At 40.4% G+C, this 556,893-nt stretch overlaps 35 protein-coding genes and 3 long non-coding RNA genes across 67 annotated transcripts in view; 18 read left to right on the top strand and 20 right to left on the bottom strand.

Annotated features, from left to right (window-relative positions):
- Positions 1-15,564: 15,564 nt before the first annotated feature.
- On the bottom strand, positions 15,565-59,365 carry oca2 (oculocutaneous albinism II). Its single transcript, XM_044361745.1, has 23 exons — positions 59,120-59,365; positions 55,195-55,290; positions 54,093-54,290; positions 53,626-53,683; positions 52,612-52,684; positions 52,317-52,474; positions 52,146-52,228; positions 51,534-51,687; positions 48,053-48,124; positions 47,008-47,073; positions 46,009-46,065; positions 44,124-44,248; positions 42,848-42,986; positions 37,691-37,823; positions 35,562-35,709; positions 34,881-34,938; positions 34,598-34,706; positions 29,787-29,914; positions 29,078-29,137; positions 28,170-28,274; positions 26,342-26,435; positions 25,459-25,552; positions 15,565-15,991 (listed from the first exon to the last, which is right to left on the bottom strand). The coding sequence occupies exons 1-23, from the start codon at positions 59,359-59,361 to the stop codon at positions 15,904-15,906; spliced, it is 2,538 nt and encodes an 845-aa protein (XP_044217680.1). The 5' UTR covers positions 59,362-59,365; the 3' UTR covers positions 15,565-15,903.
- Positions 59,366-71,255: 11,890 nt separating this feature from the next.
- Positions 71,256-114,003, bottom strand: herc2 (HECT and RLD domain containing E3 ubiquitin protein ligase 2). 3 transcript variants are annotated; one of them, XM_044360561.1, is made up of 91 exons: positions 113,791-114,003; positions 112,736-112,844; positions 111,335-111,428; positions 111,027-111,158; positions 108,815-109,037; positions 107,641-107,741; positions 105,566-105,707; positions 105,359-105,463; positions 105,083-105,254; positions 104,651-104,824; positions 104,265-104,453; positions 104,001-104,152; positions 103,440-103,597; positions 103,234-103,347; positions 102,898-103,149; positions 102,623-102,816; positions 102,340-102,540; positions 101,902-102,130; positions 101,643-101,767; positions 100,995-101,173; positions 100,695-100,879; positions 100,425-100,580; positions 100,160-100,345; positions 99,847-100,023; positions 99,652-99,755; positions 99,409-99,559; positions 99,101-99,315; positions 98,867-98,999; positions 98,499-98,626; positions 98,151-98,346; positions 97,611-97,744; positions 97,044-97,220; positions 96,736-96,872; positions 96,393-96,544; positions 96,121-96,312; positions 95,819-96,006; positions 95,510-95,702; positions 95,230-95,412; positions 94,946-95,130; positions 94,491-94,638; positions 94,203-94,399; positions 93,849-94,079; positions 93,588-93,726; positions 93,170-93,316; positions 92,512-92,654; positions 92,121-92,388; positions 91,803-91,945; positions 91,604-91,702; positions 91,345-91,513; positions 91,115-91,240; positions 90,865-90,973; positions 90,638-90,777; positions 90,358-90,548; positions 90,155-90,260; positions 89,967-90,058; positions 89,692-89,867; positions 89,117-89,228; positions 88,155-88,236; positions 87,838-88,072; positions 87,511-87,688; positions 87,148-87,229; positions 86,664-86,835; positions 86,422-86,566; positions 85,738-85,963; positions 85,057-85,228; positions 83,955-84,141; positions 83,068-83,211; positions 82,752-82,943; positions 82,507-82,660; positions 82,296-82,403; positions 82,080-82,211; positions 81,718-81,876; positions 81,478-81,596; positions 81,037-81,162; positions 80,776-80,931; positions 80,349-80,663; positions 79,994-80,208; positions 79,600-79,777; positions 79,217-79,378; positions 78,289-78,380; positions 78,044-78,183; positions 77,659-77,846; positions 77,282-77,479; positions 77,100-77,183; positions 76,474-76,615; positions 76,113-76,307; positions 75,746-75,858; positions 73,439-73,629; positions 73,230-73,335; positions 72,936-73,148; positions 71,256-72,207 (listed from the first exon to the last, which is right to left on the bottom strand). In XM_044360561.1, exons 2-91 carry the CDS (start codon positions 112,805-112,807, stop codon positions 71,935-71,937), a joined length of 14,490 nt encoding a protein of 4,829 aa, XP_044216496.1. In that variant the 5' UTR covers positions 112,808-112,844; positions 113,791-114,003; the 3' UTR covers positions 71,256-71,934. The 3 variants fall into 3 exon arrangements, with proteins under 3 accessions (XP_044216496.1, XP_044216497.1, XP_044216498.1); XM_044360562.1 differs by having other exon boundaries at positions 97,044-97,217; XM_044360563.1 differs by having other exon boundaries at positions 99,847-100,008.
- Positions 114,004-116,051: 2,048 nt separating this feature from the next.
- On the top strand, positions 116,052-119,670 carry nipa1 (NIPA magnesium transporter 1). The gene is made up of 5 exons (XM_044361253.1): positions 116,052-116,273; positions 116,417-116,464; positions 116,662-116,752; positions 117,468-117,628; positions 117,867-119,670. The coding sequence occupies exons 1-5, from the start codon at positions 116,138-116,140 to the stop codon at positions 118,373-118,375; spliced, it is 945 nt and encodes a 314-aa protein (XP_044217188.1). The 5' UTR covers positions 116,052-116,137; the 3' UTR covers positions 118,376-119,670.
- Positions 119,671-119,797: 127 nt separating this feature from the next.
- nipa2 (NIPA magnesium transporter 2) lies at positions 119,798-123,508 on the top strand. Its single transcript, XM_044361252.1, has 6 exons — positions 119,798-120,032; positions 120,727-120,957; positions 121,297-121,353; positions 121,685-121,775; positions 121,906-122,066; positions 122,306-123,508. Exons 2-6 carry the CDS (start codon positions 120,819-120,821, stop codon positions 122,953-122,955), a joined length of 1,098 nt encoding a protein of 365 aa, XP_044217187.1. The 5' UTR covers positions 119,798-120,032; positions 120,727-120,818; the 3' UTR covers positions 122,956-123,508.
- Positions 123,428-152,203, bottom strand: cyfip1 (cytoplasmic FMR1 interacting protein 1). Of its 2 annotated transcripts, none has more exons than XM_044361247.1 (31): positions 151,908-152,203; positions 145,574-145,694; positions 145,084-145,173; positions 144,438-144,515; positions 144,210-144,311; positions 143,928-144,109; positions 143,611-143,707; positions 143,308-143,436; positions 143,069-143,173; positions 142,095-142,186; positions 140,903-141,020; positions 140,142-140,264; positions 139,777-139,902; positions 139,504-139,670; positions 138,471-138,618; positions 137,301-137,454; positions 137,039-137,195; positions 134,649-134,745; positions 134,272-134,348; positions 134,027-134,135; positions 133,807-133,926; positions 133,405-133,604; positions 132,694-132,781; positions 128,107-128,250; positions 127,759-127,849; positions 126,942-127,072; positions 126,638-126,710; positions 125,623-125,717; positions 125,234-125,472; positions 124,998-125,145; positions 123,428-124,101 (listed from the first exon to the last, which is right to left on the bottom strand). In XM_044361247.1, exons 2-31 carry the CDS (start codon positions 145,688-145,690, stop codon positions 123,937-123,939), a joined length of 3,762 nt encoding a protein of 1,253 aa, XP_044217182.1. In that variant the 5' UTR covers positions 145,691-145,694; positions 151,908-152,203; the 3' UTR covers positions 123,428-123,936. The 2 variants fall into 2 exon arrangements, with proteins under 2 accessions (XP_044217182.1, XP_044217183.1); XM_044361248.1 differs by having other exon boundaries at positions 145,574-145,691.
- LOC122988721 (fibronectin type III domain-containing protein 9) lies at positions 128,257-132,683 on the top strand. Its single transcript, XM_044361254.1, has 2 exons — positions 128,257-130,213; positions 131,395-132,683. Exon 2 carries the CDS (start codon positions 131,499-131,501, stop codon positions 132,135-132,137), a length of 639 nt encoding a protein of 212 aa, XP_044217189.1. The 5' UTR covers positions 128,257-130,213; positions 131,395-131,498; the 3' UTR covers positions 132,138-132,683.
- A 3,411-nt stretch (positions 152,204-155,614) lies between the features above and the next one.
- tubgcp5 (tubulin, gamma complex associated protein 5) lies at positions 155,615-165,955 on the bottom strand. The gene is made up of 23 exons (XM_044361249.1): positions 165,045-165,955; positions 164,874-164,927; positions 164,444-164,552; positions 163,873-163,969; positions 163,686-163,765; positions 163,355-163,490; positions 163,105-163,222; positions 162,325-162,414; positions 162,058-162,151; positions 161,710-161,962; positions 160,707-160,909; positions 160,473-160,588; positions 160,080-160,342; positions 159,745-159,943; positions 159,311-159,499; positions 159,037-159,219; positions 158,831-158,915; positions 158,626-158,746; positions 158,255-158,406; positions 156,779-156,904; positions 156,565-156,653; positions 156,172-156,272; positions 155,615-156,016 (listed from the first exon to the last, which is right to left on the bottom strand). Exons 1-23 carry the CDS (start codon positions 165,176-165,178, stop codon positions 155,970-155,972), a joined length of 3,039 nt encoding a protein of 1,012 aa, XP_044217184.1. The 5' UTR covers positions 165,179-165,955; the 3' UTR covers positions 155,615-155,969.
- A 57-nt stretch (positions 165,956-166,012) lies between these two features.
- On the top strand, positions 166,013-170,788 carry chst7 (carbohydrate (N-acetylglucosamine 6-O) sulfotransferase 7). The gene is made up of 2 exons (XM_044361251.1): positions 166,013-168,243; positions 169,739-170,788. Exon 1 carries the CDS (start codon positions 166,950-166,952, stop codon positions 168,216-168,218), a length of 1,269 nt encoding a protein of 422 aa, XP_044217186.1. The 5' UTR covers positions 166,013-166,949; the 3' UTR covers positions 168,219-168,243; positions 169,739-170,788.
- A 1,345-nt stretch (positions 170,789-172,133) lies between these two features.
- slc9a7 (solute carrier family 9 member 7) lies at positions 172,134-196,891 on the bottom strand. Its single transcript, XM_044361250.1, is given in 18 exon segments — positions 172,134-176,304; positions 176,306-176,560; positions 178,726-178,831; positions 180,304-180,386; positions 181,499-181,562; positions 183,820-183,882; positions 187,188-187,341; positions 187,437-187,548; positions 187,848-187,961; positions 188,518-188,606; positions 189,524-189,629; positions 189,767-189,908; positions 190,266-190,371; positions 190,459-190,571; positions 190,717-190,793; positions 192,310-192,387; positions 192,467-192,669; positions 195,009-196,891. Coding segments are annotated over 18 exon segments (2,460 nt in total). The 5' UTR covers positions 195,289-196,891; the 3' UTR covers positions 172,134-175,989.
- Positions 196,892-198,808: 1,917 nt separating this feature from the next.
- On the top strand, positions 198,809-203,957 carry rp2 (RP2 activator of ARL3 GTPase). The gene is made up of 5 exons (XM_044361287.1): positions 198,809-199,126; positions 200,117-200,785; positions 201,789-201,903; positions 202,814-202,899; positions 203,016-203,957. Exons 1-5 carry the CDS (start codon positions 198,965-198,967, stop codon positions 203,097-203,099), a joined length of 1,116 nt encoding a protein of 371 aa, XP_044217222.1. The 5' UTR covers positions 198,809-198,964; the 3' UTR covers positions 203,100-203,957.
- A 1,359-nt stretch (positions 203,958-205,316) lies between these two features.
- On the top strand, positions 205,317-214,133 carry jade3 (jade family PHD finger 3). Its single transcript, XM_044361286.1, has 12 exons — positions 205,317-205,515; positions 207,656-207,724; positions 207,884-207,943; positions 208,038-208,120; positions 208,206-208,363; positions 208,470-208,660; positions 208,856-209,067; positions 209,340-209,507; positions 209,607-209,723; positions 210,894-211,352; positions 212,441-212,558; positions 212,700-214,133. Exons 3-12 carry the CDS (start codon positions 207,895-207,897, stop codon positions 213,524-213,526), a joined length of 2,382 nt encoding a protein of 793 aa, XP_044217221.1. The 5' UTR covers positions 205,317-205,515; positions 207,656-207,724; positions 207,884-207,894; the 3' UTR covers positions 213,527-214,133.
- A 3,064-nt stretch (positions 214,134-217,197) lies between these two features.
- On the top strand, positions 217,198-223,143 carry plcxd1 (phosphatidylinositol-specific phospholipase C, X domain containing 1). 2 transcript variants are annotated; one of them, XM_044360498.1, is made up of 7 exons: positions 217,198-217,768; positions 218,871-219,009; positions 219,125-219,267; positions 219,377-219,505; positions 220,278-220,433; positions 220,964-221,144; positions 221,244-223,143. In XM_044360498.1, exons 2-7 carry the CDS (start codon positions 218,886-218,888, stop codon positions 221,486-221,488), a joined length of 978 nt encoding a protein of 325 aa, XP_044216433.1. In that variant the 5' UTR covers positions 217,198-217,768; positions 218,871-218,885; the 3' UTR covers positions 221,489-223,143. The 2 variants fall into 2 exon arrangements, with proteins under 2 accessions (XP_044216433.1, XP_044216434.1); XM_044360499.1 differs by having other exon boundaries at positions 218,815-219,009.
- Positions 223,144-224,762: 1,619 nt separating this feature from the next.
- si:dkey-66a8.7 (PI-PLC X domain-containing protein 1) lies at positions 224,763-228,107 on the top strand. Its single transcript, XM_044360680.1, has 6 exons — positions 224,763-225,297; positions 225,792-225,928; positions 227,061-227,189; positions 227,280-227,435; positions 227,515-227,698; positions 227,840-228,107. The coding sequence occupies exons 1-6, from the start codon at positions 225,216-225,218 to the stop codon at positions 228,103-228,105; spliced, it is 954 nt and encodes a 317-aa protein (XP_044216615.1). The 5' UTR covers positions 224,763-225,215; the 3' UTR covers positions 228,106-228,107.
- A 250-nt stretch (positions 228,108-228,357) lies between these two features.
- Positions 228,358-231,739, bottom strand: gtpbp6 (GTP binding protein 6 (putative)). Its single transcript, XM_044360678.1, has 10 exons — positions 231,040-231,739; positions 230,820-230,957; positions 230,667-230,737; positions 230,454-230,584; positions 230,253-230,323; positions 229,829-229,987; positions 229,522-229,730; positions 229,218-229,366; positions 228,690-228,842; positions 228,358-228,614 (listed from the first exon to the last, which is right to left on the bottom strand). Exons 1-10 carry the CDS (start codon positions 231,443-231,445, stop codon positions 228,488-228,490), a joined length of 1,614 nt encoding a protein of 537 aa, XP_044216613.1. The 5' UTR covers positions 231,446-231,739; the 3' UTR covers positions 228,358-228,487.
- A 288-nt stretch (positions 231,740-232,027) lies between these two features.
- LOC122988409 (T-lymphocyte activation antigen CD80-like) lies at positions 232,028-236,910 on the top strand. Its single transcript, XM_044360679.1, has 5 exons — positions 232,028-233,260; positions 233,368-233,691; positions 234,238-234,522; positions 234,612-234,788; positions 236,577-236,910. The coding sequence occupies exons 1-5, from the start codon at positions 233,107-233,109 to the stop codon at positions 236,648-236,650; spliced, it is 1,014 nt and encodes a 337-aa protein (XP_044216614.1). The 5' UTR covers positions 232,028-233,106; the 3' UTR covers positions 236,651-236,910.
- Positions 236,911-236,916: 6 nt separating this feature from the next.
- On the bottom strand, positions 236,917-242,796 carry nit2 (nitrilase family, member 2). The gene is made up of 10 exons (XM_044360681.1): positions 242,687-242,796; positions 242,372-242,490; positions 241,732-241,852; positions 240,156-240,244; positions 239,965-240,058; positions 239,805-239,879; positions 239,637-239,715; positions 238,740-238,838; positions 238,022-238,077; positions 236,917-237,644 (listed from the first exon to the last, which is right to left on the bottom strand). Exons 1-10 carry the CDS (start codon positions 242,712-242,714, stop codon positions 237,544-237,546), a joined length of 861 nt encoding a protein of 286 aa, XP_044216616.1. The 5' UTR covers positions 242,715-242,796; the 3' UTR covers positions 236,917-237,543.
- An 838-nt stretch (positions 242,797-243,634) lies between these two features.
- Positions 243,635-255,329, bottom strand: tbc1d23 (TBC1 domain family, member 23). Of its 3 annotated transcripts, none has more exons than XM_044360675.1 (19): positions 255,231-255,329; positions 253,658-253,769; positions 251,631-251,736; positions 250,694-250,898; positions 250,484-250,607; positions 250,274-250,398; positions 250,135-250,181; positions 249,952-250,055; positions 249,689-249,811; positions 249,497-249,589; positions 249,226-249,396; positions 249,073-249,115; positions 248,877-248,983; positions 248,617-248,759; positions 248,258-248,302; positions 247,349-247,437; positions 247,083-247,218; positions 246,562-246,756; positions 243,635-245,742 (listed from the first exon to the last, which is right to left on the bottom strand). In XM_044360675.1, exons 1-19 carry the CDS (start codon positions 255,266-255,268, stop codon positions 245,658-245,660), a joined length of 2,091 nt encoding a protein of 696 aa, XP_044216610.1. In that variant the 5' UTR covers positions 255,269-255,329; the 3' UTR covers positions 243,635-245,657. The 3 variants fall into 3 exon arrangements, with proteins under 3 accessions (XP_044216610.1, XP_044216612.1, XP_044216611.1); XM_044360677.1 differs by lacking the exon at positions 255,231-255,329 and adding an exon at positions 254,802-254,903; XM_044360676.1 differs by lacking the exon at positions 248,258-248,302.
- A 1,264-nt stretch (positions 255,330-256,593) lies between these two features.
- On the bottom strand, positions 256,594-265,820 carry tomm70a (translocase of outer mitochondrial membrane 70 homolog A (S. cerevisiae)). Its single transcript, XM_044362053.1, has 12 exons — positions 265,484-265,820; positions 263,282-263,455; positions 261,977-262,103; positions 261,763-261,872; positions 261,523-261,671; positions 259,654-259,861; positions 259,359-259,493; positions 259,133-259,240; positions 258,915-259,031; positions 258,642-258,739; positions 258,417-258,539; positions 256,594-258,336 (listed from the first exon to the last, which is right to left on the bottom strand). Exons 1-12 carry the CDS (start codon positions 265,721-265,723, stop codon positions 258,183-258,185), a joined length of 1,743 nt encoding a protein of 580 aa, XP_044217988.1. The 5' UTR covers positions 265,724-265,820; the 3' UTR covers positions 256,594-258,182.
- A 4,089-nt stretch (positions 265,821-269,909) lies between these two features.
- On the top strand, positions 269,910-277,112 carry lnp1 (leukemia NUP98 fusion partner 1). 3 transcript variants are annotated; one of them, XM_044360600.1, is made up of 5 exons: positions 269,910-270,485; positions 272,850-273,095; positions 273,935-274,033; positions 274,320-274,506; positions 275,400-275,475. In XM_044360600.1, the coding sequence occupies exons 1-4, from the start codon at positions 270,300-270,302 to the stop codon at positions 274,485-274,487; spliced, it is 699 nt and encodes a 232-aa protein (XP_044216535.1). In that variant the 5' UTR covers positions 269,910-270,299; the 3' UTR covers positions 274,488-274,506; positions 275,400-275,475. The 3 variants fall into 3 exon arrangements, with proteins under 3 accessions (XP_044216535.1, XP_044216536.1, XP_044216534.1); XM_044360601.1 differs by lacking the exon at positions 274,320-274,506 and having other exon boundaries at positions 275,400-277,112; XM_044360599.1 differs by having other exon boundaries at positions 274,320-275,513.
- A 3,728-nt stretch (positions 277,113-280,840) lies between these two features.
- tmem45a (transmembrane protein 45a) lies at positions 280,841-286,444 on the top strand. Its single transcript, XM_044362558.1, has 6 exons — positions 280,841-281,211; positions 283,860-284,067; positions 284,274-284,486; positions 285,007-285,191; positions 285,272-285,414; positions 285,583-286,444. Exons 2-6 carry the CDS (start codon positions 283,872-283,874, stop codon positions 285,677-285,679), a joined length of 834 nt encoding a protein of 277 aa, XP_044218493.1. The 5' UTR covers positions 280,841-281,211; positions 283,860-283,871; the 3' UTR covers positions 285,680-286,444.
- Positions 286,445-287,069: 625 nt separating this feature from the next.
- On the top strand, positions 287,070-290,861 carry sft2d2a (SFT2 domain containing 2a). The gene is made up of 8 exons (XM_044362559.1): positions 287,070-287,312; positions 287,401-287,490; positions 287,760-287,845; positions 288,648-288,729; positions 289,160-289,195; positions 290,190-290,248; positions 290,332-290,361; positions 290,457-290,861. The coding sequence occupies exons 1-8, from the start codon at positions 287,247-287,249 to the stop codon at positions 290,494-290,496; spliced, it is 489 nt and encodes a 162-aa protein (XP_044218494.1). The 5' UTR covers positions 287,070-287,246; the 3' UTR covers positions 290,497-290,861.
- Positions 290,862-299,880: 9,019 nt separating this feature from the next.
- On the bottom strand, positions 299,881-300,452 carry LOC122988429. Its single transcript, XR_006404798.1, has 2 exons — positions 300,423-300,452; positions 299,881-300,012 (listed from the first exon to the last, which is right to left on the bottom strand). It is a non-coding gene; the product is annotated as an uncharacterized LOC122988429 (long non-coding RNA).
- A 667-nt stretch (positions 300,453-301,119) lies between these two features.
- On the top strand, positions 301,120-316,052 carry chd1l (chromodomain helicase DNA binding protein 1-like). Of its 4 annotated transcripts, none has more exons than XM_044360703.1 (25): positions 301,120-301,439; positions 301,709-301,821; positions 305,769-305,875; positions 305,997-306,108; positions 306,196-306,227; positions 306,861-306,942; positions 307,058-307,220; positions 307,426-307,581; positions 307,687-307,779; positions 307,877-307,973; positions 308,182-308,255; positions 309,227-309,337; positions 310,033-310,147; positions 310,248-310,401; positions 310,526-310,712; positions 311,012-311,157; positions 312,235-312,398; positions 312,496-312,689; positions 312,843-312,941; positions 313,532-313,602; positions 313,820-313,934; positions 314,588-314,696; positions 314,793-315,056; positions 315,435-315,516; positions 315,764-316,052. In XM_044360703.1, the coding sequence occupies exons 1-25, from the start codon at positions 301,346-301,348 to the stop codon at positions 315,884-315,886; spliced, it is 3,057 nt and encodes a 1,018-aa protein (XP_044216638.1). In that variant the 5' UTR covers positions 301,120-301,345; the 3' UTR covers positions 315,887-316,052. The 4 variants fall into 4 exon arrangements, with proteins under 4 accessions (XP_044216638.1, XP_044216639.1, XP_044216641.1 ...); XM_044360704.1 differs by lacking the exons at positions 301,120-301,439; positions 301,709-301,821 and adding exons at positions 304,870-305,003; positions 305,034-305,055; XM_044360706.1 differs by lacking the exons at positions 301,120-301,439; positions 301,709-301,821 and adding an exon at positions 305,040-305,545.
- LOC122988428 lies at positions 302,995-304,863 on the bottom strand. 2 transcript variants are annotated; one of them, XR_006404796.1, is made up of 2 exons: positions 304,734-304,863; positions 302,995-303,846 (listed from the first exon to the last, which is right to left on the bottom strand). It is a non-coding gene; the product is annotated as an uncharacterized LOC122988428 (long non-coding RNA). The 2 variants fall into 2 exon arrangements; XR_006404797.1 differs by having other exon boundaries at positions 304,649-304,738.
- On the bottom strand, positions 312,242-313,879 carry LOC122988427. Its single transcript, XR_006404795.1, has 3 exons — positions 313,791-313,879; positions 312,442-312,542; positions 312,242-312,328 (listed from the first exon to the last, which is right to left on the bottom strand). It is a non-coding gene; the product is annotated as an uncharacterized LOC122988427 (long non-coding RNA).
- Positions 316,053-316,270: 218 nt separating the features above from the next.
- On the top strand, positions 316,271-322,063 carry traf3ip2l (TRAF3 interacting protein 2-like). 4 transcript variants are annotated; one of them, XM_044360710.1, is made up of 11 exons: positions 316,272-316,598; positions 317,014-317,034; positions 318,177-318,275; positions 318,727-319,406; positions 319,534-319,576; positions 319,671-319,735; positions 319,829-319,926; positions 320,031-320,099; positions 320,419-320,535; positions 320,635-320,709; positions 320,878-322,063. In XM_044360710.1, the coding sequence occupies exons 3-11, from the start codon at positions 318,211-318,213 to the stop codon at positions 321,022-321,024; spliced, it is 1,359 nt and encodes a 452-aa protein (XP_044216645.1). In that variant the 5' UTR covers positions 316,272-316,598; positions 317,014-317,034; positions 318,177-318,210; the 3' UTR covers positions 321,025-322,063. The 4 variants fall into 4 exon arrangements, with proteins under 4 accessions (XP_044216646.1, XP_044216645.1, XP_044216642.1 ...); XM_044360711.1 differs by lacking the exon at positions 317,014-317,034 and having other exon boundaries at positions 316,271-316,598; positions 318,191-318,275; XM_044360707.1 differs by lacking the exon at positions 317,014-317,034 and having other exon boundaries at positions 316,276-316,598.
- Positions 322,064-322,646: 583 nt separating this feature from the next.
- wwc3 (WWC family member 3) lies at positions 322,647-353,428 on the bottom strand. The gene is made up of 23 exons (XM_044360702.1): positions 352,613-353,428; positions 339,804-339,913; positions 339,435-339,635; positions 338,908-338,984; positions 336,726-336,805; positions 333,584-333,713; positions 332,892-333,041; positions 332,591-332,664; positions 330,135-330,383; positions 328,767-328,856; positions 328,107-328,678; positions 327,893-328,013; positions 327,434-327,514; positions 327,243-327,329; positions 326,899-327,094; positions 326,619-326,789; positions 325,696-325,814; positions 325,444-325,591; positions 325,189-325,353; positions 325,006-325,098; positions 324,690-324,920; positions 324,476-324,603; positions 322,647-323,447 (listed from the first exon to the last, which is right to left on the bottom strand). Exons 1-23 carry the CDS (start codon positions 352,756-352,758, stop codon positions 323,381-323,383), a joined length of 3,486 nt encoding a protein of 1,161 aa, XP_044216637.1. The 5' UTR covers positions 352,759-353,428; the 3' UTR covers positions 322,647-323,380.
- Positions 353,429-355,334: 1,906 nt separating this feature from the next.
- LOC122989286 (putative claudin-24) lies at positions 355,335-357,127 on the top strand. The gene has a single exon (XM_044362063.1). The coding sequence runs from the start codon at positions 355,907-355,909 to the stop codon at positions 356,564-356,566; it is 660 nt and encodes a 219-aa protein (XP_044217998.1). The 5' UTR covers positions 355,335-355,906; the 3' UTR covers positions 356,567-357,127.
- Positions 357,128-360,872: 3,745 nt separating this feature from the next.
- On the bottom strand, positions 360,873-363,807 carry cldn34a (claudin 34a). Its single transcript, XM_044361968.1, has 2 exons — positions 363,640-363,807; positions 360,873-361,993 (listed from the first exon to the last, which is right to left on the bottom strand). The coding sequence occupies exon 2, from the start codon at positions 361,912-361,914 to the stop codon at positions 361,174-361,176; it is 741 nt and encodes a 246-aa protein (XP_044217903.1). The 5' UTR covers positions 361,915-361,993; positions 363,640-363,807; the 3' UTR covers positions 360,873-361,173.
- Positions 363,808-363,886: 79 nt separating this feature from the next.
- Positions 363,887-400,082, bottom strand: shroom2a (shroom family member 2a). Of its 2 annotated transcripts, XM_044361957.1 has the most exons (11): positions 399,506-400,082; positions 397,074-397,284; positions 386,242-386,390; positions 375,933-376,055; positions 373,036-375,496; positions 372,467-372,555; positions 369,124-369,723; positions 367,992-368,531; positions 366,165-366,333; positions 365,634-365,906; positions 363,887-365,506 (listed from the first exon to the last, which is right to left on the bottom strand). In XM_044361957.1, exons 2-11 carry the CDS (start codon positions 397,278-397,280, stop codon positions 365,234-365,236), a joined length of 4,884 nt encoding a protein of 1,627 aa, XP_044217892.1. In that variant the 5' UTR covers positions 397,281-397,284; positions 399,506-400,082; the 3' UTR covers positions 363,887-365,233. The 2 variants fall into 2 exon arrangements, with proteins under 2 accessions (XP_044217892.1, XP_044217893.1); XM_044361958.1 differs by lacking the exons at positions 386,242-386,390; positions 397,074-397,284; positions 399,506-400,082 and adding an exon at positions 376,719-380,119.
- A 46-nt stretch (positions 400,083-400,128) lies between these two features.
- On the top strand, positions 400,129-403,568 carry LOC122989218 (synapse-associated protein 1-like). 2 transcript variants are annotated; one of them, XM_044361960.1, is made up of 10 exons: positions 400,129-400,468; positions 400,611-400,729; positions 400,821-400,887; positions 401,062-401,135; positions 401,239-401,378; positions 401,656-401,807; positions 402,174-402,232; positions 402,369-402,513; positions 402,616-402,767; positions 403,356-403,568. In XM_044361960.1, exons 1-9 carry the CDS (start codon positions 400,264-400,266, stop codon positions 402,741-402,743), a joined length of 1,089 nt encoding a protein of 362 aa, XP_044217895.1. In that variant the 5' UTR covers positions 400,129-400,263; the 3' UTR covers positions 402,744-402,767; positions 403,356-403,568. The 2 variants fall into 2 exon arrangements, with proteins under 2 accessions (XP_044217895.1, XP_044217894.1); XM_044361959.1 differs by having other exon boundaries at positions 402,616-403,568.
- Positions 403,569-403,818: 250 nt separating this feature from the next.
- Positions 403,819-419,153, bottom strand: LOC122989220 (AP-1 complex subunit sigma-2). Of its 6 annotated transcripts, XM_044361963.1 has the most exons (6): positions 418,126-418,386; positions 415,992-416,100; positions 415,700-415,837; positions 414,941-414,971; positions 410,880-410,942; positions 407,709-409,510 (listed from the first exon to the last, which is right to left on the bottom strand). In XM_044361963.1, exons 1-5 carry the CDS (start codon positions 418,302-418,304, stop codon positions 410,890-410,892), a joined length of 510 nt encoding a protein of 169 aa, XP_044217898.1. In that variant the 5' UTR covers positions 418,305-418,386; the 3' UTR covers positions 407,709-409,510; positions 410,880-410,889. The 6 variants fall into 6 exon arrangements, with proteins under 6 accessions (XP_044217899.1, XP_044217901.1, XP_044217898.1 ...); XM_044361966.1 differs by lacking the exons at positions 407,709-409,510; positions 410,880-410,942; positions 414,941-414,971 and adding exons at positions 406,452-406,640; positions 412,867-412,941 and having other exon boundaries at positions 418,126-418,375; XM_044361962.1 differs by lacking the exons at positions 407,709-409,510; positions 410,880-410,942 and adding an exon at positions 419,037-419,153 and having other exon boundaries at positions 412,951-414,971; positions 418,126-418,304.
- A 974-nt stretch (positions 419,154-420,127) lies between these two features.
- LOC122988437 (retinoschisin-like) lies at positions 420,128-426,071 on the top strand. The gene is made up of 6 exons (XM_044360724.1): positions 420,128-420,594; positions 421,021-421,046; positions 421,150-421,354; positions 422,880-423,021; positions 423,115-423,310; positions 425,325-426,071. The coding sequence occupies exons 1-6, from the start codon at positions 420,543-420,545 to the stop codon at positions 425,475-425,477; spliced, it is 774 nt and encodes a 257-aa protein (XP_044216659.1). The 5' UTR covers positions 420,128-420,542; the 3' UTR covers positions 425,478-426,071.
- Positions 425,887-467,181, bottom strand: LOC122988434 (cyclin-dependent kinase-like 5). 3 transcript variants are annotated; one of them, XM_044360716.1, is made up of 19 exons: positions 467,046-467,181; positions 459,338-459,559; positions 457,406-457,440; positions 441,025-441,070; positions 440,707-440,843; positions 440,480-440,600; positions 439,745-439,804; positions 438,180-438,270; positions 437,863-438,052; positions 436,488-436,568; positions 435,447-435,613; positions 434,185-435,229; positions 433,652-433,753; positions 433,130-433,235; positions 432,545-432,668; positions 432,204-432,309; positions 431,855-431,977; positions 428,422-428,589; positions 425,887-428,322 (listed from the first exon to the last, which is right to left on the bottom strand). In XM_044360716.1, the coding sequence occupies exons 2-19, from the start codon at positions 459,399-459,401 to the stop codon at positions 427,963-427,965; spliced, it is 3,126 nt and encodes a 1,041-aa protein (XP_044216651.1). In that variant the 5' UTR covers positions 459,402-459,559; positions 467,046-467,181; the 3' UTR covers positions 425,887-427,962. The 3 variants fall into 3 exon arrangements, with proteins under 3 accessions (XP_044216651.1, XP_044216650.1, XP_044216652.1); XM_044360715.1 differs by lacking the exon at positions 467,046-467,181 and adding an exon at positions 461,846-461,987; XM_044360717.1 differs by lacking the exons at positions 431,855-431,977; positions 467,046-467,181 and adding an exon at positions 461,846-461,987.
- On the top strand, positions 466,149-477,790 carry LOC122988435 (sex comb on midleg-like protein 2). 2 transcript variants are annotated; one of them, XM_044360720.1, is made up of 15 exons: positions 466,149-466,289; positions 468,116-468,255; positions 468,781-468,855; positions 469,253-469,323; positions 469,808-470,042; positions 470,834-470,922; positions 471,023-471,266; positions 473,497-473,762; positions 473,884-473,977; positions 474,119-474,322; positions 474,504-474,665; positions 475,287-475,415; positions 476,310-476,522; positions 476,749-476,909; positions 477,124-477,790. In XM_044360720.1, the coding sequence occupies exons 2-15, from the start codon at positions 468,234-468,236 to the stop codon at positions 477,247-477,249; spliced, it is 2,091 nt and encodes a 696-aa protein (XP_044216655.1). In that variant the 5' UTR covers positions 466,149-466,289; positions 468,116-468,233; the 3' UTR covers positions 477,250-477,790. The 2 variants fall into 2 exon arrangements, with proteins under 2 accessions (XP_044216655.1, XP_044216654.1); XM_044360719.1 differs by having other exon boundaries at positions 466,150-466,289; positions 476,307-476,522.
- Positions 477,791-479,367: 1,577 nt separating this feature from the next.
- Positions 479,368-489,171, bottom strand: zmp:0000001174 (retinoic acid-induced protein 2). Of its 3 annotated transcripts, XM_044360723.1 has the most exons (4): positions 489,014-489,171; positions 486,997-487,079; positions 486,351-486,423; positions 479,368-482,909 (listed from the first exon to the last, which is right to left on the bottom strand). In XM_044360723.1, the coding sequence occupies exon 4, from the start codon at positions 482,830-482,832 to the stop codon at positions 481,216-481,218; it is 1,617 nt and encodes a 538-aa protein (XP_044216658.1). In that variant the 5' UTR covers positions 482,833-482,909; positions 486,351-486,423; positions 486,997-487,079; positions 489,014-489,171; the 3' UTR covers positions 479,368-481,215. The 3 variants fall into 3 exon arrangements, with proteins under 3 accessions (XP_044216658.1, XP_044216657.1, XP_044216656.1); XM_044360722.1 differs by lacking the exon at positions 486,351-486,423; XM_044360721.1 differs by lacking the exons at positions 486,351-486,423; positions 486,997-487,079.
- Positions 489,172-492,191: 3,020 nt separating this feature from the next.
- nhsa (Nance-Horan syndrome a (congenital cataracts and dental anomalies)) lies at positions 492,192-552,413 on the bottom strand. 2 transcript variants are annotated; one of them, XM_044360855.1, is made up of 9 exons: positions 551,724-552,413; positions 506,000-506,152; positions 504,591-504,724; positions 503,805-503,867; positions 501,658-501,850; positions 500,012-500,143; positions 496,569-499,385; positions 495,876-495,999; positions 492,192-495,797 (listed from the first exon to the last, which is right to left on the bottom strand). In XM_044360855.1, exons 1-9 carry the CDS (start codon positions 552,001-552,003, stop codon positions 495,167-495,169), a joined length of 4,527 nt encoding a protein of 1,508 aa, XP_044216790.1. In that variant the 5' UTR covers positions 552,004-552,413; the 3' UTR covers positions 492,192-495,166. The 2 variants fall into 2 exon arrangements, with proteins under 2 accessions (XP_044216790.1, XP_044216791.1); XM_044360856.1 differs by lacking the exons at positions 501,658-501,850; positions 506,000-506,152; positions 551,724-552,413 and having other exon boundaries at positions 504,591-504,680.
- Positions 552,414-556,113: 3,700 nt separating this feature from the next.
- Positions 556,114-556,893, bottom strand: part of reps2 (RALBP1 associated Eps domain containing 2) — a 21,529-nt gene continuing 20,749 nt past the window's right edge. For both annotated transcript variants that reach the window (XM_044360858.1, XM_044360857.1), the window contains one exon: positions 556,114-556,893. This exon is cut by the window's right edge and continues 486 nt beyond it. The gene's annotated coding sequence lies outside the window, so the exon portion shown is untranslated.

Genomic DNA, 556,893 nt, shown 5'->3' with positions numbered 1-556,893 from the left:
AAGGATTTGATGGTTTTAACAGAAAATATGCTCATAACAGATATGTTACCTCAGCTGCTATTTGTACATGACTAGTGTTTTGTCATAATAAATTTTGGGGCAAGTTGAGAAGCATAATGAGACCTATTTGGGATCTACTCCATTCATCACAACCTGTGACAGACAGACATAATGACAGCCAGTGTCCACAGATTCACCTGAGCATAATGTTTAAAGAGGTCCTCCCACACATGTTTGAAAACATGTAAAAATACCCCACTTTGAGTAACAGTAAGTGTCTGATATGGTGTCCCACGCAAAAAAAAGTTTAGTTACCTCATTAAAATCCTTAAAATGGCATTTCCTCCTTCTCCTTCATTAACAATTCAGAATCTATGCAAATGCAAATATTTTTAATTTCAAAAGTTTAACTGCTGGACACAAGATGTCTACTTTACTGAAAAGTCCATTCAGTGTTTGTGTGTTTGGAGGCTTCAAGTTTCCAAATCACAGTTATCTAAGTTGCATATGGGACCACAATTGGCGCCAAATTAGTTGTGATGTCACAGATCATGCTCGTAGGTACATGACTTTGACTCAGACTTAGGTGAGCACAGATAAACTTTCCACTATCAGCAGATGAATGTGACAGCCTTTTAGTGTCAAACTCTGCACATACATCATTCTACACAGTGAAGCTCAAACATCCAACTGAAGGAACAAGAAGTAACACATTATTGAGCGCAGCGGGACTTTAAACCATTTATTAGCTGTGAGCCATTTCAATCACCAAGTGGGAAAAATCATGTCTCAGGGAAACACAATGTTTTTTTGTTTTACCTAAAATCAAAATAAATGGGCTCCAAGTCAGTCTTAAAATTCAATTGTACACCTCTGAAATTCAATAAGACTTTTCAACCTAAAGGAGTGGACAAGTAACATGATTGCGTGTCCCTTGGAAAACTGTTTGCTTACAGCCATAAATAAATGATGGCACTGTGTTGGCCCTTTCACCAGAAGGGCAAAATATGAGTCACTTCAGTGAACATGGTTGCCATTTTTTTATGGTGTTAAGGTCATGAACACAAAAAATCATCAGAATGGTTCTCAATGTAGAGACCCACTTGGTTCCGAGGAACTGAGACTTGACCTGGGACCCGAGTCCAAATTATAGACTAATTAGGTCTTGTTTTACTGGTCTCAGGTCTTGTTTTATTGGTGTCAGGTCTATGCTTTTATCACGTATGTCATAATCACAGTGGAAGAAAATTTAAGAAATCAGTGGCCTATATAAAAACTAATACAGTATTATTGAATGATCATATCATTATTATTATTAAGAGTAATTATCTTCAGATCTATCCGGGTCAGGTCTGACATGCTCATGTCCCTGTTGGATGGGGTGCCTCTTTTTAATAAATTAGATTATGTATGTGGAGTTCAGGTAGGTTTTCCTTTTCAGTTCAGGTGCAACGTTTTAAACTCCCTCAATGATCAAATGTTGAAGATTCACTTGACCAAATCACTATAAATAAATACATAGAAAGAGGTTCCTTTTTAGAAAGTAGTTCCAGTGAAAATTGTCCAGAGTGAGGTCTGTGGATTCTCCACATTAGTAGTAGTCACAACACTACATTGAAAAGGGTTAAACAGTCTTCAAGAGTAAAAAAATCAGGCAAGTATGAAACAAAATGATGGTTTTAAGAGCATTAAGTGTTAGTCTGACAATTAAATAGCTTCTAATTCTAGCTACTGGTGTTTTGATCTTTGGGACATTGTTTCTGTTGCTATTCATTTTTTAAAATGTATTTTTTTCAATGTTGTGCACAATAAAACACAAAATCACATGAATCTTGCATTGAGGTGGAAGCAGAAATTCAGAGGTGGAAACATCTGCTTGGCTAATTACCACCAGCGAGAGAGTATGTGAGAGGATATGAGTTTTGTAATTTGGGTGAACCAACCCTTTAAACCTGGCATCACAGATCGCGATTTTTTTTTTTTGGCAGCCAAAACAAGCTGTGACATATTATCATAAAGGGGATATGGTGAACTTAGCAAACAGTTCACGGAGCAACATAATCATTCGTTTGGAGTCGTGTCTCTGTCCACTTGTTGAATGTATTTTTCAACATGAACCCTATTTTCCCATCTTTTTGTGTCTAAGTGACTAATGGGGACAATTTTTGAAATTGGTCCAGTATTGAACAAGAGCGTTGCAGCCAGCAGCTGCAAAACAGGCTGCAGTGTAATCCTTTGGGGCAATCGCACACCGTCAATATACGTCCACTAAAAGTGCTTGTTTTTGCCATCGACAGGCTCAGATTGTTATTATACGTGTCTGACAACATTACAGAAAGGACCATACAGAGAAATAAAACATTTTTCTTCACCTTAAGCTTGATCCGGTCTGTTTGTTTTTGTGTCTAACCAAGTCTCACTCAAGGAGAAGTCTCGTTCTGAAATCTTGTGAGAGTTGACTTGATGCCAGAAGACAACAGTGGAGATGTGAGTTGCAGAGAGGAGTGCTGGGAAGAGTTTGTTGTGTTTGAGTACAGAAAGGGTAGCCTGGTGTTATCGAAAAGATTTTCAAAGTCATGGCTGAATATTTAGCTGATTGTTCAGCTGTCTCCCTGCTGTGTCACATCTTAGTAGACTCAAGTATGTTGCCACCACCCCTGATTGTTGGACAGCGCACCCCAGAAGTTATAGTGGAGTCACTGCTAACTGAATAGATGAAGAAACACTGGAAAGAAGCTCGTCTGCACTTACCTGCAAGAGATTGAGAGGGTCCCACACCTTTGATGTTGTAGCAGGTGCCCTTAATGACATTCACTCACAGTACAAGATAAGAGGGAAGGTGATGAGAACCACAGCTGACAGCAGTTCAAACTTTATTAAAGCATTCAGTGTGTTTGGTGATCAGGCTCAGTCTGAGGAAGTAGAGTTTGGTGCAGCAGCTGCACCAACGCTGACAAAAAAGCCCTCCAGGGTGTTGTGAAACCAGCGCAGGACATTGTTGGAATTGAGCTGCCATTACTAGAACATCTTCACAGCACATGCTGTGTGAGGAGGGCTAAGAACATCATGAGAGACATTACACACCCTGGACATCATCTGTTTAAGCTCCTCCCATCAGGCAGACGCTACAAAAGACGTGCACAAAAAGACTGAAAAACACTATTAAACTCAGACATCTCCTCAGTCTGAGACTAAGACTGATATATTCATCTACTGTACAATATTTCAGATTGATATGCAGCCATCATTGGGCAGGTGCAATATTTGTTTTACTTACATGTCACTTTAAGCACTGATCATGTGCAATACATGTCATTCAACACCACCACTTCACATCTGTACACTGCACCTTTACTGTATTTTGCTGCTGATGCTGTTGCACCTCGTTAGTTGTACTTTTGTTGTATTTTATCATTAGTTGCATTTTATACTTTTTATTATATTGTTATATTATATTTTGTTCTTATTTTGCTTAGATTTTGTACTCTTAATCGCTAATATTTTTATATTTCTGTCTTGTCTATTCTTTATAAAAAATGTGTGAAGTAAATATGTGTAAAGTCTTTAATACAAATGCACCATTTGAGGATGATGCAATTGCAATTTCATTGTGCTTGCATAATGACAAAAAAGTTCTTGACTCTGAGTTGGATCACAAGCCCCAAGCAGACGACAGTCAGCATCTTGGAAGAAGACAGTAGTCTTGAATACCAAGTTCCTCCACATCAAAAATGCATAGCCCACCTGTAAAACTTTGGTGCCACAACAGATGCTGCCCAGACAGAAGGGAAGAATGATACATACAGACGGCTATCACATGCAGCCTTTGGAAAATGCCAAACAATGTGGAGCAAAACAGGCCAATCATATATGGCTGCAGAAATTGTTGAAGATGAATGTGAGCTCCAGCTCATCTGGCCAAATCAAACTTGGTGGAACTCAATATGCTGTATATGGCTGATCTTACAGATATTGAACCAGGAGGGGAAAGACGCCATCAAGAATGTCAGTGAAAGTGTTCAGAGTGACGATGTAAGTATTGTTTGTAATTTCTTCTTTAAGCTGATCCCTTTACCCTTCATCTGCATCTCCCTTTAATAACTACAAGGAAGTTAAATGGTGAAATCAATAGGGAATAATGGTTTTAATTTTGATTCACCTGGTCTGTTTATGCAAGCTGCTAAAGTAACGGTCTGGTACATAACTACATTCTACTGTATTTGTCACTCTTTTTTTTACCAGCCTCATTAAAATCAAATGCTAAATATTGTTATGGTTCTGTAACAGTCTGGCTCTGTGTCCCTCCACCACTCCACCAGATGCTCTCAGACTTTTCCCCTGTTTATTAAGACTGGACTGAGGGGGAGAGGGACGGTTAACAGGTTGCAAATTATGGGCAAATTAAGGACCACTTGAGATACTGCCACTTGCTTCATTGACTCTCATAGAAAATAAGCGCAAAAGTAAACTGAAACTCAGAGCAACAGTTGTCTTTCAGTCTAATTTATGTTGTTACACACAGCCTTAATATGCAGTCCACTCCGCCTGACAGATTTATTGGCTCATGTTTATGTCAACAACAATTTATGTTTCTAGTCTTTATGGTAAAGGTTCCTAGGTTGGCAATGTAATGCTGAAGTTTATTTGCTGTATTTCCTCTGTATGACTTGTGCACTTATTTAAAGTGGCAATCTCGAAGATCTCTGAAGATTTTCATTTAATAAATGTCTGTTAAGTCACTATCTATCATCGAATGAGGTAACACAATGGTGATTGAGTCTATGGCCCACTGATGAAAGCCCTTGCATTTGCAGCATTATCAAAGAGTCTGATTATTACAAACCAAGTGTCAGCGGCAACTTTCCTGACGAGCATTCAAATCAGCAGAGCTGACGCAGCAGACTCGCTCTTCACTTGTTTGTTTGTGAAACAGCTTATTTTTTAAAAAGCTTACTCTTATTGGCTTTTTACTTTTTGAAGAATGTTGTTCATCAGCCTTGACATTGATTCTACAAGTCTCTGGAACTCTTCTGGAGGGATGAACAATGTTCTTCCAAAAGATATTCCCTCTTTTGGTGTTTTGATGATGGTGGTGAAGAGTGCTGTCTAACATGTCAGTCCAAAATCTCCCATAGATCATTTTCAAACCATTCAGTGACCCCTCATGCCCTATGACTTGGTGAATTGTCATCCTGGAAGAGGCCACTCCCATCAGAATAGAAATGTTTCATCATAGGATAAAGGTGATGACTCAGAACAACTTTGTATTGATTTGCAGTGACTCTTCCCCTTTTAGTTAAATGGGCTACCAGTGTTTTCCTCATTCTATGTTCTGATTGACACTAAGAAGGGAAATGTTGAACTTGTTTTTGATTCAATTCCCCTTTTTTGTCCAAGCCTTTCATTGCTAGTGCCTACAAAAACTTATTTACATGATTTTAAATTGTTAGTATACTTTATCATGTTTATTTTTATTTCAATTTTTAATTGTATTCATTTAATTTATTTATTTCATTTGACTTTTTATTAACGCACTTTAATTTTTTTTTATTCCATTTAAAAATATTTATGCAATGTTTATTTCATGTTTAATTTAATTTGTTTACGGACTTTCTTTAATAAAGGTGATCTGAAATTAAACATAACATGTTATATACACACTCTTGCCCTCAACTCAAGGTAAGTCTTAAATAAATTACTTTTTACTTTTACTTTGGTGGATTTTTACACAAGTAATTTTACTGTAGTACAATTTTACTGTAGTAACAATACTTTTATTTGAGTAAAATAATTTAGTACCCTTTACACATTTGCACTCCACATTAGACTGAGAGCAGTGCTCTGCTTCTCTGGGGAAGTTCTCAGGCAACAGTTCAGAGAAATTAGTTCTCAGAAATGACCGAACATGATGATATTTCTTGAGATAGGGATGTGCAGGGAGCCCAGTATTTCTATTTTTATCTGTATTTGTTGAGGCAGCAAAATTATTTGTATTTGAACAAAAGTGGAATTAGGCGTAATAATCCTATTTTTGTTTTTATTACACTTCTAATTTTAAGATATTAAAGTGTTAAAATAAATAATTAAAAATAACTCACAAACTGTTTTACAAAGGAGGGTTCCCACACTGAGTCTCAAACTCTCCCAGAACATGGACGACTGCACTGACCACTCAACTAAAGCTGAGCTCCATCAGACTCACAGACCTGCAGCTGTTTATACATGCTTAATACAGACACATGCAGCAGAGTGGAGTAGAGGAGAGAGACCAAGACAGCAATGTAACCGAGTCTGTACCTGCACGCTGTTATTTGACATCTTTTTTTCTTCCCAACAACAAATAATTTTTAAAATATTTGTACTAAATAAATATTCATAAAAACACTATTTGTGCTTTTGCGAATTCAATTCAGATTCGGCTCCACCCCTATCTTGAGAATTCATACATAAAATCTGACCATTTTACATACTAATTGTGGGTTAGCATGCAGCACTTTTTGAATGACCAGCCATGCAAGTAGATCACAGGGCTCTTACTTTCTGCCAGGATAAAGAGCAGAGGTGTCGGATCAGTGTAGAGGCCCGACAGCCCGACCTCTGTCCCACTGAGCTGTCAGATCATCAGGAGGTATGTCTGCCTGCTCAGCAGTAACTTTTCATGCTCAGATGGTCCTCTAAAATGAGACATTGGTTTTAAAGGAATAGGTCAACATTTTAGGAAAAAGATAAGGAGAGTCAGATGAGAAGATCAATACCAATGTCATGTCTGTGTGCTAATCTAGTAGAAAGACTGGAAGCAGGGGAAACAGTTAGCTGTACTGTCCAAAGATAAAAACAAATCCACCTACAAACACCTCTAAAGCTCAATAATTAACATGATGTATCTCATTTATTTAATTTGTGTGAAAAATGTATAAGTGTAAGGGTAAAAAGGACACATTGTGGTCAGGCTTATGGTTACTATTTCTTGCCCAGCAGCAGTGAAGTCACTGCACCCATTGTCATTTTTGCACAAGATATAACAGTTTAATTAGTGAGCTTTAGCAGTGGCATACCAGTGGAATAACAGTAACAAAGCAGAATACTTGAGTAAATGTACTCAGTTACTTTTCACCACTGTGTGAAGGAGCTCCCTCACCAGATGAAAGTGCTTAGTTTAGTTTAATATTTGATTTGTAACATGTATTCATCATCTAAACTTAAGATCCGTTTTAGTTGATTAATACATTTGCTTTATTTAGTATGTTTTAATTCAAATATTTGTTTCATTGATTTCTTGTTTGCTTTGATTTCTAATCTTGTGTTCAGATTGGCTAGTACTCTGCGCGTTTGTTGGTTGGGTTGGTTAGGTTTAGGCATGAGGAGTGAGATTGGTTGGGGTTAGGGTAACAATGTCAGGGTAAGCCAATCAGAGGCAGAGAAGGGCGGGTCATGACTTTGCCATCCTGGAAAAAAAATATCGCGTACAGTAATGTGCAGACATGAGAGTGGCATCGATCTTCTCATCTAACTCTCGGCAAGAAAGTGTATTTCACAAAATTTAAACAATTACCTTAAAATCTTTTTTTACATTTGAATAAAAGGTCTACCAGTTATTACAAATCCGCATATCATCAGTGAGCTGCAGAGACACTACACTGCAAACTATCACAGTAAACATTCAGACAACCTTCTGAATAAAGAGCAAAACTGTACAGTGAAGAAAGTTCATTTTGAGTATTCGTTAACCAGGAATTGGTATTTTTAAATAAAATTTGGTAATAGCACTGTCCTATAAAATAAACTAACATCAGAAAGTTAGAATAACCAAAGACAACAGAGTTGGCCAAAACAGTTGCTGAAAGTTTAACCCTGCGTGGATCGTGACTGCAACACTCAGACCAACAGTCTGTTTCATCATGCACACAATGCCAAGATAAGAAATCCAATTAAGTCGATGCCAAGCAGTCTTATTTCCCATTTCTGCAATCATCTCGTACATGTCTGTAAACAATGAGCCATTGAGAGTGTGATGCATTTTTGTCATAGATATGCAAATACTCTATTATTAGAGGATGGAACGGTAACAAGGCAAGTGAGTTTTGATCTGCTGTGATCACAACTGAGGTGAAACCAGGAAGAGACATTGCAGCTTTTGCTCTGTGAAACCTCTTGTCTGTTGGATTGAAAAGAAAATAGGTTATTATTAAACAGATTATTATCACCAGTAACCTGAACATAGTATAGAGAAAGGAGCACTGTTCATTCTGAACCATGGGAGTGAGGACATGAACTTTGGAGGCCTGAGAGGGGGCGGGTTTGATACACCAGGTGATCTGTCTGATAACTTCTTCCTGTCTGGTTAAACTTGCTAATCAGTGAAACCAGCTGCTTTAACATTTAGATAGAAAGAATACCTGCAGTTTCTTGACCCTCCATGGCAGCCGGCTACACGCTGTGCTCAATCACTGCACCCAGCAGTCGTCCAGAAGTCCTTCAGTTGAAGTTTTTACAATTATTTTATATCTAACAATATTGCATACAGAGATATTTAATACAGTTATGCCACTGATGTTGCTCTTTTAGATGGAATTATATTATGATGTACAGGACTGATAGCTAATTTTGAAGTTGATCTTTTTATGTTATTCTGGGCGAGACAGCGAACAAGTGCATTTAGCCAAATGTCAGATGATGTCATTAAACCACTTTTAATGAATGAGGAGGAAACAGTGATCCAAAGCTTGACTCTTAAAAAGGGCATGATGGTGATTTTAGATGTTTTATTCCAGGAAGTACAAATAGCATTTATTGTCATTATTGCCCATCATCCACAGATACAACATAACACAGTCACAGTGTAACATTTAGTCATTAAAAAAAAAAAACTCTCCTGTATTAAAGGATGCTGCCAAATGTATTGCATTTATGCTGTCAAATGCAATTGAAAAGCAATGAACAAACATTGATTTCTGAAAAGAATACTGTTTGATCAGGACATGCAAGTTCTCACAATGTGAAAAATAAGAATGAATTCTGATCTGAAGTTACCAGACCTCAAAGGGGATGTCTTCAAATGAAATGATCCAATCATGAGAAATCCAAAACTGTAATGGAATGATTTTCTGCTTTAACTAATCAAGTTATCATTTCAGCACTATCAATCAGATGAGTCCACTTTTCTCTGGGGGGGCAAACATTGATAATAACCTCAAAGTCATTGGGCTAAAGTAAACCCTGTTTAGAAATGAGCCAGTTGTATGCCAGCAATCTGTTTTCAGAGCATTTTCGAACAAACTCATAATTTCACTTCAATTGTTGATCAGACTGAATGCCTTTTCAGGGCAACCTGCAGGATTACATCCTCCCACCACAAGCGTGGGATTGTTGTGCTAGTGATCGTCTTGTTTTCTTCTATGAGAGTCTGTCAGCAATGTAAAAATCCATCTGTAACTAAAATAAGACAAACATTAATTTCCACACTGGTGATGTCAATTTAATGTCAGTCACAGAGGAAACCAGCTGCCTTGTGGTAAATATTCTGCTTACTTTTTTTTTTTTTGCGAGACATTGAATAACTGAGTCAGTTTTGGATCTGCACTAAAAAAATGAACCACTCAGTGCACACTGCATTATTGTGGTATGAAGCTAGAGAGGTGACATCAAATGACTTATGAGCAGAAATAGCTAGAGCCCAAGTATTATTGATCTGTTCTGTAGACACTTGACTGATAACTGGACTAACCAATAGTCTGTATGCCTGATGACTTTGGTAATCTACCTTGTTGCAGTCTTTTCAGGATGAAAAAGACTAATCAGTAAAAATTGTTAATGTACTCAGTCATCCTCAGGATGATGCATGGTTATGTGCTTATGTGTTGGCAAAACTATTTCTACTTTCAGCACTCACAACCTGAATTTCACTACTGTTCAAACAATAATGTAGTGTCCTGATGATGAAAAATCTATACGATTCTACCAACATGTTACAAAAATTACACACATATTCTCAGCCAAATGAGGAAATATATGTCTCTAGATTTGTAATGCCCTGATATGTTGTCATTTTTGCATGGACATCATACCAAAAAGCTTGAAAACAACTCAACTCAACATTCAAATCATTTACAGCCTGGTGACAGTTTTAGTGGTTTTGACATGATTAAACCATCAAACACTGTGCATCAGGTCATAAAGAAGCATCCCAGCTGGACTTAAATTATAAATATTCACATGCAATGTGTTCCACAGAAGACCTGTGTAGCATATAATAAACACATTATGACTCCAGTCTTTACAGCATCATAATGAATCACTGTGCAGCTTGTTCAGCAGAACATGATGCATCTGTGGAAGCTCTACTGTAAGTATAGCTTCAGGTACAAAGCAGAACATAGTCATGACATTTGTTCTCTTCTTTCATACTTTGAGTTTGGAACTTCTTTTAATTTTGTTGTTTCGTGCTGTAAACTGTCATGTTTTCCACAGCTGCTTCAATTGCAACCTTCTAATCATTGGTAGATGTTAATCTAACAACAACATTGCACAGAAAAGGCTTCTTCCATATATTTCATAAAGCACAGTCCAATTATAACTATCAGACTAATTAAAATGAAAGACCTTGCACGAGGTCAGTCCTCAAAGTTAGGGTGATCAAAGACGGTAATGTTTATTTCAGTCTGTATCGTATTACTTTGTGTTGTAACAGGAGGATGAGGCTTTTTAAAAATAGTCTTTAAAGGGAATCCTCTTAAGCTCCCTCACTCCACTTCTTAATTACAGAGGGCAGAACATGTTTAATCCATTCTTGATGAATAAGAGCATTAGCCATGGAAAGAGGAGACTTCTTAGGGGAAATCGAATGAATTCTTATTGAACTGCTTTAATTAATTAGTTCAAATGGTCAGAGGAACAAAAGTGTCACTAGAAACCAAAATACAACATATTCAGCAGTGAACACAGTGTAATCTGGCCTAGTTGCCTGCATGACAAGTGATTTCTTGCTTCATTATCTATTTCTAAAACCTCATCTTCTGCAGTGCATTATCTGTGGAAATCACCACATGAACATTTAAACCTGCAACAAGCAGACTTAGATACAGCGAAACAAATTGTGAACACAACTTTGACAAATGATCTTTTAAGTTGATTAAAACAGTTATTTACACAGATGTTATGGAGCAACATTATCATTCATGTGGAGTCGTGTTTGTGTCCACCTGATGAATGTAACTCCAATATTCACTCTCTTCTAGCTCTGTTTTTGGTCTCTATCAACTCAAGGGGAGATATCTGGCTCTTTGGCTGCTAAATTCTCCATTATGTCCACCAGCTAGTTGCTCACTGTGACTGTTAGCCGGTTGGTGCTGAGCAGGTAGTGGGTGTGAGCGACAGCTGAACAATGTGCTCAAACTGACTATAAAGCTCCATAAAGCCAAAGTGAAGCTGCAGAGTCGCTGATAATCCTCTGTAGGTTCATCACTACAACCAACACCTCACACCTTACACACTGTTATTTGATACATTGTTATGCTCTGCATTTTTGTTGTATTTGGGACACTGATTGTTCTTTTAAATGGATCTTTCTCACAGTGTACAGATAGCAGGAAAAGCACAGCTGTAATGAATATCATTAATGATGGCTCAGTTTCATGTAAGTGTTGGAGTAAACCATGCCAGCAGCCTCAGGAGGCATACGCACACCAACATGGAATACAACAATTTTAATAGTTATTGTATTCTTGTGTTTAAAGGGTTAAAAAGGCCACTCTGTGTTCTCACTACTGCACATCATATCCTGTCAATTAGCTAAACAGGAAAAAAAAGCACTGACACATTTCCAGTGGCCTTGAAGCCTCACAGTAGTTTTGTTATTCCAGCAGTTGAAAAACTTGATCATCGTCATTGATTTGAGACTTTGTTGTTTCCTTTTAAACAAAGATTAAATATTCAGTGAGCTGTCTTTAGGGAAGCATCTGGGTCAGTGACTAACTCACTGATGTGTTTGTAAAGAAAGGCCCATATCAGTGAATGTGTGGCCAAACCTAAGTGGCTCACAGAACTGCTGGATTAGCTCCAGCGCCAACAAAATGTCAGCAGTTATGCAAAAGAGCAAAGCAAACAAGGCAGAAACTGCTCAGTAAGAGCCATCTCACCTTCTGTTTTTTTTACAAGCTGACAGAGTACAGAGACAGTTTCACAAGCTGCATGTGTGATGTGTGAGTTTAATAGAAGAAATATTCTTAATGGTCTAAAACATCAACAGCAAAAATATGGTTTTCTTGGTGTCCGTCCATCAGAACTGAAGGAAAATCTCTGCTTTCTTCCATTTTGTACCAATGTTCAATCACAGAGGAGAGGAAAATACCAACAGCAGCTTCAAACTGTAGTTTGGACACAGGACTTTTGTGTTGAGTGATGTGTACTCTCATTTTTTCTTTTAAGTATAAGGCTGATGTTAGTCTATACTTTTCTTATTGTCAACAAATCCCATTAAAAGACCAAAACAAAAAATGTGGTAGTCTGTCCCTCAATACTGACTTCAATACCCTGTCTGTGGCTCTCAACACCAAGCCCATTTGTTCTTACTGATAACTTCAGTCTTTTAAAATGGGTCATAAAGAGACAGTATATAATTTAACCCAGAGGCTAAACAATTTCTCAAAACATCTGGGCACTGTAGTTTTTCACAAATGTTACTCTAACAGGAGAAAATTGTGCATTTATTGGGGACTATGTTGAGCAGCGGAGTAATACATATTTGCTGCCCTAAAGAGTATTTACTGTGAATTGGGAGTGACTCAACATGAACTGAAGTGCCCATGTTCATTGTTATTGTCATTCAGTGCAACAGTGTGGTTCATTTGTGTTTTATAAAAGTGTTTGGACAACAACAGAGCTTTATAATACACAGGAATATGATATATCAGGCTTGGATACACAAACAATTCTTGTTAATACTGAAGGATCAATTCCTTGTTGGTTTTGGTCTTTTAGTGGGATTTGTTGATAATGAGAAGAATACAGAATGTGACCAGACTCATCCTTTAACTCGAAAGAATTGTTCTCTCTCTTTTCACTAACACTGTCACCATCGCTCTGTCAACTGGGGGTTATAGAGATGAATTCTGAGTTTCCACAATTACTGATGCTATCTTGGCTATTGTTGTGTAGACTGATAGACTTTGTGGCTCTTTGCAAACAATATGTTAGGGTTGGATCATCCATTTAGCGCAATTTCCGTCAAAACGGAATGTTTTTATGTTGTGCCACTAAATTTAAATTAAATTGATTCAAGACCTCACAGTTCAGTATTTGGCCAAAATATGAAATGTTTTGAAATTTGTTTGTTTTTGAATGTATGGTATTTGAGGGAGAGCTTTCTTTAGTGCAGAAGTAGAGAGAAATTAGGTTTAAAGCCTCCAAACATAAATTACTTTTAACTGCTGCAACACATTAAGTACATTAATGATGTATATTGTTGTCAAGTTCTCTGAGGGGGGAATTTAATTAATTAGGTGTTAATTAATGCTGTGATCCAGAGCTCAGCTCCATAACGGCAGCAAAGTGGACAACACAAACAGATTCCCAATGACTGTAACAACCTGGGAGGTTTCATACCTCGAGCTGCCACCCTCCCCTGGGAGTGATGTTTAAATGTGAAACAACAGACCTGCAGGAGTTGCATGCACAGAACACGACAGTCAGTTCTACTGACAGTCGTGGTCTCTGTCAATAAACAGAGTAAGGGTGGGGCTGTGGATGTGGCAGAAGAATAACAGAGCAACTTTAGAGAAAACAATGTGAAGTAACCTTTTCATATGAAAGGAGAGAGCCACTCTCAGTTTATGGAGATACTGAACCACCAATACAGGGTCATTTGTAAGTTTCCACTGACCTGCGTCCTCTACTTTAAATTTAGTGATTTCCAGCATTGTTAGAAAGACGTTGAGAACTCCCAAAGCTCGAGTGGGAGAGGTGGTGGGTGGACGGAACAATCATGATAGTGTCAACATAGTACAAACATAATAACAGCAGATGTTTCTCTTATCACAAGGACCAGACAGTGATAGTAACGTCTCTTACACTAAACACAGCAGCAGTTTGACTTAAATGTATACCAGTGAGGTTTAAGATAGCTGAGAAGTTTTTTGGCATTAAATCACATTTGTTGCTGTGGTGGTAATCAACAAAATGAAAGGCATGTGTCATATAGTGCCAAATAAGTATATATGGTGTTCACGGTGAATTATTCCTTTAAATGGGTAGGTTTACTCCTTGTAAAAACACAATGATTACTATATATAAAATATTAAAGGTGTGCTCCAGCTATTGGACTTCTTAGAAGTTGGGGGACTAGCATGACTAGAATCATTAGCTATAGTTCCTACTAGGGGTTAAGTTACAAAAGTATTGGATCCTACATTTCCCATAATGCAACTCGTTCACATTTTTTGTTAGACCCTTCCTGCCTGGTGCATGCCCATTTCTTTCAAACTCCCCACTCCTAGTTTGAAATGCAGACTTTCTGCCATAAATTTGAAGCAAACTCAACTTCAGATAACCTTGATGACATCATCGGAACCCTGATGACATCACCAGGGTTTTTTTCTCAAACTCTAAAAAGCCCCTTTAAAACCACAGAAAACATTACACATCAGTTTTGGGGTTTTTTTGTTTTTGTTTTTTTTTAATGAGTAGTACTCATGATGTATAAACTGAACTTGCATGCATAAAATCGATGGAGCCCCTTTTTAATAAAGAACGACAAAAGCAAACAGACACAAAAAATCCAGAAACATCACAAACTTTATTGTTCATGTTGATCTCTGTCTTAACGTTCTGAAAGTTTCAACCTTTGAACATACTTTAGATGTCCTGCAGGTTGTCAGGCTGTACAATAAATACAGATAATAGTTTCAACTGGACAAGTTAAGAGGATGTCGTCCATTCCATGTAAGATCATTTACATGATTAAACCTTTTCTACATTAAATATGGTTAACTGAACTAAATCATGAGGTTACATGAGATCTCTGTGTACACAGTACAATAGATAGTATACATTGCTTGGTTAACAGTCTACACCTGTTTTACTTAATCATTCTGTTATTTTCCAATTTAATTGATGCTCCTTTAGTTTTTTTTCAGATTCCGGGCATTGATATTTGGGCATCAGACAAAAATATTAGACATTATAAAATCCCTTTCACTGGGTCTTGTGGTTCCTTTAAAATATAAACATAAGTTTGGTAAACCATGGGTGAAATGTTTGCCTAAAACAAATAATGATCAGTGTTCTGAATGTCTCCAAAAGCAAATCAGTGTAATACCTGTCTAGAGAAATTAGTTTTTGCTTTTTGTAAACAGACCACATGGATTTCCAAAAGAATGAACAGTCTGACATCAGAGGTGATGGATGGAAACACTTACACCAGTTATACCCATTGAGGCAGTAGCACCATGTTCAGCATTATGGATTGGGGCCATTTTTTCCAGTAAAGACACATTTCCTTCCCTTGGATTGAGCTCTTTGCTAAGGACAAAATGTTCAAGTTTTGAAAATGTTGGTAAAACTCAAAAAGGGTGACAGGGGACCAAGAACTTTATTCACATGCATCATATCATTAGATGTTCGATTCAAAGCTTTGGTCAACAAGCCTGTAATTCTGGTCCCTGCTGGTCTGCACTTTAGACAAAGACACTTATCCATACTTTGAAAAATATGGCTGTTGTGCTTTATGTAGTGCCTGTAATCTGATCAGACAATCAGGTTACATATCACATTACAGTGAGCTGAAACTCTAAATGCTTGAAGGAGTGGTCACATGCACACATCACATACACACACACACACACACACACACACACACACACACACACACACACACACACACAGTCTTTGGCTCTGTACAGTGGTTGTGGATTACATGTTCCATCCAAGTCCGATGTGGGTAGCCAGCAGGTAGCACATGCCTATCATGCACGTCATTATCATCATAGGGAATCCTAACCTGTAAGAAAAAAGAGAACAGCAGAAAAATGTCATGAATCAACGTTTGATCCTTACCAAGAAATGTTCTGTTTAATTTCATAAATATGAGCACGTTCACCAGTAAATTGTGAGCATAAACGTGACATTTCGAGCTGAGCCTCAGCACAGCTGAGCCTGACAACATATCTGAGGCCAAGTACAACTTCAAACAAAGAGCTTCTGACAGAGAGCAATGCATGAATTGGCCTCTATACAGTGCATTTTTCCTTAATCTAACAATTGTTTTTCTGGTGTATGATGAGCATTACATCCTCACAGGATAGCTAGAATGTCTTGTTAGCACTATACTGTGGACTATGGATGTTTTTAATGATGTGACTGATAGTCCACACTTCCTGTGCACTCCTATGAGTAAGTAGCTTTTCCCTGAGTGACATGTAGGCAGTCCTTTATCTGTGTAATTGTACAGCATTCATTAGGAATAAGTGGTACCAGTGTAATTACTGTAAAAATTGCATCTTTACTGTAGTAATCTCCCCTGATAATAAAAGCTTTTGACAATTACCTTTCTGAAAATGAAACAAACTCTCAAAGATAATAGTGTTGGAGCTTTTTGTTTCAGGAGCAAGAAGCAGCTCCAAAGCTGATTTATTAGAGCCATACTAGTTTTTGCCCATTTTAGACTGTTTCCTAGACAACCTGCCCGAGGAAATAAGGCTGTCTGAGTCAGTGTCTTTATTCAAGCCTCCTCTTAAAAATGTACTTTTATCAGAAAGCATTTCCTGATTTTACCTGAGCTGCCTGCTTATTGTACTTGACTTAATTTGTTTTTTAATTTCATGTTTATCATTTCTAATTTTGCATTTTACTCCCTTTGTTAAGTTTTTATGGCTTTTAGTTAATTTAAATCTCTTTATGTTTTAAATGTGTTTTGTTTTTATTGTAAAGCCCTTTGTAACTATTTTGAAAGGTGCCATATAAATAAAGTTTATTATTCTTATTATTGTCATCTTTACTGACCATTTTCCAAGTGTTTTAGATTTTTTTAAGGTGTTTTGTACCTTTACATCAGCCATTGGTTGTAGCTTTTGTTGTAGTCATTGCAGGCAATGCAGGCTTTTGCACGTTCAGCACATACACAGCAATAACATAACTTATAAGAGTGAGAGTTAGGAGTGTTTACTGTAAAGGATACTGTAACTCAGGCATGTTTCAAATCTCATACCTCAGTGTATAGTACACCTCTTATGAACATTTGTCAAACCTCTCCACAATCCAAAAATATGCATTTGCAGACCCATTTGGCCATATCTGTCTGCCTGAAGCAGCTTGTTCATGAATAAATGTTTGATAAGGTTGTTGGTTTTGTACAATGTCACTTGATATTACAGCTTCCATCTACAACTTTTTTGTGTCCCTCCTAATAAGAGTCCAGTTTAATGTTAATCTGGGATGCCAAAAGGTCACAGAAAAAGCAATCAATGCAAAATAAAGACTGTGAGTTTGAGCAGATCCCAGGGAGACGACTTTAATGATACCACCTGATGGAAGACTATTTCCTGTAACTGAGATTTAACTGAGACAGTCAGTATGAAGATTTGTTATCTTATTTCCTTCAGGGCGCCAAGAAATGAGCTGGATACAATTCTGACACTATGAATATTAACAGTGAGTGGTATGTTTTTGATAGGGACATAGCTTAAAGTATAAAGATAGATTTATTGTTGCTCTCTCATTTCCTTTATTGGACACTCTGTTAAGCAGACTACAGCTTAAACAAGTGGAACAGCACTCAGTGCTGAATCAAATAGCATGCAGCTGACCTGTCTTTTGTCTTTTTAAGCAGGAAATAACTGCTAATTTTAGTGAACAGGTCTCTATATGTGCTACACCTTAAGAAGACCTGTTGCATAGTTTCAAATGTTTTATAAGCTTATTCAAAAATTCAATTCAATGAGTTCGTTCCTTTTATTCTTTTACTGCCACATGGCTGTTGTCTGCCTCTCTTTATTGAACTCATTTTATCGTTTTACACAGATTCTTACTCTGACATGTGAAACATTATTTAGGCCCATGGGGTAATTGTCTTTCCACTCAGCTCACTGCACAGGAGGTCAGAGCTGCAGGAGAAGCCCTGATTGAGCTGGTGTGAATTTAGAGTCTTGCTCAAGGACATCTCGGCCTGCAGGTGAAGGTTTGTCTTCCTGCTGCTCCGAGACAGGCCCAGTAAGATGTTACAATGAGCTTGCATATTATTTGCCAAATGAAATCACATCACGCTTCTTGAAAGAATGTGAAAAGCCCTGCAATGCACGCAAAGTGACTAGCCCAAAGTTGGGCACCTGTGACAGGCCAAAGTTTGCTTTGAGGCCTTAGAAAATTATGATAACGACTGGCATTTGTAAAGGCAAGCTCCATTCTCATTGTGATGACTGAAATGTAGTTAGCTTTATGATGCAACAGTGATGATCACTGCCATAATAATTGCCACGGAAAACTGTATTAAATAGACTACAGACTGCTTTCCCAGTTTTTTATTCCCTAATTAGCATCATCAGTTTAAAATGCGTCCTTAGATGACCCCAGAGCTGCAGATGGTTTGTCATTTGGATGTCTACCATGTCCTATATGGACACATGGCTGCTCCGAGGGCCAGAGATATGTTTGCCCCCAGTCACAGATCAGTGTTGGAAGATAAAAAGAGAAGAGAAATGATGTGTGTATTTAGTGTTCTACTGATTCATTTCTGTCAGAGCAACAAAGAAGTCATTAAAGCTATAGCACCCCTTCTGAAAAATCTTAAAATATCATTTAGAGCAGATGTTGCTTACTAGTGTGATGGTGCAGCACAAAGTGTGCAGCCAAGTCAATGACAGATTCAATGAATAAGTCATGATCAAATAAACCAGAAAATAACCGTGAACCCACTGCTGCTATACCCCATGCTGCTGATGGCTCACATCTGTGTTTATTAGCACTGCTAATCTCCCTATTGAGATTAATGATGCGATGATAAAAGTGAGTGATTTGTAATTATTTATTATTGTTATAATGAAGTATGATTACAATAGAGTGAGACTGTTTGTTTGGCCAGAAACAAACAGAAACATAACTTCACATTTCATTTAGCCTAAATATGATTTTACCAGCAGACTTACTCTTATTTTTCAGTGGGACACATCCATCAGGCTGATGTGTGTTTCATCGAAATATCTAGCACACACACAGGGAAAGAATTCTGCATTTGATGGGCAGTGATTTATTGCCCATGACTTTCTTTACAAGTCATGGATGCAGCCCCTCGGTCTCACTCAGCCTGACACGGGCTGTTTTGTGTCTGCTCAATGCCCCTCTCTTCTGATTGGCTGACTGTTTTCTGAGTGACACATGTCCAGGCAAACCACAGGTAACGGACTGTAGCACACAGAGAGCAGAGGAGAGGAAAGAAACTAGCACAACCATAGATGACAGCAAAACACAGTAGCGACTCTCACACTGAGCTGAAATTAAACAAGTGCACATAAATTAGGTAAATAACATAAATAAACAGGAAGGATGATGGTAGGGGAAAAGCTGAGCATATAGTCATGACATCACAACCTTATGGAAGTCCAAACGGCTCATTCGAACTTTCCTTTTATAGAAATCTGTTAAATGATGTGAAATAAAGTTGAATTGGGAACGTAAAATAAGTTTGATATAAAAAAGAAGTCTGGGTGCCATTGTAAGACTGGTAAATGTGACAATTGAGTTACAGCCATAAATGATAAATATAAAATGATAGGATGAAAATGACTGAGACGTATAAAAAATGAAATGCAGTGACAGTGACTGCTAGAGATGTAGACCAGAATCCAGTAGTCTACTAGTCACTAATTAAACGACTTCATACTAAAAATGTTTCCAGCTCTATGCCTTCTTGACAGTCAGTAGCAGCCACAGAATTTGAGCATAATAGTTTTCGCCATTTGGGTTGTCCAGACATACTTGTACCAAGTTTTCCAACAATTGGATAACTGTTCACCACGTTTGCAGTGTTAAACCACTATCATTCAATTTGCTGCTGCTGGTTCCACCTTAAAAAGTTTTGTATTTCATGGTGCTTATAAGCTCCATGATTGGTCTGTAAAGAATATCAAGACAAGTGAAAACATGTTTGTACAATTGGCCAATTTATAGAGCACCCCCACAGACTGTGTGTACCAAACTAATCTGATCAAGGATGTCAAGAGTTACAGACATTAAATGGATTAACATTTTGAACTATAATTAAAGATACCCTGTCTATCTACTTAAGACTATTTTACATGAGTTTCTTATATAATATATTTTGACAGCTAGGAAAAGTTATCTGTTTGAATGATTTAATCTGTCACTGAAAAGAGTCTAACATGGTTCCAGCACTCAGTGCAGTGCCCTAATTAACTAGTAATCATTTTTATCCGGTTATGCTGCATCATAAATAAGCCGGATAAGAATTGTGTAATCAAATATCAATAGCAGAAACTGAAAACAACATCAAATAACAAAGAGTTTTGTAACTGTTTTGCCACACATACACACAAAGGATATGCATAACATTTTTTGACTAAGAAAATCCTCCAGAAGACAGAAAATGGTCGATATCAAAAGGACAATAATCATTTGAAAAGCTATTTGTGTCCATTTTAAGTTCTTTCTATTAAGAGTTTTGAAGAGTTAGCAGCTCTTGGCCTGTTGTATCTGTCCACTCTCTCTTATATGAAGTCCTCTAAATCAGAGGCCCCATTTTAAGATGACATTTCAGAACGTCCTACAATGTATTGAATCTTCTGCACTGAAGAAGCTGGGAAAAGCAGTCAAGTCCAGCGGTCCTTAAATTAAAAAGTAAATGGTGTATGTGTGTGTGTGCATGTCTGATAATTGTGTGCCAATGTATTACTCTTTATTGCTACAACTCTTTCTTCATTCAGATGAATAAAATTAGGCACTTTCCATTTAATATGCATGTGGAAATGTCAAATTAGTATTTGAACTATGGATTAATGAGGCTAGTCAAGCACTTAAGCTCATTAATAATGACTACAATACAGCATGGTGCTGCATTTAAATTGTAACAGAGTCAAACTTTTTGAGTGGCCAGTTAAATGGAGTTAGAAGGTCAGCGTGATTATCATTTTTATTAAATATCAATGGTTTAATCAAGGCTGAGGAATGAAGGGAAATCTCCAACAAATGCTCAACAAAAACAATAAACAGCTCAACACTGTTGTTTTCTTCATGATAGCACTGAACCCACAGGTGCTGATTATTAGACGTTTTAGCTAAGTGGTGCTACTGAGCAGAAAACTTCAGACCATTAAACCACTCCACTCACCCTCAGGCTAAAGAATCAATGGTTAAAAAACACTCCAGAGCTGGATAGTAATGCAACATTCAGCAGCATAGATGGAGGATCACAACAGCTTAGTGGTATATTGATCTGTTGTCGGAGGAGCCAGTTTCACACATAATGGCATTTAAGTTATACTTTATATGTAAGATATAAATGAAACATATAAAAATGGCAAATATGGTTTCAGGACCTTTAAATAGCCTTACTGTGGCTAAACTGTGATCACAGCCAGATACGAGGTCACCTCTACATGAGTGAATACCTTTCTGCTGAGCAATATCCATTTCCCCGTCACAGGCACAGCATGAATGGACAGAGGGCAGATGAAGAAGTTGCCACAATACAGTAATGAGAGGAACAAGGTTCACCTTGTCTAAAAGTTCCAATCGTACCTCGTGAGCTCACACATTGATTTAATTGCATATGATAGGAGCTCTTTGAAAGTCCTGATGCAATCTCAAAGACTCTCTTTAGATAAACCCAAGGGGTGCGTTCCTCTGGCTGTGGAGGTTGTATGCTCGACAGAGAACAGTGCTTTCTATGACAAGGCTTGACCTGTGCTATTCTATAAGCAATATGTCTTGCAAAATGCACCTACGTGCAGTGTTTTGGCTGTAGAAAAATATTTATTTCTGTCATAAGCTTTTGTCCCTGAATACTGTGCGTGTTAAGGTTTCTTGCAAATAAAGGTAATATACCTGCAGTTTCTGGTGCAGGGGACCATTGTTCCCACACAGCTCCTCTTTACAGATGCAGACGTGTATAAATGGGAATATTAATTCTGTCACACGGTGCGACAAAAGAAGGCAGCACAATGTGTGGAGAAATTGAAACTGAATAATGGTTCTCTATCTCTGTCTCTTCGAAACAGCTCACATTGTTTAATGTCATTGGATTTGGAGCCAGTATGTTTACAGCAGCTGTAAACAAACTAACTAGTCAACACACAGTCACCGGCAGAGCAGGATCTCTAGCAAAGTAAGAATCAAAAACCGACATGTGGTTGATTGTGGTTATTCAATTTTTGATCAGAATCCTCTCTTTATTGCTCTATGTGTCCTTCAATGCTGAGGGCGGATATCCTGACATTGTCATTAACCTGCTGGAAGACAAATTGGTTTAAAGGGCAGAAGAGACTGTAATTACACAATCAAACATCAGTGGTCGAAAGTAAGTACGTTGACTCAAGTACTGGACTTCAGGACAATTTAGTACTTGTCCTTCACTTGATTATTTCTATTTTAATCTACTTTATACTTCAATACCAATAACTTTCAGAGGAAAATATTGTAATTTTTACCCCACTATATTCATTTGACTCCTGTAGTTTTTAGTAACTTTTCATAAGATAATCTTCTAAAACACAATGCATTGTTAAATATTAAACAAGTTGTGATCCCTTACAAAGAAGTTCTGTCTAGTTACATTTCAGATGTCTATGGATTTTTTGCCGTTTTACCAAAGAGTATGTTACAGAACTTTCTTCCTTCCTGACCCATTATCCAGCTCACAACTCCTCAGATTTATATCGTGACTGTTTGGAGGGGGCCCGACCCCTTAATTAGGAATCACTACGGTAACTACTGTACTGTACTGTATGCTGCTGCTAGTAACGTCGTAATAATAGGGGCCATTTCTTTGCATACTGACGACTTTTACTTTTTAGGAAATTCCTTCTGTACTTTCATTTTAAGGACTATGAATGCATTAACTTGTATTTTATTTATATTATTTTAACTTGTAATGTAGTATTTTTACATTGTTGTATTGGTGCATTCACTGAAGCATCTGTGTATTCAACCACTGACTAAACATCACTATGAAAATGCAGCTGAATACCTTCAGGTATCAAGGTACTAAACTGTAACAGCGACTATTTCTCACACTGAACATAAGCCCACTAGCAGTGGTTCTGACCCTGTCGAGTTGCACTATGTGAGTAGGTGCTTCTGCCATGCTCCACAGGTTAATGGTTTGCAGAGAGGAAGATGGTCAAGGCTTAGAGGCATGAAGGAAGCAACAGGGACCACACCAACTAACCGCTGAGTTATTCAGCGCCACTCATTTTCCTTTGTGATGGTCTATCATAAGGGCATTCATGTCCCTGTGGGCTCATCTGGACCTGGAATTTAACCACCTGATACAGCACTAGCAAGTCCCAGCTGCCTGGAGTCACAGACAGACCTCTTTCCCCCTTACCTGTCTGTGAACAGCTGTGACCCTTTGCCATAGACAGCCAATTACAGGCAACGCTTCAGCCGAGAGCAATGCTACTATCCAGTAACTGTAAACACAGCTACAGTGTGAGGGAAGTAAAGCTGACAGGGTGCAACTGTTCCTATCACTGTCAATGAAATCTGAAATACTAAAGTCATACATTGATATTGCATGCAAAACAGAGGACAGAAAATACTCTTTTATTTTCTGTTGTTTGACTGATGGATGGTCATATCCTCAGAGACCATAATTATACAATTTTTCACTGGTAAATTCACATAATTAAATGAAACTAGGAGGTAATACTACTATGATTAGGGCTGCAACTAACAATTATATTCATTTATTGACAAATCAATCTCTTATTTTCTCTTATTTATCTCTTATTTTTTCGATGATTAGATTAGTCTTTAAAAATATCAGACAACGGTGAAAAATTGTCAATGTCCCAGAGCCCAAGGTAACATCTTTAACATGTTTGTTGCACAAAGATCCAAAAATATTTCATTTACAAATCAGAGAAAAGCAACACACCTTAACATCTGAGAAACTAGAACCAGCAAATTTTGTCATTTGGCATTTGTGAGGCTGTTTGTTTTTACCTCTCTTTACAATAGTTGACATTTCACTCAGAGTCACAAATGTCAACCACATAACCCATGCTGCTAGCGTGGCTAAAAAAGCTAAGCTCCCCCCAAAAAAAAACATAAATGTGCAAAGGAAAACAGAATTGCAGACAAATGATAGGTCACCCATGTCAGTGGCAGGTGAAAAGGATTCTCCATAGAAACATCCAAAGAGATCAATCCCTGTCACTCGGTCCAATGGAAAGCTCTTTACTGGTGACCATGGCTTTCCCCACCTGATTCTTTGATGTACATTTGGTGACAATAATCTACACACAGGCACAAGTGTCACTCAATCTTTAGATGTATACGAGAGTGTGGGGTGGCACTGGTGTGAGGAAATCAGCATTTCAATGTGTAAATTCCACCTGCAGACATTCAAGTCACCAATTCAAATGTGTTATCGAACAAAATCCCTCAGGGAATGGCTTCACGCAATCTCTTTTCATCTGTTCCTCCGTGCAGTACATACAGCACACTCAGTCCTATAAATCAAATGACATGCTATTTTCAAGTGATTGCATATTATGCCTAATCAGACTTCTTTCAACATTACTGACCACTTAGACTTCTCCGAAACGTCATCAGAATGAAAATTATTAGTGAGCAGGTGGTAACTTTGCAGATAGTCTAGTTACCATCCTGTTTAAGATATAATGCCATTTTTCACCATTCATTTGTTTTATTCTTTTTTAAACCACCAGAGAGTTCTCAAATCAAGCTCTGCATGATCATTACCCAACATTCAGTATCAATTTAATCAGTCACACATACAGTTTGACTGTATATACAGGGATATATACAGCAGGTACATGTGCTGTATATATCCCAAGCAAGGTCAGCTGGAAAACTTTTTTTTTTAAAAACTGTTTAAACAGATACCCACAATTCCAGCAACAGTCAGACAGAGGAGAGCAGCCTCTGCCACATGATACACATTTCGATGAACAGTACTCCAGGGAAACTCAGGCATTTGCAATTCAGGATCTGAATTTTAACACATTCTGCTTTTCTCTAAATGTTCTCAGGCAACTCAATACTCATTTTTGGCATCTTCTATGGTAACATATGACAGATTAACATGTAAGTATCCCTTCAGGCAGGATAGCCTATGGAACAGGATTCACAGCAATGTCTGACATTCCCCCACGAGACAAAATAAAAATAAAGACATTTTGGAAGCAAGTTTTTAAAACATGGTTCAAATAACCTTTTTTGAAGTGTAGACTGCTTGATATGTTTAGTGCTGTTAGGGGAGAAAGAGCTTACCTGAAGAACTCCATGAAGGAGAAACCGTAGCCGTGTTGCTCAGCAATTCCTGCGCACACAACGTTGGCTGATGCTCCTATCAGTGTGCCATTTCCTTAAAAGATGGGAAAACATTATAGAAAACTGTTAAATGAAATCTAACTAATTCTTTTCAACTAGATATTCAGGCCAATAATTCATAATTCAGCAAGAGTATGATCACAAAGGGGAATTAAATTAAAATATTTAACATTTATTATCTGACATAGTAATATATTAATAATCTTCATCATCTTACAGCATTCTCTCAGTATTTTCAACTCAATCTAATATTAAGTTTTACTATTTTTAATCTACTGTTGGCAACATTTTGACAGTCATGGTGCGTATCCATCCTGCCGTTCGATACTGCTCACATCTCAAAAGGTGTCAGTGTGGGGATGGAGCTGGGCAGTGGCAACATCATACTGCCGATCGATAAGGACCTGTCACAGTGCAGTTGATTAAACTGAAACACTATGACAGCTCTCTCTCTCTCTATCTCTCTTTGTGTCCTTCTCACCCAAACAGAGCCACACTCTGCTGAGGGGCCGGCCGCTGGGGTGTGGTAGAGCCTGAATAAGGCAAGCTTGGGCCTTGGGCTGCTTTCACAAAAAGCACAGCCTGACCTCCCCGAGGAGTGACACAGCTGTACAAAGTGTGGCTGTCAGCTGAAGCACATGATGTCTCCTTCTGGCAGAGGCCATCTATAAAGATCCACACCTTTCAAACAGGGATAAACTATAAAGTCCCTGGTGTCTGTAATGAACTCTGGAAAGTTTGTTGTGTGTTTATCCCAAAAACAGTCTCTATTTTTATACTTTATAAATTTTATTACACGAAGAGGATAAAATGAGAGGCTTACCCCCAAGACAGGCACCCATGGCCAAGGCAAAGATGAGAGGTTTTACTGGCAGGTTCACATCTGCATCCTGACTCAGGTTGATGAGAACTGGAATCTGTGGGCGCAGAGATAGATTCAGTATCACTGGAAAAATACACAATTTTAGTGTGGTAACCTTCCTTCAGAAAATCATTTTAATACGCAATGTTCTTCCAAAATAATTTCAATACTTGAATGTAAGACATTTCTAGTCATCTAGTAGTCTAGTGGGATCCCAGTATGATGGCAGAACAGTGTGTACTCAACCATGTCCCAACCGTTTTATAATTTTCTCAAAATTGTTGGAATATTCTCAAGTCTTTTTTCCTGCAATTTCAGAGTCTACAAATGAAACATTAAAGCTTTCATGTGCAGCCTAGTGGAGAATATTTCCATTGGTTCCTGCTGGTGTAACCAGCTGCTGCATGACTGAGTACTGCTGTGCATCTCACTTTCACAAACCATACTAACAGAGCATGCATACACTGTACATCGCTTTATATCAATCAAAATGTCTGCCCCTGGCTGGGAAAGCAAAGCCTCACTGAGTATTTACATGGGGGGAAAAAACAAATACTGTATCCTAATGACATCATGTTTTTCATGTGGTTGGCTGCCATAGAACAGGCCTAGTTTGTGCTTGAGGATTAAAAATGACGCTTAAAAGAGCTGCTAAATTGAGGCAATTCATTTCCCTGGTCTGAATGGGGAAAATAAATCTTCTCTCAGATTCAGCCTATTGTGACAATCAGAACACGTTTTCTTATCAGCTATGCACTGAATTGAAAATGGATGCAGTTTGAAGTCTACCTTTTAGGTAAAGCAACTCTTGCATGAGCCTGAAAATATGGAAAAACAATCAGAGAGAAGGACATCTTCAAAACCCCTGGACACACTGGAAGGGGTTGGGGCGGACTAGTCGAAAATCTGGTACTTTAATTCTTGCAAGCAACATCTCATTCTGTCAGTGGGATAACATCTTTTTCTTTTCTCACTGTCATTTTAATTGGGCACACTGGCGCCCCTCTGAAAACTGATATCTATACAATCTATTAATCTTCGGTAAAACAGACAGCTGACAACAAAAGTGGCGAGGAGACAGTTGGTCTGATATTTGTAACAGAATTAATTGTACAATATATTTCCATCCCCACAACTAAAGTAGTTGTATTATTCATGAGTGTCTGAGAGAATCTTTCTGTATCCTCCTACAGTATATCTTAGTAACAGCTGATGGTCAGATCATTGTGTAGGTAGCAGTATATTCGTCAATCAATACCTAACTTTAAGGAAAATGAATGAGGATTAACATTGTTTTCCCTGCTTATGTAAAACTAATCGTACAATCACTTGTCGAGTCAGTGGTCCTACACTGAAATGATAAAAACATCATTCTAATCTCTGGTTGGCTACTGCAACATACGAGGGCCTCATGCTAAAATAATTCCTACGAGTAGATTTACTCAGAAGTTGCACATATAAGTGAAGGTCACCCCAACAGAAGTATATAAATACTATTCCACACATAGAAAGTCATCCTCTGCACATGCAATATTTTTTCCAGGATGGTTGGTCACATACTCTATATACTTTCCCTCAAAACACTCCATGCTGGTTGTATTGATTACAAATGACACAAGTCAGTTCTGTAGTTTGTCTAAAGCAAACTTAAGTAATACATGATGGTGAAGCACATCTCAATTCAAATGACTTAAGACTAGTCTGAATATGATGCGTTTGAACTGTGTTTCTTTGTGTTTGTAATTTCACACATATATTCTGCGGTGTGAGATTAAAACATCAGGCTTACCATGGTGGCGGTGAAGGGAATGTTGTCAATAAGAGAAGAAGCCAGAGCGGAGACCCACATCACCAAGATAATGGCTATTGCCAAGCGCTGGTCTTCTGGCACTGCCTGAGAGGGGAGATAATGACAGCGACAGATAACTACTACTTTCATTGCCACTCAGATGCACACGCCCCCCCCTCCCCGCAGCCTGTCACTGATTTAAATCAAACCAATTATGTTCATTCTTTGACACTGAACCTCTTGTCAGGGAGCGGAGGGTTGGGAGAGGATGAAGCTGTTTGAAAGTGTGACACGACCACACGTGGCGGTGGTGTCTTTGAGTGTTATCTCTGAGCTTTGCCGCACACACACACGCACGCACGCAGGGCGGTCTACTCTCCACATGTGACAAGCGTGGTGTTGTTTGAACCCTCTTGATAGTCTTCTCTTAGGTGTGCACAGCCGGGTTAAAGGAGGCAATATCTCTTCCTATCACCTGTCCTCTCGTTGTATCAAGAGAGAAAGGCCATGCAATTCTACCCAGCATGTTGTCCATTGTTCAGGGACACAGAGCAGGTCAGACACCATGAACAGCACACCACCTGTCATGTGTGATTATTAGAGTTATAGAGGCCCCTGGTCTAAACACAAGCTGACGTACCTATTTACTACTGCAATTCTCGACTGAGAGACACCTCGCTTGCATTATGCACACTCGCCAGAATATGGATGAAAATTACCTAAGAACCCTTCAACCACCGACAGAAATCAGATGTAAACAAAATAATTGAATTCAGAGCAGTGCAAGATGAAGGATCTATATGCATGAAATGCAATATCGTGTCACCTGTGCCCAATTATCAATTATACCAGTCACGTGGAGCCCTGAAAGATGATTGTTGAGGTTGAGAATCAAAGTAAAAACTCACTTTTATAAGCAGTGCTGTCTGTTCTCCAATATAGTCGATAAGCTGCAGCTGGGCTAAAGCCTGAAAAATGAAGAGGAGAAGATTAATTTGAAAAAAAAAAGAGAATTAGTTATAGGTGGGATTAAACCAAGACAAGAAAGGCAATTTGTTTTTTATTTAGCGGCCATTTAATAGACGAGAACACATCTATTCTTCTTATAACTATTGACACTGAAAACAAAAAAAATGATGTGACAGTCACCGCTATACAATGTTTAATTCTTTCAACAAATAGTTTGCCAGGGCCCACATCTGTACCAGAGACTCAGAGGAGAGACACAACAAAGCAGTCATTGTGCTGACATTATGCTTTCTTCTCATCCTTTCACTGGGAGGCTCACGAGTAAAGAAAGAGATAATTACTTTTCAGATTGTAAGCTCACTGACTGACTGAATTTCTGTCACTCCCCAGCGTACAGTCAATAGATCTGAGCACAGATCCTGTTTTCCTGTAGTATCTTATAAAGATGTTTGTCAGAGGTGAGCCCAGCTAAACCCTACATTCATCCCACGATTGGCTCACATTTTATTTGTTATAATTTTCTTGTGTGACAATTAGCAGTTGTAGTTTGGCACTATTTTGAGTGGAGTCCAAAATCTCTTGAAATCTCTTGAAAAATAAACAGGCTTTCTATCAAATGCAAGAAAATACAGGCTGTATGTTAAATACCTCCATCAAAACGAAAAGGGCAGCAAAAAAGAGTAACGTGGCCCACTCCACCCGGTGCAAGATGATCTCGAAATCCTGGATGTCAGCCAGAACCAAAAGCCACAGTGCACCCAGAATAGCAATCCAACCTGAGCGAGAGAAGAAGAAATACCACCTGACATCTCTCTTTATAACCAGAAAACACACTCACATATGTAAAGACTCTTTTATGGCCTCATGAGAGCAAAATATACTGAGGAAATATCACACACAACACATGTGGATAGTTAGGAGACTTTAAATAATTTAAAATGCGTTAATTAAGTCACTGAAATGGAGTTCCATCTGCTATCTGTTCACTTAATCTGTCTTTAATCACATCTCTCAAAAAGAACAGCAACCATTAGTAAATGTTAGTTACAGATGCTTACCACTCTTTACATCTACATTCTTTACATGTGCATTTCCACTTTTTGTTTTCTTTGCTGACCCACATAAATATATAAAACAAAATACATAAAACAAATGTATATGTGAAAATGAAAATGCATGAGTTCAGCGCATGCCATCATACCATGAAGTGGTACTTGTTAGAAACGATGAATAAAGTATTTGGTCTGTCTTTGTGGACTCAATGAAGCATTCACTATCACAAAAATGTCATTTCAACACATTGTAGTCCAGAGGACAAAACCTGGCACCAGCCTGCTGATATTTACAATTAGAGAGTGTTTTTGAAAGAGGGAAGAGTGTGCATCCACTTGGAGAAAATTTGATTAAAAAGGTGAGCACCAGTAATTGCTTTGGCCGAGGCCTTTGGGGAAATAATTTCACAAGTGATGGGAATTAGTGAAGAAGGAAGCAATGGAAGGACACAAAAATGAGAGTGACAGAGGAAGATGGGAGACAGAGAGGCTGAGAAGAAAAGACTGAAAAGGAGAATCAACATTTTTGCAGTTTCACAGCATGTTTACATGTTAAGAACCTGCTGAGTTTCTCCTGTTAGTCTCGGCCAGAGTTCAGCAAGGGAGCTAGAGCTGGATATTTGTGTTTTTAACAGGCAATTTGGTTCTCAGATACTGACTTTTCTCTCGAGGTGAAGATACTGTACACAGGCAAAACTCTAGGGCAGATTCCTGGAAATCTATTTATAAAGGTTATTCAACTCAATTTCATATCATCATTTTCTTTTGTTAATACTGTAGCTAGCTTGATGTTGTTTTTACAAACAGTTGCCATCGAAGCATGCTGTCTGATTAAGCTCCTCAACCTCAGATGAATACTGTGTTCATACTGTATAGTTTTCAATGAGAAAATGTTTTGAGAAAAAGTTTCAAGAAAGCTCTCTTTAAACTTGCATCAATACATTTTTTGGCCGATTTTGGGGACATGATTAAACTGTCTACTAACATGTTCACTACAACAGTTTCCTATTCACAGATATAGCAGAGACAAAGCAACATTAGCATTTATTTAAAGTCGTGTTTCTAGCCACCAAATTCCAGAAACACTGTGTGACTGTAAAAGAAAAAAACAAACAAACAAACTCAAAATAATGAGCTGAAAGACCCTAAAAAGTGCTGTTGAGCTGCTGAGGGGAACTGCAGGTTCATCAATATGAGCAGCATTGCATGTTGTTATTTTTTCAAATGTTCATATATAAATATTGGTTAGTGCAGCTTTAAAATTGTCTGAAAACTATATCATTACCATATAACGTCTAGCTATCTTCAACTATACATAGGAAACAAAGAGATTAGTATAGATCCTCTTTATATACAGTACATCACTGACTGGAGGTTCATCATATGAATGCAAAGATGAAATCTTGACACAAATGACTTCAAAAAGTAGTAAATAAAAAGTGAATTTCTATATTAACATACCTAAAGCTAAAGTTCTGCTTGTTAGTGGAGGATCTAACTAAGGAGGCAGAATTACTATTCATTTACATAATTTTTCACAGTTCTCAGAAGGAGCTGTGGGGTGAAATTAGGTTGCACTGAAGAGTTTAGTACAAAGAGAGAAAGAGCAGGTCAGCAGGATTAGAAAACACTACTGCAACTACAGTCTCCCTACGGACAGCTGGTCTTCATTAAAGGAAAAATGTGACATTTCTCTTGTTAGATGATGTCTGTTCATACATCTAAGGCCAACTCTTGGCTGGTATTTTCTAATAGATTTTGTGCTTCAGTGTGATAATGCAAAGAAATGTAAATGTAATGCAAATAAATTCAAATTTCATGTCATTCATTCTGATGCACGTGTCATCTAGCAAAGATAAGATTTTTCAGCCATATTTTCAGTATTTACTCATTTGCATTCAAAGTCTATATACTACTACTACTTTTGTCAAAAATGTGTTAATAAAAACCGTTATATTAAACTTCTCTGACACTCATTGTAACAACACATAGAGTTCTATGATTCATTCAAGCAACATAAAACAAATAAAACAATTTAAAAAAGCAAGCAGCAGACAACAAACCTAAAGAGCTCTCCGATTAAAAAGACTTTTAGGCGGATCTGAGCAGTTTATGATAGACTCATCTATCATTCTCAAGACAACAGTGTCTGAGACAGGAAATGTGCTGTGAAAGATGTCTGATCCCTGATGTCTTTAAGGCACACAGAACAAAATTAACACAAGGCCCAGATCAAAAGATAAAGAGATTTGTGCTTCAGCAAGTATCTTGTACTCTCATAAGCATATGGTTAGAAAATAGCATCTCAGTTTTGCCAAAATTTTGAAAGTTGTTCAGGTGTTGAAATGTAACCAAAGTCTGAATTGTAACATTAATCAGCTTGTATTCAAAGATCAATCAGTGAAAAAATGAGGAACTGTTAGTAGCATCTCTGAACTTGTAATGTATTTATTTTTACATTTAACTATGACTTTCACATACATTCCTGATCTCTGCATAGGGATCAATAAATTTTCATCCTAACCACAGTTGTAACTCACATAACTAAAGCCACAATAGATCAGACAATAATGAGACTGAAATTAAATCTTACCGTGTGAAGTTAATGAAATTTTAATGAGGCTCAATTCTTAAAACAGGTGTAAATGAACGGACTGGGCTCGTTGCAGTAGTCAGCCTTGACTGTGACCTGCATGCATTAGTGAGAACAGTGTTTGGACAGGTGCCTATCCCTCCGCGGGGACAGAAAACGCGCTGCTGTGGGGTCATTCCCATTTAATAAATGTCACAGAGAGCTAACCTGAGTAGCGCCTGTAATTAACTGAGCATGTTTGGTGACTGAGTGGCCTCTGCAGCGAGGGGAGAGATGACAGGGTGTGTATGAAGACAGCCATCTTCATTTAGGGATAGCGTCAGCATTAATGAGATGCTGTTAAGGTCATCTTTCGAGCACACATCAGAGACATCACAGTCAGAAGCAACACACAGACAAGATATAACCCTCACCCTAAACAACATGTCCAGATTGCTAACATGACCAATATATGCAAGTAACATAGATTTAGAGGCTTACTTTTGTTCAGGCAGAGCACTGAAGTCATGCTTACATCAGCTGATTAGTGACCTCCAATCATATAAAGCCATGTTTAGGTTACTTAAAAATACATTCATGAAAAACAGTTATAGTGGGATAGTTGTGACCTTTGATCCAAGAACTTCTCTTTATTTACAGTAGGCCTGCTGTAGTTATGTGCTGCTCCCTATATATGGAATATTCTGTGATATGTATGACTAAAACCTGCAATAACAGATTTTTTGGTAACCTGGTTGCAGCAGAAAGAAACTGTAAACACAACACTGTTATATGCTCATCTTTTAAGTTGATATGGAGAACTTGTTAGCATACAGTTACTTTTTTGCACATCCAGCAGATATGGACTAACATTAGCATTCATTTGGAGTCGTGTTTGTGTCCACCTGGTGATTGTAAGTCCAATATTCACTCTACTGTTAGCTCCAACAACTCCTAAGGGAAATATCTACTATGCAGGTAGTGTAGAGTGGATTCTTAAAACTTTTTTACTGAAAAATGCTGCCTGCTGCAGCAAAAAACGACCCTGATGAGAGCTGTGAGATTGAACTGAAGTAGTAAAGTTGGGCACCTGAAACCCAAAACAATGAGCTGAAAGACACTATAAAGCTATGCAGAGCTGCCGGGAACTGCAGATTTGGGTAATAATTTTTTGTCACTACAAGCGCCATCTTTTATATTATACAAGTTGTACAAGTATATTATACTTTTGTTCCATTCTTATTATTTAAAATGTGATTATAGGAGCTTTAAGATAATGTAAATCATTGGTGTGTATTTGACAGTCTCATCTGGCTGCCAGTGTTAAGGGCTTTGTTAGGAGCTGGCACTGACTCTTTATAGCCTTATGAATTCACTGTATCATAGTTTTGTACAGCCTTTAGATTGTTTTTATGGTTGGAGATTTTATTTGACTCTTACTGGTCACAACTCTGAGTTATCTATTTCTGATAATGGACTCTGTGATATTTGTCTGTATCTCAGTATTATTGCTGCCAATCTTTGCCGAGACACTCTCCAAAAATAGACTTCAAAATAAGTTTTTAGGTCAAATACTGTATCAAAGTTCCTACAGAACAATATTCATCCACATACGTTTGAAACTGGAGTGCATGTATAGATGTAATGTGATGGGTCTAAATGCAGCTCAGTATCCATGTAATTTGTTGGTTGCATTTGCTAGCCAGCCCGTTATTTGGGCTCATTTCAAATGCAAGGACAGAGGAAGCAGTTTTTCATAATTACATGACAGAACCTATAACCGCCCCGTGGGGCTTGTAAAAAACAGTACAATAATGAGACAGTGCAGCGCTTACCGAGATCAAGATGAATGCTGGGAACAAAGGAGTTGAGAAAGAACATGAAGATCACCACGCCAAGGACGGATACACACTTTACCAAGAGAACCTTGTCAGTTATTCTGTGCTGTGGAGGAGAAAAATATATTCTTTCTGAATGGGAAAAAGGCAGATTTTATCGCACATCTGACAGTATTTGTTTTAAGAGAAGTTTCAAAGACTAGGCCAACTTCATTATTGAGATAACATCAATGCACCGCAGTCATAGAGGGTGAGGAATATGTCTGAGATGAAAGCCTACCTTCTTTTGCAGTTCCTGAATGTTTTGCTCCCAGTTTTTATCCTCTTGGGAAATTTGTCTGTCAGACACAGCAACATTTTAATCTCATATTAATTTCATTTCTCTCAATGTCTATAAGCAGAAAAAACATTTAATTATACAGTAGATTATAGACCAATCACTCTCTTAAAAGGTTTAAAATATTAGTAAAAGCATGGTTAATGATAAGGTGCTTTGCATTGTATATACAGTGTGTATGCTGTTTTTTATTTGTTGAATTTTATGTTATATTAATTTAGTCTGGAATTTACACTGTTATTATATTGTATTTTTGGGCTTGTGCTATAATTGCTATGCTGATGCAACAAGGAGACAAATAAAGGAAACTATTCTCGGACTTCCTTGTGTTTTTTGCCTCAATTGTTTTCAACAAAAAAAGAAAGAATGTTTTGAACAATTAAACGATCTAAAATAATCTCAGCAACATGTGAGTTAATGAGCACACATACAGGGAGTACATTAGATGTCTCATAAAAGGTCATAATATGATTATGATGAACACACACAGTATGCACCAATAACAATGTGGATTCCTCTATAAAAATGAAAAACAGTAGAGAGAATGTGTTTGTGTGAGAGGTGATAATAGTGTTTTTAGCGATAACATATAGTTGTTTCTGTTTTCTTTGTTTGACTTTTAACCTTTGGAAGGTTTTCATCAACTTGCGGAGCAGACTTTCCAGGTTGAGGACTTTTTGCATCAGGAGGCATTTCACAGCCGTCTCCTCTCGGCTGGCGGGATTAATGCGCTGAGCTGTCTGCCTCCAGACCAGGATCTCATGTTTCAGTTCTAGAGGAACAGAACAAACAGATCAGGAGAGAAAAACACCTGTTTAATGCAAGTTAAACACAGGAACTACACTGCCATTTCAATGGTGGAGCTCAATAGCAGTAAGTAGCATGTTTACTGTGGGGCATTTGGTTTGTAATAGCTCCTACAGCAGAGGCTGACTGAGAGGATATTAAGATGTTTTCGGTCAATAGGCTGTGAGCCCCCATAGAGGGACTAATGCAGCCAGGCGATGGGCACATGGACCAGCTCAGGAACAGCCAGCGTTGAGGCAGAGATATGGCCTGAGGGAACTGGACGCCTGTGTAGATATCAGTAGGTACCATCCTTTTTCAGGAAGGTTGCTAGGTGACCTTAATGGGATCTAACTGGATGTAAGCGAATCTGCACAATTACCAGTCGCGGCAGTGGCTTTGAGCTGATTTAGCTGCTTGCTCTCCTAGGTGGGCTAGGTTGGCAGGAGAAGCGGAAACTCCACAGGGTGGGATTTACAGATGGGCTATCAGGCCTGCATTGAACAGTCACCGCAGTGATCAGCAGTGACTTCCTTCAATCTGCCTGTGTCTCAGTGTGACGACGCAGCTCCAAACAGTCGATTTCCCTCACTTCTTAAATGAGAGCGGTGTGGTGACGACTGGGGAGCTCAGTGGTCTCTGTTTTAATGATCCCCTCTAGAGGTTCTCTCAGAGGGGGGGCAGTGTGGTATTGTGGGTAAACGCCAATAAGAGGTGACTGCGGTTCTGGAAAAATTGCAAACAATTTTGCACAAATATCCCAGTTTTTTTAGTTTGGTCATTATCTACATCCCTGGGGTCTCATATGCAAAGATCTATAGTTGCACCAAATAGATTCTAGGATGGAGGACACAGTTACTGTCCAAACCAAACAAATCCTGTGGTTGTTAAATGACCTTATTCTACCTCTGGACAATACAGCAAGTCCTGGGGGATGGCCAAATAATCTTCTCCTCAGTTAATGGATAATTAAGGAGACATATAAAAGAACTACAGTGAGCCAGATTAGTGAGAATAGTTTATTCAGCAGAACACTTTGAAAACAATACTCCAAGTGTGAGATTTGGACTGCAAAAACAATGGAACCAAGATGGAGGCCCTGTGCTACTCTCAGGCTGCTCTCTGGAAGAGTGAAGCCATTTTTCGTTGCCAAATAGTCAAAGCCAACAGCTGAATGTCAGAGGAAAGGGGTTTTTCTGAGATGAGCCATATGGCGTTTGGGACTCTGGGTGATTCACCAGACTCTCAAGGGAGCAGAGCTGGTGAAAGAGGCAAAAGGTGAAAGTGTCTCACCCCAGTACATGATGTTGAACTTAAGAGTCGGCATGAGCAACAAGGTTATTGTACATACTTTAACTGAACCAGTTTTTAAACATTTACTGTGACTAAAACTTGCCGTGACAATCCTTAAAGTAGTTGTTAACCTAGTTATAAATCTAAACCACTAACATTTTATCCATTACATCATGACCACAGAAGGATCTTCCCTTTTATTAAGCAGCACACCATAATCCAGAAATGTTATATCTGAGATGTCAGGGTCATCTAATGAGGACAATATGACTTGAATACTGTGGAAATTACCTGAGACAGAGGAGGCAGCCTTCAATTCAGAGGGCATTATACACTACATGTGGGAGTTAGAGAGCTGAGGCCTTAATACCCAGTTAATTAAGTTTGTATGAGGTCACTGCATTGTCTGAGAAGGTGAAATGCTGTAGTGTCAGGGTGGTAGTAGTAAGTGCACAGATGTTATTGTGGGGTTAATACACTTCATAATAACTAAAAACCTTCATAATTGAGTGTAGATTATGCCGCATCCACAGCACTCAGACCCATGACAACATGATAACCCTCATGCCCAACAGCAACCTTCATCGCTACAAAAAATCAGCATCTACATGGAAAATTATTTGGGGGAAAGATATTTTTTAGCAGAATTATTTTGAAAAAATCTCTTAACTCACCAACAATTTCAATGGACTCTTTGTTGTAGAGTTTTTTGTTCCAGTAGAGCATCCGTAGGAAGGGAAATGAGGTGAAAAGGACGAGGCATATTCCAAGGAACATGTAGCCGGTGAAACTGGCAAAATCAATCCCCTGTAAGATCAAGTAATAACATGTTAATAACAACAAAGTCTTTTAAAATACAAAATTCCCTTAATATATATAACATCGGTGACAATGGACATGTATGCAGCGATGATGTGTATGTAAAGTGAGACAAGTCATGTGGTCGCCTGGGAAAGCATCTCGTTAGAATAAGCTGAACTGTTCAGAACAACTCTGAAAAAGAATGGATGCAGATGCATTTTACCTCTAATCAGTATGTTAAATCCCTGTAATACAGTAATTCAAATAGGTTTAGATGTGAGAGCAGTCTGAGGAAATGAAATCTGATTATTGTACACAACAGGCTGGTGATAATTTCATCCTTAAAGGTTTTTTTAGGTTCACCAAGCTCCCATTTGGCATGGGGCACATCTTACTTCCTGCATGAGTTAGAAATAGCAGCCCCTGGCTGGGGTTGTCCTCAAAATGGAGGGCAGATCCTTTACACCGAAGACCATTTTATCAGATACATAATTACAAATGTGTCCTTGTATGGCATCATCTACATAACATCCCATTTTAAATAAATACAGCCTTTAAAATGCACGTTATAATATGTGACTTTGGGCTGTGAGTGATTCATACAGTCATTATTCATCATACATGCACAGTATGAAGACTGAAACTACAGATATTCAGCAATAAAACTGGTTAATAGTGACCTCTACAGGATTTGCAATTTAAAGTTGCAAAAGAAGTCCAAGATAAAGTAAGAAGAGGGTTGTACAATGAAACAAGCTGCTGGATAAACCAGCACATGGGAAAAATAAAGAAATCAAAAATTACACAGTTTAAATAAAATATTCTCTCACATGACCTGAAATATCAGATATCAAGTGTCAAATCAAGTTTGATTGTGAGGAATAAAGCTCATGTCTTTGCTCTTGTTTCAAGTAACACCTCAGTAACCGATGTGGGAGCAACAACCCATAAAGTCTCCCTCCAGTCAAAAATGTGTTTTGCTCTTAGTTCACTTGGATATGTGAGCTTCACTGTACAGAACAGACACTAGAAGCTGTTTTCACATTCATCAGCTGAAAGCAGAATATTTCTAAATGCTCACTGAAACTCTGAGTTAAAGACGTGTATTATTTTATTTGTGACATCACAACTAGTTTTGGAGCCAATCAAGATCTAGTAAGCAACTTACAGAAGTGTGATATGGAAAACTGAAACCTCCAGCGGACATTACACTGAGAATGAACTTTTTAGTGAAGTAAGAGACATCTTGTGTCCAACAGTCAAACCGTTGGGACATAAAATATTTCCATATTCATAGACTCTGGATTTTTCAGTGAGGGGGAAGAAGCAGATGTAATTTTAATCATTTTTAACAAGATAATTGAATCTTTCTGTTGAAAAACAAAACAGACAGAAATTACTATTCCAGACAGTATTTTTATGTCATAAAAAATTATGGAGGGGATCTTTAAAGCACCTCATCAGTTATGCAACAGATTTAATACAAGGGTTCCCTTCATGTCATGCAAACTAATTTCGTCACTATGTTCCCTCATTGCCTCATTCATACACTACAACTCTGACTGCTTCTTTATTCATGCCTCCAAAAAGACCCGCTCTCAGTCTGCTGTGGCCCTCAGGGCAGCCTTGTGGGTCGAGCAGCTCACGCAAACCTGCTGTAAATGAAAACTCTCATCACTTCAACAAATCTCTGTGAATTCTCCAGTCACTGCTGTAAACCCCATGTTTAGTAGGAAGAGGCAAGACACCTGAGGGCTAAAGAATCTAAGTTTTATCTGTGTGTTTGCTGCTGTAATGAATCTCTGTTTGCTGCCATAAACTGTGACCCTGATGTGTTCATATTTCAGAGCCAATGTCAACAACTCTTCTGACTGGTTGGAGGAGATCCATTTGGCACAGAGAGTCACCAGAGTCACTCAATGAAATTATACCAAAAGGAGGCAGAGGTTTTATATGCGCCATGCCACTGTGCTCTGTAATAAATTAAATACAAGGACACTCGGCTGAGGGGCGGAATCACCTAAACACACACTTCACAGCTGTGCCATTCTTTCTATCTCTGAATTTCTCCCGAAATCCCCTTGACAAAAACAAGCAAGCATGCAAACAAACAAACAGGCAGTCAAACCATGCATGCAAACACAAGCTGTCCTTATCAGAGGCCAGACATGACTGAGTGAGTGCGCTGCTGTGTCCCCGCGGTTCTGTCACCTGGGAAACGCAGCCAAGACAAACTGGACAGAGGACCGTGGGAGCCTGATTTGGTAGAAGCTACTGTATACCGGAGGAGACCACATACTGCTGCACCCGCAAAGGCTAAAATGTCATGCACAGTGAACAGATGCCACATCAAGCGGCTAGGAAAATGTCATGTCTTCTAGTGATGTAGCATTATGCCCCCCTGAGTATAAGAAGAGTGAAGGTTATGAGAAGAACCTAGAAGTCATTGCCCTTTTCACACACCGACAGATTGCTCTGATTACCTCGCTAAAAGATTCTCACTGCTGTTTGCTGACATCACTTTCTGTCACAGTATGTAACTTGCCAAAACATCATGGGGTGATAGAAAGTAATAATGTAGGAGTGTATAGTGAAGTAACTTTCATTCTTTTCATTCATTGGGTAGATTTTTCTATTAATCTGCTTCTGCTTCTGTTTCTACCACATTTACAAGGAGACTATTGAAATGAAGAAATGTCAAATACAAACATTTTTTAAATCCTTCTTTTTTTTTGAAAAGCAACAACTAAATTATATACATGGGATAGATTATCAGACATACAGTACATTGTCACAAAGGTTTAAACCAAGTATGCTGTACATCATCCACCAATGGGTGTCCAGTTACATGGTTTGACACATTATTGCATCAGGAATGACACCGTCTCATCTACAAGCTTAAAAATGAATTCCAAAGAAAAGAGTCTGTAGTGTGCCTTAGCATGCCACTTATTGAAGACTAGAGCCACACTAACATAAGCTGCTGTTGAGGTGCAGGTGAGTATGTCACAGGAAAGGGAAGCAGTAGGAAGGTGTTACTCCAGGCAGGCATCAGAAATGATTAAATGTGCTGGAGGACAGCTGCTATGTTGCTTGTAATGAACCTCTCTGACTTTCTCCACAATTACATACAGTACAGCTTGTCGATGTTTATTCCTGTAATCGTTTGACTATAAGAAGCTAAAACAACAGTATGTGACGCTGGGCAGGTACCTTGAAACAGGAAGGAGTTAGAGTTTCTTCTTCTACTGTTTTGACATGTTTAATTCTCATGATTAATGATGGCAGCAGAAAAAATAGAAATTGGTTTCACTGCCATCATGTCTCCATTCATCAACTGTACATCAACATAAATAAGGTTCACGACTCATGATTGTATAAACACACAGAGAGATTGTGCTGAACAGAGATAACACATGTGCAACCCAGCAAACACAGATTATTAAATCTGTCCACTGTGCACACCCATAACGTGCAGGCAAACATCTGCATGTGCAAGTGTAAATGTGTACGCACTGTAAAGCTCATATCAGAGCTTTTATATGAGTTATATGAACACAAAGGCTTTCGATAAATGTTTGAGAAGATCCTGGTAAAAAAAAAAAAGAAAAGCTTCCTGTTCACTGTGAAAAAATGTGAATGTTATCACTCATTAACCAAAGTTAATGTTTTGATGAACAAAACCTTCAGTAATTCATGAACCAGACAGAATATGACCAACACAACCTCCAGTGAGAGAAATCCAAGTACATGGTGAAGCACCAACTCAACTTATTTTTAACTTGAATTGAGGGATGGAGGAGCACTTACGCTGATGAGGGGGAAAAAATCAGTCCTTGAATTTATGGAATCTTTTTTCCAACAAACAGTAAAATCTGCAATATGCAACCAGCAGACGGATTCGAACAAAGTAAAATGTGGCTCAGTCTGAGATTTCTCCAGTGAAGCACCTGGCAAGATAAACACAGCCTGTTGTTTCACCCTGTCATATATTTCTTATTTCTTATAATATCATATAGGTTTGTTAAAGCTGAGGGATTTTTGACCACTAGAAAGAATCATGGCGTTGACAGTCTATAATCTAATCTCGTTCTCATGACTGACATGTTAGCAAACAACTGCGTAGTTCCAGCATTCACATAGCAACATGGATTTCCAACTGTAGTAATTATTTTGCAAACTGTCAAACGTAAATCGAGACCAGCAAACCTAGAAATGAACAGTTAAAGGCTACATGAAGCTGCAGAGTTACATTACAGGAAGTCATTTGATTCAATGTTAATATTCAGCTTTAAAGTGGTGCTTCAGTCCCAATCTGTCAGTTTTTTGGAATAACTGTCTGCCTCATTTCCCAATGTGCATTTATTACTGCCACTGCAGTGATGCTCCTTTCATAATTACCTTTCATAATCACCTTGTCATAACATGAGGTTTTCAAAACAGTAGCTGCACACATTATGGATTGAGCAGTAAGGTGAAACCATGCGGTCAAAGCTGTTCATCTATTCATTTTGATGTACCGTATATGCAGGGTCAAACTGGACTGGCATTGAGTGTTTCCAGTCAGAGGTGGTGGCTTTGTGATACATTTCATTTCTTGTGCAAAATCCTTAAATCTCTTGAAGGCAAGGGTAAAACGAATCAATACAAACACAATAACTCATGAGGAAAAGTCTTATTAATTCATCTTTTGATCATGGCAGTGACCTTAGTGACTGTCTGTTTCCGAATCTTCCAGAAACACTCGAATGTAATTAAGCATTTAGAGTTGCTACAAAGTCCAAGGAATTAATCTAACATTGCTGCCTCTAATGAAAAAGAACCATTGATTATCAACACACAAGAGATTAATAAAAGAATAGAGGTGACAGCCGTGACTAAAATTTTCCCTTCATCTTATTATTCCCTCACACATAAGTCATGAAGAGCATTATGTTTGCTTTACTGGGCGTCTGGTTCATGTGTCAGATTACACAGAGTCGATCTGTTATATTAGTGCAAGTTAGGCAGAGAGCTGTGAAAGTGCCTACTTCTTTGCGCAGGTCCTGATTTGATACTATAATCACATTGGGTGGATCTCCGACAGCTGTGGCAGCCCCTCCAATGTTGGTGAAGATTACTTCTGCAATCAGGACATGTCTGGGGTCTAGATTAAGCACCTCACACAACCTGCAAAATCAGATAGACAGAAAAGCCCTTTAGCCCCGATTAGATTGCAGCGGGTGGGAGAAATAAACATAGGAATAAAAAAGGATATTTGAACATAAAAAAGCACTGGTCCTTTAACATTGAGGTCGTGCAGGATATCAACCCTGCTGTCTGCTAACAAATTAGGGCACAATTTTGCCCAGATCTGTGCTGTGTGCATTGGGTGTCTAATTTAAGTCAAATATCTTCTGACCTTCTGCAAGCAAGAGTGATTCTGAGAACTTAATAATGATTCACTGTACAGACTCTAAAAGAAAATAGAGATGCTAACAAAGAGGGAGAGACAGAGGTGGGTGGCACACATGCAGTTGATTTGTAACACTACAGTAAATTGTAGCTTCTCTGTAGTAGATCTGTTTTTAGGGATGTAATGTGTGTTTTTAGGGATGTAATGTGTATTTCTCCGCTTTTTTCAGAGAGGAGGTGTCGATCTCTAGATTGATGCAACTATTTTTTTTTGAAAATCATATGCAGTTACATTATATCAATGGCTTGTTTGATACAAGAACTTTGAGGAAAAATTTAAGTAAACTTGTCATGTTAAAAGATGATCATTTCTCCTTCAAACTATTTAAATTAACTGTATCTGATGATAAACCCCTCTAATTATGTTAATGATTAGAATTTTAAAATTCCAAGATATTTACTCTATAAGAGAGTAAACTACAAGCTTTCAGCAGGGAGAATAAATATTCAAATAAGTACAGGAATTTTTCTGTAAATTCTATAGAAGCAAAACAATGATATAACAACAGCTTGATTACTGAAAATGTAATTGTTTTAAATTATAATACTACACAGCAACTCTATTTCTGAATATAATTATTTTTCCTGAAGACATATCTAAGATTTAAAGGCTGAACAAGACCTTGAATATTGATTTTCTGATTATTATAATATTACATAGCAACATGATGTCCAGTTATAAATGCAAAACTATAATTGTAGCTGGTCACAGCAGAAGTGGTGGAAGAAACTTCACATTGTTTCTGTGACACATTTAACTGTGGGGTCCAGAGACATGCAGCTTGGTGAACTGGAGATTCTGAAGTGGCTACAGTAGGTAATGGATGGATGGATATTTTTAAATGGCTGTACCTTATGGTGACAGGGGTGAAAAGCATCATAGTGGTCACATTGTCCAGAAAAGCAGAGAGAATAGCTGCAATGAGACAGAGGATGATGATCATCGGCCACACTCTTCCTCTGGATAGTTGGTAAGCCTGCAGAGAGAAGTAGAGTAATACCATGATGAGTTGATGTTAATGGCAACTAGGAAATTGATATCTTGATTCACCTCAAGCTCGACTGCAGGAAGGATTTAAAATCTAAGGAATCGTTGAGTGGTGTTGCTGAGGACGAGCTCTGACACGTCTGAGATGTGTTTCAAGCTTTCAAAGCTCAGTAAAATATTATAAATGAATACTTGAAAGTAATTTATATTTAAACCAAAAGAATTATTTCATAGGGAATACAGCCACTGAGTAGGATGGCCATTAATGATGTGGTATATGTCATCTTTTATGAGCCAGTGCTTTTTGTGGAAGAAAAAAACAAAACAAATCCAGAACCCAGCTGGTGATTTTAAATCCTGCTTCTGACCCAAAACACTCTTCAGGTTTTCAGTGTGACTATTTTTACTCAGCCAAACAAGTCATTTACTTCCCTACACATTTAATCCTAGTGTATACCTAAAAAAATATGTTTAGCTACTGTATCATGAGTTCAAAAAATGTAACTGTACATAAAATTACATGACAAACAAATGAACATAAAATAATTAGTATTGTAGTAGTAGAGGTAGTTGGATTCCATTCAAGATAGAATTACACACAGATTCACTCACAAACACTATCTTCCTAAAGCCTGAAATCTTTAATGCTAATACCAGTGTTAAGCCCAGGGGAGTGGCTCAGCATGGCCACCCTTTGTATGTCATGGCACAGTGTGTCAGAGCTGCTAAGCTGTTCTTTGAGAAGGTATTTCAATTTGGAGTGGCTGCCCTTGTGCAACTCACACTTAAAATTCATGAGCCTGTATGACGCCTCTGTTCTCCAGGTCTGAGTGCCACTGTACCTGAAGGACAAAGGTAGAGAGTATCTCTACATAGAACATTCAGGATTATACCTGAGCTGTTTTTATGATGGTAGGAAACCTTGACCTTGTACAGGGAAGATGACGGTCTTATCTTCTACTGTAGAGTAATAGACTCATTTGCCTTTATCATTTTATAGAGTAGATGTATATCTATGGTTAAATGAACTTTACTGTTCTGCAAGATATGAACATACAGTACATCTATAAGTAAGAAATAAAGTATTTTATCAAAAGTAATGTCAGCTTGTATTGAGTACACCTGCACTAAAAAACATGTTTTCTTCTTCTCATAATAAGAAATACTGAACAAATTGAGCTTGTTTCTGAACTTTCGCACAAAACAAAACAAATGTCACTCTTGTCAGTCAATTATAGTGCTGTAGTTTTTTAATATGGCTATTTTTGGCCATGTTTTATGCCTTTTGTTGGACAGTAACAGTTTTTAGAGGTGACAGGAAACGAGAGGAGAAAGAGACAGCAAATGAGATACAACAAAGGTGCTCTGCCAGAATCAAACTGCGGATGTTGCAGTTATGTGGCATGCATCTTAACCAGTAGGCTACCAGGGCGCCCCTATAGTGCTGTGCTTTTGGGTCAGGATGTAAAGATAGGCATCAAAACTTGTTAAGTCATCTCACATTACAAGGCCACATGGCCGCTATTTTCATAGACTTGAAAAGCTACATTTAAAATGAATGATCAACAATAAACATACAAACTGAATATTACTAAAATGATATATTGCCATAAAATCTACAATGAACTATTATGAAACTGTATACCCTCTTGTTCAAAATCTTGTATTCTCTCCATCATATTCTACGGATTTTTAAATTGTCTATGTTAGTGCTGGAACCCATCATTATTATCATTCAGCCAAACTCACCTTCACAGCACAATAATCAAAGAAGCCAGTTTCTGAAAAAATGGCCACCAGTACCATCTGTAAGAAACAGGACACATTTGTTGAAAAAAAAATCCATTATGTAACTGTATATATATACTGTATGTCACACTTATATTTCAAAAACAGTCACCACGAAAACAAGATTGTGCTATAAGAGATGGTGATCAGTACGATATTTTCAATGTGCTCAACTTTCAAGATTCTGGGATATTCTTTTCACTGATACTTTATTGTCATACTCATAACAATATAATAGCTAAATTAATGTATGTGCAAAAAACTGTTTGAAACCATCTCCACACTTCATTAATCATCATAGACAATGAGCTGTTGCAAAAAGCAATATGACACAGAAATGTATATCATATATAAACAGTTCAATATCATTGCTTTGTATATATTATAATATGATGCTTACATGTATATTGATGCAATGTATATTAGGATATATTGCCTTTAGGTTTTGAATATTTTCAGAAGCTCCCTTTGCTGTGAGTTAGACAGAGTTAGACGACATTTTCAGTGGCAGCTGTTGAAAGTGGAAGTTGTCCAAAGGAATATACCATCTGTGGTCATGCATCAATCTTTTAGAATTACCTGAATAATGAGAGCTGAATATTTTGTTATAAATGTGATCTACTGTAAAGTTCAAATTTGCCTGGAAAAAAACGGTTTAAATAAAATTAGAGATTTTGTTATAAGCTTGTCCAGTCTGATTTTAGGCTTCATAGCAGCTTTGCAGACTTACTTTTCAATTTTATACTGAACTGGACATGTTTGTTTCCATGGGGACAACATTTTACCTCCACAGAAACAGATGCTGCCAGTAGTTGGGAACATTTAAAAATTTCCAGGAATACTAAATGAAGACCTAATTATTGAGTTGTTTCTGTGTTAGTACAGACAAACTAGACTGTCTTAAATGAGATGTGCTGAGCAAAGCAACATAGGAGAACATCTTAGACTTAAGAGTCGCACCATGCCAAACAGAAGAGCCAGTGTCTCATAGTCGATCCACTCAACCACAGTAACCAGACTGGGTCTCTATGGGAAAAACAAACAAAATAATTAGATTTGACAGGGGTTTATTAACAATCGGATCTGTGAAGAACAGAGTTGATTATTTATTGTTGGACACATTAATGCCTTCCACCAGCAACAGTACAGAGGATAGTTGAGATCTGGAAAACTTTTATTTTCAGTACAGTACTAAACTTTCAGCAGCTAACAGTGGTTCTGCTCCACTATAGTGAGCCAACATGCACAGACCAGCTACATGGACCTTCAAACTCGAACATCTAAAAGGCAGCCAAATTACACCTGTGCTTTTCCTGCAAAAGTGGGGACTTATATTTGACTTATATTTTGATACATAGTTTCTGTAGTTGTTGTATTTTAGCAGAATGACTATTTGCATAAATAATAAAAAATCTGCAGTTAATAAAGGATCTTTTTGCATTTCTTACTGGCCTTTCTTTTCCAGAATATTTTGTTGTAACTTTTTCCAAGATAAAGAACTAACAACTTCTTTATTCTGTGTTTCTGACTAAAACTTGGCCTGATAAATGGGAAAAGGAGCTTCTGGCAAGTATGTTAGCACAGGAGGACATAACAAACACCACAAACTATAAATTTCTCTGTTGACAAAGAGGAAGTCTAACTGGCCTGATTGAAATTGTAGCCATTTTGAATCCCTTGGGAAACTCTACCAGGAAGAAGGCATCATTTAACATGATTTATCATTCACTACTCTTCACTGAAAAAGTTGTATTGGATGTAATAAGCATATGGATGGATATTTTTACAGTTTAATATAATGTTATTTGGCTCATACCACTCACTACCAATCAGGCCAAGGTAGCTAACAAACTAGCAGCTAATTTCAAGCTGCTGTTCCTTAAAATTGCTGGAAGATTGCCAACTTATATTTTAACAAAAATGCAGTGTTTAGCTGAGCTAAGTTGCTCCAGGCATTAATCATTAATTTACAACTCACTAAAATGTAAGAGTGAATGAGACTTACATCACCAATGATAGCCAGAGCAGCTAATGCTGCCAAAGATCCCAGCATGGCCGCCAAAGTGCGATGCACGATCTGAAAATTCAGAGAAACAAGAAAAATAAAATGTAATGCCTCTGAACTGAGGCAAGCTACAGTATCTAAATATTATAATACAGTATAAAATATAGGTATAAGCAATCTTATTCACTCTCTCACACTCGCACACATACATCAAAATACACTCTTCACACTAACTGAACAATCATTTTCAAACAGGTGTAAAAGCCACATTGAGTCAAATATTCTCCATTTACATCCACCCTACAGCCTCAAGAAGAGATTTGGTTGAAGGCTGCTGTGTCGTGGTTTTTGATGCGGTTTGAGAGGAAGCTGCAGTCAACATTGTTCCAGCAGACTGAATGTGAATGCCCTGATCAGACAAAGGTCACAAAAGAATAGTAGCTACAGTAGGACTCATTGGCTTCTCGGTCCTGGCCTAGACCTTTTGTTTGTTTTGGGCCTCCATGAGGCTTTTAACAATGTAGATAATGTTACAGCTTTGAATCAGTTGGTGTTTTACTCTCAAGTCAGGACTCGTTGGGATCTAAAACTCTAGCCCTCAGTGCTCAGAGATGCCCTTTGGGGTTCCCCAGGGGTCAGCTTTAGGACCAGTTCAATTCTCTTTTTATCTCGCACACCTTTACACCTCATACACAGACGTAATTTAAAGAGATATACTGATTTAAACAAATTATTCTCAAATCATGTCAACAGTTGCAATAACGGGAAAGAAAATCTTGTTGAGACTCATGCTCCATCAAGCCTGTGATACTCTGTCATTTAACTCTATGTGAAATATCAAGAAATGCAAAATTTCTGTGAGATATTACAGTCGTTGGTGCTGTTAAGAGTCGCTCTCCTCCACTAGGTTCCCTTCCCCACACTCATGTATGATGCATCCCATTATTAAAAATTGAGGCCTGTGATAAGCATGAACATGTTATCAGAAAGCAGAGCTGCTCCTCTGACATTTATGCCCTCACAATGAATTGCAGGAAAGCAGGTCACTTCATGTATATTGGCAGATGCTGAGGTTGTTCCTGATGTTAACCCTTGAGTTTTAGGAATAAATACTGGTTTGTCCTCAAACCTTTTCATTTAGATCAAAGAAAAGTATTCATGGCCACACAAAAACCTGTTCATCACAAATAATTAATGCCTGACACCATGATAAAATAACTTACGGCACCAGTCCAAAATAAGAAACCATCATGTAGTCAATAGACAACATTAAGGTAAGAGAACTGGAGGTTAATGCATGCATAGAGTAGTAGTGTAACAATCAAACTACAAGGACTGATGAGTTGAAGTCAAAATCAAGACAGGGTTAATAAGGAAGTGTTGAGGAAAGAAAAATATCTAATTATATCTATTGTGGCAGAAAAAAATATTGTCATTTATAAAAGAGATATTTTGATGAGAACACAGTCACCTGCCTTTAATGCATATTGAACTTGCTGAACTACTCAGCACTAAACTGGGTGTCGTCACTCATGATGAGTAATAAGTCCATCTACAGACTTTCAGAAAGTTATTTTTGTCTGAATACATCTGCTCTGATAAAGAACAAAAGCATCCATGTTTTCTGCCTCCGCCTTCGTTAAAGACAACAAAAGGATTCTTTAGACCTCTGTAAAAACATTTCACTGAGATGCCCATTAAAAATAAGAAAATTGGTGTCCAATTACCATATCCCTTTATTTGAACTTATCATACAGAAAATCACAATATCTTAAATGTGAGAGAAAATGTATGTGCTCAGTCATTAAGAGGATTGTGTCAGGTTCTTATCAGACTAAAGTCTAATGGAGGAAAATAAATCTTCTCTACAGAGGAGTGAGACATTCTCAAATGGAGGCCTGATAGAGCTAGAGCTAGTCAGATGACATCTTGCTGATGTCTGAATAGCCACGTATGTGTGTATGCTCTTCTACTTTAGAGGCATTCCTCGCACTTTCAATTACAGCCTCTGCAAGCAGACCTGTCAGTTACAGAGATGACACAGGAGTGTGTGTGCTGAGCGTAACTGTACTGTCATCTCTCACAGCCCGCTGTTGACTTTCACATCATAGTATTGCCCCTGCCAGTACAGCTTAGTGAGTTCACACCTTGTCGCTTTCAAGGAGATTAGCCTGTCCAATTAAAAGCAAACACTGTCTGGAAATTAATAAAAATTACACATGTATGTCCAGGAAACACAAATCTCAACAAGTCTGTAAAATGAGAAGCTAGTGTGCACCACATCAAAATAATGAGAGCTAATATGTGGGAAATTAATGATTATTTATTATCTAATAAGTCATTAATCAAAATAGAATAATTATCAACTAATTGATAATCAATTACTTTTTACATGTTAGTTCAGAATATTAGTTAAGAAATTGCATTATGTAAACATAAGCATTTAAGCAAATTGATGATTTTGCTTGCAAACCTGACTACTAAAAAAATATAAATGGAACGACGATTTAAGGCAATGACACATCAACTAATTACTGATCAGTATTTTAAAGTTTAGTAGTATTCTAGTATTATAGTATTATGAAATATGGCATAGTAGTAGTTATAGTGTAATATTTTATAGTATAATTGTATTCTGTGCTATGTTGCTCAGTCCATGTAAAGCTGCTTTGTTCATGTCATATCATGAGATAAATGGTAGAAATGGGAAACATTCCCATGTTTTTGACATGCAGGGATTCATATCATCGGACAATTCAAGACGGTGTATGACTGCAAAGGTAGTAGTGTTAGCACAATACCAGGACCCTGAAACTGGATCAGCTAAATGGAATCAATGCATCATTAATATAATTATTTACAAATTTGCTTTTCCTACTGTGACATGTAAAAATGTCCCCTGTGAAAAAGACATGTAGTATTAGGTGCCAAGTTGGATATATCAGCAGCTTTCAGAAAAATCTGAGTTTCTTGGTCGTTTGACATGAACGCTAGTCAGAAACTAGTATTTACTCCAATATAACAATGAGAGTCTACTCTGTTTGAAATTGAGGACCCATATTTGTTAAAAAATTACTATTAATTTTGAGAGGGAGGGAATTTAGAGAGATCTGCCACCATTATGGCTGTAAACTGCATATTAGGGAAACTTAAACAGGTATAGCAACAGTAATTATGGGGGGAGGGGCTTACTGAAGGGGCAGTTGTCCGGCCCTAACAGGTGCAACAAAACAAAAGAGTGAGGGAGCTGTAAATCAAGCACAGTTTGCACATGCCCACAGTCAGGAGGAGAGGTTTAAAGTGAAAACACCTGTGAGGATGCACTATGGGTATGTACAACCTTTAATTTGTGTTCATTGTTAGAGAAATGTCTGCACAAATGAAAACACAACCTGCCAAATATACAGTACAGCATTGTACTGCACAGATATTGAACACAAACTCACCCAAAGAAGAGCATAAGCATCACATGGCCATTTACCTCAAAGATAATGAGAACATAGACCCCAGCCAGGATGATTCCAGCGATGGCCACCTGTGTCTCCACACTGACGTAGAGCGACTGGTGGGTCATGGATAACGGCACCACCTCATTATCCTGCAGGAAGGCCTGGATCGTGATGACGATGGGGTCACTGTGCGGGAAAGGAAACAGCACGACAGCAAGAGTGAATGTAGCTGTTTTTCCTTTATTGGACATTTGTGATCCTCAGTGTAAAAAGTGCTGTCAGTAATCTGTAATGTAATGTTTCTGTTGTTGAAGTGGAGTAGCAGTAGAGACAAAACACCATGAGAAATTACAATACTGGAGCGCCTAAATGGAATTCAGCCATCATTCATTCATTATTTACACCTGTGCTTTTCCTACTGAGACATGTTAAACTGTCCATACGGACAGCCTATATGATGTGATATTGTAAAGCTATCATCTTGTGTACCCATCCTGTACTGCACTCCACTATATCGTCAAAGTAGATACTATACACACAGTATGAGTCATTATTTTCCCATTCAAAAAAGCTCCTTCAGCCCTTTACGTTCCATGTTCAAATCAATCTGTTCAACTCAGTGTTTCACACAGTGTTATGAGTACCTGCTGAGCATCTCAAAAGTTTTGGTCAACAGTATCTGGTCACTTCGTTCACCGTGTAGAGGAATGGTCCAATTATGAATCACCTGTTCACAAACAACAGTGATAAATGAGTTGACTTTTCAAAGCCATGAAACGACAAAGATGATAAATGTCTGACATAGAGGCTCTCACCTGCTGAGTCCTCCTCCTCCGCTGTCCCGGCTGCTCAGTCTGCTCCACCTGGATCAGGATATATTCCTGGTCAGTGAGGTCAATCATCCCTCCTGTGAAAGGCCCTCCCACCTGTAGCTTTAGCAAAGCATTGTCCCGGAAATCTGTCAGATTCATTGCTGTTGGACACAGACCGTCAAGAGAAAAATGTGAACGATGAATGTATTTGTGTGTGTTGTAAAACGGAGAGCAGCACAGCAGATAGGAACAGATATAGTATTCATGAAAATGACAAAGATGCAGTACGAAAGGATACAGAAACTGTCTGTTGAAGACACGGCCAACATCCTCCAGGGGTTGTCTCGATCTGGGTACATGCTGAAGAACAGCTGAAAACCAAATGCATTCAAAAACTTATTATTCACTCAGTCCCCACAGTTCATGCCAAATCTATTAAGACACTGAGGAAAAAGAACATATAAGCAATATGCTGCATTCTGTGTACTGTAAACTACAGATTCTATTCTGAAGCTTTTGTTAATGGGTTTGTTTGTTTTTTTAATCTAAGGTTAATGGTGTTTATTCTAAATGGATTGTTGTCTCCTATGTTCAGTGAACACGTTATACGTAGAGAAGTTGGCTTGCTAAACCACAGATAATAGTGGCAGAGTTCGGTAAAAAGTATGTATGTATGAGACAGCGCTAACTTATATTTCTTTAATTTCAGCCAGTTTTGACTGTTGCATCAGCTTCATCATTTTAGGAGGTTTTACATGCTGAGAATATTTCTTGATGTATTATATCTTGGTGCAGTTACTTTACAGAGCCTTGTGGTGTGAGGTTGCCAGCAAACCAGCCGGAGATGGTGCACAGATATACTGAGCTAATATGTTGTTCTTTCAGCGTGTAAGTCCACCATTTCTAGATCTAAAGTGTTTATTAATGTGATTTAAAGGTGTTGATAGGTGTAATTTTGAACTTTGGACAGAGCCAGGCTAGCTGTCTCGCCCTTTCTACAGTCTTTATGTTAAGCTAAGCTAACTGTCTCCTAGCTATAGCTTCATATTTAATGGATATGAGAGTGGTATCAATCTTATTTCACTGTCAGAAAGAAGGTAAATAAGTTCATTTCCCAAAATATTAAGCTATGCTTTTAATAGGAATGAACAAATAATGAAAATTAGTTGATAAAAAATGGAATTTGCAGATTTTGTGAGCCCAAGCTCAAGTTAATTCTCAATTGTTTTTTACAGTATCCTTTTGTCTTATTGTACCAGTAGTGTCAGTTATTGTAGAGGACGCTGTCAATATGGTAGACTCATCTACTTACACTGCAGAGCACTACTATAGTAAACATAGTGGCAATTTTGGAGGCTCTGAAGCAGCATCTGAAAAAACAAGAAAAGATCATTTACATATTATGAAAAAGAACAGTGCTCAGTAATATACTGTATACCAGTGGTTCCCAACGTAAAGGTCAGGACCCCCACAAGGGGTCACAAGATGAAGCTTAAGGGTCCCGAGATGATTATCATTGTAGGAGATAATATTTATATTTATTTATATATAGGAGAAAATATTTCCTTTTTCATGTTAAATATGGTATTTTTTTTACCTCTTCCCATCACTAAAAGAGTTTTTTCACAACTCATTGACGAGGGATCGCAAGTGGACATGGCTTCGTATTGAGGAACACACACAAGGACAAAAGAAAGAAAAGTATATAAAATATTCCAGTCAGTCATAATGTTCCACTGCCAACACAAGACCTCATCTGACAGGGAAGAGGGGTCTCACCTCATACTACTGGTGAGTTTGAAGCTGAGGTTGAGGTTGTCCAGAGGGTCGCTCTTCTCTGAAGAGCTGGAGCGAGTCAGGGAGAGGCTGGTGACCTCACTGCCCAGCCGGTACCTCCTCTCCAGGTCCAGGGAGCTGTTGTCCCAGGGCTCTTCCCCTCCAACGAAGCTGGGGTCATGTAGGGTCATGTAGGTTATACTAGAAAAGAATAACTACTATCAGCATTCTGGCATTGACTACTATAGTTTCAGTGATAGAAACAGACACTACATTGGCATGAAGGACACCAGCTGTGAATGTAAGCTCTAAAATTAAAAAATGTTCCTAATACTGAGCAGCAAATATATGTCTGTAAAATGGAGTCAATCTATAATCACAGTTTCATTACATGCATTGTACTGTCAATCAAATCAGTGTAAGAAGGGTTGTACAATCATGTTATGTGTTGAACCATTTCATTAAACAGCAATGCTAGCATGCCATCCTGTTTCATGACTAACATAAATGCAAAACAGATAATCCTCCTTTCTTCTGGAAAAAAAGATCCAGTCAATAGATAACCCAAATAAAATACAAGTAACAATATGGATCAATAAGTTTTACAAATACACACATCCAGATAATGTAGCCCCCAATTCAATATCAAATAAATAAATAAGACATTATGAAATAAAGCATGTAAAATGTGTAAATGGGCCAATATATTGTAAAATAATTATAACTCAAGTTATTATGAAATGTTATGTCATCATTCCTATTTCATTGTGTTTATTTACAGCAGCAGCCTCTAATTGGTTAATTCAGAATTACTTTGGTGTTGTTGTTGCTCTAGCTAACGGGAGCTAAATAGCTAAACTGGGTGGCAGTTGTTTTAGCTTGCTTGCTAAAATGGACAATTTTTAAAATAAAAAAAATGAACAATGAAATCACATTCATGAGTTGAGTTTGTATACTTCTGACTCAATTCTAATTGGTTAATTTATGTATGGTACATATTTATTCATATGATTTTTTATTTCATGAGGTCTCATTTATTTATTTAATATTGACCACTTTGGGGCTCCATATCAGATCTATAATCTAAAGCTGAGGATTTACTCACCTGTCATCTTGAGAGAATCTCAGCAGAGGTGATCTCTCTGAAAGGTTGGCTGAATTTGTTTTTCCTCTGAGAATATTAACCATGCTGAAACTGTGCCTGAAAAAAAAATGCAATGGAATACAATAAGTTAAAAAAAGGCTTTTCAAAAACTGAAAAACAGAGTTTGCGTGAACTTTGGTCCCAATAGAAAAGCCCTCGGCTGTCAGCTCACAGCCATCAGTGACTGGTTAAAGACCCTTTGTAACCTGCAGGTGGCAGAAAGGTGGGTGAGCAGCTGGTGACTCGAAACCTCAGGAGATCATTAAAGTGTCTTTTGTCACGCTGCTGCTGCACTGTATCCCTCAGGCTCCTGGAGACTGCCGCCCTCAAGAGCATCACAGCTGGGTTTCAACCAACAATCACATCCGTGCACATGCACAAACATACACTTTATATCTGTCTTCAACTCATAAGATAAATGCTCACACTCACACATGTAAAGCTGGTGCTGGTGAACATAATTTTCTTACATTAAAGTATCAAAAAATCAGCTCCAGTGAAGTCCTCTGCCATATAAATTATTATCTTTTACTTAACATTAAAAAAATACACCAATCCACTGTTTCATCAGGCCTACAGTCATCTCAGCAATTACTTAGACAACATAAGAGACGTCATGAGAATAGTTATGTAATGAAACACCTACTCACTGAGCCAAAACTGTTAGATGGAAATCTTTTTGAAAATTAAAGGCCCCCCATCGCTAATCTTGTAATCTTGAAGGGTTTTTACCCTCTGCCTGTCAAAATGGCTGGCTGCTTTAACACAGGCCATGCACTCGATTCACAACTCGATTGAAGCATTTTTGTTTCATATTCTTAATAATTTTTAAGTAATGTGGGTTAATTATTGTATTTTTCTTAGGAAATGACATTGGCTGTAACACAGTTTTATAACAAAACATGTTTTTTATTGACCTCTAGTCAACCTGTTATATAAAGGAGATAATTCAGTTATTTATAATGTCTTGCTTGTGTTGTTTCTGTCAAGTCTGGCGGGTGTTACCAAACTCACCCCAGACAGCAGACAGTTGGATGCTTTGAATCACTGGCAAGGGTGTTGGATAAAGGAGTAGATTACATTAGAGAAGTCTGCCGCATTAATCCTCTTCCATACTCTTATACAACTATAAAGAGATTTACTGCATGTCTACAAATGTTTTCTCCCCTTGTCTTGCCCTGACACTTGGCAGGGAGACTGCATGGTCCCATTTTAAAGGGGAGGATATTGAGCCAAAGACAGAACATAAACGGAAGCTGAAATTAGAAGGAATTTTACAGCCGTCTTTTCAGGACACCTACAAGAGCCAGTCACTGTGATATTGACCATTAGAAAATAAGTAATATATTATGTTTATTACAGGAGTCCATTTTCCATTCCATAAAAACTTTTACCAACTTACTACTTTATCTCCTGCAAAAAATCTACTTTTGGTTATCTTGCCTTATTAGGGTGCTATTGGAGGTTGTTTCCACTTTCTTCATAGACAATGCATTAATTAGTCATCATGTGACTTTAAACCTGTATTAACTGATTTATTGGCCTCTTGAGGGCAGCAAACAAGCTGCAAACACAACACTGACATATTATCACCATAGACTGTATACAGAGATGGACTTCACCCAATGGTTTGCATTGGAGCCGGTTCGTGCTAACAGGGTAGGTATCATAATCAAGTAACATTAAACTTACTGAAATATCCCTGAGACAGGAGAGCAGCAGGTGAGCAAACTGTCAGTCACAGCTATCAATCAACGCCCACAGGGCAGACATCAAAGCTACTACAAGTGTTCAAAGTTTATTAATGGAGCAATTATTTCCAAAATGACCACAAGCACACTTATTAAAGGGCCTAAATTTAGTGATTGATACCATAATGACTCGTTGAAAGAAATGATTGACTTGAAACTTTAAGAGAGAAATTGGCCCTTTTTAAGCCAGCATCTACATGTAGCATCTGTGGGTGGCGTTGCACTTTAAGGTACTTCTACATTGGCTTCAGCCTCAAACTGTGGTAGTTGTTGCCTTATTATCACCTTTGAAGTTAATATGACAAACCTGTTAGCAAACAGTTGATTATTTACACATGTGACTGTACTTTTAGCTAAGTTTAGCTCTCCACCAACTCCTGAGGGAAATATCTGTCTCTTTAGCTACTAAACACTCTACTATGTTCACTAGGTAGTCGCTAACTTTGTCTGTCTGCCGTTTAGTGCTGGACAGGTAGTGTTCAGTGGCTTTATCAGAGCATGTTGGCAGAAATGGCCCATTGAGAGCTGTGACAGTGAATCAAAACAGTAACTTTGTGGGAGTTGAAAGAAGCTAAAACGGTCTGTAGAGCTAAGTAGAACTGCAGTTTTTTTAATTTGCGTTTTTAAGTAACCTCTATTACACTTCACCTTGCCTATTTGGTCTGTGTTCAAACATGTGCTTAAAGTGCCAGACAGACAACCTAACAGCTACCAACACTGCAGCATTCTTTCTACTGAGGTATGATCTTCTCAGCCGGAAAATACTATCAGCATGTCAGAAGTAATCATGTTCAAATATTTAACGGTAGAGCTTCCCCACAGCTTTCATTAAGCAAGAAACTACTGTACATGCAGCAGGTGAACAAGTGTAGCTCTTAGAGGAACCTTTATAGACTCAAAATGAGCTTGTTTACCCCGTCTGTTAAAGTAACCATCAATTATCCTCTTTATGATTGTGTATCAGAATTAGAATTAGAAGAATTGTTTGTTTGTAAGACCACACTAAAGGTTCTTGCTGAGTGTTTAATCACTTTTTCCAACTCATATCTCTCAAGCTGGTCCTGAGTTTTGAACCGTCAACCTTCTGGCAACAAGCCTGTACATGGATGCTTGTCCTTCATCACGACAAACCATATGTTTTCTAAGTTTTTCAGTTTTATCTGTTGTCCAACTGTGTCATCTTTTGTAGCAGCTCTTTACATTATGTTATTTATTTGTTGCCTATTTACTGAATCCATTTCTTACTTACTGTGTTTGTCCTGAAACTTCATCTATGAGTTTATTGTGTGCACAGTTTTTACTGTTGAACCTGACCTACCACAGGAACTGTGCAGGAGACACAAAGGTATCAGCTGTAGTGCACTCTTCGTCATGTGCAACTTTGACTTTGTGCATGAAGCAAAAAATTCCCCAGTTTAATCCTAATAACGTCACAGCCATGGGCTTGAGATTAGCACCCCCCTGAGTGACTGAGATACACACCCACAGCCACACACACTTAAGTCTCTGTGTGTGTGAACGTTCATACTTCACTAGAAAATTCCAGTGTTTTCCACATATGTTCATACATCCTCTGGAAGATTTAACCAACAGGGCGTGTGTAATGTGATTCTGCACGTGTGCTTCCAATTCTTCACAATGTTGTTATACTTTAACTCCAAATAACCCAGTGAGAAAAGAAAATGAGTGCTAATCTCTTTCCAAACTAGGACTAGGGCCTTTAACACAAATTTTAAACCTACATTTTTTTGGCCACTTGGGGGCAGTGATTTTGTCACCTTTTAAGTTGGTATGGAAAACTTGTTTGCAAACATTTGCCTACTTACACGTTCAGCAGATTTGGAGCAACATTATCATTCACCTAATGAATTAAAATGCAACATTCACTGTCCTTCTAGTTCAGTTTTGCTCTCCACCCTCTCCATGAGGGAAATATCTGGCTTTGAGTTCACACTTAGTGTACACTGAGTTTATCTGAGCTTTTCCCCAAAAACAGCAATCTATATGAGAGCTGAGAAAGTGAACCAAAACAGTAAAGTTACCAATAAAAAAATTTTTAAAAAAAAAACAATGTACTGAAAGACGCTAAAAGGCTCCATAGATATTTAAGGAAGAGGAAGTTTAAGGAGGCTTACCCATCCTCTTGTCGTACAGGGACAAAGCCCTCAGTATGGATGACGCACTGTCCCGAGGGCAGAACTGCAGACTGCTGCAGCTTCTGGGTTTCTCTCCTCTCTGAGATGCCCTGCAGCAGACGCAGCTCTCCAAAGTTCCCTGCGACAGCCTCCGGAGACCTCAGGCTGTTCCTGCCCTGATGGCCCTGCGCTGACGCCTGAGACATCTCAATCTCCAGGTTGCTTTTGTTCTCCAAATACATGGTGAGACCGCTGGAGGGAATAAGAAAGCAGTGTTTTGTTTGATATCATGAAATAGCTATATTCAGTTTACAGTTAAACCTGCAATAATTCAGAAATAAGGTGTAAACTCAACACTGACATATTGTCACTTTTTAAGTTGATATAGCGAACGTGTTAGCAGACAGTTGCCTATTTATGCATCCAACAGGTTCTTTCAGAACCTGTTGGATGCGAAATTCTGATAGATTTGTATTGTTTGACAGTTTAAGTTGTTGTCATAGGGTTCCCAAAGCCTCCAAAACATGATTCAGACAGGTAATGATATGGTAATATTAAGCTTTATTTGCAATGAACATGTTATTTTGTGACTTTACACTGAATTTCTCACATTATGTGTGATTTGAGGTTGATTGGATTGATTTTTCGTGGAGGGAGAGCTGTCAAATGTAAACAACTGAGCCTAAGGCTGTATTCAGACCAAATCAGGTGGTGCGGCAAAAACGCCAGTCCTCCCCCTTCATTTGAATGGGGGTAGTGCATTTCGGCTGTGATGTTGAGTGTTGGTAGCTGCCTGCAGCCAGAAGTTGAGACAGAGTCAATTTTTGGAGAAACGCAACCTGACGTCACTGTGGCTGAAGGCTGCGGTGGCCAATCACAGCCAGAGATCAGACTGATCAGAGCTGTATAACTCTGCCATGAGGGAGTACAAAGACATTACTCGGAGGAGGGGAGGACATTTCTCTTAGTTTGATAATGTTAAAAGTAATGTAAGGCTTTTCTATCGGCTTCCACTCATTTTAAAAAAGACGAGAGAAAAAGTGAAAGAGAAGCTGTGATCAAGCGAGCTGAAGAGTGAATGAAGAAAGGGAACAGTGAGAAAGCCGGTGAATCAGATCAATTAAATGCTATTTTCTTATTGTTTCACAGCAGTTACATTTCAGAGTACAAATAAACACGCCCACACCCCCACACGCCTTCGCTCAACCCTGCACCACCTGATTTGGTCTGAATACGGCCTAATTCATTATGACAAGGTGAGTCAACTCACAGATTTAAGATGTAGAAAGGTCAGACAGGTCAGAGACTGCTAGGTTTCCTAAAAAAACTTAAATCCTCAGGCTGTACTTTTAGAAAAAAATGTCCTTTTATTTTATTTTCTCTGTTGCTTATTTTGTATGTCTCTGAGTGATCTGAAAGCCGTGCAATTCTAAATATTCTGTACCTGCTTCAGCTGCTGGTAGGATTTTTTTGTGGCTAAATAGTTTTTAAGAAAATGATAATGAAATGATTTGCAGTCTTTGTGCAAATGCAAGCTCAAAGTGGGAGGTATGTGTGAGTGTGTCTGTGGAGCAGGGGAGTCAGGGAGCAGGCTAAGCCAGACTTCGTAAGAAAAAGGTCAGAGGTTCAGAGGGAATATTTGAAAATAACTTGTGAAAATGCCAAATGACATTAGCGGAGTACATTAGTATTCATTTGGAGTTATGTCTCTGGCATCCTGATGAATGTAAGTCACTATTGACTCTCCTTTTAGCTCTGTTTTGTTCTCCACCAACACCTGAGGGAAATATCTGGCTCTTTAGCTACTAACAGCTCAGCTATACTCATTAGCTAGTCACTAACTTTGTCTCTGTGGCTTGGCACTGGTTGGTTTTTAGAGCTGAGAGTGAATCAAAACAGTGAATTCAAAAAAACCAAAACAACAAGCTTAAAGACACTATAATAGCTTGGTAGAAGAAAGAGGAACCACAGAGTCAGGTGGTGAATTTCTGTGATTCTGTCACCACAAGCACCTTCCTTTTCACATACAAGTAGTCATATGATCCATTGTCAACATGAAAAATATGATTATAGCAGTTTTAAAGTTAGTTTATTTGAATGGCTGAAGTGTGAATTCTGTTATTATATTTTTTACTTAATTAAAATGTCTTTGTCCGCTTAACAAAAATGTGACTTTTATAAGTTTTCTCATCGACTGATTGCAGTTATGTAATCCGTGAGATGAGTTAGAAGCACAAGTCTCTTGTCTTTACATCATTAATGTTCCTTTCACTGGGCAAAAAGGAACAAGTAGCTTTATTGTAGAGTAGAGACCCACCATCCTTTAGTGCTGATGGAGCCACAGGCCATAAAGATTATACAGGTTTTTTTTTTCAGTTACCGCAAAGTATAAAGCATATACTGCACGCGTGAAGGTATAGGACCTGGTTACAAATGTACTTTGTCACACAGTAATATAAATTCAAACGTTGTTGTTCCACAGTAACACAGAGGGAAGTTAACTTGCCCTATAACAGCTGAGTGATTCACAGCGCCTATAAGCACAGCATGAGGTCAGTGGATGAGGTCAGCTACAGTAGACTTGTGGTCCATGTTCACGCAAAGGCTGCATGAATTCAACCGGATTACTGCTCACATGTGAGTTTACAGGAACTCACATGTGATGTTTGAGCTCTCTGCATTAATACCTCTTTGAGGAGTGAGACTACAGTCCTGTCAAGAGCCAGCACAGGGTCAAACAACTGATCCTTCAAACAATTGCAGCAATATAAAAAAAAACCCTTAAGTGCTTTTCTCTGGTGGAAAGGGAACAAGGAGGGTTTTTTCTGGGTTTGTACCAGACATATTCAGGAAGGCATCAATTATATAGTCATTATAAACCATTTACACATAGTTCTGATTCATAGACACAAAAAACAAAACTCCTCTTAAGTTACTGAATGACGCACAGTTATTCTCAGATTCACATGTAACTTTTTTCTAATTCAAAACACTGTTTGTGTTCTGGTTGCTCATGCCATTTAGTTTTATTCCGTCTCACATAATAGCCTTGTCCAATGCTTGTGACGTGCCTCATCAGAGAGAAGAATGATCCTTTTTACATGACATCCTGCCTGTGGGCTGTGTGAGACTAATAACACAAACCACTTGCTTAAGTTTTTCCACCCTTGTTCGCAGCAATTAAAAAGTCAAGATGAATGCCTTTAAACAAGTGCAGCAAGACTGAAACTACATCAGATTTAGTTAACCACAATGCTCAACACTACTGTAACAAAAGGATTATACGTGTCAGGTGTGAGCCACATCCCACATTATGAAGGCTTTTTTTTTTTCTTTCAATATTCAGTATGAAAATATATAGCATAATACAAAATACAGTATTTAGGATACAGTAGATATGTCCTCTACCATTTTCGTGAATTTACATATTAGTAGAATGAAAGGGATTTTTACAAAGCTTTTGTACTGTATAGGAGTATTAGGACATAATGCTTAAACTCCTTAAAACAAAGCCCACTAGTGTAATACTGTGGAGCAAATCCACTTCACACAGAATGAAAAGAAACTGAAGCAAATGTCAGCCACTAACTTCTAAATTAAATTCTAAATTTAATTTTGAACAGGAGAGACAGAGATGAAAGTGATCAAACTTACCTTGACAAATGATATGGTGATGATGATGATGATGATGACAATGATGATTGATCAAGTTTGTGATGTTAAAACGATGAACATCCAACAGCAAAATCGCAAGAGATTCACGTTGACAATCCTGATGTTTTCTGCTGATGCTGGTGCAGATATTGGGATTGTTTCTCTGGTTTTTGCTGGTATGTTTGAGCACAAGGGTGTAATTGGAGAAGAGAGAGGTCAAGGTGTTTCTTCTCCTCTCTGGTGCTCCCCAGCAAAGGAGGAAGATGTTCCTGAGCAGTCTGCGTCTAGAGGAGCTCAAGGGTGGTGGGGTGGGGGAGGAGTGGCACAATTTGCTCTCCACTAATAGCAGCTTAACAGAAAACTTTCCCATTCAAACATTTTCTCTCCTCTTCGTACAACCAAACTCTCCACGCTGCTTAGCCGCCTCCCCCCACCACACTGCAAACCCCCTGCACTCCAAATCCACTAATGAAAAGAACTTTTCATCACAGTTTATTCACTAAATAAATGCCACACTAAATAAATACAAGTTTTAGTTCTGAATTGGGGTAAAATTTCACAATTGATGCAATTTTATTATAATTTCAAACCAGATTGTATTAAATTCTGATAGATAGACAGTTGAGGGCAGGGAAATTGTCATATAAATATGTTAAAGTTGTTGTCATGTTGTCATAGGGTTCCCAAAGCCTCCTAAGCTTGTAAACATGATTCAGATAGGTAATGATATGGTAATATTAAGCATTATTTGCAATGTTATTTTGTGACTTTACACTGAATTTCTCACATTATGTGTGATTTGAGATTGATTGGGTTGATTTTTCTTGGAGGGAGAGCTGTCAAATGTAAACAACTGAGCCTAACTCGCTATAACAAGGTGAGTCAACTTAGCAGATTTAAAGTGTTGAAAGGTCAGACAGGTCAGAGACAGAGAGGTTTCCTGGAAAACTTAAATCCTCAGGCTGCACTTTTAGAAAAGAACGTCCTTTTTTTGTTCCTCCATTGATTATTTTGTATGACATCTGGCTGTATCTGCTTCAGCTGCTGGTATGAATATTTTTTTGTGGCTAAATAGTTTTTTGAAAAATGATAATGACATGATTTGCAGTCTTAAATGTAAGTTTTAAGTGGGAGGTTTGTGTGAGTGTGTCTGTGGGGATTTACCAAGAAAAAGGGCAGAGGGTCAGAGGGAATGTTCAAAAATAACTTGTGAAAACTGCCTAATTAAAGTTACAATTCCCATCCAAAAAGGTCCCTCTCGTATTAGAAAGTACTTGTATCGTAAGGTTAAATGTAATAGAGTCTCACATTTGAAATACGGTTACTGATTAGCTACCCATATGACCTTGACTTTAATCAGCAGAGAAAGTTAATGTTCAAGCCCAAATCCCCAAAGACCAGAAAGAATGAGTGTAAACCCAAAGCACTTCATACTTTCCAAATTCAGATTTCTGTTGATGCATCAGCACCAAAAATGTTTTAATTTTATAAAATAGTCAGGAAACACCCAGAGCTAACGCCACAGATGTACGGTTGAATTTAATAACGTGGAATTTTCTTCGTTTTTTGGACTTCCAATCTGGAAAATGTATCTTTAAAAATGCCTGCACCAATCACAGAGACAACTCGAACTGTTAAATTTGTAAAACACAAAAATAAACATGGATAAAATTTGGGTTTGGGGGATTTGGGGGACGCTATTTTAAAAAAATCAGTGAGTGTATCTTTAATTTAATCTCTTAATATATTTGCCTTTGACCCGACACAACTGAGCAGATTAGGATTTGAACATCCTGCCATTCATGAGTAAAAGCCAGTGAACCTGACTAACAGGATCAAAATAATTATAAACTCGCACCACTAAAACCTTCCCCTATGAAAATTATCTGTCCAGTCAACTGAATCAAATCAGTGACAAAAATATATTTTCATTAACTCTCCTTCCCAAATTAATCTACATGCAGCGATTATTGTCTGGAATTCCAGCATCTACCTGCTTCATTGTCAGAAGGTGTAGAAAGGTCAGACAGGTCAGAAACACAGATGTCAAGGAAAACTTAAACTCCCAGGCTGCATTTTCAGAAAAGAGTGTCGTAATTTTTTTCCATTGCTTATTTTGTATTACATCTCTGAGGGTATTTGGAAGCCATGCAAATCTTAATATATCTGCTTTAGCTGCTGGTATGATTTTTTTTTTTTTTTTAGGTGCCTAAATAGCATATATAAATGTCAAAACTCTCCCCTATAAAAATGATCTGTGCAGTGAAGTGAATAAAGCCAGCGACAAAAATATATTTTCATCAGCTTTGCTTCCCAAAGTGATCTTTGCAGCCCAGCGATCACTGTGAGATTCCAGCATCTGCCCTCTTCATTCTCAGAAATCAGCGAAGACAATGTTTCCCATTGAGCAGATGGAGTCACCTGGTCTGGACTCACTGTTGCCTGTGACACCAGAAGATGAAAGCTACACAGAGAAGATGTCCAGGGGGGAGACTGCACACGGGTCTTGTGGGCTGATGTGAGATATAGTAAGAAGAACAGAGCAATCACATGTACAAGAAGGAGAGGAGAGCGAGCCAGTGGCTTTGAATGACGTTAGTGTCACTACGGCTCTGTGAGTCCACTGCTATTAATCTCATCCATAACAACAAAGTCATGTGACGTGGGATGACAGAGGACAGAAATAATCATCATCCTGAGGTGAATTTATAGTTCTGAGGGGAAAAAGTGTTGAATGCTGCATGTGCATGAATGCTGGTGGTCATCTAGAGCTGTGGTTACTCCTGTAACTCATAACCCATAAGACTGGATACTAAAGAACTCCTGCAGACATGTTTTAAAACATATAAAAATACTCTGTTTTGACTAATAATTTGTGTCCAAAACCTTTTTAATTCATGAAATTACATCTACTCCTTCTCCCTCATTGAAAAACCTAGAATCTAAGAATATGCAAATATTTTTCATTGAAAAAGTTTAAACTGCTGGATACAAGATATCTCCACTGTAAAGTCCATTCTCAGTGTTTGTGCACTGGGTTTGATTAGATTTTAAAGCCCCTCTAAAGCTCTTCTTTCATTAATAATTTGTATCTGATATAGTTTTTCCGCAAAATATTCCGGTTATAGTCAAAAATTCTTAAAACTACATCTACTCCTTCTACCTCATTGAAAAATACAGAGGCTATGAATTTGTGAACGTTATTGCTTTTAAAAGTTTAACTACTACTACAACTGGACACAGGATGTCTCCAACTTGACTGAAATGTCCAGTCTCAGTATATGTGCACTGGAGGTTTCAAGTTTCTACATTTTATTTGTTATTTATGAAAAGTTTAACAGTCAAAAACTAGCTGGTAAACTAAGCTAATCTGCTTCATCAGGACTGTGTGGCTGCGGTTTGATCCAGTGAGAAAAACAAGTAAAAAACAAAACAAATGCAGAAACATCTCTTTGGGAGTTGCCTTAACTGTTACCTAACTTTAAAGCCATTTATGCATTAAATTGTGAGTTAATGTGCAACCCCATCACTCATAGTAAGTAGTGAAAATGGCAAGAAGTCTTTAAAGAACCAGTGTGTAGGATTTAGTGGCATCTACTGGTGAGATTGCAGATTGCAACCAACTGAATATCCCTCCCCCCACCCACCCCTTCCAACTGTGTAGGAGAACCTGCGGCGGCCAGGAAAATTGCGAAAAACGCGAAAGGCCCTCTCTAGAGGCAGTGTTTGTTTGTCCTTTCTGGGCTACTATAGAAACATGGCGGTGCAAGATGGCAGCCTCCATGTAAGGGGACCTGCTCCCTATGTAGATATAAAGGGCTCATTCTAAGGTAACGAAAACACAATGATTCTTAATTTCAGGTGATTATACACTAAACATACTAATATTATATTCCATTTCTGCCAAGTCCGTTACACTAGATGCCACTAAATTCTACACACTGGTCCTTTAAAGCCCATGTGCTATGATCAAAAGCTCTAGAACAACTTCTAAACAGACCTTCTGGTAAGATTGTTTTCTCAACTGATATTTCCCAGGTCAAGAATGAACTTTGAGCCTCAGCTATCGCCAGACTCCTCATCAGACTGGTGAGAATCAGATGTTGGCTCAGTTATAAAGCTTAAGGGCCTTGACTGTAATCATTCTCTTCCCTCTCACTGTACTGTAGATGAGCAGGATCATGTGCCGCCAACTCAGTGGCCTCTTTGCCTCAACAGATAGCTAGCCAACTGTTTTGAGAGCATCAGTGAGCAAGTCCTTAGCCACCACTGCCAGTTCATCAGGGCTCTGGCACACATGGCTCACAGCCAAGCAAGTCATGGAGCAAATTCACATACATATTTCTCAAGCTACAGCCCGAAGAAAGCCGTCTTAAACTAAACGCCTCACTGCCCCAAGGGGACAGCTTCTATGAGAAAGTCCAATTAAGGAACTCACAGAGGTTGTGGGTTTTATGTTACTAGTCTTCCCTCCATTTGTTCCTGACTCCAACCTGTCAATTTGAACTGGTGCTTGTAACTTCAAGGCTAATCTGCTGTTGTCCATCAAAGACTGCAGTAATTGCACCATGCATCGTTTGGGCGACCCTTCATCTCTCTCACACCAACCACAACTTAATTCATCCTTTTTCACATACAGCAGCCTATTGAAACCTTCCACGTAAACATAAATTCAAAATCATCAAGACCACTAGTCCTTCAGTAGCAGCACAGATCCCCTTTTTTGTGAGAACAATCCTGGTCTCCAAGGTCAAGACATGTTTCTGCATCAAGGTATCATATATGGTAAAGGAAACAAGGTCATTCAAATCATCAGTAGCTGCCTTAGCCCTGTCAAAAAGGCCATTTTGGGAGCTATTACTGTGCAGGATTTCCTCAGAAGGGAGGTCGTTATTCTGTTTTGGGGGAGACATGATGGAATTTGGATGATAGTCTGATCCCACTGAATATTTACAAGCCACCCTCAGAACAGCTGAAGTGCTTATCCGTTGGACAGTGTGGCAACTGCCCATGGGTCAATAGTTTAAGCTTCTCAGTAGCTGTGGTGGTGCTGGCATGAATTTCTTTTTAGGCTGCTTCGAGGCCTAAGGTCTTGCTCCCACGATCCTCTGATCCTTTAGGGGTGCAAAGAGCAGCTCTTTGCACCCCTAAAGGATCGGTCAAGTCACTCAGAAGACTGCAGACAGGACCCGTTGTATGAAGCTTTGGGGATGAGGTTATTATGAGGTTGGATCTTACGTTAGTGATGTGACCCATGCAGCATGAAATTATTTGTTCACAGATCATTAGCAGCTGGTACAAGCCTTAAAGACTCCATGAAATTGTGTATGAAATGTGATGACATACCTGTTAGGACAATGACAAAGTAACAGATCAGTCTGCACTGTAAACCGATGGGATATCAGCTGAGGAAAGAAAGCCTGTTTGATCTGATATCTGTAGAAGAGAATGATTTCACTAACAAGTTCACAATGACAACACTACCATGCTGATGAATAGCAGGATTCATGTTTACCATGTTTGTTATCTTAGTTAAACCTGTTAGCATGCTAACAATTAGCATTAAACGATAACTGCAGCTGGGGATGATGTGATGTCATGTTTGCAGGTAGGTCAAACAGATAACTAATGAAATTTCCATCAGCCTCAGCTGTATTTTGTGTTCATGCTAACACGCTAAACAAAGATGATGAACATCGGAAATTGAAGCTGTAAACTTGAGTGTTTGTCCCTTAAAAATAACTGACAATGTTTAAATGAATATTTATGTTATATAGAAGATTTGAAACCAAGTCTTCAGGGACTTTAAACATTGTGTATTTGTATATCTACTGTATAACAGACCTTATATATACTCAGTTTTGGGTGGTGAAGTCTCATTTCTCATCGCACCACTGAAGAGTTAATCCCTTACTCTGCCTTTCCAGGAATTCATACATAGTTCACTGGCCATCCTTCCTTTGGCCACAATATTATGCATACTTTGATCATGTAAGTTGTACTGCACTTATGACTGATCCACTCAGTCCAAAACCAATGTTCATAGTAACCCATGCAACATCTAAAACTGAGCTTCAGTTTATGGATATGAAAAATATTGGGCCAAAAGGAACAGAATTTCAGTGGTTTTAAATACAGCTCGGACAGTATTTACTACATACTGTACATCAACGATTTCACTACTTATCTCTTTAAAATAGAAACGGTCCTCTCAGCCACAGATAGTAGTTACGACACTGATTTACAGGGCACATAAAAAGGAGAGGCATGAATAGAAGGACAAGGAAAGGCTTTCTGAAAGTTGCAGACAGGGTCATCATGCTCTTTTGTCTACCTCCCACATGCAGTCACATGCTGCTGCAGACCCAGAGAGCTGCCTACTCTCCCTGTGTCTGTCTGTCTGTCTCTCCCTCTATCTGTCTGTCTGTCTGTCTCTCCCTCTATCTGTCTGTCTGCCTATTTGGCTAAACCATCATGAGCCGAGCAGTACCCCTCACACCCGCCCTGCATGATCCAAACGGAGCAGCCTGAGACTTCTCAGTTACTTTCTAATACTATAATAAAGGGCAAAAAAGGAAGGTACACATTAAACATGAAGTATTTCATGTACTATGTTACATTCTCTGAATGTACAATATTGATAAATTAAAAAAGGAAGATTTCAAATCTGCATGATGTGTATCTATATTACCTACATATGAACCACAGGTTTATGCAGTAATATCACAGTTCTCTCCAGCAGTGTCTTCTATTAACTATATCAATTTTAACTTCCTGCATACAGTATAGTATAGTATATCAGTAGTACTTATCGTAATTTTTAAAAATAGCTTCACCTAGATGTAGGGGGCTGAGTCACTGACCATGTGATCACATCCAGTTTGAGTTCCTGTTTGCATGTTGATCCCACCTCTCTATCATTCGCTCATTTCCTCTCAACCCCCTACTGCCTGCAATCAAAGAAGGGAAAAATGGCCCCCAAAATAGCTTCACCATCTAATTTTCCTTTGAGAATAAGTAAAATTTCAATGTGTTCATATCTGATGAACAAGCCAATCAATATCAACAAAATGTCTCTTCAAACAGCAGTGGTAACTTCTTGGAAGTGAATCTTTAAAGGCACGTTGACATTGTTTCAAGTCTGTCTTTAAACATTACTCACATACCCATATGTATGTTGAGAGTTGCTGTGTGCCACGGTAACTTCAAACTAATGATAAGAGGTTATAAAAAAAAACAAACAAACACAAATGCAGAAATCTCTCATGTGAAACAACCGAAGCTGGTCTAACTTTGGCAGCAGGTTTTGTGTTCACGCATCGCTTGTACTGTAATAGGAAGCTGACAGAGAAAATAGGTTTTCAAGGCCTTTAAGGGGGTAAATTGCTACTGTGCTCATAAGCTTTGGTTAAAAACATGGTGACTGCAGGGTGGAAACAAACTAAATGTGTTTTTATTGTTATTTAAGGATGCAATGTGACATCCACTCACATTGTGGGCTTGCTGACTGGTTTTATTAACATACTATGTAACACAGCCACAGATGAAGGAGACTGTTCATTCCCAGTCTCCACTCTCCTCCCTCCCTGCCTTTAGCCTGGACTGTATTGAAAAGCACCTGACTCCCACCAGTGTAATGTACTTTGTGATTATTACTGGGGGAAAAAAGCACTAAGTCTACAAAGAATGCTAATGATTTTTAAGCCAAATCAAGCCTTCATAAAACAGAAGGGTTTTTTTTCCTTGTGCCTTTGAACTACAAAGAACTATGCATGATTTTACATGAGTGGAGAAGTAGACGCAGATGACACACACACACACACTTGAGGGAGCTCACTACAGCCAGCTACACTATGAGGAATGTGTAGTGGGGTCTGCACGAGTGAGTAGGGGTCTTAAGACATACATCACATCACCATTTTTCCCAGCACGTGAGGGAGGCACGGCCCCTCATGATACTCAAGCGCTGCTGACAACAGCACGCCACAGAGGCAATTACTGGAGATTTCTTTAATCCCACAGACCTGCAGGCTAACAGCAATGTCCGACATCAGGGCAACACTCCGCCGCCATCCTGCTACAAGCTTTGTACCATGTATTAAAAAGGGACGGTCAAAGAGAGAAAAAAAAAGAAAATCTGATTTGATTTTGGCTAAAGCACCGCCTGGTGAAAAGAGGGAAGAAAGCCAAAATGAACCTCTGACCTAGTTTGGAAAAATTCAGTACAATGGTTTCATGATGAGGAGCACAGCCTCTTAACCCTTTAACGCATTTAAATAATAACTTTAATCCAGACTGCAATGTCTGATAGAGCAATAAAAAAGAAAAAGAAACCAGGAAATGGATATCATTTTGAAATTATTAACACTGTTTGTATCAATTTGTCTTACTTGCTGAATATTAGATTCTTAAAACAACAACACATAATCAATAGTCACTCCAGCACAGAAGATTTTCCATAATTTCAACAAAACAAAGAATGTTTCATTCTTTTTTCAGTTGAATTTATTAACAGAAATGTATTAACATTTAATATGCAGGAATGAGACCTGTGAATACATGGCACAATCATATTATATACATTCTTTAAGGAGACAGTGCACAAACATGGTGGGGGGAGGGGTAAATACAGGAATCTTAAAATGACCCTTCAGTGGGCTCTGACTGACGTGAGCCGAGTGAGAAACACTGACTTTTTAAGTTAAAAATGTTGTTTTTTTTAATAATAAAGAAACATGGCTATTACCAACAAACAAAAAGTAATACTACTGTTTTGTTGCACATCAATTTCTATATACAAACTAGGGACAGGTAATTCACACAAACCAGAGGGAGAGATCTACCACAGTGCTAGGCTGGAGCCTTTTTTTTTTTAACTCTGTAACTATAATAATATACATAATTCCCATGTAACACAACAATCACATGTGCAGCTGATCACCCCACCTTTTTTAAAGAAACTAAATAAGAGCAAACCTGTCTTTGTTCCTCTCTTTAGCTTATAATGCTTTTAAAGCTCATTGCACATTTTCCCCCCACAGACGTTTGTGTCGTAGTAGAATGCCTGCATGAATGTGTGTATTAATAGGTGAGATTAACGCAGTCTCTGTGTGGCAGCACCTGTACTCTTCCTGGACTTGTTGTTCTGTAAAGGTCAGAGGTCAGTGTCCTGTTAAGTAGTCCTGGGTGGAGTCTGAAGCAAAGGAGTCGGCGTCCTCGTTGTCGGAGTCTTCGCTGCTGTCATCAGCGGCGGGCTCCCCGGACAAGGCGATGCGGGCGTAGTCATCAGTGTCGATAGACTTGCAGAAATGAATGGCGTATTTCAGTTTCTCCTCCAGCACCTGTTTACATGAGTACCTGGGCAGCTTGAGCAGGAAGAAACATGTGTAGGACTCTGGCAGGAAGTGGTCAGGTGGGTTGTACTTGTCCAGCACCTAGAGACAGAGAAGATAAAGTTAGCAGGGTGATATTAGAGTGTCTAATGTCAATACACAACAAATAACTTTGAATTTAACGGAATAGTTTGACTTTGAGGGAAATATGCTTATTCAGTTTCTAACCAGAGTTACGTATCAAGATACCACTCTCATATCTTTATGATAAATAAAGCTACAACCAGCAGCTGGTTAGCTTAGCTTAGCATAAAGACTAGAAAGAGGAGGAAACATGGTTCCATCCAAAGGTATAAAAATCAAACTACCAGCACCTCTAAAAGGCTCACTTACATGTTTTATCTCCTTTGTTTAATACTACCAAAAACTGAAGTCTAAAAATGACAAGTTGCGCTTTTACTGGGAGTAATGTGCTGGATTATTTCTTGGCCCAGTGCAGTGACTGGTTGCTTGGCAACCTCACAGTAAGGACAAGCCTCTGAGAAGTCACTGCTCCCAGCTGAGAAGTAGTCCAGCACATAAACCCCCTGTAAATCCAAATTGTAGCTGGAAGGTGACAAAACCAGGCTAGCTATTTTCCCATCTTTCCAGTCTTTATGCTAAACTAAGCTAACCAGCTTAGCTTCATATTTAGCAGAACAGATACAGATACAGATACAGATACAAGTATGGTATCAATCTTCTCATCTGACTCTTGGCAAGAAAGCAAATATGCCCATTTCCTAAAATGTCAAACTATTCCTTTAAGCTGTTAGCTTTACACTTCTTACCTGCACGACAAAATCCCGTCCACGGAAGTCAGCAATGGTGCGAGGCAGACGTGTGCGACCCCAGACGAACCTAAGGAAGAGAGACCTCTCCGTGTTGGAGAAGGACTCCATCACTTCCCAGAACCACTGGATGAGAGGCGCTGTTGGCTCCACCCCCTTGTAGGTGGCCACTGACTTCAGCAGGTGGAGCGGGATGTCTGGGCTTCCACACACCTGAGGAGAAGGAAACATTTACTGTAAAAAATCTGCACATAGCCACAAGCGATTTCACAAGCTAAAACTCTGCTCACTCACCATAGTTTCAAGTTCGTAACCAGTGAAAAGTGACAGCAGGGGAACAGGAACCACTCGAGCCATTCCCTCGCGCACTGCAGATACCTGTTCATCAAATTCATGGAGCCTGCAGGGTTAGGGAAAAAACAAAAAAAAAGAAGGGAGGGTAAACAAAAACACTAAAAACAAACATAAAATGTACTTTTTGTTCATTCAGTGTGTTTTCTCACCTGTAGTTAATTGCCAAGCGGACATATTCTGCACGGTTCTCCAGGGTGATGTGGGAGTACTTGGAGCTGAGCTGGATGTCCTGCCCGCTGGCGTTGGGCACTGTGAAAGGCAGGGTCATGGCCTCAAACTCCTCAGATGTGGCCTCGTTGTCCCGGATGTACATCAAGCCGGGAATAAAATCCTTATCAACCTGAGAGGAGCAGAGCAGATCATCGCTACATAATTAAACAAGAGCAAATGGTAATTTCACCTGGTATATATATATATTCTTCATAATGTGCGTATGTACAGCATGTGAGTGTGTGTACGTGAGCGTGCCCTTGCCCTCGTGCCCACAACACTGATTCCTGTGAGCTCCACAGCGATGCACTCTTTCTCAAGTCTTGTGCTGAATTCATTTCCCATCTAACCTTTCTAATATCTCAAGGGCAAAACCGCAAAACAAGAGGAGCTTTGTGAGGAAAAAGGATGCTTTTTTCTGCTCCAGTATTCTCCCGAAGATGGCTCAGGAGCTCATGATCACAGCGTGAGGGCAGGAGTAGACTCACGCCAACCCTTACACAAAAGCCGAGGTTGTGGCTCACAACTTCCACTAAAATGAATGTGGATGTTAACCTTTGAAGAACAGGTACATTATGAGTTTATATAAATGTTTCTTACTGTAGCATTCTGTACTTCATGCTGTACCATTCAGTCCCTTTACAGTGAGCAGGGAGCTGATGGGCTTAAGGTTTAATCCGAGAAGGAATGTATAGGAATGTGTTCTTTTTGGTGGTTATAATGCAGATCATGAGGGTTAGAGGTGTTACATAACATCTGACATAAAGAGAGGCATTCCTTTTCGTAGCTGGAGGGTGGCGATGTTAAATTACACCGAGACAATAAGAGCTCATGTGATGTTTCTTGGGACTGTGAAGTAATAGGACGTTAAATAATTTTGCAAGTTTTATTTTAAGTTGATGAATGTCACCTGTTCATGAGAAGGTGCATGTTTGTGTTTCCATTTAAGGCTACTCTGCTCTGTTTGTGGGCAAGTTTCACAAAGAAAAAAAAAAAGAAGTCATACAAGAACAAAAAGAATAATTTCACACCAGGAAGTTTTAAGACCCGCTGCTGGAAATCAGCAGATGAAAACATAATGAATGTAACAGCGTCAGTAGTCATATTGTGGGACCCTGAAATAATGAGAAAACTCTACTACAAATGTCAACAATGTGTCATCAGAGCAGCGCTTTACTGTGAGGGAAATCAAGAGGGAATGGTTCATGGTTGAAGTTAGATACTAAAAAACCTTCCATGACAGGGTCCATGACTTAGATGGGAGGAGCTCACAGGGACGTAACAGTCATGGAGGAAGATGAAAGAATATTACACAGTAGGGGATGTTACAGCACTGAGCGCAACAGAGGATGTTCACCTGGACAGTGACTTGAATAAAGACCCCGAGGCAGCTGCTGTAGTGAGAAAAAAGTTCCTAACAACTGTATACTGGAATTATAAATTGCCATGCCAAAATATGCTTAAAAAAAGTTGTGATACCTCTCACTTAGTTGCCATGATGATAAAGATGATACAGTAAACAGGGTTAACATTTTACTTAAAGTCCCCCTATTTAGCATTTATAAGGAGTATATCAACAATTAATAAAAGGTTTATAACACACTAATGTTCTAAGGAGCTCTGATTATTAATGTAGTTGTCAACATCTCTTAACTACTCCTGTGGGCACCCACAGATGGGTGCTGGCATATAAACATATAATGAATGACAATATAGGAAAATACAGCTGTAATAATATCATAGGAGGAATAATATTTCATGCATTGGTAACATTATATTAATAAACACTGAAAAATGTCCTATATATTGGGTTATAACTACATTGTAGTCTTGTGTTATAAACTATTTATTACATGTTTATATACTGCTTATAAATGCAAAGTAGGGAGGTTAAAGAAAAGTGTTCCCTGTGAACAGAACATTAAATTTGAATCAAGTTTATTTAAGTTATCAACATCATATTTACCATATTTAAACTACATGTCTTGTACGACAAGCCTGGATCATTCATGAATCTGTCTGTTCCAAAGAGAAAATTCTGAATATAAGAGAAGTGGTGACTACAACAAATTCTCTGAGATGACTTGTATGTCCCACTTAAGAACAAATCTGCACACGAGTGGTTCTCGCATGAGGTCCAGGGTTTGAAATGTTAGTTGTATTTTCAGACTCAATCAATCATCAGTTTGTACTAGATAAATACTGAGAGCCCCTTTGTGCACAGAGGAACCAGGCTGCATACGTACCTCACTGAGGTCAGCGATGGTCAGGTTCATGCCTGCCAGCTGTTTCCATACTGGCTCTGCCAGATTCAGACTAAGTGGACTTCCAGTGCGGATTGCAATGCCCAGGAGCACTCCTACAGACACAGCGAGCACATTACACACAGTTCAAACATAAACAATCACTGTGTTGTGCAAAGTCTGAGCAGTGAGAAAATGAGAAATATCTATATTAAATGAAGCATGCTCAACAGATTGGGCCGGTTGTTTTATCAGCAAAAATGCACATGAAGCATTTGCACATTTTGAAATAAACATGCATATTTTCAGTTTTTGTTTATCTAGGATTAACACCCCAGAAGACCTGTCTGGGAGATTAACTGGATTATACCTAGGAAGCGGAACATGCTCATGTGAAGAGGGGACTTGGCTGCGGGGTTGAGCAGGAAACAGTCCCTGTTGGCGCCTGACTCGTCTCGGCCGTTGGGGGTGACTATGAGCAGCGGGGTCAGGGCGTTCTGCAGCTCTTCGCACATTTCAGCGATGGACTCGCTGTAGCCTCCGCCGCAGTCATCTACAGACTCCCCTGAGGACAAAAGTAGAGCAGAGTGTCCTGAAAATGCACACAGGCCTTGTTTTTCCTGATAATTAAGGGTTACTTTTAAAGAAAAATAGGTGCACACAGGAGACATTTGGGTAAGGGGAAGACATCGAGTTCCCTCCAATATCACAGTGTGGCCATGAACACCTACCCACAAATTTGACCTTCCAGACACGATGAGGGAGCAGCAGGCTGTCTGGGCTGAACGAACTCATTTTGGCACACATCTGACCAAATACAGACTTGGTTCCGTCAGGACCTGCCAGGCCCCCTTTGCTACGGGAACGCTTCACCTGCAGGGTGAAGAGAAAAAAGGAAAAAAAAAAAATCAAAAGAGATTATGGGTTGATGTGTTTCTATTCTGTGCTTAATAACTTCCTCCCAGATAGAAAGAAAACACTGACGGGCATGAATTCCTGGATATGACAGCTCTCTGCACCACAGATACAACTGGAGTTACACACTACAGGAGTGTGTGTGTGTGTGTCTGTGGAGAGGCAGTGGCCCGAACCAAGACTATGTGGAGTAAAGTCTAAGAGCTCAGACCAGGAACCCCTACAGACAGGCTGGAGCGCACACAGACCAGAGAAAAATCCCCTTATGAAAGACATCACATGTAATGCTCAGGAGCCTGTCTGGAACATAGCCTCACACTGGAAGGGGGGGGGGGGGTGCTACAGTAAGAGTGAGAGTAGAGGACTTGAAAAGTGTTGTGAGATAGATTATTAATGTTGTAGATGTTAAAAATGTTTGTTGCTCATGTGTTTTCTACCGTACCTGTATCCTGTTCAGCTCCACCACAGGTCCATGCTGTCTGTCCCTCACCATGGTAGCTTGAACCACCTTCCTGAAAGCCGCTTCCTGTTCACAGAACGGGAGAAAAAGTCCCAGCAGATAAAAACATTGCTGTGTACATTTCTCATGTATGTTTCTGAGTTTTAATTCTATATTATCCCCACCTTGCCCTGGGAGATGAGGATGCCCCTGAGTGTGTCAAAGCCCACTGAGGGTCCATGGCCTGTCTGGCCCAGCCGACCCTCCAGGTCAAACATGGGTATGCAGGGGCAGAAGAGCTCAGAGATGTGGTGCAGCAGCAGCAGCCTGTTCCTCAGAGCCATGATGGGGATCTCCTGCAGGTGGTTGTACTCCATGGGTACCTTCAAACACATCACACAGTCAGAGATTGACACCTCGATAGGCATTTATAGGTCTGTGAGGGAATAGCTTTACTGCCATCTTCTGGAAGCTCTGACCAGAGAACATTTTGCTTTCTCACATACAAGGGGTTCAGAAACATGCAAAAAAGTTCCTTGTGAAGCAGGGGTCAACACTGTACCTGTGCAGGCAGTTTCCCAGCGTTGGTGGGCTTGCTTGTGGACCAGGCGAGCGTGTGAGCGGATCCACATGCCACCCTGTTGATTTTCTTGCCCTGCAGTGCAGCCACCAGTCGTGGCCTCTGGATGGCATTAGTGGTCCCGTCTCCAAGTTGGCCCTCGTCGTTGTCACCCCATGTGTACACTTCTCCTGAGCCAAACACAACAGCAAAGCTTTCTGTGAAGCTGCAATCCAACCCGACTTAGCTCAACGTTTGGGGCTCATTGATAGTAAATGGAAAGATGGCAAAGACTACAATAAACTGATCCTAAATAAACAAATACATCTGTGGGGTGCGGGAGAAGGTGATTAACAACAAAACTCATGCATAAAATGGCCCTTCCTACCATCCTCTGTGCAGCAGACGCAGTGCAGTGACCCTGTGGCGATGGCGATGACCTTTTTCCCTTGTAGCCCCTGAACCTGTCTGGGTCGTCGAACGTGGTCATCAGAGCCGTGGCCCAGTCGATGGTAGTCCCCTTTCCCCCTTCGGATGACAAACATATACCTGAGTCTGCTCCTCATTTCTAATATTTGATAGTGATACAAGAGGCTGTGACAGATTCACTACTCTGTACTGTGCTGTACATACCACGTGTAGACTGCTCCAGACTTCGTGAGAGCCACAGAAAACTGAGAGCCACACTCTACTTTGACCACTCCGAGGCCAGTAAGAGAGTCGATCTGAGGACAAGAAATCAATTCATCAATTAATTAGTCATTTGATGAATTAACAGGAAACGCATCCTTTTCCTTTGAAACAGAGCGGAGTGAATAACTTTTGAACATATAAAGCATTTTCAGACTAGTCCTGTTGGAAATGTTTCCTAGAGATACTACAGTATCAGTCCAAAGAGAAGAAGTCCAGAGGTCTTATCTCTCATATAAGCAAAATAGGAACTGAAAAGCAGTCAGAATGAGTTTCTCTGGGGTTTTTTTGTTTTTTTTGCATTTTTGTCTTCTGAGATCCTCATGATGATATTCAGTGACCCCAGTCTGTCGTTGGTGGACACATAAAACCTGTTTTTACTCATGTGTTTCTTCTTCAGTGGCAGCAACACCCCCTTACAAGAGCCCTCAGAAACTTCCTGAACACTTTTAGGGATGACTAACTCTAAAAGACACACCATAAATGGACTTGAAAAAACTTGATAGCCTAGCAACAGGGCTTACAAAGAACCTATAATGCAACACTCTCTGTAGGAGTCAATGTTACGTCAATACCCTCTGCGTTCAAAAAGAATATCTAATGCTAAGAATATGAAATGGTCTTCTCCTGAATATAATACAAGCTCCACTTTTTCCAATTGTCAATTTCAGGGGAAAAATTGAATCTTAAATTTGTGCCAATACAGTAACAGTTATGGCTACTGATCTTACTATTTTAAGCATGTTACTCTTTTTCTTAGCTTGTAGTTTTCATGTCTCAGTGTTTCATTCCTGATATAAAATAAAGAAAGAGATTATAAAGTGACACCTATTCTGACTTTAAGGGCGCTCTGCTGTGTAATTTGTCTTACCTTCATAGGTATTTTGCAGCCATCACTGCCTCCCCGACCTAATTTGCCGTAGTCTCCGTCTCCCCAGGACCAGACCATGTCATCATCTGTTAGACACAATGTCTGGGCGTCCCCGCTGCCACAGGCTACATCAATGACCCTGTGACCCTGTAGTGCATCCACCTGGATAAACCACACAGACACAAACATGAGCTTTACCTTGCCGTGATTGTCTGGGAGACCTTGTCAGAGGAAGGCAGAGCAAACGTTTTGAGTCTTGTCCAAACACTGAGACATACTGTCTGTCATAAAGGCTGAAAGAGAGTTATTTCTCAAGTCTGCCAAGTGTACTGAAAAACCTGGAGTATGCTATGTATACAGCACAGTACATAGTGCTCACTGACCAGTTTGGGTTTGAGTTGGTCCTCGCTGTCTCCGTGACCCAGTCGTCCATAGCGACCCTTTCCCCAGGTGAACAGCTCTCCACTGGCGGTTATACAGGCACTGTGTGCTCCTCCAGCCGCGATATCCACCACTTCCACTCCTCTCAGGGACTCAATTACACGAGGACGATCACAGGGGCTAAAGTCAAAAGGAGTTACACTTAACTAAAAAGTACAACCCTTTACTAGGTCATGAGATGAGATGAGAAAACTTAATTGTCACTGTACTGCTGTTCAAGCAGCACAATGACAATTAATCCTTCATTCTTACCATGAAATGGATCTGTATTGACAATGTGTATTTAATAAACTGAAAACTGAAGGTGCAAAGTGTTATGATAGATGCAGTCCTGACCTTCTGTTCCCGTGGCCGAGTTTTCCATCCTCAGCCTCTCCCCATGAGTAGACTTCTCCCTCGGAGGACAGCGCCAGGCAGTGCTTTCCTCCAGAGTTCACAGCTACTTTTCTAATGAAGACGTGTTGGATGGACTCCAGCAGGGTGGGGGTGGACACAGATTCGGTGCCTCCGATACCCAGTCTGCCCCCAGCTCCATATCCTGTTGCGTACAGCTGAGGATCAAGATAAAATATATTAGAACAGCATTTTCCTGGAAGTCATCAAATTGCCGTTGTTGATCTACGGCCGAGCCAGGTTGTGTTACATAGTGTCTGAAAAAAGGAGACAGAGTGGAGTCCACATTTGGACTCACCTTTCCATCAGCGGTGACAGCAAACAGAGTCTGCTCCCCTCCGATTAGCTGCACCGGGCGCAGTGTGGCGAGGGCTTCGGTGGGGGTGGGCACTTTGACCTTTGCCCCCTCGATTCCCCCTAGCTGACCTCTGTGATTGTGGCCCCAGCCGTAGATGGTGCCACTCCCCCCGGCGGAGAGGGTCCAGTCATCTGGCCGTCGGTTCATCCACTGTACAAGCTGCTCGTCGTGCTCACGCTTGAACAAGTCGTGACTCTCGTGGAGACCGTTCATGCTCTCGTGATCAGCCATAAGCTCGCGAATTTTCTTTGTCACCTTCAAAGGGGATAAGAATGATGGACGGCAACAGATTAAGGACAATTCTCAGGTCAAAGTGTTAGGAAGGAAAGTGAAGGCGAGCACAGACAGCACAGCCTGGCACACTCACCTCGTCCAGGAAGGGCCTTGGTAGCGAAGTCCTTTTGTCTAGTGCCACAGCCACTCTGGAGGCAGTGCAGTATCGGCGGAACCATGCCCACTTGTGGGTTTCAGCACAGCAGGGTAAGGTATCGAGCTCAAGGTCGCAGGCAAGAGCAACCAAGACCTGAAGGAAACATAAACATTATCTTCTGACAGAAAATTGCATCTAATAATATGTGCCAATCCATCACACTCCACTGTGTGGATAACGACAGAATTGTGAGCATACCTTGAAAAATGGACTGTGAAGCAGCTGCTTCCCTCCTCTGACGATGGGGTCCTCGTACTCATATTGCCTCTGCAGAGCCTCTGGTAGCCCCTTCACTAGAGCAGCCAGCGCACTGCCTGTGAAACTCTGAGACAAAACAGATTATTTTATTATCATTAAAATGTGGGCAGACAGGGCCAGAGTAAACAACAATGGCAGTTCTACTACCACAACAATACTAAATCAATTGATAATCTGAATTAATCTGCTCGTGCATATGGTGGATCAACAGATATGAAATGTATACTGAAAAGTCAATAATGAAACACAGAGCTGCATCAAAATTAGTTGGAATGACACACTTCTGTTAAATATTTATTGTGTTTTTAAACATACACAACATATATCTCAGTTGAGCCGTTTGCCCAGTGTCTCCCATCTGTGCGATTAGACTGTACTCACCATAGAGCGAGCCTCCCCTTCACTGTCTCCCAGCAGCCTGTTTATGTTGATGGACTGACCATACTCTGTGGTAAGAAGCTTTCTTAGTCTCTGTAGAGCCCACATTCTGTGTCCAGCAGCTGTACAAACAGAAAGTAATGATTAAATCAGCATGAGGCGCAACCAAGATTACATTCTTAGTACACTGGTAAATTAAGTATGATGGTAAAACCTAATCATGGTTAAACAGGATGATCATACCTAATGCACTTAGCTGGGCACAAGCAGCAAGAGATGCAGCTAGACGAGGCACAATGCTCCTGTTAGAGGCAAAGTTGAGCCTGAAGTCCAGGAGACATGTAACCAAGTCCATGGAGGGGCAGGACAAGATACAGCGATCAGACAGCAAGTCTTTGGGACCTGAGGAAGGACACAAAAAGGTTCGGTGTCACAAGTCTAGACGGTGTTTGTCAGAATTGTGTGAGAGGTTCCATATCTGGTGTATATGTGCTATTTCAGATGATGATACATGGGGTTTCTCTTTTTCTATCACTCAGTGCAGTTTAATATCTACTGACAAGACTGGTGTCAGCATTGTGTTGTATGTGTTAGATGTGGCTCACCAGCAGCAGGCATGATGGGATAGACAGTGAAGCGCCAGCCCCAGCCATTCACCGAGCCATCACTAGTAAATTTCCATTTGAGCTCGTCTCCTGGAATCCTTAATTCACTGGACCAGTCGGACCACTCCCGACCTGAAACACACACACAGCATGCCACTACGTTAATTTTTGATCCCTTGGCTACATTTGATGACAATTTAGTTTTCCTCTCATCACCTGATCTGACAGAGACGATCCTGTTGGCTCCATCCATGATTGTAAGCGGGTCGTGGCGTCTTTCGGTTGAACACTGTCGGTCAAACTCTATCCTTAGACCTTCAGCACCTACAAAACAAAATAAGTTGAATTGAAGACACAACATCCTGAAAATGATCTTGCTCATTCAAGTTTCTCAGGAAGGTTTGTGCATTACTGTCCTTTTTTTTACCTGGGATTTTTACAGTGCCACTGGTAGAGGTGTCATCTGTATACGGATGGCTGCTCTCCACAACAACTGGCTGCGAGGAAAGACGGCCACTCTGCGAGTCGGTGGCAACGTCCTCCAGCTCAGTGACACACAATTCCAGCAGCATGTCAGCAACCTGCACACCACAGAGACCCCCACATGTCTGATGTTAATAAAATCACAGGCCTACATACACGTAGAATCTAACAGAGAATACAGTAAATTACCTGAGGATAAGCTGTACCCATGCCAGACAGCACAGCAGACAGCACCTCCTTGCCCTTCTCCCCAGAGCGACAAGACACTGCCAGCTTGAGCAGGTCCACCATTACTCGTGTGTCATCAGGCACAAGCAGACTTGTGAACTCATCCAGGTACTGAGGCTCTGGACCAACCACTTTGCTCTGGCTCTCAGAGTCCTTGAAGAAAAATGCGTAAAATAAGAAAATGTAACTGCTTTGACTGAGTCAGGTCCATAATGTCGGAGATAAAGACTTAACAACCCATTTTTATTTATGTGTTTTAATCATTGGACAGACTAACCTCTTTTGTTTTAGTCATAGTTTCAGCTATGATGCTGGCTGCTCCGGGGTCATCAGTGACAGGGATGAAAGGACGTGAGGAGGCACCGGAGGCAGAGGGAGTCACAGCTGATGATGGGGTGACGGCATCTTCTGATGAAGGAACCTGCTCACATACACAAAATAACACACATGGTAGGGTCATGATCACACAATAACATTTTGTTCTTAACTGCCAGAGCCTGTTAATGTAAACTAAAAACCTGTATGACAGTGTCAAATATACTTTTTGCTTGTTCTTGTTCTAAGATCTAAATTATTTTATATGGAGTTCTACATTGAGCTCTACATTTTTATAGCCAGAATTCATTTTCCATAGCTGGGAATAAACTCTACATGTCTTGTGCATTGTTTTACACGCATTTCCATGGAATTCAAAATGTCGTATTTGGAATATTTGGAAATCCAACACTGTCTGTGGGATTGAGGAGAATTTGTACCAAGTGATGTTCCTGATGTTAAAAGCTTTTAAAGAGCACAATTAATATCTACCACAAAGAAGTTTCCCTGCTTCCCTGTGTAGTCAACCAGCTGACATTTTATTACACCCAGAATGAAAATGGGAGAAAGTTGCAGGAGAAAACTTGTAGAAGAGTTGTAATTATGATCAAAGCTCTGTCTCGTTGTTTCCAACTTGGACCCAAATATAGTTTGCTGATGGCTGCAGCTGCACACCTGATTATTATGGAGAGGTCCACTGTTTTCCCGTAAATCAGCACAAAATGCACTTGAGGCAGCACTTTCATGCCAAAAACGCCAAACAGCATGCGATCCCCCCCCCTCACTGACGTTTATTAAATGATCAGCTTTTTCAGAGACAAAGTTGCCAGTACATATTGTGTTCCTTACCTCTCCCTTCTTGTCTTGCCAGGGATTAGGGCTGACCCGTTCCTCAGTTTCAGGGGGGACAGGAGGGCCTTCTTCATCGCTCACACTGGATGAGGACGAGGAGTCTGATGGGGGAACAGGTGAGCTGGAAGGGCACTCTGCTGGCAGAATCATGCTGGCTGGCATCAGAGCACCAACCACTGCATCCCTGGGGGACACACAAAACATGTCCTGTCAACAGTAATAGCGACTAATGACAGTCAACAGATTCAATTATTTAGAGGTCGTACACACTTTGATCTCGTCCTGTTTAGAATTCCTGCCTCAACATTACTTCACTCATCTCTAGTTTGTCTATGCAGCAATTAGGATTTTAACTAATGCTAAACAAACAAACTGTAATCCTATCCTGAATCTTTACATGTCTTAACTGGTTACATGTTTAGTTCAGAGACAACTTTATGATCTCACTTATCACAATACAAGCACATGTATATGTAGCATCTAGCTACATTATAGACTTCCTTACTCTGGACATCTGATATTATCCTGTATTGTCAGCCAAGGTTTCTTTACAGTCCGACACTCAAGATTAAAAGTAACATTAAGATTCCAAAGCACCTAAATAATACACACTTGAACAGATTCAGTGATTGTTCCTACTTTAAATTCTGTAATATTTGGTGTTATTTGACTGTATTTGACTCTTTGTTATCCTTTTTACAGTATTTGCAAGGCTATTGTGTGCTTTGATGCCTTTCGCCACACATTTTGTCATTATGTGTAATTTTTGTATTTTATTAGAGGGCTGAAGGGGAGGAATAGTTTTTATAGACCGATTTCATTCTCCTAAAAACTTACAATTGTCTGGTTTTTTTTCTTTTGTGTGGCTTTACCCTTTATAATAATTTGACTGCATTCAGTTCAGACTTGTGCCATCTTAAAAGTGTTAGGAAATGTTAGTAGGTCCGACCTAATCAGATTGCAGGCGTGACTTGGGTGCTGATTCAGACCTGAGACCAACATGCTCAGTTCAGATTTATGTAAAGTGGTGCATGTCTGAAGGGGTCTTAAGTCCTTTGAGCCACCAGGATGGATATTTGGAATCCTGTGGATAACAAACCTTGCATGCATGATTTGGAGGGCTGACAGCACATGAGACAGAGCTTGCTGTTTGGCCAGGTTGCCGTCCAGACTGAGGAGAATCTTGGCCAGTGAGGGTCGATTAGGTTTCACGCTGCTCTGCCCGCTCATCTTGTTGCTCACAGCTGATGAGTCACTGTCTGACTGGACACCTGTGGTGTACAACACCAAAACAATGAGACACACTGTCAATGATGTGAAGTACCCTGAACCAGCCCCAACCATCATCAGCTAATTGCAGAGCTGCAGCGCCAGCAGATTGAGACCTGCAGTTCTAGTCCAACCTGTGCCACCTGTTGGTAGGAAAATCAACTGCAGCAGCAGTTTAGTCCTACAGATGTAGACATGCCGATGTCTGCCATCTACAGGCAAGGAAAGACACACCTTCTGCAACTTTGACAAAGGTGCCAGGTCTAAAATGTTGCTGCTATTGCTTTTCTTTCCTGCACGTGGCACATGTTGGTATGTGTAGAACAGGCTGGACAATGACTGAACAGCTTCCCCCCCGGTGGACGCTCTGCAGCCGAGTTAGTGAGTAACTTACAAGCAGTTCCAAGAGCTGCTTCACATCTAAAAAAAACCCCTATATTTATAACCTCTATCATCAGGTTTGACAAAGAATGTGTGAGTAAGTTGTGTTAACGTGGACAGGGAGGATTACCTAAATAGGATGCACCGAGGGAGTCCCTGGCAGTCTGGAAAAGGACTGGCTCGTGAACTGAGGGTGTGGTCACATCTACAGTGGTCCAGGCCACGCTGTGGGAGGAGCCACAGGCCACTCGAGTGATCTTTTGTCCCTCCAGACCCTGCACCAGGGTGGGCTTCCTGTTAACTGTGGTGGTGCCGTTCCCCTGTTGTCCATGGTCATTGTCACCCCACGCAAACACCTGACAGAGAATCACAACTTGGATTAGAGTTAATTTTGGTCAGTGTTCAGTATAAAACACTGTTAGCTCATGTGTCTCAGAACAGCCCAAAGAAAACCTTAAATCACTGCTAAAACATGTAGGGACCCATGAGCTAGGGACTAAAGAAATGACACTGCTCCAAGCTCTCAATCTTAACAACCTCTTAAAGTACCTCAGCTGCTATTAAACATTCAGTAGCTGCCTCTCATCATAGTAATGATGTGTTAACATTATTAAATTTGTTCTGATGAAAGGTATTATACAATGTGAATGAAGCTCTCTAACAGCAAAGGTCAGAGGTGCCTGGAGAAGTAGTTTGAGAGTCGATAAATGAACTCTCAGGGCGGAAGGAGAAATTCACATATCTGGAACAGTGCCATGGCAGTAAGTGCAGAGTACTTGAACGATATGCTCTGTTGGTGGAGGTCAGTACAAACCTGTCCTGTATCTGTAACAGCTAAACAATGTAGCGCTCCAACAGCAACATGGACAATCTTTTTGCCTCTCAGTCCCTCCACCATCTGAGGCTTCCGCACATGGACATCAGTGCCATGGCCCAGTCGGAAATAGTCACCTTTGCCCCTGTTTGGAAATACAAACAGTATATATATATATCCATACTATAGCTATAGATGGCAGATTCTGAATCATTGCGTAATTGTTCATTCATCCATCTTACCAGGTCCACACTACTCCAGATTTGGTAAGAGCCAAGGAGAACTGAGCTCCACATTCGATTTGGCAGACACCTTGCCCGTTGAGCCTCTCTATGTTCTGAGGGATGTTGCAGCCCTCGCTGCCTCCACGACCCAGCTTCCCAAAATCCCCATCACCCCAGGAGAACACCAACCCTGGGAAAACATAAAGAAAAAAAAACCTTACCAACGAGAAACTGAAACATATCCATCAGCACCAAAACAAAACCATAGAAAACTTCTAACGAGTATTAGAGGTTTTGTTTATATTCAGGGTTTCTCACTAAAATGCCACAATGCCCTTTGTGTAATATTAAGGCATCAGATACATGTTGAATTTCTCTCTTGATAAAACAATTACAAAGCCTTTCTGCATGTTTTAGAGCCTGCATTGTTTACACTGTGTTGCACCTCCATGCTTGGTCAAAAACTCCACAAGAGTACCTTTGAGTGCATTAATAGAAATACCTTCATCAGTGAGAGCTAGAGTTTGAGCATCCCTGCTCCCACAAGCCACCTGGATAACACGGTGCCCCAGAAGCACTTTCACCTGGATGACGAAGACAAGGCAAGCAGCAGCAATCAGGAATGGAGGCAGCAAGGATTCATGGCAGTGAAATATCATTAAAAAATCAAGTTCTACATAAAGTACATGTAAGTTATTGGGTGTAAATATTTGCCTTTCTTGAAACAATGATATATGAAGCAGCCAAAGTAAAATTACACTCTCAGAGCTCTCACTCAGTTCCTATTATAATGTCTAAGATCTAACTTCAAGCCGTCAGCGAACCTGTGAAGTAAAGAAATGTTTGCGGTGGATCACACACATACCAGTTTAGGCCTCAGCTGAGTTGTGTTATCCCCATGTCCGAGGCGGCCGTATTCCCCTAAACCCCAGCTATACAGCTCCCCACTGGAGGTGATCGCTGCACTGTGAGAGCTGCCGCAGGCGATGTCGCGGATTCGTTTGGTCTTCAGTGCTTCAATCAACCGAGGCTTGTCACAGTTCCTAAGAGAAAAATCTTACTGTTCTTTAATTGTGAATAAAAAAATGTCCACAACACCATAACTATGGAGATTGATTCACATTCTGGACAATAATGACTGACATTATGATCTATCTAACCATTTAAAAAATACCCAAACTGAGATTCATACATTCTGCTGAAGTGTCCCAGTTTGCCATCGTCTCCCTCTCCCCAGGAGAAGACCTTCCCATCCACAGTCAGGGCCATGGCATGTCGCCCTCCTGAATGCACGGCGACCTTCTTCACCACATAGTTACTGAGAGCAGTGATCTGACGGGGGATCGGGATGGTCCCACTGGACAGTCCCAGGCCTAACCTTCCGTTCGTAGCCTCTCCACAAGCGTAAATCTTCCCCTCCACCGTCACTGAAACAGTGACACGTTGGTTACATACAATGTATGTGCATGTTGTATAACTACATACACTCCAAAAGCATTGCTCACCCACCTGCAAAGAGGCTTTTGGAACCACCAGCGACTTGTACCACATTGAGCGCAGAGAGCGTTTCAGAGAAGGAAGGCACCTTGATCTGTGAAGAACACAAACAAAAGTGATTAGAGAAAGCAGCAGCTTCTGAGCTTTTTACACAGGATGCATCTGGTCCCCTCTTCAGTATATTCTCTACAACGGTGGTTATACATGTTTGACACATCCTCAAATGTGCGTCTCATACAGTAACCACAAACTGTTCAATAATCACAAGACAGAGCATGGGCCTGTGTGGCAGATTGGATACAATGGAGTCACTGGTGAAAAGTAAGTAGCCTACATTTACTTAAGAACTGTACTCAAGTACAATTGAGTATTTCCATTTTATGCTACTTTATACTTTTCCTTCGCTACATTTTAGAGGAATATATTGTACTTTCAACTCCACTAGATTTACCTGACAGTAATAGTTACTCGTCACCTTACAGGTCCTTGCAAGATACGTGGTTATAGATTAAATTATCAAATAGTAGGTTAAATAGTTAAAATTACCTCCGGCTGGACCAGACGTAACATCAATATGCTCCTTACATGTGAATACAGCAGGTATAATAATCCAATTATTTAACATAGAGTAATTTACTACTCTGAAAGGGGCTTTATGCTGCATGAGGAAAACTTTTACTTTTGATAATAGAAGTACATTTTGCTGCTGAGACTTTAATACTCTTACTTGAATAAAAAATTCAATGGAGGACTTGTACTTGAAATGGAGTATTGTGTTCCAAACAGAACATATGGAAATTGACTTTGGGAGAAAGTACACTAATCAGAAGAATATATTTGTGCAAATTGTATTTTAAAAAAATAAAAAGCTAGTAAATATAATGACTGGCATCTAACTAGGAAAACACTTAAACACTTGGTCATATCTGTTCAAGCCTTGAACTTGAATTATTTGATTTTGTGGCAGGCTGCACCTTAGAACCCTTCAGTCCGCCCAGCTGGTCCTTGTCATTCAGCCCCCAGACAAACACTTTGGTCCTGATGGTGGCTGCAGACTCCAATCCTGACGACTTCTTCCTAGCAAGACTGAGAAGGAAAACAAATGCACACTGAGGTCACGCATATGAGTTCACTACATTTTATTTTTTATTTCCTTGTCCTGATTGTTTTTCAAATGAAGAAAGAATACAACTGTGTCCTACTTAACTTAGCTGTATATTTATAGCACACAAACAAATCAAAGACACTCTTTTAGCAATGATGTACTTGATGCTTAATGTTCTTGTAATCTTTCAGCGAGGCAGTAAAGAAGGCATCTGAGTGCATATACTTAGAAACCCGTGAAAGTGTGTCAGCAGACATGTGCTCTACACCTTCACTTTATTGGTACACTGATAAAACTAAAGTTTAGAATCAAATAAGGATGAGCAGGAGCAGCAGACACCTCATGTTTGCTAAAGACGGGGAAAACATCCTGAATTTACCATATTCTTCAAGTGTGAAGAGCATTGGACAATCAGCACTGAAAAATTTATCTGTTAGACCATACCTCCCAGTGACAGTTTTGTCATCGTCCTCTTCTTCATTGTCAGATGCCAGGAAAGGCACTGTAGCGAGGTCTTCGTCCTCTGCTCTGATGCGTCCCACAATGCCAAGTCCATGAATCTTGCAGTCTATCCCAGAGCTGCGGCACTGCTTGATTGCAATCTCAATGTATCTGTGATACTGGAGGGAAGACATTCAAGTTATTACAATAATCATTTTTTAAGGCAATAAAGAATAATTAAAAGTTGATGTGATTTACAAAGTCTTGAGCCAACCAACCTCAGTGCAGTCACTAAGAAGAAGGACGGTGGTGTCTGTGGGGTTGATGTTAATCGTCTTCAGCTCAATTAAGTTGTTCAAAGAGCTTCCGCCTGTATATTAAGTGAAAAACGTTACTTCTGATGATTAAAAACTTCTTGCTCTTGTTCAAAACATCATGTTGAGAAAACATTATAAATGTAACTCACCTGACACCACCACTAGCGAGGGCATGTAGCTGCTGTCCGCTGGGTCGACAATCATCTTCAGCCTGTGCACGAGAACGTCTGGAAAGAGCTCAAGCCGAATCCAGTGCTGCAGAGAAAAGATGATGCATTACATTTTAATAAAGCAAAACTACAGTAAATTGACTGTCATTCAGGCTATTTAGGGGCGTAATTCTATCTCCCACCTTTCCCTGCGAGCCGGACGACTGCCAACACTGATCACTGCAGTCAATGAGGCGTGAGGCCTGGTTAACCGACGATGAGACATTGAGGCTCTTGACAGCACGAGACCAGTCGTCAATCAGCATCCCACGCTGGCTGCTGTGATGCTTCTTGAGCTGTTTTCCTGAGCGGCCGCAGAATGCTGGAGACTGGCCTAATTGCAAGGAAGATAAATATGAGGTTTTCCCATATGCATGCACACAGAACCATCAGGCATACTATCTGAGTGAATGTGTGACTAACCGGGTTCGTTGATTCTGCCAAAAGAATGCCTGGTGTTGTGTTTGCGAGTTTTGAAGCAGTTTTCACAGAAGTCGAAATCGTCACAATTCCTGCACTTGAACCTCGGGCCATTTATAGGGAACATCTGACAGCCATCACACCTTCAGGGAACATAAGAGTGTGCACATGAACAACATGTTGAGATACACAGCTAATTGGGCAGACAGGAACCTTAAACATATCCCTACCTCACTCCAGGGTGAACGCTTGGCACCAGTTCCATCTCAGACAACAAACCAGTCCAGTGGGACTGCTGTGGGAAGTCTACTATCACATCCTTTCCATTGGCACTGAAAGCTAAAACAAACAATTTAACTCCATTAGAACAGAAAACGGAGGATTCAGGTTACAGCATCTTTAATTGAGGTATTTGTTTAGTTTATAAACAGAATAAAAATTGGAAAGAATAATCAGTTTAAAGCCTAAAGAATCACTTACCTTTCACAACACCAACACTTCTGTGAGTGACAGAGCCCCATTTGTACTTTGGTGTTGTGACTGTGGGTTTCACTCTGACTTTGTCACCAATCTTTATATGAGAAGGAGAACTTTGTGGTGGGAATCCTGGAAAAGCAAATAATAATCATAAAACATGTCAGAGTCACTTCTAGTTACCAATTCCAGCATCAAGTCACTTCTCAATCATGTCAGCCATCGACAAAGCTTACCAAGCAGTTCGATGTGGATGTAGCGGACCCAGTAAGTTCCACCTTTTTGCTGCCAGTCACATTGCACATTTAAGTCATGAAGCCCATCTCTGTCCAGTTTAATCACTTTCCCGACATCTCCGTCATACACTTCCTCGTACGTTCTGCAGCACTTCACCATCATCCCCACCTGCGGAAGAGTCAAAACAGAAAGTTAGTGATCCATCACTTGTGTCACACCTCTTTATGGCTGTTTCAGTCGATCCTGAAAGGCTCTTACCTGAATGTTCTCTCTCACATACACAGCGTAATCATCGTTGCTCTGGAAATCTGATCTTTTCTTAAATGTCTGGCTTTCAGTCACCACTGCGCCTGGAGGCTAAAGTAACACACAGGCAATATTATAATTAAGTTGTTATTAATTATGTCATAAGAAGGACTTGATCAGCTGAGGGACAAATAATGTGAAAGTGATGTACCACAGGGAATGTTGGCTCAGTCTCTTCCAGCTCCTCCAGAACCTCCTCATCAGAGTATTCATCTGACACAGTGTCTGCGTCTGACAGCTCGATGACATGAACGTCTGGATGGTCCAGCAGCCAGCTCACCAAAGCCTCCACACCTGTTGTATATGCTCAATTAGTCTCTAAAAAGTATCTCTCAAAACATGATATCACTTAGAACTGGGATATAAACTAGCAGACACATCGCTGCAGTGACAGCTACATAATTTAAGTGACAGTGTTTGTTTAGAGGGAGAAAGTGTCATTAAAAGTGTACTCAGGTTTATGTCCTACCTGGGACACCAGACGCACTGCCTGTAGTTCCAGACAGTGACTTCAAGGCAAACTCAATGTTTTTCCGTGGGAACCCCATCTCCATTAGCTGGAGGACTATGGGTAAAGGAGGCACAGGGGAGGTCTTCTGTTTTTTCTGTTTGGGTGGTCTGACATGCTGTATGGTCACGGGTGTGGTGGCCTCACTGGAGCTGCTCTCCTCAAACAGTGGAGAGGACGGGTGGGCGGATTCCACAGCCAGGTATTGACACACTGCCAGAGCTGCCGCCTATATACAACGATATGCAGATAACACTGAGGTCAAACTAAAACACACCAGCTCTAATGTATGCAACACAACAACTAACACTGATGTAACACCAGCTTTCTAAAGTTTAGTCTGTCGCCTCACCTCCATCTCCTGTCTGTCAAAAATGGCTTTGATGGGGGAGGGCTGAGTGGCAGCGGACAGCAGCTGTTGCAGGAGGATCAGTGGAGGCAGGGGACCCTCAGGTGACAGGTCTCCCACGTCAGGAGAAGACACAACTGGATCCTCTGCAAACAAAAAAAGAAAGAGATACAAGATAACAGTCAACAAAGATACATTTCATCCAAATCTAATGAAACATAATTGGCTAAGATAACAGCAGAATGGTGTTTCAAAGTTCTGTTAATAAAAGAATGTTTGTATAAACTCTTATCAGCAACTCAGTTTACATCCACCCACATGTAATCTCAGGGAAACCTCCAACCTGTGCAAGGTAAGCAGTCTCGTTAATCAAACACTGCAAAGTTTCTCTTCCCACACGGTAGCTATTGTGCTGTATCAAAAGAATTGGTATTTAATGTGTAAACACAGCTCTTCGTGACCAAACGCTCACCCAGTCTCACTGCACAGCAGACAGATGGGAGGGTCACTACACTTAATGAGCCCAAATTATTTGTACCTCATAAAAATGTTCTGACATAGGCAACACTCACAGGAAACATTTTTAGTTTCATAATTCCATAGTTTTTCCTTATCTCACTTTGTCTCACAAACAGCAGCCCATTATTGGGGGAGATCTTACCGCTGGGGTTGGGTCCTATGTCCGCAACCGCCGGCTGGGAGAGAATCTGCCTGAGTTTGTCCTGGTGAGAGAGCAGGGCCCGTGCTGCCTTTAAAATATACAGCCGCAGCTGCTGGCACCGCAGCAAATGGATGTCCACCTGGTCAGCTGGAAACACAATGGCTTTGATTAAATTAATTCAATATCAAAGCATCCTCCACAGCTTGAAACCGTTTTGTCATGGTTATTATTTGTAAAGAAGAAATGAGACCAGCTATCATTTATCGTTAGAACAAAGTCTTGCTTATTGCCTGAACACTTCAGCAGAGATTAGTCTAAATACAGTAAACAGTATTTTATTTTCTATTATGTTTATGAGTCACATGTGAGTCCATCAAGTCTACAACATTTGTGTTGTGCTTCTCAGCAGTTTCTGTACCTGTAAGTCCTCGACTGAGGGACTTCTTCATGCGCTGTTTCTCCAATTTGCTTCCAGCTAGGCTGACCAGCTGGGCCCAAACTGCCAACATGGGCTCAGTGAAGGGCAGGTTCTGCACACTGAAGGATACTGCCGGCAGCTGAGGAAAATGACAACAAAAAAAGATAATCAGTATTTTTGTCAAATGAATTTGCCTAAAGTGAAAGTAGAGCTAATTTGAAAGTTGTGTGTACACACATGAGCATCTAAACACTTCCATACCGGTTTGAGGTGGCTGAGTAAGCAAACCCTACAGGTCCTCATCTCATGAAACTGGACAGTGATGCGTCCTTTAGGGGTGATGCGAGTGACTGTTCCCTCTCCGTACTCCTCATGAACAACCTGACCTCCTAGTCTGAGGCGCCCATCAATCCCTCCAATCACTGCCAGCACTGCCATTAGACTGCCCACTCTTGGACCCTCAGAATCAGGAAAATACTCCTCCAGGAAACACTGAAATTAGGAGAGGGGGCTTTTATAATCACCATTAGAAGAGAATGAATTGTATAAATGTAGGCAGAATGAAAGCACTAACACACACAATAACTGGATCCATAATAATGCAATCATTCTTACTGCTTCAGACTGGCAGCTTGCCATAACATCTCCGATGGAACTCAGCTGAGTGTTGATGTAATCATTTATCAGGCTGTTCCACTGGCCAAGAGAGTGCAGAGTACGCAGGACAGCAACAATCTCTTCAGCCAGAGTGCTGCTGTGAGTGGCCGTAAGAGATGCTTGAGGGCGTGACTTCCTCCTTCGTAGGGAACCCTCTGCAAGGGGGAAGTGGCAAATTTAAAAATTCATACTACAGAGAAAACACCAGATATTCACTTAAAGCCTGAGTGTGATTTACAAGTGCACCTCTGAGAAGTGGCAGATCTGAGGAGCAGGTGCTTAGTAGGCTTCCCAAAAAGCTGAACAACTTCTCCACCAGGAACTTCATGTCCTGAGAGCGCTCCATCTTGTCCCACGAAGGCAGGACTGCCTGCAGGAGACGTAGGGCCAGGATCTGGAAATGCAGAGAATGCACAAGACAAGTAGGTGTTACTTCTAGAGATCATCCTCCTTTCTACAACATTATAAATAAATGAACACTGAAATTGCCAAAAGAATAAAGTATTTTAACTATTTTTCATCAAGAGAAGTTATGAAGAAATGCCATCTTTGGCCTCTTCAAGGAATTTTAAATGGATTTGGGGTGCTGGATTAGCTCCTCATCCTCCTTTTCCCTACAGAACCTCTATAGTAAAATTTGTCAATGTTTTCACAGAAACCGCATCATGACAGCAATACAACACGCAATCATGGTAACCCACCTGTCTCTGCAGAGTGATGGCATTGAAGGACTGGTGTCCCTCGACAATTCGGATGAGCAGGCTGATCCACGCAGAGGTGCTGAGGGTGCTGCACATTTGGGGCATGAGAGCGATGCTGCGTATGAAGCCCAGTGTACACCAGCTCCTGTGCTGCTCCCGCGACACCAGCCTGTGGGAGTGACAGCCTGAAGAAAAAAGATGGGTCACGTCAGATAATACCGAAATAAACGTGTTTTGTAAAAAAAAAAAAAAAAAATGTCTTATTAAAATGGCAGTTCAGTTACCTGTCTTGTCATTAGCTCCACTTTCCACGAGCATCCTCAGCAGCCCACACAGAGTCCGTGTGGCGTCAGTTTGCACCACGTCTGCATAGATCCCAGACGATAGAGACAATGTCTTCAGCAGGTTGACGGTGCTGGTTAGCATCATAGCTGTCGGGTGGCTGCTCTTCTCCATCAGCTCACCTTCTGTAACAAGGAGGAGAGATTGTTGATGTCATTGCTTGAACCTCACATTTTGCTTGTACCTGTGGTGATTTGCACTAAAGCAGCGATGCGAACTGACCCGTGTCATCCTCTGTGTCTGAGTCCTCGGTGGGGGGCTGGGTGGCTGGTGGTGGCTCTGCCAGTTTTAGGTCATACTTGCCCTCTTTGCCCATCCTGTAGGAATTGGTGCTGCTTGTATCCCACTGGACCCTGATCCAACCATCCTCACCCAGCTCTCCAATAACCCTGCCGAGACCTGGTGCTGGACCATCCTGCACAAAGCATGTAGAGGGTCACATACTGAACAGTGGGCTTTTTCACTCCACTTTACTTTTACAAAACAGTAGCCCATCAACTGTCAGAGTGACTGAAAAATGGATTCAGGTACCTGATCTCCCCATTTCCAGTCGACTCCCCTCATGACCCTGGTGCCTATCTTCATCATGGCAGCCAGCTCAGGGCCAGAGGCAGGTAGTGGGGTGGGGGCAGCCTCCTTTCTGGACTCCTCCAGTACTGTGGCTGAGCCTCCGTGTGCGCATAAACTCAGGTCCTCCTCACTGCTGTCTGTGCTCGGTCCTGGAAAATGAGAGACATTGAACACTTTAATATATTCTATTCATGAATGCGCACAGGTGTTCACTGCTTCTCTTCTGGCTATGACTGCTGAGCATTTGATTAGACAGCACTCACCTACGAGCCTGAGGATACTCTGTGTGAGGGCCAGGATGCCAGAATTGAGCAAGAGACTGAGACTGTTAGCCCCATGTTTGAGGGACAACATATGTATCATGGCCAGGAGGAAGCGGGCTTGTGGAATGGTTCCGAGGCTTGGTCCCGCTGGGTTCTCATTGGTGATGGTTTGCAAGGGAACAGGCTGCACACCTGGTTATGAGAAAAACAAGTCAATATAACTAGTTATAGAAATCTATCACAATAGTAGCAATTTACCCCACGTCACTCACCGAGCTCTTTGAAGCGGGCGCTGGCCTCAAGCAGGATGTTGCGAACGTTCTGGATGGCCCAGGAATACAACTTGCCGAAGGTCACCTCCAAAAGCATACGGTTGAAGGGAGGGATCAGATCCACGTCCTTCAGGCAGTCAGACAGGGGCTCTCTGAAAAAGATAGTTGAAACATAACTAAAATATCAACATCCAAAAGCTAATACACTTGTCATCATTTTAACATTATTAGTGGATGATTTGCTTTCACAGACACACAAGATTACATGAATTGCTTTTGTGATGCCCTGCGGTATAAAATCACTAGAATCCTTTTTACCAAAACTCCAAAAATGTTGACCTACCCAATGTTGGTCCCTTCTGGTATAACCCTTTGCCAGCCACAGAGCATTGCATACTGCACAGAAGGCAGCAGGAAGCTTTTGGAGGCCAACTTCAGCATGGTGTCGATGCCCTCCAGCCTCACCTCAGCCCTCTCCAGCTATAATGAAACAGAGTTAACATGTGTCATGCTTTGTCCAGTTTCCCAAAGTTGAGAATGACTTGTATCCATGACAGTAATTTGCATACTTCTTTATTTGCCTCTATATGTTTTGATATAATATCACACTGACTACTTGAAGATAGTGATGATTTGTTGCTTTCCAGTCACCTGCTTAAGAAGACACTTCCTCATCTTCTCCACATCCAAGGGCTCCTCCTTCAGTGCAAACTCCACTATGGTGCCCATAAGGCTGGACTGAGAAAAGGCACCCTGAACACTGTGTTTCAGCCAACGGTACTTGTGGACACTGGTGACAGTGTTAAGAAGCGGCTGCCACTTGTCCTGCTGGAAAGGAATTAAACAATACAGGGATGTTAAAATATACAAACATAGCCACTGTGTTGTCTTTGCCATGATATTTTGACTGTATAAGGGAACAATCAAACACAAAGTTATCAGTTTATCATGCACAGTTAGCTCAAACTAATGCACTCTAATACAGCAGCCCTGCATTATATTCTACCTTCATGGCTATAATCTTCAGTTTATATTAAAACTGATTTACAGAGGTGTTAATTCAACTTTATGGTCATTTTGGAGGCTGTTGGATTGTATAACTGTAGAGGTTTTTCTAATACTGTCTACCATAATTGATATAAATAAGGTGGATATATCTTTTTACATTTATATCTTTTCAATATCTTATGAAAAAATGATGAAATGAAACTCAAGTACCTTGGATGTCTTGCTCATGGGTGATTTCCTATCAGCAGGTGTGGGGCTGATGTGAACATTAAGTTCTTCTTCATTGGTCCCTTCATTCTCCAGCTTTGGCTCTTCTATGTCAGCAGATTCTGACTTTTTAGGCACTAAAGAAAAAACAGATAACATACATACATTTCAATTAAGAAGTAATGAACACAAAAATAACACCCTATTACTATGGTTTATCTTCCTCTTTCTCTATACCTCTCCATCAACATTCTCAAAGCAAACATTGCATCTATAGTGCTCTTTGCTGGTATGAAACCATACTGCTGCTCACTAATCATCACCTCTCCTCTTAACCTTGCTTCCACTTCTCTTTCCCATAACTTCATGCTTGGCTGATCAACTTTATACCTCTGTAGTTACTACAACGCTGCACATCACCCTTGTTCTTGAAAATCGGTAGCAGAACACTTCTTCTCCACTCCTCCGGTATCCTTTTACTTTTCAAAATTGTGTTACTATGGTTTATAAGTTTTCCAATAAAGCTAGTTTAGAATAGCCCACCTCTTTTTTTCCTGCGGTCCCTGATGAGTTTTTGGGTGATCCTCCTCCAGCGCGGCTGAGAGCTCAGCAGCTTCAGTTTGGACACTATAGACAGGTCGTTGCTTACAGCTGGACGCAGCTCATTAAACAGGAAGCGCAGACGCTCAATGACAGGAGCACACACCTCTTTGTAAGAGCGTCCTTGTTCTTGATGGGTCTAAAAATAAGCAGGACAAAGAATACAAGTCCAAATTTAAAGTCCCATTCCTCCTCATTTCCCCCTCCTATAACAAATTACCTTCTCAATATTTCATTATCATAATCAATGTCTATTTATTATAGTACACAAGTTAAAAGCAGGAATCATACCTTGATTAAAGAACACTTTGCCTGGTAGACCATGCGGCACACATCAATCACAGATTTAGGGAGGGACCTCTGTTTCCCTTGGTCCACACCCAAGGCACATTGACTGACAAGTGAGAGAGCAATGTGACCTGTGACAGGAAGAGATGTTATACTTAACTGCTATACAAGTGCAGGTCATTACAGATATAATGATTTTCTTTTGTTGGTAGTATAAGTGCTGGACATTGTGCAATTGCAAAAGAAAAAAGAATGTAATTGCATCTTAGCATAACTAACAATTATGAAAAAGCCATTTCAAAGCTCAAGTGAGCTAAAATTGCTCCTAATTCCTCCTCAAACAGCCTGTATGAGGCCAGTTGCTAGGTTACCGAGGTCTTGATGTTTGAGCAGGCAGCAGAGCAGCAGGCGGCCGACCTCCTCCACAGGGTGTTCCGGGGGGAAGGTGATGGGTGTAATAAGATGGTACTGCTTACAGCAACGCTCTATTTGGCATAGGAAGTCCTATAGTGTCACAAATAAAAACAAAACGTGAAATCATTTAGTTTCACACCCAGTGTGTGGCTACTATCTCCAATCTGGAGTCGTACTTCTCATGCTTGTACCTTCACAGTGTGGTCCTGAGTGTTGTTGTCAGCAATGGCCTGCAGGAAAGGCTGTGCGTGGTCGCTGAGGGTTATTCTGCGGGAGTAGAGTTTGGCCTTATCTGGAGTGGTTGTACCCAGGGAGCTGCAGTGGTCTTCATCCTTCTCTTCATTGTAGTTATAGTGGATTTGACTGGTCTGCAAGCCCCCAGAGAATATAGAGGACTGGAGCCACTCTGTGCAAAGAGATAAAATTTGATATTAAAATTAAAACCAATGCAGAGTCTGGGAAGGAGCAACACCTGGAATATGAAAATCATTGAACCCACTGGCACATTCAATTTCCATGGGGGACAGGGGGGTGCTCTTGGCTAGGTAGGAGGCATGGAGACCCAGCAGCAACCCCAGGTTTCTCTCTGTGTCAATGAGTGGGGAGGACAGACTGCTGAGGTCTGGAGTGGTGACTGTCTCCTGGTTAGGCTGTAAATGTTAAACATCAAAATATCAAAGACTATAACCAATTACAAAGCAAGACATTTCATTTTGAAAATGTATATTTGGATAGTTGGTACCTCCATATACTGGCCAACACAGAAGGCCTGCATAGACTCCCTGGTGTCCTCAAACTGCAGGGCAGCTTCCAAAGCAACCACAGGGTCCTCTCCTGCAAACTGAGCTGTAAAAGGAGATATTTTATTATACCATAGTACAAATTTATTCTGACTAATACATCACATTTCACTGCAAAAAATATTTTTTACCCTTACCCAGTATACTGTTTCCTGTTAATGACTGGGACTGAGCCTGGAAGTCCTTGATGTCATAGACCTTTCCGTCAATGACTGTCCAGAAACCACCATCTTTGTTGTGATTTTCCAGGTCAGCCTTGCGGATGAGGGACACCTCTTCATTGTTCTTGGAACTTTGCCCTGTGAAGAACGATCCTGCCACAGCAGAAAAGGAGCTAGTTACATTCTAAACCATACTGTGAAAAGCTTCTAGTCTTCACCTCTTATATTTATAACCTAAATACTAATAAATCGTCTTCAATGACATTTTAAGACACAACTGGTGTCATACCCATAATACCCGGCCAGGCCAGATCTTCATTATCGTCCCTCTCATGTCCTGGAGCCAGGTGATTAAATCGGTCAAGATGCTCCAGGAGACCAGCCAGGAGAGGGATAGAACCTGTCTCCTGCATCAGACCAGCGTCAATGGTGAGGAGGAGGACGATAGACACCACCAACTCAGGCAGGAGCACTCCTGCAGGAGAGAAGACCGCAAGTCATCCACAATTTATGCTGCATATACACACTCAGCAACTTTTGAGAGAGGGAATTACCGGTTAGGTCTCCTTCAATAACACGAGATACTTCAGCAAAGTGGCGGCGACCGGTAGAAGCAATACTTGTTGCCACTGGGAGGATGTCTCCAATGTGAGTGCACAGCAGGGCAATGTACTTTTTCAACAGGGAACCAACACCCAGAAGCTCAGGATCTACAAAACAGCAGACAAAACTGTCCATTTAGGAGTAATTTTCAAACTTGATCTCTAGTTACTCCAATCTGGAAGACTAGAAAGGTCATTTCAAAGTTGAAATACACAACTTACTGTATCCGTTGACATTCTCTGTGCCATTAACTCCGAGGTAGAGCTTGCTAACCAGCAGCCTCTGGAAGCGGAGCAGCAGGTCCAGAGATGCAGAGCGCTCCTTGCTCACATGCTCTGCCTCTAAATAGTTGGAGATACGCCGAGCTACGTCCTTCAGTCGTGCAATGGTCTGGGATGCGATATTCCTGCAGAAAACAAATCGATGTAAATCTGCTACAAGCTAATCATCCACAGTAGACAGCAAGGGGTTACTCTGTATAGTTGCATAAATGTAGCATAACCAAGGCAAAGTACAGGTACCTCAAAAGCTGCTGTACAAGCTGCACCAGAGGCAGGATTTGTTTCCCTGCTGACTCGTAGATGCCCGTGTTGATGAGGTCTTTATCTAGCATGGTACGACAACGGTGCATGGTAGAGGCATTGGCCTCTTGCTCATCTATCTCCTTCTCTTTCTGAGCCTCCTTCTTGGCCTCAATATCCTGTCAAGAAAAAAAAAATACAAAGTGTGACCCCCTTGACCAGTGAGCAGGGTTATGTCAAGGGTTCGGGGATGCGGAGACCATTAATGTCTAATATTCGGTATTAGTTATCCTAATAGTTAAATAAATACGTCTTAAAATTGTCAGAAGAAATCGAATTCAATCGACCATAAAGGTTATCTAAAGTTTCAGGCTGGTTCTGGGAAAAAGTATTTAAAACCAAGACTGAAGTAATTTAATGGAGCCAGAAAAAACAGTCTCATAACAAGTAGTTTTATGACCCACTACAGGACCAGCTAAAAAGATTTTGTATCCTGACAGTTGGGGACTCAGTAATTTTAAATTCAAGCAGAATCTTATTCCCAAGACAATTTTTATTTTCATTTTGTTACACAAACAGACGACGCAGTTATGAATATATTATGTAAGAAAGGAGAGCGAAGTGGTGACTCATGCATTAAACACTGACCTGTATCTCAGCAGTAATGGCTGCATTCAGTGCAGATTCCAAACCTCCGTCAGCCATTAAGCTGCTGACCAAAAGGTCGATCATAAAGCGACGTCCTGGGCTCACACTCATCTCATTTCCGGATGCTAGGAGAAAAAGAAAATTAAAACCTATCTCCTTGGTCCAAACCATGTTTACAGTTCTATCAAAAGGAACAGGTTTAATGGACTATGAAGCATCCATTATTGCATTTAATCAGTGTGAGCAGATTTGCACTCACCAGCATTAGGCAGAAGTGAGGATAATGCCCTCGCCCTTTCCTCAGCAGTGGGCAGCAGCACTGACCAGCCACTTTGGAGGACAGCTTGAGCAGCTGCTTGGACAGTGTTGAGCACCCCAGCATTGCTAGCTAGCACAACCACTGTTTGTTTGAGGTTGTTAAGCAGGACACTGCCGAGCCCCAATCCCAGCTCCTCTGGATCCACCTGGTTACTAATGGCTGCATGGAGCTGAACACACATTCAGTAGAGAAGGTATTAGAGATATGATGATGAGATTACAATCAGCTGTCCAATTAGTCCATAGTTGGAATTTTAAACTTGGCATAAAAGAAGGTGTGGCGATACCAAACGTTACTGTTGAGAAAATCGAGAGGTTCCAGGAGCATAAATAAGTGCCACATTTGCAATAAAACATCTGTTGAGAGACCGCTGCCTACCTGGAGCCTGAGCAGGTTGAGTGTGGCGACTACCATACACTCCTTCTCCTGTGGTGGAGGCCAGTCTGAGCTGCCATCCATGCCATCACTGACCTGCCGCAAGAGCAGGTCCAGCTGCTCAAAGGTCATGGGGCATACGTCCACAACAAAGGGCACACGCTGCCCAACAGACCACTCTGAGCACGAGGACCAGGCAAAGCTCTGAAAACAAACAAAGTGTGTTAAATATATCTTCTATCATTAGGAGAATTTTAAAATCAACAATGACAGTTCTGTATGTTACCTGTCCTGGGCCACAGGAGATCCCCACTATGTGTTTGGAGTTGAACCCCGGGAGTGCTTTAGGTTGCTTCTTGTTAGAAAAGAGTGTATCAAAGTGTTGTAGTTTATCATTACTGCCCCAGCTGTGCACCTCTCCGTCGTCAGTGAGGGCTAGGCAATGTGTAGACCCCACAGCCACATCCACAACTTTCTTCCCTGTTTGCAAATATACCAGACAGAGATTAGTTTTTGTATTCTAAAAGCTTCTGAGGATATATCTTCACATAGTCAACTCACCCTGTAGACTGTCGAGCAACTTGGGATAGCGGACATGTTCATCAGTACCATGACCTAGGCGTTGATTGTCTCCCTTTCCCCAAGTGTACACTTGGCCATCTTTGGTAAGGGCCACTGAAAACTGGCTGCCGCAGCACACCTTCACTATGTCCAGATCCTGCAGTTTCTCTACCAGTTTGGGTGTCTTGCAGCCATCACTGCCTCCTCTGCCCAGTTTTCCATAGTCTCCGTCCCCCCAGGACCACACCTGACCTGTAGCGACACAGAGAAGGTGAATAAAAATGCTAATAGCTTCTATGGCCAGAATTCAAGCCAAAAAAGGACTCTTGTTCTTACCATTCTCCGTCACAGCAAGCGTCTGTGCATCGCCACTCCCACATGCTACATCCATCACCTTTAGTCCTTTCAGTGCTGTCACCAGCATGGGTGTGGTCTGGTCCTCACTAGAGCCTAGAAACACAGTCAGAAGACATTTCATTTTCAGTGATAAAACAGACATAGATGAGACTGTGTCTGGCAGCTTTAAAGCAGATGGAGCTTACCGTGGCCCAGGCGACCATAGTTCCCTCTGCCCCATGTGTAGAGCTCGCCATCAGCTGTAATCGCAGCACTGTATGTGCTCCCACAAGCAATGTGCACCACATGCTTTCCTGTCTGCTTCCCATTGAAGGCTGCAATTATTGTAGGCTCTTCTAGATATCTGAAATAAAGTAAAAAGTAGTATGGATAATGGCATACAAAAATGCTTCTCTGACAGATTCGCTGATTCTGTTTAAAAGAATTTGTTAAGGTTGGATGTTTTTATCTCTGCTAAAAATGCAGTCGGTGGCAGCTGAAGATCTGTGGTGTATTAGCATAAAACATTAAAAGGAATTTCCTCGATTTGGGAAATAATGCAGGGAATATTTCAGATCGATCATTTAATTTAACTAGATTTCCAGAAATTTGATTCTGTGTCCCAAATGCCATGATTGCCAAAGTCCTTCCACTTTGAAAGCACCAGAATTTCCAGGTAGCTTCATATTACAATATCATGATACAATGTGAAAATACCAAACTGGGTTGCCCAGAAATTGAATATCAGCTTGAGTCCAGTTACTTACGTGGTGTCTCCATGTCCAAGGCGGCCACCATCGCCACAGCCCCACGAGAACACTTCCCCGTTGGATGACAAGGCCAAGTAGTGCTGCCCATCTGGATGAGCTGCAAGCTTCATAATCTTTCTAGAGCTAAGACCGTGGATTAGCATGGGAGCCTGCAACAAAATAATTCAGTGGCTCAATTTACAGTATGACAGGAACTTCCATTCTCATCTTTTAATTATTTTATTAAACAATAAACAGAAAAAACTGTACAACAGAACTGACCAGGGTTGTGCTCTTGTAGTTTTGGGTGTAAACAGCACCACTGCTGGACAGAATGAGAAAGCCCTTTTCTGAACAGACTATTTGTGAGACGCCAAGGCTGGACAGGGCTTTACACTGAATGGGACCATTAACATTGGCATAAAGCTTCCAGCCCAACAGGCCCCAGGCAATCACCTCCTGCAGGGTTCCCTAAAACAAAAAGAGATGGACATGTTGACTTCTCACATTTCTTTAACAACTGTCCAAGTTTTTCTAATGGAGGAATTACATTTGTTAGGCCAAATGGCATGAGAGTTGGAAAAAAACTTCAGACTTAAGAAATGTCTGAAGGAAGGAGTAGCATTATTGACCTTTAAAAAGAAAAACCTGACAAAATGAGTCATCACCTTGTGCGACGTTGGGGAGTTGCAGTGTGGAGGGCTGCAGGGAGAGGCCAAGCGGTCAAGGTGAGCCATGATCACCACAGCTGTTTGCCGAAGGTCAATGGCCAGGTCATTATCCTGAGGCAAGGTTAGGTAGCGCAGGAAACTCTCATTTGGACTCAGAGGAGCTGCAAGAATCTGTAAATCACAGCAATCAACCACAAAGTACTAATTAGCTTGATTCTCATTCAGGAGTAGGAGAACAGTGGTATTTTAAGGCAGGTGTTTCCAAACAACACACAAGGCAACGGACCTTCACTGGACAACATTTTGTCTGAGAGGATTCTTGATCCCTCATCTTCAAATGATATTAAAGTTAAATAGTTCAATTTCTCATATTTCCTATTCATTGGGTGCCACTGAATCACTGCTAACTTTGAGAAAGGCAATTTTCACCTCTGCTTCCTCTTCAGGGATGGGCTCTTCCTTGCTGCTGTGTATGTTTTGAAAGCGCTGCAAAAGGGGTAGGAGAGGAGCGCTGGTGCCCTGTGTGGAGCGCTCGTTGTCCATCTCTCTGGTGCCGCTTTCCCACAGACGCAGCAGCAGCAGAACAGCAGACAGCAACTGACTGGAGAGACAAAATGACGTAAAGGCCGAGTGAGCGGTGGGCAAGCGGTACATTTCAACTGCAATAGAATATCAAATAAGCAGCTTTAAAGGGTATCTGGGTACCTGAGTGTGCCCCTCTGCACAGCCAACTCTAGCAGGATGGCCAGGGCTAGGTGCTGGTCCTGAAGAGGAATGTTGCCTTTGGTGCTGGCACTTCCATGTACATCACTGTTCCCAAGGAAGACAAGGATTAGGAATCACACGATTATCCATCCAATATACAGTATCTTGTAATGTATATAGGTAGCAGCTGATCAGTAAGCGACAAACCTGAGGAACTTGGTGGCCCTCTCAACGACCTCGAGCCACACTGATGATACAGTTCCCTCGTCAAACAGCGTGGCCTCTGGCAGAGCCCGCAGAGCATCCAGAGACTCCTGGAGAAGCTCACTGCAAAGATCTGCATCATCTCCTGTACCAAAGCACAAAGGTCATGTTTTATAAAAGAACTGCAGTGGCTACAGTACACTACACAGAGGGTATGCAAAATATACAATTTACAGTTTGCTCAGCCCAGCAATTGGAGGTTTCTGCTATTTTCTTAAATTCATAGTAAAAAAAATCATGCAGCATACACTACTGCAACGCACATAAGCATATAAAGATATTAACAGTACAATACAAATTTTCCACAATCTGGTCAAACACAGACTTTCTTATTAACAAAACACCAATAATATTCAGAAAATGGGATCAGAGAAGTATTTTTACATCAGTTATTGATTCTGACATGGCTGATGAATATGAGCCCTGGTGTCAACCTTGCATGCACCAACAACCTTCAAACTACAATCTTTACTAGTAACCAAACAGACTGAATGCTCCTGGTCCAGGCCTTTGCAGGACCTGCAACAATAGAAAGTTCTATAATAACTATGATTCGTACATTTGTTCATTCAGCAGGTGGCGAGTGAAAGAACACACTGTTTCACTTCTGTTTTTCTTGCAGTGTATTCCAGGAACACAGCTAGAATGAGGATGAGAAGCTTAACTCTGTGTGTGTGTGTGTGTGTGTGTGTGTGTGTGTGTGTGTGTGTGTGTGTGTGTGTGTGTGTGTGTGTGTGTGTGTGCTGCTCATGTTACAGAGGAGAGGGCTCTTTGTTCCCACCCAGTCCCTGTGGACAGGCAGCTCACTCTCAACATAAAAAACATTGAACACAACAGAAACAGCATCTTTACTTGCAAAGCTGAAAACAAAGAGCTTCTAAATGTGTACTGGATTGCACTCTGTTGAAATTTGTTCCATCATTATTTATAAAAATCAGGGGAACTGAATATTAAAATCATCTTTTGATACAATGCAGTCCATCAGAACAAAACCACAAACTACAGCCTCAAAATGACCACAGAGTTGAATCATCTCCTTTCTGATTATAACATTCCCAAAGTTAGGATTTATTGTTGTGCTATTGATATACTGCATTGATTTAGATCACAAAGGTCGCCTCAGTAAACAAGAACCCAGTGTTTGATAACCAGACTGTAGAGTATAATATATAGCATTGAGATAGCTAGAAGTCTGGTTGTAGATTAGGGTTGATATGATTAGAGAAATAATAACAACTACTTTGGTCAACTCATCAACTCATTGTGTCAATCATCTATCACCTACAGATAGTGAAAAAATGTCAAATATATCTGATTCCAGACCCTAAAACGTGAGGATTTGCAACTTACCTTTGTCATATATCACTGTAAAGGGAATATCTTTAGGTTTTGGACTTTTTTGGTTGCACAAAACAAGACATTTAAAAATGTCACCTTGGTCAATGGGAAATAGCAATATATATTCACTATGTTTATTAAGACTAACGATTAATTGATTCATCAAAAAATTATTGGTAAATTAACAATACTGAAAATAATCATTAGTTGCAGCCCCATTATAGGTAACAGACAGTGGTTATAGCTAGTAATTACAAAACTGGACAGCTGAATGTTATTTTAAGGTAAGAGGAGGTGAGAAGTTTGTTCCAAATTCATCTGTCTATAGAGGGAACTTCTATATTTCAGTGGTGCTGATCAAGTGTCAGCCTCAATCCAGTCCAAATAGCCATTTTTAATGTTGGGTTTATCTTATCCCAAAATAGCAGGAATGATACCAACAAGTCTCCCTGGTCCTATCCCAAACACTCCTGCAGTCATTCATCTGGCAGACACCACTGGCTAAGGCTAAAAACATAGCATTGCGAAATGTGTTGGGTTGTTTGTTACTTTACTTGTAACATGGTGCAACACATCCATCAACAGCTGTTAAGCACAGTTCCATCACCATGACAGCAGCCATCATCACCGCCGCTGAGGGACAAAACGTCTTTACTGTTAGTATTCCAGGACATTCTTACCTGACCTCCAGGCCCGGCGCAGGAAAGCAAAGGCGAATGAGAGAGCTGCCCTGGAGCCGACTCTGGCCAGACCTTCAACACCTTTGCTGGCTGGACGAGGGCTGAAATAACAAAACCAAACACACAGGGAATCAGTTAAATGTCCATGTCATCTCTTCAGTGACATTCAAAATAAAATATATTCATTGCTGGGAGACCATAGCCACATCTTGGTTTGCCAAGTAAATGTCATTTGTTGCTTATTGTAAAGGGTTTTGTGCAAGGGATTACCAAAATGAGAGCCAAGTTCTGTGTGTTTGCTGGTTGGTTTGGTCATGCAAATTATCACCATTCCCTCAAAATTACGATAAACACACACTGTCACAAACAGGGTGTGCTGACTTGGCACACATATAAAAACTACAGTAAAAGATAACCATGCAGTCCTGGTAAGAAACTGAAGAAATTCGGATGCGTATGTAAGCAGTAAAAACCTTGAGGACAGATTTTTAAAACAAACCCTACTGAAGTATACAAGTACAAGTTTGGAAGACAAATACAGAGTACAGTAGACTACAAGCAAGTGCAACATAGGTTATGCACACAAGAAGTGCATGTTTGAGAGTGTTTAAGAGGCCTACATAAGGAAAGCTGTGTGCATTTATACACCAAGCTGTAGGGTTTAACTCAAACAAGCATGAACAATCAACATCAGTGTGCTGTACAAACCAGGAGGAAACCATACAGAACTTTGTACTTTGTGACTGTACTCGCTCAATCTATAGATTTACAAGATACCTTGTTCAGCAGCCTGTCAATATACATCTTCAGTAAAACTCAGTGGTCAGTGAACTCTTGCACAGGATTTTTGAGAGATCCATCCATTCATTGTCTATCTGCTTATCTTGTGCAGTGTTGTGAGGGGCTGAAGTCTGTTACAGCACACAATGGGCAAGAGGCTGGGTAAACCCACAACTTGTCCCCAGTCATCACGGGACTGACCACATGCACACTCACATTCACACCTCCAATTCACTTCATCTTTGAACTGTGGGAGACACATGCAGAAACAGGAATAACATGCACATTCCCCAAAGGGCTCAACTGAGCCAACAGATTTGAACCCTGGACCTTCTTGCCATGAGGTGACAGCACCATGCCAGCTTCAAATCATCTCTAGCTTTAGTATTCTTACCTTTTATTGTCAGCAGCAGGGAGTGGTGGGCTGGGTGGCGTCTTCCAGCGGACCTTGTACTTCTCCTCCATCATGCTGTGGCTGAGAGAGATGAGGTAGCGCTCTAGGATGACCAGGCGCTGGCGCAGACGTTGGGCTGACAGGGTGCTTTTGGCCATCTGAGCCGAGAGCTTCTGCTGGTCGTCAACCAGGACCATGAGACAGTCCTTCAACTCAGTCTCATCTGCACACACAAGGAATGTGCAAAGAAAACATTTATTTGTTGTCACAGATAATTACTACTCATAGAAAAACTGTAAAACATGAATATTCAACTTTATTTAGAGCGCAAAATTGTTTAAAATAGAAATAAATAAATTGACCACTCTCATGTCATTTTCTTTATGAACAGACACACCAAATGCATTATAAATGTTTTATTAAGCATATATTATTTATTTATGTTTCAAGTTGTTTCTTCGGCGATTCAAAACCAATTTCTGGCAGCTAAAGTCATCTTAAAATATATGTAAAAATGTAAATGCAGTTTATATTTTAATAAAATCACCAGAAATCTTGAAAGGAAAAGGAAAATCCACAGCACTATGTGTGGCTCTGCTGACACAATGTTCACTGTAAGTTTAGAAAATATTTCATACTACTCATAAGAACTCACATTTTGATTTGACAATCAATTTTAAAATATCAAAAAGCAGATGATACAGGACAAACAAAAAATGTCAACAGTAAAAATCATTTTCGCCATTCTGCAAAGATACTGCTGCTTTTTAATAATTTATGTTGCAATCTCAAACAATATTAAATTTTTAATATTTAACCTTCAAGGTTCTGTACATTATTGTTTACCAATACTAAAAAACAACAATAAAGAAAATATATATCTATCTACAATACGTTTCATTTCATGTCATCATTACGTCACAGCTCTTCATTACACTGCAGAGATGTGTTTTGACAAAGGGTCATGAGACTCTTCAGCATTACTTGTGGCCTTGACTGTTTTTTTTTTTAATGTGAAGAAAAAAAAAATCCCCATATTCAGTATTTTCCCCCCAATGGCCTTCATCACCACAAATCTTTTATTCTGATTTGGTTCATGAGAAAAATGTCTTATTATGTTGCTATACAGCAGCGCTGCAGGGAAGACAAGATGGGCCAAAATAGCAGGTCTGAAATCCACTTAAGCTTTATGTAAGCCAGACTGGCCTGAGGTTGTATGAGCCACAATACAGTCAGCTGTGCATAGCTGTCAGCACAGATATGTATCCCAGTTAGACAAAGTCTCCTACTATTTATTATACATTACGCTTGGCTAAAAAGTAACTTGTACGGGAGAACTACCAAATTCATAAGGGTTGATCAATACTTTATAAAAGATCTAACATGGAGAAGAAAAAAAAATACATCCACTGCAAGGAAGCAGGGTAAATCTGTCATGCGTCCCCTGCATCAACCTGATCTGAAAACAATAGGTTGGGTCTGGGCCCTAACTGCTGACATCAACATGTTCCAGATATCGGACCACTCAATGGAAAAGCAGGAAGTATGCTGTTTGAACTTTAAGCATCAATGACAGAGAACTCGTCCATGTAGTGATCGGGTTACACTCACTGTACAATCAGATCAGTATGTTTTCCTGGCTCAGTCAATTAAAAAAAAAAAAAACAGAGAGAAGCAGCCAATTAGCTACTAGCAAACCCTACATATGCTTGGCATGTCCCCCGACCCCCCCGCCCAAAAGCTTATCTCCCACCACCATAACACCGTCCCACCCAGTCCCTCTAGTAAACACAGCTTGGGTTAGAGACGCTACCCCACGCTGGACCGAAACTGTAACACCTACCAAGATTACACTCCGGAGGGGTAAAAATAACCACTCAAACCTGCAGACTGCAAGTTGTCTTTTCCACACCTCACTTGCCAGCGCATGCATACACCAGCAGGGCCTGACAGACATAAAATTGATAAACAGAGAGGCTGGCCATGTATCAAAATGGTCAGTATCACCGTATCTGGTCGACATTTCAGTGTTGTGAAACTGTCTGCTGACAGCATGGTATTAAGTCATGTACTTGGAAACTGAAGGGTGTAAAATAACAGAGATAATAGATAAAATAAAGAGAAATAAGAGCCACAACAGGAGTAGTAGTGCGTCACAACAAGATATATTGTAGTGCGACACATCAAAACCTTGTTCAGGCAGTGCTCTCACCTGGTTGCCGCCCCCAGTCCCAGGTCTCAATGATGGAGTGATGTACTGATGTTGACGTCTCCTCCTCCTCTTTCTTCTCTTTGTCGTTCGGTTCATCCTTCTTTTGAGTTCCAAAGCAATCAGTGCAATCTTCTGAAAGAGTCAAAAGATATTCTGACATTAACGTTAAAATGCTACCCCCCGGCTCAGGTATCATCCTTTGACAGTGTGTAGAAACGTAGCATGTTGTCCTAAACGAATGGCAGTGAAGTGTAAATGTGTCAGGAACACAGGTGGTAAATGAATGCAGTAATCTCACAGTGCCATACCTGGGTGAGCTGATTCTTCTCCGTTGAATGTTATCTCCTCATCTTTTACCATTTCATTCCACATCTCACTCAATCCCTCTGGAGAGAATGCCCGCTGCAAGAAGAAGGAAGAAATCAACATCACTTACCAAACATAAGTATGTCACAGACAAGCTTTTATCGCATTATGAGGGTTTTATAATTGCAGCTAAAAAAATCCAGGGTGACCAGTGGCTCAGCTTGTTTTTGTGCTACAGTATCAGCTCAGAATGTCTCCTCACACGGCTGCATTTTTGAATAATAATTTCAATGTGTGTTATCTTGCCTGTATATCATTCCTCTTTGAATTCTTCCATCTGTTTCATTTGATGAAAGAAATCTGTTGTGCAGTTTCATAACCCAGCTAAGGAAATGAATACTGACTAAACTAATATCAATAGTAAGTGAATGATTAAGACTTCAAAATAGCTGCATCATCTCCTAGTTTCCAACTGAATCAAGGAAACATCTGTAGTAAAGTTTGGGTCATCAGCCTGGTAGTAAACCATTGACGCACAGCTTTGCTTTGCTAAGAAATACACACAGATGGAAAGCCAACTCTTGCTTTCAAGGAATGTAATGTCTCGAATGTCAAAAACATGTTAGCTCAACAGACACAGCTGGACACCAGACCAGATACACAACACTAAAGCTGCCTTAAGCACCGGAGAGAGCTCTAACGATGAGAAAACTTGACACCCTTCTCCAATTTTAGTCCTGGTTTGGTAGTCCAAACCCATTTTCAAGTTCAGGGTGAGTCCAGACAAGCTTCAATTTAGGAAGGAGAAGCAGACAGCTCGCTGCACTGCCCATTTTGTAATATGAGACAGTCGAGTCAGTTTCTTGTGTCACCATCTTCTCTAAATCCATCCTATATTAACACGCTTTATAATTACTACCAACATGAGGTTGTTTTCACAACATAGACCTTTAAAAAAAAATACATTTTCCCTTAATTTACTGTATTATTAAAGGTTACACCTCTTTTCAGAAGCACACATGGAAAACAATAATCATCTGTGCAAAAGGCTTGATACAGCTTGCAGGTCAGTGGATTCAGATATGCCTGAAGAGATCTGTTGTGTCAGGTTATTGCAACAAATGTAGCCCCTATAGTTCAACTCTATGTTTGACTCTGACTGTGTTATGATAGCAGAAGTCTGGATGTTTTTGCTGAATAGTTCTGAGATAGTGATAGATGTGACTCATTTAATCGATTCAGAAAAGAAGAATTGAATCGACATTCACCATCAGAGAGGAGGCAACATTTAGAGGTTTTGCAGTAGTCATATGTGACTGAGCCCACACAGTATCACGCTGTACTTTTAATCTGGAAAAGTATATATTTTCCTGGGATCCTCTTCTTTACTTGGGTACACATACCTGTAAGTCTATCTTCAGCCATTTGTCATGAAATCTCAGCTGAGCATCGAGGGTAAAAGATGGAGAAGGCATCTTCCCCTCTCCTCTCCTGGCTGCAAACGCAGCCAACCTGCAAGATAAAGAGATGAAAAGCTGTGTTACTAATACAAGTCAAACTTACAACGTCACCATTAGAGAAGAATCATAGTTACACAATTATATACCTAATAGTGTGAGGTTGGTTGACATCAGCATGCACTTATCATAGCATGTTTCCAGTTTGCTTTGAATTGCCACAAATGTCAACATCTATGTTTTACAATGGAAACTTACACTAACATAACCTCAAACTAGTGAACTGGCGGATTTACACAATCAGAGAAACCACAGACAGCTGATATTATAAACCAAATGTAAACAAAAGGGTTGCCCACCACTAATTTCAGAAGCATAGCACTGAACCACTCCCAAATTCAATGACAGGTGTTCAATACACAAGCTGACATGACACAGAAACTATGTTACGTCTAAATGTTGCTGCTTTCCATCATGCATGTTTCAGTTGCGAAGTTAAGTTACACAAACTGCTTTATCATTAGCTAGGTGAGCCATTTCAGTTATATGTGTGATCGTAACTATAATTATATGCTCATAAACTCACTACTATGACTTCATTTACATAAATAACGCTCGGGTTTAGGGCCAGAGATGTACCCTTAACTGTAACGTTAAATGACGTTGGGAGTATTAAAATGCTAGCAAGGGCACAGTCTCTCTTAACGTTGATACCGTAGTTACAACAAGGTTATCATACATGAACTAACATAGACACCACTTCAGCAGTTAATAACATACTGACACAGCATCAGTACGCTCATGAAGCAAAACATATTGCAAGGTAACGTTCACGTTAGCTTGGCGGCTAGGCTAACTAGCTTGCTAACGCTGAACCAGCTCTCATCATCCAGGCAGCGATGAACAAGCTTCTGTGACACTGAACCGAGAGAGGTGCAGCGTTTAGGAAAGTTCAACAACATAACGGATATCTGAATTTTAACGACAGATTTCTAAATTACCTGCGGTCTCTTCTTATGCTATTCTCGTCCCCTCAGCTGCTTTGCTGCATTAACAGGACGTGCATAATGGGCTTGATTGACAGGTCGCGGACTAGGGCACGAGGCATGGAAACAAATTACGTAGTCGTAACTGTGAGAGTCGAAGCGATGGATATGTTTCACCACATCCTGCGGAGGCGGGGTTTCACTGCACTGTGGTCGCTTGGACGGACTCTACTCCGCCCGCTCCTACTGACGGGTTTACTAAACGGGCGCTCCGTCTGTATCCGAGGCGGGACATAGGAGGGGCGGGGTTGGCCTGGAATGAAGGCCGCTAGGGGGCGGTTCGTCTCGAGGAAAAAGTGGGAGTATTTATTTGACAGTCAGGGCTGGCACTAAAACACTTAGTGGCCCCCCTCCGAAAAATTAGATAAATAGATGAATACATGTGCAGCAATGGTTCTGAAGACAGAATGATGCAATATTAACAATATTTACTAAAACAAAACTAATTACAATATGTTACTAAAAAACATGTCAAAATCAACAAAAACACAAGAACAACATGCAAAATTCACAAAGGGGAATCATAAATAGACAATATAGAATTTAAGTATAAATATAATTTAAATAGATCTTGAAACAGAACTGAAATGTACTTTGTTTGGAGACACAATATACACAAAAGATTCATGAGTAATAGCCAACACAGATACAAATACAGTCTCAAAATGTGTAGATTCTTTTGAAACAAATACACAACTAATAACTACAACCTCTCACATGACATAAATTAAAACCAAAACATATCAATGCCCTGGGCAGGCACCACAAAGCCAGTGCACATGATAGGGGCACTGGGAGCATGTTAACTGCAGCTCATTCCAGTGCATAGTGAAACTGGCCCCCTATGCAGTTGCCTACATCGCCCACAGCTAGGACCGGGCCTGTTGACAGGTTACATATTTTATATAATTTTATGTGTTATTCAGTTATAGTGATTATTATTTTCAAATGTGTTTGAATGTCTTTTTAAAATCATTACCATGCTTTGGAAACAAATGTAACATTTCATGTCAATAAAGCCAAAAAAAAAAGAAAAAAGAATGGGATGTTTTTGAATTGAATATTGTTTAATCTGGCTGTATAATTTGGCTTCACTTATGGTTTTATCTGAGCGTTTTGAGCATGGCTATATACTTGTGTACTCTTGTTATTTTCTCTATTAAATGTAATATGTTTTTAATGCTGTAGCACTCTGACATTCACTGTGAATGAAAAGTACAATACAAATTAAATGCATTGTTGTCACTATTATTATTATTACACAGTCATCAGAAATGTGGGTTCCTTGTCTAGTGTTTTTTGTTCCTATGAAAAGCAACACACCTGGGATCACCTTCCCCCATTGTCCACCTGGTTTAGTCTTCTGGATGTAGAACAATATTTTAAAAGGCAGATTAGCCAAATAGCTAAATCTGTTAACTCAAAATGTAATCAGTATTATTTCAGCAACCTAACCTAGACAGATTACTGAATGTGACAGAGGCCCAGTTGTCAGGGGACCAGTATGCCCAACCCCATGTGTGAAGATATCTCATTACAGACAGATACAGTAACATTTCCTTTTGACAAAATGAACAAATGGCATCAACATTTACTTTAATATTATGCTATCATGTCACATCAAGAAGGAGTGTTTATAACACTGAGGTTTCATGCAGAAAGTTAAGTTGGGGTTCAAGTTGTGTGAAGTTCAGTTAGGCTCAGAGTGACACTATACCATATGAGTTCCACATATTTGCTGGAAAAACTATATAACTCTGTTCATTTGGTGTCTTGCTCAAGGAGACTCTAGCAGCAAGGCGGACGCATGGGGAGAGATGTAAGAGTGTATATTCAGCTCAGTTCATACTGTGTTAGCTCAAGGGGATATTTTTGCTTCATCAGTCAGGAGGAAGACTGTAGGCAGCATTCCAGGATTAATAGCACAAAAGAGCACAGTGTGGTAGATGTTGTTTTAATGTGTTATCATTGAGATGGGTTTACAGTGAGATCTTGAGTCGCATTTAATTGATTAAAATGAATATATATGGATTGGCAATAATCAAAGAAGCTTTTCTATAAGTCGAAAATTTCAGAGGTGAAGAAAACATGCGCCTTGTATCAAACTGGATCTCATAGCAAAGGGGTATTTGCTGTTGAGACACCTTATTTGGTGTAAAAAGTGCCAAGCATGAGGGCTGCTGCAGCCGGGTGCCCCATAGAACGGCGCATGCGCAGTGTCACACTTCCCAATCCAAACAGTAACGGTGGGTTGTTGACTCTCAGTCATTCTGCTGTTGAACCAAATGAACTATAACCAGAAATGGCGTTTGACTCGGAACTAAACGCTGTCTCCTCGTTGCCAGTTGCTGGAATAGTAATAGCAGTAATATCAAGTTTCATCAACGGGTCGACATTTGTGCTGCAAAAGAAGGGAATATTACGCTCCCGCGACAGAGGTAGACTGAAACAGCAGATAAGTAGACCAACACAACATTTTCTTAAACAATGCTTATGTGAGAAGAAGTAGTAGAAGCATATCAATGATATCATGAAGTCGAGTAAAGCCCCACAAACTAAACTCTTCCTGTATTTTCTCCAGGAGGGTCGTACCTCGGGGATGCCGTGTGGTGGAGTGGCACACTGGCCAGTGAGTATAGCGCCATCAATTGACTCGGTCTGGATGTACATTCAATAAGAAATCAGCTTCATCATTAACAGAACCTTATATTTCGTGCATCTTTAAGGTAAAATGTAACAATGTAACGCTAACAGTCTGAACAAATGTACAATATGTGTATAATATTAACAAATGTGTCAAAAAATGTGTTTATGAATCTCATTAAGTGATCGTTGGTCAAATTGGGAATTTCCTGGCGTACAATGTGGCCCCTGCTGTGATAGTTACACCTCTAGGAGCCCTTGGAGTGTTATTTGGGTAAGTTTAAGACAGAATTGGATTCTCTTACATTGCTTTTATTAAGCGTTTAGCTTGACATTGTGATATATGGTTTGTCTAGACGAGAAACATCATTACATACAGCAACAGCATTTAAGACTTTAATCAGAATCTGTAAGTCACAGGCATTGGATTTTTTTTGCTTTATAGTTTATTTTTTTTAAAAAAATCCTATTTAATTTGTTTAAAACAAAACGAGAATGTGATTTGTCATTTTAGTGTTGGACAGTGAGTGGACAGGTTTGATACCTCAAACGCTGTAAAGTTATGGTTAATTATCAATCTTTTTCACTGTCATTTTAAAAACTAAAATTATTCATTTTTAATACAATTTTGTTGCCAAGACATTAGGTTTAGTTTAGTTTATTTGTTTGACACAAAAAACATAATTCATTGCAGGGGTACAAAGGATTGTGCAGGTGAGATAAAAAAAAAAAAACCCTAAAGAATTGAAGACAAAAAAAAGAAAAACTGAAGCCTATCAAAGGAGAAAAAATATCAATACATGAGCACAAACAGAAGAAAAAAAATGAAAGCCATCATGAAGTGTTTTAACCTCATTGTGTCACTGTATCATTTCACATCAGCAAGCAGAAACGTGCTTAGTGAAGACATAAAACTGTTTGTATAAATACCTTCAGGACTATGAATTGCCTTGGGTGTGTTGATAAAAGAGGCTTTTTGTGTGATGCAGGGCTGTGCTGGCCTCTTGGATCTTGGATGAGCATTTAAATATCCTGGGGAAGCTTGGCTGTGTTTTATGTTGCTGCGGCTCTGTTGTGCTCATCATTCATGCCCCTAAAGCAGAGACTGTAACGTCGAGTCAGGAGCTAGAGGAGAGGATATCGGACCCAGGTGACTAAGTCAAGGGTTTTTTTTGCCTTTAGTTTACTTTAGTAACTGATAAATGTGGAATTATTAAAGATGAAGTACACTGTAGAGGTGCAAGCAGACAAGTAGTCCATGTGCAATCCAAGTAATATCAGTTCTTTCATTTTTATATTACTAAGTCAAAGTAAACATCTTTTACATATATAATCGAATGCTCTTATAAATGAAGATATCACTAAAAATGTCCATTCTCATCCTGCAGTGTTTGTAATTTATGCTCTCTTGGTGGTCCTGATGCTGGTCGTGCTAATCGTGTGGATGGCTCCAGCTCACGGCACATCAAACATCATGGTGTACGTCGCCATATGTTCCCTCTTGGGAAGCTTCACAGTTCCGAGCAGCAAAGGACTTGGCCTGGCAGCACAAGACGTCTTTGGTGAAGGGCCTTCAAGCAGCAGAGCGCTGGCTCTCTTCCTGGGCTTGCTGGGAACACTGGCTGTCAGCATCTTTATACAGTTCTACTTCATCAATAAGGCCTTGGAGTCCTTCAGCTCCAACGTGTTCGAAGCCGTTTACTACGTGACGTTCACATCCACCGTGATTCTTGCTTCTGCTCTTCTCTTCAAAGAATGGACTGCACTAACTTTAACTGACAGCCTTGCCATGCTTTGTGGTCTGACAACAGTGTGCGTCGGGGTGGTTTTACTCCGCATATCCCAGGAGGCCTCGCTTACTTGGAAGCAGAAGGGCTTACGGGAAAAGACAGACTGATTCACATGCCTTTTCATAATTATATGACTTTTGTGCCATTCTGCATTTTTTTATAACACAGAGCCTATACTTGAATGACCAAAGTTACAATGTGTTTATATAACTGGTTTGACTTCACATTTACTTGAATCTTATTGCAGTTTCTAATGAAACAGTTCTTAGTTACTGTGTAACCCACTAACATAAGTCTTTTTTTTTTCTTTCCTTCTTTAATTACATTTATACTCGTGAGTACAACTGCCACATGACCTCTCACAGCTTTTAAACAGCATACTCAAATACAGGCCGGGGAACAATTAATTTGTCAACTTCATGTTTTTACTCATTTCAAATAGACAATGTTCCTCTCAAGGGTTTAATAGGCCTCTTGAATGGTCTCCCTTTCTCCCAATGCAAGGCTGTCTCAATGTAGAATCACCTACACTTTAACTTATTCATTGAGTCTCTGAATTATTCAGTGTAATTTCAGTTGCAGTCACTTTAGTGCAGGACTTGTTTAGCAGATGAGTATCAATAATGACTGGGTGTTTTGGTCTAATGGGAAAATTTATAAAGCTGATATACCAAAAAAAAAAAAAAAAAAAAAAAAAAATCAGCTGTCTCACCATAAATCTTAAATTGTTTTGTCCAACTAAAGAGTGTAAGACACTGTTCTTACCAGATGTTTGATAAGTATTGATTTCCAAATAATAAAACTAAATCATAGTAGTTATATGTCAGCATTCCCTGAAAAATATTTTGGCTTTGCCTGTCCTCGTACAATGATTTTCTAGAGATCTTTAATAGACTTTCAGGTTTCTGGGGTAAGAACATCACAAAGAGATGCTGAAGATAAGGGCTGCAACTCGCCTTAAGTTTTCTCCATTGATTAATCTTTGATTAATTTGCCAATGATCTTTATCGAATTCTAGTCTGAAAAATGTCCATTATAATTTCTCAGAGCCCAAAGTGCCTCATTTTATTTTACCAACTGCCCACAACTCAAATATATTCAATTTACTGTCATAGATGATAAAGAAAAGCAGAAAACCCTCACATTGTAAAAGCTGAAACCAAGAGCTAACAGTTTAAATATTATGAATTGCAATCTCCAGTTTCCCAATGATACCTGCTGAATTTAAGACATTTTCTGTTAGACTAGAAAGCAGATTTAAAATAAATGCTTCCTTTAAATTATTTACTGAAACTTTGGGATACATAGGATTAAACTAAAGTTTTGGTTGTTGTGATGTTGTAGTCCTTATTATCAGTACTGTACATGATTTGCTTTTTAATAAACAAGGATTTTTAAGTCATACTACTACCTATAACTTTTGTGTTTTTATAAGTTATTGTGCATACATAACTCCAATAAAAAATCGTGTGATAAATACTACAAGAGTCGACTTTACATTGAGGTGCAGTATTTTATCTGAGAGATGAACATGCTGGACTTCTGCCTGCGGAGGGCACACAGCTCATCGGTCGCATCCCCGGTGATAAGCGGAAGAAGAGGCTCGCAGTGCGGCAGTCGTCCAGCGGAGTCGGTGTTGATAGGATGCGGAGAGCAGTATGTGATGGTTAGCCTCAGAGCCAGGAAGCAGCCGAGCTACTAGCCAACCTCCAGCTGCTACCGGAGTCTTCTTTTTGGGGGCAAAACCAAGCAGCTTTTGGACAGGTATTTAACTCACATTATTACTTCTCAAACCTCGCAAACAACCAGACACTCAGATTCTTAGTTAATGCTGATTGACTTCGCTAGCCAGCCAGCTAGCCGCCGCGCTAATAAGGAGGCTAATGTGGCTAACGAGCATATATAGTAGCTAGCAATTAGCTACTCGCAAAGTTATTGAAATGTACAATGTTGCCATAGTCACTGCTACTGTCTGAGTATAGCCTAGAGCAGTGTACTGACATATAATAGCCGGGTAATTATAAAACTACAACCCCGTTAGAGGGCGACTTTGGCTTCAGGCTAGCTCGTTAGCTGCACCTAGCGTGCCCAGGTTAACATTAACCTCATTGGTTGTAACTTCCTGAATTCCTGTCTTGACATGTGGATATTGACATAGCAGGGGAGCGTCCCAAGGCGTCAGTGTTATATACATACAACACCCAGCAATAACCGGCTATCTATACAACAGTCACTCCTGTGCGTTTGTTTGGGAACAGCTGCTAGTGAAATTAGATGCACCTAAATGTGCTGTTACTCATGGATTCTTACTACTCATCAAGTTATGGTTTACCAGCCTGTACTGTCTCCTGTGGAAACGGTAAGGCATTGTTGTTAAATTGATGTTAAAGACCCGACTTTCTGACTTTCCACAGCAGCTTATGAATGCCTTGTTGTGTTTCATGTGCTCTGCTCTCAGGTGTGTGGGCTGGCCAGAACTGCACTTTTGGTCAGCATCTGCACTGTTTGGTCGTAAATGTGACAGACCACACCAACACATCCAGCCTCACTATGGGTCAGGACAGGGGGAAGTATGATTTCTACATCGGTCTGGGATTGGCCATCAGCTCTAGCATCTTCATCGGAGGCAGTTTTATCCTCAAGAAGAAAGGACTTCTGAGGTTGGCGAGGAAGGGATCCATGCGGGCAGGTAATAACCTTCATGACCACCAAAGAACAAATGCTCCAACTTTGTCAGCTAAGTTGAGACACTCCCTGCTCTACTTGTGCAACACCAAAAGCCAGCTATGAAGTCGAACCAGTGGGGACTGCCAATTAGCACACCTTATTACACCTTCCTTACATTTCAGGCTTGCCCAGTTCTGCTCACGTGTTGGTGTTTGTGTGTGTGTGTTTGAGTTATCAGCACTTTCTTAACACCTAGTAATCATTAACTAGGATAATTATATCATTCAGACTTAACTGACACTCAAGTTCTATCAGTCATATAAGTTCACATGTTTTAAAATATGTATTCTTTGCTCCTCAGGCCAGGGTGGTCATGCATATCTAAAAGAATGGCTGTGGTGGGCTGGTTTATTATCAAGTAAGTGATAACACTCTATGTAGTTGAATTAAATTAACTTTTGTTTTTTCAGCATCTTTTTAACTGTTGAAATATATCAATTAAAATGTAGTTGAAACCATTATATGCAATCTGTACATCCAAAAAACTGATGCTGACAACCAGCTGTAATTCAGTTTAAACCTAGACTCCTACATGTTGTTTGACTTGCAAATTTCCAAACCCAGGTTTACATGGAAGGATGTCTTTGTACTCTGTGTTGCAACCCACTTAAACCTTAGGCAGTATTTCAGTGTTTACAAATACCTCTGCCTCCATTACAACATTAACTTTGCGCTTCTGTCCTTTATAGTGGGGGCTGGGGAAGCAGCCAACTTCGCAGCATATGCTTTCGCTCCTGCTACTCTCGTCACTCCACTGGGAGCCCTCAGTGTGCTTGTCAGGTACAGATTACTCACTGCATGAACTAGGCAGTTAAGCCTTGTCTGAAAGTACATTTCCCTCATATTTGTATCTAAATTTGTGGAGTGCAGTCACTGTGGCTGACCATTCTTTAAATGTATTACGTTGCAGTGCGGTGCTTTCATCGTATTTCCTGACAGAGCGGTTAAACCTGCATGGGAAGCTTGGTTGCCTGCTCAGCATCCTGGGCTCCACCACCATGGTAATTCATGCTCCACAAGAGGAAGAGATCAGCAGCCTTGAGCATATGGCCAGAAAACTGGTTGACCCAGGTAAACAACCGACTAAACATCAGAGATCCTGTCCAAATATATTTGCTTTACCTAGTTTAACCTCTTTGCCACACTTCATAACTTAAAGTATTGAAAGGTGGAAGTGAAATACATGAAATATAGCTGTTCCGTATCAGAGTGTTTGTTTAAGACCAAATATTACCAATAAGTTCATATTTTATTCTTTTAAATTCATGTGAAGCCCAACTTGACACCCGCTTCCTCCCTTTTTCTTCTAGGGTTTTTCGTCTTTGCCACTCTTGTCATCATTGTGGCTCTCATCTTTATATTTGTTGTGGGTCCCCGCCACGGTCAGACCAATATCCTTGTGTACATCACCATCTGCTCAGTAATTGGGGCACTATCAGTGTCCTGCGTCAAAGGACTGGGCATTGCCATCAAGGAAGCAATCGCTGGGAAAAACATAGTTAGCAACCCGCTGGCATGGATCCTGCTTTTGGGTCTGGTGGCCTGCGTGAGCACTCAGATCAACTACTTGAACAAGGCTCTGGACATATTCAACACGTCCCTGGTGACTCCCATCTACTACGTGTTCTTCACTACATCTGTGCTCACCTGCTCCGCCATCCTCTTCAAGGAGTGGGAGCACATGGGCACGGACGACGTGATCGGCACCCTCAGTGGCTTCCTCACAATCATCGTGGGCATCTTCCTGCTCCATGCCTTCAAAGACATTAGCGTTAGCTTGGCTACTCTTGCTGTTTCCATGAGGAAGGAAGAACGGGCCTTTCCTGCGGCCAACGGCATGGCGTCTCACAGTACCTATGAACTACTACATAATGAGTCCACTGAGGACTTGGAGGACAGAGAAATGGGTTTGCCTTTCGATAGTGTTTCCAGAAGAAATGGGGCGATGACTTCTTCATAGGATGATCATGGAACTTTTTGCAGCCCCCTAATGACTCACCAACCATGGGATTGTTATAGGCACGGTGTATGAAAACAATAAGACAATCACCTGAAAGGGGGAAGTGACTCGGACAGACCAGTGGATTGTACTTAATGTTTTAATTTGCCTTACTTTTCTCAGAATATGACCCGGTCGTATTCAGTTAGTTAGAACTTTATTTCATTCCTCTGTAGCGCTGTAAATATGTTTTTTTTTAAAGAAATGTTTTGTTATATGTACATGCATATTCATGCACTGACTTACTTTATATAAATCAAATGTTTTAATATATATTCTATATGAGGTCCTGCTAAAAATGACTACATTTAAAAGGACTGTCACTATGATTTGAATTCTCGTGATACTTGAAAGTAACAACTATTTTGGTTGGAGGTCATTCCGAACTTTTTTTTGTAGTGTTTACATGAAAAGTTCTCGAGATGAACCAACAGATTTGTTACATATTTATTGAATTAAAATGATTAAAACATTCGAAACACAAGGCACAGTGAATAAATGCTTAACATGAGTATGAGCTTTGTTACATTTCCATTTCCTTTAAAATGTTTAGCATGCATGTTGAACAATATAGAAAATACAAATTTACCTTCACCCCCACTTAATAGGTTACTGTTCACCCTTAATATTCCACCACTGCAAAACCTTAAATATTTCTGATAAAAACTAATTTCCCCTCCCTGATCTATAGCTTTCTGCAAGTATAAAACAAAGAATAGTTCATCCGAAAAAGGGGGAAATATCTATTAATTTCCAATAAGGCACAAGTGAATACAAAAACAACTTATTCTGACAAATGTGGCCCAACTTCCTTACATTTAATGGTCCTTTGCTACTAAAGACCTAAAGTAAATGAAGAGGAATATTTGTGGATAGTCTGGTAATGCTGACAGTGTTTGGAACTTCACGCTGGTCTGCAGTATCGACGGTGGCTGCAGCACCTCAGCTGCTGGCAAGTGACTGGTGTATTGGTGGCTGGAAGCATCGGACGTGTTCCACCGGCATGTTCTCTCCATCTCCGGACTTCAGGTACTTGTTCAGGATGGCAAAAATCTCATTGTTAAGGACTTGGAATTTACGGATTCTGTCCACCATCTTCTTCAGTGGCTAAAGAGAAAAAGAACAAAGTTTGTGTCATTTAATTGTACTTAAGTTTTTTTTTAAATGGCTGGCCAGGGTTCTATGTATTAACTTCTTATGGATTCTGGACTTTTAAGAGATAGTTTAACATTTTAGGAAGTACACTTATTGGCTTTCTTGCCAAGAGTTAAATAAGAAGATCAATACCACTCTCATTCATATTTAGCATCAATCTTCTCATCTGTCAACAAGAAAGAAAAGTGTAATTCCTAAAAAGTTAAAACATTTTTAAAACTATATCCCCTGTGTGTTTGTTCTGTGTACAGCTGAGAACTGATAGCAGGTTTTTACCAAACATTTCATGAACTAAAGTTGACAACTCAGGGCTCAATATTTGTGGAATGCATTGCTTAAAAATTCCTGTGCTCATTTTCTTATTTTACTTTACAAAACGACCAACTCGGAGGTAATACTACTGGAAGGAACAATGTGAACTCAGTGCCACTTATTCACAGCGAGCACTTCCAGTCAGCCACACAGCGAAAAAATCTGCCCAGTCTGAACTTATTTGAGAGAGAAACAGTCCAGAAATAAGCACTTGTGTATCAGATTCGTATCATATATCAATATATTAAATGGAATGGTTCAAAATAATGTGATACAGCTGATATGAAGTGATAAACACACTCTAGTTCCAATTTGAAATCCCCAATTCTATAATAAAGTCGAAAAACATGAAATTTAACAATAAACATCAGCGGATTGTGAGAAAGCTGATATGCTCTGTTTCCCCTCTGCTCAATGACATTAAATATGAGGGTAATGACAATTAGAAAATGTAACATATCAAGTCTGTCGCCTGATCAAGTGACATTTTAGAGGCTGTGTGTCAGCACTGCTATTCCCTCGTCTCTCCGACTCACCACACTCTTGATGATCTCATCCTTTCCGTCGTGCTTCTGCACCTTGAGAAGGTGGTAGCTGAAGTCGAGAATGTCAAAGCGTCTCTGCTGTCCCAGTAGGGCGATGATCATGCAGCCCGCCCAGTGGAGGCCGTCCCCGAAGCACTGCCTGGAAAAGAGGAATGGCGTGCATGAGTAAAGACGTGGCAATGACAAATGACATGTGGTGAGAGTCTGTGGTTTTCTGCTGCACTCACTCCACTGTGAACTCGTGGGCTCCTACAGGGATGCAGTACACAAACTGCATGGCACTCCAGAGACGGTGGAACTCCACGCACTCGTCGACGTGCATCACGCCGTTGCTGGGCAGAGGGCCGCGCCAGATGGGGTCTTCCAGGAAACCGCGTACACGTGTGAGGATGACCTCGAACATGGACAAACCGCAGCACAGCCTCTCTTTGGTTAGAAGGTCGCCCTCACGAGCGATGGCGATTTGCTGAAAGAAAAGTGAAGCAGGAGACATGTAGAAGGATTCAAGTCACAAATACTGAACCTTACTCGGTTAAAATCTTTTACTTGTAAGATCATATAACAACGCTGATTGTGTTGACGGCTTCCTGTCCTGGTATATTTGGACATGTCATACCTGTGGGGTGCCGAGGCGCTCAATCAGTGGAACCAGATGCAGCGCTGTGTATTTGGCTTCCAAGCGCTTCATCTTGGCATCAAGGCGCTCCCCCTCTGCATTATGAGGAAGAGAAATGTGTAAGAGCATATCTGGTGATATTCTATATTTGTATATTTGTCAACAAATCCCCTTAAAAAAAGACCAAAACCAAAAATGTATTTAGCCAAAGTGTCCAAAGCCTGATGTAGATTATTCTTCTGTGTCATAAAGCTGCATTGTTGACCAAAAACTGTTTAAAACACATCAATGCACAGCACTGTTGCCCTGGGTGACCTGTTCCGTCATTACCATAAACACGGGCACTGTGGTTTATCTTGACTCAATCCCACATACACAGTCATGCTGCTGTAAAAAAAATACTGGCGCAGCAAATGTGTATTAATCCATGGCTGAAAACAGTCCCCAACAAATGAACTATTTACTCCCTTTTGAGTAACATTTGCTAAAAACTACAGTGACCAGCTGTTTTAGGAAATTATTTTATCTTTTCTAAATGTGAAAGTATATATTCATGACCTGTTTTTTAAGATTTACATCTTCAGTATGAACCAATAGCATGTGGGCTGTGATTCACAAACAGGATCAGGAAGTCAGAAAGTTGATTTTGGGATGTGTCTGCAATCAACTAATTTACTTCTTCCTTTACTTGATACTTGTCAATCATCATCATCGATTGTTAATTTTTGCATCTAAAAACTGTGGTGCCTTGAACTGTGGGATTAGCAGAAAGTAGTGTACATGCCATATATACTAACTCTTGACATTAAATTGTGGGAATTTTTACAGTATTATAGAAAATATATGAACTAACACACCTAGAATTTGGACATTCAAATAAAATGGCAGACAGACAATATAGTGCACTAGACAGCAAATAGGGAGTGATTTCAGACAGCCTCGCAGCCTTAGGTGTTTTTCATGGAATTTGTTGACAGACTTTTCTCCTTATAAATGATGTTTTTCTTGTATTTACCTTTGACATGGACTCTGGGAAGAATGTTCTGGAAAGGTGCAGCATGCAGCAAATCACAAACTTCTTCCTGTGACTGGGAGGAAGATACAGCAGAGATTATAATTCCCATCTATCCTCGTTAATACCAGAAGACTTGTGTACAGACACCTGATGATTGTATCATGGATGTGATGTCAGTGCTTGACTAAGGATGGCACTCATAAACTACAGCATTAAATTCTGTATTTTACAAATGATGACCAAGAAGTATTTGTTAATCTGCAGGTATAATCTAAATAAGGTGTTGCTAGACTGTGACGCATACCAGACTCTGCTCGCTCAGCAGACAGAAGAGGAGGGCATTGCCCACTTCCCTCAGGTTCTGGAAACACACCGTCTTGAGCTCGGCGTACTCAACAATGTCCTTCAGCTGGTGGTGAAAGAACTCCAGGATACCTGAAAGGAAATACAGCCCAATTATCTAATCTTCCAACCTCATTTCATTTCTGTCACAGTTTAATAGCCCTCACCTGTCCATCGCAGCAGTAGGTATACCCTATTCAGTTAATAAGCACATGCACTGCTGATGTGGCAGCATGGCGAATTTTATTAGATGCCAGTTCTCTGTGTAAAATGAAGGCACTCAGTGTGACTCATTCCTGACTGTTCTCCTGCAGTTTTCTCCTCTGATTTAGAAAAAGCTGAATAGAAACAAATTGAGCCAAGCAAGTATAAACCATGGTATTTGTTCAGCTACTTCATGGTGATTTGATGCCACGTTATTTGCTGTAGCTCTAGTTTATAGTCTCCCCAATGTCCGAAAGCTTCAATTAAAACATTTCGCTTGGTGGCTGCAAAGCTCGGTCCTTTTAACTGGAGTGGTGCCTCCTCCCGGCTCACAGCATCTGTGGGACATTTTTGTGACCAATTCTTTTTGTAGTTTTTCAGAACTCTACTGTAGTTAACAGACAGAGTGAGATCAAAATAAATGTTTGCACATTTCTTCAGGGAATTCAAATGGGAGCTGCCAATAAACGTGGAATTAAAGAAAAAAATCCTTTTATTTTTTCTCTTTTTAAATTCAAATTAGATCAATAAACTGATTCATGTTAAATATATGCAGAGGTCAAATTTCCACTGACCTGGGGAGCCATACTCGTGGCGGGGAAGTCGGCAGATCTTGGGCATCACCTCCATCAGGGTCTTCACATACTGCATTATAGTACCCTGAAGCTATACACGAGAAGGAGAGCATTAACCTGAAGCGCGTATGATTAATCATTCAAGACACAAGAGAAACACATACAAACTGAACCAACAAATATTCACATTTCTCTACTGTGTATTTGGTAGCGATGACATCACTCTGATTCATAACTAACAAAGAGAGCATCCTCTTTCAACCCCTCCACACAGTGACATCCTCTGTTTTGCAACAGCAGTTCTAATTATGCCTCCCACACACTCTTACCGATTACTGTCCCACTCACCAGGCTTTTAACGACCTTCAGCAGCTCCTCCATCACCACAGCGATGCCTTGGTAGCCCAGAAGTCTGCACATGACCTTGATGTGCGGGGGACCCACGAAGTTCCTGTATGAGCTAAATATGCTGCTGTACGCCAGGTTCAAGGTCTACATTCAGAGGAGGAAAGGTGAGGACAAGTTCAACTCAGAGCATCAGCACTTTTTTAATTACTTAAATAAACACTGTAATTTTCAATCATCCATGATGCATCAGGGAGTGAGGATGAGTATTTGAAAGACAAATGACAAACAGATTGTGTTTTCTGTTAAAGCCACTGCTCACTACTATCCTCTCCCTCATGACCAAATGGGTTCTGAAGATAAATTCAGCCCCCATGAGTCTACTGGTGGCTACAGCAGGGCTGACTCACAGTGAACACTTTCAACACATTATCACCACAGGACACACCAAAAAACATTTTATGTTTGGGAAATCAAACGAAATACGTTTAACACACATTAGCACCCTGTAGAGGCTGCGACGCTCAAGAAACCCCCACTATACAGAAAGTACTGGGACAGAATGTACAACATCCAGATAATTTTGTAATTCTTAGCGCTAGTGTGGATAAAAATGTCAATATTCTGCTACATGGGATAATTTATTAAAAATGGATAATCACGTCAGTGGCATGATTGTAGTTTGAGATATTTTCTGTGCAAAATGAGACTTTGACCTCAGGTGGTGCTAGAGAAAAGCTAATGGAGACATTTTATACATGAAGTTCAGTTTTATTTACCACAAGAAATACTACTCAGTCTCTAAAAACTGTTGCATAATGTCTTCTGTGGCTCTGGAGGGAGCTTTCCAAAGTTTGAAACAAGACTAAGAGTCTACAGCCAATGAAATGCTAACATGCTGAGGTTTAGGAGGTACAATGTTTATGTAACGTTTATCATGTTCACCATCTTAGTTTAGTGTGTTAGCATGTTAACATTTGCTAATTTACCCTGAACACAAACGTACAACTGAGGCTGATGGGATTGACATAATGTTTGCAGTTGTTTGGTCATAAACAAAAGAATAAAAGTCAGGAGATCATCAAAGTCAAGAGGTTAGTTAGGATTCATCCTCTGGTGACCAAGAATGTCTACAAAATTTCATAGCAATCCATACAATAGTTGAGACATTTCAGTCAAGACCAATGTGGTAGAACAACTGACCGACCAACATCACTATTCCACTAACCTGGCAAAACAAGTCCTAACATGACATCCTCAATAAAAACGGGTTAATCACTTTAAATTTAATGGCAACCTCCCTGGTAGATTATGAGATATATTGTGTGCAAAACTGAGATTTTGGCCTGAAAGAGGCCCAAGAGGAAAACTCATGGAGTGTCAAAGAAGCAATGGATACATTTCACAGCTTTCTGACATATTTTGGAAAAAGGACGTTTCTGAAAATGTCAGTGTAAGAGGATCACCAGAAACATCAGGAGTCATCCTCTGGGGAAGATGAATATCCCACAGTAAATTTCATGACAATCTGGCCAGCATTGTTAAGAGATTTTGCTCTGGACCAAATGGTTTGACAGATGGAGAAACAAAATTTCAGCTCCCACCTCTCCTGACAGAAGGCACACTGCATTGCTAGTTTTCCGGATTGAAAACCATGGCATTCACCAAAGTGTTGCTCAAGGGTTTATGACTGATTAATCTCACCAGATGAAATATCAAGGCATATCAGATAATTTTTATAAAAAACCAATTGATAAATAATAAGCCATTTGGATGTTGAACTGTTTCAACCCGATGCACTCTTTTCTAACATTCACTGCTGGAGATTTCAGCTCCCTCTCTCCCCTGTCGGCAGAGAGTTGAAGTCGCTGCTCTAATCCAGCAGCACTCCCACTAGTGTGGCAGCAGTGGAGACAAGGACACAACGATCTCTGGTCCACTCCTGAGGTTGAAAACCTACACAGCAGCAGCCTCCAGCATCAGAGCTGTTGATACAGTGACAGTGGAATAGATGCTAATATGACTCATGGGTAGCTGGAGCGCAGGATAATCTGAACACGTCAGGCACTACAGATTGGTATGTTCAACAAATACTGGCACCGTTTTCCCGGTAAGTCTTCCCTCCAATCATGCTTTGAATGGATGACCACTAATGACTATCTTAACATGGTTTATTACAATATAGACCAGTATGTTTTGTTGCTATGGGTTACTGCTGGTGCAACAAAAAAAACCTGTGAAAGGACGCATTTACTGAAATTAATTAGTGGAAAAAATAGAAGTATCTCTTAAGTGACTTGTGCTTTTTAACTCACATGTAAGCACTCTGGTTTGGTTTAAACTAAGAATTCTACAACGGACTTAAAACCTATTGTTCTTGTGAGACTATCTGTATCTGAAAAATGTATCTGCCTTATTAATTTCCATGATGGCTTAGTTAGAAAACCCTGTTGAAAAATAAGGACCATTTACTTTGAATGTGCACCACACCCACTCTGCATTACTTCATACGGGAGGAGGCAAAACTTGCATTATTATTATCATTTCACACCACTACTTGACGTATGACTTAGCTCATAACTGAGCTATTATTTTGTATTCCATAGTAGAAAAAGCTAAGTTTCAATAGATATTACAAATAATGCTCAAATCAAAGCTAAAACCACTCCGTTCAAACCTTTTAACTGCTCTTCAAGGTCAACAGATCGTCACCTTTCCTGTAACAGGTGACTTAACACCACAGATGAGCCTCGTCACAAATCATTCTGCATTATGTAATTTGCCGAACATCTGTACGTACGCACACGTCCCCTCCCACCACTGCACTTTGTCCCAGATAATCCTTTCTACAATGCTTATTATCTTCTGATGTTGTTATTTCTTCTTTTATGCTTGATGTAATGTGGGATGGGTGGGTGGCCATGACGTTTTTGATTAATTATGTTTAACATTATCCTCTCTGAGCGGGAGGTATAGGATGGAAGCAATTACATTTTTTAAGGGAATCTGCTTTTATGTTTAATTTGGCCACAGGCGAGTCTGGATTCTCATATTATTGCGCGTGCGCCATCATAACAGAAAAGGTGCTGTAATCAAAGCGGTCAAAAGAGTCTGTAATCACATGAAACAAGCACCACAACACCAACAAACCTGCTATTTTCATGCTGATTTGATGACAACTTGGTGGAGACTCAATGTAAACAGCCGGGTGGAAATAAGCACAAAAAATTATTGTGCTTAAAATGATCTTTTCTGTCTGTCTTACTGTGTTTATGTTATCTCTCTTTCCAGCCCAATTTACATTGTGATCTCACAAAGACTATAACTGAGGAAACACTTCCTTCATTAACACAGCTCCAGAAGCAGACAAACAGACAGACAGACAGACAGACATCATGGGTATTGTGGTCTACAACATCTCCACCACCTCCGCTAGAGTGAGCTGGCCGTCCTTCCCCGGCTGCCTGGACACTTTCTACAGCGTCATGTACGACCCCAACTGGAACAGCCTGCTGATGGGCTACAAGCGCAAAACTTTCATGCACGAGGAACGCATCCCCGTCAGTCAGACCAGCACGCATCTGGCCAACCTCCTCCCACAGACCGCCTACTTCTTGTGCGTGACGTGTCAGGCCGCCAATCCTGTTCGCGACCAATGCCAGGTGTTCAGCACTCTGACCGAGAGCAGTGAAGGCCACGACAGGGCCGGCTGGGAGCTCGCCATGGGTGTCTGGCTGACCTGCTGCATCTTGCTCCTGCTCATTGCCGGCATCCTGTTGTGGGGATGTCTCCACAACATCTGCTCCATCCCCAGCCAGGCCGCCAACAGCTGCCCTGTGGTGGCCAACGCAGCCCGCCAAGACACCTCTGGATCCAGACACCTCTACACTGCCAGAGGAAGTAGCAACAACAGCGCCAAACATGCTGCCGTCATACAAACCCCGCTCCTTTCAGCTCAGACCACTGGCCACATAATTACCCAGGACCATGAGCTGAGAACACTTGCTAAGCTGTCTGGCAGCGAGCCAGTATGAATCAACTGGATTGAGGTCATCACAGCATTGTTCTGCATGGACTGAATTGTCTGTCGAGTATTTTTACCCACTGATGAATTCCTATTTGTGTTTAGGAGAAATAGAGTGTTTCCATTTAAAATTAAATCTTGCTGAACTAATTCAAAGTTTTCAATGATGTTCAAAATGTTTTGTAATTGCGCAAATAATCGATCCTGTCTGTATTTGTTTGTTCTATTGAATGTGAATGTTTCTCTCATAAATAACAAGAAGCTCATGAAGGACTTTTTGATTGATTGTGTACTATGAATATGAATTGTTTTCCCTTTACTTTGCACACACAAGACATTTCACACATAGTTACCCATAATGATGCTTTTCTAGAAATCTATCAATACATATATCAATAAAGTAGTGAATCTGTGGCTGAAAATGTCGACCATAGGAGAGCTCATACACTGCCAGTCGAATCATGCCAGAAATCAATAAAGATCATCCACTAATGGAATAAGAGAAAATTAATTTAAAAAAGGACAATGTTCTCTCTGTGGGTGATGATGAAGAAAAGCGTACTGACCTTTGATCCGTACAGATAATGGGGTTGAGCATTGGGCGGTTTGTCCCTCTGGAACTCCTGAGAGAAGGGCAGGATGGTGCGCACAAACCTGAACACAGATAATGATTCTTCAAACATGTATCACTAACGTCACCAACATCAAGATATGATGCACATGATCAGAAATAGCAGAAGGTTTAAAATACATCCAAACACTTGTTAAACTTTCCTCTCCAGTTATGCTATACATAACCTTGCTGGAGTATTGTGTTTGAGTGTTAACAGCGTTGACATCAGAGATACAACAAAACAAACAGCAGGAATAAAATATGAACAGACCAAACATGAGTATTTGCTTGTTTTCTTAGTCTCCTGTCTTTGGGTTTTGGCATGTTGGTTGGACAATACAAGCAATTAATGTAAACTTGGGCTTTTGGTAATTATGAAGGACTTTTTAATAATTTTCAGACATTTTGTACAATAAACGATTAATTGATTACTGAAGAAAATGATTGGCAGACTAATTAACAATAAAAATAATGTAAATTGATGTACCACATGAACATTAATCATGATCGCAGCATGCTGGCTGATGTTCATGTTTTGAAAAAATAATTGGCTTCCATTCTATTTTGTGTTATATGTTTGTTAAACAAATGTCAGAATTAATTAGCTAGTTTACCACCAACAGTTCCTGTAATGTGACTCAGACAGTGGTCCAAACTAACACACCTGTTGGTGGAGCCGTTGTAACAATAGTTGGGCAAGAAATCATAGTTGAGTTCCCAGAAGACGTGCAGTGTTATCCGTCCGTAGGGGGCCGACACGTTGTGGTTGGCCTCGCGGAACATGGCGTCAAAGCTGTCCAGAGTCAAGAACTTACTGAGGAGCTTGTGCGTCAATCGGTTGATGTCGAGAAGACCTTCCAGTTCCTTTAAGCAAGAAAGAGACATAAAAATAGTCAATACAACTGTGCACCAACACACTGTTCCTACTCTCCAGGGACAAACTTTACATCATGAAAAGCTCACAAAGTCTGCCTCTAGAAATACACACAAAGAAGCAAAAGTAGCTAACACAAAAATACTGATAGAAAAAGAGAGGATATTGTTACTAAGACTAAAATGGCCGTACCATAATTGAAGTGAGGTCCTCACTCTCAAAGCGATTGATGGCCAGCTCTAGAGACTTGTAAAGGGCAGCTGAAACCCTCTGAGTGATGAGTCTGTTCAGATCAATGGAGCGGCCTAGAAGCTGAAGTTCACAACCAGTTAGACAGGCAGAGACAACATGACGCCAAAATAATGGAAGTGGCAACAGAGAGGTACAGTATATGAGCATGACTGGTAAATACCTGGACGTGTCGCTGCTTCAGCAGAGTCTCGTAGCGGTTGGATGCCGGCCAGGGAATGTTAGCCCCTTGGTTCTTGCAGTCAGTTCTCAAACGTTTGTCAAGCAGAAGACTGAGGGGTTCAAATGAATACAGGAAGGGTCACGTACAGAGTGAAGTGTGAATTTGCATTTTAAAACTATTTGTTCTGAAATTAAGTGCATTACAGCAGTGGTTCCCCAGATACTCACAAATGGATTTTCACCTACCTTCCTGCTAGAATCTTGTAGTAGGCAAATATTTGATCAGCCAGCTTGTAGACGAACTGATCAAAGCACAAGTTCACCTGAAATCACAGAAGTTCAAATTAACCCCACATATACACACACCACCTTTTTGGAACAATATTGGTTGCATTTATATTAACAGCTACATAACTAAGAAAGCACTGAAATAATAGCAAATACTATGGACATGTGACTGAAAATAAAATTGGATGCATAATGTAATGTTAATGTTTTTTGACAAATAGCATTGGAGGCACACAATACTTACACATTAGAGAGGCTAAGCTTGTAAAGATGTAAAATTACAATATGATAAAAGCAAAACACTCATGTTCATGCCAAATATTTGAATCTATTACCTCAGCTTCTATTTCATCGTAAAGGAACTGCTTCCTGAATTTGGTCAGGGCGTAGTGTGCACTGTCATTGTACAAATCCAGGGGATACAGCACATACCTGGAGGGGATTCAAGCAAAAAAAAAGCTTTATACCAACGTGTTTTCATTTGGATTCAAGAGTGAAGAAGATGTCTCTACAGATGAACTACGGATTTATTCAACAACACGAACACAGGCTGAGATGGGAATATAGCAACTTGGAAAAGAATAGACAGAAAAAAAGATGGAAGGCTAATGGAAGGAGACAGTAAGGCCTCTATATTGGGCACTGGGCAGAAACACAATTATATCTGTCAAACAGATAAACCCTATCCTGATGTGTCATTTAAGTCTTTTCAGACATAAGCACAGAAATGGAAAACTTAATTAAAATAAATGACAGGAGAGCACTGCTACACTGTCAATGTGATTCACATTAGCAGAACTCAACTGTTCCCATATCCTGTACAGTTAGCAGAGATATTTGGTCATAAATTTAATTTGATTTCATAAAATCATTACTGTCGCCATCACATATCTATATGGTTAAAATACAGACTTCTTAGCTATTTGGGGTAAATTAGTGTTTTAATTCCTGCTCATTTGTGTTTAATGGATTATGCAAAACCTGCCTCATCAAAATAATCCTGCAGCAAAGATTTAAAATAGACATGAAAACATTTACGGCTCATCCCAATTTTTAGGATTTTACCCGGGGTCCTTTTTGAAAATATAAGGCAAGACGAAATAAGCACTGAAGTTGCTGAATGCCTCTGATCAGTCACAGCACTGATAATGTCACACAGCCAGAACTTTGGCTTAAATTTGGCTAGAAAAGGGCAAAAACACAGTATGGTGTCTTAGTTCACTCAAACTTTAAATTACACTACAGAGAACTTGTTTGTTTCATAGAGAAAACAAGCAGTGGTGCCATTTCTTAACACTGACATTTCTAAATCCATAGTTACTGCTTCACTAGATCCTAAAGTCTCATCCCAGAGTAAGACAACAGTTTCTCCAGACGTCTGTGAACTTTAAAAGACAGAGGTCTGGTAACAGGAGACGCTCCAAGCATCCATCTAGCTTACCACTGCTAGGTGGATGATTCACATTAGATAATTGTGAAGAGCTAAAGAAAGGCTCCTAGAAAGAGTAACGTGTGTGGATGTCCAGAAAATAATGCGATGAAATTTGGGGTGAGAGGGTGACTGCAAGGCTGCATGATTCTAGACAAAATAAAGATCACAATTGTCTTCATGTAGACATAAACAATATGACCATTAGATACTGAAGGATACACAGCTCATATGCTGCTGCAACTTGCTACATTTAAGAATAATCAACCAAGTCTGTCATCTACTCTATAAAGAACACTTCTGAACAATGTTTTCCTGTGTTCATTTTTTAAAAAATGATAAAAATTGTAACTAGCACACAGCTCACCTTTAGCCAGGTGTAACATGTGCCTCAAAACACTGAGGCCTAGTCCAGTTATAAAAGGAGACTGCTTTCATAATGCTAGAGCAGTTGTTATGCAAACCATGTTTCCATCTTCAAACTCCAGCACTTATTAAGAGCCTGTTCATGATAAAGTCATTACTAATAAAAATGAATTGTCAGGCTCATGTTTGATTCCATAGTTCATCTGCTGTGGCCTCAGAATGATTCATCTTTTGTTTTCTGCCTCCACTGCTGCTCAACACCTAACGTTAGTTAACGTTGTTTCATCACATCAGGTAGCACAGCGTGAATTTGCAAAAAAGCAATGAGTAGAGTTTATCTCACAAAGCATTCATTTCCTGGTATTAGAATTCGGCTGAGCAGCCGGCGAGGATTTTTTACAGCAGTTTTCCTGCCTTCTTGTGACATTTCAGGTGGTTGTACAAGTTTGCGGAGTTACATTTACTTCCAAAGTAAAATATCTGCTTTTAACTGTCATCATCATCTTTGAATCTGGTTCCACACAGCACAACTTTTTACAGGCTCAGTGTTTTTGTCAGAACTGGGGGCGGAGGAATGTACTGTATTTGCTCTTCCTAACATTGCTGGATTCTCACAACTCCTACCCCCTTTGTCCTGCACAGTTAGTCACATGGAGTAATGCTCACTTATCATTTGTTGATGCAACTTACAGAGAAATTAGGAGCGTTTGTTTTGATGCAATGAATCTCTAAGCTAATGCAAACACTGTAGAATCACTGTCATAAAAGATCAAAGATTGTAATTTTATTTTGATTAATTGTGCAGCCTCAGATGAAGATCTTTAATTATGTGAATTTAAAGTGTGACCCAGTTGAGAGTAATAGAAAAATAATGTTTCTCACACATTCCCTGCAAAAAAAAAAAAAAGAAAAAAAGATAAGCATCCTTACTCCATCATGGAAGCTTCCTTGGTCTCCAGGATGTGGTCAGTGAGGATCCAGGGCATGGACATCTCAATGGGGAACTGGATCCTGCGGCCCATGGTAAGTTCCAGGAAGAACTCCCTGAACCAGAGCTGGGAGAGGTCGCAACACTGCTGCAAGGTTTCTGCATGGAAGAAGTGGGTGGACACAGGTTTTATTACAGATTTTACATCACAGAGCTGTTACACAGCACACAAAAGGCTCCCAGGAGCTACAAATTTCTCCTTACCACTGAAGTTTAACAGATGAGTATAAAAGAAGGACTCGCGGTGAAACTTCTCAATGTCCACGATGGTGGGACCTTCCAGACTGCTGCGCAGAGTCTTCTTAGAGCCACTTTTATCAGCGATGAGAGACTCCAGCATAGTCCTCACCATGTAGAGCTGCATATAAAACCAAAACAAGCCCGGTAAGTGATTTTTTTTTTTTTTAAGAAGAGCCACAAGGGGACTGATATCTTATTAATGCCAGCACAGCGGTGGTTTTACTAGCCACATCAACCGCAAACATCACAGATCCTTCAAATACCGGTATTCTAATCTCATAGGTGAGTGGCTCGCATAAAAGCTCTCCTCTACATGTCACAGAAAACTATCTCATTAAAAAACCTGCACGTAAAATCTACCTGAATATTTACCAGGAGTGTGAAATGTCTTCTTTTTTTTTTTCCTAGTCTTTCCACAACAGCACATACACATCAGCAGGGAGGCTGTAGTACATTTTACTTTTGATTGTAGCTCAAAATAAGCTCTGACTTCACATCAGTGGGCAACATTTTCTTAGACCCGTTTTTATAATCTCTATCATCTACTACTGAAAACACTGGAGTTGAAAAACTGTTGATTCGCTGTAGATAAACACAGCGGGTGATTGTGTAGCTGGGCTTTATAGTCCTGTACCTGGAAACTAGATTAGTTCTTGGAACTGAGCACTAAGCTGATAAATCTGGTTGGTTCATGCAACATAAGGTATGCTAATACAAAATGAAAACATGTGTGATATATAACATAATTGCACAGATGATTACTATTCAGTACTGTATGTAATTAATTAAAGGGATAGAGGGACAAGCTCTGAGAGAAAAGGCTTATTATTAGTCCTACAGAAACAATGCAGAATGCAAAACAGGCTGGTTTATGAGGCAGAACAGCCCTGCAAGCTCCTATTATCTGCTCTATCCAGAGGTGGTTGAGCTTTGGCCTGACATGTTGAAGACCTCGGCTCAAATCAGGTGTGCTACAGGGGCACTGTGAGCTTCATAAGCCCGATTACTGTTGACTGGCAGCTGCCTGGGTCACAGTGTGTAAGACTTCAGGGGTGTGGGAAAGGATAATGAGAAGAATGATAATGCAAGTTGGGGTAGAGAATGTGTTCATCAGCAGAGGCGGGAAGGTGAGACCTGTGTACTGGAGGGCCCCACGGCACGGCGAGGAACCTTGATGTCAAAGCCACCCTTAGGATCCTTTTCCCCACGGAGGGCAGGATCGTTGTGCGGCTCCCGGCCGGTTTCCCAGTCGCAGATCGTCTTTCGGATGGCCTGGAGGACGCTGAAGTAAGAGAACAAATATGGTTATGACTAGTTGTATAAGCAGGAACGGGGTTGTGGGGCCGTCAAACATCGGCTAGGAGGTTTGGATACAAGCACAAACAGTTACGCACACAGGGATAGCTGCATTCAGCTTCCATTGTGAATAATGAATGGGATAAAGTATGCAGAACATGAAGGCTTTGCCACGAGGCCTTAACAGCTCAGTGGGGTTCAATCTATTATACACTACAGAGATTTAGCTGCACAGCAGTTTACTAGAGCTTTCAGGGAAATCTGCAGGAAAACAGATTCACAATCACATTTACAATAACCATACAGTGTCAAGCAGGAGGACATTTTCCAGTAAGTATGGTTATGAAAATACCGCAAAATAACAATTCTAATAAAATATCTTTTTATCATTCACTCCTCGGAGCCTGTAAAGGGACATAAAAGCTTGTATTCACATCTCTCACAGATAAATTAGCCTTCAAAAGTGGCAGAAATTCTGCAAAATATTCTTTAGTTGTTGACGTTTTAGGGCACAAACAACTGTATTAATATGCACATATAGTCACACAGATTTAACAACAATGGGATTCATTATAAAATGAAACACTGTTGTCCAACACGCAAAAATATTCTAATTATTATTAATTATTGATAATCTAATATTCTAATTGTAACTACATTGTCATATTTGACTGTATTGCAACACAACATGTAAATATGTTCAGCCATCATGTCAAGGTTTTCCAAATGAATGTATATTTAATACATTGACTTTCTTTATGTAAAAGGACTTGTTTCCCCCCAAAAAACTAATGAGAATTTGGTACAGAGTGAACAAGGTATGTAGAAGTGATGTGCTGACTAGAAGGCTGATTTGTCATGTGATCCGTACCTCTGGATGACATTTTTCTTCTTCTTGATGGCCTGCCGCAGTGGGTCACGCAGAGTGACTTGAGAAAAGTCCTGCAGAGCCGAGTAGATGGTGTGACGGATGGCGTGGTTGAACACACTCTCCATGCGTCCCATCAGCACCTGCAGCCCCTTTATCATCGCCATCACCTGCCAAAAACAGAACGTTCACCGATGATGAGAGTGCTAGTTGTTCAGAAATGTACGTATGTGGTTGAGTGATCGGATAATATGGAACTGAGGAGTCACCACTGACCTCCACGAGGGCAAACTTCTCCTCGCTCGTGTAGTTGTATCTGGTGGCTCTTTCGTATTCCTCAGCATTGTCAGGACACTCCTTGTTTGAGTACTTGTCTGTCGGATGAACCAGTTTCCAGGAGTACTGCGGGGAAAGTCAAAAAGTTTAAAAAATTTGACCAGACAAAATTTATTTTAAAAAATCAAGCAATCAAGGAGTGATGAGCTATTCATTAAAGCCACCGGTACAATATTTAACCGCTGCAGCTTTAATCAGTGGCAAAAAAAAATTACACAAAATAAAAATCAATACAGTCTCAACTAAATCAAAAGAAATCATTCACTCCATGTATTTTCTTCTCAGTATAATTCATCAGTCCTCACCACTTCCATGACGTGGGCGCTCCACTGGGAGAGCAGCTGCATGCCCTGCAGGGCCAAGTCAAACAGCTTCCTATACTCAGCATCTGTCTTCTGGGCTTCCTGACGCCCTGATCCGGTTACCACCTACATGGACACAAATTAACACACTTTTTCAAAACACAGAAGGCCCGCTCTATAAAATCCTGACTTACTCATAGTGCAAGTTAGATAATTAAACTATTCAGTGCCTTTAATGAAACAGACAGAGTGAGAAAACCCTGCACAAAATAGCACCATGGGAGATGTGATCATTAAAATGACTTTCCCCGTTCTAGACATTTCTGTTTCCAGCGCATCAGTGATTCTGATCTGCGAGTCAGTCGGTTAAATTTCCAGTTGAACCACACTTGATTGTGACCCTTGAGCTTTGCCCTGAGCAGATGTCTTGTCCCCCCCCCCCCCCCCACTGGGGCAGATGTCTTGGGGCAGATGCAACATCTGCTGAAATGTTTGTTACATCATCGCTGGGAATTCAAATGTCCCACACGTAAGAGGCCGCTTTTAAAGCCTACTATAGGTGATTGTGTGACAAAGCAGCCAGGTGTTGGATGTACTGTTCCCTTTTTTAATAAGAAAATATCTGAGTGCACATAATGTACTGATCCACTCTTCAGCACTGTCAGCATGTGCTTGTTTTAAAGACAATCTAACACCTCACTGATAACCAATTTTCAGCAGCGGCGTACCTGGGTGTCTAATTTAAAACCTTATTACATACTAACCTCACTGTTACTATAGCGAGCCAGCTCCGAGATGAAGCGCATATGATCCTCGCGGATCTGAATCATCTGCTCACAGATGTTGTACTGGGGGCTGCTGGATATAGATGTGCAAGTCCACCTGGGGGGTAAGACAAATGTGGATATGTTCTCGTTAAGAAAGAAGACGTGCCGACACTGATAGAAAGAAAAAACACCTGAGGATTTAAGGATAAGAAGAAGAAGAAGAAGCAGCAGGATGCTATTTAATCGCAAGATAAGGAAAGACGTGTTGGTTCAGTGTGGCTACACAGACAATACATGATAGTTGGATAAATTCATTGTTGTTTTATGTCTCTTCAGGTGAGTTGTTCATAATAAAAAATGTTTGCCTAATTCTTTAAAAAGGTATGAAGTGGTTAAACAAGAGAAAAAACAAGACTTTCATTTCATTACTAATTTGACAATCATATCAAAGATCATCCCTATTTATGAGGATATGACGGACAAATAGGTAGAAGCATTTATCGTTCAACAGCCAGAAATAGTTTCAAGCTGAAATGTGGCCTTTAAAAAGGACAGGTTGACAGTTTATCAAGTCTGTCTTAAAACAACAGTCAGATACGTTTTTTTCTTGCCGTAATCATTCCTCCTGTTCATACTGGTTATTAGAAGTTCCCTTCATGACGCACTTACAATGTAAGTGATGGGGGACAAAATCCACAGTCCTTGTTTTGAGAGAAGATATACTTTAAAGTTCATCTGCAGCTGATATGTAGTAGTAGAGGTAGATATCTTTCAATGTTATAGTCTTTTTACTGCCAAAGTCACTCTTGTTTTTTGAATCACAAAGAGGGAAGTTTATGCTAAAAAGACTGTCACTGTGGCAGATATCCACTTGATATGACAAACTCAGGCTGCTGAAGCTGCTGAGAGCACATTTGAAGTCGATCTTTTAACAGCCAGTATGAACAGGAGGATTACACTGTTCCTATGGACACCTGACTGTTGTTTTAAGACAGACTGGAAAAATTGTGAACCTTTTCTTTAAGAGCAGGACAAGACAAAAGTTTGAGCTTTATCAACATTATGATGACCATAAATCTTTTATCATTATCAATATGGATAATGCTCTAGCTTGAGTTTGAGATACTCACTAAATTCCACCTGAACAACAGAAAATGATTGATGGTGATTGATGATGATTTGCTCTTACCTGGATTTGTTCTCTTCAAAGTGAGCGCTGGTCTTGATGTACCTGGACAACTCAATCTGCATGTCACCGAACAGAGGAACCACCTGGAGTTGCTGTGAACACCAATGACATGAGGAATGTATGTTTAATACCATATTAAACAACAAAGTTCCAGGTCAAACTCACTGAAAAGGTGAAATGAATGAAAACAAGGACAAAAACACATTTTGGTTTCCAAAGAAGATAAATTCAGGGACTGATTAAGAGAAAAAAAACAAATGAAATGACATTAATTTCAAAGGAACACTCTGCTGTAAATCAAGCATTTAGAGTTGTAGGTGTAGGTAGGAGTTGTAAGACATAAAACTAAAACTGGAACTTGTGGTCATTAGTTTGCTTGTTTTGTTCTATTAAATTCTGAGAAATTGCACAGGATGAATATTAAGGCCTGTTATGCAAGACTTAGCATTTCTAGAAATTCTTTCTTGGTGTGCAAAGCCTTATTTACCACAAGATGATTGTACATTTCTTTAACAAGTCATGATTTGCCGGACACCAACACTTCCTTCAGTTACTCAGCATTACTGTCAGGTTCAGGGTTACACTCCTCTAAATGGAAAATCTGGATCAACATGTAATAGTGAAGAGAGGGATTTTATGGATTCACTTCATGGCCACCAGACATTAGGTACACCCTGGGGTTACTGAGGATTCATATCATTTAAGAGGCAATTATAATCAAAAATCTCATTACATGGAGATTATAGTTTTTGCATGAAACACAGTAATGACCAAATGTGTCTAATGGTACTTGAGAAACACGGACATTTAGTGTTCTCATTCCCTTTTTTTCTTTCTTTGCCGAGCTGCATTATGACTGCATTATTACTTTAGTATCTCTCTTATTATTTGTATTATGATTATACTGCAATGTACTGTAGTGTCATTAATTACACATGAACACATATATTTACCACATGTATACACCTCCATACCTTAAAAAACTTGTCTATCTTGGTGAGGTTAATTCTCTTCTTGGCGTCTAGTTTGTAGATGTTGCTGCTGTTTCCGTCCATGAGGTACAAGCCAAAACCCATTACCTAAGAAGTGGAACAGTGGTTATATATAGGATGTCCATTACTGCCAACAATACTCTGGTAAATTGTTTAGAATGAGCAGGATCACACAGGCAATCATTAGCCAATCCACACTGGCAGGTGTGGGGCTTACTTACTTTGAGCAGCATGTGCTTCTCACTGGGAGTGAGGTACATCTTGTTCTCGTAGTAATCGACACACAGGTTGACAATGTCGGCCAGCAGCTCTTCGTATCCATTAATCACTTCCAGCTGCTGCTGCAAAGACTGGCAGACGGTACAGAACAGACAATTAAATGGTAAATCATAACACAACCAATCATTTGGTTTCAATCGATTCATTCCCCATTTTAATGTTCTGTACATTTACTTGCAAGTGTTTTAGGTTAAATGGTTTAATCATAAATGTTGAATGAACAGTGTGATACATATCTGACCAACCTGAGTGATTTTGTTGTGGTTTGCAAGGAACATGGACAGGTTCTGAGACTCCTGAATGGACGAGGGCTCAGACATTTTTCTGAGGAACTGAGCAGCACTGAACGAAGCCAAGACAGAGATTTTGTTTTAATTATTTAAAAAAAATAACACCAGGCAGAATATAAGCATCTTTCATCAGTCAGTGAGGTAAAAGAGGGCAGATAAAGTATTCCTCAGGGATGCTGACTGATGCTGCCATCTAGTGTCTGGTAATTACAGTGCTAATATCTTGGGGGGGGGGGGGGGGCAGGGGGGGTTTCATCAAAGTTTCTGAGTACCGTTTGTAGGCGGAGTGGTCATTCTTGACGCTGCATTTCATGTTCTTCAGCTCATCCAACACAGCGAACATGTTGATGAACTTTCCCAGCGTTAGCAGGTACGCCTCGGAGACAAAGTCCTTTCTGCGCTCGGTGTGACAGAGACGACGCACCTCCCCGCAGAAACGGTCGATAGCTGTGCGCTGGAAGAGACAGAGAGAGAGAGAGAGAGAGAGAGAAGATTGTAGATTAGGTTGAGGCAGCGGTTAAGGAGAATCCCTGCTGCTGGTAAAGTGACATTACCTGGAAGTACATGAAATTCATCAGCTTGGTGACTTCAGGCTCCAGGACCTCCACTGTCTTCTCATAGATCTCCACTCTGTTGGGCTGTTCGTTGCATTTTACCTACAGAAAGAGAGAAAGACATAATGAATCGCTAAGGAGAAGTCAGGTAAAGTGAACGAAAGAGAACTTTTGTTCAGAGATATTATCACATAAAAACATACAATGGTACCAGAAAACCATGACTACCTGTGGTATCGCACGCGAGCAGCTCCTCCAGGTGTAGAGCATGATGGCGTACCCCTGCCCCTCCTCCAACATTTCATTCTAATGCAAGAAACAAAACTTAAGTTAATACTCAGTCACATAACTGTGCTACCACCAGTAAAATGTCCAAACTGGCTCACATTTAACCCCCCCAAAAAAATCTAAAACACAAAACCACACACATACGGTAAACATGCATGCACCGTTGCTTCTTTTGTAAGTCATTTATTCCCAGTGGGTGGCAGCAAGAGCGAGTTGCTTTCAAGCCAGCCCTGCCTCCGCACAAAAAGTGCTGTTTGATTCAGACCCCCAGTAATTATCCCTCACTAATTAGACACAAAGCCTCACTATTCCTGCTAGAGATGGCCCCAAAAGCATCCGTTTGTCCTCGGGCCATTTGAGAGTCTCGCTCCTGGCCCCAGATCCTATGAGCTGCCTGCTAAACAATGCCAAATGCTCTGGTGGGACAGGCAAGTCCCTTACCAGGCCTCGTTTTCAACGAGCCTTTGACCCCATTCTGGTGAATTTATTCTCTCCATCAAGTCATTACTGAGGTGAGAGAGACAACTGACACTCGAGAGGAAGCGCTAATCAGTCACTTCTCATATATGCGACCCTGCTACTGTACCATGCTGGAGTGGACGGTGGCCTGCTCGATGTATCTGGCGATGCCTGTGACGAACGCATTTCGGTCCTCAAAGTTGGTGTTGAAGTTGGGCTGTGGGAAGAAAAATGACGTTTATGTAAATGACAGTGGTACAGATATTAAGCATATAACAGATGAAATATAGTAATGCTTACATTAATGCTACAAGTGATGCCAAAAATATAACACATGATTATAATACTATGCTCATATCTTTTTAATGTTGCCTATCCAAATATTTGCATTCATTGTTTCTTGCTTTAAGAATCTAGCATGGAGATGATGGGTGTTAACTAATTGAACAGTTGTTCATAATGAAACTGCTGTATCGAGAGTGAGTTCGAAAAGAAAAACAATGTCTCTGACTAGAACAATCATTATGAAATAATTGCATGCCCCAGAGGAAGTGTGCTCTACAAGTCTGCATGGATGAGAGGTTGGACAGCTGCAAAACACAGCCATCAGAACTGACCTGGTACATGACCGAGGAGGGGAGAGGCTCGATGCATGGCTGCTGGTCCGGGAGTGGCAGCTCCTCCAGCAGGTCCACGTTGGAGAGAGCATCCTCTAAGGTCACGGTGGACGTCATGCTGCTGAAAAGGTCAAAAAAAAGAATCATGTTTACAACTTTTGTCGCAAAACGCAGGACCTACAGTTAATATAATACTATAGAGCAGGAGAGTTCACACCAAACCACAAATATGAATAGTGTTCATCCTCTGGGTACCATGAATGTCTGTACAAAACTTAATGGCAATCCATTCAGTCATTTTTGAAATATTGATGAATAATCACCATATCATTTTGGTTAAATAAACAATTGAGATATAGCAATAGAGATCCAATGTTACTATCCAGTAGAGTAGAGGGATATCTTACAATATGGATAAAAACCTCCAGTATCATGTTTCATCTTTTCAGGAGGGCTGATAAAACAAACTCTTCCTTAGAAATTAACTGAGTTGGAGATGTTAGTGGATTAAAGGCAAGTTAGGCAAGGACATGGGACTTCAGCTCCCTATACTACGACTTTAGTAGTCGTTCTTGAAATATTTCAGTCTGGATGTTGGTGGCCAACCAACCAACCGACACAGATGAAATCCCTTGAGCCAGGCCGCTAGCACGCCTAAAAACAGCATAATGCATTTTTTTGGTTTGATAATATGAGACAGTGTAGGATGGGGGAAGAGAGACTTTTTTTGGGGGGAGAAGGAGGAGGCTCGGGTGTCAAGCATTAATCAGCCTGGAGGCAGCAGCAGAGCAGAGGATGGGTGGGGGAATTAAACTGAACTTCATGCTGAAAACCCGCCAGAGACAGAACATCTTTATCTCTGAAAAATCACCCATATTCTCTGCACTGTGCTCATGTACAGACAAGCATGTCAAGAAACTGCTCAATGTACAGTTATTAGTGTGAATATGACAGGAATTTCCCCAAAAGTCATGAGTATGATTGTGTCATCAATTTGTATACTAAATGCTAATAAAGCGATAAACCATTTCAGAGCAGGAATGATGGTGAAGAGTCACTCTTCAGTTCTTTAGGGAAAACCCTGATTACAGCAATTAAATCACTGAAAAAAAACACCTTTCTCCCATTTATTAACCGCTATCAACAAGATCATGTTTGAAGTCAATAAAAATCAGTTAAATGCGAAAAGATTAGCGCGGTATCAGTCAGAGGCGTGGTATGCTTTGGTTTGCATTCTCACGCTGCTGCTGCTGACTGCTGACAATCAAAAAACCTATTGCTATCAGAACTGACAGTGAGTCAAACAATCCACAGTGACTATCCACCGACACAAAAGCCTGGCAGTCACTGCGTGCACAGACCCGGGGTCAGAGGAGGTCACTGACCTCCTGCTCTGTAGATGGAAGTACGGCACAGAGCACAAAGAGGAGAAAGGATCCATATAATTGAAGAACTACTACAGGATACTGCATTTTAAAATTCAGCCTAATATTACATCTGACACACTGACAAAGTGGCTTTCATGTCTCTTATAAAACATTCACAGCAGATTACTTGTACAGGAGGTCATCTGAGAAAAGAAATGACAGTTGCCATGGTACTTTCAGTTTGGAGATTGCAATGGCAAATACAGAGTCTCAGTCCCACCCATGTGACTCAAGGGATGTGGCTGTTGAATAATCACTGCATCATTTTGTTTAAATAAACAACTGAGATATAACAATAGAGATCCAATTTTTACTATCCAGTAGAGTAGAAGGATATCTTATAATATGCATATAAAAAACTCCAGTATCATGTTTCAGCTTTTCAGCAAGGCTGATAAAAACAAACTCTTCCTTAGAAATAAATTGAGTGAGAGATGTTAGTGGAACAAAGGCCAGCTAGGTGAGGACATGGGACTTCAGCTCCTTATAATATAACGTTAGTAGATTTTATGCAAAGAATACAGAAGACAGTAACTGCAAGCCCGAGCGTGCAATCTACAAAGATCTCTACAAAGTGCACAGTGACCACAGCAAACTGCATCCCATTACAAAAGCAGCTGTAAGCTTTTGATGATGAAAATGAACCTTTACCTCTACCTTTAGGACCTCCATGCATTAATGAGATTACATAAATTAAGTTATTTCAAATGCCAAAAAGATGTATAGTCAAATTACTTAGTCAAGTTACTTTTTGAGAGACTAATAGTTTCACAGTGGCTGTAGCAGAGAAGAAGAAGGCTGCAAGCTAGTGAACATGGATGTAAACAATGTAGGATTTAAAAGACTTTTTTTTTTTTTTTTTTTTTTTTTTTAAATTGGCTCTGCAAATGTTTTACAAAAAAATCCACGGGGTACCTTTAAGGGCACTTCTTGGTAAATTAGGCTATGTTACATGTGTAATTCTGAAAATTCCTTTTTAATAGTACAACACCATTCCATCATTTTTTTAAAGCACAAGAAGGTCTACTGGGGGTCAATAAAGCATCTTGCTCTGAACAACAGTATCATATACCTGACAAGTAGATTTATCACCTCATAAACGTATAAACAATGAAATGCAGTTCCTAGTTTGGACAATGACACATTATTTTGGCTCTGTACTCCAGCGCGATGAACTTGAAATGACACAATGACTGTACATATTGGGTGAAAAGTGTAGGAACTGCAACCTTTTTAATATATGTCACAGTTCCTCCACTGTTCACTCAATAACCTTTACATTAAAGCTGTAAGTCAGAACTTGATCCTCATAGTGCTGCATTTCATATCCAATGTGTTGGAGTACAAAGCCAACGAAACTAAAACCGTGTCATAATAAACTTAGAGAGTAAATATAGCTGTGGTTAATTGCAAAATGCAGCTTATGAAAGAGGGAAGGAAGTCAAATGGGAAGATCTATGTAGAGCGGTACTCAGAGTGGGCTATGTCTCATTAATGACTTAGCCAAACATCTTTTTTTAGGTTGCCAAACTGGACGGCAAACAGTCAAGCAAGCAGCATGGAAGACTTCAGATCAGTCATCTCAGCAACAAAACAGGGAAGTATGAGTCCCAGACAATGAGAGCATGTGATGTGGGGTCTTCTTCATGACAGGGGAAGGACTGAAAAACTGACGTCCAAGAAACTGAAAGTAGCCGATGAGATATAAAATAAATGTTGTGCTTGGATACTGTTTGTGTGAAAATACACAGAAAATAAAATACATACAGTAGATTTGACGAAAGGTCTTACCGCAGCAAGGACAACTATTGTTGAGCCTTTCGGTTTTCTTTAACTGAACACCATTATCAAAAAAAAAAGGGAACCCTGGTGGCTTTTGCTTTAGAGCACAGTTCCTCTTAAGACTGCAGCCTCTCGAGCTGTCTCCTCTTATAAAACTAAGAGCCAGACAAGGGACAAATTAGAAAAGTCATGCCTCTTAAAAGAGTTAATTTAGCCTGCCAGGTTGTTGGCCATTACGCCCACTGCTGAAGTTGCACACCATGTGTTTGTTGTGCTCCCTCAGTAATTACACGGTAAGGAGCTTAAACCAGCCTCAAGTAGGTAACCTAGGTGTGCGAAGCGGAGGGCATACACAAGGCACCGCCACACAACAGTAACAATGATACCACTAATAGTTGATTTAAGCTTCTTGTCACTTGTGTGAAATCACACAGTTTTATCAGACAAGATAAAATTACAAAATTGACCAAGAGACATAAAGTAAAGTCAGATGAGTGACGAGACTACTGTCTGCCATATGAAACTGCCACTCTATGTGGTAGAATTATATAGGGCTGCAACTAACAATTTTCATTATTGATTCATCTTTCATTTATTTTCTCCTTTGTCTGGTCGATAAAATGTCAGAAAATGGTGAAAATGTCAGCTGTTTCATAAAGCCCAAGGTGCATCCTAAAATGTTTCATTTTGTCCTGACCAACAGCCCACAAGCCAAAGATATTCAGTTTACTGTCATAGAAGGCTAAAAAAACCCAGAAAATATTCACATTCAAGAAGCTGCAAACAGAAGATGCTTGCATTTTTGCTTTCAAAATTACACATTTATTTTCTGTCGATTAATCGCTACAATTGTTGCAGCTGTAAAAGTATGAATGCAAACTTGACCAAACCAACCTAAACTCTGACTGTGCAATATCCACTTTTATCTAGTGAATAGCATAATAATCTGACATGGAGGTATGGTAGACAATAAAGGTCGGGAACCACTGATCTAGACTAACGAGGACATTGTTCCTTAAGACGTGCTGCTGTTTAGTCTTTCAAATGTCCTTTTTTCTATGCTGTCAGTGACACAAATAGAACTCCATTCACCTTCATTGTAGTGGAGTGGCAGCAAGAATGTTAAAGACCGATATCTCAAAACCTCTGAACCTATCAGCATGGCTGGATATCCTCACAAGTACGTGAAAATATGGGGTTTTTGTCATTTGTGTAACTGACCTTTTAAAAAGGTAGATACTGTAGGAAAACAGCAGTCACGCAGCATTCTTTTCAAAAAAGGAAACGTCAAACTGTAGTACAGTATGACTTGCACCTGCGTCATGTCTGACAGGGCTGAATAATTTGACACTTTAGCAGGTTCTGCTACAAACAAATACCAGCACATCACACATTCATAGGTCCTTTCACATCTGAAGATGCAGAGGAAGCCACACATACAATACAGTCCTTTCAAGTGAGAAACAGAAGCAACAGCCACAACCTGCACAACATTTAGCTTTCCTCAGAAGGTGGCAAATAATTGCACCGAAAAACACAAAACGTGACTTCATCAGCTAGTTGCCGTGTGCCAGCCACACAGTCCTCTGAAGAAGTTTGTTTGTTTATTTAGACCGAGGTGTGATAATCATTTTAACACCCTGACTTTAAACGCGTTTAGGAGGATGTCGCACCATAGTTACTTCCCTATCAAAGCAAAATAAATCCAGATGCAGTCTAGATTTGGTTTGTCTTGATATATTTGGTATAGAAGGCAAACAGGGGAAAGTGACAACATATTTTCTTTTTATTAAAAAGGAAACTCTAAATGCATTCTCTACACAAGTATAGAGTGCTGTTCGATACTTAAAACTTACAACTTTCAAGCCTACTTAGTAAAGTATTCAGTAAAGCCCTCTAAACAAGCATTAGTTGAGCCCTCTTAAGAGATTTGACCAATCTACATTCTCACAAAAGTTTAATTAGTGATCAATACAGAACAACTGTGGGAAATGGGAACCTATTATTCAATTTCAGTGTTATTATCGCTCTGTTATAAGCAGTACACTGTAGCTCATCACCTGCTAAAATTGACGTCACTGCATCCTTGAAGTAGAGGTTCAACCGCAAAGAGAGAAAAACACCACGCTCACCAAAGTAACATCAGATGTGGCTTTACCAACAGTATCTTCATGTCATATTACCCTCCTTCCTTCCTTCCCTTGTATCCTCCCAGCTAACAATGATAAGAGAGCAGTAAAAGTAACAGAGCAGCAAATGTTGCATGTTTGACTCCTCATTTTACCGTACAGGCACACACGTTTCCAAGTGTTTTTGATGGACATTCAACTCAACAGTTGCCACAATTTGCCCCTAAAATGACGATATATTCTTAAGATATCACCAAAAAGAAATGTCTCCAAATATCAAAGTGACGTACATTTTTAGAAATGTTTGAAACTGCTCCGGTATTTACAGTGAATAGCTGTGCCGTGAATGCAACATCAAGAAGAGGGTGCGGAGCGCAGTCGGGGTTCCTGAACACAACATCTGTCCTGCTTACTGTCATTCTCAAAACAACAAACAAAATAGAAAGAGACAGCATTCCAAGCAAAATCATAAAATGTTGAGTTTCACATCTTTTCAGTCGCTGACAGTGAAAAGTTTTTACTACTGAGAAGTTTGAGTCTCTTTGTCCCTGTTGCGGCTATCACACCTGGCGGACACTGCTCACTTCTAACACTAGTTCAAATAAATTCACCTAAAACGAACTTCTGAGCGAGAAAGTTGACCTAATTTGGAGCCTTTGATGTGGAAAAGGTGTGGGAGGACCTGCCTCCAACATGTAGCCGTGGTATGGCTAGTTACAGGCTCGGTGCCGTGGCCTGAGATTAGTCACAGCTCGGGCCTGTGAGCCAGGAAAATGGCTTGGCAAAGCAACAAGCTGTTAACCCCCTCAAGCTTTTAATTCTGCTAAACATTTGATAAGAGTTAGTTGTTTTTTTAACGGACAACTTAAACAAAACGACGTTAGGAAGACTACACCCAAAGCAACGCCGCACAGCTTTTTTTTCTCCTCCGTGGGGGAGTTAACTAGCTGGATATACACTCTGAAACCAACTTGACGATGAATCACTCCTACTCACCCGGAGCTGTTGGTTATCAGGGAAAACTTGTGCGTTTATTGACCCGATTAGAGAGCCATTTGGCCGGATAGTTGACTCCTTCCAGCGGCTGCTAAGTCCCGTCTTCGGAAGTCTTCAACTCCAAGTTTTTCCAGTCGTCGGCCAGCGGAGTGTTTCCTCGGTGGGTGTTATTATCATGGGCGGGGGAGAGAAGTCGAGCAGGGAGTTCCTGTCCCTCAAACAGGGAAACTCAACAGGAAACTCTGCTCAGAGCTGCGGTGCTGGCCTCCTCCACTAGGGTTGGGACGCGGAGGATAAGAGCTAAAGTCACAGGAATGTACAGTAGGAACGTGCCCGGGGGTATGGAGGGTTATTAGTGCCCCCCCCCCCCAAAAAAAAACTATCCCCATCAAACACAGTGTAGCATGTGGCATCATGGCAAAACCTTTAATTAAACCAATTCAAGCTTTTTTTAGTAGCCTAATGACCCGAAAACAACGAGAATGAAATTAAATATTTATTAGATTACGTTTGGGTCTGTCCGAACTTTTAATCAGGTATCTGGGCATCACAACAGTCCCTATATATATACACACACAGAAGCTGCCGCAATCATCCAATCAGAGCACCTTAAATTTACTCATTGCGTCACCAGTCAGAAAATAATATTAAAAAGATCAGAAAGATACGAAATGACGCAATATAATGATAGCAATAAATCTTAAGCAACATCCATGTAACCGCAAACCACTCCAAAGGTTAAAAAATAGAAAAGAACAAGTAAATTAATAACATTCTCATATATATTATGAATCTTAGTGTTATTCAACCTATTAAATCCATTCTATAAAAAAGGCAAAGAGGAAGGTAAATTAGGGACAAAAGTCTCAATTTGTCAAAAAAAACCCAAAACTTTTTCAATGTCATCACAAATTAAATATATCTACCCCCAAATGGTATTAGTCATAGTTCAAGGATGTACAATCACATACATAAATAACATAATTAAGTGCATGAATGCCAATTTGTCAGTGAATCTATATAGTAACATCCTTATGATTTAAATAGAAAAAGAAACATTATAGAGGATAGGGATAAAATAGTGCAGAGAACCAACAGACTTGATCAATGCATATATGTTATTCAAAAAACACTGTAAGGATAAGAAAAAGGCGTGAATCTAGACATATTAATAAATGTATTGCAGAACAGGGAAGACTAATTTATGATTTTTTGTTAATACCTAGCTCCAGAATAGGTATTTGTCTAATAAATATAGCAGTCCATGCGGCTGATCTTTTAGAAAAATATTCAATACAATAACACATTTCATTTGTACCACACTTTTCATTCATAGTGAAACTCAAAGTATTAATAACATAGAACATACAACATGAAGAAAATATTAATAAGAGTTAAGATGAAAAAGCCTTCCTGAATAGAAAAGTTTTTAGGCCTTTTTTAAAAGAGTCTAGGGTCTGTGCTGCCCTCAGATGGTTAGGAAAGCTGTTCCACAAGCGTGGTGCAGCAGAGCAGAAGGCTCAATCACCCATGGTGCAAATTGTTGCAATTGTTGAATTTATGAACTAGTTGATAAATTAGATTTTTCCTAGTTAGATCATCAATTTAGTAGATGTTTACCGTTTATCTTAATTGTTGTTGGAGCCATGTTTGTATCATGTTCATTATGTATATGCAGCAGTATGTTTTCACCTGTAGTAATTCCCTTTTTGCACAGTTGGTGGTACGTGGAGTATGAGGAAGGTACACATAGGTGAGGCAGTAATCACAGAGCAGGTGTGTTGTTTGCTGGACGAGACAGTTTTTTGACCTTACAAATGTAGCATGCCATTGAGTCATATTTGTTGTTTGCACACAAATTGTTAATTGATATTAATTGTGTGTGGTTCACAGTCTACACTGTGGATGGACCTGATTGTGTACAATAAATACTCTTAAGTATGGCTAAAATATGGATGTTTGAATAGTAGTAGGTAGATGCGGTAGTCATTATGATCATTCTTTATCTATTCATTAAAAATGCCACAATGTGACCATACCAAGGGCTTGTTTTGTATTATTATTGTATTAAATAAAGAAAATTGACATTAATATAACAATAGGCATTAACAGGAGTTAATATAACAATGTAATTTAAAGTTACTAATATTATAGTAACCTGTCAAAGAATTATACTATCACTGTATAAAGAAGGAAAATCACTTTCAATAACTTAATTTTCAAAAAGGATAAAAGGCAAATACATTTTTAATATAATGTTCAAGAATACACACATACATACACTTCCATTATTAGTTAAAAATACATCCATCCATCAGTTTGTCAAATCATGTACATGTAGTTCAAGGTTGTGGAGTTGAAGCGTATCACAGGACACAAAGGGCAAAAGGCAGCTGATACACACAAACATATTTAAAAATGTTTTTGTCTTTGGACTATAAGAGAAAACTTGAGCACCCATCACAGGACACTCACACACAAAGACATGTAAACTCTAAATGCCATACAGCTGATGATCCACTGCGCCATCCTTTTTAAAACTATAACCATTGAAATAAGATAAATAAGAACAGGATAAAGATAATTTCCCTCTTATAATAGACATACTAGATGAAAAAGAAAGAATGAGAAAATTCTATGTTGTGTATATTTACCTAAGGTTATCAATTTGATTTAAGCCATACAGCAACACAGGTTGTGCAATAAGGAATTGTAATTTGTGGCTATGAAACGTCATCGGGTCTACCTGGAGCGAGGTCTGGAAAGGTCACTTTAAAAAAGCCTAAAATCACAGCTTACAGTAGGCTGCTGCAAGAGAAAGACCGCATTTTACCAATGTCCTGTGCATTCTGCAATACCTCAAATGTCTGTTGCCCTGAATCACAACGTCAGGAGAAATGACCCTCAGTGTGCTGATGACAAGCAATTTTGTTAGGCCCTTTGATGGGCTCATTGGTAGCATGCCATCTCCTGCTTACAGTAGAGACAACTGAGTTCTGATTATAATAGATAGAATTCCTCCTGGCACAAAGTATTTCACTTTAATTTGTAAAGCAAAGGCATTATACACACTGTAGGAGTTGATAACAAGAAAGTTTGGAAACCTCTGGCAACAGACCTGCTGATGGATATTTATTAAACTTTTAATACTATTTTTCACCTGCAAATGGAAATTGTTAATTTTAATGAACACATTTTATTTGTTAGTTGGAAAATGTTAATAGAGGTGTATTACTACTTGCACCTGAATTTTCACTTACTGACCAATAAATACCCTTACTTACACTAGCATGTTCATGTAGTGTGCATACATACGAGTATTTTATATCTTGGCTATCCAATTCAATTTTAATTCAATGAATAAACAGTTGGTCCCCGTATGTGTGCAGCGTAGCAGAGGAGAGACAGACAGCGGTGGAGAGTTGGAGGGTTGACGACTACACTCATTATGTTACTGTAAGTGCAATAAAAGCTTTGTGAGTAAAAAGCCAAGAGGAATAATTTATCAATGCAATCTGCAAAAGATGGACAGAGTCCAATTCTGAAAAATATTGCCGTAAGGAGTGTGATTGGTGTCATGATATAAATGAGAGCATAATATGAAATTATATGTTTTTCTACCGTCATACGATATATATCATCATATCGCACAGCCCTAAAGCAAGGTTGAACTATGTTAAATATTAAACATGACATATACACCTACATCATAGCGCAAGATTTATTGTGCTTCATATATATATATAACACATTATTAACAATCAACATGACAGCTCGTAGAAAAAGACCTTTACAAAAAGTACAATTTTTTCAATATTTACAATAAGCTGATGTGTAGTGCTGTGTGTTCACAAGCAGCTTGTTTGACTACGGCCCCAAAAAGACACATATTGTCCTCCAATGCCATGCAGTCCGAGTCCGTCTCCAACAGTCTGATCAGATAGTGACATCATATGTTGCACATCATCACGGGACAATGACAGCAGTCAGAGAACAGACAGTAACGAGACAAAGAAACAAACAGTGGACTTCAGTCCGATCGCGCCAAAGCAGACGCATTCTTCAGCACTGCTCGAACCCTGCCATCAGAGAGAGCGCGAGGGACTCCACTGTACACGAAGGAAAAGAAAAGAAACATCACATTACCTCCATGTTAACCAATAACAACGTTTCAAAATGTGCTTGCAGAGCATAAATCTAACATGTAGTTCATTAAAAATCAAAGGTCTGTATTCATTCAACCGAGAATCAGTGTTTTACTTACGATGAGGAAAGGAGCCACGACATACAGCCTTATTGAGTATCGTCACAAGGAACATGTGACAGTTTTTGAAATCTGACTCCATTTTATCAATGGACTCAATCCTGCAATCAAAAGATAAACACAACATTTAGTCACAAAAGGCCTGCCAAGAAAGCTACAGCAGCACAGATTTGATACACGGTTTCTGGCTTGTTCTTCTGTGATAGTTTTTAAATGGTTTGGAATTAAAACATAAATCATGAACACCTTGTCATCTTTAAACAACTTCACCACAAATATACTGACATTATATATATATATAGATATATGTGTGTACGTTTATTGCTCACAGATGCAATAAACACTATAAATGACAGCTTGTTATTTCTCTTCTGTCTACATGAGAGCTCTTACTTCCAGGCTCCAAATCCAGCTTGCCATCGTTCAGAGAAGATGAGGACTAGATTGAGAACCTTCATTATTGCCTCCTTCACAAAGCTGACCTGAGAGAACACGAGAGCAGAGTATAACAGTGGATGAATGAACTGTTGTAAATGCATGTATGGAGCCACACACACACTACTACCCTTACGTGAACAGGGAGTACAATGAGTGAAGTGATGTTTACCTTCTCCCTCAGTAAACAGCGGTCATGAATGGTTGCTAAATATCTGTAATGGATCTTGATCAGCTGGTCCAGGTCCTTTGCTTCCTGTACTTGGTGCTGAAACTCCAGTCCTGTGCTGTGCAGAATCTGTCAAGAAACAGCATAGACAAGTAAAAGATTATATGAAAGTCATTAAGTTCAATTTAAAGGCAGTTGTGTATAAATTAGCCTCTGACCATTTTCCAAAGCATACCATATGTTTTTAGATTGATTTCCTACCTTCCAGACAGCTATTGTTTTCTATGAAGAGCATGATACAAATTTGGTAATTTCTTGTTTTAACAAGTTACTGTTTGACAGTTTAATCTAAAATCTGGTAAATTGGACTGTCCTTAAAGCTATAATATGTAACTATTCCACATTAAAATGTCTAAAAACAACTAGACCTACGTTATATATTTTGTTGAGTTGTATACTGACAGTATCCCAACTGTCTCCAACCATTTTCAAACCCAGAGAAATCTGTAATTTTAATCAAAGTAACGGTCAGTTTCATTTGGTTGCTTGCCAAAGGCGTCATACCTCCTCTACCAAAGAGTATACGCACACAAGTTGCATGTGTCAGCATTGTGGTTGTTCGCCACAATGGCGTCTACCAAAGAGTATACACATACAAGATTATACATTGGCATTGTGTTTGTCATAAAGCTGACTTTTTTCAGTTTTAAGCCACATTTTTATGGTAAACTTCTTAGATCTTGGTTGTTTTTAACTATATCTTTTAACTAGATGAAGGATTTCTGGTTTCAGAGAAACAAGTTGAGCAAATGTTTATACCAGCTCGGCCAGCAGCCCCTCCCTGACATCCTGTGCCTGCCGAACACCGTTGGAGAAGCACTGATTTTTTTACGTGAAACCGCTTTATTCAGTGTTTTTACCAGTTTTAATCCCCTTTTATGTTTGTTCTAGAGAGGAGGAGACCGCTACCAGTAAAAACCTCCTGAATGATGAACACTGAAGGAATCATAACAGGGAGAAGCTGGTTGTTTAACAATGAAGACAACAACTCCCATGATCCCACACTACTTCACAACATCATCATCCAACTCCATCTTTTGTTATTGTTTTGATTGATAGTACAACATACGGTCAGAACAATATACTTTGGTAAATGGTGGGTCAGTAATATACAGTACACATCATTTCTAAAAAAAAAAAAAATGGTTGAAACATTTGAAACCACATGTATGATCCTTTAAATACAGTGCAAGACTGCTGATAAAAGATGGAAAAGCACAAGTGTAAATAATAAAATTAATGGCTGAATTCCATTTAGCTGCTTCAGTTTCAGGGTCCTGGTGTTACACATATTGACTCACTGTCAAACTGTCATGATTTACTGGGACACTTGAATATAACGGAGCCAAGTTTAATGTTATTAGTAACACCTGTGCTTTTCCTGCCATGACAAGTCAAAATGCTCATTGCTGGTCTCACCCTGGTCATGATGTAGTTGTGAAGGCTGTTGACAAAGTGCATCAGTTTGACCCGCAACAGACACATCCGATGAATCTGTTGATTTATAGGCTCTTTGACTTTTACTTCCTCAGCCAAAGCTCCCTCCAGTTTCTTAGTGATGTTTGTGAACTCTATGAGAATTAAACATATGTCACATATTAGAGAAACCCTCAGTATAAATACAGTAAAAGGGGGCATCGTAGAATTTACAGCAGAGATTCTCCACATACTGAAGATATTCATGCATCATAAACAACTGACTTGTTTTCATATATATCACTGAACTGAGCCCTATTGTGGAGAATACAGTATAATATATACTGATTTTTAAGTGCCACCCTAAGTCATACCATTGAATCGAAGTGTGTCCAAACTGTATTTGGCCCATTTGATCTGCAGCAGGAGGAGAAACACTTGATTGTAGATCTTCTGACACTCTGAGCTGATCACAATGTCAACAGGCCAGGGAACCTGTGAGAAAAATAACTAAATGTCAGTATGGCATTAAAAAAAAATCATTGATAAAATCTAAACAAACACATTCAAATTGTTTACCTTGTAACTGAGGGTAAGCACTTCTAGATTATTTACAGGGTGTTTTTTCCTTGCAGGGTCAATGGTCTCCAAGAATATTGACAATCTGAGAAAATATGAAATAATGGAAAAACAGACATTTTTAATAATACAAGAAAACACTGTCCTGTGATATTATTCTTCAAATAATCAGTCTCATTCTTCACACACACAAATACATGCAGTACCTGCTGCTGTCCTCAGGGTAGCGCTGTCCAACTGCCTCCTGCAGCTGAACATTGAGAAAAGACAGCTGCTGCCAGCTCTCTTTCTCCTGCACCTTGTCAAAGATGGCGGTGTAAAAGTCGTACATGGTGTCTCCGGCTTCCAGCAGGAAATAGTTCCTCATAGCTTGGAGGTACTCCAGCAGCCTGTGGAGATATCAAGGGACTCAAATTCTCTATATGCAGTAACGAAAAAAAGTAATTATTTAAATCATGTAACCCCAAACATGATGCTTACTTGTAGTCTTTTTTCAGAGTCTTCATTAGGTTCCCACAGCACTCGATATACCGTCTTTCGATGTGCGGGTAGAGGCAGGAGCGCAGCGTGAGCTCAAACGTCTGGCAGGTGACAGACTGAGAGGAGCGGTCCACGATGAAATCACCTCCGGAGAAGCGCTCATGGAAGTCACTCTGCTCCAAGTAGAGTCTGAAGGAAAACACATAGAGTTTATCCATGCAGGTCTCGCACAAAAAAAATATAATCCATTTGAAAATCATATTATCTTTAGACAGAGCCTTTTGTGAGATTATGAAACCAGCAGCTGCAAAAAGGATTTACATAATGTTTTTTATAAATGACAAATTCATGAAATTAAATGAATGCTTTGACAGAGCTAGTATTAGCTAGTATTCAATAGTTAGTTTAAATGCTTTTATGTGATTAATGCTTACCTGGCAAAGTTGATGGCCAGCAATGGATCATGGACATGATCGATCGCCAGATGCTGTGCAATGATGGACTGCATCTTTATAAGGCTCCTCTTAGTGGCCAGTTCTTCAGTCACTGTGTCTGTCGGAGATTCCTCTTGGCTGCAGAGGCGTGACTGCACTGACTCCAGAAACAGTGCGTATAAACTCTTCCTCTCTGCATCTGCAATGTAACATGTTGTACGTTTTTCAAGAAATTGTTCAAACTCTGCTCTGTTCAGCAAAAAAAGGTGAAACTTAAAAAAAATGTTTCAAGCGCACAAATAAAGTACAGTCACATTTGCAGGGAAAACACTGACCTCTGGAGGATCTCTCTGACTGCTCAACCTCCTTACAGTCCAGATTTTTGAGCAGCTGCATGGACTTCCCAGCCATGATGATCTGCTTGAGGACAGGCTTGAGGAAGGACACCATGGTGAGCTGCTTGTTGCCCTGATCGCCTCCAGAACTGCCGCTGGCTGCATCACTCAGCTTCTCCTCGTTCTCCACCGTCTCAGACACGCTGTACAGTGTGTAGGTGGCGTACCAGAAGTCCCTGTGGTTCACCGGGACATCTTTGTTCCTGGGCAATAATAAGAGCGGGTGTTTTCAAATTCAGCAAATCAAATGTCATTTAGTGTAGTATAACAGCCAAAATGTTAGGTTAAAAAGTCATGATAGAATAGATGTTTTAAGGTTCTTGGGGTCCAAACCTCTGGATGATGAACTCTTTGGCAGGATCAAACAGGTGGCCATGAACAATCCATTCATCCACAATCTCCAGATATGGTCTGACTGTCTCTGTCCATAGTGAAAACAATAAAGCCACCTAGAATAAGAAAAGATGACACACAGGAATGATCACACACACAGATTTGTTTCCTTAAGATCCATGAACTCTCTCTTGTGTTGAATTCACTGAACAAAGCACTCAAGACAAAACTCACAGCTTGCTCTGAAGCTTCCCCGACACTGTCATATTCAATGATTGCCTTGTACAGGGTGTTGAGCAAGTGCGAAGCCCGCACGACATTCGGGGTCTCGGGGGGGACTTCAGCGACCCCGGTGCAAAAGACTTTGTGCAGCACTTTGATCTGTGCTAGGTGAGGGCTGAGCCGCTCCAGAACTGCAGACAGAGTCACCGTCTCATCTGCAAAAAAAGAGGATGACTCATCAAATACCAGCTGATGCAAGCGAGAAACCTCTATTATCTATTCAAGTGTGCCGGTAAGTCATGACAGTGAGCCAGCATGAATAATACCAGGAGTGTAAAACTGAGGTAGCTAAATAGAATCCAGCTATCATTCATTTTTAGCATTAACACCAGTGTTCCTCATAACGTGACATGTCGAAATGTCGTCCATGGAGAATGCCTGTTGCATTATTCATTAAACAGCCATAAATACACAGTGAGAGGTGTTTCTTGCTCACCAGTGTTTGCACAAAACTATCCACCACCTTATTAAAAATCCAGGGCCTGATCTGACCATATCACTACATGCTAATAGCTAATTATGGATGACATGGGTGTTTCCTTCACGGGTTGTTTAACATTTTTCATGCATTACTTATAAGATTTGTACAGTACATTCTTTTACAGTTGGATTGAAACACCGGCATCGATATCACGATATGTTCTCTTGCAAACCTGAAGCCTGCATTATCAATGTTTTAACTGGACTTTGAAACTGTCCAGCTTTTTATCATTTCAGCCATCTGCCAGTTTATTGTTGTTCCACTGACATGATGGCACATACAGTACATGCTAATGTGTGTGTTAATAAGGTTAAGATTCTTCATACTATACACACATGACACAAACTGTGTCATCATATTTCACCAGATCACTTGTGTTGTGATGCCAGCTTTATCTTAAGCCAGTATTACAGTGAATGGAGTTATACTATCTTACCGAATGGTTTTCAATCCCATAAACATACTTGTACTTGCCATTGCATATGATCTCTCTCTCAATTGTGGTCAGCTCCTCTTTAAAGCTGGTAAAGTACTTGTTGAGCGCCCAGACAAAGGCCTGATAGGTCCTGAAGGGAGGCTCGGAGCCCTTCTTGGAGCTGTAGGAGGAACTGGAGCCTGGTGGGCAAGGCTCTGAACTATATCCCGTCACCTCATCTATGAACTTCTGCAACCTGAACACCGCCTGGCCGTACACGGCGATATGCTCCAGCACAGAGCGCAGACAGTTCTGCAGCACAGAGGGAGATAAGATCGTTTCCTTCAGCAAACAGAGGACACGTTTATTAAGATATAATACAAGGATTTTTCAGATTTTTAACTTACACTGGTCAGATGAGTTACAACCACGTTATTCCTTACTGACACTTTTCCATCGTGATGTTGGAATATAAAATGTTTCTTAACCCCAGACAGAAGCCTGCAACACACCAGCATGTAAAGGACACGATCATTTCCCTTATAATCCAACAATGACTCAAATGTTGGGGGATTTACTTGATTATAAAAAGGTATAACGTGAGACAGTAGGAGATACATTTCTCAGAGTTTGAACAAGGAACACAGTCACACACCAGCATCATTACATCTTACCACAGTGTCTCCCGTATTACTTGGGTCTCTGTGACAAAGGCTTTTTCTTCTGGTAGATACAATGGATCAGTGTTGTACAAGTGTTGATCCCTGTGAAGAGAAACGCTGAGCATAAACATTTGAAATCTTTTCAATTCACAAATAACCTAAACTGCTACATTTGCCAACACTGTAGTTTATAAAAAAAAAACAACTATTAGTCTTGGCTGCTATCAACTATTTTGTTATTTATGGAATTTGCATTTTTGTGATGTTTTTCTTTCTTTTCAACTGCAACAAAGCAACAAAATCATCATTGAAAGTGCAGTATTATGGTATTTTTCATTATATTTTTAAAGCATTAAATTTTCTTCAAAGAGGCAAAATACTGGATATTGGTATCAGCTTTAAAAAACTATGATGTAGTATTACGACCATTATTGAAGAAAAAAATGAGTTCTGTAAAAATTCTAAAAAATATACTTTTCTTAAAATATTAATATTATGAGCATATTCTCCTAATATAATGGCTTTGTTTATAATAGTTATTTCTCATAATTAATGTAACTGATTTATGACTTTATTCTCATGATATTATTTTTTTTCTCAGTGTTATTGTCTTAATATTCTATATCTATAATAATACTATTGTTTTTTTCTTGAGATTATGACTTTATACTTATAATGTGACTTTTTCATCAAGACTATAACATTTTAATTCTCAAAATGTGATTTTTTTTTGTAAGTGTGACCCTACTGCTATATCCTAAAGTAAAACATTTACAAATGTTGGAGTCTTACCACACATTGAGCAAGTTGGAGTGTAAATGCAAGCTGTGAGGAAAGCGAGGAGCGTGAGCCACCCAGTATGGTGTCACTACATGCTGTTCGAGCCAGGCCCGGGCATCAGGCTCACCCACTGGAAAGACACAAACTGGAATTATTTTCACATTCCTGTGTCCTGTGTCTGTTTCACATTATCGCATTATTGTTGTGCATTTCATTATCTGAAATTATATTCTCCATTAAATATAATATGATTGGTTCGCACCCGTCCATGTGACTGCAACTGTCTTGTTAGGGTTGTCCTGGTCTTCCTGTGGTGTTCTGTCCAACTGGATCCCAGAATCCTCCCTGCTGATTGGCTGCTGGCTGTCCTCATCCTCACTCTCCTCCTCAGACCATTCCTAAAAAAAATACATACAACATACATACAACACTTGATATTTCATAAATAACATTTCAAATACATTCATCAGCAGCCCAAAAAGACAACTCAAGTGAGAATGCTTAACTTCAGCTGGATTAATGTGTACTGTGGTCTATGTTTTTTTTTTAGAGCACAAATATCTTGAATGACACGTTGGTTATGATTTACTCACAGGGGTATCTGGATATGGTCCAAGGTCTATGTCCTCACCCTCCATCAGATATTTAGCCCAGTCAAAGTTGTCCTCTTGTTCTGAAGAGACACCAGTTGAAGAAATAATGATAAACTTGACAGGTGAGCATTTAACAGGATTCATCAACATTGCTATGAAACTAAACATTAGTGAAACATCAGCTCACCGGCCTCCTTCACCCTGGGTCTCTCAGTGAAGTTTGTGTTGGAGGGGGACTCCGACAAGGAGAGAAGCAGTGACAGTATGCCGTGGTGCACATCAGTCTGCAAAAACAAATAAAGCCAAAAGGAAACATGAACGACGAAGAAAAGTATCTAGTGCTGCAACAATTAGTCAATTTATTTATCGACAGAAAATGAATCAGCAATGATTTTAATAATCAAATAATTGTCATTTTTTAAGGAAAAATGGTTGTAGCTTCTCAAATGTGAGAATTTTAAGCTTTTTGTGACATATGTGATATATATACATGTCTTTGGATTTTGGATTGTCGATCGGACAAAACAAAACATGTGAAGACATGACCTTGGGCTCTAAGAAATCATAACAGGCGTTTTTCATTATTTTCTGACATTTTCTAGACAAAGCGATTAATTGATAGAATAAGTATCTGATTAATTGATAATGAAAATAATCGTTAGTTGCAGCCCTGAAAGTATCTACTAGGGATTTGTCTTTAGGGCAGTTTTAGATCATAGACCCTCACTCTATTAATGAGAATATTTTCTGTGCCATACCTTTGTTCCATCTGTATTAGGTAAAGGTGAGTTCAGGAACTCATTAGTGAGCCTCCTCCAGCTTTCTGCTTTACTCAAGTCTGAGTGGACCATGAGCTTTTCATAGATTCTGAAAAACACAGCAGATTACGCATAAGAGTGTCATCTGAAATATCTATATATTTTAATGAGGGGGGGGGGGGGCAGGTTGTATGGCTAAATCAGTCAGATCAACAAAATTGTGGAGGCTTAACCCAAGTTGTTCTTTACGTTTTTGTCATGAGAACATCTTTCAAACATGCAAACCATGCAGCATGAAGAATATCAGGCAATGCAGGGACATTAGAGAAACTTTCTGAGGGGACCCCTATAGACCCCTTGAATTACATAATAACTCTTACGCCCCTGCAGAAGACACTGGCAGAGTAACAAGCACCACAGACACACTCACCCATTTATACTGCGTTGGACTTTATGGCTGTCCACGTCCAGGTAACGATGAAACCTGACAAGACAACAGACTATTAGCCCACTAACATCACCGTATGATGTAAACACTGGGTTACAAGTTAGCGGCTGACAAGCTAGCTCCCAATCCTGTCAGTGACCAACCTTCACTCACCTAAAATTTGACCAGGCGAATTTCAATGCCAGCTGAAAATTCTGGTCCTCCTCATCCTCAATCCCGCTGATACAACTGATCAACTTCTTGATTTCTCTCTCTGTCTCCTTTTCGAAGGTGCTCCAGTGTGCCATACTGATGTTGACAGTGCTGCTGCTGCTGTTAGCTTTACGTTATATGCATGTAGCTGTCTTTCTGTCAAGGCTTGCGACAGACCTAGTGGAAGCTAAAGTGCTAGCACAAACAAGAAAATGTTAGCTAAATGTCCTTTGTTGCAAACGGCAGGACAGCTTCAGCGTTATCTATTCATTGATTCATCGAGCTAATGCCGCGCTGCTGCGTTTGCCTCCTACAACAGACGAGTGCGCATGCGCGACTTCAAAATCGATTTAAAAAGTGTTTATATGATATTTAATTTTCTTTGGAAATGAAGAACTGTCAACTTGTGCGGCCAAGAAGTTCAATATCTTGAATACACTACTTAAAGACGACGCTGAAGTTAGTTTCAGATTCGGAGTAAAGGGGAAAGTTAAGGGAAACAATGATATTTAGCGTCTGATTCTCAGTTTTTTCACCATTTATACTCATGAAAAAGAAATGAAGATTTGTGAAACCTTTATTTTGCTCATGAAAACACAAAAAGGGCGCTTTCACTGTTTTTCCCATCCAGACCACATTCAAAAACCACTATGTTATGACTCTGGACTAGATTGCCTAGGAGACTCCAGAGACTCATTAAAACACTGTTTCAGTTGTGAAACCTTTATTCTATTTATGAAAATGAGGGAAAAAATGGCGATCCTTACTGCTTTCTCCCATCCAGGACACATTAGACCAGGTCCAAAAATCATATACTTAGACCTATCAAATCTGGACCAGATTATTATTATTTTTATGATGACAACTCCAGCTATAAGGTTTGTTTTTTTATCCGGACCGTGTCTAATGTGGTCTGGGTGGGAACAAGCTTCCTTTTTTTTCACAAGGAAAATAAAGGTTTCACAAATCTGAAAATGGTTGAAACAGCGTTTAATCCCACATGAATCAGGCTTTTTGCTGCGATGTCTAACACTATTTCATAAGTAAGAGTAGTGAAAGTGACTCTTAACTTTCCCTTTTCCTCCGAATCGAAAGCTGCGAGTCTAAAGACATCACCGAAACGTTGTTGTCATAGGCGCAGAAAAACAGGAGAGTGCCTGGTCAGCAGAATAAGCCTGGGACACACAAAATGTAACTTATCTCTAAACCTCATCGGGAAGCATCTAACCGGAACAAGGCAATGACAGCTGTTAAACAATGAACTGGAACCTGAAGGGATTGAGCACATGGACTTGAACACACTCTTTACAAATTACTCTAGTAACTCTATTTTAAAACATAATTTAAGAAGCTATAACTATTTGAAGGAATTAAGAACTATGTGATTCAACAGTTGGTGGCGATAGTGCTCCGAATGGTGGCAATTCGCCATTAGACAGGAAGAAGAAGAAGAAAGTGGGAACACTTCTCCCATAATGCATTGCAGTCCGTTACGACAGGTGGTAGCCGTTGGAGCCTCTCGCCTTCAAGGCTTTTAGATTGGATTATGGCACTCCTCCCCCGAGAAGCACCGAACTATTCTTTTGAGTGTTCCCCAAAGAAAGAAATAAAAACTACATATTTTGTGATGGTTTTGTGATACTTATTTTACCAAGCAGCGTTAACAGACTGAGAGATCCATTATTTCTGTGAGAAATAATGGATATAATAAAGGAGAGATAATGTTATTTTGTCTTTAATGGGGCGTGGCTAGCACCCTCTCCTCCTCTCACGCATAACTTTAGAGTCGCCACGGCGGTGCTGTTCATAGCGCTGTGCCGATCCATCAGAGAAGCAGCTAACCCAGCCCCCTCACGGCAAAAGGAAATGAAGAGGCGGCTACATAAGAAATACCTAATCTTGATTCTGGCATATTCAGGTTTACTTCTGCTAATCCCCTATGTGTTAGATTACCGGGACAAATCCGTCCAACACTCGAAACACGGACTGCCGCAACAACAGCCCAGATGCCCAGATTTGGAGAACACGGTGGCGCTGCTGTGGGATAACGGTTACAAACTCAACGGTAGCGACGCGGCGGAGTACGCCGTCAACCGGAGCCAGTCTCGGATACACATCTACCTGCACGCCACCTGGAGGACGGGTTCGTCATTTTTGGGGGAGCTGTTCAACCAGCACCCCGATGTTTTCTACCTGTACGAGCCAATGTGGCATATATGGCAGGCTCTGTACCCTGGGGATGCAGCCAGTCTGCAGGGTGCAGTGCGGGACATGATGAACGCCTTGTACCGCTGCGATTTCTCCGTCCTCAAACTTTACGCAGGCTCGCAAAACATCACTACGTCGTTCATCTTCGGTTGGAAAATGAACAAGGTGATATGCTCGGAGCCGCTGTGTGATGCACACAAGCGGCACGAGATTGGACTGGTGAAAGAGGACCAGTGCGCCAAATGCCAAAAGAGGGACATTAGGGAGCTGGAGAGGGAGTGTAAAAAGTACAAGGTGGTGGTGATCAAAGGAGTCCGTGTTTTGGACCTAAGCACGCTGGTTCCTTTGATGAAAGACCCGGCGATAAACCTCCAGATCATTCAGCTCTTCAGAGACCCGAGGGCCGTGCACAACTCGCGGCTGAAGTCCAAGCAGGCCCTGGTGAAGGAGAGCATCCAGGTGCTGAGGAGCAAGAAGCAGAACGACAAGTATAAGCGTCTGCTGGTGCCGAACAACAGGGTGAACCGGGCTGAGAGCTACGTCTCCAGCGCCATGGAGCTCATCTGTGACAACTGGCTCAGTGACATGATGCTGGTGGTGAACTCCCCTCCCTGGGTGAAAAGGAACTATCTCCGCATCCGCTACGAGGACCTGGTCCTGCACCCCATGGAAGAGCTCCAGAGGTTGTTCCGCTTCTCCAACCTCTCCAGCTCTCCTGCTTTGGAGAGGTTTGCTCTGAACATGACGCACGGCCAGGGCTATTCCTCAGACAAACCCTTCTTGATATCGTCTAGGGATGCTAAAGAGGCCATATATGCTTGGAGGGAGCGACTCAATGTTGAGCAGATAAATCAGGTGGAGGCCTACTGCAGCGAGGTCATGAGACAGCTGGGGTATCAGAAGAATAGCATGGACAAAACCACATGAGCACGAGCCATGAAGAATCATTAAGGTACGTGAGATCACATGAAGGGGGGGGGGGTGGTTTAAGAGTGTTTGATGGTGAACATAGTGTCCTAGATGCTGCCCATGCTCATCTTGTTTTCAAATCTGCACTTCTACCAATACAGGAAGTCAGTGGTTTGACAGAAACCATCCAGCTCTAGGACTGATGCTGTTTACTGTCTGATCCTTGACTTTTGACCTACCTCTGACCTGAGTCATATTGAAAACAGAGCGTCTATCTGGGGATCAGTAGAGTATCACATTTTTATTCCACTAGCCCTGCAAGCACAGACAAGCAATGATGATTGATTCGATGCATTTACAGTCCCCCTTCACTTAAAAATGTGTTGATTGTTATTGTCGTTGGATGTTTGAGCTTCACTGTGCAGAATGACGTATGTAGAGTTTAACTAGAGAAGGCCGTCTTCATTTTAGGGAAGTTTAGGGTTTAAGTTTGCTCTTACAAGCAGGATTTTGTGACATTACAGGTAGTTTGGAAATGAGTCTTGTGACAAGCGTGATGTGGAAACCTGAAACATGCAGTGCACATACATGTAACTGTAATTGAACTATTTTGTGGAAAGAGTTTTTATATGTCTTAAAACATGTCTGGAGGGGAGTCTGTAACAAAATCCACCTGTTGATTGTATTTTGTCATTTTCACTATTGCAGTCTGTCCTCACATGATCTGTCTGCTGTGTTAATCAGATACAGACTCTGCTCTCTGTGTTGTAGATAATAGCTCTGTCGGAGCCTCATAATCTATTAATATGTAAAGGTGTTGCTATCTCACATCAAGTGTGGCTTCACTTACTACTTTACTATGCAACAAACCACACTTTACAGACTTAACCTACCACCTGAACAACAACAACAAACTAATGTTGCAGTTGAATGAACAAAATGTATTTGTATGCTCCAAAGGCTAAACCTTAAGCTTAATAATCCAGCAATGGCATTTGAGAACAAGTGACACCGCTGTGACTGATTATTGTAGCCATCAGAGCGGGACAGTCAGAAATATTTCTCCCCCCTTAATGAGCGACTGATCTGCTGTTTAATAGAGGCCTCATTGTTTTCTCCCTGGCATTGCCGGGTCCTCTCATGGATAGCGGGGGGCTGGCAGAGAGTCACTGGGCCTCAGACTGTGCTGTCGAGAAGGGGATCATTGTATACGGCTGTCCGTGACGGCATAGAGCTCCCAGGGTTACCACCGGCCTGTCACCACCAGCTCTCACAAGCAGACCCTTTAGGGCTGTGCAGCCTGCAAGCCATCAGCGATGGAGCAAGACACAGGGTGGTGGTAGTGGGTGCCCCTTATCTCACTGCCTCCAGCGTCGCACTGCTCTATATCTAGTGCGATTAAAAGAGCTCACCAGCATTATTAATCCTATTGAATGCAGCCCTTATGCTCCAGTATCTGTTCCTGTATGCAGCTGTGTCATAATGCTTTCATTTTAATACTCAGCTGACTATTTTCCTCAACATTTCTTCTCTTCCAGGGGTCTGGTATTCAAGGCAGAAGGCAAAAGGTGGAATAACAACGCAAGAAGGTGGAATATGGTCCACTGGGAGCTGCAAGCACGGCTCTTGGGTTGTTTTTTTTTCAGCCGAGGCGGGTCGATGAACTGGAGAGAATCCAAGTGGAAAGAGCAGCCAGTCAGAGACGGATGAAATTGAAACGGGGAGCCGGCAGCTTATTTTTACAGTGATACCTGTTCAACACCAGTGAGGTCTATGCAGATAGAGAAGATATGGGGAGGGGGAAATAAACAAGAAGAGAGAGACAGATGAGGCTGGTTTGTGCCGCCACTGTGCTCACCAGTCTCTATCCTTCTGTCCTTTTTAGTAGCACTAATCCTTCCTCAAATCCCCTGCAGGCGAGGGCCATAAAAAGCAAGAGATGGGTCCTTCTTGGGAGACGACTGCCAGGATCCAGGGTGGCAGCGTTGGGTTGGTTAGCTCTCACCTGACTGACTTATCCGTCCAGCCTATGACTAAGCGTGGCAGTAATCTCGAGCATTACTGATACTTAACTGCAGTTGGCTCACTAACAATGCTAATGTAGAACTTTGAAAGGAGAAACTACAGTATTTTCTTTAAAAGAGGCCTGACTGAGGAACTATTGTTCCACCCCCCCGGCCCCTCAGGAATCTGGACAGCTGCAGCGCCCCACTGACAAAACACTCACATGGGTGTGAAATTTTCTAATATCCCACGGACGTGTCTTGGAAAGCTGTCTCTGTCCTTTGCCAATGAACTTTTTAGCAAGTTTTCACCACAGATGGTACTGATTCATTTTATCTACCGTTTTTATTGTTTTATAGTTTTTGTCTAAACTATTGTTAAAATGCTGTGATATCCCTCCGGTTAAGAATGTGTTGTGTGTTGAGGAGGGGTAAAATGTTTACCAGCATCCACATGTTCAACTTTAGAAGTTGGTTCTTTAATATTTGTCGAGGGTGGAATACCTGAAGAAGTTCTCTTGTCAAAGAAAGAAATAACATTTAGACGATTCAAACTGACTTCAATAAACAGTGAAAACTAGAGAAGCATGTCCTGAACAACGTGCGTGTTATTGCTGTGCGACGTTTGGATGATAGATGCGATGAATATGGACTTTAAAACACTTCAGCATTAGAATTTGATGCGCTACGGTATTCAACTGAAACTGTACATGTGACCACAATGAGCTTTTGATCAGTGTGCAACAGTGAGCATGTTAAAATTTGAATGGAGTTTATACTTCATACCAGTACATTAAGTAAGTTATAGATACAATGGTAGCAAATGGGCCACCACAGATTGTAATGTATTTTGTAAATTATTACTCAAACTGTACATCTCATCATAATGAGCTTGTGTACAGTTGATTAGTGGGTGATAATGACCAGTTGACATTTGAATGGACTTTATGCAGGTCCTGAGTTTTAAATACTATGGGACTGAATGGGCCTCCATGTTTTTACAAGTCAGGATCAAATGAAGCCAGTCAGGTGTCCAAATGAACATTGAAGCAGGTTTTCCTTGCGATCATTCCTCCTGTTCATGCTGACCACTAGAAGATCCCCTTCAACTGCACTTACAATGTAAGTGATGGGGGATACAAGAGGGACTTTGGCACTAAAAAGACTAACTTTGAAAGATATCTATTTGATTTGACTCATTTGGACAGCTGAAGCTTCAAATTAGCTTCAGCTAAACTTTTAAACACATTTTAGCACAGAGGGACGACTGTGGATTTTGTCCTCCATCACTTACATTGTAAGTGCATTATGAAGGATCTTCTAATGGTCAGTATGAACAGGAGGAATGATTACAGCACGAAAAACACATTTCAGTGTTCATTTGGGTTCCTGACTGTTTTAAGACAGACTTGGGGGGGAAAAAAATTGTGAATCCGTCCTTGAAATGCCATAATAACTCACAGACTGTACATGTCATCAGATGATCAACACAGAGTTGATCATCTGGCAATAATTATCTTTTTGAAATATCAGTGCAGTTACTGGCTGAAATGTAAATCCAATAGATGTCAGTGGGGATTGAATTTTAATATTAATAACTCCAAGTTATCAAAAAGAAAAGTCATAGCAGACAGCTACAAAAAAATCACTCACATTTTGACATGAATCACCATGGTAGCATATAAACTGTGACTTTTGACTTTTAAAAAAACGTGTTTTTCCAGGATCATTTCATTCAATATGCAAATAACATTTGATCAAACTGCATGAAATTGCAAGCTTTAAGTGAGGGGGAAAAAAGCACAAAAGAATAAGAAAAAGTATGCAAGACAGTGATGTAATCTGATGCATTTAACCCTGATGTTAACCCTAAACAATGCAAACTTCATGTGATGGCTTCTTAGACCTAAATAAAAGACAACTGGGTGAATTATAGTTTAACAATTTTTATTAACATGTTGACATGCAAACCATGGCAGGTAGAACCAGGCAGCCAGTTGCTACTAGAAACAACAGGTGCACATATTGACAACTGAGCTACATCTCATATTTCTCAGGTACAGAGAGCAAGTAAATATAGCCAGCAAGACAACTGACAGCACAACAGTCTGGAGAGAGATGAGTGCGCATGAAGGTTATATAAGAGTCCCACGAGTGTCCTCTGCTTGAGGTAAAGTGCCAAACTCTGCTAATGTCTTCGCCAACATTTAAGTTTTACATGAAGTTGCTGTCCATAAAGTTCTCCAACATCTCAAAGAAAAACTCAAAGTCAGTTTGAACTCAGTGTGTTAACATACAGGAGCTAATTTTCTGCCTTTTTATGCACTTTTGTTAGTAAGTACAGCCGGAATCATACAGAAATCCACTACAGATATGATCAACAGTCAGTTTTCACATTCATACCATGATCATATGGTATGAAGAATGCAAATCTTCAGGCTGTGACCTTTCCATATAACAGAAGAGAGATTAACAATCACAGAATCTAACAATAATGGCTTGTTGAGACAAAATGAATGTGATTATTTTAATGCCCTTGATACAGACAAACTTCCCTATCATCAGACTGCAGAGATGTTCATCAGAGAGCACAGTGCTATGCTTCACATTACTTCTCACTCCAGCTAGAGTTTAAATGACCCACAGTCCATCCTGCTTGGCAACAGCTTACATAACTAGATTCATTTCCTCTTGGAAGTCCTCAGTGCATCATAAAATTTGTGCGTGCCTTCTCCCTTGTGCGAAAGCCTCAGATTCAACTTACACAATCATGCCTTTCACACCTGCCCCTGTGTACTCATACATAAATGCAGGAGCCACCGTGTGCAGTCGAAGGAGAAAACAAAGGCGACACGTGCTGCATGGTGAATTCAAAATGGGGGAGAGGCTCAGATGTCTAGACGTGGTAAAGGGAACACAGAAAAGAAGCAACAGAGTAACATCTTCCTACTCCCAGAACAACTATGTTGGTTCAATCAGAGGCTCCACCAGCCTAAAGGGCCTGGATACATGTATATAATGTGCCAGATAATGTGCTAGTATTTACATTTGTAGGAAAAGAGCTAAACGTAACATCTTGAAGGCAAATGACCAAATATTTCCCCTCATAATCATGCTGCGTGGGAGGAAATTCCAAAGAGTGCACTACAAACAGTGAGGATATGTAATTAGAAGGTCAACGAGTAACTGATGCATTATAAATAATGAAACATTTCTATAGTTTATGTGGAGTGAGACAAATCACCATGTAGAAAAAAAAACAATAGGGCTCAGTGTTCTACTGTGGATAAATGGCAGCCAACAGAGATTTGCTTGGCAAGCGAAATTCAGAAGCTCAGAATCAGTTATGAAGGATTTGCATGCTGGAGTTGAGCCTCTTACCAGTTAAACTGTTCTGTGTAGATGGTAACTGGGCCACAGGTGAAATGATGTCATGTACTGTATGCTGTATTTGATGTTATCCACCTGCTGAACACATGAATCTATCCACAGTTGGGACGACATGCATTCATTTTGTACCAAAAGAGAAACCATAACAGCAGGAGGTTCACATCATTTTCTGTAACAATGCAGGATGCCATCAGCCCACTAAAGGTACAATCACAGTGATAGGATTACATTTCACTGTGATTGTACCTTATATGATTACATGTGACAAATAAACTTGATTGATTGATTGATTAAAGGGAACAACATATGTTCCTATTTATTATCAGCCAATGTTAGTCCAATTTCAGGAAATAAGGGAATTCAGGTTACTTAAAATCAATGCTTAGGGAAGTTTCTGCATTACTATTATTTATGTGCAGTGACTTCCAGAGAACTAATAAGCAACTTCACTTTTACATTTTTTGGCAGTGAGTTAGATGAAGCTACAGCCAGCAGCCAGTTAGCTTAGCTTAGCTGGAAATGGGGGATAACAGCTAGCCAAAGGTGTCCAAAATAAAAAAAAAAGCAAAATCTGCCTAATAGTAGCCTAATTCAAAATAATTCAGCACATGACTCGACATGTAAAACTGTAAATTGCCATTTTTACTCTGCAGTTTTTGTGCAGATTAAACAAACAAGATATAATGTGCTAGTTGGTGAGTTTTATAGGTACTGGCAGGCAGATTTGTTACCATCAGATAGCGCCAGGCTAGCTGTTTCCCCCTGTTTTTCTTTGTGCTAAACTAAGCTAACTGGCTGCTGGCTGTAGCTTCACATTTAAAGGAAAGATATAAGAGTGGCATTGATTTTTATCTAACTAAGTGAAGAAGCGCACTTCCCAAAATGTCAAACTATTACTTTTAGATCATCTCATCCAAATGATGTTCAAAATCATTGCATCATGTTCTACGAAAATCAGTCTTCTGATTGGATTTTTTTTTTTCCCGCAAAATGGAAATGTGTGTTAAGAAATTGTCTCTGAACAAGAACAGGACAACACAAATTAGAAACTTATGTGTGTTAATATATATTGCAGTTAACCCAGGAACTAAGGTTTAAGACCAACAGGCGAGACGCTAGTTTTACAAAATCTTCCATTAAAATACTTGATATTAGTGATTTATGAGACCAACTCACTTCATAGTTCAGTTAAAGTGCTAACAAGTTCAACAAGCATTTGATGTGAGTATATAGGGTAAACAGTCCAGAGACACCACAGTTTAAGAATATACACGATGCTGATGCAGGTAAAAGGTGAGTTCTGCTTTGTCAGGGTATGTGTAAGCACTAATCCTGGGTGGTAAGCGTTTGGTATTCAGACCTTCTCCTTTTTTTCTACTTTAAAATGTGTGAGGTTGTCAGATGAAATCTTGTGGTGTTTGAAGAACTATTCCATCCTCAAACTTTGCTGTACTGCTCTAATGAAGACTCAAAAATCTAACCTGTGCAAACATGTCATTGCATTTTATAATTTTAAACATTTTTCAATCTGCAAACAATGTAGCAATAGTGCAAAGTAATCAGAATTATGATGAAGGCCTGCCTTTTATTTGACAGTGTTAAAATTCCTTTTTAACTATTTAAGACTTTATAATTCATGATGATATTTTAAGTTTTGGGAAATCATCATCTCAAGAGAAACAATGTAATTAGCATCAAAACACTTCTGTTGCTTGTTCATATTATTGTTGTGAAAGCCAGCCCTTAACACAGATAATGATCCAGGCCAGCTCAAAGACAAGATACACAGATGCTATTTGTAACAGTCATGAGATGTAATGCACTGAAAGGAGCGGTCGCTCTGAGGAGAAACAAAGCTCAGCATTGTAGCTATTTACATGCTCGTATTCTTCACCCCTGTTACTTCACCCATGACGAGCTGTGGTGGTGGTGGAGAGAGCAAAACGTTCGCTGTCCCTCTCTGCGCTACTCACATGCCAGAATCTCCTCCACACAGACGCTTTTGTGTGAAACTGCAGAAAGCTTCACTGACAAACTGAACAGATGAATAGTACAAATTAACCAGAGAAGCCATGTTTAATCTATAAACCATTAACATTTGTTTTGTTTGGACTTGTTTTAGCATCTAGATGGGATGTGATGGCAAAGAAGTCACTTAGCATGATCTCAGTGCTAACTAATGTACTGTGAAGACAGAAAACTGGTCAGATGACATGATGAGAGAGTGCTGCTGGGCAATATTTCATTTTTCTACTACTTTTCCACGCCAGCTGAACACACAAAGTGTCACAGTTTCAGCAGTGCAGATTGAGTCTCGCATCTTGTCCCCATATCCTGCATAAAGGTTTCAATCCTGTTTATGCAGAGGAAACAAAACAAAACAAAAAAAAAAAGAATCAGTAAAACTGAATCACAGTATAACAGCGTGGAGAGTTAGTCTCCTGATGCACAAGAGGACACATGTCTCCTGGAGGATAAACTCCGTCTCTGTGATGAGGATGAAATGCTCCTTGAACTCTGCTCTCGGGCCTGGAGCTCAGAGTCATTCTGAACCCTCCCCTCTTGTCTACTCCCATATCTCCACTTTGTCTTATCTCTGAAGGACTGGACGCTCTGCCCGCAGGATGAGAAGAGAGCCGAGGGCGAGGCGGTCTAGGGGTGAGGTCAGGGAGGTTTGACAGCACAGGCGGAAGGAAAGGAGGGTCAGACGTGATCCTCGATGGGGAAAACCAGGCGTGTGCCGCGGCTCAGCAGCTCCTGCTCCCTGGAGTCCAGCTCACGTTCCAGCGCCTCTTCTGAGGTGCTGCCGCTCCTTTTTCCATTAGCGCTCCAGCCTGACCCCCCGGCACCGTCCACCCCACCACCGGACGCCCCGTTGGCTGTGATGGAGGTGTCACCAAACATGAAGGTCAGGTCGCCGTCGTTACGAATGAGGTCAGAGTCGTGGTCTCTCAGCTGCTCGTGGTTCTGCAAACACATCCACAGTGGAACATGAGGGGAAGGATGGTGTGACAGATGCAGGACGCACAGTGCGGATGAATGTGGTGTGAAGAAATGAACAGACTGACATTAACAGTGCAAAGGCTCATAAAGGACACTATGGATTTACATAAGGGAAGGAGGGAGAGTTTCACTTAGCAGCCTGCAATGCATCCGCTTCATTAAAGAGCGGTAACACAGGAAACCACAGGCTGCTCATAAACATGTACACCATCCTTACCGTGATGAAAGATATGTGCAGTAATGACGCACATTTCAAGTCTACAAGTTAGACACTTAATTTAAAAGCACATATTGCATTCTGAGTATGTAATAGCTCTCAAACTGTGGCATGAGGCCTTCACAGCTCTAATTGACTGACTGACAATCAATATCGCCCATGTCCCCGGGGAGAAGAGAATGAGTTAACATCAGGTCAACACGGGGATTACTCAGATGAAGGGATCAGAAAAAAAACAACACAATTACATAACCTCTTCTCTCCAACAATTATATAGGCAGGGGAAAAAAAACTCACAATTAATCCATCAGGCATTTTATGTAGTTAAAAAGGGTTATGAGTCATGTTCAAATTGAAATAGTGATTATACTAGGACAAAGAAAAAATAAATATATTCATTTTAATAAGATAGTGTAAAAGTGTAAAAGAATAAAGACAGAGGGGAAAAAATCTGCAGTTAAAAATAAATGCACTTCCTGTTTGAGTAACATTTGCTAAAAAAAACTACAGCACCCACATCCTTTATGGTATTATTAATTACCCATTTTAAAATATTAACAACTTAGGGACCAATGGGCTTGTGTGTCACAGACAGTACTGAAACTATTGAGACTAACGCATTTCTGGTTCTTTAGACAGAATTGTTAAATCTGTGTTATTATGTATTTTTTTCAGAACTATCTAGCTTGGGAAGAACATCTATAATCACATTTTAAATGTTATACAATATGGGGTCAGTGGGAACCAAAAATCTCCTTTGTTTGTGGGGCATTTTATTCCCTCCAGATTTCATAATATCCATAACCGAAGAAGAACCAGGCAGGGAGCTTTATTTAATCCTGTTTCTCCCCGCTTGGCAACACAGAGCACTGGACGGTCCTGATTATATGAACAACCAGCTAAATTCATGGCTCGCCTGCCAGCCAGCCCTGTGCTGGCATACCAACAGCAGTAAACCGGAGAGACAAATATTTAGGGATACAGAACAGAAGACAGAACTAAACTTTCAGAGAATTTAATTTAAAGAGGAAAAACTCTCAGAGTGAAGAGATGCAGTTTAGATTTTGTATCCTCACTGTGACAGGCTCTGTGGGTTACTGTGAAAGGAGGCTATAATAGCCAAAAGCCCCCACATGAAAGTATGTCACATGAAAAGAAAAGGAAAACTAGCAAGAGTGAATCCAAGTGTGACCGCCTCGTCAATGGGTGTTTGTGTGTTTAAAATATCGGAGCGCAATGTCTTTCAGAACCCGATCATCATTGAGGTGGCGCTGAAAAGGGCCTTTTGTGCCCACTGAATGCAAAAAGGCTTCTTGACCGTCCATTTTCTCTCTTGCTGAAGGCCCCGGTGCTTTGTACATTTACTGGCAGGCACCGAGAATACTTTGACGATATTACAATTCTCCTGAGAGAAAAACCTTCAGTATTCAAAGAGAGCCTTCCTGAGGGCTCAGGTCTGAACACAGGAAAATAACTCATGCTTATAGCTGAGGTGAACAATGGTTAAGATCAATCTTTTTTATTTATTCAGCATCATAGGCTACTTTTAGGCGGATTTTGTTACCTTCAGACAGAGCCAGGCTAGCTGTTTCCCTCTGTTTCCAGTCTTTATGCTAAGCTAAGATAACCAGCAGCCCACTGCATATTTAATATATATTATATATATATTAATATATACAATATACAATATTCTCATCTAACTCTCAGCTAGAAAGTGAATGAAGTGTAGTTCCCAAAATGTCAAACTATCCCTTTAAAAAACCTCTGACCGCACATTGTGCAGTGAATAGACTTTCTGCAGTTTCTACAGCGTGAACATGTATTTTTCACGGATCAGTGGTCATGGAGGAGTGTCACTGCGTATTTGCGGTGTGCCTGCTGTTTATTTGTGGATGTGCATGTGGACACTCACCTCGTATGCCTGGGGGCTGGTCAGACAGCTCGCCAGAGGGCCGCAGTAGCTGGGCAGAGTGGAGGTGAGCGGCGGGCCGCTGTGTGTCAGGATCGGTTTAAGGTAACTGGGCAGTTATTAAGGAGAGTGACCCAAAGAGTATGAGCAGTTATAAAAGTTAGTAAGTCATTAATAAGGGGTACTGAGATTCTCAATTACTCTCACAGAGTTCTGCAGATGTAAATGTTTATAAGTTGTTCATAAATAGATTTTGATCCAGATGACCCTGCAGCTTTTTTCCAGAAGGTAAGTGGCCGAACAGTTCTGATGAACTAAAGAGCTAAAAACACAAAAGCAAGTGTCTGGAAGTGGATTTTCCACAATCTGGCATCCCAAAAGTTGCCCTTTTTAATGGCTTATAACTGTCTAACTAACTTTATTTATTATTCATTTATTAACCATTAATGAAACTATTAGTTACAGGTAGTAAACCCTTTATAAAGGATGCCTTACTGGAAAGCAGTAGCCAAAAATCTGACAAAACACAGTTTACACAAGCTTATTCCAGTATAAAACAGTTTAAACTAGCTTTATATTTTAATTAAAACACATCTCGAGGTCATTCATTTCCTACGAGAAGTTCTTTCCTGCAGAAAAACAAATACATTTCAGCAGATGAATTATGGCTTAATATTGTGGAGGCTGTCTGCCAGCAAGATATATTTGGAGTTTAAATCTGCAAGGAATTCTGTGAGCAGCTGAGGATAAAGTAATTTTGTGATGCTTGGCTGCAGTAGAGAGTGAAACAGCGGGCTTCTCTGCCTCTTGTTTATAATTAGACAGGCTGTATTGCACTCTGATGCACTGTTCAACTGGTCAGGTCACTGGTCTCTTTGTGTAGAGAGGCAGTCTGCTCCCTGTCAGAACATTTATACAGTTTAAACTGAAATCAAAAGCGTTGCTGCGGATGAAAAACCACCGGCTGAGGTGCACAGTCAGCTACAGCCCTTACATGTCACCAGGGCACAAAATTAGCACCAACCAAATGCTGGGGAAATATGTAAGCAGCTGGTAGATTTTCCTCACTCACCAGCCAAAAAAAATGGTAATCTATTGAGTGGCTGGTAAAATTTGAACATTCACTAGTCATTTGGCCAGTGGACAACAAAAAAAAATAATAACTTTACACCCTGCATGTCACCACAAGTCACTGAACTCCCCACACCAAAGCCCTGAGTCATGTATGTTTATCTCAGCTTCTGCATTCAAAATGTGAGAGAAATCCACCCTGCTCGCTTCAGCTGCCTCTAGCATGTGTCACCAGGGAGAAAGTCTCCACTGTCGACCACAGCTGCTCCGCTCACAAGCAGCTACACAATCAGCCACCTGGGGAGGCAGTTGTTCCCCAGAAAGGGAAGGACGGAGGAGAGCTGCTAAACACATTTACTCGGCTCTGTTTTTGCAGCCAGAGTAAGAGGAGATGGTAAAGGTGGTTCGACGAGATATCAGTTAGTTTGAACAATTAATAAACTTGTGGTCTGAAGGCAAACGATAGTCATACTTTCATTGTTTCTGTAAAGCAGGGCGCACAAAGGATACTTGTGATCAAAGGTGTACCACATTCTGAACAGCCAGGCACTCTCCTGTTTGGTTTTACTTTGTCCCTCACCTTGGGGGCCATCCTGAGGAAAAACATGGAAAAGTCATTATATTCTCATCTTCTACACATGCTGCATACAAAGATCTGGATCCATAAGCGCTTGGGGCCCTACAGATGTAAATGATGTTTGGAATTATAATAACTCTGTGACAAACAAGCCTGAAAACTTATTTTCTCAATCAGCCATTTGGGTTATTTCACATGAGAGATTTCATGTGTGTGTTTTTGACTGTGCTGATGTTTCACTGGTTTGAAGTGGATCCAGGCTAGTAGTTGTAGTTGTTTTCAGTCTTTATGCTAAACTACGCTAACCGTCTGCTGGCTTTTCGCTTCATATCGAACGGACAGACATGAGAGTGGTATCCATCTTCTCATCTAACTCTCAGCAAGATGGTGAACAAAATATTGACCAACACTATTTTTTCTGATCTTTAACTTTTGCACATTTGGTACTGAATATGTAATGTCACACTTAAGGGGGAACTGCACTAATTTTACACATCAAAGTCTGTTCAGCATCTTTTTTCTTTTAAACTGTCCATCGTGAGCACAACAGTGTTATAGGAGTGTGATGCTACATCAGTGCAGTACTCTTCTAAGATCTGACACCATGTTTTCAGTGGCTTTAAAGTAAATATAAAATGCTATTCACAATACAGAGAACAAACTAAAACACCTCACTTTAATAATAATGTAAGTCTGTAGCAATCTGAGCAGTGTAAGTACTAACATCACATCCTAGCTCCATGGTAACCTGCACCCACCCCCATGGGCATAATCCCAAGCCTTGGCTCACAGTAATACTATAACTACATGGGACAGTGGGATGCAATTTAACAGGGTAGATAACACTCAACCAGCAATAACTTTGTACAAATTATTCATCATCATAATCATCATCATCTACTGAAAAATAATTCCAAGCATATTGTACACCACAACTAATCGTGCCATTCTGCTTCCGCTGTCTCTTCCAGCAAATTCGCCTCCATTTTTCATGACAAACGGATCTATTTAAGTGTCTTCAGACTTGCTGACTGTGCTCTGCATCGACATAAAATTGCAGAAGTGGAAGAGTATCAGCTGTGAGAGCAGGACTAGCAAAAATAAATGAGTTCTGAGTGGGATCCTCACCCCCTGTAAGACCTGGAAGCTATCTGCAGAGGGCTGCAGGTCTTGATCTGGATCCACACCGACCCTGCAACACAGGAGGAAAGTAGAAAGACAATATTAACAACTAATAAAAAAAGCTATTTAACTTTGGACAAGCTAAATCACTGCAAGCGCTGTTGCAGATGTGGCTCATATTTGGTTAGATGTGGTTACGGTAGCAGCATTTGTCAGCCCCATTTTATGCTGTTTGTAGGTAATTTCCCTACCTGTGACATCTGTTCTATGTTTTCAGACTGTTTCCTTTAACACAGAAGTACTGTGTTTTTTTAGGCTACTGCACCTACAGAAGTCAGATTTGGCCTCTTTGCTATGTGTCTGGAGTTGATTTAAAAACCCACATCAAAGCACTTTTTGGTTGACCTTTTGGGGGGCTGAGAAATGCGAAATGAGAAATAATTCCTAGAAAAGGAGATGAAAGAAAGATTAGAAATCACAAATACCTTTATGGGTCATGACCCAAATCAGAAAACCGCAACCTTATAAAAAAAAAGCCCATGCAGTCACCACTGACCCCGTGATAGAGAGACATGCATGCAGGGACCAAGAAAAAGTTAATGTGATAGAGCTAGTTATGTGTGTCTGTGTTTAACATCAAACACATGCTGTGTTTTCATATTTGTCTCTTAAACCAGGCAAGCAGAACTAATAAACTACCATATTTAAACTATTACAATTTAAAAGGACAAACTGCTTGTTTGCTTTCATGCAGAGAGTTAGATGAGAAGATCTATACAACTCTTAGCTACTGTCAGCAGCCGGTTAGCACCCTACCAGAGCTGCTGACAGCAGCTTCATTTTTACCATACACACTTGAGAGTGGTATAAATCTCATATAACTCTCAGCAAGAAAGAAAATGAGCAGATTTCTCAAACTATACCACTGAAATTACTACAGCATGTATTTTTAGTTTTCATAGCTGGGCATAAGTAATTTCCACCTGGTGTCTCTTACCAGCAGAGAGGGATTAAAACTGAACACAAGCAGATTTTAAAGGGGCACTTTTAATTCACATAAGCTCTGGAGCAGTTGAGTGTAATCCTTGTGGACAGAAGCCAAGGAGGAGAAGTGTAGCCTTTCATGGTTACGTCTGAACTTACAACTGGCACAGTGCAGGTGACGGTTCAGCTAATGTGAATGGTTATCTTTAGACTTTTCCATGACAGCTGTACAAAAATATCACTTCTGAGTGATTGAGGAACAGCATTTTTCCTTCCGTTTTCCACCCCAGGTGCTTGAGAAGGAGCAGGCTAAGAGTGTCTGACTGCTCAAAAACCTTGAGCCTTGAAGAACTTGCTTCTTTCGAAACTACACATACACACACACACACACACACACAGAGGATCTTCAGGGGGTAGAGGCTGCACAGAGGTCAAAGAGCCTTCAAAAACAAAGAGGTGCAAACTCTGGCGGCGCCGTGTCAGGAAGTATCTGAGAGAAATCACATTAAGACACACTGCTGGGGCCCCAAGAAGAGAAAGGCTCAGCCTAACGCACGTTTCCTCCGATAAGAAACAATACAGAACAGTCACACGTGCTCATATACACACCCATACTTATATAAGAGAGCATTCCACTGGTTTCAATTCTCCCACTAACCTTTAATCCTAATCCTGAAACCATCCCCTTCTCTACTTAAATCTATCAAATGTTCCTCACAAGCAATTTTGTTTGCTGGGTTTCTGTCTTCCAGGGAAGATGTGCAACCCTGAACGGAGTATAAATGGAAGAACCATCATGAGACGGCTCTTATTACTTTCCTCTTTTACAAATACTTTTCACATCAGTTCACACAGGTCTGTCAAGGTGCTTCTGCGGAACGAGATGTGTGATTTGTTCTTCACATTGCTGTGTGATAAACTTGTGCACAGTCCACAGAGGTACAAGAGAAAACAAACTCCAGTTTTCACACCATCCAGAGAAAACCTTGAACAAAGCACTTGATCATCCTGCAGTAACCAGCATTAGCTCCACCAGAGATGGGCTGCTGCGTGACACAGTGGTTTTCTGTCTGTGAAAAACCACTGTTTTCTTTCTTAAAAGATTATATCTCAATAATCAATTTCATTTTTTTAAATTCTGACACCAACCTCTCCAGTCGGTCTGTGAAATATTTACTATGTTCTTGAGAGTTCCAACTTCTCTTTCAGCTCTGATATTTATACCCCATAGTACCCGTCACCAGAAAAACAGAAGTAAACAGTGAAAAGAATTTCCATCTTAAGCAACTGCACGCTTCCCCAACACCACTTACTGTCAAAGAGTTCACACTCAGATACAGCACCTGACGTACTCCCACAATCCAAGCTGACGTCGCGGCTCCTGCAATGCCGCGCTGTTCCCAACTCTGTCACATCATAAACACATACACTCAGTATCAAGCACATTAGAGCAGAAAAAAAGGCTCATTAAAGTTGAAGAGAAAAGTATTAAGAGGTATATTTAGCTTTTTTGTGGGACTTTATCTGCGTATAAAAAATAGCCATCTCATGTATTAAGATTCTCATAGGAGGAACTGTATTGACACACATCTCTGATCTCTCCAATTTGATCTTAACATTAGATACAGACGAGAACTTCTATTAACTACTTTTAACTGAGAAATGTTTTTTCTCAAGAATCAAAGTGTTTTTTTGTGCATGAAAAGCTTCTATATTCTGTCACACTGGTTAAAAGCGAATCATCCGTATCATTTTGAAGTTCAAAGTTACGTCACGGTCAGTGTTGGTTTAATGGAGGGCTAAGTATAAATGAGAGTTTAAGCAGTTAACAGTGACCACTCAGTGTTTTAAAAACAGTAAGTGGCAACAGTCTCAGCCAAATATGATCCTCTGTTTTGGGGACATGCACTAATCCTCCAACTTGGCACAGAGGCTGAGCAGATGTTCAGGCATACACATCATAAAATAACAAAAAACCGCTGGATGAAAGAACTGGAGTTCCTCAACTAACAATTCAACTGCTTTCAGCGCTTAAATGTCAACCAACAGTTCCGCTGCTTTCATCTCTTTCACCTGTTTTCAGTGGTTACACCTCAGGTGATACTTCCTGGTGAATTCATCTCACTTCTCATTCTTCTCAGTCCTTGAACTTCATTTGAACTCCTTTCAGCATTGTCATGTAATTTTTCAGTGCTTAAACTTACAGACCCCCTCCAGACATTTTCAGGACATAGAAAAATCCTTTACTTGGAATGATAAATTGTGTCTGATATGTTTTTATTCCTCAAAAAATGTTCTGTCACCTTGTTAAAAATCCTTAAATTATATCTATTTCTTCTCCCTCGTTGAAAAATTCAGAATCTCTGAATACGCAAATATTTTTCATTTCAAAAATTTAACTGCTGGACACAAAATGTCTTTCTCAGTGTACGTGCACCGGAGGCTTCAAGTTTCCACATCTCATTTTGTGTAAGTTGTTTACTGGTCCTCAATTGGCTCCAAACTGTTTGTGGTTGTGATGCAAATCATGCTCATATGTACATGCCTTTTGTGTTCAACTGCAAATTTTCAGCTGCGAGCACGCTTCAATTCAGAAAATGTAGCCTTTTCGAGATTATACAGTAATATTCCACCACAATCAAATCTAAAGGACGAAAGCAATTATTGACCGAGTGTGAGCACAGAGCAATCTTCCTCTGTCTCGATGACTGCTCTGCCGGGGCTTGGTGATAAGCTGCATGCCTTCCTGCTAACAGACCATCCATCAAAACCCAATAACAGAAACCAGCAGCGTCTCCTCTCACATCAGACACTTTCTATCCCAGCAGCAGTCCTCCATCACGTCCTGCTCATCATCATCACGCCTCACAGTGAATGCTTCTTTCTGGCTCCCCGGGCAAGAGGAGTCATAAAAAAAATAGCAAATGCCATCTTGAAAATTTAATCTTCAGTATTAAATGAAGGGGAAAACACGATTCAATAACAGATTGCTTATATTGTAAGTATGCATGTTGTCATATTTTTTTAATGTCCGATCACTCCTCAGTGTTTAAAGTACTTCCCATACAGAGCCTAAAAATGTGTAAATTTATGCACATATACAGAGGATGATACAAGGATCACAGAGGAGCACGGCTGATATCCTCCTGCCGTATGCCGCATGTCCCAGTTACCATGGCGACAAGTTCACAGGGGAGATTTTGGCAGCGCTCTAAACAGCCACCAAACACAATAGTTCCTGCTCGGACTGAGGAGGCATTACTCATATTAAACAGAGCCTGTTCACTCAGGCTGTTGCTGCTGTCACACACACACACCACCGACACATAATCCGCTTTATCATGACAAATAGAGCCTCCCAGTGCATCATGGTCAGGCAAAAATATTTGAGGCTGCGCTCCAAATAAACAAGCACCACCCCTAACTAATAACATGTGTGGTTGGGAATGCTCATGTTGTGGCAGAATGGTGAGAAAATACCTGATATAACTGTAGATTCAGTATCACCTCTGTCTCAGGAATGACCTCATTTTCAAGAGTTTGTGTTCAAAAGTTCAATCTGAGAGCGGAGAACTAATAGTGTGGCCTACAGTAGAAAACGCAGGGAATTCCTCCAAAGATGCAACATACAGTAAGTCTGAGTGACTAAAAGCTCTGAGTGGAAGAAATGAAAGATGGGAAGTCAGCAGCAGTGGAGCACTCTGGCCCCATCTCCTGGCAACACAAGATAAATCTAATAATGTCGATGGCAACTGAACTACATGTCACAGGAGAAATCAGCCATGCTTAATTAAAGCTCAACACATTACTGTATGAAAGTAGAGAAGCAGTGAAATTGAGACACAAAAGGGTTTTAACGCTTAACGGCCGGCTGGTAAACTCTGTAACAGATAGAAAAGCTGTAATGGCTTCATTTTATGTCTTTTTAGGCTGATTATTTTAACTCAAAAAAAATCACTTCCATTGAGCCTACATAATACATAATACATAATTCCCTTTGGATAATCTTCAGGGAACGCAATCAGAAATAAATAATAATAAATTCACTTTATTTTGATTATTTATAGGAATTTAATTTGGCTCAGTTTTTCGAGGGTCTGACAATCTATTGTTAACATTTATAATGAAATTAATATAAGACATTGATTCATATTTTCATACAACTGAATTTGTGATTTAAATGTGGCTGCTAGTTACCCTCAGCAGGAGTTTATCTGGGTTTTTTGGCCATTATTTTTACTCTATGTCTGTATAATTTAAGTGCCATACTCAATTTAGAAAACAGAATATGTAGAATACTAAATATAATTAGTTATTTTGCAAAGAGAGGCAAAACTCTGCATATTTTTGAAGATTTTTATGACACTTTTCTTTCATATTTCAAAAAATGTTCGGTTGAGACGACATTTGGATTCGTCCAAATATAGAGGGAATGTTGAATAGTTCATCTGACTTTGTTCTAGGATACAAAATAGTTTTTTCTTTTAAGGATTTGTACTCTACACAGTTTTGCTACCAGTTTTTTTCTAAAAAAAGAATCTGAGTGTTGCTGTACTTCTGATGAACTGAGAAATGTTGGGTCGATGTATTTGGGTTTCTTTGCGTTTCAATCTTGAGAGCTATATTTCTTGACTTATGGAGGAAGAATTATGTCTCGTTCATAAATCAACAAATGGCAAAAAAAAAAAGGTTAATGTAATGGTCATGTTACCTGATGTGTAGCCAAGACAGCATGGGTGTGGTCCCACCACCAAACACCCAGACAGTGAAGAAGACAATGAGCAGCGTTGTGGTGAACATCATCTGCCGGGCGTACGTGGCTGTGTCCCTGATGGCTAAGGCGAAAGCCATCGCCCCGCGCAGACCTGTAGAGAGTCACATCCAGGAAAATCAAATCATCGAACCAAACCACGTTCGAACCTGACGTGATGAGGAAAAAAATAATGTGGCTTTTCCATACCAGCAAACATCATCATGTGCTGGAAGTTTCCTTTGATCTTGTGCCTTCGACCGAGGTTGAGCAGGAAGGAGAGCGGGTAAATGTTGAAGGCTCTTCCAATGAATATAGAGAGCTGGCAGACAGGGAGCGGTCAAGAAATTTGTAACTGTACAGTTATACATAACATGTAATACATTTAAGTTTTCTCTGAATTATCTGATTTTTAGTGGTACAAAAATAAATATTCTCCACAGGGGACCTTGACTTTGGGCTTAACAGGCTGGAACTTCAACCAAAACTCTGGCCTGTCGGCAGGGACATCACAGCAAGTCATCAACTATGGCCCATTTATGCAGCTGTGGAGAATTCTTACTCTATGAAAGGCTTAATCCCAACTGGAAACAGAAAAATGCATGCTTTGAAAAAGGATACAAAAGCCCCGATGATGAAGATGGGGCTGAAAATGTGGTTCTGGAAGGTGAACAGAGCCAAGCCCATGTAGGAGAAGATGAAATTCTCAGCCAGGAAATGAAGGACCTCAAAGAGCTGCATGGAAAACATCACAATATGTCATGATTTCAATTTACAAATGTATTTTTAAAAAAATCTCAGAAAAAGCCTTAAAAAGGTTCGGGTTCATGAGGGAGCTCATTTTGCTTTTCTCTCTCAGGCTGACAGAGCGGCAGGCTCCCTGGCAGCCATGATGATTACAGAGCTGACTGCGTCTACTCCGAGTGGGAGGCACGGTACAAGGGCAGACACACCAACATGTAGACAGAATAATCTTGTTTTAATCTACATGTACTTTGCCATTACACTGCGAGTGTGCCGCTTTCTTTGAAACTGAATAACAAGATACTTGGAGCTCTGATCCGAAATGTGTCACGCTGTGTGTTGTCTATGTGCTAATCTGTACCCTGTCCTCAAGACTGAACCCCCCCTGGGAAACTAAACACTCAGGAGGGATGTCCTCAGACAGCCCCGATTAAGGTCACAGCAGGCTGATCATTGAGCCATCTGGCATCAGGTTCATACTATCAGGGGGTTCAAAACAGTCCAAACTAAAACAGGGCGACATGTGCAGGAAGTGGCCAGATGCTACCTGCTTGGTGCGTTTTGTGGACTCTTCAGATAGGTTGTTGTAGGTATAGTGAGCCTGCGTGATGCCACAGAAGAGCACGGCCACGACGCCTGTAAGAGACAACACACAAACAATTAGAGGGCTCGATACAATGACTCCAACAGACAGAGTGTACTGCAGAGGCTGGGCTGAATAATTTGAATATCCAATGGGACAATTTACCGATTTGGACACATGATCATTAAAGATTAGCTTTTCAATCCTCTTGTTGCTGCGCTGTGTATTCTGCTGTCTGCTCATTTCATCTGCTGCACATCTGCTGTGTAATCTGTATTCAAGTCCCTGTCACATTTCATTTGTACGACAGACAGATCCAGCTCTCTGAGGATGGTTTACCATCAGTTAGCATAAATGGCTCATAATTATGTTATTCAACATAATCATGAATTTAATTGTAATTAAAAAAGGCTCTATCTGGGTAGAGTTGTGATTGAGAACAAGAAAATTCACAGTGTATCTTTAGTATGTAAGCATTTTTTACATATTAAAGGTTCTGTTGAAAGTCCAAAGTTTTCTTTTTAATGATCAGTCATGTAGAAAAAAGAACTAGAAGGATCTTCTTAGCCAAAAAGTGTCAAAATACCCAAATGGTCACATAGATGCAACATTCCTGGTTTGATAATAATAAGTAAAAGAATAAAATTTGTATCTATCAAAAACCTTCTATTTTCATAGTTTGTTACCTTTTGGATATGTTATAAATGTATCTTATTTTTCCTTTGAAAATCCTCTGGCTTTATTTTTCACCTTGCCTGCACATGCCAGATGCCACTTTTTCGTAAGCCTGGGATCATGAGCTTTTTTTCCTTTTCAAAATGTCAAATTTTGATAGTTTCAGGTCAGATAGAAGTCTGACAGATGCTGAACATGTAAGCTTTTACTGTTTCACATCCTGACCACAGATGTCTAGTGCCTACTTCCCAAATTGAAAGCATTTCCTTCAAAGCCATGTCCTGGAACAACTCACCTGTGAACCCGCAGGCCTCTGCCAGCAGGAACGTGCTCCAGGACATGAGGAAGAAGAGGGCCGTCTCCAGCAGCGGAAAGCAGTGCAGCTTGGTAAACTTGGTGACGTAGGAGTGGAGTTAAAGAACAACACTATTCAGAGACTTTATTAACCACAACTAGATCATAGCTACTTGCCAAAGGCTGATGTCACTCTGAACATCAGACCTTATACGACTCATTTCATTTCAAAGCAGAAGGATATGAGAGCGGTGACCACTCCTGTGGCTGCACCCATCACAAAGGAGCCACTGAAAATACCCAGGAAAACCCCCACTGACTTGAAAAAGGCCGAGGCATCAAACATGTGTGTGTTTGCTCCACTTGGCTGATAAGCCACAATAGACCTGAAATGCAAATAAAAAAAAACAGGATGAGGCTGTTATTTTCATTATTAATAATACATTTTTCATCTCATTTTGGCTTTTTTGAAAATTAATTGTGCCTCTGTGTCCATGATATTGTTAATTTTCTTATAAATCTACCGAACTGTATGAAAAGAATTGGTCATAAAATCCTTTCACATTCCAGTAGGAGGTGACTTGCAATCTTCCAGCAGAGGGAGGCAGAGAGCTGTCTGCTCTGTCTCACACTTCAGTTTTGTATTTCAACATCAGGAGGGAAAAGGAGCTTAGAATCCTTATCGGTATAAAGACCTTTATCTGGTGCAGAGGGAAGGAAAGCGTGACAGAAATGAGACTTACGAGGAAAGCACAATGGCCACTGCGTCATTCATAACGCTTTCTCCAAACAGCAGAGCGTAGAGATCCCCGTCTGCGTGCAGCTCATTAAAGATGGCCAACACGGTCACTACACACAGAAATACCATCATTTAATTTCAGATACGTAAACTGCATCACATTTTCTTGGCTGATTGTCAGCACGTATGTGTCATACCTGGGTCTGTGGCAGAGATGATGGCACCAAAGAAAAGGCAGTCAGTGTAGTAGAACTTGTCGGTCAGCTGTCCGACCACTTGCATCAGTTTGACCACACCGTACATCAGATTCCTGGAGATGGAAAACCAGAGAGGAGAGGAGAAAAAAAAATGTGTGTTTCAGTCAAGCAAGAAGTAACCTGAGCTCACAACAGACAAATATTCAGTAAGTTCCTGATTTTAAACTGACATTTCATGAACAGAAAGCAGACACTCACCCGATAACAAAGCATGAGATAGCAGTGCCGAGAAACGCGTACGTTATGATGGAGCCCAGGTTCCTGAAGAAGTGTCTCTGGAAGAGAAAAAAGGAGAATAAGATGAGGAAAGAAAAACAAAAGAAAGGAAAGAGAAGTGTAACAATTGTGTACAAAGTTTCAGCCGTTTGACTGGTTGTACAACAAACAAACAGCACAACTCAAAGGCCTCTATGGATCACCTCTATAGCTGAGCTCCACCCAAAATCCATCAATGTCTGTATGAAACAAAAAATTCTAATTGAGATTTCTCTAGGAAAGGTGTCTTTTCCTTGACTGTGACTGCCAGGAATGATATTTTGATGAAAGATGATTATTCGCACACGAGTTACAATCCTGCTGGTTTTGCTGAGATGATCTAAACCAGATAATTAAAAGAATCGACAAGGTAAGAACCAAAGAAGCACACAAGTATTGAAGACATTCAGTGAACATCTCTCTTTGTAAAAAAAAAAAAAAAATAGTGTACTTTAAGGCTGACATGACCTCCTGCTTCCTATTTCCTGAGGCCAGATGTTTGACTCAGCAAATTCTTGAATGGCAGTTTCACTAGAAAAACAGAAAAGCCATTGAAGACAGGATTCTTTGTTGCTTTAGTGGGTAAAACCCATTATAGAGACTGGTTTTTCTAAACATATTAGAGAACAATTTCGGCTTCACTCATACATTATTTTATATTGGACATCTTTACATTTTGGATTGTTGGTCGGATAAAACAAGCAATTTGAAGATGTTGTGTTGGGCTCTGGAAAATAGTGATGAGTATTTGTCACTTTATAGGATGAACTGTTAATTAAAGAAACAATAGATGAACTAATAATGAAAATAATCATTAGCTGCAGCCCTAAAAAACATTAAGTATGGATAAAAACGGAATTAAAACTAAACCACCACACAACCACTTCTGCACAGTAGCAAAGCACAAGGCCATTTCCCCTCATCCCCCCTACTCCTTGATGTTATCTGTCACAGTATAATTGGCTGAGTTACGCTCTCACACTACGACCACAGATCAGATGTCACCAGCTGTTTAAACACATTTCACTCTCCATTATCTCAAGGTTGAGACACTTAAGCACCTCTACTGGAGATCTGCAACCCACAGTTCTCATTCATTGTGCCAAAACCTGAATTTTTACATAAATATGGTGATGAAGTACTAATAAACAGTGCTAAGCCATCTCAAGATTTCCCCAGAACAAAACAAATCAATTTTAAGAGTGCGCTCTACAACAGTGAAAAGGACAAATTGCTCATATTGTCAGCGTCAGCCGTTTTTTTTGTGCCAGCCCAAATACCAGAGAGGAAACGAAAGACATCTGCTCTGGACTTCCCCTCAAAAGGGCCACTTATGTACAGTAAACACTGAACGCTCTCAGAGTTTGGCCAATGAGAGCTTTTCTTAGCTAACCATCTGTCCAATGAGACAGCAGTTTGTGGCAGCAGATACAGTGCATGCACCTGCCCCAACAACATCATCGCATGTTAATGTGTCACATACAAATGCAGCCTTTGACTAAAGAATTGAATTCGTCACAAAATGTTACGTCTCACCTTCTTTAGACTGTAGCCAGCGTGGAAAATAATCGGAGGCAGCAATATGTTGAAGAATACTTCAGGGTCAAATGTCACCTGGAGGAGAAAAGAAAAGGTTAATTGAATAAATGTGAGGAATGCAGAAGTGAAGAATTGATGGGGTTTTTTGTCTTACTTTGCGCAGCATATCATTCTGCTCCACATTGTGAATCTCGCGGGAGTTGATCTCTCCTTTGAGGGTGTACTCAAAGAACTTGCCGCTGACATTGAGCAGCAGGGTGCTGACAGGCCCTTCCTTCAGAGAGCAGCTCGGTGGTGTTTTGTTGTTGTAGCTGGTGGCGGGGATGCCGTAACGCAGAATCACACCTACCAGCAAACCTGAGAAAAATCAGAGGAGAGAGAAGAATGCATAAATTTGAGCTTTTTAAATGATTATAACCTTTTCAATTACACAGATAATAACAACGGGAAAACGCATCTACAATTATCCAAAACTAAATGCCACTGAGGCAAACTCATCAAGTGTTCAATGCTAAATTATTCTCTGGGTGCTTCTGCTTTACAAGCCCGCAGGTTCAGCCTGAACCCCGCAGGTTCAGGCTGTGACAACGCAGAAAGCAGCAGAGCAAGGAAGAAAAATGGGGAGACGGTAAGCGGGAGCTTGTGGGTAGAGCTAAAGCCAGGAGGAAGAGATGAGGCAGGCAGTCAGAGAACATAAATCCTCTGGCAAAGCTGCCAGCACTGCGTTCACTCTTCCTACCAGAGGGTTAACCATGTACATAACACTGGCTTTGGCCTAACCACACACACACACACACACACACACACACACACACACACATATGATGACAGTTTTGCTGCAGGCATAAGCATATCAGCATAGTGTTGACTTTGGGTAATATTTGAGAATAAACCCCCTGTTGTGTCAATTACGTTCAAAAGATACTCAAATTTCCCAGTCAAGAACTTTAGGTTCTTTCCAGCTGGGAAGGGGGACTTTTCATGTTTTTGAACTGGGAACCACCATAAAAGGATAATGAGCATTTAAAAAGATGTTTGTCCTGCAACATGTCATGTTTTCTCTCAGAGTTGACACCACAGACTTCTGAATATGTGCTTATAGCTACTCCACAGTAATCAACTGAAAAGAAGGATTTCTTTAGAGGTTGCTCTTTATTCACCAAATCAATATTGTGACAAGGTGCCCACTTGGCAGCACATTCATCCTGGTGACAGTCCAACAGATATAAACAGTCTGATCTAACACAAGTTTAAACTTCATAATATCAAACTGAACTAACCAAAGCAATATTTCTGAGAGCTTGAGATTTTGAAAAACAGCTTGAGAGAAATAATGATATGAAAGTAATACACTAATAGAAGCTGTACTATTGATGCATATGACACATACTGCATAGGCACATAACCCCTACACCTAAACCAGAAGGAGAGTTATTTCACCATCTCTGAAAATAGTAAATCTCAACAATAATGTTTCTCTCAATTTCTGTTTCTGATTTAGTATTAGATGATAACTACCATGTGAAGAACTGAAGCTGGTTTTAATTAAACCATGAAGGCCAACTAACTGGAAAAACTCAACAAAGCACTTGCAAAAGACAAACCAAAGTCTGTTGTTCTCATCTGATATCTGGTTAATAAGTGACATTTGCAGCACCGACTGGAATCATTCCAGAGAAACGCAACACAGATGTGTCACTACTAAATTCTCTACCTTGTTCCCACCTTGTTTAGCTCAGCATGACTTGCCACATATTGTGGCAGACAGCAGTCGCTGACTCTGACCATGTTTTTGTTTTCATAAATTCAGAAGATAAAGACAGACTTTGATTTGTTAATTGAAGATTTTCTTCTCTGAAATTTCACTGCCGCTCAGAAAGATTGTTTCCTGAGCAGCTTTACACTGTATGTGGCATCAGTCTATCCAGTCAATATTCTGTGTTTATGTAGATGTCCCAGTAGAAATCAACATAAACTCACTGATGACAGCCCTGCACACTGATGAATATGAGGAACAAGCATACACTCAGCATGGATGATGCAGATGTTGGTTAGATATAGGCTTTTACTGGCTGCAATCTGAGCAGGCAATGAGGGTTACTACATACAACACATGCAAAACTGTATCTTTTTCTATCATCTATCCCTTTTCTTTTCCCCCTGTGAAGCACTTAAAAAGCTTTTAAGAGGCCATATCAAACATTTGTATTAAAAAACAAGTCAAGAGGACATTCTACTAAAAAAAAGTGTATGAGATATATTTTTAGGATAGTATAATGGAATCACAGGGGATAAAATAATATAAAATACATCAGGGTCACTGTAATCTAATTCATGATAGCACAGGCATTGCATAAGTGCCTTCAGATACTGATCCCCGGTCAGTCAGGGATAAAGCTGCACAAGCAGCAGCCTGGTGGAGAGTAGACGAGGCTGAGCAGCCGAAAGCACCTTCTAGAATTAAATTAGCACCGGGCCGGACAATTAGGAGCAATGTGAGCGGGTGGAAATGCGGAGGCGCGTCGGTGCATTTATTCAGACTTAAATGATCTGTTCAGGTTTGTCTCCTCATCGCCTATGTGCAGCCTCTGTGCAACCACCAGGGAGACTGAATCATGCAAAGCCTGCGGGAAGGTGGTGGTAGTTGTGAAGGAGAGCGTGTGTGCACTCAACATATAACCTAGTATAAGACTCACCGTAAATCATTGCCAGTCCGGTTTCGTGAAGGAAACGGACCCGTCTGTGCTTGAAGAGCCATATGGTGAGAATCGTTAAGGTCAGCAGTAAAATGAATGTCAGCAAATTAACGCTGTCCTGTCGGTGACTTTCCTCCGCCTCCTTCTCGGTGGCAAGTTCTTCCATTCCGGCGCCCTCCGCCTTCAGTCCGGACATCGTGTTCAGTAATATCCAAGCGGGCATCATCGTCTCCAGCGCGGCGCGGACTCCGCTCCGCTTCGGCTGTCGGAGAGCGTCCATGGCGCAGGATGCTGCTGCTGCTGCTGCTGCTGACAGCACACCGCCTCTATGCCATGTCACTGTTGGAAGGTACACACAGCTGAGCCGAGTGAGAAAACAATCCAGTGCTCACAGATCGTAGACCGGCGAGGTCAACCTTTTAAAGGTACACTGCGCGATGTAAAAAAGGCGAGGAAACCGTTCCGGAGGGAGACTGCGCTGCCCTTGTGGAGGAGACCAAATCACACAGGCACACACCAAGTCGGCCAATATGAAGCTACTGAGTCATTGTCCTGGGATTTTGATGATTTTGCAATTCAGTGCTTGGTCCTCCTCAAAACAGGAAATTGACACTTGCTGTACTTGGACGTTAAAACTTGCCCTTTTGCAAGAAAAGTAAAAGCAAATATCCGCTTTGGATGATGTGGCCTTGGTAGTGACACTAGTGGGGGTGAGAGGTAGTGATGATTGGGGGTCGCAGCAGCTGGAAAGGCTGGATTTCAACTGGGCAAAGCCCCAAAAATATCAGATTCCTGTTTGTCAGTTGCACATAATGTAACTATTTGCAAATTTGTTGAGGAATTTGCTGAAAAAATGTACACGACAGCACGTTTATTCTGTTGGACCAGTTTCAATATCTAGTGTTAAGACTTTAGAGCTGCACTAATCAATATTTTTATATTAAAAATAGATCAAATGACTTGTGTAAAGTGAAAGGTAGGGTATTACTTGTGAAGACCCACAGACAATCATCACCCTACTCTACAACATCGGCTCTTAGGCTCCAAAGTAGAAATGTTAGTTGGCCCCTCTAGCTTAGCAGATATGTGACACTGTTATTGTTTACTTGCAGTAAATCCATGTAACCTTAAAGTTGCTTTAATCAATATTTTTAATTTAAGAATGGATCAAATGACTGTGAGTAACGTGAGGGAGGTGGCTAATATTGTCAAACCCACAGAGGATTGTGACCAGTTTCCACTCAGCTCTACAGAGGGTTTCAGCTTCCTTCAGTTCACTATTTTAGTGTTACAGCCCACCACCTTCCTGTTTTTATTCACCCTTACTGCTCTCATTAACCTCATTTCCAGCAGCAGCAGCAACAGATAGCTATTTTCAGCGAATAAGCTCAGATATGGTACTTGCACAGCAGCAAATGGCAGTAGGACAAAGTTAGCAACTTACTTGTAAATATAGCAGAGCCACATATTTCAGTCATGAATTGTTTGGGACAAAGCAGAGTTAAATGAAGATTATTAATTGGAATATTGAATTTATATTAGTCAGGTGAACATAACTCTAGCATTGTGTGTGTGTGTGTGTGTGTGTGTGTGTGTGTGTGTGTGTGTGTGTGTGTGTGTGTTTGTTTGTTTGTTTGTTTGGAGGAGGCGGGCGCGAATATTTGCCCTTAGGCCACCTAACAGGTTAATCCTGCCATGACCTGCAGCCATGACTGCAAGATGTTTGCAGTCATTGAGAAATAAAGTGTTGTGGGAGTGAGAAAAGGGCAAGTTTCATCAACTAAATTCAAAACGGATGCAATAATAACACCTGATAATACATTTCATGCAGACACTCACCACACTGACGCATGTTTTCTCATAGTGAGTGTTTTCTGATATCATAATGAGTGACAGGCAGAATTAGTTATTAGAGGGAAAGAAAAATTGTATTGTATTGTATGTGTACCGCTGTTCACAAGACTCCTCCACCAAAATCCCTCCACTTTAGCAGTAATTTAATTTTTAATCCTGACAGTGGACTATTTCCTGTCCTGCGTCTCACCCAGCAACTCTTGTATCCTTCACACTTTATGAAATGTAATACTCAGAATCTCCTTTAATAGAGCTTTTACCATTCACCATCCACTCCGTGAGTTAAAGTATACACACATTACTTAAATGTGTGTATACTGTCATTTCTGAGGAGTTAAACACACCCTGAAGGTTTTGGTTTTAAGTCCCCCTCCACTCAAAAATGTATTTTGCTTACAGTTGGATGTGTTAGCTTCACCGTGCAAAATGATATATATGCAGAGTTTGACAATAGGAGGCTGTTTCCATCAGCGGAAGGAGGAAAGTTTCTCTGTGCTCACTTTAAATCTGAGGTCAACGCATGTACTTGAGCATGATTTGTGACATAAGAACTAGTTTGGAGCCAATTGTGGTCCATTATGCAATTGCACGACTGTGATGAGAATGGATTTTTCAGAGAAGTAGGAGACATCTTACAGTTAAACTTTAGACATGAAAAATATTTGCATAGTCATAGAGTCTGGATCTTTCAATGACGAAGAATGAGATGGTATTTTAAGGATTTTAATGAGGTAATTGAACTTCTGGAAAAACCATGTCAGACATGTACTTTTATAGGTCTTAAAACATCCCTTCTTCTGTATTTCAACTGCACCTATGTCACATTATGGTTATGAATGAAAAGGGGATGTACAGAAAGGCCAGGCCTTAGAGCATCTTTCACAGAGGAACCATGGGGGATTATTACCTATTATTAGAGTGGCCTTGTGGCTTAAGTTGCAAGGTAATCTGATCTAATTGGGCACGGTTACATGTTGTTTGTGTCGTAGGATTGTGTGCTTTTTCACTATAGCTCAAACTTCATAACAACATTACAAATATAGACTTTCCCTGACTGGTAAAAACAAATAAACAAACAAAAAAACACCGACATCTCGGCACATTTGCATGATCTTACATGATTCGCTACTTTTCAGTCATTTAACTTCATCGCATGGTATTATTATTATTTTATATAAGATATTTCCACATTGTACAGTAAGCAGCTTGTTGTGGGAACAAGACAACACCCAGTTGGAGAGGTGTGTCCAATGTGTAGATGACGATGCGTTCATGGTAGTCTGGTAAATTCAAGCTTATACGATTTTGGTTCTTCTCATCTAAGGTGACGTCAGTCTACTTTGAGGGCTGCCTACTTTGTAAAGCACAACGTTATTACTATTACTATACTATTACTATTACTATTTATAGTAGACCAACACAGTTTTAATAGATTGAACTCATATATATCAGTTTAGTACCCACGTCATTAAAATATGTCTATATATGATAATACACTCAGAATTTGCAGGTGTGAGGTGTGCAACTGACCCCATACTTTGAGACAGGGATGGTTGCAAGATACATTTAAATGAATTATTAATCATTAACTTAGTTTTTATTTTACCTATCATATTAGTCTGAATTTTTGATTTTGTTTTCCAAACAACGCACTATATTTATGAAAATCGCAGTTATTTTGTTTTGTTTGGGCAAAGAGAAGGCCTGTCCTATGCGCGGCTGTTGCCGGGCAGGCAAACTGAATTAAACTTGGGAAAAAAATATGCCAGAAGGTTTTCATTTTATGCAAAGGCAAACGCATTAAAATGTATTAAAATAAAAACTGATTGCGTAAATTCTCATTTGCAGTTTTACATGAACATAGCATGAGTGCACGCCTCTTTTGCGTGACTTTCGTCACTCTGTCCAGGTCTGTGATTGGCTGTTATAACAACTAGTACGGTACCGATTGGTTGCGGAACAACCCTGGGAAACGGGAAGCAAAAAAAAAAATCTTGTCAACTAAAAGTGCACGTAAGCTTCTGCCTCACACATCTCGGGCTCTCCTAGCTAACGTTACTGTTAGAGAACAGGTCTCATCTCGTCACCAGTGAAATAGCAAAATGGGGTGCTTCTTTTCGAAAAAATCCAAAAGAAAGTCGTCCGAAAAAGAGGAACGTGAGCCGACAACAACGACGGTCGAAACTACGACAAGCAACGCGGTTCCCCTTGGCAACAACACCGACGAGGCACCGAAGCAGTACAGCTGGGATAAGAGAGAAAAGGTAACGCTCGTAGGACCGGTGAAACAGAAAATAAAAAGATAAAATGAAATAAACTCATATCCGAATGGCAAATGAGGGTCTTAACCAGCTAACTTAAGCTTGTCTGCACGCTTAAAACGTCTCTTAACGTGTGTGCCAGCAGCTTTCAGGTGGCTGGTTACTGTGTATTCCCCAAGAGATGCAGTTAATGTGAGCTACATTTATAGATAAAAAGGCAAATTAGTGTAAATGCTAGCAGCCATGTACTATGCTGACATCCAAAGAGTGTCAGTGACTCTGTTATGCCAACGAGCACCGTTAAGTCACCTGTCGACATTTGCTCTAAAGAGATTTCCTCGGTGCTGCAACATGCTTAGATTCATTGTGCGGTCTCCAGATACTCAACTGTTACCTAACCAGCCAGGAGATGCGTGTAATGCTCATTATACGTTGACAACACTCTTTGAGTTTTAGGCTCAAAGCCTCTTCCTCTCTTCCTCTCTGTCTCCGTGTATCCCGCGTTATCTCATTATCGGATTACTACACAACACTGTATGGTTCACTGTTCCGCAGCTGACCACACTTTTACATGGCTTGTTCAGACACTGGGCGTTGACTAAGCGGTGGTTCAACTTCCGTTTTGACTCATGGGATGTTGCACCTTAAAAATGGTATACCAAACAATACATGACATCACGTAGTATCCGGTTGTGAGGTCTCAAAATAGTTTTATAAATAACTGCAAGCTAATGCGGTCAAATCAAATATCAGTCATGCATGCGACCTAGTTGTAAGAGAAATGGATATAGTGCATTATTGGTATATGCATGTCTGAGAAGCTTAAAAGTTTCCGTAGCAATGTTTCTAGAAGTTTAGACATTTCCAAAAATATCAGTATTGTTATTGGATGACAGACGTGCAGATACTGGCACAGTTCAAAGAAGGCATATCTGTGCATCTCTAAATATATATTATTTGAATACTCATCTATTCAACTTTCTCTTTGCGCAGGTTGATCCTAAAGACTACATGCTGACAGGGCTCAAAGATGTGACGGTGGGCCGCCTGCCTGGCAAACTGAATGGGCAACAGTTTGTCATCCAAGAGTGTGAGAACTGCAACATCTACGTGTTCGACCACTCAGCAACTATCACCATCGACGACTGCGTCAATTGCCGCATTGTTCTCGGACCTGTCAAGGGCAGTGTGTTTTTCAGAGACTGTAAAGACATCAAGTGCGTGGTGGCCTGTCAGCAGTTTCGCACACGGGACTGTAAAAAGATGGAAGTGTTCTTGTGCTGCGCCACTCAGCCCATCATTGAGTCATCTACAGGTATGAAATTCGGCTGCTTTCAGTACTTCTACCCCGAGCTGGCCTTCCACTTCAAGGACGCCGGGCTCAGCATATTCAACAACAACTGGAGCAACATACACGACTTCACGCCGGTGTCCGGAGAGAACAACTGGAGCTTGTTGCCAGAGACTTCAGCGGTTCTGGATTTTGTGCCGGCCCCAGACTCCGAGTCTGAGTTCAAGTCAGTTCGAATCTCCACCGACCCCGCACGCAGCATTGTGCCTTTGACAAAAGGAGGGAGGCGTAAGGACAGTGAAGAGTCCTGCCTCTTTGTTTTCTTTGCTGGAGAGTACACCACTGCAAACGCCCGCAAACTGATAGATGAGGTGAGGAGGATTCAAAGTGAAAGGAGAGTGTGAGGAAGTTTCGCTTAATACCACAATCTGTTACAAAGTGCTAGTAAAAGGAAGAAGTCTTTAGTATGTGAATGGAAAAATGGTGGTGGTAATGATGTATCACAGCTTTCTGGTAATGCACTGATAAAACTTAAAGAGCAGTCAGTATTTTACTGTGCTTTGAATAGTTGTAGATTGAATCGAAAGAAAAGCAAAACCACAGTTTTAACTGAACCTGCAGTTTTCTGACGTCATCCTAAATGAAGTTACAAATTGTGACTTTTAATCCAGCATCAGCACCTGTCCTTACTGGAGTAAAATAAAACATTTAGAGGAATCTGAAGCTGGTTGTCAGCCAAATCAGATAAGTTGCATTATCACAGAAGCTCAGCGGATATTTCTTTCATCTCAAACCACTAAATAATTTCATGTGAAATATAGAACTTGCTTAAAATGATGGCTTCTCCTGAGGCAGATGCACTTCATTGTGTCTTTTTAGCTCACCAGCTATGTCGAGTACACACCTCAGCATTCCTTTAATATCTGGGACATATTCCATTCATGAATTGTGCATATAAACATTATAAAGCTTTTTTTATTCTTAGTGTTCTGTCAGTACAAGACAGATTTATTCCAAATAATATGATTTTCAGAACCAAACATCGGTAGTCTGAGTGAAGTCAGTCACATTTCTTTTTGACTCTGACAACTTGTAGAATATCTGAAATGCTAAGCTAACATGCTAAGCTGGCTGCGTTGCCAGTTAAACATTCCAGTTATGTTGGTGTTGTTGCCAAAATATGCATTACTCCATCACACAAGCATGAGACTGGATCCACATGTGGGACAGTTACAACATCTTGTTGCAAGCACTATGCAGACACACTTATACATATATACAGTATATACAGTTAATCGTCTCTGTGTGCATGCATTCTTTAAATGCTTGGTGGATCAATGCAAACCTTGAATGTTTATTATCTCATTTACACAGGCAACTGCTAAAGGTTTCATGCTGATCCAGACAAAGGAAGTCTCAATGCGACCTGAAGATGTGAAGAGAGTGTTTCAGAGTAACGCAGAGGAACTGGTGGAGTGGATCACCAAAGGTAATTTTCATCTTCTGCAATCTTTTTTTGTCTCTGTGTGATGTTGGTCCACAATATCTCTAAAATAAAAGCTGCTCAGGAGCTCGGCCCGGCGTACCAGATCTTATCTAGTAGATTATGAAGATTTTTCATAAGTCTAAAAGATACAACATGTGTACATACTCTAAAGTATCAAGTACATATAACAGCAGAGCAGAACGAAACTATCACACTGTCTTAACAGGTCTAAACTGGCAAACAGGGTTAGTTTCCAGTCTTCAAATAGCACAAGACTTTGTCACGTACTTGCTTGTACATATTAGTCATATTAGTCATATCTTTATGTTTACATATCTTTGTTGAGCTTTGTTGTCTTTGTTTTGGCTGCATGTCCATGTGCTTTTCCTGAACATTGTTGTGTGTAAGCATATCGAGAGCCACTAGAAACCAGAGCCAAATTCCGTGTACGTGTTAACATACTTGGCCAATAAAGCTGATACAGATTCTGGAATAATGCTACTAATAATGCAGTTTTTTAGCCGTTCAGCTGATCAATTTGTTTGATTTGGGTTCCTGTTTTACACCCAAATACTGTCCCCTCTCAGGCTACAGTATATGCCATTTCTGCCATTTCTCAGAAGTTGAAGGTGACTTGTGGCCTATAAGCTCACATGATTTTTACGATGACGACACTGCTGACTGCTAGCTTTCCACTGCCAATCTGGGGCACATTGCAAAAATCAAATGAATCAGCACTCAGATTTGGTAATTATACTTGAAAACGTCAGCATCCCTATTTTGGTCGTAGAAAGTTTTATAACCAAACTGGTTACATTTCCAACTGCTCATAGAGCAAATGTTTGGAAGTCATTGTTTGAGTTGGACCGTTGTAGTGTAGGATTGTGACTTTTGTATCTTATTACTAATAAAGGTCCCGTCATCGCCCTGGAGCTGAACGGTGACGGAGTTGTGGAAGCCTGCAAGAACACAGCAAATGAAGTGTTCAGCGGGACCAAGGTAAGCAGACTGTATTTGCTGCATCTGTCTTTTCTAGTTTTACCCATATAGGTTCACTTTCTCTAGTAAAATACCTCCACCAAGCCTAGAACATCTTATGTTTGTTTTCCTCACAGGTTTTTGTCTCTGATAATAAGAACACATCTTCTCGAGACGTGGACAGCTTCTTCAACTTCGCTGACATGCAGATGGGCTTGTGAATAATTAAGTATCGAGACAAACCTCTCATCAGACTTTGATTCAGATTGTCTAAACCCCTGCCGTCCAGTTTGGGTTGATTTATAAGTAGCATTTGATTATTTGCCTCTTTTATGGATTATTATTTTTATCCTAAAAAAAAAAATAGGTAGAAATGGAAACTATTAAGGACTGTGAATGACAAAGCCTTGGATAGAACAATTCAGTCGTCCCAGTATCATCTAAAAATTAGGAGAATAAAACATTTGCTGTAAAACACGTAACATCCATTAGTTGCTAACTAAGCGTGCTGTGAATATTTATATTTCTATGAATGTATTTGGTCATTCTGTTGCTTTTATCAATTGTGAATGTAGCTCTTTGCTGTAAATGTAATTCATTTTAATTTAAAGCTTTGTTTTTCTGTGCTGCCTGAAACAATCTCTGCAGTGGAAAAGACCATGAGCACAAGAATGCCTGAGGAAATATATTTTATATATAAATCATATTTTTATTTCTTATAATGACTTGTGTGTGTGTGTGTATGTGGTTTAGATAATGGATTTTGTTCAAGTTGTGTATATTTGAAACAAGCTGTGTAGGTGATAACTACGTCTCTATTTGTATTTGTTAGGCCAAAGTTTAATCGTGAAAGGTTGAGTGTATCTTGCGGTTCATTCAGATGAACTGATCTGTTTATACTGAATGGGAATCAGTGTGAACACGTGTATAATTGCTGGGTTTTTGATGTAGGCAATTCATGTGATAAGTTGTTTTTTTTTATTTTGTAATATTTGTTTTATACTCTACTGAATGTTTTTGTATAGACACAAATTGATGTTCTTCATTATAATTTTTAGTAAAAGTTTCCTTTTGTGTGACTTCATTTTGTTTGTTTTATACCTGTACTCAATGAGACAAATGAAAGAAAGCAGTATGTGACTGTGATAATGCTTGTAGGCAATGAAGGTAACGACAGTCTATAATCACAATGTCGTAAATGATCGTCCTCCTGATTTAGTAAAGTTTCTATAGTCACCATCACCAGCACATCCACATGGTTTGAAGGTTGTCATTCACAAAACAATTGATATATAAGAAACTTCCAATAAGGTAAAGGGAAACTTTCTGGTTCTGTTTTGTAACCAGATCAACCTGACATTTTGTAAAACACAATTTGAGCAGTTTTACATTTTTGAACAACCTCTAAATGAACTCTTGTCTTACTGTCTTGTATGTTGTGTAAAACTGGTAAAAAAAAAAAAAAAAAAAAGACGGTGATTCATTAATATGACTCATCAAATTAGTGAATTATTTTCTGTGGTGTTTTAAGAAACACAGTGCTTGAATATTAGAGATCAGTGTCATTACTTTAATGGAAAAACACTCATGCCAGAATTTCCCTAAAGCGAAATGAATCATTGGTTTTGCATTGATGACTTCAGTAACAATGTGCTGTCTTGTTTTCATCTACAGCTCAGTGAATCCCAGTTAGCAGCTTTCACTTCAGCTATTTGACTTCCACCTACTTAAACAGTGTGTCCATCATTCGCTAACAGCGTGACTACACCCAGACTGTGTCGGGGACTTTCATTTATTCATTTATCGATGATGAAACACATGCAGCACATTGCAGGTTTAGTTAGAAGTCCCCCTCCACTCTAAAATATGTTTTTCCTTCTTGTTCCTATAGCTGAATGTTTGAGCTTCACTGTGCAGAACGATGTATGCGCAGAGTTTGTTTTCACATTCATCTGCTGAAAGTGGAACGTTTCTCTGTGCTCATTGAAAATCCAATTTTAAGGGGTGAGTATATGAGCAGGATTTGGGTCATCGCAAATAGTAGAGTATTTTATGTACATCTTAAAATATGTCTGGAGGGGATCTTAAAGATAAATTTAGCCAACAGTTTCCTTTCCAGTTGCCTTTAAGAAAAATATACATAAGGACTTACTGTGATGTACTTTTGTATTTGTAAACCTTTTGTATTTGAGCTTAGTTTTTTTTAAAGCAACAATACACATTTGTCTGTAATTTGTTGCTTCTACATTTAAATGTGTAGTCACATTAAAAGCTGTAGAATATCTGAAAGCACACAGATGACTGCTGGACTGTTTTTGTTTTTAATCAGTGTGTTACAGTTGTGAAGGAGTTGTGTCTAGAGTTAGTGTTTCGAGCTAAACGCCGGTGCACAAATCGAGCGCACCCAGCGTGGAGGGGAAGCGGCGGGGTTTAGGACCCGGAGGGACGCGCGGTACAATAGAGCTGTTGTGCCGTGGTGGTGGACAGATTGCAGCCCAGGAGGTTCCCACTGTGGTGGGACACAAAAAAACATCAAATGAATGCGCAGATAGCGGGTCTGGCTCTGTGTTTATAGGTGTATGTTGAGGATTGAGTTGTATGGTTGGAATAAAGCGGACAGCACAGCGAGGACTGGAGGTAAGACGGGAGGAATGAGAACACAGTGGGGCTCAGTGTGCCAGGATTTGCCCTGGATGGTGTTTCCAGGCCACGGGGCCTGCTCCTTTTCTGGGACTCTTTCTGCCTCTTGACTACATTAGTGTTAGCGACCATTGAGTAAACGTTGCTGATAATTCACTGCTCCCAGCACTGGATAATTAACCCAGTTGAGCTACATAGATATTCGTCTTTAATGTCTCTAGGAAGTGACATCTTTGTACGACGGTGGCGCTCATGTTTGATTTCTCCACAGCCTGCAGCCCGCTAACAGGCCTGTGTGTGTATGTGTGTGTGTGGGTTTGGCGCCAAGGCTCTTTGGGCAGGGCACTTTGTGTAGTTGTTACAAGGGTTTGTTTTTCTAAAAGCCCCCCGACGTCCCTGTAGCTAAGCACAAAGTCATAGCTACCCACACATTAATACATACAGGACACAACGAGGAGGGAAATGTATAGATCATTGTTTAATTTCTCACCCAGTAAACTCATATCAGTGTGATGTCATATCCGTCCACTTTGTACTATATGTGGGGAGCTTCCTGATCTCAGACTGTGATGACAGTAACATTAAGAGTGTAAGGAAGGTTGTAGTAGAGTTATGACACATGTGTCTGTCTCATTATATTTAACACAGTTGTCTCATTCAGACCATAAAGTACTTGTTGGGTGTAGTAGATGATAAAACATCTTAAACTCAGTGCAAAATGCTGTGAAGTACGTTATGGAGACAGAAGTCAGTAAGGGCAGGAACTTTTTTATTTCATAAAAGACAACTTAATCTGTGTTTTGTGGCTTCACGCTGATTTAGAGCTGCAATGATTAGTTGAGTAATCGATTAGTCACCAACTTTTGAATTAATCACCGTCAACTGTTTTGATAATTGTTTAATCATTTTGAGTCATTTTTAAGAAGATAATTGCCAAATTCTCTGATTTCACTTTCTCAAATGTGATTTTTCTCTATGACAGTAAAGTGAATATCTTTGGGTTGTGGACTGTTGGTCGGGACAAAACAAGACATTTTAGGTTGTATCTTGGGCTTTGTGAAACAGTGATCGAATTTTCCACAGAGGAAATGATCAGCAGATTAATCAATAATGCAAATAATCGTTAGTTGCAGCTCTGCCCTGAGTACTCACCTCCTACATCATTGGCAGTTTAACTATGTTATCCCACCCTCAGATTATAGCCAGCCTATCATTTATCTGAATATTACTCATCTAATAAGCTTCATCCAGTTCTTCACCTCAGTTAACATTCTAACTTTATACTTAAGATGGCCCGAACTTCACGTTATTCATAATATCTTATAGCTGTTATAATATCTTTTTGTTTATGTGTGCTGCGTTCAGAGACGGGAACGCTGGTGTCAGTAGCAGCTGGCAGGCGTTTAGAGTGCAGCTACAACAACAGGCTCTGCTGTGGAGGTGGACACACTGTTTACTATGCTGTGTTTGTGTTTTTGGATTTCACTCTTTGAAACAGCACCAAGTTTTAAGTCAATAAAGATCTCGGAACAACTGATAAAGTTATGACATAATAATTTCACCACTGATTTATACCCCAAGGATTTTTTATTTTCTTGTTTTCAGCCAGATTCAATTTTGATCCTTTTCGGGTATCGCTCGTCTCTTGTGATTTTACAGACTCTACAGGTCTAGTTTGGACTTTGTAACTAGTTTAAAAGTATCTATGCACTTTCCTCAGCAGTTGGCATCAGTGTATTTGACTTATACTTCAGTATAGAGTGGAGTGAGTTTCATGCTCCCCCCACCCCTCCTGTCCTCATGGGGAATGTGAGGCATGTCCTGTCTGTTGAAACAGCGTACTGTATGTGGGGGCGACTCCGGGTTTGAGTCCCTCACTTTTTTGAGACCTTAATGAATCGTCCCAGCGGTTCAGTAGGTTAAAGGCAGATACTGTGAACCTGCGGTGTCTGTGTGCTCCATGTCACCCTCGCTATAAACTGCCAATATACTTTTTTTTTAAAAAGAAAGGAAAAGCTAACAAGAATCAGAGAAATGCAACTTGTGACACAGTGATCTTTTGCATCTTTTAAATCTTTTTACACCTTTTGCTTATTGCACTGACATATTTCTTAACACTGTATTTTTTTATTTGCAGGTATGAAATTAAGTGTTTAAGGGTTTATCAGAGGAATCCACTAGCATGCTTTTCAATTTGAAATTTATGGTGAGTAGCTATCTCCTGTATACACATGCTGTTGGTTTTCACCTCAGCTGGTTGTCGCTTGAACTTTATAATAATTTAAACACTCACTTCTATTTCTAAACAATCATTAATTCCTTTTTTTCTGATGTGTTTTAATGCCGCTCTTCTTGTCTTCTGCAGGATGTTACAGGATGAAACGTCTCAGGTCCTCAAGCAGCAGCGACAGTTCTGACAATGAGAGTGAGTCGCCTGCTATGACCTAACACAGACTCTGTTTTTTTTATATATATATATTCTGTCGCTTTTTTAATTCACACCCTCTGTCTTAATTTAGGTCCCTCAACCTCCTTCTGCTCCTCCAACAAATATGGCAGTAAATCTGGAACCCCCGCCTCCGACCCGAAGAAACCGGCTGAAGTAAGTTAACCTCCACATCAGGCGCTGCGCTGCTAAACATCAGGACCGGTGTCTGACTATCTGTGTGCCTCGTCTCCTCCCGCAGGTGTTCAGAAAAGACCTGATCAGTGCCATGAAGCTGCCGGACTCCCACCACGTCTCCCCAGAGGACTACTACCTGCTGGCGGACACCTGGAAGCAGGAGTGGGAGAAGGGAGTCCAGGTGCCAGCGAGTCCAGACACCATCCCACAGCCGTCAGTCAGGTAACGCTGCTCGAAAAGCTCCGACTCTGTTATCAGATATATTATAACTTCATACAGCCTCCAATGAGCTCTGCAGCACTGACAGATTTTGATCTTGTGTGTTCAGAATTATTGCGGAGAAGTCCAAGGAAGTGCTTTACTCCCACCAGAGGAAGTACGTCCAGTGCTCGAGCCAGGAGTCAATGGAACCAGGTTACGTCAACATCAAAGAGCTGGCGGAGGCCATGTGTCGCTACGATCTGGACGACATGGATCTCTACTGGCTGCGCACGCTGAACAGAGAGCTAGACTGCATGGGTGAGGAGCAGGATTGCAAAGGGATAATCCACCATAAAATTCCCATTGTGCACATCTTGTGGTCGATATCTGCAACTGCGGACATCTGTCTCCCTAAACTGGAAATAAGAGCATTAAGATTTTGACTGATGTGGTCCTGATAGTCCGCCAGGGTTTCTCTTACCATCTGGGGTTTTGTCACTGTCTGTCTTTCAGGGGAGGAGCCCATAGACGAGCTGACAATGGAGCGCGCCATGGAGGCCCTGGAGAGTCAGTGCCATGACAACATGAAGCACGCCATCGAGACGGTGGAAGGCCTGGGGATCGAGTACGATGAGGACGTCATCTGCGATGTGTGCCGCTCGCCCGACAGCGAGGAAGGGAACGACATGGTGTTCTGTGACAAGTGCAACATCTGTGTGCACCAGGTAGAGATGAGCACACCTCAAACATTTAGTTATGTAACTGAAAATGTATCGAGCTATCTCTAAACCTCTAGACATGGCCACCGTTATTTGTAGACAAGTGTTTTTTCTGTTTCATTATTTGATCTAAAGATACATTTTTGACTATTTGACTTAATTTCTAATCAGAATTTCTTGTCTCCTGTATGTTAATAATAAATGTGCCAGTTACACATTGACTTACTTTAAGTAGCTCATTAATCACTGAACGTCTCAACCCGCCTCTCTCCCAACAGGCCTGCTACGGCATAGTCAAAGTGCCTGTTGGAAACTGGCTGTGCAGGACGTGCGTCCTCAGCATCGACCCGCAGTGCCTTCTGTGTCCCCTGAAGGGCGGCGCCATGAAGGCCACACGGGCAGGCACCAAGTGGGCACATGTAAGCTGCGCCCTGTGGATACCGGAGGTAAATTATCAAACACTTAACATCTTCTGTTTGCTCTCTATATCAATGCACAGTGAACGTTGAATAACGTCTCATCGTGTAAATGTCACTCCTCTGTAGGTGAGCATCGCTTGTCCCGAGAGGATGGAGCCCATCACCAAAGTCTCCCATATCCCACCCAGCCGCTGGTCTCTCATCTGCAGTCTGTGTAAAGTGAAGACAGGCGCATGTATCCAGGTGAGTGAGGATCTTAGTTATAAAAAACCTGACCTGAGGTTATCTTTATTGAATTAAAGGGATACCCCACCCTAAATCCACCCTGCGAGTATCAAAATCTCACATTCAGGAAAGTTGAAAAGTGATTTAAAAAAAAAAAAAAAAGTGTGGAAGTTTGTGGCTTGTTCCTTTCAGGAGGCAGTAGGCAGATTTGATTCATAGTGGATACAACAAAGTTCAGTATTGACCAGTTTTCTGGTTGTATGTTATTTCTTCTCAAATCACTTGTGCACACTGATATTTGTTCATGCATCTTTCCATTTTCTGTACCTGCTTATCCTGTCAGGTTTTCAGAGGGCATTTGTTGTTAAATGCTACAAAAGGTGTTCAAATGTACTATCCATACAGTGATATATATATTAGATATAAGATAGTAGAAGATTTAGCTTATGGACAGAAAACCCCAGCCGTGCAGTTAGAGGACACTGTTTGAAATCAACCCTCAAAATATAAAAGTGAAGGGGACAAAAATATAACTTTGGAAAATTAAAGTTTCCACAGTGAAATCACACCCATGGTTAGACTAGCATAGAGGCTGGAAATAAGGGGAGTCTTGTTGTCAGCTTGAGGTTGCCAGGCAACCAGAGGACACATTCAGTGCATCCAGCCAAGATACAGTCCAGCACAGTCCACCCCCTGTGAAATCACAAGTTGCCTTTTTACACTGATTTTTTTTTTTTTAACGGTCTAAACTAATGAGATATAAGGTGTTAATTAGTGAGCTTTGGTGCTGGCTGGCTAGTTGTTTTATCTCACAGATATGAGACTGGTATTAATCTTTTCATCGAACTCTTGGAAGAAAAGCTAATACACATATTTCCCAAAATGTCAAACTATTCCTTTACAATGTTATGCAAATGTAGCTGAGTAACAAATGGCCTCCAAAGTGCCTCCATTTTCCTTTTTTTACTTAACAGCACTAATGAGATGCTATTTGTAGGCCACAGCACAACTTTCCACACAATAATCCAATTATGAAACAAATCATGTAAACTCAGGTTAGTGGGGAAATTGGGTTTCTACAAAATATGTAAAAGCTTAAATCCTACTCTTACCATAATCCTGTTATTCTCAGTAATTGGGTTACAGAGTCCATGTAAATAATGTACCTGTTTCTGTCTCTGCCCACAGTGCTCCGTAAAGAACTGCACCACTCCCTTCCATGTGACATGTGCCTTTGAGCACAGCTTGGAGATGAAGACCATCCTGGATGAAGGGGATGAAGTCAAGTTCAAGTCTTACTGCCTGAAACACAGCAAGTCCAAATCTGGTGAAGCTGGCCTGAGCCCAGCTCGCTCTAAACCGTCCGGTGAGTCGGTGAAGGTGGGCCAGCGGGCGCAGAGACTACAGGAGCTGGAGGAGGAGTTCTTTACTCTAATCCAGCTGGGAGAACTGGCCCGGGCCCTCGGACTCTCTGAGCACCTGGCAGACTTCATCTATCAGTACTGGAAGCTGAAGAGGAAAGCTAACTTTAACAAAGCTCTGCTGCCTCCTAAAGAGGAGGAGGAGAATCTGGTGCTGCAGCCTCAGGAGGACACCATCCACACACGCATGCGGATGTTCATGCACCTGCGACAGGATTTAGAGAGGGTAGGTGCTTCTTTTTTCTTTTTTTTTTACACTGCAGTGTGTGAGTCTTTACTGCTGAGTCTTGTTTTTTTTCTATTTACAGAGCAAGTGCAGAGCATTTTGCAGAATTTCATAGTTTCACCGTGTTTGATAACTTAATTTTATTCATGATATGATGATGATTGCTTAGTGGGCATTCTTTACGCCAGAGATTCTGTGTGTTAGAATTCACAATTGGGCCTGTAAACTCAAATTAGTGAGATAACTGTGGTGCTTCTGCTCCTCGATTCACATTCTAGTTTGAGTTTAGCACGTTATTATTATATTTCAAACATATGTAATGTGTTTTCATTAATAATTCTCAGAAATCTCCTGTGAACCGCTGTGCACATAAATCCAACCCAGGCATTTTTTATTTGGGTCTGTTGGGCCGAGACCCAGGGGTGTGTGTATGTGTGTGTGTGTGTTAGTGTTAGAGATGCACCGATACTGATATTGGATATCGGTTTGATACTGACTCAAATAGCTGGATCAGGTACTCTGCATCGGCTGATACCTAAAGCCTAGGTATCGGTATCAGGACTGAAAAAGTTGGATCGGTGCATCCCTAGTGAGTGAGTGTGTGTGTGTGTGTGTGTGTTACTGTTTTACAACATGGAATCACTGTAAATCAAATCTCTACAAATCAATCCACACACATCAGCAGAAAAACTCTGCAGGGGCTGGAAGGTTTGTGAAGGTAGACCGTAAAGTGGACGGTAGAAACTAGAAATATGCTGAAGGGAAACCTGCTGCAGTCTGTAAGAGAACTACTACACAGGAAAAGATTTACATTTACTTTCCAGCAAGACAAACGACCCCATAAAGACATAAAGCCGAAGCAAGGCGGGAACAGCTTCAAAACGACACTGTTAATGTCCTCAAGTGGCCGAGTCAGAGTCCAGATCTCAAACCAGTCCAGGATTTATGGAAGAAAAACTGAAGAAGTCTCAAAAATGTATACTGTCAGAACAGCTCAGAAACAAAGAAAACGCAAAATGATGAATCAGTATCACTATCATTTTTGTTAATATCATTTTTAAATTGACACCATTTTTTTCATTCTGCAGGTGAGGAACTTGTGCTACATGGTGAGTCGGCGGGAGAAGCTGAAGCTGTTGCAGAGTAAAGCTCAGGAGCAGATGTTCAACTTGCACGTGAAGCTCTTAAACCAGGAACTCTCCGCTGGTGAGACCATCTGTTGTGTTTCAGCTTGCCGGTCACTTTGTTACCACAAGCACACATTTCACTATTATAACAGATGATTCTGATGACATTCTGGCTTTTTTTAGTAATGTTAGTAACATGTTTGTGTTTCTTTGTGGGAAGGTCTTCCTGCTTCATTTCCTGTGGAGGGTATGCTGTTTCGTCCTCCTCCGAGGATAACTCTCAAGCTGAAAATGCCCAAAGCCTCCAGTCTTGGAAATGGGAATCCCAGTTCCAAATCTGGTAATGGGCCGCTCTGCCCGGACAACAGTGGGAACGTTACTGACCATGCTGGTGAAGGGTTAGGTCAGGGGAAGCCTCAGCTGCACAGTCGTAGCCGGAGAGAGGAGCGCCCCAACGGCCGGCTGTCTGCCTCAAGCCACTCCAGCAGCTCGGCGTTACTGGTTAAACCCACCGGGAAACCGTTAGCCCTGCACGCCGCGCTCCACGGGCACTCGTCCAACAGCAATGGCAAACTTGACCAAGAGCGAGCCAAATCTAACGGTCTCTTAGAGAAGTTTGTGGCTCAGAAGGATAGTTCTTGCCAGACGCCCAGCAACCAGGACGCTTCAAACGAGGCTTTGGACAAGAGCAGCTTTCGCAAGTCTGCCATGGAGCACTTTGGCAGATCCTTCAAAGAGGCGACTATTAACTTAGTACGGACCACAGAGGACCTGCGGGCCTCAGACAAACTGTCCCGTAAGGGCTCAGCCAAGGAGAGACTATGGGTAAAGCCCGTATCTGAACACAAAGCAAAAAGCACGCGCTCGTACCAGGACAGTGACGGATACTGTCCTGACTTGGAGCTCAGTGACTCAGAGCCAGAGGCCAAAGGGAGGCACCGGCGGCAGGTCGGGCTGCCACAGCCAGACGCTCCGAGGCGGGACTGTCAGAAAGGGATCAGTAGAGGGAAGCAGTCGCTGGGCTCCAGACACCCTATGCAGAGGTGACAGCTGTTTGTCGACTCCACCCACTGCCGCTGTTCTCTGCGCACTCTCTGGCAGTCTTCCTAAGTGCCAGGCCGTCTCTCTGAACACGTCTCCATCAGGGACCAGATCAAGCCACAGTGCCAACGGCTGTACACATGAAGCAGAAGTTACAGGAGGAGAAGATGCATGAAGGATATTGTCGTCAAGTAGCGTGTCAGTGTTAGTTTGAGAGGAACAAATATGTCAGTCTTCTGAGATTATCATTCCTGCCTTTCATTTGTGGCTAGCGTTACATTTGTACTCTGCACAACTTTGTATTAAACAGCCCTGTTCCCCTACAAACAGGTTTAATTTGCCTTTTGACTAAAACATTTGTACGTACGATGTTGAAATTGGCGTGTAAATAACATGTAACTGAATCACAAATGTTCCACTCTATCGATGCTTCAACATCACTGCGGCCACAAATTAAACTGACATGCCAGATGGAAGCGAATCCTAGCATCTCCTGCACCTGTTTGTTGCACACTGTCTGTTACAGTTAACCAGTTTACCCACAGCTGATAACCCGGCTCGATGAACCTTTTTATATTTGTAATACAGTAGTGGAGTCTTTTTTTTTTTTTTTTTTTTTTTTAAACATGCCTTTTGTGTGTAGGAATGCAGTTTTCTCAATATTAGTACCATAAGGTTTGCAGGTATGTGGTGTCCTGGTTAGATTTAAGGATCATGTGAAGATTCAAGAATAGGAAGAAATATGTTTTAAGAAATTATAACATTCCCCGACGTATCCTTCAGTAACTGGATGCATAAAGGCAAAGACTCAGATTGTCACATGATCAGCCTTCATTTTCACAGACTATTATTTGAAAATGAACTTTCATATTTGCAGTCTTTGCTGTTAATTGTTTCCCTGATTTGATAATAAACAACCTGGCACGGCTGGGTCACTAGGGCTGGATATTGTTATAATTTTTTTGATACAGATGCCAATTCAATTACTTTGCCAAGTAAGAAATCCATTTTTATTTCATTAAACCAAAAAGGCCGAACTTCTCAAATGCAAGTCTTTAATTGTGTCTTAATACAAACAGCTCTACAAGAATTTTGCCTAAACAGAATATATCATGAAATTAACAAAATTGTGATTTGAAGTCATCTGACCAGCGTTTGGTGTGAGTTTTCACTGATTTGTCATCCACATTTCAGTTGGTTGGTGCTTAAAGAGTATAGTACTGTTGTAGTTTCATAAATAGTGGAAATATTCACATAGAATTACTTTAGAGCATCTTCCAGTGCACACTTAATAGACATTAAACCCTGAACACAGACCCTCAACCTCAGCTGACCACTCAGAACAAGACAAATGAGGTCAGAGAAGGCAGACGATATCCAATCTGTTGCCTCGCTAGTCTAGACTGGTGAAAGCAGACAGAGGTGGCACCACTACAAGCCTCTAAAAAGCAGCACTACATACATTTTTATGAGCCAGAAATGTCACGCCAAAGTCAAACGTGGCTGTCACGCCTGACCTACATCACTGTAACCATTTTACAAATGCACGCTCTACGTTACAAATGCTGCGATGGAGGGTTTGTGGTTACTGAGTGGTCACTCTGCTAAGAACTGGTCAGGGGAATCACTAAGTAGAGCATTGCAGTCAACTGTGCACCCCCAACCCCCACCCCGTGCAGCATGAATGAACACTGTCTGAATGCATTTTTGTTCTGTTTGGACTTTTCAGCTTTTATTTATGTTGCGTGATTGGCCAACGACAGCCAACGACAAACACTGTTCTGGACTGAAGTTGGTTGTAAATGGCTAAAACAGGTGCACACACTGAATCATGTTTTACAGTGAAATGATAAGGACCCAGATATGCATTTCCACATACAGTATGTTTCTCCTTTGGAAAGTACGTTTTAAAAATAAACTTTTAAAATTAAAATTGTGCTCTTTGTGTGGATAGATGATGGGCGGTTTCAGGGAAGACCTTGGCATATAAAACTCTATTTAAAGCTGTAAATAGCAATAAGGTCTTAGTCAAAATTTTGCAGTGCCAAATATTTTGTGTTATTGTTTGCAGGAAGGTAGTATTAGTAGGAGGGAAGACATAAAGAATGAATGAAAACTGGCAAAAACAGTAACCTACTTAAAACAATGCCAACCATTTCATTCTTTGTATCAATTATTTGGATGGAAAGCTAGATGGCAGCATTGCTACACTCTAATCTACTAGAACCATTACTGTACACAGCTTGTTTTAAGTCAGCGAGGCTGTTTTCAGTATATGTGCGCAGGCCTGTCTCGCAGCAGACATGTTGCCCTTGTACAGCAGGGAAAGCACAGACGCAACTAATAACATTAATTAATAATGGCTGTACTCAATGTCTGTGTGTAAACGTGGCAGCATGAAGAATACCAAGAGCCTGTAAGCAGCATACCTAAATGGAATGCAGCCATCATTAATTTTACATGGTTTAACCGCTACGATATGTGAAAAAGGCCTTTACAGTGAGACGTACAGAAGAGAAAGCTGTTGTGGTTCAATCTTAAGTCAGCAAGGCACTGAAGCAGTTTGTCTAGTTTGCTTCACTATGCTGGTTAGTGCTGTTTCAGAGTTTATTGACCTGCTGAAGAAGCTGAGAAAGACCTGACCAACCAAATTATCACAAGCAAACAGACGACTTAATCAATGTTCTCTCTGGAAGCCCATTTTAGTGCAAAGGTCAACTCTCGCCTCAATTTAAACTTTGAGGTACATTTCAAGGCATTTTAAGAATCACTGTGTAATGTGTGGCAGCAATTTTGAGCAGTCGAAAAACACATGAACATCTGAAAGATAGTTGGTATATAGGATGAAAAGGGTGATAATGCCTGTACACATCTCACTCACATTTTACAGAATGGACTACCACCTTTTTTCTCAGACAGACTTCATGATGTAGGTCAGCAGTTCCTAATCTTTTGGCTTGTGGCCTTTCAAAGCAAAGCAACGTGTTATTAAGACCTCTTGTCACAGGTTACATATGTCCCGAGTCACGAGCTGTTCAGTTCAATAAGCAATGTTTCCTTTTCAGATTGTTTAATTTGAATTTTAGAGACCTCCAATGTTTCACAATGGATGAGAAGGTAGCCTGTGGAGTTTTTCACCACTAGCAGCACTACAGAGTAATATTTTCATGAGTGTATCCTCCTTTTGTTTTTATTATTCACAAGTAGTAGGACACATGCGTGTGAGCACACTGTTGACAAAGTACACATTCCTGCTGCCAGTTTCACCACAGTGGTGGTAAGAAACGCAAAAAAAAACTTAGCAATGTGCCTACAAAGGCAAGGAAGAAGGAGACTGTAAGCTAGCTAACATGGATGTAAACATTTGGTGTTTTAATACACTAAATGTAAACATAACTCCACAGGGCAGCTTTAATTATCTGGTGACCCCTGGAAGGGTCCCAAACCCCAGGTTGGGAACCACAGACCTTTTTCAAAAAAAGAAAAAAAAAAGAAAATTTAAAATCAAATCAATCAATACTGGACCAATACTTTATGTATATATATATATATATATATATATATATATATATATATATATATAGTATGTTGTACTTTTGGCCACACCCCATCAGTGACGTAAACCAGGTGTGGGAAAACACCTGCTGGGACACGTACAGGTGTGGGCAGAGCTACAGTGTGTCTGGGAGTTTAAGGAGTTTCCAGCCAGACATCAGCATCACTGTTGTGTCCTGTCTGGTTCAACACGGAACTCTCATCTCAACATTTCAGCGGGCTCTTTAAGAAGAGAGCCTCTCTACATCTGCTGATCTGTCAGCAGGCGCGGTGCCGCCGCCCGTCCTCCCCGCACATCCCGCATCACCGCAGGGCACAGAGGGGACCCACTTTGTGTTCATGCACATGAGCAGCCAGCAGATCGCACGTGGATAATCGATCAGTTCATCGCTATGGCTGATCAATAATTGAACTCAAAATGCGCCGGGCCCACCGTCTTCGCCATCCCGGGCTATGCAGGTGTAAAAGGTAACTAGACGGAGCTGCTGGGGAGCGACACGGCCACGCTTTATCTCCTGGACCTCATCATGCATGTTTTATGTACAGCCATGACATTTTTTAAAGCGTTGGGATGGACGACTTCTGCTGGCACACGTCTTTAATTGTAGTCATCATCGTGTTTGTCCTGTGTGGTGGTTTGTCTGGTTCAGCTGGTTTGGCGACTGGAGGAAGCTGCAGCAGCAGTTTGATCAAGTAAGTGTGATATTAACTGGACACATGACTGAGTGTGATAGTGAACACGATGCACAAGTTTCTCTACATGCACATCCATTTGAATTACCCCTCCATACAAACAAGACTGCCCTCATGTAGTTTCAGTTGAACACAATAGCAGCTTCCGGGTCTGGAAACATAATGTAGAGATCTCACTTCTACAAGCGCTCTATAGGCTACCATTAAATGCAGTGCTGGAAAGTAACGGAGTACATTTACTCAAGTACTGTACTTAAGTACAATTTTGAGGTACTTGTACTTTACTTGAGTATTTCCATTTGATGCTACTTTATACTTCCACACCACTGCATTTCAGAGGAAAATATTGTATTTTCTACATTTACATTACATTTATTACATTATTTACATTACATTTACACTACATTTATTTGACAGCTTTAGTTACTTTTCAGATGAAGATTTGACACGAATGATAATATAACAAGCTTTTAAAATAAAACACATTGTTAAAGATGAAACCAGTGTTTTCCAACCTTTTTGGCTTTTGACGTCTTACTAAAAGCAGTGTGTAGTCGGGGTCACATTTCAGATGTCTATGAGTTGTTAACAGCTCCACCAGAGTGATTTTTCCCTCTAAACATCTCACATGGTTTCATTTCAAAAACTGTTCAAATGATCCAAAGTTTCACCAAAAATCAAAGATTAGTGAAAAAGTCCAAAAACTGAAAACAGATTTGTGTATCAGAACTTTGTTTTTTCTTCTTTTCTCTCCCATTAATCATCTCACAACCCCTCAGATTTATCTGGTGACCCTTTGGAGGGGCCCGACCCCTAGGTTGGGAACCACTGGACTAAAATAGCTAAATGTATATAAAGTAGTGTAAACTAGCTCCACCTCCAGCAGCAACAACAGTAGCATGCTGCTCTAACACTGATGCTTCACTATTAATAATCTAATGATGTCATATATAATAATATCAGTCAGAGAGACCAAACCACTACTTTTACTGCAATACTTTAATTACATCAAACTGATAATACTTATGTACTTTTATTTAAATAAGGGATCTGAGTACTTCTTCCACCACTGATTAAATGTGTGTTCACTGACGGGCTGCAGACGCCGGAGCTCAGAATGTCCTCGGTTGTGGTGTCCGGAGTGAGAGAGCTGAGACTGGGAGAGCTGCCCATGGACAGCTGGATGACTCACCTGCCGTGTGCTCTGTGGGACATCCCTCTGTACCACCTGGCCATCCCAGGTAGGCTGACGTTAGCTGTTGGTAGTTGCATTATGTCTAGACCATCCTAGATGTTAATGCATATAATAATAATTAGATGTCTTACGATGATTGTATTGATCTTCTCTCCACTCAGGCAGCCACAATGCGATTACTTACTGTCTGGATATGAATGACAGATCCCCTGTTGACCTCACCCAGCCAGACATGCTTCAAAAGCTGGATAAATACATGAAGCCCCTTATTCGCCCCTTTGTGTACAAATGGGCGAAAACCCAGGTAATAAATCACAAAAAAAGCCATACAAGTTACTCTTTGTTAATAAAAATGGATTCAATAATATGTTAAGCTGTGTCTTGTAATGTATTCTGCATTCTGTGTCTCATAGGACTACTCTATAAAGCAGCAGCTGGACTGTGGGGTCAGATACTGTGACCTGAGAATTGCACACAGACCCAACGACAGCTCCACAGATCTGTACTTCTACCACGGTGTTTACACCACAGTCACTGTGGAGGTGAAGTAATGGCACACAGACACAAATGTCCACAAGATGTTTCCACACTGAGAGTTATGCTCCTGTAAAGGCCCGCCTGCACTCAGAACAATAACCAGAAAGATAAACTTAAAGAACAACAACACACTCATTCTCCAGTGAGATATTAAATCCTCCTGTCTCTGCTCTTTATTGTGCTCAAAAAATCAACATTATGGTTGCAATTGTGGATGTTTATATTTTATTGTAGTGGGAATGCGGCCATTTTATTTAGAATCCTTTTCTTCAGCCCTTTTCTTAAACACACCTTAACACATCAATTCTTTGGCAAGTATGAAAGAGTATTAGATGCTCTAGAAAATTATCCGCTTAGGAATTCATCAGATTTCTGTAAATCTTTCACCACGCTTGATGCTTTTCACCTAAGCGACGTTATCTGTGATGCTACAAAGAAATAATGCAGAAAATATAAAGCATTTTTAAGACACTTCTGTAGTACTCAACATATCTGCAAGAAGAATAAGAATGCTCTTCACTCACCTCTACTCTCCAGCAGAGCTGCCAGGTGGTGAGTGGGAAAAAAAACTTCTTTATCCAGAGCAGATCTGGCAGATCGAACACACTTGACACGCTCCATTAGTAAACCCATGTATGAAAGCCAAAAATCACGTCCTACCGCCTAATGGATCCTGGCATTATATGTCACCAGTTATCATTTGTGCAAAGGTGTAAATTTTTTACTAGATGGCGTCCTGCTGTAAACTGAATGGCATCTTGTGTTTTCCTTTTATAGACTGTTCTTATTGAGATAAGAGAGTGGCTGGACGCTCATCCCAGAGAAGTGGTCATCCTCTCCTTCAGCCACTTCCTCGGCCTGAGCCAGGAGCTCCACATGAGGCTGCTCAGAACCATACGCAACATATTCACCTCCAAGCTCTGTCCCAAAATGGTATGGCTTCTCTTGGCGATGTTCTATATTTTTCATATTGTCAATAAATCTCATGAAAAGACTCAAATAAACAATAAATTTATCCTAATAAGTATTGTATGTATAGCCAAAGACTGATATATCCTGTTCCACTGTGCCATAGAGCTCCATTGTTGTCCAACAAATTAAACACACTGTAAATTGTAGTTTATTTTAGCTAATCTATCAAATGTGTATTAATCCGCAGCTGAAAATAGTCTCCAACAAATGCACTATTTACTTCTGTTTGAGTAATATTTGCCAAAAACTACAATGCCCAGCTGAAACTACTATGATAATGACCCATTTTTAAAGATTTACATCACAAGATTTCATCCTACTTCAATAGGAACAAACAGTCTGGGAAAGTCTGATAGCATTGAGAGACAGAGACGGTTTACGTCTTTTCAAGGGGTTTTTTGACAGTAAGAATAACACAAGCCTCGTCCTTTAAATTATAATTAAAAAATCATCAAAAAATGCAATTCAGCCCATTATTCTTTTGATTTCAGGAAGTGTTAAGTCTTCGAAACCTCTGGGCTTTAGGCTACCAAGTGATTGTGTCCTATGAACACAACATTGTCAGCTATCACAGTGACCTGTGGCCACATATTCCTTACTGGTGGGCCAACAAATGCAAAGCTGAGGCTCTTATTGAGGAGTTTGAACACAGGAAACAACGCGGCAGACCAGGTAATGTACCGATGATACAGGCTAGGGACATAAGTTATTATTACTTTATTACTTACTACTGTCACATGTACAATCCCATGTGTGTATTTTGTGTTTCAGGAGGTTTCTTCGTCACAGGAATTAATCTGACAGAGGACCTGAAATACATCTGCACACACCCGACAGAGTCCCTGAAAGACTTGGTGATGTCCACGTACCCGACGCTGCTCAGCTGGGTGAAGGAGCAGACTCCCGGCTCCAAAGTGGACTCTCTCAATATTATTGCTGGGGACTTTATCACAGAGAGCCAGTTTGTACCAGCTGTTGTTACATTGAATGAGAAACTACTGAAATGGTCCTCATGACTTTTACCGATATGCATTATTCTACAAAAAAAAAATGTGAATCACAGCATGAAATACACATGAGCTTGTTTTGTTGAGAAAAATACTCAAGTACTTGAATTATTCATTTAAATATAAATGCACTTATTGGAGGCAGTGAATTGTATATTTCAGTCTTAAAGCTGCTTGGAAACAGACTTTTGGTATATTGAGCTGCACTTGTTTGTTTACATTCAGTTCACTATTTATGCAATGTACTGTATCAGTTGTCACACATCAGCAAGGTGGCCAGCTTAATGTTACGGTGACCGAAGCAATAATGATACAACTAATGTCACCTTAATGTATGCATTTTAGATGAGTAAGCACAAACAATGTATTCACTGACCACATATGACTTATTGTAGGGCACATGTTTTATAAATACGACATGTGGGCAGCAAGTTTAAGAAGTAGCTAAACTGTAAGACGTGTATTTACCCATAGAGAATGTAGAGAAGAAACTTATGCAAAATGCATGGAGAAAAAAAAGTTATTTGCATGAACCCAACCTTGACTGTTCTATTAAGAATTGACTTTATTCAGCAGGTTAGGCCTTGATTTTAAAATAATGCTGCACCACTGTGCCTGTGAAGATACGCTTTTCCAATAAACATGAGCATTTTGAAGAAAATAATCTCACTTTATTCACGGACCATTCAGAAGTACAAATACAATTAAAAATGTTTCCACTTTATGAGCAAAAAATGTTTTACTCACTTAAAAGAAGTGACCATGTCCTTGGTATTTTCAGCCACAGAGAATGTCAAACTACTGTATGGTGTCCCTAAAGGGCCACAGTAGGAAAAAAGCTTGTTCCCCTACATTCCTTTACAATGCTTGCAATTCCCTCATGATAGAACATCACAATTTGTGTTACCTTGCAAAAACTTAATTCTACAATTATTAATTAGCACAGGATGTAATTGACTTTTTTAAACCTTTTAAACGTAAGCTATTAGTTTACTCTAATTCAAATATGTTAAGGCAATTCATTGCTTAAATAGTAGGCTGCTCACTTCAAAGGTTCTGTTAAAGTCACCATAACAGTCAACATGATGACAAACAGGGAAATAAGAGAGTAACATTAGAGCCACAAAACAGACTTGTTCCTCTTGTCACTTTTTGTAAAATGTGAAAATGACCTTTAAAAAGGCCTTTGTTCAGATAGTGTACATATGTTTCTACTGTTAGTTTGGGGTTTAAAGCCTCATACAGGGTAAAGAGGATTCATGAATTGTGCATTTACATTTTGTCCATGCTTGTAGGGAAGATAAAAAATTCCCTACCCGCCAGTTCAAAGCAGATTCAGGATTTTAAAACGTTTTCTACAACATTCAAGAGCCAGAACTGTAATCATGACACCAACTAGTGTACTTGAGTTTGTGCTATGAATGTTTTGGGTTTTGTATTGTTTTATTTGTCTGTTTGTATTTTTGCTGTCATGGATGGTTGTTGTTCTTGTTTTATTATTATATACACTGATTTTAAACTATAATGTAATTTTAATGATAGCTTGAACCATCAATACCCATCAAGGGACTGATGTTGGAAATTAGCTTCGGCTATTTACACATGTACAGTATATCAGACTCTGGTCCTGAAACTGTCACTGTTCTCTGTACTTGTCTCTTAGAAATAAACTAATAAACTAAAAACTAAAGAGAGCATGCTTCTTACATAATCATTTTTTTCTGTGATTAATCAGAATAATTAACTTAATTGTTGCATTTAAAGACAGTTAATGAATGAATTACATTTAAATTATGGAATTACAATCTTAAAAAGTTAAAATGGTATTGTTGAAAACATTGATTAAATGAAATGAATGATTTAATTATTCTGCCATTAGATTAGTGTGTATTATGTATATATTCTTAAATGTACAGTTTCTGTTTCACCTACAGGTCAATTGAAAGATCCTCTCTATAATAAACAGAGTAACAAGAGCTCCCATTGGCCAGCACTTGTGTCCAGTGTTGTGGGCAAAGGCAAAAAGAAGTGTCTTATGAAGGTGGCCATTATGTTCTAAATGTATCAACTGCAGTAATCAATAATAAATAACCACAGAAAAGTCTATAATCATACCAGCAGCTCTGTCCAGCCTTAATTAGTTGAAGAAAAGAATGTCGGGATTTTTATTTATACTGTCCTCATTTAATCAGGGACTTTGCTTTGGTCTGCTTCCTTGTTTTGTTGTTTTCCTACTTCCTGTTGGTTGCTGCCTTCTATGTGAGATGGCTTATTGATATGTTGATGAGTTACATCTAGGAAGGGTTGTCTGCTTATGTAATGGAAAGATATGTAAATAAACTTGACATGAACATTTTGTCCTGACTCATTTTGTTCTTTTAAAACACAGTAGTAATATTTCTCTTTTTTAAACTCAGAAATTGATGATCCAATAAAAAAAATATAGATTTAGTAGTTATGAGGTAGATTTAAAAACAAACCAGACCATTCATGACAAATAAGCCTCAAAAACTTTAAATGTTTTGCAAGTAAAAAGAAAATGGAAGCACCATTATCACTGATAACAAGTTCCTCAGCACATGATGAAACATTAGTTGATACAAAGATTTTATAAATGAAATAAAATCACATGACGATAACAGTAGAAAATAAGCCAGTACATAACTGAGGGAACAATAAACCCTTCTGACCTCTCAATCTCATTTCTAAAATATAAGTTTTTAAATTATTTCTGTGAAGAGCATACATCATTTACATAATTACATTGCAAGTTGATGAAATAATTCATCTTAGCTCAATGTTTTTATATGCAATTCTATAAAATGTTGGAGTTTTCTGCAGGAATTTATTTATTTATTTTAATGATTTCACGAACATTTCAGCACCAACATATAGGCATTGCATCTCTTTTGCATCAAACATACAAGAAATAATCCAAGCAGCAGTAACCTATCATAAATATAACGTAAAAAGATAACAAACAATAAAAGCAAAATAGAGTAAAAAATGAATACATAAAACACACACAAAAAAATTAAATAAATAAAAATAATGCAGGTTGCAGAATGTATTGAAGATGGTCATGTCTAGACAGTTACCCTAGATTTGCGAGATATCTCGCGAGATATGTACGCGTTGTTTCTTCATTTTGCGCGTTGTACAAAATAATGATGTTTCATGATGTGACAGCGCTGTGGTTAAGGTCTGGTTATGTTTAGGCACAAAAAACCCCACTTGGTTAGGGTTAGGGAAAGACCATGGTTTGGGTTAAAACGACCACTCTCGCGAGATCTTTCTCACCTTCTTGTTTGACACTTGCTTGCCCCGCCTCCTCCGACACGTCACAGCAACGAAGCACCGGGCTGTTGTGAAAAAGCAGTTTGTCTTCTTTGAGGAGAAATGTGTCAAGTGTGAATGAAGTGTGACATCACTTGCGTTGGCATTTTTCAGACATAGGACACTGTTGCCTTTTACGTCACAGGGCGTGAACGCGAACTTATAAGTCCTTAAAAATGCAGTTGTTGTTATTAGGACGGAGCCAACAACGCAGATGAATCAGGAAACACAAAGTTTAGTCTCCCCCCTCCTCCTTTGTTCAATTTGTGGTCGATCATTTAAAGGAATTGGATAAAGGAAGTGGTATTGATCATATGATGACTTGCGCGAACAGGATTCTCAGATCCATAAGTTCAGTTTTCAGTGAGTCTCCTGAAGGTCTGTGACTGACTTGTCCGACATGGATTACAGCTGCCAGGACTGGATGTCATCTCTACCCGAGGAGCTGTGGGACGTTCCTCTGACAGACCTGGCCATACCTGGTACAGATAACTCCTCTTCTCTTCCCGTGTGTTTGCACCGTACCTTTGTAAAATGTACGGCACAGAGGAGCACAGATCAGCCAGTATAGACATTCAAGTACTACAGGACAGTCAGACTAATTATATATATACGGTTGAATTATGTTAATTATAGCTGAAACAACTGATAAACTGGTTAGTTGATCGACAGATTCAGTTTTTTCAGCGAAAATGTCAAAATTCATTGATTCGAGCTTCTTAAATGTGAATATTTGCTGCTTTTACGACAGTAAACTGAATATCTCTGTGTTTAGACTATTTACATTCTTTACAAGCAATTTGAATAAAAAGTGGACTTTGGCTCTGGAGAAAAATAATTTTAGTGAATACAACAATAAAGACTCAGTCTCTGACTTCAATTGGTTTTGCATTTTAGTCTTGTAGAAAGGTAAACCAGTTTCCCCAGTTCAGAGTTCTGAAGAACATGTAAAGCTTTAATGTGCTTTTTCATCCAGGGAGCCATGATGCCATGAGCTACTGTCTGGATATAAACTCCCCCTTGGTCAGGTCTGAATCAGACTGCTTCAGGCTCCTGGATGGAGTTTTCTACTGCTTTACAAGACCTGCCATTTTTAAATGGGCTACAACACAGGTATGTATGGTGGAAGAGTATAAATAGCATCAGCTGGACAACTTGTTCTGATTATAATGTAGTTGACAAAGTGGTTTGAGGACCCCTTTGGGACTGAGACATTATTGCTGTGGGGGGTTTTGCACACACCACTTCCCAGACATCACCTGGAAGTGAAGCTACAAGATTGTCCAGTCATATCTCTGCCCCCCCACCCCCCCACCCCTATCTCCCTATCTGTTTTGGGTGGGAGAACTAACATGTTTATTATTCTAATTGGTACATGGAGTTTGCTGACCTCACATAATTCCCATTTGGATCAAATGTAAGTAAATTAAATTAGTAAAACAAGGAACCAACAAACCTGATTGGCTATTGATATCTGATTTTCTGCAGTAACTGATTTATTTTGGCCACTGGAAGACAAAAGTTGCTTATTTACACATCCAGCAGTTACAGAGCAACATTATAATTCATTTGGAGTCATGTTTCTGTTCACCTGACACATGTAAGTCCCATATTCACTCTCCTTTTAGCTCTGTTTTAGTCTCCTCCTGCAACTCCTGAGGGAAATATCTGGCTCTTTAGCTGCTAAATGCTTCACTATGTTCACCAGCTAGTTGCTTACTGTGTCTGTCTGCGGTTTGGTGCAGAGCAGGTAGTGTACAGTCAGTTTTCATTTTTACTGATAACAGCTTCCTGCTGCGTCTGGAAACGGTTCCGATGAGAGCAGTGAGAGCCAAAACAGTAAAGTTGCGTGCTGGAAAACAAAAACAATGAGCTGAAAGTTACTGAAAGGCACCACAGAGCTGCAGAACTGCAGGGTCAGGTGATAATTATCTGTGGGTTTGCGTCACTAGGAGCGATTCCTGTTATGCAGAGTCATTTGATCCATTGTTAACAAAAAAATATTGATTATAGCAGCTTTAAGTAATGGAAAAGCAGTTTTGATATGCTACATGAGAAAGACAGGTGCAAGTGCAGGGACCAATCATATTTCTTGGCTTTGTGAATGTAGGTTTTCTGACTATTGATACATTTTTTTATCAATAACTGTAACATAATATACCTAATTGTCATATAACATACTTGCATATGTAGTATCCAGACATGTGTTATGTCAGTATTGTGATAACATGGCTCCTCCCCTCAGGACAAAAGCATTGAGGAGCAACTTTCGATGGGGATTCGGTTCTTTGATCTCCGCATTGCACACAAGCCTGACGACATCTCCAATGACCTGTATTTCACACACGTCATATACACACATGTAACAGTCTTGGTGAGTATAACCATCTTAATTAAACTGCCCTTAGTTTGAGCTTTTGGGGAATATGTATGTATTGTTTATGCATCAATCCCTCCTTTACAGGAAACACTGTCATCTGTTGCCACCTGGCTGGAGTCTCACCCAAAGGAGATTGTTATCCTTGCTTGCAGCCATTTTGAGGGAATCAGCGACGGACTCCACGAATCATTCATTTTGTCACTGAAGAAGCTGTTCGGCTCAAAACTTTGCCCCCGAAAGGTTAGTTTTCTCCTCGTACAGCTGATTTACTGTATAAAAACCACCCTGTGCCTGACAAAGCCTAACCTGCCTCACACAGGAGTCAGTCCTGACCTTGCGCAGTCTGTGGGCATCTGGTTACCAGGTCCTGCTGTCCTATGAATCCCAAACTGCAGTGAGACATCAGGAGCTGTGGCCTGCCATCCCCTACTTGTGGGCCAATAAGCGCACAGCTCAAGGAGTGATCAGTTACCTGGAGTGGAACAAAGACCTCGGGCGTCCAGGTGAGTTTCAGTTACTCTCTTCTTTCCTGACATTCACTACACTGACTTGGGAGCACAAAGAGTAGAGTTCATGACATTAGAGACTTCTTTGAAGACTAAATTGACAAGTGTGTACTAATTATTAATGTTTTTTTTTCTCAGATGGCTTCTTCATCTCTGGCCTGAACCTGACAGCTGATAGGAATTACATCACCATGAACCCAAAGCAGTCCCTGCGGACGCTGACCTTCAGTAATTGGGAGTATTTGAGGAAATGGCTGGAGGAGCAGATACCTGGGTCGGACCCCAAGAGCCTCAACATCATTGCAGGAGACTTTGTGGGTCCACTTCCACTCTGTTCTCTGGTCATTGCACTGAACCAAAAACTTCTACGAAAGAACAGCAGTCAGAATAAAAAGTGTTATTAGCTGCTGTGGATGTGTAATTCCATGGGGACTGATCCCAAGATAGCTACTGAAACGTATACCTCATTGCCACTTTTCTATATTTCTGTCAATTTAAATGTCTACTTTGTGAGTTTTAACTGAAAGAGATGGTTTGAAAGAAATCTATATCTACCAATCTGAGTTTCTGTATTTCTTACACTAACTTAAGGTTGTTTTTTTACCCAGAAACCTTTATATATGTTTACAAGAATGCACATCGTTCCGTTTGTAAACTGTATTTTCTAATATTTTAATATACTCTTTGTTACATACAATCTTTTTTTTTACAACGATTGTGGTGCAGTCTATCTGTCCCACGGCTGCTGTCGTGCAGCAGAAAAGGATTTCTCTCCTCCCAGCGTTGTTATCTGCCTGTGAACAGTTTCTTGTAGCGTCCATAAGCAGCCGTGCTGATGATGACCTTGACAACAGCCGAGCCCTCATCTGCATTCACGTGCACGTCCTGAACGGCGGCCTCTTTGTACAGCCAACTGTGGATGAAGATGCACATTTACTACGGATGCTCTGTTATTTCTAAATATAACACAGTGGGAAAAACAGCTCACCTTAACTGAGGAGTGCTGAGGTCTACTTTGAGATTCAGAATTTGTTTTCCTGTAGAGTTCACGATCTCTTCCTCCACTGCTTTCTTCAGCACATCCAGGCCTCGCTCTTCCAAAGCAGATATGGGCAGTGTGTTGGGCTCTGCAGACTGATAGCTGAGAGGGACGATGAAAGATTGTTAAGATTAATTTCTTCTTAAGACTGAATCCTGGAAAAAATATTATAATGTCTGCAATCCTTTTATCTAAATCCAAATCATTATATTGCTTTGGGTACAGTTAAATATGCTATTTTATGACATAAATTCAGTTGTATAAGTAAAATGATGTGTTTCTGTGATGCAAGGTCTTGTTTGGAGAGATGCAACCTGTCATAAAATCTTCTAGATCTTGTACACTAGTCAACAGATGCCTGTATTTTCCTTTTTTTCCTCTAGGGATAAACTTGGCCTTATTTTTAGTCTAAATAGACTTTAAAAGATCTTTCAAACAAGCAGGTAACCTACAGTATATCAGGATGTTTGCTCTTACTTGTCAACAAGGTCTATTTTATTGTGGACCTCAATCATGGAGCTCATCAGCCTGTCGGGGATTTGTAGGTTCTTCAAAACACTGAGTACGTTCACCTTCTGATTCACCGTCTCTGGATGGCTGATGTCTCTGACATGAATCAGCAGATCCTGGAAGTGCAAGAAAGACAGCACACTTTACTCTGATGTATTCTTTTTCAAAAACCAGTTACATCAGAACTTTGAAACCAAACATCCCACATTTACACTCTGTGTGAAAGCAAAAGAATTTCTGATAATCTTTGATATGAACAGAAGGTACGCACAGAGTGTTTAATATCTTCCAGGGTGGCAGAAAAGGAGTCGATGAGCTGGTGGGGCAGCTGGGACAGGAAGCCGATGGTGTCCACGTACAGCACAGTCATGCGACTGGGCAACTGGCCGGCGTGGACGGTGACGTCCAGGGTGGCGAAGAGCTGGTTTCTGGGCTGGAGACCGCTGTCACCAGTCAGTACTTTGATCAGAGTCGTTTTTCCTGATGAGGGAAATAAATGAATAAAGTCACTGTCATCGAACTGAAACTCTGAATATTGCAAATACCAAGACTGGTGTTGTGTGTTTCCAGTCTCTCACCACAGTTTGTATATCCCAGCACAGAGACGATGGGGAACTCCTTGTGTTTGCGCTGAGATCGAAGCAGATTCCTCTTTTTACGCAGCTTCTCCAGCGCTGAGCGAATCTTCATCTCCCGCTCCTTCAACAGTCTCTGCTGGACCTCCATCAGCGTCTCACCTGTAAGGACCAAGCTGAAGCTAGAGTCCATCAGGGAAGCTTTAAGGACGGGTTCACCATTTTTCAAGTCTGTCTTAAATCTCTTAATCTTTCAACAGCCAGTATGAACAGGAGGATTGATTACAGCGAGGAAAACCTGTTTCAATGTTCGTATGGACACCTGACTGTTGTTTTAAGACAGACTTGAAAAACTGTGGACCTATCCTCAAACATCCATGCAGACATGTGTACACTATGGTCGACCACTCAGGTGTAATGGTGTTACCTGAACCTCCGATGTATCTCGCCCCTCCACCCTGCTGATCCAAGTTTGCGATTTCATTTTTCAGACGAGACCTGAAACATTAAAAAAGTATTGTACATCAGTAGGAATTCATCTTGCTATCAGACTTATTCAAAATTCCAGAGGGTAGAAATGTGACCAAAAACAAAGGCTGAAATTGCAAAATGTTTTCAATGATGCAACCTTAACAAGGGAATCTCTGCCAGAGAGATCTGTAACTTGGCCTCTTTAGTTCTGGCGTTGCAGCGGAAGATGTGGAGGACCACAGAGTATCTGTCAAACACTTTCACCGCCCAGGCTTCCTCAAGCTCCCTCTGAAAAGATTTTTTTTAAAAAAGTCTCAGTGCATGAAACATTTCTATACATGAACAGAAAGCGACTGTCAGACAATCTCACCTCAGATAACGGGGACAGACGCTCCACATTGACAAAAACAGCTGTGATTCCTGCTGTTCGCCTGATTTTCTCTGGAGTGGAAACAGGCACAGATGAGTCATATTACAACATACATGTGCAGATTCACAGGTGGGAACTGAAAGAGGATCATACCTGTGAGAGACTGGAAATTGCCTTTTCCAAATATCCTCTTCTTTTCTGGCGTCTTGGTGGAGAGGATGATCTTGTCCACCACTCTCCAGTTATCTAAGGTGTTTACAAGCCCTTCAGCCTCGGCCATCATCAGCTCAGCTGCAAAGGAAGCCATTAAAAGAGTGAAATAACACCTCTAAGCATCACTCACACGCTCATATCTGAATGATTGTGTTGTTACCGGTGGTCAGATACTGCTTCCTGCTTCCCCACTTGACATCAGGGTGAACGATGAAGACCCTGTGATGGCCCTCGATGCCTGTAGGAACCTGCTGCTGGAACAGCTCCTCCACCTCGCTGTCCTCGATGAAATCTTCACCCTCATCATCCTCCAGTGTGGAATCAAAGTGCTGCTGTCCACCTTTGAGGTCATCTGTGCTCTTGAAAGTGCGTGTAGAGAGTGCAAAGGCTCTGGACTGCAGGGTGGAGACAGCTCTCAGCCAGTGTTGGTGACAGTATATCACTGCAGCTGTATGGTGAGAGGTGAGGAGGGTTCTGCAGGTTGTTGAGGCTGCTCTCTGCCCGCTGTGTGTGCAGGGTCGCTGCAGGAGGGGGAACCATGAGTGAATCCTCCTCAGTGCTGTCATGTTGTTTCAGGAAGCTGTTTTACTGGTGGCATCGGGACCGCAGTTAGATGTCACTCTCACCTCTGATCAGACAGTATAAACTGTCTCACATGTGACAGAACCTGCAGGTCACCCACCAGCACTGTTTACGTCTTCTTCTTCTTCTTCTTCTTCTTGCTCACTGAAGCATCACAAACCAGCCTGAGACTCTCACGCTGCCACTGTCTTTATTTCAAACTATAAATATATTCAGAAATAGAGTCTAACTGTTTGAAAGAAGGTATATTATCTAATAACACATGCGCTATCAGGGTTGTGAGCTTCAGATTTAGAGGTGTAGTTTTTTTCGCCCCGAGTTAGGTCTTCCAGGCAGCGTTTTTTTTTCCGTGCTGTGTACTTTGGTAAAACACTGAGGGTTCAGTACCTGTCACATGCTGTCAGATACAGGCTCTCAGTGTATGAGATTCAGCCCTGAGTGGAGTTTGTGTTTGCATGTGAATTCTATTGTCCAAATTGTACCCAATTTGGACGGAAGAAGCTGCCTGGAAGTCCAAACTCAGGGACTAAAAGTAGCTCCGTCCATGCCGTTGTTGTGTTCGTTCCTGTTTACGTCACTTCCGCTGTAGTTTCGCAGATTTATTAAAAAACAAACAAAAAAGCACTACTGAAAAATTAACGAGAAACACTGAAACTAGTGTAAAGCACATTACATTTTCTGACACAAACGTACAAAACAGAGTTTAAAATGTTTCATTTGTTCTGCTTTTACTTTTTAATGTAATTTTATTGAGTTAATGTTCAAACTGCTTGATATTCTGGTTTACAGTATCCTGATAGCTCAGAATTTGTATTTATATGAATTTTGACAGGAATACATTTTAATACTTTGGGTCCATTTTAGATTCATTTTCATTACAGCTGGTTAAATATTAAGCAATTAGTGGGAACTAGTTTTAGCAGTTTTAGTTTCAGTATGAGTATTAAAGCCATCATCTTGTTGTACAGAGTATTATGAATCCCAGAGTTAATTTATTTATTTGTTGAATACAAAGTTCAAAGACTCACACCAACTGAGAAAATGACTAAATATGACAAATAAACTGAATCATATGATTAATATGAAGTGAACTTTGAAGTGAAGTAAGTGAATATTAAGCAAATAATAATAAGATTATATAAATTAATAGGCTAAAAACTGGAATGAGGTTAAGTGTCATTTCTGTCTGAGAGTTAACTTACTTAAAATTAATAAACAGGAAAAGTTTAATATTTGGTTCCTCTTTTGACAACATCACTTTTAGAGTACCGCTGCCATTTGCCTACATCACTGTGTAGTGTGTTTGTGTGTGTGTGTGTGTGTGTGTGTGTGTGTGTGATGGGTGGGTGGGTGGGTGTGTTTGACATATAGTAAAAAGAAGTCAAACAGGTCGCACCACTCTGCACACAGACGGGATATAGTCAGATGGAAACTCAGTAGCAGCTATTAATCCTGCGTGTTAATGTTTTATTTTAACAACCATCGACGTTGGAAAAGATAAGAGAGAGAGAGAGACCAGGTAGCACAACAAGCCGCAACATGACTGACAATGAATTCCTTCAGAGTGAATAAAGGTGTGCTGTGACAAGGAGTTGTTAAAGGAAACGAGTCGAGGGGAGGATTTAAACCGGCATATAAATCAGTGATGGACCTGTCTTCGTTTCCCAGATTAAAGAGTGAAATATCTTTGGATTATTTTTGCGTCTTGCGTGCGCAAACTTGCCCTCAGCGGGCGATGCCGGTGTCACTGTGGCGGACAGGACTGCTGCTCAGCTTCCTCACTTTGTGCGCCAGTGTGGGTGAGATAACTCTGTCTGTTCATGTAGCTAGATTACATACTGAGATAACTCTTTACACTGAACCCTACTGATGATTTACCTGTGCTGCTTCACTTCTTTCCTTACAGAGGAAGAGTGCGTCCTTGGCATAGTCGGACGGCCTGTCTCACTGCCTTGCTTTTACCCGGAATTAATAACCTTTGTGAATATTTCCATTGAGTGGAGGAGAGACAGTGAAGTGGTGCTCAGATCAGTGTGGGCAGAGGATGGAAATGTGGAGATATGCAGTAAGAACAGCGTCACAATCTCAGCTGATGCTCCAATGACTGGAAACTTGTCTCTGAAGCTGCCCAATGTTGATGTCAAAGAGGACAAAACCTATTATAGTCTGTTCCTCATATCACCAGGAAATCAAAGTGCTCCGCTGTGCACCGTGTGCCTCAGGACAGCAGGTCAGTGTCAAACACATAGGCTGTTATCAGAAGAATAAGATCCCCTTGATTAACAATTTGTGTCTCATTTGGTTTTTCCACAAAAAAGTATAATTACCTCGTTAAAAACCTTAAAATGACATCTACTACCTTCTCCCCCATTAAAAATTACGGAGTCTGGAAATATGCAATAAATTTCATTTCAGCAGGTAGTGAAGATGGCTCAGTGGATTGTTTTCCTGAGCTGATTGAATCACTTCCAAAACTGACAGACATCCACTCGAGCTGTCTTCACAGATGTTCAGACAACATCAGGAGAGACCCTTCACTCCCTGGTCACTGCATGTTCACCACCCTCCCCTCAGACAAGGTCATAAGGGTCATGAGGGCACTGGCCAACTGTCTGAAAAACAGCTTTTTCCCTAGAGCTGTGGACAAGCTGTTGACCCCCCCCTTGCAATAACTGCAATAACTTCTCTTACAGTTGCAGTGAGATATTTGTATATGTATAATATTATTGTACTGACTGTAAAGGAACTAACTCCTCTCATTGTTGGTTGTTCACAGCAAGTTACAGTTCCCCGTTGCTGCTGAGGGAGGAAGCAGCGCAGGGTGATGAGACATTCTTCTTGTGTCAGTCCAGCGGCGGCTTTCCTGAACCTGCTGTTTACTGGCTCATCAACGACACACAGGAGCCCCCCGAAGGCTCAGTGAGGACCCTGGCGGCATCACTCCCAGACTCCCGTCTCTACAACATCACAAGCCACCTGACGGCCAACATTTCCAAAGATTCCAGCGTGTCATGCATCATAGAGAACCCGTCCATGAAGGAAACCTTGTCGTCCACAAGCTGTGAGTGATTCATTCAGTTTATCAGGCCTCAAACACACCAGCAGGTCACCACTTGGTCACTAATGTGTGTGGTTCTTGTTGGAGCTCAGATGGAGAGCAGGGCGGCCCGGTGGTGAGTCGAGCATCACAGGCCATGTGGATGTTCAGCACGGCTCTCTGTGTGGTGGTCGGGGTCATGGTGGCGGCAGGAGTGGCCTATCAGATCCACCTGGACAGGATGAGTAAGAAGAAGAAGGAACAATACCAACACAGCCGTCCAGGCAGAGGTAGGCATCTGCTGCTGGAGACGTTTTATTTTTAATAACATTACAAGAGAGATCAGCAGTCACAGTGTAAGAAAGAAATTCAAGAATCTGTTTAGAACTGATCAAACAATACAGAAACTCACCTTCTCTAAAATAAAACCACACAAATCTGTGTGGAGGTTTCTCACCTGTGACTACTTTAAGACACAGATTTTCAATCTGTTATAAAATTCAAGCCTTTTGGTCTGACATTTTAGACATGATGCTTTATTGATCATCCTCAGCTCCTCTGAATCAACAGTGAACCTTTTTCTTTCTTATTCCTGAAACAAAAATTACTGTCTCAACCATCAACATCTGACATTTAAAGAAGATAAAACAAACTCTCTTGATTTGATAAAAGTTGGCAACATCTTTTTAAGTAACTTGAAACTTGAAATTTAGAATCTAAATTTTATACTTCATCAATATTTCGTAGTATCATCAGGCTGCAACTAACGGTTATTGTCATTGTTGATTAATCTGTCCATTATTTTCTTGATTAATCGATTAGTTGTTTGGTTGTTTAAATGTCAGAAAATGGTGAAAAATGTTGATCACTTTTTTCCAAAACCCAAAATGCAACCTCAGCACAGTCCACAAGTCAAACATATTCAGTTTACTGTCATTAAAGACTGAAGAAACCAGAAAATATTCACATTTGAGAGACTGGAATGAGAGAATTTTAGTATTTTTTATAAATGACTCAAAACAATTATCTAAATAGTTACCGATTAATTTTCTGTCAATTGACTAATTGTTGCAGCTCTAGTAGGGAGACAAGGTGAAATTGTCTAGGCTCTTTGTTGCATTTACTCCCTTTTTTCCCCTTTTATTTATTTTTTATCATCCGTATGTGAAGAAACTGTTCAATAAATATATGTGTGGCTGAAAGAGCGAGCAGAGTTTGAAAGTTTCAGTCCAAATACAATCAGTGCAGCAGCAGGTTTCTGTGTAGATTTATTGTTTAAACTGAAACATCTGGATTCTTCTGAATGTCATTTTTAAAAAGATTTTCTGATGTACTGGTAGATGGCAGGTGAAGGAAACAGGGAGGAATATACAGGATGATAAATAACATCATGACACGGACTCATTAGTGCAGTGGTTGTGAAACTTTGAATAAAGTTATGTGTACTTGTGATGCCTCACTATAGACGTGTTCAACCAGGAGACACAAAAAGGTGGTATTCCGTATTTCACAAGAAGAAAAGCAAAAATGAGAGAAAAATCTGAAAACCTACATATATTTTGTGTAACCACAGTATCTGGTGACCCCTGACTTTTTAGAACCCCCCTTCAAAATCAAGACCAGTTTTTCCATCTGGTCGTATTATTGGACATCTACTTGTCGCATCCTTTTATAGAATTTATTATCATGTTGTCTAAAGCACAATTTGAACCAACTGCACAAACTATACTGACACTCGGTGTGATCAGACTAGTGGCTCATAAATAATGTTAAACAGGTCACCTTAAATAATCTGTTTTATTTAAATGGCGAGTTGGAAATCAAATGTATTTACTATTTAAGTAACTATTTACTGGAGAAATCAAACAACCTGCAGTGAAGGAAAAGTCACAGAGATGTTTCTTAAGCTTTATTCATTTACAGGAACTGGAACTCAAATGCTTCACTTCAGTAGAAAGTATTAATTGTCTCAATTCAGGTGTTGAAATGACATAAAATGTATCCTATCAAGAAGACTTGGTAGACCTTGTAATGTGCTTTTGGTTTTGTTCTAACTGAAATTTGTTTGTCATCATCAGGATACAGAAGGCGAAATCTGTACATGGAGGAAACGGAGGCGATGAAGTCGGAACCAAAGGAGACTGATGTGTAATTTTTTAACTGGCAGGTTTCAATCTGACACAACAGAGCACTGATTTGTAAATATATATATATATTTGTTGTGGTTCACTACTTAAATATTCCGTCTTGAGCTTTGGCTTTTTAAACAGAACCTGCCGATAATAAGTATAGTCACTGTAAATTAAACTGTTGACATGTTTCATCTCATCCCCTATCTTCATTGTTTACTGGAAACTCCCTTCCATTTCTCACAGAGTGGAGTCTTTGTGTTTCAAGGTTTAATAAAAGACACTCAAAACAAGTCTTGCAACTGTTTTATTTCACTTTCTGTTTTATTTCACTTTGTGCAGATCTGTTAGAGTTTTTCCATCAGGACAGAAAATGTGACATAGATGGATAGAATTTTTTTGAATATTTGAAATAAATTAAATCTTCAATGAGATAAAAATGGATGAAAGACCAAAAAAAGACAAAATAATGATTAGTCTTTACTGCAATGAATATGATTTGAATAAGAACACTTTTGCTTTTTTGATATTAGCATCTTTTTTTGGCAAAGCAAAGGTTCATTTATCAATAATCTGAAACAGACTAAATAAAACGTACATTTTCACATTAGACAAGCTGTAACCAGAAATGACTAAACAGTTCATTCTTCACCAAAACTGTCTGCAATTTTCTATTGATCGACTAATCGTTTCAGCACCAGACATTACATAGATGCAATCACTGTTCCATTCTCCGCATGAAGTGAGCAGTTAGTGCTCCATGCATGTTGGCATCAGTCATTTAGTGACTTCTGACTCTCGTTTCCACAATTAAGAGTCTGGTGCTTCTGGTGCAGGAAGAGAAGACGACGTCGTATCAGAAGGATGTTCTGACGTGTTCGTATCGACACCTCGTCTCTCTCTCGGTAAACAGAGTTCAGCTTGATCCTCCCTGCACAGACGTCACCGTGTAGAGGTCGTCCCGACGCTGAACTGTGATCGGGATCTGCTGCCGGATGTCGGCTAAGTACTGCAGGTCTGGTGACAGGAGGATACAGAGAAGTGATTAACCAGAGTGACACAATGATATGAGTGTGTAGTGCAAAATATACAGAGGATGGACACAATAACAGCAACATGTGTGTGATTAACCTTTGTGAAGTAGACTCTCAGAGAAATGCTTCTATTTTAGTCATTTTTAGGCACTATTTTGTGTTGTTGTTGCACTGTATTACTGTGTTGTACCACAGAGGAGAAATCAACTTTGCACAGTCTCTATAAAAACTGAATATTATGATCTTCACAAGTGTAGCATCATCATCAAAAACACGTCATAAAACTTGACTGTATGTTTGTCAGTTTTATTCTGAACAGAAATCACTGATTGATACAGTCTGCAGAGACAAGCTACTCACCAATATCAGCGTAAATAATGGCCTCCTCTGCTCCAGCCTTGGAGATTACTTCACCCCTGTATCCACAGAATGAAAAAAACAAACTGAAATCTGCACAATTTAAGATCATAAATATCCACAGACAGACAATTCAAGATGCAGTTGGTCACTATTGGAAAACTTTAAACATTAACTCAACTACTAGTACAATGTTGAGGTACTTTTACTTCAGTATTTCCATTTTATGCATATTCATCACTACATTTCAGAGGGAAATATTGTACTTTTCACTTCACAAGTATGTGGCAGCTGGTTACTTTGCATATTAAGATTCTGCAAATAAAATGTGATAAATGTGATGCAGAGTTATAGATACATATGTAACACTCAACAGTGAATGATTTCTACATTATGAAAACCATGACTTTTTATACCTGAAAGTACATTTTGCAGGTGATACTTCTGTACTTTTGCATACAGAATGCATTTTAACGGTGATGAAGTCAACTTTGTTGTATTCCTGCTTTCTGATCTGATCCTCTGTCGCTGTCACTCAACTTCACTTTTCCTTCCTCAACCTCCTTTTCTCTCACCTCTTAATTCATTTATTGGACAATCACATACAGCCGTTCTCTCTTGTTCACCTTCAGTGCAGTTTCCCTCACTACTGCCTCCCTCTCTTCTTGTTGACTGCACGTCAAACAGTCACACACACACATATATGATTCCTGGTTCTTACCATGGGTTTACAACAGTGCTGTGACCCCAGGCCACATAAGAGGCAGTTTCATCTCTGGCAGGTGATGCTGTGGCCACGTATACTTGGTTATCAATCGCCCTGCATAAGAGAAGGGAAAGTACAGACACGGATGATTTATGCCAAATTATAGAACATTTAATTACAGCCTAAAAATCTCTGATCCAAGATTCCCATAAAACACTTCTAGTTGATTGTAAAAAAAACAATTGCTCAGTAACAACAACAACAACGTATTTTTTTGCAATTTAGCTATAAACATAATCAAAATTAATTCAGGATTTAAAAATGATTGAATGCTATTTATGTCAATGGATAATGTCTATGGATAATAATAATAATAATAATAATAATAATAATAATAATAATAATAATAATAATAATAATAATAATAATAATAATTTATTTACATTACAAAGTGCATCACATTGGGCAGCAAATTAAAACAGACAAATTATGAAAACATGACATTTGACACTAAAGAAAATAACTAAATAAATACATAAAACAGGCTCAAAGAAAATAAAAACTCAAGTAAAATCAGGAAAGATGTTTTAAGAAGAGATTTGAAAGAGTTGTGCCTCTGATTTTCTTACATATAACAAGATTGATCTTGTTGTTATGTACAATCTTCTATACAGTATGTAATGTCTCTGTATAAACAAAAAAAGCTAAATGAGACATGTATTATATAGTGATGCTGTTATTAGCATTTGCATTACACTCAGTCATATTTCATGATGAAGGAAGATCTCAGTTAGTGAGATGAGTCAACCCTGTCAGGAGATACAGGGTTTACTGTTAAATAATTTTCAGCAGCAAATGTTAAGTGTTTTCACAAAATATCTAAAAAGATTTTGAACATGGAGTCAGTCTGACCTTCCCCTCTGCAGCAGCTCCCAGTGGGCCGGACCAGTGGTCATGTTGAAGGCTCCGGGGTAAACCAGCAGCTGACAGCCTGAGAACAAAAAGGACGACGTCATCAACTGTCCTACATGCCATTTAAAAACAGCCCAGCTGATACAAACAGTCACTTCAGCCGCTTACCTTTCCTGCTGTAGAGCTGTGCGAGCTCTGCAAACCTCATATCGTAGCAAATCCCCACACCCACTTTACAGAACGCTGTGAGGCAGAGAGAGAAAACAAGTCAACGTGATGCTCGTCCAGCTGCAGGGAAACAAAGCACGACTCAGGAAACGTCACTTACGTGTTTCAAACACTGACAGACTGTTGCCTGGGCTCAGCGTCTCCGACTCCTGGAAGCGGATTTTCCCGGGAACGTCGATGTCAAAGAGGTGAATCTTGAAGAAAGACAAACACGTTGATGTGGGTATAATGATTAACGTATATAAAATATTCAACAAAACTGTTTTCACTAATGAGGTGATGCGTACGTACCTTCCTGTGCTTCAGAATCAGCTCTCCATCAGGCCCGAACACTGTACAGCTGTTATACAACTTCCCACCGTCCTCCTCAGGGATGGATCCTGGTGAACAAGAAGTCACATGGTGAACTTCCCGACTGCACAAAAACATATTAAGATTTTTTTGTGTTTTTTTAGTTCTTTGACATCACTTCCTCCGCTGTGCTCAGCCCCCCAAAACTGCTTCATTAGCACCAGGTGACTGTAATCAGTAACAACCAAGCTGAAAAGAGTGTCAATCAGTCCAAGAAAAGCAAAAGATGTAATAAATTAGGTTCAAGTTATAAGAAAAGATATCTGAACAAATAAGATTCAACTCAGTGTATTCTGTGAGTTCTTCTTTGTTGTGCCAGCTCTCTTTAATTAGCTTCATTTACATGTATTATTGATTTCCCGCACTTCACAAAACAATTCTCAACAACCCTCTGAGAAAGAACTTTATTAATTTTTAACAGTATTATGACGTGTCACAGCAGGAGAAGCAATTAACAACACTTAACGATGTCTGAATGTATTTAAGGATTCTGCTGAGAGGCTTCAGTGGAACAGAGATCATTAATGATGTTTGTTACAGCTGCTTTTCCAGTAAACTGTCTGTGGTGAAAAAATGGGTTTCACACTACCAGAGCAAAGTTTGATTGATAAATGTTGTTAACACTGGTGGTTGTAGATGCTTCATCTTTCAGTTATCACACGTGTACTCATTTCTGTGGTTCATTCATTTATTTAATTGCTATTAAAATTCTAAAAATGCATCTGATAAATGACATGGAAGGAAAAGTAGGCTTGTGCCCTTGTTTTAAAGCTGTTACTACTAGTTAAAAAGTGAGAGTTTTTCCACTCACTGAAATCAAAACACATCATGTGGCTGCACTGAGTTGATCTATTAACTCTGCTGTTGGTGGAGAAACCTGTTAGCCTTTAACTCTGAGGCACAAACACCAAAACCTGATGAACAGGGTTGATATTCTAGATGGGCAGAGGACGGTCTTGACCTGCTCTATGTGAAAAGTGCCCTGAGATAACTTTGTGATGATTTGGCACAATATAAATAAAACTGAAATTGAATTGAATTTAATACTGGTGTGATGTGACATGTTTCTACATTTTAACAGTTATTAACAGAAAGTAGATAAATATGATTTAAAGTTATACTTGAATGTCAAGTTCAAGTTGTTTCCTTCTCTCAAGTCTACTTCCAGTGATCAGCAGCTCACTACAACACCTGGTGTGTGTTACTCCTCCATTATAACTGGAGGAAACAACCTTATGTTTTCCCAAGATAATGAGCTAATTAACCTACCACACAGGAAATATAATACACCTTTAGTAGTATTAGAACTATTCAACACTCAAGTTAAGGAACAAAAGGTTAAACATCTGTAAAACACGGCCATAAAATAATACTGTTTATGAATATATTCAGGAAACTCCCACGTTTCAATATATTGAGTAATCAATTAAAATGTCTATTTACAATGAAGAAAAATACTTCTTGTGCTCTATGGACCTCTTTATGCAGGTCACTACAGCCACAGAAGCCTCCTTACCTCCCACTAGATACACTTTATTCTCCTTTGCTGCCTCTGACAACACCTGGGTGGATTCTCCTGGGATCCTCTCAGCATATGTAGAGAAGAAGCCGGTTCCATACGGAGAATTGAAGCATTCCTGTGTTAGAGACAGATGAGAAAACATCAGTTTACAGCAGATGGTGAGCTGTGACTTGAATCTTGGACTCATGCACTGAAGAGGTGAGGGATAGTGAGGGACAGTAACCCCACTCCACTACATTTCAGAGGGAAATATTGTACTTTATTGTACTACAGCTCCACCAAATAGTGATTTTTCCCTCTAAACATCTCACATGGTTTCATTTCAATAAATGTTCAAATGATCCAAAATTTCACCAAAAATCAAAGATTAGAGAAAAAGTCCAAACACTGAAAACAGATTTGTGTATCAGAACTTTGTTTTTTTTTCTTTCCTCTCCCATTAATCATCTCACAACCCCTCAGATTCATCTGGTGACCCTTTGGAGGGGCCTGACCCCTAGGTTGGGAACCACTGGACTAAACTAGCTAACTGTATGTAAAGTAGTTGAAACTAGGACTTTTACTTGTAGTGGAGTATTTTTACACTGCAGTATTGGTACTTGTACTGAAGTAAAGTATCTGAATACTTCCTCACCGGCAGCAGCACCACTTTGCTGCCCTGTCCTGCCGCCTCTTGGACCAGCCTCCGGGCCCGGCTCAGGTTGTCCGCCTTGACGCTCGTCACCTGTAGCTGCACCACAGCCAGACGGAACTCTGCAGCAAACAGGAGACCCTCAGTGTAAGTTTGGTTGTAGCTACAACTTTAACACTGTGCAGTGTCAACAGTAAGAGAAAACAGGCTCGGTACTACAGCTGATATTATTTAACTGTTCATGCACTCAGTTAGCTGCACCTTCAGTAAAATACATTATACACACAAGAAGCTCACAGAAGACAGCTTTGTACTTACTGGCCATTGCTTTTGCTAAAGTAGACATGAATGCAAGAGAGTGTTGTTTGGCTGTCACAAAGTGCAAAGCAGACGGCGCGTGATTCCGGTTGGCTGTCCGGTTTTCAGAAGAAAAGCCTACAGTTCTAGTTAATAAAGCTAACTCGTCTTTTTTTACTTTAAGAAGGTTGAAGAACTGCAACGATACAATAAAAATGCACGTTTGCAGATGCACATTGATTGTCCTTCTTTCTTAAAGTGACTCTACCACACGGGTTTGAGCTTATTTAAACTTCACAACATTTAATGTGAAGTTTAGAGGCGAAGTGACGTCACAGGGGTGGATGTTTTCCTGCCAATCCAGTTTCAGTGCGAGATTACACTCCCGTCCTCATTGGGTACAAGATCAGTAATTTATTAGATGAAATTACATAAAATCAACATACCTGATGCTTGGTGCAGGAGTTAGCCGATATAAACAATTATAGAGTGTATTTATATTGTATATTTGAACTAAATAGAATGATCTTTGCATTAATATTATGAATATGTTGCCTTTATGACAACTCATATGCATTAAATTGAGAGTAAGGACACACAACTATAAAGGAGACCAAACTCTACATATTGTCACTACTCCTCTGCTTTTAGTAGGTGTTTGCATAGTCATCTGTCCTTCAATATGGCCACCACTTGTGAAGAAGCGGGTAAACATAGAAAACATGATATTCTTGTTTCACTGTTTGCAGAAACAGGACACCAGTGTGTGTATTTCCTCTCTAATATTTGAGCTCTACAAATATGGCACATAGCCACTTTTTTCCTTTTCGAAACGGAGAGAAAAATGCATTAATACTGTGAAAGGCCTCTGTCATTCTGGTGATTTTTTCTCAAGTCACAACAAAAAACAACAGTTTTAATGTACATGTATATCAAATGACAACGTATGAATGACTATATTTCCACTGGTGCAGTCGAATAATTTCCATTTATTAAAAACAGAAATGCTTAGAAAATAATAGCAGTACAGTAAGGTGCAAATTACACTTGAGACATGTTGCATTTTCGACTAGTGGTGACATCCTTTGCCAGTGATGTTAACAGAGTAATCGAGGATGTTCCAGTCAGTTGAATACTGAAAAATATCACAAAATTACAAATTACAACACAATGCATGGGTTACACAGGAATGCTATGAAAGACTGGAGTGAAGAAAGACCAGATTTGTGAGTCTTTAATTCAAGTTTTGGTTTTTTGTTGCCCATATTATAAATGTGCCTTAATGTTTTAGTCAGGATGAGTTCTCCCTGCATTCAATTTTTTTTTTTTGATGATAAAAGGGATAAACCCCCTCTGGACTGAAGTTTCAACAGGAGCTGTCAGTTCAGAGGCTTCGCTTGACAATTAATACCCAGGCTGCCTACACAACTAGACTTCAACGCAAATGAGTAAGTAAGCGAGAAAAGCGAGGAAAAGTCTGAAATAGAGTTAAAGGTTAGAGGAAGAAGCAGCAATATACTGTGATATGTTGCCACTGCTGGTGCCAATATCACACATCACAGGCATGAGGCCGAAGGCAACAGTGGCAAGCGAACTAAAGCTGCTTAGTTAGATTAATACACTGGACAAGACAGATTTGAAACCATAGATATATAATGACTTTGCTTTTTTTTTTTTTTTAATCACATTATCTTTTCATTCCTCTCAAAGCTGTATACAGCACAGTCCTTGTTACAGCAATCTTTCAAAATAGGTAGCAGTTAGCAGGATGTTGCTTCAATGACAGTGACAGCCTTCCTGATGAGAGGACTCAACAGTCACATATTTCATCTGGACATTTTCATCCATTTAACTTGGGAAAAAAAAAAAAAAAAAAAAAAAATCAGTGACATACTGTATCTGAATGAAATGAAAAAAAAATACTGAGGTGCTCAGGCTCTCGATAACTACAATCACTGAGCCTCCTTTTGTAATACTAATGTAGTCCAGAGGGGCTTATGAACGATGCTTTTTGAGAGCTACATCACACTGCTATGAGATGAGGTTAATTCATTCTTAAATTAGAAACTCTGTAAAAGGCTTATTTACTTACTGCTTGCTCTAGAAAGAAGGGGGAACTTCAAACCATGTGAGCTGGTTTTAGAAGCCACATAAAATTTCACCGCATATTCTAACCACCAGGATATGCTTTCAAAATGACATTGCAAACGTCTGTGCTGATATAGAGCAGTTTACACAATATATACATTACATATTTATAAACATCCTCAAATAATTCCTATTTAAGGCTGTCTGCTGGAAAATAAAAGTTATCAAAACAGTTGTTGCGGTAGGAAACCTGCCTCATGTGCCAGCACTGCTTTTTTTTTTTCTTTAAATGGGATGTGCATCTTCTGTTTGAGCTGGCGGTACTTGACTCATGCTCACTTCCTGACCTGAACAATGACCATGAAACCAACTGTCGACACGTGAAAAAGGAAATTAAGAGACTGAAATGCAACAGTGTTCGCTACAAAAAAAAAAATGGGGTCAGAACCGTGATGTTTAAGTGAAAAGAAAAGGTCAGTCATGTGGTGATTGAACAGGTTTGCCATTGGTCAGTTAGTACGCTACGTTAAGGCCAGAGGGAAGTTTCCAAAGTGGAACTGCACTGTAATGATGTTTTATCAATAGCAAAGAAAAACATACAGTATAACCAATATATATATATTTTTTTAACTTAGTGTAAGAGGATGGTTGGATGACTGCGGAGCACCTAAGTATTTCAACACACACAGCCTGTCCCACAGCTCTGCAGTCAGCGGTGTGCCCCCGTGTCCTCAAACGCAGACACACGGGGCTTCACAGTCAACACTGCGCTGGATCTGTCCAGGAAGGAGGACAGCCGAGGGAGAGAGCGGGAGAAGGTTTCACTCTTGGCAGACAGAGACTCTTCTAACAGTTTGTGTTTACGGCTGGCCGTCATGATACCCCATCATGACCCCGTCTCCCTTTACGAGCTCTCCAGAGCATCTAGGACTTTCATGATCTGCTGCTTGATGACCTTGGTGGCATCGCCTGCGTTGGGTATCAAATATCTGAGAGGAGGGACGGAAAAAAAAACATTAGAAAAGGACGACACATTTGAAACAGGAAAATAACATAAGATTTAAATAAAAATATTCTCTTGTGTTCACAAGAACAAAATTAAGTCCTTTATCACCCAGGGGGATCTCTAAAGGTGTCCTGTGCGAATCTGTTCATGTCATTTTAAAATTTAGTTTTTAAGAGATCTTCAGTTAGGTTAACAGGAATAGTTTGACATTTTGGGAAACGAGAGTTAGATGAGAAGATCACTCTCATGTCTGTACAGTAAATATGAAGCTACAGCCAGGAGACTGTTAGCTTAGCTTAGCACAAAGACAGTGTACTTCCCAAAATGTGAATTATTAAGGAATCTGATTTTTGTCCTTAATTTAAACCAAACCAAGCAAAAAAAAAAAAAAGAAAACTTTTTCCTCGTCCAAAAAATTCTATAATATTGGCACCCATACTGGACTTTGCTATCATTTTACCTTTGCTCTGACGTTGATAAGTTATATTTTTTTAAATTACAGCTTAAATAACCTGACAGGCTTGAACGAAATCCAAAACAGAGTCAGAAATAACACCAAATGACCATATTAGACTATAGATGACAATATTTCTTGAAAGAGTGGGGGTCATACTATAATCGGGGTCATCTGAACAATCCAACTCAATACTGGACATTCCAGTTAACAGGAGTCCTGTGTGAATGCAGCCTATAACAAGAAGGGTGTCTTCTATCACTGCTTTCAAAATCACACCCAATGAGGGTCTTTTCTGATCATCAGGATGTTCAATTTTCACAACAATCTGTGTTTGTAGACAATCACCTTTCAACTGCCAATATCTCCACTCCAGCTGAGTTGTTGCTGCCAAACTTGAACGTGATCAGTTCTGGGTGCTTCTTTTTGGATGTGATCTTCACCACAGAGTTTAGTGCTTGTCTGGACTGGATGTAGGCAAAGCCTTTCCTTGAGGCGATCTCCCTCAGGCAGTACATGTGAGTGGCTGTGATTAACAGGTGGCTGCGAAGACAACAGAATACCAGACAGAGTGAGTGCTCCGAATAACTCATTCATGAGTCATTTCAATGCTTCTTGTTCATTCATTTTTAAAGAAGTGGGGATTAGTCATGTTTAGGTGCAACTTCCCCTACTGCTTGCCCAATTCAGACTCCTACGCCCATAACAGTTAGGGAAGATGGGTGTGGGGGAGTCATGTGAGGAATAATTTATACACACATTATTTTTATGAAACACTATGTCATTTCTGATGACTGAAACACAGCCTGAAAGTTTCAGTGTAACATTTAATAATCAAATTCACTGGGGCAGTTTGTCGTCCGACTCACCTCGGGAACATGTGACCGGTTTCTTTCACCTCATTGCACGGAATGTGATGCTTTACATCTGGTTTGTTTATCCAGGTCTGAATGTTGACAATCTCCTTCCTGTCATCGTCTGACATGGATGAGCTGTCAATCTCATCTATGGAGGGGGCCAGACATTAGATAGTGGTAAATCAAAACTGTATCACATAGCAATATGCTGCTGCAATGTATGTTCTTTCATAAATAATTTAATTTTCCGACTGCAGCTGCGTTCAGAAAGACTTTACCTGTGTCATACTCCTCCTCGTCACCGATACTGAAAACAGGCTTCACCCCCCGGTAAGGTTTGCCAACACGGTCGCTGCTGCTTACATGCCTACAGACAGGAAGCAAACAGGGCAACTTTAGAGCTTCACATCAGCACTGAGTGAAAAAAGTGAAGAAATATCAATGCCTGCGACTGAAAAGTCACATTAAATACACATAACAGCAAGGCTGCACACAAATAGCAATGACATGAAGACCTCCAGGCTGCAGTGAAAAAACCGTCTTAGACATGTAAGCCCACTACTGCCACAGGTTATGCTGTTAAATATAAAGACAGAGGTTAAATGAGACATTTCTACTTGGATATTAGAAGAGTTACGGGTAAGTCATTGTATGATATTCAGGGCTATTTGCAGCAAATCATAGTGTTGTTTTTATTTTTTTTCATTGAGGATTCAAGTTTTCTGCATAGCCCTGGCTATCATCTAAAAAGAACAACAATGAAATGAAAAGACAGACTGTTAAAAGTGCATCTCTAAGCAAACAGCAGTGAAGCTGAGGTTCTCCCTAAAACGCCTCATCTGTTCAGACTAGAAAGAGACGAACGGACTCAGTGGGTTGTGGATGTAAAGATGACTCAATGCTCCCTGAGAGGCGACAGCGGCTTCAGCGGTGCAAACTAAACAGCAGTGTTGGATGTTGTTAGTGAAAGCATGAAGACAGATCTCAAGAAAAAAAACCCTTGTCTTGTACACAGGGAACGTGTAGTGTTATATCATATGAGTGAGCGGTGTGAGGCAGGGGATGCTGACACTAAGGCATGCGTTAATGTGACACAGACTAAGTCTCCTACAGTCCCAGGGAGGGGGACTGGTGGGTCTGCAGCCAGTGGACATGCTGGTGACAAACAGCTTGATGTTAGCTCTTACCGATCAGGAATCACCTTCTCTGGCCAGGGCAGATTGAAAGATATTCTAGCGTGGGATAAGGCACAAGGTATGGTGAACATAAATTAAAATACAAAAAAAGACTGTTATAGGAGATAGTTGCCTGATTTTGATAGCCCAGTGTACATACTGTGCAAGAAGCGTGTAGAAATCGAAACATTTTTACTGGCTACATATGTCACAATTGCTCACATATTAAGCCAAGCGTACAGATAATAAAAATTTTGGTTGAATTGTTAATCCCGGCAAAGCTCAACATTAACACCACTATTAACCAAGAAGTGAAGTGTAATAGTGTGTTGTAGCATGAGTTCCCCAGAGGGATATAATTGGATGTTCACCTGTCTACAGGAGTGGAGGTGTTCTCAATGAAGCTGATCATCTTCTCCTTTACGTTTACCGACTTGGACTTGAGAGCAAACGTCATTTTGTTGACCAAAGACTTGACTCCTTTACCGTCTCCAGGGCTGCTCAGAGAATCTCCCTGCATTGTCACGAAAAGAAAACAATCCATGTAAAGAAGTAGAAACATTGAAAATGCATCGCAGAGCTAAAAGATTCTCTTTAAGGTTAACGTGTTTCAACATCCGCGGACGCTTACATCTGCAGAGCTGAGGCTGCTGTGAGATCCCGACGTGCTGACAATCCAGTGGACGTACGAGGAGTCGAGGCCCTCGACATTCATGTCTACCAGATGCTGCTGGAGAGCTGAAATCACACAAATCTCAAGTGAGTTTTCGGTTCTTATCCGAATCCAAAAAGCATTTGTGATATTCTTTAAATATTCATCCACTCACCCATGAAACCTCCTTTAGCAATGCTGACGTATTCTTTGTTTTTCTGTAAAAGAAAGCCTTTAATTAGCAAAGATATTATGTAATTGGTAAACATGGTAACAATTTGTGTTTTCTAGTGATGATGTTAACTCTTTTCATCATCTAGTCCCTCACCTGCAGGAAATGGGCCAACACCATGTTCATGTACATGTCCTCCTCCTCTCTCCCACTGCCCATGAAGCACAAGTGCTCTCCGCTGGCGATGGAGCCTGACTCCAAAGACTGCTTCTGTGCCTCCAAGAGCGACTTCACAGAGAGAGCGAACTCAGATGGGTTCTGGAGCATCTGTGGGAGAAATGACACATTTATTACATTATTCACATTTGTCATATCGGGTTTACTGTCATTTCACTCTACTAATGGATGTAGTGACATTTACGCCCACCAGGTCAGAGTCCAGGTGAAAGGCAGTGGACAGGTGCCCCGCGTTGTACTGCTCAGCGGGCCGACAATCCACCACGAAGAAGCGTACCCCATCCTGAAAATCCATTATTATCACATCAGACATCATCTTCTCTTAGTTACTATTTTTCCACGTTAGCAGAAGCTAATCAAAGGTCAGCTGAGTGTTACTGACCTGCTGCTGCTGGTTGGCCTGCAGAATTTCAGGGACAGACACGGGGAGACACAATGCCTGACTCAGGTCTGTGTCCTCTTCTTTCAGAGCCACCAGGCTGCTACCAAACAGATTCTGGTTCATCTACCAGGGCAGAAAAAAAACAACACACAATAATGGTTTTTAAACAATGCATTCTCTTGTGCAGCGTCCTCCATCTCTGTTAGCAGTCTTGGTTTTACTCAGCGCAAATCCATGTACAACATCCGTATGTAGTGCCTTACCTTTCTGAGAGACAAAGGGGTCTTGCTCTGGTAATACTGCGCCAGAGAAAACAAATCTTCAATGTCTTCACCTTCCAGAAGGGATGGAGAAGCTTCCAGCATTTCTGTGACAGAGAAAACCTTGTTTATGCCCGATGTTTAACGTGATATTGAACAAATCAAAAGACAGGAAGTCAAACTTACTGATGATGTCCTCTTTGCTGTCTCCTTCTTGTGCAAGGATGGTCTCTCTGAGGGTCAAACAAAGACAAATCAAATCTAGGTTCGAATTTCCTCAGTATGAACATGTTTTTCTGTATAGCCTCCGTGAGTGGCTGCCTACTTGGCATTGACGAGGATGATGAGCATGAGGAAGAAGATGAAGAAAGGGTCAGCCTGCTGGAGGTAGGAGTCCCACAAGGCCTGGGTGACGTCAGGAAGGCAGTGGCTGGAAAACAGACTGCCCATCTGTTGAGGCAAGATAAACAAGACATTTAGCATTTAACAAATACATGAACTGTCTGAATCAACGGGCAGTAACATTTCAACAAACCCAGTTGATGGCGTAGGAGTCAGGTGTGATCTTTTTGGTGTCCAAGAAGGAGCAGAGCTCTGGCTCGTGGTACTGCAGCAGTAGTCTGTATAGGTGGAAGGGGCGGCCGTTTGGCACACAGTCCCTGAAATGGACACGTTTTGCAGGCATTATAATCAAAGCCACTATATGAGCGGGACCAACAGGACAAGGAGTGCTCAGACGACTCACCTGGGGATGTATTTGTTCATGATGGCGTAGAAGCAGTTGTAGAGGTCGCTGCGGGGAAGCTGAAGCCCCAGTAGTGGTTTGAGCAGGTGCGGCCAGCTCAGCTCCGGGGTGAAGGTAATGTTGCGGGACTTGCAGTAGAAAGTGATGACTGACTCAACATCGGACACCATGTCGCTCCTCTCCTCCTCTGATACTTCCAGCTGGTCTAAACATGTGGACCAAAGCAGGAAGTGTTAGTAGTGTTTTTCTATAAATATCTTTGTAAAAATGAAATGTTGAATTCACGCTGACAAAACAAACCTACTCAGTGTGACGAACCTGAGAGGTTAAGCACAAAAATAGCACTTTTTCTGCATGCCTTGTTGCTTCCTATTTTGAGCCACAATAGATCTTGTCAAAGGAGCAGACTGTTGTTTCTTCCTATTAAATCCTGACAATCTTCTTTAGATACTGGCAGACTAAGTGAGATCCAAAATTAAAATAACCTTTTCTCCCTTCCTGTCACTTACAGAGGTGTGCATCTGTCTATTTGTGTCGTGTATACTGTCTCAACTTGAGACACAAGGTGCTGGAAAGTCCTGAGGATGCTTTGGTATTTAAGTTATCTGCATCCATGAAAGGGTTCTTACTGAGGCTAAATGATTTGTCTAATGTTGGCTCATTGCTTAGTTTTTCTTTCAGCATTTTACAAGCAAAATACTAGTAGAGATTCTGCCTATAAATGGTACAAGCCAGATCATCCTTCCAGTTTTCACTCAGGATAAATCCTCTTCATAAAATATACAGAACGGTTTGTTTTAATTATGACTGGTGCTTCTCACATCCTGCACCTGCACAAACTGCAAGTGATTACATTCATCCTGTCCATATTTTGGTGCTGCTGATTCCAAAATTCAGGATTGTGTCATGAAATTAGAGGCATGTGTATTTTACTCACCAATCAGCTGCTGGCTGCGGTTGTGAATGAGGGTCTGTTCGGGTAAATCGAGGACACCATCCCAGGGAGACAGGCTGTCTCCTTTGCCGGAGACATTTAGAGCGATCTGCCAACAAAAAAAACAAGGAATCATTGCTAAAAATGCAGCTACTGAGTGATAAAGGGACACTTGATAGATACACATGAAAGACTGAGTCTGGTCTGTCAACAGCTGCTCCACTAAGAAACAGTGTTACTCAAAGATTAAAAAAAAAACCCAAAAAACAGGCCGAGTAAGGAGAAATTCCTAAAAATAAGGGAAGAGTTTGTCTTTACTTTAGGACTCCTATGTTTCTTGCTCTAAGAGCTATTCATGAAACATTTTAGCACTAAAAGTATCTTTTAAGTCTCAAAGAGGTAAATGTGAGAGGTGATGTGGCTCCTTGCATCAGGATTTTATCAAAACAAAACAGTAACACCAGTGAAAAATGCAGTTTGAAGCAATGATGAACTTAGAATATAACCTGTCAAAAGAATATAAGTCTATCAGAATTATTCATCAAGCCCGTTTTGTTCCGACAGTTGGAGTGCACATTAAATAATCACCAACTGCCATAAATAATTGAGTAAAGCTGATTTCATGGCCATCGCTGGATTACCCCGTAAAATAGGCACAATATGTAGAGTTAAGGGCCTTCCACACCAACAATGATAACTATAACAACAACTATAGTTTTGGAAATCGTTCTAACTCAAGTGGATGACGAGGAGTCCACGCCACAACTATAATGACAACGACAGTGGTGAACGATATCATAGGGATCACATTCAGAGAGATTTGATGAACGATAGAAACACTGACAGCCAATCAAAATCCATCCCCTGAACCATACGACACCACAAAATCTCCATCTAGTCAAATCAGTGCAATTTGGTCTGTAAATACTGGAACATCACACCAACTAGTGTCCCAAAATACTTATGAGCAACACACTGAATCACCATCAGCCTGTGAACACAAACCCTTCTGGTTTTCTTTTTCTTTCTCTGTGAAACATACAACAGTAACAAGTCATCAATATCCATTTTCTTAAGCTGCCGACACAGCTGGAGCATGCGGTGTGTGCTTTGCACCACTGTTTACAGAACATTATCGTTCATAAGTGTGGATGCTCACATCACTAGTTGTTGTTATGGTTATAGTTCTTGGTGTGGACAGCCTTCATCCTATCAAAGGATAAATATTTGTTCAGTCAACTGAAAAAATCTCATCTCAGTATCAGTGTGTGGATACAATCTACTGGACAAATTAATATTTCACATTGTTTCATGTATGAAACTTATGACTGTTTATAAAACATTTAAAATATTTGTTGATGAAATCTCTCCATCCCTCCACACCCTGTTGTTTAATGGTTTAAAGTAATTAGATGAAGTCAACAGGCCAATATACAAGTACCAATAAATGTATTTCTAGTATTACTATGTTCATTTTATAATTATTTTGAATATATTCATAATATTTCAAAGCATATTTATTGATCCTATACAATCCAACACTGTCAACTGTATCAAAGTTTTGATGTAAAATGAAATGAAGACTCTATGAACGCTAACTTACATAGACTGTAGGGTAGCGCTGTTGTAAAGTAATTGTCAATGTATTGAAATGACATTGTAGGTATGTGGTTTCAAACACTACTGAAACTCCAACTGTGGGTGTGTCATGAAGTAGAGACAGCCTTCATATCATTTGCGTATGTGATGCTTGTGTTTCCAGTTTGTTGGCTTCTGTCTGAGGACGATAACCATCAGTGAGTGGACTCTAATAGTAGAAGTGTTACTCACTTCTATTTATATCCATACACATGATCTTGTACATGGATAACAATGAACTGATGAATGAATTCTATGCTTTAACTACAACTGTCACATTATAAGTTTCTTATAGATAGTTATTTTAGCTTCAGACAAATGACTATCTTGCAGACTTCACTGCTGTCCTAACCCTCTCTGTAGTGGTCACAGTGTGTAAACATGCTCCTCACCTTCCACATCTTGGCTCTGTGTTGAGCTGAAGACTCCTGGACCTGGATGATGCTTCTCTCCATCTCCATGTCAGAGCCGCCAGAGTCCAGAGCCTCAGCTAGATCCTGGTCCCTGAGGAGGCACGCAGAGAACAAATGAAGTTCATCTCCACCACATAACAAAGATTTCTTATGTGTTAAATGTGTCCATAGTTCCTAAAGAAATTGAGTTATCTCCATCACTGCAATCATGATACACAATCTTATTGAGCTGTAGTGATTAGTGGCTTCACTGATTAGTCAGTCTACATAAAAGAAAACAAATATCATTTTCATATTATTTTTAAATCAATGCCTTCAAGTTGCTTGATTTACTCCACCAACAGCACAAATATATTAACTTTACTATCATAAATGACAAAGAAAAGCATCAAATCCTCACATCTGAGAAGCATGAACTAGTGAATATTTAGTGTTTTGGCTTGAAAAAGAAAATCCACACAAACAAACAAACAAAAAAGATTCTTCGATTACCAAAATAGTTGTGGATTAATTTTCTGTCAGTCAACTAATCAATGAATCATCTTATTGTTGCAGCTCTTGTTTTAAATTAAATAAATTTAGGGATTTTCAATGTTTACTATAATTGCAAAATGAATGCCTTTCAGTTTTTTATGTCTGGTCAAACAAAATTAGCAGTTTTATTTGGTCTTTGGTAACTTCTAATGGCCACCTATCATCAACAAATTGATTTAAAATGTATTGATAAACTAAGATAATATTTAGTTATCGTCCTGTCTAATTAAACCCAAACACATTCAGTTTATTATCATAAAAAACCAAAACATGTTCACATTTAAGAGACTGGAATCAGAGAATTTGGACATTTTTTCTTAAAATATGACTCCAAACGATTAATCAATTATCAAAATAGCTGGTGATTCATTTAATAGTTGACAACTAATCGATTAAATGACCAATCATTGCAGCTCTATTACAGCTATGTACGATAATTAATACTAATCTGCTGATGATTTTGATTTGACTCTTCATTATCATGCAGTCAAACGTGTTGAAAAACCTGCTGGACCCAACAGGTCATTGTGTCACATCTCAGGAAGATGAGATGAAACACTGGCGATATGAGAGTTTGGTTAAAACAGACCTGGATTGGGGTTTGAGCTCAGGGTTTGGTTCTAGTTGAGCTGAAACATATCCGACAAACACCGGCTGTCTGGCTAGATATTGTTAGCTTTCTGGCTAACAAGCTTTGCCCCTGAAATTGTCAAAGTGAGGAAGAAAGTGATGAAACGATAAAGACTTTTCACACAAGCTCTTTGGTTATTCGTGTCCGTGTTAATGGCTCGACTCTTGATTTATCAGAACCAACTTGGTTAAATAATATTAGCTGTTAGCTGCCGAGCAGTAACGGTGCCAAACTGGCTCGATAAGACAAACATCGACCGTCAGCAGAGCAAATTAACCACACAAACTCTTTTTTAGTGACTACACACTAAATTCTGTCAGATGAAGCTAACACAACTGTTTGACAGTCGAAGAAAAACCCCTCTTCTTTAATGTAAAACCGTCTCACCAGCTGCCTTGAAGAGCTTCCTCCACCGCATCCGCCATTGTTGTGTTGACGGAGACACGTCACATGCCGTCAACACGGCCCGTCTGTCGCGCGATGCTGTCATTGATTAATTAGATTGTCTGATCAATTATCTTTCAACTAGATTGTAACACTTCAAGCTGTTCGGCGATGAATTAGCTAACAATAATTAAAATACTTTATAGGCTCTACTTTAATATTTGTGAGTGATATTTGTAATTTTAACAGGAGGATATGAAACAGACCTATTTCTTCATGTTATGATCAAGAAGGCTAAATGTCCCCTAAGTTCCCCTTATTTTTATTTTTCATTTGCCTCCACAGTTTATTGTTTTTTTTCTCACAGTACTTGTAGCTAATTCTGTTTGCCCAGATTTTGTTTTCTTCTGTTTGTTCTGTTACTTATTTTTCCACTGATTTACTGTAATGTTTTTTTTTTTTTTGTTTCATTATGTTTTGTATATATTGAAAAGTTAACAAAAAAAAGGCTAAATGCTACATTTTGACACACTACGTCATGTAATATCAAATCCTCTTTCTGAATGACCTCTAGCCTCAAGGTGTTAATAGGATTAAAACTAAGTCGCTTTGTTCACTCTTGAATCATTGTTCGTGATCAACACCAGTAGTTAGTCCTGGACAGATGACTGTTTCTGCTGATTATAGGCTTTTTTCTAAGCAGACACTTTGCAGTAGTCATGCTATGGAAAGCACGTGTTACTAATAACATTAACGATGGTGTCTGTGTACTAGTAAACCATGACAGTGTCAGCCAGCACACACATTATCAGGACCCTGAAACTGAAGCAGCTGAATGGAATTCAGCAATCATTCATTTTCTTATTTATATCTGTGCTTCTCCCACTTTATCACTATACAGGTGATAGTCTTACTTGTCCAAAGGTCAACCTCCTGATAAATTTAATATTAGAGAGAGAAATATAACAAAATCTTCAAAAGCTATACCTATTGCAATGTTAAATATCCACTTAAGGTTAATGTGATGTTCCATTCTTACAAATTATTTTGTCTGTGAAACCTCAAGAACACACACATAAACAATATCAGATATATAAAATGACCATTATTAATCAAGCAATATTATTAAGCCAACAAGTTAAGTTTCACCAGTTTATGAAAATGCTGCCATGACATCACTTTGGTTACTGAAGAATAATAAACTCCTTCAATTTGGGGATTTATCTGGTTTCAGCAACATTTCAAAGGACAAACAAACAATGAGGTCTCCAACCATTAAAAGTCAAAGAGTTCTCAGAGCATTAACATAAAGCTAAAGAGTACAAGACTACGTGCACAGGCTGGAAGAAAACTTGCAAAGATGAAATTCATTCCAGGAATTATAACTTTATTAGGATTCTTTCACTTTGGTCACCATACATATTGTTGATGAAGAATGTCAGTGTAGTTTGTCAGTCAGAATTTAGTGGATATCTGAAGCTGAAGGTCACATCCATTTCTCTGAGGTTAACCCATGTTTGAAGATGATTTCTGAGTAATTCCCACCAGCTGCAGCTGGAATGCATGATTTGGTTCTTTCAATGACACACCTTCAATGAAATGTTGCCAATAATGCTGCTACATGCATGAAAATATCTTTTAGCAGTTGTGGCTCATTTCTTTTTTATAGATGACTGTACAGGTGCTACTTGAGAACCAAATCATACACTGTACCAAGAGATTCTCAGTGCTGCATGTAGGCTGGAAACACTAAGGCCTGTGTTGTGGGAGGATACATTTAAAAGGAGGGCACGTAGAAAAAAAAAAAAAAAAAAAAAAATCAAACCACTGTCTTTTTACTCTGTCAAAAGATGAAACCAAATGTAGCATGAAAAATAAACATTTTACAATAGTATAGAAAATAAATCATGTTTATCAATTTAAGTGATCTAGGAAAACAAACACTGAATATCCAATCCCTTGTGACATCTTCTGACACTAGAGGCAGTTCAAAAAATAACATTTTCAAAAAACTAAAGACATAAAGTTGGTTACATTTTCCTAATCCAAAGTGTTTTGCCCAGTCTCTTATCGTTAGGGTGTTCCTAGTGTTCAAACAGCACGAGCATTGCATTTACATTTATTTATAAAGTGAACATGCTGCACAAAAAATATATATTTAAAAAAACAAAAAAAGAAAAACAGGCAATCCTGTAATTAAAAAAAAAAAAAACAGAACAAAAAAAAAACACTTCAGGATCCTAAACTAACTCCTCTGTATGCCCTTATCCCTTATGGGATCAATTCCAGCATTACAAACACAGACATTACACATGTGACTATAATTTTAAATCTTGCATTCGGAACTGATACTGTATGTTACATATGGAAGGTAGCTGGACAAAAACCCTTTTAGATCAGCTTAAATTAAGAGGTGAACAGTCCATTAGAACTATATAAAGCTCTCACAGTATTTTCTGTAGATCTAAGTGTCACATAAACCGTAGTCAGTAAATGGTTCAGACTGAGCACATTTCCATTCTCTTACATTTCACATCATTACTTGTAATTTGGACAAGTATACATGAGCATTCATGTATGATTTTTCCTCTCAAGATGACACAATCTTTCTTTACTCTGAGCAAAAAAAAAAAAAAAAATGTTGATGTTATTGTGGTTGAAATAAGTGTCAAAGGGCTGTGTTGTTAAAGACCCCCCCACCCAAAACAACCTACCAAGTACACCAGAAGCCCCGATCACAGCCTTGGCTTGATTGGGAATAGATATCCATCTTTTCCATGACAGCAAACCCCTTTAATGTGATGTAAACACGGTATGTTATTCAGGGTGCTTCCTTTTATCTTTTATGATCCAGTACTCATTTTTATACAAATCAAAGTAAGTCAGACAGTTGCACTTTTAACATAGTTAGGTTCAGCAATGAAGACTGAGATTGGCAATCAATAGGCCGAGAAGTTACAGCGTCGGAGGTTTCAGCCCGTACTTCCTCGCCACTTCTGTCTGGGCGTATGCGGCATCGCATAACGAGTACAAATGGGCCATCTCCATCTCTGACTTGGCTAGGTTAATCGCCTTGTTGAACATTTCTATCGCCTTGTCCAGATTGCCCCTGGAAGGAAAATGCTCGTGTTATTTGAAGCACTTTGAGAAAGACACAATATGAGGTTTGGGTCAAACTGTTAATCTCACCTTTGAACTTCGATGGTTCCCATGGTTTCATAAGCAAAGTCACATTTGTTGTCAATCTCAATCGCCTTGCTGATGAGCTCTAGACCCAAATCAAGGTCTTGTTTCCACTGCAGCTGTAACAAACTGGACATATATTGAAGAATTACCAACTGATATCTAGTTTACACTTATGAATCAGATCTTATTTTAACAATATGCATAACTGAAGGGGGAAAAAAAGCTTACCCCTTGTGGACATATGTGGTAGCATTGTCTGGTTCCAGTTCAATACACTTGTCATACATCTCATCTGCTTTTCCAAACTGCTGTTGATCAGTCAAAGCCTGAAAATAAACAAAAACACTTGCGTTGTAAGGTCTGTTGAACATGTCAACAACGTCTGAAGCTGACATTTTCTGTCTGAATTTTAATAAAATATTTTATAAATGCCATTTAAATAAGAAAAAAAGCAACCACTGATCATTGTTGGAATAGAAATTCACATTTTTGGTTATATACCTGAGCGTAGAGAGCGTAGCCTTCAGCACACTTTGGGAACCTTCTGATAACATCTTCAAAGCCGTCCATGGCGGTCTGTACTTGTGACGGGTTGTTTCCAGTATATGCTTGTCTATACTGAAGTACATAGCAAAAACAAACTCACTCAGTTAACTCACTCGATAGTGAAGTTAATGTCAGACAATCTCGCTTTTTAAAGTGTTTAGATGAAAACTTACAAGAGCGAAGCATTTCTGTGCCTGGGCTAGAGCCGAGTCAGGCCTGAGCAGGATGCACTCATCGAAGTCTCCCACGGCCTCGTCCACCTGGTCCAGCAGAATCTTCAGCTGAGAGGAAATATAGAGGACTTCGTCTTACACTACAGCATATACCAGGATCCATTCACAAACTGGCACCTAATGAGCTAAACCTATGTTAAAAAGACCAGTTCATCCAGACACCTACCTGACCCCTATGGTGATACACATCAGGGTTGCGTGTATCGATGTCAGCTGCCATGTTGAAGTCTTGTGTCGAGAGCAGAGGCTGCTGCTGCTGCATGTACATGCTTCCACGCTTGATCAAAGCATTGGCTCGTAGCTGTGAAAAATTAGACGACACAACAGAGAGAGATCCTGTGATGTTGTAGCCACCAGCTCATCTTTCAAAAGTCTTTATTTATATGTAAACATCATAAGGTAAGCTGTGAAAAAATGGCATGCATTAAAAATAAGATTAAATCTGGAAAACAGGTCCGTACCTTCACATTGGCATCATGCATGTTGATTACTCGATCCAGATCAGGTTGAGCAGCAGTAGCGTTGCCAATCAGCAGGTAGAATGTAGCACGCAGCAGCAGGGCCTCAGCAGTGTATCGCCCGCCTGACTCGATCTCCTTGGTGCATTCGCTGATGATTTTGTCATAGTTCTCCTCCTCCATGTACTGCTTTGCCTTCAGGTAGCCAGAGCTAAGGACATGAAAAAGACCAGATAAGAAAAACTGTTTATCTACTAGGTAATAATTCACAGTTTTGAAAAAAATTATTTCACTTAATACACTTTAAACTGCAAGTAAACATTTGACCTCAGAAGATATCTTCAATGTGCCCCTCTGCACAAAAACAGACTTCAATGTATTGTAATGCTGAAACAGATTAACAATGCACTGTTTAGTACTTGGTTAATAGGCATATATTGTTGTGCAAACTCAAAATATTAGAGGTTTCCATAAAATATCAATGACATGCACATTTTCTTTACTACACAAAAATGTGTTTGATTGTGACCCTCCAGGTTTACTTCTGGATCCACAGCTAGTTCTACATATTTGTTTTGACTTTGTGAATCCCTTTACTTTTCAGTTGGTCAATATTTCTAGTTGCTCAACGCTTTCTGCAAAAGATATCAAAAAATAAAAATAAAAAAATTGTGGCCCAGCAGATGAATCATAATGATTTTAGTCATCCCCTGACGTTTACTCTAAAGACACAGTAAGGCTGTAATTCTCAGGCGTACATCAACATCTAAAGCCATGACATTTTCAGAACACACTCATGTTCTCCTGAGGATGCATCATTTGGATTTTATCTAGTGCAAACCTCAAGTTTTAACTAGTAACATTTTGAAATTCTATATGGAAGATAGCGACACTCCCCAGAAAAAACATTCTGCTTAGTTCCCATTAAGCAAATTTACACCCACACTCCTGCATCTCATCACTGTCACTGTCACTGATAGTGGAAAGGTCATAGGATCATAAAAACCAAATGAGTTTCTTCCGTTGGAAGCATGAATATGTTCAGAGCTTTAATGGCAACCTCCCCATTTGATTCAAATATTCTTGGAAATTTTGTGACTGTTAAGTCAACACAGGGACAAAGATACCTGTAGAGCATTTCCAGCATCTTGCTCTATGCCACCAGCTCGTCCGCAGTGTTGGACAAGTTCACTTGAAATTACTGATGACATATTACTCATTGTAAAAGTAATTACTGACTTTATTTCTCAGCAGCAGAAGTAATGCGTTTTATTACTCATTACTTTACTTTTGTTAATCAGCTGTCAGCTCCAATCCTCCACACCCACATGTAATATGTATTGTATTTGTGTTTAACAAGCAGGCAGGATACGATTTGGAAGAATGTACTGACCATCCAACAGCTAGTGTTAGCGTAGCCTCAGTGACTGCACAAAGCACTCCAGAAGTCCCGACCTCAGCTGCATGATTCATGGATTTAGTTCTCTGAACTGAACTAGCGCCAGGTGATTCCTGAACGCAGGCGTACCCGTGGCTAACGATAGTGAGCCAGCTAAGCTACAACCCAACTTTGGAATTACTGCGAGTTGCATTTGTCCTCCAGAGAGGTCTGCCAGCTGAACGCAGGGACCACATTGATATCAACCCTCCATCAATCCAGTAAGACAGCGAGCACGCCGACCCCCAAGTGTAAAAGTAATGGAGCGTTACTGGGATTAGTAACTGTAATATAATTATTGAATTTCAAACTGTAATAATATTACTATTAATATTATATTAAGTAATGCGTTACTGCCCGACACTGCTCCTCTGTCCCTCCTGGTGAAACCTAAATGTACCAGTTAAGTTGATAATAAGCAAATATTCTCTGACCTCTCAGTGACTTCAGCTGCCTCGCCCTCCTTGTCCTTGTCTTCATCTTTCTTCTCCCCCTTCTGCAGGGGCTGCGAGATGATGTCATCAGTGAATGAACTAAAGTAGGACTTGATGAACTGAGGAGAAGGCATCATGGGTTCACGGTTCTGCAGAGGGAGGGTTAAAAAAAAATAGATGTTTACTGTGCACTCAGGGAAATGAAACTGACACAAAATGTCTCTAGAAGTGTACAAATACCTTGTATTTCTCTTTGGCCTTCTCTTTTCCCAGCTGTTTCAGCACCTTGTCTGCTAGCAGCATGCTCTGTTGGTTCTGGAAGGCCTCGAGAATACACACCGCTGTGACATCTGGAGGATTAAAAGGAAACAATAGCAAATCAACAACAGTTACACATTTTAAAAGACACATTTGTACAAAGGATAATTTTAAAAGAAAAGGGGTCTGGTCTCACCTTCCAAGCATTCCTTCTTGTTGTCTAGTTTTTCCAGAGCTTTAGCCCTCCTGAACAGAGCCTTGACATAGCGTGGATTAAGTTCCACAGCCTGAGAGCAGTCCTGCACCACTTCTGTCCATTTCAGCTGCAATAAAAGTTATAAACTTTGACATTTTCCAAAAATATCTGTATGAGAATTCAGTAGAGTCCCAGAGTGTGTCCACTATCCAGAGAGGCTTACAAGTGCAGTGGAGATGCAGACCTGTATGTAGCAAATTCTTTCCTTTGTTGAAGTACGTTTTTTATTAACTAGGATACAGATTTGCCTGAAAGGTAATAGTTCTCTATGAGTAAATGTCACTTCTGCTCATGCTTTATCTTTGATAAAAGAGTTTATTTTTTCCCTGTGCATATTGATGTTGAGACATTTAATAAAGCTTACAGTCCAAACTAAGTCTGTACAAAAATGTCAGTGTAGCAGAACTGAAAAATACTGCAAACTGTTAAAGAGATCATTTCACCACAATAAGATCAAGAGATCTATAGTGATCATGACATCTCAAGACCAACATATATGATGACAGTATCTGTAACCAAGTAACACAACCAGTTACGCCCGGCAGACTGCAGCCTAAATTGAAGGGAGTGGTTTACAAACCATTTCTTAAGTGAATAAACCAGTCTGCATGATTAGCGTTGTCCAAATACATCAAACATTTAACTGCTGGCAGCTGGGATGGAATCTTCTTCACTGATTAATCAGCTCAACATCACACTTTCAGCCGGAGAGCATATGTGAACAGAATGTAAGGTTAATATAACACTCAATTTCAGTGTTGATGTTTCACTTGGTGTGTTGCTACACATTGACCAAAGATCTAAAACCTCTGTTCCTCTGGCTTTAAGGTATAAGAAGAGGGTTCTCTCCTTCTACAAGCACCTCAACCCAGTGAATATCTCTGGAGACAAAGTGTACCATACTGCAACATGCAAGACACTCACCAGGATATTCTAAAACAAACTACAATGACTGTGTGTTATTGTACGTAATTTCTTCAAAAGAATGAATGAAGAATCGATGCCAGACAGAGACAACAGTGTCATTGCAGCAAAAGGTTGACATAATAGTGAGAAATTCACTTTGTCTGGACACACTTTCTCATTCAAGTTAATGGGACAATGTGTTCAAACTTTTGACTGGTACTGTACGTCACTCATAAGATGTGTTTCTGACACTGTTTCAGCTTTTTTTTTTTTTTTTTTTTTTTACATTGTTGAATATCACAATAATCTCATTAAAATTTACAAGAAGATGGTACCGACCTGCTGTTCGTAGGCTGCTGCTCTGTTCTGGTAAAACGTTGACAAATCAGTCTTTTGCTCTGTGGGGCACAGAGCAATGGCTTCTGTGTAGCACTGGATGGCGTTCTCATACTTTCCAGCCTTGAAGTACTTGTTGCCCTTGTTCTTTGCTGCTTGGGCCCGATCCAAAGGGCTCTAAATGAGACAGAGAAAAGATGGTGTTTATTGGTTGAATGGTGTCTTCTGCATCTCAGTAGACTAGATCAAGGACTGAAGAGCCAGAGGGTTATTTAACATAATTAAATATCTCTCAGCAATCTATTAGAGCTGCAACTAGTCGACTGACAGAAAATAAACTGGTAATTCCCTTTCATCGTCTTCACATAGTAAAGTGAATATCTAATGTTTAGACTGTGATAAGACAAAGCCAGACATTTGATGACATCGCATTGGGCTCAAGGAAATCGTGATGGTATTTTTCACAGTTTTCTGGTGTATTATTGACCAAAAGATTAATTGATGGATCTGGAAAATAATTGTCAGATTAATCAATTAAAACAATCATAGAAGAGCCAAAATTGCAAAAGGACCATTTATAACAACTATGCCGACACCAACACTGATTCAAGGATAACAACTGTAATAGTAGGCTACAAATGATGATTATTTTAATTATTGATTAATCTGTCAGCCATTTTCTTACTTGATCGTTTGGTCTATAAAATGTCAGAAAAAAGTGAACATTGCAGTTTGGCATTTTTTCAAGAGAAAACAACTTAATGATTAATGGATTTCATCCTGTGGATACATTTTCTGACCACTGACGAATCGATTAATTGTGCATTAACTCAAAACCCTGCTTTCAGATTTCTATAAATAAATGAGCTCAATGATGGATAAGAAAGCACATTTCACTGACATTAGCAAACACTGCAGGAACAAAGAGACTTAAACCATTTGATGTTTGTGTTTGAAATGTGAAATGGTTTATAACGGTTGAATGTTTGTCTTAATCCACGTGCATTACTTTGCATTAATATCACACAATACCTTAAATGAATCCTGTCTGTGTCACGTCACACATGAACAGAATCTGTTTATTAGCCAAGTATGCAGCACGCAAAGCATGTGTCTGACTAAAAATATAGCAAGAGTAAAGTGATAATGATTATGTACTACTACAATAAACAAAGTGGTGCTAAAATTAAATGACAAATTTTAAATCTATTTACAGAATGGGATAATAATAGTTTTGAAATGGAATATAAAACTTGAAATGATATATTGACTGTACACAGCTGTGTTATGGCCAAAGAAATTGTGACAAGAGCAAAAATTAAATGTGACATGTACAATAAATAATTTAATTATGTAACCGTGGAGGTTGGATGCAATGTACAATGTAAAGTCCAGTTTGATGAAATATATGAAAGTGACCAGTGCAGGGATTGAAAGAGGGATGTGAGATGTAAAGTCCAGTTTGATAACAGTTCACCTGTTTAACAGGGCAACAACTTCTGGAAATAATGACTTAACATTTTACCTTTATCACACTTATTACTCAATGACATCCTATTTATAGGATCGGTTTCATATTTGCGAGCTAACAATCTCATACTAATGATATTGTATTCTATAATTACACAAAGCTGCTTCATGTAACTTAGCTCATGGACGCCATAATATCGATAGCATGACTGAATGAACGATCATGGGGGAAACATGAGTGAGGTGTCCATTACGCATGCATGTTACCACGAAATGAAAGCTATGACAGCCAGCAACAGCCTGTCACACTGTATAATGAAACCAACGCAGCCTGGTTCAAATGACATTTGCAAAACATAAAAATTACAAAGCTGTGCTTGTGGCTCCAAATAAAAAGCCTCGTGTCGTTTTGCTCCCACATGTTTTTACTCGTCAGTCGCACTTACATGATCTGTAAAGTCAATGGTTGCTTTTAAAGGCGTGCAGGCATTTGCAACCAGGCTAAATTAACCTAGCCGGCATATTAACACGGGCTAATCCAGCGCCGCTGAGCCGGTTGCTAATGGCCTTGCTCTCCTGAAGGTAGCTGCCACCGACGCTCGGTAACGTCAGGTGTCCTTGACTGTACTTTCACGGCAATGACGCATGTAGTAAGAAAGGTGTACGCACAGCTCAAAGGCATACACAGCTACCGTGATAATGGTGAATTAAACGCAGTCTCAGGGCATCAGTTACCATGTCCTCCTGTTCTCGGCTGGCCCGGGCTGCGCCGTCTTGGCCCTGCACCGGACTGGCGCTGCCTTCCGGTGTTTTCCGCTCCCCGCTCCCTTTCCCTCGCCTTTCCTTCGTCCGGCTGCGATTCCAGAGGTAAACCGCCCCGACCCCCAGCACTATGGGTGTCCCGACCAACAGTGCCAGCTGCCAGCGGGGTAGTCCAGTCCCGGACTGCGGCTCGACTGGCTTTGAAGCAGCCATGATCAACAACCGAGCAGTGGCTAACCAGCAGCGAGTACCTGCGTGCGTCAGACAGCGTGAGCAGGCGCCACTTCTTCTTCCCGTGCGCTGCGAGGTCACAGACACACCGAGGAATCATGGGATACTGCGGGACTGTGTGTAGTTGTAGTACGTAGTGACATTTTGTAGTCCAATCATAATCTCAGAGAAACTGTGGAGTTTGAGCCTTTAGAAATAGTGGCAACAAACCATTTTAGTAGTTCTCCGGAATTGAGCCAGTAGTCTGTTGTAGTCTCAGTTATAGTTTGCAGTGAAGGGCAGTGTAAAAAAAAGCCAAATAAGCAAACACATTTGAATTTTGCTTCAGTATAATGCACCAGTACACCACCACCATCCACTATGACCTCAATAATAAATATAAAGTAGAATTATCATCATCAAGCTTCGTAAAAAATAGACTTTATGGCAGAGCTGTTGTATTGGACTGCATTAGACTGCACAGGTGTTCATTACAAAAGTGCTTGGTGAGTGTATATCAGTACTTTCAGGAAACATGACCCCCACCTGTCACTGTCACAATAACATTATCCACTCTGTGGCCTACTTTATCATGCATGTACTGGACTGAACAGTTTGTACAGTATCTGAATCATTGTTATAGGGAAGACTTGTTATAATGATATACATAAGAGACAAATAGGCCTATGCTGGAACACTGTTTGCCACCAGATTTACCATTTGTCAGTAATTTGAATAAATACCATTTTCATGAGAGATGTGATCCAGAGACTATATGGACCAAGCACAATGTTGGCTGAAATTATAAGGAACTTAAAATCAGATATGAACATAGTGCTCTCATATAGCACCTATGATTTAACATGTCCAGGACACTGCAGCAGTTCCTTGCTTCACCTGGTCAAAACTCCAGCCTCAGTGAGAAGGGCACTAATGATATGCTTTCTACCCATCTAGTATTTCTACTTAATCCAAGGTACACTACACAGATAGATAAGGCCACATTACAACTGGGGTGAGTTTTATTTGTGATGTGGATAATGTAAAAATAAATAAATAAATAAAGTTTTACAACATTTTGGGACATTTTTAAACCATTAACGATTAAAATCTTACCAAAGTAATGTTTTCAATGTTTACAATCTTGAAAAAATGACTGCAGCCACCAGGCGGCAGTGTTGCTGATTCTCAACAAAAATCCATACTCTCACCTATTCCTCTACAGAGATGACCACATCAATTAAAATGTTGCATGATTATCTCTGTATGTGCTTGTATGTTAAAAGAAATTAAAATACTTCTTGCTGTCATAAACCAAGAGGGCTACAGCATAGCGTATTTTGTTTCCCCAGTAAAGACAATTTTATTTACAAGTACATATTTTTCAGCTGTAACACTCATCAACATATGGATTTATCATACGGGTTTGAGTGGGTGTTTCTGGGTTTGTATTTTTGCCAGGTTCTTCTCTGTACCCTTTCAGCGCTGAGTGCTTGTCTGTCTGGACGGTGCTGGAGCCTGACTATCAAATTTCGCTCTAGGCCATCTTTCCTCAAACAGTGACCAGCATTGCCCAGTTTTCAAAGTCAACTGTAGCTGGTTAAAGGGAAGCACATGTGATGAATAGACCTGTCCTTGCAGCAGCATAAACCTTTGTTAGAGCATCATTCCCTGGAGAGGTCGTGTACAGTTCAAGGACATACTGTACATTATGCTGTTGATTAATTCTGTTCCTGAAGTTGTACCGGATTAAAATGAAACGTTCGATATTAGATTAAAAAATGTATTTATAATATATACCAAGTTGAAAATAAAATTAAATTTTGTTTGTCCCGGCTGAGTAGCTCAAAACATGTTACTGGCCTAAAAATAATCAATTCTACACTAACACAGTAGCTTGATTTGAAAAGCCACAAAATCAATTTTGCCACTAAACTACAACACGTGATGAGACACATAAGTGTGTTTTGCATGTGTGGTGTGTGTTAGCTTCTCCTCACTGACTGAGCATGTAGGTGAAAAGGGGCTACAGACAGAGGTTACAATAAGGATGTCTGATCTTCTGGCTATTCCTGACTCTGTGTGCCTGCTATTGTTGGCACAGCCTGGCTTAGTTTTTAGTCGCTGCCACTGGATGTTGGGTAACCAGTGACCAACCTGTTCGTCTGTACTTTGAAAGTGTAAATGACACTGAATTATTCTAGTTAGACCATGTAATCTGATTAATTTCAGATGTCCATGCACGTAAAGTTTTATTTATGCAGTTGTTGATCTTGTTCTCTGGCAGACTAGTTTGAGTTCCAGAAAGTACTTTTAAGTATAATCTGTATTATCACACACCAGCAGAAGAGACAGTTGGTTCAATCAGTCGATAGCGAGCCTCTGAGTTGGATCACAGCTTCTTGTCTCCTCATTCACAAGCCTCATCCTCTAGTCTTCCAACTAGATTTGAAACAAAGAATTGTGTTGTTTACCTCTATTTGTTGGCACTTTTTTACATTTCAGACTAATTAGTTTATGTTAATTATCATGTACAACCACTGTAAAGAATTTAAAAATATCTCAAAAGATGTAAATTCAGCCAACCCCCCCAGAAAATATTTTCCAGTATTTGAAAAATACATTTTTATATTCTAGTATCACATAGGCATATATACTGTGTTCTTCTTGTTTTTTCCATTGTTTTTGGTATAATTTCTCTTCAGGTGTGACCTTAATTGAATCCCATCTCTGGAATAACAACAGATTACTGTAATCTTGTTCTCAGTCATGATCTGAGGTTACATGAGAAAGCAGCATGAATGTCTTAAAACAGTGTCTGTCTAGATTAGTCGTCCGCGTTGAGACTCGTCTCTCTGAGATGATTAGCAGCATTTTAATCTTTTCAGTCTGTGAAGGTGTAAAGGAGGGTTTTGTGGTGGCACTTTACTTTGAGCCCCCCTATCTAGCATTTATACACAGTATATAAACATTTATTAAATGGTTTATAACACACCATAATGTAGTCAACTACTATAACTCCTCCTGTGGGAACCTATAACTCTATACTGTATGTATGTACAGTATAGTAAAGTACGGTTATAATAATATAAAATTAGTCTTCATAGGAGAAATTATAATTTTTGACAAAAACTGTACAAACTGTACATTAATAGACTTTGAAAATGTCCTGCTTACAATTATATTATAATGTGTTAGAAACAATTTATTAACCCTTTATATACTGCTTGTAAATGCTAAATAGGGGTACTTAAAGTAAGGTGTATATGTGATTTGGGTAACAATCAAGTTTGAACTTCAGCTCCAGAATTCACTTACCCTGAAACACATTTTCACCTAAAATATTTTTTCAAAGTGATTATCTGTCTAACATTTACTTTTCAATTTCTGCACTTTTCCCATGTTGTATTTTTGATTTTCAAAGTCGTAGGACTGGATTACAGCATGTTCAGTACAGCCAGTTTTTCTTATGTCACTTTCAGAGCACTTTGATGACCTGTAATTGACACTCCAGATACCTGAGGACACCATGATGGCTCTATGACATGTAGCATATTTTATGATGGTAATAATATATTCTCTATTGAATTCATTCAAATCATATCATTTAATAAATATCTGTTTTTTCTCAGACAGATTTTCTCATCCCAAGGTGCTCTACACAATTTAATTCAAAATAGTAAATTCTCTTATATAATCTTATTTGTGATACAGCTGATGTCATTTTATAAAGCATGAACTGACCACATATGTGCTGTAGAGAACTTCACCTCACTGTCCAGTACAAAATAGGTGTTCATGAATATTTTGGTACCAATTCGTGCAAATGTTGCTTTTGTAGTTTCTGGATTTGTTCACTGCACAGGTGCATTTCTCTTACAAGAATTGTATTGCACAACTTTGATAAAAAAGTACCTCTGAAAACAAAATCAACAAAAATCTCTGCTTCAGTCATATCCACTGTAATATGAAAAGATTTGCTCCCCTGTTGTCCTGTATAACACAAGCCTCAGGCTCACAGCTCACTGTGGTAGGCACAGTTGCCTGCACTCCATAGTTATTGACAGGTTTGATGTACTCAGCGAGTGGAAAGTATGGGGAAATTGGAGTTTCAGTTGTCTACCCCCAGGCCCATGACTGTAATGGAAAGATTAAAAGCACTGGTCACATCACCCACCCAGTGCCAAAATACTAGCCGTTCCTCCCTGACTCCCGCCTCCCTGTTTATTCCCATCACCTCCATTTTTACTTTCTACCAGCGACGTTAAATAGATTAAAAGGGATTCACTTATTTAAAGACTTGAGCAAAAGCTCTGCTGTTTATTTTGGTTCGTCCAAGAATAACACAACTGCAGCAACAGTGCTTGAGGCACCAGAGGGATCTAAATGAAGTAAGTTACCTTTGCCTTGTGGGACATTGTAATGTAGTAGAGCAGCCACACCAACGGCCAGTCAGTCAGAAGCTTAGTAGGTCAGCTCAGTACTGTCTTAACTGTCTGTGCCACTCAGCCGAGATCACACTTTCACTTGTTGTACTGAGACTTGTCGCACCGAGAGGCTCCTTATACAGGATAGGATCATGTCTCTCAGGCTCCTGCCTGCTATCATTATGGACAATGATGAAGACGATGATGGCAACTTCACAAAATGGATGAGTAGTTACTGGGGTCATGGAGCAGAATCTGGGCACTCCAGAGACAGAAAACGCAGTTTCAGAAGACCTGCAAAAACACAAGTCGATCGAAGAGGATCACTCCCAACTGTGGTAAGGACCAGCAGCGTTTAATGGATGCATGGATGTTGTTTATTACTTATTTATATCTTGTTTATTATTGTTCAATATATATTTGTTCTGACATACAAACAAAACATTTTTCCAGTTTGCCTTTTTTATCAAGCCATGTTTGACCACAGCATAAACAAACGGATATTTTTAAACTGGTTGAAGATAAATTAACAAATACTTCTGCATCAAAAATCATACATGTCTGTGTGGAAGATTTGTAAGTTATGTCCGTTATATTTAAAGACTAAGGCTGAAAAAGAAAGGAAGTATGGTCTCATTTATATTTTGCCAGACAATAAGAGTAGACTAATGCATAATGCACAATACTGTATGTACTCTGTAGACATGGAAAACCCACACTTGGGTATGAGCACTATGCAGGCGAGGTAATAGGATGTCCTGACCTGTAATTCACCTTGATTCACCAAATTCACATCAATAATGCCTGCTGGTGCACGCACGCATACACACACACACACACACAGTCATGCGCAGACAGATATCTATATTTATTAATCTGATTATATAACTTTCTTTACTGTTGTTTTGCTACATGCAAAATTCCAACATAAAAACTTACAAAGAACAGAATTAATCACACTATGACGTTGGTGTCCAGATATTTACTGTCTTCAGTGTTCTGTATTACTTTATGTCAGTCAGTGTGGTCAAAATTATACAGATACTCTGCCACATGTGACTCAGTTCACTGTCACACTGTCAGTGATAAAAAACTTTTCAAATGAATGCAGACCTGGTTGAAAGTTTGGTCTTTGATATGTTTCCTGTTATGAATGAGTAATGATGTAAGTTTGGGAGAAATTACTTTCAAGCTGTAACAAATATACTCTCTTATTCATTTATTGAAATACCTGCTGTCACGGACTGTTGCATGCCAGAGCTCTTACATAGATAGAGGACATGTTGTCAATGGAACAGTGTGCTACTCTGTTCATTGCCATTGCCAAGGGAATTGACTTTTCATTTTCCTCTCTGCACAGCAAGGTCAGAGGTCACTGCCAGCTACACAGCAGCACACTTGTGGCTCATACAGTAGCTATTTAGGATAATCAAGGACACTTTAGCAAGGTGGATGTTTATCAGAATATAGACTTAACACTCTGTAAATTTAAGATGGACCGATGGAGGGACAAGCAAAAAATAATGTGCGAGTGTGAGTTTAACTCATGTTTTTTTCTGGCAGTGAAATCTTTTTTTTTTAAATTAATTTTACTAACAAAAGCAACATCTGCATAATGAAGCTTGTTGATGCCTACAGTAGGTGTTACTCCATGTGATGGCTTTCATTCCATGGATTAAGTCCATCTAATAATATGAGGTTTTAAGTATAAAATTAGATTTTAGCTATAACGTAAGTGTTGATGACATTTTCTTTGGTTCTATTCCTCAAAGAAAATCCTCTGAGTGAACTGGCATGTTATGTGAAACAAAAACAGCATGTTCTCATATAGACTGGCCTCTGGGGGTTGTCAAACAAAGCACTCATGGCCTAAATAATGCAGCTTAATTGAAAATTTGGGTTTTCGTCAGTGTGAAAGGCTGCACTTCTGCCAACACAGATCAACTTCTGCGTGTGAGCCAGAGGAGAAACAAGCCACACGACCCAACTATTAATCCACAAAAAGATGGATACCAGTCTTCTCAGAACCTGGTTATCAATTCAAGTGTACAGCAAAGCATAATTGTTCAGGTTTTTATTTTTATTTTGGAATTGTGCCCAAACACCAACTGATTTGGTTTCATTTACAGAAACTGTATCTCTTCATTAAGATAACACAGGTGAACGTTGATACACAATCTCAATTAAGTCTTGCTTTACGGACAGTGCAGTCAGGGGGATTGTGTCTTGCTGTGAAGCTCTCAATTGTTGTTTTAATCATCAAGAGTGCTGAAGTTTACCAATGAGTGATAAGTAAGTGGACCATCAGAATATTCACCTCGCACCAGCAAAAATCTACACATTGTGTTTGCTACATTTTGATTTCACCGTCAATATACCTGTCTTGCAACACGTACTCCAATAAGTGTAATAATCAGATTATTACTGTTGTGTAAATCATCAGTGATGTCCTTAGTCAAGAGGCATTACTACTATAATTAGGCGGGTGCTTTGCTAACATGTTACTTAAGAATATTAGTAGTGATTAACCCCATTCACAGACAAAGCTCAGTGGAGTTGTCTGCATTGGGTTTATTGTTCTCACAGCAGCTCTTTACTCTGCTATAATTGGAAACGTAATTATTACTAGTTATGCTTGAATGATTGTAGACAAGTTTTAACATTGTGTAATGACGCTTATCGGCCCTCTCTGTGGTCCACAGTCACAATTAGATGCCATGAAGTTGAACCGGCTCCACGCAGCGACGATGGCGCCCACCCCCAGCCACCTTAAAACAAGAGAGGAGAAAGGGGAAGTCAGGCCCCACCAGAGAGCTCGTCGTGCCTCTTCAGACGACAACAGCCGTCCCAAGTCAGCCATCCCGGAGAACCGTATTACCACAATCCCAGAGCTCACAGAGTCCTTTGAGAAGAGACTTTACCTCCGTGATAAGAGGGCAGCGTCTCTGGTAAGCAGGAGTATTATAAAGTAAATTACAGTTCAAAGAGTTTTTACAGTTTTCTTTATTAGCCTCCGTTTAACTGCAGGGTCACTGGGTTTTGGTATGCTCTGTCTTTAACTAATACTGTTGGATATTATGAAGTTCTTAAAGATTCAAGGGGTCTTAGAAGGCATTAAAAGATGCATTACCTTAATGGACTAACAGGATCACGGACAGGTTTGAACTGCATGGCATGTCTCATAAGGTCATATTAGCCATTGATACTATAAGGACTTCTAGAATAAACTATTCACATATTATGCAACAGCTAGATTACCTCTACATTCTGTGTTTTAGTATTAACATTTCATATTATGTAGTTATAAGTTTTGTCTTTAATTTTCCAGTCTTGTAATCTTGGTTTTAGCTTTCTATGATTAGAACATTTGTGTTTGCTGTCATTAAGCGACTTTCTCTTCACCACCATCTCAGCACAAGGGTTAGATTAATTGTCATCCACATATATATAGTATATTTACTGTATTAACTGTGACTTACAGTAAATTTATCATTTGCTAATGCATCACTCAGATCACTTGGAAGATTCCTGGAGAGGAATTTGTGGTTAAATGTGTATTGCATCCCATACACATTTGATTATGTGTTTGATCTTTGTCATGAAATTCAAACCTTTCGCCTTTGTACAGTAAACACTTCATTAAAGTGAGCTGTAGTAAAAAAGCAAGGCATTAATATTGTAAATATATGACACAAATACTAAAAAAAACTTTGTTACTTTGTTATAACAATTTATTTTGATCAGGATCTGGGCAGTAAATAAAAAGGCTTAATTTTTTCTTTGGCAGAATGATGATGACAAGCTGTGCCTGATCTGTCATGAGGACATGCGTAAGAATGGAGGTACAGTTCAAGAGCTGCACTGTACACACCGCTTCCACAAAGAGGTAAAACATCTTTAATAAATCTGATCTATTGCATGTCTCCTCTGAACCGTATTTACACTGCCCCGGTCTTCCCACTGCAAAGTCTTCATTTGTTCACTCTCAGCATGTGAGATATCATCCACACTGCATGACGGCAGCTCATTCCTAGACATGCATGATGTGAAGTGGAATGAAAACAATCTGCCCCCGAACCTCTCTCTTGGCGGAAGCACTCTTAACAGCTTTCCCATGGTGTGAGGACTTGACACTTACTGCTTATGATATCTCCGTTTGGTGGGTGTTGAAGGCGGCTCGGAGGTTAGGGCAGTGTCGGCCCCGCAGCAGCAGTGAAGCGGCAGATGGTCAGGTGCCGAGATTCTCAGGTGAGAGGAGGAGGTCGGTAGATGGACCTATCTCTGTGGAAAAGGAGCAGCACACTCCCCGTCGTCAACTTTCCCTGCGGAGACATCGCTGATATCATTCCGTGGAAGGAGGTGATTCATTATGGGAAGAGAAGATGGAGGGTTTGCAGCCATGGGCCAAATATGGTGTGAAGTGTTAAAATCTCAGGGCCTTGAATGTGCCTGACGTGATTCTGTAAAACTGTTCTGTGGCCCTGTCGCTGTGTCAGCTTTGGTTTCATTACTGCTGTTTCTCTTCAGTGTCAAAAGGAGAATTAATAAATCATAATTATAAAAAAACATGTCTGATTCTAGGAAAAAACAAAGTATAAGTTATTTGTTTAAGGAATTATCCGTACTTGAAGTTTCCTGCTTGAATTAGATTGTATTTACCTGCTGCCATATTGAAATATATGCTACTTTAACAAAGGCAAAGAATATAAAGAATAAGCATAATATTTTCATTGTCATTTCAACAAAACTACATTATAGTTTTAAAGTGTGAAAAGTAAAGCTGTTGTGATTTGGTTGCCTATTTCTCTTAACTGTTTCATGTCACTTTATACACTATAGATTATTGATTGCTTGGAAGTTGCTTTAATGAAGTTCAAATTATGTGTGTTTATGTGTTCAATCATTACTTGCGTGTTTGCATTTTGTGTTGTGACACACAAGACAAAAAGTCAATAAATAACCAAAGACATAAACTTTAAATTCTATATACTTTTTGCTTTATAACTTTTTAAAAAGGGGAATCTGCTTGAACTCTTTTATAATTGGGCTTCTTCAAAAAAGCAGTTGGTGTAAAATACAATAAAACATGTGACAGCAGTGTCCTCACAGCTCGGGGTCGGGGTCAGTGCTGCTGCTGTTGTGTATATGCTTACTGCAGGTCACCATGTTGGAAAATCGATATCTGCAGAAGTCATAAACATTCAGCCCGGGTGGAAAACACATGCAATAATCTCTTTTAAATTGTGTTTCAGTGCATGGAGCAGTGGCTGTGGAAGAAACAGACGTGTCCCACATGCCGTGTCCACGTGTCCATGCCGAAGCCCCTCTACTGGTCCTCATCCCGCATCAAAGTCCCATAACAGTCCTGCACCTCTGCTTGCTACGCCTGCATGACTTCCTGACCCCCTTCACACCTCAGTCTTTCTGCATGAACACCTGCTGGTCCTCAGACAACATGCTGTTTGAGGAAGCACTTGAAACACTCAATGAGGTGACTTTAATGTAGTTCATCCTCTGTCATAGGAGGGTTCTGGATGCTGTATGAGAGTTAAGGGACCCCAACAGAAGAGATTTGGTGCTGTTTCTTTTTATAGTATCAGAATGTTCTGTGTACATTATTAGCCCTATTATGAGAGATTTTGTCTTTTTATACAGATTTCATCAGTGTCAAAAATATTTGAGACATGCTACACGGTGCATTGAACCTGGAATTATATGAACCAAATTTCCTCAAGATTACTTTAATTTTTCTAATTATTGTCTCTTAAAATTATTTTTTGCACTTCTCATTCACCTTAAAGCAGATCTAGAGCTCATCAACCACATAATTGGTGCCACATTAATTGACAGCTCGTAGTTACAGAGGGTTCCCTATAGTTCTGAAAAATAAACATCCTGAAAACAAGACCTCTCTCTTTGTCCTCTCCTTTTGAACAAGGTTACAGACTAACCTCAGTGTAAACAGTATTTGCATATTCAAACTAATTGGAGCCAGTATTTTTCTTGTACTTTAGACTCGGCCCATGTTAATCACAGAACTAAATGTTAATGTTAATAAAACTTCATGACGAGGAGCTTTGTTAATCTGAAAGTAAGCACTATTAGTCATCTTTACTCTTAGGTTATGAACTCTCCCCCCTCAAACAGTGAGCCTGTCTGTCATTCCTCATTTTCCATCTGCTTCATGTCCCTGCCTTATCTCTGCTATTGTTTTGCATGTGAAATATTTTGCATGTTACGTCTTGTCGACTGTCAACACTACAATGTTGAGCTTTCAAGCATCTCTGTAACGTTGTGTTTCTTGCACTGCCAAATCAGAGTTTACAGCTTGTGCTAAATGTCCAACAAAATCAGACTGCCTGTATATAAATGTATCTTACAAATACATAAATAGTCATCTTTCCATGTATAGCATGTTAATCACTATATTATTATTATTTCATGTGACTCATACTATATATTTAGCTTAATATACTGTAAGTCAGTCACTAACCACTAAATCCTGGTAATCTGCTGTGATCCTTTTGGGTTTATATCCAACCAAAATGAATTTATCTGCTGTACAGATGAAGTCTGTTAAGATCTGTATAATTATGAGTGGGAAATGACATAGAACTAAACTCTATTTACTGTCCTTACTGTGAGTGGCACATTTGGTTTTTCAATTGTCTTTCATATGTGAAATATTGAGCATTTTGTTGCTGTCCTACATTTTGAAACAATTTTTACTCATAACCAAAAACACAGGATTGTTGCATAAAGCCTGCATCACACTGCTGAGGCTTTGAAGGCTGAAGTGACACTACGACCAACACACAACTAGCCCGAAGCAGCGCCAGCCTTCAGCTGCCATGTTCACTGTTTTCCTGAGAGAAGCTGGTGACACACAGCACTGTTATTCTGTGACTGCTGTGGTCGTGCACTCCTCAATAAAAATCCCACTGATGTGACACTCCCTTGCTAAATATGGTTTGGTTTGCCTCCAACAAACACCCACTTTTCTGTGTCTTAATATATAACTTACAGTAGTTTCTTTACAGTAGTCAATTTATGATGCTTCCATTGTTCAGATTTTAAGACTGCAGTCCATCAAAGGGAACAATTAAGTATTCAACAGCATTCAAATCCCATAATAGCAATACCTTTCTCAAGGCAGACATTTTTGACCTAGTAGGAAAAACACAGGCATAACCAGTAATATTAATGATGGCTCTGTTCCATGTAAGTGTTTCAGTAAGTTAGCATGCTAAATACCAGAGAGCTGCTGACACATCAAAACAGACTGTAGTCGTTATCAATGTTATTTGTTACACCTCCGTTTAAATATGTCAGTGTGGCTATTGTGTTGTTAACCTCTTAACATCCCCCCATTTCTTTGGAATTTTCCTATTTGGCATGCGAAATGGAAAAATACCAGAGGAACTGTGAGGCCAAAATGCATATGTTAGACTTCATTTGAAAGGTAACATCTTCTAGTTTCTGGAAATGTGTTTGTTTAGCATGTGGCTAAAACACAACCAAAACTACATCAGTTCAAATATGACAAAAAAGTGTATTTGGTCCTTGTCTATAATGAATTATATTTGAATAACAATAACTAGGACATGCTTTATGCCAGAACTATGCAAATCACCATGTGCCTTCTACATCTTGTCAACCACACCTGTATAAAATTCAAGACCTCTAGACCTAACCTTATTAGATCTAGGGAGTTTTTAGTTTGTGTTGTCACTGGTGTTCCTGAACCTCTCCAAACGTCTCCAGGTGGCCAAATTGTGTCAGTTCCTTTAAATTTAACATTACTGCGTAATGCTGAGCTGCTTACTACTGGTTTAAGTGGGCTGCCAGCGACCCAGTGGACGTTAAGAGGTTAACCCTATGTTTTACATTGTTTTACATGTAAATTCAGATAATTAAGTAATGAGTACTGTATCTCTTCCTATATGTTGAAGAGTGAAAGTCACTAACACTGTAGACCTACCACATGGTTTTACATAGGTACAGCATTTGACTAAACCTACTTTGTATCTTGAAAAACATCGCTGTAGCTACCGATGGCAAATGGGCTTTTAAAAAACCTGGGAGCAGTTTAAATTCTACTATTAAAAACATAAACATGGTGGGTATTTTATGGGCCTATTCCAGTATTTTGTCAGTCAATATGTTCAGGTTTGACTACTTTCAGGCTATCAACATCTTCAACATCTCCTCCCGATAATTTTCATTCCTGGCAATGATGAGAAAGCTTCTCGAATCACCACAAAGAGCTTTCATTTTGTGTTTAGCGGCCCCTGTGGACAAAAGCAATAGTGTTTTCCGGAATGACGACTGCGTTTCCCATGAGCACCACTGTCTTGTGTCGTATAGATCTTGGCTAGCGCGGGCATTTCTTTTGGAAGAACATGAAAGAAAGATGCTACTTATTTTGTTTTTAAAACAGCTGTTTGCAAAATGCATAGCGATGAGGTAATGTATCTGTTTGTGGCCATGTAAGATTAACTGCTGTGACACAATCAGAAAATGTTTTATTTCTCTGATTCACTCTTTTGTTCTCGTTACCGCCGCTCCCTCTCTTCATTCATTCTCTAGCTCCCTCGATGACGGCTGCTCTCTCTTGCTTGTGCTCTCAGCTCATTCGTGCTCTCTCTTTTTCTTGTCTTTCTTAAAATGAGTCAGGAAGCTGACACCAAGTTTTTAACTTTACTTTTAAGATTATCAAACGAAGGGAATATCCCCTGCTCGCCCTAGCAACGTCATTGTACTCCCTCATGCTACAATGCTACATGTAATGTGAACATTGGCTCCTCCTGTCTGAGTGCTGTAAATCGTTTGGTCTGATTTTGTGGGGAGTCCAACCTGGTGGCAGGCTATATAATAACTATATAGAAATAGCCAGTCTTCTCACTAAAACTGTGTAGTCACACAGCCAGTATTCACCAGGTTTGACCAGCCTACTGTCTGTTTAACTTGTGACCATCAGTGTGGATATTGCAACGAGATTCAGTGTTTCATCTCAAGTAAGCATTTAAAAGATCAATTTCAGAAAAATAAGTGAGGAAATGTGAATGCTTCTTGTTGGCAACACCATTTTATTTAGATAATGTTACACAAAAAGGACCAGATGAATATATACTGTGTTGAACATATAATAACTTAAGACTTTAGAAGGACACCCACATGTTCTGTTCATGTTCTCAACAGCTACCGTCACCACGATAACCACAACACATTCCCCTGAAAGTCACCAGTTAACATGGTCACTGGTTAAAAAGAAACAGGTGTTTTGGTTTAACCACTAACTGTGTCAACTGGCAACTTGATTCTGAATAACAGTAACTGCTGCAAACTGAAGTTCAGAGGGTTAAACAAGCTCCTTAGAAACTGAAAGAGACGACAGGAAAAGAGCGAAACTAAGATTGTAAAGGCAACAGCTGTTGATGACAACAAAACAAACACCACACCTCTGGTTTCCTATTAGGAGCAGCAGAGATACTAAACATAAGATGATGTCTCACTTTGCTCTAAATCGAGACACCACAAATGGACAAAAAATGTGCAAACAAGGCAGGAGTTTTTATTTCCTCTCTGGGATTTTTTTTTTTTTTTTCCCTGAGCCTCATGTGCCCTTTCATGTCGTTGGGCCTGAGGTTTGATCCCTGTAAGCCAAGCATTAAAACGGTGTTGATGCTGATTTCTCCTGGGAGGGCCTGTTCCCCCAGGGCCCGCCCATAACGCCGGGACTGCTTGTATTTGCTTTAAACAATGTTTACACCTTTAATGTTCATGAAATATAAATAAATAGTTAAATGACTACATATATTTCTTTTTGAATGAGAATTCTCTTGTTCACTGGTCAAAATCTCATGAGGATGATGGAGGATTTGTTGTGTATGTTGTTGTTAAACTCATTTATTACTATTAAACTAGTAGTTTAACTATATTTTGCAGTAGCTTGCTAGTAGTTCAACTAAATTCAAATTGGCACAGTCACTGACTGAATCACTGACTCTCCTCTCCTGAGTGAAGCCCCTTTGACCAACCCACCCCCCTTCCTGTCATATAAAAGAATCAGCTCTGAAAACTATGGTGACAGGTGACCACTGTCATGGTAAAGCTGGGAAATGGCTTTAAAGGTGCCGTTCAATATAAACAAGTTAAATCAATTCATAACATCTGCATAAGAATGCAGTTTTACAAGTTTTCATTTTTGCACTTTTTCTATTATTGTGTAAGTGAAAAGTACCCTACACTATGCACTTAGTTTTCACTTTCAAATGAGGTTTGTTTGTTTTACAATCGTTGCTCTTCATTTAGTGTTACCCCATATGTTATAATTTTGTATTGCATTGCAGATGTTATTACATCTTTTTCCAACTAACTTTAGTTAATCAAACTATATTTGTCTTGAGGGTAACGTTGCTGTAATTGGTATCTTGTATGCTCTCAGAGCAGCTTCCCAACACTGCCTGTGCATCACTCAGACTGTCTGAGTTTGGAGTGAATGTGAGTCAAAACTCAGACTAAACTCCAACTAAACTGTGAGACCAAACCTCCCGCCTGTCTGTAAGGAGTTTCTTCCAGCTGCAGTGTACGTGCCGGAGCTCTTGTCCCGGCCCGGCCTGTCCTGACCGGATGGAAAGTAGCAGTTTCCCTCGCACAGGGAGGGACCGAGCCGAGCAAGAGCAGGCGGAGTGAAAGTGCACACGTGGACTCCTGAGATTGACGTGGACTTCAGCCAATTACAGCACGAACCAATGACGCCAGCTCACCTCAGTCATCCAATGGCTTCATTTTTAAAGAAACTAAAAGCCTAAACTGTTTAGAGTCGGAAAAATTAGGGGGAAAAAAAAGGTTGTGAAACGGGTCTGGTTTGGAGGCTGCGGGGAGTCAGGGCCGGATGAGACAGCTGATGTTTACTTCATGTCTTGCTGAGAATTAAGAGAAGAAATATCTCTTCTTAGCTACTGGAGAATGGTTTATGTGATGGGAAAATGAGGATGCTTTGATTTTTCTGGTTGAACATACTTCCAGCAACTTTTCATTTCCAGAAACAAATCTGCTTGGGTAAGTAAGACCTCCCCGTTTCTTCTTTTTACTAAACAGGAATTCAAGGCTACTGCATCCTATACAGTATATGTATACAGTCAGGCCTGTACTTCCAAAGACACTCAGTGGCTTTATACTTCATAAAAAGTGTGTTTATAATATAAACTATAAAACTCTTATGTTGGACAGACTCTATAGTTCACATTTAGGCTCAGTAAACTATCAAACTTTTTTTTAGTTATCTTACACTCATAAGTCTTGGACGATAAAAACCTGTTGCCATTATCACATGGTAAGATATTTCATGAGCTCTTTATGATTTGCATCTGTTAAGCAGGCTATACATACTATTCACAAACTCTACAGCTTCTGTTTGCTCGGCCACAGCAAAAAATAAACTGAGCACAAAGTGGCAAATTCCTTAAAATGTTAATTTTTTTAGATGTATATTTGGTTTTAAAAGCCCAGATCCCATCAGAAACAGCTAAGGTCTATAATTCCCAGAGCCTCACCTTTTCTATCCCCTTTTAGTCCATGAGGAGAGTGGTTACTAAATAAGGATCCACAGACCTTTAAGAAAAGGTAGTCATGGTGTTACCAACAAGATACCAAAAAACCATGACTTGACTTCTTTATTACTTCAAAAAAGTACAGTTTATCTCAAAATTAACACTGTCAGCAGGACTGCAAGAATGTCTTTTTACTGAGCAGAGGCAGTTTCATAGTTCAAAGCTAAACAAAACAAACAAGTAAAATAAAGACATTACAGACTGAGTATAACCAGTGTTTGAAGAAGACTGTACAGCAAATTCATGCAAGTGAAAGTAGCAAAACCACACTAAAGAAATACTTTATTACGAGTAAAAGTCCTGCATTCAATATCTGATTCAGTACAGAAATATTTGTAACAGACTGGATGTGAAGTATCAGTTGTATGCAGAATGGCCCCTATCAGTGTCATACTATATTATTGGATCATTATTATTAATGTATTAACATGGAATACTTTAATGTTGAATAATGAAGCTAATTTGTGAAATTTCATATGCTTTTGGGTAATTTAATATATAAGATGATGTATGATATCTTATAAAGTGATCAAAGGTTTTGTGTGTAAAGTTATAATCTGAAAAGTAATAGCTGTTATTGATTGTAGGAAAGCACAAGTATATAGCACGAGTATAGTTACTTTCTACCACTGTACATTATAAAAAAGTGTATTTATTTAATGAAATCCTCGAACCGTTGGGAACCGTTGATGTTGGAAACAAGACAGCACAGATGTTGTTGATGAATAAATCAGCCCAACAATCAAGAGTCCTCCAGTAGCACTGGAGTGACATGAGGGACTGATTGCCATGGCGACTGAAGTGTTTTCCTCAGTCTGGAGGTGGCCGTTGGACACAGATGAGCTCAGTTTAATATCTCAAATAATCAGTTTGTGTTGAATGTGCTCCTTCAAAAGGTTCCCTTTGTTGCCGGGCAGAATGCTGTCGGTCATCTCCATCACAAAAGAGAGTACAGACACGCACCTGATTCCTATTCTCTGCTCAGTATTGATGTCACTGCTGCTTTGCTCTCTGAGTCTACAAAACATAATTTACAGCTAATGGGGACTGAAATAAAACAGGTTATAAAGCATCGTTATACTCTGTTGAGTCATTTTATATTTACAGTGAAGCCATGAGGAGGTTGACAACGGATAAAAGAGCACAAACACATGACTGGATTTGAAATGGTCGTTTTTGATCATTTTTCTTTTATTGGTCGTACATTTTGTTCCCTTGAGAGAGAAACTATTTAGGGATAGACAGCAGGAGCCTGTTCTGCATCCACAGACCGCAGCACACTTGATTCAGGTGCAGTTTTAACTGGCAATGAAATGATGGCTAATCATTACCAAGGAGAACATGCACACAAGGTAAAGAAATATACCGCATCAAGGACAGAGCTCAGACTGTTCTCTGGAAGATGTAGCCTAATCTGTACATTTGAATTTTACACCTTTTTTTTTTTAGAACCACGTTTTATTTAATAGAATAATTAATGTTAATCATTAATGTCAGTTCATGACACTGTGGGCATTAGTTTATATGAAACATGAATAAATCCTCTTTTGTACAATGCAGTAAAACAAACAGGTTGACATGTTGAAAGGTGAAGGTGTTCAAGCCTTGTGACACTCTCACAGGTTTCCTTCCCCGTCTAGACACACTTCTGCCGAGGTCAGCTGAAGGGCTGTCGTCAGCACACACTCTAATTATGTCTAATTATGCTGTTTAACTAAATTGCAGGCACTCCTCCTCATTTTCCTCCTTATTTCTTATTCCTTCATTTTTGCCAGCTGTGTTGAATATATACTGCACCTCTATGCTGCTGGAAGACGGTGTAAAATATCTGCCAAATAGTATTTATGATTATATTTTATGTTTTGGTACATTTACTTCATGCAATTTAAATGTAAGTGTGGTATTTCTCTTGCTGATGTCATTTAGAGATAATGAGAATAAAATCCTGAATCGTGCTGAGTAAAAATCTGTTTCTTGTTGTGGTGCAAGAATTTCTTTTTAAATCACTGAGATGTGGTTCTTCACTTGATTATTAATCTGCAGTGATGTGCTTATCTTTTCCAACTGCTAACGGATCTGTTTCCTCCCTCGATTCAGGTGTTGTGAGTCATGGGGAGTTTCAAGGGTCATGCGCTCCCTGGAAGCTTCTTCCTAGTAGCGGGGCTCTGGTGGACTGGAAAGTACTCGCTCTGGCACGCCACCCGCAGGAACAAGAATATAGGTTCCACTCGGCTGGCCAGCAGAGCCTCCCAGCGCCGGCTGGAGATCATTGAAAGCTCTGTCATACTCTTCTTCTCTTTTGTTGGTAGGCATTGACAAAGCATGTCCAGGAAAAGACAAAAACTGAGTGATATGACCTTGTGAAAACTGATAAATCCAGCAAACACCAAGGCAATTTAATTATTATTATAAACTTTAATGACAGTGCATCTGACACAAATAGGCGTTTACAGAATCCACTCTCTAATTAAAGAGATTTGAGTATTTCTGTGCGGTTTTTGTGTTCCTCAGGGATGCTATTGGAGCAATTCGCAGCAGATGGACCAAGATTGCAGCTGTATGACTTTGAAGAGAAACACTGGGAAGATCTGATGAACTGGCAGCACGCCACCATGTACCTGTTCTTTGGCCTAGCAGGGACTGTGTCTCTGGTCATCCACACCACAGAGGCTGCTCCGCTAGCACTGGATAGGTTAATGTTGGCTATTTCTTTCTTTAATGAAGGTAAGAAAAAGGATATTCTGTACTGTCCAGAATTCACTTTGACATGGTTTAGACCATAGACTGAATTCATAGCAGCTTTTTAGCAGATCAAATTAAAAGGCGTAACATTAATCAATTAGTCAATCCACAAAAAAGTAATTGTATTTTTCATCACAAATTAATGGTTAAAGTCATTTTTAGACAAAAATGCTTACAATGCTTACACTATGATAATAAACTGTATCTTTGGGATTTGGACTGTTGATCAGACAAATCAAGACATTTGAAGACATCTGTGAAATAATGAAAATAATCGTTTGTCTATCAAATAAAGCCAAAAAAAATCTGAAAAACAAAAACTTGAAGGAAACTGACTCAGGAAAGTCCTCATGATTGTATAATTATCTTTCAATGAAAATCTTAATGAAGTCAAAACACTATTCGACCAATTGACAAATGTATGAAAGTGATAAATGAGTGAAAACATATTTTGTTCCACCTTCCTCATCTGTCTTTATCTATATTTTGATTTTTTTTGCAGGATTTCTTTTCCTGTACCACCTGCATGGCAGGAGTATGCTGGACGTCCACGTGCATCAGCTCCTCCTCTATGCCGTCTTTGGTGAGGCTCTCGTTGCCTTCCTGGAGGTCTTCCACCGAGGCAACATCATTCTGGAGCTGCTGCGCTGCACCCTCACTCTCCTGCAGGGAAGCTGGTTCTGGCAGGTACATCTGAATGTGAGCATGTGTGAGAGGAAGTCGTCCGTGTCGTTGCTTACTAACACCTTACATCACCTTGTCATCAGATTGGTTTTGTGCTGTACCCTCCACGCGGCCCCGAGTGGGACATGAAGGACCATAACAACATGATGTTCATCACCATGTGCTACTCCTGGCACCTCGCCTTCGCTATGCTCGTCGTGAGCGTGCTCTATTGCACGGTCAGCTGGTGAGTATCTGCTCAACACTGCACATCCTTACAGCTGCTGCTTGTTTATTTGTCCTGGATGTTTTAGAGGCACATTTAATAACAACCTGAGTGCCCCTAATGGTGCTCACTCACAACAGCTTATGTTAAGTGTGAGTGACTCTGGTGTTTGTTGTGCTTTCTCTTCAGCGTGGTTCGCTCCAGATTGAAGAGGACTCCTCCGATGGAAATGGGACTCTTGAAGCCCAGAGACAGGGATCCAGAGTCAGAAGACGAGATTTTATGAAGACGACTGTTGTTCACTTACATTCAAATCAGGGATATGATGTGTGCGGTTCCAGCAGCAGTACAAGCCACACAGACACACAAGGGATAAGGACACAGTTTCTGGATGCTTTATTTGAGAAATATATCTCTACCTCTGCTTTATTTAATCAGCTGTAAACTCCCTTTAGCCCCACTCTCATTGTTCAATGCTATTTATTTCACTGTGGCCTAATACTTTGCGTATATTCTGCCATAAATTGTTTTACTATAATTTGCACATACATACAATATAAGGGAACATGAACTCATAAGGATACGTTTTTTTATGGATTGCATGCTTTTCATTTGCCATATGGAACTTTTCTTGTCTGATATTTTGGTGTTAAGCAGTGCCATCTTGTGGTGAAAACAATCATCATCATCATCATCATCATCACCACAGCATATCTGGGCATGCAGTACTCAATAGCATGTCTTTTACTTGCCTTTTTTTGTGACATAATGTTGGGAAGTTTAGTTACATATGTGTTTAAATGTTAAGATTTTGCTATTTGACCTTATTACAGTTTGCTAATTAACCAAACAGCACCAAGAGTATTTTTGTTGTTGTTGTTTATGCATGTCTACATCTTCTTATATGACAATCGGAAGGAACTTGATGTTTGTCTGCGAGTTAACAGTCACTTGTCATGCTCTTCCCATCATTTGAAAAGTTGCAGTAAGACTATGCACAGAATTTATGCTTTTGTGAGACACTATGAAATATATATGGACAATTTTTGTATGTATGTCATATTATTTCCTCACTACATGGCAGTATATTACATCAGTACTAAACGATCACTCATGCGTCGCAAAGTTATTCCATCTGGAGGCAGAAATAGTATCATTATGGCTCATAAATTGCTTATTTTTTATCAGGACATTACGTCTCAGGCGTCTGCAAAGATCGTCTGTGTCGAAGATGATTCATCACTCAGTGGTGAAAAAAGCAGCCCCATCTCTGTTAGCGTTGGCTGTAACACTGACGAGCACTTTCCTTGATTACTACAGACAGTCTATTATAGTTCACACCTGAAAAGTAACAATTGGTGATGTGGGATTTTGTCCAAATAGACCTTACATATGTATATATATGAGCACATTCTGTTTCTTCAGGTTAAATGTATTTGAACCTGCAGTGCTTCCCAATGATTACACAAAAATCAAATGATAATATACTTAAATATATAAGAAAACATAAGTTTAAATGCGTCAATTCTTAATGTCCATAAGATATTTCAGGTAACTGTCTTCTGTCTAATGTGTTTAAGTCCTCTTTTCTTCCCCTGGTGAACTTTAAAATGTTTTTTTTAACCTAACTGAAAATAAAATCAGAGTGAGACCTCTCTCCTGAGTCTGGGTTCAGGTGTGACTAACCTGAAGTCATCCAGCTGGACAGGTGAGCTACCTGTCGGCCCCCAGTCAGTCAGAAGACATGTGACGTTGTTGCGCATCCACAGATTTGAGGAAACTGGCAAATTGTGTCTCTCGCTCCAGGAAACAACTTTATTAATTCACCGGTCGATTTTTCCGGATCTTCAGATATGGATAAATTAAAATCGGTTTTGAGTGGCGAAGAGGCGCGCAGAGAAGACAGAAATATTTTACAGGTAAAACTAAACTCAAACTTTACGCTGTTCAAACTGTCACCCCGACTGAGCTGTCAATTAATGATTCAATCAAACTGTGTTCACGCAGGCTGCCAATGAAGCCTCGACTCTTGGCTGGGGAACACGTGTGAAGGGATTCATCGCCTGCTTTGTGGTGGGGGGCGCTTGCACTATTTTGGTAAGGATCCGTAATAATGTCAGTAATCATCTCTTGTTGTTGTGCTATGATCTCCACAATAAGAAAGACAGAGCACAGAAGGGAGAGTTGATGTGGCCTTACCGGTCCGTCTTGCTCTGAGGAATGCTGAAGTTGTGATGTTCACTCATATGGCAGCCAGTCCTGCCTTTAAGTGCCAACTACAGCTCAGACAGGAGACTTTTAGTGTATGTGTGACCCACAAAGTCCAGATGCCGTAAATCACCTGTCCACATGTGTGTGTCTTGCAGGGAGTGTGTATGCTCTTCCTTCCCAGGATTGGGCTCATTCTCTTCATCGTCTTTTACACCTTTGGGAACCTATGTACTCTGTGCAGGTCAGTGTCAACAAGACAAAAAGCAGAAAGCACTGGTGGAAAGTAACGAAGTACATTTATTCAAGTACTGTATATATTTTAAGTACTTGTATTTAAGTATTTTCATTTATGCTGATTTGTACTTCTACTCTTCTACGTTTCAGAGGGAAATATTGTACTTTTTACTACATTTATATACTTACTAGTTACTTTTCAGAAATAATATTTTACATAAAGTTGTTTGAATTGTCTGCTCTTTCCTCTCCTTTTTTAAAATGTAATGTACTTTGTGCAAAAGGTGCTATATAAATAAGTGTATTATTATTGTAAAAATATATGATACACTTATATAATATGATGCAGTACTATCACTATTAATCTACTCAAAGTATCTAAAATTTGTGCCACAATGATAAACTACAACATTAAAATGCTCTTACATGTATTTATTAGTGATAAAAACGATATAATATACTATAATAATATAACACTCTACAAGAAGCCAGTCTGCATAGTGAGTACTTTTACTTTTGATACTTATAGTAGATTTTGACAATAATACCTCTGTACTTTTACTTAAGTAACACTTTTACTTGTAACAGAGTATTTTTAGATGACAGTATTTCTACTCTTACTTAAGTAAAGGATCTGAATATTTCTTCCACCCCTGAAAGTCAGTTATCATTAAGATAATGATGGATTTATTGTAAAATGGGCTTTGTATAATAAGACCAGTAGTTAGCATTGATGTGTGCAGCAAACATAATGAATTGTGAATACATTCTTTAAATTATTTACTTTTTATCTATGATTCTGTCCACAGCACCATGTTTCTGATGGGGCCACTGAAGCAGCTGAAAAGGATGTGTGACAAAACAAGAGCGCTGGCCACCACAATTATGATTGTGAGCACAAAAGCCTAATTTTCCTCTTTTGTTGTGTTACATACCCCATTACAGTTCTTCATTTGAAAAAATACTTCTTACTTTTTACTACTTTACTTTTCCAACATTAAACCTATTTACCTTCACTCTATACAGATTTAAAAGGAAATAAAAGAGGAATATGTGAAGCTGGATTGAAAACTGATAACTTGTTCCTTCTTTAACCAGGAAATGTATTCAGGCACACATACTGTAGGGAAAGAAAACTTAACAAGCATCAATGATAAATTTAATGGAAATAACTTCACCCTGCCTCTTAAATTGGATTATGTACACTGTATCTGAAAATCTTGTGAAAGCTGAGTCAGCAGCCACTCTGTCATAACCAAACAGCAACCAGAATGTATAAAATCCATGTATTTAATGACATTTGTCCCATTCATTATTCCAGACCTGTCTTGTGTTGACTCTCTGCGCAGCCTTCTGGGTAAGTGAGTTTAGAAGAAAAGGACAAGTTATCATCACTTCTAACTTAAAGCTGGAGTGCAGGACTTTTGTTTCCCCCCTCTGGCAGTGAGAGTAATTACAAAAACACTGACATTGACACATGCCTACGTCATAGTCTCTGCCATAGCTTAATCCGTGGCTAGTGTTGCAGCTGTAAAATGGTGGATTAATTGTTTTGAGCATCACACAACTCCCACGAAATGACTCAGTTCACTATCAGAATTTCATCCCTTCAGTCTGATAACAATTAAAAAGTCTAGAAGAGCTGCACAATTAAATAATTTTATCCCCATTCAAGTTAGCAGAGAGCTAACAGGAAGTTAGTCATGGAAGTCTCTAGTTTGCATGCTCTGCCCATAGAGCGTGCACCGTATGCATTCATACAGCCAGCATGGGAATGTCAAACCTGACACCAGATTTAAAAACTCTGTATACTGTGAAATACAGAGATATTTATCTGGCAGTGATAGACTTAATCAGCATGGTGTGAACTCATTTGGCAAGGGTTTGAATGTAACAGACGTGCATTTATATGTAAAAGTCCCGCACTGCAGGTTTGAGATAATTACAGATCATTGACTGCATATGAATATGGATGACGTGTCTCTACTTTCTACTGCTATGCAAAAAGCCAAAATATCTCCTTTCTTAGAGCTACCATTTTGCTTGTATGACATAAAAAAAGAAAAATAACGACTTGGATAAGAATTACCTAACATAAAAGAAACCATCTTTGGGAAAAAAATTATTTGACGTTTGATGTTTGATTTTTTTAGTTTATTTGATGTTCCATTCACTAACATGGAGGGGCGGGACTTATGACTTATACTGCAGTCAGCCACCAGGGGGCGATCTAGATGTTTTGGCGTCACTTTTAGGGAGCTGTCATGACGTCCATCTTTATATACAATCATGTTGCAGATGTACAGAATTAAATGCTTATCTTAGCCAGTAATTGTGTCTTTTCCTCACAGTGGAAGAACTTTGGACTCGCTTTGTTATTTTGCATCTTACAAGTCTTATCATTTACCTGGTGAGTCACCACTCCTCTTGAGTTTTAACTGATTGTTTTCCTGCTGACGTTCATTTGTGACAAAGATTGTGATGTGTTTACAGGTACAGCCTGTCATACATCCCGTTTGTCAGGTTTGTAGTTTTAACAGCATTTATTCTAATCAGCAGCATAAAGGTATGTTCATTCTGCGTGTCTGCGTGTCTAATTTATGCAATTTTCTTTCCAGGGACGCAATAATGAAGATAGTGTCTATCTGCTTGAAATGAGCCCTGTCTTTGTACCGAAGGTTCAATCTGGATGAAGTGTTTGTTTTTTTTTTTGTTTGTTTTTTTTGCTTTTTAGAAAGGGGCAAATCTTTTATTGAAGTTGCTGCAACAGTTGCTTCAGAGCTTCTGTGACTCTTCCTCATGCTGCACATCCTCTGTTGATAAGTGAACAAGACACATGTTTTATCTCTGAAGATGCTTATTTTACTTTTTTATGCTTCATTGATTTAATCACTGACAGATTTTTTTTGGTACGCATTAATTAACTCTTGTTTATACCAAATTTATTGAGCGTTGACTTATTTTGTAATATGTGTAAATATTTGTAATAAATGAAAGTGTTACTGGTTTTGTGAATGACCACACTGCAGCCTCATTATTTCCAACCCTGAGCGGAATAGATGTAAGTGTAACCTCAGATCAGAGAAGTAAGCATAATGCAAAAGTTGCCAGGGTATCAAGTGTGAACTGAAGTATCCCAGCAAACACTGGTCGGATGGTGACGCTGTGTTCCTGGCCAAAAGTGGTGCTGGTCGGACCCTAAAAACCGGGACATACACAGAAAACTGAAATCGTGAAAATGCTTTTTAGCGGACGTGTGCACATATTTGGAATACAGATATGCAGGTTTGGTTGTCATTTCTCCTTCTAAATGAATATAGTTCTGTGTGATACAGTAATACAAGTGCTTCGTCCTATGCCCTTCCCGCAGGTGACCCATCTTCCCCTTTTGACACTGGTGGAAAAGCTGTTCTGTGTGAGAAGTTTAAAAGCTGTTAGTGACAACATCAGACACTATTAAGCAGTGATTATTTAAGAAATATATTCTTCCCTCACATCTGTAACATTTCCAATTGAACTTTTTACTCCATAATTCCAAATTCTGTCTGTATACATTAAATAGATACTTTATGCAGTGTAGCACAAATGTACTCAGTTCTCTGAAGGCTAAAAAGATGACACCTACGCAGATGCGCCTGTGTGATCTTTTAATGCAGTTTTAAGTTCCAGACAATTATATTTCTGCACATGCATTTGTCTATCAGATATAGAAAGAAGAGTTTGTCCTGCTCTAGATGTTTATAAGTAAAAAGGTACTGTTGATGATGAGAAATTATATGACTGGAAAATATAAACTCTAAACTCATAATTCCAGAGTTATATCCTGACCCCAATTGTGATATATGTCCAGTAATTAATTGGTTAAAGAGGATTATTTAGTAAAAAGGTCAACATTTAACTATATTTAAACTGTGAAACCAAGACAGTAGAAACAAAACAGTATAAACATCTGCAAATATAGACACAGTTTCCAATTTTTTAATGTCATTTTCCATACTGTGAAATTTTGAACTGTGTTGAAAAAGTATACAAAAAACATTTATATTTTTGATGTATTTAATGAGAGAAAAGTGCCGAATTAAATGGGTGAGAGTAATGGGTGTTTGGGTGTGTATGTGTGTGTATGCGTGGGGATACACACACACACATACACACACACACACACACACACAAACATAACAGGGATTAGGAAATGCATAAATATATGAAATGCATGCATTTCATATATTTATGCATTTAATAAGAGGAAAAATGGGAAGGTAAAGGGGAGATTAGGGGTGAGGGTTAATAGTTTTGGGGAGTAGGGTTAATGAAGTAGGATTAGTGGTTGAGGTCTGGTCTTGTAGGTATAGTTTGGATGAGCTGTGTGGGGGAGGATTTCAGTGCATGATGGGGTTGGGTGGTGTGGTGGTATGGTGATGGGAGAAAGGTGCAAGATGGAGAGCTCCAGTTTATTTGAATAACTGGTGGAATCTTTTCCACAGAGATTTCTTCTTGCTTTTCTTGGGCTCTTGGGCTTCGATCTTGATCTCTTCCATCTGCTTCTCCAGATCAGCCATCCTGTCAGTCAAGCCACCGCTGGCTCCCTCTTTCTCCTCGAGGGTCTTGTTACTGAGAGACTCCAGTAGAAGGGACTTTTCCTCCTTCTACTGGCACCTCTCGTTCTCGAGGTCCTCTTTAGCCTGCTTGAGTGCTGCCAACAAATGGGAGGTCTCATCTCGCTGCTTGGCCAGGAGACGGGACCTGTCCTCCTCCCACTGGTGTGTTTTGTGTTGCAGGTCCTTGGTTGTCTGGGCCAAGGTAGCCTCCACTCTAAATGTTAACTCCATGTTCTGGGCCAAGACCATTTCCATCTCTCCCTGCTCTTTCTTCTCAGCCTCCAGAGCGTTTTCTAACTGCCCAATTTTATTGGAAGCTTCACTGTTGGCCTGCCTCTCTTGAGATCGTTTCTGGACGCACTGGTTCACAGTAAGTGTTCACAGTAAGTGTTCACAGTAAGTGTTCATAGTAAGTGTTCACAGAAAGTCTCTGTGTCTCACTGCTGGAGGTTTGAGATGTAAGCTGAGATTCGAGAATCGTTTCAAATAAATATATAGATAAAGTTATTCAAAAAAAAAAAAAAAAAAAAAAGATTCTAGAATGCTCTATGCAAATGAGGCCTTTACTGCATCATAAAAACTGGTGATGTCACAAAGGAATCTCAGCTTCTCAGACCTCCAGAAGTAAGACACATACATCTTACTGTGAACACTCACTGTGAACACTTACTGTGAACACTTGCTGTGAACACTTACTGTGAACACTTGCTGTGAACACTTACTGTGAACACTTGCTGTGAACACTTACTGTGAACCAGTGCGCCCAGAAACGATCTCAAGATGGAGACAAGTGGAAACAAAAAAAGCAGGAAAGGCAGGAACAAGAGGATCATCAAACATATCCCGCGTACCTCCAATCAGGGTGGTGCTCCCCTCAGCCCAGAAAAAAAGTCTGTCAAGACTGAAGACCGGGCCAGCAAAAAGGACCAAGAGGAAAGGGAGAAACCTCAACCGGTGGTGGAGGAAAAGAAAGAAAAACCTCAACCGGTAAACCCATGGAAGAAAAACCTCCAAGAGGGGAGCAACCTGGTGTACTGCCAGGTACATAACAAAGCTGATTACCCTGCCCTGCCGAGACGACATTTCAGGCAGGGTCAGATGAGACAGGAGCCAGAGTTACCAACCACAGCTCCAGAGTCACAGCCTGCCAAATCACCTGAGGAGGCAGAGCCTGTCACAGCTCCCCAAGAGCCAGAGCCTGTCACAGCTCCCCAAGAGCCAGAGCCTGCAACAGCTCCTCAGGAGCCAGAGCCTGTCACAGCTCCCCAAGAGCCAGAGCCTGTCACAGCTCCCCAAGAGCCAGAGCCTGTCACAGCTCCCCAGGAGCCAGAGCCTGTCACAGCTCCCCAAGAGCCAGAGTCTGCAACAGCACCTGAAAAGCCAGAATCTGTCACAGCTCCTCAGGGGCCAGAGCCTGTCACAGCTTCCCAAGAGCCAGAGCTTGTCACAGCTCCCCAAGAGCCAGAGCCTGTCACAGCTTCTCAGGAGCCAGAGCCTGTCACAGCTCCTCAGGAGCCAGAGCACGCCATTGCCCTCCAAGAGCCAGAACCTGCCACAGCCCTCCAAGAGCCAGAGCCTGCCACAGCCCTCCAAGAGCCAGAGCCTGCCACAACCCTCCAAGAGCCAGAGCCTGCAACAGCTCCTCAGGAGCCAGAGCATGCCATTGCCCTCCAAGAGCCAGAGCCTGCCACAGCCCTCCAAAAGCCAGAGCCTGCAACAGCTCCTCAGGAGCCAGAGCATGCCATTGCCCTCCAAGAGCCAGAGCCTGCCACAGCCCTCCAACAGCCAGAGCCTGCAGCAGCTCCTCAGGAGCCACATCCAACCACATTAACCAAATTATTTGCTGATCTAGGGTTCACTGTGACAGCAGGACAACAGCCTGCATGTCCTGTCCAGAAAACCAGTGTGGAGGTCTACTGTGAGCAGACCAACCAGGCTCTGCTCCAGATCCCTGAGCTTGAGCTTCAAAGGATCGGAGAAGAGAAGGAGGAGCAGATCTCTAAACTGGCAAAGGAGAAAGAAGTCCTGCTAAAAGAGGTAGTGCAATGGAAACAATTGCTGAAGAGCCAAACAACAGAGGCAAACCTCCAGCAAGGATTTCTAAAGGCTCAGCTATCCAAAGAGAGGCAGGCCAACAGTGAAGCGTCTAATAAAATTAGGCAGTTAGAGAACGCTCTGGAGACTGAGAAGAAAGAGCAGGGAGAGATGGAAATGGTCTTGGCCCAAAACATGGAGTTAACATTTAAAATGGAGGCTACCTTGGTCCAGACAAACAAGGACCTGCAACACAAAACACACCAGTGGGAGGAGGACAGGTCCCATCTCCTGGCCAAACAGCAGGATGAGACCTCCCGTTTGTTGGCAGCACTCAAGCAGGCTAAAGAGGACCTCGAGAACGAGAGGCGCCAGTGGAAGGAGGAAAAGTCCCTTCTACTGGAGTCTCTCAGTAACAAGACCCTCGAGGAGAAGGAGGGAGCCAGCAGAGGCTTGATTGACAGGATGGCTGATCTGGAGAGGCAGATGGAAGAGATTGAGATCGAAGCCAAAGAGCCCAAGAAAAGCAAGAAGAAATCTCTGTGGAAAAGATTCCGCCAGTTATTCAAATAAACTGGAGCTCTCCATCCTGCACATCTCTCCCATCACCACACCACCCAACCCCATCATGCAAGATACAAGACCAGACCTCAACCACTAATCCTACTCCATTAACCCTACTCCCCAATACTATTGACCCTCACCCCTTATCTCCCCTTTACCCTTTTCCTCTTATTAAATGCATAAATATATGAAATGCATGCATTTCATATATTTATACATTTCCTAATTCCTATTATGTTTGTGTGTGTGTGTGTGTATCCCAACGCATACATACACACACACACACACACACACACCTAAACACCCATTACTCTCACCCATTTAATTCGGCACTTTTCTCTCATTAAATACATCAAAAATATAAATGTTTTTTGTATATTTTTTCAATACAGTTCAAAATTTCACAGTATGGAAAATGACATTAAAAAAATTGGAAAAAACCTTTGAAAACTGTGTCTATATTTGCAGATGTTTATACTGTTTTGTTTCTACTGTCTTGGTTTCACAGTTTAAATATAGTTAAATGTTGACCTTTTTACTAAATAATCCTCTTTAACCAATTAATTACTGGATATATATCACAATTGGGGTCAGGATATAACTCTGGAATTATGAGTTTGGAGTTTATATTTTCCAGTCATATAATTTCTCATCAACAACAGTACCTTTTTACTTATAAACATCTAGAGCAGGACAAACTCTTCTTTCTATATCTGATAGACAAATGCATGTGCAGAAATATAATTGTCTGGAACTTAAAACTGCATTAAAAGATCACACAGGCGCATCTACGTAGGTGTCATCTTTTTAGCCTTCAGAGAACTGAATACGTTTGTGCTACACTGCATGAAGTATCTATTTAATGTATACAGACAGAATTTGGAATTATGGAGTAAAACGTTAAATTGGAAATGGTGCAAATGTGAGGGAAGTTTCCTTATATTTCTAAATATATTTCTTAAAGTCTGTGTAAAGGAAAATCAGAGATTTCTTTTGAAACACATTATTCATTTTAGAAAATAATTGTGAAATGATGTAGAGGGGGGACTGGCATGCCCCCCGACACTATATAAGAACTAGAACACCTTGGCATCAGCTGGGTATTTAGTCTGTTGTTTGCTAATGGCAGCATGCAATACTTTCATTGCATGCTTAGCATTAGCATCTGGTGGGGATGTATGTAGATGTTAAGTCTCTGGGCAGATAGAAAGGTCTAAGCTTAAATCTGAGATATTCTAGTTTAGCAGAGCAGTTCCTCTCAATAATGGCATTGTCTGTGTTAATTCATTAATGAATAATTACTTCTTAATAGTGTCTGATATTCTCACACAGAACAGCTTTTCCACCAGTGTCACATGACCTGGTCAGGAAGTGTCGGACAGTGTAACAACAACAACAACAACACTGGAATATCGTGTAAACAATATAATTCTACTTGCTAAATATAAATCTCCCCCTGTATTTGAAGTCATTAAAAATCATTATCAAAGACATATAGTATTTCCTGTTTTTCATCATATTGGAGAAGCAGAAAGCGACAGGTGATTAAACAGACAGTAACATATTGTAGGGAAAGTCTCCTCATGTTTGAATGCAGACGGTATGAATCCTCAAGCAACAGGACGGCTCTTCCTTCAATCCCCCAGGAATGCTGGCCAACAACACATCAGTGAGATTTACAAACCTCTCACTGACCAGACCATCAACACAATGTCCTGTGAACACAAACTTTGACCGACAAATTCACAATCCAGTGTGAACTGCAAGCACAATGTGGATAAATATCACCTCACCACTGGATATCACAACTCACCTGTAGGGACCAGTCACCAAGTGTGATTACCCATACAAGGAATTTGACTCCGGTTTCTCGTTCATCACTTACACACAGTTCCAAGAACAATGTTCAGGAAGATGCACACAGACATACAGAAAGGGTGAAATCTTCAGTCAGACTATACATACATATGTATATAAAAGGTGACTGAAAAGAGTAAATTTAGGAAATCTACTGGTAACGATGACATTTCTAATGAAGTGCAGGAGTCTCGTAAATTATTTAAATTATTTTCTGTTTTAGCTATTTCAGGTTTGTTTTGATGATGGCATTATTCCTTCTCAGTGGTATAAGATCAACATTAAACTTATCCCTAAAGCATCAACAAATGATCCCAAATTAGCACTTAGCTATAGAGGCATTAGCTTTATCAGCACCGTGTATAAATGTATTCATTGCTCTTTAATCACAGACTTGTAGGACAGGTTTGCTGGTAGCAAAATGGCTTCAGAAAAAGCTATTGATTACATGTATATACTGTTACATCAGCTGTCAAAACAAGAATTGAGGAAAATACGTCTACATTATTATGTTTTATTGATTTTCAGAAGGTGTTTGATTGGGTAAATAGAGACCTCTTTTCTTGCTAACTTCAGGAGTTGGTTGATAATTGTTTAATGCCATTAAGTCTCTTTATTGAGCACCTGTTGCCTGTGTTCAAGTTAATGAGTTTAAAACAAGATGGTTTCCAACAGTTTGGTGTTAAACAAGGAGACGTGTTGTCACCAACACTGTTCTCTGTTTATGTTCATGATTTAGCTTTTAAATGAAATCTTGTAAGCTGGGGGATGATTTATTTTATTCACTTTATGCTGATGATATAATTTTACTAGCAGAACATGAAAAGGATCTACAGGAAATGTTCATGCTGAATGGTGACTTATAGTAAACCAAGATAAAACAAAAATAGCACATTTCAGGCAGCAATCAGTTGCAAGAAGTGCAGTTATTTTTAAACTTGGTTCAACAGTGCTGTCATATGGTGACCAGTATAAATATTTAGGTTTTATTTTGGATGAGCATCTCACTTATAATTAGGATAGTAGTGTTTTAGTGAATTCAGCAGGTAGGGAACTGGGATCAGTGCTGATCAAAGGCAAACTCTGTAAAGATCTGGGATTTTGTGCTTATACACAACTGTATAAGTTTTGTGTGTCATGTTTCAGATTATATGTCTGTCATTTGGTGATTCTATGAACATGTGAATTGTAACATCAAACATTACACAGCTATTCGATGGGTTTTTGGGAGTTCATAAACTTACAACAGTTTGGGTCATTAGTGGTGATATGGGGTGAAACCACCTAATGTCAGAAATGTGAGATGATCTGACTGTGGAACAGACTTGCGAACACGCCTCAACAGAGGTTCACTAGAAAGATTTTTGATTGGGACATTTTGCATGGACACCTCTGGATTAATGAGGTGAAATCCTTATTTTGTATGATTGATTCTTTTTTATTTTCCGAACAGATTACAGCATAATATTCATGATTCCCACCGCAACTAACTCTTCCTGACGTACAAAGAAAGATGGTCTGTTGATGTTTGATACAAACCTAAATAAAGAACATGTTGTCTGATGAAAAACAATTACAGTGTGGAAGCTCATGTAAAGCAGAATTTATCCCAAAGTCAAAGATCTCTGTGTGCACAGTTGCATTCAGCTACATCACCATCAGCTGTAGGAACAGGTCAGTTTACTTCTCTACCTGAAGAGAAAATACTTTGTTTGATAAGTGATGAAGCTGAGACTGAAGATGAAGTCCATTTTATGTTTTATTACCCATGATGATTTAAGGGCTACATTATTTATTGTAGTGAAATGTTTTTCTGATGACTTTTTTCTGGATGGTTATAAAAACCTGGATGTGTGTTTCAGGGAGGGAACCTTTTGTGTGGCTGATTTTATTTGTAGAACTCGGTACAGAAGACAAAGTTCTTTATTTGCAATGTAAGTTTTGTTCTCATCTGTGTTTGACAAATGTTTCACCACTGCAGCTGTATTTTGGTGTCTTGTAATTCCATGTGGCCTGAGCACTTGTATGTGCATGACACAATAACTAACTAACCTGATAAATAATGTTGGATATTATAATTACTTTTTGTAGATTTACATGTGGTATGAATGTCAACAGTTAGGCTATTGGTAGCCATCATAACTGAAAAGAGCCACAGTATTTCAATATAACACAGTGGAGTGTGTTATATTGAAATACTGTGGCTGACTGTGAAAAAAGTGTTCCTAATATTTTGCCCTCCTCACGTATATTAATAGGGTGGACAAAATATTAGGAACACTTTTCAATTTAATTCACCAGTACACCACCACCCACTACGACCTCAATAATAAACATAAAGTAGAAGCTTCAATTTGAGCCTCTCACAGTTTGAGAGTCACCTGGTTGCAGCAACATGGCAGACGACGATCACAATGATAAACCATGGTGGTCAACCGTATACAGGAAGTCATGTAACAATATGAGCGCAAGTGGTTCTACTTCGCAGTATTTACTAAAGAGAAGAAGATGAAATGGCAGTACCAATTAACTGAATATAGTTTTTTTTATAACTGTCGTTTATCTGTGATAAAATGTAATATTACTGGCTGAGCTTTCCCCCTTCAGGAAGGTGGCCTTGTGGGTAACCTGTGGGTGTGATGGAGTCTAGCGGGCTTGTTGTGGGAAGTGAGTCTCTCTGGTGTGTGGGAGTTGTACCAGCGCTTAGCTGCAGCCACAGTGTAGTGCATACCGTTGTCAGCAATAAAGTGTCTGGATAAACTCAGGGCACAGCGTAAACGTTATTGAGAGGCCATGTATTATGTCCCTGTTAAAGTCTCTGTTCCTGCAATGTGACAACGGCTCTCTTGCTATTCTTCATCGCAGAGTTGGTCTGGACTATTACAAAGCTAGTTAGAGGTCTCCTCACTATGGTTTGGATCTGGAAAGGTGACAGTTATCAAAGTTCTTGTTTGTTAAAAGTTGTAAAATAAGTTAATGTAGAATGTGGTAAAATCTCAATACAAATTTATTTGTGACATAATAATGCATGTAAAAAGTCACTGAATGTGTGATTTAATTTGTTGTGTTTTCCAGTTGACATACAGAGTTCTGGAGGGCTGCGGGGGCTTCAGCAGGTTCTCTGCAGAAAAAGAAATGCAATTGGGTGTCAGGCTATATAAAAATTCTTAATTAAAAGACTTGTTGAAATAATATGTGGACTTGAGTGACTGTTTAAAAATGTTTGGGATGAAATGTAAGCTGGGCTTATTGCCCAACATCAGTGGGAGCAAATCACTGCTGCCAAGTTCCAAAATGTGATGAGAAGACCAGAGCAGTGGAGACTCTTATAGCGGCAGATTAATGTCCATGGTATCATAATCACTTATCACTATCACATGTGGAGAAAATGTTAGTTGTCCACATACTTTTGGTACGCCTGTGAACCCTTGGAAGAAAAACCTCCTAGAGGGGAGCAACCTGACGAGGCTGATTATCCTGCCCTGCCAAGATAACAAGAAGCCCAAGAGGAAGTATCTGAGGAAAACTCACCCAGCTCAGTGTTTCTGCCTCCAACAGCCACCAAACAGGACAGGATCAGACTGCAAATAAGAACCGCAGAAAAGATCTTTGGTGCCAACTTGCCCACTATCTAGGACCTCTACAGCTCCAGAGTCAGGAAAAATAAGGGAAAGTCACCTCTCACAGGACCCCTCACACTCTGGATACAACCTATTCCAACTTCTGCCCTCTAGTACATGCTACAGATAAGTGTATACCAAAGCAACCAGACACAAGAACAATTTCTGCGCACACATCACTGGATCTAGAAATATCAGTGAAATTGCCTCAGTTTTCATAGGCAAAATAAGGTTTCACAACTCTGAAAGTGGGTGTAAACAGCGTTAAGGGTTTTTGATGCAAGGTCTAACACTAAATAACACTAATATCTAAATATCATTATTTATGTTTCCCTTAAATTTCCCCTCAACTAAGACTAATCAGTACTTCTTGTTGCTCCACAGCATACAGTGACATGTACAAGCTAACAGAATTCGTCATTGTGAAGAAGTTTTACATTGGAAATACTGCAACTGTATATTTGTAATTAGGTCCAAGTTATGATTTTAATTGTTGGTGACTAGCTTCTTAAAACTGGTCACATTTGACAGAGCCGCGCGCTTTCCCTCTCAGCATCACGTGACCCGATCAGGAAGTATTAGACAATGTAGTTGTCTGATTTTTTTCCTAGGATGGCGAAGGCACGACCCGCCCTACTCTGCCTCTGATTGGCTAGTACTCGTTTCCTTCGTTGGTTGGATTGGTTAGAATAAGGGTAAGAGTGTCATGGTAAGCCAATCAGAGATAGAGTAGAGCGGATCATGACTTTGCCATCCTAGGAAATAAAATCGCGTCCTGTACATGTCGATACTAAAGCAAGTTTTGTGTATGTTATAGTCTGTCGGTCTGGAAACATGACAGACATTGTGTTAAAGATAAAAAACAGCGTAGCAGAGAAAAAGAAGACGTCTCTTACGCAGAGCGACTTGCAGAAGTGGGGTTTAAGAGGTACGGAGGCTTTTTAACTTGGTCGAGTTTAACGGAAATTCATTAACGTTGAGTTGTCTTCATTCATTTTGTAAGATACCTTGTTAACTGGTACTTTTAAACAGTGTGTTACATGTTTCTATCGTTGTCTTAGTTTTGCCAACAATGGGTCATGACCTAATGTTGTTTACATGAGATCACGCAGCTTTCCTTCCTCTTCGTGACGTCTCAGTGGTATAAGTAAATGTTTATATAACTTATATCTCTTTATACATCCATGTTCCTGACAGGGATACAGCTGAGAGCCTACCAGCTGGATGGTGTGCAGTGGCTCACTCAATGCCTGAAGAATCAGCAAGGATGCATCTTAGGAGATGAGATGGGGTTGGGAAAAACCTGTCAGGTTTGAGATAACTCTAAACTTGCACTTCAAACAGTGATGCATTATAGTTTTTTTAAAAAACAGAAACCAATAACAGCAATAACAATTTCAATGGTCATTGTGTCTGATAGCTAATACTGATACATATTGTTTTCATTGCAGTACCTTTGCATGTCTACTTCTCACCAGTGTAACTGTGCAGATGTGAAAAAACAGACGAGTTTTTTCACAGCAGATATTTTGACTTGTCATAGCAGGAAAAGCACAGGTGTTACTAATAACCATTAGAAAAACCTTATTACTACCAGTAAATATAATTACAATGTTTTAGAGCTGAAATGGTTAGTCTAGTAACATAAAAATAACTACTATTTCATTAATAAACTATTATATAACTTCTCTAGTCCCAGTTTCTCAATTGTGAGGATTTTCTGCTTCTGTCATCTTGTGATAATAAACTGTATATCTTTAGGTTTTGGCTGGACAAAACTAGCAATATGATGACATCACCATGGGCTTTTGGAAATTGTAACTCTTACTATTTTCTATTTAATCTATGAACTGTGAAAATAATCTGCAGATTAATCTATGATGAAAACAGTCATTTGACCTTGATCTACATTGTTTAGTGTATCTGTGAAAGATGAACCACTTTTGAGTGCTGCTATGGAAAAGTCATTTGGTTCCGGAACAATGGAGATATCTGCTCCATGTTTTCATGAACGCCTGTAGACTATTTTCACAGCAGACATGTTGACATGTTACTGTAGGAAAAGCATGGGTAGACCTAATAACAAAAATAATGGCTGCATTATGCATAGTGTATGCTGGCTCACAGGAAAGGCTAATTAAATTATTTGCACCTGTGCTTCACTGCTATGAGAAGCCAAAATATGTGGTGATGTGAAAAATGTTGAAAAAGGTCTATTTCCACTCTGAACTAGAAGACTAAACAAGAAATTATTACTATAATACATTGAAATTTATGTATGCACTCATAATAACCACATTAATCATTCACTAAAATGTTTTACAATATATCAGCTATAATTTTAATGTAGGGTTGTACTTTATTTTGGGCAATATCTGTATTATTGCCCAATACAGATAAACTGATTGATTATCGTAGTTGTGCTGGATGTACTGTCTCACTGGATATTTTCAGTGCTCGTCTGATAAATAGCACAGGCACTCTTAACATTTAACTTTATAATAACACTGAGCAAAGGATTCAGAACAAGATAACACTTTACAGAGAAAACTTATTTCTTTGACAGCTGAATTACATTTTCTTTCTTTCACTGAAAAATCAACCTAAGTCCCTAAACACAGAACTACAGAGTAGGCTGAAAACTTCTAAACCTTGACAAGTTACAAATTGGTCAAGATTAAAGCAAAATAATACAGAATATGAGATTAATAGCAAAGCTATGATATAAGATAGTGAAGAAAACAAATTCACAGAAGCAGCAGTTGAAATCTGCTTAGATAAATGCTGTGTATTCTCTGCTTTGAAGAGAAAAGATTGATGCAGAGATGGTGAGATCCAGATGTTATCAGGCAGGACCTTCACACCATCACACAGATGTGAGGGTTCTTCTGAGCAATGCTGCGTGGGTCATCGCATTGGTCAGGCTGAGACTTCTCATTATAGTCAGTAGGCACATAGATGTGCTTCACCGTTTGTTGAGAAGTACCTCTTACTACAGTCCCCATCCACCTGGACCTCAAGGGTTTCATGTATTTGAACACAGCACACAAACAAAGGATCAAGATGAATACAACCAACAAAGGGATCAATACTTGAACAGCAGTTGCACCCGTTGGACCAAACATGTCATGTAGCCATTCTCTGAAAGACCTTCCTGCGCCTTTGGAGGTCTTTAATTCATCCCTCATCCTCTCCATGTTCCTTAAGATCTCCTTCACTTTTTCAGAGTTGTCAGGGATCAGGTTGCAAGCCCAATTTTGACACGTGGTGCGTGGATCCATCGTGTCTTTACTCCCCCATGCGATGGCAACAGCACCTGATATGATCCCTTCCACCTGCGGGTGAGAGACACATGATTAGAAGACTTCAGAGAAACAAAATCATCTGGTTCAAAATTGTGTATCGACTTTTCTTTATGAACCAGAAAGTCTCAATGACATAATCCTCGTTTAACATTTTTCTTTTATAGTTTCTCAACCCAGTGTCCCAGTTTTCTGCAATAAGTGCAGGTATCTTTATATCTAGGCTTCCTTAAGTGTGGACTGTGGTTTGAATTGGGCCGCTGCAGTTGGGGTTGGTAACCAGTGTTTTGCTGGTAGTGAAAGCTAGTGTTTGGAGGCTGCGGTTCTGTGTAGGTTTGGGTCACATTAATTTTAGCTGATATGGAGACAGAAATACCATATTTTTCCATATTAGTCAGAGGGTGACATCCTTTTCATAGAAGACCAATCATCTTTAGACATTCAATCAGACTTTATTTATATATCACATTTCATATAAACACAATGTAACATATAAAGTGCTTTAGACAATGAAAAACAATATAAATACACCACCTACACACCAATCCCACCGCCACGTGTTTACACGCACATCCTTTTAAAAATTGATTTTTACTTTGAAAAAAGGGAGTGAATTTGACATCCGACATTCATTTCTCTGCTTTTAAAAACCTAATTTTGGAATAACATTTTACTATAGGCCAACTGTCTGAGATGATTTGCTTAAAACATCGACAAACGACCCCAAATATTGCGAGATGAATCAAGGAAAGGCAAATTTCAGTCGTATCAAGGAGACGCTTGTAAACACAGATGACTGTAAACGGTCATCAACTATAGACTTCAGATAATTTACCATCGTCGATGAACCCGACAGTTAAGGGTTTTTTTTTAAATCGTTTTTAAACGGTGCTTTGCATTAGATATAATGTGTCTGATACTTTGGCCTTAGCTGTGCGCGCGCTCTCGCGGGGAGGATGAGGATGTCAACAGCAGGCCGACCTCTGCCCCTCTGTGTTGGCTTTAATATCCCAAATTCAACACATAAGGGACCTTAGTCAGCCCACTACAATTTACCTTCCTGTAACTGCGCCTGTGGCTGTTGCTCCGGGCCCCGGGGTCGGACAGGTAGTTCTCTTCTCTTTCTTTTTGAGGAAAAGTTACCGCATGTTTCCACCCCCAGGAGGTGGTCCTCAATTAAGTTTCAGCGTGGGGGGGGGGGGGGGGGGGGGGGGGGGGGGGGGGGGTCAAGATAAGGCCAAGGTTTGTTCAAGGGTAATCCGGTAGTGCATATTTGAGAGAAACAGCCTTGTCAGATGTACGATAGTTATCGTACTTGTAAGATAATTTTTCCCCTCTGTACAATGTACGTCAATACTTCAATAATGCCAAAGTCCCATAATATACGATAATTTGATCAGTTTGTGACACTTAGTTTTAATTTAGGACAACCTGTACGTGCTACGTCCCACAAGACGCAACGAATTGGACAGTAGACTAGATGTCTAGAGCAACATCTAAACATCACACTGTCTAAACAGCTTGTAATATGCATGTTTTTTTTCCGATATGCGTCTCTTGATAAGATATTTTACATTAATTTAGAAATGTTTTTTTTAGTCGTATTTGTGACCGTACATCTTCAAAGTGCGACTTCATGGCATGCCCGTGAACGCAGCACGTGTTACAAGCAGCGGCAGACTGTTTTTTGATATCACATTTATGCTTATTTGTTCTCTTGCTTAAGACTCGCGTACGTTAATTTCCTTCAAAATACGATAATTTTAAGCCTCTGGTACGATACTTTAACATTTCTGGCAACGCTGTAGAGAAGTTTATTATAGCACAAAGCACTGAGCACAGGATGATAATTCAGAGAAAAGCTTTACAAAGAAGACATGACAATCACACATTTTCTTCACAGCTGGGTTTCATTTTTCTCCTCAAATATTCCTAATTATCATGTGTCCCTTCAGACAATCTCACTGCTGGTGTACATGTCTGGAGCTCTCGGGAAGAACGGTCACTTTTTGGTGCTGAGCCCGCTCTCTGTCATGGAGAACTGGAGAAAGGAGTTGGAACGGTACAATCATGTTTATCTATGACACAAGCATCACACATGCATTCAATAGTTTGATAGTCTTAACACTGTCCATCACAGACTCAAACTGGTTACGTAAAATCTTCAACTTTATTGGTTACAGCTTCGCCCCCTCCCTGACTGTGCTGTGTTACAAGGGAGACAAAGAGAGACGGGCTGAGATTCAGAGGGAAACAGACACAAATGACTTCCATGTTCTGCTCACCACATATGAGGTCTGTGGCTGTTTTGTGAGAACAAAATGACTTCATGTTTCGTCTGTGCTGAAACTGACATGTTTTTAAAATTTGTCTCATTTTCAGCTGTGTCTCAAAGATGCTTCATTCCTGAGACGGTGAGTGTGTTCTGAGTTACATGGAAAGTGAAATTACAATTGAGGAGATTGTTGATAAATTAATGAATAAGCAAATTTTGCACTTGTGCTTATGAATGAAATTATGCCTCACACACACACAGGGCAGCCATGTCATAATGTACTTATATTCTAGATATCTGGCACGTGTGTGTGTTTGTGTGTTCTGGCAAACAGCAGAACGTTTATGACAGATTATCATTTAAAGTAGTTGGTTTGCTGTAAGTGTTGACTGAATTCATCAGAGATTATCCAAGATGTTGAAGTTTGTTACTGTTGACGAGGTTACATAGAAAGTGGTGGCGTTTCTACCTTCATATGATATCACTACTACATTTGTTCACAAGTATTTCTCGAAAAAATCTAGAGATACTGAAGGTTTGCCAAAATCAATAGGTGGGCTCACTAAAACAGCTGGTGTTTATCTGCACACACTTTTTTATTTAGTATTTAATGGACTTTAACTTAAAAAAAACAAATACAGACACCAAACGACATATCTTATTTCCACTTGTACATGTATTTAGGGCTGTAATAGTTGCCCAATTATTTTCTGTCAATCAACTAATCGATGAACGGTCTAATTGCTGTACTCACTATGTATCCACTCCTCAGGTGGAAGTGGAAGGTGCTTGTAGTAGACGAGGCTCACCGACTGAAGAATCAGAACTCGCTATTGCACAAAACACTGACACAGGTACTGAGCTGCACCTGGTTGGTTTGGGCTATCGTGTCTTTGTTTCTTAATCTTCATCACTGTTTTTGCCTTCCCCGACCCCTTGATTAATTTGCTTCATGCGTTCCTTGTATAGTTCTCAGTTGGTTTCAGAGTTCTGCTGACCGGGACTCCCATCCAGAACAACCTGCAGGAGCTCTACTCCCTGCTGAGCTTCATTCAGCCCAGCATCTTTACAGCAGATGAGACGGACAACTTTGTCAACTCTTACTCAAATGTACAGAATCAACCTGCTCTTGGTATAACAGACATCATTTCTGTTACTGTTTGTATTACTAAAACCTAGTAAAGCATGGATTAGATACAGCAGTAATTCTCTCATGATGTTTAATCAGAGTTGTTGGCAAACATCAGTTACAGACATTGTGATGTGTTTGAGATACTGTTGTAGAAAAACCCTGTTCCATTACATCAACACTGACGTGTCTCTGCTTCTGTTTACAGCTGCTGAGCTGCAGAGTGTCCTAGAGCCCTTCCTGCTTCGTCGAGTCAAGTCAGAGGTGGCTGTAGATCTGCCCAAGAAGACAGAGCTGGTGGTGTACCACGGCATGTCGGCTCTGCAGAAAAAATACTACAAAGCCATTCTGATGAAGGATCTGGGTAAGACCTTTGCACTATGGCGTGCCGTTGTTAATCTTTGCAGAACGCTGATTTTCAGGACACATTTATACTAATGATTCTTGTTACTGTTGACTCTGTTTTCAGAGGCTTTTGGAAACGAACAGGGCAATAAGACTCGGCTGCTGAACATCATGATCCAGCTGAGAAAGTGTGTTGACCACCCTTACCTGTTTGACGGTGAGATGTGCTCAGTGATAATACTCGCATACTCAAAGTACTGACCCGGGATCCAAGTGGGCAATAGAAGCAAATGTTGTTCCCTTTCCTCACCCAGGGGTGGAGCCAGAGCCCTTTGAGATTGGAGAGCATCTCATTGAAGCCAGTGGGAAACTTTGCCTGCTAGACAGCATTATGACGTACCTGCACAAAGGGTTCGTCACTCTGCTTGTTACTTGGCTCCACCTGGTGGAAATATAAGCTCAGTTAGTAGTGCTTTAGTAATTCTGATACCATGTGAACTAGATGAGTCAATATGCTGATCACTCTGAGCAGTTAATTGTGCTTTTCATGTTTTAAATCACTTTTTCCACCATTAATAGAGTCTTAATTTCTTTCTTTTTTTTATATTTGTGCCTGAAGGGGCCATCGGATCCTGCTGTTCTCTCAAATGACGAGGATGCTCGACATTCTTCAGGACTACATGGAGTACAGAGGTGAACAGGGGCTAACTAAAATCCACACGCTTCCACTAACTGACCTTAAATGTTTGAAAAACGTTACAATCAATGTTGCAAAATGTAAAATGTATCTAATATTTTGACAGACTAATGCTAATGAATGGGCAAACAGAATTAGCCACAAGTATAGTAAGAAAAAAACAGTAAACTGTGGAAAAATAAATAAGGGGACAACATGTATCAATAAATACGACATGAATGGGGTAGCACAAAAAAAAAAAAAAATTGTGGGAATATTTACTTGCTGTTAGGTTTCTTCCTTTATATACATCAGAAAATTAGACTAAACTTCATAAACCTTGGTTATTATAAATCCTGTGCTTAGAGATTAAAAAGGGGCGATGTCATCAATTTTAACCATTCAGCAAAATCCGGTTTTGTCTGACCACACAGTGGCAGAGAACAATCCTTGGCGTGGCAATAATCCTGCCAGTACAAGTCCAAGATTTTTGTTTAGATATGCCTGATGGTAGGAGAGAATTGTTTCCTAATAAGCACAGCTGAGGAGATACTGGCAATGATCTTTGCAACCACTCCCCCATATTTTTTTTACTTGTTTCCAACGAGGAGAAACAAAAGAACATTAGCACATTAAATAAAGAAAAGTACCTGTTTCATTTTTATACTTCCAACAATAATTGTTATCCATGAGTCCCATTTTTTAAAAAGTTTAACACGTATAATAATACCTGTGGACGATTTTGCAGTGTGTAAATTTGCCCTCTGCGTTTCTAACCGACCACTCGACATCAGCCACCATGTTCCTCCATTAATCTGCTTCTATGTTGAAGTTCAGATCTCTTTCCCATGTTTTTGCTGTGCCTCTTTTAATTATGTTTCTAAGTTTACTGAGGCAGCCATCTTCACTAGTCTGTAATCTACTTGCCAACAGCAAACTTACTTACTTTTTCATGCCAGTAAGTGCTAAACTGTGCCTTTCTGTTCAGGTTATAGCTATGAACGTCTGGATGGGTCTGTCCGAGGGGAAGAACGAAATCTAGCAGTGAAGAACTTCAGCAGCAAAGATATCTTTGTCTTTCTGCTCAGCACTAAAGCAGGTGAGTGAAAGTAAAGTATGAGTATTAAAGCAAAAGTGTTTCCTTGCTGTGTGTGGAATTAAACTGACATCACCAGCAATGCGTAATGTACAGATTGTGCATTTTAATGTTTAGGGATGCAGGATATTGGATATATCACAAACATCTTGTCCTTTGCTTTTAATTTTGCAGCCACTGTTGTATAAATTGTTTGTAGATAGCTGCTGAGGCAGTTTCACATATTTTCCAATTGCATTGAGTCTACTGAGTATGTTTCATATAATCCTTTAAGTGATGAATTGCATCTTATTAAACAACACTGTGGCAAAGTTGTAGATAAGAGGGTAAATATTGTGTGATAAGTCAACAGTGACAGAGCTGCACTTGCAAGCTTTCTTGCAAATCTAAATCTACAGCCAAGTTCATAGAACTAGCTGAGAAGACAGGGGACTGATCTGACAGAGATAAGAGCTGCGGCAGGATGACACACTGGTGTAAATAAGGCCAGCAACTTTTTCTTACCGCTTTTCACTCAGTGTGAAAGAAGGGAGAAGGAACTCTGATTTCCTGTCACAGCTGATTACTTTTTATGTGTAATTATGTTAGCTCTATGAGTAAATATGTAAGAATAAAGAGTAAATAAGTCTGTAAATAATTTAAATAATTTGTTCTTTTCAGATATTGTGTTTTGGCTTCCTAACAGTCTGTCTTTGCAGGAGGAGTGGGCATGAACCTTACAGCTGCTGACACTGTCATTTTTATGGATAGTGACTTCAACCCTCAGAATGACCTGCAGGCTGCTGCACGCTGCCATCGGATTGGTCAGAACAGGTGCAGTGTGTCAAAAACGAATCTCAACAGGCTTCATTGTGGGATTTTGTTTTGATAAGCCTTAAGAATTTTTTTTTGCTCTTGCATTCACTTGCAACAGACCCGTGAAAGTGATCCGCCTTCTGGCGAGAGACACCGTGGAGGAGATAATGTACTCCCGCGCCGTATCCAAGTTGCACCTCACCAACACTGTTATTGAAGAGGGACGCTTCTCTTTGCTGGATCAAGCTCAGTCAGCTGCAGCAGGACTGCAGGTTTGTGAACATTGTCAAACTGTTCATCCTCAGACAAAAACACAACTGCTGCAGTCCCCACTTTTATAAAAACCCATCCAGTTTGTTTTCACCATCTCTACTCTCTACTTACTGTCCCCCACAGCTCAGTGAGATCTTGAAGTTCGGGGTAGATAAGCTGTTGTCATCAGAAGAAAGCTCTGTACAGGATGTTCAACTGGAGAAGATCCTTGGTGCATCACGTGACGGTCAGTGGGTCGATGATGAAGACCCCATCTCACTCAGGGGGGAGGAAGAAGAGGAAGAAAACGACTCTGAGTCTGACGGGCAGAGTATGTTTTACTACCAAGTGACCACATTCAAATCTTGAATCACTTGTTCGTGTTTTCAGAATATTCAGTCTTTACCTGGTGCTGGGTGAACATATGTAGATGTGATTCTGTCAACCAGGTTGTTTCTGCACATAAACATATTACTGCATGTTAGATGTTATCATTCTCAACCTGCAAACATAACCACACATGGAAATACACAACAAATATAACCTGTTGTTTTCATATTAGTATCAGTTGAACTTAGTATTATTGGAGATCAGTGATAACAGTCTCCATCATGCTGTCCTGTCCTTCAGGCCACATGTACTGCTTTGAGGGGAAAGACTACAGTAAGGACCCCAGCTCTGAGGACCAGAAGAGCTTTGATCGTTTGTTGGAAGAGCAGCTGGCCGAGTTCCAGAAAGCTGCAGGAGAGGGACGAGCTCTACGACACAAAGCCGACGTAAGATTCTGTCCCATTCACTCCCAACTGATGGGAACATGTTAAAGATCATATTCAAAATTTGCACCATTGAGCTTATTTGTCAAAACCCACCCTGTGTGAGAGGAGGTAACACCCACCTGAGCTTTAGATGATCTTTCAAACACTAGTTCTGGTGCTATTTTTGGTCAAAAACCTTCATTGAAGGCACTGAATTAGGCCATGTTCACACCTGTAGTTTGGCTCTGTTGATACACACCAAAGCAGAAAATTATCCATTGTTTCCTTTTAGTTCTAGTATGTTCACTTGCTACATTTAGTTTATTATTTATTGTGTTATGCACATACATGTGCCCAGCGTGTGTGGACATAAGACACCAAACAACAGTTGCACCGGTGAAAAAGACAACAGTCTGCCACAAAAAAAGGTTCCCCTCCTAAAACAACTCAAAGAATGTAACTCTTAAATCATCACAGTGAACAATACATGAAAACAAAACATGATATGGACTTCATCTTCAATCCTACCTAAATCACATAAACAAAGTCTTTTCTCTTAAACCTGCCTGTTTTTGAAGCTAATGGTAACGAATGTAAGTGTGCACACAGAGAACTTGGATAAATTCTGCTGTAGCAAAGGCTCTACTCTGATTGTTTTTCATGCAACAACATGTTCATAATTGAGCTTTGTACCACATATCAACAAGACATCCTTCCTTATACCTCAGGAACAAAATGCACTGAACAACATCATCATTACTCTGTAGCCTGTTTTGAAAAACAAAAATAAATGAATGGTACAAAAGAAAGAGTTCACTTCACTAACCAGGGACATCCATGCAAATTGTCTTGAGATCTTTCTAGTGAGCCACTGTTACAAATGAACCAAAACCTGTAAACTAAAGTCACATAAACTGACAGGTGAAAATCCCAGACAGGTCAGGGCTTCATTTATCTTCTCTGTTTATCACAAACAGCTCCCAAAAAAAGACATTCAAAGAAAATAAAGTTGGGAAAAGAAGTATTATTTAGTAGAGTATTACTAAAGACAAACTGAGACCCTCTGTTTTATGCCGGATTTTCTGTGTGTACTCCCAGGTTTCACTGTCGGTAGCCCTTGGAATTCCAACGAGGAAGAGGAAACTTCTTACTGAGGCTGAACTGGAACTGAGGCGGCAGAGGAGGGAAGAGGCTGCGGCCAAGAGAGCCAAAATGCAGGAAGACATGAAGAGGAAGCAGCAAGAGCAGAAATACAAGAAAAAGTAAAGATTCGTCAATCAACTCAAAGTTTCCTCTCACACTGACCTTAGACGTCTTTGACTTCAGTCGTTTCCCTTTTTATGTTTGCTTATAATGCAGAATGGCATGGTGGGAGTCCTGCGGCTACAGATCAATGTGCCTGCAGTCTGCAGACAGTGAGGAAGAGGAGGAAGAAGAGGATGAGGTCAGCGTATGCTCCACAGACTCAGACAGCACGACTATCCACTACGTACTGGGGGATGTTACTCATCCTCACGCTGCACATGGAGACGCTATCATCGTCCACTGCGTTGGTACAGACCTTTATAGTAGCTTATTATTATCATAGCAACATAGCAGCACTTTGCATGATAAACAGAAAGATAGCTTCAAAAAGTACCAGATGCCTCTTCAGTTCTGCTTTTACTGCATGTTTTGTAGTTATCAAAATAATGATCTTTGTGCAGATGACTCAGGCTGGTGGGGCAGGGGAGGCTTGTTCACAGCTCTAGAGGTGAGATCGGATGAACCACGGAAGCAGTATGAGTTGGCTGGCAAGATGAGAGGTGAGAATAACCATGATTTCAAAGAAGTCTCAGAATAGAATTGAGTAGAAGTACAACGAAATTGAGTAGCAGTCCTGACAGTGCATATAACATAATTAAAAATAGAAAACAGCTCAAACTAGCTAAAATATATAAATAAAATATATATATTTGCTATAAAACAATATGATAAAAAAAGAAAAAATATTATTGAACTTCAGGATATTGTACATTTGCTGAATGGCAGTGGTCTGTATACAAGTAGTACAGTTAGGAATATGTGCATACTAAGGTTCAGTTGTAATGAAAACATCTGTACAGTGTCCTGTAAATGTGTCTGTAAGTATTGTAGTACTGATAGTCACACAGGTCCCACACAGTCAGTGTTCAGTGTTGTGGCTCTAAAGTAGAAGCTGTTCTTAAGTCAGTTTGCCGGTGATTAGATGGACCTGAAGCGTCTAGCAGAGGGCAGCAGGTCAAACAGATGACGTCCAGGGTGGGATGGATCTTTCAGTATGTTGGCTGCTCTACTGCCATCTGTAAGGCTCAGTTAAGGTGATCGAATCTTATAAACGACTGTTCTGAAAGTGCTCATGTAATGTTCGTTTCAGACTTGGAGCTCGGAAATGTGCTGCTCTTCCCCATCGATGACAAACAGTCCAGGCTGGACGGCCAGGATCAAGTAGGTTCTGTCTTAGTGAAAGCCAGGCTGCACACACACAAACTCTGCAGCCTGGAAATGTGCACTTGCTTTATGGTTCCTGTTGCTTCTCTGCAGTATTGGTGATCAAAAGTGCAATACACCGGGGTTGGGTTGAAATGTGGTGACAGAATTGTGAAGTTGTGGCAATGATAAGATAAGGTTTTTACCTGTTTCGATCTTCTTCCTTTCACGTCAGTTGGCCCTCATAGTGGCACAGCAGAGAGACAAAGCCAACAACTTGTCTGGGATCTTTCTAACTGCGCTGGACGAAGGTCTGAAGAAGATTTCTGTCGCAGCCAAAAGAAACAAGGGTATATTCAAGCACTTAGAAACTACATTTTATATATATATATATATATATCATCCTTGTCACTGAGTGTGAAATGTGCTGTAATAATGAGAAAGATGTTTTTTAAGCTGCATGTTCACCCTTTGTTAATACAACTCAAGGATTAGGCTAGAATACATTTTTTTGTAATGTGGCAACCAATTAAATGAAGGAAAAAATGTCATATAAGACATTGGATTATTTGAATGAATTAATTTATATTTATGAATAAAGTCAGAGAGCATCTAACTAGCCAATAACACATGCTGTTAATTAAGCCTCTGTGAGAGAAGAAAGAAAGGAGGACAGAAGTTAAGAAGCACGATGAAAGCAGTGTTTGATTATTGTAAAACTTGACTGACGAGATATCTCAGCGGCGTCGTGTTGTATGTACAGACAAATTCTTGTAAACACAATTAGTGGTGAACAATAGGAATTTTTAAAAATTTGCCTCAGGTTATGCCCTAGAGAAAATGAACAGATCAGCCCAAAAATGACTTGCTACTGAGTCACCCCACTTTCACTTGAGTTTGAGGGTAACGTTAACATGGCAAATGGAAAAAGTTACAGTTACTAGAAATCCTAACCGTCATCAACAGTTTCCCTGCCTTATTTTTTGTCTTTTTCCCCACAAAGCAAGCGTACATCTTCCACGCATCGGCCACTCCACAAAAGGCTTCAACTGGTACGGCACAGAGAGGCTAATCAGGAAACACCTGGCGTCCAGAGGCATCCCTACGTTCATGTATCTTTTCGCAGATGTTGAAATCTAAAAAATGACATTTCTCAGAATCTATTTAGCGAAAGGGTTGGAGTCATTTTCCCTTAACACGACTGACAGATATTATCACAGTCGAACTGCCAAGAACACAGCTACACCTCAGACAGCCAACTCTGCGACCTCAGCGTCAACATCCTCCCCTGAACCACAGTTGCATAACTCCAGCAGGTCGACGGACGAGGCTGAAACAGAATCAGCGGGCCCTTCGACTCTGCTCCAGAGCGGAGGCCCCACAGAGCTCCCCAGTTTCATGAGGGGAGTCCGTGTGTTTTTCTACAATTTACCTGCATCAGAGAGGAAGAGGCTGGCTCGCTACCTTATCACATATCCTTTTAGACTGGCTGCTTTCAGCGCAGTATCGTAACATTTACATACATGTAATACTACATGTTTTGAAATCCTGGTGATCACAACATAATTTGTTGTGAGATTAAACATTTTTCAAGACTTTTTTTCCAGATTGTCCTGTGAAATGAATCCTCCGTATAACCAGCAAGTTGAACTGTTGCGTTAAACTGAAAAGCAAACAGTTTTTTATCTCAGTATCAGAGCTCACATTCTTGTGTTTACAACTGCAGCTGTTTTTTTTTTTTTTTTTTTTTTTACAAGCGTTTGTGTGGAGGAAAGGGTAGTGAAGTACAGAGATGGTTTTATGATTACCGTGTGGTGTCAAAATGTCACAGCTCCTTAGCTGCAGTGCACTTATGATGGAGATGAGGAGGAGATCATGAGTCCGGAGGTCACCCACGTAGTTGCGGAGGTGGAGAACAGCAACCACTCGCAGGTTAGTATCACACTGATAGTAATCTGACCCCTGACCTATATCATTCTTTCCCTTCATACTCATTTTTGAGTGGTTAGGGGGGAAAAAAAGGCAGACTAAAGCCGTGGTAGATTTTAAAGCTGACAAAAAAGAAGATTAAAGTCTCCAAGCAAAAGTCCCACAATGTCCCTACAGCAGAGTATGGTGATAAAACCCAATAAGAGTGTTTAATTTTTTCATTTTACTGTGTGTAATTTGTGTGAAACAGGAGCTCCAGGATCTGGTGTGTGAGTACACGCAGGCTGTCCCTGTGCAGAAGGCCTGGCTGGAGTCCTGCTTCTCTAAACAACGAAAAGTCAACACTGCACAGTTCATACATCTGCTCAGATAACACACTGTTTCATTGTTTTGTTTTTTTCATCTTTTTTTTTTTTTTTGTAATGATCCTTCTGTCTCAAATTTGAATGAACTTTTCTGGCTGTTAGAAAATACACAAAATGTCAAAACAATTTGCAATCACAGATTTATAAGTGAAATAAGTAAACAAATGAACACTTCTCTCTGCTGCTGGTTCGTGTCGACACTTGGCTCAGTTCTTTAACACACTGTAATCAACCAGGGTTTGTGTAATAAAAAAAAGTCATAAATGCGGTGTGTGTGTGTGTATGACTTAAGTCACTTTCAGGGACAAAACCACATTTAAGACCAGTTGATATGGGGACAAAAGCTGTGTCCCCAGTTGGGAAAAAGCTGATTTTTAGGTCAGTGGTAATGTTTAGGGGTAAGGTAAGTCTCCAAGAAATTAATGTAAATCTATGTAATGTCCCCCAAAGTGACCTAGGACAACATTTGTGTGTGTGTGTATGTGCGTGTGTGTAGGTGGAGCGTGTCAGCGGGGAGGTGCAGCTGAGCGTCAAACTAAAGCACAAACTCATCAAACACGTCGATATTGTTTCATCTGTGTTGGGGTGACGGTGGAAATTACAACTGTATATTGATGCGTAGCTCAAAGTCGTCGTGTCGGCAGAAGTTTTGTCGGTAAATGAGCGGAAGCGAAGGAGCCTGAGTTACCTGTAGGAAACAAGGCGAGTTGAACAGCGACGGTAAGTTGCGTAAAGTAATTATGTCACCTGTTAATGAGCTGTTATACTTTTGATGAATAACGTCATTGTTGAAGGTTAATATTTACTCAACGCTTAACATTGGTACACAGATAAGTTAGCAGGTAAAAGCCTTTAATTTCACAAGTTGTTTTTTTTTTAAAGCAAATATATCCTTGAGATAACTCGTGATCATGAGTGAAAGCAGCTGAAAGCTTTTACTGCGATTTAGTCATCTCTGAATTGTGCTGATAAATATTGGGTGTTTTCGTTTTAACTTTTCATTTAAAGTGCTTGAAGTCACCATGAAATAAAAGTACACGGAGTCATATCTGGGTCACACAGTGGAAAGTGCAGCTAATTATGTGTATGTGCCACCACAGAGAGGCTTTAAATGAGTGTGTATTTACGTTTACAGGAACAGCAGGAGGTCTGGAAGGTAAACTCAAAACCATACAGGCCTCAATTCATGTTAAGTAGCCTTGTCTAACACTGAGGTGTATGTGGAGAAAGTCTGTCACGGGAAAATGAATCCATGTTGCCCTAAAAATAATTAAATGTGTCTAATTAGAGAGCCTTTATTTACCATGACTTCACCAATAACAGACCAGTGAACTCACAGGACTTTTAACGTAGGAAATGTGATGTCCTCTCTTATAAATGATGCATTGATGTGCAGTGAGGATATTGCAGTGTGTTATCTTTAATCACGTGTCATTACGCAGAATTCTAGAGATAAGTTTTATCTTTTGGAAGTTTTTGTGGTTTTAGTCTTTTTTTCCATCCCAGTCTTGTTTCTGTCTCTGAGAGGCAACATTTTATTCCTGCATGTGCGTTGATTTCCAACCATTTCGAAAAAAAAGTCCCCTGTGTGGGAGACACTCTAAATGTGCTCTCATGTAAATCAAGAAGACACCAGCAAGGGTGGAGACGACTTTTAAAAAATGCCATAAGTGTATCTTTAAAACGTCGTCATTATGTGTGAATATACAAACATAAAGGTGCTGTTCTTTAAGTTAGATATTGGCTGTTTCGTTCATCTGTATCACAGTTTTCAAGCAAAAACAACAGTCAGGTGCCCAAATGAACACTGAACACTGTGTTAACACAGTCATTTTGTGCAAAAATTCAGTTAAAATGTTGATCTGAAGCTTATATGAGGCTTCAGCAGTCTGAGTTAGTCATATCAAGTGGATACCAGCCATATTTAGTCTTTTTAGCATCAAAATCCCTCTTTGTGTTTCCTCAGACAGTGTTTTTTATGTTGAGCTGCGGTGGAAGTATAGTAACAAAAAGAGGGACTTTGGTATCAAAAAGACTGAAACATTGAAAGATATCTACTTGATTTGACTCATTTGGAGTTGTATTAGCTTCTGATAAATTTGTAACGTTTTTGCACAGAAGGAGGACTGTGGAATAAGTGCATTATGAAGGGATCTTCAAATGGTCAGTATGAACAGGAGGAATGGTTATGGCAAGAAAAACCTGTTTCAGTGTTCGTTTGGGCACCTGACTGTTGTTTTAAGAAAGTTAAGAAAAACTATGAACCTGTCCTTTTAATATGACACCTGTCCTCAACAGAATTTCATGTGCAGCTTAAACCAGACACACATGGATGTCAGGAGGAAGAATCCAAATGATGCAGCCCACTTTGATCTACTCGGCTTCGGCACCAAATAGGTGAGCATGACAACAAACGCGCAGTTAGAAAATGCAGCACAGTACAAGTCAAGTCAATATATTTTATATAGCACCAAATCACAACAGAAGTTATCTCAGGGCACTTTTCACATGGAGCAAGTCTAGTCTGTACTCTTTAATTTGCAGAGATCAAACATTCCCCCATGAGCAAGCACTTGACCACAGCAACAAGGAAAAACTCCCTTTTAACAGGAAGAAACCTCGAGCACAACCGGGCTCTAGGTGGGCGGCCATCTGCCTTGACCGGTTGGGTTGAGAGAGAGAGGAGACAAACAGTACACAAACTGACATGTTAGTGTGGGTGTAACCACAGTAGATACCTCTTTACTAAGAAGTGCAGCACATGTAAACAAGTTTATCTACTAGTCAGATCTTGGTGGTCTTGATCAACGTTCACTCACATTAATAATGAAATGTTTCTTGCTCACAGTCACGTCAGCCAGCTGAGCAGAAACCTGAGCAGCCACCACAATACGCCTGAAGAAGACGATGAAACCATGAGCACAGCGGAGCGAGAAGCCATGGCCGTCGACAAGCCGGACTCCACGTCTCACCCTGATGCACACAGCCGCCTTCCAGAGCACGCCACCCTCACTGATGGCTCCCTGCTCGGCAGACAGAGGCTGGACAGAGAGCAGGAACACAAGCACAACCACACTGTTCCCCAACCAGGCCCGAGCTACAGCCTGTACCAGCCTCCTCGCAGCTTGCCGGCTGGGTACAGCCAGCCGACTCCATTCCCCAGCCAGGCCGAAGGCCCCTGGCTCCACCCGAGTTTCGCCAGCAGCTGGTCGGGTTATCCCAGCAGCCTGCCGTCGTGTCTGAGCCAGAAAGATTACTCCAGTTGCTCTGGAGACAGCTGCATCTCCAGGTACAAGTTCCTTTCCCTCCCTGGCAGACACAGCACCTGTATGTCCAACCTGGAGCAGCCGCTCTCTCTGCACTCCAACCCGCCATCAGTCAACTTTGGTCACCACACCTTGTCTCCGTACTCGTGCCTGCCACAAGGCGCAGCCTGCTGCGCTCAGTGCCCTGCAGAGGCCTTCAACAGGGGGCCTGCAGCCAACAAGCACCTCTGGCCTCAGTACCTTCCAGCTTATGGCCCATACTGTAAGTCTGCTGTGCTGTTTATCCACCCCGACAAAGCCACATACCTAAATGTAGTGTGAGCTGATATCACACGCTGTTAATCCTACTGTATGAAGGATTTTTCTCTAATGTCTCTTTACTGCTTCAGATCCAGGTGACTGCAGACTTCCTGGAGTTGGATACACACAGATGTGAGTTTTTTTTAATTAGAATACTGTCTCTCACTACATGTTTGATTAACACAGCTCATGCGTCATGTTTCTGACAATCTTTAACTCCATGCAGTGGCCGCAACGCTCCAGCTCCAGAGAAGCACCCTCCTCACAGCACACCGCTCTCTCTTGAGCAGAGTAAGTGTTGATACCCAAATCTGCAGATAAACAGGTTATTTACTGAGATGCTGCCCACTCTTTTCATAATTTATTTATTGCTCTTGAATCCAGGGAGGGTCTTTGTCACTTATGAAGCAGACAACGACAAGCATGTCAACGAGATCATCAACTTTGTTGCTCTGCTGCGACACAACGGCTTTGACACCCATGTGTGTACATACTTTTTTTTTTTTAATTCATGTTTTGGCATATTTGGGGTAATTTCAGTTTTTTTGTGGTTTAACTTTCTGACTGATGTTTTTATTGGTTTCAGATTGACATTTTTGAGCAGCAGTTCAGGAGCATAAGCAAAATAGACTTCATGGAGCGATACCTCAGTGAGGTAAGAACAATCTCATATTTCTTTCATTAATTCATTCTTAATTCTGTAATTGTAATTCTGTAATTTAATAATTGTTCATGTTGTTCCTAATACAAAACCTTGCTTGGCTCACTTTTAATTTAATATCACAGGTAAAAGGTGAAAGTTGTAGTGAGAGCTTGAGGTAACCAGAATGTCAGAGCTCATTTTTTTTCTCTGCCACACTGAACATGTTTTATCATGTAGTTTAATAGTAGCACAAGAATGAAAATAGCTCACTGACATTTTAAATATTCGCAAGCACCCGTCATTATTGCTGTTATGCTATCCTCACACACAGAAAGAGTACCTGATCATCATCATCATCAGTCCCAAGTACTATGAGACGGTGACGGCCTCCCCTGTTGGCCTGGAAAACGACGAGAGGACCTTCAACACCGTCTACATACATAAACAGGTTCACAGCCACTCCTCAGTCTAAAAGACAATGTTAATATTCACTTTGAGATCTGCTGACCTTTAATTATGGTTTTCTTTCTTCTTGTGTGTCATTCAGCTCCAGAATGAATTCATCCAGAACGGAAGCAAGAATTTCCGGTTTATTCCCATTTTGTTCCCCGGGGCTAAAAAGGTTGGTTTGTATTACAGTCTCTAATTCGTCTCGATTCATTTATTCCTTTTAAGTGTGCAATTATGCCCTTTGAAACAGACATGTGCGGTGACATTAAGATGTTCATCTGTGATGTAACTGAACCCCACAACCTCAACTGTTTTTTTTGTTTTGTTTTTTTTAAATCAGTGTCATGTCCCAAACTGGCTTCAAAACACGCACGTTTACGGATGGCCGCGCGATCGGGACGACATTCTACGGCGGCTGATGAGGGTGGAGAAATATAATCCACCTCCCATTGGGGAACTACCAACCATTGTTTCCATCCCCATATAGAAACCCTGAAGACTCAGACTGGACTGAAAGACTTTCTCTCTGGAGAACTAACCGGTCATTATTGAGGTGGACAGGGACATGAGTGGAGTGTATTTTATTTTCCTGATAAGTGTGATTGTGCAGAGATTGTGAATTGTTGTGATGTTAATGGTGCTGTGTGAATTTCTCTCCTGGGATATGTTGCATAAGTGGTTCCTTTAGATTCTGCACAGAGTCTGATGACTGTGTATTTGCAGAATGGAGTAGTACTTATGAAACACAGGGTACTGTCATTATGAGATGTCAACAGATATTTCCACTGGTACACGCTGCCTCATTGTCACCATGTTGTCTCTTATTACAGTGTCTATCTAATGCAAACAGCTGCTCTACTGGATGGAGTCACTCTTGTGTTTTGTTGAGTGAAAAATAACAGGCAATGCTTAAAAAAAACAGTTAATTCTGTTTTTATGACTCTTGGTGCACGGAAGATATTATTTAAACAGTGTAGCAGTAGATTTGTGGCTGCTTCGTTGTCGCTGTGTGCAGATTTTTTGTTGTGGTCTCATACACCTGTTGAACTAAGCAGCCTCAGAATTATACATTTTCTGCAATCCACTCCTAATATTATATTAGAAAAATGAATTTTTAGCAAAATGTGCAAAGGTGGTTGCGATGGTTAGCCTGACAGTTGTGCATTGTCCACATTGTTGTTTTTGCACATTTTTAGCCCATTTACTACAAATAACAAACCAACAGTTGGGGCTGTCAGATAACCTACTTTAAGGTTATAGTCTCTACAACGTGATGTTCATTGTGCACAGGAAAAAAAAAAGAAACCACTGAAACCAACAGAGAACAATATGCAGTAATGTGCAGTATTTGTATAAAAAACAGGCTAAAGCAATCAAAAACTGATATTGTGGTCATTTAATTACATGATTACAGAAGTTGATGCCACAGATACTTTTAATTGTATTTCAGCACTGGAATCATTGTTGGGAGATGAACTGTAAGATTAAAAAGCAATTTGATAATTAAAATTACTTGTTGTATTGAATGGTGTGTTTTGAAGGTGACGGTGTTTTGGCCCTTAACTGACATCTCTGTGTGGGAAACATAAATCAGTGTTAGTGACGCTGGCCCCAAACCTGACATTTAACCAGACAAGCAGAGACTTGGGACCGGTTTGCCTGCAGGCTTCTGTGAGCATCTTTCAAATACTCAGCTGCATTTTTTGTTTGGGAATGAGCCATGAGAATGTGAGGGTTTAGGTGCCTTTTGCTATTGATTTCAGATCTACTGACACACTCAAGCAGAGCAGCGTTAATTGCGCCTCTCCCCAGCTTCTCACAGCTTATGTTGAAAGGCCTAAACAGGATGTCGGATCAAGATAACCTGCTGACACAGCTGCCTGCCTGCTGTGCGGTAGGGCTTCTCAAGAATCGGCAAGTTTAGACTCAAATGGGTCATCACAACACGTTTGTGGTCACAGAAAAATCACGTGTAACATCATGACACACTTAGAAATATGTTGGTGTGTGCGGAACAGTTTTTGTTTCTCATTCCAGCAGAAGTCAATCAGGAAATAAACACCTGCTCTTTAATTCTTCATCTCAAACACAACTGATGAAAAACCCAAGTGTCGAGACGTGGTTTAATGGTTTTATCTTCACAAGAGGTAACACTGCAGATGTTCATACAGACATCATAAAAAAATCTGAATACAGTGTTTCATATATTCATCCATATATTGAAAAGTACATGAAATAATATTAATTTTAATAACATAACAACAAAAGGACAATGACATCTGTAATAAAAGTGGATTACAAAGTGACATTTTATGCAAATAACTCTTAAGAATTAGGTAACAGAAACAAAATGAGACAATAGTTCCATTTTACTGTATGTAAAAACACTGAAGTGCTATTTGTTCAAAGCTACAAAATACACTTAAAAAGCAGGAAGCGTTTTTTTTTTTTAATTTCCTTCAAGGAAAAGTACTATAAAATAAGTTACAGTACAGTGAATTTGTCCAAACCGACTTTTGTTCCCGTCTTCCAGCCTTTTGTAAGCACAAACAACAGAAGTAACTCATACAGGAGTAAAGAGATACTGTTTCCTTATGAAAGGCGTCGTCCCCCAAAAAGGAAATGAACAGCCGTGCTGTTGTCAGTAACTGTGTCTAGTGTGTTCATGTTTATAAGAATAGCCGCACAAACACTTCTGAAAATGTGAAACCTTCTAATCTTCAACATCATCTGCGTGTCGCCCTGCCCGTGTCCTCGGTAGAAAGAACTTTGTACTTCATGAGTTCAGAACATTTTTTTTGACAAATACTTCATGTTAAGTCACATAATACAGAGGCAAGCTCTCATACATCATCAGCTGGCAAAGGAGGTATGTTGAACCTTGGTCTTGTGAAAAAGGCCATCTTCTCTCTGCAGACAAAGAACATAATTCATTTTTAAACACATCCTGTTTTAAGCAACACAAAATAAGGACAACTAGTTTAAATGCAAACACAGATCTCCACCTGCTGCTGACCGAGACGATTTCATGAGTAAAATACTCCTCTTTGTTCTTAACGAGTTGATTTACAAGATGATTTAAAGACACAGTGAATAAAACGAAACATTTCTCAAGTTCTTATTGTCTTAATCTCTTGCTATGAACCTGATGTATGTAAGAAAAGAAAACATTTTAAGTGTTTCATATCAAAATCTCTCTCTGCTCTATTACTAAAAAATGATAAAAATGTTTTTTAAGACTCATCTTAGTAGTAACACAAATATCAGACAATATTTTTACTGGAAATCACATTTGAAAAAGGGGATGTTGTATTATTTTTGAGGAAGAGACATTTATAGCATTATGGGTTGTTTGTAGCCTCTGATTATAATTTAACACAATGCGGAACAGCAGGTGAGGTTGGAAATGTGCTCTGTTGCACCTGTAACCACAACCAGCAGTAATGTCATGGTGTCCTGAAGAATCACTGCAGCATGATGAGACGTCAGCCAAAGCAAGTTTAAACCAGGAAAAAAGTCTGAAACATTTAATCATCTTATTTTCGGACGACAGTAAAAACCAAGCTTGACCATTAGCTTGTAGTTAGCGGAGCTGTATCATAAATAGTTTTCTCTTCTTGGAAAAACCCCACCCATCAGCATGAGTCATGGTAGCTGGCAGAGCAGTATCAAAGTCAAAAGGTGTGTGTTTGGATGCTGGATGTGTTGGCAAAGACTTATATATCCACATAATGTTGATTTATTCCCTCTCATCATCTTTTTCCTGATCTAACAAAGCGGGTGAGGAAGGTGTGGATGAAGGCCAACAGTCCTCTAAAGCACCATATAGTTAACTCATAAATGGAAGTTTAAGACAATCTAACTTTTGTTTTCGTGTGACTTTAACGAGTGTGATGTTAACAGTATAAAAGCTGACCAGCAGTCAGGACAATGCCAACCTGAATGTCTGCACAGGCAGGGGCTCCTTCTGGCTCTGCCCCCTCATCTGCAGAACCTCTTTGGAAGCCTTCCTCAGCCTCCTCTCCGCTGCCTCCTCCTGACGCTGCTCCTGCTTGCTTTGGCTTGCCTGTAGAACAATAAAACAATAGTCACCAGTTGGACGTGGGCGAATCTCACGTGGTTCCACTGTAGTGTCGTGCTTTTCAGTCTCACCTGTCTCTGGGCCTCTCTGAGCAGGCAGCGGAAGCGCTCGTCCCTCAGGGCCCAGTGGGGAAGCTCGGTGGCCTCCCTGGCTTGCGGCTCCTCCAGTCGTAGTTTCAGCTCCCTCAGGGCGCTCAGCTCCTCCATCAGCTGCCTCTGACGCGTCCTGCAGGCCTGGAGATCCAGCTCCAGGTCCAGGGAGGTGCGTGTCGGCTGCTCGGCCAGGGAGGAGCGGTACGACTGCTGCTCGCGCACACAAACACACCTCAGATGCTAGAAACTAAACACTTTCACATATAATCTGGAGGAATAATAATCAAGACTCTACCTGCTTATATCGCAGCGTTCTCCTTTCCAATGTGTTTCTGACAAAAGGCGATTTCTTTGGTAAAGTTGAGCTGTCACTGTCGCTGCGATACAACTGAAAGGTAAAATGAGTCATTTTATGTAGAGAAGGGAAAAAAAGGAAGATGGTAAATATTTTCTTTTTCATATGTTTGCATAGACTCACCCTGCAGACATATTGACTACGAGCTCCAGGAGAAAAGGTCTGAGAGCGAACGATAGTGCTGCCGCGCATGAAAGGCGAGGCGTGACCCCAGCGACCCCCCCTCTCCTTGGGTCGGACTCGCACCGGCTCTGGGAACAGACCCTCTGTCATGGTGGCCTTCTCCACCTGCAACAACCGATCGACAACACTTTAATGCACCTGCGCCACAGATTCTTATGTTGACCAGTTACATACTGCCACTGCTGCAGACTTCACCTTTACTGTAGAGAGTTTGCTAATCGTCTGATCACAGCGCCCTCCAGTGGTGATGCAGATGCCCTCTGCACACAGTCCCTCTGAGCAGGGAGCAGTGAACGCTGTGCTGTTGCTGCAGCCGCTGTCCACAGACTCTGCCTGCCAGCTCCTAAAATGTAAAAATACACCTTTGTCACATATTCTGCAGACAAAAAGAAGTGAATTTTGTATCTATGTGAGTGTGGTGGATTAAAATGACAGCAATGCTGGTACCTCTCAGATGTCGCCTCCCCCGGCTCGTCCTTCTTCTGCAGCCTCTGCAGCTCCAGCTCTGCGTCCTGCTCCTCTAGGTGGGTGGTGGTGTTACGTGACAGCAGAGTACATACAGTGTCCTGTAACATCACAGAGCAAAGCTACAGTTTGATGGGCTCATTTGCCCTGTGAGACACATTCTTTACATATTATTGACTTTAACAAGCTGCACACCTGCAGACTGCAGGGCAACAGCTATATAACAACAGTACAAGGAGTTATTCCTCCCAAAGGCATAGCACAATTGACAGTTTAATGCATTTAGTGCAATAAATGAGTTATTACTTTCTGGTAACACTCCAGGATTGCAAATGGTTTTGGTGGATTCATTAGAAGACTCTTTTCTTTCTGATGTAGGCTCATAATATATCATAACTTCTGCATCTCATCTGAGAAGCCATAAGATGATTAAAGGGATATGAAAGAAAACTATCTGTTGCTCAAAATAATGTTTCTTTGTTTTTGTTTGTTTCCTGTAAAATACTGGATACTTTTACTTCTGTAGGCCACTAGAAATACTTTAAATAAAACTATTTTTGGAGGAACAAGACTAAGAGTCTGCAGCCATGTTAGCAGCTCTGTTTAATCCGTCCAATAGTTGCTGAGATATTTCAGTTAGACCAAAGCAGTGGACCAAATGGTGACTGACTGACATGGATAAAAATCACTCTTTGGTATTTCTTCTCACAACTCTTGTACATACTAAGTCCTGAACCTGTGATGTAGGGTCACAAAAGGACATGTCTTCACTTCCCTCTTTTCCAATCCCCACCATACCTCTTTTCATCTCCTTGAAGCCGATACCTGAGATCAATTTGTCTGCTGTTGTGCTGTTCCTCCACTCTGCTGTTATGTACAGAACAAATATATGCGTGTGTGTTTACCATGGCTCTGGGCCTTTGCTCATCTTCCTGTCCATCATGCTGTCTGCGGTGGCCGAGGCTCTTTTGTTCAGGCCTCTGCATCTCCGTTCCGCTGTACATCTGGACTCGCAGCCAGTGGTAAACCATCTCTGCACTTCCCTCACAGTCTGCCAGACTCACCTGGGCTGTACCCTGCAGGTACACACACAGACAATGTCATTATTTTAATTTAGATATCAGCAGCCTAATAGTGGATGCATATTGCTTCGGGGCTGGCTAGAGTTCAGCCTTTCGGACCTACCAGTAGTTCCTCCTGAGCCTGAGGTCCCAGCGAGCAGACGGACAGCTGCAGAGCGCACACCGCCAGGGCGTTTGCAGGGACAGGAATACGGAAGCCTTCGTTGAAACTCATGTGGGACTGCGGCTCCAACGCAGTACAACAGTAAAACGCGCAGGCCCTGCCGGCGTCCAGTGGAATCAGGTGCACCTTCACATACCTGCACATGAAAGGAACAATGTGATTTGTGACTGGTCATAAGAATGTTTAATTTTCCTCAGTCAGACACTAAAGAGAAGAGATGGAGTACAAATTCAAAATATCCGCAGTTATTTACTTGTTTCAACATCAGAGCTGAATGCACTTACACTTTGTAGCCGTCTCTCACGATGGACCTATTCAAATTCTTGAGCTGCAGCAGATGTAGTCGTAGAGACTGAGAACCGGACTCCCACCTGCGAAGAAAAAAGTGCGGCAGAGAGAGAGAGAATATAGAGTCAGATACTAACAGTGAGTGAGCACGCCACCCACATACAGTCTACACTAACAGTTTACTCACAGCAGCCCCAGTTGGATCTGGGTGGGCTCGCTCACAGATGTCAACTCTTTCATGTATGACATCTCCTCGGACTCCTCTGCCCTGTGGGAGGACAGACAAAACAACAGATAAACAAACTGTTTTCCACTTCTACTGGACACAAAGGTTTACCTACTAACACATGTGAAGGCAGTCTGGTTACTTCACAGTTACAATTTCTGTGTGGATGAGATATTATGACCTAATTTTAAGATGAGTAAGATATTAAATTTTAAGATTGAAAAATTATATTTTTTGCACACTCTGCATTAAATCCTACTGAGACCAGAATATACAAATACCACATTTCATAGCTGTGATGTGGCTTTCTGCTTTGGCTTGTCGTGGTTGGGTTTTGCAGTTTTTTCCTCTGTCACTAGGAGGCGCACTTGTTTATGTTCTGTTTATGTTTTAACAATATTAGGGTGGACCTCCTCTCACCTCCTTCCCCAGGCCTCGAAGACTCCGCTGTCCGTGGCCAGAGCGTCCTCAGAAACACCTGCAGACACTCGCCTGGCCCTCCTGCCGCTCCTGTTGGCACTGTTCCCCCTCAGAGTCACTCCTGCAGGGGAAAACACATTCAATCCAGTTAATATAAAGCACTAATTATCACAGGGATCTAACTGGGCACAGGGATCAGATTTCAGTCTCTTGCCTGTGGAGGTGAAAGCCCCCTGAGCCCCGCTGTCTCTGAGACTCTTGCTGTCCAGTTGATGCACAGCGGCAGGGTTGACTGCATCCTCGCTGCTCAACATGGCGCTGTGTGACAGCGGTTGCGACTGCGCACGCAGCCCCTCCAGCAGCCCACGGCCCGCCTGCTCCATATACTCCTCCGTCATCTGGGTGAGAGGGCAGTCCTGAGGGGCGGAGTGGTAGGGGGTGTCCATGGGAGAGCTGGGGGGCGACAGCGAGGAGAGCGAGGAGCGGGAGGAGAGGGAGGCCAGGGACTGAGGGGTGTCGTGGGAACGTTTGGTTTTGCTCTGGGTCAGGGGGTCGGGAGTGAACATGGAGCAGTCTCTGGACATGGTCTCTGGGGGCAGCAGGTAGCGTAGATGGGGGTCGAGCGGCTCCCCGGCCCCCTCGAGACGCTCGTACTGGGGGAGGCCGTAGATGTCACTGAAACTGATGGAGCTGAGGGAGCCTCGGCTGGACGCCAGCGACCCCCGACTGGAGGCTAGAGAGCCGCGGCTGCTGCTGGACGATACCGTCAGAGAACTGGCCGACAGGCTGGTCATAAAGAAGAGACAGACATGTAAGAAAAGAGACGCAATGAAAACCCACTAACAGCTTGAAGAATGAGTGTGGTGTGCCGCACCTCTTCAGCTGGGAGTGAAGGTAGGTGGTGATGCGTGTCGCCTCCTCCAGCTGTCTCAGCAGAACATTCCTCTTCTCCTGCTGCAGGATCCTGTCACGAATTACACATTGATGCACAAGTTAAATGAACTGAAATAAGCTCACAGTTTCTTGCTCTCTATAGGTGGGTAATACAGCAGAACAATATGGTGGTCTTTCCTAAAAACCCAAACAATCATAGATTTATCTGTCCTGCTTGTATCTTGACTCTATTGTAGCCAGCAAGTAAACAGCACAGTGTGTTTATCTAACAGGAGAAACTGGGCTATGAGGGCACCCATATTTCCCCTCCGATTTCAAGAGCAGAACTCCTAAACTGACAGATAACTTGATAGTGAACACACACTGAGAAATTTTAAGAGCTACTTCTTCTTGACCTGCTTATTTTATACACACGTGTTGTGTCCCGGTTCCATACTACATGCTACCTGTTTACAGTATGTACTATATCTGTATAATATACTGTTGTTGCAGTTAGTCTTTAAGGTTATAGACATACTGAGCAGTTTTCTGATAACAGGAAATGATATAATACTTGCACCATCTAATGGCATTCAAACAGTGATTTTAGACACTGCCAATACATCTACAGCATACAGCAAAATCAAACATTTTTAGTAAGCACACCGGCTGTTTTGAGTATACTTTCTGATGTTTTTTTCAGTATGAACACACCACGTACCTGGTGTTGTTTTGATTTGGGACAGTCCTACAGTCCTACAGCTCTCAGTCAATAACATGTTGAGAACGCAGCTGTCTCAGATCATGTTTTAATGTTTATGTTTGTGACACAAAAATAACCTTTAGCTTTGTCTATTGGAGTCATCAATCACATCTGACTGTCAGTGTACTAACCTGCAGGTTGCCATGTGCCCTGAATGATTGTGATATCTGATAAAGGCAGATCTCTGGGTTGTTAATGTTATTTATTCACCTGGTTCATGAATCACTGATGTGCGCTGCTCAGTATTTAATGGCCAACAAAGCAGAAATTCATTTAACAGGTATTTGATTACATGTCTGATATCAATCTTATGTCTCTCACTGTATGATTGCCAAGTTTAAATTTGCCAAAATATGTACAAAAAGCCAGGAAGATATGCCTATAGAGATGAATGAAATGTGTGTGTGATGCATTTATCTCGCTAGTTCATCTTATATTTAAAAGGTGATTTACATTGTCAAACATGAACCTTACAAAGGCCTGACAGTAACAGTAAAAACGTGTTAGAACAAATACAGATGACGTTTAAAAAGTTCAGAGTTCGAGCACCCAAATTCAACCTTTTACACTCTTGCATGCAACAGCGCAGACTGTCATCATACTCACCTCTGATTGGCTCCCTGGGTCTGGGAGCTGTGAGCCCTTTGCACCTCCTCCTCCAGCCTGGAGCGCTCCTCTTCCAGCTGCAGCAGCGTCTCTGGAGAGTGCTGCTGCTTGCTGACCAGGATGATCTCCTGCAGGAGGGCCTCCTTCTCGCGCAGCAGCTGCAAGAAGTCCCGGTCGCGGTCTGCTTCGGCTCGCCCCGACCAGCTCTCACTGTCCAGCTGTGCTAGCTGGTGCTGGATACTCTGCACCCTGGTAGAACGGGAGGGGGGAGGGCTCAGTGTAGTGCAGGGAGGTTTGGATCATTTTCATTTTCTCATTACACCTGGCACTGGCTCAACTATGGATACAGCTGACAAATTTATAGTCAGAGGCAGGCAAGTACATGCTGTGATTACTGGGTTACAAACATTTATTTACACAAACTTTGCTGGAGCCAAATGTGCCTCTGAAGTATCAAGAGTACAGAGTTGCTATGGCATGAAAAATAATCACAAAAGTCATCCCCCTCTTTACTCATACACCCCTCCCTTGACCCAGATCACACACATACAATCACACAATTGTGTCACACTGTCTTCCGCCGACTTCAACTTTTAAATACAGCTGGGAATTACAGGATACGTCACCATATGATACTGTCATGATACACTGGCCAAATACAGCACATCAGTCAGACAGTCAGCTATAAAAACAGTCCATCATCAAACCTGTGTAACTTGGTTGAGAACACATTAACACAGAAATGGCAACATTTTGAAGAAAAAAAAAAAAAAAGACTGGTCATAAGCTGGAGTTATTCTTCACATTACAAAGAGCCTTCTGTCTCACAAAACTGTATAGACAACTGAATGACGCCTTCATTCAAACGCAAAAACAACTACAAACTGTCAAAAGTCTGAACTCATAAGCACAAGTTTTCCAGTTGAAACATTTGGTATAAAATATCTCAAATTTAACAATTGCATTTCACTATAACTGATGTATCAAAGGAGAACTTAATTCTGAACTGAGGTGTAAAAAGTGCTTTAATTATATACTGGACTATTTCTTTACCAAGCACAGTGACGTCCTGGAGTCTTGCAACCTCACAGTAGCTCAGACTGTTTCCAGTCCTGATGCTAAGCTAAGCTAAGCTAACCAGCTGTTTGCTGTAGCCTTGCAGCATATTGAACGGACAGATATGAGAGTGGTATCAATCAATTCAACTAACTCCAGGCAAGATAGCAAAACTATTTCCTAAAATTTGGATTTATACCTTTAAAGTTAGATGCTTGTCTCATAAAAATGCTTTTTAAATAAAACTGTACATAACTTTGGTTCATGTTGTTACATTTTGACCAAACTGCATCATCAACTAATAAGAACAAGCCACAGTTTTTTTTGGCTGTGCAGTTTTTTAAAACTTAAGTAATTTCCCAGATGGCTGCTGGGTAATATTTAGTGTTAAACACAACATCTATGTACTCTGCACAAGTGTTTATAGTAGTATGGCTTCACATAGCACCACATACTTGTGCCAAGCAGACACTTCATGCTGCGACTATAATGACAGCATTCAGCGTAGTAATTTCTACCTGAGCTCCCATGATGCATCAGCCAGCCAGTGGTCTTACAGGTGTGTATCACTGAGATGTTATTCAGACTGAGTTAAGTGGGATCTCAGGGAGATGGAGTCCTCAGCACGGATGAAATAACTGTGTTTATGTGTGCTGGATTTCAGACAGAGTGACTCAGTGACAGAGCATGCAAGTTTCCACAGGTCTCCCTTCTCTCTCGCTCTCTCTCCCTCCCTCCCTGATGTCATGGTTGGCATTGCTGTTGCTGGGTCACCACAGCAACATGAATTTTATTTCAAAAAAAAAAAAAAAAAAAAAGAAGTCTGCAGAGCCAGTGTAACAACATAGTGACTCTTGCTGCTGCAGCTATCATCACACTTCTGCCCCTTTACAGCTGGAGCATACACTGTCCAACCAGGAGCGTATCAATGATAATATAACACTCAACTTTATGACATACCTGCGCTGAATTTATCAAACTAAAAAGGAACTTCAGGCTTCGTTTCAGTGTTGATTTTGCCAACGTATAATTTAGCCTGCGCCATAGGGTGAGCTGGGATATATTTAAGCAAACTGCACACAGTGTGTACATTAAACCACCTTGCGGAGAAGCAGGGTGTGCACCGGGGCAGGCGTTGGGCAGTGCTCTCTCTGGCTGCGCACACAAAGGCAGCACACAGTCAGCAGCAGTGTGGCCAGGGAAGAATGTGACCACCCAGCTCATTCCACTGGCCAGACATCGCTCAGCAGCCACGGCCACCAGGCGCAAATACTATTCATAACACATCCTCCCACTGGACAAGGCCCCGAGGAACGAGAGGGGGCCGACGAGCTCAGTGAGTCAGTGCTGCATGCCGGTGTGTCATAGTACTACGACAGATAAACAACAAACATACTTACTTTTTCTTGGCTTCCTCATATTGCCAGTTGAGTTTCACTTTGTCCACCAAGTGCGAGGAATCCTGGGAACCATACTTCGGAAAATACAAAATAAAAACATTAAAAAGGTGGCTTTAAACATTCACACGACAAAGACAACGGATAACAGAGATAGATATGATCAGATTATATAGCAAGTCATTGCAGTCAATAGAGGGGAGTACAGGGAGTTGTGGAGTGTTCGTCAGCTGATCTAGTCATGATTCAAGCTGTTGATCATTCTTTTAGGGGTGAGACAGGGAGGAGCAGCGGCGTCTCCTACCTCTCCCATGATGTCAGTCTGACAGCCAGTGTCACAGTACTGCTGCAGACTGCATGAGTCACCCGCGGTTCCAGTGCTGTTCGCCACCTCGTTGGCCGAGTCGCTGATAGACAAGCTGCTCTGGAAGTTCACCGTCAGCTTCGCCAGACTCTGCGCGACGGAGCATACGCGAAAGAAAATGTATCAGACAGAAAGAATAATAACAACAATCACATTATCGTTGTGTGAGATTTGTTGTGACAAAAACCAAAAATGTGACCAAAAATGCAAACTACATTTCCAGCATCAGTTTCCTGTTCCTTGTTTTTAATCAATTCAACATTTAAAAGTGTGTCATCTGCCTCCAGTATGTGCTCATAAATAGATGGTGACATTGCCAGGAAATGCCTCTGTAAATGTGGCCTGACAATAAGAATGAATCACTGTCTTGTTACCACTCAATTATTCATTATTTATTACTCCTTTACTTTTTTTTTTTTTTTTGCTTTGCTGGCAAAATCAGAGACGTGGTCGGTGATTCAGATGTCTGGAAATGCACTTTTAAGACAATGAAGAAGCAGCAGCAGGACAGTGGAGGTTAACAGACACTAGAGGTCACCATAGAATACTCCAACAACAACTATATCAGGAGTGCTGATTGTAGAAAGTAGAGGACATCTTTTTAAAAAAAAAAAAAAAAAAAAATCAGACACCTGGATGAGGTCCTGCCTCTCCTTCTCGCCTGTGCTGATGGCCTTCTTGATGCTACGCAGCTCATTGAAGATGGCTTGAGCCTCGTCCAGCTTGTAGTTTGTCTGACTGCAGGACATCTTCCTGTCAATCCTGTGAGACAAAATACACATATTAGCACTTTTTATATAATTCTCTTCATTGAATTTCTCAAATGATATGCAAAAGGTATCCTAGCATACAGGAGAAAGAACTCTGGATCCCTCCATTTGTCTTCAAAAGGATACAACATTTCAAATGCAAATGAATGAAATTATAGATCGCCATAGGGACGACAATAAAAAGGAAATACATTACTCATACACAAAGAAATAATTTGGCTACAGCTCTTCACAAGATGTCAAATTCCTGCCTATAAGTGGCACTATTAGTCCCACATATTTTTGTCCTTGTACCATGAGGAAATAGGATGTAAAAGGGTAAAATTTGCAGATTTTTCCTCTCACAGTAAATGTGATATTCTCTGATTTTAAATGAGACGTGACTTCTTTGAAACCACCTCCCATGAGAAAGAGGTTTTGGATTTTTCCAGCTAATTAGGATAAGACAACAGGCTGACAGGCAGGTAAGGGCGGTGGCATTGTAAATATTTGTAGACCACCAACTCTGGAAAAATCCGTCTTAGTTTCTGTTATAATAAAGTGTCAGGAGGAGTACTCGGGGAGCTTGGAAAGGTGTTGAATTGTGTTTTGATGAAACTCCTCAGTTGTAAATATTTTAAAAAAGTGGTTTTCTTTTGTGTGGAGGAAAATACGGATCAGAGAGGGACAGCAGAGACAAGATGCTGCTGCGTTATTATTATTCTTAATTCTGGGAGGGAAAAAAAAAACAAATGAAAGCTAAAATGTGCCCACTGAGCATCATTACACTATGTAAACAATCACCCGATTATAGTTTGCACAAGAATCCAGCCCGCCCATTTTACACTGCGAACTAGTCTCAAATTAAGAATGACATCTCTCATTCATGTACTGGTAACAGAGTGGTGCTTTATGTGGGATAACAGGTCAGTGGAAAATAAGTCACACACACACACACACACACACACACACACACACACACACAAAAATCAGACGAATATCTCAAGTATTTTTATGTGGGAGGCAATATCAGTGAGCCACTGTTTTTTTTTTTTAGACTGTGGTCAGTTATGAAATACTGATGCTGCATGTGACAGGATGGAGTAAATGCTCATCTGTGCTTGTTTCAACATGCTGAGATATTGTTTCAGCTTTGAGGGGTGAAATCCGACTTGAGACCCTCAGTATGGAGTGCTGGCTCTTTAAAAGAAATTCAAGGTGTGATTCAGGTGTCTATTGATTATGAAATTCAAAAAAAAAAAAAAAAAAATCAAACAGACACCGCCGATCTGCTCTCCCTCTCTGAAGGTAAATCGGTTCTTGAGTGTGAAGGGGTTCGTTGGGTCGGGGGGTTCGTTGGGTCGGGAGCTGGAGGAGTGTGGTGCGGCGCCTCCTCCTCCTCCTCCATCACTGGGCCCGCTGGCACGTGGCCCCCGCTCTCACCACAGCCCGCTTCCTTCACTCTCCTTCAACAGCAGGTACTGTTCATCCACCGACCCTGCCTCTTCCTCCCAAAACAAGCCCTGCTTTGTTCCCCCCACCCCATTGGCAGGGCCTGAGAGTTTATATGCTTAGCAAAAAAAAAAAGAAAAAAAAAAGAAAAAGGCAATACCCACCCCTCGGTGCCTGCCTGTATTGAACCCCCCACCCTGTGTGCTCTAAAGAATGCATAGCTAATATTTTCTTAACAAGTAATACATTTTAAGTCCATCAGCTCCTTGGATGTTGGTTAGTGCTCGATGCTCAGTGAAAGCATGTCTGAAAATTTGAGAAATTTGTCAAGATAAGGTGGAATACAGATGAGCAGAAAAGATACTCGTACGCCAAACTGTCCGAAAGAGATAAACTCCTGAAATTCTTTTTAGTGAGTTGTGACGATTAAGAACGGGGTGGGGTGGGGGTGGGGGGTGTTGTACGTCAGAAACTGTTTGTTTGCTTTATCTGATGCGACAAGGCTGGAGAACAATTAGCTATATTGCTGACAACAGCTGAGATTGAAAAAACAACAGCCGTAGGGTCCCTCCTGGCCTCAACCCTACTGGGCAAAAACCAACCCGGGAAAAACAATAGGACACACACACACACACACACACACACACACACAGGCAAACAAAGGCACAAACACCAGCACGTACACACAAACACACACACACACACACACACACACATACACACATACATACATATGCACATGAAAACTCAAGAAGAGGATGCTTCCATGTTTTCTGCAAGCTGTGTATTCTCCTGGCTATTCTGGGAATCACTCGAGTTGTATATTATCTAAGAGATAAGGGACTCTTTGCCAGGACTCAGGAAGTGCAGAGGAATTTGCTGCCAGATATCTCTGTGTTTTTGAAACTGCTCTCGAGCCCACACCTCCCCCCTCCTCCCCTCTCCACGGAGCAACTTCCTCTCCAGGCTGAGCCTTGGCTCCCTGCACTCCACTGGTGCATCCTCTTCCTGAGGTGGAGTCCCCTTTTCCATCAAAAACTCCCTCCATTTGCCTTTTCTCAAACGCTCTCTTTTTCCTCCGAGAGGTGGAGCTTCTATTTCTAACATTGAAGTTTGGAAGCGCTCTGAAATGTTCCCGGCACAAAAAGACGCTGTGTGTGTTTGAAAACCAACACAAACTAAAGGAAAGATGGGAGACTGCCTCTAAAATACAAGCAGAAGAAGAGTATCTCCTCATTATTCTATGAAAATCCTCACAGCTCACATGAGTCGAAAAATCTTTTTGCTCCGAACATCAAATCATTTTTAAAAGAGATATTTTAAATGTCAAAGCTGAACTAAGCATGGAACAGGTTGTATGAACACAAAGAGACATGTGGAGAGAAAGAGAAGAAGAAACAGAGAAAGACAGTTTGAGTTGAAGATAAAGGACGAACACTGAGGGTGAGAGAGAGAATAAAACAGGGAAAAGGCCTTAGGGTGGGAAACAGTGGGGGCTGAGTGTTGTAGGAAGGAGAAGGGTGGCCATGGGAGGAAGGGTGGGCCTGGGACACAGAGGCAGAGGAACACTCACTCCTGCAGGGTCTCCACTCCCATTTCCTTATACTGCAGCTCCTGCTTCACCTGGGCCAGCTCCTGCTTCAGTCTGGAGAGCTGCGGACACAAGGCCGAGCACCAGGTTAGCATGGCGTACAATGGGCTTCTCTCACCACCACCACCCACCAAAACTGCTTAGTCATCACTATTCACATACAGGAATGCTCGGCTGTGTTTATACAGGGACGCACGCGCACACACGTGTGTACACGCGCATGTCCACCCACAGTGGAGTTCTCACTGAGGCTTTTCTCCCCTGAAAAAAAGATCTGTTACTCATGCAGAATGACTAATTGCGACCTTAAGGACTTTTAAATTAATTTAAAATAGGGCTGGGCAATTATTCAGTCTTAATCACTCTTCCTTGCGTTGCCTTTCAGTGATGACATGATCATATCGTGTTAATGTTTGACTCTGGCGTTAAAAGTGCTGTATTTTACTCTCTGAGCAGGATGACTGAAAGGAGACTTAATAATGATAATAATGAGATAATAATGTTACATAAGTACAGTTGAGCTACCACAAGAAGATTTTTTTGCACATCTTCAAGCAGAACTTAATGAAATATTAAGTTAAGATGGGATATGACAAATATCTTGCAGAGCTGTGATGAACAGAACATCGAGGGACTTATGAAGCGATGGGACGAGGATCTTCATTATGTTTATGTTACAGATGTTTGTGAGGAATGTATTCCGGCCTCCCGGAATACAATATAAGTTATTGCCTAAACAACACACAACATCTCATGTAGTGAACAAAATGAATCCCAGTGAATGTAAACTGACAGCTGGAAGTTACATGTGTTGCTTTTGGACAACTAATTACAGATCAGCCTGTGATAAATGACCTGCCGGGGATGTACAGTAAGTAACTTAATCCAGAGAGGAAGGGAGGATTGGATTGGAGGGTTCCTGATGGTTCTATGTAATACATGTCACAGTTGGATTTGTCTGTAATAGTTATTGAGGGATAGTGTATGAATGTGTCTTTTGTAGGATCTTTACTGTGTGGTTGATGCTGCGATAATGTTGAGTCTTGTTAAGATGCACTTATATAAAAAAAAAACGCAATAAAATGATTTACAAAGCTCTTTGTTTCACATGTATAAAGAATTTTTGTCTGACGTAATGCACAACAGTGGAACACAGCTCAATGTGCTGAACATCAATTGGATTATCTTTGGTAAATAGTAAATGGGCTGCATTTATAAAACGCCTTTCTAGTCATCCGACCACTCAAAGCGCTTTACACTACACGCCAACATTCACCCTTTAACACACACATTCAAACGCTAAGGGCAGAGTAGCCAAGGTGTCTGCTCATCAGGAGTTTCTAACGCTCATTCACACACATTCACACACCGATGGCGCAGCCTTCAGGAGAATTTGGGGTTCGGTATCTTCCCCCGAGGACACTTTGACATGCTGACCGGAGGAGCCGCCAATCAAACCACTGATCTTCCGATTGGTGGATGACCCGCTCTGCCTCCTGAGTCACAGCCGCCCACGGTGTGATTAGTTTTGCAGAACATTTGAAAATTACATTTTAAGTGGTTTATATCTCTATAAGAAAATGTTGTTTTCATGTTGTGATAGTGATTTCAGCCATATTGCCCAGCCCTATATTAAAAGATTATACTGACATTTTGTGGGGGAAAAAAAAGACCAGCAATTCATTTTTGGAAACACTGTCCATAAATCACTTCAACACACTTAACAACAACTGGTCATCATAAGATTAAAAGAGACAATTGTAATATACAACCCTCCTTGTCCTGAATATGTACATTTTCCTCAACTTAATCCAGTCAACAGTGAGTTAACAGGATGAATATGTCCTTATATTAACTGTGATTTCTATGGTAACATTATGATTCAGTCTCAATCGTCCTTTCAGTGTAACACTTTAGTTTGAAATGTCTCTGATCCAGGAAACACCTCACCCACATGACTGAGCACAGAGAAATGTCTAACTTGGCCATGTGAGTCAGTGACCTAGCCTCTGCCTGACCCTTTGATGATGATCTCATCCTCATCCTCTCGAGGCCCCCGGGGCAGAGCCACGGTATCCTGTAGGGGCCACACCCTGGCCCCCTTTTTTCTGCCCAAAAGGGCCCCCTCGCTACAGCCCATTGTTCTCCTCCGATAATGACTTACCCGCTCTCGTCTACAAGCTATTTCCACTTTGATTTGGTCAGGGTCGTATTTCGCGTTGGAGGACGAGCCGGAGAGCGCTGTGAACACAGAAAAAGAGAGCACACAGAGGAGGGGAGGGGGGGAGAGGGGGCGGTTAGTTGACAGTAATGATTTTGAGGTGAACTTGTAACAGAAAGAGATGAAGGAGGGGATCCGGTGTCGTCTCCCAGCCCTTCTCCCCCTGTGGACGCTTTGTGTGTGTGTGACAGCTGGCTGGAGTCGAAGGGTAAACTGGGTGGAGGTGGTTAAATTAAAAAGGGGAGGGCGGGGTGAACCAGGAACCAGGATTTGAAAGATTTTCTATAGATCTGCAACCCCAAACCAGCTCCTGAAGGGACATCAACAATATAGCATGTTCAAACCACATAATAAGGTCAGCTAAGGTCAGGTTTTACTCTTTCACAGAGGCTTCCGGTTTTCACACCTCTCCGAAACACGGAGACATATTCTGTCAGGGAAGTGAACTGGAGGTCGTTAGCGTGTCTTACTGCTGGTGATGGAGCGGTTGTCCTCAGAGAGCTCGTGGAAGAGCAACATTTCCTGCTGAGCCAGCTCCAGACGCTGCTGCTTGATCAGGTACATCTCTTTCTTGGCTTTGAGGGCCTCCTGGGCCACCACGAGGTACTCCTTCAGCATGCGTTCCTGCTCCTGCCGCCATTGTGTCCGCGGGTTCTCGATCTGGGTGGTCTCTGAAAACAGCAGACACAAGAGAAGTGACTAATAAGAAAATAATCCAGTAAAGAAGTGAGATTTTTTTGTCCAGTAGTTTTGGTTCAGACACAAACACTCATACTTTTGTTTGTATTCATACCGATTTTTACAGTTTAGAGAGGAAAAGGAGGATGAGGTGTACTCACTGTTGATGTGGTCGATGTAGTAAACTCCCACTTGCTGGTCATAAACTTCCTCCCACCCAAGAGGCAGCTCATCTCCAACACAATCGGCAAACGTCAGCGGTTTGGTGATCCTGAAATAAATATGAAATCAATTCAATTACAGCTGAAGAAGTAACAACATGCGTCTACAGGAAACCGGGTACCCGACACTTACTCCTACGGGGATTCAAGACTTTCTTTTTCATCTTCAGAGTGCCCATTTTCAATTGAGTGTAATTTTAGATACCCTTACAGTAATCTAGTTTTCGGCCTCCCACATTATGCTCTGCATCATTATCATGTTTACAAAAAGGGGGGAGGGCGAAAAAAAGCAAACATTCACTCTAAAGAATATTGTCTCCCCCTGTACCCTGACCCTCCACGGCAAAACTGCACCTTTTACCAGTTTTATCCTCTTGTCCATACTTTAAAACTCCAATGTGGGTTTTAAAACGCTAATTATTACAAAGAGGAAGACTGTCGCTGCTTAACAATCATCCAGAGACAAAAATCTGACCCATCAGGAGTATTTAATCACAACACATAATCCAAGTACACAGGTTTTGTTTCGCAGCTCATACATACACGTAATATATGTGTTAAAGCCTCTATATGATGGAATCAAATCATCTATGCTGATCAATCCCGAAAACCCTTTTCTCACTTACTCACTGATTTCATATAATAAAATGGGGAGATGTGATTCTGAGGTTTCCCTAACGTGAATAAAGTAAATAATTCATATAGATTATTTCATATCCCAATGACAGCTTATTAAAAGACAGATCTTTGAAACATTGATTTCTGCAAGATAAGTAAAAATGTTTTCATTAATTGAGCATCTAATCCCAAAATTTCAGCTACTGTACTGTATGTACAGAAAGAACATGGAGGAAAAGAATGAATGGATCTGGATAAAAACACAATAATTAAACATAATTAAGAGGAGAGACACTGATGAGTCATCAACTGAGGCAAAGCTCCTTCTGGCTTCAAACCGCTCTATGCTGGTGACTGACAGATTTACAAGCTAGAGTATTTTACAAGGATACAAAGGTGTTCCTCGGACCACTGAACTGAAGGAGGAGACCAAAGTGTTGATAGGTCTGAAGGTATTTAAAGAAAATGACAAATATAATATGCTGTGAATTAATGCATTTCCTCTGCTAAAACATGAATGAGACCTAAAAAAGGGACTTATTCCTCACAGTGCATGGAGACACTGACCTAATATAGCCGTTAAAGCATTACAACCACTGACTACAAGTTTGTAAATGAATGTTAAGTCTCATATGTCAGTAAAACATCAGGTTTATATGATCAGATAAATATACAAGTAGAGGTGGATACAACTTGACAAAATGTTCTCCTTATATACTGTGAAACTTGACTCTTTTTTCCTTGACTGTTTGCTATTCATTTCATTGGATAAAAATACAAAAGAAATGTGTTGAGCGCATGAAGAAAGTGTAATGATTTATTAAATCGTGTGTGTGTGTGTGTGTGTTAACCACACAGCAGCAGGCTATAACAGTGACAGGGTATAACAGGGTAAAGCTAATGACATCAGGCCGGTGCATAACCGACTCCTCTAATCTATACATATCAGTGAGCTGTGAACCAGTGGGTCTGATGACAGCAGCACACACAGTAACCGTCTGATTACCATCAATCAGTGCAGACAAAAGGGGGAGTCCAGCGACAGTGACCCCCTTCCACCACAGTATGCTCACAATGCAGACAGGGCATGAGGCCTGATCCTGGCGAGGTATGCATACAATGAGGGGACGGCCCGGAGAGAGTAGCTGAGGCATTCTGCACCGCATTCCTCAGGAGACAGACGCAGCACACACACACAGGCACTCAGGACAAGCTCGCTTCACTAAGACCTTAGTTTGCAAAGAAACTGTTTACAGGCCAAAGGTTGTAAATTAGAGGGAAACACAGAGGTAGTCCTCCTTTTTACAAACCATCAAAGAAGCTTTATTAGAGCAGCACGCCAACAATATCTAAAAAGATATTAGCTGCACTTAGCAGGACCTTCAAAATGATATATACTCATGATTTATAGTTAATATATCTTCTTATTGGGACATGTATTTCTATTTGGGTGTAGTAAAAGGAATCCTAGCAGTTGTGAATCACACGCACTTGTCAAAATCCTTCAACAATGCCTTAAATTCAATGAACTCCCCTCACATTTCACACATTTTTGGGGAGACCCTGCAGTGAACACAGCTGATGCGCAGCTTTGCCGGACGATAAGTGTTGTACATCGTCTCTTCCTTTCATTTTATAATAAGGAAACTCTCAGATGTTGTGATTCATAAATTAGAGATGAGGTAACTCTTACAGAAATATGTCACAGAGTAACACCTCAAATACTTCAGAACATTTCATTTTTCCATTATAGGCCTTGGCTCCATAAAAGTTTGATTTTATGTGATGAGTATGAATTTGCCATGTAATATTTTGAAAGTGTAGCTGAGATACAGATTACACTGCTGTGGGACTGGAACCAACAATTATTTTCACTGATTATTTTCTCAATTTATGGATTAATTGTTTGGTTTTTAAATGTCATAAAATACATAAAATTTTTACCAAAGACTGAATAACTTTGTCAAAAACACAAAAGATATTCACTTGATTTAAAACAAAGGAGAGCAGAAATCCTCACACTGGAGAAGATGAACCAGAAAAAGTCAATTTTGTTTCTGTCAATCGACTAATCCAGCGGTTCCTAACCTTCACTCATGACCCCTCAAAGGTTACATATTTGTATGAGCTGTGAGAGTGATTTCTACCTCCTCAGATTGTTTAATTTGAAGCATTTCCAGGCCTGAAGATGTGAAACTATTCAGTAGTTCACAAGAAAAAAGCTAAATGATACATGTCTTAAAAAACAAACATAATTGTACGGACCAGGACAAGGTTTTTGTTCTTCTTCCCTAACTTGTTGATCATCTCCCGACCCCTCAGATTCATCTTGTGACCGCCTTTGTGGGTCGCAACCCCAGATTGGAGACCGCTGGACTAATCAATTAATTGACAGCTCTTCACGATCGCAACATTCATTTTCTCCTTCACATCCCTACTAAGTAGAAACACACAGGTGAGTGACTGCCACAGCAAAGTCCCACATATTCCCAAAGATATACCTGTCTAGACATGCAGCCATATTTCTTAAATAACTGCACAGATCTAGTCAGCAGCATGGTGACAGTCGGTTAAACGTGAGCCAAGTGTGTACAGCCAAACACAAGACAGGACAAGGCAAACACAAGCACACTCCCCACCTGATCCTGCTTTAAGTGTTTGTTAAAGGTAAACAAATGTCCAGACACTAACTGCAATTGAACATACTTAAAAAACACTCAGACAGGACTGCCAAACCTTTTGCTGACAGGAAAAGAATGAGTGACGAGGGCATTTACAGTAGTTCTGATATATTGTGGGTCAGATCACAACGGTTGTGAAAAACAGAGAGGAAGCTATGTGGTGTCAGAGGGGAGTTCAGTCCTGAACTGCCCTCCAACCTCTCCAGAGAGAGAGAGAGACAACGGGAAAAACATGTCCTCTCACAGATCAGAATCAGAGAATATCTGAATGTTTGGTTTGTTACGCAGTCTTGTGACAGCAGCCTCTGTTTTTCCAAGTCATGTCTTGGTCTTGGGAGACTCTGTAACCGCTGCACAGCACAGCAGAGTCACACAGCAGCACAGAGCAACAGAGGAACCACAAGCCAAAATATAGTAAAACTTGAATCTGGCTGCATTTGGTACATCAGCATTTTTATGGGAATCACTAATTTAAAACAAAGCATGACACAAATCAAATTCAAGGGTCTTTCTATTGTTCAGCTTTGTCTAGTAGAGTCAGACGAGCTCCGAGAGAAAAATAATTGTGTCATGCTCCTGTCAGACTTACACAGTGACCCTGAATAAACCAGTGTTTGCTGACGCTGTCAACTGGTCAACAGCCACCAGGGTTTAAAGCAGGACTGACCCTGCTGTGGTATGTCAGGCTAAACACTGATTTCTGTAATAACTAAATTACTGTCAGGTTATTATGGAGCTAATGTGGGATTACTGTAAGTCAGAAGCAGGTGCTGGCAGCGACTGTTAAAGAGTCGGAAATTCCACCACTTTGGTCCAGACTGAAATATCTCAACAACTGTTGGGTGGATCGCCATGAAGTTTTATACAGACATTCATTGTCCCCAGTGGATTTAGCCTAACAACTTTTGGGATCCCCTGACCTTTCCTCTAGCACCACCATAAGGTTCATATTTATGGTTTTGTGTGAAACTAGTGCAGTGTCCATTCAAAATCTGCCTGTTCAGAACAGGCCGATTGCTTGGCCTTTGGCCACTCCTTCAACGCATACAAAAATGAATACAGTTGATGTTAGGTGTCAATGAGTATATACACCAACAATATGAAAGAAACTAAAATTCTGCTCCATTTTATGCTCGTAACTACAGTCATTGTGTATTAGGCTCTGAGCACTTCCAGAACACGGGTGACCTATACTCAACAACACTGCTGATCCTGCTAACACTACACTTTCTGTCTAGACATGGGGTAAGAGTGTCCATTCTTGATTGAAAGCTCTGTTTTCACCGTCTACTTTTCTCTCTTTAGAGCACTCTTCTCTGACTCGTGTCACGCCTCATCTCTGGTCTCTCTGACAGGCTCCAGTCACCCGCCAAGTGTGGAGTCCATTGGATGAATGGTTCAAGAGATACACGAAGGACATACATACACACAGCGATTCCTTTGTTTAGTAGAGAGATGTCTCAACAACTATTGGATTGATTGCCATAAAATTTGGCAAAGACATGTTTGCCTTAAGATGAATTATAAAAACTTTGGTGATCCCATAACATTTCATCTTCTAAAATTTTCAATTTGCCGAAATACTTTGGTTTATGACCAAAGACCTGCAAAATGAAAGACATTCCCATCAGCCTCAGCTGTACTTTGTGTTTAATTTGCAAACATTAGTATTCTAACATGCTAAATGGTGAACATGGCACTTGCTAAACATCAGCATGTTAGCATTGTCACTGTGAGCATGTTTCCACACTAACGTTAGCATTTAGCTCAAAGCAACACTGTGCCAAAATGCAGCCTCACTTTTTCAAACCTGTGTGTATTTCTATCACATTGTGATGATGAGTATCTTTGGCAAAATTAAACAGCAAACATCAGGTTTACCTTGATGAAGTTCTAGAGCTGAAGCAATTGATTATTGGCAATGATTTTGATAATAAATTAATCATCTAAGTCAGCAGAAACTCAAAGCATTCGCTGGTTCAAGCTTCTCCAATGTGAACATAGGCTGTTTATTTCTGTTTATATCATAGTAAACTGAATAGCTTTGGTTTTAGGACTACTGTTCAAACAGAACAAGACATTCAAAGATATCACCTCTGCACTGTTAACTTGTGATTGACATTTTATACTGTTTTCTAACATTTTGTAGATCAAACGATTAACTGTTAGTTGCAGCCTCAGCTCTAACTGTATCTCAAGATATTTTCATTTTGTAGATAAATTAATGGAAAACAATGAAAGTTTTGACATGAATAAAAACATAAGAGCATAAAAGGTCTAAAACACATCAGCCTGATTTGGAAATGGTCAGTGGTAATGTAAAGTATATATACATTCGTAATACATTAATGGGCTTAAACATGAAAAAATACTGGCATGGTTAGTTAAACTGCTCTCCCAGCAGTTAAATGGTTATTAATGGGCTAAAGTTTTGTTCTAAAATACAACACATTCTCCAGGATCCTCTTTCAATCTAAGAGGAAACAGAAAATGAGACAGATATCTGAAATAGAAAAAGAGAGACTGACAGAATGACAAGCATGTTCAGCTGTGGAGGAATGAAATGCTGCAGGGCCCGCTCGCGCCTTGTAACTTCCCAGCAAAATATATTTAGTTGTCAAAGACGTTTGCTAAATCTAGAATAATCTGTGCCATCCTGGGTTGTCCCAGAGGATATTTCTATCTGCAGCAGCCCCCCTTTTGCCCGGCGACGGGCTGTTGCATGGGAAAGGCATGTGAAACTGGAGTCTGGGCCACCGGACCTCGTCTAGTCTGGTCATCCCCAGCAGCTCCTCAGCCTTTGTTCCTCAGCTACAACAATGTGCAAATTAAGAAGTGCCAAACAGCTGACTCTGCATTACACTAAAAATAATATTCCTGTAACTCCAGAAAAGCTCAATAAATACAATAGTGCTATAACTGATATATGTATCAATTGCCACTGTCTTTAGCAGTGTAATCAAATAAAATTGTTTTAGGAAGTGGTAAGAGAGTGAATCCAGGACATATTATCCATACAAATACCTCTAGACCCAAAGCTTTTCATACTAGGATTATATCGAGCTAATCATAACATTAGAAGTAGACAACAACTTTTTTTAGACATAGTTTTGTTATTGGCCAAAAGAGTTATTGTTCTATCATGGGAGAAGGTTGGTAGGCAGAGAATAAATAAATGGATTTCTGAATTATCTACGACTCTGCCCTTTAAAATTACATCTGCTATTAGCGGTAATCAGTCACTCTTTCACAACGTTTAGGTCCCTTCATATGTTATCTAGAGAGGACAGACTTAGCCCATATGATGGGGATATATAAGTAGGCTAATCCTTTCCAAATCCATTCAGGGTTTTTATTTTCAACATTTGTACATTAATATAAGATGTTCTTAAACTGAAGCGTATCACCCCAATATGATCCTCAACCGATTTTTTTTCTTTTTTGGAGGTGGGTGGGGGGTGGATTGTGTGTATGTGTGGAGGATGTTGTGGTTAAAACGTCGGTTGTTGTACTGGGGATTTTATTCATGTGTCTTGTATTCTTGTGTGTATGTGTATAGATATATACATATACTGGTATGTGTGTATAAGTATATATGTATATGTATGTGTTAAGTTGTTGTTAAAATCAATAGACATTGTTGGGAAAAAAAAAAAATTCCTAGTTGCATTTAATTACGGAAGCCAAGGAGCCGGGTTTTAATACTTTGCATTTGGGTTGCTATCCTCCAGCGTGACCACAATGAGCACACTAACCACTCAAAGACTTGACAGCCACATGTTTTCAAGCTGCTAACAAACAATCAAAGGCGCTCCTGCCGCTGCTGTCTTTCATACGGTTCAGTCAGTTCATATTAAATTAAAAGGCATGTCGTTGATTATTCCACCAACTGTGTTAATTTAGACAAGTTGTCACCACAGCCTCATGCAGGCTTCCCAGAGTAGGAGTGCACATAGGATGAATTCTTGACACGGATGTTTAATTGTGCAAAGGTTCACTGTACAAATAAACACGACACTAGTGTGATATAATACAAAGAGTTGGCCACAGCAGCGGACTGTTAGAGACCAAAAAGAAATGACAATGACACACCAAACACTGAGAGTCCACATCTTCTATCGTCCCTGCGAGCCAGCTGCTGAAGTCTACAAATAAGAATCAAGGCTCGACCTCTGGATGACGAGCACCGCGCATGTGACTAGAAAAACAACGAATGTGATGACACCGACACAGTGTCGTACATGGACACGAGGCGATAACATTAAATTCTACAGGTTCCCTTTTTAACTCGAATATATTCACCACAAATACCACCTGCTTTTATCCACTGTTAGCTCTTCTCCGGAGGGGTGAGAGGGGTTGGGGGGGTTGGGGGGTGACAGACACAGTCACTGAGTAAAAGGCCACAAGTGTTGTTGGTCTAAAAATTCCATTCTGTGTTAAAAAAGAAATGTGAAAACAACTTTGGGAGGAATGCCACTTATGTCCAGCCTCTCTGAGAGCCTGGTGCAGCATTTCAGAGCAAGGCCTAAAGCAGCTGACAGACAGACGGACACCCGCTTCTCCCATTATGTGTTGAATCTTATGGAAATAGGTCTCCTATAAGTAGACCGTCATCTCTGTCTCTGTGCACATTTAGACGGCGTCTGGACACATGGGAAGGGCTTGTCTCATTGGGAGCGGAACAGAGCTGGGTCAACTGTGACAAAAGTAAAACTGTCACAACAGCTTTCAGGCCTGGAAGGACTGACCTGCTTAAGAAGTGCAGTTTCTTAACCACAGAATTACTCAAATAGAGAAGAGCTACTCAATAAAACCTACTCAAATGCAAAGGCAGCTATTTAGAAGACCACTTTAAGCACTGAATTACAACACATATGGTCAAAGGAACAGTGTAACATCCTGACCATGATCGTTTTAATGTGAATGCATCCAATCTGAATGGCAGTGAGCATCTTGTCTCTCTAAAAGAAGCTTTCTTGCAGATTTCATTATGGGTTGTATTAGGATTCAAAGAATTAAAGTCTAATACTTGCCTGTCTAAAAGCAGATTTGACTACAATACTTATTCAAAATGTAGTAACACAATATTTTGCTGTCTTGCCCATAGTTAAACAAGAAAGTCAATACCACTCTTATGTCTGTGCGTCAAATATGAAGCTACAGGCAGTAGCTGGTTAGCTTAGCTTAGCATAAACACTGGAAACAGGAGGAAATAGCTTTGGACAGAGCAACGCTGGCCATGGCTTCATTTCCTGTCATATGTAGCACACAAATTTAGCGAGTGGTGTCGATCTTGTCATCTACAATATGATATGTCTGACTTCATAGGAGAATTTGTTAAGAATTTATAGTTACACTTCACCTCTAACATGTACTCTGAGAGTTTTTGAAGTTTTGACAAGCTGCAAAGTAGAGAAACATACACACCAAACAGGCAGAGCCAGTGTTACTTGTCGACTACATTTTTCTTTTTTGAATAAGTATTGTGCAAATATGTGGAAGGCAAAAAAAACAATGGTGTCCCACAGCTCTAAGCTAGTCCACTGAGTTTGGCATGTCCTGTTTAGGTAGCATTCTTCACAATATACACAAAAAAAAACAAAACAAAAAAAAAAAAACACAAGCAACCTACAGGTCTGACTGCTGACTGTAGCTATTGAAGAAGGAATTCCAACACACACAGTTTGAGAATTAATGCAAAGTCATATCCAGGCAATTAGTAAGTGTTGTAAATCACCCAGATATGAATGGAATCAGTTGGGAAACGTGGACAATAAGGCCCGGTGGTCTTATTGTAAAAAGGGAGGCTGCCTGTAACACTTAACTTCTGGAGAAAAGAGGTTTGAACTCCCAGGACAAGGAGTGAGAATACTGAAGACAAACACATTGTGTGCTCATGAAAAAGAACACAGAAAACACATAGGCAAAATGACACCGGATCAAGCGATGGCGTGTTCGCAACCTCCCCCCACCAAAAGACAAAAAAGAGCCATCATAATGAAAACACTGGGGGAAGCAAAATAACAGCGGGGTTCAGCGCATGTGAATAACCTTTCGGTGCTGGAAACACAGCTCACCCTTTCCAGAATAATTGAATTTGGTGTGCTTTGTGACCAAGCATAAAGGCCTCCCTTTGCTGAGCGGCAGGCCGGCCATGGCTGTTGCATAACAGAGCTAATAAAGGAGGCCTACAGGGCCCTGGATGGAGAGGAGGAGGCAGACACGTGGGAACTGCCTCTGTTCTGCTGCTTTGTCTGGGGCCGCAAGCAAGCAGAGCCCCTGGGCATTAGTGTAGGCATGCCTAACATAACGCTCATTCCACAGTAACAAAAAAGCCCCACAGAAGTGCTCGGCTTATCTGCAGGAGCTGGCAGGGCCGCCCCTGAGCCGCTCGAGGTATCCACCGTCCTTTTAAGATGTAATCATCATCAGGGGTGAAGGTAACGAGTGCACGGGATGTAAAGGGTTTTGCAAAGCGCGACGTTTACAGGTCATATCATAGACACAAGAATCTGCTCTTCTGCATTACAGTAAGATATGTGCCGACTGCCCAGGTATCTGCGCACTGCGTTCACACATCACTCCAATTTTTCACTACATGCTGTCATCTAACCAAAAAACAGCTCCATCCAGCCTCTCTGCTGCCTGCAGACGTCCCCTGTGCCAGCAGGAACAAACTTGAACTCTGGCTGATTCGCAGCTCCGTTGCAACACATCATGATCATCATTGACAATTATGTTTCAGCTCAATGGCTCTTGTGTTTTAGTGATTAGGCGATACTCCGCCGCCGACACGCCTCTCTGCAGCCCGGCAGACTCGAGGCTCCCCGCACGTCGGACGACCCTAGCTGCGAGCTGTTAGATCACAGGACGGTAGTACCTGCGCTGAGCGATGCCCTACAAAGTGTTCACACAAGCTGTGATACTGAGCTTTTGTTTCTCGGGCGTCAGAAGTTCAGGAGATCTCCTGAGGCCAGCGTTTCGCTTCAAACACAGATCATATTTTGCCAAAAACATGAAGGTTTCATTCCTGCCAAATAAGGCATGTTTTCAGCCCTCCCTGAATTTCACACTTGTCATGTCAGTCTCCAACACAAACTGAATAATCTACCAAGAACCACTGAAAACTTTCCTGGGAAATCTGACTGAGTATGAACTCTGAAGTGACTGTTTGATCATCAAACTAGCTTGTTTTGTTTGACTAACAGTCAAAAACCCAAAGTTATTCAATTTAAGACCACATAAGACAGACAAAAGCAGAAAATTGTCATAATTGGGAAGCTGGAACCAGAGAATGTTTGGAATTTCTGCGGTTTTCACTTTTGGTCGATCGACTTATTGGTGAATGGACTAATCGTTTCAGCCCTGCTTATCCCTGATTAAACTCCATTTTCCAATTAATTTGATGCTAGTATCAAGCTGACTAAGCTCCCATCATAATGAAAACATTACACTGACAGATGGCTGCACCTGACTGCATTTGGTTCATTCTTCTGATTCCATGCGACACGTCAGGAATCCGATCACAATCACTTTGTTTCGAAGTCTTTAAGTCTCTGGCTGGGACTCGGCCTCATGTAGCAGCGCGTCACACTTGGTTAAAGCCTGTAACTCATGATGATGATGGCCTACGATAACATGTGGTTGATACCAGACAACCATCCTTAAACTATCAGTCTTTGATTTTCGTTGTACAGAGAGGCTGTCACACGTAAAAGAAGACCGCAAAACAAGGAAAAAGTAGGAAACTCTTATCATCTCTCTGCTCCTGCCATCCACATCATGCTTAAGTGGCATGAAAACAGAGCGTTTATCCGCAGCTGTAAAGAGCGGCAACACCGACTGAATAGCTGACACCTTTTTGTATCCGTTGCATGTTAGCAGAAAGTCAGCTTTAGTGTTGCACAGTGGCATGATTTATTGGAAAGCCAGTATCAGGTGGTGACAGAAGAGATTCTTCTGGCCGAGATAACCTATAAATCACTAAGCAGCACCAGAACGAATGCAGAAAACATTCTTTAGTCATGCAAACGTAAAAAAAAAAAAAAAAAAAAAAAAAAAAAAAACAGTGTCCACCCCCCTCAAACGCTGATGACTAGAAGATCTTTTGAAACTGCTATCAGCTTCACATAACAATGGTTAATCAACTTGCAGGGAGGAGGGGGCCTTCAAGGAAATCAGGTTTTTCTTATCTAGATTACATGCAGCTACTACATTCCCACTGCTGAAATCAGCTGCAAGAAATCTGGTTTAAAATGTGGCGTTTGCTGTTAAACACTGTTGAAAAGGACAGGAGGATAATCCAAGTTACACAGCGAGAGACGGACATTTAAATCCGACTCCATGAGGCACTGTGACTTTCTTGCTTTTCTCCTCATAGTACAGCAGAGTAAAATACTTGCTATAATTCCCAGTAATCTCACAAAGTCTGCTTTGAATGCCTGATCGAGCCTGTTTCTGGGCTGGTGAAATCCCAGTCCCCACAAAAGCACATCCTTGCAGCTTTCCCAGTGGCCCAACTAGCATTCCTCACATACTTTCACAAAGATTTCTGGGAGTTGAAGTTTAAAGCTCTCGCCGTGCTGTGCTCCATTCTCAAATCCAGCGAGACACACAACTGTAAGAGTGATTTTAGACTGAAATACAGCATTATGGAGCACACTTCAGAGCTGTTCTTGACATACTGGTCTGAAGGAGGTGTTTTTTTTTTTTTTGGTATGAAAAAGGAAAGGGGGGGGGGGGGCTGGATAACAATAGCTCTCTGTGTTAGGTGTGTGAACCAGGAATGTTTCAGGTCACTGGAAGTCATAAATCTACTGAGTTTACTGATGAGTCTGAATGATTGAGATTTGAGACAGACATCAAGTTTGCTCCTCCATGAGGAAGAGGCAGATTAGTAAAAAAACTCAGGTGACCAGACTGGCAGGATTCATAGCCTACATGTACAGTAGCATGAGCGGGCTTGCTGTTTGGTGATACCCAACTCCTCTGAAACATAACAAAGCGGAAAGGCTGAGCTGCTGTCTAACCCAGTCAAAGCCAGTCAGACTAAAGAGACAAACTGGTAAAACATTACTTTGAGAAGAGAAGCAGCTGCACGGTAGGTGACCATGGGCGTTACATCCCGTGTTTGCATGGGAACTTCTTCAAGAGGTGGGGTGGCCGACTGCTGCCAAATCTCAGCTGATTCATCGGTCCTAGCTACAATGTATCACATTAAAGGGAATGGAGGGAAATTTACTGTCCTGACCCCAACCCCCCCCCCCTTAAAAAAAACAAAACAAAACTGCCTTCCCTCTGCCATCGCCCCCCTCCCTCCCTCCCTCCCTCCCTCCGGCCGCCCTGGCATCTCCTCCTGTAAATTAAGGCTGTTTGTTAGGACTTGTTGAATTAATCTGACTTTGTGTGACTGTGTGTAATCCCAACACTCCCAGGCCTTTAGCATACCTATCTCTGGGGTCAATCCACGAAGTTTGCCGGGTGTTGTGGTCGATAAAAAACACTCTGCCATCGTAATCCCGGGCTTCCTCCCAGCCCGCGGGCAGCGGCAGCTCCGAGCTCTCTCTCCGCTTACCGCCGCTGACCCACGGCATAGCGTCGGGATGGTGAGAGGGCTGAAGCCCCCCTGCCCTGCTTTTTTATCCCCCCGAAAAGTCGGTCTTCACTGCATTACAACAAACTCTACCTCGACGCACTTGTCGGCGCAAAAGAATGGAGACGTAAATACAAAACTTTCCACCGAAGTTGTCCGTTGGAAAAAAGTCCCGCTGGAGGTACATCCACGTTTCTTCACACAACTCCCCCTCCAAAAAAAACACCGCCGCCGCCGCCGCCGCCGCGCTCTCACGGTCCTCGATCCTCCATGTTCGCCTCCTCCACCATATTTCATTCCTCCGTGTCCATATTCGGGAAGAGCAAATTTGCATAAACGGTCGGACGTACGACTGAGCGAGCTCCTCTGTCCAATAGGGAAACTTCAGAGCTCAACACTTTCATTAAAGTTCATTATCTCTGCAAAAAACATCGATACTCACATTTATTTAACGTTTATTCACCTTAACGTTAGCTCAGTGAGCAGCAGCGAGGAGTTATAAAGAGGCAGCGGTATAAAACTTTATCTCTATCTAACCTGCATGATATAACGGGCCGGTACCTTCATAAAATTAATTATTATCATTATTAACTGAAAAGGGGACGTTACTGAAATAGGTCAGTAGTTTGAAGACGTTTAATTTAATTTAATTCTACGGACAACATCAAGAAAGCAGCAACAGTGTCGTGGTTTGTTGTTGACTGCAAGTTGTCTCAGTGATGCAGCAGCGCCACCTGCTGTCTCCACTTTACACATCACTTTCCATAGCCCCTTCATCATGTAGGCCAGTGGTTCTCAAAGTGGGGTCCGGGGACCCCCAGGGGTCCTTGAGGGGGTTCCAAGGGGTCCCCAGCAAAAAGGGGAATAATTTATTTTCACTATAATTCCATCCATAAATAACACAATGACAGAATGTATGACTACTTTGGGCACTTTCTGTAATAAAACATCTAAGAGCAAAAATTTTATCTGATGGGGGACCGTGGTCTATTTTGTGTCAGTTTAGGGATCCTTGATGTGAAAAAGTTTGAGAACCACTTATACAGGCTATGTACCTACATTATGGATCTAAGGTGATGCTGTTTTATGTCTTTTTATTCTTTTTAAAATCACATAAACAGAACCTGACCTGTCAGTCTCTACATTTGGTCAGTTAAGCACTTCTGTGGCTCCAAGTCCCTTAGAGCCTTATCCTAAAGCTCTCTACTTAGCACCATTTAGGGACGCTGAGGACATTTTGGGAACAATTTGGACCAATTATTGGCCCCTCACAACCAAACACTTGCTATAGACAAGGGCCCACAGTTACCAGCTGCAGAAGCAATGTATTACAGTGAGTGCAACAGAATCAAAATTGATGTTTCTCTCATCACAACTTTTAGGCGAACAGTTTTACAGAGTTCAGGGGTCACAGCCACTGTGCTCTCTGTGATTTCCCCATGACCACTAAATAGTGATAGAAAAGTATACAATAAGAGCAGAATATAGAACACCAGATATAAGAGAATTATCAGATAATAAAATAGATAAATATTGATATATAGACTATATACACTATATACTGTGTGTGTGTGTGTGTGTGTGTGTGTGTGTGTGTGTGTGTGTGTGTGTGTATGTGTGTGTTTGACTGACAGTTTTGTTGACATTTTAGGTAATACAGGACATTTGTCGACCCCTATCTGTGACTAAAAGGAACTGCAACAACACTAATAAAACATTTCCTCATAGTTTTTTCCAGTTGACAGTGCAGTGACTGAAATTGAGTGTGACGTGAAAATCAAGTGGAATTTCCAGTGAGGGAGGATTTGTGTTGACAAACTGGTTGTCATTATCACAAATACTTCCTTTATACCTGTTTCCTTGAGGAAATGTTCCTCATAAGAGACTGTAAGAGGAAATACAGGCTCAACTGAGAAGAGGTGTTGTAATGAAAAGTGATTCCTGTCAGCGGTGCATCAGACAAGTGAAGTGCACTCCTGCTGCAGTCTGACAGTCAGTGCAGTCAGCTGAGCATTTTGTTCTCCACAGGAGGAGGAGTTTAGCAGGCTGGGGATTTTATCTGTGCGTTTTTGTTTTCGTATTTGCTTGTGGAGTGTACAACTATGTGTGTGTGTGTGTGTGTGTGTGTGTGTGTATGTGGCTGGGAAACATTTTTTCACATCACAGCTTTGATCTATATCCTCCTACGTTCATTTCCCACAGGCTATGTTGTGTTCATATGAGGGGACACAATAAGCTGCACTGTTGTTTCACTTTTAGTCACATGCAACAAAAAGCCGGAGTGTGAGAGCAACTATCCCAAACTGATGAATGTAATGTCATTAACTGGTCATATCTACTGCTGCGATCATCAATAAATCTCCTCTATCAATGGAGCACATTTTATTTTCCTTACATAATGATATTACATGGATAATAAATGAATGATCTTGAAGGCACTGGTTACACATTTCTGTAAGTGTCCTTTGGGAGATACATAATACACTGATAATAATGTCTTTATGAATTTATGTACATTTTATTGAAGTTTACAGGATGGACACTTCAGAGGGAAGTAGTAAATGTAAAAATTTTAATCTTAATCACACAGATTAAAAAAAGTGAAGATTTCTGCTGAAGAGAAGCTTATCTCTGTCTGCTCAGCCTGTTATCCCTAGCCCATGTTAATTGTGTGCATATTTGTACACTGAAATTGTCTCCTTGAGGACTAACAGGATGCAATAAATGGACATCAGGGAGTTAATTATTTTTAAAATTAAACTGCCGTCTACATTGAAGTGTGCCCCCTGTGGCCTGCTGTTGCATAACGTATTTGACAATGATCTTGTGGAAGCTTGGCCATCTCTGCCTCTGCCCCTGCTGCCCATTGGCACAGCAGCGGGAGCAGGAGGACCACAAAGGGGAGGGCCGAACGGGGCCCCCTCTCCTCCCCGCAGCAGAAGATGTGTGCTCCTCTGAGTGGGAACTGTTTGTGAAAGAGCTGCGAGTCCTGAGCCTGAGCGGTCAACTCTAATTATCAGGTGTTGTGAGCAGCTTCTGTCCCAACTGGACACCACGGGCCTCTCCATCTGAAGTGCAGCCGGAGAAGAACTCTTGCGGATCTGTCAAGCGTGGAGGCCAGAGTGAGAGAGAGAAAGAGAGAGAGAGAGATGGACACATGCGCCTGCGCTTTGGAGCTGCTGGGGATGCTGGTCTATGTTGGAGCGTGGCTGTGCGCTTTAGCCACCACTATCTTACCACAGTGGCTGACCATGTCCACTGCGCTGCTGCCCATAGAGAGTTACGAGCTGGGCCTGTGGGAGACTTGCGTGGTGCAGGATGTCGGGGGTATGGAGTGCAGAACATACGATAGCCTGCTGGGCCTTTCCAGTGACCTCAAGCTGGCCCGCATCCTCATGTGCGCCTCCCTCGTCGTGGGTTTGCTGGGAATCCTGGTGGCTATACCTGGACTTTACTTGATCAACAGCTGTAAGGAGCAGGGAACCTATCGAACCAAGAGGACTTTAACCATCCTGGGAGGGGTGCTGGGAATGGTCTCCGGAGTGCTGTGTCTGATCCCTGTGTCCTATATGGCCCATTTAGCCGTGATACATTTCTTTGATGAAACAGTACCTGAAGTGGTGCCACGATGGGAGTTTGGAGATGCTTTGTTCTGCGGCTGGGCAGGAGGATTTCTGCTCATAGTGGCCGGGCTCCTCCTGGTCACCTCTTGCTTATGTTCACAGGTGGAGCCGCAGCCTGTGCTGCAGCGGCGGTACCAGGTGATGAGTACTGATGTTTCCTTCAGGAAGCGGTCAGAGTATGTTTAAGGTGCCAAATCATGAAAGAATGACGCGTATAGAGACTGACAACACAACACAATCATCTGTAGAGCTGCACTTCAAACTGCTTATAAAACAATGTCAATAACTGGTTTTATATCAAAGACGACATTCTGTATAAGAGTTGCTTCATCACTTGTGGAAAAAAAAAGAATTGTGTTAAAATGCATGAATATTTGTTTGTAAAACTCAATCAATCAATCAACCTGCACAATCCAACAGTATATTTGAAGAAAACCTGCTGTGACCAGTAAAAATTAATATTTTTTTGAAGATATGTTTTATAAAATGCTTTATATTCCTTATTCTGGGATTAAGGGCTTCAGGATCTTTCTCTTATCAATGCCAACAAAAAATACTATTTCATAAAGTCTGTTTTACACGACACTTTAGCTTTTAAAATGCTGTGATTGTACATTATTCAGAGTACTAAAAATATAGAGATGACTTCCTGAAGCACAAATGATTGTGTGCCTGCTTATTTTTGTTTATGTGCTGCATTGTGTGGCACAATCAGATGATTCACATAAAGAATTATATTGAATTTCTGTTGAAAAATTGTCTCTTGTCAGTTTCTTGCTCTGCACCGATTGAGCCGGCAAATCACATTTCTTCTGTATTGGAAAATGCTGAATATGATTATTTATTTTTCAGAGGACCTGTGACGTGAATCTGTATGAAACACAAACTATGTTTGTCTCCAGTTAGGTCAGAGGTGGAAACATGGCTGCTCTTTTGCCTGTCCATTAGTCACATAAACCCGCAACCTATTTTGGTCTGAAGCGGTCCCTGGTCGCCCTCAAACCAGACGACAAGCTGAGCAGTGAAACTGAAAACAGCCGTCTTGGTTCGTCAGGTGTGTCTGCGGCGGTGGAAACACAGCTTGAGACTAATTCCATCAGATTTCCTGGTCACTCGCTGAGCTAAGCTGTGTTTAATGAATGCTTTAATGGGCAGCGTGTACTGTGAAGAATGTAGAACAGGTTGCCCTTACGGCTCCTGCTTTGACATAATTACACAAATTTGCTAAGGTCAGAGGCCGCCGCCGCTCTCTTAACTCCAAAACTTCTGTCTTTATCATTTACATATACACAGGTACGGTGATGCAGATGTGTTACTGCATCGACTTCTCAGGGAGGATCCTACTGATGGTACTTTTTGTGTAGTCAGCTCTTACAGGATGAAGTTAATGAGAGATAATGAAGTACACCTTGCTTGAGGGGCCCGAGACATGACAGACTTTACTTCTGAGGATAAAAAAGAGGCTAACAGTGGTTCTGTCAGGCCTCACAGAACCAGCGAGCAGGGAGCGGATTGAGAGGCACCCTCCTATCCTCTGACGCCATGCAAGCTGCAGGGAGGGCCTGGTGTCTCCCAGTGTGAGGGCAGCTATCAGCAGGGAGGCAGTAAAAACAACTACAGAGATGTTCTTTTTGATTATCGTAAAGACTCCAAGGGCTGCGGGGCCGGGCAGTGCAGCTACGCTCAAAGGAAATGGCATGTTCTCTTCTCATGAAGAATTATTTTAAATACATCCGATTGCAAACAAACAAAACCGCCCCCGAAGGGGTTGATAAGCAAATTGCTCAGAATATTTCATCAACATTTTGCTCAGTTTACTTATTATCTTAAGAGACGACTGAGTGTAATATAATTCTCTATTCTGTTCAGATGGAGATAAAGATCATCCAAGCTTGAGTTCAAACTTTGATAAGATATGATAATAAGTGCAGGTTAGATATTGCAGTTTTGTGAAATTGGTCTTCCACAGTTCAACACATCCATAAAAGAGCTTAAATAATCATGATAATGTTCCAACACCCTCACATTTCACTTTAGGTTAACTCCATCTCCTATCCGTCTTATCTGACAGTCAAAGGATGAGAACAGAGTTATATGTCATTCACATATATCATACATGCCCTGATTATTGATGATTATTGACTTTACTTGTAAAATGTGCCAGTAAACCTGACAGTAAACTACCTTTTTCCAAGGTAGACTACATGAAAGATCAAGATGGTTTCAACTGAAGGCAATGGAAGAAGTATTCATATGCTTTCTGTCCTGCATTCAAAATCATACGTCAGTGAAAGTACAAACATATTATCATCAAAATGTACTTAACATATACATACATCTGAGGGGTTGTGATGATGATTAATGAGGTTGGAAAGAAGAAGAATAAAAAAAAAAAGTTCTGATACATAAATTGTACTCAGTGTTTTGAAGTCTTTTCAAATATTTGCTTTTTTGTGGAATATTGGATCATTTTTATCTCCATGGGCCTCAAACAATTAATTAAATTAACCTGTTAAATGACACTGTCCCACTCTGACTTTTTGGTTGTAAAATTTAAAGAGTTGTCTTTCAAATGAAGGGTTGAAGAACAGTAACCTTTATATTTTGGGTATTTGGGTATTTATAATATTTGGGTAAGTAGCACAAAAACAGAAATACTCCAGTTCAAGCACCTCAAAAGTAACTTTGATAGCACTGTCTGTAATAACTTTTATCTGATATTGATCACTGGGAATATTTGCGGAAATTTCAGAGGAAGTTCATCTTCCTGCAGCTTTGAGTAAACTGTAATTAAAACGTCATCAGCTGAACTAAAACGCCATCTTTGTGAACCTGCTGTTGGCTTTTGGCAACACATCCTGACGCTTTTTCATGTTACTGATCACCTTTCTATCTTAAAACCTTCACCCCCTCCATTATAGCTGATAGAGATGATGAGTTAGCATAACAGATAAGATAAAACATAACCAGCTCAGGGTATTATGTCAGACTTATCTACAGAGGGGAATGTGCAAGTGTAGTGGGAAGGAGTTCAGACAAGAGAGGAGATGGAAGATAAATTATCTAAATATTTTTCCCAAATTTCTTATCTGGAGGAATGTTTCCCCATAACATTTAGTTATATTCAATCAGTGGTTCTCCTGTTTTAGATTACTGACACCAAATAGGCAGTTTTTGTGTGTCCGTGATAATACTCCTCACCACCTTCCTGAAGTGGTCTGAGCAGGTCTACCATTCATCCACTTGTGGGACTTGTGTTTTTGACAGAGAGCAGTGCTCAGCTGAAGAGGGCCTTTTGTTCTATTGCAGCTACCCGCCTCCAGAGAGGTGCACTGTGTGTGTGTGTGTGCGTGTGTGTGTGTGCCTTCCCTGGCAACAATCACTACTGTGAGGCGGCCCCCTCTCCATACTCACATGCCTGCTCTCGTCAGCCTCCTACCCAGGTCACATGAGCAGGGCCCCCACTCCAACCTGACCTGCTCAGATCCCTCCTCACATGAGGCCCGTTAGGAGCCCACACCTTGGCATGTCATGTCACCTCCCCCGGCCTGTGTGGCAATTATGCTGAGTCACTACAGGAACGCTCAGGTCTCTCTTTCAGACTGCTCTGTTGGAGAGATAATGACTGGAGAGATAAAGTTTATGACAATATCTGTCTTTGACCTCTGGCAGCTTCAGTCCAATATATCTGTGTTCATTTAACAGGAACAATAAAGTTAATATAGAATCCAGCTGGCATGCTGTTATCTCTACATTTAATGAGGAACTTGACTGAAGGGACCCATATCATAAAGTCCATTATTTAAATGGATAAAACCAATATTTTTTATATCACCAGTGATTCATATGATTACTTGTATGTGAAAGGTGCTTGCAATCACACCACACTGCAATTTATAACATATCTCAGCTCGCTCTTGTGGTTTTACGACCTGCAACTTTACTGTTTTGGTTGACAGTTCCACTGGCAGCTGTGGTTGAAATTTAAAGTGAACAGTGAGTCTGTCAGAGCTTGAAATGTAAAACTCTGATTCTCACTGTTGGCTGCATCAGAACTCAGTTAAAGGCAAAAGGTGATTGAATATTGGGATTACATTTGCCAGGTGACCAGAAACACGACTCCAAATCAAAGCTAATGTTGCTCCATATTTGCTGGAATTGTAAATTAGCAACTGTTTGCTAACATGTTCACCATATCAACTTAAAGATCCCATCCAGAAATGATGTAAGATGTAACCCCTTAAACTGAGATTTAAAGTTCATAAACTTAAATTTTATGATTAAATGAAGGAATGGTCTTCATTTGTGCTCTAGATGCAATTGTAAACTCTCCAACCAAGTTTTATGTACCAGTCATGGGTTTTTTTGTCATGTGGAGGACATGTCAGGGTTTTGATATTGCAATAGACTCAAATCAATCAATGCTTTTTCAAATGTGAATAAGATTATTAAATAAGAATCTTCACGTTTTTTTAAGTACTAGTAATTTAAATCACTTTTTATTTTTCAGATTGTGGTCCAGTGACAATGACTGTTGTTCTGGATAATGTTTTTTCCTGTGGCATCCTGGATCAATGTACACAGTGTTTCAGGTAATATAACATGATGACAATTGTTCTGCCATATAAACTCAAAGGTCCCAAGGTCAACAACAGATGTTTTGACTCTGCAGCACTGAGTTCTAAATGTGACTTTTCACTCTGACATCTGAACGAGTCACTTTTCTATGGATGAAAATAATGAAAATCTGAGATTTTAAGTCAATAAGTTGTTCTTGCCGTTGTGTTTTGCTATCATGAGACTTCCTCGATGTAGAAGGCAGGATTATCTATGCCCCGGCTTTCTCCGTTTGGCAACTCAAATTTCTGTGACAGGGCTCCACTGAATGGGTCCCTGGTGCCTCTGGGGGCCTCTGACCTCAGGGTCTCCCAGACGTACTGGTAGCAGAGAAAAACCAGCCCGCTGATGATGATCAGGATGGAGGCAAAGATGCCCACTCCGATGGCCGTGCCCACTTGCTGCTTGACGGGAGCTGTGGGGAGGTAGAACTCTGGAGTAAAGTCTATGGTGCTGTTGTTCAGCACAGAGTTCATGTTCCACGCCAGCGGCACCAAGCAGATCGTCCCTGTGAGCACATACAGGGTCCCTGCCAGCACGAAGACCAGCCGGATGTTCCTACGATTCTGCACAGAGAAGTAAGCGATCCTCATGGCTACTGCAGCACTGATGTTCCCCGCCATGCCGCAGATCACCGCCAGCAGCATCAGTACCTGAGCCACAGGGATCTCTGCCGGAACAAAGGGGTCCGAGATGCTGATGCTCTGACAGTTCTCTATTTTGGGAAGGGCGTGGCTGTAGAAACACACCCTCCAGATACCCACCCAGGCCACGCCCGAGGTGATGACAGACATGTCGGCCACGTGCCACAGACGCCACTCATTCATGCCAGTCGTGGTCATGATGAGGATCCATGCCAGGACTCCTGCCAGCAGGCTGAGGAACTGCCAGTGGGCTGTGTGAGCCAGGTACATCATCCTGCCCCGTGTCACTGCTAATGCTCTGAGAGACAGATCTCTGAGTCACACGTTGTTGAGTTCACATCCATCACTCCTGCTGAATACAAAAATATTCAGCTGTGTTACAGAAGCTCAAACTCAGAAGCTCACTGTGTGTTTCATAGATCCGCATTTACATCCTGGTTTACGCTCAGATCTGTAAACACAGTGTACTGATCACAATACACTGGAGACATTATGAGATGGGGATGGGGGGTCTATGGGGATCAGTGGTTTGTGCCAAATGTATGCTGGGATTCACCTCAGAGAGACCCTTTAAAGGGTCAGTTCACTAAAATATATATTTTTTAAATTACACATTTAAATTAAATATTTTTTATTATTATTATTATTTTTCCTGACACATTTGGTTTTTCTTTTCCTCTTCTCAATCACAAGTTCAAATCAGGTTTAGGAGTGCTGTAACTTATATCTTTACATTGTTGTATGCAATAAAACAATAAATCAAACAACCCCCCCTCTTGACAGACACATCACAGACCTTGACAGTGAGGTCTGTGATAATCCACTGTCAGCAATTGTCATTGGAACAACTTCCTACTGAAGAAATGCATAAAATGTGAACTGACCCTTTAAAGAGTATTAACTGCAGCAGGTAAATAAAATGTGTGAGTAAAATGCTGATATTGTGTGAAAAACAGACATGAAAACAAAACATTTTTACTGGTGGTTAGTGTGGATCATGTTCTTTTTTTGTGAGGATATCAGGCCTTTTTCACAGAGGACATTTTAACATGTCACAGTAGGAAAAAGCACAAGTGTAGATAATAAAATTAATGATGGCTGAATTCTATTTAACTGCTTCAGTCTCAGGGTCCTGGTGTTACACATGCTGGCTCACTGTCACACTGTCATGATTTACTGAGACACTTGAAAAGAACAGAGCCCTCGTTAATGTTATTAGTAACACCTGTGTTTTCTCTGCTGTGACAAGTTAAAACGTTCTCTGTGAAAAAGGCCTGTTATCGTCACAGCACATGCGCTACATTAACCAGTATATATATATTCATATATAGTACTGTACATTTACTGATGTTTACCTGCATATTTACAATAACAATAATAAGATTCTTATACACTCATCTTATCTTGAAATATTCAGTGCATGTACATTCTGAAATACTCAGCAAGTAAAGGTAAGTTGTACATATACTGTAAGAATCTTCAACTAGATTAATAGAAGGATAGATGGATAACATTACATCAATAAATATCCTGATTATTACAGTGGAAGAGAAACTTGGACGACGGAAAGATCGTTTTTCAAATGCTTCCATTTTTCACACAAAATCTGCTTTTAATCCATGCTTTTCTTTTTCTCTGTTACACAAAGTTGTCAGACATCATAGACTCTGAGTGATCTGAATATTGCAGCTATCATACATAAGTTTCTCCTAAATTATCTATTGTACACAGTACATTACATCTACAAATCATTACGGTGAAGAATCACCTTTTGAAGTTTTGGAAAAAACATTCAACAAGATGAAAATTCAATTGTTCATCAGTTAGAAATAGAATAAATCTCTTTAGTTGCTGTTGAGTTGGATTGAAAGCTTGTTTTTGAGTAGCTGCAGGTAGTTAGTTTGAGCACTGATGTGGTTAATGATTGTCCGTTTAAATATTTCCAGGTAAGTGAGGAAATAAAGCAATCCGCTAACACATTTTATCCTTTTTACTCACCTCGATGATCAAGTTCAGTTTTGTTTCTCCTCAGTATAAACTGAATACTTCCACAGATGCTGAAACAACTTGATAGTCTGCATTTTGCTTAAGCTACTTTACAGGAGGGCTGGCTGTAAAGATATTCCTCGTCATGTCAAAGTCTTTATCTTCCACACTATCAGTAGAGAGGAGGGAGTGTTGTAGTTAATGAATGACACTTCAGAATGAGCTGATCACCAGAAAGAAATCAATCAGACACCACTGCCTGTTTTCAGCAGACTCTTTATTTGATATAAAGTAGCACAGCTGATAAAGTGTTAAGAGTCAGGCTGTAGCAGTGCATGAAGCGTGTAAAACTGTAACATATTCAAATGTGCAGAACAAACAGGCTTTACATTTGGGAGACAGATTTAATCCCTAAAGTCTGGAATTTAAACATTTGATAAGACTGACGTTCAAGCTGGTCAAAATGCTTTGGAATGATTTTTCTTCCATTTTTGGTTGCAAAATGATCAACCTGAACAATTTTTTAGTGTTGAAATTAAACTAGAAGTCAAGTAACGACTGTGGTAACTATGCATTCGACATCTTCACCGTGAGTAACAATACACAGTAAAGTAATGAGACCCCTATACAAAACACAACAACACTTGGTCAACTTATATGTGGCCACGTCATAATCTAAATAAGATGTTCTGGCTGTGAGTGAATAAAACAGAACAGAACTGGCAAAAGTGGATTAAAGAGCGGACAGTGTTTGCAGTGACATGGGTGACTCCCAGGCACTTCAAATGTGGATTTCACTTGAGCCAAAAGTCTGAATGTGAAGTGCTTCTTCTGTGTAGAGAAGTTGAACAAGTGCTCTTAAAAATGACCAGAATCTGCACACTCTTCTCTACAACCTTCCAACTTCACCTCACATTTATCACAGTTAAGTTTAATGCAGAAGAAAAAAAGCTTCTTCAGTGATAAAAGCAAGGACACAAAAGTCTTTGTAAAAGGCCACTAGTTCATACATTAATGTTAACCAAAACAGCCTCGTATTTGCTGAAATATTTGGCCAGATTTTCAAATGATGTGAAACGTGAACAGGGTTTCAGAGTGTGAAATTGTTTAAACATAAAAACATGATAAATACTCCTAGTTGCTCAGCGTTTTAACACACATCAGGTAGCATGGCAGCTCAAATCAGTTGAAGATAAAATACTGTCCCCTCCTGCACGGATTCAAACGGCTACAATAAATTACTAAAAAAAAAAAAAACAAAACATTAAAATAAAAACAAAGCAAAAAATGGCATTAAAGACATTAGATACAGTGGTTGTTTGATGCCAGGAAAAGCAGCATCTTTCACAGAGGAGTTACTTCTGGATACTGTCAGTCCGGTGTAGAAGATGTGAAGTAGTAGGACGTGCTCGGCTCTGTGTGACACTGAAGTGAAAAATGACAAAAAGTTCAACAGTCTTCATGGATCCAAACAGGCCATTTGTCTCTAGATTCTCATCTCTGTCTCCCTCTGCTGGACACAGGGCTCAACTGCAACTAGCACAATAACTAGCCTTAATCATTCAAGAGTTTGGGCTGTTTCAAACACAAACAGCATGCAGCTTCTTCAAAAGGACAACCTTTGTTCTATCGGCAGACTGTCCATCAGACACTTGAGCTGCTCCTCGCCCAGTTTGATTTTGTCCTCGAGCTTGCGCTGCTCAATGATGAGCGCAGACTTCATCTTGACAAAGTGCTCGTAGTCTGTAAGGCTGTCCTCCTGCAGGTAGTTGGCAAGAATATCAAAAACCACACGCTCCCGGCGGTCCAGGTTCTCCTTCAGCTCCTTCGCATCCTCATGCTGTCGGATCAACAACTTTCTCTTCTCAATCAATGTACGCTGGAGAATAAAAAACAAACAAAACAAAACATCAGGATTTGAGAAGATATACAAAGTTTTCTCTGCTGGAGTGAGCAAACATTAAAGGACTGTTTACTAGCTATCTGTTAGGTTTACATTTACTCACCCTCTCCTCAGGAGTAGCATCCTCCTCCAGACTGTTGAGGGCGTTCTCCACTCTGGCCAGACGGCCTGACAGGGACAGCAGCAGGCTTACCACCTTGTCCAGGTCCCCGACAAACATCCTGAACTTATCCAGCTCGTTGGGTTTGCAGACCTGCTGGACTCTGGCCTCCACCTCGTCTCCCAGAGCGTTGTTGTCCAGGACGTCCTCCTGAAGACTCTCCCTGGCTTCCCGCAACACCTGGAGCTTCTTGCTAAGGCTGTCAATCAGCTCTTGCTGCAAATGAGTATGAAAATATAATCAGTCTTATTAAGGGGAAGACGTATAATAAACTGTGATCCTACATGAATTAAGATTTTTGCAGAAGGTGGGTGAAAACAAAAGCTCTCAGGCTTAAATGGAGGAGGTTTTTATCAAATCTTCACTCCAAGATTTCCCTTTTAGTTTTACTTTTTAGTTCTTTCGAGAACGAGCACTTCCTAGTTTTGTTATCATATGAATTCTAAAGATCAATGGGCTCTAAGTCTAGGGTACCTTCTTGTTGGCCAAATCAATGTCCAGTTCGTCTTCAGAGTCCTTCTCCTCCTCCTGCTCTTGCATGTCCTTCATCTTGATGAGGAGCTCAGCTTTGGGAGCAGAAGTGCTGTAATATGTAGAGCTGGTCACCATGGTGACAGCGGCCGCCATGCTGTCCTCCTTTTCCCTGAGATACAAATAACAAAAAACGTTTCTCATATTAGTGAAGAAACCAAACAGAAATAAAGTGTAATCTTGTCAAAAGAACCACTGGACCTCAAGCAAGAGAACTTGTTGCATTCACCAATTTTCTCTTATTAAGAATTTAAAGCTTTTTCACAAATGATCCAGACCTTTTGAATGAGTCATGTAGAGATAATCTGCCTTTCTCCACAGTGGAAAAAACACTTGTTTGACTTAAGAATTGCCTTCATCTGGAAGAATCTGGAGTTTAATGTGTTACTGACATCAACTAAAATAAAATAACTAAAACAGACCTCATGCTAAATTAATATTCCGTTGACCAAATCATCATCATCATCATCGTCGTTGTGTGCTTATTTCCTGAAAGGTTTGACAGCATTTGATTTCTTTTTTATTTATTTATTTATTTTGATATTATTGGCATATTTATTGCAACATATACAGTTCATCAGCTGTTGGAAACATTTTCTCAGTACAACAGTTGCCTCGGGGTCTTTAACCACGGTGAACGTCCTTTGTTGTACTCAACAGTGTAACATCACTCACTGTATAATATTCTCTGGTTCCTCCCCATGAAAGTCACGTCCCTTTGACCTCCTGCCATCTAATTCATGGACTGCTTTGCTTTAGAAAGATGTCAAACCATTCCCTCTTTTCCTCACAATACAGAGCAGATCTGATGACATATGGTTGGTAGCTCTATTAATATTGTTTTGGGGTCCTCTAATATGACTACTGACACAACTAAATTTGTTATGTTTTTGTCTGCTGATTTCTGACAGCAGAACTTTAAGCTCAACATTATGTTTCTTCTTTTTTTACTCTTGGGTGACAATTTTGTCAGTGGCAGAACAGACTATGCTAGTGATCAAATCTCACAAACATGCACCTACTCATGAACAGGTGGCATTCATCAAGTTGAAACATCAACAAGTTTGTGCGGTTAGAAAGGTTTGGTGAATCAAGCTTGGAACAGAGACGCAGAGAAAAAATAAATGTCAGTTTAAGCAAGTAAAGAAGTAAACAAAGAAGTGTATCTAAATAAGTATAAATGAGTAAAGCAGTGGTAAGGTGGCTTCCCACTGTGACAAAGGCAGCCACCAGTTAGTCTGACTGGCGGTGAGATGTTGCTGTTGGGTAGATTTGGTTTGTCAAAGCAGAAACGTCAGCTAGGTCGGACCACTGTGTTTAACTATATATCTTTAAATGTTACAGTTATGGCTGAAAATGACAACAGAAATAAACCAGTCTCCGCAATTCAAATCAACTGCCAGTTGTCTATCCAGAAGTGACTGTTCCTGTTAGCGAGACGTCACAGTGATTCAAGTCTATATTTTTTCCAGGATGTGCAAGTCATGAATATAATATAGTTTCACCTCATATCTCCAACACACATAGTTGAATAAATGTAAAGCTGTAAAGCTTTTTTCAGGAGTGAATTTTGTTTGTACATGTCAAATGAACTGAGTATGCTGAGAGTAAAAACACTCTAAAAAGGTCCAACAAGGTAAGGTGAGCAAAGGTAAAAACTAAATGTGTCTTCAACAATGTAATAAAAATGTCAACACCGCTAGTAAATCACTGATATAAGCTGCAGGGTTCCTCTCAGGTCTAGTATGGAAGCTAAAGATAGAGGCTGACCTTTCCTCGGCAGGCCGGGTGACGGTCTGTTTCGCTGGCACCTTCCTGCGCTGGTGAGCTCCTTCTAGCAGCTGCTCCCCCTGAGGGAAGATGCCCTCCATCAAGTCCATGGTGGTCTTCATCTTGCTCTGGTCCAGAATGTCAGCTAGTGACTTATCCTTCCCCATGATGTCTCTGGCCAGCTCCTCTCTCTTCTGGTCCTCAGACAGTCCTATGGTTACGCCGGGCTCCTCTGTGGGCTGTGGTGGCTGCTGACTGTTGGAGGTGACGTGATCTTTAACAGTGGTCATGTATGGGTCTCTTGAGGGCTTCGGGTCTGTCTGCACAGCCGGCATGCTGTCCGGCTCTCTCTGCCGAGTAAAAGCGCTGCTGCCCAGGCTGCCGAGCCTGGTTACATCAGGACTCTCAGCCTCAGCAACAGGGGAGTCAGTGTGCCGTAAAAACGGACAATTCTCCTTCTCTGCGACTCCCTCTGAGTGCACAATCCTGATGGGTACTTTCTTCACTGCGGTATTTTGGTTTTCTATCACATGTTCCATCCTGAAATATAAGCAAAGAGAGAAAACAGTCTTATAGAAAGAGTCTCCTTGAATCTTCCTGTGAAAGGGGGAGAAGAACTGTTTTTGCTGTTATTCCAGCCATATGCTGATTTAAAGTTTCATTGCGTGATGGCAACTGAGATTTTTTCCATGCCCAGTATTGCTGGAATATCCAAGACTCCTGGACTCCTCCCACCACTCTGGTTTCTGCTAGCTGTAATAATCGGACTGTACAGTCATAAATTCACTACAGATGATATCAATTAGTTGTAGAATCAAGAAGATGAACAAACAGCTTTAAGAGAAGGGCTTTAGACTACACTTCACATTTTCTGCATTTAGCTGAATTGCGCCTCAACCGCCTGTGGCTTTTATAGAAATGCGGAGAATCCCTCTAATTTACTGTGGCTTGATAGCACTCACATGTTGACTCTCAATAAGCTCCTTTGTACATGTAGCATAAAAGACACAATGAGTAGAAGTTCTGACTACACTGAGCAGTGGTTTAACATTCGCAGCGATATTTGCACTCGTTTGGCTCCTGAATGAAAACTTTCATTTTCTTTCCCATGAGATGAAAAAGTTAAGATTACCTGTTTGAGTCTTCATCCTGAAGAGAGACAGGAGGCTTGTCGCTGAGTCTCTGTGGGGAAAACTGTGGCGATGGAGAGCGCTGCCCCTCCATAGTGGCCAGCCCTGAAGGTCTGTAGGAGGAAGCTGGGGGAGAAGAGGCAGGCTGAGGATTGGATGTTGATAGCTGATGCACTGCCCCTTGTCCTTTGTCCACAAGTCCTTTGCCGTGCTCAGAATCTCCCTTTGGAGAGTGGGTGGGGACAAAGGCGGTGTTAGAATCACTGTTGGGAGAGCGGTGGGTGAAGATTTCACTCTGGGAACTGGCGAAGGACTCGTGGGAGTCTGGGCATCTGGGTGGGGGAGGCTTCTCCAGCACAGAGGGTTTCCTCCTTGGTCCAGATGGTGGCTCAGTGTGGCTGTGGTCTTCAGGCTGAGGGAGGGCAGACTCTGGTAGACTATGAGAGATAGATGTGGGTCTGTGGTTCACAGTGGCTGGAGCAGCTCTATGTCTGCAGTCAGGGTTGGTTCCTGTCATGGGCGGAGGGGGTGGCGCTGAGTAACGCTCAAACTCCACAGGCTTTTCTCTCACTTTACAGTCACCGGGCCCTCTGTCAGAGAACCTGAGAAACACAATAGAAAGCTTTTAATAACACAGCGAGGCAGCATGGACTATCATCTGCAGCTCAATCAAATAATACACTGTGGCAGAGGCCTTGTTCCAGCAGCCACTATGATTAGGACTGTGCCAGCATGACAAGACACATGTCTCCCTCTCTTCTGCGAGTCTCCTCCCTGGTAACTGTTCAGCTGGCAGCCTGAAGAGGCATATTTCAGTTCCCACAAGTCTGCATAGAGGAATAAATAATCCTCCAGTGCAAAGAAGCAAGACCGAATCACTTTTTCCTGCCTGATTCCCATTTACAGTTTTAACTCTTTGTAGGTAAAGTCAGACATCATTGGAGGCCTAAAGGAGTTGAAATGATGTTGTGTCTCCTTTAGCATAGTTTAACCATACAACACAGTGGCATGCTGTCATTAAATGAGCCATCCAGACTGTAAATGGTAAAAGCATGCAAACCTGCTTCAGCCTGGTTTCATGCACACAGATTACATTTCCATGCATGCAAGTCCTCCGAAACAAATTCAATTAGGAGTACTCGGAGAACATTAAGACAAAATTGTATTGATCCTGCAGTCACAAGATACAGTGTGGTGACTTGTGGACAGACAGACGCCATCGTTCAAACCTCCCAATTGGAATTCTTACAAGCTGCGACAAGTTAATGTTCCTACTCACCCCAAGTGAAGCTTTAACCCTGTCATTTCCATAGAGTAGAAGTAAAAGTGAGTGTGTCGTCTGTCTGCTAGCTCTCTGTGACAGAAGCCACCTGTTGGTGTCTCTTTACGCCTGTATCAATGACAATATCTGGGTGGAGCATGCCTCACTAAGCTCATCTCCCAGACTTTTCAATGACAATAACATCCGCTACACTGTTGTTGTAATGCAAACGTAGAGTGTCATATGGCGTGGCTGGTACAATGAGGTTGCTCAAGACCAGATACTCTATACCCGTCAATGAGTTTCACCTGTGGGAGCTTAGATACTGCATAAAGCCTCCCGAATAACTGGTTGTAAATCCATGAAGTCATCTTGACTATGTCACAATACTGACTCCATGACTCATTCTAAATAACTGGAGTAAAAGACAATCATGTTTTTTTTTAAACTGGTTATCAAAGAGTTGGCATTTTCAAAACGCTGGCACTGGAAAATAATTCCTCTCAATGTATAGATCAGGTAATACCTCTATTACAAAGCATTAAACTCATCTCCATTAAAAGGGGAACCCCAGCAATTTAGTATTATACTTTCATAAAGTTGGTAGACTCACAAAACAGACAGAATAAAAAAAAAAGATTGGTCAAATTAACACAAAACAATTATATTTCACTGTCTTCATAAGACAGGAGTTAATGCTGGGTGATCAAAAGGTAACATGAAATCATGAATGCTTCACCCTGCCCACAAAACAAACAGTTACTGAGGAGGCAGGTTTGATCCACTATGACCGAACCATTTTATATATACAGACCGCTTCATATTATTGTTTGGATGATTTAAACTCTCAGTCGCATAAATACAACTCCAAACAGAGCTGGAGTTAATATTTCCACACTATTTCAACAATGACTACAAAAAAGAATTATCTCATACAAGTCATGATTACAAGTTAGTCTGCATTTAGCTGGTGAAACCCTCTTACTGAGACACTATATTCTCTTTAGCCTACATCTAATTATTTGAAGAAAAAAAAAACAAAAAAACAGCAGAATTCCGCATTATTCTTTTTTTTCAGATGTCAAAGGCAAAGCAAGAGCCTGCAGCCATGCTAGCAGCTCTGAGGTTGTATCTTGGCACAGTGGTGCTTTTAGCTAAATGCTAATGTCAGCATGCTAACATGCTCATAATGACAATGCTAGCAAGTTAATGTTTAACCAGTATAAGGGCGGGAATGTAAGTTTTACAGGTATTTGGCCATAAACCGAAGAATTTGACAAAGTGAAATTTTGACCTAAAGATGCTGATTACAATTCATCCTGATGGGGGCCTGAATGTCTTTACAAACCTTTATGACAATTCATCCAATGTTGTAGAGATATATCAGTCTTGACCAAAGTGGTGGACCGGCTGACCCACATTACCATAAAACTCCAATTGTGCAAAGTAACAGATCTTATTGATGATAATTTCATGCCTTCAGGCTGGCCCCCTGAACTGGGCTCCCCATTACACTCTGGTGGAGGGCAGAAGAAACACTTCCTCACTGTCACAGACACAGTCAGATGCCTCGCCTACAGAAGTAAGCCTCCACTAAATGACACAAAGCACAGCCAGAGAGACGGCTTATGTTGTCACAGCTGCGCCAAGGCAGTGCCACTGGTATGCCTTGACAGATTATAAAGACTTCACTGTTCTTCTACAGACTTACTGCCCTCTATGACTGATCAAGATCATGAGCAGAAACACACTAAGATATCACACTAAGTATGCTGACAGAATAACGAAGACACAGGCGTAAGAGCAAAATAATTAATAAAAAGGTCAAATAGAATACTGTTCATTGTAATACTAGCATTTAGTTTCAACCCTACCCACTGATGACACATAATAATACCATTTCACTACACCAGAGATTACTCAAGATGACACAAAAAGCAATCCTCAAATCAAATGCAACACTGACACTCTTTAAACTTTACTATGTTACTTAAAAAGGTTATAATTGCACTGTATTGTGGACACGGAGAGTTTCCCACTGCAACAGATGTGCTGACAAGTTACATCAAATGAGATTTACTCACCCTGTGGCTGTGTTGTGTGGCGGTTCAGACAGTTTACTCTCCGCCTGGGAATATTCTGTCTCAGACGTTACTGTGGGAACTGGAATCTTCTGTAAATAAAATAAAACAAACACATCTTACGTTATGCAGAAACATCTAAAAATCTACAGAAAAGAGGCTTCCAACTCATTCAAGGAGTCAAAACTCTTGTCTTTTGTTAATTACTCTTACAATCTATGTTGCAGCTTCCTGGTTTTGTACTGGCACAAAAAAAAAAAAAATCAGCAGGTTGATGCCCCCCTCTTCCTTAAGCTGAGGGTGTGTCACTATGAACAAACATGGATTAATATTTGACTTGGCTCTTTCCTTTGTTCCTTTCACTTCGTCCAGTGTGCTTGTCTTAACAAGATGTAAAATCACCATGAGGTTTTGACACAATTGCAAACTCTAAGTGACTAAAACCAAGTTACAGTGAGACCCCTCACCTCACCTATTTTGGCTTATTCCAATAAAATGTGTAAGTTTCGAATACAAATCAGGGTAATGGCCAAATCATTTTAGATGACTAAAAATCAGACTTTGTCCCTCACCTGCCCATAGATGTCAGCTGAAGGAGAGGATTGGGATCTTTCATGGAAACAGGCAGTTTTAGTTCTCTCCTCTGGCCCTGGATCCAGGATGTTATCAGCTGACCGGTACCGTCCAGACGCTTTTGTCTCTGGAGGTTTCTTCTGTATATTCCACCTCGCCTCATACTCAGCAAAGGTGCCAAGTCTTTGCTGGTCCAGGACGTACTGTTTCTGTGCAGAGTATGGGACTCCCTGGAGCTCCTCAGTATACTCTCTGCTCCTAATCCCTTTCAGTGTGTGCTCTGTTTCACTGGTGGAGGCAAGACCTCGGCCCTTGGCCTCAGCTGGGTTCTCGGTATAGCTATGAGGGGGCATGTGACTGGGGAACATTGGTTTCCCGTTTTCTTTAAAGAGCTTTTGTTGCTCAAGTGAGGAGCTTGTATTTTCATTGCGAGGGAGCTCTTCTTTTACCCCAACTTCGTGGATTTTGTCTGGTTCAGAGAAGGACCTTACCTTCTTTTCTGCTGGAAAACGCTTTCGGCCACCAATGCGAGTTACCTGACTGCCTACAGGCCCAGATTTACTCATTACAGACTCTGACACAGTTGGTAGAGGGGTAATATCTTTCCGGGCCAGAGCTGAAGATGGGTAGGTAGGTAAGGCCTCAGCCGCAGGGTGCTCCAGTAAAATAGGCTCCAGGTCTTTCCTCCTGAAAGAAGTAGCCTTGAGCACCCTCGCTTGTGCTTCCTTCAGATTATCCTTGTAGGAGTTGGTGAAGGGGCTATCTGCAGATGTCGGGGTGTTGCTTTCAGTTGACTTCCAGACATCCCGATCCTCTTCAGTCTCACCCTCAGTACCAGGGAGGGTAGCTGCACTTTTACTTTTTTGCAGCTTGGCTCTTCTCATTTGGATTTCACTTCTTAATGTTGTGGCAAAACGCTCGCTGCGTCTCACCTGCTTGCTTTCAAGGGACTCATCAGTGCCTCTTGATTTCTCATCTTGGCCTGCAGCATCCATGGACAGAGAGTGGAGCATGGGGGTTGCCTGTGGGCAGATCTTGTTGCTGACTTGGCTGTGATGTCTGATGTCTTGGGGTACTTCTCTGTGTTGCAGTGGCAGAGACCTCCGTTGTTCAGACTGTCTGCTAGGGGAATAATTCATGTACTGAGCTTCTGCATTTTGTGAGTTGTGTCCTCTCTGGCTTCCCCTATCATCAGAACTGACTTTAGGTACAGATGTTTCTAGTACAGTAGTAACTTGGTGCTTGCTGTATCCGTTACTGTCTCTACTGTGCGAGGAGTGTTGTTGCTGCTGTTGTTGGGGCAGATTATACTTGGCTTTGGTGACTGACTGTGAGTTCCGCTCATTTCCAGTCTGTGCCAGATCTATGCCTGTGGCACTTTTCCTGTCCTCTGGTTTTCCTGACAAGGTTTGGGGGTTCGGCTGAGTGGGCTGGCATGTAGTGACACAGTAGTATCGGCTATGTCCACTGCTATCAGTGTTTTGATCAGTGGCAGTGGTAGCCAGGGAGGTGCTTAAGTTCCTTCTCTGGTTCTGACCAAAGAGTTGTGGAGAACCGTTAGTAGACAGCTCCTGCATACTACAAACGTAACCACCTACGTTCTGTGGCTTTGGTACGGATGTAGCCCAGGGTTGTGGATAAAAAGTGCTTTTGTCACTATGGTGTCTCTGATGGTAGGACTGGCTAACATGGGAGGACTGGCCTTGCCGAACGTCACAGCTGGACAGGGAGTACTGCTTGTTTGAGTTGAACTGGTTGTGGTTGGACTTATCAGATGAAGAGTAAAAACTGTCGCTGTCATTTTTTGGGGATAGGTTGTGGCTGCGGCAATTTTCAGTGGAAACCTTAGAGGGGACATGTGAATTAGGTCCTTCAGGGTGAGCTATAATGAGCCCTCTTTCATGTACCTTGGTTGCAGCAAAACTGTCACTGCGTGCAGGTGGGAGCGGTGGGGGAGGAGAGGGGGAGGCGGTCTTCTTTTTTTCAGGAACATGCCAAACAGGTCCACAGCTGGTTCTACTTGAAGTGGAGTGGCGAGAGCCAGCCTGGTCATCAGTCTGTGGACCATCGCAGCCTCCTGGCATCTGAAAGTAGGTGAGCCTATCATCCTGTTTGACTCCCTCGATCAGACTCTGGCTGTTTCTGCCATTGTTGTGCTTTCCTCCTGCATCCCACTGATTGACTTTATAGAGCATGTTCTCTGTTGACGCAGCATTGCTCTTTGAGAGGGTGTAGTCTGGTGTGCCAGAGCTGGTGGAGAAGGAGCTGTAGGCAGAGTCTCGTTTGCCTCCTCCAAGGTGCTCCATACTGTTGTTGGACTTGGCAGGTGACAGCTGACCGGCAGGGTATGGGTGCGCTACATGTTCTAGACTGTCCATGCTGCCAAGAGAGCTGAACTGGTCGGACACTCGGCGCAGGTTTGTTTGCTCCCAGCCAGAGGAGAGATCAGTTGAGGATGAGCTGGAGATTAAAACAAAGGACCAAGTGTGAAAATACACACAAAAACCTGTTTTTCTTCAGCAAAAGTAGACTGTTTTTTATAGATCGCTGTTGTTTATTAAGTTATGAATTATGGGCTCTAATTCTACCTAGTTTCATGAATGCACTTCTTGCAATTCATGATTCTATTTTTATAAAGGGGTATAGCATTGTCAATAAAATGAATCCTCACCATCTGAGCCAATGCTATGAAGGTGTTGCCACCTCATTATTTTTAACTAATAACTTAACTAACTAAGCCTTTGGATTTTCAGGGAAAAGTTTATGTTGTAGAATGACAACTCAAGGGAAAATTACAATTAAAAGCCACTGTAAGCATAATGATAAACTGTTCATTAAAAGAGCTTGATATCTAACATTGAGAGTCAAGAAGCAAACTTCAAGATCCTGGAGTTACCTTGCATCATATCTGGTGTGCCAGACTGGCGTGGGTGGAGACTGTGTTTTGGCAGTCTCTGATTGGCTTTCGTTGAACTTGGTAGAGTGCCAGGAGTGAGGCCTGCTTATGGGTTCATTCCGCCTGCAGAGAGGGCAAAAGACACAGAGTGGATTAGAGACCAACCCCTTATGGAAAACATCATGTGCTTCCACATATAAATCTATGCAACTGAGAGTTATAAATGCAGCTTGTTCTGCAACTTACTGCATGTCCATCAAGGCAGTGATTTGAAACACTTTAGATTCATCTTAACATTTACAAATAAAAACTATTTTAAAAACTAATTTGCTTCTCTGCCTCATCACAAGCTTTGTACAGTTGTTAATTATGCATGTGAAACATACCCTTTAAAGCGGTTCTTTCTGTAATGCATGTCAGGAGAAGGTAAACAGATACAACATATTACCATAAAATGAAATAAGCTTATGTTAAATACAATTTCATTTCTTTATCAATATACAAAACCTGTGTATACATGTCATGAGCAGACATTGTATTGCATGCTGTACACATGGAATGGATCTTATTTATCTAATGAAATGAACCACAAGACAATCCAAACAGGCATGCTGTGAAGGGCAGGTAATCAACCACAGGAGAGGGAGAGATGCTATGAGAGGAATGAATGATAATATTACTTGAGAAATGATTAATGTCAATTAATGGGCACAGGGCACACAGGAAGGGAGGAGAAGAAAGATAGGGATAGGTACTACTGATTACGATGACGCAACAGAACCGTACCTCATGGAACTTCGCAAAATCTTCGTAAGAAAGCTTCTGGCCACATGCACGTCATTCTCTGAGGGCATTTTCTGAGCTACAATATCCACCATTTTCAAATTCCTAGGCAGCAGGGGGAGGAACAAACACACTAAGAGCTCACCCACAATAGACTGGACTCAGTTGATAACAGAAGACAGGACAAACACCACTAACTGTTGCATTCAGACTTAGTTGGTGGTTACTTTTGAAAGGTTGTGTACACTTCAGCATTGCAGAAAACGGAGCATGTTGGTCGCAAAAGCTCACTAGGACAAAGGTTCCCTAAATTTCCAATCCAGCTAAGTTATGACAGACTGCTTCTAATTCACTAGACAGTAATATGTAGTCCACAGGAGTGTAAATGACTGTTGATGAATGGTGTTATAGCTCCCTCTCCTGGACAAACTACTATATGCTCATGTTGTCGCATAGTTATGAGTTTCATGCAGAAATATGAAAACTCCCCATATGATGGACCTACATCACAGCAGACAATATCAGTGAAACGCACGCAGTTTTACTCATCTCTCATCAGGCTCATTATCTGAACAGGACATAGCTGAGGTGAGCTGGTTGTGCTCAGACTTTGCCATATGGTCCCAGGGGGAACACAAGCCCAGCATGGGGCAGGGGGCTTAGAGAATAGAGAATCTCTTACACAATCAGATCAGCCACCTCACCCCTCAATCCAAGCTGTCGTCTGCCTCCCAGACAGCATTTCTATCCTCGATGAGGATAGAAAACTGTCAACATTTGACAGGAACAAGGGACTTTGATAGTACTTTGTAGTTACAGCTGTAGCTATACTCATAATGTAGTTTTCTGTGTACGATTTTAAAATGAGGACAAAGGGGAAAAACAAGGGATCATTTCTTGCTTGGATGAAATGTGCCACCAAACTAATTCAAGGCCTGTGTTTAGAATGAGTTTGTTTTTTCTCTGTGACTTTTAGCTTCTAAACTCTGTGAAAGCAACATTTAATGTAAGTGCAATACATTTTAAAAACATCTCTAAACACTTCTGAATGTTTATTTTTAGCCTCAGTCTAGTATTGTATGTTAGACCAAGGTAACTAGATTTACTGAGAGGGGACCGTGAAACATTGGTGTTATAATGGTCAAGAATTTTGGACAAAGCTTTGCATGCTTTCACTCTCATTGGACTCAGGATGGCCCTACAAAGCCATGAGGTCAAGAGGTCCTGCCCCCTCAGTCACCTTGTCTAAAGGCCTTCAGTGATCTGATGACAAGAGGTCCAAACAACAGCTTCCTTTAGATCGAGACTTATCCTTAAAAACTGGGTGAAATAAATAACTATGATGTTCACACTCATTTCATAGATTTTTTTTAGAATTTTCAGATGGAGACAGAGATTTGGTTAAGGTCAACAAAGTGGGACAATTCCAGAAAAATGAATTGTGGATTAGAGTTAAGGCCTATTTAGAGGACAAAGAAAAGCCAACATGAAGCTCAGTCTTCCTTGTCTCCTCAGAGTCCATGTTTCTGGGGCACTAGGAGCTAGCCACACATGGCGCCTGCTATTGGTATGCAAATGAAGCTGGTTTTATTAGGCCTATCGTCAGGGCTACAGCTGGGCCAGCACAGATATGCTCGGAAAGTGAATCAGTTGGCTGGAATGGGGGCAGGGGGAGAGACTGTTTTCAGAGTGATCGGTTTAGAGCCCCATCTCACTTCAAATGAGTCCGGTACCAAAGAGTCCACATTCAAAAATAAACAGCTCACACATGCATACAAAACCAAACAGAGAACATGTTAAACTTTCAAACAAACTTATTACCTATTGTGATTAGTAATACCTTACAGCTGAAATGCTAACAAGAACGTTCACAGATAATTTAGCTTTACTATTAAGCCTTTTCCCTCAAAGATTAATTTGCATTTGGTTTTGAAATACTAAGTCTAGCTGATCGTGGCTTAACCTAAATGATGCATGACCTCATGCTGAATGATAAGACAGAAACAATCAAAACAATAACAGAGTATTAGGGTCATAAACCCGAGCAAAGGAAACCCCAATGTGTTAAAAGATAAAAAGCTGCAGGTAGGACGGCCTTCAAACACAGAAGTCAGAAGGTTTAAGACACAAAAAGTGAATAAAACAAAGTTAATTTTGACTCACCAAACATCTGGATGAAGGAATTCAAAATGGACACAAAGAAGAAATGTGAAATCCAAAAGACCTACACAATAATACCAGACTGGAGCTCAGTTTGGACAACAAAGTGAGACCAGTTTTACCCGTGTGCTGGTCAGGCACCACATTCCACAGACACTTCAGAGACAGGCCAAAATAAAGAGACATGCAGAGATCTGAGCATCATCGCTTAACTCTGCCACTGATCCACTACCTGCAAACAAACACCAACCAACAACTCAAAAACATAGAATTCAACCCACAATGACCATTACTAAAACTAAGTTCTCCTGGCAGAATTAGTTTGAACGGAGGGGAGATTTCCTTCAGGATTACTGGGGTTTTACCCCTGAAAGGGGGGTGGATGAGTGTACAGAGAAGGAGGAGGGCTATTGTCACAGCCAGTCCCCTTGGAGTATTCTCGTACCTTGCCTCGTCTTATTGGCTCTAAGGGGCTAATATGCTAATGATGGGATGAAATGCCGGACTCTTCTCTTCCCATCTCCCCTGTTGTGAGGCAGACATGCATTTCTCCCATTTCTATGGCAACAGGTTGATCTCTAGGGTGCGAGGGCACCCTGTTTCCTGAAAGCCTCGAGTAACGAGCAATGCAACTGCCCAAGTAAGGGATGTTAATAACACATGACAGATACCACTTAGTATTCAAAGTATTGACTCTTGAACATTTTGTTATGATTCTGTTATTACATTGTTTTAGTTTGTGTTGAGTTCTGCTTGTTAATTTGCGTTCTATGAACTTAAATAACAGATAAACATTTAATATTTATACCATTTATATTTACATTTGTTTCACTGGGGTTAAACTGACATTAACATTTTTGTAAATTCAGCATCTGTCACTCATATAATATTTAGAGTATATTTCGTGGTTGGATTTAAAGGGTTATGACATGGCGGCTCAATTTGATTTAAAAAAAAGGATTAGTATCATACTTAATTACACTTTGTCTGATTAATAGGCAGTGTGTTACAGGTCATTCATGCACTTCTTTCTAATTGTGGCGCTATTCTATTGAACAAAAATGGTTCATGTGTAGTCTTATGGCATTTTGCTATGCATAATGCTGATGTGTACTAAGATGGATCAAATTCTTGATTGGTTTAATTTAATTTAGTTATTCACAGGGACAATGCACATTAATAACCACCAATAACAATCTGAAAACGTGCCAGTGTTTGCCAGCCAGCAAATTTTCAGTCCTTTGGCAAGATGTTTTGAAAATAAACTGAAAAGTTAAATAAAGTGACAACATTAACAGGCTACATCCCCCTATTGCAGACAAGTACTGTTTATCTGATAAATGTTACATAAAAATGTATACAAAAAATATCAATAAATAATATACTTTTCTCTCCAACCTGCTTTTTAAATGTTCTTTTGTTATCAACAAAGCTGAGACCAGGTGTCTAAGATTTTAGGGTACAGCCTGTGTTGTCCTGTCCAAATTCTCTACTTCCAAAGTAAAAATAGACTGATAAAAGTTTTGTGCTCTTCTGGACTTAAATGATCTCATACAACTAATCACATTTAATATGATCTGGTTCTGTATAGGAAATTATTTACGACGCAAGTGCTGTTCAGTTTGAAACAAATGGTCAAATGTGCATAACTTCAACCCTTTTCTTATAAAAAACTAAATCTTTGCAACTCACAAATCACAATAATCCAAACAGCGAATTTGACTGAGCACCTCCTTTTGAACAGGAGGACAGTACAGCTAGTTATAGCTGTCTTGACTTTGGATAATGACCATCCTAAATGGCATCAACAAGGAGGAATACTCTTGCTTGAGTGACCAACAAGTGTTGCTTATTTAAAAGTGCTCTGGCACACTGGCAAGAGGTCTGGTGACAGGCAAGCAGATTAGCAAAGAATGGTTGCAACCTAAAGCTGATAGGAAGGCAATAAAATCCACAGTAATCTACTGTGAGGGAAGCAATCAACCATACGATCCAAACAAGGTTTTCATTGCGAGGTTCAGCAAATGCATTATTTTCTTCAAGTTTTTTTTTTATTTTTTTTATTTTTTTACAAATGCATCTCATAACACTCATTACACATACATTTTTGATGTGACCATGGCGTGATTTCTTTAGTAAAACTAATAAATGTGACAAAAAGGCTTACAGTATGCGGCTTGGAAAGACTGAAGCTTTAGCTTGTATAACATCTCCATTTAACCAAAGTTAAAATTAGGGATAACTGTGATAATAACTTGTCTGTCAAGTACGTTCACTTCGCAAAGCATGTAAATAACATAAGATAAAGAGCAGTATCATGTCCAGTATTAGCGTGCAGAAACATGCTGAGGCTGTATGCACCCAACCTCACTTGCAGGTGAGCGGGTGGATTCAGTCGGTCCCCGAGGGCCTGACAAAGGCCTTCTTCAGCAGACCCTACAATCAAACCAGTCATGTTTCGGGTGAGAGAGGTGAACCGTGAGCAGCATGTAATGACCAGCACATTCCTGGGCTGAGTGGCATACCAGCTGTCAAGTCACTGGCTGCCTGCTCTGACCCGCAGCCCAGAAACACCTGGAAAACTTTTGTCTGAGGCTGAGGGTCTGAACACCATCACTAAAACAAAGTCCTCCATGTCTATTATTGCAGTTCAAGATGTATTGGGGTAATCGGTGGGTAAGAATGCAAATATTAATTAACCATCAACCTGTTTATTACTTAAAGCAAGCAGTTGGGCTTCTCTGTTACCTGATGTATTAACACCAAAGTGTGGAAGACAACACGAAGTAAATCAAGCAACAACAACAAACAGTGTGGGGATTAACTGTAGTCACTCACAATGACTTACTGTGGACTGTAATGTTTAACCAACCACAAACAATCCATAACAGTGTCATGTATAATATAACAGTGTGAGCAAATACGAACAAAGCTGTCAAAAGTGTTGCAAGGTGTGAGAAATTATTGTTAATGTTTATGTAACGACATGCTCTGACTGTAGTTCCCCGAGAGTGATCTTCCTCATTAGTGGTATGTGATAACAAAATATTTCTCATATTAGGCAAGAGGAGAGACAAACATTGTAAAAAGGTAATGAAGATGTTGCCTTGAGACTATTTACAACTAAACTGGTGATCATGGTGTAAACAACACAGATACAGAAAACCTGGCCCAATAGGCAAAATATTACCGTGTGGTTCAAATAATGAAAAAGCAAAAATCCGAAGTTCCTACAGACATTGAATGTTTGTCTTCCAGATCCACATACATACCTCATGAAACGTTCATCAAGAACTAAAATTTCTTCATGTCACGTTGCAAAAAAAAAATCATCACAGTTCAAGGCAGGTGTATTTTTCTTTGATTGGAGTGTATACTTTAAAGAAAAAATTGAAACCTTCTTCCTGTAAAACTAGTGACATCTCTGACTCACTGTCAACTCACCTTGGCTGTGGAACAAACCAAAAAGAAACTGAGGGGTGCAGTTAAGACCAGGCTACACTGAAATCTCTGAACTATGATTTCCTCAGCTGAGACCCAAACAATTTTAAGAAATCTACTTATGACGAGAATTCAGCGCACAGCATTCCAAACATACTACATGGGCTTATTTAGAAAAACAAAGACCAGTAGATGTAAGCCACTCCACTGCAACCCCTACTGAATGCTTACACTGTAAGTTAGGCCAATAAGCTTTTCCGGGTATAATTGGATTGTGCACCAAACCTCTGTGAAGGCCTAACTCCTCTAAAATAGGCGGCTGCTACAGTAGAAAACATCTCTTCTATTGTAAAATAATAGTGCATGTTAGTGACTGTGGTACTTCTGTAACAATGCCAGAAGGGGGAAACCAAATGCTATAACAAACTTCAAGCTTCATGTTGTAAAGTTTAATGATTCTCCTAGCAGATGGATGGATGTGCTACAAATACCCTAAAGGGAAGGGAAAGGAAGGCAGGCCAGACTGCGGGGGGTCCTCATCGAGAGTAAAATACCTTCTGCCCGAAACTAGAGAGGTAGACAAAATAATGTGAACACCTTGTGGAAAAGGCTGCTTTGAAAACAATGGCTATCCATACACAGTGTAATGATTGTTTTGTGATATTGCTCTATAAAAGTGAACTTTAAATATAGTACAAAGGGGCCAAATTACAGCTTTTGGATTTTTAAAGTTAGCAAACCATAACAATACCAATCTGGAATACAGACAGTACAATTGCAATGTGCTGGTGTGGCACAATTATAGTGTTAGTATATGCAGTAGCCAGTGTTGGCACGCTTTAAACAAATTTTGCATGAAACATGCAATTAGGCCGTACGGTAGCTCACACCCTGATTTTGTTAGTGAAATAAGTTTAACGAATGTAAATGTTTCGGTAAAACTTTGGAAGATTTCCCGTGCGCAGTGGTTTTGTTGAGGCATGTGCAAAGCAACAAGATGCTTTCCCACAGATAACCACACCTGTCTGTCCTCTATGTGACGTGTGACAAGCCTCTCTCACTGTAGTCGCACCCCTCTCCAAAATGACAGTACACCAACAATCTCGCATTAGTCACCGCATGCAAAAAACATGACTCGCTAAATCAAGCTCCTCCCTTATGCTGTCTGTAAAGAGACCACACCTGTACACAAGAGCAGGTTCTGACAGCTTCCTGATCCTCTATCAACTATCCAGCATTATCCCTGAGATAAAAAGAAAGGTACAAGCTGACACCTACGTGCCCAGGCACAGATGAAGCTACAGACAAACACGAAGGCCCCATGTGGGTAGATGTGGAATGCTAAACTGTAATACATTTGCAAATCTCAGTACTACTTTTTTACACTACATGCAGACTGCATTTGGATCAAAGCAGCAAGAAGTGGGACTGGAGTTGAAGCTTTGAGGTTCTGTAATGAACAACTATCAACCTGCTGTATTCTAAATCAGACACAGACTTGTTATTGTGGCCTTGGAAAATGAGTGACTGGAGATGCTATTTGAGACAGTCGGAACAAAGTAAATTCTTCAACATAAACGAGGGGTAGGAAGGAACTGAGAGTCCCATGGGACTCAAAGTCTGTCTAAAATACAATAAGAACAATAAGACTTGTCCTAGTAAGGAAACATCTTTTTCCATTTAGAATCACAATAAGCGTACTGAAAAGACAATAACCAGATCCTTTAGTTATGCCTCCTGCTATACTGTAGTTTAATCTACCCATTATTAACTCCGTTAACACACACCTTGATTCAAGGGGGAAAATACATGTCACAACCACAGCATCATGTGAAAAGAGACACCAGCATGCTACTGTAACTAGTTAGCAAGTGAGTAGCCATAATACATGATTTAGTAATATTGGTACCTCTTGTAAGTCAATTCTCAGTTGACTTGATTATTATTGTTGACGTCCATAATATAATCAGGCCTGAGAAACTTCATTATGTTTTTCTACATAACTGCAGGCATATGATTATGTAGTGTAGCTTTTCTTCTCAACCATTTTATACCCAGTAGATGATAGCAGAATGTTTGATTAATTGGCAATCCAGAAGAAACTGAGTGAGTGTTTTTTTTATATCAAACTCCCTCTCTTTTGTCTTCCTTCCAGTTGACGTTAGCTTGTGGGTCGTAACAGCTAGCAGAGCAATATCACAGAAGAGGTCTGTGGTGACAAAAACTTTCATATTTAAAAAGAATGCAGTTGAGGTCCAATAATTCATGCCCACTTTTGAGCAAACCAATAAAATCTGAAGGATTTAATTTAAATCTCTCGTAACTATACCCTGCCCTAGGAAAGATGTCACATTATGTGGCTAAAGACGCTAAGGCTAACTGCTAACTGCTAACTATTAAAAGAAAGAAAATTCTCATTATTAGGTTAAAGCCACTAAAAAAAACTTGGTTTCAAATCTTGAATTTTTCTATAACATTAAACAGTCATGACTAAATGAACAACAATCAGATTCAAAGTTAGGAAAATAATATTTTTAGTTATTATTTATTTAGTTAGTTATAGGAGTTTATAGGAGTTTTACATTTAAAAACACTAATCTGCTTAATCAAGACTGTACGGTTGTAGTTTGGTTTAATTGTCAATGTGGTTTAACCAACAACATTGGCAAAGAACCCCACAACAGTCATCAGATTGTGATTCAAGTGTTTGCTGAATCACAATTGGTGCACAGCCGTACTGGACATCACATTTTTCCAATGAGTCTTGCCCACTACAGACCACCGAGAAGAGCATAAAGAAATACAAATACAGAAATCTCTCGTGAAATAAACAAAATCAGTCTAACTTTGGAAGAAAATTGAGTGTTTATGTTGAACCTCATCACTCATAGTAAGAAGCTAATTGAGAAAGTATGTTTCAGAGCCTTTAAGTTGTCCCACAATAAAATGTAAAAGTATACTGTGCACAAATGTATATGTTACATTACATCTAAAATTATAAGACAGTAGTGCATCCTTGTTTTCAGATCGTATAATAATGTCTATTGAGAATAAAACACAATGAGTGAGACTCCAAGCCATGTCCTTGTGGAGAGATAAATGGAGAGTGGACTTACTTGTACGGTAGGATTTGTTCAGGGATTACGTTATGATATGATACAATACAGAAGAGGGACAATGAGACCAGTGTTTCACTTACAACAAGGCCATTTGTAAGATGGGCCTCCAGGACTCAGTTGACAAATGATTCATCAGTTAAACAAGTTATGAATACCAAACAATACGACAGAGTCAATAAGTCACTAGGATTAGCTTACGACAAAAAGAGTGAATGTAATCATTTCTCGTGGGTTTACTGTTCATCAACAGTCTGTTCTTTGGTCATTGAGAAAGAGTGACGTGTGGTGTAAGCAGAGAGAACAATGCAAATTTATCACAGAGGGACTGAGGTCAACTGACGAGGTGGTTTTCTGAACTGATTAAAAAAAATCTCTGTGCCAAATCATGGCATTTGCATCATAACTTCCCTTTGCTCAATGTTCCCACACCTGCCTGCGTAGGACCTATTATTGGGTAAATGATGTCACCCTCAACCTCTCTTCCTTCTTTCAACTTGATCATCATGAAAAACTGTCACAAACGTGAACTCCTGCTGACTCCAACCAAGTAAAACCTGGCAAAACAGGACCATCCAGCTACCAGGAACTCAACAGTGACAGCTACAAATCCCAGAAAGTGTAGGCAAGTCTGCAGACGTATTATACAGACAAACAGCTGCCAGGGCCAGGATCCTCCACCTCTATTCCTCCGTCACCTTGGTTTGTTGGAGATGTTACCATAGTGACTTGTTAGGCTGGGGGGCGGTGCACCTGTGACAGCAGTAGATGCAGAAGGAGAGGGAGGGGACCAAGAATTGGTTACCTACCTTTTCACCACCAGGCTGAGAGTCTTATGGGAGCCTTTCACTAGGCAGATTGCCTCCTGTCTGTAGCCACTCAGGGGAATCTCGTTGATGTTGACAAGCTCGTCTCCCACCTGGAGACTCACAGCTGCTGCCTTGCTGCCCTCCTCAACCTGGAACATAAACAGAGCAGATGGAAAACAGAGAATTAAATATACTATTTTACAAAGAGACACTTATGCCACTATTCTCACTGGTTAGCAAGTGAGTTGGTACTTATATTGGTACTTCTTGTTGTTTTCTCTCAAAATTTCCTCTACACAACCTGTTTCCATCACATTAAAATATCAGGCCTCTGCATTAAACTTAGGTAGCACTACAGAAGAGTAGAATTAGGAAATAACATGCTAGACTATCAGTAGATAATGTTAACTCACTGATTTGTGTTTTTGCACACAATTCTTAAAGCTCCTGTTTGATATAAACAGATTTGGCCTTTTGACACTGTAGAAACTTTTCATTTCACAGCTTTGCCATGTCCAAAAACAGTAGCACCGCTTTCTGTTGAAATTAACAAGACGGAAGGATAACATACTTGTGCACTCTGTGGGGTAGGTGTTGGAATTCAGAGGAAACTAGATGACATCAGTGAGTACTGAGAGACCTCCCTCCACAGTGTTGTGAAAGCGAATAAATAACCTCATACGACCTAACCTTGGTGCTACTTACTGCTTCTCAGCACTTAACCACTAGCGATAAGCAAAACCCTGATATTTACTGTTGGGTTTAAACCCTACTGTGGAGCAGATTCCTCCTTATGCGACCTTGGATAGTAACATTTGTGTTGTGTTTACCAACTAGGGCTAATGATTTTTATTATCGATGAATCTGACTATTACCTTCTCAATTTAAAGTTACTACAAAGAACTTGTAACTAGTTAGGAAACAGTCTCATGATGCCTCTGATGCCTCTTTATGACCTTATATAAGCAAACAAAACCATCAGCAAGAACACTGAGAATGCCTGATTTTGCAGGATTTCCCACAAAATCAGGTGGAACAATTTAAGGCATGCAGACCGGAAGAGCCTACGTTTACTTTACATGTACAGTGTTTCCCCTTGGTTGACTGCTTTGGGGTGGCGGGGTAGGGGTGTGTGGGGAAAAACTCGGGAGAGACTCAGCAACCACATATTCCTCCATTCTGTTAAAGAGCAGCTGAGACTGACACTAAAATGAGAAAAGCTGTCGACCTTAAAGGTCAGTCCACCCATTGTCTCTAACTTCATGGCGAAGCATTTATTAACTGACACAATATAACCTATACTGTACATTTACTGCCAGATCGAAAACTTACTGCATTATTCTTTAAAGGAGCTATGCTACCAAGAGTTTCCCAGGCAGCGACGCAGAGGGTAACTCACGTTTCGGAACAGCACTGCACAAATGCTACTGATATCCAAATGACTGGATATTTGTTGTTATTGATGGCATTAAAAAAAAAAAAAAGATTTTTTGGCCCGGTGGTGGTTCTTGTTAGACAGGTGGCACGCTAGTCCTATACAATTATGGGGGAAACACTGATGTAGCATTGTAGCATGAGCATGACGTTATTGTTTCATCATCGTCATATTACAATTATTAATTTTACATAGCTACAAACAGACACATTACCTCATTGCTATGCATCCTGCAAATAGCTGAGTTTAAAAAATAAAAATAAGTAGTGCCTTTCTTTCACTTGCTTCCAAAACATAGGCATATGCTAGCTAAGATCTTAACGACACGAGGCAGTGATGCTCATGGGTAATGCAGTCTTCAATCCAGGAAAACACTGTCGCTTTTGTCCACAGGGGCTGCTAAAATCAACACAAAATGAAAGCTCCTTGTAGTGACTTTAACAAACAACATTTTCAGTCAATAAAATGTCATCAAATTGTGAAAAATGCCCATCACAATTTGCTAGCCCAAGGTGGCATCTCCAAATTGTTTTTGAGAAGCTGGAACCAGAGAATATTTGACATTTGTGCTTGAAAAATGAATTGAATGAAATAGCTTCTGATTAATTTTCTGTCAAATGACTAAATGATCAATAGACAAATCTTTTCAGTTCTAAAAACAGAAGATTTTAGATTAGGAATGAGATTCTTGTTTTCTATCTATGCACATGAATAAAAAGACAAAATGTACCAAGTTCCTCTGTTTATTGAAGAGACAAGGAAAAGAAAACCTTCAGCACAACAGATCATTTTCACAGCAGATATTTTAACAAAAACAGGAAAAGCACAGCTGCAGTTAATAACGTTAATGAAGGCTGAACCCCATTTACTTCTTCCAAATTCATGAGTGTGTGGGTGGGTGGCAGATGCTAGATTTTGACAGCCAAATATGAATAAATAAGAACTATATTGCGCAATTATGAATCAAATCTTTATGGCAGTCAAGTTAGCAAAACCAAGGGCATGTCTACAAAAAATCCTTAAGACGTATGTGCGAAAAATGCACCATAAAGCCAAGATTTGCTTGTTGACGTTCTTGACAGATTTTATAGGGTAACAGTGACAGAAAAAAAACACACTGTTTATCAAAGTTAACAGCAGGTAGGCCAGTTTCTAAAGACAAGGCTCAAAGGCTATAAAAATACTTCAAAAAGCTGCTGTCCAAGCCAGTGGCATGATGTAAAAACAAACTGTACTGTGTTTGTCTGAGGGCAGACACCTGAAATAACACATCTGTCAAAGGGAGGTACAGTGAACTGAGTACAGTGGACTGAAGTTAGCAACTGCTAATGTTGGTGTATCTCTGGACAGGACCCACCAACAAAAGGGTCGACTCATGATATAAGATATTAAACTGACAGAACCACAGCTTCATGCAAAGGTCTCTGAGGTGTCAGGTATACTGTACGTAAAAGGTCACCGCTGTCCTCATATTGCCGAGGATAGTCAGACATGAGAGGTGCAAGATAGCACGGCTCACTGTGGAAAGAAAAGCAGCGAGAACGTGCTTGGCAGTTGGCACATTAACACACAAAAGCCAAGCTCTGCAGCTGATAATCAGGTCTCCACTCAACCTGTGAGAGGGGGCTGTATGACTCAACTACAGAGGTATGTGTACATTTACAGACCATTACGTCTTATATGGCCTTTATCCTCAGCGCAGAACACCAGAGCCCAGATAGCACTAATCATAGCCTCTTTTCATTTTTCTATAATACCAATTTTAAGGCAGGGTTAAGGCAGTGCAGACTGAGGATTTTTATGATGGCTGGCTAGATTCCCAAGATGGTCCAGATATGGTAGTGTATTTTTTAGAGAAACTGAATCACTCACTGATACACTTAGTGTAGGTTACAATGTCTAAAATGGAAACAAAACACCCCAATTATACTGAAAATGCAAAACCATTCTCACTAGATAACACTTGGTTGAATAGTTCAGAGGAACAGTAGCATGAAATTAACTTCACATGGGTAAATTAGTGACTGTGGGTTTTGCAAGATTAAAAGGTAGGGTCTTAGATAACCATGTAGCACGCTGTATTAAAGGATCAGTCTGACGCTTTTCTATATTTTTCTTGTTGTCAATAAATCACATGAAAAGACCAAAACTAACAACGTGTTAGTCCGTCTCTCAGTACTTTCTGACTTCACTACCCTAACTGGGGCTCTCAGAGCCAAACCCATTGGTGCCTAATGAGGAGGTAAATCTTTTTTTTTTTTTTTTTTTAAATGAGTCACAAATATATAGTTTCAAGAAAAAGCCTCAGTAATTTCCTAAAACAGCAGGGCACTGTAGTTTTTAGCAAACGTTACGCATACAGGAGTAAATAGTGTATTAACTTGGGACTATTTTCAGTTGTGGATGAATGATGCTCCTGTGAGTTTTTACAGCAGAAGGACTGTGCATGTGGGGTTAACTCATGGGATTTATTGACACAAAGAATAATATACCATGTGTCTAGGTGTAAAACTGTAAACCTAAGTTTGACTAAGAGATGGGATAATTCCCATTAAGTTGCACTGTTTAAAATATTCTTCTCAGCTACATTTTTGTAAACATTACAAAGCTGGTGAGCACATAGCTGATCTTTAATGATATTTGAAAGCTTTTAACTTGAGGCATTTGTGATAAAACACCAGAATATAATTGATTATACAGTGTTTGGGACCAGATTAGGCTGCTATGCAAAAGAAGCTTGATCACATGAAAAGAAGAGTTGACATATGTACAGTAATAGTTCAGACTAAGCAGACAGGAATCTGTAGCTACAACTAAAGAATCAGAGGAAGTCAACAGTAATGCAGGGGAACCAGGGGGAGAATAAAACTGAAGGCAAAACTAGGTTGCAGCACATTTATGTTGGTCTGACGACATTACTAATTGTGTTGTATATACAGTGCATAAAAAGAGTCTTCAACATCAACAACAACTTGCTGAGACATCTGTTGGACAGCCTGGGGCTACACAGCAGTCTGGCTTTTATTCAGAGAAACTTAACAGGAAATATGGCTCTACAATAAAAAAAAACTATGTTTTAAGAAGGTAAATAACAACAACAAACAGAGTCAAGAGGCAGCATTAAGTAAAACAAAAAAGGTAAATAAAGGCAGTGTTTGCACAACATCAAGACAGGAGATTCATACTGCTTTTCCAAACATTTTTCACCATGGCAGCCCAATCAGCATGAGCCATACCATGTCCTTTGTTTACCATCTTCCTCCAGGCCATAATCAGTCAAACTCCAGCCATCCTGGATGCCTGAGTATCCTCAAAAATAGCCCCATGTGTCTCTGTGGGACATGAAGGGAAGGATGTGGTGGTGATGGGGGTAAGGAATGTGTCTTTTCTGCTGACAGATGTGCTGTGCAGTGTGCTGACAGGGCACTGAACTCAGACCTCATGTATGGTTTAGGCGCTGCCTTCACACATCATCGAGGGTGTTCATTCCACTTTGACAAGCCACCAGCAACCACATAAACAAACTCACCCAAATTTGACCTTTTGCTCGGCTTGTAGCTTTTTTAGCTTTTAGTTAAGAGGCATCTGTCTCTGTAAGGCAGGCAGATGTTTTAAGCATCTGTCTTTTGCAAAGTTCTTGCAGTAAATCACAACATTTGGTTTTAGCAAACCATGTTAGCCCGGACACTGAATTTGTTGTGGAATCTATGGAGGTTAAGCATAATTAAATAATTTAATTGTACTTTAATTCACAAGATGGACAACATTGCCTCTGTCTATAATGGGAAGAATAAACATAATTTAGATGAATATATTGCCTAAATTTTTTATATGTTTTCCAATTGATTCCATTGGCTCATCCACCTTCATTTTTCCCAAAAGTCATAAAGCTGTTTTCAAATTTTATTTGGAATAACAGGAAGCCAAGACTCTCTTTTTTATTTGCCTTATGATAGGGGAGGGTTACAACTATCAAATTTACAGTGGTACTACTGGGTTGCAATGTTTTGGTTTTCTAGAAAGGTTGCTCTGCCCTGGTTACGAATTGAATTGTTGTCCTCAAGGGGTTTGGTGCTGGATAGCTTTTATACTCTGCTCCCTTCAAGAAATTAAGAAAAAATACGATTAAGTACATAAGAAGTACATAAATATCTTGTGTCGCCAGTGTCATATTGTTTTTCTCCAATTTGGGAAAAATGAACACTTTAGCCCGGCTAAAAATGACATGGGAGTTAAAACATGGTTAAGTTAGGACATAGTTTAACTACTGGATCTTTATGAGGACAACTATCTTAATGTCGTTTGACGAGCTGAAAGCGAAATATGACGTGCCACAGAAACACTTCTTCAAGTATTTACAACTTAGAAGTTTTATTCTGGCACGTTTAAAGAATTCAGTGCAACAACATCCAAAGTCCACACTGGAGATATTTTCCACAAAAAAATTGTTTCAGCAAAGGGTGGGTTACTCAATTATATAATATAATGGTGGAAAGTAAGAGACAGTATTGGATACAAGACTTACAGCAGGACATCTTAGTGGGTGAATGAGGAGTAATATGTTCAAAGGCACAAACACAAACAGTCAATACTCGACTGAGATCAATACAGTATAATTGGATAATGAGAACATACATCACTCCTGTGAAGTTAAATAAATTTGATCCTAATATTCCTGACCAATGTTATAAGTACAATAATCATCAAGTTACTTTATATCACTGCTTGTGGGAATTTGGTGTTTGGTGAGTTTGGTGATACGCTACATCTCTCAAATTAACTCTCGAATGTTAGTTGCCCCTCTCTTGGCCACTGGTTGAAAAATGTAACTTCAAGTTTGACTCTTGAGAAACTCATATATATAGTTCAGGAGAAAGCTTCTACATTTTAAAACATCTCGGAGATGTTTTTGGAATTTGTTAAAAATTGGGACATTGAAGAGGCAGTGAAAGTATGAAGTTACAGTGAAAATAACTAATCTATTGTGAGGAATGTGTGCTGCACACTGTTCTGTGTTTGTGTCTGTATTCTTATTTTATTTTTTATTAATTTTATTCTGAATCTATTGTGAATATTGAGAGTCATACTCCAGACTACCAATATTCCCATCATCTTCTGCTGTGTTTAGTGCTACTTAGCATGCTACCACTGATATGGTGAACACAGGAAACAGTATACCTGCTAAACATCAGCATTGTCATTCTGTGCTAGTTGGCATGCTAACATTAGCATTTGGTTCAAAACACGACTGTGAAAAAATACACATACAAATCACACAGATAGTTAAGACATCAACCACAAATAGTAAGTTTCATAACAGAAAGTCTATGTTATGGAGGTTAGCATGGCATGTAAACCCTCAAAATGGATTTGAACTTTGCGTGACTATGCTGTCAGGGTCGCACAAACCCTGTGATTATCAAATAGCCTCTTAAACTAACACTTTCATGAGTAAAGTACAAATGACATTGTACTTGATTTTTGTGGTGAGATTTGGTTACCCCATGTCTTGAGCTGGGATCCAAACATCAATAATTTTTTTGATATTGACTGAAATGTGTCTTTGGAACTAAGTATCAAAAACTGTCAAGTTGCCAAAAGCTGCATTTTTGTGCAACCATCAAAACATTTTAAATGATACCAGCCCCACAGATAACAGTGATTCTCTGTCTCTGAAATCCTATAGAAGACAACAGATGGAAGCAACTTTGAGCCTTGTGCAGAAAATGGCCAAACAAAGGGAATTCCCAATGCCAATATGAGCCTGAGAACAGTTTAAATCTAATAGGTTGACATAACAAGGTAAAATAACACTAACGTAATGCCAAAGAACGTTTACAATAACATTTCCATCAACGAGCACACACTGAACCATTCCTTCTTCTGAGCCCGATCAATCCTTCCAGCATTCCATATTCCTACCTCCAAAATCCTGACTCCCACAAATAGAAAACTATTCCAATATTGAAGTCTTTTTCCTGCCATGAGCCATAATCCTATTCTCTACGGATCATCTGTGTTCCAGAGGTTGTGCAATCATGGGACAGTCAAATCGAACCCACAAAGTTGTCACACAAAAGGTTCAATAATTAGTAAAACCAGTCTACCTGCAGGGGATTTATCACAGCGTGCAAGAACAAACACATTTTTGTTTATCTAGTACTGGTTCTTTAAGAGCCAAATATTTTCTTCCATATAAAATTTTATCCTGGCAAAGGAAACATATGTATGAGGTACATGCCCAGCTGTGTTGTGTAAAACAGGATTATTTAAGTTTATTGAGACGAAGGACTTTAAGTCCATGAAGACCTTGAGCATAACCTGAGCTATGAGTGGAATGTTAAGAATTTTAATTAGATCCAGGATATTTTTTAACCAATACTCTTACCCTCTCATCGAACTGTGGGCCCTTTCTTTTTTTATCATCTTTCATTTTATCAATCTGCGAAAATGCATAGAAGTAAGAAAATAGCCAAAAAAGTTTTGAAGTGTGTATTCCTCAGGTTTATGATGCAAGATACAGACGTCCTGCCAAGACCAACAGCGTACTCATGATGAAACAGAAAGACATTTAATATTAGAACAAGATGTTAAAAGGGGACCATTCACAACCATTTGAGGTCATTTCCAAGTGGAACTTTCTGATTGCTAACGAGAAGTGTAAATCTGACAATCAGCAGAGTGAGCTGTAGCTGAAACATACTGCAGAAAGCTGTGAGGAACTGAATGCCACAATCCACATGGTCACTGCTGTGTTACATGGTTGAGCAGTACATGGCGAGACCGGGAACAGATTTTTACAGTTCTAACTAGCCTGACTTGTCTATGTTACAGTGTTCTGTTCGCTTATCTTTTTCCCAAAAGAACATAGTAAATGCAGTGTTTTAATTTTAAATAGTTTTTTGCTCCTGTTTCATTGCAGTTTATCTCGATATTCCAGGTTACAATGTGTCATTTGAAACAGCTCTCACAAAAAAAAGGACACATCGCTCAGATGGGTGCAAGAATAGCTTACAATATGTTTAACTGAAATTGCCCTTCAAAGAAATTGGACAGAAATAACAAACTGCATCAGGCAGATCACATAGGCTTGCATGTTTTACCATGTTGCTGTATGTTCACATATTTATGACTTCAGTCATGTATAGCATCATTAGAAAGACAAATGTTGGGAGTAAGAGGCCTTAAGATTTTTTTCTGTATCACAGAGCCAGTCTGTGGGCATTTTTAGTGGTTGCACATTTGATTACTTGCATCTTTATCTAGTTAACAGAAATAATTCAACAACATACCTTTGAAAATTAGTGGCTATACTCTGTGAGCTGCTCCAAAAAGAGCACAAATCATTAATCCTGACTTAATTTATCTCATCATGCCATTCCAATGGGCTTCGGGCTGTCACGGATAATTCACTACATTTAGAAAATCAAACAAAGCTCCAACATTCCTCCCCTGCTCCTGGTACCACACGCTACCCCTCCAAACTGAAATTTAACCCAGCACAAAGTGATGAGAAAGCAAATGTCCAGGTGGAACCTCATAACATACACCGTAGCCTGAGTGGCAGCAAACTAAACTCTGAAGCATTTCAAGTCAGCTTGACAAACCTGTGTTAAGGCTAGTCCATGATCAGTTTACTTTTTGAGATTACTGAAAATGTCTTCAAGTGCCAGGAAGACTCCGGCAAGACTATTAAATAATATTTAAAAGGTTCTGATGAAGCAGGTGAAAAGTCTAGCGTGAGAGGTTGGTCAAAAAGTTCTGAGAAATGAACATCTCACCATCAGATGCACACGGGTCCACTTTTTGTTGGTCCTTGGAGTAAAGATGTAGCGTTCAGTGATAAAACATTAACGATAAATTGCTGTCAATATCAAACCAGAGAACTGCAGTCCAGCTGGGCAATGGTTCACCCCACACAATTCAGCAATGTGACCTCACCATTTAATCTTATAGCTTAAAGACTTAAAATGGTCAGAATTCCAGTCATTAGAATCACATGCTTTCTAAAACCTGCCGTAATGGGGTGAAGGTGGTCACAACTGTATTACTCTAAAGCCATATGGTGCCTGAGTTCCTGAGTTTCACCCCTCCGTGTTGGACTTTGGACCCCTTTTAGGTCAATACAGAAATGACGAACAAAAATCAAGCAGGGACACAGCTCTCGACAAACAGGTGCTGGTATTTTACCATGTCAAATTAACTAGCAAGGTCTTTTGTGGTAAATCATTACACAGTCAACAGAGAAGTGAGGTTAACAGTGTGATTTCAGAGCAGATTGGGCTGCACAGTGATTAAGTACACTCCCTCTCATTTACACTACATGCATTATAGTGGCTCATATCACCCATTTAAAAAGGTCATTACACAAGCTATAGTGCAAGTTTTGTTGGATGTCAATGTTCACAGAAACTTGATACAAAACACTCCGATTTTACTACACATTTAGCCAAACGGGCAACAATACTCGGTGCAACACTGTGCCAAATGTACACAGCTTTGTAACATGCTTTGACTGCACAGATCACACTTTAAAAACAGACAGTTAGCACCCAATCCAGTAGCTGCACGTCCAGATGTTTGTATGAATTTCAAGAATGACAAACTGTGCTGAAGAAACAACAGGCTCATGTCAGTGAGTTTAAAGAGAGTACTATGTGTTCACAATATCAAAATCTGGCATTTGTCTCATATCATGCTCCTTCCTCCATTTTTCTATTTTATTATCTTGTGTCAGAAAATGCTGTAAAAGTAGAGACAAGAAAAATGCACAGCGACATGTTTGCCATGTAAGCAGTGATGTCAGAGCAGGCATCGCCTTGTGTTTGGTTAGATGACAGCAACTAATAAAATAAAACGATAATCTTGCTGGCCCAGGTCACTACTGCCAAAACTGATTGAGCAATGTTAAACTTTGCCAGCCATCATCGCCTGTGCCATTATGATAAAGGTCACATAATTTAATTTTTTTACTTGGCAGCCTGATGTATGACAGGATATGGAGGGTGTTCACTTTTGAAAGGTTTTTAGAGGGTGATTAAGGACTTTAAAAGTAGGTGGAACAATTCGACACCGGCAGAATTGCGGTTGTAAAATTGACAGCAAACACACACCTGCTCTGACTCACAAGTTGTAAACCTGCAACTTCTGAACAGTGACAGTGGATGAGAAGAATGCTGCAACATCTACAATCACATTTTATTAAAAGGAAACTTTTGCGTACATTCCTGAGTGCAAAGAGAGGTATCAAAAATGAACACTTTTTTAAAAATGATATTTGACATTTGTTTAAAATTGACCATTTACAGATCAAAATGTTATTGGATTTGGATTTTAAAGACACATAGAAAGGATTTCAGTCTTGCAGCAAATTCTCTGCTGCCTTAGAAAGTCTTACCTTGGTTATGAGCAGAGGTTCTCGATGCTCCAGACCCCCTCTGAGTGTAAATCCCCACGGTGCACCTCCTGAAAGAAATACATCCACCAGCTTCCAGCCCTCCCCATCTCTGGTCCTCTGTTCCAGATCTCCTGGTTTCTGCATCACATGCCAAAGGCTCTCTGCTTCTGTATAGTGTGGATCATTTTTATATTGCTCAGCATCCATGGCACTGATATAGAAGTAAAGAAACAAAGAGAGAGAGCATGTAAACATGTTCAGGCAACACATATTAATAAGAACTCTTCCAAAAGTATGATTAGTTAGTGTAGGCCAAATGACACTGTATTTTAAAAGACTCAATTTCTGGCCCAATCCTCTTTTCATTGTGTACTGTCCAACGTGGGCACATGATCTGTAAGTATGTTCTGTACCACTGCTATGCTGATGACACCCTGCTGTAACTCCCACTAAAATCTACCGTCCATGCAGCCTTGACAACCTGCCGAAATAGAGAGCAACTGGTAGGTCTTCACCAGTACTTAAGAATGATACAATATTACCCACATTTCAGTGTCTTTACTCTGGTTGACAGTCAATTTTTATGATCAAGATTTTACTGATCACTTTCACAGCTCAGCACAGTCTGGCTCCACGTTATGCTGCTGATCTTTTAAGCCCTTCTGAACCTGAGCGTGACCTGAAAAGACAACCAACTGTTCTACAATCTAGACTCAAGAATAAAGCAACTGGGCATTTTCAAGTGGCTGGAGAAGCCAAAATATAATTTAAGGACTCACCTTCAGACTGGTTTGATAAGTAAATGTTCAATTTCAAATATTCTCTTTTATTCATTTATTTCCTAATTGCTTGTTGATATTTTTTATGCTACTTTTCAAACCTGACTTTGTTTTGGACCATTGTGTTTAGTGCAGAAACTAACAATTATTTTCATTATCAGATTATGTTCTTGAATAATCACTGAACTGTTTTGTCTGTACAATATCGAAAAAGCCCTTATGGGGCTGTCTTCATATCTCTTGTTTTGTCCAACCAACAGTCCAAAACCCAAAGATATTCAGTTTACTATGATGTATATAAAAAGCATAAAGAAATCACATTTGAGAGGTTGGGAGCAGTTTGGCATTTTTGCTTGAAAAAATTACCAAAACAATTATTTGATAACAGTTGCTGGTTAATTTTCTGTCGATAAATTAATTGACTACTGGTTGTGGCTCTAGCTGTGTTTATTATGTGCCTATATACGTTTTAAATTTCTTCCGCTATTTATGGGAAGCACTTTGATCACTGCTTGTTTTTGTTGTTATTTGGCAGTACTGTGATTCATAATGGCTCCATGGTTCCCAGTCCGAATACAGACTAAATAAAAAAATTAAAAGAATACCAAATCTTTATAAATAGTATATACAAAATGATCTAAATATGTAGTTGAGCTAAATTTGGAATTTTACGGAATGCTGTTCATATTATTTTGATCAAAAATTAATTTAAAATATTTAAATTTTGACCAAGTGCATCTTAAAACACATCTTTGTGTATATCACTAGTTGCTTTTGCTAACTTTATTGGCTTATTAGCAGCCTGCAGTCTTTAAAATGGTGTACAGTTCAACTACCATCACTGACAATAATGTTAAGAACAAAAGAAGTATCATAAGTATCTAAATATCAAAGTATGATAAGCTTCTTGATAGTTAGCTTATATAAAGAAATATTTAAAGGGTTTATTTTTTTCGAGATAAAGAATTACATTAAATATTCCACGACAAAGACTCTGCTTTGTGTTAGCATTATTTATTAAATACAATTTCAACACAAATGCCTCTCATTTTAAGGATTCAGCATCATTTCAATGGTTTAAGGTTGCTGGAGGCAGCTTTACAGCCCTTAGCCAAATTATTTTTTACTGAGACTAGAACTTGACGAAATAAGTCCGTAAACTTAACCATAAGTTTCTGATTTTCATAGTTTTAACTGTTGGACTCTTGTACCACTAATATTGCAAATGTGCTAAGGAACTACCCTCCAACACATAAAATGAATGCCTGATTGATGATTTTAGTAACTTTGCCTGTAATGAGAGATGTTTTCGTGGGTTTATAGTGAATAAAAATGCATCCTTGTGTCACTAAACTTGGAAATCTGTAACGCTGCGTAAACACCTGTTGTCATACTCCAGACAGGCTGACTTAAACTTAATGCTCTTATGTGTGAGACAATTACACAACATTGTCGAGCAGCACAATGGAAACCATCTTCGCATGTATCGACAGATAAGCACAGAGCTCAACAAACCTGTTTAAATTAAATAAGTAAGCGTGTCTCCGAGTGAAACAAACAGTTTGTCATGAAATTTAACACTCGACTCAGCAAGGTCCCTAGCTTTTTCTACATTTATTACAAAAGTCATGCTTAAAAAACGGCTGACCTTACCTGGAATTCAACTTCTGGATAAACCGGTGGACACAGTCGTTTGGTCGGGGGTTGCTCGCAGCTATCTCCCAGGTTTACGTTACACATACTTCATCTTCTGGAGCTGTTTTTATTTCCAAAGGAATCACTTTTTTGTTTTTTGGTTATCCGCCAGTTGTTCGCGCACGGTTTCGCAGAGTACGCTAAGAGTTTTTCTGTTGTTTTAGACGCTGCCGTTCAATCCGTATCCTACTTCATTATACAAACCGACACACTGACACACTCAGGAGAGTTTAAATCAGCTAAGCTAAGCTAACCCCATCCATGGACAACAGGGAGAACAAGTGTAGCAGCAATATAGCGCAAGTGTGCCATCTACCGTTAGCTTGCACATAAACTAAGCTTTCCCTCAAAAAAACGATGTTCTACTTTATAAACACATTTTACCCCCCAAGTGGACGCTTTAACAACATTTTCTGGGCGTCAAACCCAATTAATCGCAGTAAATTGCTTTTGGGCTAACTTTTAATTTGGGTAACGTAAAAGAAACGCTAAAGCGCGTAGGTTTCCATGACAACTTGTTACTTCAATTTAAGGGTGCGCAGTAGGACCAAACTTAACTAAGTCGCGGAAGTGGGTGAGTGTTGAAACGTCACCAGCTATTATGCTGTAATCACTAGAGTCAAACTATCAGAAATTTTGACGTATAAAACTAGTAAGTGTGCCATTAGAGCATGCTCAAAAACTTCTTTTAACTTTATTGACAAATCATTTGAAGTATGTTTAAGAACTGGGGGACCTGGCTCGGGATAGAAAACGAAAATGGCCAAGTTAAACAAGAGAGCGAGTCTAACGTTACTGTTGATGATACTGAAGACACGAATCACGGAATAAACAAACCGACTGATGTAGCTGAAAGTGAGCAGAGCAGTGAGAAAGACGCTCAAACGCCCCAACTTCTCGAAAAAGCGAAGGGTTTCAGTGGTAAGTTTTGTAAAGTTGATAAAGTACAGTAGCTTAGTAGACTTAGTACTAGTAAACTTCTCAGGATGTGTGTGGTCTCTTTGCTGTGGCAGCAGGGTCCTCTGTATCCTCTGTAAAGTTTGTTAAACTCGCTTCTTTGCAGGTTACATTTATAATTTCGCCAGCAATGCTTCCAAGAAACTGTCCGAGTCTGTCGTTGAAACAGCACAAACCTTAAAGAAAAGTGTGGAGGAGGGGAACATAAATGGGATTATTGATAAGGTAAACTGCTCTTCCTGTCTGTTTTCATTTGAAAAATGAATATACCCTCTTCTTTATATTGAAGAAGTATGACCTAAATATCCCTCCCCAGACCATTTTGGGGGATTTCCAGAAAGAGCAAGAAAAGTTTGTTCAGGAGAAAAAATCAAAACAGTTTGGTAAGCACTGAATGTTTATTTATGTATATAACCAGACATGTTGAATGTCAGTTTTTGCTCTCCAAACTGAAATTGACAACTGAAGATTTATCAAGATAATTGCTTAATTGCCAGCTAACCAAAACTGCATCATATATAAGTACATATTACATAACCAGTTTTCATTGTTTCTAGGTGCTGCTGTGCCCCCATGGGTGGGTTATAATGAAGAGGACACCATACAGCATCAGATCTTGGCTCTCTCAGCTGTTAGTACTCTACATTCAACAGAAAACATTTCTTTTGATATGGAAAAATAGAAAAAATCTGTATCAATTGGCATAAGTTAACTTTTGGTTTATTTGTTGACAGGACAAACGAAATTTTTTGCGTGACCCTCCTGCTGGGGTGCAATTTCACTTTGACTTTGAGCAAATGTATCCAGTCGCCATGGTGATGCTAGAGGAAGATGAGCTGCTCAGGAAGATGCGCTTCCATCTGGTCCCCAAACAGTAAGAATGTTATGACACTGAAATAATACTTTGTCCCGTTTTTTCATCATGTGCATCTCTGCAGAAGAGTGTGTTTATTAAAAATCAAAATTATATTAAAAACAAAATGATTTTAGGTCTGTGTGTGTGTGTGTGTGTGTGTGTGTGTGTGTGTGTGTGTGTGTGTGTGTGTGTGTGTGTGTGTGTGTGTGTGGTGGTCAATGATGGGATGTAGTCTCCCCACAATACCATTCCAACATGGACATAACTGCCATTTCCTCTTTGTCATTCTTTGCAGGGTGAAAGAGGAGGTGTTCTGGAAGAATTACTTTTACCGTGTGTCCTTGATAAAACAGTCAGCTCAGCTCACAGCTCTGGCAGCACAACAGGCTGCTGAGCGGAGGGACGTCGAGAAAACTGGGTCCAGTCCTGAGGATGTCCATCAAAAGGGTATACTATGCTCTGCAGTGTGAAACTATAAGGCACTCTAGTCGGGGGTAAAAATGAAGATAATTTATTTCAATTCAGAGCTTCTCAAGCAAATCCATAAATGGTCAAATATTGTATGATAAACCAAAGAAACAAAACCATGCTTAACAACATAGTATTTTACTGTTTAATTTTGTGAAATAATCTACTTAGTAGCTTCTGTAACCTGTATTAGACAATGTTAAGTACATTACAATGTTCAGTTCTTTTCATACAAATAAAGACACTGCAGGAAGTTTGATAAGCAACAGTAGGAGAACTTGAACATTGCCTTCTTCTTGTCTTTTCATATACTCGAGAGATAATGTGAAAAAAATTGTTTCGCAGATGTAGTTAAACGGAAAACTCCCGCTGCCATCAGCTGTTCCAAACCAAAGCCCAGTGAGGTGAGGAACCTGTTGTCAACTTTTACCTTCATTCCACCATGAAATCCAAGAAAATAGAGAGCTCATTATAAAAGCAGTGATTGGGCTAAAACAAGTTTAATTGTAGTCTGACCTCTTTATGTTTCTGTCATAAAAGGATGAAGAGGAGATCTCCACCAGCCCGCCTGCAACTGAATTTGTGAGCGATGCTTTTGACTCATGTAAGATAAACGAAGACGACCTACGCAAGGAAATAGAACAACTTGTTCTAGACAAGAGGGAACATCCAAACACGCAACAGGGTAGGTTTCAGTTTTTATTTGTTAAACTGAGTTATCATGTAATCAGTGCAGTTGCTTATCAAAGTTCAATGAGTGACTCATTGTGTTTTGTTTTTTTTACAGAGGACTCTGCAGACTGGGAGAAAGAGTTGCAGGAGGAACTTCAGGAGTACGATGTGTTGCCTGATACTGAGAACTGTGATGACAATTGGGACAAAGAGATTGAAGAGATGCTTAAGGAGGACAATTAGAGCAATTACACGGACCCCTTTAAGGTCAGAAACATAAGCCAATTGTGATGATACATGTCAGTATCTGCATAATATTTTTGGATACTCTCAGAATTGTCAAGATTGAGAAATACCACTGAACATCATCAAAATGTTAATGTTTCCATGGCTAGAAATAGAGGATAAATGGTCCTGCAGCTCAAAAGAATCTGAATTTGAAAATCTGAGTACGACTTTCTGTGGATAAAGATACATGTGAATATTACATCCTGATTAAAAAGTCCAGGCAATGAATGAAGATATGCAGCAGCCCAAATACCGAAAAGAGAAGGCTTGTATGAAATCATAGACTTTAGCTTTGATGTGTCTTTCTAGCTAGACTAATTAGTCTTCTGCAGAAATAATATTAATTGAAACATTAACTAAATCAAGTATTATTACAGTTTTAGAGGATTTCATATGAGCGACAGGACATGTATGGTATATTTTGGGAGAAAAGTTTATCCTATGACTGAGCCAACTTATTTTATAAATGGAAATGATATTATTGTGATATCACTTGTTAAATGCTGTTGAATGACTGACCATGTATATTTTATTTTATTTTTTTCTTCACATGCACACATACTGTAGACGCTGATATAATGTGTGGATATGCCTGTCCAAACAAGCTGGGTGTTCTTCCTGTTTACACCAAACTTTATTCAGAAAAAAACAGACTCAAAGCCATTGTCTTTTGTGTTTATACTTATGCAAACTGCAGTGTATTGTTACATTGTATTATGAAAATGTTTATATAAACATAAACTCTATTATTGAATTAAAATGTCTTTTTTCTTGAATTGATACATGTGGTTCTGTTTTGTGTACGGGTTGTTCTTACAGTGTTTTATCAGAGAGAAAAAAAACAAAAACCAAAGCATATCTTTTTCTCAGGTTAGCTGAAAACCTCTCATGCCCAGCGAGCGTACTTCAAACGTCTTTGTCAGTGTGTAACAACACTTTGAGAGACATTTGCTCTTTTCATTACTAAAACTCAACAGTCCACTCCTTACATGCTGTGGGTGACCAGTGAAGAATGAGAGGAAACAAGCTGTTTGTGACAGTACAGGCTCTCTGTCCCGGAGTACTCTTTATTGCTGAACTTGACAGGAAAACACAATCTTCCTCCTTTGCCTATTGTAGACACTGTAACAGCAAACTACACAATTCATCCTTTGTCAGAAAACACAAGTCCAGTAATATAATAAACAGGTTGCACTGCATTCATGCTTCAGCTACTGTATATTTAACTTTTCTCACAGTATAGAATAGCATAGATTCTATCGGTCACACTTCTGAGATACAGCATATCATGTACTGCATACATTACACATGAAAATGCTCATTTAAAATAATACAAAAGTTATAATAGGAAGATTTCAATATTTCAACTGTGATATACAGAAGATGTTGCAAAATAGGAAAACCAAAAAGTGAGCATATATAAAGATTTTGGTTTTAGTTTAAACAATACCAGCTTCTTAAAAATGTACATAGTGTGCAAGAGAAGATAAAATACAGATAGAATGCCAGTTCATGTTTGTACAGTCCTGTGCACAAGGCATTTTACATTTTACTAGGTTTCTATTATTTTTAATTACTCATCCAAGTGGCTGGAAATCACTGACACCACTGATGTTTTATTCATGTTCATTCAAGTTTTAACTATCTTTTTTTCAGAGTCACAGTAGTAACACAGTAGTAGTAAATCGGTAAGTTTACATGCTGTACAGTGTTTGACTTTGTCAGTGGCCAAAGCTTCTTGGTTTTTAACATTACCAATTTGGGGTAGACAGTGAAACGGCTTTTTAAAAAAGGCCTTGCACACCCTCACAGGTGTTTTCAGTTAGTCTTCCTGATGAGCTTAGGAGGTTGTAGTTGGGTGGAACTATTACATGAAGTTACCAAACTCCATGTGCTAATGGGAAACAAAGGTCTAAATAGGTTGTGAAACAAAGCTAACAGGAGAATGAGGGAGATGTCAATCAGACACAGTCCAGGCAAAGTATCTGAAAACACCTGTGAGGGTGGATGTTAGGTGTGCGAAGGTTTTAAGGTCAAATACTCAGCAGAGATGCCTCAGCTTTAAATTGTCGTGTCAGAGTTCTGTATGATTGGCACAGGTCTGTTTTTATATAACACTGTTATTAAACAATTCTTAAGTCATAATCACATCCAGTCTGAAAGTGTAAAGTTAAAGCTGCATTAATCAGATATTTTTTTAGATTAACATTAAATCAAATGAATACATTTAAGTATAAAAGGTGTAGCTCATAGTAAAGAATCCAAAGAGCAACTTCAACTCTGTAGCTCTGCGGTGCTTTTTTTTTTTTTTTTCCTTTTTAGCTTCTTTTAGCTCACTGTTTTGGTTTAGTTGTCACACATGTATTGTATGTTCAGTCTCACCACTCTCATTAACCCATTTTCTAGCAACAGCAGCCAGTTGTATCCAGTAAACAAGCTCTGAAAAGTCCAGTGTAGGTAGTAACTAGCTGGTAAACAAAGTCAAATACCTGGGAGCTAAAGATCCAGATATTATTCTCAGTAGTTGGTGGAAACCAAAACAGAGCTAAAGGGCTGTGAATATCAACAGGTGGTCAGAAACATGACCGCAATGAGATGATGATGTTGCGCCAAGCTTTTTTTTTTTTTTTTTTTTGCTAACAACAATGTAATAAGGCCATAATATTTCAATGCTGTGTATGTCAGCTAGCATCTAGTGGCTGAAGATGGACTAATGCAGCTTTAAGTGAAAAGATCTCATTGATTAAATTCTGCCTCGACAATACTGATTAGATATTTAAAGTGACTGGAATATTACAATGTCAATCGCTGAAATGTTTTCATCACAAAAAACCTATAAGAGAGGTACAGTAGCGAAGAACAACATGAAGAAATGTCAACAGTCAATTTAGTTCTTGCACATAATATATCAATAAAACAAACTCAATGCACTGACCTGCTACACTGCAGTGGCATGCAAATGCTACTGAATTATGGAGCATTAACAGATTCTCTCACTTCAAATAAACAGACATCAATTTCTCAAGAGATTAAGGCATTCAACAAGGCATGAACCTGTTATTAGAAAGACCAAACAGACTATAGGAGTAAAACAGTCCCTCATTATATGACATACAACAATTTCTATTTTCAAGCCAGTTTATCCACAGTGATTTCACTTCAGATTGCAGCAGTGCATTACAGTGTAAGTCAGTGGGTCAATTTGAAATGCTGAATATGTCTGATACTATGGTCACAATGCAATGTTTAAGTAACAAAGGCGAGATGAAACATACTTCTTTGGTTTTGTAAATGTAATACTTTTGACCTCCCTTTACAATATCACATATTCTTTGGGTCTAACACATTTGTAATTCAGAACTACTTCTAAAATTGTGAATCTATTTTACAGAATACAATAATCACATCAGCTTTGGTCAAATATAAATCAAGCAGTTAACTCAGTACAGCATCTTCCTGTGGACCATAGACCATACAATCTATGCTGTGGACTGAAAAGCAGCAAAAACATTTTTTAATTATGCTGCATTTTCCCTTAGTATAGTAACAGTTAATGTCATTACACTGAACAAATAGATAACTTAGTAGAAAACATACAAACAGTGCTACATTGTCTGTCACAGAGTATTAAAAGGAGAAAACAAAAGCCTTGTTGTGGAGAGATGCACAGGGAAACCATGCCTGTGTGTGTGACTGTGAGGTTGTGTGTGCTCAAATGTGAATTGGTGTTGGTAACGGCTACGTACAGCAGAGTAGCTGGCAGAGGAGGGAGGGTGTGGTGTGTGGATGGTGATGAGGGCCATTTTATGTCAGTCCAATTTCCTCCAGTACGCTGCGCGGGGTCTCTGCGTCCTGTGAGGGGAGAGAGGAACCACAACTCCAGTGATCAGTGAGCTGCACACCACTCATTGATCACAGCAGATTTCCACAATAATGAGTAACAACACACACTGCGACGCAACATTTTATCTTATGTCACCACTGCCTCAGCAGCAATAGAGGTGATGAGAGAATTCACGGACATGGCAACCACTCGGTTGTCAGCTTTATGCAAATAACGGTTTACCCTTCAAATTGTAAATGATTATTTAAGGATTTGATACTGCAATTAGTGGATAAAACTGCGTTAATCAATACTTTGGGTATTAACATTGAATCAAATGAATACATGTAAAGTGAGAGGGGTGAAACCAACAACTCTGTATTTCACCCTATTTGAGAATTTGATACTGCTCTTGATATGTACTATTATTTGTAAAAGCTGCATTCATTGACATTTATACTATATATATGTGCACAAACACACTCACATGCATCATTTTGCCAAAATACTTGTTACTTGTTATCTGTTTTGTGCCTAAGCTAATGTGACTAACGGCACAGATATTATTCATATTCTTGTGGCAGAAAGAAAGAGAAGCACTTACTTTTGCATCCTATAACAAGGTTCAGCACAAAGTAAAGAGAGTAGTTGCATCAGAGCAGTGAGACACAAATCTAGCCTTTTTTTAATGGTACAGTAAAAGGAGAAAAACAACCCACTTCTATACAGAGACTTCTGTAATGTCGTGTCATTTTCAGTGCGAAATGTTCAACCCAGATCTTGAAACATAAACTATGCATTATTCACCAATTACAGCCTTTTTTCTCTTGGGGAAGATTTTGCAGAGGCGATGAATCTCTAATTGCCCTTTTATGTGGGCTAAACATGTTCGTCTGCAAAGCAAATGGAGCTTGGCACAATTCAGCGGTAAGGTTATTGGGATTGTTTTTCTCAAATTAGAAGAAAACAGTTGCAGTAAAAATGAATTACTATTTACTAAATGTCAGACTGAACTTCAAAAGGTATCACATGTGGGGAAAAACCTGCTTACACAGGGACCAATCAGTTACAGTAAAGAAAGACACCAGTGTGCTTAATTGTCAAAGAATCATAAATGATTTATTTACCTATTATATACATTGATAAAAATATCCTCAGTTTATCATAGTCTATAAATGCAATCTTTCTTTATTAGTAGAACACAAATGAACATTGGCAGATCATATAAAAGATTTGAAGTGCTTAGCCAGTGTGCATTTATGATAGATGGATAATTTGTAGGGCTAATTATTTCACCTCTGTTTAAATATCATTGTGGTGTAGAGAGCAAAAAGAGCTCTTAGTTAATTAGTGCAAAGAGCAAATATTTCTTTAGCATTAATCCCACAAGTAACACTTACCTTGAGAGTGGGCTTTTCTCTATTGATTTAAATAGGAAATTATCAGGGTCTAAAAATAATTTTAAAGATTTAAAAATAACATACTGAGCTTATTATTGGACAAATGTCGAAAAGCTAGTATGTCTTCTAAGAACAACAACTCCTAGTAATCACAGCAAGGACAATACCTAAAAACATATTTTCTAAAGTGAGAAGATACAAACATAAGTGACAAATCCACAACAGACATGATAAAGGAACAAGTAACACATGACGTCTTTTGCATTCACTTCCACCCATGAACGTGAGTTCAGTCACAAGAGCAAGAACAATGAGGGAAATATGACATTTAAAAATGATATGATGAACACCTCTTGGACATTAAACGGTAAGATCCTCCGTGTTTCTGAATTAACATGATCATATTTTGTGATCAAGCTTTTCTTTTTAGAGTGCTCACTTTATACATAAATACTCGTGCCTTGATGGTGGACTGTATATTTGAACACAGTCAGTCACATTTGTGCACCTGTATTACAACGTGTGCAACAGGGGGCAGACTTCCCCCACATATTTTGAGAGGCACCGGCACAGATGAGCAGAAAAGGAAGTAGAGATTTAGTGAAGAACATCTATTATAGCAAAATAGTTTTGACATGATTTGTCTTTTACTTGACAAATCAATACTGTAAATGTGAACACTCTTCAAAAGTTTAAAGAGGTGACTTTCAATCGTGTGCCATCCTCATCCAATAATGTGCAGATTTTCTTTCAACCAAAAACTACAGCAACTGATTTCAGCCAGTATTTAGTAATTTGGCTGCTGAATCATTGGTTGAACTAAAAACTGCATTGCTTTGTTGAGTTTGAAGTTTCATTCTTGACCTTGGAAAAAATCTTAAAAAATAAAAAATAAGCAATCTTAAATCAAGGTCCACTTACTAGATTTCTTCCAGAGCTTTAAGCAGAAAGCCCCAGAAGAATTATAGTACAGTAAGTGGATCAAAGTCCTTGTCAAACAACTTTTGGGCAGCAAACTTGCTGCTTTACAGCGATAATAATAAAAAGAGGTGTTCAACTGGTGCAATGAAACCAACATTAAGAACACCAATGACAGGCATGTAACAATGTATCACAACAAAACATATTATGACTCAATAAACATAGTGACTCACTTCTGTATAAGTGAATGGTATTAAAAAGTAACATTTTCAGGCCCCAGTAACAGGACCTATGCTTAATCCAGCTTGAGTGTGTTAATCATTTACTGTAGTTTTAATCTTCTTTTAACTTTGTGATAATATTGTATCATGACTGCCATGTAGTGAATTGAATAGTGAGCTGAGAATATTGTAGCATCCCAAAACCAGTGACAATGACAGGTGCTCAGAGGGCAGAGAGAAAGGTGCCAGGCACTGAGGAGCTCAGCATGCAGGGTGGATAGCAGCAGCAGCAGCAGCAGCAGCAGCAGCGATGGCAGCCATTCAGTACACAGGCACATTAAAGTACTCATGACGGGGCTGAGGGAGAGAAATGCACACAGCTTAGAAAACACAACAACACTACGTCCTACTGTAACAGCCACTTCTTCCACAGGACATGCAGGAGACAAAGCAGCAGGCAGGAGGTTTCACTTGGTGACAAAGACGAAAAACTCTCACCACTTTCCAATTTTCTATTAAAGATATAGTTTGACTTTTTGGGGAATGTGTTTATTTGCTTTCTTGCAAGTTTTTGATGGTGCAATTCTCATGTCTCTGTGCTTTAAGTATGAAGCTAGAGCCTACAGGCAATTAGCTTAGCATAAAGACTAGAAGCAAGGAAAAACGGCTAGCATGGCACTGTCCAAAGTTAAGAAATCCACCTACCAACATCTCTAAAGCTCACTAATTAACATGTTGCATTTTATTTGTTTAATCTATTAACAGACAAAATGTAAAAACCACAATTTGTGGGATACATACTCCAGGAAGTCACTGTACCTAGCTGAGAAATTGTTCCAGCATGTAACCCCAAATAAAACCACAAATTGTTGTTTTTAAATGTCTATTTTTGTTCAACTTGAACAAACAAAATACAATATAGAGGTGCTGGTAGGTGGATTTTTTTTTACGTTTAGACAGAGATAGGCTAGCTGTTTTCCTGTTTCCAGTCTTTATGCTAAGTTAAGATAAGCTAATGGTCTGCTGCTGTTAGCTTTTCATGAGAGTGGTACCAATCTTCTCATCTGAATCTTGTCCAGGGAGTGAATCAGGGCATTTCCCAAAAAGTAAATCTATTCTCTTAACTTGCATTTTAACAATATAGTTTGTTGGAGAATTTTACTTTTCCTACGTACCCAAAGTCGGACAAACTCAGTGTTTTTTTTGCTTAACAGTGATGTTAGCTTAATTTAGCTCATATTCTTTACGAAAAGACTTGAGTAAGAGGAAAAAATAGTAAATTCCCCCAGAAGCAAAACACTTATTTGAGTTTGGGTGGGGTGATATGAACACTTTGAAACTAACAGCTATGGAAACAGTTTGAGTCCTGTTTCACTTTCAGTGCTTCTTAAATCTATCTAACTGTAGGCACACAGTCAAAGTGTCAGTTATCCAAACTGCAGAGATTAAATCATATAGTAGTGTTGACAGTGTCAATGAAATGTTGGAAAATGGAAAACAAATACAGACAGACTACGACAAACTTTGTTTACAATACAAACATGTATTTTCAGCTGTAGAGAGACTGTTACTATTGACGGGAGACCAGGAACAAGACCAGGAACACTGTCTTACTGGAACTGAGCTACAGACAGACTGACGCACAGTGTAAGAAGACTGAGACTAGTTCTGACTAGGGGACTCTAGTTGTACAGACGGCCTAAATCCACAGACACAGAGTATTCACCTCAGCAGGCCTAATTCTGGAAAAGACCAGAGGACTCAGAGGCCACATTTGGGACCATCATACCTGTGAGGCAAACATTTTTATAAAGACAAAAAGTAAACAGAATGATGCACCACTGGTCAACTAAGGTTAAGTGAGAATTTCTCAGTAACCTACAGTGTTGACACATCAACAATATATGCTCAGGGACCAGGACATTAACCGTGCACCACCATAATAACAATGCCTTCTTCACTGGGGCTTCTCTGCTTAATCTATCTAGGATGTCTCAAACACAGAATTGAGCTGAGCTGGAAATCTTCTGAGGCATCATTATTCCAAAAGAAGATGTGCTTGCTGGCACCAAAGTAATGGCCCGCTCCTGAGAAATGTTTCATTAAAGGCTTATTAAAATAGCTTAAACCAAATCCCTTGTGGTATGTTTTCCATGTAATTACTGCACTATGCACTACTAATGCCAGAGGCACTAGATCCAAATGTACCTCAATTCAACCCCTGCAGTATTTTAACCAAGTAGTTTCTTTTGTATCCACTATGTTCTGCAAGATGACAGTAACTTAAATTCCTCAAAATGAAAATCAGGGAATGGATTTTGTTTGTTTGTTTGTTTGTTTATACATCTTATACTGAATTTTTGAAATTTTGACAAAACATGAGGAAATTCTGCATCTCACCATTTCAATCATAATGGTTTAAAACTTCAGCTGATTAGCCTGATTACTAAATTACACCAACAAAGAGTTTGATTACAAAACTGTTTCTCTATGCGCCATCTCAAGTAGCAGAGACATTTTTGAATAAAATTACCTTGATGATAATTTGTTTTCTTTGCATAGAAAACCATAAAAACATTGAAACATTTTTTGGTTAACACTAGCCCAAAGGATACAGCTGGCAATATTCTTTTTTTTTTCTCAGTCAACAAATCCCATGAAAGGAACAAAAATAGCTTATTCCTGTGTGCCATAGAGCTCCACTGTAGTCCAAAAAACTATTAAAAAAAACACAACAATTACTGTATTACCATGAACATGGGCACTGTAGTTTATTTTGAGTCAATCTCACTTATGCTACTTGCTAGTGCACAAAATGTGTATGTGTACCCAAATATGAAAATAGTCTTCTACTACCCAGCTGTTTTAGGAAATGACGAAGCCTTTTTAAAAAATAAAACAATATATTGGCCACCTGTTTTTAAAGATTTATATCTTCAGTTGGAACAAATGGGCTTGAGGCTGAGTGCCACACGTAAGTTAGGGAAGTTGGAGAGTATTAAGAGATAAAATCACACATTGTTGGTTTTTCATGGTATTTGTTGACAATAAAAAATATAGAGTAACACCAGCCATATTCACTAATATCACGGCATCAATTAGAAGAGCACTAGAACAGCTACCACAACAACATACTTTGGGGTCAATGGCACCATATGTAATACCTGGGGAATTAATATTAGTACAAGTTAATAAAAAACTGTTTTAACAAAGTGTTACTGTTCAGAGATCCTTTCCCACCTTTTATAACCAGCATACATAATCATTAATCAGCAATTCCATTCAGTGCTGTTAGTAAAACAACAAGCTACTCTTCACACAGGCAGCATAGCTCTTTCACTTCAAGTTACAATCCCAATTCAGAGTCACTTTTAACATATTACAAATTGCATCCATGAGAAAAACAGAAATCTAATAGATTACTTTGCAATAATGTCAAAATGATCCAAATTTAGATTTTAACACCAACAGCTTCAACCAAATTGAAAAGTGTTGGATTATGCCACCTGTAAGTGAAACTGAGTGTACTCAGACATGGCCTAAACGTACACGTTTTAGTCCATGCCTGTTATGACCCGTACATTGCGTCATGTATTTTTCACTCAGAGTCATGAGACAGTCATACTGACAGAAGTACATGCAGGTAGGAAGTTCACAGCACACAGTACTGGAAACCCATGCTGACCGACTGACTGCACCAGTCTAGTATTTACCAATTGCCTGGATGGACTCTAGGCCCTTTACAAGATCTCCTCATTTGGCAAACTCCCCCAGTCTTCACTCTGGCTCTATAAATACAGAATTGAGCCAATCAGAGACCTCTTTCTCTCTCCCTCTCAGGGAAAATGTGGGCTGGCAATCTTGGGGTTTTGACCCCCACTTCTACCAAAGTAAGAATTTCAACTAAATGATCTTAAATAGCTTCTCGCTTCATGTCCTTGAAAGGAAAAAGCCTACATTAAGAACTTACCATAAGCCTTTTAGGATCACTGTACAGTATGTTCTCTACACTGCAGCGACCGGATGGCCTTGCTGACCGTAAATCAATGAACACCTTCACAGTTTGTCCTCGGGGATTATGGACTTGGCTGCATCTGGCTCACAGCTAATGGTCATGGGCCACATTTGCATTTTCTAATGCTCCATGAATTTATTGCTAATTTAATTACTTACTTTAGGCTTCTTTATATTCCAGGTTTGGTAATGTGTAAAATGTCAAAGTGGGGTAAGTTTTAAACTGTTTTACCCTTGTGTTCTGCCTATGTCTTCTCTATATATCTTTATTCAGCAATATCTTCTTATGGAAAAAGGTATTCCAGCAAAACACTCATCCACATAAAGCAAGGTACATCACATCATCATTGTTTAGGATGGATTTCTTTTAAAATACATGTGCATACATTGACAGGAGGATATTAATGGTCGATATTGGTAAATCTCAAGTTGCTTGTAACAGTATGAATGTCGGCAGATGTGTTTTATACATTTTTAGGTTTTTTTTAGTATTTATTTTTCTTATTTGTTGTGTAGATATTCTGCAGAACTGTATATAAATTATTAGGTTATTTTTAAACTGCATACTATCCTGCCTCAGTGCATATTTTTATCAGTAATGGCCAAATTTGAAGAATCTTTGCCATAACTATTCATGTCGTGTGTTTAAGTGCAATTCTCCACTGGATGTTAATGGGTTTGCAGCAGTGGCCTGATTTTGCTTCCCAGAACTCATTAGCAGTGGCCTTTCAGCTCACTAAACGTTGAGCAAACAAATCCAACAACAACCATCAGCCTGCTGACATTGATTAGGTCAATACTAGACGACTTTGTAATGCAGTGTACATTTATGCCCCATTTACTGTATAGTCAACATTAAAAACTGCATTGACAAACCTTTGAAATCATTCTGACAGTATGTTGTTTTGCATTGTATATGCAGATTTAAACGGGTAAAGATATCTAGTTTTGATATATGACATTAACAAAGTGAAGTGAAAGAGAACCTCTTTTGTAACTAACATTGATACAGATCTGTCATGCTGTGACCAGTGTTTGTTGATGTAGTACTGGATATGCTTACAGTCAGCATAGTAACTGCAGTGACACTGTGGTTTTGCTGCTGTAATTGTGCTCCCTAGATATAGAGAGCCAATGTAGGCCACAAAGCGTTTGAGTGGTCTCAGCAATGCAGACAATGAGGCTTTGTTTCTGGGCTGCAACCTGAGCTCCCCTCATTCAGCTGTCAACCGAGTCCAGAGAGACTGTAAAGAATGTGTGAATTCTTTAAGTGGATAATCACATTATTTCAGATATTTTAGTGACACTGGAAGGGAAAACAAAACGACTGAATGTTTATACTATGATTGTGCTATTAATGTATAACCCATCATTAAATCATCCTGTGTGCACTTGCATCTACTACAGCTGTCCACTGCCTTCTCTCTCTTACCTGATATCAAATATTATCTTGAAATATACATTATGTGGCCAACACAAGTGGTTTGATTTTTCTCTTCTATTATTATGAGGTATTTCATGTAGATATGCTGCTGATGAAGAGTTATTGGCTAGTCAGTGCCTAGGATTAAAGCTACATGGGACATATCAGGGTTAAAGTCGATATGAAGCAGAAAAACAAACCAGCAACTTCAATATCTATAATGTGTTTATGCCGCTTGAGATATTGCTGTTGCTGCTGTGTTGTCTCTGCTGGCGGTGGAGGTGAATCTACTTCTAAAGGTACTGCTCTAACACTACAGCAAGGGCGAGCTAGGTTTTTACAAACTGTACCTGAAAACAGGCGCGTCTGAAAGTCTATATTCTGTAAATCACAACAGTAAAGAATACACAGGCAAAGAGAGAAATATGTCAGCTGATTAAGATTAAGAAATGAAATGGAGGACGATAAAGCGCTGTGAAGCCAATGAAAGGGAAAATCACAAGAAATAAAACGTAAGACATTTGACAAATGAAGCTGAATGAGTCTATTCATGCAGCTCAGGAAATCAAAATTAATTAAAGATAGAAGTGAATTTAACACTGATCAGAAAATTGTGCAAAAGGAACACCAGGAAGAACTATTAACATTCAAAGACTTCCTAAGCAGACAGCAAAGTATCTTAGGTATAGCTACTCGTTTCTGTGGTTCTGTGGATTTCTTTAAGTGACTGTAAACATTCAGTCCTACCTTTAATAACCCTTATTGAGTTATTAAAGGTAGGACTCTAAAACATACCTGCTCTAACTCACTAACCTACACACTAAATGACTAAAGAGTACCACCTAAACAGGTATCACTTTTTAAGGGGGGGATCTTTCATAAAAGTTTAGTGATTTAAGTAAATTTGAAGTACTTAAATAGTACCCTTAAGTGAAGAAGTAAGTACTAATGTGATATTCCACTTCTCCTCTAACTGTTTCTATGTCTCCTGACTTTGGTCTCAAGAATCAGAAATGTAGATTACTAATGAGGTGGGAGAAAGAAAACTTAACAAAGTCATCAGTATGAAATCGATATTGTGCCCACTTTGATTCTATTAGGTGCCTTACCTCCTGTAGCAGGTCAGCCTGCTCAATGGCCTTCAATACATTCTTTTTGGACGTCTCCTGAGCTTCCCCACCCAGCAAGAATTCATCCAGAATGAAGTAGGCCTTCTCAAAGTTGAAAATAATGTCCAACTCACAAACCTGTTGAGCAGAAGTTAAATAACACTGATTATAAATGAAAATAATTTGTAGTCTGTGCTCAACAGGTGGCAAAAATATGATTAACTGTTGCATGAATACACAACATTTGAAAAGAGAGAAGAAGAAGAGAAGAGAGGACACAGCACAAACGCACACTGCCAAAGTATTTATCCAGCAGCTCCACGTATCTGTGGATGATCTCCAGTGTGATGAGCTCGTTGTCCTGGTCCTCTATGGCACAGCAGAAGTACAAGCTGGCATATCTGCAAAAAAAAAAAAGACAAAACAGCCGATTTCAGCTTGACAATTCAAATAGAGAACAACAGCGTTTAAAAAAAGCATCCTTCATGGTGAAAACTGCAACGTCAACCTGACAAAGAGGATATAAGAAAGAGCTGACGTTATGCGTTTTTATCATTTAGACTTGATCTCCAAGTGATATACTGTCGCCCAGCTCGCTGTAATAGTGCTGAGATAGTGGCTCCTTGTTATTAGGGGCTGCTGTTTACTGTGGGCAAGGTATTCATTTAAAAACCAAAAGCCGGATGCAGGAGGCTGTATCAGTTAAGCCTCGTTCTGCCATGGTTCTTTATCCCTGATAATCCCTAAGGCACTCTTTAAGCATGTGATGATTGGCTAATAAAGGAGCAGGTCAGTTGATCCCACCAGCAGGGCAGGAAGGCACAAAGGGCTACCCTGTTGATTTTAGAAAGACAAAATACTGGCTCAAGTCTCAAACTCTACAAGATTGCAACCAGTTGGCATTTCCAATCCATTCTCAATTGATTAACAGTTGTCTTTGAATTCTTGAATTGTTTCATGGTACACTCCATCATTGTCTGCTGTTTGTACAAGTGAATGCAAGGCACAGCCAAGCTCAGGAAACACAAAAGGCTCCAGTTCAGTTGTTCAGTTGTCTGTGGCGCAAAGAAGTGAAGCAAGAGTTTATGCTACCAGGCATAGAAGAGGAAGTTAAGGTGTCAAACCTTTTGAAACAAATTCATTACTCTTTGCAGATGTTGCCAAAATAATTTGCTTCTCAATGTTGCATTTGGCATCGTGATGACACAGTTAGACACTGTGTTAAACATGGCTTTGTTCTCAATTAAAACATATTTTTGGAACGTTGTTTATGACTTTTTTAGGGTTTTATAGTCAAAAGGGGATGTCTTTTTCGAGTGTGGCAAGAAGCCCAGAGCCTTTCTTGGGATTACATTTTCAATTATCAAGTATCAAGGTGATTTAATTTGGCAAAAATGTCAGCAACAGAAGTTCCTATAGTAACAGATTCAGCCTTATCGCTGATCACAGACTGATTTTGACACAAGGTCAGAATTGAAAAGGTATGCACAACTAAATCTAGATAGCTGAAACAACAAGGTTTCTGTTGAGCTGTCTGGACTATTTGTTCTGCTTCAGTGCAACATTTGATATTTTATGTTTCATATTGTGTTATTTTACATCATAAGTGGCCTAAAAATCAAACAGCAGCATCAGTTATTGTGTCCTGAGGCTCAGCTGGCTCTGCGGCATGGTACCATGTACCTACAAATCTGACCTGACGTCTTATTATTTCATTTTTTTCTCACTGAAGTTTCTGTGTCCAAAAGTAACAATGAAATGAAGTATCTATGGCTTCTCATGTCTTGGTACATACTCGATATGTTCTCAAAAATAATTACCATTCTTGGACCTCTTTCATACATTTGCTGAAGGTGTAAGTATTTTCATTTTTGGCACAGAATTATTATATAACACTCAGATTGTAACTCCTAAGAAAAAGAACTTTTGACATGTTGGTCTTCATTACGGAGAATAAGATATATCCTGACCACTGCAGAACAGATAGATTGTCAGGCAGCAGTCCCAACGACTTAACAGTCAGATGACGTGTTTAATGACGCTGATATACCTTAGTATAACGTATTAATATTAAAATGGCAAGGTAACTACTTGAAATTGTTTAATTTTTGGGGGTTAATAAATGGCTGAGGGTCACTGACGAGCTCTGGCACTGAGTCTGTTCCTGTTGGGTCACCAGGGTTCACCAATAGTCTGCCTGCCCGTCCGTTGGCACGGCAACAGAAAATAATGAGGCAAAATTAATGCTCTTTCTTGTTGTAGTGATGACGCCTTCATCTCTTTGATAAAACTCTCCCAATTCCCCAACTGAGTCGTGTCTATGAATGATAGGTCTGTGAATTGCCCAGACAAGTGTGAGAATTGTATTCTGAGAGCGTTCACCCGGAAAACACTTTGTTCATAAACAAGTCCCAATCTCTACCTACCTCTTATACACAACCTTGAGGTCCCTCCATTCTAGAAAGCTGCACATTTTGGGCTTTCGAGCCAGGACTGTCTGCACCAACTCTCTGGTGATCTTCTTTTTCTCCTTATCAGACAAAGGCACGTACCATTTCTGAAGCCTGAGCTTGCCTTGTCGACTGAACAGAAGCATGAACTGCATCTGAAATGAAGAGACGGAGAGAAAAAAAAAACACACACACACAAGAGGAGCTGTGAAACACTGAGAGATGGGAGGAAGGAGTGAGTGATTAAAAGACATCCGCAGAAAGAGACAAAAAGCATTCAGAAGAACACATCTCAACACTTTTTAGGTGATACTGTGTGATGTTTAGGGTCAGACTGATTCAGACAAGTCAAAAAAACTGAAGAAATTATAGGACAATTATAGGAGAAGTGCACAAGTGTTTACCAAGATGTAAGACAAATTCAGTTTAATTCGGTCATTCAACTCAGGAAGTAAATAATTGCATCTATACACCAATTAAATATGTTATATCAAAAGATTGTTAAGTAATTAGTGTGTATGGTCTGCTGCCATGTGTTTAACATAAACAGAGCGCACCGTTTCACTTCCTGGTTCAAATTCAGCCTGAGCGGTTAACCACAGACAACCTATTGAATATTTTCATTTCACTGAAAAAGGTAAAACAAAACTTGGCATTTTAATAGCCAATTCAAACGCCGGTTCACTCCAGTTATACCGCAGACATGACTGAAATCATAACCTCGCCTTATCAACAGCCTGACGGAGGCACCGTTAATAACACCGTTATTCGGCGTTTAGCTTGTTCAGCCACCGGCTGGCCTGTTTAAAATACGACATGCGACCGAGCGAGCATGTGTGTACATTTTCATGTAAATTGTCAAATTATACAAGCTCAAAACTACTTACCTTGAATGAAAACAGTGTATGCCCCTGTGAAGAAATGAACTACCCAACGCCACCCTGAAACACGGCCAGTTGGCATCAAGTTTCTGATTGGCCAATGGAGCTTTCATACCATTGCTCATTGGCTAAGGTTTTATTTTTCGGTAGTCCCCGCCTTTTCGATGCTTTAATTGGGTAGTGTGTGTGTAAGTGGCTGATAGAGACGTCAATCAAAGCACGACGGGCTCGAATGGTTCCGCCCACTTAAACGTCATTAACAGAAGCCTCAGCTAAAGGTTAAACGGGCGGAATAACCAACTTTATTACAACTAGAAGTGGCGAATTTTATAGGAGACATAAGAGTGTGTTACATATGGCTTTTGATAATGTACAATATTACAATACTGTATAGGCTACAATTACATATAGAATGTGAGCAACAAACACTCGTATTAAAGGTTTGGTTCACCTAAAACAAAAGATAAATACATTTTAAAAATCTCACTTGTCGTTCATGTTTCTCCTGTGATTTGAGATATTTGTCTTTGAAATTTCTGCTTCTATTGCAATGCTATATGCAGGTGAATGGAATTTATGTGATTTTTGGTTGATTCATTTATGTGAACTGACCCTTTAAACTACATTTGGGATCTTGCAGCCAACTGGACACAGACAAAGTGCAAATAACAAATTACTTTGCTTGGGTAAGTGATTTCACATAGTGACGTCCCATTCCTCATGCAGCATTTGGAGCCTTTGCAACCTCTTGAAGACACACTGCTCACACAGGTGAAAGAATCCTTAGTTTAAATACAACAAGACATGACATGTGTTTTTATGCCTTTATTAGAGAACCGATAGTAGATAAATGACAGGTCATGAGGGGAGAGAGAGATGCAATAATGACTTGCATAAAGCAGGATTTGAGCCGGAGATGTTGCAGATCATGGTCAGCACCTTAAACCCCCAGGATACTCTACTTTTATATTATATTATATTATATTATATTATATTATATTATATTATATTATATTATATTATATTATATTATATTATATTATATTATATTATATTATATTATATTACATTATATTATAGTTGTGAATGTTGCATTAGGTTTTAACATTTCAAAATATTAACACAAGCCTTTGCATAGGTCTTGGATTCTCAACTTCTTTTGCATGTGACCCCTCAAAACAAAACATTGCTTGCGACTCTTTCAACCAAAGAATGTATTTTCCAACCCCTTCCAACTTTCCAACCCCTGGCATAGATCTTGTTTAACATGGCGTCCATGTATTCATGAGGGCTGTAATCCTGATAGACATCGCTGCCACCATGACACTTGACTCATGAGGAGATGATGATGTATTCAGCACAGGTGCAGTACAATAGATGAAGCAAAGGGAGGTGTCTAAGGACCAATAACGAGTATTAGATAAAGCCACTGCACGCCTGTGGATTACAGTAATCCTATCCACTAGCGTTGTATATCACACACATTGCATTCCAGCACAGCTGAAGAAGACGATGGAGGTCACTGCTCGAGCTGCTGTGCTCTTCCTCCTGCTTCTATCTCAGGGTAAGTCACTAGTGTAAGGCACCAGTGTGAGGGATATTATCAAATCATTATACTCTCTGCCTGAATGGAAGAAATGAGGAATCTCTGTTTAACTTACCTTAGTCTTTTTGTGCAAGATAGAGAAAGTCACTTTTTTTCTGAACTAAAATATAGAAATAACTATATTTCATTATGGTGACAGTAGCAAATGAGCAGTTATGTGTTTGTTATTGTCAATACAGTCAATTTTTTCTATATTATTCCATTTTTTTCTCAAAACCAGTTTCTTCTGGACACATACCGCAATTTATACACATATATTTAACAAAATTGTACTGATTTTGTTCCTTATTTTCTCTTTTTGTTCTGTCAAATTTGGTTTTAGTTTACACATATTATTTAAATATCTACTTTTATATTCCATGCATTCCTATTGATGTGGTATAGCCCTGACTACTGTCCACACACAGGAGGTAAGAGTCCATTAGTAAACCACCTAAAAAAAAGTCTGAAACGTGATTTTAATTGACTCTGAGAGCAAACTCTGGATTAAATCCTTCCCTGTTTGTCCTTCAGGAGGAGGAGGCTGTCCAGGAGGAGGAGCTGCAGGAGGAGGACCAGCAGGTCATCGAGACATGGACGTCAAATGTGAAAGCCTGCACCTGTGACTGTGAATCTGCTGAATCACCTACACGCATCCCCACCGTCATCTCGCCTGTTGCCCCAACCTCACTTCTGCCACCGCCACCACCTCAGAGTCAACCACTGAACTGCATGCCAGGTGAGGTCTGCTGACCTGGATAGACTTGTAGTCCTCTGTTTGTCCCACTCACAGGGATGTTGGACGTCCTTTATCTGCTTTGAAAGTCATGCAAGCTCTTCTGTACCAGGCCAGTATGTTATTAAAAAAGTGATAAATGGGATGCACATAGTCCTTTTCATAATTGTATTATGTGAGGGACGATGACATGTTGGGGAATATTACACACCTGAATATTAATGTATGGCAGAAAGCTCTCCTGTGGAGTTTTTGGGTGTCTGTGGACACACAGAGAGTTGCAAACGGTGTGATGGATCACATAGCCGATGGTAGCTGTGTGATCCAAATGAGTGTCCTCAAATGCACTCAGCCTGGTCTTGGCTCTGTTTCTTCATCTCTGCGGGGCTTTAACATCGCCATCCACAGTGATCTTGAGATCCTCTTACTGGGGTCTGAACTTGAAACTTTTATTGAGATAATGACAGTTTGGAGTTAAGAAACTGTGAGGAAGAGAAGTGGAATGGTGAACAGCAAATGCTGTTAGATAATCTCATTACCTGTGCAGGAATGTGATGAGCAGATTAGGGAGCCTAAAATAGGGCTTGCCCTTCGTCTAATAGCTTGATACTGGGCAAGGAAGCACACATCAGATGCTGTCCCGATCATCTTCCTCTGCCTTATCACGCAAACGTTAGAAACTTCTAAGAAACTCAGTTAATCACTGAGTGTGACAAATAAGACACATCATCAAGTGACTTCCTCCTCCTAAAAGTAACTTCTAAGAGAATCTCTCAAGTGATCACATATATGCTCAGAGAAGGAAAAGCCAATCAGAGATGTGGACAGATATTGTACAATCTTTGAAAAAATCTTTACAGTTTACTCAGTGGTATTTTATTCTGCAAGAACATATACAATTATACATTTTTTAAATGAATTTTATTTATATGAAATCTTTAAATCTCAGGAGTAATTAACATGATATTAACATCAATCTAAGATATTTGTTATGTATAAGTATATAAAAAATAACATAGAAAATCGGCTGAAATGGAAACAAAATTCAGCTGCCAGACATTCTGCTATTGATCGATGAGGTACATCAAAGAAATCATATAATAAGGAGAATTTAATTTGTTTTGAAAAAATATAAAGTAAAAAAGAGAGGTGTACGATCCTAAAGGAGTGAATATATCAGGTAAAAACAACTCTGTTCTTAATTATACTGCTTCAGATAATGTATGATTCATCATGAACAATTATATTTTGTACAATCAGACAGAAAACAGGTGTGTTCTGCTCTTAACCAAATTAAGAGATCTCTGGAGCGCTCTAAAATGTAACAACATCTCTAAGTCAAAAACAATTTTGCTCAAGAGCTTTTATTCTTAAGTTTGTGAGTAAAAGTGACAGATATTTACTTTTATCTTTTTTACTCTATCTTCCAAATTGGTCAAATCAAGTCTGTCATGCATTACAAACAGCTCAGCCTTGTCTTGATATCCACAGAGAGTTAATGAACCATTTGAAATTGTTTCCTCCACAGAGTGCCCCTACCACAAAGCCCTGGGGTTCGAATCTGGATCTGTGTCATCAGACCAGATCAGCTGCTCCAATCAGGAACAATACACTGGCTGGTACATCTCCTGGATCCCCAACAAGGCTCGTCTTAACAACCAAGGCTTTGGGTAAGTCATGACAACCCACTTTTCTTCTTGTTATGACCATTGTAAATATACGAAAAAAATTGTGTATTTTGACTGTATTTTTGTTTTTGTTAGGTGTGCTTGGCTTTCCAAGTTCAATGACCAGTATCAGTGGATCCAGATTGACCTAAAGGAGGTGGGAGTGGTGTCTGGCATCCTCACACAGGGTCGCTGCGATGCTGATGAGTGGATTACTAAATACAGCATCCAATACCGCACCGTGGAAACCCTCAACTGGGTCTATTACAAAGACCAGACAGGCAACAACAGGGTAAGTACTAATACTAATCAGCAGTGTGGGGAAACTGAGTGTGAATTTTGAATTGTGTGAACTTCACAAATTCAAACATGCTTTAAATTTGCTCAAATTGGATCGTTCAATTTTTTCTTGGACAATCCATTAACTGTTTGGTGTGTAAAATGCCAGCAGTTTGATAAATACAAGTCCTGATCTAATCAAGGCAAGAGAACTGCCCATCACAATCACCCAGAGCCCAAAATTATTCACTACTGTAATTTAGGATGACAAAAAGCAGCAAATCTTAACATAAAAAATAAAATGTTTGTTATTTTTGCATGAAAAATGATCCGTTAGTAGAAGAGTTGCAGATTAATTTTCTGATCAACTAATTGACAGAAAACATCAGTTAGCTTATTAAAGGAAACTTACACACCAACCATGCACTGAACTTTAAATATCTTTAAAAAATATGTACAGTAGTAGTGACCCAATGATAAATATCATAAAATTACACATTCTCTGGAAGACACCAGTTTGTATGTGAAAGAAGTAACCAGGAGAACTGCACATACAGACTTTTTCAAGCTGTTTCATTAAGGAAATACAATAATGAGCAGCCTCACAATAGCTGTTTTTGTCCAGATAGTCATAGATATTCAAAGCCAAACACACTGCCTATACATCACTGAGGTTTAATGGAGCATTTATCCGTGTTGTCTGTTGCTGTTGTCGACTTATATACCTCCCATTTATATCAATCGTAGCCTATTAACAGTGTATTGCTGGTAAGGTGAGGGGGAAACTAATCATCAATGTATTTTGAATCAATGGTTCAATCAAGGGGATCTTTTCTTGTGACCTTTTGTCATCAGGTGGATGTCAAACAAAACATTTCCCTTCTCAGACTTTTATATTGTACATGTAATTTTCAGAGGCCTGAAGAGGTTAAAACAACCAAGTATTATACAAGAAAGGCGCAAAGGTCAGATTAAAGTCCCCAATTCCGATTAAAAGTCTTTAAAAGTGTTGCAAAATTTAGTCTTCATTATTTCCTCTCTTGTGGTGCCTTGTTAGCAGTTGGTTATTGTAGTAATCAAGTAATCAAGTAGAGTCAAAGTAGTCAAACTACTACTCAAGTAAACGAATCAAATAAGGCTTTACTAGATAATAGAATAAAATGATTTGCTGCTTTTTGATGTCTTAATTACAGTAAAGTGAATAATTTTGGCTCTGGATTATTATGATGGGCAGTTCTCACTATTTTCTGATGTTTTACTAACCAAATAGTTAATGGATCGCTGAAGAAAATGATCAGCAATAGATTGACATAATAACTTTTTACTAAAACATGATAAATTGTCTGGGCTGATATTTTCTGATCCACTAATCAAAACTATAGATGGGATCTTTAAGGAAGTCAATACAGTGATATCAGCATGTTGAACAGATCCTGTAAAGCTTGTTATCACTATAACTGACTGTCATTTTCTCCTTGATAGCAATATGTTAGACTTATCTCCTTCTGCATCAGATTCATGTTGTTTATGCTGACTGAAAGGTTCCAGCACCGATGAAAATGCCACGCTATGAGTTCAGATGTCACTTTTATGAAGATATATTTTGTTTGACTGCATTCTACTGAATAATCTCTCAGAAAAAGGCGACACAACAGGGATTAGCATAGCATTTTTGATGTGGGGACTTTAGTTTTCACTTCTGTTTTGCTTTCAAATGGTCCTCATCAATTTGTATATATAAAAATCTATACCAAACATAATGTGGAATCCAAATGTAAAAAAAAAAAAGTTGTCTCAGTTTATTTTAGTTTAAAATGAGACTTTGTAAGCCACTGTCACTGTCACTCAGCAGCCACTAAGTGACATTTAGGGGACATTGATAAATGCAAGATTAGCAAAAGTGGAGAAGAATCATAAAGTCAGTGAAGTGGCCCAGTTTTTCCTGATTCATGACCCTGAATAATAAATGTGTAGAGACAGGCGTGATATAATGACCCGTAAATCTTTACATGCTTTCCACTCTTCAGGTCTTCTATGGGAACTCTGACCGCTCCTCCACGGTGCAGAACCTGCTACGCCCACCTATTGTGGCCCGTTACATCCGCCTGCTGCCGCTGGGCTGGCACACCCGCATCGCCATGAGGATGGAGCTGCTGATGTGCATGAACAAGTGTTCTTGAAGTGCACTCAGCCTGCTTTCCCTTCCCCTGCCAGCCTGCCGCTTGCCAAAAGGGGGACACTGGTCCAGCATCTGGAAGATCTATCGTGTTACCTTGTAATGACCTTCATGTTTTTAACATGTCTGTCTTTCTTTGGCGAGGCTCGAAGCAAACTAAGTCTGGGCAGGTGGACATGTTTGGTGTCCTTTGATGCATTGTTTTGTCTGTCTTAAAATCTGTATAAATTAATTGTTTTAATATTTAAATATCCACACAACACATTCCAGTTGAAAAGGCATTTTTGGAGGTCTGTGTTCTTCATGAAGCTACAAGAGAGAAATAAAGATGTGGTTACTCATTCATAAAAGTCTTTGAATTAGAGTCAAACACTGTTTTGCAAAAAGAAAAAGAAGATTGTACAAGCTCAGTGTCAAATCAAACGAGTTTGTTTTTATTTGAGATTTACTGTTACATATGTAAACATGAATATTCTAAAATTGTTAAGCATTCATTTGTGGGTTTATGTTCTCATGTAAATGCTCTGTTGGAAAAAAAAAGCAGATAAAACACTGACTATGCTACTAATTTGTGTCTGTAATAAAAGCACAAACTTAATACTTGATTTCATTTAAACAGTTGAGATAAACATCTTCTGTTATAAATATTACCAAACAAGTAGTCACACATCAGTATTAATATAATACACGGTGTTCCTTCAGCAAAACATTAATCCAAAGAGAGAAACGTACTGTGTCGAGTACAGAGTGTGCACGGTCCTCACAGATGCACCACACACAATACGATACGGTCATGTTTGGACTCAGTGTGTTTACTGTGGGAGCGTCAAGTCTCCACACACTGTGCACATGATGAACATGAAGTGAGGAAGAATTTACAGAGTCAGAGCAATATTGCTGAAAACACACAGTCTCTTCAAAGTGCAACGTTAAAAAGTTTAAGTTTTATTTTTCTGCCGAGCTACTTTCATGGCACTTTATCTCAGACAGAAAACGATGTTACAGTGCGGAGCGTCTGATCCCACTGTGGTTTGAGATTTCTTTAACGCTCGTCCCAAGTGGCTCGATGTGTGAAATCAGTTAAAAATGAACTAGTACACCCAGAATGGCTTTTGAAATCCTCTAACTGCTGTAAAAATTGGTGTGTGACAATGATTAGGAAAAAAAAAAACAACAACTTGCATTTCATGTTTTATAAATCAAATTTTTACAGCAGTTAAACTGTATATAATATTTTGGATGTATTTGTGCATTTCTTTAACTGTATTAAACAAGTAGAACCACTTAGAAGTAGCTTTTGTGAAATCCTTATGTAGGAAATGAGCAACAAAAAGACTTCCTTGTCTCCTGGTAGTGAGGGAAGTTATCAGAGAGAGTCACATCCTTCCATTTCAGATGTCCTTTGCCATAAACTGGATCCTTGAAGTTTGCTCAAAACAGTGCAACCTATCAAGGTTTTACTACTGTATGATTCACCAGTAAGGGTGCTTCATAACACTCGTACATACATAAACATTTCAGCGTTTAAAGAAATTAATTTTAGATTACAATACTACAAAAAATACCTTCTGTATATTCTGTTATAGTGTTATTATGTTTGTTCTATTGGACGTGATTGAGGTGTGACCATAGTTTTAATAATTTTATATATATATGAAACTGATGCATGACAAGTCAGTGCCTAACTGTTAATATGCTGTAATCTCAGTCAGAGAGAGTAAATGCAGTGCTTCGTTATGTCCTACAGAGGGCGATGTAGGTTAGGATTTCTGTCAGTTTATGGCACCATAGTGTCTAAAATGGCTGCATTTCAAAAAGACATAAAAACCTAGATATCCTAAAACAAACAAACAAACAAACAAAACAATCAAATCTAAGCTTTATAGATTGTCAGTGCCAACAGCTATATGTTCAAGAACAAGACTGCTTTGACATTTTGAGCTTCTGTGACCAGTATGACAGAGCACATCCAAAAGCAGGACAGTTTGGACGAAGAGTTACAATCCCGAGTGAGATGAACACACATTACTGACATTACTGTACCAATCTCTATTGTAACAACTGATAAAACTTTATTTGTTTAGAATGCCTTAGATAGTCTTAAGGAAATACTACGCAGTAAAATGTACTATATTTCTATATTGAATAGAAACAAAAATACTTACACTTAAAATCTACACTTTATCTATCCATCTATATATATTTAATTTGTAATGTATTTACTTTATGATACAAATTATAATCAGAATTACAGAAGTAATAATATAAAGTCTATCAAACATGGAAGCTTTAAAAAAACATTAAGACATAAAAAGGCTTTTGGCCTGTTTGCAAGCAGTGTTTAAACTGAAGGTTTGGTATCTTGTGTTTTCGTGTGTGTGTGTGTGTGTGTGTTCAGCAGGTGTACTGTTACGCAAGGGGGGGATGTGGGAGCAACAGAGGGGGAAACAGAGGAGTCTGAGGTGGATCTGAGAACTTTAGATTAGAGATCACAGAGCCGTCTCTTTCAGGTCGTTGAGGTTTGGCATACGAGACCTGGAGGGGCGTCCGAAGCCATGCCCGTTCTGGCCCCCCTTGATGCTCATTTGCTCCGGGTAGGGGTTTCCTTCAGGGCGGCCCAAGGCGGACGTGTGCCAGCCGGACTCCAGCTGTGTGGGTAGTGGGTAGCCTGTCTGTCGGCTCTTCAGCTGGGGCGTACTGACCCCTGAGTGACCCCTGCTTTCGGTGAAACCACCTTGAGCAGAGGCTGGATTAGGTAGCGGTTGGTAGCGCATATCAGAGGGTGTGGTCTGGTTGGAGGATGAGGAAGAAAGGTGCAGGAGCTTGCGCAAAGACTTCAGTGGCTGACTCTAAAAAAGGACAAGTCACATGACAGAAGATCAACATATTTAAACCAAATCTTTCAAAATAAAAACAGAAAACACTTTCATTTCTTCTTTGAGACTAACCGGCGAGTGTGAATCAGACAGTTTCTCAGGTGGCCAGTCCTTGTCCCTGTCTCGGTCTCGCTCTTGGTCCCGGTCTCTGCTCTTGTCACGAGTCCTGTGGCGGCTGCTCTGATGACCCGAGGACCTGGAGGACTTCTGGATGACTGTATCCACCCCATCACTAGGAACCTGTCACATCGTGCATGTAGATATCATTCAAATCAATCAGTTCAAATATACAACCTCACACTTATGATCAAGGTAGGTCCACACAAACTAAAGAACAAGAAATGTGCTTACAAATTGTGTTTTTAGGTGAAATAAGTGTGACATTTCAGCCACAGCCACTTCGTTACAGTGAAGGTTACAGCATACAGATCCTATATCTTATAAAAATGTGTGTTTCTTGTGCACATTTTGTATGTTTGTAGTTTTCCTTACATGTGTGGACCTACCATTGCCATGAGTCTGGTGACAGGTCTTTGCAATATTTGGTCTTGAGTGCAGTGGAGTCTAATAAAAATTAAAAGCTGGAAACTCTGGATTTGTTGATCTGAGGAAGAGGAGAGACAACTCCTCTTGTTTATTGATAAATGAAGCTCTTTGTGTGATATTTGCCACTTATCCAGTCCATGAGAAATCTGAAGCCTGCAATATACACATTACCCCCCTCCATCCCCAACTGCCTGATTCCTCCTGGCCAGATTGCGTTTATTTGTGCTCTGTCATCAGCAGTAACCCTCCTCTCAGAATCTGAACAAACTGCCGCATATAAATAGAAATGTGAAGGGAAGAAAGAGTCTCAAACACCTGTTTCATGCTGAACCATTGCTGCCACTGAGATGGCAGTCAGTTTCACATGTCAAAATGTGTCTGCTTTTATATTTAGCAACTATTTTGTCAGTTGGTACCCCCTCCTTCCAGATCTCTGCTCTATAATCAAGATAAAATGATCTAAAAAATTAACCTAGATAGAAATTGATCAAATGCTTCCATGATACATACACACACACACACACACACACACACACACACACACACACACAGAGTCTCTCTCTTCCTCTCCTACACACTTAATCACACCCCCAGCACACCAATGTGAAATATATATATATATATATATATATATATATATATGTATATATATATAGGCATATTAAGTTTTAAAAAATTTTCAGGCGAGACAGTAACCACTTAGATTTCCAATATGTGGTTAATTCAAATAATGCCTATTTGGAAATTTGCTCCAATGTTTTCGGAGATGTGAGGAGCTGCTGACCGGTTGTGACCAGCTGGTCATCTCAGCTGCTAGCAGCCCGACTCCTGATCGGCCGGTCAACAAGTCGTCATAACGAGGAGAATATAATCTGATGAACTGATCTGTGCAGCTCTTTGGTAATTTATCGCTGGCTCTAATGTCTCTGTAGCATTTTTATATATGATATAATTCCTTTTGGAAGATAAATGTTGGTCTCACAGATGAAATCTAACAATTAACAAAAGGCCCTATTTCAAATCGGCTTCAGTCAAAGCACCTTATTATTATTTCTCACCTGCATTCTGTGAAGATCCCCCCACTCTGCCTCTGATTGGCTAATACCCATTTCCTTTGTTGGTTATGTTGGTTAGGTTTAGGCATGAGGAGTGAGATTGGTTAGGGTTAGGCTAAGAATATCAGGGTCAGAGCCAATCAGAGGCAGAGTAGGGGCGGGTCTTCGCAGAATGTGGGTGGGAGTCAAAGGAGAAAGGTCTATCTGCAGTCTTGCAGACCTACATGACACATCCGCTTCACTACATCACACATCCACTTTACTACACTACATACCCTGCCTGATGTTGTTACCCAAGCAAGTAGCTCCGGGTCTGAAAAGTGAAGCCAATGCGGAAGTGACTTAAACCTGCATTCTATCTAATGGCCAACAGGGGGCAACTCCACTGGCACCAAAAAGAAGTCTGATTGTATAGAAGTCTATGCTTTAAGACGTAGGTACATTGTGACTGCCAAGTCGCTACCACAGCAAAAACGTTAGTTAGGTAACCTCAGATTCAGTAGAGTACAACAGAGTATAGGCATAGCTGTAGCTGTTGCTATTTCAGTGTGTTTTCAGTTCATGAAAGTTTATTGTAACATTTTGGTCGCCTAAAAAGTCTTGTTCTGTGTTTGGTTGTACTAAAAGACCCTCTAATGAGTCAGATGTTCAGTTTTTCTGGTAAATGCATTTTCTTTCAATGGTTTAAAGCCTGTTTTTGCTAGTGAATATTAGCATTAGCATTTTCACAGTTAACCATAGACTGTAAATGCACTGTGCTAACCAAGCTAGCAGCTAGCATTAGGGTCAGCTCCACTCTCTTGCCCAAATATGGTCACTTCTGGCTCCAAAAATCCAAAATGGTGATGGCCAAAATGCCAAACTCAAGGCTTCAAAATGGGAGTCAACAACCCTGACCCCTAACCCTAACCATCCATCACCTCATGCCTAAACCTAACCAAGTGGGTGTGTCATGTAGTAAAGTGGGTGTGTTGTGTAGATACTGTGAGTCTGTAGATAGACCTACTTGGAGCAAAGCCCGGCGCACTTCCTGGGGGCTTGGTCGCCATGTGTCACCACTTCCTGTATCTGTCGTTTCAAATTAAAAGCCCTCTAGCATTTCATACACGATCCAGCCATATACTATATTTTGACCTAGTTTTGTTTTTATTTCATCTCTCTCATATCTTTGTCTTCTCTTTCTTTTCTTTCTCTCCTTAATTGCAAATATTTATTTCTCTAACCGGAGCTTGAGCTTAAAGAAGCCAAATTTCACTGCCTTCAATGTTTGTGCGGCTGTATTGCTGTGCATGTGACAAAGAAAGCTCTTGAATCTTGATAAGCAGCAAAGCTCTGTGTAAGTGTAACCAGACACACAGACAACAGACTCCTTAAAACTTATGTGCTTAACTTAAGCCTGAGCGCTCTCATTCATCCTCAGCTCATAACCAGAGACATGCTGTTAGAGCTGCAGCTGAAATCAGTGGTGACTGATCAGAATCAGACGGACCGACAAAGTGAACACAAAAATGACCAGTCAGATCCATACTTGTGATTGGAAGAAAAATTCCTGAACAGCCCTGCTTTTCATTACATAAAAAAATTCAAAGAGTAAAAGCCGGTTGCAATAAATCTATTATTTAATCTGTTATTTAAATATTCATAGGCACGTCATTGCCTTTTGGGCAAGAGTTGTACTAATGTACTTGAGAAGATGGATCTAGCTGGTTTATGTTGGCAATTCATTATTACATGAATGAACCATATTTCTCAAAACATGTTTATGATATTTAAAAAGAAAACGACTGAAAACGAACTTAAAGCAAAACAATTATGCAGGGTTGATTATTGGTGTTAATGCATGCAATGTTAGATATGAAGCATGGAGTTAGGAGGTGAGTAGGATAGTGTAAAACAGCATGTACCATGGGAGAGGACACTACAGGGAGGACTCTCACAGAGGAGCTATACTTTATGTTATTCTTTGGGCTAAACAGAGGGAAAAGACATTTCTTGATGACAGGAGGCCTTCCATCAGGGACTTCCATCTGTAATATAGAGGCACATGACTGGTGGCACAGGGAAACATGACGCACATGACAACAACAAGAAGTGATTTTATCTCTCAGTAAAGTTGCTATTAAGAGCATTAAACATTTGAAAAGCAGATGAAGAGATATGTAGACAGACAGTACATATGCATGAAATTCTGCATCCAGACATGGTTCAATAATGTTTGAATCGTAGAGTAAAAGTATTTGACATACAACTCACCATTTGAGATTTTTTCTTTTTCTTCTTTATTGCTCTGAAGAATCCCTGCTTTTCCTTTTCTTTGGATGGCTCAGAGGGGTTCAACACTACAGTGTCTGGGCCGGTCCTTGCAGTAAAACATAGAGCAATGAGCATGTTGTCCTGACTAACTGTATAACATTCTTCAACCCACAATCAGACCTGACAATTTGTGTTAAAGCAGCCTTGTCATGTGAGCAGTTTGAAATTTAATCTGACAGTAAATTGTTTCACAGAGCTATGGGCAATGAGCAGATTAGTGTTGTTGTCAATGTAACTCTGGTTTAAGATGATGTTCTTTTGTGGTCATTGGAGATAATTACCAGGGGTCGAAGGCTGGCTGGCGTTTGGAGTGGTTCGTCAAATTGCTGCCGTCCCCTGCCAGGCCAGAGCCACGGCTCTGACCCCTGCTATCATGGAAGGAGTTGTCTGGCCGGGGAGAAGGGACTGTTCAAACAAATACAACAAATACTGTAAGTGCATTCACCTCTTGATGCACCGAGAAAAATCAACAAATTCAGATTCTGCACAGCTGCATCACATTTAGCAGGCTATACCCAGTAGCTCAAAACTATTTTGAAGCACACTGTAGTATCAATAATTATCAGACAAGACTGTGATTGTAACCAAAAAACTCTCAAATATCACTATTGGTACAAGGCTCAAAAAATCTAATATGGCTCTGAATATATAGTATTTTAAAGATCCTATAATCACTTTAAAATTGTACACACAGTGGCTTTAAGTAGGGCCTTATCAGTGGAAATATCTAATTTGTGAGAAATTCTTTTCTCAGCTGCAGTAAACTGTAGTCAAGTGATGCTTAAATCTGAACTGACGTCTTGATCTCGACGGTGCAGCGAAAGAAAGAGAGGCATAGCTAGAGATATCAGTGTGACTAAACCAACCTCTGTAGAAGCTGCCCACCCTCCTAGGCATGGATTCACTGTAGATGTTGCGGTTCTCTTTGGAAGAGCCCCCATCTTCTGTTTGCTGGTCGTGATATAAGCCAACCTGAGTCACAACAGAGGAACTAATCACACTCAGAAGGCCACCTGCTTTGCATGTTTCACTATCTGAGCTGATATTTTTATTTTATTATTCTGAAAGGACAGAAAGAAAAGGGGAGGCTTGTTGATCAGGAAGTGGTCATTATAATAAAACAACAACATCTGTAGAGGCTATAAATGTATTCCAGAGTCAAACTGAAATGTGCTGCCATGACAAGCTTGACTGTGCTATCATAAGTAGTCACATTAGAGGGAAGCAAAGCACACAGTGAAAATGAAGAGGCATCTGATGCGCAGAGACAGAGAAAGAGAGAGAGAGAGAGAGAGAGAGCAGTTCATGACAGCAGTATCCACCCACATCCACACTCTCGGAAGACTGGATGTGGGTGGGGAATGGTGGGTGCAGGCAGAATGTCGGACCTCGCTTTTTTGCCGCTGTGTGTGAAAAGATGCGGTGTTGTCCCTTGTGGAGTCCCTTATTGGGGGTCTGCTGTGGGTGACCTCAGTGGGTGCCTGTTCGCTCTGTTAATGGAGACATGATGAAGCATGAAGTAAGCTCAGCATTGCAGCACACACATGCAAATACACACCGGCACACACTATATATACTATATGTGTATATACAGTATATATAAACATACAGGTAACATGATTTACTGTATATTCTTACAAGAAAGCCACACTCTAAACCATTAAGATGCTGCTGCAGCTATGTTAATCCTGCCATTCCTACAAACCTGGGAAACTGACCAATAAGATCTGGCTAAAAACCTAAACACAGATCCTGATATTTTCAGATGCCACCAGAATAAACCCTGGCTGCATGGTTGCTGAGACTGAGACTGAGGTAGAGTTATCCAACACAACCTGGTGTAGGCATTTGATATGATTAGATCCTGTGGGCTTAGGCTTTCCTTAAGGTTGGAGAGGTTCGATGTGGGCTGATGACTGACCCTGCTCATGTCTTCTTCTCTGGAGGAGCCCCCAGAGTGGCGAGGCAGTGTGCGGTGCTGCAGCTGTGGAGACAGGAGCTGCAGGCTGCTGGCTCTGGTGGGCATGCCCTGCCCCACCACTAGCCCCTCGTCCGTTCCGTGTGTCCTCTGGTGGTCCCTCCGTACATACATGGAGTGGCGGTGCGGCCGTTGCTGGGAGGAGAAGGGGCTGGTGTATCCCTGACCATAAGACATAGGGTCATGCGGGGCGGACAGAGAATGAGCGTGACTTCTTTCGATGCCACTCTCTCCTGGGTCCAGGGCATCTGGCGACTGGGCCTCTTCTGAGGCCTTGTGGCGGGTGGAGGAGCGCCTGTATGACGAGTCCAGCGTGTTGCTCTCTCTGTCCGCGCGCATACTTCCTCTGCCAGCTGTGCCGGGTCCCAGTCTGTCAACTCGGCGGGCTGCTGGGCTGCTCGGAGCTGTGAGGTCAAGGCAGCTGGAGGGGAAATAACGAGATGTAGGCTCATCGGCGTAAAGATGCACATCATTCAAGTTCCCCACTGACTTGGCATCACTAAGCGTGCCGTAGCTCTTTGATAAGTTCAAGTAGGCGAACTTAGAGGAGGACGGCGTGGAGCTGTGAGACTCCATGTAGCTGTGTCGACTGTGTTTCTCCCCTGACTGAAGCGTGTTGGTCTTCCCCTCCACAAAAGAGTGGCGGTTCTGCTGCGAGCGGAAGTTAGATTTGAGGTACTTGGCTCCGGGGCCGTCGGACACCTTGGACCCCAAGTTCATGTCGAAGTCGCCCTTGCTCTTGGCCTCGCCGGGGCTGAGCAGATGAGGCAGGTTGCTGCTGGCCATGTCCATGTTGCACGAGGTGGAGTGGTTGAAGATCTGCGGCTGGTAGTTCTTGGGATGCAGGGTGGGACTGAGGTTGATCGCTGTGGGCATGTTGCCGTTGAGAAAGCCGTCGTTGCTGGGGTGGAGGTCTTCGTGCCGAGGCAAGCTGGAGCACTCTCTGCTGCTGGAGCGGTGGCTTCCTGAGCTCTTTCCCCCGTGGCTCCTGACCAAGAGAAGAAAGGCCAACAGTAAACATACTGCGCATCAGAAAATGTCTGAAATCCTCTAACAAAGGGCAAGATGTCTACATAAATGTCACTACACAGTGACTGCACAGATAATGGCCCACAGGGGGGTTGTTGACAGGAAATAACCGGTTACATTTGCATTAGACATAACAGAGACACAAGCTTAAACTAGCTATAGTGCGCACTGCTGACCTGCTGGGGGTGGTGTTGTCTCCATGGTGAGGTTTTCTCTTGGAGGAGCGTACAGGTGTAGGTGTAGGTGGGCCGGGCCGCTCCACCAGCCGCAGGGTCTGGAAGGCGTGGTGGTTCAGGCTCTGCTCTGTGAGAAAGCGCTCCGTCGGGTTCAGCAATAGCAGGCTCTAACGCACAAAGACACAGAGGAAGCCTGTGAGTCCTCGAGACACCCCGAACATCCAGAGCTCGCAAACAAACTGAACAGTCATGCTATCCTAAGCCATTATCATAAAAGTCAGACTGCTGCATTTAATTGTGTCTTACAGCCACCAAACAAAGATGTGAAATATGATTTGTGACATTTGCTTTTTTCTTACCGGAATAAATATGTTTAATAACCTGTCTCCATATGCTTTAATGAAAGCTGAATCCTGTATGAAGGCACTCAAAATAAAACCTCTGAACTAAAGATAGTTTGTGCCCTCCAACAGCTGCTTTGTTTCCACATAACTAAAAGTTATAGAGGCAGCAACTTTTCTCAGTTCCTTAAGACAAAATCAGAAGCAATTATTCTTTGTGAGCGACGTAGCTTCTCATTGGCAGTTAGCAAACATATTTCATTCAATTAATTTCTAAAGTCGACTCAAGAAAGCCTTCACACTGATTAGTAGTGAGAGAGATGCCTGTCCTTGCTGAAGTCAGTCCTGATGACATTATGTTAGCAGTGAGTCATTATCTGCTGGGAAAAGCGCAAGTGCACAAGCACAGCCCACATTCTTGACATGGAGCTCCTGTTTACAGTGCAGACACAGCAATAACAGCAGTGCTGGAACCAGGATGTGAGCTGAGAGATGCTGAAGCAGTGAGGAGGCATCATGCAGTCACGACATAAAGCGACGATAATGATGTAATTATCACGTCGAAAATTTTAGTTTTCATGGTTACAGTATCCTTTCATGATAGCATGTAAGCAGGAATGAACTGAACCTGAGAAAAAAAAAGGTTAAAAATAAAAACATTCCCTCAGCAGAGAAGCTTTGCCAGACCTGTGATCCCTACCTTCAGCAGGTCCAGCAGGGCTCCGCCGATGATACCAAGGTATCTTCGCTCCAAGGTTTGGGGGTGGTTCACAGCAGGGAACTAAAAGAAGAAACAGTGAAAAATAGTACAGTCAGAAATGTTGCCAGAACAAATGTTCGAGAGATAAATGATCAAAGAATCAGTACTGTGTAGAAAGACAGGAATATCAGCCACCTGTAGTGTGTACAGAGCAGAGTATGTGTAATGATGTTTTTGTTGCATGTTTGCATCCAATATTATGCAAATGAGATGATGCTCTAAAAGTGTGTGTTAATTGAGATTATAACCTTTCTTCTTCTTTTTATATAGTAGTTTTTTTAAAATATTGGTTTCTTGTGATGTTATCCTGTAGACGTTACCACTCCTGAAATTAAATTCTGACCGAGAGCACCGTTTTCTTTCACATCCGATCTCCTTATATCAAACTTTTATTTTCATAGATTTAAGAAAGATTCTGCCTGTCGTGAAACTGTTGTTTGCCAAAAAGACATCCAGAAGCTGTTCATTTTACATCACAAGTTTGCAAGTGTTACAGAAAGCACAACGTAGGTGGCCAACATGATGAAACAATCATCAAACATACTGTGTTCAATCACGAGTGTCGTGCGGTTTCTTTCTGGTCTGCTACATAAATATTTCAACAAAAACACAATTCTCCTCTCAGTGCTAGTCAGTTCAGACAGGGTGACGCTCTCTACTTATTTGAATAAGAGCAGGCATAGAAATTTTGTATAAGATTGTGGATTTTTTTTTCCTTGAGTAAGTACTAACAATAGCAGGTGTTTGATGTTTATTCAAGAAATATCCCCGTCCACCAATTGCCCCACAGGTCTCCGACATTTTTAAAAATGCAGCGTTATCAAGCAGGAGCCTGATTAATGAGTATTCGCTGTCAGGGATTCACCAGGGGGCAGTTTGCAAAGTAATAATTATATCCTGAGGCGTGGGCAGGGAGGGGAAAGGGAAGGATGACCAGGGTCTGTTGTACCATCAGCCTACCTCAGAAGACTTATCACAGCCTTCCTTCACAGAGCATACAGGATACAGGATACATGATACACGATGAGTCATTGTGATCCAATCAGTCACGGCACAGCAAACTCAGCCAGGAAAAAAAAAAACCAAAAAAAAAAAAAAAACCCAAGCAGAGTGTGCGGAGACAGCAAGGAGAGAAAATAAATAAGGGAAGGAGAAAAGAGGAGGAGGAGGCAGAGAGAGAGACTGCAAACGAAGATGAAGTGAAGAGCGATGGAAGAAAAAGAGGAAAAGGAGCTGTAATAGGAGCAACATGAATCATCTGGGTTAAGCGGAGTGAGGGTTAGGGGTAAAAACTGTGAGAGTGGCCTGACGTTACCCGTAGCCCATGGAAGCGGGGGTTGTTATAGAACAGCTTCATCTGCTCTGGTGGCAGAGGTCCCAACACTTTCTGGATGGTGAAGAGTTGGTCAATCTCACTCTCTCCTGGAAACAGAGGCTGCCCATCACTCAGCTCTCCTAAGATGCAGCCCACTGACCACATGTCCACTGCCTTCCCGTAAGGAGCCCTGGGACCAGAGATTTAAGGGGTTGGTGATGGAGGCCAGGTATAAGATTAGATACTAAAAGGAAATGTCAGCGTAGTTAACTGTTTACCATCCACTAGATAAAGCTAAAAGAAAATACTGGACGTACCCAAGCAGGAGTTCGGGAGAGCGGTACCATCTAGTGGCCACATACTCGGTGTAATTCGCATCAGTCCCCTCAGAGAGATTACGTGCAAAGCCTGGTAAGAGAAGACAGAGGAAGCAACATAGTACAATGAGGAGCTTTTTGATATACTCTACATGCTGAGACATCTAAAAAGGATTTCAGCTGGACACCTCTTTGTGCACTCATTATGATTCAAAGGTATAAGTCATTGAAGTAGTTGAGTTAAGTAAAAGCTGCACTCAGATACTCAGAGAGTTGATGAGTCCTCTGAGAATACATTGTACTGGTAAAAGGAGCAATATTGATCTTACTTACGGTAATCACTTCCTTGCTAAGAGTTATATGAGAAAATTGGGTCTTATCAATCTTCTCATCTTACTCTCGGTAAGAGAGTGAATAATCATACTTCCCAAAATGTCAAACCTTTCCTTTAAAAACATTTTAAGGAAACGTTAAAGTCCTCCTCCGTGCAAAATTGTGTTTTGCTTATTGTAACTTCACTTGAATGTTTGAGCTTCACTGTGCAGAATGATGCAGATTGGCACAAAAAGGTTGTTTTCACATTCATCTGCTGAACGGGGAAAATTTCTCTTTCATCACCAAATCTCCAAAAGTACCTATGAATGTATATCACAAGTACCTATATCACAAGTATTTTAGCCAATCATGGACCAGTATGCAGATTATTCAAGTGTTATGTGGAAACTTGAAACCTCCAGTGCAAATACACTGAGAATGGACTTTTCATAGAAGTAGGAGACAGCTTGTGTGTTGTATTTTAACTTTTGAAAAATATTTACATATTCATAGATTCTGGATTTTTCAATGAGGGAGGAGTAGATGTAATTTTAAGAAAAACGTTAATTGTCAGAACAATGACGTAAAGAGTTAATTGAACTTTTTGAACAAATGATTATTCCCAGCAGAGACTTTTTATACGTCTTAAAACATGTCTGGGTTCTTTAATAGGAAGAGGAAATATAGTGATGGATCACTCAATATACCTGTTTGAATGAGATTTTCATTTCCAGTTTGTTCATTTTTCCAAGCTGCTTGCACCGACTTTCAAAATCAAAACGACATACAATGAAAATAAATGTGCAGTGGGACAAATGTAAAAACTCACAGTGGAGTGTGTGTGGCCTATGACTGTTCTCTCAATGCCTTTGGCTGACACAGAGCAAACAGCAGGTCTTCAGTCTCTCACTCCAGATTGCCCACATGATGTTGGCTATGCCATGTTTTCCATGCCCCCCCCCTCCCAGTTTTGTTGTGGTGCCACCAGATTGAATCAACGCATGATTAGCCTCTTGTGTTCCAACACGTTTCATTAATTCATATGAGGGAAGAATGCACAGCAGCAGCCTGAGAGGGCTACACACAGAGCTTTAGACAACTGGATGAAGCCTGCAAGCAGCCCTGCTGAAGCACTGGTTTCACCCAAATATAGTCTCTGTTGAAAATACTCCTTTTACGTCACAGCTCTGACTTTTTGGCTAACTTTCTTACAGCTCTTAAGAGTATGAGTATTTTATAGAGGAGCTCACCAAAGTCACATAATTTGAGTACGTCATCAGAGCTGATGAGAAGGTTTTCTGGCTTTATGTCTGAGGAAGAAGCAGAGCACAGATGGAGAGTAAGACAACACATAAGCTGGTGAGGGGCATCATCATTACATCATCACTACCATCATTCCTGCTCCTCTTGTTCATGTGTCTCATTGAGAAAACTGAAAATGTAAATGATTTATCCTCATAAAAAAATACTACAAAGAATCAGAAAAATCAAAAACTATTGGTGAAAACGCACATATTGTAAAGAAGCATAAGTTATACATCAAATCCCTAAGTAACAATGTCATGTACAGTATTTGTGCCTGGATATCCCACAGGCCATTTGGATGCCTGCTCTGTTGCTATCGGTGTGCCAAAAGCTCACATGGGCCATCTGGTTTCCTGCTCTGCTGCTACTGATTCACCAAAAGCTACGTCTTGTGAAAAATCAAATGGTTGGTTAAAACACATCAGAAAACCTATGAAGCCATAGTTTCAGGAGAGACAATTTTTATGTCATTATTTTACACAATTTTCAAAAGATATGACAACTGTTGGTCTAGTTGTCAAAATGATGGTGCCAGTGGTAAATACTGCACACTCTGGACCTGCATGAGCCTCTTCCAGCTTAGGATCAGAATCGGCTCTTCTCTGCCTCACTAACACTGTCCCTCTCCGTGTTTTCATTATGTGATCTGAAAAAGAAAACTAAATAAAAAGAGATTTTACCCCGGTGAACAATGTCATGCTTATGGCACCAGTGAATTGCTTTGATTAACTGGTAGATGTAGCTGCGAGCTTTCTCAGTCGGCACACCGTTTGGCAGCTCCTCAAGCAGCTCAAGCATGTTCTAAAAAAGACAAGAACACAACCAAAATGTCAGGATGAAAAAAACAACCAACATCAACAAAATCAGTGTAGACTTCATGAAGGACTGGTGTGTAGAAGAATCCTACCTTTTCCACATACTCAAAGACAAGATACAGCTTTCCTCTCCTGCGGAAGGCCTCTTTCAACTCAACAATGTTCTCCTGCTTGAGGGTGCGGAGCATCTTAAGCTCCCGGAGTGTTGTTTCTTTAACCTCCTCATTTTCTGCATGGAGACAGAGGGGAAATCAGGACCATATGAGCTTACTTGAGATGAGGATGAAATGCATCTCAACACAAATTAAGATGATAAACGGAGATGGCCGTATAGACACTCAATACAAACCTTTGTTTTACAGTACAATAAAAATATGAGTGTTCCTCATCAGAGAAAAGACCCCTCTTACCTTCACTGTCTTTGAATTTCTTAATGGCCACAATTTCATTGGTGTCCTGCAATGAAAACACAGAGCAACTAATAAGAAATTAAACCCTCTGGTCATTGCTGCGATCAGTACATCATGTGCAAACAACAGCAGACTGAAAAGCGCAGTATCATTACTGCTGCTTTTATAGAACTACTGCTGTTTTTATATGACAATAAGTGGACAACACAGTTTTGTATTCATCTGTGTGAGCTATAAAAGATACAAGGAAAAATATAAATGGTTGCACCTTTAGATACAAACACGTTTAAGCACAAATCTTCAAACAAGATCACCTGATTACATAGATTATTGCACAGACACACACACACACACACGCACACACGCACACACACACGCATATATACATTTTCTAATCTTTTCTTTTTTTATTGTTTTATCTTTCCATGCTTTTTTCAAATGACAGAGTTAGATATAGAGCTGCAATGATGAGTCTATTAATCAATTAGTCAATCTACTGAAAATTATTCGACAACTAAATTACTCATTGAAGTAATTTTTCAAGCAACATACCCCAACTTTTATGATTACAGGTTCTCTAATGTGAGAATTAAGTGCTTTTCTTAATCTCACATTATATTAAACTGAATATTTTAAGGTTTGATGGTCATACAAAACAAGACATCTGATGAGTCACCTTGGAGCCTTTGAAACTGGGATAGACATTTACACTGTTTTCTGATTTTTATAGACCAAACGATTAATTGAGAGAATAATCAGCAGATTAACTGATAATAAGAATCATTATTGGTCACAGCCATAGCCTAACAGAAAAAATCACTTCACACAGACAATGCACCCCATGAAAAGGGTCGCAAGTAAATTGCATTTCATATTAAAAGGTCACAAACAAAAAGTTTGGTACAATTTTTCTACATGAATGATTCACTGGTGAAAGATTCTGCAAAAACAATCTTCAAATATTTGCCATTTGTTTACAGGGATGAGTGACATAGAATTATCAAGAATATATGGAGAAAATGGAGAAATTCAGACCTTATCTGGTTGAGAAATCACCACTGAGTCACAGTTTTACTGAGACACTTCTCATTATTCCTCCATGAAGTTCTCTGCGAGAGACGCCCCACCACTAGCCCCGTTTCTCGACATGTCCTAGTTAGGCCTGGTATTTTCTGCCTATGGCTCAGAGCTGTGCTCCAGTTCCCCTCCACCCCCCCCTCAGAAAGCCAAAGGCAGCATCGCACCACTCCAACATGGATCACAGTGAGCAGTGAGTCCTCCTCCCAGCATGGAGAAAAATAAGATGACTCACAGCAGGGTCAACTTCATGGGCATCACTGTACTGTGCACATGTAATATAGCTTAAGTGAAGGTAGATGATGTGCATCAGAGTATAAATTTAATAACCTGTTATATGCCTAAATCATTTTTACTAGCGCAGGAAATAAGAGCTTTTCAGTAGCTACACTGCATTTCTTTTCTTCTAACAGGCAGTCTTAGCTCCTGTGTCTTTAAGGCTCCCCTCCTGATGAGCCCACTCTGTTCTGATTGGTCAGCTTCCAGGAAGCCTGCTGACAGGCAGCCATATCAGTCGTGTTAAGTTACTGCCGATGAAAACCCAATATTTTCTGCTTTTGCCACTTCATATCAAAAGCTTTTAAATTATTAGATTTTTATTGTGAAGAATTAAAGGAAATAAAATGTGTTCCTCATCGAATTAGCAGAGCTTTGTTAGCGGCACTACAAACTGGGCAACACAACGACATATGGAGATATTTAGAGCTCTTTGGTCAGTGGATCAGTTAGAAATAATACAGAGAGGATTACTACAAGCAGAAACAGTCACAGTGATGATGATGTTTGATGAAGAGCTGCAGACGACCAGCACACCTCCAACAGGTAAACTACTTATTTTATTTTGCCCCAAAACAACGGAAAAATGCCATAATGTTAGCAGAGCGGAGCAGTGAACTTGCGCGCTGTACGTGGAGCAGATGACCACATAAAGAAATCCATCATGAGCTGACGTCAACTCAGGCTGAAAGTAGAAAAAACTGTTGGAATCCAAGCATTCAGAGCAGTCTGAAGCAGGTGCTTTCTGATCACAGGGATTACTTCTACATATGTTTACCTCATTATCTGACACTTTGGCCACATTTAATTAGAGCTGCCACAGTTACCACATTACAGCAGTAACGCACTCACGTAACACCCACCGCAAAGTCAAGCTGATCACTGCTTCACTGCTGAATGAGTGGCTCAAGTGATGGGACATAGTTATTCTCTCAGGCTTGACATAAAGAATGACATGCCTGCCGAATGCCGACCAATATTCCTGCTGCAAAGTTGGCCTCTTAATGACAAATTGGAATAAAGATAGACATTTAGACTATAGAGGCTATATAGAATAGACTACTACGGGAATAAATGCATTTGAAAAGTTTACCGTGTTGGTTCAAATATAACACTGGAAATACGTGTGAAAAAGTGGGGTCATCTTATATTCGGGGTCTAGACAATTATGTGTTCACAACATATTCTTTTTGAATGGATAAAGTAAACTGACTCCTACATGGATTGTTGCATTATGGGTTGTTTGTAGTATTAATGTATTAATGTTGCTAGGCTAACGAGTGTCTTAAAGCCTGTTTATTGTGAGTGTGTTAGAGTCAGTCAGCACTAAAAGTGTTTTGTTAGTTCAGTTTAACCTGCAGGAGTTTCTGAAGGCTCGTGTAATGTGTTTTTTCGAGTGAAAATGAGTCCAAAGCGTCTTCCAACATCTCAGCTGCAGAAACGGAATATGTCAAGCTGCCAAATACCACTGTCACAGATGATAAAGAGCTCAAACAGACAAACAGGCAGTCTTATAAATGAGGAAATAAATTTTGACCACTTCCAAGAGCCTGGTAGGAGAGTGTGTGTGTGTGTGTGGGGGGGGGGGGAGGGGGGGGGGGCGCCTTATACTCAGGCCAATACAGTATTTAAGAACCAATTATTTTATAACATCTGAGTTTTAGTTTTTTTTTATGGTGGTTTCTGTTTGAATGGCTTTGTTAATTTATGCAGTCATGAAAAAATCAATATCATGGCAGCTCTATGTTTAATATGAACATCTGACTTTGGAACATTATATAGTGTATATGACTGAAAATAAGGAAAAGCATAATAGGTCCCCTTTAATATTTTCTCTCATTAACTAATCTCTAATGTGTGCCTTGATGTAAAATGGAAAATGTTTTATTAAAAAGGAATTACACTTACAACAAAGTGTTGGGGAGCTTGTTTACTTGGTTCATGTAACCATGGTGGCTGCTTGACCTCAGTCCCACCCAGATTCCATCCATTTGCCAAAAAGCAGCAAACCTAAATCCACATTCCAAAACTTCTGTTTGGAAACCTATTCTTGTCATTACAAACACTACAATCATGTTTTTGCACAGTCTATGAACAGGACACAGTAGCATACTTATCATGGCAGAGGGAGGAGGAATTAAATCTACAAGCAGTGTGAGCCCTTGCACTTCATGTGCGTCGGAGGAAGCTGCAGTCAAGGTATCGCTACTGGAGGTTTGTAAACACAGCCCTGAATTTTCAGGATTATTGGATAATATATTATTTCTTGTGTACAGTATGTGGCGCTGTAGAGGACATAATGGAAATTGTGTATACGTTTTATGAACTATGTGTCCTTTAGGCTTCACTTCCTGTTACTAGTAGGCAATACTACATAAGTGAAATATTAATGCAGCAACACATTTACCAGAGTCCAACTGACATGAATATATATATATTTTTGGACATTGCATATAGGAGATCACTTAACTATCACTTCCTGTGTCCACTATGTAGTCTCATTAAACATTTATAATAAATGTTTGGTCAGACAATGGAGGAGAGGGTTCAGCACTATTTCACAAGAGCTTCACTGGTGCTGACAACATTGATCCGCTCCCTAAAGTTGTGAAGGATTCTAAAGTTAGTCATTACATCGTGCACTTGCTATCACCACCACCTCCACAGAACACCACCCAAATAGTGACTTCACGACTCAATAGACCCAGAGGGAACCTGTTAGAATTCTTTGCTCCAATTCACAGCACATTACATCAGTCACTGAAGTCAGTTCATGTTATTTGTGCTTCAAGTACAAAATGCGTTGCAGTCAGAACAGGAAATGAATGTTTAGTATAAACCTAATAATACAGCACGTGTGTTCATACAGATCTCTCATTTATTAACAGCCATTCAGAGTAACTTATAACAGTCAGATAAGTTTTGCAGTTTATTATGTGTGCATGTTCACGTTGGAGGGATCAGTGCAGCACGCCGGCTGCTCTGAACCTTTTTGTGTAACATTTTATTTTAAGCTCATTAGGAATTCCCATGTGGCGATGGACTGCTAGGCTCTTTTATGTGGGAGAGAAACCAAGCTGGGTAAATGATTATTTACTATGAACATGCTTTCCCTCTCCCACAACGTGAATAGCACGGATTAAGCACTTCTGTCAAACCAGACCACCTATTCTATACCACCTAAAGTCAGGCACCCTGAGGTACAACATCCACTGTGCTGCATATCCAAGACAGCAGGGTACAGAGTGAGGCAACTTTATCATACAGACTGATAGCAAAGGACTGATACAGAGCGCATAAAATTACACATGCTCTATTATGTGTAAAGCTTTAAGGAAAGGATGTAAACTGCCACAAAGTTGACTAGTAATTAGGCCACCTAATGCTGCTTTTCTCTCTCTGGTTTGAAACTTTTATTTACAACCCAATTACTGATGTCACTGTAGGTGTTTTGTCCTTGACAGCTGCTGGAAGACATCTGCTGTGACATCAATGACTGGAATATGGCCACAAGTGCAACATGCATCAAAGTTTCAACACGGGACGGAGTGCAGCGGCAGTTTTTCTGCCCTCTGAGATTAAGTCGTGATTTAATCTTATAGGATTATTTTTCGGTTTTGCCCTTTTTCAAAGCTCAAAATTCAAAGTGGAGCGAGACAGAACAGAGGCAGAGAGATGGGGACGACATGTGACTAAGTTCCTGAATCAGATTTGGATACAAGATGTCACTAAAACATCTGTTTCATAACTACACTGCTTACTGGAAATAACAAAAGACATCAAATTAATCACTAAGTTATTTATTGGACATAATATTGATTAAAGCAAGATTATCAACAGTCCTACAAGCATTGTGCTGTCATACTTTTCATCTGGTTTGAAGTGTGTGCTCCTATGGCTTTAATAACTTTGTTTTTGTGTTAATGATGATTTTCTACACAGATAATAATATCACCAGATTCATAATACCAAAATCGTGTGTCATGTCTCTATCAACATTGTCCAAATAAGGAGATCAAATATGAACTGCTTGACTGTTAAATGTGTTAATAACAGTCTGGTGGATCTCTGGGATGATGGGCACTTATAGTGCAAAGCCAACAAAATGTTCAGCTGTTAGTGGGGAAATGAACTCTAACAAAAACACAACAAGGGACTGCAAATGTATTTCTGTTGCAACTCAAACTTTTGCTCTACTTACATATACACAACAGTCCCAGTAATGACTGGCTTTTCTTTTCAGGCCCACTGATAGTCTCTCACCAGCAAGGAGATGTTCAACATGATAGCAACAAAAAAGACCCCACAAATCACTGAAGAAAAACTCCTATAGACTTCAAGATCAGAGCATACTTTAAACTCTGAATGGACATTAAACTCAGAGTGGAGGGAGCAGCGTGATGCACTTTCAGTTTTCAGTTTTAAGTGTATGGAGTGAGCATATAGGAATGTTTATCACGGTGTCATGTGCCCTTGATGTTTTTATTTATCTTTCATATTGTCAATGAGGTCAACAGGTCAATAAGGAGCCACAACATAAGGCACAGAGAGAATAGGAATGGGAAGGACTGACCATGTTATCTGTTGCCAACAGAAATCCATCCCTGCATCCATTTACACAAGAGAATCTCAATCAGCAAAATCAGACCTATAGGGTTATTCACAGTAACATGACCCTGTGTTGTTTGATAATAGTTCACCTCATGGTATATGCCATGACAAGTGACACTACAAATGCAAATCAGCCATGAAAAGAGAGGGCTTGACAACAACTTGGATCAAATCAAAACAAAAGACAGCCAAGGTGACCGTCTCAGATGCAGCTTTTCCTTGTCAAGTTCCAAAACATTTGAGAATCAAACTTTTTATTAAACTAATTTACAGGATATCCATTGTTAGCATTATAATGACTGTGACTGGAAAAAAAAAACTTCAGAAAGAGACCACGTCCAGCATGTGAGAATCCAGTCACAAAGGGTACATCAACAGGTGGACTGGCACAGACAGTCTGTGTTCAGAATTAGACTTGAAATAGCCTCCATCTATCAGGGGACAATGAGGACGCGAACATTCAGACAGGAAACTTGTGTCCCCTCTACATCTTTCTGTCTCTCTCTCTCTCTCTCTCTGGCTCCAGATAGGACCACATAGACAAGTGCTCCACTCAAGGTGACCCATTTAATGCTAGATGTGAAAGTCCTTTTTTCCTCTCCTGTCCCAGTTTCTGTTCACTGGGTGCAAAAATAACTGTTCCCTTCAAAGGGGGCGGATAGACTTTTTTTTTTTTCCTCCACTAAATAAATCTAGATGTTACTGACAGCCACTCAGCTTATTTAGGAGGAATAAAATCTAAGCCTACAGCATCACTTCTATTATCTGTGATAACAAGGCGCCATCAGTTATGCAAGCAAAAAGCTGAAGCGATACTAAAATAATAGATTTAAAAAAAACATTTATGATCAAGACAGGACAAACAACAGATGACTGCAGAGCTGTGGTGACTCACTGGATGCTACATGGCATCTCCTAAAACAGCGATGAACTTAATGGATCTAATCAATACACTAATTACTAATTCTTGTATTGCTGTGTTATATCTCCATTTAACAACTTAAAATCACTAATAAAAGCGATGCAAACATTTAGGAATCATTTCCAGCAGTTAATGGATTTCCTCTCAGTGCACAAACTGACGTGACGTTAAAGGGTAAATCATCCGTGAGTCACACAGCAGAAAAGTGTTTCACTATTATCTGTAAGTTGAAATTAGTGACATCACAGCAGGTCAGCTTCTAGACCAACAAAGCAAAAATCAACTAGTTTAGTGATCGCTTTTTAAAAGTACAGGTTAAAAAGTTAATAACACACATTGTCGTACAAATAAATTAAAGGAATGGTTCAACAGAAGACTGATACTTGTAATAGCAAAATGTCAAACTGTACAGCATTAAACAAAAGAGAATAACATGTTAAATAGTGAGCTTTAGAAGTGCTGCTAGGTGGATTTTGTTATCTTTGGACAGATCTATGCTAGCTGCTTCTCCTTGTTACAGTCTTTATGTTAAGCTAAGCTAACCAGCCACTAGCTTCATATTTACCAGAGAGAGTAAAGTGATATCAATCTTCTTATCCAACTCTCATCAAGAAAGTGAATAAGCCTGTATTTCCAAAAACAGTCCTAAAGTATTACTTTACGCATCAGTGCCCTTGAAAATTTTGACCACATTGATTTTTAACAATAGAAACATCATTAAGCATACTTTGCACCAAATATAATCTTTTTAATCTGTGGTGAATGTATCAGGCCATATAATTTCATCATAAATGTAAACGTGAGTTCACAACTTGACATTGTCTCTGTGTTTATTGTAGCTGACGACAGTAACAGGAAGTTAGGAGCAAAAGTGGAACAAACAAAAAAATTAGCAGGTCGCATTGAGTCAATGCACAACAGTGCAGTAACTGTTGCTCTCTGTCATTAAATGTGGATTTACTCTTAAGGGATTATTTCTAGGAACTTCTTTGCCTTTATTTGGAAGTTCAAAGTCAGAGAAATGGAAATACTTTGGTGATTAATTTACTCTTTAATATGGGACAGAGAGCAGATAACTGGTACACACAATAAGTCAGGTGCTTGAGGCTGAGAGCGATACACCATAGAGGAAAGTATGGAGTATCATTCTGAAAAATACCACCGACTGGATTGTAACTACTGCTTCACCATTGGCTGAGCATGTTCACTAAGAATGGCTTAACGTTGGCATGTGTCTCTGGCCCTCAGGGGTTCCGTGAACCTAAACCATGCCAGGAAAATACAACCCCACGCCATACTAGAGCTGCCAGGAGCCTTCACCATGAGAAGCGAGCATTGTGCCTGTAGACTCCTTTTGGCATGTGCCACATATGTTCTTGCTCAATTTCTAATAATAGGATGACTCATGTGATCGCTTTCGCTTTCCACTTCTCAGGAGAACACTTGCTGTGTTATTTGCACTTTAACTCGACAATTTGCTTGTTGCCATTTAATAAAAGGACTGAATATGTAGTGCAACATGACCACGCTGTGTTTTCTACAGGACACTCTAAATAAAACTGTCTACTTACTGTATGAGGGAAAGTGATTGTTTACTTAGTTGTCTGTTGCTTCATGCGTGTCAGCTAATGCATAGCCATCCCTGTCAAGAGATATTTTTATCTATAATCAACTCAAGCTTATGTCTTTCCCTTCGATTTTCATGCCTACATCAAATTAGCCTCTGTTCTCATGGAACTTCAGGTTCAGCAGTCTTCCTCCTCCTGTTTAAATCAGTTTCAGTTTTTACAACAAAGTTTCAATAGGTAAAAGGCTTTGTGCAAAGAGCTAAACGTCCTTGCTAAATTCTTAGCTTTAAACACAAGAAATAACATGCTCAAATATCAAAGTACAGCCACCTGATATTAGCCTCAGTTAGTGTAAAAACACACATTTTGTGGCTGATACAGAAAAGAAAATATAAACTGATGCAAAGAAGAACAATAATAATCATCATTTTTGCTTTTTCAATATGTAGGATTTGCTGTAGCAAAGGAACAAGAACAAGAAATCCTCATCATTTCAAATATTTATGTCCATGTAAGCCTTTTTCTTGTTGCTATTTATATAATTTATATATAAGTAAATGCGACATGCATGATACATGATGCATTACCTCATGTGATTTTAAGAGCTCTGAGATTTTGAGCTCAGAAATCAAAAAGTAGTACAGCAGTTAAAAAATGTGCTGTGAAAATTGCGTAAAACCAACTGTAAACTGTCATAAAATGCAGTGACTGTGTGTATGTTATCTGGATAATAAACATGCTCATAGATTTGCATTTACACCTGCTGTCTCTCTGCTTTCTCGTCTGCATTCTGTCAACACTGTAATGGGATCTGATTTTAAATGTGCAGTATGCCAAGCACGCAATTAGGTAAGGAGGTAACAAGCCCATATACTGTCAACAAAAGCCATGTTCTCACATTTTTTGTAGATGATGACTCCTCACACACACCTGCTCTGAAATCTCCTTCAAGATCTCTTGAAGCGGTGCAGCAGTCGTCACACGCTACCATGAAACATTGATTTTATTGGTGATTTGAGGCGAGAAATATGTCTAGTTTTTTGTTGTCGTGAAGGCTTCTTTTCTCTGTGGGCAGATACTTTCTCAATGATGCAAACATACTTTATTGACTGCCTTTACACTTGTCTGACTCTGGCTGAGATCCAATCATAATGTAGCCAGAACACCTCCACAGTCAGGGCCATAAAGAGGCTTAATTTTATAAATCTCCTACGATTATTAAAGAAAAAAAAAAACATATCACAGAAATTTTGTGCTTAAAATCTTCCCAACTGCATCGCTTAAGACCATGATAATCTGAGGAGACAGAGCCCTGACGCTGTCAATGTTTTACCTCCCTGTAGACTAGGCGGCCTGGGAAACCAGTTCACTGGATGATAAGCACATTCAGGGTGCCGCTGTGTGTAGTGTGCATTCCTGAGAGGTGTTCCACACTTAAATAAATACTCACCACAGCTCACCACATGTTTACCCTCACACATTTATATTTCACATACTGCAGCATGCTAAAGAACCCCCGATGGCTATGTACAAGCCTTATCCTGGATTTAGATTAGCTGTGTAACTAGAGAGAAGCCTTTGTATTTGACTTAGCTCAGAGGTAAGTTTCAACTCACTGTGTTTTGATAGGTGGACAAAGTGTTTTAATCAACAGTTCCCAAAGTTGGGTGGGAAGTCTTCTAACACAAGTGTACCAGTGGAACTAGTGTTAAACAGAAAATGTGGCCGATGTTCAAGGACAATGAAAAGAAAAAGGCACCTCAGTTACTGAATTGTTAAAAGGCTTACATACAGTATTTATGTAACAAATATCCAGGGACACGTGAAAAACATGTGGAAAGTTTCTAGTTTGAATGTAAAACTGTTATTTTCAGGGTCAACTGGGAGGGGGGAACTTGCTCTTTAATCTCAAGTGAGCAAACATACTTTCAAACATGTGTCAGTGAACTCTGGGTCATACTGGAGCAAGCAAAAAAGGGTGGTTTCCGCTCTCAGTATTGATATTCCCAGTTTCGTCAACACGATGAATAAACAAGCAAAACGCAGCCATCAAATATCACTGAGGTCAAAGCGTTGCTTTGAATCACTGAAAACACACAAGCACTATGAGCAAGCAAAGACAGAGTGTTCAATATGATTCTGTGCAAATAGGCGCGGCAACATATTTTATTTCATAAATGACTAAAAAGAGAAGCAGCACTAACTAACTCATCATAAACGTTCAAAGATACCACAATGACAAGAAACAGGAAGTAGAATTTACAAAAGTATAATTAATATGCTACTATAGTCCTCACAGGTGCAAATGGGGGAACGTTTTATAACTCCATTACTAAATCTCACACTTACAAATTGTGTTTCTTGTAGGGATCTATTTTGGTCCATCAAAAACAGATATTTGCAAGTTTTATACCATACTATCTAAAATCTATTTGTGAAATCTCTTTTAGCTTGACCTTTTTGTTTTAAAAGATGTACAGCTCCACACATATGATTAGGTTCAGTAACAAAAGCTTACAATAAATTAGCATGTTTAATAGGGTTTTATCAAGCTTCAACAAGCATGCAAAAATGACCTGGAGCATCCTTGTGGCTCAGCTGGCTCAGCTTGAAAATGGTATCCCCCTTATTTCCTGTCATCATAGCACAATACAACACTGGATTCACAATAGAGAGGAGACCTAAAAGAAAGAATAAGTGAACCCAAACATGATCTTTTGGTGATCCACTTACATGGACAAGAACTTAAAGGCAGATTGAGTAGGATTTATCAGTTGCGGTTTGTAAACACAACATTTAAAAGTTGGCCCGTCCTCCCTGGCTCGACAACACCAGAAGCGCTACACTGCAGTGCAGCGCTATGTCGCTACGTTTTTATAGAGTCCTGCCCTCACACACACGCTGTTACTGGCTATCTGCTACACACTCACTGCCCAAAGGATGACGCTCAGAAACAAACAACAGATACAGGTCGAGGGCAGAATCTCTGCAGATACTGACACCACCACAGACTTCTAGTGGGTCATAAGTGATGATTGAGAGGAATCATTTTTATATGAGTCTATACATTGTTTTTTTTTAGGAAAATCCTTCTCATACTGCCTTTAATAAAACATGAGCCAGAACTACAAGACAAAAGCTTCTCTGTGCCCCAGTGTGTTCAGGCCTTTCATCATAACAGCATGTTGCAGTTTCAGTCTGAGCAGTCTCTCAAAAATTTGGCAAGAGTAAGTGAGACAAGAGCCTCAAAAAACAGTGGTAAGGTAGTCACAAAATAAATATGTCCCTACAAGGACCCTGGTAATACCAACAGAAACTGGAAGGCTTTCAACTTCCTGTTTAACATCATTTTGTCACTTTTAAGTGATTTTGTATGACTGAATCTGTTAGACAAGATGTCACTAGACATTCGGACAAGAGTGTATACAGCCTTCCTGTTAGATTTATTAAATGATGTTTAAGCGGTTCTGTCAACCATCATTTAATATGAAAACAAGCATATTTTGGACCAACAATCGGCCATAAATAGATGTCAACACACACCTTTTTAACACACAAACGCCTGTCATTATAATAGCCAAGAAGAGATCTCATTCTCATCCAAGGCTTGTATTGGCAAACTCCTCTTACAATGTCACAGCAGCCAACATGTAGCAGCACCATTACATACACACACACACACACACACACACACACACACACACACACGCTTCAGCAATAATAGCCCACTCTGACAAATGTAAGTCTAATCTATCATACTGATTCTGTGTTGTGACTTCAGTAAAAATCAATGAAAAAGAGTCACTCATGCTTAAATAATTATAAAGAAAAATTTACATGAATCATCCACATCCACTTATCTGCTTAGACCTAATAGGCTACTGAGAAGATTGTTCCTGAAACCTCCAAAAAAAAATGTCACCAAAAACTCCTCAGGCATTATCCCTCTCTGTGTCACTTCCCTATGTCCCATTCAGCCCGGCTGATGCTCAAATCTGTGCGCGGATGTTGTGAAGCATGTGTGGGGTACGCAATGCACATTTTAATCCAGCAGCCTAGATAGATTCAGATTATTGTGTGGAAATTGGTGAATGCACGCTAGTCTATTTTTATCGTTTCTGTATCGGGCCCCAGATCTTTCTTGGATCTAATTATTCCTGTTAAATACATGTATTGTATAAACCAAATTTGAGGGGCGTGCCACTGGTGAAATAAGTACGTTCTGTAAGCGCGAGCAGCTGCGACTAGGCAGCAGTTGTTACATACAAATGCAGCCATTTTCTCTGGCCAGCACACATTCCTGCCCACAGTCACAGCACCATAAAACCTTCGGAAAGCTTATGTGCGATTCTGCTTTGTGAGTGTCGGCACATGTGTGTTTGTGTGCTGTTGACTGTGTGCCTGCGTCTGTGTGTATGCACACATAATTATGCGGCATAGATCTGTGAGTTAGCCCTTGAAAAAACATGTTGGTTCATTCACACTAACAATACAATATTTTCCAGATGGCACTGGTCCATATTGATCCGCAGCCAGAGAATTCATCCTCTTGTGCTTTCACATGTCAAGCTATAAAGTTACCAACAGATATTCTATCAAAACTGCATATATTATTGAATTTCCAACACTCACACAAGGCCCGCAGAACGTGTAGCAAAATGTCAGACTTCTAGGGGATTGTTATTCATTTGTTAGATGCCAGAGAAATAGTAAAAAGTAATGATCTAATTAAAAAGACATTCCAAATTAGCTTTACACACTAATGTCAAATCCACTAATGGAAACACTGCTACTAACTGATCTCTTTAATTGTTTGTTTTTTTAACTACAGCACTTTTGCCTCATTACAGACAGTAAAGCACCAATCAACACATCGATGGAAAGTGAACAGAGAGCCATTAGGATGGTGAAATCTGTACCCGCTATGAGGCTTGGATGATCTGCTACCTCCTTATTTATTAAATCATTTCTACAAATCGTGACTATTCTTTAATAAGCAGCGTCTAAATGAAAGATAGAAGTCAAACTCAATTAGCCTTTTTTCACAAAATGATGATCAGTCACATATTTAGAGAACTCAGATTTTTAAGTGATTTGGTGGCATCGACTGCACTGTTAATTAATGTTCCGCTATGTTCAACAGCTTGTTGATAACTTGAACAAAAATAGGACAAACATGCTGAAACATGTTGTGGATATGGCAATGAGAGCATCGTGTCTCATCATTTGATCCATTGTTAATATAGAAATACTGATCAGTGCAACTTTAATGATTGTAGGACAGGCTGTGGCATTTTATAACAAAAGATAATAAACATTATCTCTCTACAAATTTGCAGTGTGCATATAATGTTGCTCAACTGCATACTAATGTGTAATGTATTTTAACTAGAGCCCTAGACAGATATTTGAGGCCAATATTGATATTTGAGAGGGTTTTTTATTAACTAAAACAATATATCAGCAGATTCAAAAAATAGTATTTTAAGGGCCCATTTGCATTTCATTACATTTGGTTTTTCAAGAATTACATCTAAGATACGTACTGAGTGCAACACTTTACAGTTGAAAAATCAACTTATCAGTGTTCTCTTTTGGACAAACTATCTAATGGTAACAAGGCAATCTCTAAATTACCACAAACAGACTGCATCTTTGGCAATGTTTTTGCAATTTCTTGTTACTTAATAGCCACTACATATGCCAGATGTGACTAAACAGATGTGATTGAGTAATATGTACCAATGATATTGGCCCAGCTGATGTATCGGTCTGGCTTTAATTTAAATGGCTCTGATAAACTTTTCAGGCAGTGAATACGTTTTTTTAAAAAAAGCTGTTATTTCCTCATGGATGTTGAATACTGCGATTATGATCATAATGATGGATTTTCACACAAATTAACACAATAACGAAATTGTTACAGACAAAGCAACAGCCTCCATCTGTTGTGTGGACTGAATTGAGGCCTACTGATGTGAGTTCTGTTGTGTAAAATGGAGACATTGGCACTTGCAGCTGCCTAGGCCTAGGATCAATCAGTCTGAATAATAAAGCCCAGTAATTATAGGCTGTGATTCCGGCTTACAGCAGGGTTTTCCTCTTTTTCCTCACTTCTGAGTGCTTGCGCAACATCAAGTCTGGTGCTGTTGTCTTTTACGATTCTCACACTTCAGCTAATTCGCTGGCATTAGAAACCTGGCTAATGGATACACTGAGTAGGGTCATTGCTGTAATAAACATTGTAATGAAGGCATATGCACGGCAATTTGCAGAACAAGAACACCATGAAGAATTTTGACGAGGAAAGGCTCAGAAAGTGTTTTGTCTGTTTCCCGCAGATCTCTGTAAGTAGGAGGTAGTTAGTCTCTCTTATTCACACTGGATTGCTGTCAATTCCTGGCACAGCCTCTTCCTTAAATGGACTGAGATGACAAGGCTATTACTGCAGTGTGTGTCGTCTGCTTTTCAAAGTCCTGCTGTTTTTTTGTTTTGATTTTCTTTTTGTGGTGCTAAAATATTAATTGCTTCAAGACGAACTATTACAGACACATTTACATGAATGAAAATACATGAGGTGGCAGAATAAATAATAGCCAGAGAGAACTTAAGTTGAAAAATGTGCTGCCATTCAAAGCAGATCCTCTCACTGATTAACCTGAACAAAGACAAAAGGACTATAACCAATTATCCAACCATCCATGGGAGCCACTTGAACCAATCCAATAATTCTTAGGCAGAGGACCACTGCAGTACAGTAAAGTGGAGAGACTAGCTGCATGAAGACCACTTGCTTCAGACAAACCTCCTTTAAAAACATATTATGTTGGCGCGCCCTGGTAGCCTATTGGTTAAGATGCATTCCATATGATCACAACATCTGCAGTTCCAATCTGGCTATTGACTCTTGTTGCAGGCCCCCACCCATCAACCCTCAATTCCTGTCTCTCCACTGTTCCTATAATAAAGGCATAAAATGCCCCCCAAAAATATATATAAAAATACATTATTTTCTTAAGATGCTGCAGGTCTTTCTTAACCTCCAACAAGCATAATGTGAAGTCAATTAGCTTTGATATCTATATGACTTATACAAAGGACCCTCCAACCTCCATCCTTAGAGGATAAGTCTTACAATTTTCTATATTTTTCTATGTATGTATGCCATGCAACGAAAGCTTTAAAGGATGGGTTCACAGTTCTTCAAGTCTGTCTTAAAACAACAGTCAGGTGTCCATATGAACAGTGAGAGAGGTTTTCCTTGCTGTAATCATTCCTCCTGTTCATACTGGCTATTACAAGATCCCCTACAAATGTGCTTTCAATGTAAGGGGGCCAAAATCTACAGTGTGTCCACACAGTCATTTTCACAGAAATGCATTTAAAAGTTTATCTGAAGCTTATATAGGGCTTCATCAGGCTAAGTTAGTCATATCAAGTGCATATCTGCCACATTTACAGTCTTTTTAGCATCAAAATCCCTCATTGTGTTTCCTCTGACAGTGTTTCCCTGTTGAGCTGCAGTGGAGGTATAGTAACAAAAAGAGAGACTAAAAAGACTGTAATCTTGAAAGATATCTACTTGATTTGACTCATTTGGACGGTTGAAGCTTCATATTAGTTTCTGATAAACTTTTAATACATTTTTGCACAGAAGGAGGACTGTAGAGTTTGGCCCCCATCACTTACATTGTAAGTGCATTATGAAGAGATCTTCTAATAGCCAGTATGAATAGGAGGAATGATTATAGCAAACCTATTTCAACCTATTTCAGTGTTCATTTGGGCACCTGACTATTGTTTTAAGACAGACTTATAAAATTGTGAACCCGTCTTTAAAGCTTTTGTTGCATGACATAAATAATATAACCAGATAAGGATAAAGAAAGAAGTTGACTTGATTATACCAAAATTTGTAAGATCTTACCTTGTGTCGGCACTTCAAAACAACACCATAGGCACCTAAAAAGGAAAAGGAAGGCAAACAGGTTTAACTCTGAGATACACCGCAGCTAATCTTTCCATGAATATTTAAAGTATTTATGTATTCCAAAGGCTACTACTGCTGTTCTACTTCACTTGAAAGCAGACCCTCATGAAATAATAAAAAAAATGACAGCATAAATTCAGTTAAAAAAAAATGGGATTAACAATGCCATGACTTACTGTCATAAATAAAGCAAGACTGGCTACATTTAGAAAATTTCTCATTCTCGCATGAAGTGAGCCAGCCAACAGTGAATGCCCCTTTGCTAACAAGAGTGGGACCCCCAGAGCCTGTTTTATTTCAGTACATTGCTACAAAGTGAAAAAGGTTTTAAGAGAACACTTTTTGCGCTCACATGTTCACATGAATTAAGGAAAAACATCCCCCTCTATATAGAGACAGGTGGCTCACAAAGTAGGACACAAGTGTTGGCAAGCTACTGTAGTTCTGATGTTATCGACCCTGGCAGTCATACACACACATCCCCTGAGGGTTCAAGAGGAATTCTTGGACCGAGCGGGCATACGACGAACTGCTCACTGCTCCTTCACAACCACATCATTGCCACAAGACACCATCTAATCTCTTATACACTTACTGTCTTTCTAACACAGTTTTCTAAAGTACTTCAGATGGAGTAGACAGATAAGTGCACCTTTTGACTCCAATGGCATTAAAAAAATATAAGACCATAGATTTTTTTTTTGAACATATAAACTACTTCACATGATGATTGTATAAAAATGCCATACATTTAACTTCTTGCATAAAAAATATTTGCTATTTGTCAGCCGACTTTCAAATCTTGAATGTTGGTGTTTGCCAAACGTGATTAAACACATCAAAAAGGAAGTCAAATCCATTACTACTATATAATAACATAACTTGACAAAATATATTGTATGTGATGATGTGCTAAAAGATATAGAACTGCCATAATAATTTCCCCCCAAGCAATTTCCCTCCTCAGATTATGGCGCTGTAGATAATCACATAAGATTCTGTATTTTTTTAATTGCTGGGCTGAACCATGCAGCACTCAGCCCTAAATGATGAACAAAATTGACTGACCTCAAGATCACTGAGGAAAAATCTATGATGCTGCATCCAGTGAAGCGCACTGTGCCATGAGTGCAGAGGCAGTAGAGCTGGACTGAAACACTTGTACAACTTTACAGTTTAATGTGGCACCAAAAAGTGCTGCCTTCCTTTCAGTCCTACTCATCGTTGGACAAGCGATCTTTTTCAAAACCCAGCTCAAAGTTTCCCTGTGTCTTCTAGCGACGTATTATGCACACATTATAACATTTCTAGGATGTAGGCGCAGCGGTGTAAAAACTGGGACAAGTGGGTGGCCTCACCTCCGGGCCTCTGCCACTTTATATCGAACAAATGACTCAAGGAAAAAGAAGAGCCATGAGAAGCTTTTCAGGGGAATCTGACTATCAAATCATCCTGTCTCATTGATATTTACAACAATAAAACTGAATCCCTAAAACCACCTCCACTTACTTCTACACTACCAACACAAGAGTAGGAATTCAGGTCACAGTACTTACCTTCAGTTTTTTCCACATTAAGCTGTTCCTAATGAATAAATATATTAAAAATGGTCCTTGACCTTACTGAATGGCACTAACATGAACAGAAGATCAGGCTTTTAACGGCCTTGTCCTGCAGGCAAATTGGATAAAAACAATCAAATGATTACTCACTGAAAAGCCCTACAACAAATTTGTGAGTGCACATGAAAGGCTGTTGTTGAAGACTGGACCGGATTAGTAGTCAGTGACATCTGTTGGCGATTGACAGTGTGCAAAATATGCTTTTACATTCCACATTGTTACGTTTGTAAAAAATTAGCTTGCTCACCTTCACCCACAATCCCAAGGACTTCAAATTTATTCATTACATCACCGATGTCAGGGATCTTCATGAAGTCAAAAGGTACGTTGCATGAGGTGCATGGAGCTCAGACGGAGGGGGCCCGGCTACAGGATGGCGTGAGGCGGCCAGCTGTTGGCTCCTGAGAGGCAAATGCCAGCTGTGAGCCATATCCCTCGCCACATGACTTCTCCAGTGGCTCGCTTTTACCTGCACAAAAATGCAGTAAATTAAAATATATATACGCCTTACTTACCCTCAACAGTGCACTAGCATCATTTAATGCCAGTCCCAGATGTGAAATACTGTAGCTTTGTGTCTGTTACTGCCAGATACCAAGAAACCAAGTATTAAATGGATTGCTGTGAGCCGACAATTTATTGTGAAACGTAACCTTTTTTTAAAAAATATCCTCATCAAAGATCAAGAAATGTACTTTTTTAAGCTGTCAGAGTTGATCAGTTGTATCTCAGTGACACAAATGTGTTTGTAAGGTGGAATAAGGATGAATAGGTGGTGCTTTGATTTAAAGGGGAACTCCAGCGATTTAGCATTGCACTTTTATAAAGTTGGGAAACTTGAGAGAAACAGATAACAAAAAAAAAAAGAAATTTATGCAATATTCTGACTTTTAGACACAATTAAAAATCAAGGTAAAAAATGCTGGATCCTACAATTCCCAGAAAGAAATGTAATAATCTTAATCTTTCATTAGACCTTCCCCTGCCTGTTAAATGCCCTCATTTTTTAAACTCTTAATACTAAAACACAGCTTTTCTGTTAAATATTATATTACCTTAAATCAACATAACCCTGATGACATCATCTGGGTTATTTTTTCAAAGCTCACAAAGCTTCCTCCAGAGCCGCAGAAGATATAATACAACTGTTTCCACAGGCTGAGTAGCACTCTCCATGACAAGTAAACACTCTTTAACATAAATTAGGTAAATAGTTAGATGTCATTTTTTATCTGTTTGTGAAAAATAGACCAAATTTAATCAACCAACATTTTATCTAAATTTCATCTTGCAGTATACCTACCTTTTTCAGAGTGTGAAACAGCACCACGCAATCTTTTAATGTGATCAAAGCATCTCCTCTGGTATCCACGCTCTCTTTACTCTTATTGAATCAGATAAGATTCCAGATACCACTCTCTCCATTTCATTCTCTCCTTGCTGGAAAGCTCAAGGACTCACATAACCTACTCACACTCCCAGTCTCCTACGGTGCTGTGGGCACGGGAGCTGCTCATCAGTATGCAAAACCTCGGCACCAAAATAAACTCTCTGTGTCTCCCAGAGCACTAAACACCACTGTGTGGTCTATTACTCCTTTATCTTACTCAGCTGCAGACCAGTCAACGCAGGTAAACTGATAGCAACTGTAGGTAAACTTGAGGGGGATGATACAAGGTTGGTACACTGATCTCTTCAGGGAAAATGCCTGCATTCATCTATTCTTTAAAAACACAAGTGTGGTAATGTGCTTCCTCCTTCTCCTCATTTCCCAACCCACATGCAGTGGCACGCAGCCTGTTGTTTTTCAGAGCAGATTTTAGCCATCTCCCCTCCAGGCCCAGACCTAGAAGGCTAATATGATCAGGAATGCACTGGGCATTGCTGTGGATCATATATTTTGTCTCTATCAACAGCATGACTCATGCGTGGTAATAGACTGAAGGATTCAAAACACAGTGCTTTTAAACCACTTCACATGATCAATGCACTATTTTAGGGCTAAATTGCTTTTATAATCATTCAAATTAGATATAGATGTTTGAAAAACAAGGGATCCAGTTTACAACATCACTGCCGTTTGAGGGTTTCTTTTGACTACACATTTTTTGAGAGCATAAAATTAGAACAACAACTAGCAAATATCAAAATGCACGTAGAAGGTTGCATTGTGATGAATAATTTCAAAAGAACTGCTGTAGATGTATCTATCTGTCACACTCTTGTCCTGTTGCTACTTGTTAGAAATGTCTCACATCCTGAACAGGTGAAAAAAAAAAACAATAAGCAGGGCGAAATGTGTGTTTGAAATGATTGTTTTTAACAGGCACTGTAGCTGCTTGTACTGTGTGTTCAAGTGAGAGGGACACAGAGAGAAAGAGAAACAGAGAGAGAGAGAGAGTGGGTGTGTGTGTGTGTGTCAGCGACGACTGCCCACAGAATGAATGTAGCACCCACATTTTCAATACAGGGCACCAATAAATCCAACAAGTCAAACATATGGCAACATTGAAGCCAACTTAGTATCAATTGCCTCACATTAACAGCTTTCTAGCCTGGACTCTGGTTAGTTACGTTGTAATTGTGTTTCCTTGGTGCTCTGCCTGATTCACAAAACACACAAAACCGCAAATTAGCTAAAAACAAACCTCAAGCTTGGTAACGTTGCCTTTCTGTTCAGCTTGTACTCAAGATATTCACATTATACGTATAGCTTACAACTCTTATCTATGTAAAGATAAAATAAACTACTCACTCAGTCAGTATTTGGGGAAAAAATGATGGAAGTGGGCCCATATATCCACCCACCAACGAAGATATTTTCATTGCAGCAGGCAGCTACAGTAACTGGATCGTGCGGTTGACAAGCTGCAAGCAGATCACCAGGCAACAGTTTGAGTGACGTGACGGCGGCCAATGAAAACGACCGGAACGCTTGTTTATTCGAACGCCCCCTCGATTCGAACCAATCACAGAGCAGAACGATGCAGGGGCTGAAAAACTGTGCTGCGGTCTGACGGTGTTTTGTATGAGGTGGGATATTATTGTTCTAATTTCTCAATTACATAATTCACAATATCACACCCTGCGTTCAGTATGATCACACAGTTTATCTAAAGGCCATTCCAAAGCTCATATAGGGCAAGAAACTACATTGTGAGAACGTCACAGAGCAACAAAATTCAAAAACAGTGTCAAGAAATTCAAAACTGGGCTACATAAGTGAGGAGCAAAGGAAACCTGTCTTCATCCCTCACCATTGTCTTAAGGTTTTTAACACTTACGGCAATATGACATTTTCATCCTCTTTTTTTTTTTGAGAAAAATGAAAAAGTAGGAAGTAAATAAGAACTTTAGAGCTTAAAGCCTGCCCCAACAAGAACAAAGTTCATCCCGTATGTAGGTTAGACAATTCCACACATTATAAACCTACAAATGTGCACAGATTAATATTATTCAGCTATTTAAAAAAAAAAAAAAAAAAAAAAAAAGATTTTCCGAGTGAACACCAAGCTCAGATAAATGATTTTGAACTCGTATGAAATGTTTTCTATGTTCAGTAGAGCTTTTTTTAGGTAAAATGAATGTCTACTGAATTAAATACCAAAACAGCTCCTAAACCTTGAGATTATATATATATATGCTGTGTACTGTACCATATGATCATAGATAGAAAATAAAAAGCAGTAGCCTACACTTTACTTTTGCATACATTAAAGTGAGTACAAAGCCAAGGTAAACAGCTGATAAATTCCTGTTTGTACTGTATCTTATCTATAACTCCTTAACTCCATTCAGTCCAACTCTGAGCTGCTGACATTCAAATCACTCTATATATGATAACACAACACGCCATGTTTGTGTTATCAGATGAAACCATGCTGCCACCCACAGGATGAACCTAAAATTGAAAAAAAAAACAAACAAACAACGAAATGAAGAGTACTATAGTGTCTGAATTTATTTTCATGTATTTCAAATATTTTTATGGGATGAATTAAAGTTGATGTGCTTTGAATAAGATGGAATGGAGCAAGAACTTGTTTATGTAATAACATAATAAATAACTCTACCAAGTCCATTGGTTTTCTCACTGGTATTCATAATGCTTTCGGAGGATCTGCCAGTGATGACATTTGTTTATTTACATAGTCCATAATGTGTAGTTGGCCCACAAAATAGTTCCAAAATTTATTTTTGTATTTAATCAATTGGGTCTTAATTGATCTACAGGAATGTGTCATAATTTGTCATCACAATGTGGCTATTAGAACGACCGTTAATGAGACGAACCATCCCAGAGCTATGATTGCAGCTCCAACATCCCATTACTCAATCAGCATGGGGTAAACTGCAGTAAATACCCTCTGAAGATATCAATTTCTACATGAAGCACTTGAAACCAGGTGATATTCCCATCATAGTCCATTGGCTTTATAAGCCTTCAGAAAGAAGAAGAGTGTTTATCAAAGATCAAAGTAGGTCTTTTTTGTTGTACAGGTCTATTTTAAAAGCCAAACTAAAATTAGTGTTCTTCATTTGCAACTTTCTTAAGAAATGTCTTATAGCTTTTCTAACAAGTTAGTAATTCTATGTAGGCCATGGCACTCACATGTGGTAGAGCAGTGTGATGCGGACAAATTACCCTCCTGATAAGTAAAATGTATCAAAAAATAATATTAGAGTAAATACAAATGAGGTATAAAAAATAAAGATATTAAGAAAAGTGAGATTGGTTTGTTTTATTTTACATATTGTGTTTTTGGTGTTTCCCAGTGGTTTATTATTATTATTTTTGATTAATTGTTAATTAGCTACTGTAGGTCTCAATAGTCTCATGCAGGTCTCCTCATGCTTGTGATTGGGTCTCCCTTAATAAGATAATGATTTGACATTGCTGCTGTAAGAGACAAGTAAGATGTCCTCAATAGAAACTTCAGTTTCACTATTGATACAAGAGACAAAACATTTATTTTGAGGATGATTTTGCTGACTTATGATGAGGGTGAGAAAGTCCTATAACTGGAAATATTTATAGGAGTATAATAGCACAGATCTCCTCAACACAAGGGCTAAATGTTACTGGGCTAATAGAGTATCTGCAATATCATGTGTTAACATTTGCCAATGGAAAAAATCCAGTCTTTGCTATGTTTTGTATATAAGAAATAGATATCTACATTTGTTAGCAGTTTTCACAGTGGTATTGTATATCCAAAACATTGCTTAAAAGCCTAATGGACACATCATTTTTAAAATCACTGGTATTCCTAAATACACATATTGTATAACATTGTGCGACTCCAGCTGTGAAAGCATGGACACAGTGTGTGTCCAGCATATTCTGGCTGCAGATTTCCTGTAAACTAATGGAGAATAAACACGGGATGATGATTCACAGACACTGAAAATGAACAATCGCAACCTCAGCGGAAGTGGAGGAAGCATTCACATCCTTTACTGACATGGAAGTACTAATACCGCAATGTAAAATACTCCATTACAAGTAAAAATACTGCATTTAGAATCTTATCAGCAAAATGTATTTAAAGTATCCAAATTAGAAGTACTCAATACCGAAAAATGGTCCCTTGAGTGTTAAACTATTACATATTTTACCATTGAATGATGCATTAATATGTGCGTAGCATTTTACCTTTGTAGTTGGCAAAGATGGACCTAATTTATTTGACATGTTAGTTGGTTTAATTGATGAAATACATCTTATTTGATCATATATTTTGTCTGTAACATTTTAATTGGTAAGTTAACTAATATCAGTCAGATAAATGTATGCTAGTGGAGAACAAACTGTATTTCCCTCTGAATTGTATTGAACTAAAAGTAGCAAAAATGGAAAGCAAAGAACCTTAAATTTGTACTCGAATAAAATACTTGAGTTACATTCATCTGAATCACTGCTGAAGATTTTGGCATACCAACTACTTTGGTGCTTTCCCTTAGTCTCAGTGGAACTGAAAGAGCTACCAACGGCAAATTGCAAGTATTTTAAATGGGACACAGATATTAGTACCCTCATTACGTATTTATCATAGCCATGTGCTATTATACAGTGTTTACATAGTTGCTGACTGCTTCAGAAGTGTTCCTGTGTGCTGGACTCTGTTTTATAATTATACCTGGGGACTCACCATTTATGTTGACATAGTTAGACTCTTCTAGACTTTATTGGAAGCGTGGGCGGGGGAATACACAGGGTCTGAAACTGACATGGGACAGTGATTCTGAGTCATGTTCTGCTTTTTGCTTAATATGATGACTCATTACTCCCTATTTTAATCGAGAATGCACTGGAACTTTTTTCACACATACCCTTTACAAATTGTCAAACTGTCATAAAAATTAAGTTTGTATTTATTATAGTTTAGTTTGGCACCAGTATTTTTGCCTGAACTTGCTTTAATTTAGTCCCCCCCCCCCCCCCCCCCCAAATATCTTATTAATCATTGTTAAACCCTGAATTCTTCAAATATTAAAATCTGATTTTTAGATTTAATATTAAATATCTAATTATCTGTTTTGTATTTTATTATTCAATACATTAATAATGATATTTAAATTTCAGGTGTACAAAAATATTAAATATGAAACACGTTCTTCTATTTAATACAATTTATTTATTTATTTTGTACTCTATTATTGTACCCCACTGGGTGACATCATTCAGTGGTAGTTTTTCTTCCACACATTAGAATATTGTCCTTAGTTGTTCATTCAAATTGGTACGAGTGGAAAGAGTCCCACTTATAATATTGAAATTTAGTTAACATCTTTTTTAAAACATTCACTGCCAATTTGTGAGCAGTTTTGAACCACAGCAGGAGATGCATGAGAAAGGTACCGTGTAAAGACGAGACAAAATGAAGATGGGTAACTTGTGCTATTTTTTAGAATCCCAAATTACAGGCAGAATGTCCCAGAAAGCTGATTGGATAAACCGAGTAAACCGTTTTCTGATTGGCTGTAAGTGTGACTATCAGGAGAATTTATTGGCCTTACTGAACTGCACGTCCAGCCCATCTCTCTTCTTCGCTTGTCGTTGCCCTCCGTACATCACTATCTTTGGCATATATTACATGCGTGTAAGCATACACTACAAGGGTGAAAAAAATGGCAGCTGACGAATAGAGAAAAGTGTGTGGATCTTCACTCGATTTATCCAGAGAAACACGGCACCTGTAAGTTTATTCTTCACAGTAAAATGATATTTAGTTTAGGAAGAATGTCAGTTGAAGCCACACGACCTGGGTTATGTGTAAATCCTCCTTGATAATATGGAAAGACACTGCTTTCAGTGGGGTAACGTTAACGCGAAGGTTAGCCAACCCAGTTATTAGCCAGCAGCAGTAACTAGCAAATCAGGCAGTCCCAGTTGTCAACATTGGGCCCAGACTATTACCTGGAACTGTACGGCGTTAATGTTAGACGTCATACAGCATCCGAGAGCAAATATGTAGTTATTAAAATGACAAAATATGCTTTAACTCTATCTAGAAAGTAAATTAATACCTATCTCGGGTATTTCGCTAACCCAAAGCTAACGCTAGCTGTTACCAGTCAACACAAACGCTAGATGTGAAGTGACACAATCAGCTAACAGTTAACATCGATAGGTAGAGTTGGTGAGAAAAAATATTAGGAAGTGGTGCTATTAATGTTTTCACAGATAACCTATATAAAATATACGTATTATAGGTAATAACCAGCTTTCTAAATGAAACGTTAACATTATTTTGGGCTCACAGAGCGGTAACGTATTAGCTTCATTAAGCTATTCAAAATGGCTCATTTACCGTCAACGTTAATGGGTTAGTTAGTTAACAGACGCTTTTACTGTCAACGGTCAGTTGACGTAAATGACACGCAGTCATGTTTTGTTCGTTATACACCCCTAGAGGTGTGGGACAGCTGTTTTTTTTTTTCTTTTTTCTTACTAAACTCGGTAATAATTCTCCAGAACCTCGATCATTACGTTCACAAGTGAATGTAGTTGTAGCAGTGTTTCCCTGAAAACGGGTAATGCGGCGGAATGTACACAACGTGAAATACATTGTCACATGGGCTGTCCCCAGCAACCTATACCACAGGCCTGTCGTTATAGTGTGAAAACCTGTTAAAACTCTCCAAAAAAAAAAGCCCTTCCTGTCTCTGTGGGAGTGTCCATGACTGGAATACCACATCAATAAGAGGTTCTTTTTCTTCAGAAAATCAACAGAAGATAGTTAACACAAGTAATGACATGTTACAGTATGGTAACATCTGTATTGTAATTTGAAATCTACTCATTTATGCTGTCAACATCTTCTGTTTTTGGAGTAAATGAAAACAATTTTGATATTTAAGTAATTTATTAAGAAAATTTAACAAATATTCACTGTTTCCAGCTGCTCAAATAGAACTGAAATGATTAGTTTGTTTGTTAATCAGCAACTATTTTGACAATCAAATAATCATTTTAGTCCTTTTTTTAAGTGAAAATGCCGTAAAATTCACTGGTTCGACCCTCAAATGAGATGTTTCTTGGTTTTCTTAGTCTGCTATCATAGGGTTTGGACTTCTGATCAGACAAAACAGACAAAACAAAGTGTTTGAACATGTCATCTTGGACATTAGGACACTGTGGTGAACATTTCAAAATTTTATGTCACAAATGATTGGAATCAAAAAGACTAATCGCTAACGAAATGTAATGAAAAGTTTAGTTGCAGACCAACTCTCAAATGTCAGAATTTGCTGCTTTCTTTGTTTCAAATCATGGTAAATTGAATATCTGAGTGTTGGACTGTTGGTTGGAAAAACACAAGCAATTTTTTAAAGTTCTGGAAAATAGGGACAATTTGTAGACTAAGCAATATAATATAATAATTGGAGAAAAGTCATATGTGTATAATTTTGAGGCCCTTGTATTTCATATTGTAGGCTGATGAATGAACTGATGAATCTCTTTGGAATTATTGTGTGTGCTGCATTTCACAGGAATTATTTTCACCCTTGATATTTTTAGGACAAAACTTCACAGGCACAGAGGCATACTGGGTCAACATCCTGCGTCTTGATTGTCATCATTTACGTGTCACCATTGGTTGTCAGCGTCAAACTGTCACCATTGGTCATCAGTCACCATGGGGAAAACTCCGCTAAAAGGCAAGCATACGTCACTTGACTATGTTTGATAAAGACGGTGTTCGGTGGTTATATTGGCTCTGAATAAAAAAGATTTGTACTTTGTAACTAAGGTGTCAGCTGAATCTCTGTAAAGCACACCTGTAGCAATCAAATCATCAATATGCCATTTCTTCCAATTTAGTCTTATTTCAAGACCCTGCAAACCCACACAGGTGTTTCACTTACTGTCTGATTAGACCTTTGTTCAGGTTGAAGTTGGGTGGAGCTTCACAGAAAATTATGTGATGTCATCAAAATGTATGTAACGATGATAAAAGTGTGTGCATTCCCACACAGTTTTGAGGTGAGCTATAATCAAGTACAATAAGTGAAAACACCTGTGTGGGTATACATATTTCATTCAGTGTATGACATTAACGCCCTCAGAAATCCATATTTATTACCAGTGTTTAGACTCTTATTTCATATTAATACATGTATATTGTTTGTTACAATCTTGGAAGTAGTTTAATTACATACATTTTTTTTCCCCATCATTTTTAGATCAGAAAGATGGCAAAAAAGAGAAACCAGGAAGGACAGTTCCACCAACAGGTACAACTCCTGCAACAACTAAAGGTGAACCTTTTTAAAAATTGTATTTGATCATTTAATTGATATTTATTATCCAGACTGAACATTGTACTACTATTAATGGTGTTCACCGTGATTTATGACTTTCCCTTGGATTAGACTTAGCTGTTTGTGGTGTTTACATTATTGTAGTTTTTTTACCATTTAAATTACAAGCCATTGTTTTGAGAGCCAAATTCTACCACCTTTCTAAAGTTTGCTCTGCATGCTAACTTCAAAATTCATTGACAGATTAATATTGTATCATACTGCTCAAGCGTTTTAACTGGATTTTATGTAATCTTTTATGTAAAAATAGTATAATAATAGGTTGCATTTAACAGCAGTCAGAAGTGCAAGAACAGAAGTGCAAATGTTTCACTATTTTTGGATTTCTCTTTAGATGCTTTCAGCTGGGAAGAATATCTAAAAGAAACGTCAGCTACACCAGCTCCACCAAGCTGTTTTCGTCAGGTATGTGCTCCTGGATTCATTAAATATTCACCAGGGATCATTTGCATGAAGATAGACCTTGTCTAGAGTCATATTACAAACTGAATTGGGATGTTTTGTCATCATGGTTGATAACAGTTAGCAAATTAGAGAAGCCTGCAGTTGCAGTTAAAGTTGTGCTTTAAGTCCAAGGTTACCTGGGTAACCGTTGGTCTGCAAGTTGCTGCTAGGAGTGATTAACTAACTGGTTTTGTTCAACCACAAAGGTTGTGTATTTATGGCTTTGAATGCAAACCCACCCTCCCCAAAGTATACAGCTGCACAGAAGCATACTCTCTTTTGTCCTGCACTACTAGTAACTCACAAAATGCCAAATACCATAACACATATTTTGCAGTTAGGTGACATTATTTAAATTTGGCTGATGGTATGTGTTGCATGTTTGCAGTGTATTTGCGCAATTCTTACAACACTGGTGTTTATGGCATTGTTCTAATGTCTACAGGCTAGAGTCCCACCCTCCAATGACTTCAAGGTGGGAATGAAGCTTGAAGCCCATGACCCGAGGAATTCCACCTCAGTCTGCATTGCCACAGTAATGGGCTTAACTGGGGTTCGTCTGCGTCTCCGTCTGGATGGGAGTGACAACAGCAATGACTTCTGGAGGCTTGTAGACTCCTCTGACATCCAGCCTATTGGCACCTGTGAGAAGAATGGAGATATGCTGCAGCCACCGCTGGGTAAGAAAACAAGGGGAGATGTGATGGTAGCACATAGTTGAGACATTAAAGAAAAAAATCTCAGTCTTGACAGCTGAATTGTGACTCTCCACAATACAGAACCAATGATTGACCATGGCAGATTTTTTTTTTCATTCCATGCACTACACCACCATGACAGGTTTATAAAAGCTCAGCAATAATAAAAGAAGATATGGCAGACGGATAAAATTGAACTGAAAATAATTGTTTGACCATGATGTAAGAAGCATTGCGTAGATGGGGAAGTGAAAGAAACTTCCCTACAGGCAGGAATGAACATCATCATTATTATTACTATCATCATTGTTTGTATTCTTTGAAAGAACGTAAAGGTAACAGAAGTTGGAAGAAATGTTTTGTGAACTGCTGGTATATGTAATCCATGTATCTGGAATCATCAGCAGAGCAAGATAATAAAGCTGCACACATACAGTAGATGTGAGCGTACATCGAAATATTTAACTGGTAATTTTTGTAATAAAATAAGACTTTCAAAGTTCCACAACACCCTCCATCCACACTTTCATCCATTGTCTATACTGTTTAACCAGTTTAGGGTCAATCACATAAACGTAGAGTTCACCAAACCTGCACCTCACAAACAAATTATACTAATAATGTCTGATATAAAAGGAATACTAGAAATTACTCACCATGCACAGCAGCACATGGTGTGTTAATACTACCCAACACTGTAGATTTCCAAATTGTTGTGGTCTAAATTAGATAACGTCATTTTTGTTATTACATTTTTTAATTCTCTCCTCCAGGATTTCGGATGAATGCCTCCTCATGGCCCATGTTTCTGCTGAGAACCTTAAATGGAGCAGAGATGGCACCAGCAACAGCCTTTAAAAAGGTATGTATGGCTTTAAAAATCACAGAGATTATGGGACCGTTTTGTCGGCAGCGTATGTACTTAAAAGTTGTTACAATGGGGATATTACACTTACTTTCAGGAACCGCAGAGGCCCCCCCAGAACAACTTTAAACCAGGCATGAAGCTGGAGGCCGTGGACAAGAAGAACCCATACCTCATCTGCCCCGCCACCATCGGAGAAGTGAAGGGCGATGAAGTGTTCATCATGTTTGATGGGTGGCGCGGTGCCTTCGATTACTGGTGCAAGTTCGAATCCCGGGACATCTTCCCTGTGGGCTGGTGCTCCCTCACTAAACACAGCCTCCAGCCACCAGGCAACAGTGGTGAGTGTACCCTCTAGGTGGCAGCACGAGTTTGATTCAACGAGGTTTGAGGCAGATGCGGTTGTTTGTAATCAATGTTTCCATGTTACTCATTTAGTTACAGTCAGGAAATTGCACCCACAGCTAAATAAATATAAACACAATTAACATTAATGATCTGGTCTTGTTGCTTAGTCTGGCAGAGTAAACTATACACAGCCTAATCTTTAACAGGTGTTGGACACACAGTAAAAGAAAGCACTAATTCTGCTTCTTGATCTTTGTGTGATTGAGGAGTTTCTGTATTTGATGGGGAACAATCATAGATTTACAGTGTATCTGAATTAATTATGTAATGTGGTGGTCTAAAAGGTTAGGCGCAGGTTCTTGATGATTTAGCATCTCAGGAAAAGGCCTCAGTGAACTTTATAAATTCCTAAAAATTATATGGGAGTCAGCATTTTTATTTAAATCAAGAAAAGTCAGTAGAGATCATCTGTAGACATTCTCCTGCTGAGAACTAAAACACAAGTGTCAGAAATCGGTATACAGAATAAATTGATCACATTCAATATTGTTATCCATCTTTTTCCTATTTTCCTAGCTCAGTAACACTTTTGTTAGCTCTTTTCCATGTTGTGCCTTCTCACACACTCTGAATAAATCAAATAAATAAATAGAATAAATAGAAAATAAAGGTTTCTTCCCTACAGTGGCTGCACCTCTGAAGAAAGTGGGGTTGCCTAGTAACAAGTTCAACGTGGTGGTTTTCAACATAGTCGTCTTGATAAACTGGGGCTACATTCAGAAGCAGGAGCGTCATGAGCATTAAACAGTCACAGGAGACGTACTGTGTACTGCATGTGGATCTCTGCAGATGATCTACGGAGTCCTGTTGGTGTGTTTGTGTGCGTCTCTGTTGGGGTGGGAGATGAAACGGGCAGAATTACAAGAGGGAGGGATGAGAGAGGAGGATTTATGTTCTTCACATCACACCTGTTTACATGGAAAAATGATGTTTACATAAAAGCTGCTCAGTCCAGCTTCACCACGTCTGTGTGTAAGACTCTAGATGAAGATGAGATTATAAACTACATAACACATGAAAAGCTTACAAACAGCTGCGGCCACAACCTGTTTATAAAAACCTTTAAAAACCATATTTTAACCTGCTAACGTAGGAGCTCTGATACAACCCGTAAAAGGTTGGGAGGTGTTATGAAGAAAGACACACACAGAGCCCACACATCCTCTCTCTAACATCCTCGTCTTTGTATTCCTCCCCCATCTGATGCTGATCAGTCTGCCTCCCCCGGCTCCTCTGTCACAGTGGGCTTAGTTTTGAGCTTGTTCTTCGATTCGGAGGAAGATTTATTATTTGGTTCTCTATGCGTGGGTTTTGTTGGGAAATCATGAGTGCACAACGAAACTGAGAAACATTTACTAGCTGAGTAAATGGGCTGTGGCTTTGAGATATTTCTTTCAGCACGGTTAGTTCTACTTTTAGCTAGCAGAAAAAGGCGTTGTAGTTCTTTAAAAGTAGACAGCGCTGTTAAAACAAGGAAGCTTGGCTATCAGTAGTACAGGCCTTGGTGCTGACCAGTGGTTGTTGTAATATGACTAAAATACTGCCGTCCGTTACTGTATGTCCTAAATTAGAGCACTTCCCCTGTGCTTTTTTTTCAGTAATGAGATGCTCCTGTTCAAACCCAGATTGGCATCAGACCATTACTCTGCTTTGACTCTAATTGTAGCTACCAACAGCAGCACAGCACACTGTATTGGTCACTGGGTGATGACATGCAATTGATCTCTCTAATTAGCCAGGATAGACTCTACAGAGATGGGACAAGTTTTTCTAAACTGCTCTACATGTCAGCATAGTCAATCCAAAGACAGTTACATCTGTGGGACCAACATGTTTCTTTTTTTATACCCATGTCTGTGTTTTTCTGTGTTTTTAGCACTAGGACCATTAACGATCCTTTTGTCATATTCAATGTGATGTCATATTAAGTATTTGCACTGTTGTCAAGGAACCATTTTCATTAACTTAAATGACTCTATTGTGTTTCCTTGAATTCTGTACAACTAGAGTGTCTGTTTATGTGGCGTCTCTATTACCTTGTGTCGCTTCAGCAGAATCCATTTATTGTCTCTTAAGCGTTACATTTTTGTTTGTTGGATTGTCTTATGGATTTCTAGGGTGATAGATCAGGTTTTGATAGCTGTGTTGTATGCTTTATTACAGTCACCCTGCCAAAGAACCCGCAGATTCTCTCAGCGTCACCCTCCAAGCCCAGCCGACGCTCCCTGCAGTCCCCCTACAGACTCCCCAACCCTCTGCCCCTCCTGCCTGTCAGGAAGGGGGTAAGAGGCCGTCGGCCCAAGAGTGAGACCATCGCTCTGCTCAAAGCCGTGGCAGAGGCAGCAGCTGCCCAAAACGGAGCCGTACCTGAAAGCACACCACTTGTACCCCAACCCCACAAAAAGAGAGGCCCCAAACCTGGAAGCAAGGTGAGACCCTGCTGCACTGATTTTTCTAAACACAGATGTATTTAAACATCAGAATCGTTCTGGATTAATTCATTTGTGTGTGTTAAAAAGTACCTCTGCAAATTGAACATGTGTTTCTCAGAGAAAGCCTAAGATTCTCCAAAGCACAGCACATCTGCCGAGCATCCAGGTTCCACAAGAAAGCCCTCCGAGCCTCAACTCAGTGGTTTCAACAGGTGAGGATTTATGGTGGTTTGCCTTTTGCAGTTAGCTATCACATTTTCTGCATTAAATTAGAGCTACCATTAGAATATCTAATCTGTTCACTGTTTTGTGTGTGTGTGTGTGTGTGTGTGTGTGTTTGTGTGTCGTTCCAGTGTGTGTGTACGTGAATAAGCATGGAAACTGCGGTCCCCACCTGGACAGGAAACAGATGCAGCATCTGCCAGACCACTTTGGCCCTGGGCCAGTGAACGCTGTGCTGCAGCAGGTGGTCCAGTCATGTATAGACTGCGCATACCAGCCTAAAGTCCTGCTGGGTGCTCTGCAGACTCATTCAGGAGGAGGAGAGGTCGTCAGAGGTAGCAACACATAAACAGTACCAGTTATTCTAGGTTGCGCTGTTATTGGTTGTATCTTACCTCCATCATAATAATGAAATACTTCTATTTGAAAGAGTGGCTCGTTAAATTGTTGTACAAGTGGCCAATTTTTGTGGCAGATGATTGATAGAGTGATGACACATGTCGTTCTTCATCCCAGTGAGAACAGATGGAGGAGTTCGTGTGGTCAAACTACCATCAGCCTCTAGTGCTTCCTTTGTGCTACGCTTCTTGGAGACAATGTGTCGTCACCTGCAATGCGACAACCTGTTCAGCAGCCAGCCGTTCAGTCATTACACGGCCTACGACAGGAACAAGTCAGGTAAACACTGTGCATTCCGTTAGAAGTGGTATGTCAGGAAGAGAGGGGGGGGGAACTGTTGGATCATAGTTCTTGGACTGAATTCATATTGCAACTTTATCCAAAGCGCTTTACAGTTTGCTTCTCATTCACACAAGCGAGCAGTTTAGAAATAGAGGAGCCAGTGATTGAACTGCCAACCTTGTTATTAGTCGACAGCTTGCTCTACCTTCTGAGCCATAACTGCCACCCCTCATAATAAATTACCACTGAGACAAAAACTGGGAAGTAAAAAGATGTCTTTGTGCCATTGAAATGTTACAATAGAAAAGTATAAAAATTCCAACCAATATCCTAATGAAAAATCTGAAACAACAGAAGATCAACTCTGTTTTCAATCTTCTTATTTGACCTGTGCAGAATAATTTTCAGATTTATTGTTTATTTCTAACTGTACTTAATAAGCTCAGTCATCTCTAATCATCACATGTAGACTGTAGCCATGGAGCTTTGGTTTTATCTTAATTGAACATCTTTTTGTTAGTTATATTTTAATAACAATATATTTAAAGAACAAATCTTCCCCTGCTTACTGTTTCATCTTGGTAATGTCCTAAAAGTTCCATTGTTGTCATGTTGCAGTGAAAGAAGAAGCACTGGACGCTCCATCCCTGGTTCGGAGTAGTAAACGAAGTCTCTCTGGGGTCTCTCCAACATACGCAGCCCCTCTGTCTCCTAAACATTTACGTGCTGAAGCCCACCCTTCAGAAGGTACAGCTCACCTCGCAGATGTTTGTACTGTGACACACTTTCTTCTGTAATATTTCACTTCCCTCCTTACTTTTGTTTAGTGCTTAATTATCAGAGGAATAACTGCAAACTGAGGAGTTTTCATTTGTAAGACTTATCTTTGTGTACAGGAGAGTTTAGGACTAATGTCTATGTCCAGACAAACACATAATCTAGTGACACATTGTCAAAGATCTCCATCACAGAAACCTTACTAATTTTGATTTACCTCGTGCTTCCAATCAGGTAAAGAAAACCTTTACAAAACATTACACAATGCCTGTAGCCTTAATACACACATTTGTGTTGTGTTACCCGCCACACGCCTTACATTTGGATCTCTTTTGCTGCATCCATTAGTGAGGCTGCCTCTATGTATTTTACAAACAAGATTAAAAACACATTTTTTTTCTCTACCTCAAGCCCTTTGGCTGGTGTAAAAGTTGTGTTGTGTAATATGCTAAGTATTTTATTCCTCAGTATACTGCATTGTCTATTCTGCATGTGTATACAATCAACTGAACCGATTGCTCAGTGTTATTGTCAACATTGGTTTTAATGGAGCGGTGATTCTATAATGAGTAGTGTATGTAGCTGGTTTAGTCACTTTAATTGCAGCTGTATAGTAATAAGCAGGAATGCAGGGATATGCAGTGTTTGCTTATTTATTACATGCATCATCCTGCTTGATGGAGGACTACTCTTCTTCATGTTGATGTTTGTTGCTCCACTTGGATGAATCTTCTGTTTATGATCACTTTCACCATCATGTATATTTATTTGCATATTGTCTCAAAGGTTAATCAAAGTGTGTTATTATAGAAGTATTTAAAGAACAACCTTTTAATGTCTGTTGTGTTTTTCTCTCTCCAGCAGAGACCCTGCCTCACGAAGAGAACGGCCTAATAAAGGAGCAGCGCTACATGGACTCGGCCTCCAACTCCATGACCCCTCGACCCCAAACAGTGCGGAGTTCCTCAGAGTACCACCCCCAGGCCAGCAGCCTTTACCATCCCGGTACACCCATGCGCCGCCATTCCTCTAATCCCGCAGAGCTCAGCTCCACACAACCGCTCAGACGAGTTGAAGGTACAGTAAGAATCTGTGGAGGTAGATCACTGCCTGCTCACATTTTACACAATTTACTCCAGAAAACCTCCAGTTCTTTCTAAACATGCAGTCTCTTCATCTGACAGAAAAATGCTGACAAAAAGACCAGTCAGATTTTTGTTTGTTTTTTTTTACTATAGAGAACATACAGTAACAGTGACTGTCGCGGTTTATGTTCATTGTGTCTGCTCTGCTTTGGCTGCAGCCAGCTCCACCACAGGTCCTGAGGCTGTAGCATCTGACCGGGAGAGTCTGCGGCTGCCCAGTAAAAACCCCTCCTCCTGGTCCATTGAAGAGGTGATGCAGTTTGTGAGGGATGCTGACCCCACAGCATTAGCCCCACATGCAGAACTATTCAGAAAACATGTAAGTTCACTTTTATTATTTTAAAAAAGAACTAACCACCAACAGTGATGTCCAATTCTCAATTTCTATTGCTAAATTGAGCTGAAAAGGGCAAAAAGTTTTTAATCATGTCCGCCATATAATATACAGTGTATTATTAGCTTTGGCTACTGTAGATCATTTGGCTCTCTGCATGTTTACTTGATGTAATGAATCCCATGTTTTGTTTCCACAGGAGATTGATGGAAAAGCCCTGATGCTTCTACGGAGCGACATGATCATGAAGTACATGGGTCTAAAGTTAGGGCCCGCGCTGAAGTTATGCCATCACATAGAGAGGCTGAAACAAGGCAAACTGTAAGAGGAGCCCCAAGCAGCCCCGTCCCTGCCGGACCCATGAGCAATAAGCCCTGAGAGGACCAGCGTTTGGACACTGCTCGGCGCATGACACCACACGACTCATGGGGCATGCAGGGGCTACAAGTTACTCTTAACTCTAGACTCCACCTTGAGGGACTCAATAGATGTTACAAGCTCATCATGACTTCCAGAGTGGAGAAGTGTGCCGTGCATTGCTGACACATTACCTCATCCCCTCATCAGTGAACAAAAAGCTGTTCAAGTCTAATAGACGCCATTGACTCTATGAAATCCCAAAGGAAAATAATCCCTGTAGTGTTTACATTGCATAGCACATGTGCACACGTGGACACATTTTTTTTACTGAGATGAAATCTTTTGATCCTGGTTTTGGATCCCCAAAGATGGAGAATGTTTCTTCTTATATAATGTTTTTAGCATTGTTGAATTTCCAGTTAATAAGGAAGAGTTGATATACTAAAAAAAAGAAAGGAAAAAAAAAAAAAAAGAATCCATCAGATGTTCTTCCCCATGCTCTCGAACAGAATTTGGATGCTCTCTGGTTTGTGCTGTTGTATAGTTGTTTTCACTTTTTGTTTATTCACGTGTATGCCTCAAGTATGGGTATATCTGCCTGCCCGAAGAATGCCTGTCAATGCATTCCATGTCTTTCACACAATGCTAGACACAAGTTTTCATTTGCTTCAACACAATTGTATCATGTTGTATTCTTATTTTTTTCTAACCAAACCTCACCTTTTCCTCGAGTGTCCTGCAGAATCATCAGACGTGCGCTGCGGCACGCTGGATGACAATGATGTGATGTATTATTGTGTCTCAGCTGACACTCCTACTGGTCTCCATGCAGTTCTTATCAACGTTAAACCGTTTGTATCCCAAGCTCTGAGTCAACAGACGGATTGTTAAGGAAGTGCAAATATGACATTTCTAAGGGCTTTCTTTCTATTTAGTCATTTTAGTCATAATCATTTTAAGCTCGTCAGTCGGCCTGTGACCTCAGTGTTGACACCTTTGACCGTTACAATCACTGTTAGCAATGAAAACAGATATGTACAGTTTTATGGGTTTAACCATGAATATCAGCGACAGAATGTACATTTTGTAGAAACTTAATATTTTAAGGAAATCATATACATAAGTTAGAAATGTGAAGATAAAAGGGGGATGGGGATGTGGTGAATATTTCACAGTGGATTCCATTCTGCTTTTTAATACTTAATGCAGCGCTTTTTAGTTGAAATACTCCCAGTAATAGACTTTGCCTTGCTTTACCTATGACATTTCTCAGGTTAATGTGGTCTTTGTTAGTATAAGCTTTTGTAGCATACTGTTTATAATATACTTAACAGAATTTTCCTGTTACTCCCTTTTCTGATTTAAAATGACTCGTGCCATATGATATTCAACACAGGATCGAAGTGCTGTCGGTTTCCCTCTCGCATCTTCTTAAAAAGTACTTGAAATATTTGTGTTGCAAAAAGTCCCTTGTCCATTACATCACACCAGATAAACTATGTGTTTATGATGCTGTGTATATTCTTTTTTTTTTTTTATAAACCTACCAAAACAAAAGGATGTGCATGTGTTGTTACTGATCACAACAATTTTTTTTACTCTCAGGATGAGTTTTCACATAGTGGAAGAAAGTTGCTGAATTGTTTTATTTTTAATTTCACTAGTATCACCTACAAAAACATGTAGTCTGGTTACTGGTTTAGAAAATTCAATCAGTCTCAGTGCTATTTGTTTTGAAATTTTATCTCACAAGTGTAAGAAATAAGCCAGGCCCTGCATCTGCTATATATATATATAACATGAAATGTAAGACAAGAACAATTTGAAAACGCTTAAAAAATTATTCTTGAACCAGAAAGTTTTAGTTTGGACAAAACAAACGCTGTACCAAAGCTGCAGTTTTGTCCAGCTGAGTGGAAAACTGGGTTAATTTTCCACCGTTTGTCTGAGTCTCTTCCAAGACTGTGTAATCGAGTAAATTCTGACATTCTCACTGATTTCAAACCAGCTTCAAGAACACCTAATGACAAATTTGAGATAAAAATGGATTGATTATCATCAAGGAACAAGGCAGAGACACAAATTTAGACCTCAGGGTTTTAGTTCACTTCCATATAAAAAGCACATAAACTGTACAGTAAGCAAACATTTAACTGCCAGCACATTTCATCTGTTTCTTCACTGACATCTTCATTAAAATGAAAGTTTTCATAGGCAAAAAAATGCCTCGTGAGACTGACTGTTACAAAGGAAGCAGTTTTCTTAATATCCAGTCACACAGTACTAAACTGACTGTTCATTATATGTACAGATCGTATAAATTAAAGTCATACAAAGAATAAGTTAGGATGAAATCTGCACAACCAAGATCAGTTCAGACTACTTCACTGTGGGAACAAACAAAAGAGCCCTCTGCTGTGTGGACTGTGGACATGAGTTAAAAGTAAAATGTACTGTATTTGCTAAAGTACATCAATATAAATAAAGCAGCTGGTAAAATATGGAGCTTTAGGTATTTTCGATCCCTTCCTCTGTTCATCCAGACAGTCTGCATATGGCTGTTATTAGTTCTTGGCCTGTAATTTACAGATTTCATAAATGCTATAATCACAAAGGGGCAACACAGTTTTAGAAGAATAGGTAATTTTTTCAACTAAACTATGACAAAGTGCACTCAAGAGGATAAATAAACGGACACACACAGACGATACGCTCACATTCACAACTCTTATCGTAATCATAGGGCAGAGAAATACCACGCTCCACGAAAACAACAAAAATGACACCAAACCACTAGGAACAGGGAAGTTTGATAAACGGGGGGGGATGGAGTCTCAATAAGGACTGATTCTAATAGACTAATAACACACTTAACAAATATACCTACAGTATTTTCTTTCACTGAAGCAAGAAGAAAACAGTCCTTCTTTAATCTGGCTGTTCCTGTCAACTTCATCTCAATCAATATCATAACCTAGATTCACTTAATAAGTCTGTTAATGGAAACATCTGGAGTTTCTAGTGTTTTATCCACTTGCTGTGAGGTGCTTCCTCAGTTTTGGCTTCTTAATGTCTTTAAAAAAGAGGTTAATTCAGCCGGCAATAAAAATAGCTCTTTCCAGAAAAACTTTCCTTACGTTTGGACAGGCCCATAGCAAATTCTGTTTAAAATGTGAAAACAATTAAAACATCCCTTTTTTTCCCTGCTGTTAAACAAAATAAGAATTCATTTAGATGAAATTGCGGCTCCGGCCTTGCCAGATCATTATTAGCCTGTCATGCTAAACCCGACTAATCAAAAAAAAAAAATTGAACGAACCGCTTCAGTGAGCTACTGATGACTACGGGAATTTCCAATGATGGGACATGTTTTAACAGTCTCAGTCACATCCTGCTGTTTCGTACTGCTCTGCTGCGAACAGTGACGACCTCAACTATCAGATTTTTTTAGGTCTTCAGTGCACTTAAGTAAAAACTACACGTGGAAACAAATCATGAACCAAAATGGAAAAATAAAAATATGGAACCCATGTGTCTTTGCTGTAATTATAAAGTCAAAAAAAACTTTTTTCTCAACATCTTAGATTTATAAAGACAATCTCCAAAGCCACATGGAGAGCCCATTAAGCTGCCTTACGCAAAAAACATGTCTCTTAAACTCGATTTAGTCTAACACTGTAGAGTAGTGCATTACAAAAAGTAATTCACAGGAGTCCAATGGAAAACATTTCCGAAGTCTGTTACTACTGTGTCACACTGTCAGGACATTCATGAGGTTTCTACAACATTTGGAGCCAAACTCTGATCTTTGATTGGACATACAAGTGTATGAGTTTGATTACAGAATGTACCCACATGTGTTTTATGTTGTACGATCCGGAGGGATTACCAGACAGCGGACCCGCAATTAATCCCCCTCCTCTGAGCACTTTCACTTCCTGGGGAGCAGTGCTGCCAGTCTCTGCTTCTTAATGGGAAGGAAATGGATCTCCTGTGAGCTGACCTTCTTCAGTTTGATAGCTCTGTTTTTAGGGACCTTTTTAAGCGGGTCGTTGGGGTCGTGTTGCTCCCCTTGGGACGCAGATGGCACTCCATAGAGCTGCTGCAGAGACGCCCCCTGGCTGCTGTCCCGTTTGATGGAAAAGTTCTTGGTGGAGACGCCTGAAAGGCCTTTTATCTTCCCACAGAGGATGGCAGGGATCGCGTCCTTCACCGAGACGATCACCTTTGCCGTCTGCGAGGTGCTGACTATCTCAAGGTTTCCCGCCCCGCCGAGAGACGCCTCCTGACCCAGAGAGCTAGACCCACCGGCACTGCTGTCAACCACCCACTTATGCTGTCGGCTGAACTCCAGTGAAGCCAGACTGCCCAGCAGTTTTGAATCTAAACTCTGAGTGCATTCAACAGATAATTCTCTGTCTCGCTGTGGTGACCCGCTGGAGCTACATGACTGGACACACTTTTTTTTCCTCACAGCAGGCACTGACAAGTCAAGCACACTGTCCTGCTGCGGGCTGGGGTATTCCTGTTTTGGTTCAACTGGACATGCCCTGACAGAAAGGTCTAGAGCCTGTCCTTCAACCAGAGGAAGAGAGGACGGGGACACATTTTGTGGCTGGAACGATGGCACGCATCTGCTTGAAGACAACGAAGGAGAGGTAGTATCTTTTGGAGAAGTCTGAGTGCTTTTACTCACAGTGCAAACTGGTTTTGGCATGTTCCCCTTTGAGTCCTCAGTCTGCGGGACAGGAATAGGGATGGGAAGCGGGATGGGCAGAGGCACTGGCAGGGGAATGATGACAGGGTAGGGGACTAGAAGTGTGGCAGGAGGGACCAGAGGGGCCAGAGGGGAGGTGTAGGGAGGTGTGAGGGGAGGAAGCGGGAAGAAGGGAGAGCCTGGTGACTGGCAGGTAGATGAACCCGCCTGGGAAGGGAAGAGGTCCTGCAGGATGGCCGCAAAAGCCGGATTCTGGAGAAGAGAGAGCAGGTTAGCATCCTGCGCTTGACCTACTGACTTTTGGTCGACAGCTGGAGGCAAGCCGAACGTCAGAGGATTCTGACACAGGACATTGTTCTGGAGCGGCAACTGGGGACAGTTAGGGCTCTGAGGAATCACAGAAGGACTCATGTGCTGGATGACCTGCTGATCCAAGACCAGAGGAAGTGAAACTGGGCTTTGGCTCGTTATTAAGTACGGTGCTGCCCCCATTTGGCCGAGCTGAGCCCCGGCTGCTCCGGCCATCTGGAGGTGAATAGGCAGCATCAGAGGGTTCTCTCCCAGGCACACTGGATGGAGGACAGTTGTGGCTACTTTAAGCGCCACACCTCCTGGAGATTCAGCGGTGGGACTCACCACCGATGGTGCAGGAGTCTCCACCAGGTTAGAAAGCCCTCCTTTGCTCAGTCCTATCACGCTGCCATCGCAGGAATCAGCCGGATTTACTCCATTCTCCACTTTACCGGTGGTTTCTCCTCCTCCCACCTCAGAGTTGCACACATCAGTCTGGGGCGGTGCCATGGTTACAGACACATCATCACTACCCTCCATAATTCAGCTCAAAGAGTCCAACACAGTCTTCATCAAATGTTAGTGACACGTCTCATCCATTATTCTTCTAGGCAACACTGAAACACAGGAAACAGAATGTTTAATGCTGTACAGTGGTTTCAACAATTTGCTATAATGCTCATACACGTCCCCAAAACTCTACACAGTCTGACAGGATTCACTGGAATTTTGAAGGATACCTGCTTCATGTTGGGTCTCATACAGTACATCTTAGTAAGGACTAAAGAAGTTCATTTTTCAGATTTAGCATCTAGCACAACATGTTCCACAGAATTAATAATAAGGAAAAAAATAAATTACAAGTCCAACAAATAGGACTCATTCTACCACATTTAATCAGCAGTAGCAGCCTCTCACTGCTAGAAAACCTCTAGAAATGTAATATCAAAACAATTATTGGGTCTTCTGCTTTTTTAATTACTGTAAAACTGAGAGGGAACGAGAGGATTTTATAGTTCATTTTATATTATATAACATAAGTAAACAAGAGAAGTAAAATATCACAGGAAATTGACATACAGTATGTCCCAGAGCTCAATTATCAGCAGTTGTTACTGTGATTAAAAATTAAAAGGTAAACAGAAACTAGTCCAACATGAAGGTTGGTTGTTATAAAACGTATACTCGGAATGAGAGTTTCCTATTCCCGACAAGCCTTTGTAACAGAAGACAGTTTGACACGTCACAGTAGGAAAAGCACAGGTGTCACTAATGACCTGAACTGTTCCAGTCAAGTGAATAGAACAGAGCCATTATTCTGGTTATCAGTAACACCTGCGTCTTTCCTACTACTGCTGAAATCATACCTTATTTACTATATAGTGCACTATATTTACCCTACGCTGTTGTATTTATAAAAATGTCCACTACATAACTGCCCTCAAAAATTCCACAATAGATCAAAAAACATGTCCATGGCACGCACACTACTTTCTCCTAACAATCAAATTTTATAGATGCGACTCTGCAGCTGTCAGTAATGACTCAAAATGATGGTGATCAGCAGGTGTCCGAAATCTCGATTTACTGCTCACTATAAAGAAACTATTGAGTGTCTATTATACTGGTAGTAGTGAATGAGTGAATAAGGGAGTGATTTCAGACACAGTGAACACGTCTCCTGTGAAAAAGGCACTACGTTATTTTTATTTTAGTAGAAATATGTCAGTATAAATTAGAGCCTGACCGATATATTAGTCAGCCGATATTTAAATCTTTTTTAAAGTTATACAGGCAGCATTTTATGTATATTTGATCCTTTTTCTTAATTCAAGTTCATATATGTTTTTTTATTCTGTTTTTTCTTTATGTATAGTTATTTATAATTATTAAATTCTCAGTGAAGTTTACTGTTTCAGTGCACTGGTGTCGTTTTATACAATAAAGTTTATTGTTAAACTGTAAAAAATCATGCAGTGTTGATGACCACATTTGAGGGATCATTGCAAAAAATGTGCATTTATGTATATATTCTGTATATATAAGATCATATTTATAAGATGATCGGCTGATATATCAATATTGGAGTTTTTTTACTCCTTAATATTGGTATCAGCGTTGGCCCAAAAACTTCAGTATCAGTCAGGTCCTAGTATAAATATAGTCATACCCTAATCAAGCGGGATATAAAATTCTTTGCGACTAAAGTGAAAACTTAATTTCAGGGAAAGATGTCTCTGTAATAAAACCAACAAAGAGTAGAGCTGCAACGATCAGTCAATTAATCCATCGTCAGAAAATTAATCACCTATTATGATAATTGATTAATCATTTTTTCATAATAATTAAAGAAAAAACACGCCAAAATTCTCTGGATGCAGCTTCTTAAATGTGATTTTCTTCTGGTTTCTTTAGTTTTCTATGACAGTAAACTGAATATCTTCGGGTTATGGACTGTTGTTTGGGACAGAACAAGAGATTTTAGTTTGCATCTCAGGCTCTTCGGAAACATCGACATCTTTCATCATTTTCTGACATTTATAGACCAAACCTTTCTATCTGGCCAAATATCTATCATGCTTTTGTAAGCCTATTGTGTGTTAGCTTTGCTTCTCACTACATGACACCTCCACACAACACATGTCCCGCCTGCACTGGCTGTCAACCCTCATCCATCCGTAGTGATAAAACGTCCCTCGGGTGCCTAGAGATACAGTGCATCCCGTGTCAGCAAGGTCAATTATTCATACTGATGGGAGCACCAAGGATAATGTTTAGCTCTTGGGAAGGGGGACACTTTCAAATAAGCTGAAACATAACAATAAAGTCGGCACTCCACACTACCTTTTAAGTGAAAAACTCAATTAAACGAACACATGCAGTTCCAATTTTCTAGCAGAAGCGTGACACTTTTTTTTCTCTCTCCAAGCAGCCTTCATGTGGTGTTGGGTTGCCTCACTGAGCAGCGAGGAGGAGCCCTCTATCCCCCCAGGCTGGTTTTATATTGTTCTGTAGCATAGATGAGACATTGTAATAGGGCTCTGATGGATTACACAGACGACTCTACAGCTAGACGGTCAGACGATAACCTTGTCGCCATTTCACACATGGGGAAATGTCTGGATAGTGTGCACCTTGGGAATACGAAACATACTTAAACATACCCTGCGAGAACCCAATGAATGCTTTGGCATGTTTTATAGCTTGAAGTTTCTGTGTTTACTCTTCTGTCTTTTCACACCTCAATCTAGGTGTCGGCTCCTTCTGAATGATGAGCTGGAAGGTCAAGGTTGTCTATATGCATGTTAAGGACTTATGTAACACACACGCTGCTTTGTCCTGATGGGGAAGCCTCATCCTGCAAGTCATGGGATACCAGACAAAGAGGACAAATTGTTGCCACGAGAGTCGAAGCATTGGCACACATCTGTACATGTACCCTCTGTCTCTGTCTCAACCGTGAGCAAGACTGTTGCATCACATTTCTCAATATCTTTAGTACCTCTTTTTTTTTTTTTTACTCCTCATTGCAAAAGTAAGAAAAAAAAAAGGAAATTTGGACATTATGTCAGAAATTCAAAGTCTGAATAGGAAATCTGTAACTATTCTATTTTTCATCCATTTCGATGCTGCGGTCTCACTTGCATTCCAGGAAGTTTGAGGCAAGACATTTCCTGCTTGATAACATGGTCACATGAGGTCTGTGACACGATAGAGCTTCACTGACCAATATGAAAGAAGTCTTTCTTGGTTAAAACTCCCCTACTGTCACAGACTGTAATGGTTTGGCCCGATTGTTCGCAAAGTGAGGGAAATAAACCAGATATTCCTGAAGCACCGATAATAAATTCAATTTAATCTTCTCTCTTAACTGAGCTGTCATTTCTTTATACTCTAACTTGATGTTTTAGTTTAGTGAGCGTTACACTGAGCCTTCAGATCAGGTGACCTGATGCTAAGCAGGAATCACCACCAGGGTCACCCCCCCTCCCACACACACACACACACACACACACACACACACACACACACACACACACACACACACACACACACACCTCTCATACAGCAGTGCACAGCTCACTGCTCCACCTCCTCTTCACTTGAATCATGTGAGCAAAATGTCAAACCCTGCAGACGAGCAGAAGAAGGAAGTTTAAACGTCTGGAGAGAGCCAAAGTACATAGGGAACATGTTCCATTCTTCCATGAATGGACTCTGTGACTTTGCTTTGTCTCATTGTTATCACAGAGAGGGAAGTTCGAAGAGAAATGTCACATGAGCATCAATAAATTTCTACTGAGCTTATGCTCCGATTCTTGTTGATGTGCCACATGCTAAATGAATCTTCTGGGTTGTTTTTCTTTACCGCCTAAGTTTAAATCCGCTGGTCAAACAGAACAGATGAACTGCTACCAGCTCCTCCAGATAAATCTAACAACTATTTAAAAAAGCTGTTAAGACTAGTACAAAACTCTACTCACACACACACAATCAGAATATATAGTCTGAGAATTGTTACAAAAATTAAATACAAACTTATTTCCATAAACAGCTTTAGGTTAAATGTATTAATCTTCCCAAATCCTAATCAGACTTTCAACATGGTGATGGAGCTTTCAGATCAAGTGTTAAAATAGCTCCTGTTTAATACTGTTTCCATTAAATATGAGCTAATGTGAGAAACATGCAACACAAACAAACCTGCAATCTTGTCGGTGACTGAATGCTGAACACTGATACGACCAGCAACACATCTCTCGCCCCGTTCGTAACTCCCTCGTCATCTGTAAGAGGTTTGTGTTCACTAGCCAGTAACAGCTAATTGAGTAAATAGGCAAGAAGAGACCTAACAGAGAGCGAAATGAAATCCCTCCCCTGTCCCCGTTACTGTAATGATTTCCACATTTCCTTTTTTTTTTTTCCTTGCCTCATTGATGGAATGTATGCCATACTAAGTCAATAACAGGGAGAAAACAACAACGCCTTAACTTTAACTGCATTAAACTGCACTGCAGTCTAAACACATTATAAGTGCTGCTCTCTTTGCTCATATGATCCTTGCTTGTTATGGATTTAGAGTTTAGACTAAAGGGAACAAAAGGACCAGGGATGGATGGAGCAGCATAGCTGATGATCGAAAGGTCATCGTCCTCAACACCCCTCCGCTCCAATAGCCAATTACATCTCATTAGAGAGCCTCATCATGAGCAGGCTGCTCTCACATCAGTGCAGATTTCCTTTTATTCAGCCTGCTCTCCCTCCAGCTGATCTCCTGGATGCCCTAATAATCAAATACAATTAAAGCCGCAACAATTACTCTACAAATAGATTTCCATCGACACAACATTGATAACTGACAACGATTCTGTTGATCAGTTATTTGTAAAAGTCATTTTCCAAGCAAAAATGGCAAAAACTCATGAATGTTATTATTTTCAGGTTTCTGACTCTTTTATGATAATTAACTGAATATATTAGAGTTGGTCAGATGAAACACTTCATCTGAAGACATCACCGTGGACAATAAGCATGAAAACAGATGAATCAATGATGAAAAAATAATTAGGTACCCTAAATACAGTTCAAAATATATTAATACAAGAAGATCCATATTGTATAATTTGTATAATGATCACTGCGTTACAACTAATCATCGTTTTATCCAGTTTGCTACTTTCTGTTCAGATGGTTAAATGGAGAGAATGTTTAAAAATGAAAATGCATTTAGAGCTTCAGAGAGAACACCACAGGGTCAAGCAGCCATGTGTATAAACGATACAGCACTCGCTGGTAAATAGGTGATCTGCGTATGATGCGCTGAATGTAAAATGTTTACACATAATAGTATTAAATGTACAGTTTTCCTCAATATATGCTGAAGACTATGAGAATATTTAAGTGACATTTTCCTGCTCTGTAGATAAACCTTCATTAAGACTTGAGGTTGTTTTTATTTAAGGCTCCGGGGTGTTTATGTCATTGCTAAAATTGGTTATTTTCTTATAGCAGTTGTGTCACTGCACGTGTGAGCAGGCATAAGTAAACGCACGAGCGATTAAAGCCAAAGCTGTTGCAACAGGCCCCGCGTGTGACACCGTCGGGTTCATGTGAGGATATTTTCCTTCTTTCTCCAGTGGTGACATTAGTATTTTTCTACAGACATCACACCGTGCGGTGCCGTCCTCCCTCCCGGACAGATATGCTCATTATGAGGCTGTCTGGTCCCTCAACAAGCCGACGGTTCGCCATGAAAGCAGGGAGGCTGTGCGCGGTGTGCGCGCGCGTCTCCACACATCACACACGGAGAGCTGTGAGCGCGTGAGCCCCCGCTGCCATAAATATATTAAATTATATTTACATATATATGATTTATATATAAATTATGTCCTGTTATTTCTCAAGTTCCCCTTCAGCTGGTTTATATTCGAGAGAATGAGCTCGAGCTGACGAACGTTATTCTCGATACAAGCTAGCTGCGCACATCGCCTCTGAAATTGGAAAAAGGGGCTTTAATGCGTTTCAAACCCGAGACCGTGCCAACAGTTAAATAATTCCCAGTGAATCCACGTGATGCTGTTTAAATGAATTACAGTTTCCGCCGCGTCTATCCTGCATAAAAAAGCAGACGAGCCTTGGCTCACCCCGTTTCATCTCCTTCCCTTTAATGTAATTCTTCAATAAAATTCCACTTTTGCGCCAAACGGCAATATTTACTCACCTCTCAAGCTGACGAGCGCATTTAGCAGCTTTCCAAGCCGACGACTCCCTCTGATGTATCGATGAATGAGAGCCGCAATACTTTAAAATAAATAGATAAGGATTAATATCGCTTCATTGCGGTCCCGTCGTAGCGACTCCAGACTGAAGCTGCGCACGCAGCACCTCCCTCCTCCTCTTCTGTGCACGGGGACAGATCAGAAAAAAAGAAAAGAATTAAGAAGAAAACATAAACAATATCAACAACAACAACAGTATTAAAATAAATACATGAACTTAAAAAACATCACTCATGTAACTGCAAAAATACTTCATTTGACATTATGTGATTTTGTGTGCCGGTCATGTCTGGTTAGGAATAGAGTCTTGTGAACCATGTGGGTTTGAGCAGACTGTAATTTGACATAAAACAGTGTGACTGTGACAATAACCTCACCCAAATGATTAAACCAAACTGTATAAAATAATCCTGGCCAAAACCTTAACTGAATAACTGTGACAAAAAACAGAGAGTGACCTAAACACTTGGCACAATGAACCCAAATAGTGCTCAAATATCATGAACCATAATATCTACCATATATTGTAATAAAAGTTGTGAGAATGCACAGAAATAAAATGCTTTATAATGTATGATAGGGTAGATTTCTCAGTGCTAAAAGGATTTTTACAAATTCATTTCTACTTTCATTTTGAACAATACTCCACACAGTGTTTGCTTTGTGACTAGCTGATGACATACGCTGAGGAGAATGGAGTTTGACGGAGAGGCAGCTGTGGATGAGAGTCTGGTGTGACAGGCCCTAGTGAGCAGGATCCCCTGGGTCTCCATATCAGTCCCAGCCAGCCTCGGGCTCTCCGTCAGAGCCCCGGGGGCCTCTCCCGCAGGGAGGCTGTTTAATGCACTATAATGAGCCTCACAATATACCCTGGTGGCATAGTGGTGACTTTGGTGTGGTTACCTCTTCAGTGTCCCTCCCCCCACCCTGTTTCCAGTCAGTATTGCTCACATGTGGGAGTACAGCTCAGTTTAAGACTCAAGTGTGCTGTTCTCCTGATGTCCAATCAATACTTTTTTCACTAAACCAGAGAGAAAAATGAAAATTAGACACAGTTTTCCACTTATGTTTGGCAGGAAATACCGTGCAGGTGTTCTCATTTGGACAATTTTCTTGTTCATTTATGCCTCACATGCTGGAAAAATGTGTCACTATGAATAATCCTGAATTTTCACCTTACTTTCCTCATATGAATTGGACACATTGTAGTCATAGCCCCCACACTAATACACAGTGTGTGTGTTCAACCTACAGTTACTACTTACACATAAATCCTCCTTTGCATTGAGTGCGGAGAAGCTGTGTGTGTTCTTTTGAAGGTCTTTGCTCGCCCTTTGTCCCTGTTCTTCATAATCAGACCAAGATAAAAGCCATGTTGGGCTGACATTTGCTTTTAAGGCCTATACAATATCTCCTGTGCTGCCTTCAGAGCCAAAGAGCATTTAAATGATACAAAGCCAACTGCACAACACAAAGACAAACACTGAAAGAAACACATCTCAGAGGAGTGCCACCATCAAAAGCCCTAACTGGTTTCCTCATCCTCAATTCATCACATTTTTCTTGAGTACCAAAAATACTACACCATTTTTTACGTGTCTACACCGCCGACCACTCACGCCATGCCATCCTGTCTCTGATGTTAATCGAGGTCAGGGTTCACGGTCAGCGTGCCCTTTGACGGGTACCCACTTGGGATACCAAACAGTCCGGGCCTTTGTTTACCTTTTCTTTTTTCCTTCGCTCACAATCTCAGCTCAGTCGACATGCACTGAGAACAAGGCGTTTTTGTCTGTCACAGGCCCAGTTTGACATGAGCCAGAGCAACAAAAAGAATTCTCACTGACTTTAGAGCTGGAGCACAACCATGAAAATGACATGCAGAAATGACACGTTAATAACTGCCGCTAAGCCACAAGTCACCTATGTAGAGAGAAAACTGTTTAGAATTGGACATATATCTTTGAAAAAAAAAGCCCCAGCTGTGTTATTTCTCTGACCAGGACACAAAGAAGCCTAATTTAAATGTATACTCAATTTGCATTAAATTACCCAGTGGAGGTTCTGGTGGATTCAGCTGAAGAACACCCTCTAGTGTTCACTTTAAATCAGAGGCCCCTGCAGTGAGACCCCACACCCCACCCCTGCCACCAGGCCCTGTGCACGCTGAATCAATAAAAGGCAACACGATCATAAGAATGTGGTAGCATCACAACATAAGAGAGCAGAGATGAAAAAAACTGCAAGAGCTTTGACTATTGCTCATATGTTTTGAGGTGTTAATTCTCGCTGTTTTACAGTCAGATTAAGAAACAGCAAAACACACATAAAGGCAGATGTGCTTTAAGTCATGGCAGTCTAAATACGCTATAAATATTAAACATTTACTGTACTATGCAAGACATGTGTGTGAAATATGAAACCACTGTGTGTTTTTACTCCTTCCAGTTTGTTTTTGAATTGTTTTAACCCAACTGTCATCAAGCTCATATCACCCAGTTCTTCACTTAGATCTATACAAAATAGATCATACATTTGATTTTTGTCTTTTTGCTTTTTCTACCAACCTGTGAAACCAAAGGCAAATTGTAATTGTGAGAAATGTCGCCATCTAAAGGTTTAAAGATAAAACTAACACTTTAACAACTTCAGTAAGATGTTTTGACTTGTCACAGCAGATAAAGCACAGGTGGTACTGATAAAATTAATGAGGGCGCTGTTGTATTTAAGTGTCCCAATAAGCCATGACAGTATGACAGTGAGCCAGCACGTGTAATACCACATACACTGAAACTGAATCAGCTAAATGGAATTCAGTCATTAAGTTTATTATTAATAAGTGTGTGTTCCAAATACCACAAAAGTACCAAAACCAACAATGTGTTAGTCCGTCTCGCAATACTTTCTGACATTATGAATCATTTCATAATGAAACTGAACTGCTCCCTCCTTAAGATCTAAATCTTTCTGGTCACAAATGTTTATTTTCATTTTTGAAAGAGGTGCAGTCATTTCCTAAAACAGTTGTTAACAAATGTTACTCAAACAGGAGTAAATAGTCAGTTTATTGGGGACTATTTGCAGCAGCGGATTAATACACATTTGGTGCACCAGTGAGTATTTGGTGCAACAGGATGGTGTTTATTTGTCTTTAAGTCAACTACAGTGGCCTTGTTCATTGTAATGAAGCAACATGTCACCCAGTACAACAGTGTGGCTCATTGATGCATTTTTAACCATTCTTGGACAAAAAAGAGCTTTATGGCACAGAGGGATAAGCCGTATCAGACTTTGGATACATAGGAAATGCTTGTTTGTAGGATCACTTTTGGTCTTTTCATGGGATTTGTTGACAATGGGAGAAATATAGAATATCACTAGACTTATACTTTAATCATGAGATGTTATTTTCACAGAGTTGTTATGCAGCTGATAAAAAGAGCAAATTAACATCACAACTGACCCCAAGAGTCATTTTCAATCGCAGTCACATTTATTTGTCTTTTCATACACTTTTGCTAAGCAGCCTCTTGTGCTAGCAGTTGGCTTTGATAGGATTTACTATGGGATTTCCACAATGCTTACTAAAAAATAAATACAAGACAAAGTGTTCCACAGCTCAAAAATATAGTACAAAGGTTTGAAATTAATGTAAACTTTGAAAACATGTTGTTTTTTTACATAAGAAACAATTCAACAACCTTTGTGACCATTCCAAAAGTTATCATATTTACAAGTTTGTACAAAAAAAAAAAAAAACAAAGCTGATAGCTACAGTATAGAGGTTGATCTGAAGTCCAAATGAAATTCATCTAGTACCATAAGTTACACTGTAATTCTTCTTTAGTATTGGGTTTTATGTTTTCAAGAACATTTCAGTCAAGTAAACAAGAAGAGAGAAACTGTTCGATGCCATTAACATGTACACGTTCTAGCCTTTGGCAGAAGCATCTACTCCACTCCTAAAGCGTACTCAAGAGTATGATTATTGTTCAAGGGAAGTCAAACAGCTCCATGTAAAGGTCTATAAATATCTCCAGGTACAGCAAGAGACTTGAAACTTCACAAACGTCACTTTATCAGTGCAAAAAAAAAAAAAAAAAAATGTTGGAATGAAGGCTCACAGACATAATCCATTGTGTACCCTGTTATATGTCATAGAAATAATGTAGATTATTTAAGTTATAAAAGCTGTCTTTTGAGTTGTATGAAGTTATTGAAAGGAATCATCCATCTGTGGTATTTATTAAGGCCAAAATCAAGCTGATATTTACACTCCCATAGGGCAATATGGCTACATAGACTCTGTCAACTTTGCATAAGGGTTGCTGCGATTAACACCGTATACTTATTATAAAATCATTGTGAATACATGGGACAAAAAACAGACTCAGCGTGTCAGGGTTACAACTAAAACCTCACTTGTAGCTTATGACTGCTAATGCCATCTTTTAATGACAATTATGAGTTGCTTTCCTACTTGTTCTCTGCAACCAGTGTCTCAAATACGTTTTAAAATTTGTCTCTTATAAACAAAATAAGTATCTGAATAAAATAGGCTATTTAAAATACCAGCAAAGCATTGCATAAGTTTCGTGTAAAGATTTCAGTTTTACGTTGGTGTAGACTTATTCTGTGTCAGTTAAAAAAATAAATATATTTAGATTGTTACAACACAGAAAAAATATGAGACCATGGCGAGTTATATTTTTGATGGGGAGAAAAAATAGATGAGCATTTGGTACAAAATAGCAGCAAATGCCAGCAAAATCCAGAACTTTCATCTTTTCGTTACAGATGATAACCTGGCTCCAAATGTAAATCCGACATCCACCATCAAAACCTAAAAAAAAAAATCACACACCAACACTTAACCTGCTGAGGCCCAAGCTGCTTCATCACTTATTTTCTTCTTGTTGAACAGAGTAAAATAAGGCATATTTGATCCTCCTGAACACTTTCCACTTGCCTCTTTCGACGATTCGTAAACACACCATGTCAGCAAACCAGAAATGACCATTATTACTTCTTTTTTTTTTCTTTTTTTTTTTTTTTTTAAAACACATATGACCTCCTTGTTCTTCTACTGCTCTCCTGTTTCACAACCTCCAACTTTTTAATCACTTCTTCGACTCCCACGTTAGCACCTGCTCCCTTCCCGTCTCCCGCGATTGTCAAGTTAGTGCTTGGCTTTGACATTTCCTGTCTCACCTCTAATTACTCTTCTTATTGCATGACAGTTTTTAAATGTTGTAATAATATGCTATCTTTGATATAATTTACTATATGCTTTTAAAAAGGACTAAGTAAAATACACAAAAGCATCACACAAAATACAGCTTTTCAGCCATATGAATAGATGCACTGAGGCTTCACATTTTTTTTGCTCCTGTTAGTCCTGATGTTCACTTGGGGGTATCAAAATTATTCAGTAAACTGCCTTGAGGAAATGTACAGATTGTGTCTAATTGCATAGGTATTCACAGAATACATACAGTAAATACAATATATTTTTCTATTTTCACAAGATACTGATAGAAAATGTCAAATTGTGGGATTTTTTTAATAACTTCTGGAGAAAAAATTTGACAGCAGAACAGCTAAGATTAAACATGAATGTGTCTAACATGGCTTTGGCTTGACAACAGCCACAGCTATGTTCAAAATGTGCCTTAAAGTAACCAAGCAAAATGTTTTTTGCTTGTCATTTTTGTTCATAAATCATACTTTTTCACAGAGTGCAGATTCTAAATACTCTGATTCTGTTTCCTTTCATGTGGAGGTTTTTTACACATACTGTATATATGAAATAATTTTTTTGAACACAGGTAAAAGTGTTTAATGTATCCACAGACTAACTGAAAAGGAAACAGCTATGAAACTCAGCCACAATCAGTAAATTCATTATTTCTATAACAAAACGGTTCATCCTAATGTTCCATATACCGCATTAACCTCTTCAATGCCCTCACTATGTCTCATATATATTAAAATTTATTCTGGTCCATTTGTTTGAACTGTAAACTAATTTCATACCTCTTGACAATTCTACTCTCTCTCTGTACTGGACCACAGTTTGAGGTGGATCCTGTTTTCTACGTGGAGCCCTGCGATGAGCGGTCGTCATGAGGGCTCCCGTCTGAGTTCTCTGTCTCGCCCTCTGAGATTGCCTGCATGGGCGCTGAGAACAGTCTGCTGCGCATGCCGTAGCGGCTGCTGTTGGCGGGCGGGGGGATTCTGGAGCGGCCCTGCCTGGAGGCAGCAGACGTATGGAAGGATTTCAGGGAGAAGCCCTCTGTGTTGGCTTTGGGGTAGGGGCTGGAGAGCTGATCTGGTCCTGATTGATCCTGCTGCTGCTGTAGGGGGGAGGCGGACTCTTCAGGTTGTCTGGGTGACTCTATCATGGAATCTGCTGAAGATTTGGGAGTGAGGGGGCTCTTGAGGATCTCTGTAGCTGACATGCGGTAACTAGAGTCAGAGCGGCTTCCCTTTTTAAGCAGCAGCAGTTTGAACTCCTCGTTGGAGGTGCTGGACTTCTTAGCGTTCCTGTAGATGGGCCCGGGGACTCTCTGCAGGCCCGGTGGGGTCGCAGCGGGGGGCGGTGACACCGCTGAGCTCGGGGAGCTCATAGTGCTGCTGGGTGGTGTGTTCCCTGAAGCAGCACTGACGCGGTTTCTAATGCCCAACTCGGTGGAATCCTTCCTTCCCAACACTTTCCTTTTGGACCTGAGAATGAAGACAAGCAATTAAGAATCTCTGCAAACTTATAGCGAACACAAAGAATCTACTTTCCAAAGTGTTTACCTGTGTATCATAGCAAACAGATCCTCAGTGGTCCGAGTTTTGGTGGGTGATAGAAACACACTGTCATCCTCTGGCCTTGACTCATCACTCAGCGGGGATGTTGTGTTGTCACTGGGTGTAGAGTCTGTTAACAGAAATCACTCAACATTCAAATTGTGTAAAATGCCGATCATCAAGTTCCAAGACAGATATCAAAGTCCCAAAGATATTCAGTTTAAAATCATTAAAACAGAGAAAAGCTGAAAATGATCACAGTTGAGAAGTTGGAGCCTGCAAATGTTTGTAATTTGTACTTAATAAATGATTCATAATGTTTATTTAAATCAATATTAGAGGCTTAACAAGGTACAAATATGCAGGAAATTGAAAAAAGACCAGAGAAACATTTGGAAAAAATGTGTTGCAGAAATATGTTTTTTTTTTCTTTTTTCCTTTCCTGTTTATCGTCTTGTGACTCCTCAGATTTGTCATGTGACCCCTTGTGCGGTGCAGACCCCCAGGTTGAGAACCACTGCTCTACACAATTTACAACATCTGTGTTCTTGAACATCATATTGACAATGTGGTTGCTGACTGGTTGGCTGCACGCAAATAAACTAACAAAACTGACAGAGAGAGACAGAGACAGAGAAAAGCAAAAGAACAGAGCTCTGAACAGAGAGTGGCAGAGTATAATGAAACTAAACTAAATACCTTTACTGAAGTAATCCTCTGTCTCTGGTGTGGACTCCTCCCTGCCGTCCTGAGAGGCACTTTCGGCTGAAACACCTGATGACTCATATTCTTCTTTGCTACCTTCCTTACTGATTGGACTTGCTTGCAGAGTCTCTGACTGACCGTCTGTAGCAGGCACTTTATCAAGACTGTTGGTTCTCTTGGGTGAACTGTGCAGAAAAGAGGGAAGACCTGGTTTTATTGGACAAAGTTCTTCTTCAGTCGGCTCAGGTCTTTGCGGTTGTAAAGGCTCGGACTGCGAGCTGCAGTCGGGCGTCTCCGCTGACTCTCTGCACGTCTCTGCTTCATGACTAGTGGTGATCTCAGGGACGTCTATCGATGGCTCCCACTGCAGCCTGAATGCTGTTATACTCTCTAGAGGAGCTGGAGCCTCTCTCGTCTCACTCTGACATGCTGCTCCTCCATCTGCAAGCTCTTCATTTGATGTAAACACTGATTCACATGACTGCTTTGACGGTGTGTGATGTTGATGTGAGTTGTGCAACAGTGCACTCCTCAGCTCTAATGATTTACTGCTGGGAAGTGTGCTAGTTAAGTTCACAGTGGGGCATCTGAATCTGGAGGATGTTTCGTCATTGTGACTTCCTTCATGCTCCTTATTGATGGATCGGAGCTGAACTGAGTGCAGCACAGTGGGTGTGATGGACATGGAGGGGGCGTTAAACACCTCTGAGTTGAGAGGCGCTGCAGGTTTGACTGACACTGCAGGTTTTTGATTATTTTGGTGAGGAAATTGTAACTGAGTCCTGTAAGCTGAAGCCTTGTTGCTGACACTATGAAGGGCACTTAAGTCGAGGTGGGAGGGAGGGATGATCGGCAACTCCAGGTCTCTCTTGGAGGTGGCTCCATCCCTGCAGGACAACGACGAAAGAGACGACTTCCTCTCTGGGACTTTGGGCTTCCTCTTGCCGCTGGCTGGTGACAGCGGCCCGGGAAAGAAGGCGGAGGGGAACGAGGAGGTGGGGGTTTCTGACTGACTGGAGTAGCCGCTGGATGGGCTGGCCAGACCTGCTAGTTTCTCTGGAGATGTTAGCTTGAACTCTCCCTCCACTGATGGAAGTGAGGGTGTGGTGGCCCTGGAGCCAGACTGAGATGTCTGAGACTCAGAGCTTTCCTGCGACTTGATGCATTCGATAACAGTCGTACCCGTCGCTGTGCTGGAGTTGGACAAAGATCGGTAAGGATCGCTGGATTTTAAATCATTCAGGAGCCAGAGATCTGCATAGTCTGACTGCACAACCCCCTCGTCTTTGAATGAATGTGCATCTGTGGAGCTGAACACGCCTAAGTCAGGTAGATCGACCGAGCCCTCAACCCCCCAGACCCTGAGGGGCTCTCTGACTAGTGAGGAGTTTTCTATATGAGAGCCAGACAACATCATCTGCAGTTTCCTCTCCTTGGAAGACAGTGGAAGCTGCTGTCCACAGGTAATCTTTGGTTCTTTCTTTTCGGGGATGCTTCCCTCACTGCATATTTTCCTTAAAGATGAGCTCCTTTTAGGTGGAGACGGCTTCGCCTTTGGTTTCCTTAAAGAGAGGCAGCGTCTCCCAAGAGTCATGTGGCGACTCAAGTCAGACAGGCCACAGTCAGAGCCAGAGGCTGCATAGTTGTAAGTGAAGCTTCTGCTACCTTTAAGACCACAGTCAAAGTGCATGGAGGTGTAGTAGCCTTCAGTGTCTACAGAGTAGTGTGAGACGGTGTCTGCTTTCTCTGACAGCGGCTTGTCAGAGAAGCTGCTCTCACAGGTGGCCATGCTGGTGAAGCTGGGGCAGCCCAGGCTGCTCTCAGCCTCTCTGCTCGGCTCAGGGCTGAAGTCTTGTGGGCGAGGAGGGTCCGGGTGAGGGTAGCTCCACTCCTCAACGGGAGTGCTGACCCCTACTTCCTCTAATATGTCCATAGCTGTGGAGGAGAAGGAGCCTGCCCGCTGGGTCCTGAGGCCCTGGTAGTGGTCCAGCATGAAGCCAGTCTGGTCGTCGTTGGCATGAGTGGCAGCGTTCAGGGAGAGCTCGGAGTCACAGTGTGAGGAGCCGGTGAGTGGTGGAGAGGCTGCCGGGGGGATTGTTTCTGAGGTCTGGGAAGGGCAGGTGGAGCTGCTCCCGCTCCAGTTCCCACTAGAAGACTGGTGATCCTCCTTATGGTCCATCTGGCCTCCTAGCACCCCTGCAGCTGAGACTGAGTGTACTGGGCTACTGAAGGTGTCTGAACTGGATGATATGTCACAGCTGCCCATGTCGACCTTCCTGGGCAGCTGTGATCGGGTTCTCTCTATCCAGCTGCGCTCCGGACTCGCTGACAGCTGCGTGTACTTCAGGCTCACCAGCTGGCGGCCGGACATGGCCTGATCATCCGTGCTCTCTTCTTCATCTTTCAGAATCCGCTCCCCAGGTCCAGGCAGGAAGTCCTCCGTGTCAAAGGGGGAGAGCTCCTCCTCATCATCGCTGTCATTGTGGCTGTTGCCTATCATCCGGCTCCCGTCTCGGGGCAGGCTGCGGGAGCGCAGGCGTGCGCCCACTGAAGCAGTGAACATGGCGTCAGAGCTGTCCTGCAGGGAGGAGATGTTGCCTGCAGAGTAGGAGAGGGAAAGCGGGGCTCCCTGGCCTCGCTGGGCCCTGATCCTCCTCCGAGACGGCGCTCCTGAGATCAGAAAGTCTTCTGTCTGGCAACCTGAGTCTCTGGTGCTGAGATGGCTGGCCAGCTCCTCGTTGGAAGGAGTGATATCTAGGCTGGCATGAACTATCACGGTCCGTTCTCTGGAACCAGGAGAGTCATCGGAGTCTGAGAGAAGAAAGAAGAACAGGTAACAAAAGCATGAGATGAGCACATTTTATTGCTTTTTATACATATGTATAATGTATGTTTCTTAGACTCATATTTCACTATCTCAGTGTGTTTGTCACATTTAAACCTTATATTTGTCAGGGTTTAAGGCGTTGAAAATGAATCACATCATCCCTGGTTTGAGTCAGACTTTTGTTGCATGTGACTGAACATCTCTCTCTCCCCTCACTTCCTGTCTTCTCTCTACTGTTCGCCTGTCTAATAAAAGCTTAAAATGCCCTGAAAAATAACTTAAAAAAGAACAAAGGAAGACTTAAAATATGCCTCAAATCACACGTAGATGTCTTTCAAATTCATACTGTGGGTTAGATTTTAAGTCATAATGGTAGATAATGCACTGATTGCTTAGTAATACTATAAGCATCATTGTTTCTACAATGAAAGAATGCCATAGTATTTATTTTTATCTCTTAACAAAAAACATTTTTTTGTTTAAGTGACACCGATAGCAGAATCACTATCATCAATAATACCTTCAGTTTACTTCAATAGCAACAGACTGAATGAAATGTAAGTTATCACGTGTGTATGTGACAGACAGGCAGAGTCAATAAGTAACATACCTAAATCTTGCTGCACCTGTCTGGGAACGCCGGCGACAGTCCTCCGTCTCCTCAGCTTCCTCCTCCTCTGAAGCACAGACTGCGAGTGAACGAGGGAGCAGCGCACACTAGCATCTCTGTCAAAGCCAACCCCTGCAACGGAGACGGGACATGTGAGGAATCTTTGTTTAGTGGCAACGGCAGCGAGTCCTTCTTTAACTCTCACGCTGACTTGTTAAAAAATAAAAGAAAAAAATTTACGACACTTGGCTGAACTGAATTAGATATTCTACAAAAATAGCAGTCAAGAGTCGAGGACAACTATCTGATGAAGCTGAAAGCCACAGAGCCTGGATGTGTTTAAAGTAATGTCTCTGGTTTCTGAATGATTTAAAATCCACATCATAAAATGTGTGACACAGAACTAATAAAAGCCTGCTGTGAAGGTTTCTGCTTCAGTTTTGTTGTGTTTCCTCCTCGTTTTCCTGCCTCTCCCTCACCACACGTTATGACTATCATGTGATAGCAGGTCAGGCCTTTTCAGCACCATAGCAATCGCTGGACTTTGCTTACAATGTGCATTTTTCTCTCGACTGTCTCTGACTCAGCCAGTGTTGGCGTACAACTCTCCTTTTGAGTCAATGCGAGCGCGAGTAAATAACATTGGGCAAGCCTTTTCAACAATTTGGACAGAACTAATTGGCATTCATGTCACAGCAACTTGCCTCTTTGCAATCGCAGGCACAAAGCGTCGAAGCATGAGAAAGAAAGTTAACGGGGACACAAAGCATGACTTGCACATTGAGAGTGATTCTCCGTGGCAACATTAACGCTTTTGATAATGACGGGGGTTTTAAAATTAATAGCCCAATTTCCAAAATTATAGCAACTAAGTCATTGTTAGCCACAATAACTGTACAGTGTTAATGAGTGTTAATTAGGAGTGCCAAAACTCAGCAGCGAACAGGAGCCACTGTGTGCGAGAAACACTGACTGTTAGCTTAGCTTCCTAACACTGGCAGATACTGTATGTTAAACTACAGTAAATGTTAAAAGAATAGTTTGACATTTTTTTTGCAAATATACTATTTAGTTTTTTTGCTGAGCTCTACATGAGAAAATCGATACGACTCTCATTTATGCCCATTAAATATGAAACCACAACCAGCACCCGGTTAGCTTATATTAGCATAAAAGCTAGAAGCAGGGGGAAACAGCTAGCTTGGCTCTGTCCAAATACACCTCCAGAACTCACTATTTAACATGTTATATCTCGGTTTTTATACAGATTAAACATATAACATGTTAATTTGTGAGCTTTAGAGATGTTGGTAGGTGTTTTTTTTAAGTTTGGACAGAGCTAGCTAACTGTTTCACCTTGTTTCCATTCTTTAGCTAACTGTCTACTGGTAGCAGCTTCATATTTAATGGGCAGATATGATAGTGGTCTCAATCTAACTCTGTAAGAAAACAAATAAGCACATTTCCCAAAATGTCAAACTATTAAAGAAAAAAGACCTAAAGAAAGCTGATATTGCTAAAGGAGAGAAAGAAATGATAAACTCTCCAAAGAACGCAGTTTGAGAAAACTGCACCACAGCTCAATCCTGTCACAAAAAACAGATCCAGACAAAAAAACCCCAAAACATTGAGTGCTTTTAATTTACCGGTCACATTAATGGGGATGACACATGAGGTGATCACTTGGGAATGGCTTTTCATTCTTTCCTCTGGGGTGGGCAGCGGCAGGGCTTTAGACCAGTTAGTCTGCTTGTCCAGGGTGGAGGGGATGTTAGGGATGGGAAACTTAGACCGGTGACCTAGAGCCACCCCGTCAGAGTCGGGGTCAGAGGACACAGCCTGCAACAGATGGATATTTGCATGGTTAGGTTGTTAAGGTTAGGCAGCATTGCGTGAGAATGGTACAGCGGAGCTTTAAAAACATGATCAAACTCTGCTTCTGGGAGGGGAATGTGCTGCTGTGTCGAGTGCGGCGATTAAAGTCAGGAATTAAATTTGTATTGTCAAATGCTGAGTGTTTATCTGGGAGAGAGCAGAAGACTAGATGCAGAGATTAGTGTTTTATTAATCTGCAGCAAAGACTGTCTGAACAGTGAATCAATACACACATCTCCTTCCAGGAGCTGAGTTTCATGTTGAGAGCGCAAAGAAACCATTAAATAATGAAAATGAAAAGCATGCCTGAGGGACAGAGAGAGAGAATGGAAAGCACAAGAAACATTGAATAAGTTTCATGCAAAAATCAAAATGCACAAAGGAGAAATGAAGAATTTAAAACATTGTGTACCTGAATACAACTTAATAGCACTGACAGCCCAACTGTATCCAAGCTTGGAAAAATGTCAGACCGATAAAAAAAAGTTTGGCAGACACTCACTGTTCAGCACATGTCATGATAAATTCTACTGTGAGAAAGAGGAGACGTCTCCTTTGCTCAACAACTACTACACGGGACTGAAATGTGACAAACAGTGTAAACAGTCATTTCCAGTTACAACATGCTGCTTTGGAAACTCTTAGGTCATGCTCTGACAATCTGTGGCACCTATCCGAGTCTCCTGCATAATAACGACTCTCCGGAAATATTTGAGAGGAAATACTCATTCCTCTGAACGGCAGCCTCAGCATCAATCACTGTACAGTCCTCCCCTCTGAATACTCCACAAGTCCAACTCCTTTTTCCGTGGGCCTCTTCGCACTTCACACAAACTTAAACACTGCACATCCCCTATAACTTATGTCCCCATGCTACATGAAGTTAGGCTATTAAGTTCTTACCTTGAGATTCCTACAGAGAGGCACATGTGAAACTGGGAGTGATTCTCAGGCCGAACTGGTTCCCACCTCCACGACCCGACAACCTCCCACCCCCCATTAAAAGCCAGCTCTTGAGCCTTTGTGCTCTCTGTTCCCAGCAGACCAATGAGACCCTGACAAAACACTGGCCACAAAAGAAACCGGTTTCCTTGGAAACTTCTCCCAACTAGTAGGGGAAAAAAAAAAATCAAAGGGAGAGCATTTACAGCTGATTTGTCTCGAGAACAGAAAGGCGGTTTTAGGAGTGTCTGAGAGGATGGATGAGCGAGACGAAAGAGTGGCGAATGGGTAAAAAAAAAAAAAAAGAAAGGGACGGTGGACAGTAGAGAAGAGTGGACACATACAGGATGAGAGAGGAGGAGGAAGAGGCAGTCATAAGGGAAAAAAAAAGAAAAAAAGGAGTGGCAGTGTTTAGGCCCGTCCAAATGCTCGTTTCTCTACAGCGGGCATCGAGCGTGATACATTTGGTGAAAAAACAGCAGCTTTTAGGGAGAGAAACATGAGGCTGTCAGCTCTTTCAGGGATGGGTGCAGTGAAGAAACCACAGCACAGAGGGATCATGGGTAATCACAGACGCAAGCTCAGAGAAGTCAACCCTATCATTAGAGAAACCCCGGCTGCTGGGCGGCTGTGACTGCGGCCCTCACACACACATTCCTCACATACTGAGAGCTCAAAGCCCCGGCCCTTCACATGAGCTCCAACAACAACAGTACGTAAATGTATGACGCGTCGGCGTGGATGAAACTTTCAAGTGGTGCTCTCTTTCAGTTACAGGACTGTACTAGCGCATGTTTCTAACTGGGTGGAGCAGGGAGCTACAGCTGCTGGATGAAAAGCTGCATTGAGAAGGCATGCATTTAAAAAGATATTCATTATGTAAATTAGAAGAAGTCGGGTAAGGAGTTGTGTAATATAGTGTTAGAAGGAACACACACAGGAGTGAGGAGGGAGGGAAGGAGGGAGGGACCAGTACCTTTCTGCTCCAGGGAGTGAAGCGGCAACATTCGGTAGGGGAGGAGGAGCGGGTGGTGTCAAACTGAATTACAGGGCAAAAACAAAAAAAGGACAACAGAGACAAATGACAAAAATGAACATGGAGATATCTGACGCCAACATACACAGACAAAAAAAAAAAAAGACAACACTGGGGTAACCTTTGTGAGGAGAGATATGTGGACTGTGAAATACATTTGAGGTAGGGCAGGTTGATGAGCTGGAAACAACAACAACAAAAAACTTCCTGAATGATTTATGCTACATGTATTCTCAGGCTGTTGATCTATGAAACATAAAGTTCATTTTAAAAAAGGGTTGTCAAAATAAAATATATACAACCATGCTCTGCACAGACAACATGAGGCACATTACAAACACTGCACACTTCCCTCTTTACCTGTGTTTGTGCTAACTGTGTTGTTGCGTCTCTAACATGCCTCTCTGGCTGCTTGGAGGAAGAAATATGGATTTCACTTGCATCAAAATCTAAGCACAACAAGTATGTAAATCATCTCCATGCATGTGTAAAGCATTTTTTTTCTCCATGAAATAAACAATTCCCTTAAAAAAATCATTCAGAATACAAAATAATTAACATGAGTATTCGATTAAATGCAACAAATGAACTTACAGTCTGTTGATTCAATTTGCTAAGTGACAAATCCTAATGTTCCCTGACTTCCAAAAAACTCATAAAGAAATGTAAAACGTCTGGTAGAAAAGCTGTGAGCATCTAAAGAGAGATTAATGTTGCTCATCTCACCGTGGTCAAATTTGTTCCTTTCTTCTGTTGCCTCTGGTTGATGTCTGGGGAGGGGTACATGGGCATCGGGGGCACGGCCGAGATCGAGATGGTGACTCTGCGCTCCCTGCTGCCTGATCGTCTCTGCTGGTGATCTGTAACAAGATGCAAGTACAACAGTGGAGACACGCTGAGTGTAAACTCCACACATACACATAAGGGGGAAAGATGAAAGATTTTCAAAATCTATTTAACCACAAATTGGAAGAACAATTAAATCAAAGCGCAAAACTAAAGAGAGCGGACACAATACAATACAAAGCAATCGATACTAAAGGCCTGTAATGAATACTGGCTCTGTGAAGCTTTTAATGTTCAGTCATTGAGTCAGAGAGATGGGGATGAAACGCTATAGCCTGTGTAGTTAACAGTGTTATATTGGATTGCATTAGTGTTCTTATCCATTTGTCTGCCCAAGGGGATTGACAAAATAATTTAATCCTATTTTTAAATATGCACATTTCCACACAATGAAATCAACAATAACCATGCAAACTGAACAATTACCAGAGCTTTTTAAAAAAGTAGCAAAATCAATGCAGCAGAACAAGAGATGTTGTCTTTTTCGTTCCATCCATTCTTCTTCCTTGTCAAAACCTGACGCCTACATTACCCACAATGCAACTCAACAACTAACAGTTGGGTTGGAGACTCAATGTGTTATACTAGTAGTCGTTAGCCTTAAGCAGAGATTAGGAGCAGACTACACAGGTCTGGTAAACTCACTTCTTTTTAACTTCACACCTCCAGATTTTTATCACTTTCACACTTGTAGTCTGCAGCCCCAAATCACTTGAGGCAATTTATCAGACTTTGTGCAGCTCCCTCTGGCACCACAAAAGGCTTTATACAACTTTTTTCACACATGCAATAATATAAAACCTGTAAAATTGGTGCACTTCTCCTTTAATGAGAAGTGAAATTCTTAAGTCTCTAATATGAACGTTAAAAGCTTCACAAAAATATGATTAATTACAGTGCAACTGTATTATATTGTATTGTACATATGTTTATATATTTGTGTCCATCCCTATAAAAGCACATTTGTAGTGTATGTCACCTGCTGGCTCACACTTTTCCTGCACTTCTTACATCTAGTGTGCAGTTACATCATATGTCCACTAGGGGGCAGGATGACACCAGAATGACAGACTTCCAAAAACCAGAGTGGGAGTATCTCAGAGGTGACTTTTTAAATGATGTTAAACACAAAGTATACAAAGAAGATGCTTTTGAATGAAAATGTGAGATTAAAAATGGACAGCAGGATTAATAGGGAAGGACAGACACATAAATAGAAGGTAAACTATGGAGCAGCTGTTTGGCTTTTCCTCTGTGTTGAGGTCAGTTCGGGTGTCAGAGGGCCTCACCTTGGTGCAGGGCCCACAGGCTGAAGCTGGCTTCCCTGTGGAGCTCTTCTACGCATGCTGGCCGCGTGGAGGGGTGGAAAACGTTCCTCTGCTGGTGCCAGGGAGCTTGGTAGTGTGACGTCAGCTTACTCTCCACATCCAGGTTAGACACCGCTGTAAGAGGGACGGACCCGGTCAGACAGCTCCACATCAATTACAACACACACATTACCGCTTCAAGTGCTCTTTCATATCTTTCTTGATTAATGAGGTACAGCACATGGCAGCAGTTATAATGGAAAGGCAACTTGCTTTCATCACGAGGGAAAACCTTGCTGAGTTCCACAGGTTCTGGTAAGGAAAGCTTTAAATTTCCACTCTGGCATATTTGTGGTGATATGCTGGTTTGGATCATTAAGGTGAACAGTCTCAACAGTCTGAGCTCCACAGTCTCAGAAAATTGTAACTGATTAGGTTTCCATTACGGCGACAACGTGGTGCCGTGACAGCAGCTGAGATGACTAACTAATATTTTGGGATCTAAGCTGAAGATGAAATACCAGACTCACGTTCAGAGCCAAATCCTGAGAAAAGAAAGCGGGATAGTCAGATCCAGTGTTAACAGGACAATAGCCTGTTTACTAATGCAATGCTATAACCTACAGCCACACAATGGGTTATTACTGCAACCTGACGCTGTGACTTTCATCCTCTAAACATTGACCAGTACCTGGAGTAATCTCCCTGCTCCCCCTCACACCTCCTCGGGTTACAGAGAGGGAGATGCTCGGCTCTCAAGTTACACATAATGTATGGAGGGGCTGGACGAGGGGGAGAGGTCTATATTATGAAAAGAGCTGTTTTGTCTTTATGATGTTGACTGCTTGAAATACATGAAAGAGTTATACAATATGCATTAGCTATAAATAAGATGAACACAGGAGTAAAGAATGATCATTAATCAGGCGCCTGTTGACACTGGTATCCACAAGGAAATGAAACACCTCCCCATCTAAGGAAACTGTTGAGGATTAACACCGTGAAGCCTTTGCTTTAGCAGACAACCTATCTGTCAGTCTTCTTCTACCTGGCTGACATTTCTGGGCTTCTCCTTGACCTGGCAGCTTTAGTGAAACACATTCTGTCTGGCCTCCATGTCTACTGGGAGGCAGCTTTGGCAGAGCAGGCTCCAAGTTCCCCTTTGTAGTGCAGCCAGAAGCCAACATTAGTCTCTTTCACTCAAAAAAGACAAATTTAACTGCTGATCACTGCTAACAAAGGTCAGGAAGACTGAGCGCAGTGTCACTCTGAAGCTCAGCCGACTGCTGATCAAACTGCTGCGCATGTTATGTGATTTTCTGGTGGCGGCACTTCTGTGAAATCTCTGACAGCTCCTTTCTAAGAAACGCGGTGCCATGCAATCCCAGGAGAGGGAACATGTTTATGTGTTATCCAGAGACAACCTGAGGTTTTCCATAAAACACCCCAGAGTGATCTAAAAGCCCTCTGCGGTGACCTTGTTGACCTAAAAAACAAGCTCTGTGCTATGTCTCCTGCTTAGCTGTGGATGCAGGAGGTGAACGCATCAAAGAGAAGATTTACATATGTGGAGCAACGGTACTTTTCTTGCTGTATAATATGTGTGTTGTGACTACGTGAGCAGGGCAAAAACTTTGTTATTATTTCTCGTCATCCATTGAAATCGTACTGTGATGATAATATGATCATATCATGTTATCAGGTTATAAAATCATGTTGTCCAAATGAGCAATTTCAAGCAAATTATAGTTTAAAGCTAATAAAATGTGTTCTGACTTTAATATCGTGTTAATTACTGTTAGGTATATTGCTGTTAGGTGCTGTTCGGCATATTTCTGAACTTTGGACAGAGATCAGGCTAGCTGTTTTCTCTGCTTCTAGTCTTTATCCTGAGCTAAACTAACCACCTCCTGCCTCTAGCTACATAATAATCATAATTATCTCACAGACATGAGAGTGATATCAATCTTCTCATCTCACTCTTAGAAAGAACCGCTACAACTCTACATTTAATATTGTGATACTGGTTTCCACCATACTGTCCAACACTAGTGACTATGCTTATATAGAGGAATGACAAATTAAAGGTTAAACCAACATACAGTGATTTAGGAAGGACTTGTGCCACCTGAACAGTTTCAACACTCCTTCTCATTGATTCTGAACGTCTCTTGAACTCTACTACAATGATAAACACTATTCCTCCAAAACTATTCCTTCCGCCCAATTGGTGCATTAATGATGGTGGTGGAGAACACTGTCTGACATGTTGCTCTAACATTTTCCATAGATGTTCAGTTGGTTTGAAATCTGGTGACTACAAAGACTGTGATTCACATCATTCTCATACTCATGTCTTATAAGACAGCATGGGTGTTTCTTTTAATTTGTCACCCGCCTGTATGTGTGTGGCAAAACATAAATTCACACGCATCTACTGAACTTCAAACTTGCCCGACATGACTAATTATAATGTATTTCTGCTGTGGATTGCGGTAAGATCTTAGTGACTGGTGATAACCTCTCTGATGCTGTTTGTCAGCCTCTCCCCTCCCTTCCTCCCTGCTGAGATATGAACTGCTGGCCCTGCTGTGACACCCTTAATGTCTCCAGCAAACTGAAAACCCATTTGACAACAATAACAACAACAACTAGGGCACAGATTGTGCTCTGTATGCTTGACTCCATTCAACTTTCCCTGTTTTTATCTTCCCCCGGCTAAAAAACACATCAGGCCTTCCATTCACCTCACTCATGGAAACCTCTGACTTTTAGTTCAGTGTGGGTGAGGAACAAAGCATGAGTGCATGAAAAGTCTCTAAAGAGGTTTTCATAGAGAGAGAGAAGCCAGGTCCATATGGGGAAACCCTTTAACGGGAGAGCAGTGGTCAGCTGTTACCCCAAAGGAGGCCAAAGAAAACACATCAGCCCTCAGTCATCTCATTGACCTCTTGGCAGCTTTCTCTTTTCTTTCACAGCCTCGCTGAGTGATCCTCAACACGGCCGTGCTGAGACAAATGAGCCACATGGCCTCAGGTGAGAAGAAAAACAAGACTTTCAGCTAAAACATCTAAGATGAGCTGACACTTTTAAGGATTTCCAGTGTATGCTATTAGACTTTCCTCTTAAGTCTTTTTTTTAATGAGCGAGACGTCTCTCTAATCCTCTTCCCTCTTACTTATTTCCACTCAGAATCATCCTGAGAACTTTCCCGGTGAGGTGAAATCACGCAGTCTATTATCTGCGCTCTGACACCGCCTATCAATCTCTGCTTCTCCTCCTCATCTGCAGCAGGATCATACCCACCCCCAATAACCTCACCGCTATCTGCCCTGCCAGCAGGCCTGCAGGCCAGGAGGAGAAGGGGGGATGAAAGCCTGCATCCCCAGACTGCTGCCTCTGCCTTGTAATTTACTCAGCATTGGCCCAGACAGGAGCCAAGCCAAAACCCCTTACACCCACACTCACACTCTCACACACCTACAATTTGCCAGCGGCCTGGGAGAACACAGCCGCAGATGTCAGTCATTGGGTCACACTTAGATAAGAAATGCTTGTTCTGAACAAGACAATGTAGGAATATTGTAGCGGCAACTTGGTGAGTTGCTCCTACAATATCAGTAGTCGGGTTCATACTCATGTGACAAAGGTTAAACTGAGCAGGCAAAACAACCAAGAACATGTCTCCAACACAAGCTGAAGAGAAGAACGCTTTCATCTCGTCATCTCCTACATCTTGTGACAACGCTCGAACAAAGTGCAGGCATGTCTGTCTAACCGCTGTGGTCGAAGTAGCAAGTTGTGCATGCAGAGCAAAACGAAATGGGAGGTACATGCAGCTCAGTTAAATCCCCAGTAAATTATACAGTACCTTGGGATGTGAGCGTAAGACAGCATCCTAAAGCCATGACAGAGTGCTGTGGTTTGAGCTCTGAGTATCAGCGAGACATGAAGTCAGTCAGTGTTTCTCCCTCGGTCACCTCAGCTGGATCTCCTTCCGCATGTCCGTGTCCCCTATGTCCTCACAGTGACGTCCTCAGGCTTTACTGCCACACTGACCTACAGCTCCACTGGAACATCTGCTCACACTCCTCCCCCATGTCCCCTTCCTCACTCCAACTCCCCCTCCCTCCCTCCTGCCCCCAAACATCACCCAGCGTGCTGGGTACAGATGGTTCCAGCCAGGCCTTGACTTGGGCTACCACTAATCTGTTTATGGTCTGCTTACAGGAGAGTGTTAATCCAAACCGCTGAAACAATACTGACCGCTTAACCCACAATAGGGGAACATGGTGGGTGTAGAGGAATGCCAAAAGTTGTGCAGGACGGTCAATACTTGGATTCATTACTCGAACATTATGGTGTTCAGGTATGCGGTGTGTCCATGTGATTCAATCTTAGGATGATATATATCACAGATATACTCTAAAAAATTCAAATTCAGTATTGTGCTGTAAATAAAATAAGAGGAAGTTGTAAAGAAAACAGTCTGTAGCCGGTTAAATTATTCAAAGCTCATACTGAGAACAACAATTTTCAGACGAAGAGCCAAATTCCTTTTCTTTGCACACAGCTGTTCAAAGGAACAAATGCAAGAATGAATGTGACTCACCTGAATCAAGCAAGAAACAACATGTAACCAGATAGCGATCAAATTTCCGAGAGAATTATCCGCATTGTCCCCGTCGCTGCGAATCAAAAGCTCATAATTGAGATCTGTTCGCTGTCACTGAGGAAAAAACGACCCTGAAAACAATGCTGCTGTTCTGCCGTCGTTGGTCAGCTGCTGGAGAAAGTCCCTTCTGAGGTCTGATTAGTAACACAAAGAATAGAGAGTCCCAATGCCAGTAGGCACGGAATAATACCCGTCTCCTCGGTAATCCGCTCTGAGCCCACATCCTCCCAGCTGATGCTGACCCGCCGCAGCAGATGGGGCATAGGATTGTTTACATTCAGTAGAAGGACGAGGCTAAAGGCAGTGAGTAGCACTGGATGTAAACATAACTTTTGTTTGTTTACTAGAAACCTCCACGTGCTATCTTTAAACCCTGCTAGTCGCCTTTAAGAACCAGTGAGCCCAATAAAATGACCTAAAAATGCTGCAGTGCCTCATCGATCACCGATCACAAGTTGCTGCGACTAATGATTACTGTCTTTAAGGATTAAAGGAGCGCTCCACCTAAACAAAACACATGAAGATTTGTTTAAACTTTATGAGAAGCATTGTGTAGCCAATGTCCTCTGAGACGCTGGAGGAGCTTTCTGAAGTCTAAGAAAATAACCATGATGATCAGGGTGATTTCCATTTTGGCATGGAGATTACGAATTTATTACAGAAACTCTGTGCTACAGACTGGGGGTGTGGAGTTTGTAGTTGCAGTGCAGGAAGTGTAGGATCCAGGGTATTTGGGGTGAGACTCTTACTAGGAACTACAAGTCAGGATATCTCTGCCTCTGCAGACTATTCCTTTTAAAATCTGTTTCTCATACGAATGCTCCAAACTTTATGGAAGTGCAATAAAAAATAAAAAATCCAATTGTTTTTTGCAAGTGTTTGTAGTCTATAAAATGTAAGAACACAGTGAAAACTTATCATAATTTCCCAAAGCCCAATGTGATGTCTAGAAATAGGTTGTTTTGTCTGACCAACAGTCTAAAACGCTAATATATTCAGTTTGCTACAATATAACATGAGAAAAAAACATCACGTTTGAGAAGCTGCACCCAGCATGTTTGGCATTTAACGAGAATTAATTGATTGACAGAATTGTTGTGATTATTTTTCTGTCAGTTGAATAAACAATGAAGTGACTAATCATTTTGACACTGATTAAAACCACACAATACACTAAGTGATTTCAATTTGTACCAGATGCTTCAAATCCAGCAATAAATCAGATTGTCATTAGACGTGATAGACGACCAAATATTAGTTTTCTCTGTGTTTCATTGAAGATTGTGTTGACTGTGTGTTTTTTGTCAGCTTGAGTGCATCCTGGAGATTAAGGAAACTCAATCATAGCTGAAGTTCATTTTATTGCAAGAAACTAAGACTCTTCCCTTCCTTCTCTCTTCCTATGAACTGCATGTTTATGCCACCACACCTATTTAAATGGGCTCACCCTCACCTCGCCTGGAGCTTTGATGTGGGATAGCAGGTGGGTCCGGTGACCTCTGCTTGGAATGTGATGCTGGGAACCAGGAGGCCTACACAGGGGCTAAATGAGCCATTGTTGCAGCCTGATGCTGATCTCAGCTGCCTGCAGGTACCACAGCAAAGGGCTGCTAAGCTGTAATCAAGCCACTGGTTTGCTTCCTGAAGTGCTTTACTGTCCCTCAACACCAGTCATTTAATTACCCAGTTCAGAAATGAAAAATAGCTTCATTTTCGACAGCGGATTCTATTTACGGTCTCATAAACCGCGTGACATTTTGATTCTGTCGAACTCTTTAATTGAATATAGTGCAGCTTTTGTGTGAAAGCATGACATCACCACTGCAGGAAAGGTAATGCATGTGTCTGAAATTGCTTTTGTTTAATTGCAGTGCACTAAAGTCTGCTTGTATTTCCTGACTTGAGGTCACAGCATCAGCACGCGCTGGCAGTGCCCACACACGTAAAAGTCGTCTGGTGGTGGAATTAAATCATACTTGCGCTTGAGGAGAAGTTTCACTTTGCTCAGGTTTTGGATGAGTGCCTGGGCCGCCAAACTGTCTGTCTGCATGCGTGCCAGGAGGTACAGTAAGGGTGGAAATGAAGATGGAGTGGGGGAATCCCATCAGATATAACAGAGTTTCCATTATAAGAGATGGAAAAATGCATTACCTCACAATAAATACAATGTTCTGCTGACAACAAATTACGAGACAGATGGGTAACTTGATATCCTGTAGATATCAAGTATAGTATCTGACCCCTAACATGATAATGTAGCAACACCTAGATCTCTATACAAATAGCTTGGATAGACAAAAAACCCCCAAAAAACTAAAGGAAAAAGCCCTCAGTATTCTAAAACCAACATCACTTACGACTTGAACCTCAAAACTTCCCTTTTGTGACACACTCCCCAATACAACTATAAGATTTCTTATGTTTATCCATTTCCTAAACAAACACACACACACACACATTTGGGACAGCTCTGAGATCCTCCTGAAGATCACCCAGCGCCCAGAGCTGGAGAAGAGGCCTGTTTTCTCAGCTGTTTCATATTACCGCACTACAAAGTCCAACAGCAGGCTTGCGGTGACTTTGAAATACTTTCCATTTTGAAATCTCCAAAGTAGCACATATCGCAGGGGTAGGCACGTTGCCAACCAGAGGATCTCTCACTCTGATGAGAGAGAGAGCGGATTCTGGAGGTTTTAGGGAAGGAGGAGGATGTGTTAAACGATGGTTAAAATGTCTGACATGCTCGGAAACAGCACATGGAATGTTCATGAGACTGTGCGGTGTGTTTTATGGTACTGTAATGAGCAGGCAGTTTTGTGAAAGCGTCATAACACATTCATGTGAAGATCGATTTGAATGTGGCCTTTGCCCTTTCTGAGCGGGGGATAAGAGTGTGTACACATAATAAATGAGATTTGGGGGGGGGGGGGGGGCAGGGTGATCTGTAGGAACAAAAACTGAAAACACATTTGGACAGTAATGGCTTTGGTTCATCTCCAGTTCTTAACAATGGACATATAAGAACATAAATCTACCAGCACCTTAAGCAACATTTTCATCTTAACAATAGATCAGATGACTGTGTGTTATGTAAAAGAGATTGCTTGCAGTGACAAACCCCCAAATAATTATCACCTGCAGTTCCCCCCAGCTCTACAAAGCATTTTTTTCTGCTAATTTTGGGGCTTTTTTAACGGCCCGCAACTCTCACTGCTCTCGCCAGCTGCATTCATCCACTGAGAGCTGTTTTTATTGAAAAAACTCTGATAAACAAAGTGTACGCTAACTGCCCAGCACCAAACAGCAGACATACAGTTAGCAGCTAGCTAGTGAACATAGTGGAACACTTAGCAGCTACAGAGACAGATATTTCTCTCAGGTGTCATTGGAGAGCAAAACAGAGCTAAAAGTAGCGTAAATATTGGACTTACATTTTTTATATGGACAGAAACGCAAATGAATGCTAATGTAGCTCCGTATCTGCTGGATGTATTACTTAACACTGTGGCAATATGTCAAGCGTTGTGTTTTACTGCTTATTGCAGTACCCTCAAATGGCCAAAAATAAGTGAATCATTACTGCTTTAATATAAAATAAAAAAATAGCACTCACAAAGGAAGTGACTACAAGAAAAGGTTTGCAAATATATGTATATACACTTATATTCAGAACTAGCCAAGAGTTAGCAAAGCACTCTGACAAGGGTTAAGCTAGCCATGGTTCTGAGAGCTAATCCTGCAACTGAAACCACCTTTACTTTAATCATAAATCTATAGCTGGTAGAGGTTAGATAAATCATTAACACTTCTAAATAAGAGTAGCAGTCAGGATGTGCCTACCCAGCATATAAAATGAATGGATTTCTTGCAATTGTGCAATGTATTTAATCATAAACTGAACAGCTCAAACAGGAGAAGTGGGAGTGTCCACTGTAGTTTCAGCAGATCTGCCCTGATTAAAATCTTAGAAGAAATGTAATTCATACTCAGAGAGTGAATATCCTCTTCACCTCTGAGTAGAGTTACTGCTTGTTTGTTGGCCCATGTTTGTTATCCTGTCCACTCTACACAACCTGACCTCTTGTTTACCGGCCACCGCCCTTTGACTCACACTCGCTGAGCAATGAAAAGGAAAGCCACAGCGGGACAAAAACTATGAATGAGAGCAACTCCCGGCTAACAGAGACCGTCATTTCATTTTTCTGTCTTTTACGTGCGCACTCAGTGGGGTCAGTGGGGGTCAGGGCCTGCATTCAGCAACCATTTTACCTCTTGACCTCTAGACACCTCATTATTAGGTCTGCACACAGACTGGGAGGTCAGCTCACATCAGTAAACACTGAAGTAAATCACAGGCTGAGTGGACACTCATTCACTCCACTTGGAGTGAATTTTCTATCACAGTAAATGCTGGGTATAGATACTGGGTTTTAAAATGCTTCATGATCAAAGCAACAAATCCTTTCATTTTTTAAAATCAATTCCTTAAATCTATTAAAACCTTTCTGATTACATGAGGGCTTTACTGCAACTACTAGTATGAGAAAATGTCCAATTAATGTTTTACATATAGGAAAAACAGAACAAAAAAAAAAAGAAATAAAAGAGTAACAACCTAACCTAAATACACTTAAAATTCCTTCACCCCTTAAATCAGCACGGAGTTCATTTTACAGCTCTGTCCTCCTGATTCTCCACAGAGGCCTCTGGGAGGCTGCAGCACACCCTCTCATATCACATCATTTAACGGTCTTTGAGGTCACAGCTGACTCCTATTGGGCTGTAATGGCCCTCCCGCTGAGCTTGGCCCGGGTCCCTGCTTTCGCTGTATCTTTGAAGTGCTCACACACACTTACAGCCTCTGCAGAGGAGGAAAGGGTGTGTCTGGGCTGGTCCCTGCTGAAAAAGCTCTCTGGGTTTCCGTAGCCTCCAGGTACACCTGGGCTATTAGTCTCACAAATGAAAATGTGCGCCCTTCGACCTGCTGCTTTTGTTGAGTCTGTGTTCCCGTCTCGCAGGCACCTCAAGAAAGGCGGGAACTCTTGGTAGGAGTGTAAAAAAAAAAAAAGAGGAGGAGTTCCTAGCTTTTCTGGAAGTAAGGGTAGCGTTAACCATGAGGTGATAGGATCATGAAAAACCTTGACGTCAGAACAAGGGCAAAAGTAATATGAGAGGCCTCTGCACTGTCTGTTCTGTCAACACTAGCCTGTGTGCTTACGGGAATATAGCTGCATTTAAATAGGTGAAACAAAAGTGTTTTCTCTGTGGCCAGACAGGATGAGCGGAGCAGGAGTGAATTTACCTTTCCATGAGTACAAAGCCAAGAAAAACAGGAATAGAATAGCAAAGGAGATTAATCTTTCACCAGCCTGTTTCTCTGCCAGACCAACACGCTCCACTGAGCTTTTTGTCCCTGCATGTCACTCATATAATCAAGTGTGCGTTGCAGTTGTGTTGCCTCTATGCTGTAGACAATGGCGTTATGTAATGTCAAAACAAAACATCATGCACATTTACATGCACTCTAAGGAGAGAATTGTGAAAATATGCTAAACACATAGCTTTAATGTAAGCTCTTAAAAAACTGAGGTGAAAAAATGGCAACAAATGGTCAACAAACAACATTATTCTACACAAGTCACAGTGAGCTGTGAATATTACTTAATATTTAAGGCAGGAACAGGGTTTCCAATAGGAGAGTTGGTTAGTGAGACTGCTCATTTTAGAGCTTAATAAGCCTAATATTATACTTAATAAAAGTTTAATCATTTCTTCTCACGTTAGCATTTATTTCAGGCGAGGCGAGGTGCCATCGTTATAAAACGCTATGGGAATTCCTGAAGAATAATAATTCATTTAACACATACATTTACACACATATTGTTCTTCGGCCAAGTCTTAAGCTGGCATACAAGTAAAATCGCTCGTTACAGAAATATAAATTAAGCCTCATCTCATGGAGGGGCATGGGCGCTGAAAACTGGAAAATTGTTTCTCAGTTCAAGTTGTTTTCTGTTCTCATTTTCTGACATAGAAATGACTTCAAATTTAATTTTTTTATGATCTGTTATGCAAGTAAATTTGTTTTTATAGCAGCTTTTCAGAATAAAGGAGCCAATAAAAGACAGACCTGATTCACACACTGGAACTAGACCAAGACATCAACAAAAGGCCTGTGCTGACAGACCGACCTGATGTGTGCGTGAGTCCAAGGACGCAACAACACTTTTGGTTTACACTTTGACTGAGTGACATTACGCTGCATGCTGTTATGCACCTTTTAAACAAAAACTAGCACTCAACGAGAGAAGCGCGTCCAGCGTTCTCTGCAGCCGCTCATTCATCAAGTTGTTATTCAGCGTGTGACAGGATAAGAGGTCGGAGGGTACAAGTCTGTACGGCACTCTGGTCTCGGGTCACAGTCAAGAGCTGCAGAGGTTATGGAAACATGGAACCGATTGATGTACCAGTGAATGTACTTTAACGCATTTGTGGAAATGTGTGTGTGCAGGTGTGCATTGTGGCTCAATGTCACAGTCAGGAAAAACCATACACATTTGGACAATGGCTGTATAACCTGGCTCAAGGTACACAAGAGTATGCAGACTGTTATATAAGTGTCTGAGCAGCCTAATCACAGACGTTTTTTTGCACACGGTTTCCTGTGTAAACACTGGGCTGTGAGCCTCAGACTCTGGTTTCACCAGTTTACTGGCATCACTCACTGCTCACATGGAGCACAATACGCAGAACAGACAGACTGTGAAGGGAGAGAAACACAACGAGGGGAAAAAGGAAACGCAGAACGCAGACGCAGAGGAAGGTGTGGTTTGGAAAGAGACTTCGAGGGCAAGATTTTTGCCGGACGATTGCAATGGAAACCTATCTTTAACTCACAAATATGGTCAGGCTGAGGTCAGCTCCGTAGGAGAGTGACCTGTGTGTTTCTGTGGGAAAGTCATCATGAGGGAATGGCATTAGGCTGAGCTGGCAGAGCAGAGCTCTAGCTGAGCCGAGCCTCGGCCATCCTTCACACATCTCTGCCTGATGGGATTCGGCTCAGAGAGAGAAAAAACTGGAGGTCTGGCTGGTTCAACACAAACCAATAGCTGGCAGGAAGGATGGATATGCAGGGAGAAAACCCAGCAGCCCTTTGAGTGGAAACAATGGAGGAGATCAGGCCATAGCAGTTCCTCGTGGCTTCCATCGCCACACCCACACAGCCCCCACACACCACAAGATGTCCATGAGATGTTTAGATTAGAATCAAATCTACCCATAAAATATCACACAGCAAGGAAAATTATGTTTAAGTGGTGTCAGCTTTGACATAAACGTCCATTATGGGCATTTATGTCGCTGTGGGGTCACAAACAAATCAGGAAACAGCTGCTCAAAATCAGCCTGACCTCCTCTCCTCTTCCAGGATGCACTGGGAGTGAAGCACATGTACCTTTCTATTGTTCTCCTCTCTGAATCAGCACAATGCCGGAAAACAAATATTTAAACATACACTGTTGGAGATAATTCTGCTATGTTGCCAGCTTGTGTACAAATGTATGTGTGAGCTAGCGTGTGCGCTGAATGAAACAGTGAGGTGTGTGTTTGCTCGTCGACGGCATCAATAAGATGGAGTGTATAAGCTCAGCGAATCACAGCTGGGCTCTGAGCGCCACGCTGACTCCTCATATCAACTCATGCCAGCAAATGACACAAAAGGACGCCATTGTCTGTATCATATTATACTGTGCGTCTCCATGGAAATGGGCCCATATGCACAGAGACATGTGCTCCAAGTGAGGGTGTGTTCTTTCACAGTTCATCATACCTCAGTTGTGGAAAAAAAAAAGACTCAAGTATAGCCCCACAGTGGACCATGTGTCCTCTGCAGATGTGTATCTGAGTAGCAGAGGGAAAACTAACTACAATGTGTCAAAAAACAAAACAAAACAAATATTTTTTCTGTATTTTACAAATGCGGTGATTTATAGTGGTTCCAGGTGCAGTGAAAATAAACAATTAACTGGTACTTACCTATTAATCATCAGCAGAAATCAGCAAGAAGTCAAGGGGGGCATGAAAAAAAAAACAAAGAAAACACATTATTAGTTGATTACAGCAGAATATCAGACAAACATCTTGTTATAATTGAAAACAGTGTTTCCAGCTCAGATGAATCTCCAGGGAGCACACTAGCTAGAAAGTAGCAGGATTGTTTTTCTTGACATTAGGAACAATTTTGCTTTACTGCTCCACAGAGAAAATCTTATCTTCCACCATATGTTTTGAGACTGTCCTGAACAGGAACCAAACATCTTCACCTCACTCTTATCTCTACATGCTCCCTGGAGTATTTCTCTTTGACATGACTTTTACAGATGCCAGACTCAAGCACAGCTCACGTGTCGGGAGCCCCGTTCTGAATGCAACTCCGTCCCCAAGGGAGTTTGCTCAGAAAAATAAAGAAATGGTCCGGGGTGAAAGCTCGGGAAGAGAAAGTAGGCCTGACTACTGAATAGCCCGCTGCCCCTGGAGGGCTCTCGCATGTAAGTGCTTCATGAATGGCAGGCCTGAGGACTGGATGCCAATAAGCTTTGACATCATGGCAGTTGCTGGTTATTGTGCTACGAGGGACAGACGCTGTCACGCTGAAAGAGCAGATATTATTTGTGGCTATGAAACTGGAGCTAAAGAGCAGCTATGCCCTCTAGATTTGGTATTTTGTCCAGGCGTTTTTTTTTTCTTCTTCTTAAATCAAACCATCATCATTCCCTCATGTTGTTTCTTCTTTTCTGAGGAGCTACAGTATATCTCTCTTCTGTCTTATGTCTCGACTCCACGCTCCATGTTACCCGCCACTAAACTGCAGCAGCAGCATTTTGGTAATGATGGGTCCTGTTGTTATGCCATGATGTAAAATTAGTGAGTGCAGCCAAAGACATGGCACCCCTTGACACACTCTGTTGGGTATGTGGTGACAGTTTTACGCAAGTTAGAGACCACGAGAATGTAGGGCACTCTTCTTTTTTTCCCTCTGACACAGAAGGAAGTCTCTAGTTCCTAGAAAAAGAAGTAAATAAATCACAACTATACAGTCTCGCCAAATATCTCTATAGGACTTAAGGAGTGAGCACTTCACTGAACTAAAAGGCCAATTGTGGGCAGAGACAAGGACTTCTCAATTTCAGTTGGCTGATTAAAGGCAAGGCAAATTTATATGTATGGCACATTTCGACAAGAAGGCAATTCAAAGTGCTTTCAAAGAACAATTAAAGGAAGAAGTGCATCAATCCTGTTTATTCATTACACTCTGCCCATGGTGCTAAGCTCTCTGTTCTCACATGGCACATATACATCTTACAATGATAACTGTTGCTGATTTACTATGTAAAATTCTTCATAATCTTTGAGACAATGTGTCCTTGAATTCAGGTAAAGGTAGACAAATGTAGGCTTCTCATTTCTGCCAGTGACTGTCACTGTCAGATTTTTATCAGCTCTAGATAGCTAGCTAATTAAGCTAACGTTAGCTCCATGAGCCTCTGGCTGACTTTTTAAAGGGGGGCGTATCATGCACATTTACAGGTCTACATTTATATTCTGGGGCTCTACTGGAAAATCTTTGCATGTTTTACAGCTCAAAAAACTCTTTTTTTTATCTCTTACTGGCTCTTTATGCAGCCTCTCACTCCCCTCTGTCTGAAACAGGCCGTTTTAGCCTCTGTCTCTATAAGGCTCCATTCCCGATGAACTCACTCTGCTCTGATCAGTAAGGTTCGGATAGCTGCGTCATGGCTGACTTCCAGCCGCTAGGGATGCTACATCACTCGAAATGTCAACTTCTCAAATACATCCGTACATGTGAAATATGAGAGCAGACAACACAAACAACACATGGAAAAACGTTTGTGGGCATGTGTGACGACCCGGTCAGCTAGTCTGCAAGGTTGAAAAAAAACGATGCAAATCAAATCATTCAGAGCAGGCTGAATACTGGGCTTTTGACCTGCAGGGAGCATTTGTACATATGTTAGCCTCAAGTTTTGGAACTTTGACCACATAGATATTCAACGTCATAACAGTATATAAATAACAGAAAATGAGCATAACATGTCCCCTTTAATGTTTCCAACTGACTTGTTTTAACAAGAACCTGGTAAAAGGTGTTTAAATATGCACTTAATGGCTACATATATCATATCAAGCTAAAAGATTGAGGAGAAATGTAAGTTCCGATTCTTGTTTGGCTGCTTAGCTTACATGTCTGTTCAGATTTTCAAAAAATAATTACACAGAGGACAAGCAGAGTAAATGTACCGCAATGATTCAACTTGCCTTCTTCTTGTAGAAAAAACAAACATGAGAGAGTGATGTAAATTGAAATAACTACAGATCAGTGCAAAGGTCCACATGAGTGACATAAGAAAACAGACCGCTTACCAAAGCAAACACTGGGAAACAGGCAAACACAATTTAAAAGCACTTTATTAAACCTGCAAGCGGCTCACCTGACAATGTCACCGGAGGTAATTAAATACACTGCACATGCATACACACATCAATCATCCAGCCCTGAGGCCAATGGCAAATTACTCTGAGGATGTAATGTACCGCACTACTACACGCTTTACACGGAAACTATGCTCCCAGCTGCTATAAACATATATTAATCTAAAAAAAGTAAACTGCCATCTCTTTATTTATTAAAAGTGTCTTTTCTGATTGTAGCATATAGACTGAAGACTAATTTCCCTTCACCGCACACAGTTTTGGGTGTGTGCTCTCCAGTGAGTATGGGTGGTTGAGTGCACGAGACCACCGGCGTACAGCAGAGGTGGTAAAGGGAAAAGTTATCTTCATCCAGTCAAGCTGTTTCTAATGGTGTCCAAATTCCACCAGATGGCTTTTCTCAGCAGATTGTAGTCAGAAGCAGACCACAGGATAAGTCACACAGAGGCTAACCCTGCCCTTACAAATCCTGAGATCAGATCGAGAACAAATTTCAACCTTCGTTTCAACACAGCTCAGATCCTCTCACGGATCTGCAAAGTCAGCACAAATACTGAGCATACAATTACATTTTCCATCAACAACGCTGCACAGTTGACTAAAATCAAGCTGTGAAGCGGAGTGTGTGTAGTAAAAATAATAAATGAGCCTCAGTGAGGGCGAGCTGTTATCACTGATACTGATGTCTCTCAGGGCTCACAAACACTGTCATACATTTCCGGTCATTTTACACAGGAGTCTCAGCTTGACCAGCTACACAACCAAAACAGAAAAATACAGGCTCATTTTCAGGAAGAGTAGGGTCATAATCATAACAAGCAAGTCGGCCTCTTTCCCCTACAGCACCAATGGGAGCTGCAGCCAAGTAATAAAAACACACAAGCCCTTAAATCTGCTCCCGAGGTCCCAGCCCCAAAGAGCAAATCAGGGCTGAAAAATACAACATCTGTTTGCTGTATGTATGCTGTTGCCATTGGTGCCCCGGACCCTGGAGAGGATTCTGTGAAACTATAGAATTCAACTTCCCAACTCCTCCGCTGAAAGAAGAGGAGGATCCCCTCTCCAGCTGAACAAACAGCTCTTGCAGCATATAGCAGTTTGGGAGGGTGTGTCCGACACAGAGACAGGAGTACGTATATGTGTGTGCGTGTGTGTGTGTGTGTGTGTGTGAGCATGTGGAGGTGAACCTCAACCTGACCTTCTGCATTTCAGCATACCAGCACCGCTGATAACTCACCAATATGACGCAGAAACAGATGCACAGACTTTTAATATGTAGAAGGAAAGACACGCTTTCAGATTGTTATATAACACACTGTACTCTCATTTCTCAACAAGAGTATTTAATATGTTTAGGGCCAAAGCTAACATTTAGGACATTGACGTCATGATCATTGATCAACAGCTCAAGTATGTTAGATCCTGCGCCGTATATGGCCTTATGTAACCATATAACATAAACATGTTTTAGTGTAGTTTGCAGATGATCAAATACAATAGTGTAATCATATGCCTACATTGTTGGTTTTGGTTTTTATGGGATTCATTGACGACAGGAAGAAAATGGAATAACATCAGATTTATCATTCAAAGATATACATCTAGTATTTGTGGTTTAACTTAATGATGTTCCTATGTCAACAATTTAATGACAGCAATTAATCCCAATGAAAACTATATTTAGGATCATGAGTCATTTGGTTCATCTGCTCAAGGAGCACGATGCCAAATATTAGGTTAGATATCATCAGAAAAGAACAACATCACTGTCTATCTATAAATCAGACATGGATACCGCTTGGGTCGCATTGATTGATGGCTGTTGAGAATGTTGAAACAGACATAAATTAAAAGCTGAATGACATCCTGTATATATGTGAGGGGCCACCTGCCAGCTTCATGCTGTGATACATGCTTCCTGTATGTATGGGCGGGGGCAGATCCGTACGTGCTACACCGTTCACTGTCATCAGAGCTACAAATCATATCAGAAAAGAAGCCTGTGTCACCGAGCACCTGATACTCAACTACAATTACATGTTTCAGCCGTAGGCGTTTCAACGAATCTGCTGAGGCAGCGGCTTTGCTTCCATTGAGACCTCCGGTGTTTGAGCTTGACGATGTCAGTCTGGTGTGTCATACGGAGAAACTGAACCCCACCACCCCGAAGCAACTGGGTATCTTTTTAACATGGCCCCTGGCATCCTGGCTGCCCTGCCTGCCTAAATATCAGAAGTCACCCGGAAGCCTGAGATTCAAGTCCTCCCGAAGCAGTGAACCCTATCTGAGCAGCTGCATTGTACTTTATGGAGGGAGCATATAGAGTTCCCTGAGGTGATGATTCCCATAAGGGTAATGTTTCATTTGGAGGTTGCCTTTCCAACACCTTTTGTTTACATTTTACTGACAAGCTGAGCTGTGCTCCATCTAATCAAGTGTGTGTTCGATTAAAACGCCTGCCTCCCTCATCAGGATTGGCATTTCCTTCAACATGTGCCGATCACCTTATGGGGCACACAAGCTCAATGACAGGCAGCATCAATTTATTAAGCCTTCAGTTGCTGTGGAAGGTTCATTCTGATCCATTTATTGACTCTGTCTGTCCTCTTTATGCCCCATTACTCTCAATTAAAGACCATGATTGTAAAGCAACTATAACTAACATTTCTATACATATAATGGATCACATGACTACATGTATGTGAAAGGGTTGTCCACAGAACCCGCAGAGAATTAGCACCTGACTCTGCATCTTTCAGCTCATTGTTTTTTGTTTTCTGGCCCGCAACGTTACTGTTTTGGTTGACTCTAACAGCTCTCATCAGCGTTGTTTCCAGACGCAGCAGGCAGCTGTCATCAGCCAGAACATTTGACGATGAATTCCTCAACACACAAAACAGCATGAGCGCAGTACTGCAGAGCAAAGTGAAATGAAAGGAAAGGAAAAAGACAGTTTGCTATATGACAAGTGAACGCATCACCACTGTGATGTTATCTGAAAGGGAACCAATTCAGCCAGATGTCATTGAACAACCAGATTTCAAAGGGACCAATAAAAGAGAAAGTGCATGTATGTGTATGTATGAGAGGCCAGTGTCTGTGCTTATAAAGAGGTGAAAAAATGGAAGCTTCTCTTAGTGAGAAAGGGTTTTACCACCATTCCTCTCTGGAGGTCAGTTGACAGAAAAAGCAGCGGGCAGGAGAAGATCTGTGGATATGCACATCAAAGTTGGGCCTCTAGACTCGTGTTTATGTTTCATTTTTCTTTTATCTGCCGATCAGCTGCTCTCTCTCTCTCTCTCTCTCTATGATCTGAGGCTTTTTTTTTTTACCTTATATAGATCTCCCTCTCAGAGCACGCCTTCATGAGCTGAGGTTTGGAGGACGCTCCCAAGAGCACTGCCCGTCCCTTCCCATAACACAGGCATTAGGATAAACTAGGCACTGGGGGCCAGTAAAAGGGGAACGGGGGCATCTACAAAAGGCAGAGAACTGGAGGGATCAGCAGGGAGAGTGGAATTTCTTCATTACTTTCTCCAACTTCTTAAGCTCTGCTCTGCATTATCTTTGTGCTCAGAGAAAGTCGCCACACTTGTCTGACCTGACTGGCTTTTTGCTGCTGGATGTGTGGTGGGTTTGTGTACCATTCACACATTAGCCCCGATGTGCAAACCACCACTTAGGCCACTGTAAATTTACATCTCACAACCACACGCCTTTTTGTTGACAAACAGCTGAATCCTCATAAAACACACACTGTGTTGTAATGAATTCCTTGGCTCAGGATTTAATGCCGACTGGGTCGAGCCGGCGTTGCTCAGCAGCAGTCCAACCGCAGTTTTCTGTAGCGCAAAGCCCAGCTAAAGGGCAAACCCTGACTGAAAAGAGGCCACGAGGCTGCTAGGAGCCATGTCACAGTATTGAGCTATTCTGTTTCAAAATCATCTAAGATGTTCAGCTCTGAAAGCTTTGAGAGATGGGAAGTTTTAAAGACAACAATAGAAACAAATGGTCTCTCTCTGAAGCAGGGATGAGCAAAGTTTACCCTCCAAGTGGGTCTGTGGTTCAGGTTGGGTTGTGTTGATGTAAGCCTTTTACCAGATGGTTTCTGTTTTATCCACGCTGGTCCATGTCCGGCCGGGGAAACAAAGATCTGACCTCTCCCCATTGATTTCTTTGATCACAGCCTACTCCAGTTGTTACTGGAACAGAGAAAACACCAGGACAGTGCTACAGATAGTGTGTCCTGTTGCATTATGGCCCTTTAAAACAGATCCACATGTTAACACGCCCCCCCCCAGTCGTTCCACTGTGACTGCTTGGAGTACACGGAAACACTTTTTCTGTGTGGGTTCACAATCCATTTAAAACAATAACATTAATAATCACCAATAAACTGCACAGTTTAACAACATTAAAAAGTTCACAAAGTGACTTTTCCACTCGTCTGAACCAGCACCATTACATATGAAATGTTTCCATATTCAACACTTCAGAAGAATCACAAATAATAGCTGTTTAAAGCCTGGTGACAACCACAGAGGAAAATGGCCGTGAAAAGTTTGGAAAATCAAAAAGTAATTGCTTCCTCTAATATTTCCTTTACTAAAATTAAAGCTGCTTGAAGGTCCGATCTCTTTTGTTTGTCAAGTAAAAAAATAGCATTTGTAATAAGGTGAAAAGAGCTACAGGAAGACAGGGCCAGCGGCTATAAAAATAGAGGCCCTTTTGGATCAACTCCATAATGAATGAAACTTAAAGCCGCCCTGTGGAGTTTTCTTGCAAACAAACAAAAGTTGTGTTTACACTCAATTTTTCTCACCAAACGCATCGTGTGTATCACTGCGGCCTAAAAAATGTGTCTATTGCATTTCCCTTGTAAAACATTTGCAAAAGTGATTTTCTTCATCACTGTTTTTGTTTACTTCCGTGTTTACTAGCTTACAGTCTTCTTGCTGCCCTTCTTTGTGCGTCACCGGCACCAACGTTCAATGAGCGGAGGACCAATATGTATCACCCGCATGCATCTGAGTCCTTGTTTGTGTGCATGATACAAACAAAACAGCGACCCACTCATAAAAACATTGCTCCGTAACACTACTAGTGGCAAAAAACTCCAGGGTACAGGGTACTTTTACAATGCATGTTCTATACATGGTAAAGAGTTACGATGCATGTATTCATATTAAAGAAATGGTACATATATGGCGTTTGGAATGTAAAGATATTAATTTTTTCCTATATGAATGTGTTATTGGTGTGACACGAGGTGAAAATAACATATTTTACATTTTATTTACATTACACCAAATGCACTTAAAACCCCTTTTTCAACATTGCAGTAGTTGGTGAATTAGAGTATACATTCATTCCAGCTGATGTAACATAACATCATCTGATAAAAATCATGTTTGCTTTCTTCAGAGGACAGCAAAACATGACCTTGACCGACATTAAATCACAAGTTCCGCACATTTTCATTACCTTCAGGCTAAAGTAAACTCAGCTTTGTCTTTGAGTGCTGAACTAGGGTGTATTTCTAGCTTGTAATGGTTTCTTCAACAATATAAGCTTACTAAAAAAAGTTATGTTCATCAATTAGGAGTTATTTTCTCTACAATCTAGTGCTAGCTATTCTCAGCAGCACTCATGTTTCAGAAACACATACAACTTCCCAGAAAATACCTCAGAAGTGGACACACACTGCCAAGACACTATGAAGTCATAGCCGGCCCTGTCCCGCCTGACATACTAACATTATGTAACCAAAAGACTGAGTAAAACTCACATGACATCAGCCCGGATATGCCGTGGACTTTAAACATCTACACAACACTTGGTTCTTCCTCTGATCTCACTGAGAAATGTCAGCAGGTTATCAATAACAAGTTGACAGTTCATTATCGGCTGATCGATCGCCTACAACAGATTAATAGTCTAAGATTACTATTCCCTGCACTTAAAAACCCATTATTATGAGAGGAAAAATGAAGGCTGTGTTTGATTGATTATTTTAACAAGACCACATTGATTATATTTGAAATCAAGATAAGATTGCAGCTCATTTCAGCTGCCATGTGCAGACTCAAGGAGCTGCATGACTCCTGCTTTACACAAGTTCAAATAAAACACACTCTGAATAGTAATCACACTCTCTCGGGTACAAATACAGTATCATGTACTCGTGCTGTTATTGGCCAGAAGTGCGTGGTCTGTTAGCCAATGGCGTGGCCCTGCATTGTTACTGTGTGTGTGTGTGTGTGTGTGTGTGTTCAGTCCTATTCGTCCCACTGCTGTAGGGTGTGTGGTGGAGCAGTGGAGGAGGAGGAGGGAGGGGTGGGGGGGGGTGGCTGCTAAAAAACAGGGCCGACCTCAATACTGAAGCCAACCAAGCAAGATTGATTTCATTGTCTTCTCCTTTCATTGCCCTTCCCCATTTAGGAACATTGTTTGTTAAAGGTATACTATGCAGGATTTGTTGCTTGTTGTTTGTAAACACACAGCATTGAAAGTCGACCCCTCCTCCCCAGCTCAATGAGAGAGAGACAGAGAGAGAGCAGTGGTGGTCGAGCAAGTGAGAGTGAATGAAGACAGCGAGCGGCGCTGTCGAGAACGAAGCAGTGGATTAGATAAATGTTATTTTCTGATAGTTTCACAGCGGTTATGTTCTAAAGCACAAATAAACATTGCCCACAGTTCAGCGCAACCATGTGGGAAGGTTGCTAGATTTTATGTGAATGCGGAGCTTCATCCTGTCCGCTGTGGCCTCCCTGCTCTGCGTGTATGTGGCTCGGCCCCGCCCTGTCAAGTGGACACACAGACCTGCAGCTCTTTATGCATCCATGACACAGAGACACGGAGCAGAGCGGAGCAGAGGCGAGAGATGGAGACAGTGACGGTCGCTACGCTACGAGTCCCGACCTCACACCTGCATGCTGTTATTGGCTAGGGGATACACACTCGCTGTCCAAAGGTTGACGCCCTGAAACATCTCGAACACAGCAAAATAATAAGAAAATACAGGCAGAGGGCAGATTAATACATTCATAAATACATTCTTTGTCTAGCAACAACTTCTTGTCTACTTCTAAAGCAGACCAATCTGCAATAGTGCTCATGTTTCTGTCTATCTGTATCTGTATCTCTCAGCACAAATACTGGGCCAGTATAAATACAAGCAGGCAGCTCTACTTGCCTGGCAACATAGCTCTAATGATTTTCTGCTCACTCCAGTCCGGATATCACCGGAATCCTGACCGGAGTTTCACTCTCTCCTATGCCTCATGAAATCTCCTGCAACTTGACTGGGAGAGCAACCTCATATAGACTAAACTACAGGCAGGTTCTTTAAAGTAGCAGCTAAGACAATCTGGGTACAATTACACCCACCTTAATTTCAAAATGAGTGCTGTTAAAGGACAGCTGTAATTTGAACTGACCTTCCTGCTCGGTGTGATTGTCGGCGTCTGCTTGGATCTATCAAAGTGTTTATCTGCTGTAAAATCTAGTGTTTAAACTCATCTAGATGTATCACATTACAGTTTTGTCCTAGTTTCTCTGTAATGAGACCCACGCCCTTCAATTCAAATTGTCCTGTATGAAACATATACTGTATACCACCAGCTTGATCCTAGTTGTGATCTGTTGATGTAGCCGTAACAAGAACATCTCAATCAATCAACAAAGATTAGATTCACTGGATCATTACTGGGATAATGGATTACTGGGCCTCATCTGTCAATCCTTCTCCTGTGTTGCATGAATATTTGTGAGAAGCGCAGCCATACAAATGTCTGAATAGGTCAAATGTGTTGGAATAATACGTACATCTGCTGTTGAATGAGACTAGAACAGAATTTCCCCAATTCCAGCTTCTCCAGTGTGAGAATTTGCTGCTTTTCTCTGTTTTAGAGGTTCATTTAGTTTTGGACTGTTGGTTGGATAAAACAAGACATTTAAAGACATCACATTGGACATTTTTTTGCTTTTTTCTGTCATAGATTCATCAGAAAAGAATGTGGGGATTAATCAATAATAAAAGTAATAATGACTTCCTGCCCCAATTGAGAAAACTCCCCTGTTTATTCTGCAGAGACATAATATCCTGCAAAAGCTTCAAACTCATGAGGTGACACACACATGCTTATATTGGTAATTACACTACAGTATGAGTTTAAGATTAAGAAAATCTTCATATATTTGCATTTATTCTCAAGGTATATGGGTTTAAAAAACCCACAAGCAAGTCTCAAAACCAAAAAAGAAAGGTTTTGTATTGGAGGGGTGAGGCCAAGTAAGAGAAAAAAATTCCATTCAATCTGTAACTCTGGTCTTGGTTGAGACTCTGGGGAGAGGGTTATTTAAGAAAGGATGAACCAAACCCAAAAAATCAGGCTTCTTTCAGAAGCAGCAGAGAAAGAAATGTGTATATGGTGTGAACATGTGTGTGTTTGAGTGTGTGTGTGCGGGGGTGGGAGGGGTAAAAGATGTCCTTTCTCCACATGTGAAAGACCCCAGACTTAGCAGCCGCCACTCAGTTATGCGTGACCACCAACCCCTCCCATTAAACAAGCTTCTATCTGTGAAAGGACTCATTGGTTTGTTTGTGTGGTTGGTTCTGTCTTCAAGGCCCTGAACAATATATATGAGCCCTTGGCTTCACTAATCAGTAACCGCAAATTAAACTGTAATTCCTCAACCTCCGATGAGCAAAAGATCATCATTAATCTGCTTCCTGATGTCTCAAATCTCCACACTCACACAACACACAAACACAAGAATAAGTGTGCAAACAGTAAATATTTGATAACTGGCAAACTCCTCGACTTCTCAACTGTTCTGCGTTAGCCTTCTTGTGTGGTCAGGAGGCTGCTCAAGAGAGCTGCAGGAATGCAGGCGGAGAGGAAAGCCAACAATGCTTTTAGAGCCACCAAAATCTTGTACACAAGCCACTAGTGTAGTTCCTGCGGTTCCCTGTGTGCAGAATAATCTCCCTTTGAAGAAGAGGCACAATAAGATAAGTGATTTAAATGGTGCAGGTTCCACATTCACCTTAAATAACAGTAGTTAAGCTCTTGTGAGAGGAAAATAGAAGAAGAAAAGATGGACTGCACAGAAGAGAAGAAAAAAAACTTAAAGCAAACTTCAACATTCAACAAGAAGTACAATATCCTTTTTCCACTTTTTTGACTAAGCAGGAGAGACAATCCCACGTCTAGAAAATGAATGGCTTACAGAGTGTGGGAATGATCCTGGGAAGTGACTGTGATTAGTCTGGCTCTGCTGGGCATGATATCACAGCAGGGTGAACCTGGCTCAACAGGGACGCTCGAAGAGAGACGAGGAAGTTGCAGTAAGAGAGAGAGTGAGAGAGATGAGAAGTGAAGGGCTGTTCCTATGAGACAGAGAGAGAGGGAGAAGCCGAGGGAACATGCATGGTAATTTGGTCTCCACAGGCTGACAGTGATTTTTAAGATGGTAATCACATCAACTTTGTAGCTGAGGCAGAGTGACATCACTGCGAGCTGCTCGTTTATCCCGCCCTGGCAGAGCCCAGTGGAAATCCAATAGCAATGAGCAAATCTGTGGGTCCAAAGCTTCAATTCAGCTATACAGACCCTCTAATCATGAACAAGAGGATTGTGAGATATCAAGTAATACGGTGAAGACGTTATAAAGCAGCCTGCTTAGTGCTAACAGATCAGAACATCACTGCTGACGCCATCCAGGATATTCAGAATTTAAGAATTCTAGTCATACAGTATATAATATATATATATATATATATATATATATATATATATATATATATATATGTGTTAATATTAATCTGCTTTAATATTAAAGGAATAGTTCAACATTTTGGGAAACACTTATGGTTGTTTGCTTAGCACTCTATTCATGTAGTTAATATGTAGCACAGAGCCAGCAGCTACTGAGCTTAGCTTAGCATAAAGACTGGAAACAAGGGGAAACTGCTAACCTGGCACTATCCAAAGGTATCAACTTTTTATTTTGTGCAACAACTGAGGTGTAGAAATAACATGTTGTGGTTTAACAGAAGGTTGTTATGTGCCAGACTACATCTTGGCACAGTAACTTCCGAAAGTCTTGTCATCAACATGAGGTTGCCAAGCAACCAGTGAAGACTCAAGGAAGTATAAGGTATTAATAAGTGAGCTCTAAAGGTGTTGGTAGGTACATTTCTAGCAAGGCCAGATGTCTCTCCCTACTTTCAGTCTTTAAGCTGAGCAAAGCTAACTGGCTGCTGAATGTAGCTTCATATTTACTGTGTTAACATGAGAGTTGTAAAGTATCAATTCTCAAAGCAAATAAACATATTCCCCAAAATGTTGAACTAGTCCTTTAAGTCTGTCTGCTCTTTTGGAAGATTACTAAAGGTTACTTGGCTGAGAAGGAACCACTCAGTTCAAATGTGCTGTCTAGGAAACAACAGGATTTTGCTTTTGTTTACTTGTGCATGTATGATGATCACACTTCCATTACACAAGAATCTACAACTTTTAATGTGGAAAAAATGTTCAAATTAGCCAAAAATATTTGAAATGAATCAGAGCACAAGAGGGAAACAGGCCTGCATCTGAGTGCATTTGGCAGATATTTGAATAAAAACACATGTGATTAAAGGGCGGCTTGGGTCAGGGACCAGATGTCACCAGCGCCTGTGTGGGCGGAGCTTGTGATTGAGATTGAATATTAATGAGGAGAAAGGGGGCTTTTCCACATGCTTTGTCTTTGCCTCAATACGGGTCACCAGCAGTGACACCGAACTTCACAGACACGGAAATGTGTCACCTAACACAGGATCCAGATTAGGGGCGACCAGTGTCCCAGATTAAAGAGGTCAGGTAAATACCCCGTGGATTTACACTTATTGACAGAAACAGCATAACTGCAGTTGAACGATATCACTTACTCTAGCAGTTCCTCATGTGCATCTTAATTAATACACAAGAATATTTATCTTACAGACACTAAAGATAATATAAAGATCTATAATAACGTTGCAAAAATACAGTACATCACAGTGCACAAAGGAAACCAATACAGAAATCTTTGAGTGAAACAGTGATGACACACTGTAACCAAATAAACCCTTGTGTCTCTGGCATCGAGCCCAAACAGCTTGATGAGCAACAGGATGGATGAAAGTGATGTACAGAGCATCAGACATCTGTGAAATGCTGAATTAGATTCAGATGAAGCATATTGAAATATGCAAAACAAAAAACATATAGCGTCATACTGTATGCAGTGTTAAAAAGTAAAAAAAAAAATGATGCTTTTCATCAAAAGCTTGTCATTTTCACCATTTGGTAAGACATGAAGTGTTCTGTATGAAGGCAGCAGCTACATGGCAGGATCCAATTTGATCTAAAAGAACAATAATTTACATATGTTGTTAATCACTGATAGGATAGCTACAATATTTGGTTATTGCAGTGCTGGATGCTTATTTCATCACATTCTTCCAATTTTCTCTCCATTTGAAGTCAAAGCCCACTCTGACACGTAGTGCAAACATTTTTAGGGTCACTTCAAGGTTTGTTCTTTGGCTCACTCCTGATACAAGCCTATAACTAGTCCTGATCTGAACATCACATGCATTTATGAACAATGAGTAATCGTGGTCTAGACGGATCCCGCTGCAGGCCCTCTACAGTTTGTTTACAGAGGGAAATGAGGTCTCAATGGATTGCGGTTTAGACTTGTCATTCCCTTCGGTGTGAAAACAGCGTATTAGCGGTGCGATATCTGACAAGAAGCAGGAGTCACACCTCCAGTTTCCTCTGTTACGCTGTCGTCTCGGTGACCTTGTGGAAAGCGAAAGTCCAGATGGACAGGTCACATCTGCGCTCCGAGGAATGCATGCTGCTCCTCTCCCGTCACCCTTACATCCCCTCACCCTGAGGGCTTTGAGAAACTCAGGACTGTAAGGTTATTCTCCTCCTCCTCCTCCTCCTCCTCTTGCATGTCCTGATCTGCTATAGTCACACTGATGACCGTGACGAACACAAGCCATGTGGTACGACAGGAGCAACATAGACCTGTGAGCAACAACAAAAACAACTTTGCAGAGATTAGACAGGAGAAAAAAAAAAAAGCTCTGATGAGGATGACGCAAAACCGAAAAACAGACAGGCCTCAAGCTACTTATTTGGATGAACCCCACATCGTCATAAAAGACAGATTAAATTAAACATCATAATCCAAGGGGATCAGGGGAATATGCAAATTCATAGCTGTGACTCAAGTATTTGTTTCCTGGCTCTGCTATCTTTAAAAACGCACTATTTGAAAATGAGGTTTCACAGAATCGCAGAATGCACACAGACGTTGGAACATCCTCATATTTTCCTAAGTTATATGTGAAATTCCAGTGACTGAGCCCTGACCTCCTTTTTGACATCTTATCATCAACTTTCTGTCTGCTCCGAAGCTCTGATGAAAAGGCTCTTTGTGTCAGTGATCAGCGTCCCTCCCGCAGGCATCCTTCCATGTCAACATAAGCAACACGATTACAACATCAGCCACCAACAATCCACGCTGTCACCGCTTGCAAATTAAATCCACTGAAACACCACAACATTAATAAGTCATGTTCAGTTTTCTCCACTTACACGGTCGTCAACAGACGTCAGAGGATATGAGACAGCGAATGGAGAGAAAGAAGAAAAAAAAAAGTTCACTTTGACTGCATGAATCATGCCACAGCTGCCAAACGGAACAATTTTTATTCGATCTTAAAAAGGGTGTATTCCTCCACATTCTCATACAGCAAATGAGGCTGTAAAACCTGCTGTAAACACATTAAAATCACACATTAAGCCAGCAAGCAATTTATCTTCAACGCTTCCATAAATCTGGATTTGGGTGACTATGTGTGACCTGGGAAAATCAATGGATCCGCATAATGCAAACATCCAACTTTTACTGCAACAACTGAGTTTATAGCCTCCATGGTAACAGTCATACCATACCAGGGAAACTCCAGATAGCTCACACTAACCTCTACTTTCAAACCTATGTGTCAAACTAGTGGAAGAAAGAAGAGATACTGCACACGAATGCACCTTGCAAGCATTTGCAGAGACAAACTGCTGAGTAGTAGCTCTGACAATAAGCTAAACGCTGTCTTTATAAATCATTAATGAGTCCTGATGGCTTTTTTCAAGGAACCTGTGAAAGACAAATTATTTAATTACTACATCTCTGTTTTCATTTTGTAGCCGTTACTCAAGAACTAAATGTCGTTTCAACTGTAAACTCAAAAAGGTTAAATGTTGTGTTCAACTGGCTTTGGTTTGCTCAGACAAAAAAGTTTGAAAGGTAATTCTTACAAAACAAATGACCGTAATCCGCTTCACAGGCTGCACCGACTACTGGGAGGTTGATGTGTACGAGACATTGCTCACAAAGTCCCTCAGGGGGGAAATAACCAACCTACTATTGGAAAGAGGATGATGGGCAGTATGAACACTCCCTCTGCCCACACTCAAAACAGAAGGATGGCTTTGTTGACTGTTGACCACTGCTCATCCAGCTTTACTGCATCTCATTATTTTACTCTTATCCTACTTCTGAAATCGCAGCTTCTTCTATAAAGCTGTACAGATGACACCTGGTCCATATTACACTGCATTAAAATACCATGAACGTGTATATTTTCACAATGGGTTGCCACAGCGGGATTCAAACCCCTGACCTTGGGTCAGTGCTATTGCCACTAAGCAACAAAGGCCCGTATTGAACGTATACATTTCACAGATGGAGAATGAAGAAGCAGCTGCCCAGTGCCTTTCAAACAAGAAGCTCGGCATAGTTGTTACTTATGGCATGACTGGCTGTACATGACATCACTGCGAAGGCATGCGTCCCTGTGTATTGCCATTAGAAATGTATTGTTGTGTAGAGGAGTGTGATGCTTCAAGTCTATAACATAATAGAAGCACAGAGATGGGCTGAGCAACGATAGAAGGCAGAATGAAATAACTTTAATGGCTCTTAGAGGCTGAATTATGTTGCAGTCTTTCATTGTCACAACTGTTCTGCATGAAATCTGACTATTCTGGCTTTGCATGCATGCAATATGATATGATCAAAAGGCATTAAAGCTTCAGTCAAGCATTTAGGCTACCATCTTGAAGAAATTATATACGATCATATTTTATAGTTAAACCTCACTTTCATTGGCTGTTATGATGAATAGATGAAAGACATAGTTGAGGAATGACAATTGAATGAGTCAGTGATTCAAATCCATAAAGTGTTTGTGACAAAAATGTGTTCCAGGGGAATTGATCAGTGGATTCACTCACATGAGCAGAGCAAGTCAACATGAGTGATCTTTGACATGCAGATTTGTTCAAATTTGTTACATTTGTTATTGCTGCTAGCTAAATTAAGTGACTAAAAGAATCTTAATCTCACTTAAACTCTGTATTGAATAAAATGATGTACAATTACAACCCATTACAGAGAGTTATTATTGTGACGTATTAGCGCTAGCATGTTCCTGGCTGACTACCATGCTAGTGGTTTACAGTAAAATGTTAAAATATCAACTTAAGACAAAATAAAACTGAAGTGATGTATCACATTTGAGCTTTTTAAATTGTGAAATAATCTGTATCATTTGGATTCAGAAGGTACCCTGAGACGTCTCCTGGGACGCTTTCACTCCCTCACAAGGAGTCATAAATTATAAGGAGTTTCACGGATAAGGAGGACTTGAACGGAGGGGTAAATCACACTTGGATACCTTAACATTAGATCATTCCCAACATCTCAGATTTCTTAACTATTCTCGTGACAGAGGTCATAAAAACAAAAGCTGTGGGAAGAGGAACCAGTCAAGTGATTGTTGTGCAATAACGCCAAAACACACACTTACAAAACAGTGTCTTTCCTCCATCAGGGCTTTCAACAAGTATATGGAGTAGCCAGCCTGAGGGGAAAAGTAGCCAGGTAGGGGCTATAAAAGTCCAAATTTGGTGGCCTCTGACACATTGTAATGCCACTATGCCATCATATCCACTGATCTTCATTATCTACCTGATTGTAAACATGTAGTGAATTACAATAAAGGAGAATTAGGCTTCTTTTAGGCCACACAGTCTGTAGACAGCTATTAATGTTTAAAACTAGTCAGCCTATTCATGACTGATCAGAACTTTTGTAATTAAGAATAATTAGACCTTATTTATTATTATTTATCTATTTATTGACACTTTCACAGTGAGGTTTATCAAGACATGCCACAATGATAGTTAATGTCTTGTTTTACTAGAAACATGTAATGTACTGTGTTATTCAATGAAAACAAACAAGGTTATTTTAAGAGGAAACATATTTTTGCTCCCATGTCTTATCTAGCCTGTCTATTAGTTTTAAATTAAATTATTTATAAAATAAACCAATGCCAAAAATAACTCAAAAATAACAAAACATGTGAATCACTTGACTCAAATCATGTGAATCTACTGAATCGACTCAACTTCTAGTCATCTTCGTCTTCATTTTCATTTTCACTGTCATCCTCAGTGTGAGGCTGAGGCGTAGCCTACATCTTCCTCATATGACACAGGCCTGTCACTTTGACAACATTGCCTGTTTTAGTGTGCTTGCGATGCGTCTTAGAGATGGCTCTGCTGTAAAAAGCACAATATAAATAAAGATAATTCATTCATTCGTTCATTCATTAAGCCCATAAGTGTCTGAGTGGTGTATATGGAAAATGCAGCGCTTTTAGTGCACTTTTTAATAGTTACTGCACAATCATCTAGTTGCTTCCACCGGTGTTTTCTAATGAGAATGTATCCTGTCTGTGCAATCAATCAATCTTTAATGTGTTTTGTCATCAATTATTTTGCTAATATTTGTCAAACACTGACTCCGCTCTCTACTCAGCAGGACACAACCTCTCAGCTGAGCACACACACACATTCATATAGAGCATGTGGGGGTTGATACAGACAGATGTTTCTCTATCATCATGCTCACATTGTTTTGAAGTGGAGGCTAGTGGTCATAAATGTACACGCTTAGAGAATCGCAACTGGTTAATCAAAACTATTTTATGAGAATCAAAAATTAATATAATAAAGTAGCCGGCTGGATTGAAATGAGTAGTCGGCTGTTATGGAAAGCTCTGCTCCATGAGGACATTAATGGAGATCTTCATCTTGTACACTTAGATTTTATTCTTCCCACACTGATAAATAAATAAAGATGATCCCAGCAGATCAACTGTGCACATTAGATAAGGCAGCCAAGAGATTCTGACTCAGTCTGTTACTTTAAACTTTCACTAGCCGGCCGACACATCCTTAATAAGATCAGGATCAGTGCTCCTTTAATTTGTAGACCCCCTGAGGAGTATGTTGGGGGTTGAAACAGAAGTACATACAGTACATATGCACATATGTTAAAAACAAATATTTGGTTTCAAAAGATATGGAGAAAATGGAGTGTGTCTAATGTTGGTCAATGTGTAACTATCACTAGTAACTGTATGCATGCTCAGTTAGTTTTCCAACATTAATTAAGGTTAAAGGAAAGGTCATTTCTTCCTTCCCTTGCCAATAGCATACTTTATCTTCTGCAGCTATCTCATCTGCCACAATCCTACCTTTCCCTCTCTAGCAGCCAAACAGGTTGAGCACACAGATCATTCTTTGGCAGACCACCAACATCAACAATCAAGGAACAAGAAATACCTAATAAGACGTGGGAACATGTGCTTCTTGAAGACTAGAAGGACACGACTGCAAATTTTAAAGAAGTACAGGAACCAAACTTTTTGGAGCTCTGCTTTCCAGCTTTAGCGTCTGTAAATGGTTAACATTTTCTTGAATACACTCATCTTCAAGCCTGACTTCCTACAAAAAGACGCCATAAAAAGACCAAGGCAACAATAGGCAGCACGGCTGCCATTGAGGGACAACTGGCTTAAAAACAAAAAAAAAAGCCCACAACACAAAAAAGTGCAATTGAGAATAAACTCTTTAAGTCAACCTTATAAACGCGAGATAACTTCTGTGAATAAATCTCAGTCACGCTTAGTTACAGAGTGATTGAATTGGTGAAACACAACATCACCAGCCAGGCCTGACAAATCCTTATAATTCCTTGATGTGGATAAAACAACAGTGCTGTGATTCAAAGATCAGGGCGGTGTGCCCCTCCCTGTGTCCTGCAGTCCTCAGACTGTGTTTAAACCAAGAGATCAGACACCCGTAATCTCCATTGTCCTGTCCTGGGTAGGCGACAGGGTCCTGCACTGGCCCACTTTAACAAGCAGGGCCATCTGCAGAGTCACAGATGGCTCCGGCAGTGTCTCATAGGTTCCCACATTCAGATGGAGGGGTTAACCTGATATGATTACAACGCCACACACAGAGAGTGAGAGCAAAGAAATTGTTTCTGCGTTTGATAAGTCTTCATAATCTGCCTTGGTATGCAGTTGGGTATTTGTTATGTTTTTAAGTCCAGAATAACACAGCAGCTATTTTTCACACCATATCTGCACCTTCATCATAGCTCCCCGACTACAACCTGGATCTGCCGAAACATGCCACATATGCTTTTGATTACAATGTGTTATTCTCGTCTGTCAGAATGAAGTCGTCTTTGATCCACCTTTATACACTCCCTTTGGCAATGCACCTCTGAAAACACACATTCAAAACACTGCAAACTAAAGCACCCCCACCTCAGAGGTCCACGCTGTTCAAAATAAGAAGGAGGTTCATTGGCCAAACAAAAAAAAAAACCCTACGCATTTATGACAGCAATGAATGGGTGTCATCAGGGTGATAAATGAAGCATTTCTATCACAAGCTGGTGCCACCATGGCGCTTAGTTTGAGAGTGAACAAACAGCGGGGCAATAAAACAGAGAAGAAGACAAGGACACGCTTTACGGACACATGTAGTGAAAGAATTTGAATCAAAGGCCATCAGTGTGTGCTGCCAAATGGGTTCAACTGCAACATTTCTTCCTTTAGACAAAGTGCTGCCGAGGTAACTGTCCAGACTTTAAGTGAATGGAGAGACTTCCAACTGACAGGCTCATTCAAACAGGTCCCGTGACCGAGATCTCTGTTACTGATTGGCTGCTGGGTGATGAAGCTGCTAGGCGCTCTCACAGCATGGGAGCCCTGACCTTGACCTGACGTTAAGGTGAGGATGGGGAGGCTGGGAGACTTTGAGCTCTGATGGGCGAGTGCACCCGTGCTTTGTGTCCCTCAATGGAGATGTAATGACTCACACAAAACTTCCCAGCAGCCAGCCAGCTGGCACACAGCTCGCCTGCACAAAGAAATCTGCGAGGGTAGGCCTTCACCCCAACGCCAGTCTGTTTCAGCATGGCAGCCATTCAAGCCCTGCTTTCCATTTCATGTGTACAAGTACTTTTATGTCTGGGTCTCAGTCAGATGTTTCTCTCCATGTGTTTCTGTTTTCAAAGGGGATCGTCTGACACAGGTTCACTTTGGTCCCATTTACCGGCTGTTGGGGACTCTAGCTGGTCCTTTGTGGGCTAAGGCCTTAAAGTGGAGTTGATCAGATCACAAGTAGACATCTCTACATCTAAGTGTGGCTGAAACAAAGCACATCGAATACATTTGGATGTGACTGGCTGAGTGATATCTGGAGGTAAACGCACAGCATAGTTTGAGTGAAAAGGAAGCTCAACTGCTTTGAAAGACTATTTGTAGTGTGCGAATAATAAGACAAACCTCTCAAACACAGACAGATGTGGGTGATTTGCCTATTCTAACCCTTAAAAAAGGGTTCTGAAGCCTGCACCTGAGCCAAAATACCAAACAGCCACAACAATTTACCTCTGTCTGTTATATGGCTGAGAGCAAATGTGGTATCATTGTTTCCCACAGATAGACTGATATGACTGTCCTCAATGTTAGGCTCAAACTCGATCTGCTGAGCTCCTCAGACTCACACTGGGCTAAACCTGAGTGGCGCCTTTGGTGGGTAGAGAGGATTTGCCTCACATACTTTTTATTGTAAGATTTATAAAATTAGTCTTGGGGCCTCACACTGTATGGAATTATTTGTGGATGTTTGGCCAGGCACTACCATTAGAGAGTTGGAAAGGAAACTGATTTCATGAAATATCTCAGCTTCCCGCATAGTACAAAGAAAAAGTTACACTCAAAGTGAAACACACAAACACACAGTCATGTCTGGTTACAGTTTAGCAGTATTCCTGGGAGTCTGCAAGAGGAGAGAGTCAAAATGAAAGTCCGTGCTCCTAATGAAAGACACCTTCCACAGAACTACAAGCTCTGGGCTGACGGCCAACAGATGGGCCTTCTCAGTTTTGAGCAACACAGCAGCACCTTTAGGTACTTTCCACCCATGCACCATGTCCAGCTACCATTTCAAATAAAGCCTAAGGTTGGGAATATTTTCTTCAAATAAAGAGATGTGAACAAGTCCACAGCAGGCCGACCTTCTATTAGTGCTGTGATGCAACAGTGGTCAACAAACACTCACATTTCCCATAAATGACTCGTCACAAGAGGGAGGAGAATTCTCAAACAAAGTCAAAAACAAGTCAAACCATAACTGTAGTACCTAAAAATGTAAATCTTATTCAAACCAAAGCCACATCAAAAAACACTGATACTCCTCTACACACGTATACAGGAAATCTAGACTGCAAAAGTGAGTTTAACAGAAGTCTCATTGAATTGAATCATTCGAAATGAAGCCATGGTCATGTTTTACTTGAATACGAAACTGAAATCTTTGCCAGCTGTAATGATCTTTGGCACCATTGTTTTACACCTTGCGCGGTGGCATCAAAGGATAATTCAAATACTGACGCCTATTGGGAGTCACCTTTGTTCTTTTGGCTGGATTTGGACTCTGGCATTTGCTGTTGATCCCTGGTTCTCACTGTCGCCCACAGCATTCATAACTTTACCAAAATAACTGAGGGGAAAAAAGCTTTCCAGGCAATTTTCTTCCCATCCCATAGAATCTATTTATCACTCTGTTCCCAGGGACAGTCCCTGCAGTATGATCAGTTTGTCCTCTACAGTGCAAAAAGCAAACAAACATTTTCAAAAGCATGCAAGTAATTTACTTGATGTTATTGTTGCTCTTTTAGCAAGAGTGGAAAACAAGAAGAAAGGGCAAATTTGATTTAGCTAACATCGTATGACTGTAAACCCTTACAGTGAGTTGCTCTGCGATGGCTTGTTGCCTGACGGAGAGCGGCTGCCAAGACAGACTGGGCAGATCATCACAAAAGCCCTACAGCAAATGTGATCGGGGATATAAAACTGGGTTTGTCCCAAATATAATTTCCCTTTTTTTCTTCCAGTCTCCTGTTCCCACCCTGTTTTGAAGTTCAATATTCTGGGAATATGGACACTTCATAAGACATACAATACTGACTATCTACTAAAGCTGGAGACTATTCATGCTATCTATCCCTTCACATGATATTTGATGAAATGTACATTTTTTTTGGATTCAAAGTGTACAGTAAACATAGTTATAGTCCGTTATGGTAGAATTACACTACTGTCTAATAGTAAAACAACTCTAGACTGTTATAATACCACAGTATGTTCTAGACAGGTGCGGTCGAAAGGTTGAACTATTTCTACACGTTCATTGTGAAAGACTGGTACTGAGGAACAATAAGACATCTCATTCAATACATGTTTTCAGTGCTCAGATGTCAGTGGAAGTTCCCTTCGAGTCAAGAGCTCCCCAGTGAGCTCTGTGAGGGCAAACTTTAGATCAGTAACTGCATTCAGGGTGAGCATCCATTTCTTTGGAAATGTGGCATAGATTGGGGTAAACTTGAATTTCCTTTGCTCTCATAATTAAATATCTAATGGTTGGAGCTCTGTGAGAATGCAGCCAATTCTGTGGAGGTTTGATGTGTCATGAGATCAGTAACAATGGCCACAATAAAAACTGAGACTGGGAAATGAACCCTGTTACTCTTTGAGGCTGAGCCATGGGACATTTGATTACTCATTTGACTGCAGTGAAGTTCGGAAACACAGAGAACAGAGCCTGTTTTATAAATTAAGCACTCTCATTTATAAAATCGCACTGTGCAGTGACTCATACATTAGTACTCAGAAACTTTATCAAATATTAACCCAAACAGATTTACCCAGAGTACAAAGCATCAGTTCCTGGATGATTGGTGGTCAGTAAATGTTTAATGTAATAGAACTGCTAGCTGAAAAGCAGAACATAATGGAGAGCAGGTCATCCATTTTTATGGCAAAGCACTTTTTTGCTGCTATAGCAGGACGGTCTCTCCCCAGTGGGCCTGCTGGGAGCAGGACTGGCTGAATCCCAAAATAAGAAACTGGGATACAGAGATGAGTGAGAGCGAGAGAGACCCAGAAGCTCGGAAAAAGCATGCAGTCAGAAAAGAAGAACAAAGTATATAAAATGCCTGAGGGGGCAGGCAGGCACAGAAATTACTGGCAAGAATAAAAGATGAATCCGGATGGCGAGGAAATATCCCAGAGGAGGAGGGTGAAAGGAGGGAGGAACAAAAGCCAGTGCAGGAGGGTGGACTTGCGTGTGCTTCAGAGCGCAATGGATGGAGGAGAGTTGCTCTCTCACACTGACCTGTCCAGCAAAGCCTGTGTGGAAGCTTCAGGTCAGTCCCAGAGCCACAACTAATGCAATCTGGAGCATTAAAATGATCCACACCTGGTATGAAATCTTCACTATTAAAAACAGAAACAACTCAAGAAAACAGAGTGGACTAAGTAAATGTATCTAACTGTAAACAGATTCTCAAATTATTGGGTGAGATTTAGCATTTTCCCTTAAGCAGAACTGGTCCTTGAAAGATAAAAGTCAGAAGAAGAAACAGATACATTCTGTGTCCGAAGTGACGCTGTTCAGTCGAGGAAAAGTTGTTGAAGTGACGAGAAGCAGAGCAACACAACCTCAGTATCCAGGTCACTGACGCTCGTTCACAAACACTGTTACCACTTGCACTAGAAGTGTAAATCAGTGTGACAAGTGAGGACCCGCAGGACGGTACAAACACAGCAGGAAGTAGATAAGACCAAGAAGAGGGAGTCTGGCCTCAAATGACACGAGTATATGAGGAGAGCAGAAGACCGCTTATTAGATCAAGACAGCCATTTTCCATGAACAAGACATGAGAATATAAAATGGCAGATGCTTTTTGTCTGAGGCTTCATCAATCATGATGTCTGTTCTATTGGAAGTAGAGTTTCTGGTTCTTGTTGAATGTAATTACTCTCAAATCAAGTACTAGAGAGTTGACATCAAAATCTATCAAACCTTCAGTTTACGTTACCATATCACACTCTAAACTCGTAGTAATAGCAGCTGCCAGGTTGCTCTAAACGTTCTGTTATGGTGGTGCTGGAGTAGATAATATAATCAAAACTGTAACAATAATGCTAAATATCTTTATCTGCCTTGACAAGATTATTCTAACTGTGCCGCTGAATCAAATAAGACTTTTGTGACCTTTCACTAAGCTAGCTACTGTTGCTAAGCCTGTCAAGCTTTCCCTTCTGCACATTTACAGATAACAGGGGCAGTTTTATCATTTAAAATTCTTAATCATTTTTGAAACAATGCGTTCTTGGTTTCAGACAGAGGCAGACAAAAGCAAATCATGTCTAGCCAGCAACAATTTTGCTAGCTAAATGACAACTGTCGCTTGTAGATGTCATCTGCTGTAGCCAGCCAGCTGATTAAGCTAACGTTAGCTCCATGAGTTGGTCAATATTGTTGTTTCTGGCTGATTTGAATGTTTATTGATTCGTTTTAAAACTTAATGACTACATATATCGTGCTAAAAGACTGAATCTAAGTCCATGCAAAAAGTCTGCATCTTGTTGATGATGCTTACAGAAGAATAATTGTACTGGTATTGCAGTGTAGAGCCAGTTAGTCCTCTAAGAATGACAAGGAAAATGTGAGGTTAGACTGACTCATTTTAACCCTCTTTGGATGTGTAGCTTACACACGTGTTCATATTTTCAAACAGTATGTTTTTACTTTTAACATTACAAAAGAAAAATCTTTGGAAAGGATGACTAACACTATCTTAGGTAATGTTGGATGAAGTAGCTGGAATGTAAACTTCCCCAAATCCAAGAAAGAGCAGCACAGAGCTGCTAACATTAGCCTAAACTCTTCCACACTGTGGGGAAATACTACACAGTGGTTCTGTTAGTCATGGACAGGGCATTTTCTATTAATGTAACCTGTAAACCCACAAACTGATGACACGCTGACAATTGCAGCTTACATAAGAACACACAGTTTAATACATTCCTTACTATTTTGCACAAGTGTTTTTGGTTTTGGGAAGGCTAGGAAAGAAGACACCACCCTCTAAACTCTTTAAATGCCTCATTCAAAATGTGGAGAATCTAAAACTCGACAGGCCTACATTGCCCAGTTACAGTTGCCAAGCTATTATTGGACAATGATTGTTCGGGGGAAGGGGTTTTCAGCCAATTCAAACTGAAACTCCCCCAAAAAACCCACCAAAAAACAACTCAGCACCTGAAATTCTGCATGTGAGAAGAGAGTCTAAACTGATGAGCACACCATTTATCCACACCCACATATCCACAGGTGCTTTCTTTTTGCATCTCTGGTGTGATGGTAGGATGATTGATGAAAAGCCTCTTTCAACTTTAAAGACTCAACCTGGCTGATCCACAGTCGAGGTGAGGGGAGTTCACATTCCAGTCAAATCCCAGTCTAAACACCTGCACGGCAAAGACTACAAATTCACATGTGTTTCCTTCCTGTTAAAATACCAAGTCAATTTTAACTCACATTTTACCCACTACAAAGCATTTTCACACCTTAGGTCTGTCTTAACATCAAATGAGAATACCTTTTTAAAGTCATAGATAGATTTAGGTAATATAGATATGCTATATGATGCATGTCACTGGCAAAAGAAGAGTCTTTCAAAAGAGTTCTGAAGGATTTATTTAATACTTATATTGTGCATCCGTGACTCATTGTGACCGCCTTAGATCCTTTATCTCTCACTTCCTCCTTATCTCTCCCTGCAGATAGCACGCCGACTATTCCCTTTGAGTGAGGAAAGAAGAGCTCATAAAAGTTTTGTTTGACTTTTGTATCTTCTCTTCCTGCACAGATCCTGAGATGTGTCTTAAAATTACTGTAAGAATAATTCCATTGCGTAATATTTAAGTCTGCCTTTGTGACGGCGGTGATCTGGGAGGAGGGACAAAAGCCAGGCGGGAGATCATATCACTTAAAAAGAGTCTGAGTTAGGAGAGGAAACCCACGCAGGTGGCCTGAAATGCTTTTGGCCAGTGGCGGCAAGACAAAGACCAGCTGACAATAGTTTTATAGCCCTCTGAGCTGTCAATATTTCCCCCGGTTGCCATGGAAAAGAACGTGGGAAGATGTTGTAAACTGCGCGCTACAGTGATGTTAGTTTGACTTGAAGTCAGATATGTATTATTTATTTGATCTTTGGGCAAAAATCTTGTAATCTGAGCTACAGTATTAACAATCACAGTTACAAGTGGGTTCAGACCGAAGGCTTAGACAGATGTTGTAGAGCCAAAAACAGGGGAGAGAGAAAATCTCTCCTGATGTAGAATAAGTAGAGGTAAGGTGAGGTCACACCAATCTTTATCCTCCTCATGAAATAAAAAATAAAAGAAGAGGAGGACTTTTGCAGAGAAGAAATGTGGCATTGTATGTGACTTATTAAACTTATTTATATGTTGTCCATGTGTTCAAACTCTTCTGACTAATGACTCAAAAATTGGCGGAAGTATGGGACAAAAAAACATCCCTGCAGTTGTTCACGCTTCAGTTCTTCTTCAGTCATGAGTAGCAACCTGAACGGAAGAGTTTGTTGAAGTTATTGAGGTGACTCTGACAGTCTAATTATGCCTGGCCCTGGACTGGGTTTTGCCGGTCTGCTGACCTGTGGCTATTCAGTATCATGTCAAACGTTAAATCCACTCTAATTGGCCGGTCAAGTCTTTAAAGCCAGAGTGATAAGCAAGATGGAGGTGGCTGTGTTTGCTCTTTTGTGTTTTGAAGGGGGTGTGTGTGTGTGGGGGGAGGGAGGTCAGCCGTCTTTTGAGGTCAGGGGTAGATGACTTTGCCCCCCACCTCTTCTTCAGGACGGGCTTGTATTGTCCTCCTGGTGTCTCTGCCCCCACACTCAGAACTCCATGAAGAATAATGACTGCTGGGGAATGTTATTTAATAAATGTACACACCTCGGGGCAAGAAGATAGCTTATCATAGCTCTAAATTTCTGCAGCAGAAAAAGCAATCCCCCTCTCACCAACAACAAACTAGAGCTTAATATTCTCTGGAGGAACCTGGTGTTAAAAAATATGAATTTTTCACACATATATGTTCCAGTGGAGAGGCCCTAAACACACAAATATTAGCCTATATACCTGAAAATATACAAAAGACCAGCGGAGGGATTTCAGGTTAGAATATAGGAGGCCACACACAGAAGCACTTGCTCTCATGGAGGGTCCCACCACAGGAATGTAAAGTGTAATCACTCACACATTTCCCTCAAGCAAAGCAATGAAAAACCTGAACCTTGATTTTAACAAAACGTCTCCTTTCATAAACAAACATAGCTTCAACCCAACTTCAAATTCTCCCTCATCTTCCCTAATCGCACCAGTCGCCCAAGCCAATTTAGGGAGCATGCGTGGGGCGGTGGGCGAGGGGGGGGGCCAAGGTCCCAGAAGTGCAAGCGAGCACTGTGGTTTCCTGGTCATTGGCTTTTTGGAATGCTTGACTTGACAGAACTGTTCAGCAGAAACCACTTCAATCACAGACCAGGCAATCTACCGAGGGCTGAGGTGCTGAGACGCACACATAAGCCGCTATTTTTTTTTAGAGATCATGCAATATTGCTGTGAAGAAGACATAATGTCGCCCCTGTGTGTGATTTTTGATAGCATGGCGGCGTTCCGGAATCCGAGGCGTGACGTGTAACACAACAGCGTCAGCGTCAAAGTGTGTGTTGTCTCGCCATGCTGGCTATCGCTTTTACACAGACGTCAATCCGGCAATGTGACTACATCTGCTGCCGGCTTAGTGGCGGAACAACAATGCCCCCACCCCACTCCATGTTCGTGTTTCGTGTACCTTTTATACAGAACAGTGAGGAGGAACAGTGCAACATTCCCGCCTTGAACAGGCTGTGTAAAAGGGGCAATAGTTAATGGGAGTCTGGTGAAGGGAAAACCTTCAGTTCAACTTGGTATAAAGAAAACACCTCTCATTTCAATGTCAAATCCCTCTGGAGTAAAAATAACCTGCTGACAATAAAGTGTTTGTACCATGTTATCAAGTTACGGACAAGAATATCGAACAAAGACGTTGCTTTGTTCATATTCTGATACTTTCTTCATACCCTGGTCCAAAAAATGCAAAGTCAGAGTGCTGAATATAAGCCCAGAGCAAGTAGAAATAAATGTCCGCAGATAGAACAGATGACATCAGCTATAAGACAGTTGAATGAAAACAAAAAGCCACAGCATCAAGGCTGTCTACGCCTTCTCAGTTGTCTGTCTGGGAAGTTTGGGGGGTTGGAATGAGTGAGCAAGTCTTTGAAATCTGCACTATAATTAGCAGGGGTACTATATCAACGGCAGGTTGTCTGGACCTGCAGAAATATGCTTACGGTTCCGATAATGAAAGAGAAAAAAAAGAAGCAGAGTGATCCGGGATGGGAACTATTTCCGTCTTTGTGTGAATGATTTAAAGTCAATGTCTTCTTTATGGAGAAATATTGCAACTTGTGGCACTAATTTCTCTCCGTATATGTTCCCACCACATATATTTAAATCAGCTACTTGATAAATGAAAGTTGGGTTCACTGAAGAGAACACTACAGATAAAATTTGATTTCACTCGCCGACAAAATATTTTCATTCCTACATCATCTGAAGCTCTATCGTGAATTCCAGCATTGATTGATATTGACCTTGCATGGAATGTGCATTGATTCGTTGCTGCAGCCTCACTTAGTAAATCAAAGTCACAGTAATGGCCAGACTGGGTCAATGAAATGCAGAAGGGAATGACCGTTGGCGGGCTAATGTGGTTTCCTAGTCTAAGCCACTCTGGTGGAGTTTATAGTAGAGTAGATGATGTGCTACTGCCGTCCACAAAAACTGTCATTCCAGGCCACCGAGGCTCAAAGGACTGCACGAACGTCACTGCGCTGAAACGGAGGACCGGCTCTGGAGTGAAGTAAGGATGATGACTGCAGGGTAGTCATAAATGCTCGATCTTACTCCAGGGTTTGTTTAAACGAGCTGAAAAGCAGCCTAAAGCACCTCTAAGAACAGTAGTGAAAAAATGGAACTTCTAGTCCTTAAAAGCAGACACACTTGACAGTTACAAGTACACTAAAAGTATTTCAATGCAATTGAATTAGTAGAGTGGTCAATTAATTTATTATTCCTGTGTAAAAGCTCCCCAAACATATGAACTCAATACTTTAGAATCACAAGATTATCATGTAAGACTCTGCACACAGCTTGCAACACTAATGCATTATGAATTTAGCAAAATCCTGGCCTTCCTGAAGCTATCTTGTAGCCATAATGAGCAGGGAGAGGGTGACACGGAGCCAGAAAGGTAAGGTAGTATTACTGTATTGTGTGCTACTGTGCTCAGAGTTTAACTCATTTTTTACTGGAGCCATGAGATTACTGCTTTCCTCTATTTGGTATTGTGAGACAGTCTGTACGAGGAATGTAGTAAGCTGGCAGCCATGTGCTCTTGGCCAGAGGGCCACTTGCCACCACAAGTATTACGACTCCCCCTCCGAATTCAGCCAGTGTAACTTAAAACCCAGCAGAGTGCTCTAACATGGGACTGCACTACAGAGGCCGGTCTGGCTGAGGAGCTCTGATGGTAGTCCAACACTGACATTGATGGGGTGTCATAGGAGAGCTGTCCAAACACAGGGCTGAGGGATACATGCCAGGCGCCTTGTGTGTATGTGAGACGGAGGATGTGTGAGAGAAAGAGACAGAAATATTGTTTCGGCACAGATTTGAATCAACAGATTACCAAAAAGAAAGAACTTCCTTTTATTTTACATCATCACTGAAACATGTGAAAGAAATCACTGGCATTGTTTACTTGGATTCCCCCGTTTAAATAACCGCATCAATCAATCACACAGAGTAGGAGCATCACTTAAGTGTCTATATATGGACCTGCTGGAGCACTGGGTGCAGCTCTATGATAGTCGGTGTGTTGATAGAGAATAAAAGCCTCGATATGAGCAGAGGTCTAAGTACGGCACCGCACTTCTCGCAAACCGAGTCATTTGACCTGAATGTGTCACTATCACACCCTGCCCGCATACAAATATTACCATGGAAGGAACATAGCGACAATATGACACGCCAATACAAACACTGGTTGTCTTACCCTGCCAATAAAAAAGGAGTGGCTAACATGGGGCAACACTTGTGATACTTTACCAAACGGTCAGTATCAGACTCTTCATGAAGTGAGTCTGCTGCTGTGTCCTTCAGCAGTCGTCACAGGCACATCATAAAAGCCCACCCCCACCCACTGAGCCCTCAGTGCCTTGAACTGCTCCATTTACACTAATTGTCATTCAGATGAGGGGGGGGGGTCTCTGTTGTTTAATATGAAAAGCACAATTAAGAGTAATTAGGCTTTTGCAGGCAAAAGGGGTTATCTGGTAACCTAGCGTGCAAGATCCCTCTCACAACAACATGGCATAGAGGGATCTGATCATTTCATACAAACACACTCAATCCAAACTGCTGACGTGACATTAATTAGACCATAAATCATTCATTTATTTATCTATAATTGGAGCAACACTTTAATAACTTCTTTATCACTAGTTCTTAGAGTTTCCTTTATCAAAGTAGCTTCCTAAATTAATTAACATGGAGTCTGGTTAGATATACAGAAACTCATGATGAACTAGTGTCACTTATCATCACCCTCAGAGAAGAGTGCACTTGCAAACAGGAACTGATGGAGCAGCCAGATCAGTCTCAAACTGTCTTAAAGACCAAACAGCAAATACAACGTCTAGATAACCCATGACCAGGATGACTCAGAGCAGACACATTGCACTTAACATGATGCTGCACAGGCCAGGAAAACAAGTCAGCAACTGAGCCTCAAACTTAAGTTTTAAATGGTTCCTGCCACAAAAAAAGTCTCTGCAGACATCACAAAGTTTCAATCAGGTTTTATGAGGGGTTAGGTTTGTGTTTTGGTTATGGCAGCTGTCCATGGAGCAGATAAATACCTTTAGGCAAACTAAGTCATTCACAGACCACAGGAAGCAGGGTCTGGGGAACATGCAAGGACTTGCTGAACCTAAACTAAAAGCGGGCTAAATCCACTGGGGTATGTCCTAACTGGAGGAACTGTTCTGGGCAGGACAATTCTTGGGGGGGTAGAGAGGGGTTTCCTAAGTGCTTCCCAGAGAGTGGGTTTATACATAAACACAAACCAATATCACATCAAACCCCCCCCCCCCCCCCCCCCCCCCGTCACTCAGAAGGGGGGGGGGGGGGGTATAGTGGGGGGACACAGAGATTAAAAGAGCCAGGCGATGGCCGCATGCTGTGTTATCAGGGTAATGAATTCTTACAGGCAGCCAAGCAAAGTTCAACACATGAAGCAGGATGACTGTGAGGGCGGCAGTTCAATATCTATCAGAGTCCAGCAGAACTCATGTAATAGTTAAAATAGTTCAAATGTCTTTTAGGAATAAGAATACATCAACATTCATGGGTGTTTTACATGTAAAGAAAATCGACATTTTGACTAAATAAGAGGGAGAAACACTCGCACAGAGAACTGCTTCCCGCCCTTACTATTACGCAGCCTCGACAAAGTTACCTTTAACTTCATTGCACGCTGTGTTGTTTACTCCAAGTCAGACTATGTTGAGTAATAGCAGTATAATAGCTGAAAGCGTCGACATTGAAGTGTGGACTGCCTGGCTGTCACACGCCCCTCAGCGTGGGCAGAGATGGAAACAGAGCGCGTGTCCCCCTTTACGGTACTGTCCAAAAAAACTGCGACACAGATTTTTACACCTAAACTCAACACAGAACTGACATTTGCGAGCAATAAACTGTGTCTGGCTCAATAAATACATTTATAGTGCGGTGGTGACGCTTTACAAATGACTTTATTGCGGCTTTATTGTACTTTCATGAAGTTTTTAAGCTAGTATGACTTTGTTTTAGTACTGGCTATGAATTCAGCTAACTTTATTTCTTATCTGCTGTTATTGCTGTAGATATTCAGTCCGGAGTCAGTGATGGGAAGTGGTGAGGATGCCTTTTACTCGTGTGTTTTCCTCGTGCCGTTTTTCTTTGGGAGCCGCGCGCAGGACGTACGAATGCAGCTCCAACATTAAACACATAATAACACGTCAGGTACTCACGCACTGCCTCCTGTTTGGGGTCCAGCTCGGAGCAGGTCTGCTGGAGTTGGTTAATCTTACTCTGCAGCCCGCTGACCCGCTGGCTGGTGGATGTGAGGTCGTTTTCCAGCTCCTGGAATATGGAGCAGGCATGTTTGGCCAGGTCCGACAGCTGCCGCAAGGTCCGAGACAGAGCCACATTACTGATGGAGACCAGATCCTCGAAAAGCACACCCTGCTCGTTGGGGATTTGATACCTGCACAGTAACTGAGGTTCCACGACTCGTTTGGCAAATGGCATGTTGGTGTGGACCCGGGAGTAAATCCAACAAAAGTGACCCAAGAGTGAGCAGAAAGCAGTTCTCTCCCCTCCTCCGCCCCTGATCCAGTTTTTCTGAATTCAGCTGCTGCTGCTGATGCCCCCCATCCTTTCATTTGTTGGAGAGGACTGTTGTGCTCCTCGCTGCTGCGCCGGGTCATCTGCTGCTTAATGCTGCTGTGTTTTTTCACTGCTCCAAAGTAGAGGTGGTTTTTAAAAAAAGGCGCTGATAAAACCTGGAGCGGAGCGTCAGGCTTTCCTGGATCCGGATCCCGCACTGATGTGCTGCCGTGTGGGCTTCACAGCCACCAGGAAAAATGATTACCATGGTGCAACACTTTTAGGAGGAACGATGTATTTACATAATAGGGCAAGACTAATATAAATGTTATAGTGATATTATAGAAGATAGAAAAATACCATTAAATTATTTATAGTGACTACAAATATAGCCTACCATTTAGTCTCTGTTTTAATAATTTGCTTGATTTTGACACTATCCCTGTTACTTTTGGCTTTTGGTCCTGTGAACACTCTCATTTATTTTCATTAATTTGTCATTCGCTTTTAACTGGAAGTCAAGTCAAATTTATTTATAGAGCACATTTAAAAACATCAGGAGTTGACCAAAGTACTTTAGAGACACATGTAAAATACAATTAAATAATTAAAACAAACCAAAATAAATAGAAAAGTAAATTGTAATAGACAAAGTTAACAATTATCATGCTATAAAAATGTGGGGGACTCAAAAGCCATTCTATAAAGGTGGATCTTCAGCTGATGATAGATGGGGAAGATCTGATGGTGAGGAGCGAACTGTTCCACAGTCTGAGAGCAGCGATGGAAAAACCTCGGTCACCTTTTGATCCTGACTGGCAACGTGGACCAGAGAGAAGTAACTGATCGGAGGATCTGAGGGCTCTGGATGTAGAATATGGACTGAGGAGATCAGAGATGTAGGCTGGTGCCAAACCATTCAGAGCTTTAAAAACAAAAGAATTTTAAAATCAGTCCTATATTTCACTGGTAACCAGTGGAGGGAGGCCAGTACAGGGAGGATGTGGTCTCTCTTTTTGGTGCCAGTGACTAGTCTCGCTGCTGCATTTTGAAATCATCACTTGACAACATGCACTGTGTCAGGAAAACTGAAAAAACCACAAAAAACAACTTATTAATCGATCAATTTATTGACTGAAAATTAATCGGCAACAGTTTTGATGGTAAATTAATAGTATGGGAAAGTCATTTTCTAGCTTCCATTCTGGATCCACATGTGAATATTAGTGACTCAGTCAGTTATGATAATGACTTTGGCATTTTGGACACAAAGGGCATTTCAATATATGTAACCTAAGGCTCTGAGTAACATTTTTTACTATTCTCTGATTAACTTTTAATCAATTAATCAGGAACATAATTAGCAGATTAATTGATAATGATCATATAGTAATTGTTAGTTGTAGTTGTAATTGTTAGTTTTAAATATCATCTAATTTTCAGAGAACTGAGAAAATGTTTATTAATTACATAAAGTTCATGTTCTGTATCCTAGACACAGACACTGCTGCTGTTTTCCACACAGAGTTAGGCTGCCTGTATCATGGGCGTACTGGAGGTGTAAATGGAGAGAGGTGGACAGCTTTTTAAGTCATTCTGCAGGTGCAGTCTCTGCCTGCTTCACATGAAAAAACACATTTGCATTACTGCGTGTGTGTGTGTGTGATCCTGGTATTCCTCATGTTGTGGGGACTTGCCTCCCTTATGGCGACAAAAAGCAAATTCCCTTGATGTAAATCAGTAATTTTAGGGTGAGGACTTGGTTTAAAGTTAAGGTTAGTTTATGGTTATGGTCAAGGTTAGGATAAGTCTCCAGACAATTAATGTAAGTCAGTGTAATGTCCTCTGACGCAATGGAAACATGACCGTGTGTGTGTGTGTGTGTGTGTGTGTGTGTGTGTATCACCAATCAGTAGTTCGGGTAGTTCAGATAAAAGCGGGCAGGATATCTGAGGCTAAGAATTCTCTTTAAAAAGAGATTACATCAACTTCTGCAATTTGTAGGACTTTAGTTTTAGTTCATCTGTTGCTGCAATAACCAAGACAAACATTTCATATATGCTTCATTCATTCTTAATGAGTGATGAAACTGTGGAGGATTCCTGTTTTACTTTGCCATATCCCTGTCTAGGTTAATCTTTGCTTTCACCTCTGTACGCATAGACCTGACAGCTTAGGCCCAGCTTCATTCACATTTGCTGAATGAGTGTTTAGCTAAATCCCAGCTGACGGGGCCAGAATCAGTAGAGGTGACAGCCTAAAGCCCTTCCTGTGGCCTAACTAATGTCCACACCAGAAGTGCAACCTTTGCAAAGCCCCCGGCGTGGGACAAAGGAGAGACGAGAGACGCGGCGTATGTCGTCATCTTTGAGTAATGGTGCTGCAACAAAGAGCTAACTTGAACAGACAAAAAACTGTTAATCTTTGTTGTCAGAAGAGTCAGCTTTAACTTTTAGCCAACGGGGGTGATCCAAGTTATTGAGAAGCCTGTTGCAGGTTTACAGTTTATTTACATTGGACTTTGAAAAAGTGCTCTCCAGCTCTCTTGCCAGCCAGTACAGAGTTCATTTCATTTGATTAAATGTGAGTTACTGCTTTATTCAAATTTTATCACTGAGGATTTTTTCTATTTCTGCCTAAGAGCAGCAAGTATCACTGTCTCCAGCTAGACGAATCATTAATAGTAATAACTATGTACTGTAGATAATAATAAGCCAGTTCCTGACTTTGTGTGAAATAGCTAGATGGCAATTATATCAAACAGGCATATACTTAGAGACAACACATGGCTGACACATATAGTTTCCTCATTATGTGCAGCTGTCATCTTGAAATGCAAACCAAACACTTTTAAGTAGTATTTATAGTTGAGTGAGAATGGCTCCCTGTTAAGCTGTCTGATTTAATGGACACACACCCCTCCGCTCCTGATGCATAAGATAAAATAAAACTCACAGTATGGGAGGAGATACTGTAAGACGAGGCGGCAGGTAGTGACACGCTGGCCTGTGCCAAATATTATTGGTTATGGCACAGAGGAGCTATGAGCGCCTTGTTGTCGTCTGGCATCTCATGTCTCTGTCTCCCAGACTGAACTCATTCATTCCGCCTCATTCATTTTCTCAGATGTGGGGAGCGACTTATTGGGCTCAAACGCTGCTCAGCTGTTTTCTTTGGATTGAAGATTCGGATTTGAGAATCTGTTTCATTTTGCTTTTTCTGTGAAAAATGTCCTGCGATATCAATCACCCGCAAGGACTCATTCAGTCCTCTGCTAGGCTCAATTTAATTCAGCAGAATGCTTCAGATCCTGAATATGAGTTATATGCTGCTGTTCCTCAGGAAGAATGAGGAAAAATATATATCAACCATGCAGGACATGACTATAACATGAAAATAAGTCCCTGGTTATGATCAGAGTAGCTTGTTACAGCACTTGAATGCAACATGAATGAGTGAGAAATGGGCATATCATTGTGTGAGGTGTATAAATGGGAGCCAAGTGTGTCAGTGGATATTTTTGGACGGCAGTGGCGGAGGGTCTGGGAATACAGCCATCAGTGGTGATCAGCCTGACCTTTGGTTGTTGTGTCTGTGTCAGAGAAAGCACAGCTGCTTTGTGAGAGCCAGAGGGTTACGCCTGCAGTCTGTTTCTTTTTTTTTTTTTTTTTTTGCCCTCATACTCAGGATGTGAAGATGACATCTCATACATCTGTTAATATGTTCTATGTCACCTACTTTGGGGCCTGTGAAATGAAAAGAAGGATATGCTTTTGGGATTTGAGTCAAGAGGTTTCTCTTGTTGCTCTTAGGAAATACATAATTTGAGAATTTAAGAGCTTTTGCAGGTTGCCCTCATTCATGCTGCATTGTGAAAGAGCTGTCACAGAAGACTTTGGACACATGATGAAACTATCTCTTTTCAGTCTGTCTCTTGTGCTAAAAGAATAAAACATACCATTTTATGCTTAGTTAGTGACTGAGGATGGGCTTCTCTTGTATAATAAGGTGTAATAAAATGATTACAGGCAATAAAAATAGACAACTTTATTTATTAGTTTGATTATTGTCTTCAGCGCAGAGCTCAGTTGTGCATGGTTTAAGGTTAATTCATACTCCAATGCTCACATCATTTTAGCAAACATGCAGTATCAAGTCAGTATCATTCCCGTCATTTATCATCATTAATAATCAGGATGTGAAGAAAAAAAATGGTCTAAAATAAGCTTAAATTGCATCAAATCTTTGCATAGATAAAATCAAAACCACATCTGCTTATCCAGACATCAGCTGTTTTGAAATCTATCTTGCAAAACATGAGAGGAATATTGTGCTCGTTTATTGATTTAGCTTTTTACTGTTAATGCTGGTTTGGTTTTAAGTGGGTTTTTTGACAGTACGGATGTAGTGTGGAAATAACTGAGGGGATTTCACTTAAAAATCAAAAGTTTTTGTTTCAAACAGACAGTGTTTCAATTAAAGATGGAGCAAATCTTCAAGTAAAAGGTACATATTTTATACAAATCCAGTGTCAAAAGTGTCAACATTCCTCAGTGTCCTAACAGCCACAAGTGCCAGTGCTACAGTCTGTCACCAGACAACAAAGTCATGTGTGCTGGCTGGAAATGTAGCTAATTTAAATTCAACTCATATTGAACGTGGCTTTTGCAAACATTAAGTACAACCTTGCAAATGTGCATTTCTTTTTGTGCAAAAAATAATCAGATTCAAAAACTAATCTGTAGCACCATCACTTGCTTTAGACCATATGTTGATATGCATGATATGCACTGTATACAAAAACTGAAAAAT

This window comes from Thunnus albacares, chromosome 9, assembly GCF_914725855.1.
Source record: "Thunnus albacares chromosome 9, fThuAlb1.1, whole genome shotgun sequence".
Classification (NCBI taxonomy): domain Eukaryota; kingdom Metazoa; phylum Chordata; class Actinopteri; order Scombriformes; family Scombridae; genus Thunnus; species Thunnus albacares.
The sequence above is the reverse complement of the archived record's forward strand: the minus strand, read 5'-3'. Positions and strand labels throughout refer to the sequence as shown.

What these genes read in the sequence shown, in the direction of transcription:
- oca2 (XM_044361745.1), bottom strand. Translation starts at nt 59,361, where the DNA reads ATGTATTTGGAGAACAAAAGCAACCTGGAGATTGAGATGTCTCAGGCG. An exon ending in TTGATTATTGTGCTGTGAAG is followed by an intron (nt 44,249 to 46,008) that starts GTGAGTTTGGCT and finishes TTCTCTCTGCAG; the next exon opens with GCTTACCAACTATCCAGAGG. An exon ending in TTCCCTTCACCGCCACCATG is followed by an intron (nt 26,436 to 28,169) that starts GTAAGCCTGATG and finishes CTGCGCCCACAG; the next exon opens with ATTCCAGTTCTCATCAACCT.
- herc2 (XM_044360561.1), bottom strand. Translation starts at nt 112,807, where the DNA reads ATGCCTTCTCCATCTTTTACCCTCGATGCTCAGCTGAGATTTCATGAC. An exon ending in GCGCCGGGCCTGGAGGTCAG is followed by an intron (nt 105,708 to 107,640) that starts GTAAGAATGTCC and finishes GCTTTGGTACAG; the next exon opens with GAGATGATGCAGATCTTTGC. An exon ending in GGCCTGGCCGGGTATTATGG is followed by an intron (nt 100,024 to 100,159) that starts GTATGACACCAG and finishes CTGCTGTGGCAG; the next exon opens with GATCGTTCTTCACAGGGCAA.
- nipa1 (XM_044361253.1), top strand. Translation starts at nt 116,138, where the DNA reads ATGGCGTTTGACTCGGAACTAAACGCTGTCTCCTCGTTGCCAGTTGCT. An exon ending in GCCCTTGGAGTGTTATTTGG is followed by an intron (nt 116,753 to 117,467) that starts GTAAGTTTAAGA and finishes TGTGTGATGCAG; the next exon opens with GGCTGTGCTGGCCTCTTGGA. An exon ending in GGAGAGGATATCGGACCCAG is followed by an intron (nt 117,629 to 117,866) that starts GTGACTAAGTCA and finishes CTCATCCTGCAG; the next exon opens with TGTTTGTAATTTATGCTCTC.
- nipa2 (XM_044361252.1), top strand. Translation starts at nt 120,819, where the DNA reads ATGGGTCAGGACAGGGGGAAGTATGATTTCTACATCGGTCTGGGATTG. An exon ending in GAAGGGATCCATGCGGGCAG is followed by an intron (nt 120,958 to 121,296) that starts GTAATAACCTTC and finishes TTTGCTCCTCAG; the next exon opens with GCCAGGGTGGTCATGCATAT. An exon ending in GCCCTCAGTGTGCTTGTCAG is followed by an intron (nt 121,776 to 121,905) that starts GTACAGATTACT and finishes ATTACGTTGCAG; the next exon opens with TGCGGTGCTTTCATCGTATT.
- LOC122988721 (XM_044361254.1), top strand. Translation starts at nt 131,499, where the DNA reads ATGGGTATTGTGGTCTACAACATCTCCACCACCTCCGCTAGAGTGAGC.
- cyfip1 (XM_044361247.1), bottom strand. Translation starts at nt 145,690, where the DNA reads ATGACGTCCACCGTGACCTTAGAGGATGCTCTCTCCAACGTGGACCTG. An exon ending in TGAAGCAGCGACACGTCCAG is followed by an intron (nt 133,927 to 134,026) that starts GTATTTACCAGT and finishes TGTGAACTTCAG; the next exon opens with CTTCTAGGCCGCTCCATTGA. An exon ending in ATGAGATCATCAAGAGTGTG is followed by an intron (nt 124,102 to 124,997) that starts GTGAGTCGGAGA and finishes TTTTCTCTTTAG; the next exon opens with CCACTGAAGAAGATGGTGGA.
- tubgcp5 (XM_044361249.1), bottom strand. Translation starts at nt 165,178, where the DNA reads ATGGCACACTGGAGCACCTTCGAAAAGGAGACAGAGAGAGAAATCAAG. An exon ending in TTCGCCTGGTCAAATTTTAG is followed by an intron (nt 164,928 to 165,044) that starts GTGAGTGAAGGT and finishes TTGTCTTGTCAG; the next exon opens with GTTTCATCGTTACCTGGACG. An exon ending in ACCCAGGGTGAAGGAGGCCG is followed by an intron (nt 163,766 to 163,872) that starts GTGAGCTGATGT and finishes GTGTCTCTTCAG; the next exon opens with AACAAGAGGACAACTTTGAC.
- chst7 (XM_044361251.1), top strand. Translation starts at nt 166,950, where the DNA reads ATGAAGAGGCGGCTACATAAGAAATACCTAATCTTGATTCTGGCATAT.
- rp2 (XM_044361287.1), top strand. Translation starts at nt 198,965, where the DNA reads ATGGGGTGCTTCTTTTCGAAAAAATCCAAAAGAAAGTCGTCCGAAAAA. An exon ending in GCTGGGATAAGAGAGAAAAG is followed by an intron (nt 199,127 to 200,116) that starts GTAACGCTCGTA and finishes CTCTTTGCGCAG; the next exon opens with GTTGATCCTAAAGACTACAT. An exon ending in AAGTGTTCAGCGGGACCAAG is followed by an intron (nt 202,900 to 203,015) that starts GTAAGCAGACTG and finishes TTTTCCTCACAG; the next exon opens with GTTTTTGTCTCTGATAATAA.
- jade3 (XM_044361286.1), top strand. Translation starts at nt 207,895, where the DNA reads ATGAAACGTCTCAGGTCCTCAAGCAGCAGCGACAGTTCTGACAATGAG. An exon ending in ACCCGAAGAAACCGGCTGAA is followed by an intron (nt 208,121 to 208,205) that starts GTAAGTTAACCT and finishes CTCCTCCCGCAG; the next exon opens with GTGTTCAGAAAAGACCTGAT. An exon ending in TGCGACAGGATTTAGAGAGG is followed by an intron (nt 211,353 to 212,440) that starts GTAGGTGCTTCT and finishes TTCATTCTGCAG; the next exon opens with GTGAGGAACTTGTGCTACAT.
- plcxd1 (XM_044360498.1), top strand. Translation starts at nt 218,886, where the DNA reads ATGTCCTCGGTTGTGGTGTCCGGAGTGAGAGAGCTGAGACTGGGAGAG. An exon ending in ACACCACAGTCACTGTGGAG is followed by an intron (nt 219,506 to 220,277) that starts GTGAAGTAATGG and finishes TTCCTTTTATAG; the next exon opens with ACTGTTCTTATTGAGATAAG. An exon ending in CCAAGCTCTGTCCCAAAATG is followed by an intron (nt 220,434 to 220,963) that starts GTATGGCTTCTC and finishes TTTTGATTTCAG; the next exon opens with GAAGTGTTAAGTCTTCGAAA.
- si:dkey-66a8.7 (XM_044360680.1), top strand. Translation starts at nt 225,216, where the DNA reads ATGGATTACAGCTGCCAGGACTGGATGTCATCTCTACCCGAGGAGCTG. An exon ending in CAAAACTTTGCCCCCGAAAG is followed by an intron (nt 227,436 to 227,514) that starts GTTAGTTTTCTC and finishes TGCCTCACACAG; the next exon opens with GAGTCAGTCCTGACCTTGCG. An exon ending in CAAAGACCTCGGGCGTCCAG is followed by an intron (nt 227,699 to 227,839) that starts GTGAGTTTCAGT and finishes TTTTTTTCTCAG; the next exon opens with ATGGCTTCTTCATCTCTGGC.
- gtpbp6 (XM_044360678.1), bottom strand. Translation starts at nt 231,445, where the DNA reads ATGACAGCACTGAGGAGGATTCACTCATGGTTCCCCCTCCTGCAGCGA. An exon ending in GTCTGTCCCCGTTATCTGAG is followed by an intron (nt 230,585 to 230,666) that starts GTGAGATTGTCT and finishes AAATCTTTTCAG; the next exon opens with AGGGAGCTTGAGGAAGCCTG. An exon ending in TGGAAGATATTAAACACTCT is followed by an intron (nt 229,367 to 229,521) that starts GTGCGTACCTTC and finishes TTGCACTTCCAG; the next exon opens with GATCTGCTGATTCATGTCAG.
- LOC122988409 (XM_044360679.1), top strand. Translation starts at nt 233,107, where the DNA reads ATGGACCTGTCTTCGTTTCCCAGATTAAAGAGTGAAATATCTTTGGAT. An exon ending in CGTGTGCCTCAGGACAGCAG is followed by an intron (nt 233,692 to 234,237) that starts GTCAGTGTCAAA and finishes GGTTGTTCACAG; the next exon opens with CAAGTTACAGTTCCCCGTTG. An exon ending in AACCTTGTCGTCCACAAGCT is followed by an intron (nt 234,523 to 234,611) that starts GTGAGTGATTCA and finishes GTTGGAGCTCAG; the next exon opens with ATGGAGAGCAGGGCGGCCCG.
- nit2 (XM_044360681.1), bottom strand. Translation starts at nt 242,714, where the DNA reads ATGTCTACTTTAGCAAAAGCAATGGCCA. An exon ending in TAAAGTGTATCTAGTGGGAG is followed by an intron (nt 240,245 to 241,731) that starts GTAAGGAGGCTT and finishes CTTGTTCACCAG; the next exon opens with GATCCATCCCTGAGGAGGAC. An exon ending in AGCACTGTTGTAAACCCATG is followed by an intron (nt 238,078 to 238,739) that starts GTAAGAACCAGG and finishes CTGTGGATACAG; the next exon opens with GGGTGAAGTAATCTCCAAGG.
- tbc1d23 (XM_044360675.1), bottom strand. Translation starts at nt 255,268, where the DNA reads ATGGCGGATGCGGTGGAGGAAGCTCTTCAAGGCAGCTG. An exon ending in CCCCTTTGTCTCTCAGAAAG is followed by an intron (nt 249,812 to 249,951) that starts GTAAGGCACTAC and finishes CTGCCCTGGTAG; the next exon opens with ATGAACCAGAATCTGTTTGG. An exon ending in TTCACCTGGACTCTGACCTG is followed by an intron (nt 249,397 to 249,496) that starts GTGGGCGTAAAT and finishes TTTCTCCCACAG; the next exon opens with ATGCTCCAGAACCCATCTGA.
- tomm70a (XM_044362053.1), bottom strand. Translation starts at nt 265,723, where the DNA reads ATGGCTGCTTCAAAGCCAGTCGAGCCGCAGTCCGGGACTGGACTACCC. An exon ending in CAAGAAGGAATGCTTGGAAG is followed by an intron (nt 261,873 to 261,976) that starts GTGAGACCAGAC and finishes TTAATCCTCCAG; the next exon opens with ATGTCACAGCGGTGTGTATT. An exon ending in GCAGCTGAAGTCACTGAGAG is followed by an intron (nt 259,862 to 261,522) that starts GTCAGAGAATAT and finishes TCATGTCCTTAG; the next exon opens with CTCTGGCTACCTGAAGGCAA.
- lnp1 (XM_044360599.1), top strand. Translation starts at nt 270,300, where the DNA reads ATGTCTCTCAGGCTCCTGCCTGCTATCATTATGGACAATGATGAAGAC. An exon ending in GAGGATCACTCCCAACTGTG is followed by an intron (nt 270,486 to 272,849) that starts GTAAGGACCAGC and finishes TGTGGTCCACAG; the next exon opens with TCACAATTAGATGCCATGAA. An exon ending in CACACCGCTTCCACAAAGAG is followed by an intron (nt 274,034 to 274,319) that starts GTAAAACATCTT and finishes TGGGTGTTGAAG; the next exon opens with GCGGCTCGGAGGTTAGGGCA.
- tmem45a (XM_044362558.1), top strand. Translation starts at nt 283,872, where the DNA reads ATGGGGAGTTTCAAGGGTCATGCGCTCCCTGGAAGCTTCTTCCTAGTA. An exon ending in TATTTCTTTCTTTAATGAAG is followed by an intron (nt 284,487 to 285,006) that starts GTAAGAAAAAGG and finishes TTTTTTTTGCAG; the next exon opens with GATTTCTTTTCCTGTACCAC. An exon ending in AGGGAAGCTGGTTCTGGCAG is followed by an intron (nt 285,192 to 285,271) that starts GTACATCTGAAT and finishes CCTTGTCATCAG; the next exon opens with ATTGGTTTTGTGCTGTACCC.
- sft2d2a (XM_044362559.1), top strand. Translation starts at nt 287,247, where the DNA reads ATGGATAAATTAAAATCGGTTTTGAGTGGCGAAGAGGCGCGCAGAGAA. An exon ending in AAGACAGAAATATTTTACAG is followed by an intron (nt 287,313 to 287,400) that starts GTAAAACTAAAC and finishes GTGTTCACGCAG; the next exon opens with GCTGCCAATGAAGCCTCGAC. An exon ending in CTCTCTGCGCAGCCTTCTGG is followed by an intron (nt 289,196 to 290,189) that starts GTAAGTGAGTTT and finishes TTTTCCTCACAG; the next exon opens with TGGAAGAACTTTGGACTCGC.
- chd1l (XM_044360703.1), top strand. Translation starts at nt 301,346, where the DNA reads ATGACAGACATTGTGTTAAAGATAAAAAACAGCGTAGCAGAGAAAAAG. An exon ending in TGCACAAAACACTGACACAG is followed by an intron (nt 306,943 to 307,057) that starts GTACTGAGCTGC and finishes TTCCTTGTATAG; the next exon opens with TTCTCAGTTGGTTTCAGAGT. An exon ending in GGACTACATGGAGTACAGAG is followed by an intron (nt 308,256 to 309,226) that starts GTGAACAGGGGC and finishes CTTTCTGTTCAG; the next exon opens with GTTATAGCTATGAACGTCTG.
- traf3ip2l (XM_044360711.1), top strand. Translation starts at nt 318,211, where the DNA reads ATGTCAGGAGGAAGAATCCAAATGATGCAGCCCACTTTGATCTACTCG. An exon ending in TCGGCTTCGGCACCAAATAG is followed by an intron (nt 318,276 to 318,726) that starts GTGAGCATGACA and finishes TCTTGCTCACAG; the next exon opens with TCACGTCAGCCAGCTGAGCA. An exon ending in ACAACGGCTTTGACACCCAT is followed by an intron (nt 319,927 to 320,030) that starts GTGTGTACATAC and finishes TATTGGTTTCAG; the next exon opens with ATTGACATTTTTGAGCAGCA.
- wwc3 (XM_044360702.1), bottom strand. Translation starts at nt 352,758, where the DNA reads ATGCCGTGGGTCAGCGGCGGTAAGCGGAGAGAGAGCTCGGAGCTGCCG. An exon ending in AGAGGCAGGACCTCATCCAG is followed by an intron (nt 333,042 to 333,583) that starts GTGTCTGATTTT and finishes TCCGTCGCGCAG; the next exon opens with AGTCTGGCGAAGCTGACGGT. An exon ending in AGACTGACATCATGGGAGAG is followed by an intron (nt 332,665 to 332,891) that starts GTAGGAGACGCC and finishes TATTTTCCGAAG; the next exon opens with TATGGTTCCCAGGATTCCTC.
- LOC122989286 (XM_044362063.1), top strand. Translation starts at nt 355,907, where the DNA reads ATGGACACATGCGCCTGCGCTTTGGAGCTGCTGGGGATGCTGGTCTAT.
- cldn34a (XM_044361968.1), bottom strand. Translation starts at nt 361,914, where the DNA reads ATGATGTACCTGGCTCACACAGCCCACTGGCAGTTCCTCAGCCTGCTG.
- shroom2a (XM_044361957.1), bottom strand. Translation starts at nt 397,280, where the DNA reads ATGGATGCTGAGCAATATAAAAATGATCCACACTATACAGAAGCAGAG. An exon ending in CACACCAGATATGATGCAAG is followed by an intron (nt 375,497 to 375,932) that starts GTAACTCCAGGA and finishes TTTAATCTCCAG; the next exon opens with CTCATCCTCAACTGATCTCT. An exon ending in CAGCTGACATCTATGGGCAG is followed by an intron (nt 372,556 to 373,035) that starts GTGAGGGACAAA and finishes TTTTATTTACAG; the next exon opens with AAGATTCCAGTTCCCACAGT.
- LOC122989218 (XM_044361960.1), top strand. Translation starts at nt 400,264, where the DNA reads ATGTTTAAGAACTGGGGGACCTGGCTCGGGATAGAAAACGAAAATGGC. An exon ending in AAAAGCGAAGGGTTTCAGTG is followed by an intron (nt 400,469 to 400,610) that starts GTAAGTTTTGTA and finishes GCTTCTTTGCAG; the next exon opens with GTTACATTTATAATTTCGCC. An exon ending in CCAAACCAAAGCCCAGTGAG is followed by an intron (nt 402,233 to 402,368) that starts GTGAGGAACCTG and finishes CTGTCATAAAAG; the next exon opens with GATGAAGAGGAGATCTCCAC.
- LOC122989220 (XM_044361961.1), bottom strand. Translation starts at nt 418,403, where the DNA reads ATGTCTTTTAATCACTCACTCCTTCCTCCCATCTCTCAGTGTTTCACA. An exon ending in CTCAAGGTTGTGTATAAGAG is followed by an intron (nt 416,101 to 418,125) that starts GTAGGTAGAGAT and finishes TTTTTTTTGCAG; the next exon opens with ATATGCCAGCTTGTACTTCT. An exon ending in AGGCTGACCTGCTACAGGAG is followed by an intron (nt 414,972 to 415,699) that starts GTAAGGCACCTA and finishes TGTGATTTACAG; the next exon opens with AATATAGACTTTCAGACGCG.
- LOC122988437 (XM_044360724.1), top strand. Translation starts at nt 420,543, where the DNA reads ATGGAGGTCACTGCTCGAGCTGCTGTGCTCTTCCTCCTGCTTCTATCT. An exon ending in CTACTGTCCACACACAGGAG is followed by an intron (nt 421,047 to 421,149) that starts GTAAGAGTCCAT and finishes TTTGTCCTTCAG; the next exon opens with GAGGAGGAGGCTGTCCAGGA. An exon ending in ACCACTGAACTGCATGCCAG is followed by an intron (nt 421,355 to 422,879) that starts GTGAGGTCTGCT and finishes TTTCCTCCACAG; the next exon opens with AGTGCCCCTACCACAAAGCC.
- LOC122988434 (XM_044360716.1), bottom strand. Translation starts at nt 459,401, where the DNA reads ATGAAGATCCCTGACATCGGTGATGTAATGAATAAATTTGAAGTCCTT. An exon ending in CACAGCGGCAAAAAAGCGAG is followed by an intron (nt 433,236 to 433,651) that starts GTCCGACATTCT and finishes GTTGTGACTCAG; the next exon opens with GTTGGCTTATATCACGACCA. An exon ending in CAGCCAGCCTTCGACCCCTG is followed by an intron (nt 432,310 to 432,544) that starts GTAATTATCTCC and finishes TTTTACTGCAAG; the next exon opens with GACCGGCCCAGACACTGTAG.
- LOC122988435 (XM_044360719.1), top strand. Translation starts at nt 468,234, where the DNA reads ATGGGGAAAACTCCGCTAAAAG. An exon ending in AACTCCTGCAACAACTAAAG is followed by an intron (nt 468,856 to 469,252) that starts GTGAACCTTTTT and finishes ATTTCTCTTTAG; the next exon opens with ATGCTTTCAGCTGGGAAGAA. An exon ending in CACCAAGCTGTTTTCGTCAG is followed by an intron (nt 469,324 to 469,807) that starts GTATGTGCTCCT and finishes TAATGTCTACAG; the next exon opens with GCTAGAGTCCCACCCTCCAA.
- zmp:0000001174 (XM_044360723.1), bottom strand. Translation starts at nt 482,832, where the DNA reads ATGGAGGGTAGTGATGATGTGTCTGTAACCATGGCACCGCCCCAGACT.
- nhsa (XM_044360855.1), bottom strand. Translation starts at nt 552,003, where the DNA reads ATGCCATTTGCCAAACGAGTCGTGGAACCTCAGTTACTGTGCAGGTAT. An exon ending in CATCCCCATTAATGTGACCG is followed by an intron (nt 500,144 to 501,657) that starts GTAAATTAAAAG and finishes TCTCCGTTGCAG; the next exon opens with GGGTTGGCTTTGACAGAGAT. An exon ending in CTGTTTGCTATGATACACAG is followed by an intron (nt 495,798 to 495,875) that starts GTAAACACTTTG and finishes CTTCATTCTCAG; the next exon opens with GTCCAAAAGGAAAGTGTTGG.